Genomic DNA, 576,716 nt, shown 5'->3' with positions numbered 1-576,716 from the left:
GTGTGTGTCTCTCAGTGAGAGTGTGTGACTGCCAGTGAGTGTGTTTCTAGATGGAGAGGTGGAGTCGTTGCAAAGGGGAGTGGTTAGAAAGCTGACCACGCCCACCTGGGGGTGCCCAGGCGCCACTGACCCTAGGATCGTCCCTGTTAGCTGTGATCAAAGGTATACTTGCAATGGGGTGTTGAGGGAAACCATACAGAGTTAGCTATATTCCTCCAGTACTTTGACTTAATATGTGGTCTGTGTGTTCTGCTGTTCAGTCCGGGATTAAGGATAGTTAAAACAAGCCACTAGAAATCAAAAACGCACTCTTGGATATCCAGAATAGAAACCAAAACAATGCACTGAACAAATGTAAAGCTCAGGTATTTATAAGTCTGGGAGTGTTTCCTTGATAGCCACACCCCCAACACATGAGTGAGTGTAGGCAGTAATGTGATAATCTCACAAAGTGGATTTGGCTTCATGATGTCATAAAAGGGGCAGAGCTAAAGCAACTGTCATCAGAAATGCTGGTAAAGGTGTCTGAAAGTGTGAAACTAATGTGGTGCCTACTTGGGGAGATAGAGACAGCAGGTGAGTGGCAGAATGCAAGGGTATGTATCCTTACATAAGCAATAAAACCAGCTGAATTACAGAAAAAACTTTCTTCAGTTACTTGTTGCTGCAACTCCAGTTCCACAGGGGAATTATGTAAGGTGTAGCGGAATGGACATTTGCAAACTACTTTTAGCCCATATATTTGCTGTCTGTATCATCCCCCTGTTATTTTGTGTATTTTGCCCAGGTTATTTCGTGTGTTTCTTCTTGGGCCGTTCGGGAGACTTCATACGAAGGGAGTCCCCCAAACAATTCATCTCCCAAACAAGGACCATCCCTGTACCCCATTAGAACGTTAACACCTACCACTTATGTGCGAAACTGCAAGGGAAACAAGTAATGACAGCTTCTCCTGGGTGGCCGCCATTTCGTATAACTGAACACGTGGCTGGGAGAATGGTGGCCATCTTGTCTCCCGAACAAGGGCAACGGTACTTGGTCGTCGAGTATTTTCAGCTTGGCACCGGTAAACTGTCGACCGCTGCCTGTTCCCGATATAAAGTACCAAACAGGGGGAGCATTCGTATTGTGAAAGCAAGAGATTCCCTTGTATGGTTTTCGCACAGGAAACTCACGAACAGACACCGGTCAGGGCACCTATTCTCCTGGAACTATTTTGGGCTACCACCTCGTGTCTGGCCGGTCAAATCTTTCACACGATGCCGTTCCCGTTTTACCAAAACGATCTGAGTGATTCTTGGATATGTTGGTCACTCAGATCGGGGCTATCAGGGAATGTACTTTTTGTGGGGTTCGTATGTATGGTTGGGGGTCTTTTGGGGTATGGGATATTTGGGGGATTTTTTTTACCTGAGAGATAATTAAATTGGAGGAGTTTACTCAGGCAATCATCTCTCAGGCACTAGAGATCCTGTGATTGAAACCCTTGCATTTTCTGCCTGGCATAAAAGCTGTGTATGTGTGAATAAAATTCAGTTATACCCCCAGAGCTGAGTGTCGTTCAGTTGCTGGAGATGAGATGGGAGATTACTTGGATTATTTTGCTGTGCCTGACTGTTCTATTGGATTGTTTTACTTGTACCTGAGTATACTTTGGAGTAACCAGTGGAGGAGAGTCCCTGCTAGGACTCCATAAGGCAATATGGACACTTACATGATTAAATGTATCCAGATATTAATATTGGTGCTGGATTAATCTCAAATGTAGAAGTCACCAAAACCAGCTAAACAGTCCGCACTCATAGTGATCTCAGAATAATCCACAAGGTATATCATGGAAAGTGCATACTTTATTATAGAAAAATGGTTAACAACATGTCATAAAAATATGTGCATACATAACGGGCAATCCAAACTCTGCAAGCACATGTATATTAATGCAGATTCTATCTCCTTCAAGTGAGTCCAAGGTTAAAAAATAAAAATGCAATGACACAAAAATACAAAAAAGGGAAAATCTGCACCTGCTAGAAGGGTGGAGTGGAGGGGGACACAAAAAAATGTTAAATAAATTACAGTAACTCTGGACTTGCTTCGTGCCTGTCCTGATGCTTAATCAATTTCTACAATAAAGTATGCACTTTCCATGATCTACCTTGTAAAATATTCTGAGATCCTTATGTGTGCGGACTGTTTGGCTGGTTTTGGCGATATGTATTTATACAACTTGCTCTCAAGAATTTGTCTCCGCACAGCCACCAATGAGAGTCCCTGCAGAGCTGATAACTATTTCAGAAATAAAGAGACATCAATTATTTTTTTTACATACATAGGCAATGCTGAAGTATGTTAATCCACTTTTTCCCATATTCTTTAGATTAACTCCTTACCCCCAGAAAACAAATCTTAGTATTTCTAAGACTGCTGAAAATACATTTTTCCCACACAAAAACTGGTAGGGTGCTGCACTAGTTATTACTAAAATGAACATTATAGGGTAAAGAACAAAAACATGTATTCCTGACCCAATAGTGTTAAAAACACCATCTAGTCCCCCTGGCTCCCTCTTGCCCCCTACATATATTAACCTTTATACCAGTCTGCTGCTGCTGGCTCTGCCCCTGATCTGCCTTATTGGTTGACATCACCAGAAGTGATGACCTGAACCAATCACAATGATTTCACATAGAAAGGATTGGATTGACTGAGGCTTTCAAGAAGGCAGAACAGGAACAGAATCAATGCAACTCTATGAGGAAAGTTCAGTGTCCCCATGCAGAGTGCGGAGATACTGTGCAGCACTGCCCCAGGAAGCACCTCTAGTGGCCATCTGAGTGGCCAGTGGAGGTATCCCTAGGCTATAATGTAAACACTGCATTTTCTCTGAAATGACAGTGTTTACTGCATGATTATACTCACCAGAACAAATTCAACAAGCTGTAGTTGTTCTGGTGACTATAGTGTCACTTTAAATTGTAGCATAGAGGTAGAGAACTGTAAAGGTTATAAGGTTAATCCCAGCATAGTGATGTGTTTTCCTCTTTACTTCTAATCGCAATTCTTTATTATTCTAGTATGTGACAATAAGCAAATTTATATTCAATGATTCAAGAGTGAATAGGTTTACTGACTTAAAGGACTACTATTAGCTCCCAGACCACTTCATTTCATTGGTCTTGGTACAGTAACAATGCAGTTTCACTCACTGCAATATAAAACACACATTTAAGAGATCACTAGGGAGGACATCCCCCTACAGCCCCTACCGATGCTCCTGCACCATACTCCTATCCCCACGCAGGCATATAAAAATTCGCTGACAATTCATCTATTAAACGCGGCAAAAGCTCTCATACCCCTGCACTGGAAGGGTCCATCAGTCCCCACTCTTAGCCAATGGATAGACAAAGTGGAGGCCATCTACGACATGGAGATTCTGACGGCCTCCCTGCGAGAGCGCCCGGAGAAGTGCGCCCTGACATGGTACCCCTGGAGGCGGTATGTCTCCGGAGGGGTGGCATGAACCACTGGGGCTCCCGACCTACCCGGGGCAGCGAGACCGCTATAATCGAGACTCAACATACGGAGCCTAGGCGGCCCACGGGGTGTCGGGGCTCCAGTAGGGTGGCGGCCCCAGCCAGGCCCGCGCAGCTTACACACCCTGTTCCCCCCACCCCACCCGGTTTCCTTCTGTTTTTTTTTTTTATTTTTATTTTGGTTTTTTTTGTTTGTTTTTTTTTGGTTTACCGGCATTGGCCGGACCACACATAGACTGACGCACTATCCAGAAGCACTCGTACAGCACGTTTGACAAGGACTAGCCAGACTAGCTCAGCAGAGGAGGTCTTCACCCTCCCTGGCACATACGATAAGGGGCGGCCGGCAGCCGCAAGGTGGACCTCAAACACCCAGAGGTCGGTCGGTTCTACTTCCCCACCTAGTGCTAAGGGAGCCGGAATGCAACCTGAAGGGAGAACCCAGGTGCTTAGCAAAACCTCCACGGCTGGCTGCCCAGACGGGGGGGGCAATTAAGCACAACGGGTGCACCCTAGGGCGCACACGTAGACGCGGGGTATGTCAACGTACAACAACCACAGTACAGGACGGCCTGAGGTTGGCCGACCTCCCATACGACCACTACTACAAGCACTAGATAGTTCACAGGCAGACCCCAGAGTTCGATGGCAGATAACACCCGATGTTGTTTTGTTGTTCATATATGACTTGTACATTATAATGTCTTACTTGCCGTATGCTTACGGAATTTATAAAAACCTCTTTTCAATAAATACGATTGACACATAAAACACACATTTGAAATACTCACTGTTTCTGAAATACTACAGTGTTTTCATGTGGGGCTAAACACACCTCCAGTGGCTGTCATCTAGACAGCATACAGGGTCCATGTAAAATAACATATTAGATATGCATGACTGCTCATACAACAATTGTTTTTGTCTGATTTTCGAAAAATCATGATTAAAAAATAACATTTTTTATTTCCGTACCACTAAGCTAGAAGTGACATGTGCATTGTAAAACTTGTGTATCTGCAGATAATGTGTTATCCAATACCCGCTCTGTGTGTCTGTTGATAATTTGTCCTTCAATTCCAGCACTGTATGCTGATTGTGTGTTTGGTGAAGCATACTGACTGACTACCCTATGCAAGGATTCTAGGTACAGTTCTATCATTGTCTTGTTCTTTATTCTTGCCCTGTAGTCTTATTATTATTTTTTTAATATTAACATATTGCATGTAAGCTAAAATAGCTAACTCATAACACTAAGCAGTTTGCTGCATACTGGGTAATACATAAGTATATGTTTTTAACCCATTCAATTCCTGAGGTCATATCACTGGCGCTCAAAGGATTAAAGGACACTGCACTGATCAGGTATAAAAAAAAAAAATAATAAATATTTTTTTTAGTAGATACAGGTATACTCCCTATGAAAACAGACTTTCTGTGTCTGTCTAATACAGTCTTTCCAATGCAGCTCAATAAGAAATCTTTTCAAGCCATGTGTTCTGGACAATTGCTGCCTCGTGTGTTTAGCTCCATTAAGCTAAATAAACAGGAGGTAACAGGACATGTTGCCAGCCAGGGGGTGTAACCAGGTTAATTTATAAATATGCCAATTTCTATAAAAATCTGCACTTTTTTGTAAAACACACTTCACACATAGCAAGCTGAAGTCTTTTAAGGGACTGGAGTGCCTTTTTAAACAAATGAAATAAAGTTTTGTGTTTTGTTTTGTTTCTAATTTTGACAGTAATTTTTTATTTTCATTTTTTGTAAAAACTTTTATTATTTGCGTAAAAGAAAACAGAGAGATACAGAAAGGAAAAAAGGAAGGGTGGGAGGAGGAAGTGGGTAGCATCACTCACATACAATCCATTATCATTGTCGATAAAACCCATGCAAGGGTCACAGTTTGCTGTACAACTTAGTATAGACAATTGAGTATAACTGTTAAATACATACTAACAAAGAGAACCGTATGTTGCACAATAGGGTTAACAATAGTGGCAATAGTATCAGTAGGATTGATTTGGAAGGTAAGGAACTGGAGTAGCAACTTCCCAGAAACGACGTGATGGCCCATTCCAATTTGTGAAATGCAATAAAAAAACACTGAACGCCCATCTACTGCGGTTTGTGGTGTAAAGTTAAGGTCAAGGTTTGAGAGGGTAGAACGTGACAATAGTGTCACGTTCAAGATATGGCAATAGGTACATTCCATCGTATCATTGGATAGCTTAAAACAGGCTGTCAGGCAGTGAGTGTATGGGTATAGCATTGATGGACAAAATAGGGTCTTTAGCAGCCATCTTAAAAATAGGTATAGGTATAGATATAGCCGATCTCCATGAGTCCCATAAGTTCCCTGCCTTTATAAATAACATAGTGGGAAAAGATTGATGTGAAACCTCTTTTACAGTTGCACTGTTTATCTATTTCAAAAAGTAAGTCTGATACCCTTGGGTTTTAGTGGTATTGAGAGAATAGTAAGACATTAGTCCATATTCTTTGATCAGTTGAACCAGGGCCAGTCAGGATTCCTGGGCGTGAGTGAGATACAAAAGGATATCATCAGCAATAGCACTATTTTTTTTATCTCTTTGTCTCCTACCAGAACTCCACAAATTGAGGGTTGGATGACAGCCTTTAATATATCATATAGTCAATAAATCTAGGTGGGAGGGTTTCAAGAGAGAGGGTTTAGAGTAAAATTCCATGGAAGGAATAGGATCTTTACCTGCTATCATCAGGGGCGTAACTAGCATCCACCCAGTGCGAGAATTAAAAAAGGTCCCCTGTCGCACCCCCTTAGAAATGCTTCAGCAATGCTCCTTACAAAATCCTTGTGCCCGCTTCACATCAATGTATACTAGGCCTTCTCTTTTTTTGATGAGAAGAATGTAAGAATGTCCGACTAACCAGACCCGTCGGCTGGACCCTGCGGAGAAAAAACAGGGTGAAACATAATCAGCCCGGACGGACGCACATAGGACTGAAACCTCCTAGACTCCCATCTACCAATCCTACGGATGGCCTGCTCAGAGAAACCCAAACGAGAGGCCTCTGTTGCTACCCCAATTTGTTGATTTGGAAAGAGTAACCCCCAAATTCCTTCCCTGAAATGCCAAGTGACTCCAGCGACATCCGAAAGACCCTAATAAATTGAAACCTGGATAAAAAACTTCCATCCCCGTAGCTTAAAAAGGGGCCCAGAGCCTGCGGGCGAACAGCACAAAACCCCTGGAAACAAGAAACAGGGCATGCCATAGACCCTGGAATCACCTAATTGGTAACCCAAATCTCCCCCCCCCCCCCGAACGAGAACATCGGTTTTGGAGCAGCGTTACAGGAAGCAAATTACCCCGTTCACACATGCAACATCTGTAAAGAGAATGCCACACGGCACCCGTTTATTGGGACTAACTTGCTGCCCAACCAGTAGAGCCCCAAAGAAGGCAAAAGTGAATGAAACCTGAAACAAGCGGACCTCGAATTCCGAAAAACAAACCTGAGGTAGGACCGATATAATACACAACAGTAATGCCCCTCAGACCGGCCTACGGGAGTCACGTACCCTAGGCCCCCTTTGCCAACCGCTCATCACCAAGGCGACCATGTAGTCCTTGGTGATGTCGGGCACCCTGGTTAACTTAAACCAAACACCGAGACCTGACAATTGTGGAGACGGCCACTTGCGAACACCCCAAAGCCTCCCAGAACCACAGAAGACGCAACAGACCTCGAGCACGGTCATCCAGCGAGTTCCAGTTCAAAGGCTAACTATTCCCCCCAGGCCAAGTGGCATCCGACACCGATGTGCGGATCCACACCCTCACTTGTTTAGTCCAAGGCACCACAGTTCCGTTGGGTAGGGGCAACCTTCCGCGTCTGCTTCTGGCACATCTCCCCAGAACGCCTTCCACTGTGAACGAGAAAGGGCATCCACTGTTATGTTCTTAGGAGGTGCACAGCTCTACAAGTAACATTTAGGACAAGCAGCGCAACACCAGACGCCACAAAAGCCGAACCGGGGGGGGGGGGCCCTGGTGCAAAAATTGATCCATGGGCCCCCCCCGCACGCTTACTCTGCGCAGGCCGGGGCCGCAACACATGGCGGCGGGCACCTGGTCGCAGGGTTGCGACCCCTGCGACCCCGGTATGTACACCAGTGCATGCAGATGCACACACACTTAACCCCTTAAGGACCAAACTTCTGTAATAAAAGGGAATCATGACATGTCACACATGTCATGTGTCCTTAAGGGGTTAAAGGACCACTACAAACACCCAGATCACATCAGCTCAATGAAGTGGGCTGGGTATCAGGTCCCTCTAGTTTTAACCCTGCAGCTAAAAGCATAGCAGTTTCAGAGAAACTGCTATGTTTCACTGAGGGTTAATCCAGCCTCTAGAGCAGTGATGGCGAACCTTTTTGAGCCCGAGTGCCCAAACCGCAATACATGCCAACTTTTTTTTCCTTAAAGTGCCAACACGGCAATTAAACCTCAATACTGAGGTTTAAGTTTAGAAAAAACAACTCGTACTGTTGTCCGAACTAATTAACAACTTTTGTTTTAAAAGAACACAACAGCAGAGAGTTTAATAATACAAATTTTAAATAATGATATAAATAGATCAAATTAAGCTTATATTTATTAGTATCTCCAACAAATGCAATACATACACACAGAGACTGCTGAATACATACATACAGTCTGCTGAATATACACACACAAGACTGCTGAATACAGAGACTGCTGAATACACACACACAGTCTGCTGAATACACATACAGACAGACTGATGAGTACACACACACAGACTGCTGAGTACACATACACAGACTGCTGAGTACACACACACAGACTGCTGAATACACACACACACACACACACACACAGACTGCTGAATACACACACACACACACAGACTGCTGAATACACATGCACACACACACACACACACACACACACACACACAGACTGCTGAATACACACACACACACGCACACACACAGACTTCTGAATACACACACACATACTGCATTGAGGGGTGTAGTTTAAGGGGCATTGAGGGGTGCTGTGTGTGTCTGAGGGTTTCTGTGTGTGCTGTGTGTGTGAGGGGTGCTGTGTGTGTGTATGAGGGGTGCTGTGTGTGTGTGTATGAGGGGTGCTGTGTGTGAGGGGTGTGTTTGAGGGGTGGTGTGTGTGTTTGTGTGTGTGTGTGTGAGGGGTGGTGTGTGTGTGTGAGGGGTGTTGTGTGTGAGGGGTGGTGTGTGTGTGTGAGGGGTGCTGTGTGTATGAGTGGTGGTGTGTGTGTTAGACAGGGGTGCTGTGCTGTGGGGGGGTACGGCTGCTGTGCAGGGGTAGGGGTGCTGTGCTGTGGGGAGTAGGGGTGCTATGTGGGGCTGCTGTGTGTGGGGGTAGGGGTGCTGTGTATGGAGGTAGGGGTGGGGAGCGATGCTGGGTGTAGGGGAGGGGAGGGAAGCTGGGTGTGGGGGAGGGATGGGATGCTGTGTGTGGGGGAGGGGAGGGATGCTGGGGGATAGGGGTGCTGTGTGTGGGGGGTAGGGGAGGTGCTGTGTGTGGGGGGGTAGGGGGGCTGCTGTGGGGGGGTAGGGGTACTGTGTGTGGGGGGTAGGGGTACTGTGTGTGGGGGGTAGGGGTACTGTGTGGGGGGGTAGGGGTACTGTGTGGGGGGTAGGGGTACTGTGTGGGGGGTAGGGTTACTGTGTGGGGGGTAGGGGTGCTGTGTGTGGGGGTAGGGGTGCTGTATGGGGGGGTAGGGGTGCTGTATGGGGGGTAGGGGTGCTGTGTGGGGGGAGGTAGGGGTACTGTGTGTGGGGGGGTAGGGGTGCTGTGTGGGGGGTAGGGGTACTCTGGGGGGTAGGGGTGCTGTGTGGGGGGTAGGGGTGCTGTGTGGGGGGTAGGGGTGCTGTATGGGGGGTAGGGGTGCTGTGTGGGGGGGTAGGGGTGCTGTGTGGGGGGGTAGGGGTGCTGTATGGGGGGTAGGGGTGCTGTATGGGGGGGAGTAGGGGTGCTGTGTGGGGGGGTAGGGGTGCTGTGTGGGGGGTAGGGGTGCTGTATGGGGGGTAGGGGTGCTGTGTGGGGGGGTAGGGGTGCTGTGTGTGGGGGGTAGGGGTGCTGTATGGGGGGGAGTAGGGGTGCTGTGTGGGGGGTAGGGGTGCTGTGTGTGGGGGGGTAGGGGTGCTGTATGGGGGGGTAGGGGTGCTGGATGGGGGGGTAGGGGTGCATTTAAGTAATAAAAAAATAAAATAAAATAAATAGTATATTAAATTAGTCCCCCCCTTCCTCCTTCTTACCTCTAATGAAGGAAGGGGGGGACACAGCAATCCCTGGTGGTCCGGTGGTGGCAAGCAGTCTTCCGGGTCGGGAGGCAGGGAGAGGGATCTTTGCAGCAGCTCCCCTGTCCTCCCGCGCGATGCTGTGTTGAGCGTTGCCATGGTAACGCGCGGCAACGCTTCACACAGCTTGCTCGCGGGAGGACAGGGGAGCTGCTGCAAAGACCCCTCCCCTGCCTCCCGACCCGGAAGCAGAGTAGGCGCCTGCCGTTTCGGGCAGGCAGGTGCCTACTCTGCATTATTGGCGAACCTATGGCCGCGTGCCCACAGAAAGGGCCCGGCGTGCCACCTGTGGCACGCGTGCCATAGGTTCGCCATCACTGCTCTAGAGGCTGTCTCACTGACAGCTGCTAGAGGAGCTTCCGCGATTCTAAGACACTGAACGTCCATAGGAAAGCATTGAGTAATGCTTTCCTATGGGCGGTTTGAATGCGCGCACGGCTCTTGCCGTGCATGCGCATTTGGAGCTGAGCGGCGGAGGGATCCCCAGCGCCAAGGGAGTCCGGCGCTGGAGAAAGGTAAGCACTGAAGACACACACACACTCTCACGAACAGACGCATATACACTAGCTAACAGACACACACATTTACTGACAGAGACACACTCAGCGACAGACATACATACACACTTACAAAACATACACTCTCACTGACAAACACACACTCACTAACAGACATCAAACAGACTCACTAACACAAACACACTCAGTAACAGACACACACAGTAACACACTCACTGACACTCACTAGCAGACACACACTCACTGACACTCACACTAACACACACACTAACACTCACAGTAACACTAACACACACAGTAACACACACTAACACTCACAGTAACAGTAACACACACAGTAACACTAACACACACTAACACTCACAGTAACACTAACACACACAGTGACACTAACACACACACTAACACTCACAGTAACACTAACACACACACACTAACACTCACAGTAACACAAACACACACACTAACACTCACAGTAACACTCACAGTAACACTAACACACACACTAACACACAGTAACACTAACACTCACAGTAACACTAACACACACTAACACTCACAGTAACACTAACACACACTAACACATTTTTTAATTTAATCCCCCGAGCCTCCTTACCTTTTGGAGTGCTGAGGGGATTCCCTGGGGTCCAGTGGTGCTGCTGGGCTCCTGGGGGGCCGGTCACCCGGCGGGCAGTCAGGCTGGCCGGTGCGCGAGGGAGCACTCTCCCGTGAGTGTTTCTCTTCAGCTCCCTCGCGCGCCGCGTACTGATACCGGCGCCGGAAGATGACGTCATCTTCCGGCTCCAGTATCATTGCGGTGCGCGAGGGAGCTGAAGAGAAACACTCAGGGGAGAGTGCTCCCTCGCGCACCGGCCAGCCTGACTGCCCGCCGGGTGACCGGCCCCCCAGGAGCCCAGCAGCACCACTGGACCCCAGGGAATCCCCTCAGCACTCCAAAAGGTCCCCCCAGGAGAAGAGGCTGGCCCATTGCGTACATACCGGGTCGCAGGGGCGGCCGGGCCCCCTGGTGGGCCGGGTTCGGTCGCAGCCGCGACCCCTGCGACCCTGGTATGTACGCCACTGCGACCCGCAGATCCTGAAGGAAGATTCCCCCACAGATAAATCACCACCACAATCAGGAACAGTTCCAGGAATGCCAGGTTCCTGGTCAGACCTGCCGAATGCCAGGACTGCGGCCAGGTTTCCGCACACCAGTGCATACCCAGGATGGCAACAAAACCCAATGACCCCAGCGCATCTGTAAACATATGGAGTTCGGAATTCGGAACCTCTGGCTGCTGCCAGTAGGATCTGCCATTATACCCTTTGATAAAAGCGCTCCACACCGCCAAATCCTCCCGCAGCGGCTGGGTAAGGCGCACAAAGTGGTGCGGCTTCACAACCCCTAAAGTTGCTGCAGCCAAATGCCTATTGAAGACCCTGCCCATGGGCAGGATCCAACACGCATAATTCAATTTGCCTAAGAGCAACTGTAGACGCTGTTGTTACGGTTGCCCCAGGCTAGCTGAGGGTTGTACCACCTGGATGTCCTTGTCCCCGAGTTTGGAGAGCGATGAAAAGTTCCACTTCAGCACCTAGCGATATTCCTGGAAGTGTTGAGTAGTGATTAGCATTTCCCTACAACACGTCAAGGCTGCAAGTTGAGGGTAAGAAGTCTTGTTTATTGAGCAGAAAGGCATTGCTTATATACACATTTTTAGACCAGGGGCACACACCTCTGGGCCCGATGGAACACAGTGATACAGGAAACATAAACCAATCAGAATAAAGTACATCTTTCTGACCCCTCCCCTCTACCACGGAGATAATTGGCTTAAGTGGCTGTAGTAACTTAATTATCTCCAGGTACAGGAAATATTCTAACAACATGTAACAAAAACCACATAAAAATACATAACTCATATAATACAGTATTTAACCTAAATGTCCAACATATCCCCAGATAGCTTGGATCTGAGCGCACAATATGTCCAAAAAGCGCTCAGATCTCATGAATATAGTGGGATCGCCATGGGGGTAAAGTTTGTCTCCCCGGCCGTTCGTCAGAAGTCAAAGCAGGATTAGTTTCACAGTTTTCAGGCACTGGGTTGGTCTACCTTCGGGAGTATAAAAATACTGAACGGCACTGCGTTCGTATGATTATCCATAAACGGATGAAAGTCTGGAGGTCCCAGCGGGGTTCGTGAAGAATAGTGACTGAAAACAGTACCATGAGGTTGACGACAAAACCCTGCTGGGCGTTCGGCAGTTAAAGATGGCCGCTGCCACATGTTCGTTCATACGAATGACGACCACCTAGCCGCTCGACAATTAAGCTGCGGTTAACCACAAACCGCAGCTTCTGGGCGGCTAATAAGGGGTACACTCCTCATGCAGGGTGGTCAGTCATTCGGCAGTTTGTTCAGTTATTGCAAGGTGAAAAAGGTTAACAAGGCAAACCACAGCTTCAGGGCGGTTAATAGGCGGCACATTCCATATGCCCGGTGGTCAGCCATTCGTTCATATGAATGACATGGTGAATTACTTTCATGGTTTTATTCTGGGGAAATAAACAGAAACATTGTAGCAAAGTGGCAGACAGAAGGTACTTTGTAACATCTGTAAAGTAATTTTCCTGAGGCCCCTCACAGCCTCAACTGCCCTACGCATATCCCCCACCTTATCTGCCAATAAGCGGCACTCTCCTGCAACTAAGTCAATCTCGATCCCGAGAAAGCTCAAATATGTTGCGGGGCCCAATGTCTTGTCCAGAGCCAGCGGGACACCAAAAGAACACGTAACATCGGCTACCGACTAAAGAAGCTGAGCGCAAACCAGAGAATAAGTGGGACCAACACACAAAAAAACGACAAGGTAATGAAGGATGGAGTAGCAACCCGACTCCTCCCACACCACCCACTCCAAATATGAGCTAAAACACTCAGGGCCGGTGCAAGGATTTTTGGCGCCCTAGGCAAAAGAAAAATTTGCCGCCCCCCCATGTGACATCACAAAGCCCCACCCATATGATCTGCCATATGAACTAACGCCAGTGCTGCACACTGTGTTTACATTAAAAAGCCTGCAGGGACACGCTATAGACACCGGAACCACTTCATTAAGCTGCAGTGGTTCTGGGGACTATAGTGTCCCTTTAATGTGAGGTTAATTAGAGATTAGTGTCACTAATAATATACTAGATTGCCTACTTACAACCAGATGAAGATGGTGATGGGCGCTGGCTGCAGTTTGGCTTCACTGGTCTGGTGTAGAACCGGATCTCTGGAGGCTGTTTGTAACTGCGGTCACAAAATTCAATGTTCTGGGAGAACAGGAAGCAGCTCAAGGTCTGGGCCCCAGGGCCTGACGGCGAGTATACCCATAAGGCCCACCCATAAGTCCACCTATATGTTCCACCCATTAAATTCGCTCACAGGGAGTGTAGTGTGTAGGGGATGTGTTATGTGTTATTGTAGAGGATCTAATGTGTGTGCTTATGGAATGTAGTGTATAGGCATACCAGTTTGTGTAGGTGATGCAGTGTGTTTGTGTGTAGTGGAAGCAGTGTGTGTTTGTGGTTGTGTGTAAGGGATCCATTGTGTGAATCTGTGTTTGTATGCATAAGGGATGCAAGGTGTGTGTCTGTAAGTGTGTGCATTAAGTGTGTGTAAGAAATGCATTGTTAGTGTGTGTGTGTGTGTGTGTGTGTTTGCATGTGTGTGTAGGGGATGCATTGTGTGTTTCTGTGTATGTATAGGGATGCATTGTGTGTGTGCGTGTAGTGTGAAAGAGCTCTCCCTTCTGTCCCTTAGAGCTCTCCACTGCCCCTTAGTAGTCTCTCCTCTCCCCCACCCTCCCCTGGGGGTCTCTTCTCACACCCACCCACCCTCCCTGTGTTTTCCTCACCTCCCCTTCTCCTCATCTCCACTTCTCCTCACCCCCTCTCCTGTGTTCTTCTCACCTCCCCCGTGTCTTCTCACCTCCCCCAGTGTTCTCATCACCTCCCCTTCTCCTCACCCCCTCTCCATGTGTTCTTCTCACCTCCCCTTCTCCTCACCCCCTCTCCCTGTGTTCTTCTCACTCCCCCCTCCCTGTGTTCTTCTCACCTCACCCCCCTCCCTGTGTTCTTCTCACTCCCCCCTCCCTGTGTTCTTCTCGCCTCCCCCTCTCCTCACCCCCTCCCTGTGTTCGTCTTACTCCCCCCTCCCTGTGTTCTTCTTACTCCTCCCCTCCCATCTTCTTCTTATCCCCCCTCCCCCTTTCTTCTTACTCCCCCCTCCCCTCTTCTTCTTACTCCCCTTCCCCCCTTTCTTCTTAATCCCCCTCCCCCTTTCTTCTTACTCCCCCCTCCCCTCGTCTTCTTACTCCCCCTCCACTTGTCTTCTTCTTACTCCCCCCTTTCTTCTTACTCCCCCCACCCCTCTTCTTCTTACTCACCCCACACCTCTTCATACTCACCCCACCCCTCTTCATACTCCCCCTCCCCCTTCTTAGCCCCCTCCACTTGTCTTCTTCTTACACACCCCCTCCACTTGTCTTCTTCTTACTCCCCCCTCCCTTGTTTTCTTCTTACTCCCCCCTCCCTTGTTTTCTTCTTACTCCCCCCTCCCTTGTTTCCTTCTTACTACCCCACCTTCCCTCTTCTTCTTACCCCCCTCCCCTTGTTCTTCTTACTCCCACCCAGTTCTTCTTATCTCCCTCCCCTCCCCTCCCCTCCCCCAGTTCTTCTAACCCCCCCCCAGTTCTCCTCCTAACCTCACCTCCCCTTCCTGTAGCGTGGCCGAGCTCCTCTCCGGAGGAGTCCTGTACCCGTGCACTTCCTGTCAGTCCGGCCGGGTCGCGGACCGGAGAGGAGCTCGGCCACGCTACAGGGGAGGTGAGGCAGTGCGGCAGCCGCCTGAGCGCTCTCTACAGAGCGCTCAGGCGGCTGCAACATTTAAAGGGCCGGCGATGGGGGAGCAGGGCGCCCCCTCCTATATGGCGCCCTAGGCGGCTGCCTAGTTCGCCTTATAGGAAGCGCCGGCCCTGAAAACACTCAAAATAGAATCACGAAATTGAGCACCCCATTGGGAGGCACAGGTCTACATAGTATTGCCCCTCAAAAGTACAACCCAAGAGTTGATGACATTCCGGATGCACTGGGAGGAGACAAAATGGCGACTCAACATCGGCTTTCGCCATCAACGCCCCCGGACCCGACGCTCGTACCATCCATGCCGCCACATCGAACGAAGCATAAGAGACCGGACACAGCTCCGATGCGATATCTTCATTCACCGAACCCCCATGAGGATGTGTTAAATGATGAATCAGCCTAAACTTCTCCTGTTCCTTCTTAGGAACTACACCCAGGGGTGAACCCCAGAGATGGGGAAGAGGCGGTACCCGAAAGGGTCCCACCAAGCGTCCAGACACCACTTCTTTAGCCAATTTCTCCCACACCACCGCTGGGTGATCCCCCACTGACCAAAGGTTCCAACAAGACAAAGGCGCTACCCTGTCCCGATGAGGGGTCCAGAACCCTTGGGCATGAAACCCGCGAGCAGCAACGCCACCTCCTTACTATTTCTATAACTGTTTAGCCAGTGGCGCATCACACCAATGTCCGCCGGCGTCCTCGCCCTTAGCACCCACAGCCTTCCCTTTGTCCCCACAATTACCCCGCTTAAAGCAGTGGGGTGGGATTGCCCGCATCATGAACACTCATGTTTGAACTTACAGCCAGCGCTTCACTTGCACTGGCTATCATTGTATTGCCAGCAACATCCCAATCTGTGCTGACCAGCCAATGCGGAGGATGAAGTACTAACATCACCCCCCCGAGAAAGGACGAGAGGCCTTCCTGTGTGAGGCAGGGCAAGTCATTATTGCCAGCCAAAGACCGATATCTATTTGGTCCCACCCAGTGTACAGGCGAGCCACCAACCGCAGGCAGAACTGCTCGTCGTACCAGTCCCCCATAGACCCGGCACTCGTTCCAAATAAGATCTTATTAACAGATCGGGTGCCTTTTCACCAATTACACTGGTCAAGATTGAGGAAGCCCAAATCCAATTCCCAAAGGTCTTTGGTATCTTCCTGCAATGGAAACGCTCCTTCTCCTTATATGACTCTTTAGAATCCATATCGGTCGGGGGCAAGTCCTCAAGGGGGAGGAGGGAAAAGATTTCCACAAACTCCCCCTTCCAGATTTTTTCCCTCATCTCCTGTTTCAAGTGCAGACCAGTGGGTCCCAAAACAGGCACCTCCCCCGCTGATGTAGATGTAGATGTAGAACACCCACCCATCCCGCCCCTATCTGGCTGTAAACGGAAGCAGGCAGCGGAGATGCAGCCCGATTGCTATGCTCCCAGGAGTCCAAGAACCCCCTCATGCTCCTAACCAAGTTACCCCATTCCTGCCCCCTGAAAGCCCCCGTATTCAGCACCCCCTGAATGCCTGTACCCGCCCCTCCCCCTATTACCCCCACACCGTAAATTGCAGGAGTAGTGGGCAGCAGCAAAGCCAAGCCAGGACCAACAGGCTGGCCGTATCCATGGCAACTGGAACCACAGGAGTAACAGCACCATGTGCAGCAGTGGGGACAGGAGGAGAGGCTGCTCAAAGGGACCTTTGAAGACAGCAGAGTTAAGAGTGATCCCATCTCACCCACCCCAGCAATGACCCAGCTCTGGAGGTATCAGAGGTAAGTATCCTAGAGAGAGGCCCAGGGGAGACAGAAGGGGAAGCAGGAGGGGAAGGGGGTCTGTCAGACTCACTTGCCCGTGAGTCCAGTTGCACATGTCGAAAGCCCCAACCCCAGAGACAGACCAGGAGCCCCCTTGCTGCTAACCTGAAGCCTACTCACCCTCCCAGTGGCCTGGCCAGGGCTCCGTTTCCTTGCTGGCCGAGACGAGCAATGGCTGGATGAGGATGGAGGAGATGCTGGTCGGGTGTCAGCGGTCTGCTGCGCATCCAGCAAAATCCTGGAGGCACAAGGGGCAAGCCTAGACCTGACCCCATTAGAACTCGCGGCTACATGGCGCCTGGCATGCGAGATAGGAGGAGCTGGGGCAGCTGGAGCAGGGAGAGGGACCATCCCATGGCTCGCGGCCACATGGCGCATGGGCTGCAAGCCCGACACAGGGCTCCCGCTCCACCGCCCAGCCCCAGTAGTAATCGCGGCCATGAGGTGCCCGGCCCGCAAGAGTGTAGGAGCTGGGGCAGCAGAAGCACTGCAGAGAGCCATCCCATGGCCTGCGACCATAAGGCGCCTGGCCCGCGAGCCCGAAACAGGGATTCTAGCCTAGTCCTCGTGAGAAGGACTGAAACAGGCAGAGGACCGCGCCCAGTGAGGGAGACAGCAAGCACGGGGGTACCCTGCAGACGCTCCAGCTGAGTCTGCAGGTGCCGGTCACCTTCCAGGAGGGCCTCAGCCCTGAGGGCAGCAAGAACTGATTCTATATCCATGCAAGCTGTTACCAAGAAGTTATTTTTACGGTAAGATGGCAAAATGTCCGCCTATATATAGTACAGCTATCTTCCCCCTATTTTACCACTTCCCCCATATTACTCCTATACTTCACCACACATGCCCTTTATCCGGCTAGCTTTCAGCCTGCCTCCTCAGGATCCTGCTCGGCTGATCTGCTCTTAACGACGCACATGGAGGCTTTGTGCAGCATAGGCATTGACTGACTCTAACTCTCTTGCTCAACATGTTATATTTCAAATTGTTTACACTGCTGCAGATTAGATTATTTTATTCCATTTTACGTTTAAGTGCCTGATGCTGCTATATATGTACTGAGAGTATACTATAAATATCCACTTGAATTTTTGAGCACCTGCTGTGGGTGTGGTTTTCTCTCTTATTTGACTGCTCAGGATATGGCTATACACTGCTCATTATCTTTTTTTTTCCACATACTGTTTTATAATTCTTAGCTATACGACTCCCTGCTAGTTTATTTCTTTACTTTAAATTAAAACGAGGCTTACAAGTTCATTGCATGACATGCTACATAATACTTAATGGTATAATCATAGCTCAATAATGTTATGCCATGCTTGTTTTACTTATTATTCACATATCAATGTTTGACAATGACAGCAGCACTGTATCACAAAGCAATTTTAATAACGGCTTCAATTAAAAAATTCATTGACACACACGCACAAAACAAAAGACCACTAAAGTCACCCAGGCCACTCCAGCTCAATGAAGTGGTGCTGCAGGTTTAACCCTGCAATGTAAAACATTTTAGAAGCTCAAATGTTTATATTTCAGGGTGAAATCATCCCCTAGTCGCTGTCTTCCTCACAGCCACTAGAGGCATTTCAGCAGCACTGATCAAGTACAACTCACACGGCGCGGACGCCCTTATAGGAAAGCATAGATTCAATGCTTCCCTAAAGGGAAATTTGAGGCATGCGCAGTATGAGACGCGTTGGATTGGTAAGCAGCAATAACAAAGCCTTGGCATACAAGTAAATTCAACATCATAAGTTTCACCTATAAGAACAAGCTTACAATCTAAAGGAAATGATGTGAAATTACAGAAACTTTAATGTTAGAGTAACTTTTTGCTTAAACTAAAAATGCATTACAGTATAATCTGTAAACTGTATATGACTGCTTGGCTATATACTTAATTAGTATATATGTCTTCAGGAAGAGGCATTTCTTTAAGGCTTTCTTAAAAAGGAAAGCCTAACTGACTAAGGAAAGGAATCTCAGAAGAGTGGTACAACCTTGTAGTCTTGGAAACAGGAGTTGTTGCTGTTGGTGCGAATCGAGAAAAAGGGTAAGTCATCATCAGAGCAGAGAGGCCAAGATGGAATATTAGGTAGCTTAAATAACTGTTATGACATTCTTTATAGGCATGGAGTTGGAATATTTTTAATCCATGAACCTATTGGATGCTAGTGTAAGGATTGACAAAGGGATATGGTATGGAGGAGTGTGATGTTTGGTAGATGAATCTGAAAGTAGTATTTATGGATTGTGAGGGGCCAGTCTAAGCTTATGTAAGACCAGCGAGGTATAAATTCTAGTAGTCAAAATGTGCAATAATAAGAACACGTACAGGCATTTTAGTTAAATCAAATATTATTAAGGAGCAGATACGAACTATGTTTTTTTTTTTTTTTTAATTCTTTATTTTGGTTGTGCAATAAAAGTTAACAAACATTCCCGCAGTGCCACGATAGCAGTTGCAGGTGTGTCATAATATACAGCGTAATAATATTTAGTAGCACAGTTTTGTGAAGTGAGTGGTTAAATAATTAGTGTCCTGTACCTGGATGGGTACGCATAAGGAATACCTTATAGTCATATGGATTAGACATTTTAGCGTTTAGATTAAATTAAAGTATCATTAATATGTTAAAGCGTAAAAGAAAATAAAGGGAGGAACAATGAAACATCTTGCATTGTATATCCTGCAGTGTCAGCCCCTAGTTTGTATCTTGTATCTTGTGCGGTCAGCCCCTAGTTTGTTGAGTTACTTAGCCTGAGTCTTTAGTGGGCTCTAGGTGTTGCAGGCGCTTTGTGCCTTTCAGTTCTCATATAGAGAACGTGACTGTTGGGTTGGGTTGTCTGTGGGCGCCCTCGTTTCGTTGTGGTGTTTTCTGTTGTTCCTACCTGTATGTCTTGTTGTATGAGTGTGGGCGTTTAGGAGAGGAGTGGTATAGGAGAGGTCAGGCTCTGTGTGGGATTCCGGGAGGGTCGTCTCTGCATGCGTGCGGCGTTCCGAGCCGCATGCGTCTAATGTGGAGGGTAGGTCTGCGAGTTACTCATGTGTGCATATCGTCTATGAGGTGTCCTGCAGTTCGGCTCCTGGTGTGTTGTGTACGCACTGACGTGGCTGAGGTCTCTGCAGTCTCCCTCTAGGTCATTTTGTGGCGCCCTGTGTCCCATGTTTGTAAGCCTAGTTGGAGGGTGTGTCTGAGAGTTACTCGCTGCTCGAGTGTCTCTTGGGGGGGACGCTCTTGTCCCTGTTAGTGTTGGTCTAGGCAATAAATCTATTCTAATAACAGTAAAAAATATAATAATAATGAGCGTGATAAAACGAAACCAAATTACGGTAGCATAGTCTCTGGACTTATCCAGTTCAGTGGGGATGAAAGCAATGCAGTCTCAGTGCTTGGCTTGGAGTAGGTACTTATGGGCCGTGAGGCCATCTGTAGGCATCGGGTGGCCCATTGAGGGTACCAGCCGGTATCTTCCGTCATCCCACTGAGTCCTTTGGGGGGTCTTGTCGCCCCCGGCATGGTGTCACTCCGGGTTGTTTAAGTCCGCGTTTCTGTTTAGGGTCAGGGTTTGCTGCCTTCAGGGGTGTTGTCGCCTGTTGCGCTGCGGTGTGTGGATCCAGTGGCGGGAGGTTCCGCAGAAACTCTGTATGGTCTTCAGAGGCAGTCAGCGTGTGTATGGAGTCCCCCAGCGACACCACCAGGGTTCCCGACAGCCCCCATCGGTACCTGATTCCCCGGTCTCTTAGGATCCGGGTTACGGCTGCGAATCTGCGCCGGTCTAGGAGGACCGCAAAGGGTAGATCTTCATATATAGAGATCCTGCAATTGGCTATCAGCAGGTTTGGTCGTTGCCTGGCCCGGGCCATGATGGAGGATTTCGCGTTTATGTCCCTGGTCACCGCTATTATGTCTCGCGGTGCGTCTGCGGGTGCTGTAGGGGCCTTTCGGACTCTGAAAGCCGTGACCAAGGTTGGTGTTCCGCCTTCGTCCTTGAGTCCCAGGGCATGAAGTACTTCGCGGGCGAAACCTAGTAAGGCTTCTTGTCCCACCGTTTCTGGTGCCCCGCGGATCCTGATATTCCTCCTCCGGTGCCGGATTTCCAGGGATGTCACAGTGCGGGATAGACGCTGCACTTGCTGGGTGAGTGTGTCTAACCGGGTATTAGTGTCGTCCAGCTTCTCCCCTCTTTCCTTATCTTTGGCCTCTATGGCTCCCATGCGGTGTCTCAGGCCGCCAATCTCCTCCTGTACCCCGGCGAGGTCCGCTTTCCATACCTCCCTCAGGTCTCGGAGGAGGTTTTTGATGTCTCCTTTAGTGGAGGGAGATTTGTCCGAGTCCGAGTCTGTCCTCTGGTACACTCTGCCATAGGTCTGGGGAGCTTGAGCTCTCTCCTCATCGTGTGACGGCTCAGAGTCGCTGGAGCCGCATGGGTCTCCGAGCGCCATGTTTGCTCTGGCCTGTGAGGACGGCCTGTTAAAGGATAGGCGAATATCGGAGTGACCTGCACCCTCTGTATGGGCGATTTTCCTATTTTTCCGCCCCATCTCTCTTAGGAAAGGTTGTGAGGTAGGTGAAGTCGTCGTGGATCATGCACTTTAGGGCTAAAAGTCAGGTTTTCTCTCTATGGAGCGGGAGCTCTGCAGAAGCACGACCGCTCAGTAGCTCAGCCAGCCACGCCCCTCACGAACTATGTTTTAAAGGCAGAAGCAGCAGGATTTGGAAATTGAATGTGGGGAATTGAAGAAAGGTCAGAATCAATTAGGACTGAGTAGCAGCTAGCTTGTAATGTAGATTGTATGTTAGCATTGTTGGCCTGAAGTAAATGGCACTTGAAATTAGACATGTGCAATTCGTTTCGTTTTTGAATGTTAATTCAGTCGAATTTCGGGCAATTCGGCCATTCGGAGACTTCAGAATGTCCAAATAGCTGAATTGCCAAAGTTTCAAAGTTGCCGAAGTTCCGAAGTTCCGAAGTGCTGTCGTGCCGAAATTTCAAACTATCGAAGTTCTGGAATTTTCCCATGCTGTGTAATTTGACTCGTAACTGATTGGTTACTTTCAATCAACCAATCAGAGTGTTGTTATGAGTCATATTACACAGCATGGGAAAATTCCAAAGAACTTTCCCACGCTGTGTAAAATGACACAAAGCACTATGATTGGCTGGATTTCAAGCTAACCAATCAGAGTGATGTGACAGGTAAATGTAGAGACTTACCTGTCAGTCTATTCATTTGCCTGTCAGATAACTCTGATTGGATGGCTTAAACCAACCAAGCAGAGTGCTCTGAGCCTGGGCGTGGCGCTCGGGTTTTTGTTTTTTTGTTTTTTAAGTGCGACGGATATTATGTTTTTTTATTTGGCCTTTTCTGGGGCTGAAAAAAAGAAGATTTTAGAAAAAAATAAGACATCAAATGGTAAGTTTTCTTTCTTTTTTTTTGTTTTGTTTTACAGGTACCTAGTTATCGTTCCCCCCTCACTATTTTATAGGGCGAGGGGGGTAAGTAGGGATTTAAATATTTTTGAGGGGAGGAGTGACTAGGGGATTAGGGACCTCTAGTCACCTGGGGGGTAGCTTTTTTATTTAGGGCCCCCACCTGCTCCTCAGGGGTGGGGGCCAGGGGGAGGACAATAGGTCCCCACTCCTTTTATTTTACTTTAGGGCCACCACCCCTGCACAGGGGTGGGGGCCAGGGGAGAGGACAATAGGTCCCCCCCCCTTTCCAGTAATTTAGGGCCTCCACCCAGCACTCAGGGCTGGGGGCTGGGGGGAGGACAATAGGTCCTCCCCCCTTTTATTTTACTTTAGGGCCCCAACCAGCCGCTCAGGGGTGGGGGCTAGGGGGGAGGACAATAGATCCCCCCTTTCAAGTAATTTAGGATCCCCACCCACTGCTTTAGGGCCCCCACAAACCGCTCAGGGGTGGGGGCCGGGGAAGAGGACAATAGGCCCCCCCCTTATTTTACTTTAGGGCCCCCACCGGCCACTCAGGGTTGGGGGCCGGGGGGAAGGGCAATAGGTCCTCCCCCCTGAAGTGTTTTAGGGCCCCACCCGCCGCTCAGGGGTGGGGGCCAGGGGGTAGGACAATAGGTCCCCCCTTGAAGTAATTTAGGGCCCCCACCTGCCACCCAGGGGTGGGAGCTGGGGGGGGGGCAATAGGTCCCCCCTTCAGTTTAAAAGCCCCCACTCACGCGGCACAGGTGTGGGCTCAGGAGGGGGCCCCCGTTTTTTTGTTTTGTTTTTTAACAGTGAGCAGCCACAGGTCAAGTAGTCCCAAAATGTCAATCAGAGTCATGCATATCCAATGTCAACACAATCCTATATTATTCACAATCACTATTGCCCTTCTATCCAATGCCTGATGTCCCCACAAGCCCTCATATCCAATTATACATGTAGTCACACATGTGCTCCTTATCCAGTGCTGCGTGTCTAACAGCCTTCTATAACCAATTCTGCATGACCCGTACAGTCACCAAGTTGCATTGCAAAATGTACCCCACCGCCTTTACATCAAAGGCTGTATGTCTCCAGCAGCTTCCGTTTCTACATGCCCCCCATATCTCTCCATTACACATATCTCCCCACAGCCACAATATCCTGTCCCATATCCCCCACGTCCCTCCATTACTCATGTTGTACTACGGCACCCTATATTTAATGACATGTTTCCCCTCAGTCCAACATTACTCATATACCCCACGGACCTCTATATTCAATGTCACATACCCCCCTCCACAGTCCCATATATCCAATGCCACATATCCCCTAAAGCATACCATATTCTATATCAAATTTATCACACAGTCCTCTATTACTCATATCCCCTACAACCCTTATATCCAATGCCCCCTCCAACCAACCATATCCAAAGCCAACTATTCCCTACAGTCCTTCGTTAGTCATATTCCCCCACGTCTCCCTATAGCCAGTTACACATATCCCCCACAGTCCTTATTCTTTATGCCTCCCACAGCTCTCCATATTCCCCATATCTAAATGACAATTTAATAAAAAGGTACATGTTTGTGGCATAAATATTACATGAGGTGTAGTTTTAAAGCCATTATTTGCTGTTCGTTTGTAAACCTGTAATATGAATAGAGCCAGTGGGATAAACACAGCATGTAAACACAAAAAATCCAGAAAAAAACGCAGAAATATAAATTCCACAATACCAATGCAGATGAGGAGGAGTTGGTCTTAGTGTTTTGACAAAAAACGGCGAAAAAGCATAAACTATATGTATTATCCCTGCATACCCACTTACACTTACAAACATTCATGTTAAATCCAGACACCTGTTCATAGTTATTTAAAAAAGGGGCACCCATCTAGACAAACTCATAAAAAACCATAACACCTACAACACAAACACTCTGACACCTAACAAATACAGCCTAACCTCTAGCGTTGTAACTTCCTCTCTTCTTCGTTCACCTCTCCTTTGTTCTGTTGATGTTGATCTATCAGAAAATGTTCTTTAATCTATATTAGTTAACTGAGAGTGGAAACTACACTGCTTCCAGGACCGAGTCTCCTCTTCAGGCATTGCAGTAAATAAAACTGGCATATCATGGCCCTCACAAAGATATAAACATGCAGAAAACTATTTAGTAGAACAGCCTAAATAAAATGCTGTTTACGGAGAGACACAGTGCATATATATATATCTCTCTCCAGAATGTGCATTTTCTTTAGGCTGTCCTACTAAATAGTTTTCCGCATGTTTATATTGTTGTCTGTTACCTGTGAGAGTATCATCTTTTCACCACTTTTACGATTTATAGTTTTGCCACTTTAGCCTTTTCACTTGGCTTGTAAAAATGAATTTAGGCATGAGAGAGGCATTGTATGCCATTTCGTAACATGTTTTTTCTTCAAAACCCTCCGTACAAGGAGTTTAAAGGAAAAAGCCTGCACGGTTCATACACATTTATGCAGATTAAATGCATTTAGTGCAGCTCACACAGCTTATATACTCAGCAGGGATTCACAGGGCTGGATATCAGTCAACCACAGCCAGCAGCTAAACCACAAGGCACAATCTGCTATTGTGCGTTAGAAGAGTCACTTAATCTAGCATAATGGGGAGAAAGCCCATGGGACAAATGTCTATTAAAGGGAGCAACTTAGTTGTTCTGTTGGAGTAAAGCTCTGAATACGCTTGTTTGATAACACTTTAAAAAGTTATTAATGGCACTAAAATCCTCTTGAATAACAGAGTGATTGAACTGAGAGAACACGATCACTGCTTAGCACTTGTGCTGTAACCGTAGCAAAAAAAAAGTATAAATACTTCACTGTTTAGAACCACACTAACCACTCAGAAACCAGAGACTCTAGATACTTATTTAATGTATTTATTACTGCCATTTAAAAAGCACAAATGTATTCCGCAGCGCTGTACTAGTGGTCAAAAGACAGTACAGTATGAACAGACCAGTACAAAAGGTAAAGAGGGTCCTGTCCGTGAGCTTACAATCTAAAGCAGGGGTCCTCAAACTGCGGCCCCCCAGATGTTGCTGAACTACAACTCCCATGATTCTATAGCTATCTATGTAATTCAAAGAATCATGGGAGTTGTAGCTCAACAACGTCTGGGGGGGCCGGAGTTTGAGGATCCCTGATCAAAAGGTTAACAAACATTTCATATCAATACAAATTCAATTGAAAACGTGTCAGTATACATGTGCTATTTTAAAATTAAATCAATGAGTGATTTGGTTAACAATGACTAACATTTTAAATTCAAAGAACTCCAAAAGGCAAGCAAAATTAACCTTGTGGTACTGCACCTGTGTAAACCAGTACATTTAAGATTAAATCAATTATCTTTTACTTATTTAAAGAAATGATCTAAAATACCATGTAAATACAGAATTAGAAGAATATGGAGTGGGGATGTTTTATTGACCTAACGTTATATATATATAAAATGTTTCCTTTAAATATAGCCTGTATGAAGTAGTATAGCTACTTTTACAGAAGTTTATTAATAGGTATTAGAGGATGCTCAACTGTACCTGGGATCTTCGCCTTTCTCATAGGAAAGCATTACCTCACTTGCCTCATGGAGAGTTTGAGGACATCCAGCATCGGTTCATGGAGTCAAATTACGTGAAACAACAGGAAGTGCATCTAGTGGCTGTCTGGTAGAAAACTGAAATGTTTTACATTGCAGGACTAACAGGGACAAGGACACTGCCCCCAGACCACTTCAATGAGATGAAGTGGTCTGGGTTCCTATAGTGTCCTTTTAAATTTAAAATTCACTTTGAATTCACCTTGAATTCTCACTTCATTAAATAACCCTGCATGCAGGGCCAAACTGCCCTTTCTGCCCCCTGTCCAAGTACGTCTAGGCAGTGAGTTGGAATTAGCTTAAGTTTTTAAAGTAAGCCTTTATATACACCTAGTTATCATTAGAGCAGAAATGTGTGTTTCGCACCTTGCTTAGCTACATTTGTATTTTTTAAAGGGATACTATAGTGTAAGGAATACAAACTCTCTGCTTCACCCCTCGTACCCTCCCCGCGAGCATGTAAAGGGTATATACTCCGTTTGCTGACTAATAATTTTCCTATAGATGCCAGTGGAGGTACTGCTATTCAGTAAGTAGTATAAACCCCCCTTACCCTGCTTATAGAATCCAGCCTGTGGAGCAATCATCGTTACATTGTTAATACACAAATTGTTTCTTAGCAGTAGTAATACACATCTATTATTATATAGCATATCTGCTAAAACTGGTAAACTGCCTTTGGAGTGCGGAAGTCTTTTTGAAATAGTTAATTTTTGATCATACAATATTACTGTTAATGTTATTTATCAAAATCACTTTCGCCAATGTGAACAACAGAAGCTTTTAAGATGAGACTGTGCAAATTATGTCTAGTGCTGCATGATTAGATCTTTGGGTGGTTATATATTGCCAGTGTACTCTTGTAGATGCCATTTTGCTCTTGCAACATGATGTTACTTTCTTTTTCCATTTCCAGTAATAGCTGTGCACACGACTTGGGTCTTGTCCATGGAATGTTCCCTATCAGCTGAGAGAGGCTTTTATTGAGGGAAACACTTATGCATGCTTACAGTGTTATTTTTTCAGCACTCCGTCCAGTCCTAGGGTTATATTTTTGTTTGTCAAAGATATATGGACGCATGCATCTATAGCACACTTCAAGTCTCCCTTACTGTGCTGTTAGCTTTCTCTGGAAATAAACCAAACAGCACAGCTTGAAAAAAAATCACTGTTTCATCTTGTTTTCCTTTTGTAAGTACAGTGCTTGATGAATAAGTGGCTAGATAGGAGCTCTGGACTTGTACATCTTAAAATTAATTCTGCAAAACACTGCATCCAATAGTGATCATTCAGGTACACGAAAAACAAATAGGCTCCAATATGTCCTCTGCACTGGGGACAAAATGACATATGCAATAATAAAAATAGTATGTATACTAGTTTATTTAAATACCGGTAATCAATATATTGCACGATCCTGTACATCAAGCAGGTCAAACTTGCGGCCCACAATGAATATGTTTGCGGTGCAGCAAAGATATTCATAAATAATAGTGGGTGGGGGCGATCAGATGGCCGCGGCTGGACAATGGAGGACCTGGAGTCACACGGAGGCGAGCAACGCCATGTCATGTTCCGACGTGATGTTGACGTTTTCCGCCTTCACGGGTTTTAAGGTGTACTGGGAGGATTCGCTCTGGCACAAAGTGTGGACGGCACCATCGGGGGTATACTAAAGGCAGGATTCCGGAGTCGGATACTGGCTGCTGCACTGTGAGTGGAGTGTGCCTGTTGGCTAATATAAATTACTTTTTTTTTTAACCTCTTAAGGACACATGACATGTGTGACATGTCATGATTCCCTTTTATTCCATAAGCTTGGTCCTTAAGGGGTTAAACAGGGGCAAGGGTTTTGTAGAAGGGGGTGCTGGGGTTCTTGTTCTTTTTTTGTTTTGTTTTATACTTTACTTTTTTAAATAAACCACGTTTCTATGAAAATTTGTTTTTTGCGGCCCAAATAAACTTAAACCTTGTTTATTTGGCCTGTGCTAGCCTTGGAGTTTGACATGCTTGCTGTACATTATTCAAGCACAATTAAAAGTATTTGTTGAAATTAGAAAATTCAATGGATGTTATACTTTTGTAGTATCCACCTCCAGTCCACCCACATTTCTCCTGTGGACTTCATTGATTTGCCCTGTTTGGGGATGCTTCCCCTACCAGGGAAAACCTCCTTCATGATGCCAACATGCTGGGTTTATTTTCAGTATGCTGGTACTCTCCAGCACTCTCCAGCTAGGGAGTTACAATATCACCTACAGTGCGCAAAAACAGGAATATGTATAATGTTATTAAAAAAAAGTTTGGCAAAGTAGGTGTCAGAAGAGTGTGTGCAATGTGACTGATCTGCCTGCTGGCACTCAAATAACATGTCATGAGCAGCTTTCAAAGGAAATGATCACGCCATAAAGGAAAATCACTAAGGTGATACACTAGTTATGGTATAGAGTTTGTAACTTTGATTTGGGAATATAAATCTTGAAGTAAATCCTGAGCCCTGGAGATTTTAAAATTTTAAGGTCAAATGGATAGGGCATTGTATTTATTGCTTCAATATGGACATACCAAAACACAGCACATCAGGGGATCAATATAAATAACCTTCATAGACATAGTGTATGTTATCTATTTACTGCGTCTACAGAAAGTTCTTTTGTAATGAAGAATATTATAACAGTGATACCCAGGTGATACCTTTAAAAGTACATGACATAAAAATAATGTCATGGTGCTACAAGACAGGGATCACATCTCAGCACTCTATTTGCTAGCCAAATTGCTCGAAAAAAAAGCATAATTTAGCAGGTTAAGACTACAGACATAGCACTACCAGGTACATTCTGAAGATTCTAAAGATTCTGAAAACCAGTGCACATCATTTATGCAGTCTTAGAAAATGTATGAATGAAGCAAAATATGAAGCCACCTGCCATGTAGTAAAATTGAAGAATATACTAGTTTCAGTGTACCTATAATCTTAATTTTAGTAATGACCGGAAGCAAATTTTTTCTCTCACTCCCTCTCTTGTGTGGGTGTCTTTTTTTTTTTTTTTTTTCTTCACTTTAGCTGTTATCTCTTCCCACTTTTTGTCTGTTATGTTGGATACGTAATTAAGCTTGCTCACAACAACCCATGTGTATGAGATTTTAATTGGGTTTTAGAGTGTTATTAATAAATGGGATTATGCTATGCTTGCTTTTTGTATTTTTACATGCAATTTGTCAGGAAGAGATTGCTGCAGTATTGTAAAGAAATTACAAGATAAGTTTTATCTTGATATTCCTCTTACACACTTGTATGGGAAAGGTTATTGCTGGAATAATAATACATATATAAGTCACTTTTTGCTTGCTGTGGAGTGACTACAAACCTTTGTGTTTATAGATGTAGTGTATATGTGTATATGGAATATAATGGAGGAAGTGTGTGTGTGTGTGTAAGTGTATATATAAAGCATGCAGCCAAGGCTTGCACTGCTGAGAGAGAGGTCTCGGTGGATGTGAAGTCTCTTCCGGGCACACCCACTTCCCTCACCTTGCCATTCAAGTATGCAATGGATCAAGGAGATCTTTGATCTCCCATCCTTTTGGCTATATATAGTGAATACAGTACTCCCTATACACAAATATACATAGTATTACAGTGCTCGGGCCACTTACAGGTGTATATGCTGTATACCCTAATGTCGGCCCTTACTACACACAAAAATTGTTAAGTTTTTGCTTGTTTGAGATATAGAAATAACATTTGAGTGCTTAATACATTTAACATTGTCTAACATACATCTATTTTGTATTAACCCTGCAAAATGTTGTCTGTTTGACTCAGATTTTTAAATATATTTATTTGGAGGTTCTGTGTTTTTTTAAAACAATGATTAATATGTAATTGTACACTTGGAGTATTTTTAAATATGTACCAGAAACAAAGGACATTAGGGACCAATTAGCTAATTCCCAAATCAATATAATGGCCTGGATTTGTATCAGTATAAAATAATCCCCCTCCCCCTCCACAAACCGAAAAGATCACTAGAAGGTCTATTCTCTTAACAGAATGTCAAACAAAATGTAGACCAAATTCTCAATGTTGTGAAAAAAATCCTACCCAAATTGAAGTTTTTGCAAAAAAATAAATAAAAAGAATTATATATATATATATATATAAATTTTTTTTACCACAATTACTGTTAATGAAGAGACCCACACATGTTAATTATATGTCGGTGCCTCTTATCTGGTTCAAAGTGATGAGAATGGCCACCGAATGTTATTATCTGTCACAGAGAGTCTGTTAATGGAATCCCACGTGAATAAATGCAACATGTTCATGAGGTAAGGAACCTTAGTGCAGATGGTCTCAAAGAGCCAGTGGCCAATGCGTCTGATGACTACAAATGATACAATCTACAGCCTAGATAAAGCTTTTCTGTCGCTGAAACAGAGCCTGTCACTCAGGCCACAAAGCAATTAAATAAGCAATTATATCCTTGTATTGCTTATGACAGCATTTCTTTCTGTTGCCGCCTTAACAGATGACAGTGTTTCAGAACCTCACTTCGCTGGCTCATTTACAAATGTGACTGGTTAATCTGAGCACTATTAATAACACTGGGGCTAAATGGTCACAAACCATCAATCATAATATTCCTTTTATTCTTTTACACCACAGTGCAGGGAAGGAGGCAGCCATTTTGTAAACTGGGTATCTGAGCAAAATATTGAAAATATGCTATTTTTTTTCACAAGCAGTTATAATCTTATGAATGCCATTATTATTATTGCATTTACCCTATCTAGGTTATTTTTTTGTGCTGCAGTCCTTTGTAGTAAATCAAGCTACACGCTACACAAATACCAAAACATTAACATTTGATATTTATTTCAGGAAAATTAATTTTAGATTTTGGTGACATAGTACTATATCAAATCATTCAAAATAGTATAGATACTTTCACCATAACAATGTGTGTGCATACACATGTCTGTATATGTTTAAAGATTAAGTCAGGCTGGGAATTCTTACGCTATTGAGATTGCTTTCTTTATATACCTTGTCCTGTGACCGATACTAAATATAGAATGGAAGGTCACAGTGACACAGAAAAACAATGTCAAAAGAAACAAGAATTTACCAGTCTTATTTGTAAAGATCTCCTAGCTATTTTCTGTTCTATTTATTACTGGATTGCATTTGATTTATCATGAACCGTTAGCATTCTTCCTTAAATATTATATCTAAACCCTCTGTAGAATGGTCATCTTTATTTATTTGTTAATTTATTTTACTAATATACATCACCAATGTTTTCAAATTCAGATCATGCTTAAAAAAAAGCCCATTTAAGATAAATTAATGAAATAAGCACAAAACACATCTTTCCTATGTGACGATGGCCGTTTAGCATAATGGGCATATGTTATCATCTACAAAAGGATATTGCATATTCAAAACCACCGGTACTCTTATCCCCCAGAGAGACACAGTCTGGTCACGCTTTAGGAAATGGCTTTGGGTATTATCGCTGGGTCATCAATCACTAGAGAGATGCAAAGCAATTCACGTGGTCCAGGAGAGAATAGACAGTAGCACCAAATGCTAGCAATAGAGCATTTCATGTATAAACATGAAATCTAGTTATATGGCAGGATGGGATATAAAAGCAGAGTGGGTGTTATGATAGCTGAGATAAATCACAGCACTGTACAATTTGGAGTCTCGCAATAACAAAGCAGGGAATATATTCCTTTTGTTGGGATGCTTTGCATTAAGTGACCTTTTGCAATGTATGTACCATTAAGATGTCATTGTGAAAATAAAATTTACGGATAAGGCATCCATATTTGCATCCATGCCTTTAAAATTTATATGGTTTTTCAGATGCAGAGAGACAGAGATGCAAAAAAAGCAAGGGCTGTATGCATGTTGTTTATTTAAGGTTTTTTTCCCCCTATCGTTTAATTTAAGAGAGATTAACTCTGACTCTAATTAAACAGAATTTTAGACAATGGTCCCATGTGCAACCAAAGCTGTTAACCCTTTTAACTTAGGCAAAGCAAATAATGGGGCTGATGGATAGCGAGTTGGAAGAAGCATAGACTAAACTTGCATCATTTAAATATTTTAAGCAGGCATTACAACTTTCATTTTGTCTGTCAGTTGTGTTGATTTCTGGCACATTTAACAAGCATTTTAAGATAATTTATTTGAATATTTTAGTGTACATTTACATACTATATTTTTTTGTAAATATGTGTTTATTGAGGTGTTAAGTTCAATTAGTCAACTTTAAGTAAACATCAATTGGGACACGCAGGTCCCGGCGATCAGTACAACAACGATAGTATGTAAGAACTGTAAGTTATCATTTCAATTAAAGCGACACGCAGGTCGCCTCTTAACATGAGCATCTCGTTTCTAACTGCCAGCATATTAACATTCTGTTTTCTGTTTTCTTCCCCTCCATACCCCCCCCCCTGTCAACCCCCCCCACCCCCCACCCCCCGTGAGCAGCCACTTAAATCCCGTGGAGAACCTTTGGAAGTGTCAAGTGGGGCAATTGAGTGTAGTATCCCTTGCTTTTCATAAGGAGATGTGTCGAGCGGTATATGCTCTGGGTGTCAGTTTAGCGGCCTATCCAGCCATAACTTACACAAGGGTCTAATGGTGTTAGGCGTATGACGTGGTTCGGGGCTTCAAGAGTGGGTCCAGCACTTCGGGTATGGGTCTATATATCCCTACTTGAGCTTGGGTGGGTAGGTTTCAGGTTGCAATCGTGGTGGGAGTAGCAATACGGGACGTAGATTACCACTAGGCGGGGTCAGGGGTTAGCTGTCATGGTCTTCATACCATGTGTTCCCTGGGGTGCAAGAGGCATCTGCCCCCCCCCCCCTCCCCGTTAGCCGTCAGTGGGTATTATGTGGTGCCATGAAATGTCTCTGCGTTAGGAAGTTGATATGTCTCACCAGTGGTGCGTTCTCGTGTTCTGCTGGTACCAGGGTATCCAGTGCATGGAACAGGGCTAGGGTAGCGTCAGTGGTCCCCTTGTTCCCCTATTTGTGCCAGCTGTCTAGGTGGTAGCTGTCGGGTCATGCTTTCACTGTGGTTCATAGCCAGTATGTTCCCGCTGTCCATCTGTCTGCTAAGGTGCCCAGTGTCTGGGGAGTCATCTCTGGGCTAATCTTGCTTCAGGTGTGTGTGTGGGTGCCTATTCAGGTGGTCATAGGTGCTGGTATGTGCGTGTGGTGGTAGGTGTGGTGCGTGTCCTATGTGCATCTTTCCTCGTCTCCCCATCCGCTTACCCTCTCCTGTGTGGCTCAGTGTGGTGTCAGTCTCTCCTGTGTAGTATCGATTACCAGTGCGTATGTATTCTATGTTATAAGATAGTGGCTATTTCCCTACGCGCGTTGCATGCAAGGCTGGTTACTCTGTGCGCTGATAGCGTTCCCTCATCCCCGTCCCTCAAATTATCACTCCCAACCGTGGTGAGTCCCCCGCTCTGGTCCCACCGGGGTCCCTGCCCACCTGTCCCCCGGCCCCTGGGTGAGGAATTGGCAGATCAGTGTGGAGGTAGGGAGGTCGTGTCAGGCAAGCCCGGGTCCCGCACTCCCACATCCCTCCTAGTCGTCATCTGCGTTTTGCGAGCGGTATAAGAACCAGGGTCCCCATTGTTCCGCGTGCTTTTCTTGTTTGCCTAGCAGGTTTGCTATTACGGATTCGGCTTTTTGAATATCATCCACTTTACGTCTCCATTGTTCGGTCGTCGGCGGGTGCGTCTTCTTCCAGAGCAGTGGTATCAGTGTCTTCGACGCGTTCAAGAGGTGTCGAAGGATCGATTTTTTGTATACTGAGAGCGATTTATCCGTGTGGTGCAGTAAGGCTAGGTCTGCCGTCAGGTTCGGAGGATCGCCCAGTATCTTTTGTATTTCGTCCCCAACATTCACCCAGTATGGCTTAATACCGTCGCAGTCCCACCAGATGTGCTGGAGGGTCCCGGTCTCGGTCCCGCATCTCCAGCATGTGTTTGGTATTTCCGAGCTGATTCGGTGTAACAGAGATGGGGTGCGGTACCAGTGGGATAGTAATTTGTAGTTCGTCTCCTGGTATTGTGAGCTAGAAGAGCTCTTATGTTGTAGCAATAGTATTTGCTCCCATTGACTTTCTGTGTATTCTTTGTCTAGTGCGTCTTCCCAGCGCCTCTTGAAGGTATCTTTCCTCTCCCTCTCGCCTGTCGCCAGTCGCTGGTACATTGTGGAGACTGTTCCCTCCGCCTCGGGTGTCTGGAAGCATAATTGTTCAAACCACGATAGGTCTCTGTGCAGTCTATTTCTATGCGGCAAGTTGTAATAGAAGTGTTTGAGTTGGGCATAATGAAATTGGTGCATCAACGTGGGTCTCTCTACTTCCGATAGGTCCTGTAGCGTCTTCATCCCCCTGTCTGTGACCGCCATATGTAGCGGTATGAACCCGTCTTGGTTCGGTAGCGGCCATGCTGGTGGCGGTATTCCATCGCCAATGTATGTGTTATGAGCAATGGGGATCAGGGGGCTCGGGGTAGGTGAGATGTAGGAAGTTTGTCTCAGTCGGGTCCACGTCTTAAGGGTCTGGGTGATTGGCGAGTCCTCCCCGAGGTCCTTCTTGGCGTCAGCTTCCTTGTACCATAGGAAGAGGTGTAGGTGGTTGTTCGCCAGTTCCCGGCCTAAGGAGGTCCACCGTTTTTGAGGGGACGCCAAGTGTAATTCCCTGATGCGTTGTAGAACCGTGGCTTGGTAGTACTTGTGGAGGTTCGGCAGGGCCAGTCCTCCCCACGGTTTGGGAAGGCTAAGTGTGTCGTGTTTGATCCTGGCTCTCTCTCCCTTCCAAATATATCTGAGGAACGCCGAACGGAGGGTTTTAAAGAATGCCGGTGGGATTGTGCGAGGTATGGTGTGGAACTTGTATAATATCCTCGGTAGGATGTTCATTTTAATGACTGCTATACGACCTTGCCAGGAGATGTGGTTGAAGTTCCATCTCTTAAGGTCGTTGAGGATGTCTGTCAGGAGGGGTGAGTAGTTTTGCGCATATATATCCCTAGCTTCAGGTGTGACCCGGAGCCCGAGATATGACATATATTCCGTGCACCAGTGGAACGGAAACCGGTGTTGCAGGGTGGCGCATTCCTCTCCCCTGACCGTCACATTCAAGACCTCGCATTTAGGCTGGTTGAGCTTAAGTCCCGATAGTGCTCCATATATCCGGAATTCGCTCATGAGTAGTGGGAGCGACTCAAGGGGTTCGGCTAAGAAGAACAGCATATCGTCCGCGTAGGCGGCTACTTTGTGTTCCTGCGTCTTATGTGTGAGGCCCAGGATCCGGGGGTTGTTGCGGATTTTATCAAGGAACGGTTCCAGGGTGAGCGCGAACAAGAGTGGCGAGAGTGGACACCCTTGCCTGGTTCCGTTTCGAATCTCGAAACTGTCCGTGAGGGCTCCATTCACTCTGACTCTAGCATTTGGTTGATGGTACAGCGTCTGGATCCAGGTCATCATTCCCTCCCCAACACCGACCCTCCTCAGCGTCTCCATCATGAAGTGCCAGTCCACCCTGTCGAATGCTTTTTCCGCATCCGTGGATAGTAAAAGTAGCTTTTTCTTCAGGTGTTTCGCCAGGTGTTGTAGCATGAAGAGCCGGAGCGTACTATCTCTGGCTTCCCTGCCCGGGATGAAGCCTGTCTGATCAGGGTGGACCAGTCTAGGCATGAAGGCCTGCAGACGGAGGGAGAGAATCTTCGAGAAGAGTTTTATGTCGGTGTTGATGAGGGAGATTGGGCGGTAGTTACCCACCTGTTCCGTGTTCTTCCCCGGTTTAGGTATCACAGTGATCGTCGCCGCCAGGGATTCCCTGTGAAAGGAAGCTCCATCACGTAGGTTGTTAAGGGCCTTCACCAATCTTGGAAGTAGGTCGTCACTAAACTTTCTGTAGTATTCCACCGGGAACCCGTCCGGGCCCGGCGTCTTACCGTTTTTGGCCGATTTTAGGGCCAGCTTAAGTTCACCTTCAGTGATAGGTGCTTCAAGTCCATCCGCTTCTTCCGGGGTGAGGGCGTCCGGATTGAACCCTTGTAGGTATCTGGTGGTTTCGATTCTCTTCTGCGCGGTGTTGGTGTCACCATCTGTGTCAGGGGTGTTGTATAGTTGTGAGTAGTACCTCCGGAATTCGTTAGCAATGTCATCTGGGAATTGTGTAAGCTTACCCTGTCTAGTGCGCAGGGTGTGAACTTGCGCCTGTTTCTGCGGGCCCCTGAGCATCTGAGCGAGAAGTTTGCCCCCCTTGTTAGCGTGTGTGTAAAAGAATGCTTTTGAGCGTTGCACCTGTCTCATGTGGTTACGTTCCAGGATGTCTGTGAGTTGTTTTCTTTTCAGGGTCAGCTCACGGTAAGTTGGGTCGTGTTGGGTTCTTTTATGTAACTGTTCCAGGTCCGCTATCTGTTTGGTGAGGTCTTTAATCTGTGCGCCTGCCTCCTTCTTTTTTTGTGTGGCCAATCTGATGAGGTGGCCCCTCAGAACACTTTTGTGCGCCTCCCAAATGGTCATGTCTGAAACGTCTTCTGTGGAGTTCTCTTCGAAGTATCGACGAATGTGGTCAGCTATCAATGTTCTCGACGGTATATCTTGGAGTAAGGTGTCGTTGAGTCTCCAAGTCATCCTAGCCGGGCGATATAGAGGTGATTCTAGTTCCACCCTCACTTCACTGTGGTCCGACCAGGGAGTCGAGTGGATGTTTGCCTTTCGGAGGAATGAGAGTCCTTCCTGCTGTATGCATATGTAGTCGATCCGGGAATATCTATGGTGTAGCGTGGAGTAATAGGTGTAGTCCCGGTCCGCAGGATGGAGCGCCCTCCATGCGTCTGTCAGGAGAAGTGTTCTGAGGGATCTTCGAATAGTTTGCAGGGCCGAGTCGGGGACACAACTCCGTCCCATGGACGTATCGACCAGAGGGTCTAGTGGGACATTTAGGTCGCCTCCCATTATCAGCACTCCTTCTGTGAAATTGGCTAACTTTCTCAGTGTCCTACGGAGGAAGCTGGCTTGTCCTGAGTTCGGGGTGTAGATGTTTGCTATTGTATACGTCCTTCCCGCCAGGATTCCTTTGACGAAGATGTATCTGCCATTACCGTCCGACTGATGGTCTGTGGGCACGAACTGGAGGTTAGCTGCGATCAGGATAGCTGTCCCCGTTTTTCGCATTGTGGAGTGATTGCTATAGAAATTTAGTGGGTAATGTCGGTTTTTGAGTAGCGAGTTTGCCTCCTCTCTCAGATGTGTCTCCTGCACGAGAGCGAACGAAACGTGTTGTCTCTTGAGGGTTCTTAAGAGGTGCGATCTCTTTTCAGGGGTGTTAAGGCCCCTGCAGTTCTGAGTCGTAATGATCAGGGGTGCCGGGGAGTAGGCCATTGCCGTGTCTCACTCGTTGGTCAGCTGTGTGCGGTCTAATCCCTACCTCCAGCCAGGGGTCTTCACCTCTTGTGTGCGAGAACGGGGCCGGGGCCTGCCGGATCAACTGCCGTAGGGCGGCGGGGTGAGAGAGCTGGAGCAAAAGAAAGGAGGAAGAGCACAAAGGGGAGAGAGAGAGGCAGGAAAAAGGGGGGGGGGGCGGGGGGCCAGGTGAGCACCCCCCGGGGCGTCCAGCGATGAGTTAGAGCGCTGTGGGTATGAAGTCCCTCGTGACACAGCGTCACAGTCGTAAGCCGTTTGTGGGGTGTGTCTCCGTAGGCGCTTGTGTGCCTACTTGTGTTTGGTTGTCCCCTGGAGTGTGTGTGGGTGATTAGTCGCGTGTGGTGGTGAGAGTGTGTGCGCGGCTGTTATGTGGGGTGTGTCCGTGTGTGTGTGTATACCAACTTATGTGGTGGGTGTTGGTGTACCCTCCTGTATATGATGAGGTCCCGTGTAACTGGGTGGGTGTCCAGAGCCGTACCACTACACGGTATATACCGGAGTAGCCGCGGCTGTGGCCCCCTCAGTGGTTCTGGTTTACACGTGCTTGGTTCGGGTCGTGGCCTTTGCCAAGTCGAAGTGGTGTAAGGGTGTGTCTGGAAGTCTCAGGTGGATTACCTGTCCCGCTGAAAACATAGCGTCTTGTGTGCACTTTGTTGCTGGTGTTACTGGCGGTTATGTACTCTCCCTTCGGGTCTAAATCAGCACTATCTAAAATTGCGTCAGTAGAGTCTCCCCCGTCTGGTGGTCCGGGCTCCGCAGGGTCTCATAGCCAGTCGGCTCTCGAGTGGCATCGGGCGAGTCAGAGTCAGTCAGGTTGAGTGAGGTTAAGCACAGGTCGTTACAGTTCGTCGCCGTCTTGGTGGTGGGGGCGTGCCGTCCAGGCGTCGGTCAGTGATAGTGGGCGCGATTCTTGGGTGCCTGTCTCTGCAGTGCGAGTGCGGTCTAGAGTGTGGGATAATCTGCGTTAAGAGTGGGGTTGGCTGAGGCGTCTAAGCTAGGTCCAGGATGTGTGTCCGGGGCGTCACTGGGTATGATCACTCCATCTATGGTACCTGTCCTATCCAGTGACCTCGTGACCTTCCTGTGCTAAGTACAGTGCTCGGTGGGCCCCATGTCTTACATCTACCTTTCCCACCATTATACATTTTCATCCTCTCCCACCCTCGCCCACCCGCCACAAGCATTTTCCCCCCTCCAACATTCAACATTACCCTGGTCCCCCTCCCCCACATTCCCAGTCCTCTAGTAGAGCCTGGAGTAGCATCAGGCTGTGCCCCTGGGTTAGCGGGGTAGCGGCACTACAGTATAAAGCGGCAAGGTCCCATTTCCCAACTCTCTCCCCCCCTCCCAAGGAGCGTCTAGGATCCCTCCCTCTCTATTCAATAGAGCCAAGCTGTCAATGTCTCAGTGGTGTGTAGGCACTCCTGACCTCATCAGGTAGGGGAGATGGCGTCGGGTGGGTGGCGTCAGTCCTCAAGGATTCAGTCCATGCCAGCACCACTAGTGTGTGTTTTAGGCGATTAAAGTCAATAGTCCCGGGTCAAAGTCAATACGTGTCAGAGCAATAATATAAATGTACTTAGCTGTTACGATCTCAGTCACAGGGATGCCTCGGTCCTACCAGCCGGGGGAGATGCCAAAACGTCCGCCTTAGTGCCAAGTCGTTAGTCAGCCTGCTGGGCCGGGTTGCGTGGCCGGTGCGCCGGCGGTCTGTGCGGCGAGTCTTCTCTGCGGCGTCGTGCAAGTCTTTGTGCCATCGGGCCAGGACGTGGTTCTGTCGGACGCAGGATCCAGTCTTCAACCTCCGTGGGCGGCAGGCCTAGTCGCCTCAGGAATATCGGCACTTCTTCAGGCCACCGGACCGGGATCCATTCGTTATCTTGACGGGCCAGTAAGCTAAAGGGAAAGCCCCACTTATAGGGGATGCTGCGGCTCCTCAGAAGTTGGGTTACCGGCCGGAGTGCCCTGCGGGCCTCAAGAGTGAGGGGTGACAGGTCCTGGTAGAGGGCCACTTCCGAGCCTTGAAACGGCCAGGACTGTTTGGAGCGGGCCTTGGACATTATTAGTTCTTTCAGTTTAAATTCACGCAAGCAGCAAATAATGTCTCTTGGAGAATTGTCGACGTTTCTTGGTCTTGTGGCCCTGTGAGCTCTGTCGAAGTGGATATGTTGCGGTGCATCCGGGCCTAATATACCTTTGAAGAGGGCGGTAAGTACAGCCTCTACGTCTTCTTCTCCGTTGGATTCAGGGAGGTTGCGCACTCGTATATTAGATCTGCGCCCTCTATTATCCAGGTCCTCGGCTTGTCTTCTAAGGTGCAGAAGGATAGTCCCCTGTCGGGTAATTGCTAGGTTATTAGCCTCTACGCGGCTAGACATTGCCTGTTCTGAGGCCTCCAGGGTCTGAATGCGGCTGCCTTGTGCTGCCAGTTCGCTTCCCAAAATGGCGACCTCCGCTCTAATTGCCTCATGGAGCGTGTCTGAGGTGCTTTTGAGGTCGTCCTTCATGGTTGCAGTAAGGGCCCTGATATCTGCTCTTATGTCCGCTAGGGATAGGGCATGGGGTTCCGTCTCCGGCGGTGAGTACTGGCTGTCGGCCATCTTGGGGCCTTGTGCGCCGCGTGGCTGGCTGCTCGGTGTTTGTAAGTAGCCGTCCAGGGATCCGGCGTGCGGGCTGTTCAGCGGTCTCCTGGGGGTCTGGTGGGTGTCTGCCCGTTTGGTGCGCCCCATCGGGAGAGTATTGCTGCGTTTAGTGCTGCTTACAATGCTGCGCGGGTCGGAGCTCCGAAGTTAAGCGTCCATCTCCGACGGCTTCCAAGCCACGCCCCCCCATTTACATACTATAGTTAATACGTTGTTAAACACATATCTGCACACCAGTCAAGCCATAAGACTTGCTTTTCCCACAGAAATCTTACATTTGCAGTGATGTTACTACCGCAAAGGATTCTGGGAGGGCACATGCAAATTGGTTCAACAAAGAATTACATTTTTGCCTCATTCCATTTTAAACATGGATTCGTTAGAGAGTTTGTTTGCTGTATGCAACAACTTTGAAACACAACTCAGGAAGAGATACAAAGCCAGTGAACCACTCATGGACAGCTGTTTCGTTGTTAATGCAACTCATAAGCATGAGGTTGGATACTGGCTAGCTTTTGAGGCTTGACTTTACTTGCGAAGCAGAAACCAAGAAAGTTATGGTGGGGAAAAATTGTGATTGAAAACCCCTTCCACCTGAAGACATTGGCTAGTCAATACATTGTTAAACACAGACCTGCACACACACCCGTCAAGCCAGTAACCAACCTCATGCTGATGAGTTGCATTAACAAAAAAACAGCTGTCCATAAGTGGTTCACTGGCTTTGCTCCTCTTCCTGAGTTGTGTTTCAAAGCTGTTGTATACATCAAACATAAACTCTAAAGTATCCATGTTTAAAATGGAATGAGGCAAATCCCCAGATTCCCTTGCAGTAGAAACCTCTCTGCAAATTACCAGATTTTACTAATTACATGATGTAAAGTCATGATTTTATAAAGGACACGGAGGCGAATATTATGCTTATCTCCCTCTTTATTATACCTCAGCAGCAAAGAGAAGGTATAAGACATCCATAGAAAACAAGTACTCAAAGGCTTAACATAGCATCATAGCCCCTTAACCAATGGGAACAGTCCACATATCAATAACCACCCATGTGACCTTAACTCTCCCTCTTTCTTTGGTCAGGCCGAAGCTTAATCCACTATTAAACTTGAGTAACAAAACTGGAACAACATATCCGGTCGTCGTTGTGTCGAACTCCTCCATATGAAATGGATCTGGTGAACTTATCCGCGGGAACTGTGAGGATAACTGGTTATCCATGACGTTGACTGTTGCGCATCAAGCTGAAATGGGATAGAGAAAGGAAATGGTAAAATGTGGTCTAGAGACTATTTGTCACGGTGATACTGAATAATTCGTACTATATGTTATTGTCTACAGACTAAATTACATGCTGTAGTTGCTACTGTATGCAATATATTTACGTCATACATAACCAAATTGAATCTAGACAAAACCCAACAATGACTCTCAATTCTAAGACTTACCAGGGTGGGAATTAATTATTTTCTTTTAGTTGGTAGAAAATGAGATACTTACCGGGTAAGCTAATATTCGCCTCCGTGTCCTTTAAAAATTGTGACTTTACGTCATGTAATTAGTAAAATCTGGTAATTTTATTAAAGGACACGGAGGCTCATATTATGCTAGTTTAAAGCTGTGCAATAACGGTTGATGATACATGGTCTGTAGGATGAAAATAATATTCCTTGAAGGTGGATTCGCGGGACCAGTCTGCCGTTCTCAAAAGGTCTTCTAATCTGCATCCCAAAGTAAAAGCCTTAGAGGCCATGGCTCCTCTAGTGGAGTGTGCCCCATATATGGAGGTATCTATATTCGCAAAGGTCATTATCCATCTCACCCATCAGGCTATTGTTACCGTAGATACTGGTTGGTGTGGCGTGTTAATTGCCAGAAACAATTCACGATGCCTAGTGCTTCGAAATGCCTGTGTCCGTTTCTTGTATTCTTTGAGACAGGCAACTGGACATAGGTTTGCATTGTGAGGGAATGCTGGGTATGACACTGATGAGATTGTTGATTTAGTATGTCTGGAGATGTTGAATGTCACTCCTGTTGGGGTAAATGAGTGTGCATCAACATCCAATGCTCGGACATCTGAAACTCTTTTGCATGATATCAGGCAGAAGAGCATGGCCAATTTCGCTGATAGTTGTGTGAGATTTGAGTTCTGTGGCCATTTTTCCAATACGGTTAAGACTAGGTTCACGTCCCATACTGATGTATCTCAAGGTTGTGGTGGTCTTGCAAATCTAACGCCACGTAAGAGTCTGCATACCAGGAGGTATTTACCTGCTGGGGATCCTTCTATACCCTTGGGTCCAGCGGAGATAGCTGATCTGTAGACATTAATAGTCCGGTACGCTAGACCTTGGTCATATAGAAGTGTAAGAAAACGTAACAGGTAGTTCACAGGGGCACATACGGGATCCACTTGTTGTTCCATGCACCAACCACTCCATGAGTTCCAAGCCCGACTGTAGGATCTCCTTGTTCCTGGAGCCAAGGCTCCCGCCAGTAGTTCGAGAGTTGATTGTGGAACGTCTTGCACGAACCAGGGTCCCCGGAAAGGAGCCACGCTAACAACTTGAGTTGGCCTTGCATCATCAGTGGATGTGGGTTCCCTTCGGGGTCTGAAAGGAGATGTGGATTCTCGGGAAGCAGTCTGGGAAGGTCTATAGACATTTCCATGAGTGAAGGGAACCAAGGCCGCGCTGTCTAGAATGGCGTTATGAGAACCAGGGATGTCCATGAACGGTTGAGGTGTACCAAGGTCCGGGCCAGCAGAGTGAAAGGGGGGAATGCGTACAGTCGTCTGTTCGGCCATGGTTGTAGAAATGTGTCCGTAGCTAAAGCCTCCGGATCTGGTCTCGAGCTGAAGAACTCTGGGAGTTTCGTATTCAATCGAGACGCAAACAGGTCTATGTATGTTGAGCCCCAAAGCGTTTGTAGCCGTAGGAACGCCCCGCGGAGTTCCAATCCGCTACGGTATTCGAGAGCCCGGGGATGTATTCGGCTCGTACTGATATGTTGCGCTCCAAGCAAAATTGCCAGAATTCTGTTGCTAAATCTGCCAATAATTTGGACCTGGTGCCGCCGAGGCGGTTGATGTAGCGTACTGCCGATATGTTGTCCATCCTCAATATGATGGAGCAATGTGTCGTGGGACCTAAGAGGCTTTTCAGAGCGAATGATCCTGCCATGAGTTCCAGGCTGTTGATGTGTAGTTCCCTTTCCGATTGGGACCATCTTCCGCCTGTGGAGGTATGACCACAACGTGTCCCCAACCTTGTGTGCTGGCATCGGATTCTATTATGCAATCTGGGGCGGTACCGAAGATTGCTCTGCCGTTCCACGCTTCCATGTGGTGCAGCCACCAACTGAGTTCTTCCTTGGCTGTATGATCGAGTGGAACGTAGTCGGAGTAGGAGTGACCTGAGTGTAGCTGAGAGGCTTTTAGTCTCAGAGGTCCCGGGAAGATCGCTTGTATGGAGGCTGAGAGGAGTCCAATTATCCTGGCCAGTTATCTCAAGGTGAGCGTTGGGCGAGCCAACGTTCTGCGAATCTCCTTCTTGATGGTTTTGGTCTTCGTGGGCGGTAAGCTTAGGGTCCCTTGGACTGCCTCTATATTGAATCCTAGGAATTCTATGGACTGAGGATGAGGGCTTGGTTGCCTGTCTGGATCTGGAAGTCCCACAGGTTCTTAGCTCTGTCATTCTCAACTACCCTTTGTGTTATCTCCCATCTGGACTTAGGCATGTACAGCCCATATTCTGTGCAGATGTTTTCATACACTTTTCAGCAATTTGGTTGTTCTTGTCAGTGTATACTCAACCTCCAAGCATCTTGCACCTTGCTACTTTGCGCTGGATTGTTTTAGAGGTCTCTTTGCTTAGTCTGCACCTTGGTCCTGTCTGATGCGGTAAACCATCAATTGAAGTGTTGCTGAGTAGCTGTTGCTGTGTTTCTATGTTGAATGCCTCAGTGCTGTCTTTCAGTCCTACTTTCTCCAACCTGTGGTATAATTTCATTATGTGAGCCATGTCCACCATCTGCCAGTGGTACATCCCATGGAGATGTTTATCCTTTTCTGCATCCTCTATCTGTTGTTGTCTCAGCCATCTTCATGATGTACTTATGGATGCTATGTGTTTCATCCTGGACTTTGTTCTTGACACTCATCAAGCCCTGACTCATAAGGATTTTGTTTGTAATTGTTCAATAATAGTAAGTGTTTTTTAGGTCTTGATATCCACGGTTTCCAGCTTTTCTCCTGACCAAGTTATTATCCCATCTGGATTCCTGATGACTGATATATATGCTTTCCACCTAATTTGTCTTGTGTCCTTTAAAAAATACCATCACACATGCTAGGTGCATACAACTATTAGTGTCATTATGCATTAATTACAGGGACCTTGATGTTCTGTCTTATTACATGACCACTTGATATATATTTGGGTAGAGCATGGGTGTACAGCTTGGAAACTATTGCAGTTATGAACAGAACCATGGTTTTGCATTTCTGAATATCTTGTTATTTTACCTAAGAGTATAATCAGCAAGCTCATATTGTATGGGGTATGCACATTGGATTTAAGTCCTAACTCATACTGTGGAAGAGGGTGCAGTTTGTCATATAACCTCTAGGTGACAACTACGCTAAAAATATATATATTTTTTAAATTCTTTATTTTTTGTGTGCATAGATTATACAGATAAAAATTTTCTGGACATTCCACAATAGCTATCGCCAGGAATTTAGTAGACAGGTAAATACAATGGTATGGCATGAGTAACAAACAACAAACGGATAACACTAGTAGAGTGATATTTGTCAGTAGTTGAGAAAATCACCATAGCTTAGCACTCAGGTTATCTATACTGACGTGTGTGCCCTGGGCACTGAGTGATTGGCTCTAGTTTGAACATGTTAGCAGATTATTGGAATGCCTCAAATTCAATGTTTTATACATCTTTACATTAGGGTTAAGTTTGGTGACGCTTGTCATGAGTTAAAGTGGGTGTCTGAGCCCTAAAGTTTGCTAGTGTGGCATTCTAGATTGTTTTCCTCGCTTAATATAGTGTGTAAAGCATGCTGTGTGGGTTGAATGCAGTGCGTCTGGCTGAGCACAGTTGAAGTTAGTGATACTAAGAATGAGCGTAGTTCAATGTCCCTGGGTTCCAGCTAAGTTGCATGAGTCCGCTAAGTTGAGCAGGGTTTGTGGGGTCATCTGTGCTTGCGTCGGCACCGAGGCTGGCCAGCGGGAAGTTCTCCTGTGGCTCTTGCTGCTCTTCGTTTGCCTGGTGAGTGCCGCTTGTGCCCTGGTGGTGCAGTTTAGTCATCCTGCGCTGTTCGTTGGCTTGTAGCGGTAGTCGTGGTTTTGTGGGACAGTAGGGCTGGTGGGCTGGTAGGGTGTGCCATGTCTAGCTGGATGCAGGGTGGGTGTCTCGTTGTTCCCTCTGACTTGTCTTGTCAGGTTTGGCAGTGCCAAGGTCTGGTGACCCCTGTGGATCTGCTGTATAGGGGCGGTTCAATAGGGTCCGGTTTTGTGGATGCCTCTTTTCCCCTTATTATTTGCCCACAGCCTGTACCTTAGTCTTGCCAGCTTAGTTCGTCAGCAGAGGCCTGGGTTAGGCTATCCTGGTGGTCTGGTGATGGTTTCCCCCCAGTCAGCTTGATCGTTCCAGCAGCTCACGCACATGGCTGGTGTGCAGCGGCCATTTTGTGGATCGTCACCGGTGAATATTCCTCGCCAGGGCGGGTGTTTAGGCCCCAAGTTGACACACTGCTCAATGCCCTTGCAGACCGGATCACCCCCCCGGTCCAGAGGGGGGGGGGGGAGCACGGCCACAGCCGGAGACCCGAGAGAGCGGCCGTCTCAACCCGGCTCAAGCTCCATCCAGCTCTGGGCCCCATCGGGCTCCTGGGGGCCAGTGTGGATCCGGCGTGGCTTGGTGGTCGCTGTTTGCCTCCAATTTGCGCCATCTTTCAGGCCCTGGAGCGGGAGCTCAGACGAAGCGCGTCTGTTCCCGCCGGCGGTCAGGCCCTGCCCCCCCCCCCCCCGCTAAAAATATTTAGAACTTCATTAGAAATTAGGATTCTTCAAGAATTTCAAAGATGATAAACTCTCATTAATATGTTGCTTTTAGGATATTATATCTTTATTTTATTCAGCTGAAGTATTTAACTTATAATTGCAGTAATTCTAATATTTGCTAATGTCTGTAGATAGGGGGTACATTTACATGCAGAGATTTACCCAGTGCTCCATTAGTAGTTGTGCTTGATGCAATTCACTGCCTTAGTGCTCATCCAACCTTGTTCAAATTACTTCCCTGTTTGAGATATATATAAATTATAAACTTAAGTAATCGGAGTTTGAATGTTTGAATATATTCGTATTAAGAAGAAACATTCTCTTTCCGCAGGCAGTGTTTATTCAATATGGTCAATCACTTAAGGAAATGTACCATGTGAAAAATATTAGTCTTCAAAATTATGCTTCCTCCTCTATAGATAATAGCATTTTAATTGCACACATCAACCCCTTGCTGATAAAAAAAATAAACAATAAATCACATTTCCACGGAAAACAAGCTGCGAGAAATCTGACCAAATAATCCATGCGTAAATGGGAGTTTTGGCTATGAGATTAGTTGTAAGAGTAAGAAAAAGTAATAAAGTGACTGTTTTAGGACAGTATAAATATATTATTTTGTTGTATCTGTCATAATCTCCTATCTAATCTGTGACATAATATCTAATTGAAATAAAACCTTTGTCTAAAAGGAAGCCTTAGATTTCTTCTCAATGAGCGCCCCAAGTATTCATTTCTGCCATGTTCAGTGACTTTCCATGGATTTAACATTTAAAATGTAATTCAAATCAACAACAGTGTTAATTTAATTTTTGATGAAAACGTTTCGCAATAGATTGTCAGAAATTAATTAATGACATTTCCATCAACTAATGGAAACTAGATGTTTAGAATGTTAGGGTGGGACGATTTTATCAATATTTGAAGAGATTGGAAATTCTACCGAAATGCTTAAATAGTGCATTACACTTTAACTAAACCCATTAGATTTTAGTTGACTGAATCTCCTGTAGATTTAGTTGACTAGTATCTTATGATAGTTAGCCAACTAAAACATTTCAGATCACTAAAGTATGACTAAAACTAACAGGCATATTCAATAAAGTGGAATTCAAATTTCAGGACAAAATATCTCAACTGGAAAAATTCTCGACGCCTGGTATGTTCCCTGATTGGCTATTATGGCCTAAAATTTGTAATTCACTTTGAATTCTCACCTTAATAAATAACCCTGTGAATTTAGTGAATAACCATGTTAATGGCATTTCAGTCAATAGACCAGGGATAGGCAACCTTTGGCACTCCAGATGATGTGGACTACATCCCCCATATCGCTCTTACACCCATAATGCTGGCAAAGCATCATGGGAAGTGTAGTCCAAAACATCTAGAGTGCCGAAGATTGCCTATGCAGGGCCGGATTAACATAGAGGCTGATGGAGCTGCAGCTCCAGGCCCAGGCCCATGGAATAGGCCCATTGATTTAAACAAAATAATTTGATTTATTTTTATTTATTTTTTTTACACACGCTACTCTTAGGGTTGCCAGGTATTTCTCATGTATTTCTTAGGGTTGCCAGGTATTTCTCATAAGTATTTCTCAGGTATTTGAGGCTGCCTAGCCAGTGCCGGTATTGCAGTAATACCGGCAATACAAATGTCTGTCTCAGTATAAACAGAGATTATTCTGCAATAACAGCACCGGCCAGTAGGGGTCGCTGTTTGTGTGGAGAGAGGCAGGTATAAGAAGTTACAGCATCTCTCTCCCTGCCTCTCTCTACTCACAGACCCACGGGAAGGCAGCTCTGCGCAGAGAGTCCAGACAGCAGCTCCGAGCCTGCGAGACATGGGGACGGTAAGACATTAGGACACTGGGGAACATGGGGACCCTGAGACACTAGTGACCCCACGTCTCCCAGTGGCCCCTAGTCTCTCAGTGTCCCCATGTCTCCCAGTGTCCCTGGTGTCTCTGTGTCCCCATGTCTCCCTAGTGGCTGTGTCCCTAGTCTCCCAGAGTCCCCTAGTCTCCCAGAGTCCCCTAGTCTCCCAGAGTCCCCATGTATCTCAGTATCCCCATGTTTCTCTAAGTCTCTGAGTGTCCCCATGTCTCCCAGTGTCCCTGGTGTCTCTGTGTCCCCATGTCTCCCTAGTGGCTGTGTCCCTAGTCTCCCAGAGTCCCCTAGTCTCCCAGAGTCCCCATGTATCTCAGTATCCCCATGTTTCTCCCAGTCTCTGAGTGTCCCCATGTCTCACAGTGTCCCAATGTCTCTGTGTCCCCTAATGCCCTAGTGACATCGGGACACTGGAAGACATGGGGACACAGACTCTAAGGGACACTGGGAGACATGGGGATACAAACACTAGGGGACACTGGGCGACATGGGGACACTGAGAAACTAGGGGACACTGAGAGACATGGAGACACTGGTGGACACAGGGTGACATGGGGACACTGGGTGACTTTGAGACTTGGGAGATATGGGGCACTCCCAGTGTCCCCATGTCTCCCAGCCAGTGTCCCTAGTATCTTAGTGTCCCTGGTGTCTCTCAGTGTCCGTAGTGTGCCAGTGTCCCTAGTGCCTCAGTGTTTCCTAGTCTCCCAAGGTCCCCTAGTCTCCCAGTGTCTCAGTGTCCCAATGTCTCCCAGTGTCTCAGTGTCCCCTAGTATAAAAGAAAAATCTCAGGCACTCAAGTCTCCAGTGTCCCCTATGTATCACATAGAGAGTCCCTGGTGTCTCTATGTATCAGCGTGTCTCAGTGCCCCATGTCTCCCAGTATCCCTGGTGTCTCTGTGTCCGTAGTGTCTCAGTGTCCTTAGTGTCTCAGTGTCCGTAGTGTCTCAGTGTCCGTAGTGTCTCAGTGTCCTTAGTGTCTCAGTGTCCTTAGTGTCTCAGTGTCCCCTAGTCTCTCAGAATCCCCTAGTCTCACAGTGCCCCCAAGTGTCTCAGTGTCCCCAAGTATAAAAGACTTTCAGGCACTCACTGTGATAGATTTAAGCAGGTTTATTGGACACCGCAACGTTTTGACCTGTACCCAGGTCTTTATCAAGTCTCCAGTGTCCCCTATATATCACAGTGTCCCCTATGTATCACAGTGTCTCAGTCCCCCATGTCTCCCAGTGTCCCCATGTCACCCAGTGTCCCCAAAAATCTGACTGTCCCTAGTGTCTCAGTGTCCCCATGTCTCCCAGTGCCCCAATGTCTCTCAATGTACCCTAGTGTCATGGGGACACTGGGAGAATTGGGGACACAGACACTAAGGGACTGGGAGACATGGGGACACAGACATGCCCCCTTTTTGTGTATGTTCGCCTCTTTCGGCAGTTCTGGTTATGTGATTTGTGTCAGTGACCCACTCTTTTACGCAATCCATAGACTTCCTGCTTTACTGGACACTGCTGTTAGGGGGTATGGGTTTACTTGAAAGATGAAAGCGTGAGATTAGCATAGGGTATGTGTTTTCTCATAGCTGCATTCTATGAGTTTCTCTCCAGCACCATCTCCATCAGGTACATGACGCTTAGTGACTGTTTTAGTGTTTTTGGTCAATAAGATTTTGTAATTAGGCCCCATCATAATTTTCAGCACCATGCCCACTGGGCTCTTAATCCGGCCCTGTGCCTATGCCTGCAATAGACTATGACTAAAACCACATAAAAATTTGCTCTCAAAATTAGCACTGACCAACAACAAGCTCTACACAATGCCGTCTGAAAAAGCTGCAACATTTGCTGCATTTTCTATACACAGTTATTTGATATATCCACTTGCAGCCTGTTCACCAGAATAAAACATACAAACACATATTCTTATTGCTAGAGTGTTCTACTATTTAGGTAACCCCCTGTGTGCAATAAAAAATAATAATTTTTTCATATCTTTCACCTCTTCACCATATGTAAAAGTGAACCCCACTGCAGTTTATTGCTTTCTTGTAGAGTCCTATATAAACTAAATGACAATAAAAAACATTAGGTGGGTATGATTTAAAGAGTATATTGTATCTGTTAACATGTAATATTTAACAGAGTATGAAATATTAGCATGCAAGCAGAAATAACATTTTTGTCACGTATAGCAGACATGAAACAAAACCAAAAAAAAACTTTCCTGAGGTTTTTTAGAAACATGATTCCAAAAAAGGTCAACCAAATATAAAAATAATGTCTGTATACAGACATAATGTCCACATATAAAATGGACAGTTACTTATATTACATCTAGTAATCCTATATAATGACTATAATAAAATTAATGTATGTATAAAAGCAATGGAAAAAATTAAAATTGCCCAAATAACTTACCATGTAATGTTTAGATCTTATCAATTCATTCCTGTATTTTCATCCTTTAAAACAAAACGGAGCCGTCTATAGGTAAATGCCACTAGAGGAATATTAATACATCAAAATATGGCCTTGGGGTCTACATTCGATTCTCAGGCTGGAATACTATTGCCTAGTGCTGTGCTTCACCAGCAAAATATTGTGCTGCAAGTGCATTTCTTACACTGATCAGCCACAACATTAAAACCAGCTGCCTAATATTGTGTAGATCCCCCTCGTGCTATTAGAGGCATGGACTCCACAAGATCTCTGAATGTGTCCTGTGGTATCTGGCACCAAGGCATTATTTGTAGTTTCTTTAAGTCCTGCAAGTTGCAAGGTGGGGCCTCCATGAATTGAATTCCATCAAGTTTTTATAGCAATTTGAGCTACTGTAGCTCCTCTGTGTTAACGGATCAGATGGGCTAGCCTTCTCTCCCCAAATGCATTAACGAGCCATGGCTGTCTCATGACCCTGATGCTTGTTCACTGGTTGAGCTTCCTTGCACCACTTTCGGTAGGTACTAAGCACTACATACTGAGAACACCCAACGAGACTGCTGGTTTTTGAGATGCTCAGAACCAGTCATCTAGCCATTACTATTTGGACCTTATCAAAGTAATTTTTTTTGCTTGCTCATTTTTTCAATTTCCAACACATGAAGAGCTGACTGTTCACTTGCTGCTATTGTTATGATATAATCAATGTTATTCACTTCACCTGTCAGTGCTTTTAATGTTGTGGCTGAGCAGTGTATACATTTTGTGCATGGGTCATTTTTGTACTGGCTTTTATAATGCCCCAAATGATATGTAATCCACGTAACATTTGTAATTTTGACTGCAGAGAAAAAAATTAACAGTTAAATAAAATGAACTGTTTTGCATTGAGTGAACTGCAGTACGAGTAAAAAAAAATCGGAATATTTGGTGTATTAGTTTTTCATTAGACAGTTGAGTGAAATGGAAAAACCCTTCATGTTTTCTGCATGAACAATTTTCTACAAAACTGTTCCAATATGCTTATAGAGATTACCCTATTATTGTTTAAATTGAACACAATTTTATTATAAAATAACTTATTAGCAGCTGCCTAATATTCCTTGTAGTAATATTTGCTACAAAATGAAAAATACAAATACAAATAGCAACCCACCCAGAACAAAATTAAAAAAACACAACACAAATTTTGTATATATTTTTCATTGAAGCCTTTTGGCTAGATGTCTTTGAAAGTGAAGCACCTGCCTAACCCTTCCCCCACAATCACATAGCTCTAAGCTCAGTCTGGCCAGCAGTATTTCAAACAGAGCATCCTAAAGTCAGCTATATCCTTTTTGCTAGGACATAATTCTGGTGTTCTGTTTTATCTTTGCATGGCAGTTCCTGCGGTTGCTATAGAGATGAGGAAACTGCTCTGCTACATTTACTCTCGTTTTTTTTTTCTATTGCATTCAACGGAGAAGTAGCAGACAGACAAAGGACTGTCCATGAACGAAAATAAGGTTTATTCAGGTCATATTGATGCATACTATACCTATCCAATTCATGCAAACTGTATACAGTATTATTAAAGAGACACTCTTAGCACCAAAACCACTACCAGTTGTTTTCAGTTTGATTACTTTGGTCCAAAATGTGAATACTCTTTAAAATCACATTTAATTTCCACAATTTACTCTTTTGTAAATAACCCTATCTGTTGTGCTTCATGTTTTTGAGGTCTATTCCTTTTTAATGTAATATTTGTATTTTTATATTGTGTGATAATTTACCTAATTATATTGGGTTTTAAAATAAGATGAGCTGTAAAAATGAACATTAATTTAAAACCCATGTAAAATAAATCAATGCAAATATACTCAATAATAAAAAATATACAAATAAAAGAGAAGCTTGTTTTACTAGACAACTGTAAAATCCTTGCTTACCTCCACTGCACTTTCCCGTTGTAGCAACCTTTCCTCACCATGATGCACACTCACAGCATTTCTCCACTAGATGCCTATGTGCGCATGTTTCTTGGCATTTTCCCCACAAAGCCAAGGCAGACAGCACTGCAAGGTAAAATTAGCAGGAAAGGTAGCTGGCATGACTAGTGGGCGTGGCCATAAAGTGGCCAATGATGCGAAGGAGGTGGCGTAGTAGTTACCAGGCTATCACAGGAGCACCAGCCATCTCAGTGACAGGGGCATAAGGCTAGAGGATGCACTTACACAGTCAATAATAAATAGACCTCGCTAGAGGGACAGAGGCCCAGCACTGGAAATATGCTATTGTTACAGAGACACACTTCATTTAGCAGAAAGAAGTTAAGGTGTATGACAGCCATGCACTGCACAGTATACAAGGTCAGGTTGCTTACATTTTAAACATTTCTAAAACAATAACATATTATTTACTAAAGTCCAAATGGCAAAATTGTCCAGTTGCGTACAGGGCCATTCAAACTACAAAATCTGGACAGCGTTCACACTATCCAACAATTTCTGGATTTTGCAATTCAGGCCTTGAACCAGCCTGAATTTGGTCTGGATTTATGCCAGACTAAACAGCAGACCAAGTGCTTCAAATCCAGGCCTGAATCTAAATTTTATTAAAAAGATGAGGCGAATATTTGCTTAACCTTTTTTACTGCAAGCTTCCCAGCAGCAAAGAAACAGTTACAATTTTTTAAATTGGAATCAACCCATCAGAGTACACATATCCAGGTCCGGCCCTAGGGGTGTGCGAGCTGTGCAGCCGCACAGGGCGCCATGGAGCAGGAAGCGCCCTGACAGCCGACACAGCTCACACATGGCCGGTGTCAGGGGAGCAAAAACAGGTACCCAGGTACAGGAATTCATTATTCTCCACCCGGGTCTATTAAAAAAGATTAGAGGCAGCAGGGGCGGGGCTTAATGAGTGGGCGGGGCTTATCGTGAGGCAGAGGCAGGGCTAATACCTTTCCACAGCTGCACAGGAAGAAGGAAGAAGCCCCTGCTTCTCCAACAACCAACTGCATCCACTGGAAAGAGGTAAGTGTGTGTGTGTGGGTGTGGGTGTGTGTGTGTGACTGCCTGTTTGTGAGACTGCCTGCCTGTGTGTGTGTGTGACTGCCAATTTGTGAGACTGCCTGCCTGTGTGTGTGTCTCTCTGTGTGACTGCCTGCCTGCTTGTGTGTGTGAGTGCCTGCCTGCGTGTGACTGTCTGTCTGTGTGACTGTACCTGCCTGTGTGTGACTGCCTGCCTTTGTGTGACTGCCTGCCTGTGTGTGACTGCTTGCCTGTGTGTGACTGTGTGTATGTAACTGCCTGCCTGCCTGTGTGTGTGACTGCCTGCCTGTGTGTTACTGTCTTTCTGTGTGTGTGTGTGTGTGTGTGTGACTGTCTGCCTGCCTGCCTGTGTGTGGGACTGCCTGCCTGCCTGTGTGTGTGTGTGACTGCCTGCCTATGTGTGTGTGACTGTCTGTCTGACTGCCTGCCTTTGTGTGTGTCTGCCTGCGTGTGTGTGACTGTCTGTGTGACTGCCTGCCTGTATGTGTGACTGTCCGACTGCCTGTGTGTGTCTGCCTGCCTGTGTGTGTGTGACTGTCTGTGTGTGTGTGACTGTCTGACTGTGTGCGACTCCAATTGTGTGTGTCGCTGTAGCTGTGCTGTTGTGTGTGACTACCTTTAACTGAGTGCGTGTGTGTGCGCATGCCTGTAACCGAGTGTGTATGTCTGCTTGTAATGGAGTATGTGTGACTGTGTGTGACTGTGTGCCTGTAACTGTTCATGATTGTGTGCCTGTAACTGCGTGTGACTGTCTGCCTTTAACTGTGTGTTTGGCTCTGTGACTGTCTGCCTGTAACTGAGCATGTGTGACTATCTGCCTGTAACTGTGTGTGTGACTGTCTGCCTGTAACTGAGCGTGTCTGACTGTCTGCTTGTAACTGTTTGTGTGACTGTCTGCCTGTGCCTGTGTGTGTGACTCTATACAGGCAACTTGATGGGGTGGGGCGCAGTCCCAATGTCCCTGGTATCAACTGCAGCATGCTGTTTCTGCGAGCGCCGGCCCATAGCCGGCATACAGGCTGGTAGGTAATCCGGCGTCGGATTGAAAGCCGTCTGGCGTGAGGATGCAGTACCTCCCAATAGTTCCTCCAGGCTTTGGAGAGTCAGTTCGCGTGGATTTTGGGGCAGAAAGAAGGACATCTTTCGATGAGGCGTGCCTCACTGGGTCCAGTCAGGTAGTGTGAGGTGCTGGATGGCGTTTCGATCGCCAGATATATGCAAGATTAAGATTTTTGCTGAGGAGCTGATGGAAATGGCATCCGATCAGTTCAGCTAGCTAGCTCTGCCCCCTCCCCCCCAGCTCCAATTTTGATAGCTTATAGCGGTATAATCCCCACTTACAGGATGTGTTGGTGAGTGTCCATAGAAGATGGTGTTGTGAGACCCAAAATGTAAAAAAATATAGAAAGCAGACTGCTTTCTATTACGATAACATTGGTAAAATATTGAAGGAAAAACGTCTAAGGCAACATATCCATATGAAACGAAACAAGAACCAAGTCGTCACTAGGCTCCCAGTGGGCATCCAGGAAGCCTTCCGCGACTACTACACCGACCTCTACGATCAAACCCAAAATAAGGAAGGAACGGCGGCCTCACGACACCGGAAAAACATTGCGGACTATCTGAACCAGCATGTAGCCTGTAGGATACCCCTTGAACTGGCAACCAAACTAGAGCAACCCCTGACACTGGAGGAACTGGCAGCGGCCTTGAAACAATCTAAACCCCACAAGGCGCCAGGCCCGGATGGTCTCCCACTTACGTATATCACTACCTTTAAAGACCTGCTCCCAAGGATCCTGACGGGGCTCAATTCCATAAGCTCGGGCGGACATTTCCCCACCGACACTCTCGCCGCAACAGTGACTGTCATCCCAAAAGAAGGCAAGGACCCGGCCTGTTGTGCCAGCTATCGACCAATCTCACTCCTGAATGCAGATCTGAAGCTCTTCGCGAAGGCGCTAGCTCTTCGGCTCATGCAGACCCTCCCGGACCTGGTCCATCCTGACCAGGTGGGTTTCATACCGGGCCGCGAAGCAAGGGACAATACCATCAAAGCCCTCAACATCATACATCACGCTCGAGATACCGGGAGGGAGGTGATGCTCCTGTCCACCGATGCCGAAAAGGCTTTTGACCGGGTGGACTGGGCATATCTGGCAGAAGTCCTACGACACATGGGCTTCGGCCCTACCTTGCGGACCTGGATCGCAGTGCTCTATACCAATCCAACGGCGCGCATACGCATCAACGGGGCCCTGACAAAACCGTTCCCTATCCACAACGGCACCAGACAGGGCTGCCCCCTATCCCCCTTCTGTTTGCCCTCTCTCTCGAACCCTTTCTGGAGGCGGTCAGACGGGATGGGGGAATCACGGGGCACTCCCTGGGGGGAGCCGACCACCGTGTAGCGGCCTATGCAGACGACATGCTGTTTTTTATAGAACAACCGCGAACCTCCATTCCGAACCTACTAGAAGCCTTCCGAACATATAACACGGTGTCCAATCTAAAACTCAATTTAAGCAAATCCGAAGCTATGCCGGTGACGACCTCCCCCACGCAGCTATGCCAACTTATCACACAATTCCCGTTTAAACTCTGCGAAGACAAGCTCCGATACCTCGGAGTCTGGCTAACGAACGACCTCACCCACCTGTATCGAATGAACTACCTCCCGCTTCTAACAACGCTGCAAAAGGACCTTCACAAATGGACAACGCAATACCTATCATGGTTCGGCCGCATCAGTGCGGTCAAGATGAACCTCCTACCTCGCCTCTTATATCTGTTCCAAACTATCCCGGCCCCAATACCTAAAGCATACTTCCAATCTACAAACACGGCGATCAGGAAATTTTTTATAGAACCATAAACCAACTAGAATCCGCAGATCGACCCTAGAGCGACCCAAAGGCGAAGGGGGAGCAGGACTCCCCTCACTACACTCATACTATCAAGCCACCCATCTCCAACGACTAGTTGACTGGCACGCCAAACCGAGCCCAAAACTGTGGGTGCAAATGGAAACATTCCAGGCCCAAGGGAAAATTCCATCCAGACTGTGGCACGGGAGCTCAACTTACGCTGAGATCCGCACGAGCAACCCGATGATAGACGCCACTCTACGCGTGTGGTGCTCCATAAGATTCACCAGACGACTAACGACCTCACCTAGCCCACTCACCCCCATCACACACAATCCTGATCTAGCAGGTGGCCTACACCCCACCTCCCTGAAGAACTTTCAAGCCTCGGACTGGCAATATATGCACAAGTGGAGCACCGCACACACACTCAGACCACTAGCAGAACTGCTCAACCATCGCAGAGCAACCCAGTTGGACAACTTCCACTACCACCAGATCAAAAGCTACTACACGACACTTACAGGAAAAGGACATATACATAGACCACTGACGAGCTTGGAACACACATGCACAACCAGACAGCACCTCCCCCACGGGGTGTCACAACTATATGCAACTCTCCAAACTAACGACGGCAGACCCCCACTGGGATTCACGACTAAATGGGAGCGGGACACAGGGACCACACTTACAGACCAGGAATGGGGCAAAATATTCCTGCTCACGCACAAGGGATCCATTTCCTCAAAGTACCAAGAGACTAATTACAAACTACTAACGCACTGGTACAGGACCCCTGACACTCTACGACACATACATGACTCAATCTCCGGCAGCTGCTGGAGATGCGAGGGGGACGTCGGCACCGGAATTCATATCTGGTGGTCGTGCCCGCTCATAGCTCCATACTGGCGGATGATACACAGTAAGGTCAATGACATCACTGGAGCCGACATACCATTTCAGCCACTGGCGATGCTCCTTAACCACACAACACTTCCCATTACAGTCTTCAAGAGAAGTCTAACGATACAACTGCTCACGGCTGCGAAATCACTCATCCCGACCCTCTGGAAGCAGACGAGCACGCCTACCTTCCAGCAATGGGTGGCCAGAGTAGAAGAAATATACAATTTGGAAATTATGACTGCTTCCCTGCAGGGACGCTCTGACAAATGCGCTCAAACATGGTACCCTTGGATGGAGTTTGTCAACAGGAGGGCTGGAGACGGGCCCGGGTCCACACAATGACCCAACCTAGCTACCACCGTGACCGACAGTAGTCACGACCATCTTGTTCTAACAATTCACACCCCACAGACCTAGCGTAGCCACTCACCCTTCACGAACATACCAACCTCCCAACACCTGATACCACTGAAAAACAAAATACAGGAGTACGCGAATTACCCTCTACAAGATTAAGACACCAGACATAACACTGACCCTACCGAAAGACTACCGATAACACTGACCCTACCGAAAGGAGATACCAGAGCGCAAGAGAGACACTAAACCACATACGTGCACTCCGACCAACTGAATCTAAGACAAGCAGGGACAGGTAGTAGGGGCAACGAACACAACGAGGGGGAATAGAGCCCGATCTAGAGGCCAAACGGCCCCAAATCACCAAGCACAACCACTAGACATAAGCATTAATGACGAAAGGACCGCCCTGCACAACAGGCAGACTAATATAAGCGCATAGGCAGACAGCGAGGGCGGACGCCCCTAAGTTAACCGAGCAGGGAAACACCCAAGACGCATCCAAAGCCACCTAGAACCGCAAAGACCACGACCGACTTGCCCATATACTAGAACAAAAGCATAGACCCACACGCCCACGCGCAAGAAACTGCATGGCAAGCAGCCCACACGCTGCAACCTACTTAGATTGAGAACAATGCAACTGCTAAGATGGGCAGACAGCTGCATTCCAGCTTAAAGATGCATAGAGCTACATAGCCAGAAGGCCAACCTGACCCCGGTAAAACGGGCTGATTACCCCCCCCAAAAAAAAAAAAAAAAAAAAAATATATATCAGCGTGAGAATAGCCACACAACGCCCATGCAACGTAACGCACTATGTCACTGCCTGTCCCCTGCGGACACAGTACTAGTTCAGACGAAAGTTCGAGTGAAAAGTTCCAATTTACTATATACCTGTATTCGATTGTTTAGACAGAAAATACTTAAAATGTATCAATCTAATATTTACAGTTTGACTTTGTTATCTTGTATCGTTGCTGGGGAAGCGTAAATGTACAACATGAAAAGATAAATAGAAGATAAAGTTTGTCAAAGAAACAATAGATGAACGAAGAATGTTAAAAACAAACAATGAGAATAGGAGTGGGAAAAATGGAAGCAAACGGAAGGTGGGCTGTATTTCACAGTTGTTTTATAGATAGAACTGTGTTATAAATGCGATTTTTATATGGTTCTTGAATGTACCCTGATACATGTCACTAACACAATGCTACCATAATCTTCTTTCTGTAACTTCCTGTTTTTGAAAATGCAAAATAAAGATTGTCAAAAAAAAAAAAAAACATTGGTAAAATATTAAAAATAGTAAATACTCACAAAGGTGGAGCAGGCAAACTGCTCTACGGATAATGCACCGGTGGTATAATACCCACCTGGGATTTCTTTAGAGTAGACAGGATATGAGGTAGCCAGGAGGTAAGTATATTTTAAAAAGTAAAATTATTTGGGGGCGGGGCGAGACCGCCATGCTGACTAGTCGCATGGAAGACAATCTTCCAGACTTTTTTGATTTACAAATTCAGATTAATTCCTCACTTGACACCATAAAGCGACAGTACCTTGTACTAGACTGTCTTGGTCCCAAAGTTCGGTTAAAAACTTGTTGCTCAGTCCCTTGTGGGGAAATTTACAACCTCCATGACATGAGGCCTACACAGGTGGTGAGTGGGGTGGACGGCCGCTGCCCTGCTAGCCTGCCTGTTTTAAGCAAGCTGAACCCTTCGTGCTGAGTGGCGCTGGCCCTGTAACCCCCCTTTGGACCGGAGGGGGTCAACCTGGTCTACCCTCTGGAGGCTCCCTTATACTGCTGAGGGCGTGTGGCATACCTGCTGAACACACAACTGTTTCCAGCGCTCACAAGATGGCGGGTGCTGCCATCCTGAATTGCCATTTCAAGTCCTTTTGGGCACAGCTGGGGAAGAGCCCGAGACCCCCCCCCCCCCCACAATGGAGGGTGGGATCAACGCAGAGCGTCCCAGACATGTGTACATACATCCAGAGTACGACATTTATCTAGCACAGACCAAACTGGAGCACAGACACCAACCAAGATATACCGTGGGGCCAGAGATACAGCTGATGGGACTGCCTTCGGAACCAAGCTGGGCTATGCAACTCCCGCTGACCACAAGGCACTTACCCGTCTGCCGCACAATGCTTCTACACCTTGCTTGAGTGGGACTTCCGCAGAGGGTCTACGCATGGCCATGGCAGGGCATGGACTGATTTTATAATGAAGTCCAAGTACACCTACTGTTGGCATAACACCCTGAAGCTCCCTGTACAGATGTTGGTTAATCAAAAATCCCTTGTTCCTATCGTCCTCGGGCTTAAGTTCTTGTCCTGACAGGGGGGCCACACTGGGGTTTAGGCAAGCTATCTTTTACACACTACTCTTGTCTTGTAGTTACTGTCTTGATTTGTTCCACAACTCTGCTTTATTCCTTACTTTAAAAATTGTGCAGTTATTCACAATATCATTACTTCATTAATTTACAATGTCATGCTGCAATGTCATGTTGAAAACTGTTTTGTTTTCACAATGCACAACAAAAATAAAGAATAATAACATTTAAAAAAGCAAAATTATTTAAAACAAAAGGTAATTGGCACAGAACACCAGTATAGTCAACAAAAGAAAACCCACCAATTCAATTCTAAGTTGACTTAGCCGTTTAGAAAAATTAGTTAATCATAGGTTGTGGATTTCCATAGATAATTGTATAATGGGTCTGGAAAGATGGCCTGAACGGAAGCTGATAGGAGACCTATGGCTCTCGCCAAGTCGAGTAGATAGATGTGTGGAGAAGAAAGAACTTTGTGAATGTCCTTTTTGATAGTTTTTATTTTTGAGGACGGAAGCTGAAGGATAGACAGAACAGAGTCTATCTGAAAACTTAAGAACCGGACGATTTGTGAAGAAATGAGTGATGACTTCTCAAAGTTGATCAAAAACCAGAAATTCTGAAGAAGTGCAGTGGTCATTTCCATGTGTTGTTGAAGGGTTTCTGTGTCCTGAGTTAACAACAGGATGTCATTGGGGTATATGATGGACCTGACACCTTGAGAATGAATGAGAGCTATAACTGGCCTTATCAGCTTGGTGAAATGTCAAGGGACCGAGGAGAGACCAAAGGAGGCAAGTGAATTTAAAGAGATTGTGTCAAAGGAATTGTGGGTAACACCAATGAGGCATCTCTGCGGTTGAATTGAGATAACCAATATCTTGCAGAAAAGGTGGATGCCCTCCATTTTGAAATGTCTTTATACAATGAATACGTTTAGGTCTTTTAAATTGATGACAGGGCGACATTCTCTGGATCGTTTCTTGACTAGCAAGACATTGCTGAAAGGTGGATGGCTTAATAGCTCCTTTGTTTCTGAGTTTGCAGAGTGTTTATTGAAGTGTCACATTGTCTGCTTGAGACATTCGTAGAGGTACAGGATGGCTCTCCAGTAGTGGGTCGGACATAAAGTCTATCTTAATCCCATTATTGTTTAAAGAATCCAAGTATCTAATGTCAGTTGGGGGCGGGGCCGGCCCGCCATGCTGACCGGTCGCATGCAGGAGAGGCTCCGGAGCAATCTGGCCTCTCAGGCTACTAACACAGCCCTGACACTCGCAAAGAGCCCAGGAGACCTGCCCACAGCTGTGGACGGGGTGGCGGACCCCATGATCGGGAGCTTCAGGACCCCAGAAGGGGGTAAGAGGCTTTGGGGGTCGCGGCCTACTCGGGTGGGATGCGGGGTAGACGGCCGCTGCCCTGTCTCCCTTCCCGGACACTGCAAGCCGACATCATGAGACGCCTGCCGGCCCCGTTTCCCCCCCCCCTTGGACCGGGAGGGTCATCCCGGTCCCCACTACAAGGGGCCCGAGAGGTGTGGTGGATGGACAACGGAGCGCACCAGAGGCCTACCCCTTAAGATGGCGGCCGCGCTGAGTCCGGCTCCACCAGCTCCTGCGCGACGGGGCTCCAGAGAAGAGCAATCAAGCCGGTCACCGAAACGAGCAAACGGTGAGCGGCTGACCGACCCCTGCGGAGAAGACATCAGCGCGATGGGAGCGGCAGATCTAGGCAGAAAACAAGCCGGCCGAGCAAAGCAAGGCCTGTCGACTAACAGCCCTGCAACCACACAGAGGCACCCCTGAAATGGCGGCAGAGGGCTCACATCAACTTCCCACCTCGGAGTCTGCTGTACCAACTCTAAGTCCCCAGAGACTCCCTTAGCATTCTGATCTTGCAACACTACCCACTTCCCACGAGGACTTACGCCACTTCACAGCTCCTCTTAACCCAGGCTGCTGTCACCGCTGAACATATCTTCTATGCTGCTGCGGACTGCTTGAATTAACTATTAGTTTTCTTTTTATGCCTGATGCTGACAACCTAGTACGCTCCACTCTGCCTGGTGGTACCTTACCTACACACTTACCTTAGCTAAGCTTGCTACCCTATCACTCCACAAAATGTCAGTGAGTAAATCTGCAGTTACACCTCGTATACCACAACGCTAACCTGACACATAAGATTAACTCTAGACTACACTACTCTACTGATGGTTTGTACAAACAGTTAAACATACATCCCAATACTCGCTTAAGTAATCCTATGGAGATCCTCAACCACTACATAAACAAAATGTGCAAGTTAGATCTCACCTGATATCTACATTATACAAAAAAAAATGTGCTACATACTTAAATGCCTTCTAAATGTTACGCTATGTCTAATCATCACTTGTTTGTCACTGCTGTTGGGGCATTGACAGAATGTCTGTGAATCATTTGCACGCAAAAATAAAGAATTAAAAAAAAAAAAAAAGTATCTAATGTCAGTTGAGATCACGAAGGGAAAAAAATTAGTCAATTACCTCAAGCAGTGTGACTGCAGAGTGAAGCAAATCCATGTCCTCTGATGGGGCCTCTGCCAGGGAAAAGTAGTCTGTGATAAAATCATCTGTGACCCGAGTTCCATGGCTCAGAGGGACCAGGCTTGTAGCCAAGTGAAGGCTTGTCTGCTGTTGGATGGCCTCTATGGCGACCAGCTCTACCATAAAAACGTTGGGAACGGAACACCCTGCGTAGGGATGATTGGGCCTTGGTAAAGTTAATAAATACAGACACATGTGTTTATATAAATTTTCTCCACATAAAAGCCCATTAGCTTCTGGGCCAAGCTCCCTAGAACTTAAGTCTGCCAGCTTAGCACCAATCTCGTAAAGAATGGCTTTACGGTATTCAGTTGAAATTGACAAATTGGCATTGCCAAGAGGCAAAGGGCTCTCTGTGCTCATTCGCGAACCATGTGCAGGTCAAATTAACTGTCTGCCAAAGCGTCTCTGCCAGGATAAATATTTGGATAAGAGGACAAGCGATATCAAGCAATTTACAGGTGATAATCGAAAAATTTGAATATCGTGCAAAAGTTCATTTATTTCAATAATGCAACGTAAAAGGGGAAACTGCAACGTAAAAGGGGAAACTAATATATGAGAATACATGCAAAGCAAGATAGTTCAAGCCGTGATTTGTGAAGTGTGATGATTATGGCTTACAGCTCATGAAAACCCTAAATCCACAATCTCAGTAAATTAGAATATTACATGCAATCAATAAAACAAGGAGTGTGCTGTACATAGAACAATATCGGACCTCTGAAAAGTATAAGCATGCATATGGAGTCAGTACTGGGTTTGCAGCTCCTTTTGCAGCAATTACTGCCTCAATGCGGCGTGGCATGGAAGCTATCAGCCTGTGGCACTGCTGAGGTGTTGGAAGCAGTGCTAAGGTGTTGGAAGACCAGGATGCTTCAATAGCGGCCTTCAGCTCTTCTGCATTGTTCGGTGTCATGTCTCTCATCTTTCTCTTGACAATGCCCCATAGATTCTCTATGGTGTTCAGGTCAGGCGAGTTTGCTGGCCAATCAAGCACAGTAATCCACGGTCATTGAACCAGGCTTTTGTGCGTTTGGCAGTGTGGGCAGGTGCCAAGACCTGCTGGAAAATTAAGTCCGCATCCCCATAAAGCTTGCCTGCGGAAGGAAGCATGAAGTGCTCCAAAATCTCCTGGTAGACGGCTGCATTGTACCTGGACTTAATGAAGCACAGTGGACCAACACCAGCAGATGAGATGGTTCCCCAAATCAACACAGACTGTGGAAACTTCACACTAGACTTCAAGCATCTTGCAGTGTGTGCCTTTCCATTGTTCCTCCAGACTCTGGGTCCTTGGTTTCCAAATGAGATGCAAAAGTTGCTCTCATCAGAAAAGAGGACCTTTTTCTTTAGCCCAGGTAAGACGCTTCTGGCGTTGCTTGTTGTTCAGGAGTGGCTTGACAAGAGGAATATGACATCTAAAGCCCATGTCCAGGATCTGTCTGTGTGTGATGGCTCTTGATGCACTGACTCCAGCCTCAGTCCACTCCTTGTGAAATTCCCCAACACTTTTGAATGGCCTTTTCCTGACAATCCTCTCCAGGCTGCGGTCTTCCCTGCTGCTTGTGCATCTTTTTCTTCCACACTTTCCCCTTCCACATAACTTTCTATTAATGTGCTTTGATACAGCACTTTGGGAACATCCAACTTCCTTCGCAATTACCTTTTGAGGCTTTCCCTCCTTATGGAGGGTGTCAATTATGGTTTTCTGCACAACTGTCAGGTCAGCAGTCTTCCCCATGATTGTGATTCCTACTGAACCAGACTGAGAGACCATTTAAAGGCTCAGAAACCCTTTGCAGATGTTATGGCTTACTTAGCTGATTAGAGTGGGACACTGTGAGCCTAGAATATCGCACCTTTTCACAATATTCTAATTTACTGAGATTGTGGATTTGGGGTTTTCATGAGCTGTAAGCCATAATCAACGCACTAATGACAAATCATGGCTTGAACTATCTTGCTTTGCATGTAATGTGTCTATCTCATATATTAGTTTCCCCTTTTACGTTGCATTATTGAAATAAATGAACTTTTGCACGATATTCTAATTTTTCCAGTATCACCTGTATCTTGGATGGCTTTTTAGGAAACGAGGATCTTTACCACTTTTGCTTAAAAATGTGACCAAACTGCGGTCAAAATCAGGTGTGATTGCAACCTTATCTAAAATAGTGGGTCAGGGACACCCTTATTTCTAATCTCTTTTTCAAAAGGTTTGTGTAGCCTTAAGCTGCATAATTGTGCAATGTACTCTGATGGTGCCCACTCAGCACAGCTAGGGTGCCTGAATAGTCTAGGGTCAAACAAGGGTTGTGTCAGGATCGGGACAGGGATCCAACACGCAGAGTACAAACAGTAGCCAGATACGTATACCGGACCTTAGAATGGCCGGACTAACGTAAGTAGTACAGTAGAGAATGGTCAAAGACAAGCCGAGGTCGAGGGTAACAGAAGACAGGTAAGCGAGAGACAAGCCGAATCAAGGGTAACAGAGATAAGCAGAGTAGAGCAAACAAGCCGGGTCAAAACCAAAAGGGATAACTAGAATACACGAGCACTGAGTGACTAGAACAAGCTAGAACCACGACAGGGCAATGAGCTAATGAAAGAAGCACTGTTAAATGCCCTGTTCAGATAAGTAAACACGCCTCCGAGGCGTCCTGATTGGTCCTGAAGCAATTGAGTGACAGGTTGTTCCGGGTTGGCGTCCTAACGTCGACTTCCGGACGTCATGCTATAAAAGGGAGTCACTCCCTCGCGGCCGGCTTTGCATGACCGGATAGACCGCGAGGAAGGGGGAAATCAGACCGTCCGGATGGATGAACGGCTAAGTCTCTACCTCTTTCGGAGGTAGAGACCTCAGGTACCCTGACAGTACCCCCCCTCTCAGATACGCCCACCGGGCGGAAGGCACCAGGACGAGAAGGGAAGCGAGAGTGAAATGCCCTGCGGAGACGGGGAGCATGAACCTCCTCCTGAGGTACCCAACTTCTCTCCTCAGGACCATATCCTTTCCAATCGACCAGATATTGTACTCTCCCCCGGGAGATTCGAGAATCGACGATGGAATTGACTTCATACTCCTCCTGACCCTCCACCTGAACAGAGCGAGGAGGGGCGATCGTGGAGGAGAATCTGTTACATACTAGTGGTTTTAGCAAGGAAACATGAAATGAGTTAGGAATGCGTAAGGCATTAGGCAAAGCTAGACGATACGCAACTGGGTTAATTTGAGTCAGTACCCTGTAAGGTCCAATATACCGAGGAGCGAACTTCATGGAAGGCACTTTTAACCGAATGTTTCTAGTACTTAACCATACTCTATCGCCTGGAACAAACACCGGTGCTGCCCTTCTACGTTTGTCAGCGTGTTTTTTAACCAGCATAGAATTGTGCAGAAGAATTTGTCGAGTCTGGTCCCATAACTTCCTTAAATTGGCAACATGGACATCCACCGACGGTACCCCTTGGGAAGAGGGCTCCGAAGGAAGAATGGAAGGATGAAAGCCATAATTCATGAAGAAGGGGCTAGAATGCGTAGAATCACAGACGAGATTGTTGTGTGCAAACTCCGCCCAAGGAATCAAACCGACCCAATCGTCCTGGTGTTCAGAAACGAAACAACGTAAATATTGTTCAACCTTTTGGTTGGTGCGTTCAGCAGCTCCATTGGACTGAGGATGGTAGGCAGAAGAGAAATTCAATTTGATGCCTAGTTGAGAGCAGAAGGATTTCCAAAAACGGGAAACAAATTGGGAACCTCTGTCAGATACAATTTGGGAAGGTATCCCATGTAAACGGAAAATCTCCCTAGCGAATATCTCCGCTAATTCGGGCGAAGATGGGAGTTTAGGTAAGGGAATGAAGTGAGCCATCTTAGTAAATCTGTCCACCACAGTGAGGATAACAGTCTGCTTTTTAGAGATAGGCAAATCAACAATGAAGTCCATAGCCAAACAGGACCATGGCTTTTCAGGAACCTCTAAAGGGTGCAGAAATCCGCATGGAAGCGAATGGGGTTGCTTGGTCTTGGTACAAACCTCACATGCCCCGATGAATTCTTTAATATCTTTACGTAACTCAGGCCACCAGAAATCTTTAGAGATCAGAGCATACGTCTTGCGAATGCCAGGATGTCCAGCCACCTTGCTGTTGTGGAAACAGCGTAACACTTCTAGTTGGAGAGTGGCAGGAACGAAGTGTCGATCCCCAGGAGTCTGTTTGGGCGCAAGATGCTGAAATTTCATGATCTCGGCAAGCAACGGAGAGTGAATCCTGAGATTCGTGTTAGCGATGATATTACCCTTAGGAACCATGGAGGAAAGGACTGGCTCAGTTATAGTGAACGGTTCATATTGACGAGACAAAGCATCGGCTTTAGAGTTCTTAGAACCAGGTCTATAAGTAAGTACATAATTAAAGTGAGTGAGGAACAAGGACCAACGAGCCTGTCTGGCGGATAAGCGCTTAGCCTCCCCAATATAAGACAAGTTCTTATGATCCGTTAAAATAGTAACAGGGTGTAATGTCCCTTCTAGTAAATGTCTCCACTCCTTTAAAGCCTTAATGACCGCTAACAGTTCCCTGTCGCCGATGTCATATCTGCTTTCAGGCCCAGATAATTTCTTAGAGAAGAACCCACAAGGGTGTAACGGTTTGTCCACCCCTAACCTTTGAGACAGAACAGCCCCAACTCCCGTCTCAGAAGCATCGACCTCGAGTAAGAACGGCAGAGTCGTATCAGGGTGGACTAGAATGGGGGCAGAAGCAAAAAGTTCTTTGAGAGTCTTGAAAGCAACAAGAGCCTCCGTAGACCAGGTCCTAGTATCAGCCCCTTGTTTGGTCATATTGGTAATAGGCGCAATGATAGAAGAGTATCCCTTAATGAAGCGCCTATAGTAGTTGGAAAAACTTTGAATAGCCTTGAGTCCTTTGGGCAAAGGCCAATCTAAAATAGATTGGAGTTTGTCAGGATCCATTTTAAAACCTTCCCCAGAAATCACGTAACCAAGAAAGTCTATCTGAGACTGGTCAAAGCTGCATTTCTCCAATTTACAGTATAGGCCATGTTGCAGAAGTTTGTGTAATACCTTTCTGACTTGTCTATGGTGAGTCTCAATCTCCCTAGAGTGTATCAGTATGTCGTCCAGGTAGACAATAACACAATCATGTTGAAACTCCCTAAGTACCTCATTAATCAAATCTTGAAATACTGCAGGAGCATTGCAAAGTCCAAACGGCATAACTGTGTATTCATAGTGGCCATACCGGGTATTGAACGCCGTCATCCACTCGTGTCCATGCTGGATTCTCACCAAATTATATGCCCCTCTGAGATCTAACTTGGTGAAGATTTTGGAGCCCTTAAGACGATCAAACAACTCGGTAATCAATGGGATAGGATAAGCATTTCTGATAGTTATTTTATTCAAGCCTCGGTAATCAATACAAGGTCTCAGCGTGCCATCCTTTTTCTTAACGAAAAAGAACCCAGCCCCGGCAGGAGAAGAAGACCTCCTAATGAATCCTTTCTCTAAATTCTCACGAATATATTCCTCTAGAACAGAGTTCTCCTGAACAGATAAAGGATATACATTACCCCTCGGGGGCATAGTCCCAGGTAGAAGCTTAATTTTACAATCAAATGACCTGTGTGGAGGTAAAGAATCGGCATTCTTCTTGTCGAATACTGCCTTTAAGTCTTGGTACAGGAACGGTATCTGTTTTTCTGTGGACTGAGTAGGACTACCAGGTGTGTTATTATTAGCCAATGGAGAAACCTTGCGTAAACACCTCTCCTGGCAGCTCTGACCCCACGAGAGTATCTCCCCTAATTCCCAATCGATAATAGGGTTATGTCTCTTCAACCATGGATACCCCAGAACTATGGGAACAGAAGGGGACGAAATGAGCATAAGAGATAAATTCTCCACATGTAGGATACCAACATTTAAGTTAATGGGTATGGTCTCACGAAAGATAACAGGGTCCAGTAGTGGTCTACCATCTATGGCCTCAACGGCCAAGGGTGTCTCCCTTAACTGGGATGGGAAATTGTGTTTAGTGGCAAAGGCTTGGTCGATAAAATTCTCAGCAGCTCCGGAATCTATCAACGCCATAGCCTTTACTACTTCCTTCTCCCAAGTTAAGGAAACTGGTAGCAGAAGCCTGTGATCTTTATAATTAGGAGTAGAGGACAAAATAGAAACACCCAAGGCCTGTCCTCTAGAGAAACTTAGGTGCGAGCGTTTCCCGGGCGGTTAGAACAGTTCGAGAGTAAATGACCTCTGGCTCCACAATACATACATAACCCCTCCCTTCTCCTGTGCTGTCTCTCCTCCTCAGAGAGGCGGGTATAGCCTATCTGCATAGGTTCAGGAAGCAGAGAGACCGTGGAGTCAGGGCTTGGAAATGCGGGGGTTAACCTAAAGGAAGGTCTCCGGTTCCTCTCTCGAGTGTTCTGTCTCTCTCTTAAACGTTCATCTATACGAGAAATGAATGAAATTAAATCCTCTAAATTTTCAGGAAGTTCTCTAGTAGCAACCTCGTCAAGGATTACATCTGATAGCCCATTCAAAAATACATCCATATACGCCTGCTCATTCCACTTGACTTCTGACGCCAGAGACCTGAACTCTAGTGCATAATCCACAAGTGTTCGGTTCTCCTGTCTCAGGCGCAACAGTGATCTGACTGCATTAACCTTTCTACCTGGAGGGTCAAACGTTCTTCTAAAAGCAGCTACAAATGCGTTATAGTTATATACTAACGGGTTATCGTTCTCCCATAGTGGGTTGGCCCATCTCAGAGCCCTCTCAATGAGTAAGGTGATAATAAATCCTACCTTTGCCCTATCTGTAGGATAGGAGCGAGGTTGCAATTCAAAGTGGATACTAATTTGGTTTAAAAAACCACGACATTTCTCAGGAGCCCCACCATAACGTACTGGTGGGGTAATGCGAGAAGAAGCACCTACTGTGGCTACCTCTAGGCCTGAACTTACAGGAGAGATAGGAGTAGTACGTATCTCCTCTGGTGGGTTATTGGCACGAGATAATAACACCTGTAGCGCTAGCGCCATCTGATCCATTCTGTGATCCATGGCTTCAAACCTAGGATCAGGAGAAGCAAGCTGACTGTTTGTACTTGCAGGATCCATTGGCCCTGTCGTAATGTCAGGATCGGGACAGGGATCCAACACGCAGAGTACAAACAGTAGCCAGATACGTATACCGGACCTTAGAATGGCCGGACTAACGTAAGTAGTACAGTAGAGAATGGTCAAAGACAAGCCGAGGTCGAGGGTAACAGAAGACAGGTAAGCGAGAGACAAGCCGAATCAAGGGTAACAGAGATAAGCAGAGTAGAGCAAACAAGCCGGGTCAAAACCAAAAGGGATAACTAGAATACACGAGCACTGAGTGACTAGAACAAGCTAGAACCACGACAGGGCAATGAGCTAATGAAAGAAGCACTGTTAAATGCCCTGTTCAGATAAGTAAACACGCCTCCGAGGCGTCCTGATTGGTCCTCATTTACAGAGGCTCCTTCATGGTCAGAAAGATTTTGAGACTCCTCCGAGTAACAAAGAAGAGCTTGCTGCAGAACATGTTGGCAATTTACAAATGCCCATAATAAATAAGAGCTTTTTAAAATTAGAAAAACATTGTAAGAGAGCGCAACAACAATAGCATAAATTAAAAATAAACAATTTTAAAATAAACTAATTAGGTTAATAAGCAGCTATACACAATAAAATCTTCCCCCAAGTTTTCCCAACATAAATAACTACAATACTAGTGTCAGCGCTTAGTGGATCTTCCACTTATTCTATTTTACTGGGGTACCAAAAATATACATTTGACAGTTTCAAGAGTCCACTTAAACGGTGTTTAGAAAAGGATTTCACCACCCAGGAGGCAAATATCAGGGTTTTATATTCACAGTTTAAATGACCAGTGAAGCAAAGTTATTCCTGTATCGATAGAATGGATACACTGTAGCCACCTTAAAGATTTCAGAAAAGCAAGAGCATAGTGTAACATTGTTTTTTATTCAAAACCCCACTTACTTCCATTTAGGAACTCTTCCACGAAATACATGTGGACCACCAACAAGGCACAATGTACAGTACAAGGTGAGATTATTACTTGTCTGTATCGTGCTGCAAGCCGCTCTGTATACCCAAACCAAACTGAGTCACGTGCACCTCAGAAGAACGCTGGAATCTCCTGCTGCTGAAATAGCTTGGTGTGCTTGGAGCCTATTACTAGAATACTTCTCAGCACTCATCAAATGTGTTTCACCCGCGTATGCCGGGCTTTATCAAGATAAGTGCCAAGGTGGATTTTAAACATATTTATAACCCGGTCTAAGACAAGGGTTACTGCTGTTCTTAAAAGCTCAAATAAATAAGAGCTAAAGTAGCTAAAATTGCTGAAAAACTTGTCTTAGAAATCCATGATAAAAAGGTAGAAAATACATTGCTTCACAGTTTGCTGTGTATGGGGATGCATTGCCGCAGAATGGTCAGATTTCCCATGGTGACCCCTGTCCACTGCCGAAAGCACCTTCAGTGGGGACGTGAGTATCGGAACTGGACCATTTAGCAATAGAAGATAAATGACATTTTCTTTTAGATCAGGTAGATGTGTTATGTACCTGTAGGATGTATTATGGGAAGAAGGCAGGCTCACAGAGGCAATTAATCCTAGGGTTTTGTCAGTTGCTCTGGGATGTTCTGCTGGGAAACTTTGGGTCCTGGGATTCATGTTGATGTTACTTTGACATGTACCACCTACCTAGAGATTGTTGCACACCACATACACCCCTTTATGACAATAGTGTTTCTTGTTTGCAGGAGCCTCTTTAAGCAGGATAATGCACCCTGCCATACTCCAACATTGTTCAGTAAAGGTTTGAGGAACATGACGAAGAGTTCAAGGTGTTGTCTTGGCCTCTAAATTCCCCAGATCTCAATCCGACACAAACCCTGGAACACAAGCCCGATCGATTGAGACCCCACCTTTAGGCTTGGACAACTAAAAGAATCTGATAATGTCTTGGCGACATATACCACAGGACACATTCAAAAGTCTCCTAAGGGACCCCAAAAATTCTATTGGCGACCCTGTGTACTAAGGAACAAGTAATGTACTTATACATACATGTACTACACATAGCGATATTCATTAACCCAGGAAGTGTTGAGAATTGCAAAATTTAGGCCAAAATAACTTGGCTGGAAAGATAGCTGAAATGAGTTGGAGAATATTTTCACTTTGCTGTTTGGCTAAATTTGCAATTCCCTGGATAATTCCTGACATTTCCTGGTTCAGTGAATAACCCTGACAGTGTCTTATAAAATCACACAGGATAATGAGTTACTGGCAGAACATGTTCTGTTAGCACAACTCTTAGAAACAGAAACACGTTCAAGCTGGAATGTGAAAAACTGAGATAATGGAGTATATAGTTAGAATACTCAGTCCGTATCCCGAATTACTAAGAAAGCCCCTCGATACCATAGAATACATTACTGTGACTATAATGCAACGTTGGGATTTTACCTTTAATATTATATTTTATTAGGTCACACATGCTGTGGTATTTTACTTTCAAGACATTTAGACATGTAATGTGTTGTAACATGGGCCTTGTAAAATGGGAGGATTTGGGTATAGAGGGAATCAGAGACATGGGGTATAGATATGACAGCATCATGGAGGAATATAAGTAATGGAAGATAAAAACATATAGAGGATGGCAGAATCAGGCAAAGAGGGGATGGCAGGATTGGGGCATAGAGGAAAGGGGAGGGTTGGGGTATACAGGGGATAGTGGGATTTGGGTAGAGAGGGAGAAGGAGGATTTGGGTATAGAGGGAATCAGAGACATGGGGGTATAGATATGACAGCTAGGCATGTGCATGGGGAAAATTTTCGGTTCGGCATTCCGAAATTCGGGATATTCGCATTTCGGGACATTTGGCAATTCGGCACTTCAAGACTTCGGAACTTCGGCAACTTCGGAACTTCGGCAACTTCGGAACTTCGGCACTTCTGTACTTCGGAACTTCGGCACTTCAGTACTTCGGAACTTCGGCACTTCGGAAAATCGGCAACTTCGGCACTTCAGCACTTCGGAACTTCGGCACTTCGGAAATTCGGCAACTTCAGCACTTTGACACTTCAGAATTTCGGCATTTCGGAATTTCGGGACTTCGGCACCTTGGGACTTCTCTTGCAGCCGCTTGGTAGATAATTCCCTAATTCCCACGGTATTAGGGAGTTATCTACCAAAAGGCTGAAAGACCTAAATTGGTCTTTCAGCCAAATTTACTAATACTAAGTAAAAAATACTTAGTATTAGTAAATTTTGCCCCTACTCGCTATACCGCAAGTAGGGGCATGTCTAGTAAACAGTGAGCAGCCGGTGACTACTTACTGTAAAAAAAAAAAATAGGGGCCCCCCTGAGCGGCGGGTGGGGGCCTTAAAGTAAAATGATGGGGGGGGGACCTATTGTCCCCCCCCTGGCCCCCACCCCTGAGCGGCAGGTGGGGGCCCTAAATACTAATAAGTGGGGGGGACCTAAAGTCCTCCCCCCTGGCCTCCACCCCTGAGTGGTGGGTGGGGGCCCTAAACAAGAATAAGGGGGGGACCTTATGTCCTCCCCCTGGCCCCCACCCCTCAGTGGCAGGTGGGGGCCCCAAATACGAATAAGGGGGGGGACCTAAGGTCCTCCCCCCTGGCCCTCACCCCTGAGGGGCGGGTGGGGGCCCTAAATACTAATAAGGGGGGGACCTAATGTCCTCCCCCTGGCCCCCACCCCTGAGCGGCGGGTGGGGGCCCTAAATTGTAATAAGGGGGGACCTAGTGTCCTCCCCCCTGGCCCCCAGCCCTCAGCGGTGGGTGGGGACCCTAAATACTAATAAGGGGGGGACCTAATGTCCTCCCCCCTGGCCCCCACCCCTGAGCAGCGGGTGGGGGCCCTAAATTGTAATAAGGGTGGGGGACCTAGTGTCCTCCCCCCTGGCCCCCACCCCTCAGCGGCGGGTGGGGGCCCTAAATACTAATAAGGAGGGGGGGACCTAAGGTCCTCCCCCCTGGCCCCCACCTCTGAGCGGCAGATGGGGCCCTAAAAAAATGTGTCCCCCCCCAGGTGACTAGGGGTCCCCAAACCACTAGTCACCCCCTCCCCCCCAATAAAAATTATCCCCCTAACTACCCCCCTCACCCTAAAAACTAATGAGGCGGGAACCTTTAACTAAGTACCTGTAAAAAAAAAAAAAACATTACCATTCAATGTTTTCTTTCTTTTAAAATCTTCTTTTTTCAGCCCCAAAAAAGGCCAAATAAAAAAACATAATAACCGACGCAATTATAAAAAAAAAAAAAGAACCGAGTGCAAAAAAAAAAATCCTTCTTCACCCATGGAGGGCTCCGCGCAGACTGAGCTCTGCAGGGCGGGGGAAGGCTTATAAAGCCTTGCCCCGCCCTGCAATTAGGCTCAGAGCACTCTGATTGGGTTTAAGCCATCCAATCAGAGTGCTCTGACAGGTAAATGAAGAGACTGACAGGTAAGTCTCTACATTTACCTGTCACAGCACTCTGATTGGTTGGTTTGAAATCCACCAATCAGAGTGCTCTGTGTCATTTTACACAGCCTGGGAAAGTTCTTTGGAATTTTCCCACGCTGTGTAATTTGACTCATAACTCTCTGATTGGTGGATTAACCCCTTAAGGACACAGCTTCAGAAGCTGGACATACCCTTAAGGACTCAAGCAATTTTTGCATTTTTTGCTGTTTGTGTTCAAATGAAATTTGCATCTCTCTCATCTACTGTACCAACACATATTATATACCGTTTTTTAGACAACAAAAAGGGCTTTAATTTGATGTGACATATACATATATAAATTCTCATTTATTAAAAAAAAAAAGCAAAATAATGTGGAAAAAAAACGCTTTTTTCCCCAAGTTTTGGCAATAATAATGTGTGTATAATATGTCCAGCTTAGGAAAAGTAATTCAAAATAAATTAATTTACGTGTCTTGATTTTGAAAGTTACAAGTCACAAACTACAAGGTCTAAAATACAATTTCAATGTGAAACAATTTTAGAAGTTGGTATGTTTGTCTTGGAAGTTTAATACCCATTACAGGAAGCAAAATTGCCACACAAAAGTATATATTTATATAAAGTAGACATCACAGGCTATTTACCTAAGGTTAGTTTGCCACTTTTTGCGTAGCCATTTCACCGCCAATCTCTGCTAAATATTGGAGTAAAATTTTATTTTTTCTCTATTTTTGGCATATACACACATTACAAAGTTTTTGTAATGTGTATTTCGCAAACCTAGTGTGTGCTATCCCTGTACAGAACCCCATATTCAGGGCCGGACTGGGAGAAAAATTTGGCCCGGGCATTTTTTAAAAAAAATTCTTTATTTTTGAAGCGCATTTTCAATTACAACGTAAGGTTATGACATTTAGCTGATTACAGGGGTAAACACAAATACATACTGGTGTGGAAAGATGAAATGTTGCGCTGTTTTTTTTTTTTTTTGGAATGCATGAGAAATAAACTTGTCAGATAAGTCGTCGTGGAGTCGAAGCATGAGTTAAGGTAGCATTGACATAGGTTAACGTAGTCTAGTAGTAGAATAGCTTTAACACAAGATGTCTATAGATAGTGCGCTGACCTGCCTTAGTTTAAGTAGGCAAGAAGGTAACTAGGTCCTATATTGCTAGGTAAACAGGCTGAAACTTAAGTCTGGACTTGGGACCTGAGAGGCTACAGGAGTACATATATACAGACATATGTATACAGACATATATACATATATATGGTAATCAAGCTTAATGTATTGTGGAGAATACTGACATTCTGTCTAGGCATATACATATACATATACATTTCTAGTACAGGCTAACCAAAGGTCCAGGCTTAGTTCCTGAGAGGATGCATAGGTAAGAGAAAAACTGTGCTAGTTATCAAGGTCGTTGGAATTTTGCAAAGTCCTGTTGTTAAAGCACGCTTCGCTTGTCTAGAATGTCCACTCCATGTTAGCTCAATATCAGCCGGGCGATGGTCCGTGGTGGCTTGTCGGGCGTTCCGTCTGAATGTTGTGCTGCCTGTCAAGATGGGACAGAAGGTTTGACGACTCTGGAAGTAGTTGTAAGTGCTTTCCCTCCTCCATCGTAGGGGCCCATGTGTTTAGTGTGGTAATAGAGCGGGCATAGTGTGGCTCGCCGGGACTGCCTGGGTGGTCTTAAGGCCCATGCTGTGCTGTGAAGTAGGCGTTTTGCATCTACCAAGTCCGGGTGTGCCTTGTGGCTGGTGGCAGAGTTAGCTCCTGTCAGCTGGGTAAACCTGCATAGGGGTTGCTCCGTGTTGCCTTGGGTGGTCTGGTTCTGTGCCGGGCTTGTCGGTCGGCTGTCCTCTTGTGTGCTTCTCCACCCATGGTCTCTGGCATCGCCGCGATTGTGCCCTGGCGGGCGCTGGAGTAATGTGCCACGAGGATCCCACCCGACCGGCTGCTTTGTGCAGGTATGTGATAGCTGCCCTGCCAGAGCCTTAGCTATCGAGTGGGGGTGATTGGTGTAGCGCCCGTCGCAGGCTGGTGTGTCCGTATTTGCCGCCATTTTAGTGGAGCCGCGTTGTGAGGATAGCGCGGTGTCTGGCGCGGTACAGGTTGCAGGATGTGGGCCGGGATCACCCCCACCGGCCATGGGGGGGGGGGGAACGGAGCCCTGGTTGCACTTCCATGGGGGTCCAGCACGACACAGTCGGGCAGGATAGCGGGGCGGCGGCCGTCCACCCCGCTCACCGCCTGAGTAGGCCTCATCCCGTGGGGACGACTGGGTCTTCTTCGAGGGACTTAAACAACTCGTTGCAAGCCTCTCCTCTCTGCTAGTGCACCCCTGTGCGTCGGACCACAGCTGCAGGTCGTCGGTCGGGCTTAAAAATAGCTTTGTTAGAGGCTTAAGGTTCCAATAATGCAGGAGCTGTTGGTGTATGCGACCGTTCAGTTTGGCGGTCAGGCCCCGCCCCCCCGGCCCGGGCATCCTTCTTCACCCATGGAGGGCTCCGCGCAGACTGAGCTCTGCAGGGCGGGGGAAGGCTTATAAAGCCTTGCCCCGCCCTGCAATTAGGCTCAGAGCACTCTGATTGGGTTTAAGCCATCCAATCAGAGTGCTCTGACAGGTAAATGAAGAGACTGACAGGTAAGTCTCTACATTTACCTGTCACAGCACTCTGATTGGTTGGTTTGAAATCCACCAATCAGAGTGCTCTGTGTCATTTTACACAGCCTGGGAAAGTTCTTTGGAATTTTCCCACGCTGTGTAATTTGACTCATAACTCTCTGATTGGTGGATTAACCCCTTAAGGACACAGCTTCAGAAGCTGGACATACCCTTAAGGACTCAAGCAATTTTTGCATTTTTTGCTGTTTGTGTTCAAATGAAATTTGCATCTCTCTCATCTACTGTACCAACACATATTATATACCGTTTTTTAGACAACAAAAAGGGCTTTAATTTGATGTGACATATACATATATAAATTCTCATTTATTAAAAAAAAAAAGCAAAATAATGTGGAAAAAAAACGCTTTTTTCCCCAAGTTTTGGCAATAATAATGTGTGTATAATATGTCCAGCTTAGGAAAAGTAATTCAAAATAAATTAATTTACGTGTCTTGATTTTGAAAGTTACAAGTCACAAACTACAAGGTCTAAAATACAATTTCAATGTGAAACAATTTTAGAAGTTGGTATGTTTGTCTTGGAAGTTTAATACCCATTACAGGAAGCAAAATTGCCACACAAAAGTATATATTTATATAAAGTAGACATCACAGGCTATTTACCTAAGGTTAGTTTGCCACTTTTTGCGTAGCCATTTCACCGCCAATCTCTGCTAAATATTGGAGTAAAATTTTATTTTTTCTCTATTTTTGGCATATACACACATTACAAAGTTTTTGTAATGTGTATTTCGCAAACCTAGTGTGTGCTATCCCTGTACAGAACCCCATATTCAGGGCCGGACTGGGAGAAAAATTTGGCCCGGGCATTTTTTAAAAAAAATTCTTTATTTTTGAAGCGCATTTTCAATTACAACGTAAGGTTATGACATTTAGCTGATTACAGGGGTAAACACAAATACATACTGGTGTGGAAAGATGAAATGTTGCGCTGTTTTTTTTTTTTTTTGGAATGCATGAGAAATAAACTTGTCAGATAAGTCGTCGTGGAGTCGAAGCATGAGTTAAGGTAGCATTGACATAGGTTAACGTAGTCTAGTAGTAGAATAGCTTTAACACAAGATGTCTATAGATAGTGCGCTGACCTGCCTTAGTTTAAGTAGGCAAGAAGGTAACTAGGTCCTATATTGCTAGGTAAACAGGCTGAAACTTAAGTCTGGACTTGGGACCTGAGAGGCTACAGGAGTACATATATACAGACATATGTATACAGACATATATACATATATATGGTAATCAAGCTTAATGTATTGTGGAGAATACTGACATTCTGTCTAGGCATATACATATACATATACATTTCTAGTACAGGCTAACCAAAGGTCCAGGCTTAGTTCCTGAGAGGATGCATAGGTAAGAGAAAAACTGTGCTAGTTATCAAGGTCGTTGGAATTTTGCAAAGTCCTGTTGTTAAAGCACGCTTCGCTTGTCTAGAATGTCCACTCCATGTTAGCTCAATATCAGCCGGGCGATGGTCCGTGGTGGCTTGTCGGGCGTTCCGTCTGAATGTTGTGCTGCCTGTCAAGATGGGACAGAAGGTTTGACGACTCTGGAAGTAGTTGTAAGTGCTTTCCCTCCTCCATCGTAGGGGCCCATGTGTTTAGTGTGGTAATAGAGCGGGCATAGTGTGGCTCGCCGGGACTGCCTGGGTGGTCTTAAGGCCCATGCTGTGCTGTGAAGTAGGCGTTTTGCATCTACCAAGTCCGGGTGTGCCTTGTGGCTGGTGGCAGAGTTAGCTCCTGTCAGCTGGGTAAACCTGCATAGGGGTTGCTCCGTGTTGCCTTGGGTGGTCTGGTTCTGTGCCGGGCTTGTCGGTCGGCTGTCCTCTTGTGTGCTTCTCCACCCATGGTCTCTGGCATCGCCGCGATTGTGCCCTGGCGGGCGCTGGAGTAATGTGCCACGAGGATCCCACCCGACCGGCTGCTTTGTGCAGGTATGTGATAGCTGCCCTGCCAGAGCCTTAGCTATCGAGTGGGGGTGATTGGTGTAGCGCCCGTCGCAGGCTGGTGTGTCCGTATTTGCCGCCATTTTAGTGGAGCCGCGTTGTGAGGATAGCGCGGTGTCTGGCGCGGTACAGGTTGCAGGATGTGGGCCGGGATCACCCCCACCGGCCATGGGGGGGGGAGAACGGAGCCCTGGTTGCACTTCCATGGGGGTCCAGCACGACACAGTCGGGCAGGATAGCGGGGCGGCGGCCGTCCACCCCGCTCACCGCCTGAGTAGGCCTCATCCCGTGGGGACGACTGGGTCTTCTTCGAGGGACTTAAACAACTCGTTGCAAGCCTCTCCTCTCTGCTAGTGCACCCCTGTGCGTCGGACCACAGCTGCAGGTCGTCGGTCGGGCTTAAAAATAGCTTTGTTAGAGGCTTAAGGTTCCAATAATGCAGGAGCTGTTGGTGTATGCGACCGTTCAGTTTGGCGGTCAGGCCCCGCCCCCCCGGCCCGGGCATTTTTTTAGCACAGCGGCCCACTAAGGGGGCGGGGCAGAGAGGAAGTGTTTCGTCATCACCAATGACAAACACGCCCTCTCTCAAAGTGAGCGTTGGGTCAATGCTCTTCCAGGGCAGAGCTCTGCTAAAGAGCTCTAGCATGAGAAAAAAGCCCTGTATTTGTTCTGCACAGTGCAAGCAAATTTAATAACATGCTTGCACTGTGTTTCCTTGCAACTTGTCTCTGGTGTCTCTATAAATGGATACCAGGAGACAAAAGGGCCAGGAAAGAGTATTGTGCGTGTGTTTGTACCCTGCTTGTGGGATTGCGTGTGTGTAGAGTGAGCTGATTGTGGTGTGGTATTGTGTAATAAGGTCGGTTTTAGTCGTGTTGTGTTTTTGGTGTAATGTAATGCATATGTGGCTAGGGGCTGTAGAGAATGTGTGTATAGGGGATGTAGTAAGTGTGTGCATACAGGCTATAGTGTGTGTGTGTGTGTGTGTATAGGTGATGTAGTGTTTGTAGGGGTTGTAGAGAGTGTGTGTTTAGGGGTGTAGCATGTGTTTGTTTACAATTAATCTAGTGTATGTATAAGGGATCCAGAGTGTGTATGTTAGGAATGTAGTGTGTGTGTGTGTATACAGGAGTCTAGTGTGTGTATATAACGGAATCAGAGTGTATATAGGGATCTAGTGTGTGTATATGATCCAGATTTGGGTAAGGGATCTAGTGTGTGTCTGGAATGTAATGTGTTTAGGGGCGCAGTATGTGTGTGAGGGGTGCTGTAGTGTGTGTGTGTGTGTGTGTGTGTATATATATATATATATATATATATATATATAAAACACAACAATTTCTGGCACTCATCCCAAACAAAAATAATTTCAATAGCAACTACCAGGTGCTTCTCTGAGCAGTAATATAAACAGAACAAATTGAGAGTACTCAATGGATTTGGTAAATCAAAAAAAATATATATTAAATAACACGCATATAAATCAAAGTTTCGACCGTCTAGCGGTCTTTATCTTTGATCAAAGATAAAAGACCGCTAGACGGTCGAAACGTTGATTTATATGCGTGTTATTTAATATATATATTTTTTTATTAACCAAATCCATTGAGTGCTCTCAATTTGTTCTGTGTATATATATATATATATATATAATATAAACATGTTTGGAAGTATTGTGTGTGTGTGTGTGTGTGTGTTGGTGTTCTGTCTGTATGCGTGAGGGGTGCAGGGGGTGTAGTGTGTATGTGAAGAGTGCAGTATGTGTGTGTGATGGATGCTGTGTTTGAGTGGTGCTGTGTGTGATGTGTGTGAGGGTGCTGTGTGTGAGGGTGCTGTGTGTGAGGGTGCTGTGTGTGAGGGTGCTGTGTATGTGTGTGAGGGTGCTGTGTGTGATGTGTTTAAGGGTGCTGGGTGTGATGTGTTTAAGGGTGCTGGGTGTGTGATTTGTGTGTGAGGCTGTTGTGTGTAAGGGTGCTGTGTGTGATTTGTGTGTGTGGATGCTGAGTGTGAGAGTGCTGAGTGTGAGAGTGCTGAGTGTGATGTGTGTGAGAGTGCTGTGTGTGAGAGCTGTGTGTATATATATATATATATATATATATATAAAATATAAATATGTTTGGAGGTATTGTGTGTGTGTGTGTGTGTGTTGGGGATCTGTGTGTATGTGTGAGGGGTGCAGTGGGTGTCTGTGAGGGGTGTAGTGTGTATGTGAAGGGTGCAGTATGTGTGTGTGATGGATGCTGTGTTTGAGTGGTGCTGTGTGTGAGGGTGCTGTGTGTGAGGATGCTGTGTATGTGTGTGAGGGTGCTGTGTGTGATGTGTTTAAGGGTGCTGGGTGTGTGATTTGTGTGTGAGGCTGCTGTGTTTAAGGGTGCAGTGTGTGTGATTTGTGTGTGAGGGTGCTGTGTGTGATTTGTGTGTGTGGGTGCTGAGTGTGATGTGTGTGTGGGTGCTGAGTGTGATGTGTGTGAGAGTGCTGAGTGTGAGAGTGCTGTGAGTGCTGTGTGTGATGTGTGTGTGGGTGCTGTGTGATGTGTGTGTGGGTGCTGAGAGTGATGTGTGTGAGAGTGCTGTGTGTGATGTGTGTGAGTGCTGTGTGTGAGAGTGCTGTGTGTGATGTGTGTGCTGTGTGTGAGAGAGTGCTGTGTGTGATGTGTGCTGTGTGTGAGAGTGCTGTGTGTGAAAGTGCGGTGTGTGATGTGTGTGCTGTGTGTGAGAGTGCTGTGTGTGAGAGTGCTGTGTGTGCTGTGTGTGTGTGCTGTGTGTGAGTGCTGTGTGTGAGTGATGTGTGTGCTGTGTGTGAGAGTGCTGTGTGTGATGTGTGCTGTGTGTGATATGTGTACTGTGTGTGTGGGTGATGTGTGTGCTAAGTGTGTGGGTGCTGAGTGTGATGTGTGTGTGGGTGCTGAGTGTGATGTGTGTGAGAGTGATGTGTGTGAGAGTGCTGTGTGTGATGTGTGAGAGTGCTGTGTGAGAGTGCTGTGTGTGAGAGTGATGTGTGTGCTGTGTGTGAGAGAGTGCTGTGTGTGATGTGTGCTGTGTATGTGAGTGCTGTGTGTGAGTGCTGTGTGTGAGTGCTGTGTGTGAGAGTGCTGTGTGTGAGAGTGCTGTGTGTGAGTGCTGTGTGTGATGTGTGAGAGTGCTGTGTGTGCTGTGTGTGAGTGCTGTGTGTGAGAGTGCTGTGTGTGATGTGTGTGCTGTGTGTGAGAGAGTGCTGTGTGTGATGTGTGTGCTGTGTGTGAGAGAGTGCTGTGTGTGATGTGTGCTGTGTGTGAGAGTGCTGTGTGTGAAAGTGCGGTGTGTGATGTGTGTGCTGTGTGTGAGAGTGCTGTGTGTGAGAGTGCTGTGTGTGCTGTGTGTGTGTGCTGTGTGTGAGAGTGATGTGTGTGCTGTGTGTGAGAGAGTGCTGTGTGTGAGAGTGCTGTGTGTGATGTGTGTGAGTGCTGTGTGTGAGAGTGCTGTGTGTGTGAGTGCGAGAGTGCTGTGTGTGATGTGTGTGAGTGCTGTGTGTGAGAGTGCTGTGTGTGCTGTGTGTGTGAGTGCTGTGTGTGATGTGTGTGAGAGTGCTGTGTGTGAGTGCTGTGTGTGTGCTGTGTGTGCATGTTAAAAGGGATTTTGTGTTGGGGTAGTAAAAAAAAACAAAAAAACTAATAAGGCATTATGTCCCCCCCTCCCTTCTTACCTTTACCCTGGGAGGGGGGGACCGGCATGGTGGTACCATGGAGAGGTGGGGGGGGACCGGCACTCTGCCATCCATCCCTGGTGGTCCAGTGGGTGAGTGAACTCTAGCCTGCGGGCTAGAGTTCACTCTCGCGAGATCCGGTCGTTGCCATGGCAACGCACCGGATCTCGCGAGAGGAACCCGGCGGAGCCGCAGGTCTATTAAAGTGGGCCGGTGAGGGAGATCTTTGATCTCCCCACCGGCCCTTCATGGCAAACAGCGGGCCGGCGCTCGGATAGTGCCGGCCCTGCATAGACCGGCAGGGGAGATCCTGGGACCTCCCCTGCCGGCCTCGGCCCATGGCCACCGCGGCCCACCGGGTATTTGCCCGGTGTGCCCGATGACCAGTCCGGGCCTGCCCATATTGTGTTCAGCTACATCTGCTGAGTAAAACGATACCCCCATTGTATACCTTTGCCCCTATTCTGTGAAGCTACAATGCCATATAGGAGACCATGCTATTTCAGTTTCTATAGTTGGAATTTTCATAGATTGTCATATGTCTGATTTTGTGGCATTATAGCCATTTGACTGTTCAAATAACCCCACAAAGGCCTTCCATTTGAGAAAGCAAACACGCGAGGGTGTGTTATTAGGCATATATTATACCTTAACTTGCCACCATTTTTTAAACCAATTTATTTCAAATTTTGTGGTGAGAATTTTTGTAAAAATTTTTTTGCATACATGTTGCATTTTCGCTGGGTATTTCTTACATTTGATAAGTGCCACTGTCATAAATTCCCCCTAAGTATGCTCAGTTACCTCTTCTGAGTAAAACAATAAGCCCAATGTATGACCTAGACACTATTTTGTGAAGTTACAGTGCTGTGAAAGAGACGTGACAAGTTCAGGTTTTTAAGTGTGAATTTACATGGAGAGTTTTAATGGGTCCGTATTCTATTTTTAAATATGTAAGCAATAGTGATGTCGCGAACATAACATTTTCTGTTCGCGAACGGCGAATGCGAACTTCCGCAAATGTTGGCGAACCGGGCGAACCGCCATAGACTTCAATGGGCAGGCGCATTTTAAAACCCACAGGGACTCTTTCTGGCCACCATAGTGATGGAAAAGTAGTTTCAAGGGGACTAACACCTGGACTGTGGCATGCCGGAGGGGGATCCATGGCAAAACTCCCATGGAAAATTACACAGTTGATGCAGAGTCTGGTTTTAATCCATAAAGGGCATAAATCCCTAAATCACAAATTCCTAAATCACAATGGATATGGATTGACACCTGACATATGACATATTGACACCTTGACATATGGATTGACACCTGTCCTCAGAGACCCTGATACACACTGACACAGAGCAGAATAGGGACTGTTCCCCCTACATAGGGTCACTTGGCAGATATGGATTGACACCTGTCCTCAGGGACCCTGATACACACTGACACAGAGCAGAATAGGGACTGTTCCTCCTACATAGGGTCACTTGGCAGATATGTATTGACACCTGTCCTCAGAGACCCTGATACACACTGACACAGAACAGAATAGGGACTGTTCCCCCTACATAGGGTCACTTGGCAGATATGGATTGACACCTGTCCTCAGGGACCCTGATACACACTGACACAGAGCAGAATAGGGACTGTTCCCCCTACATAGGGTCACTTGGCAGATATGTATTGACACCTGTCCTCAGAGACCCTGATACACACTGACACAGAGCAGAATAGGGACTGTTCCCCCTACATAGGGTCACTTGGCAGATATGGATTGACACCTGTCCTCAGAGACCCTGATACACACTGACACAGAGCAGAATAGGGAATATTCACTAAATGCCAAACATTGTTATACAGGGGAATATTCAGTAAATAAGGATAAGGGGGGGACCTACTGTCCTCCCGCCCGCCCCCACCCGTGAGCGGTGGGTGGGGGCCATAAAAATAATGAGGGGGGGACCTACTGTATGATGTTGTATCGATCAGGTAGTGTAAGGGTTACGCTCGCTTCACAGTGACAGACCAAACTCCCCGTTTAACGCACTGCAAACAACCGCAAACAGTCCATTTGCACAACCGCAAACTCCCCATTTGCACAAGGTTGGATACCAAGCTAGCCATGTTCCGTTCCTTGTCCTCACTGATGTCATTAAAGGTCTCTTCCTCCACCCAGCCACGTACAACACCAAGGGTCCCCGAAAGGTGACAACAAGCCCCCTGGGACGCCTGCTGTGTTTGGTCTTCCACCTCCTCAAAGTCACCTTCCTCCTCTGACTCCTCCTCTTCAGACTCCTCTCTCTGCGTTGCCTCTCTCTGCGTTATTGTAAGGTGTTTTAAGTAGTACTATTCTTATCAGTTTAATCCCGTTGTTACGGGTAGAGGACTATTTCCTTGTTTCACCAAACCCCTTCAAAGATGGAAAAAGCGGTATGAGTGGAAGAAACAAGGAAATGTGGTCAGGTGGTGGTGCCAGCCCCACCGAGGGCTTGTACCCAGGTATGCTAATGAACTGAAAAAAGAAAAAGATCTCCCAAGAAGGAGATCTAAAATTGGCATAGGAAAAGGTTAGACAACTATAATAAAGTGATACCTACAAATCCTAGTGAGCATAGGTGTATAATAGAGGGAGAAAGGGAAAGCAGAGTAATGCTTCCTAATACCGTGGTTAGTACCCTTTGTTAAAGTAAATTGAGTAATGGACAAAAATCTTTATTGTATCATTTATAAATAACAAAGGCATACTATACTCATTCCCCTATAGTGGCTAATTGTGTAATAATGGTAATACTATTACCTATTATATAATATTGCCAGGGGCAAGGAAATTCCCTCTAAATAGATGGGTATAGGCAGAGAGTATGGAGACCGGAGTGATGCTGTCATAAAAAGTGTCAATAAGTGATATAAAGCTAAATGTATCACAGACACACATCCACCCTTTCTCTTAGCTAGTTTCCAGAAATGCTGGATAGGTAGAAGGGCTATAAAGACTCAGAGAGGTCTAAGAAGAATCCTCTAAACTAGCCCTAATCTCCTTAAACACCTTCAAGGGTGTTCTAAGCTAAAGCTCAATCTAAACGTTTAGATGACTGCCTGATTTCCCATCACAGATGCTGGCTAGGAATAACACTGTGCAAGACAAAGAGTGGGTCTAAGTGCCCATAGTGCAGTAAAGTGTCCCTAGTGAAGTGAAAAAGAGAATAACGAGCTGGCGCTCAAGAGAATAACGAGCTGGCGCCCTATCAAGGGACGTGTATATGGCATCGATTTTAGGAACCGGGAGATGGAAAAAGATGCTTGGTCGGTCCTCCTACTTCAAGTTTGGGGCACTGCGCGTGCAATCTAATGTGCCACCAGATAGGAGTGGTGTGTTAAGTAGTACTGTTCCTATCAGTTTAATCCCTGTTATGTGCCTTTTTTTTTGGTTTGGTTTTTGAAGCCACAGTGCAGCACCAGAGGCCCGAAAAATTAGGCATGTACACATGCCTGAAAAATTAGTTATTGTTGTAGCCGCTGCTGTAGCAGCGGCCAGAAAAATTGATGTTTGTTTCCCAGGCAGAAAGTGCCCTAAAACATTGCGGCTTGAACCCAAGTTGGTGGCGGATAAGTCACGCAAGTCAACCGGCATTCAGAGCTAAAATACAGCAGCGTGTGGACCATTTTTAGCCCAAGGCAGCTCATCTCATCAGGCCTTTTTTAGTCGAATGTATCGCCCACTGTCAGTCCCTTCGGGATCCATCCCTCATTCATCTTAATAAAGGTGAGGTAATCTAGACTTTTTTGACCTAGGCGACTTCTCTTCTCAGTGACAATACCTCCTGCTGCACTGAAGGTCCTTTCTGACAGGACACTTGAAGCGGGGCAGGCCAGAAGTTCTATCGCAAATTGGGATAGCTCAGGCCACAGGTCAAGCCTGCACACCCATTAGTGAAGGGGTTCATCGCTCCTCAGAGTGTCGATATCTGCAGTTAAGGCGAGGTAGTCTGCTACCTGTCGGTCGAGTCGTTCTCTGAGGGTGGATCCCGAAGGGCTGTGGCGATGCGTAGGACTTAAAAAGCTCTGCATGTCCACCATCAACAACACGTCTGTAAAGCGTCCTGTCCTTGCCGGCGTGGTCGTGGGAGGAGGAGGATTACTTTCACCTCTTCCCCTGTTAGATTCCCGTTGTGCTGTGACATCACCCTTATACGCTGTGTAAAGCATACTTTTTAATTTATTTTGCAAATGCTGCATCCTTTCCGACTTGTTGTAATTAGGTAACATTTCAGCCACTTTCTGCTTATACCGGGGGTCTATTAGCGTGGACACCCAGTACAGGTCGTTCTCCTTCAGCCTTTTTATACGAGGGTCCCTCAACAGGCACGACAGCATGAAAGACCCCATTTGCACAAGGTTGGATGCCGAGCTACTCATTTCCCGTTCCTCCTCCTCAGTGATCTCAATGAAGGTATGTTCTTCCCCCCAGCCACGTACAACACCACGGGTACCAGATAGGTGACAACGAGCACCCTGGGATGCCTGTTGTGGTTGGTCTTCCTCCTCTTCCTCAAAGCCCCATTCCTCCTCTGACTCCTCTTCCTCACAATCCTCTTCCAGCGTTGCCGCAGGTCCAGCAAGCGATGCTGATAAGGCTGTTTCTGGTGGTGATGGTGACCACAACTCTTCCTCTTCCTCTTCACGCTCATCTACGGCCTGATCCAGCACTCTTCGCAGGGCACGCTCCAGGAAGAAAACAAATGGTATGATGTCGCTGATGGTGCCTTCGGTTCGACTGACTAGGTTTGTTACTTCCTCAATAGGACGCATAAGCCTACAGGCATTGCGCATGAGCGTCCAGTAACGTGGCAAAAAAATTTCCAGCTCCCCAGAGGCTGTCCTAGCACCCCGGTCATACAAATATTAATTAACGGCTTTTTCTTGTTGGAGCAGGCGGTCGAACATTAGGAGTGTTGAATTCCAACCGCCTCAAGTGCCTCACTGGCATGTTGTTTCGCCGCTGGATATCTGCAAAGTGCGCCATGGCCATGTAGGAACGCCTGAAATGGCCACACTCCTTCCTGGCCTGCTTCAGGACATCCTGTAAGCCTGTGTACTTATGCACAAAGCGTTGTACGATCAGATTACACACATGTGCCATGCACGGCACATGTGTCAACATGCCCAACTTCAATGCCGCCAACAAATTTGTTCCGTTGTCACAAACCACTTTGCCGATCTCCAGTTGCTGCGGAGTCAGCCACTTTTCCACCTGTGCGTTCAGGGCGGACAGGAGTGCTTGTCCGGTGTGACTCTCTGCTTTCAAGCAAGTCAAACCCAAGACGGCGTGACACTGCCATATCCGGGATGTGGAATAGTACCTGGGGAGCTGGGGGGTGCCGTTGATGTGGAGCAAGACGCAGCAGCAGAAGAGGACTCAGCCGAGGAGGTTATGGAAGAGGATGGAGTAGGAGGAGTAGAGGAGGTGGCAGCAGGCCTGCCTGCAAGTCGTGGCAGTGTCACCAACTCCTCTGCAGAGCCACGCATTCCATGCTTGGCAGCAGTCAGCAGGTTTACCCAATGCGCAGTGTAGGTGATATACCTGCCCTGACCATGCTTTGCAGACCAGGTATCAGTGGTCAGATGGACCCTTTCCCCAACACTGTGTGCCAGACATGCCATTACTTCCTTTTGCACAATCGAGTACAGGTTGGGGATTGCCTTTTGTGAAAAGAAATTTCGTCCGGGTACCTTCCACTGCGGTGTCCCAATAGCTACACATTTTTTGAACGCCCCAGACTCCACCAGCTTGTATGGTAAAATCTGGCGGGCTAATAGTTCAGACAAGCCAGCTGTCAGATGCCGGGCAAGGGGGTGACTTTCTGTCATTGGCTTCTTACGCTCAAACATGTCCTTGACAGACACCTGACTGTGGGCAGATGAGCGGGAACTGCTTAAAGCGAGAGACGGAGTGGCCGATGGTTGAGAGGGGGCAAGGAGGACAGCAGTGGTTGATGTGGCTGAAGATGCTGGACCAGGAGGAGGATGGCGGCTTTGAGTTTGTGTGCTGCTTGTACTCATGTGTTGATCCCATAGGCGTTTGTGATGTGCGATCATGTGCCTACACAAAGCAGTTGTACCTAGGTGGGTGTTGGACTTCCCACGACTCAGTTTCTTTTGGCACAGGTTGCAAATGGCATCGCTGTTGTCAGAGGCAGACACACAAAAAAATTCCACACTGCTGAGCTCTGCAATGACAGCATTCTGGTGGTGGACACAGCATGCGTTGATTGGCGTGCTGTCGGGCTGACCCCGGGTGCCGATGCATGCTGTCTGACTGTGCCACTAGCTCCTTGCGACGACCTCCCCCTGCTTCCAACTCGTCTCCTCCTCCTCTCTGTTTCCCATCTGAACTTTCGCCCTGTTCTTCTTCTTGCCGAGCGGGCACCCACGTGACATCCATGGACGCATCGTCATCATCAATCGCTTCACTTGTATCTGACAACTCAGCAAATCAAGCAGCAGCGGGTACAACATCATCATCATCAAACCGTACGTCCATGTGTGTAATGCTGCCTGACTGAAACATATCCCTGTTATCTACATCCTCTGGCAATAATGGTTGTGCATCACTCATTTCTTCAAACGGTTGTGTAAATAACTCCTCTGACAGGTAAAGTGAAGCGGCTGTGGTGCTAGTGTTGGTGGTGGCGGCAGACGGGTGAGTGGTATTTTGAGAGGTGCCCGAAGCTAAGCGGGAGGAGGATGGTGCGTCAAGGTTCCGAGCGGAAGCTGTAGAAGATTGGGTGTCCTGTGTTAGCCAGTCAACTATGTCCTCAGAACTTTTCAAGTTCAGGGTACGTGGCCTCTGAAAACTGGGCATTATTCTAAGGCAAAAGGGAATCACAGCACCACGACCACGATGGCCCCTGAGGGGTGGCCTGCCTCTGCCTGTCATTTTTTTGGGGATTAGTGGTACTATGCGTGCAAGCTACTGTGAGACCAGATATGAGTGGCACTGTGCAGTGGCAGAGGTTGGCAGAGTACACGCTGTAGGCCTGACACACCCGCTTGAAGACAACTAACTGCTATTCAATCTATAACAGTGAAAAAAGTTTTGGGTTTTTTAAATGCACGCTATTGTGAGACCAGATATGAGTGGCACTGTGCAGTGGCAGAGGTTGGCAGAGTACACGCTGTAGGCCTGACACACTTATGAAGGACACTGACTGCTATTATATTACAGTCAAAAACTTTTTTTGTTTTTAAATGCAAGCTATTGTGACACCAGATATGAGTGGCACTGTGCACTGGCAGAGGTTGGCAGAGTACACGCTGTAGGCCTGACACCCGCTTGAAGGACACTGACTGCGATTAGATTACAGTCAAAAACTTTTTTGTTTTAAAATGCAAGCTATTGTGACACCAGATATGAGTGGCACTGTGCACTGGCAGAGGTTGCCAGAGTACACGCTGTGGGCCTGACACACACTTATGAAGTACACTGACTGCTATTATATTACAGTGAAAAACGTTTTTTTTGTTTTTAAATGCACGCTATTGTGAGACCAGATATGAGTGGCACTGTGCACTGGCAGAGGTTGGCAGAGTACACGCTGTAGGCCTGACACCCGCTTGCCGACAACTAACTGCTATTCAATCTATACCAGTGAAAAAAGTTTTTGGGTTTTTAAATGCAATCTATTGCGACACCAGATAAGAGTGGCACTGTGCACTGGCAGAGGTTGGCAGAGTACAATCGCTTCACTTGTATCTGACAACTCAGCAAATCAAGCAGCAGCGGGTACAACATCATCATCATCAAACCGTACGTCCATGTACGTGTTTTTGTTTTTACATGCAAGCTATTGTGACACCAGATATGAGTGGCACTGTGCACTGGCAGAGGTTGGCAGAGTACACGCTGTAGGCCTGACACCCGCTTGCCGACAACTAACTGCTATTCAATCTATACCAGTGAAAAAAGTTTTTGGGTTTTTAAATGCAATCTATTGCGACACCAGATAAGAGTGGCACTGTGCACTGGCAGAGGTTGGCAGAGTACACGCTGTAGACCTGACACCCGCTTGAAGGACACTGACTGCTATTATATTACAGTCAAAAACGTGTTTTTGTTTTTAAATGCAAGCTATTGTGACACCAGATATGAGTGGCACTGTGCACTGGCAGAGGTTGGCAGAGTACACGCTGTAGACCTGACACCCGCTTGAAGGACACTGACTGCTATTATATTACAGTCAAAAACGTGTTTTTGTTTTTAAATGCAAGCTATTGTGACACCAGATATGAGTGGCACTGTGCACTGGCAGAGGTTGGCAGAGTACACGCTGTAGGCCTGACACACATTTATGAAGGACACTTACTGCTATTATATTACAGTCAAAAAAGTTTTTTGTTTTTAAATGCAAGCTATTGTGACACCAGAAAAGAGTGCCACTGTGCACTGGCAGAGGTTGGCAGAGTACACGCTGTAGGCCTGACACACACTTATGAAGGACACTGACTGCTATTATATTACAGTCAAAAACTTTTTTTTGTTTTTAAATGCAAGCTATTGTGACACCAGATACGAGTGACACTGTGCACTGGCAGAGGTTGGCAGAGTACACACTGTAGGCCTGACACCCGCTTGAAGGACACTGACTGCTATTAGATTACAGTCAAAAACTTTTTTTTGTTTTTAAATGCAAGCTATTGTGACACCAGATACGAGTGGCACTGTGCACTGGCAGAGGTTGGCAGAGTACACACTGTAGGCCTGACACCCGCTTGAAGGACACTGACTGCTATTAGATTACAGTCAAAAACATTTTTTGTTTTTAAATGCAAGCTATTGTGACACCAGATATGAGTGGCACTGTGCACTGGCAGAGGTTGGCAGAGTACACGCTGTAGGCATTACACACACTTATGAAGGACACTAACTGCTATTATATTACAGTCAAAACCTTTTTTTGTTTTTAAATGCACGCTATTGTGACACCAGATATGAGTGGCACTGTGCACTGGCAGAGGTTGGCAGAGTACACGCTGTAGGCCTGACACACACTTATGAAGGACACTGACTGCTATTATATTACAGTCAAAAACTTTTTTTTGGTTTTAAATGCACGCTATTGTGACACCAGCTAAGAGTGGCACTGTGCACTGTCAGAGGTTGGCAGAGTAGACGCTGTAGGCCTGACACACCTGCTTTAAGATAACTAACTGCTATTCAATCTATTACAGTGAAATACATTTTTTTGTTTTTAAATGCACGCTATTGTGACACCAGATATGAGTGGCACTGTGCACTGGCAGAGGTTGGCAGAGTAGACGCTGTAGGCCTGACATACAGACGCTTGCAGACAACTAACTGCTATTCAATCTATTACAGTGAAAAAAAGTTTTTGTTTTTAAATGCACGCTATTGTGACACCACATATGAGTGGCACTGTGCACTGGCAGAGGTTGGCAGAGTAGACGTTGTAGGCCTTACACACACGCTTGAAGACAACTAACTGCTATTCAATCTATAACAGTGAAAAAACTTTTTTGTTTTTAAATGCAAGCTATTGTGACACCAGATATGAGTGGCACTGTGCACTGGCAGAGCTTGGCAGAGTACACGCTGTAGGCATGACACAGAGACGCTTGCAGACAACTAACTGCTATTCAATCTATTACAGTGAAAACATTTTTTTGTTTTTAAATGAAAGCTGTAGGCCTGACACCCGCTTGAAGGACACTGACTGCGATTAGATTACAGTCAAAAACTTTTTTGTTTTAAAATGCAAGCTATTGTGACACCAGATATGAGTGGCACTGTGCACTGGCAGAGGTTGCCAGAGTACACGCTGTGGGCCTGACACACACTTATGAAGTACACTGACTGCTATTATATTACAGTGAAAAACGTTTTTTTTGTTTTTAAATGCACGCTATTGTGAGACCAGATATGAGTGGCACTGTGCACTGGCAGAGGTTGGCAGAGTACACGCTGTAGGCCTGACACCCGCTTGCCGACAACTAACTGCTATTCAATCTATACCAGTGAAAAAAGTTTTTGGGTTTTTAAATGCAATCTATTGCGACACCAGATAAGAGTGGCACTGTGCACTGGCAGAGGTTGGCAGAGTACAATCGCTTCACTTGTATCTGACAACTCAGCAAATCAAGCAGCAGCGGGTACAACATCATCATCATCAAACCGTACGTCCATGTACGTGTTTTTGTTTTTAAATGCAAGCTATTGTGACACCAGATATGAGTGGCACTGTGCACTGGCAGAGGTTGGCAGAGTACACGCTGTAGGCCTGACACCCGCTTGCCGACAACTAACTGCTATTCAATCTATACCAGTGAAAAAAGTTTTTGGGTTTTTAAATGCAATCTATTGCGACACCAGATAAGAGTGGCACTGTGCACTGGCAGAGGTTGGCAGAGTACACGCTGTAGACCTGACACCCGCTTGAAGGACACTGACTGCTATTATATTACATTCAAAAACGTGTTTTTGTTTTTAAATGCAAGCTATTGTGACACCAGATATGAGTGGCACTGTGCACTGGCAGAGGTTGGCAGAGTACACGCTGTAGGCCTGACATACAGACGCTTGCAGACAACTAACTGCTATTCAATCTATTACAGTGAAAAAAAGTTTTTGTTTTTAAATGCACGCTATTGTGACACCACATATGAGTGGCACTGTGCACTGGCAGAGGTTGGCAGAGTAGACGTTGTAGGCCTTACACACACGCTTGAAGACAACTAACTGCTATTCAATCTATAACAGTGAAAAAACTTTTTTGTTTTTAAATGCAAGCTATTGTGACACCAGATATGAGTGGCACTGTGCACTGGCAGAGCTTGGCAGAGTACACGCTGTAGGCATGACACAGAGACGCTTGCAGACAACTAACTGCTATTCAATCTATTACAGTGAAAACATTTTTTTGTTTTTAAATGAAAGCTGTAGGCCTGACACCCGCTTGAAGGACACTGACTGCGATTAGATTACAGTCAAAAACTTTTTTGTTTTAAAATGCAAGCTATTGTGACACCAGATATGAGTGGCACTGTGCACTGGCAGAGGTTGCCAGAGTACACGCTGTGGGCCTGACACACACTTATGAAGTACACTGACTGCTATTATATTACAGTGAAAAACGTTTTTTTTGTTTTTAAATGCACGCTATTGTGAGACCAGATATGAGTGGCACTGTGCACTGGCAGAGGTTGGCAGAGTACACGCTGTAGGCCTGACACCCGCTTGCCGACAACTAACTGCTATTCAATCTATACCAGTGAAAAAAGTTTTTGGGTTTTTAAATGCAATCTATTGCGACACCAGATAAGAGTGGCACTGTGCACTGGCAGAGGTTGGCAGAGTACAATCGCTTCACTTGTATCTGACAACTCAGCAAATCAAGCAGCAGCGGGTACAACATCATCATCATCAAACCGTACGTCCATGTACGTGTTTTTGTTTTTAAATGCAAGCTATTGTGACACCAGATATGAGTGGCACTGTGCACTGGCAGAGGTTGGCAGAGTACACGCTGTAGGCCTGACACCCGCTTGCCGACAACTAACTGCTATTCAATCTATACCAGTGAAAAAAGTTTTTGGGTTTTTAAATGCAATCTATTGCGACACCAGATAAGAGTGGCACTGTGCACTGGCAGAGGTTGGCAGAGTACACGCTGTAGACCTGACACCCGCTTGAAGGACACTGACTGCTATTATATTACATTCAAAAACGTGTTTTTGTTTTTAAATGCAAGCTATTGTGACACCAGATATGAGTGGCACTGTGCACTGGCAGAGGTTGGCAGAGTACACGCTGTAGACCTGACACCCGCTTGAAGGACACTGACTGCTATTATATTACAGTCAAAAACGTGTTTTTGTTTTTAAATGCAAGCTATTGTGACACCAGATATGAGTGGCACTGTGCACTGGCAGAGGTTGGCAGAGTACACGCTGTAGGCCTGACACACATTTATGAAGGACACTTACTGCTATTATATTACAGTCAAAAAAGTTTTTTGTTTTTAAATGCAAGCTATTGTGACACCAGAAAAGAGTGCCACTGTGCACTGGCAGAGGTTGGCAGAGTACACGCTGTAGGCCTGACACACACTTATGAAGGACACTGACTGCTATTATATTACAGTCAAAAACTTTTTTTTGTTTTTAAATGCAAGCTATTGTGACACCAGATACGAGTGACACTGTGCACTGGCAGAGGTTGGCAGAGTACACACTGTAGGCCTGACACCCGCTTGAAGGACACTGACTGCTATTAGATTACAGTCAAAAACTTTTTTTTGTTTTTAAATGCAAGCTATTGTGACACCAGATACGAGTGGCACTGTGCACTGGCAGAGGTTGGCAGAGTACACACTGTAGGCCTGACACCCGCTTGAAGGACACTGACTGCTATTAGATTACAGTCAAAAACATTTTTTGTTTTTAAATGCAAGCTATTGTGACACCAGATATGAGTGGCACTGTGCACTGGCAGAGGTTGGCAGAGTACACGCTGTAGGCATTACACACACTTATGAAGGACACTAACTGCTATTATATTACAGTCAAAACCTTTTTTTGTTTTTAAATGCACGCTATTGTGACACCAGATATGAGTGGCACTGTGCACTGGCAGAGGTTGGCAGAGTACACGCTGTAGGCCTGACACACACTTATGAAGGACACTGACTGCTATTATATTACAGTCAAAAACTTTTTTTTGGTTTTAAATGCACGCTATTGTTACACCAGCTAAGAGTGGCACTGTGCACTGTCAGAGGTTGGCAGAGTAGACGCTGTAGGCCTGACACACCTGCTTTAAGATAACTAACTGCTATTCAATCTATTACAGTGAAATAAATTTTTTTGTTTTTAAATGCACGCTATTGTGACACCAGATATGAGTGGCACTGTGCACTGGCAGAGGTTGGCAGAGTAGACGCTGTAGGCCTGACATACAGACGCTTGCAGACAACTAACTGCTATTCAATCTATTACAGTGAAAAAAAGTTTTTGTTTTTAAATGCACGCTATTGTGACACCACATATGAGTGGCACTGTGCACTGGCAGAGGTTGGCAGAGTAGACGTTGTAGGCCTTACACACACGCTTGAAGACAACTAACTGCTATTCAATCTATAACAGTGAAAAAACTTTTTTGTTTTTAAATGCAAGCTATTGTGACACCAGATATGAGTGGCACTGTGCACTGGCAGAGCTTGGCAGAGTACACGCTGTAGGCATGACACAGAGACGCTTGCAGACAACTAACTGCTATTCAATCTATTACAGTGAAAACATTTTTTTGTTTTTAAATGAAAGCTGTAGGCCTGACACCCGCTTGAAGGACACTGACTGCGATTAGATTACAGTCAAAAACTTTTTTGTTTTAAAATGCAAGCTATTGTGACACCAGATATGAGTGGCACTGTGCACTGGCAGAGGTTGCCAGAGTACACGCTGTGGGCCTGACACACACTTATGAAGTACACTGACTGCTATTATATTACAGTGAAAAACGTTTTTTTTGTTTTTAAATGCACGCTATTGTGAGACCAGATATGAGTGGCACTGTGCACTGGCAGAGGTTGGCAGAGTACACGCTGTAGGCCTGACACCCGCTTGCCGACAACTAACTGCTATTCAATCTATACCAGTGAAAAAAGTTTTTGGGTTTTTAAATGCAATCTATTGCGACACCAGATAAGAGTGGCACTGTGCACTGGCAGAGGTTGGCAGAGTACAATCGCTTCACTTGTATCTGACAACTCAGCAAATCAAGCAGCAGCGGGTACAACATCATCATCATCAAACCGTACGTCCATGTACGTGTTTTTGTTTTTAAATGCAAGCTATTGTGACACCAGATATGAGTGGCACTGTGCACTGGCAGAGGTTGGCAGAGTACACGCTGTAGGCCTGACACCCGCTTGCCGACAACTAACTGCTATTCAATCTATACCAGTGAAAAAAGTTTTTGGGTTTTTAAATGCAATCTATTGTGACACCAGATAAGAGTGGCACTGTGCACTGGCAGAGGTTGGCAGAGTACACGCTGTAGACCTGACACCCGCTTGAAGGACACTGACTGCTATTATATTACAGTCAAAAACGTGTTTTTGTTTTTAAATGCAAGCTATTGTGACACCAGATATGAGTGGCACTGTGCACTGGCAGAGGTTGGCAGAGTACACGCTGTAGACCTGACACCCGCTTGAAGGACACTGACTGCTATTATATTACAGTCAAAAACGTGTTTTTGTTTTTAAATGCAAGCTATTGTGACACCAGATATGAGTGGCACTGTGCACTGGCAGAGGTTGGCAGAGTACACGCTGTAGGCCTGACACACATTTATGAAGGACACTTACTGCTATTATATTACAGTCAAAAAAGTTTTTTGTTTTTAAATGCAAGCTATTGTGACACCAGAAAAGAGTGCCACTGTGCACTGGCAGAGGTTGGCAGAGTACACGCTGTAGGCCTGACACACACTTATGAAGGACACTGACTGCTATTATATTACAGTCAAAAACTTTTTTTTGTTTTTAAATGCAAGCTATTGTGACACCAGATACGAGTGACACTGTGCACTGGCAGAGGTTGGCAGAGTACACACTGTAGGCCTGACACCCGCTTGAAGGACACTGACTGCTATTAGATTACAGTCAAAAACTTTTTTTTGTTTTTAAATGCAAGCTATTGTGACACCAGATACGAGTGGCACTGTGCACTGGCAGAGGTTGGCAGAGTACACACTGTAGGCCTGACACCCGCTTGAAGGACACTGACTGCTATTAGATTACAGTCAAAAACATTTTTTGTTTTTAAATGCAAGCTATTGTGACACCAGATATGAGTGGCACTGTGCACTGGCAGAGGTTGGCAGAGTACACGCTGTAGGCATTACACACACTTATGAAGGACACTAACTGCTATTATATTACAGTCAAAACCTTTTTTTGTTTTTAAATGCACGCTATTGTGACACCAGATATGAGTGGCACTGTGCACTGGCAGAGGTTGGCAGAGTACACGCTGTAGGCCTGACACACACTTATGAAGGACACTGACTGCTATTATATTACAGTCAAAAACTTTTTTTTGGTTTTAAATGCACGCTATTGTGACACCAGCTAAGAGTGGCACTGTGCACTGTCAGAGGTTGGCAGAGTAGACGCTGTAGGCCTGACACACCTGCTTTAAGATAACTAACTGCTATTCAATCTATTACAGTGAAATAAATTTTTTTGTTTTTAAATGCACGCTATTGTGACACCAGATATGAGTGGCACTGTGCACTGGCAGAGGTTGGCAGAGTAGACGCTGTAGGCCTGACATACAGACGCTTGCAGACAACTAACTGCTATTCAATCTATTACAGTGAAAAAAAGTTTTTGTTTTTAAATGCACGCTATTGTGACACCACATATGAGTGGCACTGTGCACTGGCAGAGGTTGGCAGAGTAGACGTTGTAGGCCTTACACACACGCTTGAAGACAACTAACTGCTATTCAATCTATAACAGTGAAAAAACTTTTTTGTTTTTAAATGCAAGCTATTGTGACACCAGATATGAGTGGCACTGTGCACTGGCAGAGCTTGGCAGAGTACACGCTGTAGGCATGACACAGAGACGCTTGCAGACAACTAACTGCTATTCAATCTATTACAGTGAAAACATTTTTTTGTTTTTAAATGAAAGCTATTGTGACACCAGATATGAGTGGTGGCACTGGGCAAGTGGGCACAGTATCCACTGTGAGCCTGACACAGAAGCTGGCAGGCAGGCAACTGCAATTAGATTACACAGGAAGAAAAAAAAGCAGACTGATGTTCTAGCCCTAAAAAGGGCTTTTTGGGGTGCTGTCCTTACAGCAGAGATCAGATGAGTCCTTCAGGACTGTAGTGGACACTGAATACACTAGCCTAGCTATCCATTTCCCTATCAAATCAGCAGCAGCTACACGTTCCCTCCTCTCACTAAGAATGCAGCTTAAGAATGAATCTAAAATGGATGCTGTACAGGAGGTGGGAGGATCTGGAAGGGAGGGTCTGCTGCTGATTGGCTGGAATGTGTCTGCTGACTGTGAGGCACAGGGTCAAAGTTTACTCGAACCGGGCATATGTTCGCCCGCGGTGGCGAACGTGAACACGCTATGTTCGCCAGGAACTATTCGCCAGCGAACCGTTCGGTACATCACTAGTAAGCAAGCTGCTTTTTCCAACTACCCCAAAAAGGCATACTATTTCTTAAAGAAGACACCCGAGGGTATTTCAAAAGGCAAATTTTGAACCTTAGCGTGGGATAATTTTTCCGTTAGCTTGTATCAAATGTAGTGGTAATAAGCATTTTTTTATGCCTTTTTGACACACAGTGAGTTTGTACTGTATATTTTGCAAACCTTATGTGTGCTACGGCTTTAGAATACTTTATATGTTGCTCAGCTATGTTGTCTGAGTACAGCAATACCCCCGTATGTACCTTTGCCAGTTATATGTGGACGTTGAAGGGGCACATTTCAGACACAGCCATTGCAGTTTTTTTCAAACTTTGAATTTTTACGCTGTGTTGTTACCCCACTTTAGAGTTTTTTAGCAGGCTATATATTCCAGCTAACCTATAAAGGCATACCATTTCTTTAAGACGACACCCTAGGGTATTTCAAAAGACGTATTTTGAACCTTAGCGTGAAATAATTTTTCCGCTAGCTTGTACCAAGTGTAGTGGTAATAAGCATTTGTTTCTGCTTTTTTGACACACAAAGTGAGTTTGTACTGTATATTTTGCTACGGCTATATAATACTTCCTATCTTGCTCAGCTATGTTGTCTGAGCACAGCAATACCCCCAAAATTACCTTTGCCAGGTATATGCGGACATTGAAGGGGCACATTTGAGACACAGCCATTTAAGTTTTTTCAAACTTTACATTTTTACGCTGTGTCCATACCCCACTTTGGAGGTTTTTTTGTAGGTTAATTATTCCAGCTACCAGCTATAAAGGCATACCATTTCTTTAAGAAGACACCCTAGGGTATTTAAAGAGATGTGTTTTGAACCTTAGCGTGAAATAATCTTTCCGCTAGCTTATACCAAGTGTAGTGGTAATACGCATTTTTTATGCCTTTTTGACATACTCAATGAGTTTGTAATATATATTTTGCAAACCTTATATGTGCTACAGCAGTATAATACATCATATGTTGCTCCGCTATGTCATCTGAGTACAGCAATACCCACGTATGTACTTTTACCAGGTATATGACAACGTTGAAGGGGCACATTTGAGACACAGCCATTTAAGTTAGAATTTTTACGCTGGGTCCATGCCCCACTTTGGAATTTTTTTAATAGGTTGTGTATTCCAATTACTTCACAAAGGTATACTATTTCCTAACGAAGACACCCCAGGGTGTTTCAAAAGGCATATTTGAAACCTTAACGTGGTATCATTTTTTCGCTAGCCTGTACCAAGTGTAGAGGTAATACGCATTTTCCCCCTTTTTAAGAATTTTTTTAACTTTTTAAAAGTTTTTTTTAACTTTTAAAAAGTTTTATTTAGCTTTTAACAATCTTTTTTACTATTTTAAAACTTTGTGTAAACTTTTCAAAAGTTTTTTTCCACTTTTAATAGTTTTTTTTTTTACTTTTAACCCCTAACTAGCCTAACCGTAAATCCCCCAATTTCCCCACCAACTTCTACCCACCCTAGCTAAATAAATAAATATTTTAAAATATTTAAATGAATTAATTAAATACATTTAACCCCTGAGGAGTAAAAAAAATAAAAGTTAACCCTCTGGGGTTAAAAAAAAAAAAATCAGATCACAGTGAAATACTGTGATCTGTATTTATATCACTGCAGGCAGTGATCAAAGGGCAGGGAAGGGGTTACATTTTATTTGAAAGAGGTGAGGGGGGGTGGGATTTTGTAACTAACTGGGTTTTTTTTACAGCCAGAGACAGATCAGCACTGATCTGTCTCTCTGCAGTTCACAGCTCACATGGAGCTGCAGGGAAACAGATCGGGTTTCACTGCAGCACTTGTGATCGTTCTGACTCCCGGTCAGAGCGATCACATGGGCTGAATCAGTGAAACTGCCCATGCTAGTGTGCCTCCGATATGGAGACACAGTACAGGAAGATTAACCCCACGATTGCCGCGATTGTGGCAATCAGGGGTTAATTTTCATTTTCAACAGAAATTTTCCGTCCAGCGTCCTTAAGGGGAGTGCTGCAATGACGGAAAATTTCCGTCCAGCGTCCTTAAGGAGTTAAGTAACCAATCAGAGTGTTATGAGTCAAATTACACAGCGTGGTAAAATTCCAAAGAACTTTCCCACGCTGTGTAAAATGACACAGAGCACTCTGATTGGTGGATTTCAAACCAACCAATCAGAGTGCTGTGACAGGTAAATGTAGAGACTTACCTGTCAGTCTCTTAATTTACCTGTCAGAGCACTCTGATTGGATGGCTTAAACCCACCAATCAGAGTGCTCTGAGCCTAATTGCAGGGCGGGGCAAGGCTTTATAAGCCTTCCCCCGCCCTGCAGAGCTCAGTCTGCGCGGAGCCCTCCATGGGTGAAGAAGGATAATTATTATTTTTTTTTGCGTCGGTTATTATGGTTTTTTATTTGGCCTTTTTTGGGGCTGAAAAAATAAGATTTTAGAAGAAAGAAAACATCGAATGGTAATTTTTTTTTACAGGTACCTAGTTAAAGGTCCCCCCCCTCATTATTTTTAGGGTGAGGGGGGTAGGTAGGGGTATCATTTTTATTGGGGGGGAGAGGTGACTAGGGGTTTGGGGACCCCTAGTCACCTGGGGGGGACATTGGTTTTAGGGCCCCCACCCGCCGCTCAGGGGTGGGGACCAGGGGGAGGACACTAGGTACCCCCCCCTTATTCCAATTTAGGGCCTCCACCCACCGCTAAAGGGTGGGGGCCATGGGGGATGACATTAGGTCCCCCCCTTATTCCAATTTAGGGCCCCCACCTGCCGCTCAGGGGTGGGGGCCAGGGGGAGGACATTAGGTCCCCCCCCCTTATTTTACTGTAGGGCCCCCACCCACCGCTCAGGGGTGGGGGCCAGGGGGGAGGACATTAGCCCCCCCTTTATTAGTATTTAGGGCCCCCACCCACCGCTCAGGGGTGGGGGCAGGGGGAGGACATTAGGTCCCCCCCATTATTTTACTGTAGGGCCCCCACCCACCGCAGAGGGGTGGGGGCCAGGGGGGAGGACATTAGGTCCCCCCCTTATTATAATTTAGGGCCCCCACCCACCGCTCAGGGGTGGGGCCAGGGGGAGGACATTAGGTCCCCCCCTTATTATAATTAAAGGCCCCCACCCACCGCTCAGGGGTGGGGGCCAGGGGGAGGACATTAGGTCCCCCCACTTATTCTGATTTAGGGCCCCCACCCACCGCTCAGGGGTGGGGGACCGGGGGGAGGACAATAGGTCTCCCCCCGTTATTTTATATAGGGCCCCCACCCACCGCTCATTAGGTCCCCCTCCTTTTATTCTGATTTAGGGCCCCCACCTGCCGCTCAGGCTGGGGGACCTTTTTTTTTTACAGAGAGCAGCCACACACTGCTCACTGTGTAATAGACATGCCCCTACTTGCGGTATAGCGAGTAGGGGCATAATTTACTAATACTAAGTAATCTTTACTTAGTATTAGTAAATTTGTCTGAAAGACCAATTTAGGTATTTCAGCCTTTTAGTAGATAGCTCCCTAATACTGTGGGAATTCGGGAGTTATCTACTTATTCATTCTTGTCATTACATTGACTGGCCAAGTAACTTACATTTTATATGAATGTATGTTACTTGATTGTTGTAAGTGTTGCAAATGCTTACAGCTTAATCCTGGATATGTTTGTATACTCTTTATTTAAAATTGTTTACAATGTAACATTCTTCTTCTTTCACTGGGTAAGTATATTAGTACTTAGGCAATACTGTGCTTCGGCAACTTCGACACTTCGACACTTAGGAAATTCGGTAATTTCGGAACACTCTGGACCTCGGCAATTCGGCACTTCAGCAATTCGGACATTCGGAAGTACCCGAATGTCCGAATTGTCCGAAATCATATTCGGACCGAAACGAATTGCACATGTCTAATGACAGCAGCATGGAGGCATGTAAGTAATGGAAGATAAAGACATATAGAGGATGGCAGAATCAGGCAAAGAGGGGATGGCAGGATTGGGGCATAGAGGAGATGGAAATGTTGAGGCATACCTCGGATGGGAGGATACGGTCATAGAGGGAATGAGACCCCAAAGCTGTATAAAATGGGATTTAGAAGCAAAAATATGTCACATAAAAAAACTATAAATTGTATGATTCAGATCAACAGCCAAAGTTTAAGCTAACAAACCAACTGTACTTTTATACAAAAGTGGTGTAATTTATGTGGGAAATGTGATTAATAGTTTTTTGAGAGAAAAATAAAAAGCTAGAAATTGAGGACTCTTCAGATTTATATTATTCACAGTGGAAAAAAGTAAAATCGTTCGTAATTGTTCCCAGCCGCTGAAAAGATTGCAATAAATAGAAACAAGTGTTCTGCTGAGGTTTTATGCTGAAAGTTATTAAGCACTCAGAAATTGACAGCGGCATACAGATTAAGGGATTCAGGATTCAGTGCCTTAATAATAACTACAAGATTATATTTATTATATATTGAAATAGTCACTTTGCATTGGGCTAACTGGTTAATTAATACACTTTGAGCCATGAGTGTATACACTTTCCAAATAGACTGTAATTGGGTTGTTATAAAGTAAAAGCTTTCTATCAGGCCTATTTTCTCTATTTTTCAATTCTGAATTCTCAAACATATTTTTGGAAATCCCATCTGGCCCACCATCATCATGGTGTTATATAGCAATTTTCATAGGGTATATTTATGAAGTCTGCATCTCTCATACTACTAATAAGGGTAGATGGGCACACTGTTCGTTTGAACATTATTTCCTCTTTTCTGCTCTATGGCTATCTGTAATCTTCAAGCTGTGATGTAGACAGAAACTCATCAGTGTTTTTTAATTTTGTTGTTACCCTTGCATTATTAGCCTATCGAGCGCAACATCTTGAGATTAGCATTGACATTACGAGTTAGGCCCGCTTTCAAGAGAATCATGTTTCTGAATTCAGTGGGATTGCTGGCAGATAAATGGATTGTGACATTTGGATTATGATCGCTTGTGATCGCTTTGATGAATGTTTGTTAACCCCTTAGTGACCGCGGACGTATCAGGTACGTACGACAAATAACGGTCCTTAAGATTGCTTGCAGCAGCTCTAAAGGTATTGCAGTGATGCCTTGATGTTGAGGCATCGCTGCAATACCCAACTCCCTGCCGGGGGCCCCCGGAGAACACCGGGTGATTGCTCCCCCCGGAGGGATCACTTCTGGGTTGCTCCACGTGGAGCCTGGCAGTGAAGCAGAGCATCGGAAGCCATCAGGCAGGCTTCCGATGCTCTGCCTGTACTGAGTGCCTCGAGGGATCAAGGCACTCAGAAAAATGTACTTACCGATCGCCGCCGTTCCCCCACCGGCGATTGGTCTTCTTCTTAGGAGGGACAGTCCCCCTCTCCAAGGGGGGGTGGTCACATGGCCACCATAGGCAGTCCCCCTGCTGATGGAAAAAGTTTTGAAAAAGTTATTATATGTATACGTGTGTATTATGTGTGTGTATGTGCATATATATGTATATATATATACACAAATGTATTATATGGTCTCAAAAGGCAACACAAACCCAGCAAACCAATCTGGAAAGCTGAATTGGGCAAGCCCTATATTGACCCTGTAACTTTCCAAAACACCATAAAACCTGTACATAGGGGGTATTGTTATACTCGGGAGACTTTGCTAAACACAAATATGAGTGTTTAAAACAGTAAAGCTTATCACGACAATGAAATCACCAGTAAAAGTGCAGTTTTTGTGTGAATAAAAATAAAATAAAAAACTAAATTTGGCCAGAGTTTGTGACTAAGTGGCTACTATAAGACTGAAAATACCCCATTTGGAATACTCTGGGTTGTCTACATTTGAAAATGGTATGTCATGATGGGGTTATTTCACATTCCTGGGCTACCATATGGTCTCAAAAGGCAACACAGACCCAGCAAACCAATCTGGCAAACTGAATTGGGAAAGCCCTATATTGACCCTATACCTTTTCAAAACACCATAAAACCAGTACATGGGGGTATTGTTATACTCGAGAGACTTCGCTGAACACAAATATGAGTGTTTAAAACAGTAAAACAAATCACAACGATGAAATCACCAGAAAAAGTGCAGTTTTTGTGTAAAAAAATTCAAAAAGCAAATATGAACACTAACTTTGGAAAGCTTTAGTGGCTACTACAAAAGACTGGACATTCCCCATTATGAATACCGTGCATTGTCTACTTTTACAAATGGTATGCCATGATGGGGTTAATTTTCATTCCTGGGATGCTATACGGTCTCAAAGGCAACATAGGCCCAGCAAACCAATCTGGCAAATCTCAATGTGCAAACATGGAAAAGGGGAAAGCCCTACATTTGACCCCTGTAAGTTAGCAAAAATCCATGAAACCTGTACATTGGGTGCACTGTTGTACTCGGGAGATGTTGCTGAACACATATTGGGGTGTTCTTTGTCAGTAACACATAACAGGAACTGCAAATCCATGCCTAAAGTACAATGTGAGAAAAAAATAAAATAAAAAAATGACTACCCAAAAGTTTGAAAAAGACTGGTGGTAGAATTAGTGCATGGAAAGTGTTAAAATACCACCATTTGGGGGGGGCAGGGCCGGGCACCCATGCCAGCAGGCTGCAAGTCACTATGGCTCCTGGGGAACTCGACTAAAAATGGGTAAAAACCCACTATAATCAGCTTAGAACCCCCTGGAAGTGCGTGATACCTGGCCCTGGAGTGTCCCGGTGCAGCTGGAGCACCTGATATCGGGTGGACCGGGTCCTGGAGAGATGCTCCGGGGCTGGAGAGACTGAGGCCTACCCGGGAGGAGAGTGGGGCGGATGGCCGCTGCCTCGCTTTCCGCCCCGGCAACTACCGAGATCCACAACGAATCTGGGGTCCCCAGCCCCGCTTACTCCCGTCTTTGGGCCGGCAGGGGTTATCCCGGCCTCCACCGGGCAGGCAACATCTTGGCAGTGCTCCCAAGCGACTCACCACCATCAGCTACCATGTGGCTCTTACAAAATGGCCGACAGTGATGCACCTAACCTGTAAACCGCTGAAGAGGGCAAGCTGAGGGAGAGCTCCCACAATACAAGGCCAGAGCGATGACCACCCAAGGCATTTCAATGTAACAATGACGGGGCAGCGACAGAGACCTGCGGTTCTGCTGGCTACCCACACCGCAAGCAGACCTACTCACCAGCAGAGGACCCAGCGCCTACCTTAACTGAGCACGCCTCACCGGAGCTCCTCATAATCCATACCGCTGACCTACACTGTGGCAATGCCCGGAAAGGTCGCCCTAAACGACTTTCCCACTCCAGCGGTGCCCACACCTGGTTACTGCGACCCGCAAAGCAGAAACCCTGGCTGTTGGTACCTTTCAAACAGACATATCTGCAACTGACACCATATTTGAGGCAACAGTATTTGATGGTTTTAATGCCCTGATTAGTGCAGATACCAACCCAATGTGCCACAACCTGCCTGGTGGCACAACATTTGATTGCCTGAGTAATCATCTGTAGATAAGCTTTTGTTTTCATATGAACATGTGTCTATACTCATACTTTATTCACTTTACTAATTAACCCTAGGTCTTAAGCAACTTCATAATGAAACGTTCTGAAATGTAAAATCACTAGACAGCATAGGTATGGATGTATGTGTAAAGAAGCCAGCGACTTGTTCGTTAGTATCAATTTAATTAAGCTTGTTTTATTCATAAATTTACAAAAATGTGCGTATTCTCATGCCACTGTCTAACCTTTTGTCACTCTTGAATCATGCTGTTGTGGCGTTTGTTTAACCCCTTAAGGACACATGACATTTGTGACATGTCATGATTACCTTTTATTCCAGAAATTTGGTCCTTAAGGGGTTAATGCCCTGTAACCACCTGCACAACTAAAAATTAAGAATTGAAAAAAATAAAAATAAAAATACCACCATTTAAAATACCCTAGGGTGTCTACTTTAAAAAAAAATATATGCTCTGATGGGGTAAATTACATTGGCTGGCTTCAAAAATGTCAAAAATTGGACATGGGTGCATGATGACCAGCTGTGAAAATCCCAAGTTGGAAAATTGAAATGTGCAACCTCCAAATAAGGTCTTTTAGCCCCCAGGGAACCCGACACACCTATACATGGGGGGTATCATTGTACTCAGGATGTTGCTGAACACATATTTGGGTGTTCTTTGGCAGTAACCCTTAAAGTTCACTGTACATGTATTCTTAAATTGCTATATGTGTCAAGAAAATCACCAACACTATTATTATTTTTTTTCAATTTGGCATAGATTGGTGGTAAAATGGTTGCATAAAAAGGGTCAAAATACCCCAAGTTTAATACCTTAGGTTGACTTATTTTAAATATATATACATGTGAAGGGTTATTCAGGGATTCCTGACAGATATCAGTGTTTCAATGTAACTTGCATTAATTTTGGGGAAAAAAAATGGTTTGTAAATAGCAAAGTGCTACTTGTACTTATAGCCCTATAACTTTCCAAAAAAAGCTAAGAACATGTTAATACTGGGCATTTCTAAACTCAGGACAAAATTTTGAAACTATTTAGCATGGGTGTTTTTTGGCGGTTGTAGATGTGTAACAGATTTTGGGGATCAAAGTTAGAAAAAGTGTGTTTTTCAAAACATTTTCACCATATTTTATAATTTTTTATAGTAAAATATATGATATGATGAACAAATGGTATCTTTAGAAAAATAGTATATAATATCTGTGGGTACAGTAAATGTGTAAAAGGATAATTACAGCTAAACACAAACACCGCAGATTGTAATTTGGGCCTCTGTTGTCTAACTAGCCTGTAAATGGACAACCGTCACCTCAAAACTATTTTAATATAAAAATCTTTTCAAGTTTTAAAAGAAAATAGATTTTTTTTTTTTATTTACCAAGGGGCATGGGACAGACAGTGTTTGAAAACCCACAGTCTCAGTGGTCTTCCTTGCCTTACTCATTGCACAGAAGCAGGCAATACTAGAAAGACTGTAGGTTTTCAAACCCTGTCTGACCCATGCACCACCTAGATGAAAAGATTATTACATTAAAATAAACTTCATACAATCTCAAGGTACATGTATATGGCTGAAGGATGCTGTCATGTACAAAATGTAGGAATGAGTTCTCAATTTTTTACATATACATTTTTAAAAAAATCTATTTCCTTTTAAAACTTGATTAAAGGATTATTATATAAAAAGCTGTTTTATGGTGACAGTTGACCTTTAAATGGACACTATAGGCACCCAGATCGCTTCATCTCAAAGATGAAGGCTGCAAGTCACTATGGCTCCTGGGGAACTCGACTAAAAATGGGTAAAAACCCACTATAATCAGCTTAGAACCCCCTGGAAGTGCGTGATACCTGGCCCTGGAGTGTCCCGGTGCAGCTGGAGCACCTGATATCGGGTGGACCGGGTCCTGGAGAGATGCTCCGGGGCTGGAGAGACTGAGGCCTACCCGGGAGGAGAGTGGGGCGGATGGCCGCTGCCTCGCTTTCCGCCCCGGCAACTACCGAGATCCACAACGAATCTGGGGTCCCCAGCCCCGCTTACTCCCGTCTTTGGGCCGGCAGGGGTTATCCCGGCCTCCACCGGGCAGGCAACATCTTGGCAGTGCTCCCAAGCGACTCACCACCATCAGCTACCATGTGGCTCTTACAAAATGGCCGACAGTGATGCACCTAACCTGTAAACCGCTGAAGAGGGCAAGCTGAGGGAGAGCTCCCACAATACAAGGCCAGAGCGATGACCACCCAAGGCATTTCAATGTAACAATGACGGGGCAGCGACAGAGACCTGCGGTTCTGCTGGCTACCCACACCGCAAGCAGACCTACTCACCAGCAGAGGACCCAGCGCCTACCTTAACTGAGCACGCCTCACCGGAGCTCCTCATAATCCATACCGCTGACCTACACTGTGGCAATGCCCGGAAAGGTCGCCCTAAACGACTTTCCCACTCCAGCGGTGCCCACACCTGGTTACTGCGACCCGCAAAGCTGAAAAGATAGATGAAAAGATTATTACATTAAAATAAACTTCATACAATCTCAAGGTACATGTATATGGCTGAAGGATGCTGTCATGTACAAAATGTAGGAATGAGTTCTCAATTTTTTACATATACATTTTTAAAAAAATCTATTTCCTTTTAAAACTTGATTAAAGGATTATTATATAAAAACCTGTTTTATGGTGACAGTTGACCTTTAAATGGACACTATAGGCACCCAGATCGCTTCATCTCAAAGAAGTGGTCTGGGTGTCATGCCCCTCTCCTTTTTACCGAAATGCAAACCAATGCTCTCCTGCAAAAAGCAATCTGTACATTACAGGGTTTAAATACTTCGAATGCTAAACTTGGCTATTGCAATCAGATGGTCTTATAGACACCCTTGATAAAGGCTACCAGGAGGAGCCGAAACGTTGGGGGGTTTGTTTGTTTGATTCGTGTTTCTGGCCGATTAGGCTTGTTAATTGCGGTAATTACTTTGTTTATTATCTGTAGCCTATATTGTGTCACTGACTGTTGTAGTAGCAATGTATATTTATTATTGATTGAATACATCTAGATAGAGATTTCTTAAGGTTTGTTGGTGTGCATTCATTTTTGATTTAACAGTACATAAAAACACACAAGACAACATTACACACAAATACATGCTTACATTCACACAAATATACTCCATACAAAAACATACTTACATTCAAACATACAAACACTGCTCAGTGCTAAGTACAACCCTGCAAGGATGAGGAAATTGTAGATCCCCAGCTGGAAAAGCATTGTGGGAGTTGTTTGACAGACGGAGATCTACCTTTTTCCCATCCTTGCAATAGGAGGCCAAATAAATTTCTTGCACTTGGGCTCTAGTTCCGCCACTGACCCTATACAATTCACACTTCAAATCAGTGGTCATAGTGGTTTTTAGTAACCCTTTAAATGGCTTCAAATGTCAGTTCATTCCATTTTTAATGAATTACATATAGCATTAAAAATGGAATTCTGTCTATAAATAAATAAATAGAGTTTTTAACCCCTTAAGGACGTAGGACGGTTCAGGACCGTCATCGGCATTTTTCCATTGCCGACCGACGACGGTCCTGAACCGTCCTAAATTTAAAATGTATTTACCCGATCGCCGTCGTTCCCCCGGCAGCGATCGGCGGTGCTCCCGTTGTGGGGAGACTGCCTGCAGCACAGACAGTCTCCCCATGGCGAATTAGGACCCCTGTGGCCATGTGATCGCCCAACAGGGCGACCACATGGTCACAATAGGTGTCCTAGTGTCTGCCTGCAGGGGGACTGTCTGTGCTGACAGGCAGTCTCCCTGCATGTGTAAAATCAAAAAAAAAATTAAAGTTATAGTTAATAAAAAAAAATTATTATTATATATGTGTATATATATATGATATATAGACATATATTATACCTATATAATATATGTCTATATATCATATATATAATGTCATGCTAAGTGTATTTTTATATTAATATGTACATATATTAATATAAAAATACACTTATAATTAAATTACACACGTATATATATAATATATATATAATAACTATATATATTGTATATATATATTATTATAAAATACAAATAATAAGTAATTTAAATTAAATTAAACATGTAAAAATAATAATAAAAATGTTAAAAAAAATTATATATCTATACGAAATTTTATTCTAACTGTATTTTGATATTAATATATATTTATATCAAAATACACTTAGAATGAAATTGTATATATATCTATGTATATATAAATAAATAAAAAGAATACGAACTATTCATATGTCCATATACAAAATTACATAAATAATTATATAAATATACACGTAGACTTCAAATATATAAATATGCATATATATTTAAATTCTACGTGCGTATTTATGTAATATTTTTACATAATTAAGTTATTTTATTGATTGCAATTTAAGGGACCTGCCTGCCAACCCTGGCTGAAAGTCCAGAGAATTTAATTTGCTATCACTGTATTTTACCCTGTAACGTTCTACGACACCCTAAAACCTGTACATGGGGGGTACTGTTTTACTCGGGAGACTTCGCTGAACACAAATATTAGTGATTCAAAACAGTAAAACATATCACAGCGATGATATTGTCAGTGAAAGTGACTTTTTTTGCATTTTTCACACACAAACAGCACTTTTACTGATGATATAATTGTTGTGATACATTTTCCAGTTTTGAAACACTAATATTTGTGTTCAGCAAAGTCTCCTGAGTATAACAGTACCCCCCATGTACAGGTTTTATAGCGTTTTTGAAAGTTACAGGGTCAAATAAATGGGTCAAATATTTTTACATTGAAAATGGCCAGGTTGGTTACGTTGCCTTTGAGAGCGTATGGTAGCCCAGGAATGAGAATTACCCCCATGATGGCAAACCATTTGCAAAAGAAGACAACCCAAGGTATTGCAAATGGGGTATGTCCAGTCTTTTTTAGTAACCACTTAGTCACAAACACTGGCCAAAATTAGTGTTCAATTTCGTTTTTTACTTTTTTCACACACAAACAAATATGAACGCTAACTTTGGCCAGTGTTTGCGACTAACTGGCTACTAAAAAAGTCTGGACATACCCCATATTGAATACCCTGGGTTGTCTACTTTAAAAAAAATATGTACATGTGGGGTGTTATTCAGCGATTTATGACAGATAATAGTGTTACAATGTCACTATTGATACATTTTAAAAATGTATGTTTTGAAACCGCAATATCCTACTTGTACTTATAGCCCTATAACATGCAAAAAAATAGCAAAAAGCATGTAAACACTGGGTATTTTTAAACTCAGGACAAAATTTTTAATCTATTTAGCAGTTTTTTTCATTCGCTTTTGTAGATGAGTAAAACATTTTTCACATAAAAGTCAAAAAACATGTATTTTTTTCAATTTGTCATCATATTTTTTCATTTTTAAAAAATTAAATTACATGAGATTATATAAATAATGGTATGTAAAGAAAGCCCCTTTTGTCCTGAAAAAAACAATATATAATTTGTATGGGAACAGTAAATGAGAGAGTGGAAAATTACAGCTAAACACAAACACCACAAAAGTGTAAAAAGATGCCTGGTCGCAAATGTACAACATCGCAAAAACAGTCCGGTCCTTAAGGGGTTAAAGTTGCATTTGATGCAAGTCCCCAGAATTAGACATAAGTAAACCAGAAAGTTCCCTTACCATAATTTTGAATAATAATAATAAAAAAAAAGCAGGCGCTGTCACTCAATGAATGCCATCTAGACATGGCAGCATTAATGTCACTAATGTGGAAGTATAAACTTCCACTTTGGAAATAACTGCAGAGGCAGACAAATTTCTTGACTGCTTAGTGTGCAGTAACTCTATGGGACTCTTGGCATCATAACCACTACAGTGGCCATGTAGTGATCATGGTGCTTGAAGTACCCATTTCATTTGTTGTTGTTGGTATATTGTTTATCCTATGTAATGCATTGAAAAAAACACAGGCCATATACAGCATAGACATAGAGTGTCCAATTAAGATGAATGATGGCTTTAAACATTTAAGTCAGTCATTTACAGACAAATCATGACGTGAAGATTGAAACACCTTACATAATATTGAGCCATTACATGCATATTCAGTGTTTTTAATGTTCTCACATACTGTTCTCCATTGGTGATATTAGTGCTGATATTACCATAGGGAGTTTCTTAGGGTTAGGGATAGGGTTAGGTTTTTTCCTTTGACTTATCCTCTAGTATTCTTTTTTCGTTAACTTTTTTTCCTTGGATTCAACCTATGACCCCTTATTTGCATCTGTTGCATATTTTACACTATTTATTACACTCTTGGGTTCCTTTCACTGCTTCACTCCTTTCATATATATTGGAGTTACTTACCTGATGTTGAGACTGCTGACCTTCATCCACCAAATCCAGAGACGGGGATTAAACCATCTACAGTTGTGCTCAAAAGATTGCATACCCTTGGAGAATTGGCAATTTGTGTAATATTTTATAGAAAATGAGTGAGCAGGCAAAACACATTTCTTATGGGAGTCATATTCAACTGTAGGTTATAACAGAATGACACAATCATAAAACAATACATGACAACAGAATAAAAAAAAATGAAATGACCCTTGTTCAAAAGCCTGCATACCCTGAGTTCTTAATATTGTGTATTGCCCCCTTTAGAATCAATGACAGTGTGCAGTCTTTTGTGATAGTTGTCTATGAGGCCCCTAATTCTTGCAGGTGGTATAGCTGCTCATTCATCTTGGCAAAATGCCTCCAGGTCATGCAAAGTCTTTGGTCGTCTTGCATGAACCGCACGTTTGAGATCTCCCCAGAGTGGCATGATGATATTAAGGTCAGTAGACAGTGATGGCCACTCCAGAACCTTCACCTTTTCTGCTATAACCACTGGAGGGTCAACTTGGCCTTGTGTTTAGGGTCATTGTTATGCTGGAAAGTCCAAGAGGGTCCCATCCCATGCACAGCCTTCATGCAGAGGAATACAAATGGTCTGCCAGTATTTTCTGATAACATGCTGCTATCAATTTTCACAAGATTCCCAGTGCCTTTAGAACTCACACACCCCTAAAATATCAGTGAGCCACCACCATGCATCACAATGGAGATGGTATACATTTCACTATAGGCTCTGTTGACCCCTCTCCAAACACAGTGCTTATGGTTGTGACCATATAGCTCTATTTTGGTCTCGTCACTCGAAATGGCAGTGTGCCAGAAGCTGTGAGGCGTGTCAAGGTGTTGTCTGGCATATTGTAACCGGGCTTTTTTGTGGCATTGGCGCAGTAAAGGCTTCTTTCTGGCAACTCAACTAATTTTTGCTCAAGTATCGTATTGTGCTCCTTGAAACAACTACACCGTTTTTTCCCAGAGCATCCTGTATTTTTCCTGAGGTTTTTCCTGAGGTTTTTATTTGTATCCCGAACAATTCTTTTTGCAGTTGAGGCTTAAATCGTTCTTGGTCTACCTGACCTTGGCTTGATATGAAGAGATCTGTAACCGCATCCGGTTCCCCTATTTACCACTATAACATCTTAAAGCATAGAATTTAGCAGGGCTAACCATACAGATATACCAAAATCTCTCCTCTGTGTTCAGGGCCGGCCTTAGGGGTGTGCGAGCTGTGCGGCCGCAGAGGGCGCCATGGTGCAGGGGGCGCCCTGCGGCCGCATAGCTCACACGGCATGTCTGTTAGCCGCAATGCTAACAAGACATTTGCCTTGGGCGGCATTTTCCAGGGGGCGGCAAAAAAAGCCGCCCCCAAATGCCCAAGGCAAATGTCTTGTTAGACTTGCGGCTAACAGACATGCCGGGCTGCTGGGCGGTTGGGCGGCGCTGGCAGGCGGCTGGCGAGGGAGCACTCCCCCTGAGCTGTATGCTCAGCTCCCTCGCGCGCCGCACAGTGAGGCTGGGAGGCGGAGCCGGAATATGACGTCATATTCCGGCTCCGCCTCCCAGCCTCACTGTGCGGCGCGCGAGGGAGCTGAGCAGTCAGCTCAGGGGAAGTGCTCCCTCGCCAGCCGCCCGCCCAGCAGACAGCCTAGCAGTAGCAGCGCCGCCCGACCGCCCAGCAGCCACTGGACCACCAGGGAAAAAAGATGACCCCCCCAGCATTCCCAAAGGTAAGGAGGCTGGGGGGGGGGGGTTTAAATAAATTTTAAAAAATGTGTTAATGTGGGTGAGTGTGTGTGTATGTTAGTGTGTGTGTATGTTAGTGTGTGTGTATGTTAATGTGTGTGTATGTTAGTGTGTGTCTGTGTATGTTAGTGTATGTCTGTGTATGTTAGTGTGTGTCTGTGTCTGTTAGTGTGTGTCTGTGTCTGTTAGTGTGTGTGTCTGTGTCTGTTAGTGTGTGTCTGTGAGTGTGTTTGTCTGTTAGTGAGTGTGTGTGTCTGACTGTGTGTGTGTGTGTGTCTGTTTGCCTGTGTGTGTGTGTGGCTGTCTGCCTGTGTGTGTGTCTGTTTGCCTGTGTGTGTGTGTGACTGTCTGCGCGTGTGTGTGTGACTGTCTGCGCGTGTGTGTGTGGGACTGTCTGCATGTGTGTGTGTGACAGGGTGTGTGGGAAGGGGTAAGGAGTGGGGGAGGGGGGGACGGGAAGGGGGGGGCGCTGTGAAGATTTTTTGCACAGGGCGCCCAAATGCCTAAGGCCGGCCCTGTCTGTGTTCTAATATTAATAAGTACACATATTTATTAATTAGGTGATGTTAGGACCTACCTTAACTTGACAAAGATACAAGGCTATAACCTGGCAATTTCACATAGGAACATCTTATCTGTGTTTAGACTAAAACTTAAGGGTACACATGATGTGGGAAATTTCCTGACTTGGGCAATCCCATAGAAACATAGAATGTGACAGCAGATAAGAACCATTCGGTCCATCTAGTTTTCGCCCAGTTTTAGAAATACTTTCATTAATCCCTGGCCTTATCATATATCTAGGATAGCCTTATGCCTATTCCACGCATGCTTACACTCCTTCACTGTGTTAACCTCTACCACTTCAGCTGGACGTCTATTCCATGCATCCACTACCCTCTCAGTAAAATACTTCCTGATATTATTTTTAAACCTTTGCCCCTCTAATTTAAGACTATGTCCTCTTGATGTGGTAGTTTTCATCTTTTAAATATAGTCTCCTCTTTTACTTTGTTGATTCCCTTTATGTATTTAAATGTTTCTATCATATCCCCCCTGTCTCATCTTTCCTCCAAGCTATACATGTTAAGTTCCTTTAACCTTGTGTGTAGGTAGCGGTTACGTGTGGTGCGACACAATACATCACCCCCATTCAAACCCTTAACCCAATCAAAACTAGGAAACATATATGTGTGGTATAAAAAAGGCCACAGCTTTTATTTATAATTTATCAAACATATTTATAAAACCAACCATAAATAAAACAAGGTATAAGCATTATTTAACTTGAACTAGTCCTTGCCAACCGTACCACCAACCCTCTAGGGTACACGCCCTACCGAGGCATCAGCCCTCCCCCCTCGTCCAGGATACCTGGCCTTCACCTTGGCCTTCCAATACCACATGCCAACCCCTGGCCACCATTCCTGGCACAGAGGGCACGCGCAAATACCCAAACCTTTCCCGAGGTTAGGGGAGGGGGCCCGACCCAGCATCCTTCTTTTCCTGTACTCCTCTTCCCAATTGGTTCGGCAAGGACCATACCCGCCACTAGCCCCGCTGCATTTACGCCTAAATCAGCGGGCGCGACCCCCAAGCAACGCCATGGCCTGCTCCAACGCATCCTGCAGCTCTAGGTTAAACAAGTCCAAACCGACATCAGTGAGATGGACCCCATCCGGGCGAAAAAAGATAGCTGCCTCCCGCTCAAAAATACGGTGTCGCACTGCCAAGCCCCCGACACCTAGCACAAACTTGGAAACCCGCTTATTAATCTTTATTCGACAGCGCTCCATAGCACCCTGATCGCGTGCGCACTTCCAATAGTTCCTGGAAACTATTCCTGACCATATTAGGCAAATTCTTGGAAAAAGTACTCGCAAGCGCGCCAAGTCTCGCCTGATCAGCTCCCCTAAGCCCCACGCAGGCAGCGAACCTAAATCGTTCCCTCCCAGATGCACCACTAAGATATCCGGGATTCCTAATAACGTGGATAACTGCACGACCTCAGGCAACAGCTGACCCCATTTCATGCCCCGGAACCCGAACCACCGGACCTCCGCCAGTTCCCGAGGTATTCCAAGCCTTGTCCCATCCGGGCGAACCCCAGCCCGCAGGTGGGCCCAGTAGATGTAGGAATGACCGATTATCCAGATCCGTCGGCCGGGCCCTGTGGAGAAAACACAAGGGGGAGACCGATCAGACGAGTGGGCCGAACATAGGACCGAAACCTCCCCGATTCCCATCTACCAATCCTTTGAATGGCCTGGTCCGAGAAACCTAAACGAGAGGCTTCCGTAGCGGCCCCGATCCGAAAAGAGTGACCCCCAAAGTCTGTGCTCGAAATACCCAGTTGTTCGAGTGCCAAACGGAAAACCCGGAGAAATTGGAAGCGAGAAAGAAAGACCCATCCCCATGGATTAACAATGGGCCTACAACATCCGGGCGACACAGAAGGTAAGATTGAAAAGCTGCGACGGGACAGACAGCCGAGCCGGGAATGGCGCGAAGGGACACCCATGCCCCCCTACCAAAAATGTCAGTTTTCGACTTTCGCACCAAAAAACGCACCGTATCATCCACGACAGACACATCATGGAACAACAAGCCGCCTGGAATCCGCTTGCTAGGGCTCACAAGTTCCCCAATCCGCAGAGCACCAAAGAAGGCGAAAGAGAAAGCCACCCGAAACAAACGCGCTTCGAAATCGGACAAACAGACCCTGGATAAGACCGACGCGATACCAAGTAGCAGTGCGCCAGAAACCGGTCTCCTGGAATCCCGAGGCTGCGGACCTCTACGCCAGCCACGCATTGCAAGCCGGACCATGAAGTCTTTGGTCACATCCGGCACGCGAGTCAGGTTGAACCAGAAGCTCAGACCTGACAGCTTCCCCGCTACCGTGGCTGGGGAACAACCACTAGCCTCCCAAAACCAGAGCAACCGTAAAACCCCCTGAACCCTCTCCGCAGATGAAGAAAACCCACCTTGGTCCTGCTCCAGAGCGACCCAGTCACTCCATGCCTTACCGTACCGGGCCCAAGTAGCATCCGACACTGAAGACCGAATCCATTCCCTTATTCGCTCAGGCCAAGGGACCATAGCTCTCTGGGACAGGGAAGGCCCTTCGTATCTGCTTCGGGCGCGATCTGACGAAACACCTGCCATTGGAAACGAGAAAGGGCGTCAGCCGTGGTATTCTCTACACCGGGAATATGCACAGCGCGACATGTAACGGTCAAAGACAGGCAACGCAGAACCAAGCTCCGCAGGAGCCTGACCACCGGAGGAGAGGAGGCTGTCAACCGATTAATGGCCTGGACAACGCCCAAATTGTCACAGTGGAACACGACACGCCTGTCCTTGATCTCCGGCCCCCAAAGATGGAGAGCCACCACAATGGGAAAAAGCTCCAAGAACGCCATGTTCTTGGTCAGGCCCGAGTCGAACCACGATCTTGGCCAAGGTTCTGCGCACCATTGTTTTCCCATGATAGCCCCAAAACCCGACGAACCCGCGGCATCCGTAAACAGGTGCAGCACTGAGTTTGCTACCTCGGGCTGCTGCCAGTAAGACCTACCATTGTACTCTTCCAGAAAAACCGCCCAAACCGCTAAATCCTCCCTGAGCGGTTTGGTCAGGCGGACGAAGTGGAACGGCTTCAGTATCCCTGACGTGGCAGCCGCCAGGCGTCGGTTAAATACTCTACCCATGGGCATAATCCGACAGGCAAAGTTTAATTTGCCCAACAAGGACTGAAGTCGTTGCAGCGTGATCTTCCGCAAGGAGCTCGCCTCCTGGACCACCCCACGTAGATCAGCCAACTTGTCCAAAGGAAGCCGACATTCCCCGACGACCGAATCAATCTCGATCCCGAGAAAGCACAAGCACGTGGAAGGGCCAATCGTTTTGTCAGGTGCCAGCGGCACGCCGAACATACAGGCCACATCCGACACTGCTTGTAAGATCTGGGAGCATATCGGGGAATGCGCGGGGCCCACACACAGAAAGTCATCTAAGTAGTGAAGCAGGGAATCGTAACCGGACTCCATTCTCACTACCCATTCCAGAAAAGAGCTGAAGCATTCAAAATAAAAACAGGATATTGCACAACCCATGGGGAGACACATATCCACGTAATAATGACCTTCAAATGCACAACCCAAGAGATGATGACACTCTGGGTGAACTGGTAGGAGGCGAAAAGCAGACTCGATATCAGTTTTTGCCATGAGTGCTCCGGGGCCAGCGGCCCTGACTATGCCCACAGCAGCGTCAAAGGACGCATAGGAAACGCGGCATAATTCAGCTGCAATGTCATCGTTTACCGAGCACCCATGAGGGTGCGACAGGTGATGAATCAGCCGGAACTTTCCCGGTTCCCGTTTGGGCACCACTCCCAATGGTGAAACCCTTAGATCGGGGAGTGGCGAATCCCGAAATGGGCCCGCCATTCGGCCCAGCGCTACTTCCTTCGCCAGTTTTTCCCTGACCACCCCTGGATATTCAGAAACAGATCTCAGGTTTCTGCAAAAACCGGAGACTTGCCGAGGCCGGTGAGGGATCCAAAACCCCTGCCCAAATCCCTCCAGCAATAAGGCAGCCGCCTTCTTATTCTTATAACGATTTAGCCATGGGCGCATCGCGTCGACGTCCACCGGCGTCTTCGCCCTTAGCGCCCACAGAGTCCCCTTTGTCGCCAGTTTTGGCTCGTTTGAAGCATTTTGAAGCGGGGTGGGACCCACCGCACCCCGAACACTCATGCTTGAAGCGACAACTAGACCCGAATTTGCATTGGCCATCGTTATATTGCCAACAGCAGCCTGTTTTACGTTGACCGGCCGACGCTGCGGTTGAAGAACCCGCGCCGGCCCCCCCAAGAAAGGACGACAGGCCCCCTTGATGTGAGGCTGGGCGGGTCATGATAGCTAACCACAAGCCAATGTCCATTTGATCCCAGCCCATGGAAGGCCGAACCGCTAAACGTTGGCGGAACTGCTCATCATACCGCCACCACCCTAACCCGCCGTACACCCGACAAGCGGTCCATATCACGTCCTGGTAGCAGAATAGGGAAGAACATTTGGCGGGAGTCTTCTCACCTATCACGCTGGCTAAGATCGAAAAGGCTCGGATCCAGTTTCCGAAAGTTTTCGGAATCTTCCGGTACCGAAACTTTTCTTTGTCCTTTTCGGACTCTTTAGCGTCAGCGTCAACCCGGGGAAGATCTTCCATAGGGAGGAGAGAAAAGATTTCAACAAATTCCCCCTTGTCTATTTTTGCGCGCAATTCCGGCGTTAGATGGAGGCCCAGAGGACCTGACCAGCACATGTACGCCGCACCGTGCGCAGCCGGAGCAACCCCCAAACCCGAGAGAGCAGCGGCATCCCCGGCCGTGCCCCCTGCAGTTTCCGGCGTCACCGGCAGTAACGCCGAGGTTGAGGGGCTGGGGGCCTGTGCCATATTGGCGGGCATTGACGCCGCGACTGCTGAAGGATCCGACCCTGCGGAACCTGCCCAACCCGCCCGAAGTTGGTTATCTAAAGCCACCGGGGGGGAAGCCCCGGGGCGATATCCCCGCTCAAGGGTTAGCAAAACCTGCTTCATAGCCTGGAGTACAGAACCCCATTCTTGCACTTCCCCTGCGCCAGCGCCCCCCAAACCCGACCCCGTTATACCGGAGTACTCACCTGCAGGAGCTGAATTGGCAGGTAGCAGCGGGACTTCAACATGCCCACCAGGCTGCAACGGCCCCAAGGGAACTGCGACCGCAGGAAGCACTGCACCAGTCACAGCATCAGGGAACCGACTTGTCAGCCGACCAGGGGTGACCTGTGAAGACAGGACAGGTGAAAAAGAACCCTGCCCACCCAACCCAGGTAATTGGGGACCCGCAGAAGTGGTAAAGACTGTGTGTGAAACTGGCATGGCAGAAAGAGCCCCAGAGGGGGCAGCATGGACCGTGGTTAATGGTGGGGCAGATGCAGAGGGCATCAGACCCATAGGGAGGGGGCCAAGGGGGGCAGGATGGGCAGGAGATAGTGTTGGGAGAGCTTGATGGGCGGCTGAGGATGATGAGAATGCAGGATGGACGGATGAGGTTGATGGAAGTGCATGCTGTCCGGATGAGGTTGATGGGAGTGCATGCTGGCCGGATGAAGCTGATGGGAGTGCCTGTTGAACGGATGAGGCTGATGGGAGTGTGGTAGTGGCCGGGCCAGGGGAGACAGAGCGGGGAGGATGAGAAGGGGGGGGGCTGTGCCCACGAGTAGCCGGACCTGGCTCCATACCCCGACCCCCCGAACCCCCAACCCCCTACTGGTTGCCCTGCCGCCTCGCGGCCTACTCACCACTCCTGAAGAAGAGCCGGCCGCCGACCTCACTTGCTCGCGCTCCGCCTGAGATCCACCATGAGCCGAGCGCCTGTCAGGTGCTCGGGTTGTCGCCATCGTTGTGCTGGAAAGTGATCTCGCGGACGACCTCCTGGAGGCCCGCGAGATCACAGGAGCAGGAACCGGCGCGGGATGGCCCTCACCTCCCCGAGAAGCGGCAGCCGCACGGGTAGCTCTAGACCGCCTCGGGGAGGAGGCGACAGGCTGCACTGACACGCTGCCGCCCGCGGCCGCGGGGGACCTGGCGCGCGGGCCGGCAACAGGGCTCCTGCTCCTACCCCTCACCCTACCCTCCCGCGAGGGGCTGTAACGGGTAGGGGGACGCGCCCGGCGGCGCGGAGTACCCTGGCTGCCGACAGAGGGAGCAGCTACCAAGGAGGCACCCTGCAGCCTTACCAGCTGGGCCTGCAGGTGCCGGCCACCGTCCTGGAGGGCCTCAGCCCGAAGAGCAGCAAGGATTCCATCTATATCCATGCTTCTGGCCGTGGGGTAAGCAAAAGCAACACAAAGATAGGAAACAGGGGGAGAGATTGTCACCTTGCCGTTATTTTTAAGATGGCTGAGGTGAAGGGGACAAAATGTCCGTTATTTATACAACCCCACCCAAGCCCTTAACCTAAATGCCACACCCATTTTACACCCACACCCACCACACCCACACATGCCTCCTATCCGGCTAGCTTTCAGCCCGCCTCCTCTGGGCCTTATCTTTAAGTTTTATCCTGCAATCCACGAACAAGTTTAGTAGCCCTTCTCTGAACTCTCTCTAGAATATCAATTTTTTTACATCATGATCAGTCATATTTTCAAATTCAATTCCAAAGATTCACAATTTTTGCCACAGTATGTAAACTTTTGAGTACAACTGTACGCCTATTACAGAAGAGCTCTTTTAGCCCTTTTAAGTACCGTATTTTTCTGTGTATAAGACGCCCCCTATTTTTTTTAGCCTAAAATTAAGAAATCAATATTTTAAACATCAAATAGAACAACTTTGACATTTTAGAGGTGACTTCTGAGGAGAACAACACACGTCTGATTCTCATGCCTCCCTGTGCTACGGTACTCTGTGAAGTTAATGGCTCTATAGTGACTGCTGGGAGACTACAGCTCCCACAATAAAGCAGATGGTGTGAGGGCATGCTGGGACTTTACATTAGTATTCCCTCTGCTCCATGATCCCCATCCCCCCCCATAAATATAAATCAGGAAGCAAGACCTACCTGAAGTGGAGCAAACCTTAATATGGCTGCTCCTTTTATGGAGCTCCATTGATGGTAAGTACTGATGACTGCTGCAGTTCCCACGCATTTAGGGACCTCTAGCTCCGTGCCACAGCATTCAGACGTGGATCAGTGGGAGGAAGGCCAGGCATGTGTGTGGGCCGTGGCACATTGAAATGTGGCAGGCGCCATCTTAACTTGGGCCCCGCCCACAAGTGTTTTCTTTTTTTAACCCCTGCAGTGAGATTCCGTGTATAAGACGACCCCCAATTTTAGATTAACATTTTTTATACTTGCAAAAATATGGTATATACCCTGTACAAGATTGATTTAGTTAATTATTTTCCTATCCATTGATACTTAGTGCAGTTCACTATTTTTATTGTGTGTACATTTGATTTTTCACAAGTTTGTGGGAATTCCTTGTCATGTATTGCTGCTTATTTGTAGATAGTAAGAGCCGAATAACACTTATCTGTTTTACCTCCCCCCATGATGACTCTCATTGCAAATGAGAGGACCAGAGGAAAATCAGAAGGGGAGACTGTAGCCCATGGAGCAGCGTAGCTAAGGGGAGTGGGCCTTGACATTGCCATGAGACAGGCATCTAAGGGTCAGTGGTTAGGGATTGGTCTAAGGAAATGGAGTGGGGTGGAGTTATAAGGGGAGTATAAGTAGTGGCCATTTTAGATCTAAGGATCACTTTAATCTAAAGTTGCACTTACCTGTTGTTGTGGCAGGATTTGTGTGGCTTTTTCTTTTGTCTCCTCTGCAGGTTGTCAGCAAGATGGAAGATTGGCTGGTTCCGGGTTCCTAGCGTCCGAGGAGCCCTTCTGGAGTTCGTCAGGGCGGCGGGAAGGCTGCCGGCGGGAAGGCCGCAAGTGGAGGAGGTCGCAGGAGGCGTCACAGTGTGGTCGCACAAACACGTCGTCAGGCGAGGCTGGATCTACAGGCTGCTAGTTCGGGAACCGAATCTGACACTGCCGAACGTTCGGGGAGCGAACGTGGAGGTAGGAGTACTGGCGAACGGGCTGAAACTGCCGAACGTTCGGGTGATGAACGTGGAGGTAGGAGATCTAGCGAATGGACGGAAACTGACGAACGTTCGGGAGACGAACATAGAGGTAATGCTACTGCCGGACGTTCGTTTCCCGAACGGGGAGGTAAAAATACGGCCGAACGTTCAGGAGTTGGACGGGGAGGTAGCCATACCGCCGGCCGTTCGGCTGCCGAACGGGGAGGCAGAAAAACTACCGAACATTCAGTTCTTGTGTCCTCTTTTGCAGGAAAGGAAGGAAAAGTGGCTGCTGGTGACAGGAGTTCCGGAAAAGGGCCATTACAGGCACAGGCCAGCGGAAGAAGGAGGAGCGGTACGGCAGGCTTGGCAGCAGGTCCTAGGAACGCTGAAAGTGCTGTTGGAGTCGCCCTCTGACGCTGCTGCCCCTTCAGTCGCTGGCCCACGGGTCACCCCGGGGATGGGTCCCGGTGTTGGCATGGTTGTTGATGACAGGGTGGCAGGTGGCAGGCAGGGGACTGCTAGGGCACGGAGCGGACCGGAAGGGTTTAGCGCTACAAGACGCCATAGAGTGTCCCTAGTCAGCGTGTGGAAGCGCAGCACTTCTCCAGGGTCTCCCATATGACAGGGCTGGGGATGACGACAGGCTGTGCAGGTAGTCAGGGACGGATCAGAGGGGAGCGCCAGCGAGGAACAGCACAGGAGGTCGGCACCCTCCAAGGGGATAGCGCGCAAGGCTCTAGCAAAGGGCGCGCAGGGTGCTAGGAGACACCGGTCACGGAGCAGCCATCGGAGGGGGTGGACGGAGACGACAGGGACCCCTGCGGAACTGACCACACCCGGGGGCAGCGTAGGGTGCCCCCTGTCAGGACAAGGGGATGGAGGCAGTGGGACGACAGTTCCATGAGCGGGAGTTCCCCGGAGGGAATGAGGGCTGCTGCGCATGCTCTTGGCCCTTGAGGGCGGACGACTTGAGGGGAGATGGGTGTAACGCTCAATTATTGACAAGATGGAACACAACTGCAGATAACTGTAACTGAGAATGTTTTATTGCCATAAATAAAGAAATAATCAATTCGAACTGTCTCTTTAATTCCTGGCAGGAAATAAGCAGCAGCAGAGTTGCAGTGGGTTTAGGATAAAGCAGAATTAGTCCAACCAGAGAGGAGTTCCCAAATAGATATAATAATTGGCAGTTGATTGATTAGTAATTATTGGAAACAGAGTTATTAGTTTAGGTGGAGGTGATAGTGAGCAAGCAGAGATGTAAGATAGGTATTATCCAGCTTGAGCCAATTTGTTTTACTTAGCTTTTGTAGGAGTGATAGTCCAATTCGGTGAGATAGATTCCCACAGGGGATCGAGTTACAGCAGGCAAGAGAATATCCAATAACAGTTCCGAGGTCGTAGGAGAGGAGAAGTAGGGTAAACGATTAAACAGTCCGGGTCCGATACACAGTAGAGGTAATAAGTAATTCAGTTTTGAAGTTTCGCGGGAGCTTTCAAGTTGATCCAGCACTGTGGTGTTGACGCGGTCTCCCTATGTATCCTGGGAGCGACCGCGTCAGAGGAGGGGGAGTGGCCGCGCTCCGTCTACCCGGAAGTCCACGGTTAGCGAATGCCGGAAGGTCTGACAATGGGTTACAGTTCCCAGGACGAGAGGGGACAGGGCAGGGTTTCCACGGCCAGCCTACCCAGGATGTCTTCTCCTTGCAGGTCTCGAAGATGGTCACCCTTCGGGAGGGAGCGATCCCATGCGTTGAGGACATCAGGACGGTCGCCGGCAGGCAAGGTGGACACTGTTGCAGGACAGGAGTCGTCAAGGTCGCCCGCGGATCAAGTGAGACCAAGCGCCATGGGAATACGGCCCGGAGCAGTGGACCGCTTGGGGCAGGACATCCATAGTCGGACGGCAACCCCACGACCTTCAGCGGCAAGGGGTGTGGAAGGTGAGACACTGTCGTTGTAACAGTTGGGGGAGCTTTTAGATGGCATCATGCAGTTAATTGATTCTTGGGGTGTGGGAAAAAGGAGGGACGGGGATTGCAGCCAGGTTTGGGCTCCGCTGGGGGAGGTCTCTGGGTCTAGTCCAGTGGTGGTTTCGGGGGCCGGGGGCAGCACAGTTGGGGACGGGGGCACAACCCCCGCGGTAGTGGTGCCCAGATTGGCGAGCGAGAGGGAGAATTTACTTGGGGGCGTCCTGGAGGCCGCGCGACAGAACGTGCATGTTTCTTTCGCTGGCCCGTTGGGCTATCATCTCAAGCTTGAGGTGAAGGAGAGGATCTGGAAAGGGGAGTTTGTGGAGCTCTTTTCGCTTCTCCCCCTTGAGGAATACATTGACCTCAAGGAGGAAGAAAAGAAACGGCGGCATAGGAAGATCTGTTTGGGAACTGGTTGAGGGCGTTCTGCATCTTGGCCTGTGTGATGAGCAAAAAGGCGGCGGAGCGCTGTTCGCAGCTCTTCTGTTACCTGGACGGGATTTGGGAAGCGTATCGGGGGTCTGGCATGGTGGCGGTACGACGAACAATTTCGTCAGCGCCTGGCCGCTAATCCAGGGATGCGGTGGGACCAGATGGATCTACCGATCTGGATTAAACTTATGATGGCGCAGAAAGCGTCTCCCTTTCAGACGGGGGCTGGCACCGGTGCTTCCACCGCCATGTCGGCCAACCAGAAATCGGGCTATTGTTGGCTATATAACGAGGGGCAGTGCAAGTGGGGGGCCACTTGTCGCTTCAAGCATGAGTGCTCCAGGTGTGGAGGCACCCACGGACTCCACAGGTGCTTTAAGAAGGGTAAGTCAGCCCGGAGGGGGCCCGGAGGTTCGGCCACGTCCCCTGCCACTGGGGGCAACGCCAGTGAAGGTCGACGCGATGTTGCTTTGGCTAAACCGCTACGCTAACCGGGAAGATGCTGGGTTGCTTGAGGAGGGGTTTACTAAAGGGTTGTGATACCGTTTTGGGACCGGGAGGTGGCTCATCGGCTTCGCAACCTGAAGTTGGCGGGGAATTTCCAGGGGTGGTCACGGAAAAGTTGCTTAAGGAGGTCCAGTGGGGCAGGGTGGCGGCGCCGTTCAGGGAGCCCCCCTTACCAAACTTGAGAGTATCACCGTTGGGGGTGGTACCCAAGAAAGAGCCTGGCAAGAACCGCCTGATTCATCACCTGTCCTACCCCAAGGGGTCGTCCGTTAATGACGACATTGACAAGGACCTTTGTTTGGTGTCGTACGCTTCGTTCGACCAGGCGGTGAGTCTGGTGCAATGAGCAGGACGTGGGGCGTTGTTGGCTAAGGCGGACGTGGAGGCGGCTTTTCGCCTTATGCCAATTCACCCGAAGTGCCATCACTTGCTGGGTTGTCACTTCGAGGGGGAGTACTACGTGGATCTATGTTTGCCCATGGGGTGCTCTATATTGTGCGCATACTTCGAGAAATTTAGCACGTTTCTGGAATGTGTGGTGAAACTGGAAGCGGGCACTAGGATGATAGTCCATTACCTGGACGATTTCCTATGTATGGGGCCTTCCGGATCGGAGGAATGCCGCATGGGATTGAGGACATTGGAATGGGTGGCGCACGTTATTGGAGTCCCCCTGGCGGGTGACAAAACGGTGGGGCCTACTACGTGGGTAGTAGGCTTGGAGATCGACTCGATCAAAGGGGAGTGTAGGCTGCCACAGGACAATTTGCTGGCTCTGCGGCAGGCAGTGGCGGAGGTACGGGGAGCTAAGAAGGTCACGCTCCGGGCGCTTCAGTCACTGCTGGGTCGGCTAAACTTCGCCTGTCGGGTGATTCCGGTTGGAAGGGTCTTTAACAGGTTCCTAGCCAGGGCAACGTGGGGGAGGGGGGTGATGGTACGGCTTCTTCGCCGTTTTGTCTTGTTTTGTATGCGTTTTAATATTGTTTTTCGGGCACTCCACGTGCCCGGACTGTTGAATGTTATTGCCGATGCGTTATCTCGTTCGCAGTGAGAGAGGTTCCAGGCGGCACCTGGCATTCGGCACCTGGCGCGCAGGACGAAGGGATGTCTTGCCCGGACGAGATGTGGCGGCTCAGGACATCATGCTTGGCGGACTGATAAGGGACTCCCTGGCACCCGCTACCTGGATGGCGTACAGTAAGGTGTGGGGGGAATGGAATGAGCTAGTGCAACAGATGGGGGGCCAGGTCTCAAGGGAGGCCTGGTTGGACACGCTGTTGTGGCTCGTGTGTAGGTCGGTCACCACAGGGGCTTCGGCCACGGTAGTAGGGCGTAAGCTGGCAGCGCTAGCTTTCTTGTTCAAGTTTAATGGATGGGAGGATGCCACTAAATATTTTCTGGTGAGGCAGGCACTGAAAGGTTTCAGGAGGGGTAAAGTGTCAGGGAATTCCAGGAGGCCGGTGTCATTCGAGTTCCTCCAGCGGGTGGTCAGGGTGCTGCCCGTGGTGTGTTTTTCGTGATACGAAGTTAAGCTGTTCTCCGTGGTTTTTAGTTTCGCATTTTTCGGGGCATTTCGTGTCAGCGAGCTGGTCAGCGGCAATCGCCAAGGGGCCAGGGGGCTTCAGGCAGTGGATGTGGAAGTGTGGAGTAACAAGGTAGTGATCAACCTGAGGCGGTCCAAAATGGACATAATGGGGAAGGGGATGTTGGTTACGTTGTGGGAGCTCCCGGGTGGGAGAACGTGCCTGGTTATGTGCGCAACGGCCTTCCAGGAGGTACGGGCGACGACCGGGGGTTCATATTTTAAACACGAGGATGGCTCTTCGCTATCAAAGTTCCAGTTCCTCAGGGTTTTGCGGAAGGCATTGGCAAAGTTGGGAGTGGAACCAGGTCAATTCGGGACTCATTCCTTTCAGATTGGCGCGGCTATGGAAGCGACGAGACTGGGATTGGGTGATGATCGGGTAAAAAGGATCGGCAGGTGGGAGTCGCTGAGGTTCAGGTCTTACGTCAGGTCAGACAAGTTGGTATAAGGCCTATGGGTGGTTGAGGGGGAGTTGTTGTTTCAATGTTTGTTTTGTGGTTGTCTATGTTTGCTTTATGTCTTGCAGGTTGGACAGCATGGGTGGTCGGCCACTCATACATATACTGGGCGCATCGGAGAGCTGCAGTTCAACATCGTGGTCTACAGCTGGGCTTTCCTAGTTCCGTGGTGCAGCTTTGGTGGTTTGGATACCGGGGTTGGGGTTGGAATGCTATCTGTGGGGAAATGTTTCACAAAATTCTGTTGGGTCAGGTTCCGGACATAGTAGTGCTTCACACAGGGGGCAATGATGTAGGGTCGTTACCTCAAAAGGTATTGATTGAGAGTATGAAGAGGGATGTGGACAAATTGAGGGAGTTAGTGCCAGGGGTTATGGTAGTGTGGTCGGAAATGGTTCTGAGGTTTTACTGGCAACACTGGTAAGGTTAATAAAGTTATGGCAGCGTATGTGAAGCGGTTAGGGGGGGTTGTAATTAGGCAAAGGGAGTTGGAAGACATGCTTCCAGGTTATTATAGGCGAGGTGGGTTCCATCCAGAGGGCAATCTTTTCCCTGGAGGGGGGGGGGGGTGTCGCTCAGGAACTCGAGGAGTCGAGCTCTGAGCTGTGGCAGGGGATGCCGACAAGGCGACTGTGCACATGTCATGTAGCCCATGGAGCAGCGTAGCTAAGGGGAGTGGGCCTTGACATCGCCAGGAGACAGGCATCTAAGGGTCAGTGGTTAGGGATTGGTCTAAGGAAATGGAGTGGGGTGGAGTTATAAGGGGAGTATAAGTAGTGGCACTTTTAGATCTAAGGATCACTTTAATCTAAAGTTGCACTTACCTGTTGTTGTCCCACCCACCCTCCCTTTGCTTTCAGGTGTTTCCCGTTTGGTCACGGCGGCGGGGGATGGAGAGTAAAGTTGTGGGGAGAAAAGAGTGAGATAGGGAAAAGTTTGGAGTTCAGGGCTAATAGGTAGGCTTTTGGACTGGTTTGGTAGGTTCGAGCTCGGAGGTAGCTCCGAACCAGGGTGTGTAGGGGTGTGTCAGTATGCCCCTACACTTGTGGTGCCCTTTGGTGGCAATGGATGGAGCTCTTTGGTGGCAGTTAAATGTTAAGTTAAATGTTACAATGTTTGGGTATTATGTTATTAGGTGGGTGGGTCATTGTCAAGGGGTTAAATTGTAAACTGCTTGATGGTAATTGTGCAGGCCAACGTTGGCCTGCTGTTGACAATAACCTTTATCATTTATGTTAATAATCAATAAAAGCTGTGATATAATTTTGCCAAAACCCTGGTGTCAGTGTTTTATTGAAATGGGTATTGGCAGGGTTTTTTGCATATGCTGACAAGGCGACTGTGCACATGTCATGCATTCCCACCTTATCTATCCTCACATATCCCAACACTGGATGTGACTGAGCACCATTCTGTAAGTGACATTGATTGATAATGTAATACATTTTTATAGCTAAACCTCTAAACATGGATAATAATTGTATTAGGAAGAAGAGACAACCGAAATATTGATTGGGATAATACATCCACTCAAGGCAATGACAATACCACTGAAAGAGATGTACACATTATCTAAATTATTCAGGGAATTAGAAAAGCTTTTGATTAAAGACTTCAGAAGATGATTGGAGATAGTGTTACATGAAAAATTGTCCCCAGTGGATTAAAGAGGAACTGTCAGTTCCCTGATTTCAGTACATTCAAACAGCTTGCTAAAAGTTTAACTTGTTTTAATTTATATGCTTTGCCTGGTAACACTGGATAAAGAATGCAAATTAATTAAATGGGATCGGTCACTTATCCAGAATTTATACCATTGAATAAAACACAAAAAATGACCTATAACACATGTTTTCTTTTTCTGTGACTTTTTTCATGAAATGCTCTGTTTAAGATTAGATTTAGATTAAAGATTTAGCAATTGACACCATAATTCTCTTCAGGCAAGGCAAAGCCAGGGAAAATGAAAAGGAGAAAGAGAAACACAATTTAAATGGACACTATAATCACCAGTTTTAACACTATAGGGCTAGGAATACATGTTTGTGTTCCTGACAGTGTTTCTTTAATATATATTTTCTCCTTTGCTCTCTTGTGTTTTATGCTGGCTGCTAGATGATAACAATGACTGACAGAGAGCTAAGATCAAGGAACCCATTTGCAGGGTAAAGAGATGTCAATTTATAGTTACTTTTATTTTTCACACCTCACAAATATATATTTGGTAAATATAGGTGTCAGTAAACATAATATACAAAATTTGTGAAAGTGACAGTTGTCCTTTAAAAGACCACTAAATTTACAAAGACCCCTTCATCTCAATGAATTGGTTTGGGTTCAGTGGTCCTGCAATTTTAAAGAGTAAAATATTAAAAATGTCAATGCCTACATTAAAGGGTCAAGCACGCCTCTGTTGGGAAATACAACAGCGTGTACTGCATAAGATGTAAATACTTAGCACCTGAACTGTAGATGGCGCTGTGCAGTTCAGAGTACTGTTTATATATGCATATGAACTTGTTGGTACACTCACAGTATAGAAGTTTTGTTTTTTTCACTTGCTCTTTGTCTCTCTTCCTTTTACCTTTCACCCTGCTGACTGCTGTTTTAAGTAAATGATGTATTCTACATGTTTGCTGTATATCCATACAAGTAAAGCCTAATATGCTTCTTAACAATCTACAAGTGTCTCTTTTTGATGCATAACCAACAGCCTCCAGTAACCAACAGCCTCTTGCTGACCATAAGAAACACTTCTGCCTCCATAACCAAGTAAAACTTGTTTTTTTCAATCAAATGCTTTCTCATGGAGTCAGCTTTGATACTAACATTGACAGAGGCAGAGCTGGAGGCTGCAGTGGAGGAGTCTTGACATTACAAAACGTGGAAAGATTACTCTTACATTTTACAGAGCAAATAGGGGTAGACAGTGAGTCTGATATGCTTTGGAAAATGTTCTCTTTGTAATGGCACAAGTGAGCAAAAACTATTTTGAGACCTGAGCGGGGATGTACCGAAGGGCAAGCGACTGAGTTTCTCTAAGCTTTTGTCAGTTCTCAGAGTTCTCATATTCTTTGTATTTAGTGAGGTTTGATGTCATATATCCCTGTAACCTCCAGAAGGATGACTGGGTATTCAGAGATCCATGAAGACACAGACTGCATTTCCCACAGCTCCAAACACCTGCGGGGACATCATACATAATCATCAATATATATATATAGTAGTCCACTGAGAAATATAGGGGGACTTGAGGTGCCAGGTGGAGAATTTTTAGTAAATTTGTCTCGCAATATATTCATACTACCTAATGGAAAATTCACACGATATACTTATATCATGGGAACTATTTAGTAAATCCATGTTCACCCAATCAGATATGGGTTGATATGACTTTTTGTCTATGGAGCCCTGGTATATTATGCACCTGATATAAGTACATTGTATTTATGATTTAGTAAATCATTTTCACTATATAAGTATATTATGTGCACTGTCTACTAAGACATGTACACAATATCAATGTGTGCTACAAGCTATTTACTATTAGTGCACATGATTTAATAGATTGTGCAAACAAACAAAAAAATATTCACGCTCCGGGGTTCGGTAAAATATGCAAGTAGACCAGTTAAGGCCTGGAGAGCATTGAAAATATGAGTTGTCCAAACCCACACTGTGCAGGGCTAGCATAGGCCCTGCACAAATCCTGCCTGCTGTCTCCCTTCTGCTATACTGGTCCAATACAAATCGCAAATACATCTCCTACTTTAATCTACAGAAAAATGGTATAAGGCTTCAGCCCACAACTTCAGAATCTAGTATTCAAGGAGCAATTGCCCCCCTGACCCACTTGCCAACATTCTATTGCCCTAGCCCAGGCATAGGCAACCTTCGGCTCTGCAGATGTTTTGGACTACACCTCCCATGATGCTTTGCCAGCATTATGTGTTTAAGAGCATTATGGGGGATGTAGTCCACAACATCTGGAGAGCCGAAGGTTGCCTATCCCTGCCCTAGCCCTAACCATAGACCTAATCCTATCCCTATTCCTAATACTAGTCATAACTTTTATTTTAATGAATTCTTCCTGGCTATTGTATTTTGAGCTCTCCAAAACCCCGTCATCATGTATTTACTGATTAAATAATGTTAATTTCAGCTGAAATGCCTCTTTGCATTCAAAGGAGTATGTTAAAGCACAAGTGTTACTCTGTAATAGTTGATGTTTGTCCTGGAAAAAATACTTTCATAGATTTTGCCTGTTATGTCAGTTTAATCCTGATGAGTTATAAATCGACATCTGTTAAGTAAAAAAGTCAGGGTGTAGGATAACGCAATTTCACATGTTATAAAACTGTATTATTCATATACGCAAAGTCTTTAACCTGTGTTGGAAAATACCAACTTAAACATATGGGTACAGTATGAAGAAAAATAAACATAAGCAGTTAAGCATGAAGGAAAGCAATTTATACTTGTCAACAGTATTTGCCTAAATGTACTGATTTTGCCATTTTAATCACATTTGAATTAAGCCGAGACTACTGGAAATAAATTAAGCTATATTCATTTTCAGTCACAATTCAAATATTAACCTCTTAAGGACTGAGCCAGTTTAACACGTGATCAAAACGTAAACAAAAACTGGAATTTGCGCTATATGTCTGTTCAAGTGTAATTCACCTTTTTCAAATTAACTACACCCACACTTATAATATTAACAGGGCTTTCATTTAACATGAACTACTCATCATGGGCGTCCGCAGGAATTTTTCCAGGGGGGAGGGGCATAATTGTAATGACATCCATGCTTGGTCCCTTTTTAACAGTGTCATGAAGGGGAGGAGCATAGTCATTATCACATAAAGCCGGGGTGAATAGCGTTTTCACAACTATGTTTGTATTCCTGACACTATAGTGTTCTTTTAAGCAAATTAAAGGTACATTCTGGTCACCATAACAACTTCATCTAAATGAAAATGCTATGATGCCAGGAAGCCCCTGTGTGCTCTCTTTCCTTTAAGGGGTTAAACCGCTCTCAAATGGTTTAACCCCAAAGGCTTCCTCCAGCTCCAGATTTCCAGGTCGCTCAGTGGTATTCGGCTTTTGAAACGGAGTGCTACAGATTGGCTAGAGTGGTCAGTTGACGCTCTAAGCCAATCGCTAGTTCCCGGTTCATAAAAATGTTTTACTTTTTTATGAATGGGGAGCTACTGATTGGCTTAGAATGCCAGCTGACAGCTCTAGCCAATCAGCAACACCCCTCCCCAGCGGCACTCAGTGCTTCCTGACACTCAGTAAATAAAAGTGAACACATTAACACTGATATTTTTTTTTACCTGGGGAGATGAGAAGGTCCAAAGTTTCTCTGCCAGGCCCAGGTACCAAAGACTTATGATGTGGTGTCCAGAATGAAGTGAAGGAAAACTTCACTTGTCCTTCCTGCTCCAATCTCCTTTTCTTCTCCTTCATTTGACACAGTCTTCCTTTTCTTCTGACACTGTCTTCTCTCCTCCTTGGCTCCTTCTGCTCCGTTACCTTTCTGCTACTTTCTACTTATTTTGCTCCCCCTTCTGCTTCTTTCTCTTTCTGCTCCCTTTCTGCTCCTTGCAGACCCTTTCTGCTCCTTCTCCAACTTCACCTTTGTTCTCCTAGCTGTCCCTTTGTGCTCCTTGCTACCCTTTTCTGCTCCTTCTCCTACTTTACCTTTGTGCTCCTTCTGATTCTTTCTGCTCCTTTACCTTTGTGCTCCTTCTGTCCCTTTCTGCTCTTTGCAGACCCTTCCTTCACCTACTACTTGCTGACATTTCCAGCTCCTTGCTGACCCTTCCTGATCCTTGCAGACCCTTCCTGCTCCTTGCAGACCCTTGCTGCTCCTTGTTGACCCTTCCTTCTCTTTGTTGACCCTTCGTGCTCCATGCAGATTCTTCCTTCTCCTTTGGACTCTTCGTGCTCTTTGCAGATCCTTCCTGCTCCTTGCTGCCCCTTCTTGGTCATTTCTGTTCCTTTGTGCTCCTTCTCCTACTTTACCTGTTGTGCTCCATGCTGTTCCTTCCAGCTCCTTGCTGCCCCTTTCTGCTCATTTCTATTCCTTCTCCTTTCAGCTCCTTCTCTTACTTTACCTTCCTTCTCCTTTCTGCTCCTTGCTGACCCTTCCTGTAGGCTGTCTCCCCCATCCCTTACTTACCTGATCTATAGTCTGTCTCCCCCCCATCCCTTACTTACCTGATCTATAGGCTGTCTTCCCCCACCCCTCACTTACCTGATATGTAGGTGGATCCCCCATCTCTCACTTCCCTGATCAATAGGCTATCTCTACCCCCCATGCCTCACTTCCCTGATCTATAGGCTATCTCTACCCCCCATGCCTCACTTCCCTGATCTTCCTGATCTTCCCTGATCTATATAGGCTATATAGACTGTATCTCCCCCCCCATGCCTCACTTCCCTGTTCTATATAGGCTCTCTCTGCCCCCCCATGCCTCACTTCCCTGATCTATATAGGCAGGCTATCTCTGCCCCCCCCCCCCCCCCCATGCCTCACTTCCCAGATCTATATAGGCTATCTCTGTCCCCCCCCCCCTCTGCTGGCTGTATGTGTTGCTCCCCTGCGGATTAAGTCAGAGAGAAGCAGGGATAAGATGCAGCTTCCTATTCCTGTCTCTCTCTATACACAGCGCCACCTACTGGCCGCACTACAGTATTGCACTGTATTTTCAATCACACAAAAATAGCAGTACAAGCTGAAAAATCCAGGGGGGGCACACTCTTCCCTCCCCCCCACCCCCCTGGATTTTTCAGCTTGTTTAGCTATGTTCTGCTGTGGATGCCCATGCTACTCATATATGACACATAATTTATTATAAATAAAATCTAAAAAAAAAATTGAGAAATTAAGATTTTTCAAAAATGTTTTAGCTCTGCGTGGCATTTTAACATTTTAATACTGTTAGCTGTTACTGCAATAAAATGCACATATTTGTATTCAGCGACATCTTACAAGTAAAACAGTACGTCCTATGTACAGGGTTTAGGATGTTTTGGAAAGTTACAGGGTCAAATACAGCATGTTTAATTTTTTAGTTTAGACACATTGAAATTTGCCAGACTGGTTATGTTATGTTGCCTTTTAGACTGTATCGTAGCCCAGGAATGAGAATTACCCCCATGATGGCATACCATTTGCAAAAGTGGACAACCCAGGGTATTTACTATTGGGTATGTTCAGTCTTTTTTAGTAGCCACTTAGTCACAAACACTGGCCAAATTCAGCATTTATATTTGTTTGTGTGTTAAAAACGCAAAAAACAATTATGAAGGCTAGCTTTGGCCAGTGCTTGTGACTAAGTGGCTACTAAAAAACACTGAACATACCCCATTTTCAATACCTTGGGTTGTCTTCTTTTGCAAATGGTATGCCATCATGGGGGTAATTCTCATTCTTGGACAACCATACGCAACATAACCAATCTGGCAAATTTCAATGTGAAAAAACAGAAAAGCAAGCCTTATATTTCACCATGTTACTTTCAAAAACACTATAAAATCTGTACATGGTGGGTACTGTTATATTTTGCAATTTTTTTTTCTGAACTTTCTGCTTGGGTTGTCAGTCAGGTCCCTCAAATTGTAATAAAAATTTTTTTATTATGTAAAAATATTACCTAAATATGCACGTAGAATTTAAATATATATACATATTTATATATTTGAAGTCTATGTGTATATTTATGAAATTATTTATGTAATTATGTATGTGGATATATTTTTTTATATAAATATGTAAATAATTGTATTTAAAACATTTTTTATTTATATATATTTTGATATACTTATTTTTTATAATAATATATATATACAATATATACAGTTATTTTATATATATATATATATATATATATATATATATATATTATATATATGTGTAATGTTATTCTAAGTGTATTTTTATATTACTATATGCAGGGGCGTACCTAGAGCATTTGGCACCCGCGGCGGAGTTTTTTAGCACCCTGAGTGTGGCACCACCCCCACCCCCCCATAATAAAAATTTAAGAAAACACCCACAATTTTTTGCTTTCATATGGACTGTTTGAATGTGCGCGCAGCTCTTGCCGCGCATGTGCATTCGGCTGCACTCTGGAGCTGACGTCGGCGGGGGAGAAGAGGTCACCCCTTAAAACCCATTCAGCCACTTACCTTTCTCCAGCGTCGGGCTCCCTCGACGCTGGTGACCTCTCCTCCCCCTGCCGACGTTAGATCCGAATGCGCATGCGCGGCAAGACCCGAATGCGCATTCAAACTGCCCATAGGAAAGCCTTACTCAATGCTTTCCTATGGACGTCCAGCGTCTTCTCACGGTGAGTTTTACAGTGAGAATTGCGGAAGCGCCTCTAGCGGCTGTCAATGAGACAGCCACTAGAGGCTGGATTAACCCTCAGTGAAACATATGTTTTCAGCTGCAGGGTTAAAACTAGAGGGACCTGGCACCCATACCACTTTATTGAGCTGATCCTTAGAAATAGCATAGGAAAGGGATTTGGGTTCAAAAGATGTAGCGGCTAGGGCAAAGGTTTTGTAGAAGGGGGCCAGGGCAGGGTTTTGTATAAATGCGCCATTTTTGTAGAAGGGGGAAGACCAGTGCTTTTGTAGAAAGGGGCTGGTGAGAAACTTCTAGAAAACTCCTCCCCTGCCCCTTTCTACAAAGCCCCTGATCTCGCCCCTTCTAGAAAACCCCTGCCCTTCGCCCTTCATATAAAAACTCTGCACACTGATCACATAAATTTCATACACTCCCTACACATAAAAACCCTGCACCCCGATCACATAAATTTCATACACTCCCTACACATAAAAAACGCTGCACACACCCTTAAAAAAACAAAAACCTGCACAACCCCCCTTAATTAAAAAAATCCTGCAAACCCTTAATAAAAACCCTGCACACCCCCTTAATAAAAAACAAAAACTTGCACAACCCCCTAACAAAAAAAACATGCAAACCCCCCTTAATAAAAACCCTGCACACCCCCTTAATAAAAAACAAAAATCTGCAGTGCACATCCTCCATTAATAAATAAAATACTGCAACCCCCTTAATTAAAAAAAAACCTGCACCCCCCCTTTAATTAAACATACCCCCTCAAAATAAACTTTCCCCGTGCTACATCCCCTTTAATTAATCCACACCCCCCTTTAATTAATCCACCCCCTCTTTAATTAAACCACACCCTCTTTAATTAATCCACAACCCCTATTTAATTAATCCACAACCCCTCTAATTAATCCACCCCCTCTAATTAATCCACCCCCCTCTAACCCACCCCCTCTAATTAATCCACCTCCTCTAATTAATCCACCCCCTCTAATTAATCTACCCCCTCTAATTAATCCACCCCCTCTAATTAATCCACCCTCCCTCTAATTAATCCACCCCCCTTTAATTAATCCACCCCCTCTAATTAATCCACCCCCTCTAATTAACCCACCCCCTCTAATTAATCCACCCCCTCTAATTAATCCACCACCTCTAATTAATCCACCCCCCTCTAATTAATCCACCCCCCCTCTAATTAATCCACCCCCTCTAATTAATCCACCCCTCTAATTAATCCACCTCCCTCTAATTAATCCACCCCCCTTTAATTAATCCACCCCCTCTAATTAATCCACCCTCCCTCTAATTAGTCCACCCCCTATAATTAATCCACCCCCTCTAATTAATCCACCCTCCCTCTAATTAATCCACCCCCTCTAATTAATCCACCCCCTCTAAAAATCCTGCAAACCCTTAATAAAAACCCTGCACACCCCCTTAATAAAAAACAAAAACGTACCCCCTCTAAATAAACTTCCCCCGTGCTGCACCCCCTTTAATTAATCCACACCCTCTTTAATTAAACCACACCCCTCTTTAATTAATCCACAACCCCTCTTTAATTAATCCACCCCCTCTAATTAATCCACCCCCTCTAATTAATCCACCCCCTTGCATAGAGGTTATATCAGCCTAGTAGCCTGGGTCAACTAACTAAATCTTGCGTGGGTGCAGTACAACTGTGCCTAATGGAGTCTAAACAGATATGTCAGCAGAGTGTTTACTAGGATCAACAAAGAGCTCCATATTTTACTGCGCGGTTGAGTTATGTCTAACTAAGCATGCAGTGGCGCTTTTAGCATATGTAGCCTTATATGTAGGTAAGTAAACAGTGCCTTTCTAATGTATGTAGGCAAAGGCACTTGTAAGTGGAGTGATCATACTATATTGCGCGGTCTGATCTAGCCTGTAGCTAACGGTGCAGTACTAGCATTTATGTACATAGAATGCAGAAGAGACACAGTACATAGAATGCAGTAATAGCGCCTAGTATGTTTTGTCTCTAACATGCAAAAGTAACGTGTGTGTGAGAAATTAAATGCAATAATAGGAATAATAATCAAACATCAGACATAAATTGACACGTTGCTGCGTGGTCTTAAGCGTTGTAATCCGTAATGCTTTGCATGTCGCTGCTGTGGTGTAGCCCTCAGGTCTCAAAGCCTCTGCCCGTTCACCCCACACCGGCACCTGCCCACCGGCCTGAGTCCTCTGTGGCGCCGTGGGCACTCAGGGGCAAAGATTGTCCACTAGACCCCACCACAAAGTCCGTGGCCCTCCCGCCCCCTGCACCTCCCCAGCGTCACATTGTGCCCTATAGGGCAAGCAGCCCCATGTCTCTCCCACTGCCGGCCTCAATCTTGAAGCTGGTACACAGTCCCCTCGGTCACTGGTCCGCCGGTGGGTCCGCACACTCCCGCCTCACAGGGCTCGCGCAGCGGGGACATTAGTCTCTGGGGACCCCCATAACCAGAGATCGGGGTACTCACTGCTCCTGCTGGCATGATGGCAGTGTGGAGATTCCATCCAGTGCTTGATACTCTCTGACCTGCCCGAGCAGTCCATGCCGGTCCTCCTCATTATGTACTGCTGAGGCATTCTGAGCGGTCTGCTAGCTTGCTGTCTTATTTATGATCTGCAAAACTTTGTAGCAAAACAAGGAAGGGTAGCGCCTTGGGCCATTTTGTATGTTCTACTTGGTGGCCCCCTTGGGACTGCGGCAGGAGAGCGTCCATATGTGAAGCTCATTGTAAGGGTTCTTGTTGCAAGTTCAAGCGTTAATTATTCCATTTGAACCTTGTGTGCAGTCCAGGCCGCCTCCCGCAAGCACCGCGGTCCGGTGGGCACTCGGGGGCGACATGTGCTCCTGCGGTCCCCCCTCCAAGAATCCGCATACTCAGTGTCCCCTGCACCTCCCCCAAACCTTCGGTACCCCGGTAGGCACATGGGCTGCCTTGCCTGTCTCTCCCAGCGCCGTCTGCTTCTACGGGACAGGAGATGCACTGCCTCTCAGCCACCGGTCCGCCGGAGACGTGCGGTGTCCAGCCCCACCGGGCTCTCAGCGGTGGGGACATGTTCCTCCGGGTGCCCACCTCATCCGGAGGTTAGGCTGCCATGTTGTTGGCTCGTGGGCCGCCAGGGAGGTCCGTCCGTGGTCTCGGCCACCCCGGGTCTTCATACGGGCGCTGGTGCGTCCCTTCGTGCACGGGCTAGCCGCCCTCTGCTACCCTCTTCTGGCAGGTCTCATCTTAGCAGCCTCTGCCAGTTCGGGGGATTGGCATGGGCTTCCGCCCTGGCGTGTGCCGTCCCCGCGTGGTCGGGATAACCCCGAAGGTAAGCATCTCTGCCTTGTGATTTCTGGGTGTTTGTCAGCTGTCGCGTCTTGCTCACATGCCGCTGGTTTATGGAGGCAGGTAGGCCGGGTGTGTCGGTTTCGGTGCTCCCAGTGCATTGTTGGCCTCTTGTGTGGTGTTTTGTTTAAAAGCAAGAGCAGGATTAACCATAAAGTGTCCACTTAGGGCCCAGGAGTTAGACAGGGGTCCCAGAATCATGATTTAGCTTGGCCCCATTTACCATCCCTAAGTGAAAAATAAAGAGTGGGCCTCAATTAAGTAACCTAGGTAGTAACCAGTATTATCTTAATCCTTCCCTGTTGAAATCTTGTTTCCATCGTTAAAAAAAAATTCTTGACTGGTGCATTGTTGTATTTTCGTTCCCGGGAACAAACAAGAAACAAGGTAGTGAATATAGCTGATTCAAGATCCTTATAACCAAAAGATGGCCTTGTACAGACTCCACAGTCAAATCCATCTAGTTATCTGAGAGCAATAGCAGGATAGGAGAGCACACAAATCATTTAACAATAAAAAGTTATATTATACACACCCTGCACCCATATTCGGCACAATGAGACTAGAACATACGAATAATTCGGAGACCTACATAAAGTGTCCGTCTTATGCCCATGGTGATGGTGACTACTGTCACAACCCTGGTACTAACAAGTAACATATTCTGTGCTGGCACAGCGTCTTTCAGGACCAGATTGTGATAACAGCATGAAATATCACTGGTCTTTCGGAATTAAATCAAGCTTCGATGAGCTTTCCTGTTCAATGGAAATGTGTTACATGAGGTTTCCACCAAGCACATCACTTTTTTTCACTTCTTTAACATAGAAGGCACTTTTGGTAACAAAATCTGTCTGGGTCCCCAGATTCCTTTTGTATTTTGGTCACCCTGTGCCCATTATTGGTGCAGGGTATGTTTAATGTATTGCTTGTCTGTGCCTCTACCCCTCCCCATTTCTCCTGTCCTATTGTTTTCCCAGCAGGGCATTGTCCCAGGGACACTGCCAGACCAGTTTAAGCCAGCTGCTTTGTCCCTCCTCAATCTCCCATCAGCCCTTGCTATTGTCTGACCCCACCCTTCCTTATACTAGAGTACTCTATGCACCATCAGTGGCATACATACCGGGGTCGCGGCTGCGACCGGGCACGGCCCATCAGGGGGCCCGGTCGCCCTGTGACCCGGGATGTACCAACTGTGGCCAGCCTCTTCTCCTGGGGGGCCCAGGAGCCAGCCACCTCAGGGCCCCCCGAGGCTGGCCCTGGTGTCACCCGGCGGGCAGGCTGGCGGGCAGGCGCGCGAGGGAGCACTCTCACCTGTGTGCTTCCTCTTCAGCTCCCTCGTGCACCACACTGATACCGAAGCCGGAAGAGGAAGCACTCAGGGGAGAGTGCTCCCTCGCGCGCCCGCCAGGTGACACCACTGGACTCCAGGGAATCCCCTCAGCACTCTCAAATGTAGGGAGTGTTTGTTAGAGTGTGTGTGTGTTAGAATGTGTGTGTGCTTGTTAGAGTGTGTGTTAGAGTGTGTGAGTGTGTGTTAGAGTGTGTGTTAGAGTGTGTGTGTGTTAGAGTTTGTGTGTGTGTGTTAGAGTGTGTGTGTGTGTTAGAGTGTGTGTGTTAGAGTGTGTGTGTTAGTGTTAGAGTGTGTCAGTGAGTATGTTACTGTGTGTCTGTTACTGAGTGTGTTAGTTTGTGTGCGTCTGTTAGTGAGTGTGTTTTTTGTAAGTGAGTGAGTGTGTGTATGTATGTCTGTCACTGAGTGTGTGTCTGTCAGTAAATGTGTGTGTCTGTTAGCTAGTGTGTGTCTGTGCGTCTGTTCGTGAGAGTGTGTCTTAAGCACTTACCTTTCTCCAGCGCCGGACTCCCTTGGCGCTGGGGATCTCTCCGCCCGATCCGCCTCTCAGCTCCGAATATGCATGTGTGGCAAGAGTCGCCCAAACCGCCCATAGGAAAGCATTGCTCAATGCTTTCTTATGGACGTTCAGCGTCTTCTCACTGTGATTTTCACAGTGAGAATCGCGGAAGCTCCTCTAGCGGCTGTCAGTGAGACAGCCACTAGAGGCTGGATTAACCCTCAGTGAAACATAGCAGTTTCTCTGAAACTGCTATGTTTTCAGCTGCAGGGTTAAAACTAGAGGCACCTGGCACCCAGACCACTTCATTGAGCTGATGTGATCTGGGTGTCTGTAGTGGTCCTTTAAGTGTATGTGTACCTGCATGCACTGGCGTACATACTGCGGTCGCAGGGGTCGCAGCCCTGCGACCATGTGCCCGCCGTGTTGCCCACGGGGGGCCCACGGATCAGTTTTCGCATCGGGGCCCCATGGGTTGTGTGTACGCCACTGTGCACTATTGTATGCAAATGAGGCTGTTGGGGGCTTAAAATATGTGTGCTATGTCTAGTAAAGCCAGCTGCTGTTTTAGCCTTCACCATGTGTTGTCTGGTGTTTGGGGAACGGGATATAATCTGCTGATGGAAAGGGTGTCCAGGGCTGTAAGCACATTAGCCTGGTCCAGGGTGGAAAAGGCCCTCAGTGATCCCAGACAAGCCTCGGTGACTGGATATGAAGTGTATCAGGGTCCCTGATAACTAAGAGGTAGCAGACTTGGCGGAGGTACTCACAAAGGACACAATGCCCGATTGCTTAAAAAACACAGGCTATTTTCTTACCCCAAAAAATAGCATTTTTTTACATTTATGTATTCTTTAAAAAATGTCTACTTTTATAAGAAAAAATATCTAGTTTAATATTGTTTTGATTGTTTAAGGACAAGGATAACAGGACACCATAGACATAGACATAGCCGCTGTGGGAGATTGGACATCAAATCCCTTTTAGCATAGGTTTTACATAAGCAATGAAAGTGTAATTTAAATGACAGAAGGCAAATTTGAAAATTCACAAGGGAATGACTACTAATGCAATTTAAATTTGCTATAAATATTACACCTAAGCTAACAAAATTACATAGCTCGTACGGGTGCCTTGACTTTCAAGTTGTTCTATATTTTAGTAGGACACGAGAATGATGGCTCCTTCGCCAGTAATTTTGCTCTGCTTGTCTGTTTGATTTATAAGAAAAGCAATATGTCTCTTAGACAGGTCAGAAATAAGGGCATTTTAAATGGAGTTTTTTTAATGAAATAGATTTCACTGTAATCCCCCAATTTCCTGGCATTCTGGTTTGAAGCTGATTTGTTGTAAGCCACAAAAAAGTAAACAAAAGACATAATGATAATAAAAATAAATTACGCTGTGCATTGATTGTGGGTACAACGAGATGTCTGTATCATATGATACAGAAAACATATCCTGAGAGGTCCTGTAATCAATATTAATAATATGATGTCTCACTTACAATGGACAATTACATTCATATTATTTGCTGTAAGATACCAAATGTATTAAATTGGATATGTTATCTTTGGGTGCACAATAGTCAAAAATGTATAAACAGATATCTTCCTAGATGGGCTTCAGGTTATTGGATGCAATTTGCAGAAAAAACATCTAAAATAATTGGCTTTTCTGCTATGCTCTTGCCACCACAAAGCTATCTTAAAAGGATATGCTATTTTTCAAAATAGATAATACATAAGTATGCAAAAAAAATTGTAAAATATTAAAAATAAAAAAAGAGAATCACCTTTGTTCTTGTATCTGCTGAAATGACACAGGTAAACAGTAAGCTATGGATCTAGCAATCAGTAGTGTTTGAGGAGCATCTCCTAACAGAGGCCTCTGATTTAAAAGCTGCTGATTTTGGACCCAGACCAGGAGGAGACTCTGTTATCAGTGTTTGAAGAGTCTTTTGGTATTTAGGAGTCTCTCATGGACCATGGGGTCTGGTTTTATCTTTTTACCCCATTTAGCAGAGGCTTATAGAGCAGTAGTAGTCAAAAGATTCAAAACTACTGAACTATCTCATGTTATGTATAAGCTTGATTAACGTTTTCTTAAATAACTTTAAAATGTGCATGTATTCTTTATTACCCCAATGTACCAAGCAATGATATCCAGCGAGGGGAATGCCGTTGGGGTACCCCAAGCCTGGTGTTATTATTCTCTGCACAGCAAAAAAAAAAAAAAAATGTATTTTAAAGATTCAAAACTGGCTTGAGTATTTACAAAAGGGGGTTGAGCATTTACCATAGGGGGCACCATAACCACTACAGCACAATACATGGTTATATTTCAGGTCTACTAAGAGACAATTAGGGAATTTACTAAAGGAATTTAAGGTGAATCTAAGTAAATTTTAAATTTAAGGTCAAAGTAGTTGAATTGAAAAACTTAACAAATTAACTAAACAGAGAAGTACAAGAATGCATATGTTAAGGCAAGAGTTATGAAACGATAAATCAAGAATCTAGTTGATATTTATTATCATCTTGATTATCAAAAATCTGGAACTGTCCAAAATATTACCATAATTTATGTACCGTATATACTCGAGTATAAGCCGACCCGAATATAAGCCGAGGCCCCTAATTTTACCCCAAAAAACTGGGAAAACTTATTGACTCAAGTATAAGACTAGGGTGGGAAATGCAGCAGCTACTGGTAAATTTCTAAATAAAATTAGATCCTAAAAAAATATATATTAATTGAATATTTATTTACAGTGTGTGTATAATGAATGCAGTGTGTGCGTATGAGTGCAGTGTGTGCGTATGAGTGCAGCGTGTGTATGTGTGCATGAATGCAGTGTGTGTATGAATGCAGTGTGTGTATGAGTGCAGTGTGTGTATGAGTGCAGTGTGTGTTTGAATGCAGTGTGTGTGTATGAGTGCAGTGTGTGTGTATGAGTGCAGCGTGTGTATGTGTGCAGCGTGTGTATGTGTGCAGCGTGTGTATGTGTGCAGCGTGTGTATGTGTGCAGCGTGTGTATGTGAGTGCAGTGTGTGTATGAGTGCAGTGTGTGTATGAATGCAGTGTGTGTGTGTGTGTGAGTGCAGTGTGTGTGTGTGTGTATGAGTGCAGTGTGTGTTTGAATGCAGTGTGTGTGTATGAGTGCAGTGTGTGTATGAATGCAGTGTGTGTGTATGAATGCAGTGTGTGTATATGAGTGCAGTGTGTGTATATGAGTGCAGTGTGTGCATGAGTGCAGTGTGTGTGTATGAATGCAGTGTGTGTGTATGAATGCAGTGTGTGTGTATGAATGCAGTGTGTGTGTATGAATGCAGTGTGTGTGTGTATGTGTGCAGTGTGTATGTGTGCAGTGTGTGTATGTGTGTATGTGTATGTGTGCAGTGTGTGTGTGTGTGTTGCAGAGCTTTGGTGGGGGGTGGGCAATGTTATTATTTTTTAAATTATTTTCATATTTTTTTTATTATTATTATTATTATTTATTTAATTTAATTATTTTTTTATTTTATTATTATTATAATTTTTTATTTTTTTTTCGTCCCCCCTCCCTGCTTGATATATGGCAGGGAGGGGGCTCTCCTTCCCTGGTGGTCCAGCATTGGTAGTTCAGTGGGGGGGAGAGGGGGGCTGGCAGAGCTGTACTTACCTGTCCTGCAGCTCCTGTCAGCTCTCTCCACCTCCGCGCCGTCCGTTCAGCTCTTCTGTCAGCTCCCAGTGTAAATCTCGCGAGAGCCGCGGCTCTCGCGAGACTTGCACTGGGAGCTGACCGAGGTGCTGAACGGACGGCGCGGAGGAGGAGAGAGCTGACAGGAGCTGCAGGAGAGGTAAGTAACGCTCTCTCACAGCCCCAGTCTGTATTATGGCAATGCAAATTGCCATAATACAGACTATTGACTCGAGTATAAGCCGAGTTGGGGTTTTTCAGCACAAAAAATGTGCTGGAAAAACTCGGCTTATACTCGAGTATATACGGTATGTATATGTCAAAGGCATGGACTGCCTCTATAGTGAGTGTATCCGATGTCACTGTGTTGCTAGGGCAACCACGATGCTAGTCGGTAATTGGATGCCCGCCGGCTGTGTGTGGGAACTCCCACTTCAACGGACACTCTGGAGGCTGCGCCCGTTACATGTGTGTGACGGTATCCCCATAGCAACTGGAGCACGCAGATAAAACCACCAGTGGCCACATATTGCATATTGATAAACATGCTATCAGTTCCTAAGACATCTCCATGCAATTATACTAAGATCAGAGAATAACCAAAAACTAAAATCCAAAAATCTATAACATATTTCAGAAATAAAGCAAATGAATAGCTAATATAAATAAGTGTGTTTGAGAATCATATTAAAGCCTTACACTGAGATGTATAGTGGTGTGTATTAATGAAAAAACTAAAGTGCCTCAATTATGTGCAACAGATTCAACCATAATTGGTCTACAAGCTTAAACCATTTTAAGTACAGAGGGACCATTATATGCCCCAAATATTTATATAAAGTACATAGATATAATGTGCAGAATAAAGTGCTTTAAATCAAATTGTGCAAAAAGATACTAGTTCAAGTTATCAAGTAAAAGTGCAGAACATTCTTCAAGAAAAAGAACACAAGCTGAATTGCAAAGATGCCCGACGGTATTGAGCCATATAATATATATATATATATATTTATCTATTTAAAAAAAAAAAATCTTAATCCCGCTAACACTAGAAGGTTCCTCAGGTGGTGTTACATACAGTTGCAATGAAAATTATTCAGCCCCCATTGAAAATTAGGTTTATTGTCACAATTTACTGAATTTCAGCTGTTTGCAATGAACAAATCAAACAAAAGCAATTGAAATAGCAGAACTCATCGAATACTTCAAGTGGTTTCCCCAAATTCAACTGAAAATGCAACCTATGATGACTTCTTCAGTCTCAAAATTATTCAATCCCTAAAATAGAACCCTTCACAGAATAAATATGCAAAAAGGTGTTGTCTCAAGCACACCTAATACAACTAATCAAAGGCTTTATTAGTTGCTTCATTAGTTGGAACAGGTGTGCTTAAACTGGAACACTTGAAATACCTGAACTGGCTAGGGGTTTGCTGAGTGTCACGTTTGATGGCATGTTAGAAATATGGCTAAGTCAAAAGAATCGTCCACAAAGTTAGGAGAACAGATCATCGCCCTTCACAAACAAGCAACAGCATGCAAAAAGATAGCAAAGGCATCGAATGTTCCTAGAGACACTGTTGGAAGCATAGTTCACAAGTTCATAGTTGAAGGAACAGTAAAAGGAAAGCTATCAATGGCTGCAACCAGATTTCAGAAGGCATGTTGTGAAAAACTCTCAAGTGACTGCAAAAGACTTGTAGCTAGACTTGACAGCAATAGGCACTGAGATTTCAGTGAGCACAGTAATACATATAGAAAGCACAAAAAAGTTAGCTCCAATATGCTCAAAATATAAATAAGCCATACAAGTTTTGGGATTCTTTTCTGTGGAGCGATGAAACAAAACTGGAACTTTTTGGCCTAATGAATCAGCTGTATGTCTGAAGGAAGAAGAATGAAGCATACACTGAAAAGAACACTCTGCCTACTGTTAAACATGGTGGTAGCTTGGTGATGCTCTTCAGCTGCATACTCTGGAAGTATCAGGAAATCCTTGGAGAAAATGTTATGCCGACTGAGGTAGCTGAAGCTTGGGATTCATTGGACCTTCTAACAAGACGATGATCCCAAGCATACCTCAAATTCCACCAAAACTTGGTTGCAGAAGAAGTCCTGGAAAATTCAGTGGCCATCATAGTCACCTGACTTGAACCCCATAGAATCTCTGGTGGAATTTGAAGAAGGCAGTTGCAGTACACAAACCCAGGAATATTGCTGAACTGGAGGAATGCTGTCAGAAGCTGGTGTCTAGCTATGCATCTCGTCTGCACCAGGTCATAACAGCAAAAGGGTGCTCTACTTAGTACAAAAGATGCTTGCCATGAATGGGTTGAATAATTTTGATAAGTCATTATAAGTTGCATTTTTAGTTGAATTTGCGGAAACTACTTGAAGCATTCATTGTGTTGAGCTATTTCAATTGCTTTTGTTTGATTTGTTTATTGCAAACAGCTGAAAGTCGGTAAATTTTGACAATGAACCTGATTTTCAATGGGGGTTGAAACATTTTGATAACAACTGTATATCAACATTGCAAACCACACATCACATATTATGAGTAACTGCAAAGACGTTTCTTACACGAGGCAAACAAGGCATCTACCTTGGGCGGCAATTTGCAGGGGGCGGCAAAAAAAGCCACCCCAAACGCCCAGGCAGATCCCTTGTTTGCCTCATGTCCTGGGGGGCTCAAGAGCTGGCCACATTTGAGCCCCCCCGAGGCGGGCAGCGGGCAGCGAGGGAGCATGCTCACCTGAGCTCTTCCTGCTCAGCTCCCTCGCGCGCCGCTTAATGAAGCAGGGAGCAGGAATATGATGTCACTCCGGCTCCCGGCATCACTGAGTGGCTGGCAAGGAAGCTGAGCAGGGAGATTAAAGCTCCCTCGCCGCCTACTCAGCTTGTCCGTTCCCTGACTGCCCGACCAGCAGCACCACTGGACCGCAGGTTAGTAATCCACTCCAGCTGAGTACCTGCCTTTTTGAAACATGTAAAAATGAAGTGTGAAGTATCCGAACAGCATAGGTTCCCCTTATGCAATATTGGATTGAAAGAGTTAATGTATACATTCATTTGTATTCATTATTTTGTTCCCACCATTAAAATAGAGACCATGTGAATATTACAAGTTTAATGGACTTTTCTGGGGAGAAAAGCTGGCTCTGCAAAATATCGTAGAAAAGTAGAGTACATATGTTCACTGGCAGATTGCACATAACAGTAAAGAATTTTACTGCCAGGAATGATTTTTTTTATCTCCTCATTTGTAATTTTAATCACACTCTTGCTGTTAATTGTGCTGTAGCTTTTTTTTCTCCCTTTAAACATGGTTTTATCACTTAAATAGAAAAATGCAATAAAATGTATCAGAACCCTATATTCTTAGAGCAAAGATTTCAAATTATTGGACTTGTTTCAATTCGTTTTCATAAATTTAATAATAACAGCTTTTAGCAATCTTTCTTGGTTGTGTAGACACAGACACTGGTGCAGAAGCTGGCATGTTTGGTTAAGTGGAACGCTGTGTGATAAGATGACTCTTATTAAACGTATTAACTCCAGGCACCCAGACCACTTCTGCCCATTGGAGTGGTCTGGGTGCCAACTCCCACTACTCTTAACCCTGCAAGTGTAATTATTGCAGTTTTTTTATAAACTGCAATAATTACATTGCAGGGTTAACTCCACCTCTAGTGGCTGTCTACTAGACAGTCACTAGAGGGAACTTCCTGGATTATAGCACAGATTATCTCACTGTGTGAGGACCTCCAGCGTCGCTCAAATAACCATAGGAAAGCATTGAAATTCGTTTTCAATGCTTTCCTATGGGGAGACCGAATGCGCATGCGCGGCATTGCCGCGCATGTGCATTAGGTCTCCTCGGCCGGTGGGCGGGATCAGTCTCGCCAACCGGCCGACGGAGTAAGAAGGAGGAGCGGCGCGGAGGAGGAGACAGCGACGAGGGACATCGTTTTCACCCCTTCAGTAACCGGGGATTAGTGGGTGGGAGGGAGAGGGAACCTCCAGTGCCAGGAAAACGGATTGTTTTCCTGGCACTGGAGATTCCCTTTAAATATGTCTTATTGGTGGCTTTAAACATTACTTACAAATTTGCATATTATCTAATAAGATTTTGAAGACAGGTCACGGCAATGGCACAACAGAATCGCTATTAGCATGCATAACTGACGTATCTGCAGAAAAAATAAAAAACAGTACGTCACTAAATGTAACTCCCAGGTACACATTAACAATAATGATGTCATCAACATGCACACTCAGAGACACTTATAGATCATAGATACACTTACAGGCATTTATACATGTTTGCTTTCAAACTGTTATCAAACCCATTTGTCTCTCAGCCTACCCACTTTGTATCTGTCTCAGCTCACCCACTTAATGTCTGACTCAAACTGTCTGTGTCATCTTTATGTATGCCTTTATGTATTTGTCTCTCCAGCATTGTCTCAGGGCCTTCCCCTTCTGTATCTCATTTAACTGAGTGCTTTGTATAAAAGAACTGTAGATGCTAGAATTCAGATTCCTTTTGTGCTGGTTTGTCTGTGCTGCACTGTACATTTCCCCAGAATGTACATCCCTTTGGAATATGTTATCTCTTTATTAATGCCATAAATATATAAATGGAGTGATGTTTATTTTCCTAACAATAGAACTGGATCATACAACACTAAGACAGACAGATGAACTTATTAAACATTAGCGCTGGGCCAGTATCTGCTATACTATTAGCAGCAAGACAACTAGAAGAACTATCTAAATAATAGTGTCTGGGCAATATGTTTTATTGTGTCCAACAAACCATCCAGATGGTTATGCTAAATAAGTGTGTAAGGCCAGTATATGCTCAGTCATCAAGCAAGCCAGAAAGTCTCCACTCCACAGAAATCAAAGGAAGAACCTACTAGACTCGGTGAGAGTGCAGTGCAAAAAAATTATTAATGTACAACGTGCCCCTCAGAGTTTCAGGTTTTTTTATTTACCATAAAAAAGAGAAAAGGACGGAAGGGTGCACCAGGGATGAGTTAGATAAGGTATTATACAATTAAACAAGTAAAAATGCAAAGAATAAAATATTTTTTTTTAATAAAAACTAATGGTTTTAAAAAACACTTTAAACAATAAAACAAGTACCCAAAGGAGAATGAGCAGCAGTCCCAAAATATGAATTAAAAGTCTTGAAGACGAATGGGGGTTCCTAATGGTATCTTCCTTCTTGAGCTTGTCACTCAGGATACATAAAAAGGAAAAATAAAAGAACAACTCCAATGGTGTAATAAGTCCACATAAAATTCTAGAAGAGTAAAAGAATTCCAGTCTTAGTGCTTTAGCCAGCTCTGGTGTATTGGGCATGCAGTGGTATTGATCCTCCATTTATAGGATATTGATCCTTCTGCCTTCACCGGATGAGTACAGGACCGAAAACAGGAATAAAAAAGGGCTTACTGTGTAAAAAATAACCAGGAGTAATACAGAATAAAACATACTCACATATTCCTGAGCAGGTAACACTGCTCAGTTGGTACAGCGTAGGTGGTATAATCTTCTGTACCAAAGGAGCAGTACTAGCTGCTCAGGAATATGTGAGTATGATTTACTTTATATTACTCCTGGTTCTATTACCAGGAACTAATCACAGTGTTCTTACTGAGCTTTTAAGGCAGCAGCTGCCTTTGTACAGACCTTCCCTGCCTTAAGAACTTAGACTGCGTGGATAACTGTTTATTATTTATTTTACAGGGCAGTTGATTTATTTTGTTCTTTTTTTGTGCAAATTGGGTGTGTTTTTTTTAATTTTAGTTAGTTGAGTGGCATTTAATGGCTTTTTTGGATGGAGAAAGAAAATAACTAACTCTTATCATCGCTAATAAAAGTCATCGCTAATAAAAGTCTTGTAAACCCAGAAAGCCATTTCATTCCATTTCGTGCAATCTTAAAGATAAACCTTCAGATGAGTCATCAATCAGGCTGCAAAATAGAGCGGTAATTTTGCACTTTCCACCACTTCCAAGAAGTGTGAAAGTTCCTAATCAATAGCACCAATGCATGTTAAGATATTTTACTGGTGTATTATCCATCCCTAAGGAAGTAATAATTCCATAGTTAATGTCAAAGGTCTATTGATGATTATTCGCCTGACCTTGAATTCAGTTTATTGTGCAGCTTACCCAGGGCCATTTTTAACTCGGGGCAAACGGGGCAACTGCCCCGGGCCCAGTTACTCCTGGGGGGGGGGGGCAAAGCAGCTGCCCCATGAGAACCCTGCCCGCAACCAAGGCCGGTCTGGCTCAGTGGCATAATTTCCTGGAAATCCCCTGGTGGGCTGCAGCACCTGGGACTGGGCTGTGCAGCCCAATGCAGAAAATATTGTTTTGAGTAATCAGGGGCCTGACACTTTACTCTTACTCTGGGCCTCTGTCATATTGTAAGTTTTCCCGCAGCCTGCTGGGAGGAGGTGATGTCAGATCACACTCTTCCAACTAATAGGGCTCTGTGTGGGGAGGAGGAGAATGAGGTACACATGGAGGAGAAGGAGAGGGACTAAGGAAGTCTGATGCCTCAGTCTCCCATTCGCCTCAGTCAGCTATCTCCCACTGACACCAGGAAAGCCACCCTTCTGCACCCAAAAGGTAAGGTAACAGGAGGGTGGCTAAAATATGTAAATTGATACTTACATGAGTGTGTACCTGGGTCTGAGTATATATGAGGTTGTGAATACCTGTGTGTGTGTGTGCGTGCGTGTGTGTGTGTGTTTGTCAGTGTGTGTATCTGGCTGTGTGTGTCAGTGTTTATGTGTTTAACAAGATAAGGAGGCACACTACTGTGCCAGCAAGTAAAATTTGCTTAAATCTTTGATTAAATAAAAAGAAACGGGGGCGGAGCCAGGGACTGATCCCGACAAGACGCACATTCTGCTAGCTCCCGCTGAAAACTCACTCTAACCGGCAAAAAAGGCAAAATCACGCTGAAAAACCAACCTGAAAACAACACCGATTGACCCAGGGCACCGAGAGGAACAAGCTGATGCCCTTCTTCCAGCCCTCGAGAACCGGTAAGGCCAAACGCAAAACTCAGGCCTACCGACAGCCCACACTCCACACCCTGGAGACTTACCTAGACGGCATCTGGGGATATAACGAGCCAAGAGGGGAAAGGGGGAACCCTGCGATACCCGCGGACACTTCAACAACAATGTCACGCCGCTCTCAGAAAGGCCGGCAGAACTCCCCAGCAGAACAACCCGGCATCGGAGAACTGCTGCAACGCAAGGCTCCACCTAAAATGGCGGCGGAGGAGCCCTCCACTGCACTAACACGGCCCACGCTGTCATCCTCACCACGGACTACCTCTGATCCAACAACGCAGCCTCAACCCACTGACCAGCCACAGGCAGCACCAACACCTAAGATGCAGCCTGTACCTCCACCCCTATCACAGGCGGCCACAACAGAAGGGACACAACGGGTCACACTCCCAACCCTTCAGGAATCCGCCACGGAATCTGGGGAACACACCCTGGCCACGAAACAGGACCTCCAAATATGGATGCAGGCACTCCAGGATTTCATTACCGCGGACATAAGCACCATAAAAACAGAGGTACGGCAAAATACAACCAGGGTAACTTCACTGGAGGAGAACGTAGCACAAATCACGGGTGACATGTCCCACCTACAAAAATCCTTACATGACCTACAAATGACCCAACAGGCGCTGGCAGCACAGATATCCGCCCAGGGGGACCACCTACGCCGCACCCATATCAAACTCCGAGGGGTACCCGCTACAATTCCCCAAGCCGAAATACCTCACTACATCAGGAGGCTCCTGAACACGATATTGCCACCCCAAGCTGCCCGAAAAATCACCCTACAGGGCACTTACCGCCTACCACCTGGGCCCAACTCGCCTCCCACGGGAGCAAGAGACGTCATCATCTGCTGCACCACGACGCAAGATAAAATAGCCATACTAACGGCAGTAAAAGGCAAGACACCCTTGAACTTTGAAAATGCCCAATTACTTTTTTTCCAGGACCTGACAAGGGCAACCCTACAATGGAGGAGAACAATGCACACACTAACCAGCCGCCTGAGGACAGCAGGAGTGCAGTATCGCTGGGGGGCACCCAGGGTCCTGACATTCACGCACCATGACAACACCTACAAGGTCATGTCGGAGACGGACATACCTGCCATACTAGCTACGCTAGGACTCACAGAGACACACAGGAATACGGGAGGCACGTCTCAGATAGGGGATCCTGCCACGGCGTCCTCCTTTATACCTCGACCCTCGGGGAGTTCACACACAACTCCCTGACGCAAACCTGTACCCCATAGCCGGATTAATGGGAACTCAGCCGCCTACACCACGGACATGGTCCGATAGGTCTTAACGGACTCTTGATTTGCAACTGTTTTATGCGACTGTATTGTGTGCAATTTTTCATTTTTCCTTTGTATTTGTTTTGTTTTCCCGTTCACACACTTGTTTATGTCGGTTTATACCTCTTAGAATGAACCAGCCCACACTTAGCCTCAGAAGGGACACGCAGAATACAACACTCACCCTTCCCCCCCCCCGCCACCCCCTTGGTTAGGGGTATCTACCAACGCGTACCACAACACCACAACGCACATCACATAGCAACCCGTGGTAACCAGACAAGATCCAGACTAGACTATAGCACCTACCCTGCTCATCACGAACATGCATTAGGCCAGAATAACCAAGAGATGAGCTAGGGCACGTAACAGCACTGAACCTAAACGCAGCTAGGCAAACAACATGGGTGCACAACCCTACACTAGGGACCACACCAGTAACGTAACCTGTTTGAAAAAGTTAAAAATGTGTGCAGACTCAAATGACGAACCACTAACCCGTTTTCCTTTCTGTATGTAACAACATCGTAGTCATTGTAATGCAAGTAATCTTACCATGCACCATTAAAATAAAGAATTTAAATAAAAAGAAACAAGATCAAACATACAATGCATAAAGCGACCAACAAAAAAAGGCACAAGTACAAATATAATTATCAACAGTAATCAACAGTAATCAAGCCTATTAGGACAGAACACGAGTCACCAATACCCACAATGTTTCGGCAACACTTCTGCTGCCTTTATCAAGGGAGTCTGAATCATCACCTCTCTTGGTGTACTTGAATACCCCACACTCAGCTGATGGCAATCAGTATCAGATCATAGCAAAACCGGAAGTGACATCACTTGCGGTATCGCGACCCCTAAAAGAGTAACAAGAGAGCACAAAATACCTATACTTATAATCCTATTAGAACATAATTGAATACACAATAGCCACCTAAAGCAGCCAGTAAATAATCATTCTGCCTATACTAGTGAACCGATCATGTTTGCGCATGCGTATAGTATATTCTATAATCATGGGCGCCTTATTGCTAGTTGGACTTGCCCTTTAGCATGATGCATACGCATCCGTAAGCACCTTCAGTGCTTCAGAAGTATTGGTTGCGTTATGCATTGTATGTTTGTTATTGTTTATTTTTACTTAAAGGAGCACAATAGCCACCAGGACAACTACAGCTTGTTGGATTTGTTCTGGTGAGTAGAATCATTACCTTCAGGCTTTTTGCTGTAAACACTGTCTTTTCAGAGAAAATTCAGTGTTTACATTACAGCCTAGTGATAACTTCACTGGCCACTCCTCAGATGGCTGTTAGAGATCCTTCCTGGGTCATTGCTGCCTAAAATGCATCCAATCATTCGGAATCTCCTCCCTCTGCATGCAGACACTGAACTTTCCTCAGAGATTCGTTGATTCAATTCATCTCTATAAGGAGATGCTGATTGGCCAGGGCTGTGTTTGAATCATGCTGGCTCTGCCCCTGATCTGCCTCTTTGTCAGTCTCAGCAAATCCTATGGGAAAGCATTGTGATTGGATCAGGCTACCACTTCTGATGATGTCAGCAGACAGCTTGTTTTTCTGATGCAAATAGCATGCAGATCTACAGCTTGAATACAGTAAGATTTTTCTATATTTATGGAGGCATGAGGGGCCCAGGGGGGCTAGATGGTGGTTTTAACACTATAGGGTCAGGAATACATGTTTGTGTTCCTGACCCTATAGTGATCCTTTAATAAAAGATTTACGCATGTTTTACTTGCTGGCACAATAGTGTGCATTCTTATCTTGTTAAATATATATGATTTGGGGGGCATTGGAGGAAATGCCTTTTGAGGTTTTGCACCTAAGTATAAAAATATTGAATTTTGTGTTTATTCCTCCATGCGATTATGATATGTATCAGTGTTTATGTGTACCTTTATGTCTGTGTATGTGTACCTGTGTGTCAATCTGTATGTGTACCTTTGTGTCTGTATGCATGTGTACCTCTTTGTCTGTGTATATGTAGCTGTGTGTCTGTGTATGTGTACCTATGTGTCTGTTTTTGTGTACCTGTTTGTATGTGTATCTATGTGTCTGTGAACGTGCTATTGTGTCAGTGTGTATGTGTATCTGTTTGTCAGTGAGTACGTACAGTTGTCTGTCAGTGTGTGTCTGTGAATCTGTGTCAGTGTGCATGTGTATCTGTGTGTCAGTTTGTATGTATACTTGTGTCTCTGTGTATGTGTACTTGTGTGTATGTGTATCTGTGTAAGTGTTTATGTGTGTCAGTGTGTTTGTGTGTGTGTGTGTGTGTGTATGTGTGTATGTGTGTCTGTGTATAGGCACCTGTGTGTCTGCATATGTGTACCTGTGTGTATATCTGTGTCTGTGTCAGTGTGTATGTGCATCTATGTGTCAGTGTGTTTGTATACCTATGTGTCTGTGTATGTGTATCTGTATGTCATTCTGTGTGTGTACTGGTGTATCTGTGAGTTAAAGTGTGTGTATCTGTGTGTCAGAGTGTGTGTATGTATGTGCATACATCCCAGCAAATACAACATGCAAATACATCCCTCCGAACACAAACATTACATACAAACACACCCCTGAATTCAAATTCCAAAATTATATACAAACACGCCCTTTACTCAAACACCAATAACTACATACAAATGTGCATCTGCATTTGAAAGACAACACTATATCCAAATAGACCCCTGCATGCAATACAAACATTTCATACAAACACACCCCTGTATTAAAAAGCTAAAATTATATACAAACACCAACTCTACACACATCTGAATTCAAAAGCCAACACCACTTACAAGCACACACACACCACTGCATTCAAATGCAAACACTACACGCAAGATCACCAATGCTTCCTGAGGGTAAATACATACAAGGACATACACGCTTACATGTACTTAAATGCAGACAGGCTCCAGGGGGCCCAAGCAAATGCTTGCCTAGGGTCTAAACAATAATAAAGACGGCCCTGACCTTACTGCCTCCCACTGAGACATGTTCAAACTGCAATAATCAACACTGCTTTCAAATTACTACCAAGGAAGACTAATAATATATATTTTCATTCTTTTTCACCAGCATCATTTCAGTTCTATATAGAACAGTATTATTGCCTATTCTGCCAATAGAGAACGGTTGGGATGAAGAAAAAGTAGAACCCTTCATGGTGGTATTGACATCCTCATGTCATGCAAGGCACTTTCCATTCTCAAGCACAGCATCCTGCAGAGAACAGCTGTGTCACAGTTGTAACAGTGGTAACATTTTATTGAAATAAAAAATGGCAATTATCCAATATCTAATGTTATTTATTAACTTTTAATAATTTTACTTTTGTTCGTAAAGTTACACACCATAAGCCATATTCTTGTTTTCAGCTTTCAATATGATCTGGATTAGTATTAGTAGAGACATTTGAATATAATATACAAAACATAAAATGTATGTCAATTTCATGTAATATACTAAACCCTTGAATTGTTTTTTTGCCTTCACTTTTTGTAGTAGTTCATACAAAAATAAAAACAAATAACACGTCCTGGTAATGTGCCTGTACCAGCACAATGCAATGCAATGAGGAAGTAATAGATATAAATGTAATATACATAGAATATCCAGTGATTAAACAGATTACAGTAATAAGACACAAATAACATCCTAACATTCCGCATGTGGATTTTAGGTTCAAGTGAGGACACACTCCAAAGAGAAATGCTTTTTAAATCATTAAAGTCAAATCACCATCTTATTACCAGTCATATTAATTACATTTATTATTGTAAGGAAATCCATGTGCCGTCTTGAAAAAACAATTAAGAAATCGATAAATGCAGTGTGCATGTGCTTCTAGGATAAGTTGATCCATGCAAGCTAAAAATGCACAGCTCTCAGTTACTTAGTACATAAAAACACCTCCTATATGGCTGTGGATAAAGGGATGAAGGAATTGATAATTCAACAGTTGAAGGCAAAGACAAGTTTTTTGTTTTTTTATAGTTAGAACAATAAGGATGTGGAATTATCTGCCTAAAGAGGTGGTTTTATCAGAGTATGTACAGATGTTTAAACAGCAACAGGATAAATTCTTGCAAAAAAAAACATAATATTTAGGGGCATATTTTTTTTTTTTCTAATTCAAATTTTTATTGAGATATAAATGATAGACATACTTCTTGCATCATATCACAAGAACTGGAAATAAAATAATTGTGTAAACGTCACAATTTTTTTTTTATAAGTAAACTGTTTAATGCTATTGCTCAGAGGCAGGCACTAGATAAGAATGTATTAAGACTGCCATTTTTAAGTTGACTTCTAAGAAGGAGATGGCCAGACATGCTTTTTCTGAGCTCTGACTTCATACTGCACAAACTGAACTTTTGCCGCTGGAACCCACATCGCAAGTGTCTCTATTGAACCGGTGGATGGACCTACAATAGAGTTGGACACCAGTGACACCCGACCCTCTTCACAGCATCGGGTGATCTAGAAGTCCGACCATGAGGCCTAGTAAACCATGAGGCCTACTACTCAGGGGAGGCGGCTGATCCCCTGAAATGGACCATATTTTTTTTTTTTTTAAATAAAAACAATGTAGCCCCACTTCCCCTCTCATTGGGCAGGCTGTTGATATCCAGGTCAATGCTGGATATGCTCACCTCATTACCACAGAAGACTCTATTGCAGCTACAAAGCATACTAGAGTTGTCCACCGCATCAACACCCTCACAGCCCCAAGAAGGTTCCACGTATCATGCTACTACACAGATGGGCGAGCCGACTTCGATGTCAGGTTGGCTGCAGTATTTACAAATATATACAAGGTGGAGTATCTTGCATGCACATGTGGAAGTAAGTCTTTTTAGTAGGTATAGTCCTACAATAAAACATAGAAAGAGACAAACAATAGCACAATATTGCCTGTAGTATTTATTAAAGTGCCAAAGTGAAATAAGGTGCACTTACAAGTGTGGAGTCAGTATGTATTAGACTCAAATTGTCAGCTATGTGGGATGTAAAGGGTCCCACTCCCTTCTCTGTGTGCTGAATTAGCTTCCATTATTTTGATTGCAGTCACAAATTGCAGTGCAGGTTCAAAAAGCACTTTATTCAAATAAAGTGCACAAAGGGTTAATATAGATTAAACAACAAATAAATTAAAGACCTTACAGTTTTTAATGGTAAGTCCTTTGTAGTGTAGAAATAAGTCTTTTAGTAGCAAAACGCTTTTCGCCTCTCCAGGAGGCTTCCTCAGTTGCTGTCCATCTGTCCTGTGTGTTGTGCTTCTTATAGCTCGTTTTTGATTGCCGTTTCCAGGTGCCGTCTAAATCTGGTTTACTTTCTATTTCTATTATTGGTGATGGTTAGAGCTTATTGCATGAATACTCACTGGAATTCTGTACCCATACCGTTGTGGCTGCAGTATTTGCTGGCTTTTGTAATACTAAAATGCACCCCTTGCGAGAACCTGCTACCTGGAAAAATTATGAGGGTCCGTCTCAGCACAGTACATCCACATATAACTTGGAAGGCCTATTGGAATTTCAGCAAAACCACAACATGCCACAAGACTTACCTCTCCCAACAAACCTTAGCTGTACATTATAGAAGAGGCCACTGTTTCTTCCTCTAGACTGGGGGTCTGCTCAGAGATAACTCCAAACTCCACAACAGGCCCAAGATTCTACCACTGGTAGCAAGAGGATCCATGGATATGGGAAAAGAACCTCTGAAACAGCAAGGGCTTGAAGATCTGTGAGGTCGATGCAGCACAACCCCAAACCGACTCATCATCGGGCAGGTCATTGCGCTCTACTTGGACCAAATAGCATACCTTTAATTTATTTTAATCATCAGCTTTTATTGCAATATTAATATACAAATATGTATGTTTTTTCCCCATTTATTCCATCTTGTTATATCTTATTAGATCTACATTTACAATGCTACATAATGCTATCTTTGATACCTGATACTGTAGTCCATGATGCAAAACTTTAGCTACTGCTTGTTCTCCCACACATATTACATGCACGGACTTGTCAGCTTATTATCGGTGACTAATGTAAGATAGTATCTGCTCATACTGTTCATTTCTGTTTTTGGTTTATTTGTTTATGAAACCCTACCATATGATACCATTAGCATCCTCCTGTTATGCCCGGGGCACTTATACTGTTCACACTTCTATGTAGGAATATTGGTTCTGTATCATTTTTATAGTGCACCACTCAGCTGAAATGCTAATTTTTCCTTTTTCTTCCTTGAGCACGTGCGCCCTTTTGCATTATATTTTATTTGTACAATGATGATTAGGAGGTGTTTTACTTTCGATATAATGGCCAGGGACATATTAGCCGCAAGGCAAACAAGGTATTTGCCTTGGGCGGCATTTTTCAGGGGGCGGCAAAAAAAGCCGCCCCCAAATGCCCAAGGCTAATGTCTTGTTAGCCTGGCGGCTAACTAAAAATCCGGTCAAGCAGCGCTGGCGAGGGAGCACTGATTAGTGAGCTGTCTGCTCAGCTCCCTCGCGCGCCGCAGAGTGATGCCGGTCACCTGGAGCCGGAATATGATGTCATATTCCAGCTCCCGGCATCACTCTGCGGCACGCGAGGGCCTGAGTTTTGTCATGCCTAGGGCACCACAAAACCAGGATACACCACTGATAATGGCGGTTACCCACGTGATCTTAAGATCATGCTGAAGTTCTCCTACCTATGCACAGTTATGCTAACACTACACTACCATCTGGATATATGTTAGTTTAAATACCATTAGTTATTTTAAATACGATTTAAAGGAACACTATAGTCACCTAAATTACTTTAGCTAAATAAAGCAGTTTTAGTGTATAGATCATTCCCCTGCAATTCCACTGCTCAATTCACTGTCATTTAGGAGTTAAATCACTTTGTTTCTGTTTATGCAGCCCTAGCCACACCTCCCTTGGCTATGATTGACAGAGCCTGCATGAAAAAAAAAACTGGTTTCACTTTCAAACAGATGTAATTTACCTTAAATAATTGTATCTCAATCTCTAAATTGAACTTTAATCACATACAGGAGGCTCTTGCAGGGTCTAGCAAGCTATTAACATAGCAGGGGATAAGAAAATCTTAATTAAACAGAATAAGGAAAGCCTAAATAGGGCTCTCTTTACAGGAAGTGTTTATGGAAGGCTGTGCAAGTCACATGCAGGGAGGTGTGACTAGGGTTAATAAACAAAGGGATTTAACTCCTAAATGGCAGAGGATTGAGCAGTGAGGCTACAGGGGCATGTTCTATACACTAAACCTGCTTCATTAAGCTAAAGTTGTTCAGGTGACTATAGTGTCCCTTTAACTGTTGCATGGAACACTCCAAACTACTTACCTGAGTATCATGATTTTTATTGGATTTTACTGGTTACAGTCATACCTTGCTACGCTTGCACTCTTTAACTTACTGTTATCTTGAACCTCTGCATGTTATGACAGTGCCTTCCGTTGACAAAACATGCCTCTGCGTAGGCTAGCATGGATAAGGATTTATATTTTGTTGTATGATTGACCGTATTCTGCTTAATTAAAAAAAACATTTAAAACAAAGTTAAGATAAGTGTGACAGCTTGGCTACATATAGGTAGGCTTAGATATATAATTTGCAGAGAGCTGTATTTCAGTATTAACAGGAGAACAATAATGTACCCATGAGGTCCCCGTGATGGGCTGCTGGAGAACAATAGACCGTTTAGGTATTAAACGTCAGATTGTCAGAAACTGAACACATAATTCAACAGATTAGGCTTAAGCAAGTGAAATAAAATGAAACTATGGTCTGTGCAGGCAGCGGGATGGATGCAAGCATGCCAGCAAGAGTCTCAGTCCCAGATCAGCCCTGTGGGGAAGATCATAGACCCACTTTTGGTAGAGTTGTCATCGGGTATAAAAGCCCAAGTGAAAGCAGAGGTGTCATCCGACTAAAGAGTGGAAGTAGGCGGATCGGTAGCTTCGATTATCCCCCCCAGTGACTCAACCTCTTGGCTACATTTAGAATATGGCCCCAACATATGCAGGCCCGATATTAGGGTGCACACAACTTCTTCTACCTTGAGATGGTCTGCTAATTTCCTCCATTCTCAAGATTGCTATGGACCTGGAGCCACCTACTTTTGCCGGTGTGCAGCAGAAGACTCTGAGGTAGATAGACATTCAGTCCCTGTAAATCATGTTGGGACTGGCGCTCACCTATCTTTCTCCAGATATCCGTGAAGATCAATTCAAGCTTCGAGAAGGTATCAGCTCTGAGCTTGTCCACGTCTTCCACTTTGGGTGACATTCTGCATTCCTTACTTGCCAAGTAACACTAGACAGTCTTGTAGAGCACTAGAACCTCCAGGGTGTGGACCGGGATCACCCACACAGGTACAGAGAAGGGGTAAATGGAGCACCAAGGTGCTTCATGTCGAGAGAATGGCCACCTTCCCCGTCTGGTCCACTTCCCAGGCCTCACTGCACTTGTCACTAAAACAGTCAGAAATGCCTCTGTCAGCCACTCCACGATGGACCAGCCTAGTCAGAGGTACATCTATGTAGAGGGAAAATGTATCCAGGCAGCATGGAGCTCAAGCCCTGGCCGCCAATGAATTTCATGTTTAATATGTGAAGTAACAGCTTCTTGATCCAAGGCGAGACCTGACTGCCAATCTGGGTTTGAGAAGGCATTCTAGTTTGTAGCAATTTGAAAACACTTCAAACTGTTTCGGGTTTTTTTCCTATTTTTAGATCAACAGCAAAAATAGATGTAAGAACTCTCTTTTCAATCTATGTAACTATGTAAAGTGAACAAGATTTTTACCAAAACAAACAAGTTTAGACTTTTTTCAGCTTTGCAATCTTGGAAATACATTTTGCATCACAATCCCCTGTTTACAGGGCACTCAACACATGTTTAAGCTCTAGGAATATAAAGGGAATATAACTCCTTAAGGACCGCAGACATACTAGGCGAGACTTCTATGTATGTATACAGGGAGTGCAGAATTATTAGGCAAATTGTATTTTTGAGGATTAATTTTATTATTGAACAACAACCATGTTCTCAATGAACCCAAAAAACTCATTAATATCAAAGCTGAATATTTTTGGAAGTAGTTTTTAGTTTGTTTTTAGTTATAGCTATTTTAGGGGGATATCTGTGTGTGCAGGTGACTATTACTGTGCATAATTATTAGGCAACTTAACAAAAAACTAATATATACCCATTTCAATTATTTATTTTTACCAGTGAAACCAATATAACATCTCAACATTCACAAATATACATTTCTGACATTCAAAAACATAACAAAAACAAATCAGTGACCAATATAGCCACCTTTCTTTGCAAGGACACTCAAAAGCCTGCCATCCATGGATTACGTCAGTGTTTTGATCTGTTCACCATCAACATTGCGTGCAGCAGCAACCACAGCCTCCCAGACACTGTTCAGAGAGGTGTACTGTTTTCCCTCCTTGTAAATCTCACATTTGATGATGGACCACAGGTTCTCAATGGGGTTCAGATCAGGTGAACAAGGAGGCCATGTCATTAGATTTTCTTCTTTCATACCCTTTCTTGCCAGCCACGCTGTGGAGTACTTGGACGTGTGTGATGGAGCATTGTCCTGCATGAAAATCATGTTTTTCTTGAAGGATGCTGTCAGGATCGGGACAGGGATCCAACACGCAGAGTACAAAGAGTGGAAAGGTACGTATACCGGGCCTTAGAATGGCCGGACTAACGTACCGAGAGTAATAGAGAATAGTCAGAGACAAGCCGAGGTCGAGGGAACGAGAAGACAGATAAGCGAGAGACAAGCCGGGAAAAGGGATAACAGAGATAAGCAGGGTAGTACAACGAGCCGAGTCAAAACCAATAGAGCAAACTAGAATACCAGAGCACTGAGTGACTAGACAAGCTAGAACCACGACAGGGCAATGAGCTGAAGTGAGAAGTAAGCTTAAATACCCTGGCTCTGGATGGTAATCACGCCTCTGACAAGTACCGATTGGATATCGGACACTTGAGTGACAGGTCGCTCGTGATAGCGTCATGACGTCACGTATTGAGCGTCCCGCTAGAAAAGGACGTGGATTCCTCGCGGCCGGTGTTTAAGTGACTGGATGAACCGCGAGGAACGAAGGAAACAGCTCGCCTGGACGGACAAACCACCAAGTCTCTACCTCCCTTAGAGGTAGAGGCCTCAGGTACCCTGACAGTACCCCCCCTCTCAGATACGCCCACCGGGCGGAAGGAACCGGGGCGAGATGGGAAGCGGAGGTGAAATGCTCTGCGAAGGCGAGAAGCATGAACATCCTCCTGAGGTACCCAACTCCTCTCCTCAGGACCATATCCCCTCCAGTTGACCAGATATTGCAATTTTCCCCTTGAAATTCTGGAATCAATGATGGAGCTGACCTCGTACTCCTCCCGACCCTCCACCTGAACAGGACGAGGCGAGGAGACCTTAGAGGAGAATTTGTTGCAAATAAGAGGTTTCAACAAGGAGACATGAAAAGAATTAGGAATGCGTAAGGCAGGTGGCAGAGCAAGGCGATACGCAACCAGATTGATACGAGTGAGAACCCTGTAAGGACCTATGTAGCGAGGAGCAAATTTCATAGATGGAACTTTTAGGCGAATATTCTTAGTACTCAACCATACCCTATCCCCAGGAACAAAAACAGGAGCCGCTCTTCTATGCTTGTCAGCGTGTTTCTTGAACAACGAAGAACTATGTAACAGAATTTGCCGAGTCTGATCCCATAATTTCTTCAGGTTGGCGACATGATCATCAACCGACGGTATCCCCTGAGAAGAGGAAACCGAAGGAAAAATCGAAGGATGAAAGCCATAGTTCATGAAGAAAGGGCTAGAGCGAGTTGAATCACAAACAAGGTTATTGTGTGCGAACTCCGCCCAAGGAATCAGACCGACCCAATCGTCCTGGTGTTCGGAAACAAAGCAACGCAGATACTGTTCGATCTTTTGATTGGTACGTTCAGCAGCTCCGTTAGACTGAGGGTGATAGGCAGAGGAGAAGTTCAATTTGATACCCATTTGAGAACAAAAGGATCTCCAGAAACGTGAGACAAATTGAGAACCTCTATCAGAAACAATCTCTGAAGGAATCCCATGTAGGCGAAAAACCTCTCTCGCAAAAATCTCCGCCAATTCAGGAGAAGTCGGAAGTTTAGGTAATGGCACGAAATGAGCCATCTTAGTAAATCTATCCACCACCGTGAGAATAACAGTCTGTCTCTTGGAAGCAGGTAAATCAACGATAAAGTCTATGGACAAACAGGACCAAGGTCTCTCAGGAATGTCCAAGGGGTGTAACAGGCCACATGGAGATGCATGAGGTAGTTTAGTCTTGGCACAAGTCTCACAAGCTGCGACGAACTCCTCAATATCTTTTCGAAGTGAAGGCCACCAGAAATCCTTGGATATCAGAGAGTATGTCTTGCGAATACCAGGATGACCAGCTATTTTACTTTCGTGAAAACATTGTAAGAGCTCCAGTTGAAGTTCAGGAGGAACAAAGTTTCTTCCCTCAGGGGTGTCTCCGGGAGCTAGATGTTGTGAGTTCAAGATCTGGTCAAGTAGCGGAGAATGAATTTTAAGACTGGTATTAGCAATAATATTGCATTTGGGTACAATGGAGGACAAAAGTGGTTCAACTGAAGCAGAAGGCTCAAATTGGCGAGATAGCGCATCGGCTTTAGAATTCTTTGAACCAGGTCTGTAAGTCAGAACGTAATTGAAATGGGTAAGAAACAACGACCAACGAGCCTGCCTGGAGGACAAACGCTTGGCCTCTCCGATATAAGACAAATTTTTGTGGTCTGTTAGAATGGTAACAGGATGTAAAGTACCTTCCAATAAATGTCTCCACTCTTTCAAAGCCTTGATAACCGCTAGTAATTCTCTGTCACCAATGTCATATCTGCTCTCAGTACCGGACAGTTTTTTAGAGAAAAATCCACATGGATGTAATGGTTTATCAACACCCAACCTTTGAGATAGGACAGCACCTAAACCAGTCTCTGATGCGTCTACCTCAAGTAGAAAAGGCAGGGAAGTGTCGGGGTGAACTAAAATTGGAGCGGAAGCGAAAAGCTCCTTGAGAGTTTTGAACGCAAGAAGAGCTTCAGTAGTCCAATTCTTAGTATCAGCCCCCTGTTTGGTCATATTAGTGATAGGTGCGATAATGGAAGAATAGCCCTTAATAAAGCGCCTATAATAATTAGAAAAACCAATAAATCTCTGTACGGCTTTAAGACCTTTGGGTAAAGGCCACTCTAGAATGGACTAGAGTTTATCCGGATCCATCTTAAATCCCTCCCCAGAGATCACATAGCCGAGAAAGGTTACCTGGGTTTGATCAAAGCTACATTTCTCCAACTTGCAGTACAAGCCATGCTGGAGAAGCTTGTGCAAAACCCTCCTGACTTGCTTGTGATGAGTCTCAATCTCACTAGAATGTATAAGTATATCATCTAGGTATACAATGACGCAATCTTGCTGAAATTCCCTAAGAACCTCATTTATCAGATCTTGGAATACAGCTGGTGCATTGCATAACCCAAAAGGCATAACCGTATATTCATAGTGGCCATAGCGAGTATTGAATGCCGTCATCCACTCATGTCCCTGCTGGATTCTCACCAAGTTATATGCCCCTCTGAGGTCTAACTTGGTGAAAATTGTAGAGCCCTTCAAACGATCGAAGAGTTCGGTGATCAAGGGAATCGGGTAGGCATTTTTAATGGTTATCTTATTTAGGCCTCGATAATCAATACAAGGTCTCAAAGAACCATCCTTCTTTTTAACAAAAAAAAATCCAGCCCCGGCAGGAGAGGAGGACCTCCTAATGAATCCCTTGTCTAAATTTTCGTGAATATACTCCTCTAGAACTGAGTTCTCTTTCGTAGATAATGGGTATACATGACCTCTGGGGGGCATGGTACCAGGGAGTAGGTTAATTTTGCAATCAAAGGACCTGTGTGGGGGTAAGGTATCGGCTTTCTTTTTGTCAAATACTGCCTTTAAATCTAGATACTGAGACGGAATTTGTGTCTCTGTAGGATTGTCAGAGTTAGCCGATGTGTTGGTTAATCCGAGAGGTGAGACCTTCCGCAAGCATCTTTCTTGACAATTCTGTCCCCACGAAACTATCTCCCCTGACTCCCAATTAATAATAGGGTTATGTCTCCTCAACCAGGAGTACCCCAGGACTATGGGAATAGACGGAGAAGAAATGAGCAGTAAGGATATGTCCTCTCTATGTAGGATGCCAACAGTTAAGTTAATCGGTATGGTCTCATGGAAAATAACAGGCTCAAGTAACGGTCTACCATCGATGGCCTCAACAGCCAGTGGTGTCTCTTTTAACTGGGATGGAATAGCATGCTTGGCAGCAAAACCCTGATCTATAAAGCTCTCAGCAGCTCCAGAATCGATTAGTGCCATAGTCTTAACTACTCCCTTCTCCCACTTTAAAGAAACGGGTAACAGGAGCCTGAGCTCTTTGTAGTTGTGAATAGAGGACAAAGTAGAAACACCCAAGGCCTGTCCTCTAGAGAAACTTAGGTGCGAGCGTTTCCCGAACGATTGGGACAATTTAGGCGTAAATGACCTCTGACTCCACAATACATACATAAACCCTCCCTTCTCCTGTACTGTCTCTCCCTCTCTGTGAGATGAGTACTGCCTATCTGCATAGGTTCAGGAATACGTAAGTCCTCGAACTCAGAATTTTGAAAGGTAGGTGCTAGTTTAAAGGAGGGTCTACGGGTCCTATCTCGAGTGTTCTGCCTCTCTCTTAAGCGTTCATCAATACGAGATATAAAAGAAATTAAATCCTCCAAATTCTCAGGGAGTTCTCTAGTAGCGACCTCGTCAAGAATTACATCTGATAACCCATTCAGAAACACATCTATATAAGCCTGTTCGTTCCACTTAACCTCTGCCGCCAAGGACCTGAACTCTAGTGCATAATCCACAAGTGTTCGATTGTCCTGTCTAAGGCGTAACAGTAATCTAGCTGCATTGACCTTTCTACCAGGAGGGTCAAAAGTTCTTCTAAACGCAGCTACAAAGGCATTATAATTATAGACTAGTGGATTATCATTCTCCCATAAAGGATTGGCCCATCTCAGAGCTTTCTCAATGAGTAAAGTAATAACAAATCCAACCTTCGCTCTATCTGTAGGATAAGAGCGGGGTTGTAATTCGAAATGAATGCTAATCTGGTTCAGAAAGCCACGACACTTCTCCGGTGACCCGCCATAACGTACTGGTGGGGTAATACGGGAAGAAGCACCTACAGTGGCTACCTCTAGACCTGAGACTGCAGGAGAAATAGAAGGAGTACGTGTCTCCTCAGGTGGGTTACTAGCACGAGACAAAAGTGCCTGTAGTGCTAGAGCCATCTGATCCATCCTATGCTCCATGGCGTCAAACCTGGGATCAGAAGAACCAAGCTGACTGTTTGTACCTGCAGGATCCATTGGCCCTGTCGTAATGTCAGGATCGGGACAGGGATCCAACACGCAGAGTACAAAGAGTGGAAAGGTACGTATACCGTGCCTTAGAATGGCCGGACTAACGTACCGAGAGTAATAGAGAATAGTCAGAGACAAGCCGAGGTCGAGGGAACGAGAAGACAGATAAGCGAGAGACAAGCCGGGAAAAGGGATAACAGAGATAAGCAGGGTAGTACAACGAGCCGAGTCAAAACCAATAGAGCAAACTAGAATACCAGAGCACTGAGTGACTAGACAAGCTAGAACCACGACAGGGCAATGAGCTGAAGTGAGAAGTAAGCTTAAATACCCTGGCTCTGGATGGTAATCACGCCTCTGACAAGTACCGATTGGATATCGGACACTTGAGTGACAGGTCGCTCGTGATAGCGTCATGACGTCACGTATTGAGCGTCCCGCTAGAAAAGGACGTGGATTCCTCGCGGCCGGTGTTTAAGTGACTGGATGAACCGCGAGGAACGAAGGAAACAGCTCGCCTGGACGGACAAACCACCAAGTCTCTACCTCCCTTAGAGGTAGAGGCCTCAGGTACCCTGACAGATGCAGACTTCTTCCTGTACCACTGCTTGAAGAAGGTGTCTTCCAGAAACTGTCAGTAGGACTGGGAGTTGAGCTTGACTCCATCCTCAACCCGAAAAGGCCCCACAAGCTCATCTTTGATGATACCAGCCCAAACCAGTACTCCACCTCCACCTTGCTGGCGTCTGAGTCGGACTGGAGCTCTCTGCCCTTTACCAATCCAGCCACGGGCCCATCCATCTGGCCCATCAAGACTCACTCTCATTTCATCAGTCCATAAAACCTTAGAAAAATCAGTCTTGAGATATTTCTTGGCCCAGTCTTGACGTTTCAGCTTGTGTGTCTTGTTCAGTGGTGGTCGTCTTTCAGCCTTTCTTACCTTGGCCATGTCTCTGAGTATTGCACACCTTGTGCTTTTGGGCACTCCAGTGATGTTGCAGCTCTGAAATATGGCCAAACTGGTGGCAAGTGGCATCTTGGCAGCTGCACGCTTGACTTTTCTCAGTTCATGGGCAGTTATTTTGCGCCTTGGTTTCTCCACACGCTTCTTGCGACCCTGTTGACTATTTTGAATGAAACGCTTGATTGTTCGATGATCACGCTTCAGAAGCTTTGCAATTTTAAGAGTGCTGCATCCCTCTGCAAGATATCTCACTATTTTTGACTTTTCTGAGCCTGTCAAGTCCTTCTTTTGACCCATTTTGCCAAAGGAAAGGAAGTTGCCTAATAATTATGCACACCTGATATAGGGTGTTGATGTCCACACCCCTTCTCATTACAGAGATGCACATCACCTAATATGCTTAATTGGTAGTAGGCTTTCGAGCCTATACAGCTTGGAGTAAGACAACATGCATAAAGAGGATGATGTGGTCAAAATACTCATTTGCCTAATAATTCTGCACTCCCTGTATATATATATATAAAAAAAGTAAGACTGGGGGGGCGGGGCCTGACAGCCAAGATGGCCGGTCGCACAATCTAAATGCTCCAGCGGTACCACATACAAACAAGCGACTAACGACCGGACCGTTACTGCTGGCAGAACTAAGTGACCAAAAACATGCTCAGGAAACCGAGAGAAGCAGAAGGATACCAGTCCGGTGTCGAAGTACGGCCCGGGGCGAACAGGCGGCCAGCGGTGGAGCGGTGCCCGAGGCCTGAGAGAAGCGGCCGATCTCTCGGCACGGGCCCTGCACACAAGCATAGCCCTGCTACCCCCCCTCTGGACCGGCGGGGGATATCCCGGCCCTCGATGGGGGCGAATACCCCTGCAACAAAGCATGGCAAAGCAACGGCACCCCAAGCAAGAAGGGCATGTTTGGGCCCCAACAAGATGGCGGCCCACACGCAATCAACCTTACCAGGCTTACAGATCGAGCCTCCCAAACGCACATGGGAGTTCCACGCACAGATCCGCGCCACTCTCTGGTCCAGGCTTCATGCCCAGAAAGGGACATTCAGAAAGGCAATGAGGGAGGTGGAGGCCTGGATCCGTCCAGCGCTCCGGCGGAGTTTAGGCGGGAATACCCCTCGCACCTCCAGAGCGGCTCCCGCTCGGTGCCGACCAACTGATCCCTCAAACAGCCACACAAACACCAGGCAGAGGAAGCAGGACTGGAGCCATACTGAAAAGAGACGCTGGAGCTGGCCCCCATCTCGCGCTGCCTCCCCGGCAGTAAAGTGGCCCCAGCGGGAACAGGTCGGGTACATACCAACAGGGGGCCCTGGATGGCGGCTTGCCTGCAACACAGGAAAGCAAAATCCACACGCAGCACCTGGAAACCCAGCCTCTAGAAGGGGCATCGGCTGACTCACGAGACTCACCCAGAGACTCTCACCTATGCGGTCTCCAACCCAAGCAGAGAGTCACTGGAACATATCCCCCGGTACCGTCAGCATCAACACACCGGCTGCACAACTGAGTACTTGAACAATCTTGGGGGTCCTGAACTTGAACTGGCTCCTGCTGGTACACTGCGCCCACTTATTAATGGAGTAAGTGTCTTTATTTACAATCCTTTATGGAGCTGCCCAAATACTAGTCATGTCCTGGTTCTCAAGAGCTCTCAGGAGTTACACAAAGCTGCAAGAACCAAAACCCATGAAAGGGAGCACATTGCATACTTCTTCAACCCCTAACAGGCATGGCTGACACTGAGGGGACTAGGACTTACTACCAGGCTCACTGCCACTCAGGTTCAACTGCTCCAAATGGACCCTCACGATCATCTGCTTTTCCCCTCTGTTTTATGAACTGCTCGCCTAGGGTTCACGGGGGTATAACTAGTAGTATCTTAACTATGTCTCTGTGAGGAGAGTACCCAAGCTCAGATCTAAACAAATCTCACACTTATATACTGTTCCATTGTGTGAAATCTATTGTTTAAACAAAATGCAGTACCTACAAATGCCATGCTGATGTTACACAAATTACAAATGCGCTTTATTGTTTAGCTTGATTAGCATGTTTTAGACTGTAATAATGATATTACTGTCCTTCCAGCGAGGTCACAGTCCAACCAGTTAACCGAACCGTCATTGTCTAGCTTGCTTATCCTGTAATATTGACACCTTTGGTAGTGTTGCTGCTAGTAATAATGCTACTGCTCTGCCAACGAGGTCACACTCAATTTCGTCCAGCACACCTTCATTGTTTTATTTGCTTAGTTTGTTTAACCTGTAAGGACAACTCTACTGTTAAACTTTAAAAAAACAAAAAAGAGGCTGTTACTCTTGGGAATACATGCAACTATTGTGTACACTTATGCAAACTGTATGTTTTACATGCATTAACCCATCACTTTATTTTCTGTACTGAACCATCATATGCCTCAATAAAAACAAAGATTGACAAAAAAAAAAAAAAGTAAGACTGTACCTTGCACTCAGGCTCCAAAGTAACCAAACCGGGTGCAGCACCAGGGCTTGAACATCCAAACAGAAAAATAGTTGGTTGCACTCTCGGATTTCCATAAAATATAACTTTTATTCCAATGGTTAAAACAGATCAACGTTTCAGTCCATCATGTGGACTTTCATCAGGATCACACATACATGTTAAAAACATATCATATATATAAGAGATGCAATTAATGAAATGTAACTCACCCCAGGTGCTGTGTATAAAAAACGGCATCTTGCCAGGTGCTGTGTATGAAAGCCGGCGTCCTGCCGGATCGCTTGCGCATGTGCGTGACTAGCTCCGCCCATTTCTGCATGTGCGTGATTAGCTCCGCCCATTTCCGTGACGTCATCGCGTGAAGATAGCGTCGTTGACATGGCGACGCGGGTAACTAGGAAAAGGTCGCCATGGCAACGCATAGCTACACCAAGTGATCACAAACGTGACAAAGCAGCTCATGTAGGAAGGGGACATAACGTCCCAGAGTTGATTAGTGGACGAAAAAAATATAAATAAAATAAAATGAAATAAATGTAGCAATTAATAGTAGTGAACTGTAATGTTACAAGATACTAATGTCCATAGTACATAAAGCAAACACAAGAATGCTATTACTATGGATGGATAATAGTGAAGTGCCAATATTTAAAGTGCTAGGGAGTAAAGTGGCAATCTAAAGTGCCAATATATTAAAAAGTGCAAACATGCAAAAAAGTACTAAGTGCCAAGTTTTAAAGTGATAAGTTGTACATAAGAATAAAGTGCCAAAGAGAACCACATTATCCATAATGTCATCTAGTTCTAAAATACATACATAAACATTGCTAAGTTATGGGTACTGGGTTAAATCTGTCACATCACTATAATTACTATACATGAGCTATTGATTATAAGAGATATGTATAATTTATTTTTAATGTTAGTAGTTATAAGCATTGTTCTTTATTTCTGTTATTTAACATTGTAGTATGAGTAGTTCTCTCAAAGGGTAGTTGCTATAAAATATTGGTGTATAGCAACCACTATATTGTGCCCCCAAAACGTTCGTGTGTGGGGGTGCTGGAATGATGTGGGCCAATGGGAGCCTGAATCAACTTTTGGCTCCCACTGCCCCTTTAAGAGCGAGCTCGTGACTCGAGCCGTGCTCCTAGTGCCAGGCGGGCCACGTGACCGATCACTGCGGTCAGTGCACGCGGCTAAGTCAGAAGAGGAGATCAAGCCGCATGCGGCTCCTGTGGAGGCAGGAGTGATCCAGCCACGCGCGTCTCAATCTTAGGAGCCAGGTCGGTCCCAGGATAAGGTAAATACAGCCACAACCACTTATCCCAATCACACACCTTTCCTAACGTCCTATCCCGTTAAAAGCATATTACCGCGTATTTAATAAAACAGATAGACCCCCTCTGATTTACTGTACACGACTATTCGATATTCCCACAAATTTTATATAGCATTTTATGTTTGTTTGAGACCACCTTAAAAATATTGGATATTGCTAAAGATCATGATCACTATATATTTTCTATACAAACCAAACTACTCATCCATCCGCTATACCACTTTATCCCACCTAGAACTAGTACCCAGTTAAATTACTTGACTCTTACTTACCCACACTCAGTCATGCCACAAACATTTCACCACTACTCTCACTGAATCCCTCTGACTACGGCTAAATTCATCTTCTACATCAGAACACTACTCCTAAGATTGGGTTGTATCCATGTCTCGGGTCTTTCATTTAGAATAGGGGCAGCTTCGGTCTCCTTCAACACTGACACTCGAGTGCATATTATTAAAAGATTGGGCAGATGGAAATCCTCAGTCTACAACCGATATATTCCTCATCCCGAGAAAGAAATGAGGAAAGCTTTTAAAAGCTTTTAAAAGTTTGGCTTTGTAAATTTGAAGCAATAAGTATGTTTTTCTGTAAAACCTTTTCACCCTCTTTGCATGAACCCGATTTACATATATTACTAATATGTTTCTGAACATATATATTATATTATTCACTCACTCACTCTCTGGGCCGGCCTAAGAGATCATGCTGCCTAGATCCAACGATAAATGACTATGGGGGATAATGTATAATAAACACTGGCTATAAATACTGGCTATGGGGGGGGATAATGTATAATAAACACAGGTTACTGGCTATGGGGGGATAATGTATAATAAACACAGGTTACTGGCTATGGGGGGATAATGTGTAATAAGCACAGGTTACTGGCTATGGGAGGATAATGTATAATAAACACAGGTTACTGACTATGGGAGGGATAATGTATAATAAACACAGGTTACTGGCTATGGGGGGATAATGTATAATAAACACAGGTTACTGGCTATGGGAGAATAATGTATAATAAACACAGGTTACTGGCTATGGGGGGGATGATGTATAATAAGCACAGGTTACTGGCTACGGGAGGATAATGTATAATAAACACAGGTTACTGGCTATGGGAGCGACAATGTATAATAAACACAGGTTACTGGCTATGGGGGGGATGATGTATAATAAGCACAGGTTACTGGCTATGGGGTGGATAATGTATAATAAACACAGGTTACTGGCTGTGGGGAGGATAATGTATAATAAACACAGGTTACTGGCTATGGGGGGATAATGTATAATAAACACAGGTTACTGGCTATGGGGAGGATAATGTATAATAAACACAGGTTACTGGCTATGGGGGGATAATGTATAATAAACACAGGTTACTGGCTATGGGGGGATAATGTATAATAAACACAGATTACTGGCCATGGGAGGGATAATGTATAATAAACACAGGTTACTGGCTATGGGGGGATAATGTATAATAAACACAGGTTACTGGCTATGGGGGGATAATGTATAATAAACACAGGTTACTGGCTATGGGGGGATAATGTATAATAAACACAGGTTACTGGCTATGGGGGGATAATGTATAATAAACACAGGTTACTGGCTATGGGGGGGATAATGTATAATAAACACAGGTTACTGGCTATGGAGGGATAATGTATAATAAACACAGGTTACTGGCTATGGGGGGATAATGTATAATAAACACAGGTTACTGGCTATGGGGGGGATAATGTATAATAAACACAGGTTACTGGCTATGGGGGGGATAATGTATAATAAACACAGGTTACTGGCTATGGGGGGATAATGTATAATAAACACAGGTTACTGGCTATGGGAGGGATAATGTATAATAAACACAGGTTACTGGCTATGGGGGGATAATGTATAATAAACACAGGTTACTGGCTATGGGGGGATAATGTATAATAAACAAAGGAACTTGCTTCCCTCCTCCGTTAGATGCTCACCCAGTCTCCACTCCTTCAAAAAATCGTTAAAAACCCACTTCTTCATAAAAGCGTATCAATTAAACTGTTAATAGCTCCTGACTGGTTCCTCTTCTGCAACTGTCACTAGTCTAATACTATCCTTACCTTTTTGTGTCATTTTACCATACTCCCTCTAGCATGTAAGCTCATTGAGAAGGGCCCTCAACCCCTCTGTTCCTGTGTGTCCAACTTGTCTGGTTACAACTACATGTCTGTTCGTCCACCCATTGTAAAGCGCTGCGGAATTTGATGGCGCTATATAAATAACATAATAATAATAATAATAATATGATAGCAGTGGCCTCTTCACAGGATAATGTACCCTGCCACACTTCAAAAACTGCTCCGGGGTGGTTTGAGGAATATTACAAAGAGGTCAAGGTTTTACCATGGCCTCAAAATTTCCCAGATCTCAATCTAGCTGAATATCAGTGGGATGTACTGGAACAATTAATTTGATCCATGTGATACCGGAGAAACTGACGGAAGCCAAGCACAGAGAGATGGACACAGGTTTCTTCAGGAAGGAAGAGATTCTTTATTGGATCACCGATCGGGACTCAGAGGGACTAATGTCACCAAAATACAGCAAGTTCTGAGCCCAGAACTGACTGTGTAAATGCATGATATAGACATATAGCTCCTCCTATAGTTAACTCTACCCACATATATTCTTTACACAATCAGCTGAACAAAGCCTAACTTCCCTTACTTGTTAGACCACATGGCTCACCCAGAACAATGGAGGAGGGGAAGTGTTTTCAGTTTCTGCATTCCTGCATTTGCTCAATACGGTGTTGATTGTATCTTAGCTACGTGTAACTAACTAACTGATACAACATTTACACATATGCCACATGGCAATCTTGTCCTAGTAAATTTATTTTTACTGAGATTCCACCACATTCCCCCCTTTGATGCTTCTGATATTTCACAATTCCAGATGCATCACTTAACCATAGTTTGCTTACACCTCAGGTTGCCATGAATCAGAACAGACCTCGTAAGCATCTTAGCATCCTTACAACTTCCTTCAGCACTCCTCATTCTGAATATATTCTCTCTGGGCTAAGGGTTCATACTTGCAAACAGCCATTACATGCGCAGCTGGTTTCCTTTCTGTCGTGCTCTCTATGACACTCTGTATGGACCTAATTACCAATGGAACCAAACATGGTAGAAAGAGACACACTATAATCAACATGACTCCTCCTACCAATGTCTTGATCCCTCCAAGCTGCTCGTACCTACTTCCAAACCAACTACTAGAATTGTACCCGTTCCAGGCTTAAGTCGGTACATGCGTCAGTTTAGCCATGTGGCTTGTGAGATCAGCCACTGCCTGCCCTTCATCATCTATGTGCAGACAACAGTTGCTGAGATTGAACTTTCCACATACACCTCCTTCTATTTGCACTGGAAGTGAATGGAGGACTTTATCAACAGCCCAACTGGTTTACCTGGTAAGAAGGCTATGTGCTTTACAGAGGAATCCATAATTGCCTAATGGTAGAATGAGGCTTGAATCCCTGTATTAGAATACAATAACACTTCATGGGCATACAGTTTGGCTGTTAACCAGTTCCCTCACATATTACATCCCTCCTATTGGCAATGAAGCGCGCTAAGGTAGCCAGTGCCACTCATTATCTTCCCAGCTACCTACATTCAAGGATGCTAGCTTCTTTTTATGATTCACATCATAAACTTTAACTCTCAAGGTCTCTGCTGTTTCAATTGGCAACAAGAAGAAGGATGGTTTGAGCATACCTAATACACATGCCCCTTCCCAGTCCTGTGGTAACTCCGAATATACTTTCTTACCACAGATCCAGTACAAATTTGCTGGGGCTCTCCAGGTAGATGTGATGGATAGGTCAAACCACACATCCTTTAAATTGGCGTATCTAGCAAACGGGTTAGATGGTTCTGAGACATTTGAAGCCGACCACCAAGTTGTATTCTTCGTATCATCATCATAAGCTTTTTGCCCTAGACAAGTTAATTCTCCTACAGAAGTATTATACATAATTCCTTTCCTCGCTATGCAAACATAACCTATGATGGAGGTCTTTAATCTCCACTCAGATTTACCTCTAACACTCATATGATAATCGGCTTGTGTAGATATTAATTGGTCAACTGCCTCAGAACCGGACATTACCTCCTTTGCTTCCCAAGGCCATTGGTCTCCCATGTTAGTACCTCCACACACATAGCAGTTGGTAACATTAAGACTACCGGCAATACTTTCAGCTAAATCAATAAACAGGTTTTTAGCATTATGGGGGATCTTATCATCTATGCTCATCTCTTCATAGAAGGAATGGTATACTTGATGAGTTTGGGAGGTTACCGTATCAGTCTCTATCCCTATAAACAATACTGTCCCAGGATCTAAACCCGTCCCATATATTTGAAACCCAAATAAATTACCATATGTATCTAAGAACTTGTCGGGGTTATTTATAAGTATATGGACTGGATTGCATTCCATAGACTTACAATATGGGCTGGTAGGCAACTTAGTCACAATCATGTCCTTGTCTACTGTCTGTCCCCAAGTTGCCCACCCCACACAAGACCAATATGGGCAAAAGTTATAATCTCTATTTGGGCATCTAGGACTCACATATTTATTTTTACTACTGGGACAAATATATTTATCGTTAGACCCATAGGTCCTCTCCCATCTAAGATCCCCACATACATTCTAACACCGTCTTATTAATTAGGGTCCCCTGAGGATCTCCATTCCTGAGAGTCAACCAAATTGTACGAGGTTGATACTCCGGACTGAAGCACTTAGGTTCTCCTACTCCTAAATGGCACACACTATATTCTATATTTAGGTATCTACATCTTGATACATCTCCTTTACACTCGTATTGTGAATGCCAAATTAGGGTTTGGGAAATATGGTTACCTGTTCTTGTAGTCTTAATGCATACCTCACAGCTAGGCGTGTCGGTACCTCTACCTTCCTGAATATAAAAATACACATAAATAAACATTATTATAAGCACTTCTTTCGTCGTCATCCTCAGTCTTCGTCCGTGCGAAGGCACCTCAGCTTCCAGGATGTAAGGGCTGCAGGGAATGGAGTTCTGCTCGTCTTCACAGGGGTCCCTTCGAGACTTTCCTGGCTTTTAAATCACACGTTGGTGAGCGGACAGGCTTTATTATGGCCGTCTAAACACTCACTTTACCAAATCTCTGAAACAATAAAATTTGTAATCCACAAGGTTCCTCGTTACTCCGACTGAGTCGTGCGCTTTAACCGGATCTTGCAGGGATTCTCTGGATCTGCTGTAACTTGCCAAGAATCGACTGCTGCTGGTTTAACCCTGGAGTGATGTATCCACGGAGTCACTTCGGCTACTTTTATCGCTGTAGGGGTAGACAAAAGAACAACATAAGGACCTCTCCACTTGGGCCCTAACGGTACATTATTCCACTCTTTAATCCACACTTGATCTCCTGGGTGGTAACTATGAACAGGTGGATAAATATTCACAGGTAATCTATCTTGTACCCATTTCTGTACCTCCTCCATAGTCTTACCCAACTTTACAACCTGCTGCCGGGTAATTCCTTCTCCCAACTGACTCAAATCCCCCGTTAAGTTACCAAGTATGGAAGGTGGATGCCCATACATAATTTTTCAGCAGTACCCCAGAAACAAAAGAAAGCATCTTTGAGGTCTAGGAAGGTATAGTAGGTTGCCCCACCTGGTATTAAAGCAAGCAGATTATAGGGGATGGGTACCACTGGGTGTATATTGACTACTGCATTATTAACTGCGTTTAGATCTTGTACAGGATGATACTCATCTGATCCCGGCTTCTGAACAGGTAATAATGGAGTGTTCCAAGGGGAGGTACAGAATTTTAGGATGTCATACTTTGCACACTTATCCACATAGGTTTGTATATTTTCCTTAGCCCTCTATAATATATGGTACTAACTAAGGCTAACAGGATATGCTCCAAGCTTTGATTCAATGTGTATTGGTGGAATATTGCGAGCAAGTCCTGGAGGATTATTCTCTGTCCATATTCTTGAAATGTCAAATAAGGATTCATCACTCTTAGGGTCTGTATTTGTTATTATAGAGTAGAAGTGCCATTCTTCTTCCCTTTGCACCGATACTGATATTATGCCTGGTGATCTATTAAACTTCAGAGACGTTGATCCGTTGGGTTTAAAAGTTATCTGGGCTTGAAGCTTTAATAATAGATCTCGTCCTAGAAGCTGAACTGGACACTCCAGCATATATAGGAACTGGTGCTTAACCAAATGGCCTCCTAGAATACAAGTATGACTCCTGAGAATTGGTCTAGCAGCGCTTTTCCCAGTAGCTCCTATCATAATTATAGTCTTCCTGAAGGAGGAGCAACTAGGTTAGTTACCACAGAGTACTCAGCACCAGTGTCAATCATGAAAAAGCTCCTCTTTCCCTCTATTGATACATCGACCATAGGCTGCACTTGGCTAAAGGGGGATGGAGCCCAGTCGGTATCAATAGTCTTCCATGACAGTGTCAGCCAGACTGACAAAATCTCTATCTTCTCTATCCCTTAATCTCTAGGTAGGGGAATAGTATACTACTGTCATTCCCTCCAAGACTTTCTCTATAGCCACCTCTGTAACCATCTCGTAACCTTCTCTCTTGTCTTATCTATAACTTGCTTTATATTCCCTCTGTGGGCAGTCACTTTTCCAATATCCTTCCTCTCTACAATACGCACAGTGATTCCTACTTCCTCCCTTACTCAGGCTATTCTCAACTCCTCTATTCACCTCCCTTCCCTGTCTCTCTACACTTATGATAGCTACAGCTAGCATATCTGCCTTCATCCTCATTTTACGTTCTTCCTCCTGCTTTGTTTCAATCTCCCTGTTCATATACACCTGAACTGTGATATGGACATTCCTACAAATCCCTTTAACTTTAGCAATTTTCTTTTGATATCACCTTGGGTCTGGCTGACAAATGCTGAGTTGTTCATTCGAGAGTTCTCAGGGGCCTCTGGATTAAAAGGAGTATATAAACTATATGACTCCAGCAATCTCTCATAGAAAGCATTAGGTTACTCGTCTGCTTTCGTAAAGGAATTATGGGTCTTCCAATTAAACAGATCAGTCATGGTGAACGGGACATAAACAAATACAGGGTCTGCCAACTGTAATTGACCATTAATATCAATGTGTGGTGGACCAGGGGTAAGCTGCAGTGGCATTTGTAAATGTCAAAGTTGGAGGGCACCGGTCATTTGTCAGGTTAGGGTGGGACTTAGATAGGGTTGTTTAGTCATAGGTTCCGGTCGGGGAGTGGTGAGGTAGGTGGAAATGGATAAATTAATTTTACTGGTCAGTAACTTGGTTAACAAAATGTTTCGGACAGGGCTAGGAGGAGCCTGACCAGTAACCAAAAATGGTAAAAGTGTATTCCAGCGTCCTATACCATTGACCATTTCATCCAGTTGTATTTCAAAACTAATTTACTGTTACTAAAGGCACACAAGGCTCAGTAATTATAGTGTTATGTCAGTGGTTATGGTGTTTTCAGTGATTATGGTATTATCAGTGGTTATGGTGTTTTCAGTGGTTATGGTATTATCAGTGGTTATGGTATTATCAGTGGTTATGGTGTTTTCAGTAGTTATGGTGTTTTCAGTGGTTATGGTATTATCAGTGGTTATGGTATTATCAGTGGTTATGGTATTATCAGTGGTTATGGTGTTTTCAGTGATTATGGTATTATCAGTGGTTATGGTATTTTCAGTGGTTATGGTATTTTCAGTGGTTATGGTGTTTTCAGTGGTTATGGTATTATCAGTGGTTATGGTGTTTTCAGTGGTTATGGTATTATCAGTGGTTATGGTGTTTTCAGTGGTTATGGTATTATCAGTGGTTATGGTGTTTTCAGTGGTTATGGTATTATCAGTGGTTATGGTATTTTGTAATTGCTGAGAATTATCTGATTTCAGTGGATTCAGTTACTGTTATTAAGAATTCTCCTCACAATTTTGACTGCTAATAATAAAACTGAATACAAAGAACCAGTTGGGGGGTAGGTAGGCACAGAAAAAGGAGGGGACAGGCATCTGAGAGCCAGAGACAATTAGAGCACAGGGGGACATACAAGCTGCACCAGTTTTTGCTAAAGAATTTAGTTGAGGGATGGTCAGATGGGTCAGATTCCATTGGGGATGGACAGACCAGTTTTGATAACCATCTAGTAACACAAACTGTGTTAACAGTCAAAAACTGGTCATTCTCTACTACATAAGGTAGTCCCCAAAATCACACACATTATATCCCTTTTTAAAGTTATTTAGCATACATTCTAAGGGATCAACAATCTTTAAATTCCGGCGCTGCCATACTTAGCAACGGAGCGTCTAATTCAAAGAAACACAACAAACACACCTCCAACAGTCACACTCGTTTCCCTGGCAACAGCGCCATGTGGCACAGTTACTAGGTCAAACTCATACAACAAAACATACAGGGAATTCCCGTACACACACAGCTGTTACACCAGTCACTAAGTAACTAATATTATGCCCTTTGGCGAAACTATACAGTCACCCACGCTATAATTCTCTATATATGAATTACCCGTCTATAACACACCCCAGTAACATCGTCTTTTACAAATAGCGGTTACAGTACGGTTAGCATAAGTCAAAGCACAATTTAAGGTCACAATACAATTATTAGTGGTTATGGTGTTAAACATGCATTAGACGACAATGATTAGTACTTATATACAGTGTCAGTAAATATACAGGGTTATGGTACCGTGCACTATGATACAGCAACACACTATTAACACTCTCGCTAGACGGCTGAGCTCGCGCTATCTAACAAGATATACACTTTACTAAACAATCTTTAACACATTTACAATCCCAACTAAACTATTGGCCAGTACCTTGAATGGACTACCTAAAACTATATACACCCGTTTTGGTTAGCCACACTGCCCAAGCACCACATATAGCGAACTAGAGGACCGAATTTACACAGACGCCTCTTAGTCTATTACTCTATCAAAAATCTAGTGGGTTCCAAATTTACACGCCTTCCCACTTAGCCAAGATAGGTTGAGAGCTAGCGAACCGAATTTACACAGACGCCGCTTAGTCTCCCGGTCCCTCCGACCTAGCGAACGTAATATACACCCTAGAACGCTAGTCTAGACAAGACACCGGTGTCCGGCTAGGGCTATTTACACCAGAACCCCGCCTGACTAACCAAATCAAACGGTCTTACTAAAGAGCGTTTGATTGAGCGGTGCGCCTTCGCTCCTTCCCTCCGACAGAGGGGGCAGATTCCATACACAGATTTAAACCCCTTTTGGGCCTACCGCACAATCGGTATACCCCTAGTGGGTCTGCCGTCTAAAACAGCAGTTGTCTTACCTCCTCGTTCCTGAACCTGGGTTCACACTCATCGACGGGGACACCCCAGCACTTACTACGTAGAGGCCGATGATCTCCTGGACAAAAGACCAGTGGCGCCGAGACGAAGGGAGGTCCACGCAGAAGTTCAGGGGTGCAGCCGTAGAGAACGTGGGCAAAGATAGACCGTCTCACGCCTCTGCTTCTCAGCTACCGTTGAACGATGAGCTTCCCGGCCCAATGCACCAAATGATACCGGAGAAACTGACGGAAGCCAAGCACAGAGAGATGGACACAGGTTTCTTCAGGAAGGAAGAGATTCTTTATTGGATCACCGATCGGGACTCAGAGGGACTAATGTCACCAAAATACAGCAAGTTCTGAGCCCAGAACTGACTGTGTAAATGCATGATATAGACATATAGCTCCTCCTATAGTTAACTCTACCCACATATATTCTTTACACAATCAGCTGAACAAAGCCTAACTTCCCTTACTTGTTAGACCACATGGCTCACCCAGAACAATGGAGGAGGGGAAGTGTTTTCAGTTTCTGCATTCCTGCATTTGCTCAATACGGTGTTGATTGTATCTTAGCTACGTGTAACTAACTAACTGATACAACATTTACACATATGCCACATGGCAATCTTGTCCTAGTAAATTTATTTTTACTGAGATTCCACCACACATGGAGACCTCACCTCGAAACTTGCAGGACTTAAAGGAACTGCTGCTAATTTCTTGGTGCCTAATAGAACAGGACACGTTCAGAGGTCTTTTGGAGTCCATGCCTTGACACATCTGAACTGTTTTGGCAGCAGGAAGGGAACCTACAGGTTAATAAGTAGGTGTTTTTAATGTTGTGGCTGACCAGTGTATATTAGGGCATCAGGACCAGAATATGCATTTACAATAGGTAAACTAGCCGTACAAGTTGTGACTAGCTAAAAAGATGCAAGGGAAGAAGATGGTTCTGATCAAATGAGATTACATTGTGGATTTCCAACACATGAAATTTGCTTACAATTATGCAGTAATGCTACTTGCTGTTTTCATAATAATGAAGCTGCACTAAACCGCTGTTAACAGCAGGAATTGAAATGACTGCTGATGGGGAGGTTTGGTATAGTTACTGTAATTACAGGGAACAATAGGTATAGAGTAGGTTATTGAGTATTTAGAGGTCTTTCATTATGAATGGTGTTATGATATTGCTGGAACCTTTTAAAGGAACGCGGTACTCACTATAACATCTTTATCAACTAAGTTGTTACAGTGCCTACAGTTGTTTCACCCTTATTTGAGGTACCAAATTAATTTTTTTAACTAATTGAAGCGTGCCTTCAAAACACATCTTCAGGTTGTCTTGATATGAGAGCCAGGACTGTTACTTCTCGGCACTCATACCCTGTATACTGTGATGACATATGCGCATGCACAGTGCTGTAACAGTCAGCCATAGAGAATCACTGCATGCAAATGCTGCACATGCGCCTATGGTCACCAATGCTCGTGGAGGAGCCGTGGCAGGGCGGAGATAGACTCGACGCTGCAGAGAACGTGAGCAATAATCTTTTATTTCATATTTATTTGTTGCAGGCAGACGGGCCCTATAACTAATATAAAATATGTATGATTATTTAAAAATTATATATGTATATATATATACACACACACATACATATATATATATATATATATATATATATATATATATATATATATATATATATATATATAAAATATATATAATATGATGTGTGTTCATAAAACTATAAAGGGACATTTTGTCCTTCTAATGCATTCAATAGGCAACATTAAAGATGTGATTGATCCTTTTCCAGTGTTCATTTTTATTGAAATAATAAGTACATTTTAGAGTCAAAATTGAAATGTTAATATTTCTTAAGAATCAGTTTTCAGAAGTTTTACATATGTTCAAGGGGTAGTTCACCTATTGTCCCTACGTGCAACTACAAAGATAAAATCATAAAATAACCTGATCTCCAGCCTCCTTACCATTTTTCCAAACCTCCCCACAATCCCTCCAAACACACAGCATACAAACAGCACATACACACACACACACACAGCACACACACAAACACAGCACCCACACACACAGCACACACACAAACACAGCACCCACACACATACAGCACCCTCACACACACAGCACACATACAGCACCCTCACACACTCAGCACCCTCTCACACACACACACAGCACCCTCACACACACAGCACCCTTAGAAACACACAGCACCCTCACACACAGTACACTACCAGCACCCTCACAAACACACACACACACACACAAACAGCACCCTCACACACAGCACACTAACAGCACCCTCACAAAAGCACAACACCCACATAAAGCACCCTCACATACACACATCAAACAAAACAGCACCCTCACACAGCACACTAACAGGACCCTAACAAACACACACATAAAAACAACCTCACACACACACAGCACACTACCAGCACCCTCACACACAGCACACAAACAGCACCCTTACACACAGCACACTAACAACACCATCACAAACACACACACACACACACACACAGCACCCTTACACACACAGCACCCTCATATACACGCGGTGTGTGTTTGTGCTTTAGGGTGCACACCCTAATGCAATAGGCTGCACACACCTATGTCCCATTACATGCTTTACTCAACATCATACAGGATTGTTCACTATTCTATGAATTGTGGAGAATTGAAATGGTAAACTATGGGGCCAAATAAGAAAGAAATATATTCAACAGTGTGGAAATTACAGCCTACAATTTGCAATTCCCATTTCAATTCCCAACAGTTTCTGCTTTATTTAAAAACTCTGGTTATAAAACTCATAGCATTTTTTTGGGGCACTTCCGAATTTATACATCTAGTACTGCACTAAAAACAAAGAAACAACCAGTACTAATCTCCAAAGATAACTCACACATTATCTTTATCATTCCAAATAAATCCAGACATCAGTATTATTAAAGTGACACATATCACCTAATGAGTGTAATTTTTTTAAAAAATGTTATTGCAATGCCCTTTAATTCACTTGTACATCTCTTATCTGTATCCATCACATATAAGGACTTAATGACTTTGGAAAAATTATAAGGTACTTAATGCTTTGATATAATATTTATGTGTATATAAATTTATATGGCTTCTTAAAAGTCTGTTTAATTTAAGCAATAAAGAGGCATTTTTAAATTAAACTTGTAACTGAAGCGATAAAATGTTAAACTGATAATAGCTCTATGATTAAACCCTTTATTTTTCCTTATAATATACTCTTCCTTTTTATACGTTTGTTTGTTTGTTTTTTTACCTTGAGCCCAGGACACAACACGTAGCAAAGAGCAGGAACATATTTCTGGAAATGATGTGATGGCCAGGGACGTATTAGCTGGTAGGGAGGCTGGATGGATTTAAACAAAAAAAATAAATAATAAAAGTAATTGGTTAATGTTTGGGGAGGGGGGCTCTCAGTGTGTATGTGAGTGATTGTGTGTATGTATGTCTGTCAGTGTGTATGTGAGTGATTGTGTGTATGTATGTCTATCATTGTGTATGTGAGTGATTGTGTGTATGTATGTCTGTCAGTGTGTATGTGAGTGATTGTGTGTGTATGTATGTCTGTCAGTGTGTATGTGAGTGATTGTGTGTATGTATGTCTATCATTGTGTATGTGAGTGATTGTGTGTATGTATGTCTGTCAGTGTGTATGTGAGTGATTGTGTATGTATGTCTGTCAGTGTGTATGTGAGTGATTGTGTGTGTCTGGCTGTCAGTGTGTATGTGTGTGTGTGTCTTTGAGTATGTATGTGTCTGTCAGTGTGTGCGTCTGTCAGTGTGTGTTCAAGTAATAGTGTGTGTGTATGTCATTGTTTATCAGTGTATATAAAAGTGTGTGTCTGTCAATGAATGTATGCGTCTGTCAGTGAGTGAATGTCTGTCAAAGTGCGGCCTTGACAGGAAGGGGTGGGGAAAATGTAAATGCCCGAGCACCGTCCTGCCTAGGGCAGCCCAAATCCTAAATACACCACTGGTGATGGCAACTCATCATGTATAAAATGTCCTGGTTTTTACTTCCATTATTTAAAAAATCCTCAGCATTACAGCTACAGTACACTAGGCGAAATCCCACAAGAAATTAAACATGCTTTACATGTGTCACACTAAAGCCATGTACTTATTCACAAATCCACTGGCGCCTTCCTTCCACTAAGTGTTAAACCATTGTTAATGTTTTAATAGTAAACGAGAGTCCCCACTAACCCATCCTATCTGTATGGCTTGGGCTAATATGGAAGCATTGGACTGACCAGCAATGGGTGGAAGGGATTTGCCGTGACTGTCAGATGACAGTTTTCAGCCTGTCACAGCCACCCATATGATAGCATGCATAGTAGAAGCGTCTTGCAGGCACGTGAAAAACCATGTTCACCACATCGTGGATACTCTGGGGGATGGCACTACAATAAGAAAGCACAGCTGGTTTCTTCGGGGCGCACTGGCACGGAGGCGCAGTGTCCATGGTTAATGCTACCCCATCAAAACTAGCAATATATTAAGTGAAAGAAAATTAATCCCTGATGCTGTTCACAGGTTGTCCTTCCTTGCACAACTTTTGGTAGCTACTATCCACTGAATACTGGGAACACCCCACAAGACTTGCCATTTTATGTGCACCGTGTGAATTCTGAGGCGGGCTGTCACCATGCTCCATTTTGGCTTGCTGCTGTAGGCGCTGGTCCAGTTTTTCCCCAGAAATCTTTAAAGATTGCGTCTAGCTTTCCTAAGGGGAACCTGCATTGAATTAGCTGAGATCATTAACATTAATGATCTACAACAAAGAGGCGGAGTGGTAGTGAGGAGATCCCCTGATTAAATCCCTGCAAATGGGATGGGTTGTAAACGTAGATAGGTAGGGGAACATTATAGCGTTAGGAATACATGTTTGTATTCCTAACACTATAGTATTCCTTTAATGTAATACTATAAAAATTCAAGAAACTTGTTGATTGAATTATATGTAAGGCTATTTTTATTAATTTTCTTTTTTCTTTTTTTTTGACACATAAACAAGCCATCAGTAATGCAAAATTACCTTTTAATCAATCTGTTAAAAAATAATTGTGTTTATACAAGCACTAATTTCAGCTTTATTACCTGCGAAGAAAGGAAAGGAAAAGAAAAACACAGCCACATTTGAGTCCAGACTTGGTTATTTCATGTGAGAAAAAAAAAATCATACCAATTATGTGATTTACTGGTTTCTGTGGATTTGCAAATGTTAAACTTCATAATGCCCATCTTAGTGTCGATGAGTGAATGAAAATAGAAACAGCATTCAGAGAAATCTAGCTTGGGTCATGTTAATATAGCTAGCATGTGTTTTGAGCCTTTTAGTTAGTAACTTACAATATAGTAGATTTCTCGTACAGTGAGCCTGCCTTCAGAATCCCATGCTGTTCCATTGTTCATCTAATCAGTTTATCTAAATGAAAAATGTTATGGTAACAGCAGATTGTGACAAGATAATAGTTTCGTGCCTGGAGAAATATTTGCTTCATTTCACCTGATATTGGTTGTAGCAAGAAAACATCATCTTGCATAATTTGTCAGCCAACTGCTGTATCCTTTAACCTTTGCACAGCGCATAAAAACATTAATTATAGAGATGCATGACAACATACAAAAGGATGGTTAAAAGCAATCAATGAGCAATAAACATATTCATAAAAGGTGTATCTGTCATATTGATGTGGAAAGTATGAGATTTAATCCAGGAATAAGTGCACATGTATTAGACAAAGAGGAAGATAAATGTAATGTATTTAGAATTTCCTTGTTTATACCTATGTAGAAAGTCAAATGGAATAAAACTATTGTAGATATTTTCCTAATGCAATTTGCTAAACGCATTCACATTACATTTTCAAGTAATGACAAACATGAGAAGGGTCAGAATTGTTAAATATTGTAAAAAATAAAATAAAAAATGTCTTTATATAATATGTTTTTGTTTAAAGAGACACTTTAAGCACCCAGACCACTTCATCTTAGTGAAGTTGTCTAGGTGTCAGTACCCCTTTGTTTTAACCCAGCAGTGGAAAATATTATCATTCTGCAGGGATGGCAATGCCTACCTTGCAGGGTTCAAATGTCCTTAGCGTCTGTCATCCTGGCAAACATTAGCAGCACTTCCTCCAAATGGAAACGTAACTATTTAAACCAGATGGTCCATCTGATCAGTGCAGTTTGGCATTTTGCCACACATGCGTACTAGTCTCCTAATGGTTTTCTATTGCGAAGCATTGGATTGGCTGAGATCATCAAGAAGGTGTATATCACCTGAAATAGGGCCAACTGCAGAAGGATAAAAGGTAAGAGAGGGGGCAAGCGGTCATCTAATTAGTTACTAGGACACAATAGATTTAGGAATACTCCTTTGTATACCTAAGATTACATTGTTCATTTAATTGATCACTGCTGATGGAACTGCATTACCTAATTTTGGCAGCTAATAGGCATTTGCCAAAAGTCCCATCCCTGGCTAGACAGAACACTTATACTTATCTGATAATCATGGTCTTTATCATGCCGGAGGGGGATCCATCCAAAATGTATAATAAACACAGGTTACTGGCTATGGGGGGGGGGGGGGGGGGATAATGTATAATAAGCACAGGTTACTGGCTATGGGGGGGGGGGATAATGTATAATAAACACAGGTTACTGGCTATGGGAGAATAAGGTATAATAAACACAGGTTACTGGCTATGGGAGGATAATGTATAATAAACACAGGTTACTGGCTATGGAGGGATAATGTATAATAAACACAGGTTACTGGCTATGGGGGGGATAATGTATAATAAACACAGGTTACTGGCTATGGGGGGGATAATGTATAATAAACACAGGTTACTGGCTATGGGGAGGATAATGTATAATAAACACAGGTTACTGGCTATGGGGAGGATAATGTATAATAAACACAGGTTACTGGCTATGGGGGGATAATGTATAAAACACAGGTTATTGGCTATGGGGAGGGATAATGTATAATAAACACAGGTTATTGGCTATGGAGGGATAATGTATAATAAACACAGGTTACTGGCTATGGGGGGGGATAATGTATAATAAACACAGGTTATTGGCTATGGAGGGATAATGTATAATAAACACAGGTTACTGGCTATGGGGGGATAATGTATAATAAACACAGGTTACTGGTTGTGGGGGGATAATGTATAATAAACACAGGTTACTAGCTATGGGGGAGATAATGTATAATAAACACAGGTTGCTGGCTATAGGGGAGATAATGTGTAATAAACACAGGTTACTGGCTATGGAGGGATAATGTATAATAAACACAGGTTACTGGCTATGGGGAGGATAATGTATAATAAACACAGGTTACTGGCTATGGGGAGGATAATGTATAATAAACACAGGTTACTGGCTATGGGGGGATAATGTATAAAACACAGGTTATTGGCTATGGAGGGATAATGTATAATAAACACAGGTTACTGGCTATGGGGGGGGATAATGTATAATAAACACAGGTTACTGGCTATGGGGGGATAATGTATAAAACACAGGTTATTGGCTATGGAGGGATAATGTATAATAAACACAGGTTACTGGCTATGGGGGGATAATGTATAATAAACACAGGTTACTGGTTGTGGGGGGATAATGTATAATAAACACAGGTTACTAGCTATGGGGGAGATAATGTATAATAAACACAGGTTGCTGGCTATAGGGGAGATAATGTGTAATAAACACAGGTTACTGGCTATGGAGGGATAATGTATAATAAACACTGGTTACTGGCTATGGGGGAGATAATGTATAATAAACACAGATTACTGGCTATGGGGGGGATAATGTATAATAAACACTGGTTACTGGCTATGGGGGGATAATGTATAATAAACACAGGTTACTGGCTATGGGAGGATAATGTATAATAAACACAGGTTACTGGCTATGGGGGGATAATGTATAATAAACACAGGTTACTGGCTTTGGGGGGATAATGTATAAAAAACACAGGTTACTGGCTATGGAGGATAACGTATAATAAACACAAATAAAACAAACAAAAATCCAAAAAAAAAAAAAGTGAATGCAGCTTCAGAATCTAAATTGTATGCTGTCTAGGAGGTGGGAGGGTCTGGGAGGAAGGGTCTGCTGCTGATTGGCTGGAATGTGTCTGCTGACTGTGAGGTACAGGGTCAAAGTTTACTCAATGATGACGAATAGGGGGCGGATCGAACATCGCATATGTTCGCCGTCCGTGGCGAACGCGAACACGCTATGTTCGCCAGGAACTATTCGCCAGCGAACGGTTCGGGACATCACTACTGGCAAATAAAAGTTTAAAAACCCTTTTTTCATACCATTGCTCATATCTAGCTAAATACCTTCTCCTGACGCACACACTCACAACCAACTGCGGAGCCTTGTGTGGAGACATGGGATCCAGCTGACATAATCCCATTTTCTCCTGAGAGCAAGAGAATCACAAACCCCGGTCACCTGAATGTCGATGGTTAATGTTCCACTCCCCTAAATTCTGATTCCAGGGCTCTGGATCTAAATATGTTATGTAAAATATAGGGGTGCTAAAGTTATTTTCTAACTCCAGATAACAGGCGTACAACTTAGGGGTAACCTACTGAGATGCACGTCTCCCATTTCTTTGTCAGGCACGCACACAATGATTTGCATTTTTATTTTTATTTTTTTTAAATGTGCTTCAACTCTGGTGTAATCATTTCTTTGCATGTCTTATATTTGACTTATATTGATGATGTTAACTATCGTGATCTACTCTGATATATGAAACAGTACGATCCTGCTTGTCTGTCAATCACAGCACAAAAAAAAAAAAAGAATTATTAAAAAAACAAAACCTTTTTTACTTACCTCTTTCCAGGTCCCTCGACGCTGCATTGCTCTCCTCTTCCAGTGACAGTGATTCAGATGGGAGAACCTAATGCGCATTCACTCTCTGAATTAGCAATGTTTTACATTGCAGGGTTAAGGGGGGCGGGAACACTGCACGTCAATGAGATTAAGTGGTCTACGTGCCTATAGTGTCCTTTAATAGAATAGGATATATTACACTAGATGACAAAATTTTAAATTTACAGTTAGCTCCCTGTACCCCGACTGGGTACCTCTACCAAAGACCGCTTCATAGCTGGAACAGGGGACAAACCCTCTTGCCCCCAGTCGCCGTGACTTGACTTGGAGTCCACTGAAGCCGAATTGGGGAACTCACTCTATCCACTCCCAGGCACACTCAGTCCTGGGAGCTCTAGTCCTTACAAGGAACAAGTGATGAGCCCTTTCCCCTCCCAGTACTCCGACACATAGTTCTGGGAGTAGAAGCTGGAATGTTTTAATCTGGCCAGATGGCCTGCTTTTATACATTTCTGAACACAGACAAGCACGCCCATGACACTCCCACACAAAACAGGATAATCCCTCCCCTATGCCTTCATCCAGACGAATGATCCCACCGAACAGTGTTCTTTTAAGTTATGTAAAACTGAACACAGGCGATCATGGAAGTCCAGCGGTGTTCGGGAGTTTCAGTTTCCATTTTCAGTTCCAGGAACTAGCCGGCCAAACACCGCTGCCTGCATACGTGCGAACAAGATGCCCGCCACTACGTGTTCGTGCATATGAACGGCTGCCTCCCAGATGAATCATTGGAACACTCCGGTTAGGATGGTTACAATGTATCCATTAGGCTTAACAAGCTCCCAAGTGGTCCATATTTTGTGCGGCGGTTCGGTTCCCGAACAGCATGGGGGTTTCACACAAACCAAGCCAGTTACATAGTCTTTTACAGGTTTCCCTGCAGGGCCCATAGTCTGTGGGCAAGAGGCTAGCAAGCAGGCTCCTCCAGGAGCTCATGGCAAACTCACGTGGTGGGGGGGGTTTGTCACAGCTGGCTATATTTATCTCCAGTCAAATTAGGTTTAGTAGTGACTTAGCTTTAACTAAGTGAATGCTTCCAATTCAGTTTAACCCTTCCACTACATGCCATTATCATATACCCACCCTAATCAGCCATCCAGTCCATATTTTTCCCCTTCCTTCCTAGCTAACACGTTTACATTTCATTTGACCACCAGTTATATTGTCCCCACTACATTCTGCCACCTCCAAAAGCATGGAACACCGACAATTATCTCTCTCTCAGAAAGGATATGTACACTGAAAGCATGACAGCAGTTCACATTACCATGTTAAAGAACTGTATTCTACAAAGTCATTTACATCATTTTCTCACATTTCAGTTATTCGCCATTGTGAGTATTTGTTTCATAAAATGTGAATACATTTGGGTTATTTGTCCCAAAGCAAGTGTAGCAAAACCATCCGGCTCTATTGAGGGCCATTCAGACTGAAAAACCCAGACATTGGGTTCGACTTAATATTTTTGGTTAAGTGTTTCAAATAATTTAATGTTTTCGGATAAACTTTTCAAATTATTTTTTTTAAATATTAAAAAGCTTCAAATCTTGGATTTAAATAGTGCTGGGAAATAGTTTTGGCCATTCAAACAAAATCTTATGTTTAATAAATAACCCTAATTGTCTTTGTAATGACCATTAGCACTTTTCTCTAAAGGGAAAATATAGTGCTAGGGATACAAAGTTATATACCTTGAACTATAGTACCCTATAGTGCCCCCCTCCCTGGCATCCCCCCACAGCCATTAAAGGGTTAAAAACGGTTTAGTCACTTACCTGATTCCAGTGCTGATGTCCTTCGGTGCTGAGTAAGACTTTATCTCCGCTTCTCCTCTGCGTACTTCACCCTGGGGGGGGCCTAATGCGCATGCGAGCAGCATCAATGCTTTCCTATGGGGTTTTAGCTGACGCTGGATGTCCTCATGCAGAGCGTGAGGACGTCCACCGTCAGTTATGCAACCAAAAGTCGCCTATCCACCAGGAAGTGCCTCTAGTGGCTGTCTGGTAGAGATTCACTAGAGGAGGAGTTAACCCTTCATAGTTATTTTTGCAGTTTATCAATAACTGCAATAATTACAATTGCAAGGATAAGGGGACAGGGTCACTGCACCCATACCACTTCAATAAGCTGAAGTGGTCTGGGTGCCTATTGTGTCCCTTTAAAAGATGAAAATGTTTCATTCAAAATTTGGACCTCAAGTATATATTTTATAGAAGTTTATTCAGATAATAGCTTATTTTGTGTAAAATTATTCATGCAAGGGTTATTCACTAAACTGAGAATTTAAAGTGAATTTAAAATTTAAGGCCAAAGAAGCTAAACTGAAAGCATTTCTGAATTAGAGAATTTTTCCATTTTGGCTTTTTACCTTAAATTTGTAGTTCACTTTGAATTCACCTTAAATTCTCACTTTAGTTAATAACATTGATAAACTGTATTTTTTTATTTTAATTGTATTTTTTGCAGTGCATAAGAGTAGTACAGACAAGCCTGAGGTACCCCAACAGGCTTAGCATTGTATTAGATAAGGCATGCACAATTTTTTATATTATGAACAAGAGATAAACAGGGTAGTAAGATTTCTAGTTAGGTCTATCCAGCTGAAAATCATGAGACAGGCTAAGTGCAAACGTATAAAGGTGAGTTGTTTGGCTAGGAGACATGCTAGGTTAGGTAACATGCACAAAGAGCATTTGATAATACTACTACACTGTGCTAGTTATAAACAAGCGAGATTCACAAGAAAAGTAGTCATATCGATTGCTAAACAATAGTGCTAAACACACAGGCATATAACATATAGGGAACTGATGAGTCAGTTAAGAGTAGAGTAACATTAGGATTTTTATCTGTTGTAAATCACATGTAATCTGTGCAATTACTTGTATTATCTAGTAATAAAGCAAGAGTGTCACAAGTACTTATAAATGCGTCTAACTGACTACCGGCTGTATGGTTAGGCTATGCGCTTTCAGGTGTTCAGTATCAGAACTCGTCCCCTACTCAGTCCTCATTATTCAGCCGATGCCAGCTCTGGAGGCTTGACAGGTGCGCTGGGAATAAGGGCAGGGAGGACTTCTCAGCAGGGTTCCGTCTCCGATGAGCCGTAGGGGTGTTCTCCACCCGTGTCTCGGTATCGGGTCTAGCTGTGCACGCAAGTGGAGGCAAGCTGCAGGATGACCGCGGTAGGACCTGCTTCTCGTGGCCCGCCGTGTGCTCCTCGGTGCTGTCCCGGTACTGTGCGTGAAGGGGTGCAGGCTCTTCTTGGAGATAGCGTTGATCAAAGGCCGGGAGGTGTGTTTGGATGGGTTTGGCTTGTACTTGCGTTAGAAGGTAATCGCATCAGGGTGCATCAGCGTGGGATTGCTTGCTGGCGGGTAAAGTCGCTTTCGGTGGTTTCCTCCTGAAGGCCGCAAATATGGCATTTAGCCGTGCCAGAGTGTCAGGCCCCTTTTCTGTGTCAGGTGTCCCAGTGGCGTTCGCTGCCATTTTGGGGTTGGCGAGCTCCATATAAGGATGCTGCCCCGCAACCTGGGCAGGCTCTCCTGGGACCAGGATAACCCCAACCGGTTTATAGGGGTGGGGAACAAAGGCCTGTGGTCTCAATTTCAGCCATAGCAGGCTGCGGGGGTGCGGCTGCCTCCCTGGCGCCAACCATGCTTGCAGGCCGCAGGTGTCTCTACATTGAGTCTTGACAGATAGGCTGCTTATTTGGTATCTGCATATGCCCCGTGTTTCTACCTCTCCATTAGTGGCACTTTTCAGTCGGTTGAGTGCCATTCGTGGCTGATATACCTCATTTTTGTCTATTAAAGAAGGAGTAGCTCTATCCTGCGTCCGCTCAGCTCAGCGGTCAGGCCCCGCCCCCGATAACCTGTATTTTTATTGTATACTTCTGTGAAAAAAATTGTAATAGTCTGTCTCTGGTTTAAATACAAAGAAACTGCTTTTATGATGAATTTTGTAACTTATACCATTGAAATGTTTGCTGTTTAGAGAAAGCAACATAAATGTGAAATGCTAATAGTCTATTGAGCAAATAGAAAGATTATACCCGTAGCCATGGATATTTGATTGTGTTTGCCAAAACAGCCAGCCATATATTAATGGATGGGCAATGTCACATTTTTCACCTAAAGAGTTCTTCAGAGATCTGTAACCTATGCACAGTACTAGAGGAAATTCCCCTCCATTTTATGTGTGAGGAGATTGTTGAGGGATTTCTTAAACCCTAAGCTGATTAGAAGTTAATGATGTGTGTTCCGAAGGAAAGTTTAATAAATACACAATTTATATGGTGTTGGTAGAAAGTCTGTTATTTGTTCTTGGAAAAAAATCTTAAAATGGTCAGCGGGATACTGCACACTCTATAAAAAGGATTAAAAGGAAATCAAATTGACTAGGAGATCTTTGAATTTGTAGAAATGGTGATAACATCTTGAAACTATATCTGTTTTCCAAATGTCAATCTGATGTGCTTGATTTATCAGAGTGCCATTATAAACACACAGGCACAGACAGGTAGACACAGACACATACAGGTTACATACAGGCAATCCCAGAACAGACAAGAACAGACAAGAACATACTGATACATGCAGACAGGTATATACAGTCACACACAGGTATGCACAGGCATAGACAGACACAGACAGGCACACACACACATACACACACACACACACACAAACACACAGAAAAAAACAAATAAACACAGGCAGGCAGTCACACATAAACAAAGGCAGGGGCACATAGGTACAGACAAGCACACAGAGGCATATATATATATATATATATACACACAGGTGATACTCGAAAAATTTAAATATCGTGCAAAAGTTCATTTATTTCAGTAATGCAACGTGAAAGGGGAAACTAATATTTGACGCATTACATGCAAAGCAAGATAGTTCAAGCCGTGATTTGTGATAAGTGCGATGATTATGGCTTACAGCTCATGAAAACCCCAAATCCACAATCTCAGTAAATTAGAATATTGTGAAAAGGTGCAATATTCTAGGCTCACAGTGTCCCACTCTAATCAGCTAAGTAAGCCATAACACCTGCAAAGAGTTTCTGATCCTTTAAACGGTCTCTCAGTCTGGTTCAGTAGGAATCACAATCCTGTGGAAGACTGCTAACCTGACAGTTGTGCAGAAAACCATCATTGACACCCTCCATAAGGAGGGAAAGCCTCAAAAGGTAATTGCGGAGGGAGTTGAATGTTCCCAAAGTGCTGTATCAAAGCACATTAATAGAAAATTATGTGGAAGGGAAAAGTGTGGAAGAAAAAGGTGCATAAGCAGCAGGGATGACCGCAGCCTGGAGAGGATTGTCAGGAAAAGGCCATTCAAATGTGTTGGGGACTTTCAGAAGGAGTGGACTGAGGCTGGAGTGCATCAAGAGCCACCACACACAGATGGATCCTGGACATGGGCTTCAGATGTCGTATTCCTCTTGTCAAGCCGCTCCTGAACAAACAACGTTGGAAGCGTCTTACCTGGGCTAAAGAAAAACAGACCTGGTCTGTTGCTCAGTGGTCCAAAGTCCTCTTTTCTGATGAGAGCAACATTTGCATCTCATTTGGAAACCAAGGACCCAGAGTCTGGAGGAAGAATGGAGAGGCACACAATGCAAGATGTTTGAAGTCCAGTGTAAAGTTTCCACAGTCTGTGTTGATTTGGGGAGCCATGTCATCTGCTGGTGTTGGTCCACTGTGCTTCATTAAGTCCAGGGTCAACGCAGCCGTCTACCAGGAGATTTTGGAGCACTTCATGCTTCCTTCCGCAAACGAGCTTTATGAGGATGCTGACTTAATTTTCCAGCAGGACTTGACACCTGCTCACACTGCCAAAAGCACCAAAGCCTGGTTCAATGACCGTGGGATTACTGTGCTTGATTGGCCAGCAAACTCGCCTGACCTGAACCCCATAGAGAATCTATGGGGCATTGCCAAGAGAAAGATGAGAGACATGAGACCGAACAATGCAGAAGAGCTGAAGGCCACTATTGAAGCATTCTGGTCTTCCATAACACCTCACTAGTGCCACAGGCTGATAGATTCCATACCATGCTGCATTGAGGCAGTAATTGCTGCAAAAGGGGCCCAAACCAAGTACTGAGTCCATATGCATGCCTATACTTTTCAGAGGTCCGATATTGTTCTATGCACACTGCTTGTTTTATTGATTGCATGTAATATTCTAATTTACTGAGATTGTGGATTTGGGGTTTTCATGAGCTGTAAGCCTTAATCATCGCACTGATAACAAAGCACGGCTTGAACTATTTTGCTTTGCATGTAATGCGTCTATCTCATATATTATTTTCCCCTTTTACGTTGCATTACTGAAATAAATTAACTTTTGCACGATATTCTAATTTTTCGAGTATAACCTGTATATATATATATATGCCTCTGTGTGCTTGTCTGTACCTATGTGTACATATATATATATATATATATATATACATACATATACACACAGGTAAAACAAGATTGTAAAAGTACAATGGAGGTTTGATGAGCGAAAGGCGGAAGGCCAGTCACTGTTTGAGCAGGGCCGCTGCAAGTCTTCTGTAGGGAGAGCACTGTTCCACCGGCCCTTTGATAGAAATGCAGTGATAACGACACACATGGAAAATTACTCATATCAAATCCCCTGCATGCCTATCACTGCACTGCTTCTACTCCCTGCTTCTGCTTTCATCATAAATTGTGTGTGTCTCTTCTTTTAATGAACATCACCTTGTTCTCATGGAAGATGTTTTTTCACATGCAGTGTGTGGAACCTGCACACTGGTTTGAGCACATCACTAATGGAATACCCTTGCCACTTCTGAGATATTTTTTAAGTACATTCCACTTGCTTGACCTCAGGTTCAGATTTTTTTTTCACAATACAAGATGGCACTCTTTATTGGTTATTTATATATTCTACACCGTACCTTGCACATATTTAATGTATTCATTTTGTTACATGTTCCATCACTATGTTTGGTCTTTCACTGATTTTCCCTACCATACATTAGGAATGCTATTGTGTGTCAAATCTGAACAAGGTTTGTCATAAGACACTTTCCTTCCCAGATAATGATCCATATGAGGTAAAGCTGGTGCATAATTAATTTTACAACATGACAGGAGGCCTCATATTTTGCATAATCTCTCTTTACTAGAACTCCACAGCAGCACAGAAACACATAGAAAAAAGAACCAAGAGAGTAGGTTGTACATAAGGTATAGTGACCTCATCACTTCCTCTTTCTTTGCTGCTCCAGCAAGCAGACAGGTCAGAGTATTACTCTTCTCCATTAATTTATGTTTCTGTTGCCTTTTTGGGACTGTTTTGGGGATTGTATTTTAATAGGTTTTGCTATTTGTTTTGCTGTGCTTCTATGCTATGGGCATCTGGGGGTCTTTCTTTTTTATTTTTACTTTTACCTTATTCTGGGTGCTTGACCCTCTCCCCTCCTTATTTCTCTTCTCTAAGGGTCTCAATGAGCTTTTGGGCCTTGCTGGGGCTTAACCCCTACCCTCCTGCTGGTTCCGCCAGCTCCCGGCATTTGTTTCCCTTCCTTCTGGTTTCCCAGTATATCCCGGCATGACTGCAGTCTTTTCCCCACGGCTGCGCCGCACTCCCAAGTTTGGCGCTGGCCGGACTCGGGGACCCTCGCGAACAAGCCAAGGCCATCTTTAATCTCACGTCTTGCAAAATTGCGGGCGGCCATCTTGCTTCACCCACGAGCTGTGGTGGCCAGCTTTAATCTCACATCTCGGGAGATTGAAGGCGGCCATCTTGCTACACCCGCACACCGCAAATTCGGCACTCGGGAGTAGCTTATGCTTGCGCTGCCAGCCTAGCTTTAGCTGCTCTAACAGGCGTTGGATTCCACGTTTGAATCCAGACTCAGTTAAGTATTCTAATCTGTTCTTTAATTACATATTAATGTTGTACTACTGCAGTTGTATTTGAGGTTTAAAGACCCTCAGATTAACTGTTAGAGCACAGTTCAGTGCTCTATATCAGGACCATGCCATATGACTAACTGAATATCTTCAGTTATGGGATGTTTAAAGGGATACTTCCCATTAACCTCAGATTACTGTTACAGCATGAATTAGTGACGGTGACATGCACATTCTAGAGTTCATATCCTGTACTGCTGTACACCTGGTGTTAACCCCTGTTTAGGTCATTCTACTTTGTCTTACTGTATGAAGTCAGGCTATAACAACAGGATTCCCAGGGCATATGGCTTAAAGAGATACATCCTCTGGTTCTCCAGTAAATACGACTTAAAGGGATATAACCATGATCCTTGAACAACTGTTTGCACACAGATTGGTGCACTCTATATGGCCGTGCACCTATACTGCTGAATGGAGACAGCTATGACTACCCCTGTTAGCTACTGGACAGAATTTTCAGCACTTCCGGCTTAGCAGGCTATCTCTCATGACAGTGCATTAATTATTGGAAGAGCTGAGGGAGGCTCTATATCCGGCTGATGGCCAGCAATTAAGGGTTCATACCAGGGTGAGGCCCCTACTAGATGTACACTGCACTGCTGCCGGGAGGCATGCTGTTGCAGCCTTGGCTAACTGCTGGACAGGATTCCAACACTGCCTGCCTCAAGGCATATCTCCCTTGCCAGTGAATTAATTGTGGGAGAACTGATGGAGACTCTCTATCAGGGTTTTGACCAGCAACCCTATGCTCCTAGCGTGAGGCCCTACTATATGTGTGCTGCACTGTGCTGCTGAGTGGAGGCAAGCTGTTGCAACCTCTATTTACTGGGAGAGCCCCAGTCTATTTTATTTGACCACTGTTCAGAGTACAACCCTGCAGGGGTTTCTGTGAACACTTCCTACTACTATGGTAGGCTGATCTGTTTGCCCTGCATCCTGAGACTGCCTACTGTTTTGTGCCTTCAACAGGGATATCCATATCATACCATATCCCAATAAAACTACCTGCCTATTTCTCTCTGGGGGATCCACGGGTAAATAAGATGATGGTGCCTCAAACGCTTACTGATCAATGGCTGTGTAACCTTCACATCCTTCACCCAAGTTCGAGAGACTGGTCCCCTCTCGATCGCCTGCCTACTTTATGTACCTGTGGCTTTGTAGCCTCTAGATAAGTTGTCCGTAAATGCTTGGAGTTGGACGACCCACGCTATTCCCTCCCGGACGGAGTGGCACAGACGGCTGCATTTGACTAGCGGATGATGTCTTTCGTGGCTCTGGGCGACTGCGAGTCGGCAAGGGAGCCAGGAGAGGTATCAGGGACCCTATCATGGGTAAAACACTGGAAAACGCCAACACTGTTCGGGAGTGGTCTCCCAATATTCGTGAATGGACTCAGAGATGTGTCCATTTCGTCAGAAACCCCAGTGTTCGCCTCTGCTATGGGAAGCGCATAGCAGCACTCCTCCGTATTGACGGATGGTTGGCAGATCTGGGTGCCAAATCATTGGGATCCCAGGCACAAGGCACACCTTTCCCAAGGGAACTTATAGTACATTTTTATGGTCCCTCATCAAGACCCACACTTCCAGGAGGAAGGTGTTATGTGGTAACCCCTAAGGGGTGTTCTTCGGGACCGGCTGACAGCGGGGCTATGTCACCAACCACTTTGGGACATCTGACCACGTACCCTGCTATCGCTAACTCTCTTACCCGGGAGGAGCGAGAGTCAACCTCGGATGCTCCAGACGATCGGACAGAGAACATAGAACGCGCAGATGCGCTAGATACCGTTTTCCCTCAGGTTAGCACCTCTAAGGTACCATCGACTGTACTTTCTACTCCGCCCACAGGAGTTTCCATCGTATCTAGGTGGAAGGCATTCAAACCTAATAAGAAAGGGATCTCTTAGGACCAAATATATCTCTTAGGACAAACTCGTTTTCCTGGCACTATAGGGTCATTAGGTCCCCTGCCGGGCTAGGAATCTCTCCTCCTCCGGCCGATGTCAGCGCCGAATGCGCATGCGTGGCAAAAGCCGCACGCACATTCAAACTGCCCATAGGAAAGCATTAATCAATTATTTCCTATGGACGTCAGTGTCTTCTCACTGTGATTTTCACAGTGAGAATCGCGGAAGCGCCTCTAGCGGCTGTCAGTGAGACAGCCACTAGAGGCTGGATTCACCCTCAGTGAAACATAACAATTTCTCTGAAACTGCTATGTTTTTAGCTGCAGGGTTAAAACTAGAGGGACCTGGCACCCAGACCACTTCATTGAGCTGAAGTGGTCTGGGTGCCTTTAGTGGTCCTTTAACCCAATAGTCATCCATACCTATTATGAATAGGAACTTATAATAAATAATATTCTACAGGATGAATAGCAGAATTACTATTATTCTCATATCATTTTTTGCATGATGTTTTTTTTTTAATCTGCCTGAATGAACATAATAAAATAAAAAATGTGTAAATTCAGTTACAATAGCTGAACTGTCAACCAAATTATAATTAGTGGATAATCATCCTGGAGGGGTTTTATTTAAATTGTCTAGTTTGACAAGTATTGCTATTTAGATGCAGATTAGGGTTTTATTTCTTCATTCCTTATAGATCTATATTTATACATTTGGCTATGTTTTAAATATATCATGTAGCATGTATCATATGTGATACATAGGTTAGAGACAGACAGAAAGACAGAACACTGGTAATCTGTGCAGTTATGAACACTGCATACTAAATAGGATGTTACTAAACAGATGCTATTTACAAGGTAATTAAAACAACTGAAAATTCAGCTCATAAAGCAATTAAAGCAATTTACATACACTTAAGGCTTTACTAATTATAGCTAAATGGTGAATTTATTTTATTGATTCATGTAAATAGCAGGTGTAATCCACACCATGAATATTATTCTTTAAAACATAAATGGATTTATTTATTATGTATCCAATCAAAAGATTCATAGAAAAATTAAACCAAGAGGAAGCGTTGCAAAAGTAACATTATTGTTAACTTTTATTATTATTTTTTTTTTGTATTGCGAAGAAACCTTGATAATGATGGGAGATAAAAGTCAACATGCCCAACTAGTAAGCCCCGTTTCTGCCTAAAAGCACAGACCGTATTCTTGATTTGCTTTCTGCTCAGAGCAGCAGGGTGTCTATCCCACTTTTGGTTGAATTAAAGTCATAAATTGTATTAGTGCTTTTCACCTCTTTTGGTAGTTTTATTCGATGTGCGAGGAAAAGTGACAGATAAATTATGTCATTCTTTAGATAGTATTCATTAAAGTGTTATATAAATGTCACCAGTTTTCACAGAAGATCTAAATGTGAAACCAAGCAAAAATAGCCAACAATATAAAATCCATATAGTCTATTCACCCCATGTATGTGTTTGTTTCCCTTACTTTATTATTGGTCTTTATAAAGTTAGGAAAATGAAACGCGTAGATGGTGGTTGTCAAACTTGAGATTTGAACTACTACCTGGTTGTGCTTGTCTGTTACATAATGGGATGATTTTAATAGTCCTATGGGGTGAAAAAAACCACATGGATTTTATATTTATGCTTTCATTATCTGGGACTGACCTAACACTCTAGAACTCCAGATCAGTGACTACTCGCATTGCGCACATGGTTTGTACAGAACTACTAAGGAGTGATTTCACTGGCACTTTTTCATTATTTGGCATTTCAGAAGACTGACAGATTTAGACTGGTGGAAGAAAATATAAATGAAATTGAAAAAGTAGCAGAAAAAATGGATACATATGTTGCATTGCTGAGAAAGTATAGTGAAAAACAACAGTTAGGGTGTAAAATAACCAACAGGTGAAAAAACGAGTGGAGGCTCAGCCATAGGGGTACTTGGGGCTGCTCCCTACCAGATTTTATGTGGGGAAAATATTTGCAATAGTTTAGAAGCACTAATCCTTTTCTGGAAAAGTGGGGGTAATTTTAATTTTTTTGGGAAAAAAGTAGATTAACACACAGCCATGTTCCACTTCTGCAGGGCCCCTACCCTTCATTGGTGACTGCGTAGAGAAAGTTTCTTGAGATCAACTAGGCATGTCAAGAAATGGGACAGATGAGGTGGTACGGCGTGACAGAGTGAGTGTAATGATATTGATGTTACAAAGTTTTGGAGTCCAGTAGCCAGATCAGCAATGTTTTCTGCCAGAGGTAGCCACTCGTTACCCAGGTGGTTGAGCCCCTGAGCCTTGAGTGGCCTTCTGGTCTTAAGCAGAGATGGGAGACTGGAACAGAGAGATGATAATCGTAGTGAGGCAAGCCAAGGTCAGTGGGAAAGAGAAGCAGCAAAGTCAAAACAGTCCAAAATCAGCAACAGGTAGGAGAAACAGGAACAAGTTTGATTAGAGAGTACAGGAACCACAATAATCTGGCAAAGGTACAGAGACAGGAAGTGGCTTTTATAGGCCAAGAACCAGACACATGACCAGACACAGCTGAAGAGACTTGTCACTGATACCAATGCTGTAGAGTCAAGGTTACCAGATCTCAGGTACATTTGCAAAAGGCAGGCTGGTGTATTGGTAAGGAAGAGGTTTAGCAGCATGTAAACCAGGGTTCGAAACCCAGCAGAGTCAGTTCCTCACATTACTCCCACCTCTACAGGCGCAGCCTCTGGATGCCCTATTTCCTGGTTTAGCAGGGTACTGTGCATGGAAAGACTGAAGATGATCAGGAGCATGAATATTGTCCACTGGTTCCCACGATCTATCTTCTTCACCATAGCCTTTCCAATGAACCAAATATTGAAGCTTGTTGCGGAATATCCTGGAGTCAAGAATTTTTTCCACCTCATATTCATCTTCACCATCCACGAGGACTGGTGGTGGGGCAGGCAGGGCTCAACCAGGGAAAGTATTTTCATGAAAAGGTTTAAGCAGTGCAATGTGAAACACCGGATGTATTTTCATGGAATCTGGAAGTTGCAGACGGAAGGTGACAGCATTGATCTGAGCGATGATCTCAAAAGGTCCCATGAACTTTTGACCCAATTTATGAGAAGGAATCCTAAGCCTAAGATTCTTTGTGGACAACCAAACCTTGTCACCAACATGATAAACTGGGGCCTCCTTTCTATGCCTATCAGCAGCTCTTTTGTAACATTCCTGTTCCTCCGAAAGAGTCTTCTTCAACAGTTCTTGGGAATCTCGTAAGGCGGTTAGCCGGTCAGTGACTGCAGGAATGGAAGTAGTAATTGGGAGACTCACTAGAAAGGTTGGATGGTAACCATAATTAGCAAAAAATGGGCTCAGAGAAGTGGAGCAGTGTTGGGCATTGTTATAGGCAAATTTCGCCGTGGGTAGAAAATCCAGCCAGTCATCCTGCAGGTAACTAATATAGCACCGCAAATATTGTTCTAAAGTCTGGTTGGTTCGCTCAGTCTGTCCATTACTTTGTGGATGAAAAGCTGACGACAGATTTACATTAATACCTAGAATAGAACAAAAATATTTCCAAAAATGAGATGTAAACTGCACTCCCCTGTCAGAAATTACTTCATCAGGCACTCCATGCAAGCAAAATATTTCCCGAATAACTAGGTCAGCAGTCTGTTTAGCTGAAGGGAGACCACGAGCTGGTATGAAATGACTCATCTTAGTTAACCGGTCCACAACAACAAGAATGGTAGTGTGTTCCTTAGAGGGAGGTAGTTCCACAATAAAGTCCATGGATATAGATCCCCAGGGACGATGAGGAATAGGAAGAGGCTGAAGCATGCCAACAGGGGATGAGCGAGGAGTCTTATGTCTGGCACATACATCACAAGAGGACACATACTTCTTAACATCCTCATAATATTTAGGCCACCAAAAGGATCGGGTCAGTAGTTCTTGTGTCTTTCGGATTCCTGGATGACCTGCTGGTTTTGAGTCATGGTAGAGACGTAAAACGTCCAGTCGCACTGATTCTGGAACAAACAGACGTTGTTGAAAAATCCAAAACCCATTAAGCATGGTCATATGGAGATCACGAGGAGGATCACGAAAAACTGGATCTTCAGCGTAGCCCTTTTTAATGCGAGACATTAGATCAGAAGGAAAGGTAACTCCTAAAAATCTACTCTCAGGCAAGATGGTGGCTTTGGTTACTGTAGTATGGAGGGGGTCAGCTATCCTAGACAAGGCATCTGCCTTGCCATTTCTGGAACCAGGGCGGTATGAAATCAAAAAATTAAACCTTGAGAAAAATAGGGACCAGCGTGCTTGTCTGGCTGACAGTCTCTTAGCTGATTGAATACATTCCAGATTTTTGTGATCTGTGAGGACAGTAATTGGATGGGTGGCTCCCTCCAAGAGATGTCTCCATTCGGCAAAGGCAGCTTTTATAGCCAAAAGTTCTTTATTCCCTATGTCATAATTTCTTTCTGCTGGTAACATCTGGCGGGAATAGAAGGCACATGGATGTAACAACATCTTAGGTCCAGTCCTTTGAGACAGTATAGCCCCAACAGCTGAATCAGAAGCATCTACCTCTACAGTAAATGGCAATTCTGGCTGAGGATGTACCAGGATAGGGGCAGATGTAAACAGAGTCTTTAATCTGGAAAATGCAGTGTCAGCCTTATTGGACCACTGAAAAGGAGTCCCTTTACGTGTAAGTTCAGTGATCGGTGTAATAACGGCAGAGAAATTCTTAATGAAACGGCTGTAAAAATTGGCAAACCCCACAAATCTCTGAATATCTTTTTCATTCTTGGGGATGGGCCAGTCCAGCACAGCTTTAATTTTACTTGCGTCCATACTTAAACCTTTAGGAGTTATTACATATCCCAGGAATTGAATTTGTTTGTTCAAACTCACATTTTTCCAGTTTAATGTATAGGTTGTGGGTACGAAGGCGCTCAAGAACAATGCAGACCTGTTTTCTGTGATTTTCAAGATTATCAGAAAATATCAGGATATCATCCAAATATGCCACAACAAACTGATCCAGGAGATCCCGTAGTACATCATTTATTAGATGCTGAAAAGTTGCAGGGGCATTACAAAGCCCAAATGGCATTACTAGATATTCGTAATGTCCGTACCTGGTTCTGAAAGCTGTTTTCCATTCATCATTTGGTCTTATGCGAACCAGATTATATGCCCCCCGTAGATCAAGCTTCGTAAATATTTTAGCTGAGCGAAGTCTCTCCAGAAGTTCAGGAATGAGAGGCAAGGAATAGCGGTTTTTAACAGTGATTTTATTAATGTCCCTGTAATCGACACATGGCCGTAGACTGCCATCTTTCTTTTCTACAAAGAATATAGGAGCTCCTGCTGGAGAAGTAGATGGTCGAATAAAGGGATGATCCTCTGAGGGACAGTGGAGTGATACTGTGTGCTACAGTGGGGTGGTATAATGGGGTGAAAGTGTGTGGGACAGTGGGGTGATAGTGTGAGGGAGGGGATGATACTATGAGGGAGCTGGATCATGGTGTGTAGGAGGGGGGGATACTGGAGGAGTGTGATAGTGTGAGGGAGGGGTAATACTGAGGGAGATGATAATACTGGGAGGGGGTGATACTGTGAAGGAGGGGGGATACTGTGAGGGAGGGGGTAAATACTGTGCTGGAGGGGGGAATGCTGTGAGGGAGGAGGGTAATACTGTAAGTGGGGAAATACTGGGAGGGAGTGATAGTGTGAGGGAGAGGAATACTGGGAGGAAGGGGGAAATACTGGTAGGGAGGGGTTGATAGTGTGAGAGAGGGGGTATACTGGGAGGGAGTGGGGTTATGGTGTGAGGGAGGGGGGATAGTGAGGGGCGATACAGTAAGGGAGGGGGTCATGGTGGGAGGGGGGATACTGGGAGGGAGGGGGTGGTAGTGTGGGGATTACTGGCAGGGAGGGGGTATACTGGGAGGAAGGTGATAGTGAGGAGGGTAATAGTGGTTGGGAGGGGGTTTAGATTAAACACAATCTGCCCTAAGGTGAGGTCCCCGACAGCGCAAGGCCTTAGGATGCCGCCTAATTAGAGAGCCTCCTCTGACTGGAGGGCCAACTCAAACACAGACACCTCACACTCCACTAGAAAGGATATTAAAAAGCTTGTACTTGACCTAGTTGAGGTCTGGGAGGCGGACCTGACTAGGATACAGAGCGAGATGGAAGGCCTAACCAGATGCATTAGCAAGGTGGAGGGGATAGAGAAGGCTTGCATTAGATACTGGTGGAAAGCGTCGGGATCCCTAGTGGTGCCCTCTGGAAATAAGTGGTTTCCAACTATATTGCCCTTTGCATCGGGTGAAGTCGTGGTCCCGGCTAATTACAGCCTTTACTTGACTGAGAGGGAATGGCTATGGGATGCTGTGACTATTTCACTCAAATTAGACTTTTCTTCATGTCCTGATGTGTTTGTGGTTATCTGAGAGCACTTTATATATTAAGTCTATTGTATTTTGACCTTGGCTTGTACCTTGACTATTCTGACTTTTATATTCCTTGACCTGTGGCTTGTCTTACCATTTTTGTACACTCTGTTTCCCTGACCTCAACCTGTTCTGTACTATTCCTTATTTAGCATTAAATCCGGTCATTCTAAGGTCCAGTAATACTCTTTAATATCAGATTATATTATTGTTGTTAACTTAAAGGATCACTATAGTGTCAGGAAAACAAACTTTCCTGACACTATATAACCCTTTGGACCCCCCCACCTTCAGGACCCACCTCCCACTGGGCTGTAGTGGTTAAAACCCCTTTAGTTACTTACTTTAATGCATTGCCGGGCTCCCTTGGTGCTGGTGACCTCTCCTCCCCAGCCGACGTCAGCTCCCGAGTGGAGCGGAACGCGCATGCGCAGCAAGAGCTGAGCGGGCATTCATACAGTCCATAGGAAAGCATTTCTCAATGCTTTCCTATGGACCTTCTGCACGCTGAATGCTATTTTCGTATACAGCGTTGCAGAAGCGCCTCTAGCGGTTGTCAGGAAGCCACTAGAGGCTTGATTAACCCTGCAGTTTCTATGAACTGCTATGTTTACATCTGAAGGATTAAAACCTGGGGGACTTGGCATCCAGACCACTTCATTGAGCTAAAGATGTCTGCGTGAATATAGTGTCCCTTTAAGTTCTGCATGCTGGGTATTAGTAAAAATCTTGACAGTATTATGTACATGAGATTAAGTGGACAGATGCCACAGGTCAAAAGATGATGGTGTAACGGAGCTTCCTGTACCCCGGTTAGGTACCTACGCCGATGGATGCTCCTAGGGCTTACTGAGGGCTCCAAGCACTTCTCCAGACACCATAAGTACTGCAGACCCCACCCATCGACGCAGCTTGGTTGGGTTCTCGACGTCTCCTACCCACCCTGGACCTATGACAATGTTCCAGTGGGTGAACCTCTCCTTCAGAAAGCGTAGCAGGAACAGCTCTTACAAGAGCTAGTGATTATCCAAGGGAGTATGATGATCATAGCAATCCCTTGTAGTGATATAGCAATTCCCACCAATAATATACAAGACTCTAGATTGAGGGTGAAGTAGAACTGAAAGTTTAATGGAGCATACTGGTCTTTTATACAAGTTTCGCAACAAGGTTGACGCCCAGGTGGACCTTGTTGGGCACAGGAAAAAAAAAATGCAAGCCAATAAAAACAGTGTAGCAATGAACGACACTCCCACGTACATTACACAATCCCTTCCCTCTGCCTGTGATACAATTAAGGTAGATAATACAATAACTTAATTATCCCCAGACAGAAAAAACACAAATTTTTGCAAAGTCCAATAAGTGCCCCAAAATACAACATATCCACATAATCAGTCACATGATAGCCCTCATTTGGGTGAACAACATATCCAAAAATCACCGAGATCAGAGCAGGGGTTCAGGGAATCCCTGGAAGTCTCTTTTTGACCGACCGCATGCATGGTTTCATGCCCAAAACAGTTGCAGAGAATCAAGGCTTGCGGCCGGTCTAGTTTGGTAGTTTGCAAACGAACAAACTACCGAACTGAGTCAATAGTCTTACTCTGTAGCTTGTTCATTTCATCCAGATGAATGAGCTCACTGAACAGTGTCCTTCTAAGCCGAATAGAAACAAACGCAGGTGATGATGGAAGTCCAGCGGTGTTCAGGAGTTTCTGTATCCGATTTCAGTTCCATGAGATTCATGCCCAAACACCGCTGCCTGCTTTCATGCGAACAAGATGGCCGCCACCTTGTGGTTGTTCATATGAATTGCGGCCACCCAGACGAACAATTAGAACACTGCAGTGAGAAACGTTCCAAGGTGTTAACAAGCTCCAGGGTGGTCTCTGTTCGTGTGATTGTTCCGTAAACTAACCATAAAGTCCCAATTGCACGAACAGAGCCTGTTTGAAGTATATTAGCCAGTTTTTTTGCAGGGGCTATAGTCACAGGGTATGATGCTGGCAAACAGGCCCCTCCAAAAACCAGTGACGAGGTCACTTTCGCCACAGATGGCTAAAGGGTGGAGTCAAATTCTGGGGAAAGAGTCAGGCGCCCCACCATTTCAAAACTTCACCAGCCACCACTGGAAAATACCCAGCAGGTTAAAAGTCTTTCTACAAAAAATCATGGTATAATAGTCATGGTGTATATTTTATAATATTACACAAACATTTTCTCTATGCAGCTTCATGTTCTCTTGATCTAGCCACCACATTTTACAAAAGATGGCATCCTATTTTACTTTTTTAATTCTCTTAAAATATATGATATTTGTAAGTTTCCATAATTTTCTTCTTTAACTATAAAAAAAATAAATCTAAATGACTTTAATGATTTTAATGAGGGAGAGGAAATGTGTCATAAATGGTGAATCGTTTATTTACCATAATCACAGTAATTTGCTTGTCTATTCCGTGCCAAATAATATTTTGGGTTTAAAAAACCCACAGCTGGGCAATATTATTTTTAAAATGTCATATGATTTCTCAACTGAATATATTTGTCATACTAAAAATAGAAGATGAACATATTTTTTTTTCCTATGGCGTGTCCTACAAGACAGAAAATGTGTGCTTGTAGTTATTCTGACAATTTCCTTGTGTGAAGTTTAATTTAGACTTTAGTATATTTTTAATTTATCTATAAAGCACCATCATCAATTATGTACTACTTTCCCAAGTAGAGGCTTCCACCCCTCTCCCACTGTCTACTCATGACAAACAGTTCTGCTGGTATAAATTCTACCACATATCACCCCCATGCAATTTGTTTGGTCTTACCAAAATGTTTTTGCCACCTATCAGCCACAATGATAAGATATCAGTATGCCTAGTCCAATTATCCTGGTTTCAGTTGATCAAACTTCAAAATGCCAGGTGATGCCTAGTCCGATTCCTTGGTATCAAGGTGTGAAGTAGAAAAAATAATAACCATATCTAAAGACATGGAGTGATGCATCCATGTCTCTTTCCATTTAAAACAAAGTATTTTAACATATTACACTGTGCAGTTATATGAATGTAAACATTTCAGAATATGCCTGCAAATGTGCAATTTGGGGGCCGGGTTGTAACTCGGGGTTAGACTTTTACCCCAAATTGCTTTCATTGAATACAGTAGTAAAATGTTGGTGTCAGATTTAGGCACAATTAAGATTTCACAATACAATGTATAGCACATTTAGTTCAATGAATGTAAGTGATATTTGGAGTTATATAAGGAAGGAAATGTATTTTCTCTCTGATGTAAGACTATGTGTCAGTTGACATAAAAACTCAGGCAAAAAAGTTTATGCAATGGTAACTCATAGCAACATACAATTCTAAACGTATGTCAATTACCATCACTTTGTTTTATTTTTTCTAATACTACAAACTTTTCATGAACTGGCTGAGTTATTTATGTGATAAGGGCAGCTACGCAATCAGTTAACTATTTTTTTTTTATATGTCCACCATCTGTTTAAGGTGATAGGTACAGGAAACAATAAGCAATGTGAGTAAAATATAATTGCTTTTATTCATATAACATGAGATGATATGTAGGGCTGTTCGTCTGTTTAGGGATGGGTCTGCTTCAGAGTGCCTGACCTTAATATAGAAGAGCCAAATCCAACCAAATGGTACTGATTAGATCATGTTTCTATTTTAAGGCAGGCTTTTTAGCAAAAATACATCAGGCACACATGTAGAGCGTTACATTTCAAATTGCATTCTGTCCAGGAATTCGACACAGCAGGAGGGGATTGCTATACATTCAATGCAGCAGAGTAATGAATTAACAGTACACGTTCATACTTGGTAGATTGCAGGTATTGGAGGTTTTATGACCACACACAGTGAAAACTGGCAATTGGGCAGGGCTGTATAGCAAATAGTTTGCCAGTCTTAATCAGATGGACATAAAGTCACATTGGACATGGGTGGTCTACTCTAGACTGAAAGAAGTAATTTTTTCCCTTTTTGTAGAAAGTAAACATTTTACTATTTCAAGCATCATTAATAAACACTCATTCAGAATGAGTTATTTCTTTATGGGAAAAAAAGCCAGTAAGTCAACTCGCAGAGTTTGATAATGATACTATAGAGGACTTGCAGGGTAGTCTATAGAACGCAATTTGTTGATTGTGAACACAAAATTAATCAACAATTTAATGTAATTTAATAAAGAATGTGGGCTTCTCAAACTGTCTGCAGGGCACAGCAGTGTTCCAGAAAAGTCCTTTGTAGGTCACATCTGGCCCACAGGGTTCCACTTAGACACAACTGCTACAAATTATCTAATGGGAAACAACATTTCCATCGCTGCATGCCAATAGGTCTCTATTTTCCACCCATTGGCTATTTAATACCCGTGCTATATCCTAAACTGCAAGATGACACTAGGTCTGTCCTTGTGGTCCATCGCTGTCTATATTGATGCATATTTTCAGGCACAAATATCAGGAACATAAAATATATGGAAAAGTTTATTCTACCTAATCATGAATAGTTGGGAATATGTGCTTCCTTTAGCATTACTTTCTTTAGCTGCACAACATTATTCCCCTCCACTGCCTTACTGATGAAGTTATTCTCTCAGTAACCAGATGCAGAGGAGAACCAAGTGGTCCCTACAGGTCTTGAGAGATTTATGTTCAGGGCTATTTAATAAACTGCCAAGTATCGGGAAATGAACGCAGAATTACAAAATATAAACTAAAATAGCTGGAAAAATAGCCAAGTTGTTGCATTTTTCAAATTCAGCTATTTTGAATGTGCATTTCCTTGGTCATTTACTCACTATACCCAGATTGAATAAGCCTGATTGTTTGGTTTTATCTTTTTTTTTTTAACAAAAACTCCTTTCCTCTTGCGTTCTGGCCAAGATCAATATAATTCAGCAGGAAAGATGACCAAGTATGGTTTGTTTTCTCTCCTTCAAACACAAATCCCAGATCGGACAGAACATAATCATTTCTCAGTTCTGGACTCACACAATTCATTATATTGCTATTAATCCAGCAACACAATACAATGCAATTTATAAGTTATACCTGTCGACCTCTCCTCTGGCATGTTCTTCCTTTTCTTTTCCTTACCCCTCTCCACCGTGGTTGTAAGCTCATCTAAGCAGGGCTTTCGTCACCTTCTGCCCACGTATTTTGTCATTTACTGTAGCGATACTTTTCCATTGTGAAATTGCAGTGCTGCAAATGATGTTGGCATTATAAAAAAATATAATAATATTAACCAAAAGCCATAAGTACCCCAAAATTGGTGTAACGCAGAGCTAGTGGAAAGGAAACAAATGATGCACAGCAAATGGGACACTGCCATTTTATATACAGTATTTACTAAGATCATCAAAGGTGCCACTTAGTGAACATTGTCTTGTCTGCAAAATTAATTCAATGTGCTTTGGCCTATTTATTTGAGGAGGCCCCCTTGTGAGCCCACTAAGTCTGCTTTTCATCAATATTTTAATATTACACCAGTGTATCCTTTTATGGGGCTCATGCAATAATGTTTTGCTATCAAGGAAGCCCTGTATAGTGCTTTGGCGAAAGTAACCTCAGGACTATGGGCCATGCAAAAAGGCTCATAAAAGACCTTGTTCGTGCCTTTTTGCTATTATGTTCAGTAGATTGCATTCCCCTCCTATTCTAACATTGTCCTGTTCAACTACCGAACAACCGCACGAACCAGGGACCACCCAGGAGCTTGTTTACACCTATTAACACCTTGGAACGGTTCTCACCGCAGTGTTCTAATTGTTCGTTTGGGTGGCCGCAATTCCTATGGACAACCGAAAGGTGGTGGCCATTTTGTTCGCATGAACGCAGGCAGTGGTGTTTGGGCATGAATCTCACAGAACTAAATCGGACACAGAAACTCCCAAACACCGCTGGACTTCCATCATCGCCTGCGTTCGGTTCTATACAATTTAGAAGAGCACTGTTCGGTGAAATCGTTCATCTGGACGAGGGGAACAAGCTCCATGGTAAAAACATTGACTATGTTCGGTAGTTTGTTCATTTTTCAAACTACAGAACTAGACCAACCGCAAGCCCTGATTCTCTGGAACTGTTTTGGGCATGGGACCAAAAATAAGACTTTCAGGAAATTCCTGAACCCCTGAACTAATCTGGGTGATTTTTAGATATATGGGTCACCCAGATCAGGGTTTTCTTGTGTGTTTTTTTTATGTGTTGAAGGTATTTTTTTTTAATAAAAATGTGTGTTTTGGTGTCTGGAGATAATTGAGTTCATACAGTACTTGCTTCAAATTTCTCCCAGGTACAGAGGAGGGATTAACCTATTATTTTAACCCCTTAAGGACCAAACTTCTGGAATAAAAGGGAATCATGACATGTCACACATGTCCTGTGTCCTTAAGGGGTTAAACCTATGTGTGGGAGTGTCCTGGATCTGAGAGCCAATGTAATCGTATAATTGTTTCTACTGTGGTTTACTCTCAGGTCCAGGGGGGAGTGCCCCTTGCATTGGGACTTGCATAAAATACCAGTTGTGTCCACCATTAAACAAGTTCCTACTTACCCTCAACCTAGAGTATCATCTCATGTGCGGGGGAAATGGCTGTATCAACCCGGGGGATTGCTATATCACTATACTCCCCTGCAATTATAATCACTTGCTCTTTTAAGAGCATATTGCTACACTCTCTAGGAGAAGAGGTCTACCCACTGGAAGCGGAATCCTGGTCTTGGGTTCAGGGTGGGTGGAGGACACCAAGACCCCAACCAAGCTGTAACGCTTGAAGTGGGGACTACAGTGCTGATGGTGTCTGTTGCGGTGCTTGTGGTACTTGGTAAGCACTAAGGAAGCAGCAATTGGCGGAGAATGAAAACAACTTTTCACTGTGGCTTTGTCATAGTAAATATTTAGTTAAAATCATGCAATTTTCGAGATAAACGTTCAGACTATGTAGATATTTTTAAGCTCTGTTCACTTCTATAGTATGTATGTATGGTATCTTTTCTTGAGCGCACGCAAAAAGGACTGCTATCTTGTTTTAATTTGTCTGTATGTCAAAATGCTCACGTTGCTTTCTGCTGAGTGGACATGTACCTTCACATGTGCTTTAGAAAAATCCACAAACACCTGAAAAGGATATTTGTAAGATGACCTATGACTGCTAACCTACCATACACACAGTAAATCAATGCAGTAATTGTCGGCAAGGTTTTTCTGAATGAATGGTCACTTTATAAACCACGCATTTGTATGTCTTAAAAAATATATGTAAAAGGCATAAGTCTTTCATATTTCTTACAATGATTCTATTGGGATGTGTATGTTTCACCGCATAATTCAATATAGTATTGTACTGTGTGAGCAGTGAAATGTTTTTTAACTCAATTTAAAAATTTGGCTGAATGGCTTCATACTATCAAGATTGTCATGTACATGTACATGAGTGTTCATAATAAACTACACAGATATACTACAATAACTATAGCCACTATGGACTGAATGCGGCTATACCATGGTTTAAGATAATCTTGTTTTTATCTGGAGGCTATCACCATCAACATTTTTACTATTTGGTAATAACCTGGATCCAGATCTTGATTCTAGATGTCCTGTAGAATCTTGACAGACAGATATCCAGTGGATATCCGTGTCCAATTATACTGATTTCCAAAATCCAAATAATGATACTGTGATCAAATTTTGGATTTTGACACCTGAATGCCCCTGGATGGCAAATCTTCTTACTTATCCAGGCCAACGACTTCCGAACATGGAGGTCTTAAACCAACCTCTATTGGCGGGACCATAAAATGTACCCATGGGCTGAAGCTCCTGTTTTTTTTGTGTGCCTGTTTTGCCATTTAGCAATGCCTCTGCTTGAATTATACTCACATAATATCAAAACCTTACGAGGAAGTTCCATGAATGGTGATGATTGATTTAAGAGAAAATAAATAATTCATAGCAAAGATCAGGCCATGTAGTTGTAAGCAAATGTAGTGACATAAAAAGTATATACTATTGAAAAATTGAATAAACTTTTTAATTGAACATTAAACTTTTACTTCTTGGTTATTTTTTTTAATATAGTGCCCCTCTGCCAATAGCCAAATGTCTGCCCTCCCCTCATGTTGTAAGGGTTAAAAACCTTTTTAACACTTGCTTCTATCCAGCTCCAATGTACCTCTGCACTGGCTCTGTGTCCTTCTACACAGATGGTGGTATCTGTAGTGTCCCTTTAATTGTTTGTATATATTTTACTCATTATTAAAGATAAATAAAGGTAAACCTTTGATATATTAGACTTGGAGATTTGTTTCAGACTGAATGGCAACTTGTCTGAATTTGGGCCGATAGTTCGAATTCCTGAACTTCAAGCTGTAATGTACACAAATCACACGCCAACTGGGGGGCAGGGCCTGACAGACCAGGACGGTCGCACGGTGCTGGAGCTCCTCGGGGGAATCAACTTAAAGAGTCTGAAACTCGACACTACTAGCCCAAATATAGGCACCAACCCTGCATGCCACCCCGGGGAGTATCCTGCTGATTATAAGCTACCTGTCCGCCTGCATCTGGCAATCTAAGCCCATGCCTGATTTTCCTGCGGCCTACAGCCACACCCATGGAGGGGGAGGCAGACGCTTCTCAGTCTTGATCCAACTCATACCTACCAAAGGTCCTGTTCCCCACCTATTGACGGTGGGGGATATCCCGGTCCCCACCGGTATATCTTCGAAGTCCATTTGACAAACAATCCAGCCTGCAGCAGAACCCTTCAGAGGCCTACAGATGGAAGCGCCTTCCCGCAGCTGCCCTATCCTGAAGACCCGCTCCTCTTACACTTTGACTGCATCTGCATAGCTTTTACTCTACAAAAGGGGACTCGCCTCTACTACTGCAAGCCAAGTAGTGGCCCCCAAGGTCAGCCGCAAAAGAAGACACAGCTTGAATGGGTTGATTACACATCTCCCGGGTTGGGTACTGCGGAGGAGACGGCGCAAGAAGACACCAAAGAAGTGGTGACAGTTGGCACTGCATTGTTCTATCATCTACACTTGCTGCAACCCGCCCCAATACCAGGCAAACAAGCAAGGGAACAATCACCGCACACACTTGCCACTAGCTCATGGAGGCTTGCCACTCCAATAGTCAGCTATATGGGACATTCTGCCGGCTGGCACGAGTCCTGACTGCGGGTCAAAATGCCTGCCTTAGGAGGAAACTCTTGAACTGTCCGGATGACCGGGCAGGGTGGAAGGCTTGTGATGGAGACGAGGACTTAACTGGCGATTTCAGTCACGACTGTATCCTACCCACAATGGGAATAGGCTGAACACCCGGTCTGGTCACTCACTGCTTGTTCACCCATAGCCTAGATCACTAATGCACCATGGCACATGTCTCTTCCATCAAGCCCTGTTATATTCCGATGCCTGATCCCATTAACGTGACACCATGCCTAGCTAGTCCACTATCTCCTGATTTACACATGCAAAGTTCTCCTGTTTCTTTTATGCAATATTCACCATACCTGTTATTGCTCTTATCTATACACATAGATCGACGATATACCTACCTAAACCTAAGAGTATATCTTCCTCTGAATATGCATGTATCTCACTAATCTTAACTAAAATCACTACGTATTGTCTTACTCTATCTTAACAAAAATTGTGAAAAGTATCTCCATGCCATACCTATGTACTGCAATGTTTGAACATGAATGTCTGTTGATGCTGTTGTGGTACCACAAACTCGCTTGTAACTCCATGCACTGCAAAAAAAAAAAAAAGACATTGGGATAATGATGGTGTTATCTATCACTGATTAACTTTGATCAAAGTATAAAAAAAACAGAAACAAAACAAAAAATATTTTAACACAATCGGTAAAACATTTATAAAAAGTATGTATTTGTTAAATTTCAAAGAGAAAAAAAAAAACCTTACACGCCAACCGAAACATGTAATGTCCGAGCAAGTTTGTTTGGGTTAGAAATTGGAATTCTGTCTATGGCACCAAAAAAAAAAGAGATAAGTGAGGATAAAAGGTCACTAAATGTTGAGAAGTGAGCAATAAAGGGAACAAAAGAAGGATGAGTAAAAAAAGAAAATCTATATTTATATATTTAATATTTAAATATCGATTTGTGTATTGCTCCTCTTGTTTTTTCCCTCTATTGGTTACTTTTTCACACTTGATCTATAAACCATATAGCAGGAAAATGCTCCTATCAGTGAACTGTAAAATATATACATAATTTCCCAAATCAGTTTTTCAGTACTGAAATTCTGCTGAGCAAAACCGACCTATGGCTGAAATTTGGGCATCTTGAAAATGTTTTAATTTTGGGGGAAATTTTCTATTTTTTGGAAAACTGGTTTGGCCAAGCTAAATTTTCTCACTGTTCACAAGTCTAATTTGTATTATAAAGATATAAATAGAGAGACATGTAGATGCATCTCAAACAATATTGTACTAAGTGTAAAATGGAAGAGGAAGGATGTTGATTTGTGCGGTGTCTTTGTGAGCATTTCTGTACTGCATTTTATCAATGGTTTGTTGTACATACACACTATGGATGCACTACTCTACTCTGACTTATTTACAGCATCCAGATGGTATTAAATTATACGTTTGGTGGATAGCTGCAGCCAAGCAGGATTACCTATTATATAATTGTCACAGTTTTAATTTATGTGAACATTAACTTGGTTTTGGCACAGCATTTCCATCTGTGATACATGCTCAAGCCATGATCACTTATTCTGCCAATGAAACATTCTCTTGTCTCTTATCTGCACCCTGGACTTGTGTTTTATAGTGATCGCTTGGTTTAGATCACTCGCAATCAGAAACATATGCTTACTAGAAATTTTTACTTCTCATTCCCTGGCAAAGACTTTTCTCATTATAGTTAGTGGATTGATACTGGCGCAACACTATCATAATGACATTCAATTTATTGAAACATGTGGTATTGTGCAGTGTTAGTGTTTTGGTCATTACAAACAAATTCAGGTATTATTGTGGGATTATATTGTATTCACTATCAGTTTAGATTAGTTAATTAGATAAGTAAATTTGGAATAATTGGATTCTATAACAAATTATTAGGGTTATTTGGTAAACTGTGAATTGTTTGGCATTCACCAGATTTAAGTCAAAATAACGGAGCTAGAAATATAGCTGATTAGGAGAACTAACATTTTCAAATTACTTGCGAATTCCTGACAATTAGCTCTAACAAAGGTAGCTCGATACCTTAAACATTTGGAGGTATAGGATTGGGACAGGGAATAGGATGGGCCTGAGATTGGGCCTCATCAGTGATGTGAAAAAGAGGCAGGCCAGCCCACTGAAGGATGGAAGGGCCTTGCAGAGAGCACTGCTGAAGTATACTCTGCAGGGTCCTAGTGTCTGTGAAGAGCGCAAGGACATCTAATAACGCGTTTGCGCTGTGCTCCCTGATGACAGTTCCCTGAGGTCCAAAGATTTGGTCACCAGAAGAAGATCAAGAAATTGGGACTGTTGGGGGGTCTGAAGCTCTTCTTCATATGTATTTATATAGGCAGACGGGCTTGTTTGCTAATATGAGAATTGACATGGGAATTGTAATTTAAAACCAAAGTACATTAGATAATAAGAAAATAAACTGAGTTAGACCATTTTTCCAATTTCCATATTACTTAAACTACTGATGTGAAATGACACCATTGATAATGATAAACAGTCAATATGATATTGTACTGTTATAAATTTTAATTTATATGATTGTACATAATATACATTGATACTGTCAGATGGTGGGAATTCATATTTGCTAGGTAATGTAGCACTAAGAGAGCCCCAAGTGAGTTGTATTACCAAATAAAAATAAATAGAGGAAGTCAGTGTTTGTCATAAATCAATTGTCACCCCAGGCAAGGAGCATCCTTGGGTACCATCTCATGCTGAGCACTCTTTTTGCCAACTTGACTATGCCTATTATAGCAATATTTCTGAGAGCGGAGTTTCACACTTGTCAATGTTCAGCAATATGAAGCTAGTTCCATTATCCATTAGATTATATTGTTACAGAATTGTCTAGTAAAACTATGATAAACTAGATAGGGTAAAAAACTAGATATGAGAATACAACTTTTAAAAAACAATGTCCGAAATCCATCTGAACTGATGCTAAATAATTAAGGAGGATAAAAATTACCATATTTTACTAATTTCATGACGTAAACTGGCCCAAATAAAACTCCTTGAAGGTAGATTCGCGGGACCAATCAGCAGCCCGGAGGAGGTCCTCCAAGTCTAAGATGCCATGGCTCCCCTGATAGAGTGTGCTCCATATGCTGAAGTGTCGATGCCCGCTGATGTCATAATCCATTTTACCCAACGAGACAATTTGACTGCAGAAACAGGATGATGTGGATGTCGAAGGGCCAAAAACAAATCAGGATATGATGGATCACGATAAGAAGAAGTCCTGGACTCGTATTCTTTGAGACATGTCACTGGGCATAGGTTAACATTTTGCGGAAAAGCCGGGTAGAAAACTGAGGTGATTGACGTTTTTCGTCTCGAAATATTAAACAAGACACCCTCAGGGGTGAATGAACGTGCAGAGAGGTCCAATGCACGAACATCTGTCACCCGTTTACAGGAGACCAGACAAAACAACATCATCAGTTTTTCCGTGAGCAGTATAAGTGAGAGGTCTTCATTCTTTGACCAATCTCCAAAAAGCCAGAGAACAGGGTCGACATTTCATGATGAGGAGTACCTAGGTTGCGGTGGGCGTGCAAATCTGATGCCGCGCAGGAGTCGGCATACCAGGAGATGTTTACCTGCCGGGAAACCATCCAATCCCTTATGCCCTGCAGAAATAGCCGATTGGTACAAATTTATAGTGCGATAGGCTAGGCCATGGTCAAACAAAGTAAGGAATCTCAAAACATGACTTATAGGTGCAGATATGGGATCCATGTGTTGTTCCAGGCATGAATGTAGGATTTCCATCTTTCAGGAGCCCAAGCTCCTGCCAAAAGGTCAATAGTTGATTGTGGAACATCTGGGATGAATCCGAGTCCCCGGAGAGGAGCCATGCCAGTAACTGGAGGTGCCCCTGTAATAGCAGGGAGTGTGTAATAGCAGGGAGGTCTGGTGAGGTTGGAAGTAATCTTGGGTAATCCATGGACATTTCCATGAGTGTATGGAACCATGGTTGAGCCGTCCAGAATGGGGAAATGAGGATCAAGGAGGTTCGTTAGCATATGAGATGTAGAAGTGTCCGCGCATCTGATGCCAAAGCCTCTGGATCCAGTCTCCAGCTGAAGAATTTTGGGAGTTCAACCGTGATGCGAAGAGGTCGATCTCCAGAGGGCCCCAGAGTGACTGGAGTCGCAGGAAAATGGCACGATTCAGCCACCAGTCACTGGCATCCCGTAGATATCTGGAATTTCAATCTGCCACCATGTTGGACATCCCGGGGATGTATTCCACCTGTACTGAGATATTGCAATCTAGGCAGAAGTGCCAGAAGTCCTTTGCTAGTTCCGCCAACATCACAAACCTTGTGACCCCGAGATGGTTGATGTAGCAGACCACTGACACATTGTCCATATATAAAAGAATGGAACAGTTGATTGAGATCCCTACAAGACTCCGGACTGCAAATAAGCCTGCCAACAGTTCGAGGCAATTGATGTGCAATCCCTGTTCGTCTGGGGACCATTTTCCTCCGGTGAAGATAGGACCGCAACGCACGCCCCATCCAAGCATACTTGCATCTGATTTCACCACGAAATCTGGCCTCATCCCAAAGATTGCTTTTCTCTTCCATGCTTCTTTGTGCTGCAGCCACCAAGTGAGTTCTTCTTTGGCTGCGCAATTGAAAAGCATAGAGTCTGAATAATAGAGACCCAAGCGAAGGTATTTCAAGCGTTGAAGGGCTCTGTAGTGAAGCGGACCCGGGAAAATGGCCTGGATGGAGGCAGAGAGAAGGCCACTTGTGGCAGTGAACGCACAGGTCGTGCTAACATCCGGCGGACTTCCTTCTTGATGTCCTTGACTTTGGAGGGTGGCAACAGTAGTGTCCCTCCCACTAAATTGATGGTGAAGCCTAGGAATTTCAAGACTTGAGAAGGTTTTAAGACTGAATTGTCCCAGTTGATGAGGAAACCAAGGTTGCAGAGTAATAAAATGCTGTAGGGCATCCAGGTCAAAAAGTGGTTCGCCCTGCATGTCAAGGAGGGTGGAGTCCTCCACACTGTTCTTACCATTCCCGGACACGGATAGGGAGTCGTGGTCGGGGAATAGTGTGCCCAAATTGTAAGAGTCCTTGTCATCGGACTCGCTCAACACCTCCTCCTGTTCTGAATCTGACTTGGATGATTCTATTAGGGCTTTTGACCGGTGGGTGGCTCTTTGTTGTGGTGCGACCACCTCATCTTTGACAGGACGTTCCCTGTCCGACTGTACAATTTTGGAGGCTTCCTCGTCTATGTAGCAAGCTTTTATGGCGGCTATGCGCCCACTGGTATTCACCAGTTTGTGCTCTGTGGGGTTAGGAGAAATGTGGGTTGAGGTCCGCTGGGCTGACATAAGGGCATGACTAATGGAGTGGGACAGAGTGTCCGACATGGCTCCCGTAGCCGAATAAATGGGTTGGGTTACTGACTTAGCCATAGTGGCATCCAGGAGCGAATGAAGCTCATCCGAGTTCAATTGCTCCTGAGCTGTCTCTTCAGTGGTATTCAGACCAGAAGGTCTGGGAACAACCTGGGGTGCAGGGTGTCTATTGGCACTAACGGGAGTATCGTTAGAGGGCGTGCCCAAATCCTTTTGTGACCGCATAGTCAAGTAGAAGTTGCCCAGAAAGCACCCACAGTAATTATAGTGACCGCAAATAAATTGGGATAGATAGGAGATAGGGGGAAACCAAATCTCTAATAGTGTAGGGTAGGAGTAATTACAATTGTCAAGCACTGTTTTGGTATCAGGAGTACCTTAAAATCCAATACATACAAACTTAGCAATATGAAAAAGGCAAGCTTACCAAGTGTTCCCTCAGGAATGACTCCTGGGGAGCACCGGTGAGCTGCCCAGCAACTGTGCCGACCAATAGGCACACACCCACCGCCAAAATAACAGAAAAGCCCAGGAAACGAAAAACGCGGCAGAAATGCCAACCACAATATGGCCGCCGTGATGCACACTTGCTTTGAAACTCAGAGATAAACTCGGAGGAGTAAGGGAGGAACACAGGGTAAGAGCCTCTGACGGAGGGCTGGTAGCCGCCCAGATACACCAGGTGATAATCAACCTGACCAAGGCAGAGCAGTGGGGAGTGGGGTGGGGGAGTGAGGGGTTGGCACTATGGCTGGGGAAAGCAACCGAGAGCCAGCTGAACAGAAACAAATAAGCAAGGCAGAAGCCCTGAAACAAACAGTGTACACATGCAGGAGAAAATTAGAACATGAATAAGGCACTAATTATACTTAAATGACACCAAATTTATGTTATCATACAGAGAGGAAATTAAAATGTACTTAGCTGAGGAGGCAGCAGCAAGAAAGAGGAGTGGTTTACGGTCACATGGGGAGTTGATGGTGCAAGGGGCATTATGATTGGATATATTGTTATGTGGTTAACCCTTTAGGGTGCATGTTTACATGTTTGATTTGTTTATATGAATATACAATATTTGCTGCTGAGGATTAAAAAGAAAGAGCTTAAGCATAATAAGAGCCTCCATGTCCTTTAATAAAATTAGATACATTGACTTTTTGTATTTTCTGCTCTGTAGTTACCTTTTTGCCTGTATTCTGATTGACTTTACCTGGCAGCAATATCTCTAAGCTGAAAGTGTAATTGCAACAGAAATGTGGTTATGTATCATGGATAAACAACAGAAAAAAAGGCAAACAAATAAATATAAATGACAAAGTAGTTTTTCGAGCTGTAAGGTCACTTTGTATTGATTCAGTACAACACTGCAGCATTTACTGGCGCTTTACTGTAATGTACAGTGTTGGCATTTGAAGGGGTACTTGTGTATAGTGTTAGTATTTGATTGCAGGGGTGTGTTTGAATGTAATATTTGTGTTAGATTACAGGAGTGTGTATGTATGTTGTGCTGGTGTTTGACTACTTGGATGTATGCACATACACTACCACATACATACATACTTACACAGATATACATGCACTGTAACACACAGATACATATAAATACACCGATACATACACACAAATTCATATAGACCCATACACACACCTTAACACACACATACACCAACATATACACACATGCACCCTGACACACACACAAACATTACATGCTCACACCATGACACAGATATACACACTGACATAAAAACAGATGTGTGTACACACAGACACATACTGACACAGAAGCACACTGACATATGTACACACATACACTGACAAACACCCTGACACCCACTCACAAACACTCTGACACACACTCATACACACACACAATCATACACACACACAATCATACACATACACACACACACACACTCAAACACACAAATCATACACACACACAAGTGATATTTTGTTATATCGCCAGCCACCCTCCTGTTAGCTTACCTTATGTGTCTAGGACGGTGACTTGGAATCCTGCTGGCTGGTGTAAGTGAGAGGGTCTGGAGCAGCTCCTGGAATGCTCCTCTCCCCTCATGCTGCGGCTGCCTCCTCTTCCTACCAGCCGGTTGACGTTACAGGGGTCCAGTTGCGGTCTTAGAGGACCGCGGCACCTGACCAGGCCCCTGTTCAGCAGTAATGTTTCCCGCAATAATCATAGCGGGAAACATTCCACGGCACCCCTGCGTGCCTGTCGCGGCACCACGGTATGGGAACCGCTGGTCTAGTGGGTTCAGTCAACTGTCATTGTCATTGTCTAGGTATTTCCTAGTGAGATTGTCCATAATTGTATACAAGATTGATAGAGGGGAACAAGGACAGTGAGAAGAAAATGCCTGGGGACACAAGTAAGGCTAAATCAGGAAAATTTTCAAAAAGCCTTGTTAATTATAGTTTATCGTACAAAATACAACAAAGTGCAAAGAATGTAAGTAGTAACAAAGATAGACATGTGAGGGGTATCCATAATTAATTAATAACACTAGGCAGTCAACATGTTTACAATGCCAGTCAGAAACATGCATTTTCCTGTAAGCTCGTTTGATCGGGGTCCTCTTCAACCTATTGTTCCTGTAAGTTTTCTTGTAATTGTCCTATTTATAGTTAACCTCCCCCCTCATAATATTGTAAAGCGCTACAGAATCTGTTGGCTCTATATAAATGGCAATAATGATAATAATAATAATAATAATAATGTTATTATCACTTTAAATAATTGTGTTCTTTCCCTTTAAGTTCACAGGTCTACTGACAATAAACAGGCTACTTAAGACCGCCCTGTCAGTGAACCTAATTTGTTGACACCAGTTTGTTTGGGCTCCTGTGCCTTGCATGTTACTTATAACTAATTTTTCAATTCTCAGAATCTCCAGCTCAATTGCAGAACTGATTTTTCACTTACCTGACTGGGAATTCCTTCAGAAATTGGATACGTATGTTCACCTTGTTTCCTGCATTTCTCTAACTTCAAATGAATCCATCTCAGTTGCTGAAAGCAAAATAAATTCTCCTTTTTGCACTCCACTACAGCCACTACAGCCATCAGTGGGTGTACATTTTCTTTCCATATGGGAATTGCTTTCTGCAGGAATCACTGACTTGCCACAAGACTTGGGTAAAGACCCATTTTCTGTTATTTTCTTATATTTGAACAATCTGGCATGACCTTTGGTGCGAAACAGGTGCGACTATTACAAGGCCTAAGAACCTTATATATCTGCTAAAATCCTAAGATGGGTTTGGTTCCAAGTGGCACCAATTCTAAGACGAGATTTTGCTGTTCAAGAGAATATCATTGTGAGAAAACATGGTGAATGGTAAGATTGTACAGTGAGCAGTGTGAAGAAGAAAAGTGCAAGAAAAGAGTAATACAACGGGAAAAAAAATATTATGAGGTAGAGGAATCGAGAGGTGTGAATCAGACATTTGATAGTAATAGCTTTCTCCGGGTAGATATATATTCTTATGGTGAGAATGAACACTCAATTCTCAATTCTCTATGTTCTAATTACATAGTAAGCAATTTTCAACTTCTTGTGAATTGTCGAGTGAAGTAGCATCAAAGAAAATGTCTTTTGAACCCTGACCTCTTGAATAGAGATATATGACGGCATCAGCTAAAAGACGTGAAGAGGTAAGAAAATCACAGAACAACTGAAATATGCTCAAGATCGACACACACACACACTTTTTGGTATAGGCAGCAACAGTTATGCCTACATGGGCAAAATTGCATATAAATAAACTAATTGAAATTGGCAAACCCCACAATTTACGGATATGACGTAAATCTGCTTGCCAAGGATTGTTGAAAACCATGCTCATTATAATGGATCCATGATGAACCATTAACTGATTACCAGAAACCACAAGAAAGCAATTCCTGATTTGTTTTATATATAACGGATATACTGGAGGATATTATTAACAGTTTTATATAATGGAATAGATCAAAATATACTGCAAGATGTTTTTGAAAGCAATCTTTTTTGTAGTAAGTCCAGTAATGAATGGATTAGAATAATTGGGGTCTTGAATTTTTTTACTCTGGCATTATTAAAAGCAAAAAGGCAAAGACAGCACAATAGTCTCATGCGATTTGTCTGTATGCATGAAAGTTAATTAGACTCAAGTATACACAGGCACGGTTATTTACTAAAGTGAGAATTCAGAGTGAATTTCAAATCTAAAGCCCGAGTAGCCAAGCTAAAAGCATGGCTGACTTAGAGAATTTTTCCAGTTCAGCAATTTTGACTTGAAATTCTCTTTGAATTATTATTTAAGTGAATATTTTAGTGAATAACCCTGGCTGTTTTTTTAATATGAAATCCAGACCAGAATCTATACAAAATACAATTAAAGGAACAGAACACACCGAAGAACAAATATAAAGTTTTATATTTTACAAGGCTACTAAAAATCAGCAAAATCAGCAAACAAATATGGGGATTCAGTTCCACCCTATGGCCATACTGTGTTAAGCCCACCACTACGTCACAGTACCCCAGTATCGGTGGGCCCTACACTAATTTTAAGAAGGAACATTTACATGCTATACTTACTTACTTGCAATACTTACAGTTTCAACTGCTTCCAGAAGCTCCTCAATTCATGTTTTTGATTTATGATTTTGGTCTTTACGGAAGCACCACTGCTTAGAAATGCCTGCTGTGGGTTTGTCCCCAATTCCTAGATTTGGAACCCAGACCAGATTCCTACTAGGCTGAGCACCCTTCCCAACCACAATAGGTGCTCCTTTTCACATATGGTGTAACTGAATCCCCATATTTGTTTGCTAATATAGATTTTAGCAGCCTTATCAAATTTAAAACTGTACTTGTTTTTGTTTGTGCACTATTCCTTTTACTGTATTTTATATATAATATCTCCTCCTGAAAATATACATCCATGTATTTAGTGTTTTCAAAGATTGAACAGATCGATTAAAGCTATATACATACTGACATGCTAAATACATGTTATGTACTAATATTATCTAATATATGGTTCTCTGTGACATTTAGTATTTGCTGTACTCGTTTGCCTTAAGCTGCCTTCAATATCACATTATGATTTCCCGCCCAAACAAATTAGCGGATATGATAACAGCTGCTGCAGCTGTGTTAAAGTCTATTAAAAATCCAGGCCAGTGCACACATTTACATACTGTGTATACATGTTAAAGGGGGAGAGAAATCATGTTGGCAGATTGGGCATAGTCAGAATGCCACAGAAATAATAGTACACGCTCACGAAGACATCTGGTAGATTAGCTGGGGAATAATTCCAAGAAAACATAATGATAATTACTTATACAAAAGTGTGTGTTCTGATATGGAGTCTACGTCCACTGGCAGAAAAGAAAAAACAAGGGCCTTGTTCTACAGAGTTCATTCTATTTCATCTACAATCACAAAATGTCTCACAACATGGTTCAAGATCAGGATAATGGTTGTGTCTCGAGTGATAAAATAGCAAACCAAGTTAGGCATTCATTTGCAGAGGACAGTTCTTCTCATAGGTCACTCCCTGTGATGACTTGCATATAAATAATTAATTATGCAAATTAGTATGTCCGGTATTTTTTTCCAAGGAAAATGGCAGCCCCACTTACAGACAAGGTTTGGGATGGACCATTCTTGCAAATTGTAAGTGAATTCATAAACAACTGATTAAAACTATTTCTTTATTTGTGCTATTTCTTGGGTAAGTAATTCAGAACAGAGATAAGTATATTTAATGTACTCTTGCTGCAAGTTTATCACACACAATTGTGAACATTATTGCTGTGGAGCATTGTGATTTTTTTGTGAATTGTTAGGAATTGACCAAGCGATTTCAAAATTCAATATAGAAATGGCTGAGCTGGAAACAGGTTTTAGAATGGTTCCTCTCCTGATAGTTTCATGTAATGTTTGAAAATAAATTTCTAGGTCAGTTCCTAGCAATTCATGTTTAGTGAATGACTCTGTACCCAACAAATGCACATTTCAAATGATAAACTTCTAAACTGGAGGCGTATCAGATAGGGATCCTAAAGAAAAACATGGATCTTAAAGAAGATCGTCTCTGCAAATGATGGACGTTTTGAACTTAAAAGCACATTTTGTTTTTGTTATTTTATAACAATTGATATATTTATGAAGTGCTTTGCCAAGAATATCAGACTATTATTTTGACTCTGTCCATAATAGCATGTTACAAATTTAACATACAGTGAGGGAAAAAAGTATTTGATACCCTGCTGATTTTGAACGTATGTCCACTGACAGAGAAATGATCAGTCTATAATTTTAATGGTAGGTGTATTTTGACAGTGAGAGACAGAATAACAAAAAAAATCCAGAAAAACGCATGTCAGAAAAGTTATAAATTGATTTGCATGTCAATGAGTGAAATAAGTATTTGATTCCCTATCAATCAGCAAGATTTCTGCCTCCCAGGTGTCTTTTATACAGGTAACAAGCTGACAAGCACTCTCTTAAAGGGAATGCTTCTAATCTTAGCTCGTTACCTGTATAAAAGACACCTGTCCACAGAAGCAATTAATCAATCAGATTCCAAACTCTCCACCATGGCCACGACCAAAGAGCTGTCCAAGGATGTCAGGGACAAGATTGTAGACCTACACAAGGCTGGAATGGGCTACAAGACCATCGGCAAGCAGACGATTATTCGCAAATGTAAGAAACACAAAATAACTGTCAGTCTCCCTCGGTCTAATGCTCCCTTCAAGCTCTCACCTTGGGGAGTTTTAGTGATCATGAGGACTGTGAGGAATCAGCCCAGAACTACATAGGAGGATCCTGTTAATGATCTCAAGGCAGTTGGGACCATAGTCACAAAGAAAACAATTGGTAACACACTACGCCGTGAAGAACTGAAATCCTGCAGCGCCCACAAGTTGCCCCTGCTCAAGAAAGCACATGTACAGGCCCGTCTGAAGTTTGCCAATGAGCATCTGAATGATTCAGAGGAGAACTGGGTGAAAGTGTTGTGGTCAGATGAGACCAAAATCGTGCTCTTTGGCATCAACTCAACTTGTTGTGTTTGGAGGAGAAGGAATGCTGCCTATGACCCCAAGAACACCATCCCCACCATCAAACATGGAGGTGGAAACATTATGCTTTGGGGGTGTTTTTCTGCTAAGGGGACAGGACAACTGCACTACATCAATGGACGGGGTCATGTTCCATCAAATCTTGGTGGAGAACCTCCTTTCCTCAGCCAGGGCATTTAAAATGGGTCGTGTATGGGTATTCCAGCATGACAATGACCCAAAACACACAGCCAAGGCAACAAAGGAGTGTCTCAAGATGAAGCACATTAAAGGACCACTCTAGGCACCCAGACCACTTCAGCTTAATGAAGTGGTCTGGGTGCCAGGTCCAGCTAGCTTTTACCCTTTTTTTTTATAAACATAGCAGTTTCAGAGAAACTGCTATGTTTATACTGAGGGTTAAGCCAGCCTCCAGAGCCTCTAGTGGTTGTCTCATTGACAGCCGCTAGAGGCGCTTGCGTGCTTCTCACTGTGAAAATCATGAATGCTTTCCTATGCGACCGGCTGAATGCGAGCGCGGCTCCTGCCGCGCATGCGCATTCAGCCGATGACGTCGCGAGGAAGAAGAGGAGGAGGAGGAAAGCTCCCCGCCCGGCGCTGGAGAAAGAGGTAAGTTTAACCCCTTCCTCCCCCCAGAGCCCGGCGGGAGTGGGTCCCTGAGGGTGGGGGCACCCTCAGGGCACTCTAGTGCCAGGAAAACGAGTATGTTTTCCTGGCACTAGAGTGGTCCTTTAAGGTCCTGGAGTGGCCTAGCCAGTCTCCAGCTCTTAATCCCATAGAAAATCTGTGGAGGGAGCTGAAGGTTCAAATTGCCACACGTCCGCCTCGAAACCTTAATGACTTGGAGAGAATCTGCAACGAGGAGTGGGACAAAATCCCTCCTGAGATGTATGCAAACCTGGTGGCCAACTACAAGAAACGCCTGACCTCTGTGATTGCCAACAAGAGTTTTGCCACCAAATAGTAAGTCGAAGGGGTAAAATACTTATTTCACTCATTGACATGCAAATCAATTTATAACTTCTTTGACAGGCATTTTTCTGGATTATCTTTTTTTTAATTTTGTCTCATTAAAAATATAGACTGATCATTTCTTGGTCAGTGGGCAAACGTTCAAAATCAGCAGGGTATCAAATACTTTTTTCCTTCACTGTAGGACATAAACAAAACATCTAATTTGTTTTTTGTATAAAAAAAAGTGTGACACTGTGTGGAAGGTCTTCGGAAAAGTAGTAACAGAGCCTTTATCTATTATAAAACTAGAAAACAAATTGGTTCACAATATGTAAAAAAACACCCAAAGAAAAGTAAATTACTTAAATTATTATGATGTCAGGTCTTCCAGTATACACATAGAGCAGCATTCCAGAACACTTGAAAGGAACATATGTAGAGGAATAAGGTACATTAACAATAAAATGACAATATCAGTACTAAAAAGCTAATATGTGCTTCAGTAACAGATGTTCCCAGCCGTCATCTAATCCAATATTAAATCAGACTAAGGAAAATGGATGATAAGGTATTAAAAGCATGACATGTAATAAAACAAAGCTTGTAAATATTTACATTTAAAATTAAAGATCGCTATCAGTCCAGTCATTATAATCTGGCAGTGCAAACATACAAACATATATCATCTAGGTAACATGCTGTTTGCCTCATGACAGTTTAAAACTGTTCATTGAGTCATCCAACTTTGTTACATCATACAGACCACTCCTCCATACCTCTGTTATTAAAAAGCATATATATTGGAAGGCATAGCCTGAAGTTGTGGGAGGGGTTACCCGGCTATTTAAACTCAGGCCCCCTACACCACAGGGCTGATGCTGCCTGGTTCATCCCTCCCACCTCTCCCCTCTTTTATTACAGGCCTACCCGATACGTCGGTTTCGGCACATCTAATTTATCATGTATACGGCTTTTGTCCCTGACTACAAATATATATATATATATATATATATATATATATATATATATATATATATATTTAAATTGTATTTAGTGAAAATTCGATTTTGTATTTTTTTTTGGTCTGTTTAGTGGTTTTGTTGATGGTAGGCCTCTGAACAGGTATAATGAGAACACACTGCTAGGAGGGGCAAGGCATGGATCATTTGCATGATTTTTCTAGTCCAAGACAGAAAGTCTTTTTTTTTCCAAGACAAGGAGGCCAGGATTGTGCATATGACTCTGTCTTTACTCCCATAGCAGCAAAGAAAAACAAGAAAATAACAAATACAGTGCTCCACATACTACTTCTGTCATGAAATCAGTACTATAAAACCCTGAAACTCTTCAACACTTCCTCTTTCTTTGCAATAAGGAACACGATACACAGCAGGTCAAAACCAACAGAGAAGATCAGGCCAATGAGAAGTCAAATGAACCATCCACCGAAGGTTACACTGCTCATGGCACGTAAAATAGACAGTAAAAGTAGATAACAGATGAAACATTCAGCATGGAGGTCATGAAGGAACAGGTTTCTGAATAGAGCATTTCAAACTAAAAGGAAAGAGAAGAGTAGCTACGATAAGCGAGGTCATAATAACACACAGCAGAAGATACATCTGTCCAAACTAGATCATCCATACAGTCAAGGTATACAATCAAGCTTACAAGTTGTCAAAGCAGAAGCACAAGTGAATCACACAGCATGAGGCCAAACACAAATGTACACATAACAGAAGCACACTGCAGCGTGCATAAGAAAAGTACAGAGTAACCCCAAAAAATTGAACATTACAGATCAGCCTAAAACAATGAACATCACAATATAGTATCATAATGAATGTACCTGAGTACACCATCTCCTAAGCAGAAGGAAGAGTGGGAGTGAAGAAAGGATGGAGACTGCAACAGGGAATTTCAGAAAATTGTAACTTCTGTCATGGACTAGCAAATCATGTAATTTGATTTCAAGACACAGTTTCATATTGTGCTGTGTGTTTAAAGCTGTTTAAACCACAGAGGAGAAGACGTAAAAAAACGGTTCAAAAGAGAATTTGCAAAAGGTAGAGTGTTAGGACCAATCCACTGATCGCATGATGCCCTCCAAATGACTCCCCACAGAAAACATGAACTCGCTGGGTCCAAGATCCCCAGATATCAACCATGCCATAAGGGACAACTGTCAAGAGAGAATCAGAGGATGAGGTTGACAGACTTGGTCACACAGAAGATTGGGAAAGGAGCAGAATAGCCATGGAGAATCTATGGCAATTTCTAGGAAGTGTGGGAACCATGCCTGTGACTGATAAAATGGGGCGATTAACAGTATCATTGCGGATTATTGCTGGATCACAATTAGTGTCCTGGAAATCATGGAGAATGACTGAAACCCATAATGATGGTGCCTAGACCAATCCTGCAGGAAGCCATCAAGTGCCACTGCAAACAGATCCAGGCTTGAGCTGTAAAACAGGGGGAGTCTGGTGTTCAGGTGGGATGGGTAGTGGTGTATTTTGGATTTGTGCTGCCCTAGGCATGACTAAATTTGGGCACCCCAAAAATCAAAATTTGCCCCCCAAATTCGTGTCAAGGTCATTTTTTTGACTGACAAACACATGCCCTCATTGATACATGCACTGATATACACTCACTGACAGATACACAGTCTTTGGCACACACATACAGTCATTGGCACACACTGATTAACCAACACCCACTTTCACTGACACACCCACTCACTGACAGGCACACACTCTCAGATACACATAAATGACATACACACATTGTCACACACTCACAGGCACACCCATTCTCATTCACAGGCACACACTTACAGCTACACTCATTCACTCACAGTAAAGTGGACAGCCCCAGAACATGAGGCAAACAAGGCATTTGTCTGGGAGCTTGGGGTGGCATTTTTTGGCGCGCCCCCCCTGAAAGTGCCGCCATAGGCAAATGCCTTGTTTGCCTTGTGGTAAATACATCCCTGGGGATGGGTCAAAGTAAAGAAAATCCCACAAGTGCAGGAGAGGCTGAAAAGTTCCTGAATCCATGGTTTGTTCGCTGGCCTAGAAATCTAGAGTTACAATCTGCCTCCACTTTGCTCAGGTCTGGAATGTATTCTAACAGTGAGATTGTGGGCCAGAAAAAAATCCAAAAAGTCCTTGGCTTGACTTGGACAAGATGACTAACTGGATACATCCCAGGTGATTTATGTATTAGGTGGCAGATACATTGTCCATCTGCAGCCTGATACAGGTATTGACTCAATTCTTGGAGAAGCTGAGTACAGCAAAAGAACCTGCTAACAGTTGCAAACTGCTTACCAGTAGAGGTTCTGGCTGTATTCCAAAGATAGCCCTGCCATTCCAGGCTTCTATGTTAAGTAGTGATGTCGCGAACATAAAATTTTCCATTCGCGAACGGCAAACGCGAACTTCCGCAAATGTTTGCGAACGGGCGAACCGGGCGATCCGCCATAGACTTCAATAGGCAGGCGAATTTTAAAACCCACAGGGACTCTTTCTGGCCACAATAGTGATGGAAAAGTTGTTTCAAGGGGACTAATACCTGGACTGTGGCATGCCGGAGGGGGATCCATGGCAAAACTCACGGAAAATTACATAGTTGATTCAGAGTCTGGTTTTAATCCATAAAGGGCATAAATCACCTAACATTCCTAAATTGTTTGGAATAACGTGCTTTAAAACATCAGGTATGATGTTGTATCGATCAGGTAGTGTAAGGGTTATGCCCGCTTCACAGTGACAGACCAAACTCCCCGTTTAACGCACCGCAAACAACCGCAAACAGTCCATTTGCACAACCGCAAACTCCCCATTTGCACAAGGTTGGATACCGATCGATGGTTCGATATTCTGAGCCCTCTCTGATTTACTGTACACGACTATTCGATATTCCCACAAATTTGATATAGCATTTTATGTTTGTTTGAGACCACCTTAAAAATATTGGATATCGCTAAAAATCATGATCACTATATACTTTCTCTACAAACCTCTAAAATGAACCAAACTACTCATCCATCCGCTATACCCCTTTATCCCACCTAGAACTAGTGCCCAGTTAAAATACTTGACTCTTACTTACCCACACTCAGTCATGCCACACACATTTCACCACTACTCTCACTGAATCCCTCTGACTACGGCTAAATTAATCTTCTACATCAGAACACTACTCCTAAGATTGGGTTGTATCCATGTCTTGGGTCTTTCATTTAGAATAGGGGCAGCTTCGGTCTCCTTCAACACTGACACTCCAGTGCATATTATTAAAATATTGGGCAGATGGAAATCCTCAGTCTACAACCGATATATTCCTCATCCCGAGAAAGAAATTAGGAAAACGTTTAAAAGCTTTTAAAAGTTTGGCTTTGTAAATTTGAAGCAATAAGTGTGTTTTTCTTTAATACCTTTTCACCCTCTTTGCATGAACCCAATTTACATATATTACTAATATGTTTCTGAACATATATATTATATTATTCACTCACTCACTCACTCTCTGGGCCGGCCTAAGACATCATGCTGCCTAGGTCCAACGATAAATGACTATGAGGGATAATGTATAATAAACACAGGTTACTGGCTATGGGGGGGATAATGTATAATAAACACAGGTTACTGGCTATGGGGGATAATGTATAATAAACACAGTTTACTGGCTATGGGAGGATAATGTATAATAAACACAGGTTACTGGCTATGGGGGGATAATGTATAATAAACACAGGTTACTGGCTATGGGGGATAATGTATAATAAACACAGGTTACTGGCTATGGAGGATAATGTATAATAAACACAAAAAAAATAAAAAAAAATGTAAAAAAAAGAATGCAGCTTCAGAATTAATCTAAATTGTATGCTGTCTAGGAGGTGGGAGGGTCTGGGAGGGAGGGTCTGCTGCTGATTGGCTGTAATGGGTCTGCTGACTGTGAGGTACAGGGTCAAAGTTTACTCAATGATGACGAATAGGGGGTGGACCGAACATCGCATATGTTCGCCTTCCGTGGCGAACGCGAACATGCGATGTTCGCCAGGAACTATTCGCCAGCGAACCGTTCGGGACATCACTAATGTTAAGCAATCACCAGTGTAGTTTATCCCTGGTGTCCACTTCCAGCACTTCTTACATGGCATACAGCCTATGACTGATAATTTTAAATCTGTTGTCCTTGTCTATGAGTCGGGCATGCTGAAGGGAAAACACAAGGGGATGCAGCACAAAGAGTTGTACTGGTATTTCTACAAACTTGATAACATTGCACTGTTTCCAACACCCAAGCATCTGAAGTGAAAGTCAACCAGGTGTGGAAAAAAATGCATGAGTCTTCTCCCAGCATGATACAGGGAAGAAGTGTAGGGCGTCTTGTATTTTGGCATCTCACTATTATAAATGGAATTTACTCTCCTTATCAATATCAAATGTTTCAATCCAAAGCCCTAGGCAGTTGGCACTACCTGGGTATTAACATTACTGTGACTATTGTTAGATATAAAATGAAGAATACACATTTGGGTTGTTAACTTTTTACATCTATTTGATGCTAGAGGTCAAACAATAGGCTTTTTAGTATAGGCAATCATCAAGCCGACATACCTAGAAGCAAGTGATCCGGTACCAACAGAAAATAGTTTGATCAGACCATTACCAACGAAATACCATCAGCGATCCCCTTTGGGAAGAGCTTCGAGTTGGCATCGATCGACTTAGTCTTGCCTAGCTTTATACTGAAGTGTCTCTCCTAACCAATTGATATATCTATCATTATGTGATTAAAATTTGACCATTGTGCCCGCAACAGAATCTGTAGTCAAATCGGTATCTATTATCAACAGTACCTCTTCAAATTTAATCATAATATTGATATCCCGCATAAAATTGTTTGTATAATTCCACACATATTGGTTACTAACACATTAGAAAACTCTGACGATCTTAGCCCACTTCATGTGTCACAGACTTCACCAGTACTAAACATTAACTAACTTCATTGTTCCAATAGGGATTTATCCTTCTAACTACAAATTTTAGGTGCATCCAATCCAATATTATTCTAAATTGTATAGTGTATCATTGTGAATACTTGTAACATAGGATGTAACATCATAAACTAATTGTAGCAAACTCCTTTAATAATATCATGGAAACAGTTATCTAAATAATTGATATCAAACTATCACAAGGGGTTAAGTAAAAAAATACCTTATTCCCCTCCCATGTAGGAGGGTTGTATGTGTGATGTCATCAGCACACAGAAAAAAATTCACCAATGAGATTCTCTTTATTTCATTTTAGTTTATTCACTATTATAGGGAATTTCACCATTAGGGCGTCTTGTGGATTGGTAGTTTCCTCAGAAAGGCAAGGGGCCTCATGATTGTCTGAAGGAGGTGGAAGATGCCCAGGGCAGGACAGCCCCATCCTCATCCAGCCCTGATGGAATCCCAATGGTTGAATGCACACCTCTTTGAAGACTGGGCCTTCTCAAGAGCAGTAAAGCCCCCCACAAAATTACTGAAGACTTTAATAAAGGATCTCAGCGTCCTTTGCTGCCTTGGTCAAGGCTTGGTTAGCTAACTTTGGCTCAATTATAATGAGGAATGCTCTGCATCTCTCAATGACTAGGGAAGTGTTAACATTCCATGCACACACATCTTTGCAACCAGACCCTCAATATGTCATGATCAATGGGCAAATTATTGGCAGGAGCAGGTTACGCCAATTCAAATACTTTGGTCATCTGCCCAAGCATGTCAAGAAATTTGAAGGTTCTGATACAAAGAAAAAAGTCCTGCGCTCAAATTCCCATTACTCCTGGGTGGCAGCAACGACCATAGTACACATCAGCCAAAATCCATATAGTAAAAACCAAAGAAAAAAAAAGTTACCTGTGCTCTTTCCACATCCCTATGTATTTTTAAACAAAAATTTAGGTTTTTAGTTACCTCCAATGGCCGTGAGAGGGTATGCCCACCTGCCAAGGTTCTGAGCCTTTTTGGGGTCCACAACAGTGGTCTCGCAAAGCTTACCAGGGACTAAAGGACAGGCACATTCCACTCTGAGCTTGCTCTGAGCAGCCTTTTTGAGGGGTTTGTGCACCCTGAATTGAAGATCTTGTGCCACGTGGCCAAATGGTGCCCACTCTGCAGAATGAAAATGATGTCAGATGTCTGGATCAAACATCAGTTCTTTATACTTCATTTGGTTCCTGGCTATACATAAAAGAGACAACTGCTGCTTTCCAGTGGACCTGGCACTGAAGTGTTCCATTCTACATTATCTTGAAATTGATGAAACACTTGTACAGTTTAGAGCCAACTTTTAACACGCTCTGAAATTTGTGAGTCTTCCAAGTTACCTTATTACCTCAAATAATTCCTAACTTGCTATACTATGATGTTGTCCTATCTCTGTGTTATATAGGTTTTATCTATTACTGCTTGCTGTGAGGTAAATACAACCATTGTGTGCGCAATCATCTTATACTTACTTTTAACTTGATGTATGTATTAGGTGCTATAGTGACTTGACACTTGGGTGATATCTTTTAGCAGCACCGGGTTATATTTTATAGCGCCACCATCCCTTAAGATTCTATAACAGTTTGGCCTCCATTTATGCCAATCTCTTCACATTGAGCAGTAAGAGGTGGGTATTTACACTGGGTATTACTTGGTGACTTGTCTGGTCACCTATCACGGATACATTGAAGATTTGTTTTTTGTTTGCAATAGATCTGCAGATGTCCTCAACAAAGGTGTGTTGCATACCTTAATATTAATGATTGGGGCACACTTAACATGCCAGTCAAGTCAGGATTATCTAATTTTTCTAGAGTTGGAAATTAGCAGGGATAATGGTACTTTGAAAACCTTTAATCAATCATTTAAAAGCTATTGATGCATATCTCTATGTTCTGTTTAGTAGTGGGTATTACAGGTTGTTGCTCAACAAAATCTTGTCAGATCCACTGCTAACAGTGACACTTTCGCATCAAAACTCACTACCCCGGGGCGTGGCCTAGTGAGCACCGCGGATAGACGCACTTGATTGAGCTCTGCAAATCGCTGGCCTGAAACAGCATTATTAAAGCCTAATCTGGCTAACTAATAGCATCAATCAAGCCCCCAGACATGGTCAGCCAGAAACATAAGAAGCAGGCAGCAAAATCTGACCGATCCAGCTTCTTTGCGAACAGAGTATCGACTCCGAAGGCCTCAGGCCTGACAGACCCTGACCAAGATGGCGACGGCGGGAACAACACGATGCCATTACAGACATGCCCTGGGCCGCAAAACCTGCAAGTGACTCAGGACTTCCTGCAGAGCTGTCTCGAGGAAATGTCCAACAAGATACTGCCAAATATACAAGGAACCCTGAGAGAGCTCCAAAGCGATGTTCAGGAGCTAGGGGACAGAACAGCACGTATAGAGCAGCACATGGAGGACCAGGTCTCAGCTCACAATGAGGTGGCTGACCAGGTGCAGAGCCTACAACAACAACTGGAACTTACCCAGCGCAAGGTCATGGACCTGGAAGACCACTGCAGACACCAAAATCTCAGAATCAGAGGAATACCGGAGGAGGTAAAGCAGCTAGAACAACAAGTTCCTGATGGGATATTTTAAAATGCTGGTACTAGACTTACCCAAAGATGTCCTCTTGTTGGACAGATACCATCGGGTGCAAAAACCTGCATTCCTACCACAGGAGAACCCCAGAGATGTGCTCATGCATCTACATTACTTTCACGTAAAAAAGGCCATACTTCAAGCGACAAGAACCACCAGAGACATCATACAGAAATACAGAGCCATCAAAATATTCATGGACCTCTCAGCTACTACTTTACAAAAGCGCAAAGAATTCAGGGAAACAACGGAAGCGCTAAGACACAACGGCATCCAGTATAGATGGGGATATCCGATCCGCCTACTGATCAGAAGAAATGGCATTGTGACAATTTTGAACAACCCTACAGAGGAAGGCCGCAAACTGCTGCGCAGCTGGAACATCACGCCAAACGAGGCAGGAAGAAACCCAGCCGCACAGACCAGGTTGTACCCTGAATGGAAGCGGGCGAAAAAATTAACTTAATAAGAGATCGTGTTTGCTGGCTAAACCCCTGGACCTAGCAGCTGAATAATGGAATCTGAGTAGCAAGTACATTAACACACAATGTTGCATGTCTGTATACACATCTTGTCTCCCACACTACACACACGGCTGCAACAATTTACACACGGGGCCCATGAAAGGAACACGCAGTGTCTCCTTGTTAGCGTGCTTATGTGCATGAAAGGCTGAGGGCCCCAAGTGACACCAGACTCTGTTATAGACCCCCAAGGCTTAGAAGCCTGTGGGCCCACATGGAATCCAGGCGGAGATCCACACACTAAGGGGAAAGACGTGCAGGGACCCTAGAGGCCAACACAGGTGGAAGGGAGGAATGTTAATTTAATGTAGGGGAGAAATGGTAAATTGCGGCAGGGTTGTACTGATAAATGTATCGTTGCACAATGTTTTAAGACATGTTCTGCGGTCTACCCGCTACTTTGGAATGAGATTTCATGGAAAAAGCGTCAAACAGGGTCACGGCCTCTAAAATTTTCTAGTCTTATAGTGCTCTAGTTTTACTGTTCAAAGCCATAGCTGGAAAATACATAGTGTTACCCACATTAAATCCACCACAACGCTACTGTTGGGCCATGTGTGCTCACCTTGCCGTTCACGTCTTTAGTAACCAAATTTAGTAGCCACGCTCTCACATTGTACCAACAGGTTGGTGCACCACCCTCTAGTGGATGACTTTAATACAAGTTGTTAATTGTATATACATTGTTATGTTATACTTGACTGTTGCGAATGATACTCACCTTATTGCCCACCTGTGCCCCACCGCTACCGTCCAACTCCTCTCCAAGAGGTGGAAACAGCCATTTAAGGTGACTCCAACACAGAGGCCCATGAAAGCCCTGAGAATGACAAAAATGCATGAGATTCCCCTTAGGGCTCCAACAGGCACCTAGAGACCCAAACGCGCACATGCCCATGATGGGTGTCGGGAGGGCTGGAGGGAGAGCCGCTTGCAGACGCCAAAAGCTGCATTAAAAACACCAGTAAGGAGAGGTACAAGACAGCACATCCTGGCATGGACCCTCAGAGTATGAAAATATACAGCCACAACGTTAAGGGGTTGAACATCCTAGTCAAACGATATTGTCTTGCCAGAGATCTTCGCAGGACTCAACCAGATATAGTGTGTTTGCAAGAAACACACTTCAACAAAGTCTCTCAACTCTCCCAAACACAATATCCCACACGGTATCACAGCACCCCTCACTCCAAAACCAAGGGGCTCATAATCTTGATCAGTAAGGAAGTCTCCTTTAAGTCACTCTATGAATCCATAGACGGACAAGGGTGATACATTATTTTGGTTTGCTAAATCAACAACCTGGAACACACTATTGTTAACCTATATGCACCAAACACAGACTAGAGAAATTTCCTCCATAAGGTTCTAGCCAAACTCACGCCAGTCCAGCGGGGACCTCAACGATGTACTGGATCCAACACTGGATTCCACTGTACACCCCAACAAGCCACGAGAATGCAAACCACTAGTACGCCTGCTGTGTGAGCACAACCTATACGATGCATGGAGAGTTCTCCACCCTGAGGAGAGGGACTTTACCTTCTTCTCGCAAATCCACAACACTTACTCCCGCATTAATGGGCTCCTTATACCGGGCACACACCTTAACCAACTGTCATCCTGCTCCATAGGTGCCATAACGTGGTCAGGCCATGCCCCAACAACCCTAGAACTGCAGGATGCTTACAAATATAAGAACCTCAGCCCATGGAGGCTAAATGAAACTAAATGACGCACAATTTTGCCAGGAACTAGCCATTGACATTAAAAACTACCTTGCCACAAACCAGACTCCAGAGGTTTCACCAGAAACCTTATGGCAGGCCCACAAACCTGAAATCAGAGGGCTCTTCATCAGGAAGGCCAGTGCAATAAAACAAAAAACCCAAGCCAAAATTAAAGGTTGGCTGAAGGAACTATACCTCTTAAATAAACAAAACCAAGTATCCCTGACCCCGGCCTTTAAAACACAAATCAGGGAACTGCTCAGTGAGATCAAAGAGCATGACCTGACCAAAATGGGATTTGGCTTACGGAAACTAAAAGCAACCCACTACACACAAGGAAACAGGGCGAGCAAGATACTTGCCAGAAGACTGACGCATAGGCGCACAAATACCAAGATACCATATATTCTAAACACAGAAGGGGAAAAGAAGGTAACTCCTAAAGACATCAGCAATGTCTTTGCAGATTATAACGAATCCCTGTACAACCTAGCGAATGACACTAACACACCCCAACTGAATCCAACACACATAGAGAGGTACCTGGAGAGGATACCTCTGCCATCCCTCTCGAGGGAACAAATAGAAACCCTACAAGCACCCATCACAGAGGAGGAGGAACTCCAGGCCAATCACCCACTACCAAATGGAAAAGCCCCAGGTCCAGACAGACTCACCAACACCTATTACAAAAAAATTGCAGAAACATTAGCTCCTCATCTAACCACACTGTTCCAAGCCGCAGTCCTCAAAGCAGAAGCACCCAAAGACATGCTTGAGGCCCACATGGTCACGCTACCCAAACCAGGGAAACCACCTACATGTAGCCTAAACTTTTGCCCAATATTACTTCTAAACACTGACACCAAACTGTACGCGAAAGTACAAGCCACTAGACTGAACAAAATCCTCCCTTCACTGATACATGACAATCAGGTAGGCTTCACCCTTGGTAGACAAGTGTCAGACAATACGGGTAAGGTTAGCAGTTTAATGCATAGTCTACACAGAAGCCAGCAAGGGGATTGCTACTCTCCCAGGATGCAGAAAAGTGCTCCATAAATACAAATTCCCACCAGCCTTCATAAATGCAGTCCATGCACTATACTCATGTCTCACAGCTAGGGTCTTTAAGCAAATAAATATTACTAACGGTTCTAGGCAGGACTGTCCTCTGTCGCCACTGCTCTATGTACTGGCTTTGGAGCCCCTGGCCACTGCCATCAGGGCGGATTCTTCCATCCATGGCATTTCTCTAGGTGATAGGGAGTATAAGCTCAACCTCTTCGCAGATGACATACTGGTAACAATAACACGACCACTCATATCCGTACCGAATCTGATGGCACAAATCCAAACATACGGAGCCATCTCCTATTACAAATTAAATGTCATTAAAACCTAAGCCCTGGGATTGCATCCAGGTGAGGACTTAACGAATAGGCTGCGGGCGGCTTTCCCTCTGGAATGGGGACACGATCACCTAATCTTTCTGGGCCTCAAACTCACCAAAAACCAAGCCCACTTATTCAAGGACAACTATGTCCGCCTGCTCAAAGAATTCACAGACACCCTACAATTATGGAAGGGACACTTTCTGTCCTGGTTGGGCCGGATAGCGGGAGTGAAAATGACGCTCGTACCTAAAATCCAGTATCTCTTCCGAACACTGCAAATACCCCTGCCGAAACAATACCTGAAAAACATACAACACGCTCTAACGTCTTTCATATGGGAGGGGAAAAAGGCAAGGATGGCGACAGGAACCCTACAACAGGCATTGGGGTGTGGGGAGGGGTTGGGCCTCAATAACCTACTATAGAGTGACCTTTCTGCACAGCATAGCCCAAATCAATTCACCTACCAAGGCCCCCCCAGTGGGTCGCAATAGAAACACACTGGTCCCCTCAGAGAGATCTTGGATTAACCCTATGAATGCCGAGCCGCCCCAGACATATCCTCAAAAACTTCCTACCCAACATCCAGACTCTAATACAAATGTGGAATAAAATGAGAGCCAAACTTTGTGTAGAACAACAAATATCATTATTATTATCATGCACACAATAGGGCAGATGATCCCGACCTTTCCTTTAATAGGAAATTTACTTTTCATAGCGTATCAAAACATTTTTTAGAAATACATGGGGGTAATGCAAATGGTATAGAATTCATGGAAATAGAAGGAATTAAAGTACACTGGAGAGGAGGTGACATTGAGAGAGGATTCCAGACCACAACAGAAGTCCTGCTTTACGAATTCTTTCTCCGTTACCTATTCATAGTTTGTTTCAGCTTTTATAAGTGACTCAACAAAATGTGAGTTTGACCAGTCACACAAGGGTTTTAACAATTGCTTATAACAATATTACCCTATGTTTTCTTTATGTCTTGTTATTTTAGATAAATGTCCAAGACAGTATTGGTAAAAATATACCTCTCTAACTGTTTGAGTGCTCTCACCACCACCCCTTTTTTTGCACTGTAGTATACTTACTTCAGAAAATCTTACCCACACCACCATTAGACCACCCCAAGGTCTGCCTTCTGTACATGTTGCCTAGGGACATCCCAAAGTATAACAGGTACTATTTCCTTCACCTTATATGTACCCCAATGTCCCCCTTTTCTTCCTTCTGTAACCCCATTTACGTTTATGACTTTGAAAACCAAATACAATTCAAATTATTTTTTAAAAACTCACTACCCTAGCCTCTAGGCATACCACTAGTTCTGATGCCCCTGCATGATACCATACCAAGACTAACGTGCCCGTGTCAAAACTCAGGTCCCTTGGCGTCCTGTTTGTCACAGCATGCATGCGTCAATAGCGCAGAACTGACGCAAAGGGCCTGGGCCTAGAATTGTTCTCCCTGCTTCTGGCTCAGTGCACTTTCATGGTTTGTTGACCCTTAAACTCCCTATCTTGCTCCTGATTGTGTTTACCAGTGCATCAAACCCTTGCTTTTCGTTGACCTAGTTCTTGCCTAGACTTTTGTTCCTCACTGTTCCAGATTTTTAATGTACCAGTCCTTGGCTAGCTTCTGATATAGAGTTACTGTTCCTGAGTTTTGTTATTTTTTGTTTTTGTATTTTTTCCTGGCTGAACGCATTGTTAGCTTAACACTGCTATTTATGTTTTCAATGTGAGCATGAACGCTGGCCACTCTAAGGTCTGGTAACATGCCCCTATATTATTACTACTGTGTCTTTTTTTAGGTTATAGCTTGCTCCTTGCTGAGGATCCTTTCAGTATCCTGACATATCTGTAAAGAACATTTGTGTTTTCTTTAGAGAATCTGTATAGAAAGTACAGGAAATGGCTGAACTTATGATGGGACTTAAAAAAAAAAATGATGAACAATGTTAATAGCATCATTAATGTCCCTATTGCTTTTGATTTGTATATTAATATTCCTAAGATCAAAATAATGATTCATGTTATTAAAAGATATAATATCACTGATTTCTTCCAAACCATTACATAAACATTAACAAGGGTTTTTAAGTGCAATCATTATTGGGGGGGAAATGAGTGGCAACAGGTCCACAAAAGTCATAAAAATGTGTATCTAATAAGAAGAGAAACAAGTTTCACATTTAAGATGTTATTTATTACTCAAGATATACAATATATTTACTTACATATCTCTGTGTCCTACGGTATACAAACACTATAATTGACTTAGAAAACCACAGTGTATCTGCACACTTTGTACTTTCTATTGTAGGCAGGGAAGAAAGAAAGTCAGTTTTCATTTGGGAACATTGTGCCCTGAGGGCCTGATTACTGAGTTCAATCTGTTTAATTTTTTGGTGAAGCAGGTTTTTATGCAGAAATTTGATAGTTCTTTTGTTTTTCCACTATTAGGTCAATGCTGCTTTCAGACTTTGTTTCTGGATTTTTATGAAGTAATCAGGTTTCTGCACTACATAAAGATGACGCAATGATTTGGCTTCTGGGAGTTTAATGGACAGTTCTGCATATTGCACTATATGGGATATGTGCTATAACAATCACTTGTGAATTGCTATACTGTTACAAATTTTATAAACCAGTTCTCATACAAAGTGTTTGAATTTTGCACTTCAAATGAAACTATGTTCATATTTCTTTAAATGATATGTTATTACAAGGGTGCTCCACTCATGTTCTATGGACCACTTGTTGCCCTTAACCCCTTAATGACACATGACATGTGTGACATGTCATGATTCCCTTTTATTCCAGAAGTTTGGTCCTTAAGGGGTTAAACACAACTATGAAATACATGCTAATACATGCGCTGTGTAGTAACTTCTCATTGAGAACCTGAGCCCGTATAACAAGAGATGGTGGTGCCTCTTAGATGCAAGCAAAATTCATTTTAGAGACTAAAATTTAGTCAGGAAGTTAGGGGGCTTCTTACCCTAATCCCAGAAAGTAACACCACGTTACGTTGCAGATTTCTCACCTATATAAGAGTTGTCTATTCGGTGGCCCACAACATGCTCCGAATGTTTAAAGTCACCGTGGACTTGCAAAAGATTGAGCACCCCTGTGTTACTGCATCCTTGAACAGAGATACACTTTCTGAGCTAATCTGGATTGTGTTGGTTCCCACAGCAATGAATTCAGGACAGTTACTTTGTAGTAACGTGATTTTTGTTTGAATATATTTGAAAATGTGTAATTACAAGAATTGTAGCCTTTGAACTGGTCCAAGATACTGTCAGTCAGTTCAGACTGGCTACGTAACAACAGAATCATGGAGGGTATGATCAGATAAAACCGAGTGGTTTAGCGAATGTATCATGCTATGTCTCTGTAATCACCCCCAGAAGAGTTATGGCTTTTAGAAAGTGAAACAGCATGTTTGTTACCTGGGCGCTAACTCCAATGCATGTTTGCACGGCTGCATTTTATGACAGATGGATGGATGTTGATCTTTAATTTTAAATCTTAGCAATACCCCATTATCCTATTTTTGAAGGTCTGAATCTGCACTGGATGAGAGGATTGCTGGGACTACCAGAAAACAAAGTGACATCTTTTAAGTTAGAATAGCACTTGTTCTGCTCCTTTATTGTATGTGATTTTTTTTCTGTACCTCGTGTCTTCCACTCAAGTGTTTCAGCAAGCTGCATAATCATTCTGATATGTTTCTCTTACTTGTATCCTGTTATATTGGAAAATCTGATATCTGGATAGTTTAAAGTACTGACGTTGTTCTTGGTGTATTTCACATAATGCACAAAACATTATAGTATTTTACTAATGATTCTAGCTGATTTATTAAAAACAGTCCACATTATTGATTGCAGCACTTGATTACCTGAACATTATTTTAATTTGTGTAACTTTAGTTTAGTGCTATTTGAGCACTTTGTTATTTTGTCATTTCATGCTTTTATTATCTGAAAATTATGGGAATCTCTGTTACAATCGCCAAAAGTGGCTCAGGCAATGCATTGCAGAGTTGTTGTTTTTTTACATCCAAGGTCTTTCCCATGGTCATTGACTGACAGTAAAATACAGCACAGTTTGTTTTCCTATAAAGATGTTTAATCTGGCTTTGTGCCTGAAATGAGATAGCATTTGGATAATAGTTCATCCATATCTAGACTAAATAAGAGATTGAGATCAGACCATATCTCCACATTGAGATATCAATGAACTTTGGCCAAGTTATAATTTGACTTTATCTTAATACTTAGATGGGGATTTTTTTTAACTTGAAGTAATTTGGGCTTTGTTTCAAATACCATCGAGACTGTTTTCCCCATATTTAAGACAACATATTTTAACCCCTTAATGACTAGACCGTTTTAAAATGTTCTTACCAGTAAGGACCAGGGCTGTTTTTACATTTGTACGGTGTTTGTGTTTAGCTGTAATTTTCCTCTTATTCATTTACTGTACCCACACATATTATACACAGTTTTTCTTGCCATTAAAGGGTCTTTCTAAAGATACCATGATTTTCATCACATCATATAATTTACTATAAATAAAATTATAAATTATGGAAAAAAAAAACTTTGACCCCCAAAATCTGTTATGCATCTACAACTGCCAAAAAACACCCATGCTAAATAGTTTCTAAATTTTGTCCTGAGCTTTGAAATACCCAATGTTAACATGTTCTTAGCTTTTTTTTTGTGCAAGTTATAGGGCAATAAGTACAAGTAGCTATTTCCAAACCATTTATTTTTTTCAAAATTAATTAAAGTTACATTGTAACACTGATATGTCAGAAATCCCTGAATAACCCTTCACATGTATATATTTTTAAAAAGAAGACAACTTAAGGTATTAAACTTGGGGTATTTTGACTCTTTTCATGCAACCATTTTACCACCAATCTATGCCAATTGCCAAATTTAAAAAAATAAATTGGTGATTTTTTTGACACACATAGCAATTTAAGAATACATATACTGAGAACTGTAAGGGTTACTGCCAAAGAACACCCAGATATGTGTTCAGCAACATCTCCTGAGTACAGTGATACCACCCATGTATAGGTGTGTCGGGTTTCCTGGGGGCTAAAATACCTTATTTGGAGGGTGCACATTACAGTTTTCCAACTTGGAATTTTCACAGCTGGTCTTCATGCACCCATGTCCTATTTAGGACATTTTTTTTTTTTTTTTTTTAATTCTTTATTTTTGATGTGCACAAAAAATAAACACGCATCCTCATTACGCCACAACAGCGGTAACAGGGTATATATCACATCATTATTACAGCATTGCGGGTTGTGACATTTATTAGTCAGGCACATTTTAGTTTTTATTAGGGCTAATACTATGAGGTATCTTGTCAGTTGAAATAAAATAAAATATACAAGACTGCTTTTTGTAACTGGTAACATCGTGCTGTAGTGACTATCTTGTCGTTTATGTGGCTACGCAGGTTCAGGTATATCTGAGTGTTTTGCCATAGTGTAAGTAGAGTTAGATTAAACATGCGCTTAAAACATTCGTTCTAACAGTTATGTCGATGAGTTGTCTTGTTTGAGAGTAAAATTATGTGTGATGCACGCAGGGCCGGATTAACATAGGGGCTGATGGAGCTGCAGCTCCAGGCCCAGGCCCATGGAATAGGCCCATTTAAAAAAAAAAAAAAAAAAAATTTTTTTTTTTTTTTTTTTTTTTTTTACACACTACTCTTAGGTTTGCCACCTGACTGGTATTTTACTGGCACAGCCAATATTTGAGGCTGCCGGGCCATGCCGGTATTGCAGCAATACCGGCAATACAAATGCAGGTATTTTTCTCTGAATAAATGGAGATTACTCTGCAATACCAGCACCGGCCAGTAGGGGTCACTGTGTGTGGGTAGAGGCAGGGATAGGAAGTTACAGAATATCCCTGCCTCTCTCTACTACTTACTGATCTGTGGGGGAGCAGCAACACAGCACAGAGTTCAGACAGCAGCTCTACAGCTCAGGTAAGTGAGGGATAGGGGGAAAGGCAGCAGGGACACATGGGGACACTGAGACACTAGGGGACACTGGGACACATGGGGATGCTGAGACACATGGGGACGCTGTGAGACATAGGGACATTAGGAGACACTGAGACATTGGGACACGGAGACACTATGTCCCCATTTCTCCCAGTGTCCCACATCCAGTGTCGCTAGTGTCTGCATCCCCAAGTCTCCCAGTGTCTGTGTTCCTAGTGTCTCAGTGTGCCTAGTGTCACCATGTCTCCCAGTGTCCCTATATGTCCCATTGTCCCCATGTGTCTGTTTTCCAGCCAGTGTCCCCAGTGTCCCCTAGTCTCCCAGTGTCCCCTAGTCTCCCTGTGTCTGTGTTCCCATGTCTCTGTGTCCCTAGTGTCTTAGTGTCCCCAAATGTTTCAGTGTCCCCATGTCTCCCAGTGTCTGTGTCCCCATGTCTCTGTGTCCCCATGTCTCTGTGTCCCCATGTCTCTGTGTCCCCGGGTCTCTGTGTCCCCGGGTCTCTGTGTCCCCGGGTCACTCAGTGTCCCCATGTCTCTCAGTGTCCCCATGTCTCACTGTGTCCCCCAGTATCCTAGTGACATGGGGACACACTGAGACATTGGGACACATAGGGACACTGAGAGACTAGGGGACTGGGCGACATGGGGACACTGACACTGTAATGCATAGGGACACTGAGACACTGGGTGACTTGCGAGACTGAGACACTGGGAGCAATCCATCTATACAGCAGAATCAAACTGTGAGTAGTTTGTTGGTGATTTTACAGAATTTTCTCTGATGTCACTCCTTGTGATTATACAAATGATTAAGGCTGGTATTTTTTTTCCAAGAAAGGTGGCAACCCTAACTACTCTTCACATACTCTTGCTTAAAGAAGCACTATAGGGTCAGGAACACAATCATGTATTTCTGACCCGATTATGTTAAAACCACCTGGCCCCTTCTTGCCTCCCTAAGTATAGTAAAATATAACTAATATTCAGGTCTGCAGCTGCTGGCTCTGCCTCTGAACTGACTGTCTGCTGACATCATCAGAAGTGGTGGTCTGAGCAAATTACAATACTTCCCCATATGATTGTCTGAGACTGTCAACTAGGCAGATCAGGGGCAGAGCCAGCACAAGTCCAACATAGCCCTGGCCAATCAGCATCTCCTCATAAAGATAAATTGAATCAATGCATCTCTATGAGGAAAGTTCAGTGTCTGCATGCAGAGGGTGGAGACACTGAATGGCAGTGCTGCCCCAGGAAGCACCTCTAGCAGCCATCTAAGGAGTGGCCAGTGGAGTTATTTTCTCTGAAAAGACAATGTTTACTGCAAAAGGCCTGAATGGAATGATTCTACTTACCAGAACAAATACAATAAGCTGTAGTTGTTCTGGTGACTATAGTGTCCCTTTAAGTTTTGGAAGCTTAAGAGGGATGTATGTGAACAAAACTTATGTGGACTGGCTGACAATAAAATTAGTTTAGGTAATGCAGACGTTGGTCTCTCTAACACTGTGGCATGTCCCCTTTCTTCTACACTCACTACATACACCTTTTCTCTGTCTCAGACTATATACCAGGAACTTCTGCCTGCTAGTAAGAAGGTAAGGAGACAAGTGGACCAGTGAGTGCTAGGGGACAGTCCTTAGAAAGCATGGAGTGAGCGCATCATTAGATGCATTTATGTCAAGCTCAGGGTGCTGCCTGCATAATATGCCCTTAATTGGACACCCTGCAGGATTGGTGGGCAGCCTGACATGCATTCATGCCAGGCTGTCCTTCAAATTCTTTGGACAGACATGCCCCCTTTTTGGGCATGTTCTCCCCTTTTGGCAGGTCTGGTCACGTGATTCGCAGCAGTGGCCCAACTTTTTACCCTGCCCATTGACTTCCTGCTTCACTGCTGTTAGGGGTATGGATTTACTTGAAAGATGAAAGCATAAATTAGAGAGATTAGCATAGAGAATGTTTTCTTATAGCTGCATCCTATGAGTTTCCCTACAGCACCATCTCCATCAGATACATGACGCTTGGGAGGTAGGACTGTTTTAGTGTTTTTGGTCAATAAGATTCCGTAATTAGGCCCATCATAATTGTCAGCACCAGGCCCAGTGTGCTCTTAATCCGGCCCTGGATGCACGAGATCAAGCTATGTAGTGGCTCTTGCTGTCATGTGTAGTACTTGCGGGCTCTCTGTGCGTCACAGAGGTCTGTTGTTTGCGCCGGTAACTGTTGGGCCGATGTTGTGTAGCTGAGTAGCTAAACAGTGCGCCTATGTGGTGTGTGTCACCCCATCGTGTATTCGCCATGACGCTGAGGGTTAGGAAGCGGGTGAGTGCGGCCTGCGATTGTGTCTTTTCCTTTCCTCTCTATCTGGGGGATATATTACTGGTTATACGAGTACGGTCAATCCTGTTACGAGTAGCCTAGGTGCCCTATTGGTGTGGCCTTCGGTTGTCCAGTCCAGTCCAGCTCAGGTCCGCGTAGAAAGTCAGTGTCATGCCTTCGAAGGCGAATGGTGAGTTGCCGCGCAGCGCGGTTAAAAAGGCTGCTTTATCCTTTCCCCGGATAAATTGTATTATCATGTCCCTGGTTGCTGAAGCCGGTGCCTTGGCTGATTTGGGCACTCGGAAAATGCTTTCTGTGTCCATTGCTCTGGACTGTTTGGGCGTGAGTAGGGCCGACAGCAACCTCCTCACCACGTGTGGGAGCTCTTCGTCGGGCACATTGTCAGGGACCCCTCTAACCTTTACATTGTTCCGGCGGCGGGAATCTTCGAGGGTGGCAAAACGGCACTCATAAGAGCAGGTTAAAGTTTGCAGATCTCTAACCTCTTGTTGGAGGGTTGTGAGCTGCTGCTTGCAGGTGAGTGAGTTTGTTTCCAGCGCCCCTATTCGGCCCGTCAGGCCTTTGAGGTCTTGTCGGATAGTTGCCATGTCGGCCTGTAAATTCTTTTGCAGCTCCGCTAGAAGTTCTTTTAATAGGGTGGCCGTCACTGGAGCCGTGTCCTGCACTTTGGCTGGGGTCTGTGGTGGAAGTGGCGCCGCAGCTGGTATGTATCCCTCCTCCGTTCCATAGGAGAAATCATCAGAGAGGTCCGAGCAGTCCCCAGTTATGGACGCCATTTTGAGCCCTTGTGCTCCTTGGGCCTGCCGCCATAAATCTCCGATGTTCATGCCCATTCGGGGCATGTCTTGCCTCGGTTTCTTTGTCTTTTTCCCCATCGGGCTTTAGGGCTCCTGAGGTAACTGCTGGGTACGGTAATTCCGGTCTGGGTGTCTATATTTGCTATGCTTGTCGGTCTTTTGGTTGGGAGCTCCATACACATGCGACCGTTCGGTTTGGCAGTCAGACCACGCCGCTATTTAGGACATTTTTTAAGCTGGCCAATGTAATTTACCCCCCATCAAACCATATATTTTTGAAAAGTAGACACCCTATGATAATTCAAATGGTGGTATTTTAACACTTTCCAAGCACTAATTCTACCAATAGTTTTTGTCAAACCTTTGGGTAGTAATTTTTTTGTGTTATTTTTCACACACATTGTATTTTAGGCATGGAGTATCAGCTCCTGTTATGTGTTACTGCCAAAGAACACCCCAATATGTGTTCAGCAACATCTCTTGAGTACAGTGATACCAACCATGTACAGGTGTGTCAGGCTCTCTGGGGGCTAAAATACCTTATTTGGAGGGTGTGCATTCCAGTTTTCCAACATGGAATTGTTACATCTGGTCATCATGCACACATGTCCTATTTGGGACATTTTTGAAGCCGGCCAATGTAATTTACCCCCCCTCAAACCATATATTTTTGAAATGTAGACACCCTAGGGCAGCGGTTCCCAAAGTGTGGGTCGCGACCCACTGGTGGGTCGCAGGGCGATTCCCAGTGGGTCGCGCTGACCCACACATCCAGGGCCACCGGCTAGTCAGGCAGACTGACACCAGGAGGGAGCCCGGCGGCTTGCCCTGTATGCCGCCGGGCTCCCTCCAGTCAGTCTGCCCAGCAGCTCCGGTCTGCAGCTCCGCCGGGTGCAGAGCTGCAGACCGTGTGATAGGAGTCTCGCGAGCTCCCAGAGCGTTACCATGGCAACACTCTGGGAGCTCGCGAGGCTTTTATTACACGGCCTGCAGCTCAGCACCCGGCGGAGCCGAGACAGGAGAGTTACCCCACCGGACCACCAGGGAGACACTGGACCACCAGGGAGACACTGGACCACCAGGGATGTCTAATGAAGGTAGGGCACAGAGCCCAAACAATGCCCCCCACCCTAATGTAACCCCTTCTCTGCTCCCCCACCCTAATGTAACCCCTTCTCTGCCCCCCCACTCCAATGTAACCCCTTCTCTGCCCCCCCACTCCAATGTAACCCTTTCTCTGCCCCCCCACTCCAATGTAACCCCTTCTCTGCCTGCCCCCCCACCCCAATGTAACCCCTTCTCTGCCTGCCCCCCTACCCCAATGTAACCCCTTCTCTGCCCCCCCCACTCCAATGTAACCCCTTCTCTGCCCCCCCCCACTCCAATGTAACCCCTTCTCTGCCCCCCACCCTAATGTATCCCCTTCTCTGCCCCCCCACCACTCCAATGTAACCCCTTCTCTGCCCCCCCACTCCAATGTAACCCCTTCTCTGCCCCCCCACTCCAATGTAACCCCTTCTCTGCACCCCACCCTAATGTAACCCCTTCTCTGCCCCCCCACCACTCCAATGTAACCCCTTCTCTGCCCCCCCACCCTAATGTATCCCCTTCTCTGCCCCCCCACCACTCCAATGTAACCCCTTCTCTGCCCCCCCACTCCAATGTAACCCCTTCTCTGCCCCCCACTCCAATGTAACCCCTTCTCTGCCCCCCACCCTAATGTAACCCCTTCTCTGCCCCCCCACCACTCCAATGTAACCCCTTCTCTGCCCCCCCACCCTAATGTAATCCCTTCTCTGCCCCCCCACCACTCCAATGTAACCCCTTCTCTGCCCCCCACTCCAATGTAACCCCTTCTCTGCCCCCCACTCCAATGTAACCCCTTCTCTGCCCCCCCACTCCAATGTAACCCCTTCTCTGCCTGCCCCCCACCCCAATGTAACCCCTTCTCTGCCTGCCCCCCACCCCAATGTAACCCCTTCTCTGCCTGCCACCCTACCCCAATGTAACCCCTTCTTTGCCTGCCCCCCTACCCCAATGTAACCCCTTCTCTGCCCCCCCACTCCAATGTAACCCCTTCTCTGCCCCCCCACTCCAATGTAACCCCTTCTCTGCCCCCCCACTCCAATGTAACCCCTTCTCTGCCCCCCCACCCCAATGTAACCCCTTCTCTGCCCCCCTCACCACTCCAATGTAACCCCTTCTCTGCCCCCCACTCCAATGTAACCCCTTCTCTGCCCCCCCCACTCCAATGTAACCCCTTCTCTGCCTGCCCCCCACCCCAATGTAACCCCTTCTCTGCCCCCCACCCTAATGTAACCCCTTCTCTGCCCCCCCACCACTCCAATGTAACCCCTTCTCTGCCCCCCCACCCTAATGTAATCCCTTCTCTGCCCCCCCACCACTCCAATGTAACCCCTTCTCTGCCCCCCACTCCAATGTAACCCCTTCTCTGCCCCCCACTCCAATGTAACCCCTTCTCTGCCCCCCCACTCCAATGTAACCCCTTCTCTGCCTGCCCCCCACCCCAATGTAACCCCTTCTCTGCCTGCCCCCCACCCCAATGTAACCCCTTCTCTGCCTGCCCCCCTACCCCAATGTAACCCCTTCTTTGCCTGCCCCCCTACCCCAATGTAACCCCTTCTCTGCCCCCCCACTCCAATGTAACCCCTTCTCTGCCCCCCCACCCCAATGTAACCCCTTCTCTGCCCCCCCCACCACTCCAATGTAACCCCTTCTCTGCCCCCCACTCCAATGTAACCCCTTCTCTGCCCCCCCCACTCCAATGTAACCCCTTCTCTGCCTGCCCCCCACCCCAATGTAACCCCTTCTCTGCCTGCCCCCCTACCCCAATGTAACCCCTTCTCTGCCCCCCCACTCCAATGTAACCCCTTCTCTGCCCCCCACTCCAATGTAACCCCTTCTCTGCCCCCCCACTCCAATGTAACCCCTTCTCTGCCTGCCCCCTCACCCCAATGTAACCCCTTCTCTGCCTACCCTCCCCCCCACTGTAACCCCTTCTCTGCCTGCCCTCCTCCCCCCACTGTAACCCCTTCTCTGCCTTCCCTCCCCCTAACCCCTTCTCTGCCTGCCCCCCTCCCCCACTGTAACCCCTTCTCTGCCTGCCCCCCAATGTAACCCCTTCTCTGCCTGCCCTCCACCCCCCACTGTAACCCCTTCTCTGCCTGCCCCCCCTGTAACCCCTTCTCTGCTTGCCCCCCCTGTAACCCCTTCTCTGCCTTCCCTCCCCCCCAACTGTAACCCCTTCTCTGCCTGCCCCCTCCCCCCACTGTAACCCCTTCTCTGCCTGCCCCCCTCCCCCCCTGTAACGCCTTCTCTGCCTCCTCTCCCCCCCTGTAACCCCTTCTCTGCCTGCCCCTCACCCCCCTGTAACCCCTTCTCTGCCTACCCTCTCCCCCACTGCAACCCCTTCTCTGCCTGCCCTCCCCCCACTGTAACCCCTTCTCTGCCTGCCCTCCCCCCCACTGCAACCCCTTCTCTGCCTGCCCTCCTCCCCCCACTGTAACCCCTTCTCTGCCTGCCCTCCTCCCCCCCACTGTAACCCCTTTTCTGCCTGCCCTCCCCCCACTGTAACCCCTTCTCTGCCTGCCCCCCCAATGTAACCCCTTTTCTGTCTGCCCCCCTCCCCCCTGTAACCACTTCTCTGCCTGCCCTCCACCCCCCACTGTAACCCCTTCTCTGCCTGCCCCTCTCCCCCCTGTAACCCCTTCTCTGCCTACCCTCCCCCCCAACTGCAACCCCTTCTCTGCCTGCCCCCCTCCCCCCACTGTAACGCCTTCTCTGCCTGCCCTCCCCCCTGTAACCCCTTCTCTCCCTGCCCCTCTCCCCACACTGTAACCTTTTCTCCCCCTGCCCCCCACTGTCGCCTTTTCTCCCCCTGCCCCCCACCACACTGTAACCCTTTCTCCCCCTGCACCCCACACTGTTACCAGTACACACACTCCCTCCCACACTGTCACCCTCACCTCCTGTCTCTGTGTGTCCTTTTGTGTCAGGGTGTGTGTGTATTTGTGTGTCTGTGTGTATCTGTGTACAGGAGTGTCTGTGTATCTGTGTGTGGGAAACTAAGTGTCATTGTGTGTATCGCTGTGTATTTGTGTGTCTGTGTGTGTGTGTATACACTGCACACATACTCCATACAAAAAAACATGCTTACATTGAAACACACATTGTGTATATGTATATTTTATAAACACAATATACACACACACCATCCACTACACACACGCACACACTGCAATCAAACGCAAACATTACATACAAACACACCCCTGCATTAAAACACTAAAATGATCTACAAACACCCCTTCATTCAAACACCAACACTACACACAAAAAGCACACCTGCATTTAAAGTCCTACACTACATTTACAAACACCCCTGCATTCAGATGCAAACATTACAAACAAGTACACCACTACATTCCAATAGCAACAGTACATTCAAATACACTCATACATGCACACATATACTTAATACAAAAACATGCTTACATTCAAACACTGCTCACAAATATAACCCTGCAATGATGTGCAAATGGTAGATCTCCATCTGGCATATTATTGCTGAAGTTCTCCGACAGATGGAGATCTACCTTTTGGCCACACTTTCACTAGATGGGGGCCCAGAAAACATACTTGCACCACGGTCCTCTCTACATTAGTTCCACCACTAGGATAATCAATGTGAGGTGCCTGGATGAAAGAGCAGGACAACAACATTTCTGATTCTGAGTCTGTGAGTAAGCAGTTGTATGTCTCTAAAACTGATTGCCTTGATGTGTAAAGTTTCTGCGTCTAAAACTGCCATGATATATCAAAATTATGCCTCTAAAACTGCCATGGTATGCCAATTTTATGCATCTAAAGCTGATTGCCATGGTGTGCCAATTTTATGCATCTGACTGTTTGCCATGGTGTGCCAATTGAATGCTTCTGAAGCCGATTGGCATGATGTGCCAAGTTTATGCATCTAAAAGTGATTGCAATGATATACCAAGTTTATGCATATAAAGCTGATTGCCATGGTGTGCCAATTTTATGCATCTGACTGTTTTCAATGGTGTGCCAATTGAATGCTTCTGAAACTGATTGCCATGATGTGCCACGTTTATGCATCTAAAAGTGATTGCAATGATATACCAAGTTTATGCATCTAAAGCTGATTGCCATGGTGTGCCAATTTTATGCATCTGACTGTTTTCAATGGTGTGCCAATTGAATGCTTCTGAAACTGATTGCCATGATGTGCCACGTTTATGCATCTAAAAGTGATTGCCATGATATGCCAAGTTTATGCATCTAAAGCTGATTGCCATGGTGTGCCAATTTTATGCATCTAAAACTGATTGCAATGGTGTGCCAATTGAATGCTTCTGAAGCTGATTGCCATGATGTGCCAAGTTTATGCATCTAAAAGTGATGCCATGATATGCCAATTTTATGCATCTAAAGCTGATTGCCATGGTGTGCCAATTGAATGCTTCTGAAGCTGATTGTCATGATGTGCCAAGTTTATGCATCTAAAAGTGATTGCCATGATATGCCAAGTTTATGCATCTAAAGCTGATTGCCATGGTGTGCCAAGTTTATGTATTTAAAGCTGTCATGATGTTCCAATTGTATGCCTCTAAAACTGATTGCCATGATGTACCAATTTTATGCATCTAAAACTGATTGCAATGGTATGCCAATTGTTTGCATCTAAAGCAAATTGCCATGGTGTGCCAATTGTATGCATCTAAAGCGGATTGCTATAGTTTGCCAATTATATGCTTCTAAAGCGGTTTGCCATGGTGTGCCAATTGTATGCCTCTGAAGCTGATTGCCATGGTGTACCAATTTTATGCATCTAAAGCGAATTGCCATGGTGTGCCAATTGTATGCATCTAAAGCGGATTTCCACGGTGTGCCAATTGTATGCTTCTAAAGCGGATTGCTATAGTTTGCCAATTGTATGCCTCTAAAGAGGTTTGCCATGGTGTTCACTTTTTAAAATACGCATTAAAAGCAAGTGGGTCCCGAAAAATTACCATTTTGAAAAGTGGGTCTCGGCCCATAAAAGTTTGGGAAGCCCTGCCCTAGGGTATTTCAAATGGTGGTACTTTAACACTTTCCATGCACTAATTCTACCACCAGTCTTTGTCAAACTTTTGGGTAGTCATTTTTTTGTGTTATTTTTCTGTCATATTGTACTTGGCTTATCAGTTCCTATTATGTGTTACTGCCAAAGAATACCCCAATATGTGTTCAGCATCATCTCCTGAGTACAGGGATACCACCCATGTATAGGTGTGTCGGGTTCTCTGGGGGCTAAAAGATCTTATTTAGAGGGTGCGCATTCCAGTTTTCCAACATTGAATTTTCACATCTGGTCATCATGCACCCATGTCCTATTTGGGAAATTTTTGAAGCCAGCCAATGTAATTAATACATTTATTTTATTTTTTTATTTTTTTTATTGATTTTATTTATTCTATTTAAGTCTTCACTGAGTGCCTCGACCCGTCAAGGCACTCACCACACAGGCAGAGCATCGGAAGCCTGCCCGATGGCTTCCGATGCTCTGCTACACTGCCGGGCGCCACATGGGGCAAACCAGACGTGATCGCACCACTGGAGCGATCACTCGGTGGCCCGGCAGTCAGGAGGGGTATTGCAGGATGCCGACATCGAGGCATCTCTGCAATACCCTTAGAGCTGCTGGAAGCGTTCACGATCGCTTCCAGTGCTCATATTTGCCGCGGATGTACTAGATACGCCCAAAGTCCTTAAGGACCGTTTTTTTTTGTCAGCCGTACTTAGTACGTCCGCGGTCCTTAATGGGGTTAATGATTCCTATTTCACTCTCCTGCAACACAGCATCAAGATGTGCTAAATTTGATTTGCTTATAAAATAAATAAATGGGTAAAAATGGGAATAAAATGGGTATGAGACTTGAGCCTGCTGGCACTCCACATGCAGTGTTCAATGAGTAGGAGATTAGATATTAGGCTTGATGCTTGACATAAAAAAAGCAAGAATTCAGCATTGCACCTTGCAACAGCCAGTAGATTGTATGAGAATATAAAATACTGATATGTTCTCATGGTCAATCCATGCATTTAAAGGGAGGATGTAGGCCCTATATACATTTCACCTCATTGAATTGGTTATGGTTCCTGTCATCCCCTAGCACTGTCCATCCATTTACGAGCAGTTTACCACAAAATAAGGGTCACTGGCCACCCACAGGCTAGACCTATTCTCTACTGGAGGTGTGGCTAAGGCAGAGATTACAGACTTCCTTCTTACCAATTAATACTCACAATAGCACTGTGATAGGCTGAGTGCAGTCAACTGACACTCCCCAACAATCACAGCCACTCAGGCTAATGCTCCCTCAATGGCCTGTGCAGCATGGAGAGGATGGGTTGCTGGGGACTCTGGCTTAGCATTAAAACATTGAAATGGTTTGATGTTGGATCTAAGGACAGCACCAGGGGATTCTACTTTAACGAGATAAAGCAGTTATGGTGTCTACAGTGACCCATGCAACTCACATCTGCCTCCAATGATACTGACCACCTCATACTTACTGCATTGCAAACAGGACATAGGACAAGAAAAATCCATATTTTCCAATACATTGGTAACTCCACCAGTGCTCTATGAAAGGTTCACTCAGGGCATCAGCATTTCACCTGTCATTATGTCAGCAAAATACATTTAGTGGATTATTACAACTAGATTGAAAGATTGTCAAGTACACCATGCACCAATTTTATAGACAGCTTTGTGGGGTCTCAGCATATTTTGCAAATAACCCAGATGGTGGCTGGCTGCTCTGCTTGCATTTGGGTTGGCGAAAGGGTAAAGTCATTTTCACTTACCTGAACCTGTCCCTCGCGGCCGCTGCCATCTTCTTTCACAAAATCCTTTTCAGCTCTTGGTGCTTTATCTGCCAGGAGTTGACATCAGTGCTGAACTCTTGTACATGCAAGTCCTGACTTTGTCTTATGATATCTTTTGACTGGATAGCTGTTCAGTGGAATTCCAACACTGTCATTATGAGGATTGCCTAAAGATTTTATCTTTAGGAAATGCTCATTTTTGGGGGGGAGGTGGGGGTGACCGAGACGCTTTAAATGTACTTAAATAGAGAATGAATGTATTTTTTCATTATAGGATGCACTGAACGCTTGCAGTCATTAGCGGCAGGTGGTAAGTAATGTTACTTAGCCGTGAAAACCAGTTGTTACTATGGGAGACAGTAAAACATTCAGCAGCCAGTAAATACCAATCGTCAAACTTTAAGCTTTGTAGATTAACAATAAGGACACTTGTGAGAGCCATTCTAGTGATTACTACACAATTGCGACAAACATGGGAACAGGCTCTGTGTTGGCAACGGATACATATGGAGTTTTGTTTGATAAGTGTAAATGAAACTACTAATTTTAAGTTTATTTAACAGGATCTCATGGATGCCAGAATATAAGAGTCAACCATGCCCCATTAATGGCATTAATTCTAAAAAATAAATTCTTTCTCAGTAAACATAGTCTGCATTAAATGTCAAACTTAACAACCATGCAGGAGACATTGGCTGAAATGATATGCTTATGTAAGCTTTCTGTTCCAGTCGTGTATTACACCATGCCAGAGTGAGCCAGCAAGCATGAAGTCATTCTAAACGACCTTTAGGAAATTACAAAAATATTTACTCAAAAAAAAAGAACATAATTCAATAGTAAGCATTGCTGTATGTTGTATTGATGGTAGGATGAAGAATATTGAAAAATGTTTTTCAGACTTTTTTCTGTGGTCAGTACAGCACACCTGTTCAATAATCAGCCATTATTAGGCATTTCTATGTTGGAACTTGAACTAACAAGGTGACATTCCATATTTTTTAAAATATTTTTTTTATTGAGCAAGAGTAGAGTACACTTCAATGGATATATATTAACTATCACAGTTTGCAGGCAGGCTCAGCCTGCAAATCTGCTTTCCTAGTGTGAGAAAACTAGCATTTTCTAAACTTTGTTCGTACAATATTCCAGTTATTTCTCTAATTTCATTTATTTGTTCGGTAGTTTTCAAATCAGTGTGGCACAATAAAGATTCATTCCTGTTACATTCTTCATCATGTTTCGGATGATGTTTGGGTACCTGATTACTACTTTGGGAAATTCTGCTGGGAAAGCTGTAGCTACTCTGGAATAAGTGACGAATGGAAAAAAAAAAGAATCCCTAAATACCACTTCAGGGTTCGTTACACCTAGTATAGGTGTAAGCCACGGCCGACCCGTCTATAGGACGGACTGGGGCAATGGCTCCAGGCGGCACTTTAACAGGGGCAGCATTTTGCCACCCTAGCCGTTAGGTGCCAGGGCCGCCTTTGTGGCATATATATGCATATAAATGCTCTCTAAACCTTGGAGCAGACTAACCAGTCCGAGGACCCGACAAGAGGAGGGGGCCCGGCAGCTTGCCATGTATGCTGCCATGTGCGGGCCCCTCCATCTGTCCACCGAGTGCAGAGCTGCAGACCATGTGATGGAGGGCTAGTGAGCTCCCAGAGCATTGCCGTGGTTTACTATGGCAACGCTCTAATCGGAGCTTGCGACAACGTGGTCTGCAGCTCACACCTGGCTTAGCTGCAGACCGGAGAGCCAGTCCACTGGACCACCAGGAAATGGAGCACTGAAAAAAAAAGGTATGTGTAAAGAGGCTGGTCACAGCCTGCCTAGACCCCCCACACTGTCACCTTCACATCTTGAACCCCAACCACTGTCACCTCCACACTGTTACCCCCACTACTGTCACCCCACTCTGTCACTGGCACCCTCACATCTTGCCCCCCACTGGCATCCCCACACCTTTCCCCCACCACTGTCACTGTCACCCTCACACCCTGCCATCCACCAATGTCACCATCACACTATTACCCCCACACTGTCACTGGCACCCTCAAATCCTGCCCCCCTCACTGTCACTTCCACACCCTGCCATCCACCACTGTCGCTCCCACGCGCTCACCCTCACATCCTGTCATCTACACTGCTACCCCCACACCTTGCCCCCCACCACTGTCACCTCCACACTGTTATTGTCACCCTTACATACTGCATCCAGACACCGAACATACACTACACACACTGCCTCCACTATACACACACAGACAATTTATTTAATACACACACTGCATACAATACACACAACATCCATGACAAAATAACAGACGCAGCATCCACAATACACAGATGCAGCATCCACGACACACATTTACCACACACATTGCCTAACAAAATGGATGTTGGCATGCTTTTGGTGCAGGGTGGGGGGAAATGGGGGGCAGCATTTCATCCTTGGACCCAGGCAGCACAATGTCTTGGGCCGGCCTTGGTGTAACTATTAACAATGCTATTAATACCTCGTGTAAACATGTTAATTATGGCTCTTCTCCTTGTTACTGAAGTAATAATAGTTTTTGTGTGTTTTTTTTTTTTTTTTAACCGTTTTAAGGGGCCAGAGTGCTAGGGTGCATATATGTATTTCTACATTAACATGTCTTAATTTATACAATGTGTGATTATGTTATCCCTTAATTCTGAAATGCAGGTAATGCAGACAGAGAAAGATTTTGTTATTTAACCCAGGGACGTTTTACCCGCGAGGCAAACAAGGCATTTGCCTTGGGAGGCACTTTCCAGGGGGCGGCAAAAAAAGCTGCCCCCAAATGCCCAGGGCAAATGCCTTGTTAGCCTTGCGGCTAACAGTCTGGGCGTGGGGGCGGGCGGGCGACGCTGGCGAGGGAGCACTTTCCCCTGAGCGCTCTGCTCAGCTCCCTCGCGCGCCGCCCGCAGAGTGATGCTGGGAGCCGGAATATGATGTCATATTCCGGCTCCCAGCATCACTCTGCGGCGCGCGAGGGAGCTGAGCAGAGAGCTCAGGGGAAAGTGCTCCCTCGCCAGCGCCGCCCGCCCGACTGCCCTGCAGCCACTGGACCCCCAGGGAGAGGAAGAACCCCTCCCCCCAGCATTCCCAAAGGTGAGGAGGCTGGGGGGGGGTTGAATCTAAAAAAAAACACGAGTGTGTGAGTGTGTGTGAGTGTGTGTGTGTGTGTGAGTGTGTGTGAGTGTGTGTGTATGTGTGTGTGTATGTGTGTGTGTGTGTGTGTGTGTATGTGTGTGTGTCTGTCTGTTAGTGTGTGTATGTATGTGTGTGTGTCTGTCTGTTAGTGTGTGTATGTATGTGTGTGTGTCTGTCTGTTAGTGTGTGTATGTGTGTGTGTCTGTCTGTTAGTGTGTGTGTGTGTGTCTGTTAGGGAGTGTGTTACTATATGTGTGTCTGTTAGTGAGAGTGTATGTGTGCCTGTTAGTGAATGTGTGTGTCTGCTAGTGACTGTATGTGTCTGTTAGTGTGTATGTCTGTTAGCTAGTGTTAGCTAGTGTATGCGTGTCTGTCAGTGAAAGTGTGTGTATTTAGAAGGCGGGGAAGGGGAAGGGTGGGGTGGTGCGGGGGGCGTGGGGTGCCTGAGGTTTGTCCTGCCTAGGGCAGCACAAAACACGGATACACCACTGATTTAACCAGAGCATGTAACCTAAAATGCATGGTCAGTCTAACCTGACTTAAACCCTATAACTGCTATCTAGCATGCTTTTTAACATTATTTCATTTTTACTATAATATTTGTAATGTGGGCTGCTTTTCATTATTTGAATTTCAAAGTAGACTATTGATAGCATCTCATTTAAAACATATGATCTAATGTTTTTCATGGAAAAAGGACATGCTGAAATTATAACAATATATGTATTACAATATTTTTCACTATTCTGCCAATTTTAAGGGAACGGCAACACCAAATTATACTCCAGATGGACATTCATCACACTAATCGATACTTCATTGGTTTAAAATGTAATGTCCTAAGGAAATGCATAAAATATACAAATACATAGAGCTAATTATAAACAATACTTGGCAACAGATGGAAAAATACTTTGGTACTGAAAATGTTACAAATGGAATTTTTTTTTTCATGTTGCCATGGTGATCCTTATTAATTTTATTTAATGTCACTGTGTATTTACAGCTGTAAATAAAGTCTTGGCAGATGTTTTAAAAAGCTAGCTTTATGGAAAATTGCAATCCATCTGTAGGTTTGACAGCCATCCAGTATTCAAAATGGTACATTTCTACAAACTAACTATACACAAATACATATCAGGGGGGAATTACAATATTCTGTTTTTGAAATAAAGGCATTTTCCTTTTTTCATAATTCAAACAGAATTTTTTATATATTAGGACAGGTGCAGGAAGCACCCACCTTAATAACCTAACTGACCCTGAAAAATGGTCTTTGGCTCTAGTTTTGCCTAATTTTTATGGTTTGCTGTGTTTTGATAAAAAAATAAATAAAATAAAAAAAAGTATGTTTGCAGTGTCAACTCAATTATCAGTAGAGTCCAATATAGACTGTAGGTCTGTGTAATAGAGGAGGTCTTTCTCAATAGGTATTCTTCGGACTGATTTAAAAGCTGTGATGTCAGTATGTGATGCAAAGTTACTACTAATTCACCAATGGATTGCATAAATTATGTATCATAAAAGCATTTTTGTCAGTAGATTGTTGGACTTATTAAGACAAAATGTATTGTGACACTGATCAGGTACCAATGACAAATGGAACATGTTTTATATGACTGGAACCAGTCCAGTCATCTACTACCTGCTATTTAAAGATTGTGACAATTTGTCGCATTATTAAATCCTGTATTGTGACTAAACCTGCCCCGTAATCATTATAGGTCATGCTTTCCCTCAATCAGACATCTACAAGATCTATGAGTCTAAGGGCACAAGCTATCTTAATCCGTGTCATTTGGTACTAAACACTGCCTTTCAAGAACTTTGCAGACAAATGATAAAATCTGGAGGGGTTATTTTGTTTCTCTGTTATTAATTCCACCTATCCTTACTCTGCCGAACACAGGAAGAAATGGGAATCCAACCTGGAAGTAAACGTAGATGAAATGGAATGGTCCAATATAGGCTTACTATGTACTCTATGACAACATGCACATAAAGAAAGACACAAAACTTTAGTCTATCATCTGACAAGCTTCACTTATGGCCTTAATTCATGTTATCTAAGAGTCTTTCCTACAAGTATAATACCTGCAGATCGACACCTTTCCTTCTTTCCTTCCTAAGTCAGACACCTGCCATGTTTAATTTCTTTTTCTATCACCCCATTTGTACTGTCACTTCTCTTATCCTCTCTCCTTAGTCCCATAAGCCCTCAAAACCACATTGCTTCCTCATTCCTTTGGTTAACATAGTCAGGGCTGTCTTTAATATCGATTGGACCCTGGGCAAGCATTTGCTTGGACCCCCTGTATCCTGCCCTCCTCCCCCCCCTCCCAACCATCAGCTCCCTGGCATACAATCACAGCCTCCACCCCAACCTACTGATGGAACTAATGTAGAGAGGGCTGTGGTGCAAGATTTTTTTTTGGGTCTCCCCTATAGCGCAAGAGTGGAGAAAAGATAGATAACCATCAACTTCCACGATACTGTGCCAGCTGGGGATCTACCATTTGGCTGTTCTTGTAGGGTTGTATTTGTGAGCAGTGTTTGTCAATTTGAATGTAAGTATATGTGTGCATGAAGAGGTGTAGTGTATGTAATGTTACCATTGGAATGCAGCGGTGTACTTGTGTGTAGTGTTTGCGTTTGAATGCACGGGTGTGTGTTCGTATGTAGTGTTGGCTTTCAAATGCAGTTGTGCTTTTGTGTATTTAGTTTGTGTTTTTGTATAATTTTAGTGCTTTATTAAAGGGGTTTCTTTGTATGTAACATTTGTAATTGCATGCAGGGGTGTGTTTGGATGTAGTGTTGTCTTTTAAATGCAGATGTTCATTTGTGTGTAGTATTGGTGAGTGAAGTGTTTGTATACAATTTTGGAGTTTGTATTCAGGGATGTGTTTGTATGTAATGATTGTGTTTGCAGCGGTGTGTTTGATTGCCTGGATATATGCAAATACATACTAACACAGATAAGCATACACATTGACATGCATATACACACATAAACACACTGATACATGCACACATCTTAACACACAGATACACAAACACACTGGCATATACACACACTAGCACATACACACACTCAGATACACACTTTGACACACAGGTACACACACTTTGATACAGACACTGGCGCACACACATAAATATACACACTGGCACATCCACACACAGAGATACACACTGCCACAGATATGTACACAGACTCAGATACACACAGACACACAGGTTTACATGCAAGGGTGTATTTGTGTGCTGTGTTGGCGTTGGAATGCTGGGATGTATGCATTGCCAGATACATTGCCACATACACACAGATGCACACTTACACAAACACTGAGATACACACAGGAACACACACACAAATAGAGTGATGTATTTGTGTGCAATGTTGTTGGAATGCAGGGGTGTGTTTGTGTGCAGTGTTAGCGTATGTGTGTGCAGTGTTGGTATTGGAATGCTGGGATGAATGCATTGCCACATGCATAGATACACACTTACACATACTGACACACACACACACACACACATATATATATATATATACACTCACGCTCAGAAACACACATATGCAGGTACACATACACTTTGACACACAAGTACACATACACAGGTATACATTCATACAGATGTACATACACAGACACACAAAAACATATAGCCAGATACACACAGTGACACACACAGCTAGACACACACACAGCCAGACACACACACACTGACACAAACACAGACAGATACACACGCAGCTAAATACACAGCCAGATATACACACCATAGCCAGATACACACACAGCTATGTACCCACACATACAGACAGATACACACACTGACATACACACAGCCAGATACACACACACACACACACACATATAGCCAGATGCACTGACTCAGACCCAGGTACACACACATATATCAATGTATATCATATTTTAGCCACCCTCTTGTCTCCTTACCTTTTGGGTACAAAAGGGTGGCTTCCCTGGGGTCCAGTGTGAGCTGAATGGCCAAGGCTGATGACAGTCTGACTTCTTCAGTCCCTTTCCTCCTCCTGTGTATGTCTCCTCCACCTCCCTAGCGGCACTCTGTTATTTGGGAGGAAGTGATCTCACCTCACTTCCTCCCAGCAGGCAAAATGAAAGGGGCCCAGGCCGGAGCACTCTTAAAGGGCTGAGACCCCCTGATTACATCAGGTGCTGCAGTCCACAGGGTTTGGATGCTGGGAGGGGTCCCACGGGGCAGCTTCTTTGCCCCCACCCCCCCAGGAGTAACTCCTATACAGAACAAAATATACATTATGTTCAGTGAGTTACACACCCGTCACCAGAAAAAAAAAAATGAACGAGTAGAGAGTCAATCAAAGTGTTTTTTCTACGAAATAACCTGTGCTTTGGCTGTTGAAAAAATCGAAAGAAGACACTCGCTACATTTTCTTAGCATGAATGAAACTACTACAGCTTACAGAACTACATCCTCTAAACCCCTGATTGACAGTTTTATGGGATATGTTCCATAAAACCTTTACTGAAGATAATATAAAGACCAGGAGCGACAGACAACTTTCCACCTACCACCTTAAAAAATGTTTACTTTCACAAAAGGTCTAAATTGTAATGTGAAATTAAGGTGAAAAAAATATGTTAAATAAAAGAGAGCTGTATTTATTATGTAAATATGCTGTTTTTTTGATGGATAACAATATTGTAAGATCTGTTTCAATAGCGCTAGACTCTATTACAAATTATATACTTAACTCTGGTTCTCCGATTTATATATCTAAAATGCAATTCCGTTTTCAGAGATGTTCTCATCTCTTAGAATGTAATCCCATGTTCCAAAAATGCAACCACTGAAATTGTTTCCCAAAGCACACAGAGACATCTGCTGGCCAACTGATTCATACAACCAGCAATCATACTGGATTTCTCATATGGTCATTACTGTGCCTACCTTACCCCCTGTCCTTAATTTAAACATATAAAGAGAAAATGTGTTTAATCAGAAACAAATGAGTACATACATTGTTTTATTTACTGCAGACAGTGTTATCGGTTATTTATTGACATACGTTAACATGTTTTTTGTTTTTTTACTTTGGAGTTTTAATACCCTTAAATGCCATTAGTTTTTTTTTGTTTTTGTTTTTTAGAAAAATGCAGTTCATCAAGTTTACTTCAACCCTCATTCAACTGCTAATCCAATAGCAGGGCTGGTATCCAGAGTTTTGACTACGTAGGCAAAGATGCATTTTGCATTTACATAGTTACATACTCTAACTGTGGGATACATCTTGACTGCCTCAATATAACTAAAAGTAATGTACAGTGTGTATCAGCGGTGTTGCTTTGGGGAGTTTTGGGGCCGCAGTCGAGACTTTTGCTTTTCCTCTTTTCAATATATGTGGTTACAGTACACCCTCTAGCGTCTGTGACATAGTGTAGAGACAGTGGCAAGCAATGTGCCCGCCTGTCACTGCTTTCACCATGGTATGCATCTGATATCATATCCCTTCCCCTTCTGGAATAGACTCCACACACAATAGTGGAAATATAGAAATATATTTAAATAATAGAATATTGTACTCTACCACAGAGATCCTCAGTAGTTAATCTCATTTTTTTATGTGCAGCTTGGTGAAACCCACGTATATGATGTGCACTTTGTGTGTATTTAAGTTATTATTCCCTCCCTCCCATCACCCAAATTCCCCCATAACATAGGCCTGACTCGGTGGGCTCAGTGGAATATCCGGATTCCTCAAAAAATCCTTCTTGGCCCAGTACAGATATCTGAATTTGAAACAGACCATTCTTCTGATACCCAGAGTCAAGGAAGCTCCCAGATGGTGGTTATCAAAAGCAAACCTGTCCAAAGGTTTTCCCCAGGTAATTTCTCTTGGACAATAGTCAGCACTGATGCGTGTCAAACAGGATGGGGAAGCCATCTGAACTAGACATGAATTCATGGGAAATGGCCTGTATCTCTGTGGGGAGCATCTTCCAACTACCAGGAATGATGGCAGTGTTCGAGGCTCTGCGTCACCATAGTCTCATCTGATCAGATCTGCAGAGCAGATATATGTTCATCTAAGAATACCTTTATCCAGCTCTATCAACTAGACGTGAAGTCTTCTAAAGAGGCTCAATTTGGTACCAATAATTTCTAGTCTGGATCTGATTTGAATCCCTGAGCTATAGTCTCTAGAACCATTGTTTTAAAACATCCTAAAAGTAACTTTTTATGGCTGTTTCTTGGCTGCATTAGACGAAGTCAATATACAATTTTTCTTCCCTTCAGAAACTTTAGCTCTGCAGCCCATACAATTGTTTCTCTTTTTGGTTTAACTAAACTAATAAGTCTGAGATGTTCTTCTGTGAAACGACACAAATGGTCTTATAGGTAATCTGTTTTGGCCCACATGGCTCTAATATGTCCCCCAACAAAATATATATTTCCTTCTGTTATACAAGAAACAATAAGCTTTGCATAAGTAAAAATCCAGATCACATATATCACAAATAAAATTACACATCAAATTTAATTAGCTTTAAAAATAAAAACACCTGTTAAAACATATTTTATTGATTCTTTAACAACATCCATTAGGATTTTTCATATCAACAGTAGAATAAATACAAAAATACTTGCAAGTTGTATTATATCAGAAGTTAAAAATGTGGCAACTTCATAAGCTTTAGTGGAGGTAATAAAGAAACAATTTGTATCCTTTTTACAGCAGTCAACATATTTTTTATTCCAAAAATGTTATAAGGGAAGTGATTTTGATGAGCTAATGCATTGGTTAAAGCCTCACTTTTCTGGAATTTCAGCACTGCAAAAAAATATTGAAAAGATCAATAGAACTTTGTCATGTGACGCTGTGTTTTCTTTTAAATGTTTATTAAAGTTTTAGCAATTGACATCACAATCAAGTTCACTCCTAGCACAATATGACTATCACTGGCTGCCCAGGACCTCCAGCCCCCATAATGCCCTCCATTTAAAGTTGTTTTGGGAACTGGAGTCTTCTTTTAAGGTATATATATATATATTTTGTAATTGTGATGAACACTTAAGTTACACATTTTGCAAAACTACAGGGTTTAAACTCAAATGTAACTTGCAATTTATTGTTTTGTTTTTTTAAAAGTGAATAACGTAGAAATGCCCTGTGCTTAAAATATAGCATTTGTTTTAAAATAAATAAACAGCTAGTACATATCTCTACTTTACAATGGATCATTCTGTAATATTTACAAATATATTTAAACATTGTAAATCTTTGATAAAATGAAAATTATAAATTACGACAATCTTGCTCCAGTAATGAAACTATTACTATTCTTCCTGCTGCTTTTATTTCTAGCTACCTCTAGATCAGGAGATGCAAATCAGAATGGTATCCCATAAGTACATTCCATGCGGTATAAGTTTTCATATAAACACACATTATATATATATCTATATATATGAAATTACAAATGTTCAAAAGTAATATTTTACAAATGTTTGCTACTTTTGTTTAACAGTAACGTTAGCATCCTATGAAACAAAAAGTTTAAAGGAACTCTATAGTACTAAATGTGCCGTTTACGTGTGTGCCCCCTCTCCTGATTTTAAAAGTTATTAAACTCACCTTATTTCTAGTGACGCTGGCTTTACCCCGTTCCGCCTCCTTGCATAAGATAATTTAATTTGATGATCTCGGCCAACCTAATGCTTTCCCATAGGAAAGCATTGTGAGGCTATTGCGCATGTGTGAATAACATGAATCAATGCATCTCTATGGGGAACGTTCAGTGCCTGATGCGGAGCGTGGAGACATTAAACATCAGTGCTGTACATTATGCAGCACTGCTCCAGGAACCAACCACCTCTGGTCAGTGGCGTACTAAGGAGGGAGTGGAGGGGGCGGTCCGCGTCGGGTGCCACTCACTAGGGGGGTGCACTTTGATAGGGCCAGTCTGCTTACAGAGTCTCCACGCTTGTTTCAGATCCAGCAGCAGCAGGTCCTCTATTCTCGCGATCCGTGAGAGCGTTGCTGCGGGTTGCCATAGCAACCCGTGTCAACACTCTCACGGATCGCAAGAACAGGGGACCTGCTGCTGCTAGAGGTGGATAAAAGGTGGACACTCCTGGGCCCCTATGCTGTGCCACTGGACCACCAGAGACAGATACTGTGCCACTGGACCATCGGGGACCTATGCTGTGCCACTGGACCGCCAGGAAATGTAGTGTGTGTCCCCTCCCTGGACACAGGTAAGAGTCAGGGGGGGGGGGGCAAGTAAGAAACAGGGAGGGGGGCAGGTAAAAGTCAGAGAGGGGTAGGACAGGTAAGAGTCAGGGAGGGGGGGGCAGGTAAGAGACAGATATAAGATCTGCCCCTGGCGCCAAATGCTCCAGGTACGCCCTTGCCTCTGGTGGCCATCTGAGTGATTGCCTAGGCAGTATTGTATACACTGCATTTTTTCTAAAAATAAAAAAAATAAAATAAAAAACAAACAAACAGACATACATTTTATATACTCCTAACATGTTAAACAAAAACACATATAATTTATTATTAGAAAATTATTTTTAAAAACATGCAGAATATCCCTGCAATATATTGGAAGTCGAATGCTACCATTTGATTTTGTAGACTATGCATAGTATAGTATACATAGTATTTAAACATTTGAAAATAAGCTAAATATTATGAAACCAAGAATAATTGAAGCAAAATACCTTGGATTTAGAGAAGAGCACACCATACAAATGTATATTGTACACAAACATGTATTCCTGACCCTATAGTGTTAAAAACACTATCTAGCCCCCTAGACCAGTGATGGCGAACCTTTTTGAGCCCGAGTGCCCAAACCGTAATACATGCCAATTTTTTTCCCCTCAAAGTGCCAAAACGGCAATTAAACCTGAATACTGAGGTTTAAGTTTAGAAAAAACTCATACAGTTGTCCGAACTAATTAACATGTTTGTGTGTGTGCTCGGCAGTCTGTCTGTATGTGTATTAAGCAGTCTGTCTGTATGTGTATTTAGCAGTCTGTCTGTCTGTGTATTTAGCAGTCTGTCTGTCTGTGTACTTAGCAGTCTGTCTGTGTACTTAGCAGTCTGTCTGTATTTAGCAGACTGCTGAATACACACACAGACTGCTGAGTACACAGTCTGCTGAATACACACAGACTGCTAAATACACACACACAGACTGCTAAATACACACACACACACACAGACTGCTGAGTACACACACACTGCTGAGTACACACACACAGACTGCTGAGTACACACACACACACACAGACTGCTAAATACACACACACTGCTGAGTACGCACACAGCTGAGTACACACACACAGACTGCTGAGTACACACACACAGACTGCTAAATACACACACACAGACTGCTGAGTACACACACACACACACAGACTGCTGAGTACACACACACACACACAGAATGCTAAATACACACAGACTGCTGAGTACACACACACACAGACTGCTGAGTACACACACACACAGACTGCTCAGTACATACACACAGACTGCTAAATACACACACACAGACTGCTAAATACACACACACACACAGACTGCTGAGTACACACACACTGCTGAGTACACACACACAGACTGCTGAGTACACACACACACACACACACACACTGCTGAGTACACACACACAGACTGCTGAGTACACACACACAGCTGAGTACACACACACAGACTGCTGAGTACACACACACACACACACACAGACTGCTACGTGTACACACACTGCATTGAGGGGTACAGTGTATGTGTTTGTGTGTGGGGTGATGTGTTTGTGTGTAGGGTGGTGTGTGTGTGTGGGGGTGGTGTGTGTGTGTGTGGAGGGGGGTGGTGTGGTGTGGTGTGGTGTGTGGGGGTGGGGGTGGTGTGTGTGTGTGGGGGGGGTGGTGTGTGTGTGTGTGAGTGGGGTGATGTGTTTTTCTAACGGTTTAGCTTTTTGGAGCACCCCTTAAAAAGTTAATAGCTGTACATAAATTAATACCTGCTTACTGACCACAACAACTCTATCACAGTAAGTAATGGTTATCAATTTGCTCTGTTATCACACGTGATAAGTTAATAGGTGATCAAGTAATTTTAAATGAAGACAGTCTCTGTTGTAATAATATTTCTTCCAATACCACATGATTTTGTACTGTGCAGTATTCTTACACAGTTTGCAAACTGTTGTCAATGCACATTCTTCAGACTTCCAAAAAGTAATCAGTAGCATACACTCACTTCATCTTGAGAAAATACGTTTTCATTAAAACAAATATTAATGTTGGTGCTCCTTCAGTGTAAAAAAAAAATATATCTCAGTAGAAAAACACATAGGCACATCTCTGGCATGTCCATTTTGCAGGCAATAATCCTGCACACGTTTACTTTTGATATATATGGTACAAATCTTTCCAGAACAAAGCTGAAGTCATAGTTTTTGTGTTCTTCCACCATTAATTGGTTTTAAAAGATTATCGGCAGAAAGGCATAGATATGATTCAAGACAGATTAATGTTTGAATATGTACCTTCATTGTGAATGACCCATATTTATGGAGTTTTGGAAACATTGTTTGGAACCAAAAGTGTTTGTCACGGAACCCAGAAAAGTGGTACAATCATAAAGATATTAAATATATATGTTTAAAAAGTTAGAAGTCAGTTGTAAGATTCTTTGGAACGGTAGCTCCTGGGGATTGGCTAGACACTGCTTTATTTAATATATTGCGACCACTTGTGACTCAGATGTTGCATTATGAAGATGTGGACATGACTTTGTGTATCTGAATGAAAGATCGAAGATCACTTTTAAATCCTGGCCAGTAGACAACATCAAGATGTACAGATAGCACCAAAATCAGCAGTAAAAACTAAACAAGATTTCAAATCAACTGTGTGGTGATTCATATGAGATTTGACTCATGCCTCACTTCTTAGGTACTGGATATGGGATCTTTTTGTGAGTTTGTAATGCTGCTTTTTTCTGGTCATGGCGGAGACTTCGAATGGTACTGTTTATGGCAGCAACACATGCTTTCCAGTCATAGCCAGATTCCTTCAGATCAAAAGATGGGTAGTTCTCTTGAAGAAAGTCTGGAGATTAAAGATGGGGGAAAATGATAAACTTCAGAAAATAGGACTGAGACTTATTTATGTGATAATAGCTTTGAAATAAAGCAACTATAATTTAGATAAGTTAGAAAAGTCTAGAACTACAGGTTAAATCAGTGTTTAGCATTAGAGAGGAACTGTCATGTATCTATAGTTGATTGATTTTTGTGTATGCATCCCAGTAAACACTATTCCTATGAAAGGTTTTGTGTATGTACTGATAAATAAACTAGGTCATGGAAACTACCATTTTAAAAATTATTAAAATGTTCAGCTCTACATTCAAATCTAGCTATTGACATGATTCCTTCTAATTGTTTCAACTTAGGGAGATGAGGGAACATTACATGATCTCAGCTGATACTGTACAGGAGATGAGTCCATGTGGATTTAGGATTGGATATCATTACAGGATTAAAGGTTGTTTGGGGTAGCGTTAGGGAGACTTAGCGTTATGAGTGGAATTCCTCTGGTCCTTATGGGAACTAACCAAATGAATAAAGGGGATGTGGCTCTTAGTGAATAACTCAATTAGCCAAGTTATATTGAGATTCGGCTTATTTAAACAGGCACCAAAGTGCCCCTAAATGGAAATGCAAATTAAGTTGATATAAACAAATTTACCTTGACATGAATAGCCAAGTGGGTAAAATGTAACAGCTAATCAGCACTTGCCTGATATTTAGTTGCTGCTCAGCATTTAGTGAATATTCACCTGTATGATAGCTACTATGGTGTTCACAGTTAATTAATTCTAGCAATATTGGTCCTACCCTCAGTATGTGTACACTAAGCTTATACATTTTAAAATACATATACCTCTTAAAGCACTCATTTTGTTGCTATCCAATGGAAGCACACCACGTTCCAGATTCCCATAGACATTGCTCTTCACAAGCACATCTTCCGTAAAGAGATGTCTTATAAGATATCTGGCAGAGAGCTCTGGGCGAGACTTCCCCTTTGCAATATAAATAACAGAGAATGGTAACTGGACGTTCCTCCCGACTTCACCAAATTGTTCTAGTAGAAAAACAAACAGATCATGGAAAATATAAACTCTACAGCCCTGCTATCATTATAAAATAGTAAAATAGGTCAATTAGATTTTTCTGGTCAAGGAAATTACCCAGAGGATCATAGGGTGGTTGCTTTGATAAAGACCCTGGTAAAATGACTTCCAGTTCATTGTCATATTGTTGGTCTACTGTTGTAGTAACTGTGGTGCTTGGTTGTATTGTAGCAGAAGCAGTTGTTTCGTGTGGTTTTTCAAGCACCTCTGCAAACACTTTTTCATCTTCTTCAGCATCAGAATCCACACAAATTGATTCTTCAGTCTTTTGAGGAGCTGTCTGATTTGGATACATTATTGCCTTCAAAATAAAATATATATTTAAATGGATAGTATAGACAACAACACAGCTTTAGCATAAAAGGGACACTATAGGCACCAAAACAACTTTAACTTAATGAAGTAGTGTTGGTGTATAGCTCATGTCCCGGAAGTCTCATTGCTCAATTCTCTGACATTTATATGTAGATCACTTTGTTTATGCTGTCCTAGTCACACATCCCTGCATGTGTCTTGCATAGCCTTCCAAAACACTTCCTGTAAAGATAGATCTAATGTTTATGCTTCCTTTATTGCACATTCTGTTTAATTTAGAACTTCTGATCTCCTGCCCTGCTCTGTTACTAGCCTGCAAGAGTTTGCAGGAGCCACATGTGTGTAATCAAAGTTCAATTTAAAGAGCATGAGATACACATTTCTTACAAATATTCACCAGTGTGCTACTGATCAGATTGAAATATTCTATAGTTTCCCTTCACTGAAGCTTAATTTTGTGTGACTTACTGTGATGGTCTTGGCTTCTGCTTGTAAAGTGCGAATCATGGAGTTAATGTTTGTGATGCAGGTTTTCCAGTCTTTTCCATGTTCACAGAGATCACATTCTGGGAAAGTAGATGTTAGGAACTCTGTAAAAAAAAAAAAAACGATCATCCAGGCCCACAAAGCCAGAGTAAACGGGTTAAAATGACTTATCACTGCCCTAATTGTGGTGTTTATCCTCAGCTAAGGGGATGTTTTGTATATACTGCTTACATATTCAGCATGCACATTTACAGTAAAGAATTATATATTTTTCTGTACAATTACAGGTTGTAAACATTTCTGGGTAGGATGTTCATAGTAACTTGAAACGTAGTGTTATTCAATAAAGTGGGAATTGCGTGGAGTTCAGAGTGAATTTGAAATTTAAAAGGACACTCCAGCTGAAGCTGATCTTACCCTTTTATGTTTATGAAGATCTTATCAAAATGGCAGCTCAAGGTCTCTTGCTGCAGTTTGGTTCAGGGATGGGACCCCTTTAATTGGGGAGGTCATTGCTAAGGTCGCTGACAGTTATTTATTGGATAAACTTACGTCTATAGTCCGCAATACCATTCCCTTCTTCCATAAGACATGGGACTCCGGAAATGAGAATACCTCAGTTTGGGAGCAGATCTATACCAAGCAACTGACTTTTTCCTTTTTATTCTACCACAGCAGGTGTTAACGCTCCCTCATTTTATATTTTATTTATTTTTTGACAATGTTTATTTGTGTTAAGTTTTTAGTCATACATAGTTTGATAACAAAAGAGGAGAGAAAACATGACGTACAAAGCCATTTTAGATCAAATGTGATGTATTCCTATACATTTATCCTAAAATCTGAGCGTTTTCAGCATTTTGCAATTAGTTAAGGTCAGCCACATCTCCTAAACTCTTAATAGTTGTGCTCATCTTACCTTTCCTATGATGAGACACAGGAGGCAATAACACTAAACTGGAAATACAACACTGGGGACACTAAAAGCTGAGCTAGATACCTCGATTGCTATGATCCCACCAGAGAACTGTATAGGTCGACAAACCTAGGCACTGGATATCAGGGTCCTGCTCACAATGGTTGGTCAGATTCTCACTATTTTACCCTTTATCAAAAAACCTGGCAGGGCACCACTGATGTACGGACTACAGCAGTTGACACACAACAGTTTGCTGCACGATGTTGAAGTTTGTTTCTATAAAAACGCACGCTTGTTCACTTCGTGCGAATATGGATATGTCTTTGGAATAATATTTATAACACTGTTGTAATGTATGATTTCATGTGGTGTCTTACCTTGGAATAAATAAAGAATTTAAAAAAAAATATATAGTTGTGCTCATATTTTATATATGATATACAGAATTTTGGCAGTTGATTGATCGTATAGAAACCCCCCTATCCCTGCGTAACAAGAGTCATCCTATGTGTGACATACATTTTTACTCTATAAATTGACCTCTAAAAACTTTAGGAGCTTTTATACCCAAAAAGATATGTACTCTCAGCCAAAATAAGTTCACACACAGGACCTCTACCCTTCTCGATTGCTTAGCATTTGCATCACTCCCTTCCCTTAATCCTGCATTAGAGAAGTCCTCACTTTTGTCCCCTAAGGCCTACGTAACTTATGTAACTGCCTCACTGGAAGAAATGGTTTACCTGTTCTAACCATTAGCTTTATTTATATCCTGTATTTAAAAAATAAACACCATAGTGGAAGGTTTCCTCAAGACCGCTGAGGCATGCTAAAACTAAGGGCCTCCGTGGACCAGGGATTTTCAAGGCAGGGTATCATGCTAGTTTGTCACAACTGCAACAGTCAATAAAATCCAGCCATTGCTCAACTGTCTGCATACCTCTTACTGCTGAAACAATATTGACATCAAGAGAGCTCAAACTTTGTGCATTCGTTCCTGTGGCACAGCCTATTAATGTCTCTTTAGAGAACAAAATCCGAAACAAATATCGTGCTGAATACTTTGGCCTTGTCTTCTGTCTTGCTTTCATTAAATAAGTTCCAGGAATTTTTATGTTTCGAGCTGGGTTTCCAAGGAACTCTACGAATAAGAGATATAAAAAGAGATCATAAAATTATTGTATTTTAAAATAGCACTTAAATTTAAAACAAATATAACATTTACAAAGCATGACCTCACAAAATCCCTTTAAATAAAGCATAAATAAATTACTATAAATAGCATAAATATAAGTAAAGCAAGAACTAACAAAACAAGATGATTGTAACTCACCATATCCAGCAATAGTTGGAACGGAAGATGAAGGTTGTTCCTCGCTCATAATTATGCCTCCAGGTGAAGCCACATGAGTTATGGGAAGTGGGTCCTCTTCTTTGAAATTTGCTTCAGATGTCGTCTGTCTAATAAGAGGAGGTGCCACTGATGCACTTATAATTGGGGATGAAACGCAAGTGCTTTCAGGCAAGACCTCAACTACATCTTGTGAATTGTTATTCTGGGTGTCTGACACAGAAAAAGGAGTCTGCAGTGAGTGCGTAGAGATTATAGTGGGGAGAGGAGGACTTCTCTGTTGGGGTTCAATAGACTGAGATCTTGCATGACCGGGTTTAAATGAGGTGGGAGGCTGTAGTCGTACGTTTCTTACTACCTTCATCCTTAGTGGAGGTGGATGATATCCTTGTGGAGGGGGTGGCAAGTGTGGACTGAGTACTCTTTGGTTTAATTTATGTTGCCTAATTTTGAACTGAGCTGAAAGAGGTGAGCTTCTGTGTGGAAGGACAAACGGTCTCTGTGCACATATTAAAAATATTAGCAAAAAATAATTAAAAAACATTAATTATAACATTATCAACAATTTTATTTCATTTTATCTCTCTGTTTCTACCAAAGAGGATGGACATCACTAGTCCACCTATTTTCTGCATTCCCATCTTCAATTGTGCATATTATTATATTCTATCAAATTTATACTTGAATGATCATTGTTTAATAATTTGGTTATTCATGGTATGATTTTATAGTGTATGCAAGCAGCTAGTAAGATAATGAATAAAAGCATCTACCCTGCATTTTCCTATCGTTAGATAATACATGGTATAAATAAAAGTGTTTTAGGATTTCATGCCTCTGTGTCAAAAATAAAATCCAGGAGTTTTTCATTCTCTGTAAGCTCACTTTGATAGAATTTTGCTCCATGAATGAAAACTTGGGTTTAAAAAGATTAGATAAAAAAAAAAAAAAAAAAAGCCAGAACACAACCTAATACCACAGAATCCAATTGAAAATATTTTATTGTCTACGCATTGTGATAGCTCAGATATGAAATGAAAGAATAATTTGATTTAATTTCCCAATTTTTTTTTTTTGCAGTAAATAAAGTTTGATGAATTACCGTAGTCAAAATATCAACATGGAAATGTCAAATGAAACAAATTTTCCCTTTTTTATGGCTATAAAAATATAGATTTTTGTTTTCAATTTATAGTCCCATTTTAAATAACTTGACCATCAAATGATGTCACATTGTTATTCAAGACAGATTTTAACATTTACTTACAGGTCTAAGTCGAACATGGTGCATATCTGAAACTTTTCTCTGGAGCACGTCCATCTTCTTATCCAATTTCTGAACTATGTCATACATGGCCTATCATATTAAATGTACAAGGACATTAGTTCTGAAATGAATTAGGTTAAAAAATATTTTAAAAGGCTTGAACCTGTTTAGTTATATTTACCAGTCTATAGTTTATACTAATAATTTGCACTCTTAACTCGTACAGTTGGCAATGGCCGACTAGATAAACGCATAATTAAGGAGCATTAGCACCAATATTACCACCAATATAGCCACAATAGCTAAAAGGACCATCCCTTTTGGCAATGCAGAACAGATTCGGTCATGATTTACTTTCTGCTTGCATTGTACTATGAACTGTCTGTCTGTTATTAGCTTGTTTAAAGTTATGTTCAATAAAAACTAGAAGAAAAAAAAAGTAGTTTTTTAAAAAAAAAGTATTTTTCAAGCTGTTTTTCTTGGGGGGTGGAATGTTTCCCAGTGCCCAAAGCATACTTTCTTGCTCAGTACATGATAAAGAATAATACAAAAAAAATATTTAAAAAAATTAAGTCATAATAAAGCAGTACCAAACAGCAACTAACGCTTCTCTTGATCAAGAATTGGCAAAGCCTCCCTAAAGACAGCAATTTAAAACAGGGGATATCAGTTACTAAAGAAAGATGTTAACATGTATTCTCTTTTTTTTTAGGAAAAGTTTAAAAAAACAGGACATTCATATACGCAGGATTGTTTTTAGAAACACTGATTAGCATGACAGATTAGCATGTCTAGTCTAGCAACTATCAATGTACATAAAACGTAATTGTTTTCATTTTTCAGGGTATCCTTATGCATACCGGAGAGAACTTCTACATTTCTTAACAATGTTAGCCTCAGGAACCTCAACTGGAACGCAATTCCGGGCATCTATGATCCAATATGTAACCTTTTCACACATTTATCCTCCATCTTCCAATCTCACCCTTAAAATCAATCCCCTTTGCTCTAGAAAAATAAATTGCTTTCATATTGAATTTTATTAAAACCTTGGACGTATTTAAAGTTCTCCAAAACAAATATTGTTTTCCTTCCTTTCTTTCTTCTTCGTCATGTCAAAAACCTCAATTTTCTATGAGAAAGTGCTGGTGTTTTCAGGTATAATATCACACGGGAAGTGTATGTATAAAAAAAATTACAATAACTAGCAAAACGAGGATTACAAAACACCTTTGTTCCTTGTCTGCTCAAGTGTACCAAAATGATGTTGCAATACATTTTACTTTGAATGTAAATAATGTGTCTGATGTCACTCTACAGAACCAGAGATCTTGACAGAACTGTTCACACTTTAGAAACACATTCTAAACACACATCAAAGCAAAGAGGATTTTTGTAGAAGATGACAAAGCTGATAAATGTTTACATCCATGTGAAAATGTATTATTTTGTTCTGGTGACTATTTTTTTATGTGGAGAACAGATTTGATCACCTGGCAGTAGTTAAGGACCTCTGCAAGAATTCTCTGTTGATCTCCAGTGTAAGAACTCTCTGACATGACACTCGCCTGCAAGATAAAATAACATTGTTAATTATTTCAGTTGCCAATATATATCAAGTGCCACAAACCATGAGATAGTGTCACCATTGATAAGATATTGGACATGTGCTACATCTGAATAGACCTATTTTTCGGTTCCACCCTCTTCATATCGTTGCACTTTGTGTATAACAACAGAAGAATGTTCTGTTCAGTCATACTCTAATACATGAATTAATCAAGCTTCACTGTCTCAGATAATCATATTACATAAAACATTATCATATGCACTTAGCAAACACATACCATATATATATATATATGCAATTATATGCTACTAACCAGATCTAAAAGGTACTCTAAAAGGTACTCTCAACTACAAGTCTCCTAGTACGTAACTTCTGGGAATTGAAAGGACAGAATGCACAGCCACCCTTCCCCAAAATTACTTTTGTAGTATCTGAAAATTCTAAGCAAGCTGGTGCTTGCTAGGTGTTGCAGGATATCTTGTGCAGCTGCTTTTGGGCAATGAAATCAAAGGTTAGGAAGAGGCAGCACATGTTAAAGAAATAAAAAACAAAACAGAAATGGAAATAGCTTTTCAGAAAACATTTGCAAGCAACTTGGCTACCACAATGTATATACACCAGTGTGATTATGTAATACATGAGTTAAAAGCCAATCACAGTGAAGTTATGTAATACATGAGTTAAAAGCCAATCACAGTGAAGTTATGTAATACATGAGTTAAAAGCCAATCACAGTGAAGTTATGTAATACATGAGTTAAAAGCCAATCACAGTGAAGTGCAGTTAGGGGACCAGTAGATTATTAACGCTTACCTTTTTTAAGTGTATCTGCACATCTATACATGTGAAGAGGAGGAGATACAGGAATTTACTTGTGATCTCACTCCCCCACAGTTCTGTAAGATTGTATTCGAGGTGTACAGCCTGTATGTTACAGATCAGAACTCCCTGCACGGTGCCTGAGTTACATGAGATTACGATCATGTTTACAGAGCGCTAAATTGCCAATGCCCATCTCTATTACCTAACGTGATTTCTGTGGCTCACAGATATGAAGTGTGTGTCCATTGTTACAGTAATCAGCTGTTTTTAAAAGAGAACTGACACTAGTGGATTCATGGGAAATCTAAGGCTAAATTTCCAATTGCCAGGGCTGACTTTTCAAAAGTTCACTGCTATTAGGCGAGTGGCAAACAATTATTCAAAATTACCACTCACCCCCACCCCTCCTCCCCCCTCCCACGTTTGGCAAGAGGACATTTGGGCTCTGTGATTGGGAAATGCGGCTTCTGGAAAGAAGACATTTTAATTTAACTGTGGCTGCACGGCTGCCTGAGTACATGGGAGACTCTGGTTTTCATTATTTTGTTATTTTATTAATTTTGTGTTGCTAGTCTCTCAGCCATGACCATGTTCTCATTCCTCTTTATGTTATATATCTAATCTCTGATCAATTAGCAGTCAACTCATACTTCCTTAGATGTCTCTACTTTAAAATTATTGTGTATGTGGGGCAGAGGCGGCTCTCTAATTAGGCGATTTAGGCGGCCGCCTAAGGCCTCGCGCTCTGACAGGCTCTCGCGAGAACAAGGTCTGCAGCTCTCGCGGAGCTGCAGACAGAACAGTCATCCCACCGGACCACCAGGGACTGCTGCCACTGGACCACCAGGGAATTTCAACCACTGGACCACCAGGTAATTATATAATAAAAAAAGGTATTTTAGTGTGTGGAGGCTTGTCACAGCCTCCACACACACTGTGCCTAAACATGCCCACCCACCCTCACTGCCCCTAAACATGCCCACCCACCCTCACTGCCCCAAAACTACCCACCCACCCTCACTGCCCCAAAACTACCCACCCACCCTCACTGCCCCAAAACTACCCACCCTCACTGCCCCAAAACTACCCACCCACCCTCACTGCCCACCCTCACTGCCCCAAAACTACCCACCCACCCTCACTGCCCACCCTCACTGCCCCAAAACTACCCACCCACCCTCACTGCCCACCCTCACTGCCCCAAAACTACCCACCCACCCTCACTGCCCACCCTCACTGCCCCAAAACTACCCACCCACCCTCACTGCCCACCCTCACTGCCCCAAAACTACCCACCCACCCTCACTGCCCACCCTCACTGCCCCAAAACTACCCACCCACCCTCACTGCCCCAAAACTACCCACCCACCCTCACTGCCCACCCTCACTGCCCCAAAACTACCCACCCACCCTCACTGCCCCAAAACTACCCACCCTCACTGCCCCAAAACTACCCACCCACCCTCACTGCCCACCCTCACTGCCCCAAAACTACCCACCCACCCTCACTGCCCACCCTCACTGCCCCAAAACTACCCACCCACCCTCACTGCCCACCCTCACTGCCCCAAAACTACCCACCCACCCTCACTGCCCCAAAACTACCCACCCACCCTCACTGCCCACCCTCACTGCCCCAAAACTACCCACCCACCCTCACTGCCCACCCTCACTGCCCCAAAACTGCCCACCCACCCTCACTGCCCCAACAATGCCAACCCACCCTCACTGCCCCAAAACTGCCCACCCTCACTGCCCCAAAACTGCCCACCCACCCTCACTGCCCCAAAACTGCCCACCCACCCTCACTGCCCCAAAACTGCCCACCCTCACTGCCCCAACAATGCCCACCCACCCTCACTGCCCCAAAACTGCCCACCCTAACTGCCCCAAAACTGCCCACCCTAACTGCCCCAAAACTGCCCACCCACTCTCACTGCCCCAAAACTGCACACCCTCACTGCCCCAACAATGCCCACCCACCCTCACTGCCCCAACAATGCCCACCCACCCTCACTGCCCCAACACTGCCCACCCACCCTCACTGCCCCAATACTGCCCTCTCCGCCCCAACACTGCCCACCCTCACTGCCGCAAAACTGCCCTCCCACCCTCACTGTCCACCTACATACACTGCCCTCCCACCCTCACTGTCCACCTACATACACTGACCTCCCACCAACACTGCCCTCCCACCCCCACTGCCCACCCACATACACTGCCCTGCCCCCCACATAACCTGCCTCAAACATGCCCTGCCCCAACATGCCCTGCCCACCACATACACTGCCCCCACACTAACCACCACAGACACTGTCCCCCCCACTGACCACTACATACACTGCCCCCCACACTAACCATCACACTGACCACCACAGACACTGTCCCCCACATTGACCACCACAGACACTGTCCCCCACATTGACCACCACAGACACTGTCCCCCACATTGACCGCCACATACCCTGACCCCCACAATGACCACCACATACCCTGACCCCCACAGTGACCACCACATACCCTGACCCCCACATAACCTGCCCCCACACTGACCACCACATAACCTTCCCACACATACCCTGCCACCCACAGTGACCACCACATACCCTGCCCCCCACGCTGTCCGCCACACACTCTGCCCCCACACAATTTCTCACACAAAATGCCCCCCACTGTCACACACCCTGCTCTCCCACACTGTCTCCCACACACTCTGCCACCCACATGGTCACACACCCTGCCCCCCTACACTGTCATACACACTGCCCCCTCATGCTGTCACACACCCTGCCCTCACTACACTGTGTCCCATACACCTTGCCCTTCCAATCTGTAACACACCCTGTCCCCCCACACTGTCACACACTGCCCCCACACTGTCATCTTCCTCCTCACTGTCACCCACTCACACCCTGCCCCCAAAAGTGTCACATTCCTCCACACTGCTCTCTCAGCCTGTTACCCTTTCACACACTTGCAACCCATATTGTCAGCCCCCAACACTATGTCATCAATACATACAGTCCCACACACTGCCCCTGCACACACTGTCACCCTTTCCAACACTGCCTCCCACACTCTCACCTACCCACCGTCACAATTCCACACACACATACAGCCACCCCACACACTTCACCCCCCACACACTTCACCCCCCACATGCTGTCATGCCCCCTTCACCTCGCTCACATTAACCTCTCCTAATCTTGTTGCTCTCACCCCCTCCATCCATACCACAATTACTGGCCCTCGCTCTTCTACACTCACCCTATCACACTCATCTTCTCTCATACTGTCACACTCACCCCCAACCCTGTCACACTCATCCTTTTTCACATTAACCCTTTCACGTGGGCCCAACCATGCCACACTCACCCTGTCACGTAATCATGTCCGGCTCACTTTCCCTTTGCCTTGTCACACTCCCTACTCCAGCCGTTCAACACATAACCCATAACCCTGTCAAACTCACCCCCTCTTTACCCTATCACATTAACTTCTCCTATCCTGTCACTCATCCTGCCTAGACATGCCACACTCACCCCAACAGTGAATACAGAGACTAGCACTCTGTATCCAGCACTGCAAACCTGTCATACATTATAACTACAGCTCATTATACACAAGATGCAACCCCTATATGTTTTTTTATTATGAGTGTTAATTGGGGGCCTCTTGTTTGAGTTTCGCCTAAGGCCTCATAAAGTCTAGAGCCGCCACTGATGTGGGGTTTATTCACTAAAATCGGAAATGCAAAACTGTGGCTAAAATAGCCAAACTGTAAGATTGTTGGAGAAATATTTTCCACATGAGCTATTTTTGCTTCAATTTCCCCATTCAACTTCTAAGTATGTACAATGCAAGGTTTAGTGAATGGATCCATAAAAGTCTCTATGTGCATTATTCTGGTCATTGTGGCTACTAAGCATAGGGTTATTTACTAAATATAAAATAAAAGAAATAAAAAAGTTTTACATATCTATTAACCCACCAGTACCCAAATGCTGCTTTAAATGCTGCCTTGATTCTAAGTGTTTTTTTTTTGTTAATTTAATTTGAAAGGAAAACAGAAATGGCCTCCTACTTTGATGAGGAAGAGAACTAACAATGACATGGGGGCACAGAAGGGACACTAACATTAACAGTTTGTAGGCTAGTAATGTGAGCATGCAATACTGCTACTGGAATCTGTTCAATCAACAGCAGAGCATATAGTAACAGGATGTATTCTGAATGAAAAAAATTGGACAAAAATAGCCAAGATGTGACTATTTCTTTATTTTAATGAATAGCCTTGAAACTGTGAGAGGTCAGGTTGCTCAGTAAATGCAGACATCAGCATAAGCATCACGAATCAAATTGAGAATAAAGATGGCAAGCAACTTTTAGGGCTGGCTAGTGGAAGTTTTCAGCATTGTGTATGTACAGCGCTACGGAACTTGCTGGTGCTATAGAAATAATATATATATATATATATATATATATATATATATACACACACACACACATTTATATGAAAACACCCTTGAATTATACTGTTGACTACTTTTATTGGTAATGAGAAGGAAGTAGAGCTTAGAGGTCTGCAGCTCTGTTGCTGGTTTCTAGTTAGGGAACAGGCTGAGTCTATGTGAGGTCTAAGCAGAAATAGCATACTCCTCTTTAACTTCTGAGAGCTCTGAATTTACATAGAACTGTAGTACATCACATTTTTCATGTACGTTTTCTTTTAGACTGTTACTTACAGCATCATATTCTGCATCATATTCATACATGACATTTGAATTGCTGTCATATTCTTGTCCCCGTAATCCTACCTGCAAACACAAAATAATACACCGTTAACTACATTCAATTTGGAAAGTTAGTATGGCAGATTAATGTTCGGAGCCAGCCTATTGCATATACTAAAGTATATATCTTGGGGTACTGTGTGTAAGAAGAGATATCAATTATACATACTGTATTCACCAATCCAGACGAAGTTCTCTTGCGTTTTTGTGGAAAACTGTATTCTATTTCATCAGTATTATCACTCTGGATGTTTGGCAAATGCTTTAAGCGTGGAATTCCAGATCTGTTCAACGAGGCTTCATCTTCACCCTCTGAAAATAATGATGGAATAGGATGCATACAAACAATAAATTCTTTACATGAGAAATATTTGTGACTACTGAGTTATCCTATGTATATCATAATATAGTTTGTTTGTTTTTTAAACGCATTTTGAAGATGATTAGCAATGTACAAGGTTATCAGACTTCACAGATTTGTGAATAATATGTTGTTTGGTTTATTTAAATGAACACACTGCCTTTCAGTTGTCTTCAATAAAACATGTGTCATTGAGCACTCACTTATAAAAGGAGTGTGCTGTTGACTAGGCTTTGCCAGACTGAACTGAAGCCTCAGGAAATTTCACAAGATAAAATAAATAAGAGGTCCAGCCAGAGGCGTAACTAGAATCCACTGGGCTCCGGTGCGAAAATTGCCCTGGGGCCCCCCTCCCACGTGTTTCATTCCCCTATCCCACCCCTTGGTGTCTCATTCCCACACCCAGGCCCTCCCATGTGCCTCCTTCCCTCTGGCCCACAGCCCCTCCATGTGTCCTATTCCATGTATCCCATACTCTCTCTCCCTCCTCCCCTACCTTCCATATGTCCCATACCCTCCCCTTCCCCTCCATGTGTCCCATACCTTCCCTCTCTCCCCCTCCACTCCATGTGTCCCATACCCACCCTCTCTCCCCCTCCCCTCCCCTCCATGTGTTCCATTATTCCCTCACTCCCCCTCCAGGTTTCACATTTCTCCCTCTCTCCCCCCTCCCCTCTCTGTGTCCCATATGTAACGGTTCCACGAGATTCTGTCGGCACGGCCGCACAGAAACACAGTGGTCACGGCGACAGAAATAATAAATACTTACCTTGCTCGAGCCAAACCACTACCCGGCCTCTTTCCGGACCAGTCCTCAGCGTGTGTGGCGTTCCTAGAGACGCGGGCCACTGCGGTTCCAGTTTTAATAAAGATATAGCCTTTGCCCGCATTAAAGATGGTGCTAATGTGCATGCAAAGTCACATCATAGACGTTGCACGCACGTTTTGGGGTCAGAGGCCACATACAGCCAATTACAACTTCATGAGGGTTATTTAAACCCAAATTGCCTTTTGATCAGTGCCCTGTCGTGGTTTCCCTTAGATGGTTATCCGAGAGTGTGTTCCTGATCGTGTTTTTCTGGTTTTTGAGTTTGGCTCCGTTTTGACTTCCCTGATTTCTGGTATCCTTGACTTTTGGCTTTTCCTAATCGTTGTGTCTCATTCTGTGTCCCTGAGCTCGGCAGGTATTTTGACTATTCTCAGATATGTTAAGTTCGGACATTCTAAGGTCCGGTTTGACGTTATCCTTAGTCATAGCTGTGATACTATTTCTGCATGCTGGATCAACAGTAATCCTGACACCATACTCTTCATCTCTCCCCCTTCCCTCCCTCTGTCTCATTCCTACCTCCCTTCCCCCTCCCTTGCCTGTGTCCAATACCCTTCTTCTCTCCCCTCCATGTGTCCCATTTTTCTTGTCTGATAGAAAGGCTAAAACTGCTGCTCATAGTTTTGCTGGTTTAATTAAGAAAAACAAAACCAATTCATAGTATCGTAGAGCTAGTTATTTCAGTGTTCATGTCTAATATATATATCTAACAAATATAGAGTACTTTACCATACTCTAATTGAGTCACGTAATGGTTTCCATCCCTTCTTTGAGAAGTATGCTGCACTGGTAACATAGTTTGTATAGGAAGACAATTCTGGGAATCAACTTCAGCGCTGCTTTCAATAAGGACGGGCTCATCATCTTCATCCTCATCCTCCATATTTAGGCTTATAAAGTCTACAATAAAATACACATTCAACAATTTCATGAAATATCCCCATAATTCATATGCACTTCAGTAGAAACACAAGAATAAAAGGGACAGTCTATGCCCTATAACAACCTCATCACACTGAAGTAGTTATAGTTACCTGAAGTCTCCCTGGCATCATGCACCTCAGCACTCTGTGACTCTGCTCTGTGACATTTGCTTTGCGGCTATGTTGCTTCTGTTTGTAAACGCTTCCACTTTCCAATAATATAACTTATAGTTGACCATGGAACATCTAGCTGGGATTCTATCCCAACACCACGCTTGTATACAGTGACTCTTCAGAATGACCCATTTTTTCACAAATGTTTTTAAATGCAGACTGCATGGCTAGCAAATGCTGGAGCGCATATGATAAAATTACTGAACCAGCCAAAGATCTGAACCATCTAATTGCTTATTGTCAATATAAATTTATATGCTAAGCTCCTGGCCTCAAAAAAAAATGCCATTCTCTCAGAACTAGTGTCCCAGGTACAGACTGATTTTGTACCAACACAACAGGACAGAGACAATACAAGACGATTTAGAAATTTAAATCAAGCAACCAGCCTTCTCTTAACATTAGACGCCAAGAAGACATTTGACCGTCTCCACCAGGGTTATATGCAATCCGTACTTCGCAAATATGGTCTTGGAGCTCTTTCACTTTAATAAATTTGCTGTACTTTTTTTTAACCACCTACTGTCCGTGTCTCACTGCTTAACATACATTGGAATATTGAGGAAAATTCAGAATACAATTATGTATGGGAATACCGATCACTTCCATAAATTGATGGTCAATTGAGATACTGCCAACCCACTACTATCAAATAGAGCCAATATTACTGAATAATGTCCAGTTGTACATCTGAATTACTCATAACAAGGAAGGGTAATTCTAATATATATATTGTTTCACTTTGTGTGTGCTTTTACTTTATTTGGTATTCTTGTATTTAGATGTATTATTGTGAATTTCTAGTGATTGATTTAAAGGGAAACTCCAGTGCCAGAAAAACGATCTGTTTTTCTGGCACTGGAGGGTCCCTCTCCCTCCCACCCCCCAATCCCGGTTACTGAAGGGTTGAAAACCCCTTCAGTGACTTACCTGGGACAGCGGCGATGTCCCTCGCCGCTGTCTCCGCCTCCGCGACGCTCCTCCTTGTGATTACGTCGGCCGGTGGGCGAGACTAATCTCGCCCACCGGCCGAGGAGACCTAATGCGCATGCGCGGAAATGCCGCGCATGCGCATTACGTCTCCCCATAGGAAAGCATTGAAAAATCATTTCAATGCTTTCCTATGGGGAATAGAGCGACGCTGGAGGTCCTCACACAGCGTGAGGACGTCCAGCGACGCTCTAGCACAGGAAACCTGTGCTAGAAACTGGGAAGTGACCTCTAGTGGCTGTCTAGTAGACAGCCACTAGAGGTGGAGTTAACCCTGCAATGTAATTATTACAGTTTATGAAAAACTGAAATAATGACACTTGCAGGGTTAAGCGTAGTGGGAGTTGGCACCCAGACCACTCCAATGAGCAGAAGTGGTCTGGGTGCCTACAGTGTCCCTTTAAGGGTGATAAATCTGCATCAATTTTATATTTAGCGCCGTACCACTATCCTATTCTATTTTTTTTAATTACTTTCTAAGTTGGTTTGGTTTTTAGTTGGTATATGAAGTAATTTGGAGAATGCATCTAGTTAAATTATGTTAAGTTACACACAGGGCCGGTGCAAGGATTTTTGCCACCCTAGACCAATAATAGTTTGACGCCCAATTCGCTCCACAGTGGTCTTGTAGGTTTAATCGCACAACATAAAACTGGGCCAACATTTCCCCATTAGTGACATTGAGTAAGGTAAGGAGGTAAACAGTGCAGAGGGAGTCTTGGTGATTGATAAATGTAAGTTGTGAAGAAAATAGACTTATTTTCAAAATTTTCTTCTGTTTATTCGTGACTTTCAGCTGTATTAGTTTATTTGGGATTTTATTGGTTCGGTAGATTAAACTACCGAACACCGACCACCCTCCTGGCTCATTACCTTCAAAGGGAACCGTCTATTAAGCGCTCTCTGGGCAGCCGCTGTTCGTATATATGCGTATGCCACGTGGAAGAGAAAACGGCGGCCATCTTGTTTGCACAAAAGGAGGCAGCGGGACTTGGTCGTTGAGTGTCTGGAACTAAAATCGGACACTCGACTTCCCGAACCACCGCTGAAACATACGAACACCTGCTTCCTTTTGTTGCCGAACAGCCAGGAGAACGCCATTCGGTAGTTTGGTTCATACGAACACAGGGAACAATCGCTCCTATGAGCCAGGAGGCTCCATTTGTGCTTTTATTCGGTTTTATGCTGTTTTCTGAATTGACCGACCGCACACGCTGAATTCGTGGAACTGTTTTGGGCAGGAGCCTCGTGTGTGGTCGGTGAACTAAGACTTCCATACTTTTTGAGAACCCCTGAACCGATCTAGGTTAAAATTTAATATGTTGGTCACCCAGATTGGGGCTATCAGCAGCATGGCGAATGTCAGCCAGGAGGAAGCAGAGTTTCAACAGAAGGTGATGTGGAGGCTAAACCTATATGGGCCAAATCCCACACCAGAGATGGTGTCGTAAGTCCTGGCTCGGGTGAGCGCAGAACGCAGAGCGCAACAGGCAAGCCTAAACCAAGGAGACACTGCTTCCTTATCTGGATCTACAAATGCAGCGCAGCGGAGAAAAATGAATTATGCTGCTTTGAAAATTTTGCAGATGGAGATTGACGCATATTTACAGGATTTTGAGCGTCAGTGCGCTTTGGAGGGTCTGGAACCAGAACACTGGGCTGCAATCTTAAGCAGCAAACTCTCCGGCCGAGCAGCGGAGGCGTACCGAGCAATCCCTGACGCAGACATACACGACTACGCCAAGGTAAAAGACATTCTGCTAGCCAGGTACGCTGTAACCCCAGAGACTTACAGGAAAAAGTTTCGGGCGCTGCGGAAGGGGAACCGAGATTCCTTTACAGAATGGGCTTTTAGGATGTATCGGGCAGCCCAAAATTGGATTTATTAGTGATATTGCAGAAGGTCTTGATGGTAAGGTGTGTCTTTTTGCGGATGATACTAAGATATGTAACAGGGTTGATGTTCCAGGAGGGATAAGCCAAATGGAAAATGATTTAGGTAAACTAGAAAAATGGTCAGAGTTGTGGCAACTGACATTTAATGTGGATAAGTGCAAGATAATGCATCTTGGACGTAAAAACCCAAGGGTAGAGTACAAAATATTTGATAGAGTCCTAACCTCAACATCTGAGGAAAGGGATTTAGGGGTGATTATTTCTGATGACTTAAAGGTAGGCAGACAATGTAATAGAGCAGCAGGAAATGCTAGCAGAATGCTTGGTTGTATAGGGAGAGGTATTAGCAGTAGAAAGAGGGAAGTGCTCATGCCATTGTACAGAACACTGGTGAGACCTCACTTGGAGTACTGTACACAGTACTGGAGACCCTATCTTCAGAAGGATATTGATACCTTAGAGAGAGTTCAAAGAAGGGCTACTAAACTGGTTCATGGATTGCAGGATAAAACTTACCAGGAAAGGTTGAAGGATCTTAACATGTATAGCTTGGAGGAAAGACGAGACAGGGGGGATATGATAGAAACATTTAAATACATAAAGGGAATCAACACAGTAAAGGAGGAGACTATATTTAAAAGAAGAAAAACTACCACAACAAGAGGACATAGTCTTAAATTAGAGGGACAAAGGTTTAAAAATAATACCAGGAAGTATTACTTTACTGAGAGGGTAGTGGATGCATGGAATAGCCTTCCAGCTGAAGTGGTAGAGGTTAACACAGTAAAGGAGTTTAAGCATGCGTGGGATAGGCATAAGGCTATCCTAACTATAAGATAAGGCCAGGGACTAATGAAAGTATTTAGAAAACTGGGCAGACTAGATGGGCCGAATGGTTCTTATCTGCCGTCACATTCTATGTTTCTATGTTTCTATGGATACAAGGCTGTCAAGCCACTATGCTAGAGGAGGTTCTGAAACTCCTCTTGCTGGAACAATTCTTTGACTATGCCCCTGCAGACACCAGAGACTGGGTTTGAGATAGGAAGCCAACCACTGTCGAGTAAGCGGCCAAGTTGGCGGATGAACATCACGAGGGAAGAAAGGGAGAGGCTAGTGGAAACTGTAGTCTGGTGAAGTCCAGCACTCCAACACCAGGGCCTGTGAGCAACCCCAGACCAAACTCTTACACACCCGCTGCGCAGCCTAGCAACAACCGGAGACCACCCCTGGTATGTCACCAATGTAACCAGCCAGGGCACTACAAAATACACAGTGGAGCAGAGGCACCTGGGACCGGCCCTCACCCCCACTGCCGAGGGCAGCCTCTCATTTCTTCCAGCACGAGGCTCCCGAAAGCAACAACCATGATCCAGAGCAATGGGACGTGCTCCACGAGGTGAACCCAGCTCAAGCTGGGGGGGACAATCTGGTACACCACCATCAGTGGGTTACAGTGGATGGAAAGCAGGCAGAGGCACTTCGGGACTCCGGGGCCACTCTCACCCTGGTACAACCTCACACCGTGTCCACAAAGGCATGTTCCAACCGGACTGTTGCAGTACGAGTGGCCGGAGGTGCCATCCACAAGTTACCCACCGCCCGGGTACATTTAAATTGGGGCACCGGGGCCAAGCAGATGGAAGTAGGCATTATGTCCGGCCTACCAGCGGAAGTATTGTTGGGGAACGATTTAGGATGCCTGACTTCACAGCTGACCAACTCAGATCCAGTCGGAGCCTGTCCCATGACTACCAGGGCACAAGCCCGTCGAGACGGACTAACACACTCCGAGGAACCACAGGTCGGAACTAAAAACCCTGTAGTTTCCCCTGACCCTGTCCTTTTCGGCGGCACCCCCCAAGACTTTGGCCAAGCTCTGCAGACAGACACACGTTAGCCGGTTACATAAAGGCAGTAGGGACTTGGAGGGTAATGCCCAAGAGAGCTTTCGCTGGGAAAAGGAACTCCTATACCGGGTCACAGGGGGAGTGGGGAGTGGGGTGGCCCAAGTTATAAAGAGGCAGCTAGTCGTACCCCGCAAGTACAGGGCAGAGCTCCTAAAGCTCAGCCATGATATCCCACTAGAATGGCATCTGGGTAGCAAGAAGACTAAGGACCACCTTACCCACATGTTTTTTGGCCAGGGATATCCAAAGATTTGCAGACTTACTGCAGGACATGTGATACATGTCAACGGATAGGGAAGAGGGGGGACCACCCTAAGGCCAAGTTACGCTCCCTACCCATAATAGAAGAGCCGGTCTACAGAGTGGCAGTGGATCTAATAGGGCCCCTCAGCAAACCCAGCTCCTCAGGGAAACGCTACATCCTCACGGTGGTGGACTATGCCACCAGATACCCTGAGGCTGTAGCGCTCTCCAACATTGAGGCAGAAACGGTGGCAGAGGCTCTAGTCAAGATCTTTTCCAGGGTAGGCTTCCCCAGAGAAATCCTGTCAGATCAGGGAACGCAGTTCACTGCAACTGTGACGCAACAGTTGTGGCAGAGCTGCGGGGTGAAACCGCTGTTCAGCTCCCCTTACCATCCCCAAACCAACAGCCTCTGTGAACACTTCAATGGCACGCTTAAGCAAATGCTCACAGCGTTCACAGAGTCCTACGGTCACTGGGAGAAATTTCTGCCCTATCTCCTGTTTGCTTAACGGGAAGTGCCCCAAGCGGCCACCAGGTTCTCCCCCTTCGAACGCCTATACGGGAGAAAAGTCCGGGGACCCCTGGACCTCATATGGGAGCACTGGGAAGGCAACACAGGAGAGGAAGGCATCCCAGTCCTACCATACGTACTGGAATTCCGAGACCGATTGCAGGCTCTGACCGACTCAGTTCGGGAGAACCTGCAAGCGGCTCAGAAGCGACAGAAACGGTGGTACGACAAAGAGGAGCACGAGATCGGGTCTTGGAAGTAGGGCAAAAGGTATTGGCTAGAGATCGACCGATATTGATTTTTTAGAGCCGATACCGATACCGATATTCTGTGAACTTTCAGGCCGATAGCCGATATAATTTTCGATATTCTGTACATTTACCATTTTGGAAAATAAAAACTATTTCTAAAAGGTAAATGCACAACATATACATGCCACGTGTAGTGGATGCAGTGTGTTTAGACAGGGGAGCTGTGTGTGTTTGTGTAGTGTGTGTAGTGGATGCAGTGTGTGTTTGTGTAGTGTGTGTAGTGGATGCAGTGTGTGTTTGTGTAGTGTGTGTGTTGTGGATGTAGTGTGTGTTTGTGTAGTGTGTATGTTGTGGATGCAGTGTGTGTTTGTGTAGTGGATGCAGTGTGTATTTGTCTAGTGTGTGTAGTGGATGCAGTGTGTATTAGTGTAGTGTGTATATAATGAAAGCAGAGTGTTTGTGTAGTGTGTGGGTAGTGGGCGTAAAGTGAATGCTGTATATACTAAATGCAAAGTGTGTGTGTTTGTGTAGTGTTTGTGTAGTGTGTGTGTGTATTTAATGCAGAGTGTGTGTATTTGTACAGTGTGTGTATATAATGTGTGCATTATATAAACACACTACACAAACACACTGCATTATATACACACACTACACAAACACACTGCATTATATAAACACACTACATTATATAAACACACTACACAAACACACACTGCATTATATAAACACACTACACAAACACACTGCATTATATACACAGTGTGTTTGTGTAGTGTGTTTATATAATACAGTGTGTGTTTGTGTAGTGTGTTTATATAATGCAGACTACACAAACACACTGCATTATATACACACACTATACAAACACTATAGAAACACACTGCATTATATACACAGTGTGGTTGTGTAGCGTATGTGTATATAATGGAGTGTGTGTGAGGGGGCATTTTTATTAAATTATTATTATTTTTTTTATATTTAATTATTATTTATTTTTGTTGTCCCCCCCCCCCTTCCCTGCTTGTTACCTGGCCAGGGAGGGGGATATAGCAGTCCCTGGTGGTTCAGTGGCATTGGCTGAGCTGTGGGGGGCGGGCAGCAAGCGATCTGGGTGAAATTTTAATATGTTGGTCACCCAGATTGGGGCTATCAGGGGACAAGTCATTTGTGGGGATATCTGGTGTGTAAAGGGGTGTTCTAAGTTTTGGGGAAATTGTGTGCCCTCTGCCTGGAGATAATTGGGTTATTCCTTAACTTATCTCAGAATCTCTCAGGCAGAGGAAGGGAGGGTTTTACTTTTGTTTACTGTGGGAGGTCCTCTTGCAGGAGGATTTCCATAAAAGCCAGTGTGGCGTCAACAAAGATCATTCCTGTTGTACCCTTCATGAAGTCTAGGCTCATGCTTGGGGATTATTTTACTTGCTGGGGAGAATCGTCTTGGAAGCTGCATTCATCTCCACTATTCCTCTATACCCTAACTGCAGTTATAATCACTTATGCTCAGCTATTGGGAAAGGAATAGAAGACCTCAGTACCATAACCACTGAAGGTCTTAACATAAGTAACCCCCAACACTTTTTTTTTTAAATCATTTTTATGGTGGGGGTGAACTTGGATCTATGTACGGACAGAGATACAATAGTATTCAGAATACAGGTTTATATACTTAACACTGTAGTGTTCCTTTAAAAGTATTGATTTAAATTTTATTTTTATTAAAATTATCCTTTTTGCCCAAATACAATCACTGATACATACATATATACACACACACGCATTCACTCACTCACAATCAATGGCCCACACAAGCACAATCAGTGACCAATGCACATACAAATTCACTGACTCACGCAGAGTGGCCCACACACTGACTCCAGACATACACTAACTTGTGTAGACTGACATACACACACACATACTGGCCCAAGCATACACACACTGATCTAACCATAAACAGACACAATGACTGAGACACACACACACAAACACACAACGGAAGTCCCACACTTTAAGCTCCGCCCCTTGCTGTATTCCAGCCCACTTGGCCCCGATTGTATGATGCGCCCATGCCCTGCGGCTTATGAGGTGTGTAGGGAGGGGTTCGCTGTGAGGCTGATGGCACTGGGCGCTAGTCTGCAGCCATGTAAGTGTTCCCTAGTGCCCGGTGCCATCACCTGTGGCACGCAATACAGAATTTGACCCATATAAAGGGGCTGCCCATACCAGCAGTAAAGCTGCTGCCCGCGCCCCCCTTACGTAGCGCCCTAGGCCGCCGCCTAATCGGCCTTTAGGACGCGCTGGCCCTGAGTTACAGGCTCTTGCAAACATATCTGCACAGTTCTACAGAGAAAAATAATAGCTAAATAGTTTCAACAGACAATAAAACAGCTAATACCAGAGAGAAAGCCATAGCAGCAGATAGAAACCCGCTAGGGGCCCACAGAAAGGGCATACCCCGACTTTAGACACACGCTGGCAGTAAGACTCACTTAAAAAAGAATTGAGGAGAACTGACAAGGGAACAGAAATTTCTAAGGCAATGGTGTCAATAATATGGCCCGCAGGACAGATAAAGAATGCTAGGCTAATGTATCTGGTTTGTGGGGCTTGTGTGCAGAAGGATTGCATGAAAACAACATCAACACTCCCTCTGATTTGTTTGACTGCTGGAAGGGAGAATGCAGTTGGTAAATCACATTACTCTGAGTTTTACAGTTACACACTGACGTTTACTGTATTTTACTGCCGTGGAGAAGCATGTTTTCAAATCTCTTGCATGAATGGTCTAATGCTCAGTTTGACAACCACCATGCAGTGGCAGGTCCCAATTTTGGGCTGTTCCTATACATGTATCTCCAAGTCTGTCTGGGATTTTAGCAAGAATACAATTAATGGATAGCAGGTGTCGTCATTTTCATTTAGCCTTCTCTTTTTCCTCACTTTGATCTGAGGCGATAGTGGCAGATAGATTATTGCTGGCAGTGTTCCAGCAAGTGTTAGTGTGTGTTTAAAAATAAAAATTATTGTGACCAGAGTGATCAACACACTAGTGCATGCTTCCCTAAACTCTGGCCCTCCAGATGTTGCTGAACTACAACTCCCATGATTCTCAGCCTATCTATTTCATTCATAAAATCATGGAAGTTGTAGTTCAGCAACATCTGGAGGGCCGTAGTTTGGATAAGCCTGCACAAGTGTGTACTTTGACCTTTTAACCCTTTATAGTTTTTGTTAACACCTTCATGCACTATGATCCCTGCATAGTGTGTTATATGATTTTATTTTACCCTCCCTAACCTATATTTTACCCCACTTTAGTTTAAAAAAATAAATAAAAAAATTTTAATCACCCTTTAGTACTAGTCGCAGCATTTTATTATGTTATTTTATTATTAAGTCGTTCATTTTTCTTTTTGGGTGTAGGGTTCTGTGGGTGGAAGTGGGTTTAGGGAGTGCGAATTTAGTAAGTATGTGTTAGGCAGGCAGGGAAAAAAATATTTTATCCCTTAAAAAGTCACCATGGCTCGTTACTACACCGAGGCGTATGCGTGATTTAGAAGAGAGAGACTCCTTTGAACGGTCTGATAGCAAGACACTTATTGCGTCAGATGAAGACCCTAAGCGAGCTTTCTGGTGATCTGACTCCAACCATAACATCATCCAGGAGGAACTCAAAAAGCCGCACTATATCTGAGGATAGAAATGAAATAAAGAACTAAAGGGGCCCCCAATATAATGAGGCTCCTAATCTGGTTTTGTTGCAAAGTCTACAGTGGACACTTAAAAGGAAGTGTAACTAGTACTGGAAAATAAACTTGGAGTAAGTTCATAGAGAAGTGCTACAAATAGCAATTGTATCAAATCCGAAAGCATGCCAATGGAGAATCAAATCATTAAAGCTTTATTGATAAATAGAACAAACAGGCAATATGCAGTAGGAATAATTACTAAATTGCAAGGGGAATATTATAGTCTAGAAATACTAAAGGACTATAGAACACCTCCATAAATTGACAATTCAATAAGGAAGTGTGGAAGTCTTACAGAGACTTGATAGGGCAGCAATTCATCCATAAAATAGGATCAACCACAATTGGTAGATAGAGACTTCTATTATTAGGTAACTCTCACCATCCTCAGCTATCAATATAAATATAATACCTAATGAAAAAAACGTTGGAATAGATTGAGCAGAAAATAGGAGGAGAGGTACTAGACTAATAAGTCCCTATAATTCCTAATAAACACCTCCGTGGGTGTTCTAAGCTGTCCCCCCTATAAGCTAGAAGTCCGGGTCCATCTGATTGCCCACCTTGCTAGAAAAGTAACCCATAAAAATAAAACTCCAAGTTGGATAGGAAAAATAATAAATAAACAAATAAAAGGTGTTAAGACACCTAGTGATCCCATAGTGAGTGAAGTGCTCAACAAAAAGTTATCTGAGGATAACTTGGCAGCAACAAATCTAAGAGCCCTTGAAAGAACCCTATTTTGGCAATCCCTAGAATCACGACCAGAGTTTATAGTTGGGATCCAGAAAATTAAAGCAGCAATGTCACGGTGAACTTACCTTTCTCCTATTGTTTCCTCTTCTCTTTCAGAATATGTTCTTCTTTTATTTATTTCTGACCTAGTTTTCTTTAAAACATAAGACAAATGCTTTACTTTCTTTGACCAAAGGAGGAGCTTAAGTCAGCTCCATTTCCTGTGTCAAGAAAAAGGATGAGTACTTTCATTGACACAGGAAATTGATTTGACTTAAGCACCTCCTTGTGTAAGAGACGTTCGGCATGACAGTGCCGCTTTCATTTAGCCTGCTTATGACAGATTGCATGTTTCAGCTTATGACTGCGCAAACAAATTTGTATGCCAGCCAATATATCACTGCTAATCCAGATTCTCACTATATGGACACCACTAATAATAATTTATGCAGTGAACACATTATGACGTATGACATTTAAAGACTATGATCCATTCTAATGGCCACTCTAGTTTTTATTTTTACCTGTTCCTTTTTAATAATTTATGTAGAGTGCATAAAATTATGCGAAAAAGAAGAATTTACATTTTTTATAAATTTAAAATGCAATGCCAAATGCAACACCTAACTTGGTGGGATTGCCATATATAAGGATACCAAACCAGGGAGCTACAGCTAGGTCTGGAAAAAATTGAATCCAGACACATGTTTCATTTCGGCTCTTTACTAAAATAAATTCAGATTACAGTTAAATAGTGAATATGGGCTTAAAGTGGAAGTAGACCTGCCCCCCTCCAATCACTTGGCAAAGGTGTTACTTTTTTCCCACGCCATGCTGGTAAAGCAACAGCTGGCCCCACCTCCATGGCTGAGATCATCAATCTTGATGATCTCTGTGGCAAAACTAGCCACTTCATTATACAAAAGACTGGGGCCGTTCGTTTATTTCTACCTGTAAAGACTATGGGCATTCGTATGCTGGTTTCACGAACAGAATTGGAATACACTGTTCGTGAAATGAATAAACTACCGAACAGGAGACCACACAGGGGAGTCGTGTGTCTCCAATTAACAACTGGCAACATCGGGGAAACTGCAGAACGCTAATGGTTTAATGGGTGGTCACCGTTCGAATAACCGAACACGTGGCGGCAGCCATCTTTGCTCACGAACGCCCAGCGGTGTTTGGTCGTGAACACCGCTGGACTTCCATGCCGTTCATATGGATATATCCATTCGTCAAAATAGAGCGGCGTTCATTTGATTAAACCCCACGAACTTCCCATACCCAACTAGCCAGGGCATTCATGTGTATGTTCGACTGTTCAGTCACAAGAACTCCCGAAAGAAGACCGGTAAAAGCCTACAATTGCCTGGAACTATTTGTGCCTCGTGGCTGACCGGTCCATAACTTAATTCGAATGGCTTTTCTATTCCAACTAACGGATCTGAGTGGTATTTCGCCAGATTGTGCGCTCAGATCCCAACTATTCAATGAAGGGTCTTTCGGGTAGTTCAGATGCATATTTCTCAAATTATATATTTTTGTGTTATATTGTATGATTTTTTGTATGGAGAGATAATGTAATTAAAGGTGTACTCTTATGCAATTATCTCTCCAGTACAAAAAAGCATGATGGGAGATATCCTTGTACACAAAGATTTCCACATAGTCCACCAGGGGAAAACCCCTGGAATGTAATTATGGAAACCTCTTGCACGGGTGTTTGTATAAAACCGGCTGTGGTGCAATAAAAGCTCAGTTGACTCCCAAACTGTGTGTGTTGTCCAGTTCTTGGGAAAAAGGGATTGTACTTATCACGCTACTTGTATTTTGTATGCTGACTACGACTACCAGCGGAGATATCGTGGATTATACCTCTACTCCGCTACAATCTCAACCAATCCAATGCTTCCCTATAGGTAAGGATTAGGAGACTATTGTGCATGCGCAGCAAAATACTATAGTACGCCAATCAACAGCATGGACCAGCACCTTAGCCGCATTTGGCGTGAAATAGAGGCGAATGCGTACTATGTTTTTGAGATGGAAGCGACAGGATTTGGCGATTGATTGGACATGAGGGGTGAAGGAGAGGTTGGAGTCAAAAAGAACACCCAGGCAGCGAGCCTGTGAGGTAGAGGTGATGGTAGCGCTATTGACTTGGAGGGAGACAGACACGGTTGTGGTAGCACTTGAGGGAGAAAAGACCAGAAGTTCTGTTTTGGAAGTGAACAGCCATCCAGTTGGAAATCGCAGAGAGGCAGTCAGTGACGGGAGTCAAGATGGGCGGAGATAGATCAGGAGAGGACAGGTAGATTTGTGTGTCGTCTGCATAGAATTGAAAATGAAAGCCAAAGGAGCTGATGAGTTTACCAAGGGAGGCAGTATAGATAGAGAACAGTGGGGGACCAAGGACAGAACCTTGGGGGACGCCGACAGAGAGTGGCTGGGGGGGAAGAGGCAGAGTCAGAGAAAGAAACACTGAAAGAGCGCTGGGAGAGGTAGGAGGAGCACCAGCAGAGAGCAGTATCCCATAGACCAAAATTATGGAGAATGCAGAGAAGCTGTTGATCAACTGTGTCAAATGCAGCAGAAAGATCAAGGAGAATTAGGATAGAGTAATGACTGCAAGATTTAGCAGCAATTAAAATGTTGGATACTTTGGTTACAGCCGTTTCGACAGAATGACCAGCGCGGAATCCTGTAGGGGGTCAAGCAGAGAGTTGGTTTCGAGAAAGTCAGTCAGTCTGGTGTACACAACTCTCTCTCGAGGATCTTGGAGGCAAATGTCAGTAGCTAGATAGGGCGAATCAATGTATCTCTATGGAGAGCATTAAGGTTGGTGCTAGTCAGACCCAGAAAGTCCCTCTAGAGGCCGTCTGAATGATTGTCACTGGAGCTGTCACCAGGCAGCAATGTAAACACTGCCTTTTCTCTGAAAAGTCAGTGTTTACATTGAAACTGTGCACAAGAAATAGGCTTCAGAACAACTAAGCTGTAGTGGTTCTGGTTACTATAGTGTCCCTTTAAAAATTGTATTTTTGATGTTGAAAAAACTGTCTCCTAACTCTTTTAGCTGGCTCCTTCATTCCATATTCCTATATTCCAAACCAAGTTTGTCAAACTCTGCTTGAAAGGTTAATTAAGTCACTGTGTATTTTATTTGTATAACCTTCTATTCAGGAAGCCACCGTATGTGCTGTAGTGGAAATAGATGACATTTTACAAATGAAATGTGAATTTTACATCTATAATATCTTTACACTGAAATCTTATAGGTTTAACAATTTACAGTTTTCCCCTCACTATTTCATGACTTCTCCAGGATTTTAGGCAGTCCTCAAATTAACATTGGCAAAATAATAGTCTTATATGCACAAAAATGGTAGATGTAAATGGTATATACAGTTTTGTCATTGCTGTGGCAGTAAAGAACTGTTTGCAGACACATGAGGAAGATTATTTTTTTGTTGGTATGCGTTGCTCAATATGACACGTAGTCACATGTAGCCCATACTTTTAATTTGTATTCCAGCTAACAACGCTACAAACAGCCCGCTTTCCCAATGACTGTGCTGCCCGTGTCAATCTATGACACGGTGTTTCCGTGTGAGTGCATGATGACAACACTCACAACGAAACCCACATGCAGCCAACAGCGTTTGACGTGCAGTGGGCGCTGGGCTGCCCGTGCTGCTCTGCTATTGGACGGCAGCCGCTGGGACGCCGCCCGCTTACAGGAGAAACGGCCTACGTCACGTTAAGCGGCGCCAACACACACAAACGATGCAGTTGGAACGCGCGCACACAGTGTAGACACTTGTCTCCAGCCAATCAGAGCGCGCCTTCGGCTCAGCGCGTGCGTGTGTGTGTTTTCGTAAGCCCGTTCCAACCGTTTTTCCCAGACAGCAGTTTGGAAGCCGTTGAACGCTCCGCGTGGCTGCACTTACCGTTTGTGGCCGCCTTGCGACGCGCTGCAGGCTGCACGCTCGCACGGACCGTCTGCTTTTTCACGGCGCTCATTTCGCGAGTGAGTGAGTGAGTGACCCACGGGAACCACTCGGCTGCAACTGCTTATGGTTTCCGCTCAGTACGGAGCAAGCGCGTTATTGAGGAAGGCGTGTCAGCTAGCGTTGGCTATAGATGGCCGGTGGGGGCGCTCTGGGAAGCCGGGGAGTAACGGGTGTGAGATAGACCTGTCTGCGTCACAGCAACGGGGCTGCATGCTCACACTGCCCGGGGCCACCACCAGTATCGATAGATGGAGGGCTGCTACAGCCGCCATTTTGTTACCATAGATAACGTTTTTAGACTGGTGGGTTTCCACATACTAAGTGCTGCAACTCAGGTAACAATTTGCAGCAAGTTAGTCAGTCAGGGCATTTACTTTGGGAGCCCTGTTGATAACTTAAAGGGATACTGTAGGCACCCATCACCCTGCCTTGACCCTGCAAAAGTAATTATTGCAAGTTTGTATAAACTGTAATAATTACCTTGCAGGGTTAAGTCCTCCAGACAGCCACTAGAGGAATTTCTGGCTTCTTAGATGACTTTTGGTCAAATAAACAACGCTGGATAATGCTTTTTCTATGGGGAGGTCTAATGCCAGCATGCACATTCGGGTCTCCCCGGGGTAAGTGTAACCCCTTCAGCAATGAGGGAGGGGGTCACTTCACCTGGCACTAGAGAATCCCCTTAATTGAATTTCCCTACAGCTGCGTGGCTGCACTTGTCATGTAGTACCCAACAGCTAGAATGTATGATATAAGCCAAGGAAAACATGGTGGTTCTGAGAAAGCTAGCTATAAACTAGGAGAGGTTGTTTATTCATTGAACTTTGAATTATTGCAATCTAACAACGTAATGGAAAAAACGTGAGCTGAAAAAATAAATCACAAGTGGCCTGAAGTGCTTTATGTATCTAGAGCCTTTCATATTTGTGTGATATAATTATGCATATTATAATTGGGGGCAGAAAGGCTGTTGCTATTCTACAGCTCACTGAGAAGGTAATATATGATTGATCAATGAGAAGTCTGGTGAATTCTGCACATAATGAATACAAGAAAGGGGGAGCTTACTGTTTTATATATGTACATACATATTTCATTGAAAACAGAAAAAAATACATGTTTTCTTTGGGGATATATCTAAAATTGCTTTAAAAAATATAAATGGATGGAGTGTTCCTTTAAATTTTAAAATTCAGCATTTATTGACTATCCCTGATCATTGTATAATGAAATAATTATAAAGAAGCTAGATAAACGCATCAAATATGTGCTAGGCATTTCTTTACTAGATTTTGTAAAGAATGGGAAGAAAGCAATCGTAGATTAAAATAAACATGGTATATAATATTCAGTGGTCAGGCCCAAGCAAATTATAGGTTCCTGGTTAATTGGTTTAATTTAGTTAAATATATTTGTCATTGGTAAGAACAACATTTCCTATTATCCTCCCCTCCTACTTGGGTCCCAGTATCCAAGCTACACTTATGGATAGAATATCATATAGTAACCAGATATCAGCTCAGTATATCCTGCATACTCTACCAAAGATGAGTCCGAGCATTTAGTGGTGCAAGTAATATAAAAAGAATACCCACGGACAATTTTAATTAATTATAATTTGAGGGACTAGTCTGACAACCCAGGAAGCAAGTCCAAAAAATTTAATTTGCAAGTCATATGTTTATCCCTGTAACTTTCCAAAACACCATAAAATCTGGGCTTGGGGGATTATTGTACTTGGGAGACTTCGCTTAACACAAATATGTGTGTTAAAACAGTAAAACGTATTACAACGATAATGTCACCAGTAAAAGTGCAGTTTTTGTGTAAAAACTGCAAAAAACAAATATGAACGCTAAATTTGGCTAGTGTTTGTGACTAAGTGGCTACTAAAACACACACGACATACCCTGAATACCCTGGGTTGGCTACTTTTTCAAATGGTATACCATGGTGGGGTTAATTCACATTCCTGGGCTACCATACCGTCTGGCAAATTTCAATTTGCAAAAACGGAAATTGGCAAATCCTATATTTGACACTGAACGTTCCAAAACACCATAAAACCTGTACATGATGGGTATTGTTGTACTCGTGAGACATTACTCTACACAAATATGAGTGTTTTAGAGCAGTAAAATGTATAATACTGATGATACCATCAGTGAAAGGGCAGTTTATTTGTGAAAAATACAAAACATATAAACACTAACTTTGGCCAGGGTTTGTGACTAAGTGGCTACTAAAATGACTGGACATACCCAATTTGAATACCCTGGATTGTCTACTTTTAGAAATGGTATGCCAAGATGGGGTTAATTTCCATTCCTGGGCTACCGTACAGTCTCAAAGGCAACATAGGCCCAGCAAACCAATCTTACAAATTTCAATGAAAAAGGGGAGGCCCTATATTTGACCCCTGTAAGTTTCCAAAAACTCATAAAACCTGTACATGAGGGGTACTGTGGTAATCATGAGACATTGCTAAATACAAACATTTTATTGCAGTAAAATCTAACAGTATTATGACAATCATAGTTTTTAGATTTTTTTTTTCACATTCAGTTATGTTTCATGTATAAATATTTGATATAATAATTTTGAAATGAAAGCCATGTTTCTCATGAACAAGATATATAATAAGTGTGGGTGCACTTAAAGCGGCACTGTCATGCCGAACTTACCTTTCATCAATCTCTTCCTCTTCTCCCCCTCTCTCAGGATCTGTTCTTCTTTTCTTCCTGTCTTCTTTAGTTTTCTTTAAAACCATAAGACAAAGTAGGGACTCTTTGTCTTATGGGATTCCTCCGCTTGACCAGCTCTGACCAGCGGAGGAACAAAGTGTGCTTCATTTCCGCTGGTCAGAGCAATTTTCCCATGATCCCTAGCTTTCCTCCCTGTTCCCACAATGCTTCCTGTCAGTATTGCCGAACGTCCTGTCACTTAGACAGAACGCCGGCAAAACTGCCGAATTGCATCCTAACAGAATGAGCACTGTTTCTCCATTGGTGTTAGGATGCAATTCGGTACTTTGTTTGTATCGGAATTTCATTCTAATGAATGAAACTCCGATCCTATTCATTGCTGTGGCTGCATCTTGCAGCCGCTTAGTAGATAACTCCCTAATTCCCACGGTATCAGGGAGCTATCTACTAAAAGGCTGAAAGACCTAAATTGGTCTTTCAGCCAACTTTACTAATACTAAGTAAAGATTACTTAGTATTAGTAAATAGTATGCCCCTACTCGCGATACCGCGAGTAGGGGCATGTCTAGTAAGCAGTGAGCAGCCTGTGGCTGCTCACTGTAAAAAACAAAAAACAAAAAAAACTAATAAACACCCCCCCCTCCCCTGCGCGGGGGTTAAAGATTGGGGGGGGGGAGGCTACTGTCTTCCCTCCTGGCCCCCACCCCTGCGCGGTGGGTGGGGGCCCTAATAAAACAATAAGGGGGGGACCTACTGTCCTCCCCCCCTGGCCCCCACCCCTGCAGGGTGGGTGGGTGCCCTAATAAAACAATAAGGGGGGGGACCTACTGTCCTCCCCCCCGGCCCCCACCCCTGCGCGGTGGGTGGGGGCCCTAATAAAACAATAAGGGGGGGGGACCTACTGTCCTCCCCCCCGGCCCCCACCCCTGAGCGGTGGGTGGGGGCCCTAATAAAACAATAAGGGGGGGGGGACCTACTGTCCTCCCCCCCGGCCCCCACCCCTGAGCGGTGGGTGGGGGCCCTAATAAAACAATAAGGGGGGGGACCTACTGTCCTCCCCCCCCCGGCCCCCACCCCTGCGCGGTAGGTGGGGGCCCTAATAAAAACAATAAGGGGGGGGGACCTATTGTCCTCCCCCCTGGCCCCCACCCCTGCGCGGTGGGTGGGGGCCCTAATAAAAACAATAAGGGGGGGGACCTACTGTCCTCCCCCCTAGCCCCCACCCCTGCGCGGTGGGTGGGGGCCCTAAATGAACCCCCCCCCCATCAAGGTGACTAGGGGTCCCAAGCCCCTAGTCACCCCCCACCCAAAACATTCTATCCCCTACCTACCCCCCTCACCCTAAAAATAGTGAGGGGGGAATAAAATAACTAACCTGTAAAAAAAAAAAAATTAAACTTGCCTTTGACGTCTTCTTTTTTCTAAATTCTTCTTACTTCAGCCCCCCAAAAGGCCAAATAAAAATCCATAAACCCGTCGCACTTTAAAAAAAAAAAAAACCGAGCGCAAACAAAAATTAATCCATCTTCACCCATGGAGGGCACGCCGCGTACTGAGCTCCGCAGGGCGGGTCACGGCTTATAAAGCTGTGTAAAATGACACAGAGCACTGTGATTGGATGGCTTGAAATCCATCCAATCACACTGCTCTGTGTCATTTTACAAGCGTGGGAAAGTTCTTTGGAATTTTCCCACGCTTGTAAAATGACACAGAGCACTGTGATTGGATGGCTTGAAAACCATCCAATCACAGTGATCTGTCATTTTACACAGCGTGGGAAAGTTCTTTTGAATTTTCCCACGCTGTGTAAAATGACACAGAGCACTCTGATTGGCTTAAACCAACCAATCGTGTTCTAAGCCTAATTGCAGGGCGGGGCAAGGCTTTATAAGCCTTGACCCGCCCTGCGGAGCTCAGTACGCGGCGTGCCCTCTATGGGTGAAGATGGATTAATTTTTGTTTGCGCTCGGTTTTTTTTTGTTTTTTTTTTTAAAGTGCGACGGGTTTATGGATTTTTATTTGGCCTTTTGGGGGGCTGAAGTAAGAAGAATTTAGAAAAAAGAAGACGTCAAATGGTAAGTTTTTTTTTTTTTTTTTACAGGTTAGTTATTTTATTCCCCCCTCACTATTTTTAGGGTGAGGGGGGTAGGTAGGGGATAGAATGTTTTGGGTGGGGGGTGACTAGGGGCTTGGGACCCCTAGTCACCTTGATGGGGGGGGGTCATTTAGGGCCCCCACCCACCGCGCAAGGGTGGGGGCCAGGGGGGAGGACAGCAGGTCCCCCCTTATTGTTTTATTAGGGCCCCCACCCACCGCGCAGGGGTGGGGGCCAGGGGGGGAGGACAATAGGTCCCCCCCCCTTATTGTTTTATTAGGGCCCCCACCCACCGCGCAGGGGTGGGGGCCAGGGGGGGGAGGACAGTAGGTCCCCCCCCTTATTGTTTTATTAGGGCCCCCACCCACCGCTCAGGGGTGGGGGCCAGGGGGGAGGACAGTAGGTCCCCCCCCCTTATTGTTTTATTAGGGCCCCCACCCACCGCGCAGGGGTGGGGGCCGGGGGGGAGGACAATAGGTCCCCCCCCCTTATTGTTTTATTAGGGCCCCCACCCACCGCTCAGGGGTGGGGGCTGGGGGGGAGGACAGAAGGTCCCCCCCTTATTGTTTTATTAGGGCCCCCACCCACCGCGCAGGGGTGGGGGCCAGGGGGGGAGGACAATAGGTCCCCCCCCCTTATTGTTTTATTAGGGCCCCCACCCACCGCTCAGGGGTGGGGGCCGGGGGGGAGGACAGAAGGTCCCCCCCTTATTGTTTTATTAGGGCCCCCACCCACCGCGCAGGGGGGGGGGACAGTAGGTCCCCCCCTTATTACCATTTTTTTTTTTTTTACAGTGAGCAGCCACAGGCTGCTCACTGTTTAGTGGACATGCCCCTACTCGCGGTATAGCGAGTAGGGGTATTGGGGAGATTTTAATCTCCCTTGTGCTATTATGGGGGTCATATTGACCCCCATAGAGTGAGGGGGGGACCTGGGGGGCTTATGAAGTGGTGGGGAGCACAGCTCCCCACCGCTTCTGTCTTTACATATTACAAGGAGGGAGCTGCACGCCGGTAGCTCCCTCCTTGTAATAAACTGAACGAACAAACTAACACTGATACACAGTGTTAGTTTGTTCGTCTGATTTTTTCTATTCATTCATTCGTCTGTCTGATGAATGAATGAATAGGTGAAATTCCCGTTCGCATGTCCAGGTGTTTCACTGGGCATGTGCGGGAATCTCACAGTCTGTGTAGTGTGGGTAGATGACGTGTCCCACAGGGACTTCACCTACCCACACAAAGATGGTGGCGCCCTGAATATAGATCGGGGCAGAAGATAAAGAATTAAAAAGAGGTAATGTGGGGGGCTTAGGGGCATTTGGGGGTGACTAGGGGGTCGATTGGATGTAGTGGAGGCGGGAGGGGGGTTAAAAAAAAAACGGGATTCGGCATGACAGTGCCGCTTTAATATGAAAGAGGTGAATTATGGTTGAACAACATATAGCGCAAATTCCAGGTTTTGGTTACGTTTTGTTTTGATCACAACTTGTACAATTGTCTTCGTCCTTAACCCCTTAAGGACTAAGCCAAATATACACGTTTTGATCAAAATAAAACCAATCTGGCGAATTTCAATGTGAAAAAACTGAAACACAAGCCTTATATTTGACTCTGTAACTTTAGAAAACACTATAAAACCTGTACATTAAGGGTGCTGTTATACTCAGGAGACTTTGCTGAACACAAATATTAGTGTTCCAAAACCATAAAACTTATCACAACAATTATATCGGCAGTATAAGTGCCGTTTGTGTGTGAAAAATGCAACAACAAAAAAACACTTTCATTGCTGATATCATCGTTTAATAAATTTTACTGCTTTGAAACACTCATATTTGTGTTCAGCTATGTCTTCTGAGTAAAACAGTACTCCCCATGCACAGGTTTTATGGTGTCTTGGAAAGTTACAGGACTAAATATAGTGCTAGCAAATTTAATTCTCTGGACTTTCTGCCTGGGTTATCAGGTAGGTCCTGCAAATTGTAATTAATCGCAATAAATGAAGATTTAATTTGATGAAAATCCTAGAGTGCCGGTATTTTTTTCTTTCTGTATGGTTCAGCTACCAGAGCACCAGGTATTTTTTGTTATGGTTGTAGTGCAGGCGTTGTCAATATTTTTATATATATATATATATATATATATATATATATATATATGTAGTAATACATATATATATTTATGTATATAGATATATAATTTTGATATCAATATATATATTAATATCAAAATACAGTTAGAATAAAATTACAAATATATATATTTTTTTTTATTTTTTCATTTTAAACTTATTTATATTTTTATATATATATATATGTATATTTGTGCTCGGAATTTATCTAATACGTAATGGAATGTAAAAGGAGAAGCAAAGTTGGTTGAGGTGTGCCGAAACCAATGTACGAGTAGGCCTGTAAAAGAGGGCCCACAAGGTGAATTGTTAATAAATATGGGTGTAGGTGGGTGGGGACAAACAGCTTGCACGACAATGGTAAGTAGGGGGGTAGGGTTTATATAGGATCATAACTCCTCCCACAAATTCAGGCCAAATGGCCTTCCAACTTGTGCTCGGAATTTATCAAATACGTAATGGAATGTAGAAGGAGAAGCAAAGTTGGTTGAGGTGTGCCAAAACCAACGTACGAGTAGGCCTGTAAAAGAGGACAAAAGAGGATTCAAAGAAAACACACTTTATTTTTTAATTCTTTATTTTGTTTGTGCATGAGGAGTTACAGGCATATATCAAGTGCCACAACAGCACACATGGATTAAGCACCAGTATTGACAATGTGGTACTCACAAAACTGCACTTTTTGTTTTTGTACGTTGTAACAATCTAGTAACAATTATGACATGTAGTAAAAATTATGTTAGAACAGTTAGCGCATCTGTGTTTCAAGCTAAATTCAAACACAGTATTTATGAGGTGCAATAAAAAGTTGATCGCAGGCGTGTTATATTTGCTTGTAGTCTCCTACATAACATATAGTGGAATGATCACCCGGAGAGCAGGGATAATAGGCGTAACATACAGGCTTATACTGCTGGAACAGGTCGCATAGTTGAACATTTCTGTGATTGCAAAACTTTCATCTGTACCCATCTAAGGTATGTAGTACAAGACCTGAGCTGTTGCCGTTACAGTTAGACTGTGAGGTCGCTTGTCTGGTCTGTTTATGTCGCTTTAAAAGAGTGAGTAGCTCTACCGCTTAAGGTTAAGTAGTTCGTATGTAGTGCGGCATGTATGTCGCAAAAAGCATAGTGATGTGTTTAACACGGTATCAGGCTAGTGAACGCAGCATCGCACTACGCTAGACAGGTGACAGTAGGTTAAGGTTCTGCCCGCTATTGGGCACTATTCACATAGTGTAACTAACGTGTGCAAAAAAGAAAAAAAAAAAAGGAAAAGAAAAAAGGGTGACTGTGCCTGGACACTTCAGTTATTACTCTCTTAGCCACTAAACGCAGTGAGACATAGCAGGATGAAGCCCCCTGTCTTTAAGTTCACTTCGAGATGCAGTTAAGCAATATATTAAGTAAAATAAAAATTAAAACACATTGTGCCTGTACGGTACGCAGATTGTTATGCTCTATATGTGACATAAGGATTGCTATGGCTTCATACACCAAAAAAACAAAATGGTACTGTTCTAAGCTAAAGATCGAAAACATAGCGAGGGTGGGTTGTCTTGTAAATCACAGGCTAAGTGACAGGCTGCGGGCATGCATTTTGGTTGATTATATAGCATATAACATATTCTTACATCCAGTTATGCATTATGAAAAAGCAATTTTCGAATAGAGGAATACATGTTAGTTTTAGCTTTTGTGCGAGAGTAGGTAACATTTATGCTATCTGAGTTATAGGTAAACATGCTATGCTATGGTAATAGGTCGTAAAGATTGCGATAGGAGTATACTGTGCATACAGGATACGAGATAGGCATGAAAACAAATCAAATTAAATAAGCATTTGTGTCTCTTGGCGTTTAGCTAATTGCAGCACTTTAAGAACGCCTGAAACTATCAGGTACATTTATGTGCTAGCCTACGGCTGTGGTCTCATGGGGACTGAGTGTGGAACATTCAAAGTAATATAATGCAGTTGTAACTATTAAAAAACAAAACAAAAAAAAAAACAGTCCACTGTCAGAAGAGGAATCACAATAAAAAAAAAAGAAACAAAAAGGAGAAGAGTTCTATTCGAGCCAGGCAGTGATTAGACGGGCCCAGAAGGAAAGTCATTTGCAGTTCCTCACGTGTGAAAACACACTTTATTGAAATTTTATACAGCTTTTGTACTGAAAGCTTGTAAGGAGTTTTACTCTAATTGAGGTATATATGTAACTGAGCTGAGGATTACCTGTGACCCCATCACTTAGTGATGTAGACTGGGGTGTAAGAGCTTGAAGCTGCTGATGCAGCGCTTTTGCGAAAAAGAGAGACCAGTGAAGGAAGCCATGATGTAGTTATGGATTAGTACTGATAGTGAAGTTATGGATTAGTACTGATAGTGTGTGGCTGACCTTGGATACGTAAAAAACTATGTGACCGCATAGGAGGTATAAATAAGATGCTTGATTTGTAGGTTTAGAGGAAGAGGCAAAAATTACAATAGTTTAACTGCAAGAGTCATGAATCAAGCAAACTCTACTTGTGACATGGTACAATGTGCAAAGCCCTAGCGTAAGTGATAGAGTAGTCGTGAAACTGTGTGAAGCGTGCGTAACTGTATGAGGAGTAATTGTTTGCTCAGTCCAAGATTGGCTCATGGAATGGTGGTATCCTGGATGGTACGTAGTGGGTCGTAGGGGATGCCTGAAAGAAGACCTTGAACTGAGCGTGAAAGAGCGGCTGTGTTGTGGACGCCAGGAATGTAAAGGCAGACTAAAAAGAGCTGAGAGGTTGCTGCCAGCCAAGTCAGCCTGTAATCAAGCCACAAAATGGTTAGTGAGGATGGCCGGCCGAAAGTAGGCCAGGTGCCATAGTGAAGGGTGAATAGGTAGTAGATTAAAGGCGTTGGATAAGTCCGTCTTGCTCAACCAAGCCTTACTACTTACTGAAGTGATAGCTTGTATGGCATGGTCGATTTTCGTAGTGCAGTGAGAACTTCATAGCGGGAATGAGGGAGTTTGCTGGGAATGGATGTAGAGTGCGGTGCGGAAGAGGTCTATGATCAGTATTATAGGGTATAGTGAATGGCTACCTCGATGGGGTATGCCAAGATGAGAAGTGTGAAGACCGGAAAGAGGCGATCGTGAAAGCAGCGTATGTCTGCTGTGGACATAAGGTGGTCCACCATAAGAGGGTCAATAGTTGCAGATAATAGGGTAGGGCATACGAGTGTACCTGTGGGAATGGCGATAAGGCCCGTGTGAACCCCTGTGAGAAACCCGGCACCAGAATCTACCAGATGCCTAGCTGGATGTGAATGCAGATAGTATTCCAGGATATCAATGTTAAAGGGACTCTATAGTCAACATATAAAAGCAAGAAAGACAGGTCCCCCAGCCTTCCTTCTTGCTTTTATATGAACTTGAATTTATTTAAAATAATTTTCGGAGCGTTTTTATATTAAAAACTTACCTCTGTTCCAGCGCCGAGCTCCCAGCCATGCTGCGCCCCCTTTTTCGTCAAAATGACGAAATCGCGGGGCCCAATAGGACGCTTCTCAGAGAGAAGCGTCATCGCGATGTGGTGCGCATGCGCGGCTTCGCGCTGCACCAATCGCGTTCTTCATAGAGCGGCATTGACAGCTGCCCTATGAAGAAACTCAGCGCTTTACCGCGCATGTGCGCGGAATGAGCGTTCGCGAGCTGAGCTGTCTGACTGACAGCTCAGCTCGCTTTCTATACCCGCCCCCCTCCTACTCCAAACTTTGCATGCAAACACTATATATAGAGATTTCTCTATATATAGTGTTTGCATACAAACACACATTGTTATGTGCCGGTGGGTGGGGGCCCTAAAACTAACAATAAGGGGGGGGACCTACTGCCCCCCCCTGGCCCCCACCCCTGAGCGGTGGGTGGGGGCCCTAAAACTAAAAATAAGGGGGGACCTACTGTCCCCCCCTACCCCCACCCCTGAGCGGTGGGTGGGGGCCCTAAAATTAACAATAAGGGGGGACCTACTGTCCCCCCCGGCCCCCACCCCTGAGCGGTGGGTGGGGGCCCTAAAACTAACAATAAGGTGGGGACCTATTGTCCCCCCCCCGGCCCCCACCCCTGAGCGGTGGGTGGGGGCCCTAAATACAAAGGGGGGACCCTAGTTAACCCTTCCCCCCCAAAAAATTTTCTATCTCCCTACCTACCCTCCTCACCCTAAAAATAATGAGGGGGGGACCTTTAACTAAAAACCTGTAAACAAAAAAAATGAGATAAAAACTACTTACCATTCGATGTTTTCTTTCTTCTAAAATCTTCTTTCTTCAGCCCCAAAAAAGGCCAAATAAAAAGCCATAATAACCGACGCAATAAAAAAAAAAAAAAAAATCCATGTTCACCCATGGAGGGCTCAGCGCAGACTGAGCTCTGCAGGGCGGGGGAAGGCTTATAAAGCCTTGCCACGCCCTGCAATTAGGCTAAGAACACTGATTGGCTGGTTTAAGCCAATCAGAGTGCTCTTTGTCATTTTACACAGCGTGGGAAAATTCCAAAGAATTTTCCCACGCTGTGTAAAATGACACAGAGCACTGTGATTGGGTATGCAAATACCTACATGTACCAATTTGAAAAGGAGCACATTCTCAGTAAATATCGTGATAATATAATTAAATATTTTCGATATATCGATGATATCCTGATTTTGTGGAAGGGGAGCACTCAACAAGCGATGGATTTTGTTGGAGATTTAAATAAATCGCCCACTCCAATAAGAGTGACTTCAAATATCAGTAGTCATATCATTCAATTTTTGGATTTGGAAATACTATACGATCAAGGGAATATAGAATACCAACTCTATACAAAACCGACAGATCGAAATACACTACTTCACTACGAGAGTGCACATCCTAACCATGTGAAAAATTCTTTACCTTTTTCACAATTTTTGAGAGTAATAAGGAACAACTCCAGGGAATCTCAGTGTGAGATACAACTACAAGAAATGTATGATAAATGTTCACAGAGGGGTTATACCAACAAAGTGTTAGATAGGGCACTCATCAAAGCAAGAGATCAAAGAGGAGAGACAGAAAAGAAACCTCGTAAGAAGAACTATAGGATTCCATTTCCTATGACTTACAACACAGCAACAACTAGAATCTGCCAGACGGTTATGAAAAACTGGCATATCATGGAGAATGATAAGAGTCTTCCTGATAGTCTACACAATAAACCGATGTTCTCTTATAGGAATAACAAGAGTTTGAAAGATCTACTGGTCCACACTGATCCGATTAAAAGCTATATGTCAACAACCAAAAATGTGGCGAATTATGGTTGTGTAAGATGCTTAGGCTGCGTGACCTGTGGACATCTCATACCCTGCAAAAGCTTCAATCATCCACATACGGGTCAATTATTCAGAATACAACACAGGATAAGTTGCCGTACAGATCATGTGATCTATAAACTATCTTGTCCTTGCGGATTGAATTACGTCGGCAAGATGGAAAACGGCTCTGTGTGAAAGAGTAAGAGGACACAGATCGAGCATCAGGCTGGCCTACAGGGATAAGAAATCGGACAAACCAGTGGCACGACACTTCCTAGAGCAAAACCATCCGCTTTCTTCATTGAAATGTATAGCGATTGATCATCTTCCGGCATCTCGAAGAGGTGGGAACAGACAGGAACAATTGTTACAAAAAGAGACATGGTGGATTCAGAAGTTGGGGACATTAGCCCCCAATGGCTTAAATGAGAAACTCTCTTATATTTCTTTTCTTTGACAGTTCACTGATGGATAAAGTCTCAATTAAGGTTCGACATGTATAGTATCATGTTAGACAGTTATGGTTACTATTCTATTAGCACCTATATATGTTAGGAGACATTTTTTTTGAATAATCAGGCTACCTTGAAAATAATTTTTAATTTAAGTTTTTTTGGATTATTTCCAATTTTTAATATTTGGTATATTTTTGCATATTAAATATACTTCATTATAGTAATCTCTAGGGCTCCGGTTAGTATGTGGGAGAAATTGGAAACCGCCAGTGTCTTTGCTCCCCAAAGTCTGGATGAAGAGCATATAGAGAAAACACTTGGTGGGAGTTCCCATTCTTAAAAACCTTGTTAGCTTTCCCCTTGTTTTGAATAGGATTAGCATAATCCACGACACGGCATGCTTATGTGTAGGAGCCTGTAGTAGCCTCATATGAGAACACATATATTAATGAATTTCACATATAGCCAATCACTTCTTAATATGATGCAGCAGCACTTTAAATTAATGATGCAATTAGCACTTTACTCACTCACTTTTTTAAATATTTTTTTATGGTTTGTGTTTCACTAATACTCTTTTCACTTGCTCATTACTTCATACAGGGACATATTAAAATTTGTCACTTAGACATATCACAGTAGTGTTAAACACTATACTGATCACTTATATAGTGATCTCTTTATTAAGAAGCTGCAGATCACTTTCCTGTAGACAGGACACTTTAGGAACAGTTGATCACATGGCTAACTATTGCTATTTCACCTTTTGTATTTTGTATGTTGTACACTGTTTACTATATACATGACTACTCACACTTAGTGTGCTCATATTTTCATATAAATTGTTACTTATATATTCAAGAGGCATTATTCATGCTCTCTTTGTCTTGGAGGCTGTATAGGTGGGGAGATTGGGGATTCTATGCTGTCTCCTGCCTCAGCGCGAGTGGGAGGATGCAGAGACGATTTAATTTGCAATCACGCATGCGCCCGACGTCTCCATGGTGATGGAGGACGCGGGCAACCAGGAAGTAGACTGAGCGTGCGTTTAGCATTACGGAAGCGCTCTGCACCCGCCCAGACGCTCGGAGGATAGGATGATTGTTCTCCTGCACATCTGAACTGTGAGTAAAGTTGATTACTTATTTAACCAATTAGATTTTCATTTGTATCTGTATTCTGTCCTGATGAAGTTCCCTAGTGGAACTGAAACGTTGACTGTTGGAATAAAGACATAACATTTAGTTTTGGAAAAACCCTGGGAGTGCTGATTTTCCTTGGTCTATATATATATATATTTGTGTACGGGATTATGGAAGGGGGCGCACATTAAAGTGTGTGTAGTTTTTATAAATAAGAGTCGGTTGAGGTGTGCCGAAACCGACGCGAGGTTAGGCCTGTAAAAGAGGGCCAAAAAGTATGTAACATTTATTTATCATAACAACATCATTTAGACATATTATAGAAAGCGAGCCTGATTTCCTTCTCTGGATTTGGAAAGTACCGGTTGTATGCCGAGGATGTCCAGCGTCCCATCTTCTCTACAAGATGAGTTGGAACTTGACAACTTGAGGCTGCTGTGGCGGCCCTAATACGGAATGAATGTCCCGAGAAGGAATTTGGATAGAGGCCAAGACTAATAAACAAGGAGTGAATGTATAGCATGAACCGTTTGAGAGATGTGGCAAAAATTGTACGAGCAACCATTATAATCGGAACGCATTTATTATCTTGAACCACATACTATACCTACACATATCGTAAGCCGTAGAGTACGTTTGCTTAGTATTAGTAGACAAATCTTACCTGCGTAGACTCTAACTCCAGGCATGATCGATACCTTTTTTGACCTGCAGAGGAAATCTGGACTGCGTGTTCTTTTATCTCAACCGTTACGTCTAAGCAAGGTCCGACTTCAGGACTTCAGAAGTGGCTAAGGCGGAGGATACTGCGGGGGACTTGGGACGACAGGGTTAGCGTTTATTAAAGATAATACGTTAATACGTTACCTGCAGCTAGCTCTTATAGCATGCTGTGAGGAGGAAGGAAACGTAATATGTATAAATTATGCAAAACTCAGATGCCCATTGGATTTCTCGTGTAGTAGAGCTGCTAGCTAATGGGTACCAATAGGCGAAGATAAGGACTATCCCGTAAGAGTTGAGGCCGTGCCAGTAGCCCTGCGTTTGAGAGAGGCCCTACCTATGATTTGGGCCATGTGGATTTGTACTAACTACGCGCGGCAGGGTGTTAAGCTCTTGTGGACAAGCGTTAACCTGACCGTACACGTGTGATTACCTGCAATAAACCATAGCGAAAAAGGACTGTAACAGGCACCTGAGGAAACTAACTGTTGTGATGTGAACCGAAGAATAGAATGCAAAGCCGTGACTCACCGTAGGGAAATGTTTGCACAAGAGAGGAACCTGAAAAGGAGCTTTGATTGTAGTTTAAATTCGAAGACGAAATGTGTTTGTATAGCAAGTACCCTACAGCAGTTACTTGGTAGGCATGAGATCGTGAATGTTTGTATTATAGGATGCTTAAGGTGTTACAACTTAAATCGAAACATCCAGCATGACGGAAAGTAACTCCTGATGGACTTCTTAAACTTAAACAAAGTGAAACGTGAACAACGTCAAATGCGTGATGAATGAATTGAATGCGCATGGAGGACCCCGTGAATGTCAAGCGTGCAGACAAGTCCCTAATTAGTAGATTAAGGATTTGAATGGTATTCGTTTGGTCGGAATGGAGGCAGAGTGATGCCTCGATGTTTGATATGAAACAAGTGGGAATTCTGTTTACCCGGTCTAATCAGATTGCTAAAGCTTATCCTGCATTGCTTGCATAAGTGACGTTGACGTGAAAATTAAGTGATAGTATGAGTCGATAAATGATAATTTAGAACTCAATGTACCAAATGCCCCCAATATGTTGCAAAGTAAAAATAGTATAACTGTAATACATGAGTCTGGAAGCAGTCACTGTATGTACGACAGCGTCTGGAGGACCTGACGATGGTCCAATACAAGGCCAAACGTGTAACGTGAAAGGCAACGTGAGACCCAAAATACGTATTTAACTGAATATATGTAAGAAATGCCTGAAACAAGTAGTTAGAGGAACCGCTGGTCTTGGTGTCAACTAGCTTGGCCTGGGCACCTAGTGTATGAGGCACATAAGGATCACCAGCGAGTGACAGGTTGGGGTAATATATATATTGGCATCCTCGTACTGTTATAACTAAGTATCTAGCGGACCCATAGCCCGTAAGAGATAACGTATTGAAAGCACAGGATCAGCCTAGCATGAAAGTTCTGACATACTGTTGTACCGCTGTAAGAGTATGTAACTCACAATCGAAACTAAAGCGGGAAATAAAGCGCTGGGATACCTGATTTGGTTATAGGATCTAAAACATAGTGATTATGCGTGATGGGTCTGTAGTGTGTCGTCCCCCCCCCAGCTTACTAGGGGTGCAAGCGTGAGTGTGTGCTGGCTGACTAGCTAGTGCCGCAAAGAGGCGAAACGATTACTCTAGGTTGGTGTCAGGTGAGGCCCTGCTATTTGCCAAGCGGCTTGAGAGGCTCTATCTATGTGTTGGCGCGAGGGGGTAGCGTGGCCACTGAACATTGTGGCGGGGTGTCGGCCTCTCGGTGAAAGTTAAACATAAGATAGAATGGGAGTGACAGATGAGGCCCTCTCTATGCCACAATGCGAGGCGACTAGCTATGATTTGGCCCGAGGGGCGTGGTACCTCCAAGTATGAGGATGGGTGTTGGCCTCGCGGGACCACTAACCTATGGCGAAGAAGCCAGGGGGAATAACAACTAGTGGACACCTAGGAACCTAACAGCCAGCAGTAGCTAACTAAGATGGAAGGTCAGTTAGTGAGAGAGGACATACCTCGGAACGAAACATGGGTGGTAATGAGTCAGGATCGTACGGCTTGACCGAAAACTGGAGTGCCCTGTGAGCATGTCGGGGTCCAGATGGTCGGGACGTATGAACAAGAATGCGTGTATGATTGTATGTATGTCCCTCGGGGCTCGTGGTGCCATATCGTGGCCTTGTTTTGTAATGTAATACGATTTAAAAAAAATAAATAAATTTATATGCGGATCTCGTTCATAGTCCTGTCAAAAACGCGGACTTGCCTTAGCCTAGGCTTGTTCTCCAGAACTGCAGTGTGAACTTAAATGCACTCGTCTAGTAACATATGTGCTTGTCTGCGCAGGTGTACAAGGCAAGGCAATCAGGCAATGATAGGACTTAATGCAACGCTGAATATGGTAGGATCTTTAAACAGGTTTAGTAATGCAATGCGCGGCATAATTGTATGCATGGCTGTGTTTCTGCAAGCGTGAGTTGATGAATGAAAGATGCGCATAACAGTCAGAGCATCTGCGTTTATACTGAAGATGACCAATAATAATGATGACCTTGTGTGCCCTACCCACTTATTATAAGACATCTAACTTTCATACTTACTAAAGTTTACTTTTTCCAACGTATTTGGACCTTGAGAGCATGGTGACTTATTCCCTATCTAAAATGTATATCTACACATGAAACAAACGAAAGGACCTCAAAATAATATAACCACAAATAAAACACCTTTTTGTAAAAGCATCTTGAAAGCAAGTGTGTTTAAATAGACATAATAAGGTTATCTATATATGTTGACATTCAGTATAGTGAGATATACGAACTTGATTCCTAAAATGAAAGGAGAGAAATTGAATTATACCAACGGAACATTCCCTCGCTTTTGTAAGAATTTGGCGTGAGCAGCATTAATGTAATCATGAAACGCAAGCTATACATGAACATTCTCCGGCCGAAAGACATCGGTAATAGAGTATGTGGATAGAAACTAGCAAATACATTTCAAATGTAGTTTAACTTGCAAACTGACCTTAGTAAGAGTCTCAAACGAACAGTATAAACGATGATTTGTCAAACTGCCGTGATGACATGATTACCAGACACCCAGGATTGTGATACCTGAAATATACAAATGCTGGGGACCTAGCTGAATATTTTTATTTTTTTTAAGCGAATAGTAATGACCTGATGTTTCTGTGATACAGCTTAGGGAGAGGAAACGCATAACAAATATATGAAATGCCGTACTTTTCGGATGAAGTGAAACATTGTTACAATAGGTTATAACGAGAGAGAGATAAACGGATACACTATATCGAGTGAAATCCCTGGCCATGTAGCCATTTGGTAATTTTATGCGGTACACCTATATACTAGCAGTTTTATTCTTTTGGACGGCAACATCGTAAACAAGCATACAATGAAATAGACAGAACATTAACTGGTTAATGAAGCTTTAAGAAATATTGAAAAGTGTACCTGACGAAAAACCATGTACGAGTGCTTGTTGTACCTATCATGTAATGCATAAAACCAGGTACGTGAACAGCGGTAATGAAAGAGACCTAGCCTAAAATATCCATACTCACGTCCTGCCATAATACTGCAGTGATAACAAGTGTATCCAAAGAGCCCGATAGGATTGAATCTACACAGGCGTTCAGACCCACTGATCAGAGCAGTGAGAAATAGGAATCGGCACTTTAGCTCTTCATACCATTCATTCCACAATGCTGGCTGGCTGAGCCTCATGGGAATTGGAGTATGCAGCGGGCTTTTACCAGAAATCTTGTAAATGGAGAGTGCAACAGCCAGTAGCCTCAGCCAGGGCTGAGAATTAGACTTTGTCTCCCAGCTGTGGGGAATATATATATTGTACCTTGTACCCTCACGGAACGTGATAATAAGTGCAGCGGAACGGCCATACTAGGTGAAATGGTCTGGACGAAGTGTGAGAGAAATGACTTAAAATAAATGAAATCTAAACGTATGCGTAATCGTATGATTTGACTGAATTAACGAAATCGTTTGACATACAATTTTCGTGGAAACTGCCGACTAGCCCGGTCGTTTGTTTAAACTCACGAATTCCCGCGTGAAGTTGCTGTCCGTCGGTTTAGGTGTGTCGCGGAAAATCTGACGTCAGAGGTCTGCGTGCACCGGAAGCGCAAGGGAATTTCCGAAATCGTCGAAGACAGGCAAGTGAGGGGTTTGCTGGGTTTAACCCCTTAAGGACCAAACTTCTGGAATAAAAGGGAATCATGACATGTCACACATGTCATGTGTCCTTAAGGGGTTAAATAGGCTTAAAATCCCTCCCACAATTTCAGGCATACGCCTTCTATATATATATATATATATATATATACACACACATCATTAATAAATGCAAGTTCCATTTAAGTGACTTTTGCCTTGTCCTATTTATAATAAATCGTATGCATGGATATATACAGTTAATGAAGCAGCTTTCAGCTTTCTGATTTTGTCAGTATTCCTAGTCAAGAAGACAGAGAAGTATGTGAGCTAGTGTCCTCATTTGTCCTAGTCTATTTGCATGTATTTGTGTTCCCCAGACATGTGGATGACAAGGGACACTCAAAAAGGAACTCTCGCTTCTCTAGAATTTACACCATTGCATAACTCCCAAGTGTTTCTATTTAGGGGAGACAAACCCTATTTTGTGCCCAAATCACTCTGTCCATCTTTTCTAGGTGTTCTATATTGTTGGTGTATACCAGAGTTTCACTGCAATAATAATAAGTTAGTAATGTGTCTTTAAGCTACAATAAATGTGTTTATAAATCTGTGTATATAAGATGCATTGTTCCTGTTTCATATGGCATTATTATTCCATAAATTGTGATTAGAACCTAACCTTAACTTGTCCAGGCCTGCCAATGACCATATACTAAACACACCGCTAAAATGTAAGTGTCAATATTTTGCATTTGAAATTTATTAATGGTATTAATTGAAAATGATCTATTCTATAACTTGTGTTAATGTTTTGTTTTCACTAGATACTATGTTTTCTTTTAAATGTATATTAATGATTAGCATTTTGTTTCAAAATCCAGTTCAGACATGGCAATTATTTCCAATTAAGAGGAGTAATAGAAACACTGTTTCATTTCTTCTCTTTATATGATTTCTCTATGATGCCTGCCTGGTGCAAAGAGCTTATAAAAATGATTGAGGTACACTCCCGCAATGGGCACCCATGTTCCAGGGAGGCGGACTAGGGACCACGGACGAAAGATATATAGAGTTTGCTGCTACTGGGTGTAGTACAGGCCCGTGCCCCCCAGAGCAGGAGGGCCAGAGTAAATAAAGATAACAAAGATAACAAATGCCAGGCAGGAGAGTCTCATACGCATTGCTATGGAAGGAGTGTGCCCACTGGCCGGAGTATCTTAGTATTAGTTAAAGGGACATGTTATACCAAAAACATTTTTCCTGTCAACCAAAAATAAAGAATTAAAAAAAAAAAAAATGATTGAGGTCAAGGCACCCATTTGCTGGTTAAAGAGGTACAGACCTCTACTTGAAATTGTATTTTGTTCTCTATTGAGTTATATTTCTATTTTCCTGATAATTCGCACTGTGGTGAACAATCCTGTTAGTGTTTAGTTACTTCTCTCATTCACTTCTTTAGAAACCCCCTGGCCATCCCACCCCACCATCAAATAAAACAAGAGAAGTTGTTTTTTTAATTGCAGTCACATTTATTTGCAGCTTCTATACACACTTTCTATGTAATCAAACTTTTCTGACACATTTTTGAGGGGTTCACAAAAGAAATTGTCACCATTTTTACTAAAAAATAAATACAAGACTTAAAGTGTTGCACAGCTCTAAAATATACAAAGGCTTAGATTTAATGTAAACTCTGAAAACATTTTACAAAAGAAACCATCTTTGCAACAATTTAAATTTAAAAAGTTCATATTTACAGATATTACAAAAATACAAATGGATGCAAGTCCACTAACCATTGTCGTTTCCTCCCACGAGTGCCATACTTACATTAAAAGAGTAACACTGTAATCTCTTTTTTGTATGTTATATCACATCAACCTTTCTAAGAGAAGTTGTAAATTGTGATTCAACCCTTCAGTGGCTATTGGACTAGCAATGCATTGGGGTCTATGCACTAAGCTTCAAGTTATGGTGACTCTAGAATACTTGCAAATTTAAAGTCAAATTAGCAGAGTTGGCAGTAATATTCAACTAAGCTATTTTAGCCTACATTTCTCAAGATGTGCTTAAAGTCACTAGAACTTGCTGTTTAGTTAATAATTCTCAGTGTAACAGAATGCACTTGATTGCTTAACTAGTGGGCATTAAGACAACTTGCTTCTAGCATCTGGCATGAAATCGGTCACTAATGCAGCAATTTATACCGCAAACCTAATTATTTGGCAAGTACTTTTCTGTTCACTATTCCTTCTCATCATAAACCTGCTTAAACATAAAGTCAAAAAGAAATGTTAAAAGGAAAGGAAAAAACAGTTATGTAGTTAAAAAAAAAAATCTGTTTCATCAGTGCAAACAGAACGTTAATTTCAAAGGATGGTGAACAAGCCTGAAATAGGCAGTCACTGGGAATCACAAGCATGGATCCAGAGCTCTTTTATACATTGTCTGCTTTGGGAATATCTCAGGACTTGACTGCCCTGACATTGCAAATTTGCTCCAGTTAAATATGTTTTTCAAAGGAACACTCCACAGCCCAAATACAAAGTAAATAAAAAATGACTGTTTAGTAGATACACCCAAAATGAAAACATGCATGCATTTCATTATTATTTTTTTTCCTTGGGGGTATATCTAAAAAAAACAGCTTGAAAAATGTACAGATCTCTTGTATTCAGCCTTTGCAGGCCCTCCTCTTTTTTCAAATCACAGAATTTACAATGCAGCTCAATGAGAAGTCTTTGCAAGTCAGGTGCTCTGAGCAATTGCTGCCTCACGAGTTTAGCTCCACTGAGCTAACCAAACCAAGAGATAACAGGACCCGATGTCAAGGGGGTGTAATCAGATTAATTTATAAAAGTGTAAATTTCTATTGAAATCACTTTTTTTTTTTTAAATCACACATAAAGCTTTCCAGCAAGCTAAATTGCTTTAGGGGTCTGGAGTGTCCCTTTAATTGTTGAACCTTTCCTAGTTTTGTGTTAAAGGAACACTCCAAGCACCATAACTACTACAGCTTGTTGTTGTGTTTATGGTGCCAGGAGTGACACAGAGACATCCTACGGTAATTTGTCAAACGGTTTTAGTATACTTGGGTCCCCATGTCGCCCATTCTGCATCCCCTCTTCTCCTGCAGGAGAAGCAGGATGTCTCATGACAGCTAAGCATGGCCAATGCAGGCCTGTGCTCACTGGCTGATAGTGCTTAGCTGATACTTAATGCAGTACTGCATGGTCCTGTTTAGCTCAGTAGAAGAGAATCCTAAAAGCAGTTAAACAAATTACACCGGGTTAGCAACAGGACACTGCTGATACCATAACCACTACAATTGGTTGTTTTACTTGGAGTGTTGTTTAAAGCATTGTTAAAAGAGATTTGCTGAGAATAAAGACATTAAAATAATGTCTATATTTCTGTTTATATTTTCAAACAGAATTCCTGCAAAGAATTTCTTAAAAACGATGCTGCTATCATTACCTATATGGCTAGAGGATTTGCGGTTTGTACTTGAAGTCTAAGCAAAAGGAACTGAAATATGTTTCTCTTTAACTAGGTATGTTCTAACCTGCAATGTTATTGTTTGCCTTGTTTATGAAGTTTATTCACTAAACTGGAAATCGTGAAAAATTTTATGGGATTAAACATTTTAGACAGAATTTGCAAAAATCTTCACGTCAGCTTTTTTTTTCTAGAAATCTTTCAATTCACCAGTTAATTGTCTACAATTCCTAGTTTAGTGAATAAACTCTGTATATTTTCAAATATACATTTACAGATTTTCATGAATGCATGTACCCCATGAAGGAAAATTTCCATAAGCACACTCAAGACACAATGTTATTAAGCACCTTGCACCTCTCCGTGTCTTGGTCCCTGCTAGGAAAAAAAATGTACATCTTATGTCATGGAAGCGTACTTAAAGCTGCCCAGTGCATTACGGCATAAGTTTTCAATACAAATGTACTTGGCATATTGAAAAGCAATAAATAAATACCATATGTCAATATAATTATGTTAAGTCGAACATTTTTTCTGTATGATTATTGACCCCACCTCTCAAAAAATTACCACTATAGGATGATGTCTTCTCTGGTTTCATTATGTTACTAGCTTTATTTCTGCTACTTAGGTAAATAAATTGAATTTAGCACTACCACAGTTAGTTGTATTCACAGTAAAGGGCTGCTGAGATAGAGCTTGTAAACTCTCTCATATTTTGAACTTGATTCTTGAAACAGAACAGTCAAAAACAAACATTTATATGGCACTTGCATGGAACAGAAAGTTTAATTGTGCTACTTAAGGCTGTGCTTAAACATAAAATTCATTATAAAAGTGTTGACAGCAAATTGCATTAACAATTAATAGTCAAAATACTATTAGAACTCTTGAAAATGACCAGTGTTTTAGTTAGATTTAGACATCATGGAGATTAGCATCAGAATTTATAAGGTTTTCACTTGTCCTTGATTTATGTGTGATGTGAGATGCCCTGCATAATATTCAGAAGGGTAAAAGCACAAAGTGATACCGTAAGTAATGATTACCTTGATTTGCCACATTATCCTTTAGCACCAGTGTTGTACCTGTCAAAATAATGGTGCCAGTGATTTTTATAATGTACAAATTATGTATTATAAGGCCTGTTAAACAGAATAGTTTAGGTATCATAACATTTGAGGAAGGCTAGCACCTTTCAGTATGAGACACATACCCAACCAGTTGGTCCACACACACACACACACATATATATATATATATATATATATCAAAAGCAGTCCTGTGCAACACTCATGCAAATGGACTACCGAGTATGCATATAGATGATGCACACATAGGATCTAACCAAGTGCTTACTAATGACAAGTTGCAACATATTTCAGATGACATTTGTGGCCATTTGAGGAACCGAAAGATGTAAAAACGAAAAACAAAGCGTTTGTGTTGTTTTAAATTCTATAAATCAAACCTGGGGGTAACAACTGTGAAGTACGGTAGTTAAGTTTATGTAGTAACATTATCAAAGGTAGCGAGGCAGAGAAGTAATTAACATCATGTTTTAATACTTAATATTAGCTGATTTTCTAAAGCAGAAAATAACATTTCAGTGAAGTTGCAGGCTGGGTAACTACTTTTTCAGCTGGTTATCACTTTAAAAATATTAGATGGGGTACTAGCTCAAATAGGAGTATAGATTAAAGGGACTCTCCAGGCACTAAATCATTAGTGGTGTCTTGTTGTTTTTGCACGCTCAATCTTGTATACATTTTGCAAACACTACAATAAATGTTTTAAAGCACACTACATTTTAACCCTGCCTCGTTTATGCTCTGTCTCAACTTTCCCATTCTAAAATAATTCCTTCTTGCTTGTTACTATAAACAATCTGTTGCCTTGTAACACCTCTAGTGGCAGTCACCCATAAAGCCACTATGGGTGCTACCTATATCAGTGCAGTACTGTGTGCAGCACTGTGTGAGTAAAATCACAGAGAACTGGGGCAGACGCCTAAACAAACGCCATCCCAGCACTATAATATATACAGGTTTGTATTACTAACACTATAGTGTTCCTTTAAATGAGTAGTATTGTTTTTCACATAAAAAGCATGCAGTAACCTGTTCTCTCGTATGAACAGTTTTTGAGGGTGGGGGGGGGGGGGGGGGGGGAGCATTTATAAAGATGTATATTCTACTTGTTTCAAAAGGGCATTCTTTGTTTCATCCCAGCATAACCAACAGTAATGCTTGCAAATTACAGCCTAAACTAATCTTCAGTGCACAGTAATAGGACTGAAGCAGTCTTGAGCTGCTTACAGACACATGTATTTGCATATTTCAACTACTGCTCCTATCAACACGGAAAGCATCTGTCTAAAATAATATATTTAGTTTTAAGATTTGCTATCCTTTTATAATTATTCATTATACTGTACACATGAGTATCAAAGCATTTTGTTACTCGCATCTTTAATCTCACAAAAATATAATATGTAATTGCCACGTTAAAGAAATGATATAATTAAATATCTATTATACGGCCTCAATCCTGTTTTGCATTAAACAGTGCTTGACACTGAACGCTAACCTAAATGTCTTACGGACTTGGATTAAAAACCCATAACTATTGCAAGAGCAATACATTTTATTTAGTATTTATATATCTGGGTGAGGAAAATAATTGTAACTAAGGACCCTGAATTATAAAAAACAGAAACACAAAATATTTTAAGCTAATTTGAAATCTGATGTAGATAAAATATTTCATGGGCTGAGTTCAGGTCCCAAAATGCAGTCCTAAACAACAAACAGGTACAATATCAGTATCTCTATCGATCACTCAATTAGTCAAGCTGTAATATTAGTTAGTTAGACAAAGTACTCTAAATGGTCAACAAAACAGATATTTAAGTAGTATTAATACAATTTGAAGAAAATGTAATAACTTTCTTTTCATTGTCTAAGAAACCCATTAAGAAAGTTAATATATTTTGATAATTAATTCTGACTGGACATAATGACAGCTGCCCGAATTTCCTATCTATGCTCAGGAAAGATAGAAAGATTCCATTGGTTGTGTGCTGAGAAAATTACCAACATTTTGCAGGTACATGGGAAAATATTGAACAATTAAGCACTCTGCATATATTCATGTAAATTAATTGAGACATTTTTTTTCCCCTTAGAATCGCAAATCCATGATCTTTTGGTTAGGTGATGCCTATTATGATGCCATAAAATAAGTTTTACTTTTAGCAATAAAATAAAACTATTCATATGTTTATACTTCTAATTTCTTAAATATATATTTATATGTTCTTGGCATTATCTATTTTGTACATTTCCCCCCCAAAAAATATTATAAAATATGTTTAGGTGATCAAGCTCTGTAAAATCAATTAATGGCAATGGATTTAAGTACATTAACACCTTAAACAGATATTATCTTGGCCATTTTATACCAGTTAAGGCAATGGTTGTCAAATTAATCTTAAAGGAGAATCACACAATGATATTTATCAAGCTGTAGATGAGTCAAAAATCTCAAGTATTTCAGTTGACTCATGTTGGGAAGAATAATAGCTATTAGATTGTGACCTTGTTATCACTCTTTTTTTTTTTTTTAATTGATCAGCAAAATATCTAACAGTTGAACAGATGATGAGATACTTGTATTGATACATGTAAATGTGGTTAGACCCAGTCATACGCGTGTTCTATCATTATAGAAAAGGCAGCTACATCAATTAATATTAGTAATGCCTTCTTTTAAATGTAGTACTTTCAATAACAACAAATACAAGACTTTTAATAACATAATTATTGTCTGTTAATACCTTATAGTGAATGTCTGATAATGTCTTTATATGCAGTTGAGTCTAGAGGAATGCATGGCTGTGGCTTGGACTACTATGAATGGCTGATTTGAAAATAATTCATTACTATGCGTGCATTTCTTTTTATAATGTTAAATCCTATTTAATTGAACATCTCCATTTTTACTACTAACTTTGGGGGCAATGACTGGATAAGAACACCAAGGTCAGAAAAGTTCAGACAGTGGTTTTAGACTGTCAATTCTACTCAAAGTTGGATGGGCTAATGAGGAGGTTAATTTCCAGGTTAACTAAGAGGAGGGCCAAGGGATAAGCTGTAAAAGGTGTTTGAAAACAGTTTGGACAGGACATTTAGAAGGTTTGCACCATGACAACTACAATGAACATGGTGGTTATGGTGAATATAGTGTGCCTCTAACATTATATTTAGGAGCAAGCAAATAAGATTGGTCTTCCTAGCACTGCACTTGTTTTAAAAATAACGGTTACCTTACTTATATTGAAGATAAGAATTGTGATTATATATTGCACTAATTGGTAAAATACATAAAAGTGCATTGATTAGCAGACTGCCAGTTTTAGCAGGAAGAAACCAAAACACTTCACTGACATGCAAAATGCCCTTTAGTTTGCTAGTTTGAAAACTACAATATATATGTCTAAATACACCACCCTGTGCAAACAAATCATTATCCTGTCATATGTAACCCTCAACACTCACTCTACACATACAGTCACACACAAACAGTCTGTACATATTATAGAGCAGGGGTGGCCAACAGCTGTTGTGGGGCTACAGAATAAAGCATGTGTTCCATACTTCCACAATTCATGTAGGTTAGACAATTAGACCAAATGCAAAAAAGGCTGGCAAAATGGCAAGGCATTTGAAATCCTACAATAACTGGAGAGATATCTGTTGGGCACCCCTGGCATGATGGAATAAAAATCCAACCTCTCATCTCTATATACATAAAACTTGCAACAACCGAAAAACACTTGCAATTTTGCCTTCGTTTAACCACTCTCACTACATTTCAATAACTTTATTATTCCTTTAAAATAATCAGAATCTAGTATCCTAGTTATAACTTAAGGAACAGAAAACCGCATTCATCTAATCTCAGTAAATGACAATTGTTTTCTACTTATATATTCATGCTATTGCCTCTTCAGTGTTTTGAGCATTTAGAATTATCAATGCAGTATAGAGACAATTAATGTATGGATAGATAATCATATTGATACTCATTTACTTAGTAGAAAGTGAATTTGGGGGCTGCAGAGATGAAGACATTTTTCATCTGAGCTGTATACCCAGCTTGGATATTTTTGCGAATTTGAATTTCAGTTTCCAAAATCCACCATTTTATTAATTAACCCATTAGCATAACACATATAATATTGATGTGGTTTCCCTTTACTTCTCCTAGAAAAACTTTAATGCTTTAAATTTTAACCTGGAATGCTGAGTTAGCGGCTGACCAGACAATGCAAAATGCTTGCATAAAAATACATGCTTTGGAGAATAGCTTTCAATGCTGCCATATATAGTGATATTAATCATATACTGTATGTCCTTCATTAAACCTTTTGAATGCTGGAGAAGCAAGAAATATATATAACGGTACTTTTAGTCACAGGATGTAACAATAATTTTATATTGGGATGTAGTGTACCCACATTAGTACACTTGGCATTCACTCATGTAACACTTTATTAGACTGTGCATATAGTTTTACTGTGGTTAGATACTGAATGTCCATTGTGTTGATACCCATACCTCTGCTCTTGGTTTAACAGCTGGGCTAAGGAGAAATAATTACATGTCAGAAAGGGAAGTTACTATTTCCTGACCTTTTTTACAGGGTGTCCTTATATACTTCATGGCCAGAAACAACCTAATTTATGCTTGGTGCTGCCCCTTTTACTGAGGCCATTGAAGGTGATTTGGAGGTGTAGAAAATATCTCAAACAAGGTAACTGATCAGTGCCCTGATGCACTGTCACACACTTATGAACATCTGCCGTCACTTTGTGTACCAAAAATAACCTTTCCAGTTCAGTCAAAGCCAAACCATGCCATACACATCCCTTTCAACTTGCTGAACTCTTTGTATCTCCATAAACATGTGTAATGTAAACATTACTCCCATTTGATTTCAATAGTAAAAAACAATTTGTCGATTGACATTTTTGTCTTATTCGTTAACAAAAGTGCAAGTCAATCCTTGACTTTTTGTTTGTGCAAAACCTCAAGCAATTTAATGTCATTTAGCTTACAAATCTCTGCTCTGTCTGTCAATGCACTTTCTGTATCCTTCTATTCAAGTTTACAGTTAAGAAGTTAATTAAGTGAAATGTGTGACTAACATTTCTACAAGCTGGACTAGCATCTTCAGTTTTGTTACCTCCAGCAGTCAAATAGTTAAATAATATTTCAACCAAAGCGGTAGAGGTGCAATTCTCTGATAGTTTGGATCTATACATTTCAAATGCATATAAGAGCTTGATTTTTTTTTATTTTTTTTTTTATTTTTTTTATAATACTAACAAGTTTGGTTCAGTTTTGTTTTGTTGGCCACTAAATTTATGTATTGTATCCCACTTACTTCCTTACAATTGTTTTGTAACAGTAAAAATCCCACGTAACACACAGGTCACGTGACAACGAACCTTCACTTAAAATTAATGGAAAAAAAGAATCAAAGTTGTTCAGTTGGACTTTTTATACAAATAAACTGATTTATAACATAATTTTTAATGTTTTGCTTATTTTCAGTTTTTTTGTTTGTTTTATTGAGAGTCACGTAACAATGTAACAAGCAATAAAGGATTAGTGTATTTAAATAATATACACTAAATCTCTAATACTAGCATAAAAACAATCTCCCCAATTGCATTTCCTGTGAACTTCAATAACTAGTGTTATGTATGTGTAAGTGTGTGTGTGTGTGTGTACTTGATTTGAGTTTCTCTTAGGGACACTCAGACAGTTAAACACTGAGTAATCTGCATGCCTATCTTACTATGAAGAATGAGGCAGCTGGCTAGGGAGTCAACCTGGTAATGTTCACTACAGTGAAAATGCCATGAGACAACCCAGATAATGACTGTCTAGATTTTCCTTTATTGAATATAATGGATCAATAGAAGCAGTTTTATATAATAATGTGTCTATTTGTTAATGAATAGAAAGGTCTCACACAGTCTGGTTGGGTATGATTTCATGAATACTACATATTTGTTGGTTCTGCTATCAATATCAAGCAAGTGCTATACTTGACCTTTTTATATTAACTTTGAGCTATTGTGTAATTTGTCTTGTTCTTCAAGGAAAATATTTTCATTTTCATTTCTATTGCCACTAGCATGCAAGATACATAATTTAATTATACATTTTTTAAAACATGTTTTTATTTTTTCATGGTATTTAATATTTTTAACAGGATTGTGCTCTTCCGTATTCTGTTATATTTTCATTTTCATGGCACTTCTACCAGTCTACTTTCCAATTGACAAACCTTTTAAAAGTGCCTTTTTTTACAGAAATATTCCATGAAATCTTCTGTGAGTACTCCACTGGGAACTGTGGGGACTGGCTACATGCAAGTTCTGTACAATTGTTATATTCTATCAGTAGCAGAACATCAAACTATAACCAATGAAGATTTCCTTCTAATCACACATTGATATATATGTATGCATATATATATATATATAGATAGATATATATATACATATATCTATATATATATATATCTATATATCACACACGCGCATGCACATCTTATGTATTGTGGCCTGGGAGCTTCCAATATATTACTGATTAAACATGTCTCACAATTTTAATTAAATATTTTAGACCTGGCTCACAATGACATCCTTTCCAGTTGCCAGTATTCCTCTCTCTTGTGTTACTTTTATGTAAATGCTTTGCCCAACTGCCCAAAGGAAACTCACATTGTGAAAAAAATGAAAATAAAATGAAAATTACAGTACTTCCAAGATTAATTATACATAATAAAACCTTAAAAAAAGTATGTTTTTGATTTCTAAAAATGTACAAAAACAAATTTGAGGCTCTTAATTATTATCTTTGTTAATAATGGACATGTATTACTGTGACTCAGAATAAGAAGATGGTATTCACAGAATACAATTACCTTTTCACCTCTGTTTTCCTCTTAACCAATCAGTGCTGCAACATATTGTTTAGCAGAAGGAGAGTTAAACTCTCAAGAAATTCTAATGCCTTATACTCAATGGATGCATATCCACATTTAGTCTAATATTCATATTTACAATATTATCAAAAATATTATATTTACAGTTTTTTTAACTGTGAAAGTTCGCGTTGTCTTTTTTCATGTACAAAAATACCTAGTTTATGCTCTTTTTTTCCTCCTTTTTCCAATCTGCTTGGTTCCCAGGGAAGCACTTCAGCAAAGTAATATTTAACTGTTTTTACAATACCAACTTTGTTTATATAGCATTGTTATCCTTTTTATGTAACCCAATGGCACCTTAAGATTGATTTGACTAAATAATTGATATAAGGAATTAAGGTAAAAAAGTAGTTTAGTAAACACAGATGATGCAATTCTTCCTTAGGACTGCTAAAATGACAAATAATTGCACTAATATATTCTCAGTTCATTGTGTTCTACCAATGCTAGGTTAACATTTCAGTCCCCTAATTATTATTAGTAGTATTTTTTTTTTTTTTTTTATTCTTTTAGATCCTACTTCTTCAAACGCAAACTGTATATATGGCAAATTATGACTTTTTTGTGAAAAGTTCATTTGGAAGTAGGATCCAGGTAATAAAATTAATACAAACCATCTTCTTATCCTCTTTTTACCATATGCTAAATTATGTTTTTTGTTTTGGGGGAAAATAGGTCTGTGAAGAAGAAATTCCTTCAGTTGCAGCGATCTCAATCCCCACCACCTTTGTTGGTGGGCTGGCACAAGACTAGTATCAAACAGAGTTTGGAAAAAGTATGAGACAAATGTTTGTGGCAGTCAGTCTGTTTCTGCTGTAATGTAAATAGAGGTCCTACGTGGAGCTCTGTGAGGATCTGTCATCATGAGGGCTACCATCTGAGTTTTCTGTCTCACCTTCTGAGATGGCCTGCATTGGCGCATTGTATAGTCGGCACCTGACACTGTAACGACTGCTGCTTGCTGCAGGAGGCACTCGGGACCTGCCCACTCTGGAGGCAGCAGACATAGTGCCAGACTTTGAGGAAAAGCTCTCAGACATGACCCGAGTAGAGCAAGGGGAAGGAGGGGAGAATGCATCACCACCAGTCGCTAATTGGGAAGCCTCTTCCGAGCTAGGAGAAGACTCTAGTGAAAAATCACCAAGTGATTTGGGAGTTACTGGACTCTTCAATATTTCAGTAGCAGACATGCGGTAGCTGGTATCTGATCTGCTACCTTTTTTTAAAAGAAGTAATTTAAATTCCTCATTTGAAGTATTTGATTTTTTGGCATTCCTGTAGATCAGACCTGGAGATCGTTGAGAACCTGGTGGAGTGGAACTTACTGAGGTGGAACCAGCTGGGGTGGAACCAGCTGGGGTGGAACCTGCTGAGGTGGAACCTGCTGGGGTGGAACCTGCTGGGGTGGAACCTGCTGAGGTGGAACCTGCTGGGGTGGAACCTGCTGGGGTGGCTGTGTTGCTTGCTGTTAAAGCTCTTGATTTATTTTTTACAGTGCTTTCTCCAGAATCTTTTCTTCCAAGTACTTTTCTTTTGGATCTGTAATGACGTGATCACATAACATAAAGTTTTAAAAAAAGAAATGCATTTTATATAGAAGAAAATACATTTTGTGATGCAAATAATAAATGTCCTATGTAAAGCATATTCTGTATGTACACTGTTGACATTTACTTCTGAAACATAACTAGGCTAGGGCAGAATAATCCACTCTTGTCTACTTATTTTTAAGGAGCATCATTAGCACTACAACTCATTGGTTTAGTTTTGATTTTCCTATGAGTCTGTGGGTACCATTTTATTATTAGCCCAGCACTGGTGGCCTATTATTGTCATCCAAGTTTGTATGCCTTTGGATAGATAATACATAAGTGAATCGGCTACATTATTCTGCAGAGGGGCTGAGCTTCAGATTTTGAAGAGAGAATTTTGTTTTACCACTATCAATGGTTTGTCAAAAAGGGAGGATTACATCCAAAGTCTCATAGCACCCATATCCACCACACTAATCTTTGGGAAGACAGATCTGTTGATTTTTCTGGGCTACATAGTTGTGCTTTACAATGGTCTATGGACATTTTTCTTCTGCAGTAGTGTTTTGTTACTTTTTATTACAGGGAAACTTAGAACAAGGAGCTCATTCCATTATAATCCAAGCATGGATTCCAATTTGTTTAATTACATGCAATGTCCCTTTAAAAGATAACAGTCATCATATTTTCAATTCTTTATGACATTCAATCAAACTTAATTATTTTTTTCTGATCAACTGTTACTATACTTGCCTGCTCCTGCAAGTTAACATGAACATCAGTTGGTCAGATAACAGTAGAGTATCATCTAATATGGCTGCTCAGCCGGATTAAAAAGTAAAACTTTCTCAAAAAAATCAATATTCATCATTTTTTTTTTTAAATCATTAAGCTTCATTAAATGTAATAAACTTTTAAAAAGCGAGAAGTGAAAATTTGATGACAATTGTCCTTTAAGTGACAATATGAAATTATGAAATAATACTTTTGGTTACCTGTGAATCACAGCAAATAGATCCTCAGTAGTGCGGGGTTTGTTCGGTGATACAAAAACATCATCTATGTCAGCCTGGGAATCCTCACTAATTGGAGAAGTGATAGAGTCCTCACTCTGAGAAGATTCTGCAGAATAACAGAAAAAAATTCACAGTTTACACTCAAACAAACAATATCTATATATATATATATCCATATGCATAAGATAAGACACCGTTAGGTATGGGGCCCTGGAAGTGACATGGTAATGTTTTATATTTTAATTGTGGGCATGCTGTATTATCTCACATGCACTGTTTAGTAGATCGTAAGATTGTTAATGTTTTTACAGTTTAACTAATTTCTGGGCACAATAAAGTTAACGAGTGGGCACGATCTACTAAATTGCGCACATGAGATAACATAATATAGTTAGATAACATACTATAGTGAGATAAAATATAGTAGTAACATAATATAGTTAGAAGAAGGGCCAGCACATATTAGCACCCACCTCCCTGCTGCCATGACTGGTTCTGGCAATGTGTATCCCCTATGTGCTTGGCAATCTTCACAACCTCTCCTCTCCTGTAACACAGAGCTACCTGCAACTGTCCCTCTCAGCTACTGCTCTACTCATTCTAATTCAATGCATTTTAAATGGCAGAACCATGAGCATGTGTTAACTATCTCATGGATACCATCTACTGAACCATGCGTGCACAATATTACAGCGTGCCAATGATTAAAAAAAAATAAAAAAAAATTTCTATGTCTCCTCTAGGCTCTGTGTATACATTTGTGTTTTATTAAACTGTTATGGTTACTGAACATTCACAGATGCTGTGGCCAAACCAAACTATACAATTATCTTAAATATTAATATGTCTTATTCATTTACATTCATAATGCTGGCATAGAAATTTCTACAAATTATGTATTAATGTGGTAGAAAATTAAAACATGATATTCAGGTGTGTTTAGTATAAACACCTGATTATTTGATCATTTTAATTAATGTTTTATATCTAAAAGAAAAATATATATCTATGCTATCATTAGTTTTCCCCATGCTGTTATAAAAAAATAAATGTAGAACATATTAAAGGAACACTTTAGGGTCAGGAACACAAACATGTATTCCTGACTCTATAGTGTAAATATCACCATCTAACACCCACTCCCCCCCCCCCCCCAGCCTCCCCTTGCCTCCCTAAATATAGTAAAATCTTACTTGTATTCAAGCCTGCAGCTGCTGCCCTCCCTGCTTTGCTGACATGATCAGAAGTGATTACATGAGCCAATCACAATGTTTTCCCATAGGATTGGCTGAGACTGTCAAGGAGGCAGATCAGGGACAGAGCCAGCACACGTCAAACACAACCCTGGATAATCCACATCTCTTCGCAGAGATACATTGAATCAATGCATCTCTATGAGGAAAGTTCAGTGTGTCCATGCAGAGGGTGGAGACACTGAATGGCAGCAATGCACAGTGTGCAGCACTGCCCCTAGAAGCACCTCTAGTAGCCATCTGAAGAGTGGCCGGCGGAGTTATACTTAGACTGTAATGTAAACACTGCATTTTCTCTGAAAAGACTGTGTTTACTGCAAAAAGTCTGAAGGGAATGATTCTACTCACCAGAACAAACACCATAAGCTTTAGTTGTTCTGGTGACTATAGTGTCCCTTTAACCTATCTAAAATATTTTTATAAAATGTAATTTTATTGCTTGTTAAGTAGAGGATACTAACTAGCTATCAGGGTAATAACATCACACAATGGATACATCCATCAAAAGATGATGTTGATGATGTCTGCTCAGAATTCCATAAAGCTGATGTAAATTTACAATACATCTTCTGGGTACATTTCTTCATACCAAATTAAACAAAATGACAAATAATTTTTTAATAAGAGTAAAACTGTTTACCTTTCCAGGAGACATCATCCATGACCTCTGATCCATAATTTGTCCTGTTTTCCTCTGAGGCACTTTTGGTTGGAATACCTGATAGAGTTTCAAATTCCTGCTCTGGACATCCGTCGCTGAGTGGACTTACAGTAGAGATCTCTGATTGAAAGCTGAGAGTATTTCCAGGCACTTTGTCATTGTTGCTTAGGCCAGGCTGATTGCTGAGCTCAGTATACACCTTACTGCTTCTGTCTGGCACATCAAACCCAGCTGTGCTTTGTCCAGGTTTAGATATGTTTACTGTCTCACATTGTAGTTGATGCTCCTGTTCTATCTTGACTTGACTATCTTCTTGTGGGTGAGATCTTTGCTCAACAACTATCTGACTATTACTCATTGAATACTCCTGATAAGATTTTATAATTGTTTCAGGTTGTGCCGTAAAAATAGTTTCTTCTATTATGTCATCGGCTCGAAGTATTTGGTGTTTGTCTGGCTCAACTAGTTCAGTTACTCTACTTATGGGTGCAATTCTCTCCTCCTTGTATATTCCATGTCCTGTGAATAGACCAGTCTGTCCAAAAAACATATTCTCCGGGCTTGTATCAACAGGTGATGCATCAATAAAGGGTAGCATGGCTTCTTCAGTAGAAAACTGACGCAGTATAGGTTTGTTTGTTGCCATTACATTTGATTTGTCAGGAGTATAGGTGTCCACAATAATCATTGGATCCTGTATGCATAAAAGCTTGCTGCTATTTTCTTTATGAACACACTCTCTGTTGTGTTTGTTGACGGTTCTGAGATGGACAGATTTCAAAACAGAAGGTGTTATCGCAAGTGCTTGTGAAGAATTTGAACCTAGCTGCTCTTCTGCCATATTCTGATTAGTATGGTTAAATACATGCACCTGTGGCCTGTAAGGTAAAGGTTTATGTATCACATGAAGGGCACTTAAGTCAAGATGGGTAGGAGGTATAGTTGGCAATTCTAAATCTTTGTTTAATAATATATTACCACATTTTGAAGACGGATGCTGTAAAGAGGATTTCCTTTCTGGAACTTTTGGCTTTCTTTTGCCACCCCCAGGGGACAATGGCCCAGAAAAGAATGGGGTTGGGAAGGATGATGTTGGTGTTTCAGACTGGCTAGAGTAGCCGCTAGATGGTGATGCTAAACCAGCTAGCTTTTCTGGAGAAGCTAACTTAAATTCATTCTCTACTGAAGGAAGAGAAGGTGTTGTTGCTCTGGATTCAGATTGTGATGTTTGTGATTCAGAACTCTCTGGTGACTTAATGCATTCTATAACCGTAGTACCAGTAGCAGTGCTAGAATTTGATAAAGACCTGTAAGGATCATTTGATTTCAAGTCGTTGAGGAGCCAGAGATCTGCATAGTGAGATTGTTCACTGCTTTCATCTTTAAACGAGGGAATGTCTTGGGTAACAAACTGAGTGCTTTTTAATTCATTATCTTCCTGATTGTCCCATAGTACATCTTGTTTATTAGGTGGAGCAAAAGTTTCTGTTCTTGAAGGTGTATTTGAAATATCAAGAGGCAACTTCATTTCCCTTGAGGTATGAAGCACTGGCTGCCCACTAGTTATCTTTGGCTCTTTCTTCTCAAGAACATCTGTGTGGTTGTCCGATTTCCTCAAAGATGAACTTCGATTTGGTGGTGGCGGCTTTGCCTTTGGTTTCTTAAATGAGAAGCTCGGCCTCCCCTGCCTTCTGTGATCTATGTAGCGGTGCCAAACACAGTCTGTATTCATGGAAGAAACACCAGTATCTAGGTCAACCTCACACCCTGTAGGTGCATAGTTACAACTATAACTCCTGTTACCATTAAGACCACAGTCAAAATGCATGGAGGTATAATATCCTTCAGTGTCCACAGAAAAATGAGAGCCTGTGTCTGCTTTTTCTGATGCAGGTTTTTCAAGAAAGCTATCGTATGTGCCCATACTGGTAAAACTTTGGCAACCCAAATTATCTGTTTTTAAATGTGGCGGGCTAAAATCTCGACGGCATGAAGCATTGTGGTGATGGTGTAGATAGTTCCACTCACTATCACTTGTGTTGCTGTTGTTTGGATCATCAAGCAAATCAGCAACTGTAGATGTAAAAGAGCTGGCTCTGTGACCTCTGATGCTCTCCATATGGTCATCACCATATGGTTCAATGAAGACATTAGAATCTTCACTTGCCTGGGGAACAGTATTCAAAGATAACTCAGAGTCACAGTGTGAAGACCCAGTGAGAGGAGGAGATGCTGCTGGAGGGATTGTTTCTGATGTTTGTGAGGGGCAAGTCGAACTACTCCCACTCCAGTTACCACTAGATGACTGATGATCATCTTTTTGATCAATGTGAGTGCTCAACAATACTCCCGCTGTAGAAATTAAATGTACAGGACTTCCAAAAGTATCTGAATTTGAAGAAATATCACAGCTGCCTGAATCTGCCATTCTCGATAGCCTCGACCTGCCTCTTTCAATTAAGTTTAATGGTGGGCTGTGATTGTGTTGAGAATATGCGAAACCTAATGTTTGATGTTCTGGGGAATTGTGGCTAATTAATCTGTCTTCATCATTCTTAAGTGATCTCTCTGAGCTGGCTATGTAGCAATCATCTTCATATGTTGAAGACTGTGCACTACGGCTGTGATCACTGGTTGCTCTAGCACCTTCTCTAGGAAGACTCCGCGAGCGAACTCGATTTGACACTGTTGCGTATATTGGATCAGCACCCTCTGTAAGGGCTGCAATATTCCCAGCAGAATGAGAGAGTGATGCTGCTACTCCTTGGCCCCTCTGAGCTCTAATTCTTCTTCTGGAAGGAGCAGCAATAAGAATTTCTTCTGTTTGGCACTCTGTATCCCTGGTTCCAGATCTCCTGTTTGCAGAATTGGCAAGGTCGGGATTGGTATGAACTATAACATTACGCTCTCTTGCCACTGGGGATTCATCTGAATCTAAAATACAAAAAAAGATATATGTCACATGTTTCCTTAATCGCTACGTAACTGTATACACGTGTACATGTCTATAATGCATTCATATTTTTAAAGGGAACAGTAAATCCAAATCCGGATTTAATTTACTGATCCAGTAGTCTAAATTTCTACAATGTTTCTCACAGACAAACTCTCCCCTTGATATCACAGAGTCTGTGAAAGGGAGAAAAGGCATGTTAGTACACATGCACCTACAATAAGGTAAGAGTGCCATGGATTCTGCAGCTTTGCATTGGTGAGTAATTTGTAGGCCTGTCAAATATAGTAGATTTGTAAAATGTTGTGCCTTGACCTATAATTCCCAATGCATCCTCCAGTGGATATGAACCCAGATCATATGATATTTCCATTACTCACACAGCTCCATATTCATTCATACGATAAACTATGCTAATCATTGAACACTATCAGCACTCTTTCAATGTGTGCTACTACCGCATTGTGTCTCTTTTGCCCTTTTGATGCATGACAGAATGTTTCAAGGCATTACTGCTGAGCTGCTAATAACAGTAATGGAAAATGATTGCAGCATTGACTCAATGTATACTGTAAGCCACAATGATTCTAATTACTCACATAAATGTTACTAAGACAAGGAATTCTATTTCCAAAGACAAAAAAATTAGGGTCCCTTCATTTTCTGGGACCACCAAGAATGCTATAATACAAATCCGCTTTTATTGTTTAGATCCAAGGTGTGCTGGTATTCGGCCAATTTCCACAATACAATTTATTGATGCTTGTCAATGATCACTGAACTGTGACAAACCTATTTCTTGCTGAACTCTCCTAGGAATTCCTGATATGGTTTTCCGTCTCCTTAATTTCCGTCTCCGCTGTAGAACAGATTGTGAGTGAACTAAGGAGCAACGTATGCTGGCCTCTCGGTCAAACCCAACTCCTGAAAACAAATGACAACAATGCCTATTAATATATATACTCTATCTATCTATCTCAATATCTATCTATCTATCTATCTATCTGTCTGTCTGTCTGTCTATCTATCTATCTAGCTGTGTGTCTATCTGTCTATCTATCTGTCTGTCTGTCTATCTATCTAGTGATGATTTAACATAATCATTGCTAAAAGTCAATACGAATCACAATGTGTGAAAGGAAGATATTCTCTCTAATAAATGTTTTACTATGTAACTTGCAGTGGTTAAATCATGACTCAATCAACTATATACCCAATTTGTACCCTACAATGGCTGCCACTTGTGTCAATTTAATATACTATTAACTTAATCAACCCCCACATACATATATATTAGTCTATATGGCTGTATATATAAACATATACATAGAAGTATTTCTTTGTTATATTTATGAAGATGTATGACCATCAATATAAAGCAGGGACTCAGTCCCTCATACAGGTATACAGTAAAGAACATGATAGTGTAGAGGTTAATGAGAAAATGATACTATGATGCGCAAAAAAACATTATGTATATTGTATTCTTAGGGTAGAAAAAGATTTAGCCCCCTAAGGACACAACTTCTAGAATAAAAGGGAATCATGACGGAATATTTCCGTCACGTGTCCTTAAGGGGTTAAATAGGCATTCGTTTAACAATGAAAACATGTGTTTGAACGAGTTTTCTTTTCTAATCAAAAGACAGCGTCCCCCACCTTTCTGACCGCTTAATATAAAGCATGAACACATGGGTTCTTCTATTGGCTGCACAGATCATTATGCCAGCACAACAGGCTGTGTTAGAGGATTAGTAACCGGCTATAATGTACTGTATCACTGCTTGGTAGCAAGGCAGATGAGCAACAGTGTTTACAATACTACTGGACTATATTACAGAACAGCTTGCAAAGAGTCACAAACAATACTTTTCATGTTTAGATATTTTTTCAAGTTTTTTCTTGCAACCATACTTTTTATTCGGTATAATTTAACACGGAAGTTTATTTTATGATTTTATTTTGGCTAGAAAGAAAGTGATGTACACATATTATTTACAATGCTCGAAACACAAATACACAAACACACAGATACATAGACTCACATTTATTTAAGTGTGTTTTCGTTTACTGCGCAAGTGGAGTGGATCGTGAAATAATTGGATTGCTGCCCACCACGGCGCATGACTACATTAATGCAGGTAAATTACAAATGCAACATTTAATGTTATTTAGGATTAAATAAAACTAAACAGGATTGGCACTTCAAAAGCTATTAATGTGCAGATAATTTTGTTGTCTGATGCTGGAGGGAAAACCATTGGGTCAAATGTTAACAGTATATGTGTTATTATATAATAACATTAAATCCAAGATAACCCCTGCTGTGTGAAAGGATAGGTTAAATCCTCAGTTGGAAGGAATGTGTCGTGTATAATTCCTAATCACCAGGGATCCTAGCTTCCTATTTATTCATTATATAGAGTAAAAATACGCACACCGGTCAGTGCTTAATAATACATGATGAATCTGTGCAAAGAAGCATCCTTTGTATGTAAAAAGAAACGTTCTAATAAATCTAATTATGTACATTGTAACTAGAAGAGGGTGTGAATGATTATGATGGTCCCCTACCTTTTGGATGCCAATGAGAGATAAGAATATATTCTGATACAAGCAAGCAACATTATAAACTAGTAAATCAAGTCACCCAGAGCTCGGATTTCTATCTACATGTGATGATCAGATGATTAGCTACATTGACTTCCTATTATGTCTCATTCAAAGACTGCTTTTGTTTAGTTCAAAGAAAACCCTAGAAAACATTCATGTAAACAACACCAGCCAAAATCTAAATACTACAACAACTTTGCTCAAGCTAAAAAAATGAATTAACAGGATCATTTCTTCTAGCATTACTTGGTGCATTATATGATATACTGTATATAGAATAGAAGTGAGGTATGTCTGTATTGCTATTTACATATATATATTTTTGTATTAAGTGGTTGATAGGTAAAGATATGTTGTAATACAAGTTTAAGGTTAATCGTTAGTTAATAGGCCAGAGATATCTTCAAGCTAATGAATATGAAAGAATTAGGCAAGAGGTGTGCTCTCAGTACTGTACCAGAGACATTGATGGGGATTATGCAGGAGGTAATCACTTGAGACTCCTCTTTCATTTTCTGCTCTGGAGTGGGAAGGGGTAAGTCCTTGTTCCAGTTGGTTTGTTTGTCCAGTGTAGATGGGACATTGGGTATAGGGTTTTTGGGTCTTTGCCCTAAAAGTACATCATCTTCATCTTGAGGTGGATGGGGCTGTAAAATGAACACATTTAAAGTTATTTTTTTTATGACAAGCAATATAAATTACCAGTGTCATCCAGGAGTTTACCATGAAATGTGAATAATCAGGAAGTCAAAGTGTTTCGAATTTTAGGCCAAAATAGATAAACTGGAAAAATTCTCCAATGCAGCTATGTTTTGCCTATAATTTGAACTCCCTTTAAATTCACACTTTATTGAATAACCTTGATATAGTTTACGTCACACAAAAGTCGCCACACAAAAGTCCCAAGACACAGCACTTCAGCAGTTCTCTCTGTAAGGTCCTGTAGGATGGGGGCAGGCCAGACAGGCCCCTACAGCAGGTGGGATTGCCCGTTTTCTAGCAAGTGGCATCACTGACGACTCCACTCTCAGTTCCTGCCTACCCATACTTATCTCATGCCTTTCAGTGTTGTGAGCTATGAGATAATCACCAGTATAATGTGGTCATTCACTGTCCAAGATCACACACTAAACATACAAATTTATTGATTTAACAAATATATAACACTTATATTGCAAATACAATGTGGCTTAATATTAACATCTCGTTAAATATATAGCCTTTTCATTAGCTATACGAGCACAAACCTTAAAACAAAAACATATCTAAGCATATCAAACACTTTGCATGGTAATATAAACAAAGACAGTTATAGAAAGAATACATCTCACAAATTGCTATATTGTTAGTAAGGAAAACAGAACATTAGCAGACAGAAAGGAGTAAACAATATATTTAGAAGATAGGTAACAATGGTATATATTCTATATTGTATAAGCTTCAAGTCCTGATAGAGTTGGCACTACCAAATCTCCAGTCTATTTACAGATTACCAACTTGCAATTGCAATTGCCAATGTAAAACGAGCTTGTTCCCAATAATTGTTACTGCTGATATGAAATCCTCTATAGGCAAAATAAAATAATAGTGTATACGTATGATTTATATTCTGTATAAAGAGTGCTCTGTTTGTCTGGTATCATCTAACTTCGTTCAAAACATGGGTGAAATTGACTTTCTGCTATTTACTGTCCCTGTCACCCACGAGCTCGTGCTAGATGCTTGCAGCACCTGAGTTATAAAATAGTTCATTACAGAGCTTACCTTATCAACATTTTCTTCTAGTGCAAGATATATCTTACAGGATATAGAATTTTAAATATTACTTGGCTGAAAAGACTACATCTTTTTCACTTTCTTGTTCCGTCTGCAGCTTTTGTGTTCATTCCCAGCAGACATGAATAGCTCATACAAGATTCAAACACAAAGAACCTCGTTTCCTAGGTAACTTGACAGAAAAAAAGTTTTCTGAAATAAGGGGGAAAAGGGTAGATTTTGCTGCCGATTCCTACACTGAATCACAATAGGGCCTTGGACAATAGTTGTGTAGTGATCCGACTCATGCCAACCCTCCAGTTTTAATGAAGGAGTTTTGGCCTTGTATGAAATGCCTATCTAATCATCTGTATTAAAATAATTGGCAATAAAAGATTCAATGCAATGAAGAGTAGACATTTTCAGTGCATCTGCTAAATTACTAGAATATTTACCCTATCTTAATATTTAATGCATGCTTAGTCAATAAAGTGGGAATTGTTGGGAATTCAAAGTTAATTGAAAGTGAATAGTGAACAATTTTTTCATTTCCACTTTTGACCTAAAGGGATACTGTAGGCACCCAGACCACATTAGCTCATTGAAGTGGTCTGGGTGCAATGTCCCATGTCCCTTTACACTACAGTGGTAATTATTGCAGTTTCTGAGAAACTGCAATAATTACATCTCAGAGTTAACTCCTCCTCTAGTGGCTGTCTACTGACTTTTTGTCATCTAAATGATGCTGGACGTCCTCATGCTCTGCATGAGGACTTCCAGCGTCACCGGAATCCCCATAGGAAAACATTTCCTATGGGGAGATCCTAATGCGAGCGCGGTGGAGGAGGAGCATGGATGGAGCCTGACCCAGCAGCGAGGGACATTGACGCTGGATTCAGGTAAGTGACTGAAGGGGTTTTAACACCTTCAGCGCCACGGGAGGAAGTGGGGGGCGCAAGCGAGGGGGCACTGTAGGATTTTATAGTGCCAGGAAAATGGCTTTATAGAATCCCTTTAAAAGTTGAAATTCACTTTAAATTTAGGGCTATTTACACTTTGGCATCTAACCTTGTTAGATCCTGGTTTAAATATGCTTTTACTGACACACGGACACTACCAAAACCCACCATTAAAAATAGATATAGAAAAAAACTATGAACACTTATTCCGTGCTTCATGCACACTGTTTGTATCACCTATGGTTAACAGGAAAAAGGAAGTGTTAACAGGAAAAGGAAAGGTAAGTATAGTAGTAGTATTGAGATGAAAGAGTGCAGTAAGGGCTATGACAGAGGAAAACGTGCATTTTTGCTTTCCAATACCTTTCTACTCCATGGAGTCAAATGACAACATTCAGTGGGGGAGGGCGGACGGGTTCTGTTAAACTAAGAATATAAAATGTAGGAAAATAAATTAAAACATGCGCATGTGGGTAAAATGTCATGGTACATGCTGATACAGTGACTATAGAAAATAAAAATGAGTACATTAAAGTGAACAATGGAACTACAACATGACAATCAACTGGCAACGTTTCACTGTTCTGTTAGAGGTTAAAACCATTAATCTGCTATTTATAATTTAGAGATTATGTTGTATGTTATAGCCTACAACAGGGATAGACAACTTTCGGCACTCCAAGTGCTTTGCCAGAATTATGGGAGATTTAATCCACGACATCTGGAGTGCTGAAGGTTACCTACCAATGACCTACTACATTCTGAAATAAGGACTTTCACTTTGCTCTACTGATGGGAATCCAGTGTTGGGTGCTAGAATCCCATCTCAAAGTAGTGTTAGTGCGCAGTACAGCACATACACAAACAATTTTAACTTTCACGCATACACAGCAATATGCCTGGGTATGTGCTGGGCTCATGGCTTCGACGGGGGTAGGTGACTTTGGCACTCCCGTTGTGGAGGACTACAACTTCCTAGATGCTTTGCCAGCACGACTGTAAGAGCATTATGGGAGATGTTGTCCACGACATCTGGAGTGCTGAAGATTGTCTACCTCTGGGCTAGGACTAGGCAAACCCCTACAAAATCTTTATGTTCCTGCACTGAGAAATTTCTACAAGTGCTCGTCTGTTGGACGGACAGATTGACCAGTCCTCCCATCAGCACAGCAAAGTGAAAATGAAGTTCATAATGAAAAGTTTGTGGGCTATTAAATGCATAGTAATTATAGTTGAACAAATTCTAGGATATGCTTTATTTCAGTACTTGGACAATTGCCTCTGTTCTTAAGGGACTATGCCAGTGGTTCCCAAACTTTTTAGGTTCAAGGCGCCCTTAATATTTCAATATTTTTTAAAGGCACACCAAGTCAAAATGTATAGGTTGTATATCTGTACAGCGTACACTACATACACTACCACATACATACAAACTTACACAGATATTCATGCACATTAACAAACAGCTACATATAAATACACCAACACATACACACAAATTCATATAGACACCAACACATACACACACATAGATACACAACAACATATACACACAGGCATCCTGACACACACAAACACTGATACATGCACACACCATGACACACATACACACACACTGACATCAAAACACACCCTGACACACATATGCACATACACAGATGTGTGCGCACAGACTCACACTGACATATATATATATACACACACAGATGCACACCATGACGCTCACACACACACACACAAAAACACCCTGACACACGCACAGACACACTTATACACATACACACACACATACTCATACACACATACTCATACACACACTCACACTCATACACACGTGATTTATTTTTTTTTATCTCCAGTCACCCTCCTGTTATCTTACATTATGTGTCCAGGAGGGTGGCTTGGAGTCCTGCTGGCTGGTGTGAGTGATGGGCCTGGAGCAGCTCCTGCGGTGCTCTTCTGCCCTCATGCTGCAGCTGCCTCCTCTCCCTCCCACGCTGTCTCCCTGCATAATGCATGGAGGAAGTGACAGGCTGTCCCTTCCTCCCAGCCGGCACCCGACCGGGCCCCTGTCGAGCAGTAATGTTTCCCTGGTGCAATAATCATAGCACCGTGAAAACATTACGCGCCACCCCTGTGTGCCTGTCACAGCACCTGGCACCCAGTTTGGGAACCGCTGGGTTATGCAAACGTTTTTTTGGTGCTTAGACTTTCCCTATAAAGGTAATACTATGGACATTTATTTCATATTTTTTATAACCACTATAAACTGAAAATAATTGTAGGTTTTATTTGCAAAACATTGAACAGAAAAACCAAGTAGCACAGTTTAATAACAAATTGTTATATGGACATGTTTTATAATTAAACCAATAGTTCAGCTTCTCTAATTCAGCCTAGATTTCAAAATTGTGTTTTTAAATAAGTGTATAGCATATATATCCTTATGTGATCACACTAACATACTATAACTGAGTCATAACAAGTCCAGCAGTTTACAGTATAGTATATTATATGACAGAATAAAGACAAAATCTAAAAAAAAAATTAATTCTCATTATAATTCTTAATACATTTTCTTCTGTTTATTTTGCTGTAATTTCTCAGTTTGAGGACTGTTGTTCATATATATTTGTTCATCGTGCTAGTTGCCAATATAATTGTCAATAATGTGCACATGCATTGTATGACATTCCAGGAGTTCATGTTTTTGCATTACATAATCCTGCTAATGAATCGTGATTTTATTTTTGTGGCTTCTTTATTAGGGTATGTATAAAAGGAAAAATATGTACAGTAGAAATGGTTTTATTTTTTTATACTTACAAAAATAGAATTCAGTGCGAAAATTGCTTTGTTACAAACAGGAATCAAAACAAAGTATTGAATGGAAGAACTGAAAAACTATACTTACTGGTACAGCATGGTGTTCCTTTATCTCTCTCCTCTTGAGTGTTTGAACTGCTGGGTATGGGGGAAATGGAGGAGCTGCGAACACAGAGCCCATAAACCTCCTTTCTCTGATATCCAGCTGGGCCCGCTGTTCTGTTTTTTATGGAGAAAAAAAAATCAACAACATACACATTTAATGCCTATTTTTAATACAAGATTTTTATTCTTTATTCCAAGGGATGTTTGCTTTTCGTCCACTAGATGTCAGTAGAATTCCATCTTTGAATTTCTATGAATTGTGTATTTTCAAATTTAAAGTGTTACTCTGCTGTGGATTACATTTAGAAGGCCTTTAATTTGCCTTTAAATATCTACCATATGTTACTTTTGCCGGAAAGGACATTAAATAGCTGCTTGATTGGAGTAGCAATGGCATTCTTATAATGCATTCACCAACACCTTCATTGCAGACGGCACTGGTGACTTCAGAGTTTAAATGGTCAAATGATGGAACACAGAACATTTAGAAAATGTATATGTTAACCAGTTTACAATATAAGTGGTGAGTTAAATATCAAAAACCATATGGGCTTTATTTTTTTTTAATCAAGTTAATTTATTTCATTATTTGGTTTGTTTTGCGGTTTTATTTCTTCCAAGGATGAAAAAAATAGAACGATATCTTGAGCTTTTGTACCGTTAATACATTTGTTTACTTTCAATATTTTCTATTCTGTTTTAACCATCATTAGCTTCAGAATAATGTATCACAAGTCAGGAGAAATCTAGTTGATTGACAGGGTCTTGTACGCTATTAACTGATCCACATGCTGTGGATTACAGATGTGGTTACAGATTGCCAAGTCCTGTGTCAGACAGCAGCAGATGACAAGGGCGGCTAAAGCTACATGAGTAATGTAGGTCAGGGAGGGAATAAGCAAAGCCTCCCTACTATGGTAGTATCCAGTGTACTGTAAATGGATAGCAATGAGCAAATATAACAAGCAGTCACGACCACACAATATACAGATACATACAACTATAGCTTTAGTGTGAGAAATGGTTATTATTGCTTTCACTGTAACGACTCTCTCATGTACTGGCTCCTGGATAGTGTTCACTCTACTACATTTTTCATGAACAAAACAGAGGTTAAGGCAGCCATATTTTATCCACTTGCTCATTTTTATACAACACATCAGATCAGTGGTTTCCAAACCAGTCCCTAAGGAACAACTGTGCAGGATTTAGACAATATTGCTCCAAATTATTATTATTAATATTGCGATTTATATAGCGCCAACAGATTCTGCAGCGCTTTACAATATTATGAGAGGGGGATTTAAGTATAAATAGGACAATTACAAGAAAACTTACGGGAACAATAGGTTGAAGAGGATAGGACTCTGACAAAAACTGAACCAATGGTGTACCCTAAGGACAGGGTTAAGAAAGGATAAATGTAAATAGCCTTAAATCCACTACCTACCCACCCACCTATCTATCCGTATCATTTAAATTGGTATGTTTTGTAGTGTGATACAGGATTTAATTTAGTCTCAGTTGCATTTAATTCTAATTGCTGTCCTTCCTAAAACAACTAATTATATTATCTGTCATCACGGACTCATGTTAAAGACCTGATTGCAATGATAACATAAATCGTCGTTGGCGTGTAAGGGGTTAAGTCATGTGTTTTAGTTTCCATTTCCATCTATCATCTGTAAACTCTCTATGACCTTTTTTTTAGAGGATTCTATTCTTCCCAGGCTTCATTAAAAGCTGTATGATAGACAGGAGCGCACAGCAGGATGATCTTACAGCGCAGCTTCAGAGGCATCACACAAAAAGGAAACAACCATTGCTATATAACATGTTTACAGCAGCAATATAGCAAGGCATCCACAGTCTTTGCATATAATTACCACTGAAGGCCAAAAAGGAACTAATTATAGCTTTTTTGTGCTATGTACAATACCAGCTAATTTCCTTGTCTAGAGAGGCAACACGTAGATCTTTAATGGAACGTACTATGTGGCATCGAGATTATACCTGTACAAATAACCACTTCATTGCATATTTATTGGTGATATGTAAATCAATAGCAGACCTGCACAACATACAGCAAAGGATTTTGAGCGGCCGGCAAAAAATGGGCCGAACACTAAGGGGCCCCATCGGTGAGACCCCATGCACTTACCGTAGGTCTTCCCGGTGGGCATGTGTCAGCAAGGGCCCGATTAGATCAGTGTACAACTATAGGTTTGTTTTTGAGAGAAAGATAACAATAAAGCTGTTTTTTTTTTCTTGTGTGAGTTTTGTATGAAATTATTTATATTTGTATTTAATTATTTTAGCATCCACTAAGGGTCCACACCAACTCCTACCATATAGACATCCTTGTAAGTGGTTTATTCAGTCAAACAGCAGAGGGGGCTGTAGCAGAGCCATTTCTATGTACAGCCAGGTGAGTTGCTAAGTCACAAACTAGGGACTTGAACCAAAAAAATGTACGGCCCTTTCCAACATATATCAACCTAACCCCTTCTCAAAACTCTATGTTCAAACATGAAACTCTAATATGTTCTAAATTATCTTCTAATGTTTGAACACATTCAGAGTATTATATAAACCTATATTTATAAATTACACATCTGCTGTAATAAGCCCATACTATACTGTATTAATTTGGACCAATTTCACCCCAAACCTGCAACATTAAACCTACACCACTGCATTAAAACCCTGAACTCACAGCGATACACCCACATTGTGCTGTTTAATTAACTCCAAATATATTACTGTAAAGTGGCACTCTCATAAATGATGTAATTTAAGGTGTCATTTCTCACAGGGGCTTGTGGATAAGAATCAATTTGTCCACAAATCAGACCCTGGAATTTTCAGAACCCATTTTTGGGTCAAGCTCTTGTCATCTGACACCCCTGCTTCTGATGACAAACCTTAAAGGATCACTATAGGGTCAGGAACACAAACATGTATTCCTGACCCTATAGTGTTAAAACCACCATCTAGCCCCCCTGGGCCCCTCATGCCTCCATAAATATAGCAAAATCTTACTGTATTCAAGTCTGAAGCTGTAACTCTGCATGCTGTTTGTCTCAGAAAAACAAGCAGTCTGCTGACATCATCAGAAGTGGTAGCCTGATCCAATCACAGTGCTTCCCCATAGGATTGTCTGAGACTGACAAAGAGGCAGATCAGGGGCAGAGCCAGCATGATTCAAACACAGCCCTGGCCAATCAGCATCTCCTCGTAGAGATGAATTGAATCAATGAATCTCTGTGAGGAAAGCTCAGTGTCTGCATGCAGAGGGAGGAAATACTGAATGTTTGGTTGCATTTTAGGCAGCCATGACCCAGGAAGGATCTCTAACAGCCATCTGAGGAGTGGCCAGTGAAGTTATAACTAGGCTGTAATGTAACACTGCATTTTCTCTTAAAAGAGCAAAAAGCCTGAAGGTAATGATTCTACTCACCAGAACAAATTCAATAAGCTGTAGTTGTTCTGGTGACTATAGTGTCCCTTTAAACAATTTGAAGGTTTCTAATTCCTGCAGGTTAGCTGCGAACTTGCTGCTTGGCGAGTTAACCACTTAGTAAATGCCCAAATATTTGTACAAAGAGAAGGAGGAAATCATCTTACCCCTCCGCAGCGCTCGCAGATTTTGTTTGGCATGACGATGCAGCTCTTCCACACACGCAGGTCTTGTGGAGGGCAGAAAAATATTCCTCTGCTGGTGCCAGGACGTCTTGTAATACACATTTAGCTTGCTTTCTGCGTCCAAGTTTGAGACAGCTGTTTAGAGAAGAGAAGACAAGAAATGTTCAGTATTCTCACTGCTTGTGTACAAAGCTTCTATGTTATCTGCTATTGCAATGCCACACCATTCTTCAAATGGATACTTCAAAGCCTTACCCTGCATTTTGCAATTTTACCCAACATATGCATTGCATTACATTTAAAATACTTAATATACTTTAATATATGAAATACTTTAAAATACAATCCTGCTATTTTTGGCTACAAATGAATTTTTTATCCCAAACATCTACATTTGGTTTGTGTGATGCTAAGCATAAATGCAAACTAAAGCACTGTACTGGAACCTGTAAAACTGTCTCATATATCACATGTGATGGATGGTTTGCGAGGTTCTGCTATCTGCTCGGTGTGTTTGACACTAGAGATTGCATTAAACCCATTTATGGAGCCTCAGAGTCCTTCCTCCAGTATCTGTGATAGAATTCAGTGCACACTATAGCAGAAATATAGAAGGCCACATTGACTATTAAGTCAGTTTGAATAACCCTGCAAATAATGGACCTGTTTTGCAACGTGATTGAACTTTTAACTTTATTCCACATACTATATTTACGTGTGTATTCCTGTGAAAATACCCTACAAGTGCTGTTAGAAGTGGCCCTCTATCAATAATATGTCAAGTCAATGATTAGTGATCCTCTGCGTATTTGTGAACACTAATAAACAAACACCACTAGCACTATAGACACTACAACATGCTGTAGTGGTTATGGTGCCAGGAATGACCTCCTAGATTAATGAGTCAAACTGGATAAGAATGGTTTGACAACTTACATGTGGTCCTTCCACCTACCCTGCTGTCAGACGTTCCTGCAAGGAGCCTCTGTTAGCTTTACTAAGATAACCTCTAACATGTAAGACTAGCTCATTGGCTGAAAGCATCAGCTGCGTACTCTTAACCAATCAGTGCAGCCACGCATGGCCGGTCTGACTGCAGGGCAGGCCGCAGCAGTTGTCCCTCAGAATTCCTGTAAACTTTTTAAATAGTTTGACTACTTACTCTGGGATGTTGCCAAGATTATGGGGCTTTCTGGGAGACTGGATACTGGCATTTGCTAACATGCAAAAACAGCACGTCTGTCTGTCTGTCTACCTTTTTAAGTATTTAGTTATCTATTTACAGATACGTTACTTGCCTTTACTCAAGGCACAGCATTAACAAATCTGGAAAGGAGATGCTTGCTTCACAAATATGTAATAAGATTATTATTTTTTATTTAGATTATATATCATAATCTGTTTTGTTTTTGGATAATACAGGTACTGTACAAAAAACTAATTGTGTGATGTTGCAGCCACTGGTTTTGAGTCTCAGTGATGTTTTACGGTATTGTTGAATCTATTTGACGTGACGTTTTGTCTACTTGACACTCCCAATCCATGGGCCCACATTTTTAAAGCTTATTTGCAGAGTCCACAAATGCTTTCTTTCCTCCAGACATGTATTGTGTGGCTTTTGTTTCTCCTATATTGACTTTGCACTGCAAACAAACATATACATAAATATTGCGTGTTTTATAAGCTGGGCTAAATACGTAAATGCATTCTGTAGACAAGCTACTACTGACAAAAGTTACTTTTACAATAAATGATACATGGCAAAGATAATTGTAGATTATACTAGCTTTAGTGTAACTATAATCTTAATTTTATTAATGACAGGAGGCGAATATATGAAGCCTCCTGTCATGTTATAAAATTAACTCTGTTGTGCACCCCCCCCCCCCACCCCCACAAATAACAACCTACAGTTAAACTTCCATTTACAGTGTACAGTGCATTTTCAGATTACATTTTTTTTTTTTAATCCATGTCTGACTAATTTAGTGACACTATGGCCTATACACACAAGGGACAAATATTAATTAGGAAATAAAGGTCATATTTGGGAGGGACCAAACAAGATTTTTAGGTTTTATGGACCAGGTTATTTACCATGTGAAGAAATCACACGGTCAATTTATTAAATGTAATGTCTGTCTGCACCTGGGTAAAATGCAATTACCAAAACCAACAGAGAGAAGAGAAAAAAAATGTATCCGTTTATTACAAGTCTTGCCTTCCAGATAGATTGTTATATGACAAGCTGATATAGTATTTAGAAAAATCTTTAAAAAATATATATATATTTCTTTACAGGTTTTTGGGCGTGTGTGTGCATGTGTGTGTCTGTGTAATCAGCTTGTACAAGTACATGCACCAAAACAACATTCCTCTTTGCTCAATTGTAAATGATCCGGATTTCCCTCATCACAACAATGTCAGACAATGTCTAATGGGGTCTGGCTTGCCTTCATCTCATGCTTCATTAGACCCTAAGGGGAGGGATTACTGAACGTTAATGCCTTATTTCACAATTACACACCCCACCTGTCGAGAATCGTGTAGAGAATGGCCTTTCTCTGTGTTTGTCTTCTTATGTACAATAGATTATGTTTGCTCTTGCAAACTGAGAACAATCTACTTTCACTCAATTATGATCCTAGTCCAAAATGTACAATTTATTTAAAGAAAATTACTTTTCATGGGACATGTTGAATCATGGCGCTTGGTGTGTGGCTGACCTCTGTTATTAACACTGCCCTATTACCCTAGTGTCAGACCTGCATTGTATCAAGTACTCCCATCTCCTGCCTTGATGGAGGGCGTCAGCGTAGAGGTTGCAGGAGAATTGTTGGAGACACTGCCAAGAGAGTGACCATTCTAGGAGACATGGAACCGTAATCAGAGCTATAGATCTCCAGCTCACCCATGGCCTATGCTACCTTTCCTACATATAATCTAAAGCTGGGGGCTCCAACCTTTGTTCTCCATCTAGTGATATTAGCCTAAAATTCAAAAAAATCTGGAAATTTAGTGCAAAGCCAACTAAGAAGCCAATAAAAAAATAGAAGTTCCTGATTACATTCATGCTCGTTTTTTTTCCTTCTACTATGTTTTATGTCATGCTGAAATTGCCACCGACGTCACAGAGAGCACTGTTAAGAATCCAAAAACAATAAATATTTTAAAGCTGTTCTCACACTAGATGGTTGAGATTCTAAATATACATTTTTATAATGAATAGGCAAAAATCTGTTAAAAACCTGATCAGCAACATAAAGTAAAAGTGTAAAAGTCAAGCTATTTCCTTATGGATTATGGTTTTGGTTTGCGCAAGACGCTGGTCTTCCTAATAGCCATGATGTTCTCTCTCTGCATTAAAATGCTTGAAGATAGTATGAGCTCTTAGACCATCCAAGCGTGCTTGTTCTAATAATAACTATACAAAGGGCAAGCAAGAAGACTTTCTGCTCTATTTATTTTGCTGTCTTTTCCGGGATTCCCCTACAGCTGTCTGGTAGACTTGTATTATTTTTTATATTATTTATTTTAACAATTCACAATTGTCATTTCTTATTAGCTGAAAAGCACACATCTTGTCTGTGTATTTACCAGATTTGATATGCAGAATTCATTGTATTGTAATGTAAAAGTGGTAAGGTCACAAAGGGACAGTGGATGTTTTGTTATCTCGCAAATCTTACCTAGGGCTAGGTTAAACCTTTTCAAAATACTACACATTGCATAGAACAGGAGCCCTCATGTTGGTACTCTTTCATGACCTCCACGGAAGGCTCCATTCTACAACCTATGATAACATCAGTCTTGTAAGAGATGTCTTGAAGAGGTGAGACAGAATAGAAAAGCCCAGCGTTATGCATTTTGAAGGTATTGGTAAGACTCGGTTTGTTGTAGTAGTTTTGGATCACAATAAAGAAGTAGGCTAATTACATAGAAACAACAAACCTCAACAAACCTAAGAACTCCAATAAAAAGGGAATTTCACCTTCCTCTGCAAGGGACACTATGGAGATTTAGATTGGCCATTGACTAATGATTGCTAATGGCAAAATGATACCAATACATTATAAGGTGCTAAATGTAAGCAAGTCAGATTCCAACATGAGTTAAAGGAGAGTGGAACCATATCTGCTCACTTGTAACTGTCAGACTATTGTTCAAATAAAGTTACACCGGACATTCTATGAAAATACAACTATTTATCGTCATGTTACATTAGCAGATCCATGTAAAGCCTCCGTAACAAAACCTGGAATAACTGGAGTGTACATTGAGAAGCATCCTCAGAACAGTAACTGCCAGGTAAGTGGACTTCAGGGAGGTCTGTAATATGTGACTTCATACAGAGCCCACTATACAACAACGGATCTCACTTAAATAAAGAGTATAGACTATCAATGACCTTTTAGAACTACAGTCCGATACTTTTACCAATTATTTTCTTAATTTATTAACTACAGCTGTCTAGCCCTCTAACTGCGTCCACAAATACGTTTGTGTGGTTATTTGAAACATCATCCAGTACATGTTCTCCCCTTGAAATAGACATTGGAGTGAGGACTCTAATGGTGAGCTTAGAAGAATTTTATTATTGAGTTTGTGCGACCGTGTTTTCCAAAGTGTGTATGATCAACAAGCAGCAGAGGGAAGTAATGTGTTCACTGTCCTTAAACACATTCTGTTACTGGGAGAAAGCATCCTCACCCCCTGGATATGAACAAACATACAAAGAGCAGTGTCAAGTTCTTTAACCCCTTAAGGACCAAACTTCTGGAATTAAAGGGAATCACGACATGTCACACATGTCATGTGTCCTTAAGGGGTTAAATTTCTTCTTTTTCCCTTAAGCTCTGAACAGCCCTAACTCCAACACTACCCTGGGTTTTGTAATGCACTCTGACAGCGAGCACCAAAGAGTACGCCATGCCTATATATTTGTAGGAACTCGGAGGCACTCAATAATGTATTCACAGCCATACTGCTCTGCTTCAATCATGATCCATTGCACAGCAAGCTGCAGCAAATTCACCAGAGCAGGCAGCTTAGCATGTTCAAAAACATTGTTCTCTACACTGAGGAACACATGCACTAAGAGGCTCGATAAAATAGAAAATAAACATGGCATATGTTGGACACACGATGTACTGTATAATGTTGCAGCATGTAAAACAAAAATTAGCAATGCATCCTTTTTCACATTGCAAAGGAAAAACATGTCGGTATGTTTGATTTATATTGCATTAGGGCATAGGCTGTTAATTCAGTCTTTTATTGGCAAACGTGCTGCAAGGATGAGAAGAAGCTGGAGCCAGAGGGGAAGGATGCAAGTGATAGAATTTATGAGGCTGGTACACTGCATATCTGTAAAGGATGTGTCACCCTGGCCTGAATGCTCACTATGAGGCCAATGGCTGCCAAAACACTTACATATGAGTACATATGCCCAGGAATAGCTTAGTGTAGCCCCCAGAAAGTGATTTTTGCTCTGGTGTCCTTATAGGCAGAACACCACGAGAAATCTCAGAATGGTATGAATGCCTTACATTTATTATGTGGCTCTTGTGAGATTTAAGGAATTATTTATAGTTATCACACTAATGGAATTATATGCGTAGGCCAGCATTTTGGTGGTGTCTGGTGATAGCAATAGATGAATATATTGGTGAAAGTGAGATGATTAATACACGTAATGACACGTGATTGCCAAGAAAAGACACTGCTGAGTTAAACACAACAAAATAACTGTTGGCTTTTGATGTGAGCAAGTTACAATTCAGTTATTATACGGATGTTACATCATGAAATCTATGATGCTCACCCATTATACTATAAAAAAAAATAATAATTAAACATCTGTATTACTCATCCTCATTACAACCGAGAGCCGGTACATGTTTCCTAGGCCAGATCATAGTTTAGGTTTCCTACTACACCAAATCTCCTTAAGTTTGGATATACGATAATGAACTTATCGATCAAAATGCCAAAAACATACAACTGAAATTTAATGCAGAAATATTATCAATATTTGTGGAATCCTGTCTCACTAAGGAATGCAATTAGGGAACCATGCCAAAAAGCATTGTGTGACTGTTTTTTTTTTTACTGTTGGGAGGTTTGAGTAATGAATCAAGGCCTGTGTGCAATAACCTGATAAAGGTTTTTTGTCCAGGCCTTACCATGGCATTATACTGTAGGGCACATATATCTCGGCAGTTCTTGTTCAGTGCTGTCACTACTTCATTCATGAAAACAGAGCTTAAGTCTTTAATTGTTTGCCAGAAAAACAGCAATAAAACAAGCATTTGATTGCACGTGTTATCAGAAAGCACTGGAACAGCCCTGATAAACAAACTTGACCTATTAGTATTCAGCCCGCAAACACATCCCAATAACCTATAGCTATCTGTATCCCAGCAACCATTTCACATATTATTCTCACTGAATAGCCTGATCTTAATCAAACTATAATTACAGTTTTAATTGAAAAGATAAAACTTTAATTTCCTGTCAAAAATGTGTATTTTTGGAATGAAGGTTGATCAAACAAACCACAGAAAGTACAAAAATCACATACTAATCTGTGTATAGATACGATGCTTCACTGGCATTATTTCAACCTCAAGGATTGGAAAAGGATACATACCACTGAATAAAATAATATTGTTGAGTCCATTGAGTTCTGCAAACATCGTAACAAACCAAAAGCTCAAAGGCTGTTTAATTTATGAATATCTCCAGATATGAGATAAATATATTTAGATAATATTATTTTCCTATAATACATGCTTCACTGTTATAGTATCTGTTTGTTTTTTAAGGGTTAATGTGTTTGTGTTGGAGCTAGGGTTAGGGCTTCTATACTTTGAGCATACCTCACAAGTGATCCTATCTAGGAGAGACAGTTCCTACGTGCCAACAATACTGAATTTGCTGGGACAGTCCCACATTTTGGTGTACTGTCTCTCCAAAAGTAGATACCGAGGACTTGTTGCTGGCAGATTCCAAAATGCAGGAGGGGATTTGGCACCATGCATAGTCTGCCTTGATGAGGTATTGGGCACCCTCTTTATGTGTGGGCAGTCTGCTCCCTTCTCTGCCCACCTATGTCCAAATCACACCATTAAAATGAAAGTGTTCCTCTTGAAATCTTGGGAGGTATTTTTTAGAGCAGGGTTGGACAAAAGGTAGCCACCCAGATGTTGTAGAACTCCAACTACTGTGATGCTTTGCCCGCTTTTAGAATGGCAAAGCGTCATAGAAGTTTCCGTTCTACAACATCTTGGGATGTACCATTTGCCTAGCCATGCTCTAAAACATACCTCCCAAGATTTCAAGAGGAACATTTTAATTTTAATATTCATGGTCCTTCCTCACTGTAAAATTGCACAAAAACATCTTCAAGCAAGAGCTTTGCTTTCTCTTACCTACTGTCTGTTACTGTTCCATGTGGTGCAAATGTCTAATTCTGCAGTTAATATAGAGAATGGTCACAGCAGGGACACAACACATGATTAACACACCCATTGTTTGAGAAATATTCAATGCACAATCTACTTATGAGAATATTCTAAAACTAAATGGCACTTTAGGCCTCAATTACATATAAGCAGGTCATATGTTTTGGTAGTTTTTCTGTTCCTGATAAGTCATTTAATGGATTGGATTTATTTAATTACAGCAGTTGAATGTTGGAGCATAAAAAAATATAGACTTTGACGATTCATATCCATTAAGCCAGCATATAGTGCCCATTAACTGGGCCTATCAAATTCGACAGATAAAAGCTGTTGATAAATCTTTTTTTGACCATTTGCCCGCTGGCAGCAATAGCAGCAAATGTTATCTCTGGGTGGTTAGGGTCCCCCAAGCACCTATGATGCTAAACATCACGACATTGGACCAAGGCTGATGCAGCGATGGTCCACGCCAGATGCAGCTTTTTATAGTACACCTCCTCCCCACGTCAGCCTGGGAAATCAATATTTTGTGCTATTATAGTTCAACTGCAGTGAATTGTCTTGGGAGATCGATTCCCCGTCAGGATCTGCTTGATAAATACATTGAGGTAAGGGCTACTACTCTCAAGTAATTCTAAAATCTTTAATGGGTCCTAGTGATTTCAGAAGATTGAGCAGTTCTAGGTTTCCTCAATGCCTAAGCATAATTTAGTTGAAAACCGCCATACTTGTAAATTATTTATGAAACGCACTATAGTCTTCAATATGGAAGCTTCTGTTTAAACTTGGCTTTAGTCACATATTATTTAACAATCATCTAGTTATTTTTAGGCATCTGTATTAAATTTGATTTGCACCAAAAGGGCCAGTTTGACCATCTTGATTTTACATCTTCTGAAGGTCAGGGTACTAGATATTTAGCACAGACTGGGGAACGAAAAGAGAAAAGCTTGACATGAAGTAGAGAATTGGCTGGGATATACACTCAAAATGAATCAAGCTAAAATAATTTTGTAATTCCAAGAAAGGGATTCCCCAATAACAGGATTCTGGATTCTGTATCTGACACAAAACATATTGCCGGTTGAACTGTACATGACAGATAATGGGAAAGCAGCACTTCCAGAACAGTGCAGAGCAGTATTGTACAACAGATTAATTAGATGGACTTGCAACCTCATCTACCATTTTGCAGTTCATATACTATGACTGCAAGTCCAAGGTACCCTTCACCCAAAGTACAGTTATTAAGATAAACAGAGGGGTTCCATTGATCGAGCCTCTGATTGAACATCTAGGTGCGAAACAGATTTAGCATTATGACATATACCCACTATATGTTCTTAAAGTGATTATTTCACTTTAAATGTGCTTACAAAGAAAGAGCACCCAGCAATAACCTGATAGGAAATATCAATATGGTGCTATACGGTAATCTATATGTGGATATAAATAAAGCCTATCACAAAGTATATCACACATGAGATTTATTGTTTTGCTGTGATCTGAATAGCTGAATATACAATCAGAATTTTTTTTTTTCCGGACAGCTTCTGAGCAGATTGCAAATTGCATCTTTTATTTCCATCTAAGGCCAGAACTGAACCTAAGGAATGTCCATACTGTGTTTAATCGTGTCCTGTTTGCCAGTGATTTGACTATCCAGACAGTCAGACCAGCTGCAGGCTGCCAGGGGTGCAGTTTGTAGGAGCGAGGCAATTTATGCTTTCCATTTTTCTTGATGTAAAATGTGGTTTATATTTCCAGTTGTCATATTGGTCTGGAGCTGGTAATCTCAGCCCTGTCGTCATACGGTCTGGCTACAAAACTACACAGCACAGAAATACCACTGCTGGCTCATTTCAAACTCTTTGAAATAATAATCTTTTTCATTTTGGATCCCATGAACCTGGGTATCGTAAAGGCCAGACTGTAATGCAATACACCTCAGACCTTTATCTTTAATTTGTACTGAAATATATATATATATATATTTAATGTTTAACACTTTACACCCTTTTCGCTTAGATTAACACCAGTTTAAAGCATTCACTCTGCTACAGTGCTTGTTATCTTAGATTAGATTACATTTAAACAATTCAGAGCTGTAATACATGGTCAGTATGGCTCACGTTAGCACCCAAGATATTTCTGAATGACATTTCCCACAATGCTCAGCAAGCACGTAGATTGCTGAATGTCTGCACATGTTCTGTGTGTTTGCAAGGTGTGGCTCTGATTTAAGAAGAATTATCATTGATTTTAACAAAGTCTTGCGGTCAAATGATTTTGTCTAGAATTTGGACGTGGCTACTTTTTATTGCTTTTTCCGGAATTTTTTTCTTTACTAACGGAGGACACCAGAGAGTACAGTAGAAGCACATCATTATATGCACTACGCAAAGCGGTGTAGGTTTTTGAGCACCTACTGCAGAGCATTTAAAGGAACACTATAGTCACCTAAATTACTTTAGCTAAATAAAGCAGTTTTAGTGTATAGATCATTCCCTTGCAATTTCACTGCTCAATTCACTGTCATTTTGGAGTTAAATCACTTTGTTTATGTTTATGCAGCCTTAGCCACACCTCCCCTGGCTATGATTGACAGAGCCTGCATGAAAACAAAAACTGGTTTCACTTTCAAACAGATGTAATTTACCTTAAATAATTGTATCTCAATCTCTAAATTTAACTTTAATCACATACAGGAGGCTCTTGCAGGGTCTAGCAAGCTATTAACATAGCAGGGGATAAGAAAATCTTAATTAAACAGAACTTGCAATAAAGAAAGCTTAAATAGGGCTCTCTTTACAGGAAGTGTTTATGGAAGGCTGTGCAAGTCACATGCAGGGAGGTGTGACTAGGGTTAATAAACAAAGGGATTTAACTCCTAAATGGCAGAGGATTGAGCAGTGAGGCTGCAGGGCATGTTCTATACACCAAAACTGCTTCATTAAGCTAAAGTTGTTCAGGTGACTCTAGTCATCATGTTATTTAAATACATTGAAACACTGAATTATTGCTCTACATGCGATATGTCATGGCTGAAAATAATTAACACTCAGAAATTGAACGTTTATTACGTTTGTTGTGTAAGACATATAAGGCTGCTGACTCCATCTAATAATTAGGGGATTGGATTTATAGAAATATCTGTAATAGAAAAGTAGGGCAGTTCTAGAATGTGCAGCAATCACCATAGTTACCAATTAAATATGCAGGAATATTCCACAAGTTCCCCTGGTGATTGCTCCATTTTTAGATCTTCACTTTTCTATTACTGATATCTCTATAAAACTCTTCTTATTAGTGTATGCCTCTGACAGGGCACCTGATGATAGATATACCCTGCAGGAATGAATGTTCCAGGGGCAATAGTCGGCCTGGGGCACTTTCCTTGTAAGAATCCTCCTTATCTGTCTGCAGTGAACTCCCTGGCACCTGTCTAATACTAACACATTCAATTAGCCATTGATGAAAATGTGTCAACAGCTAAAGCTATCCCTGACCTATATGAAATAAACAGAGCTGATAGAGGCCTTCATTCATGCTGAACTATGAACCTCTCTAGACATCATTAACAAGGATTGTGAAAGGCTTTTATTCCTTTTTTTTCTGGACTGATAAGTGAGCTTAGCATGGAAACTCCACAATTTACCTGGCTTTTGAAGTTAGTGCTTTTTAACTTACAGTCTTAAAAATGATATTGTACCTGCACCCACGAGTGACCACACTCATAAGATACCATATTACCGCTAGTCATTAAACTGTTATTAAACATTTCTCTTTTGGTTCACATTCCATTTTCCCAATAATCGTGTTGCTTTCTATCTAACAGAAAGATTCAAACTTAACATTTCATTTGATTTTTATTTCTGGAATGTGATTGGTGCATCTCTTAAGGCTAAACACCTAGGGGCATACACTAAACAGTCAATTAATTCTGTTTGCATGACTTTGTCAAATCTGCTTCTGAAAGGTACTAAAAGCAGGACTTCAGGCAAAATCAGATAAGACAAATAACACATTTATCAAACAAATTCTAATTCCACACAAACAAGTGAACTCTTTTGAAATGGGTCCATGGTAACACACACACACACACACACTCACTCTTTCTCTCTCTCTCTCTCTCCATTTTCCACATAGTAAGGGTATAGTTGCTCAGGTTCTCTATGGCTATAAGATAATTGAATGACTTGGGGATCTCTTCTGATCTATACAACTATCACTGTCTATGACTGGTGGTCCTTCATAATAATATAAGTCATCATAAATCCAGTGGTAACTGGTAGTAATTAATTTTAACACTGCTTTATTTTTCTGAGATATTATGAAGCAGGGTAATGAAATTAAGACTCATAAATTAGGAACCCTTTCGGTCATCCTGTGTATCTGGATTTCTGATTTTGGGGTTACCAAATGTTTCCCCAAGCAGTTAAATGCAATTGCTTTTATCACAGCTACTGCAGTCAAATTATGCCCACTTCCACAGGGTATGCCAGCCACTGTTACCACAGAATTTGCCACATGCTAATGTGAATACTTCTAAATTCGGACACACACACACAAATACGTGTCATTTTTAAATATAGAAGAAAGTTTAAAGAATAGATTGAGCATGACTTAAATAGTTTTTCACATTCCTTATTAAACTGCAGAGATTAAAACCAGCTCATCTAAGTCATTGTAATTTTTATTACTACAACAACATGTTCTAACTTGATTTAATGACTACAAAGAAAAGTGCCATAAAATGTAATGGCTGTAATTTAGACCTGAATCTTCAAGATGTTTTCTTGTGACCCACTGCATATACAGCCAAATACCCATTAAAACAATGATGGAAAAATAAACTGATTAATGCTGATTTTATTGTATCACCAGCATCTTCAAATGCCAAAAATCCTGTGCTTACAGGCAGATCTTAATGTGTAAGGTGATGTGTGACTGACACATCATTGAGTCCTCTTAGCACTAATGTGTCAATGACAAATTATCATCTTCATCAGGCCTCGACAAACATGACAACCATGGAGTTAAAACAACAAAATCACCAGTGGCTGTGGAGATTGAGGGTACAGATACACAGCACTGACAAGGATAACAGATAATGTTCTCACAAATTTCATGATGCACTATAAATAGATTTAAGAATGCATTCCATATATATTTGTTGTAATGAATGCTGTTCACACAAACAATTATAATTAAATACCTCCCATAAAAAGATACAATATATATACACCCAGTATAGTTGTGAGCAAGATACAAGAGACTCTTAGAATAAAATAATAGTGTATAAATATCAGTATTAGTAGTTTTAATATCCTTATTAATGAAGCTCCAACATATCTTACAGCACTTTAAAAAACAAACATTATTTGCAATTAAGACCAGTGGTTCTGTGCATGTATGTCTAGTTATCTGTACTATGTAACCTGCTGTCAGTCACTGGATCACTGGACGTTCCAAGATAGATCAGTGAAGGTGATCCAGTAACTTGCTGTGTACCTGCGGTGTGTATTTCAATTGTTATTACACTATGAAGGTTTTTCCATTTCTCTTGCCTTACATGCAGCACCTGATTTAATTGATGTCATTCACTAGGACCTAATAGTTCTGACAACATATGCCACAGCGGTTCCTTAAAGAGTTATAACAAATCGACACATCTAACACTAAGTACATATCCATTTACTAAGATACTGAAGGCGATTTGTGGCCGATTCTCCCTGCTTGGGATTATAAAAACATGCATAGACAGATTGCGGCTCTGCAGCTTGGTCACCCAAACATGGCAGAGTGTGATACGATTTGTAGTTACCAATAGGTGGACCAGCGGCTTACTGTGCGTCCCGTGAAGCAGATTTTCCATTGCAAGTTCAGTGAATTGCTGTGCCATAGCAATATGTCTGCTACTCTTTCTGATGAGCACTGGCCTGATTTATCTCCCTGCTTCTATGTGATAATACAGATTATATCTCTACACAGCAGCCCTAGTATAGTATGATGATAGTATCCCTTCATCATTAACCCTTCAAGACCCGAGTTCGATACCATGGTTGCTGCTATGGCCGTCTTGACACGTCATTGGTTGCAAATGAGTTAATGATCTATCACAAGTATGATAAGGCCTGCATATAATACCTGCCAGCTGTGATATCCACATCACTATCCCTGCATCATTCTCCCACTTCTCAGTGTCCAGCAATATGCATGGATGGCTGCACATTCCAATGTTACAATGTTCCAATGTTTGCTATTCAGAATGCAGCAATCTTTCATGTCAACTGTAGCATTGCTTAGTTTAGTGATGTGGACACCTATACCCCAGAAATGGAATGTCTCTGCACAAGTCTAACACAATGCTTGGAGTAATAAAGTTAAAAGTACCTTCATTCCTCTGCAGACAGCACACCAGGGCCATGCCGAAGTTACCATTTATGCTTTTTTTAATGAAAGATTCCAATGCCAACTGGATTCTCTTATCCATAAAATGCACTGAGTCCCAGGCAGACTCACAGAGAGTGCTGCTAAGTGTGTACAGTGTGTACAAGCTGGCCTGCTTGAACTGCGAAAGGGGTCACACGGAATTACCTGCTGGAATAGGCATGGTATGTTTCTGTCAAAACATCTGCTATCCCTAGTGACACCCCTGCCACACATCCAGATGGTTCAGCCCAAGAATTTGGTCCTTCTAATCTTCACAGTCCAGCACAATGGCAAATCAGAGCAGGGAACAATAATCCCAGGGCTTTAACAGACAATCACTCAGGGCTGTTAACTCACTCCTATACTCACAACATTCCTCTACTGTCAAGATAACTGGAAGTGCTAGCTTTACATGACAAAACTACTAAATATTTATAGTGCAATCAATATCCATATGGTATATGTCCTACAAATTTGATGTTTAAATGTAGTGTGAAGTTATACAAATATATATATAATTTTAGAAAATATTAATTATGTACACGTTAGGGTGTTATTATTCAGGCAAAATAGGTGATTTGGAAAAATAAATCTGGTCAGGTATAGTTACAGATTGGTTATTTCATCTAAATCTGGAAGTTTTCTTTGATTTCACTACATTTGGTGTTAAGTTAATAAACTTTATTCAGCAATGAGCGAGCAGTAATGAGCTGACAAGTGACTTGCAAAATTTAGACCAAAGCAGCTGAGTTGGTAAACAAAAATCTCCAACCTGGCTTACTTCAAATTTCTTCCACATCAGATACTGTAAAAAACAACAAAAAAACGTTTTTTAAAGATATTCTCCAAGCACCATAACTACTACATCTTGCAGTAATGTTTATGATGCCAGGAGTACTCTGTCGCCATTCCCATGTAATGTGGCAAACCAGTTTACTGTCCTACCTGGGTCCTGCCAGGTGTCAAGCCAACACTGAACCAAGTGACAATTCTGTAAAATGCAGAAGCTGTTCCCGCTGGTCAATTATTGTCTGAGAGCATTAGCTGGACACTATCAGCCAATGAATGCTCCTCTGTGCACAGACTATGCACAGAATTGACATACTGAAACAATACACATAAAGGATCCAAGCACCATCACTACCTCAGAACACTGACGTGGTCATGGAGTAACTCTTTGACATATGGGCAATATGTAATTGTGTAAACATGACTAGCGGTGGAACTCTTAAAATATATGCTAATAATTTACGGAAATGCCAGTTTCAGGAGTGAGACTTGCTCTGGGTTCAGATGTACCAGGTTTTATACGCTCAATGAAATGCTAGTAAAGCATGGTTATTTTTAGACAAATATTCTATTTTATGCATGTCTCATCAGCAAAGCTTTTTTATTTTTAAAAAAAATGATGGAGTCTCTTTGCCTACAGTTTTAATCTTATAATATCACTTCCCTTGGTAAATTACACTGGTATTAATCACATACAGATGTGAGGGGTTTTTTTTGGGTTTGTTTTTTAACTACATGGAGAAAAATGTGAAGCTTCAGATATACATGTCCCAAACCAATGGCACACTGGAAACAGTTCAACATGCTATCCTATGGAAATATAACTGCCGCAGTGGCAATTCTTTCTATAGGCTGCTAAAAGGTCCATTACATGTTTTCTGTGATAAAATATTAATGAGATGAGTCATCTTGACCTTTTATAACTTATAAAAGGTGCTATGTATGAAATAATTTAGACATTTAACTTGTATTAGGCTATGAGTATATAAACATACATTTCAGGAAGAAGGTAAGCAAAACAATTCTGTGGGTTTCACTTTAATAAATCGAGCCGCTGGAGTCCTCTTTTTATATCACCCCCGATGTTCTAAAAAACATTGGTTTGAAGATGCTTGCCATGTGTTTTCTACTGCATCAGGCTGGAACATAACATTATTTTTGTTATGTATGGCAATATTCCTGTTTGTCTATGCAGAGTTAAACCAGATGTGTAGAGAACAGGACAATGAGCGCCAGCCAAAAACAATGCCACTTACTCCAGCAGTCCAGCTACTGACAATGCTTTAGATGCTGAGAATACATGGCCAGGAAGGGAATTATGGAAGCCTGCTTTGAGACCTTTGAATCTGTGCAGTTCTAAACATAAGGAGTAAAACATGTTTGGCCTAAAAGTTCACTTTGAATTACCTACAGTTCACACTTTAGTTAATAGCCCTGTGTTTGTTTTAGCAAAAGCTGCACTTTGAAGTTGCTCGATTTGAAATAATCTCTTTACATTATGGAATCCGGTTTAAAATACATTCAGCACAGTTTACACAAAGCTCTAATAGTGCCAAACCACATCACAGGTTAAAAAATGATCTAGGATAAATGGACACCATTTGGCACTGCTGAGCACAGCATCACAAATTTAATGATCATGATATTTAAAGGGTTACTCCAAGGACCATGACCACTTCAGTGATTTGAAGTGGTCATGGTGCTTGGAGTTTGTGCAAAAAAAGTCCTTTGCTGCCGGAGATGTAACTCTACCTCAGGCAGTGTCATTTGCCGGACTGGAATGAGAGTTCTTGTGTGGCTAATATTAAATCTGTGCATATTTAGCATCTGTTTTCAGCAACACATAGCGTCATGGGTACCCTCCACGCTACCCAAGACTTCCTCTCACCCCATCCTCAACAACGTCTCCATCATTCCAGTGAGGGGGAGTGATGTCACCAGAGGCAAATCAGACTACAGGTAGAACTTGACCACAGCAAGGAATTACGGGTGAGCTTTCCTTAAATTTGTAATTATTTTTAATTAAAACACTATTTTGTGGTTGTAGTAATCTTTTAAAGCTGCACTATCACTATCTAGGGACTTTGCAGAATTTGCAAAGACCCAGACGGTGACATCATCGGTGGGGGTCCGATGGCCGGGAGAACAGGTTAAGGTAAAATTTACTAACCTGAACCAGTCCCCATTGGACGCCGCCATCTTTCTCCAGTGGGTCCTCTTCAGCGCCAGGAGCATATGGGAGAGTACAGCATTGAGGTCTATGAAGGATCCCGCAAGACCACTGGATCATCCATAGACAAAGCCAATTCCCTGCAACCGTCACTGTGTCAACTCTCAGGATTGACATTGTTGGGAAGGTTCCTAATATCCTATGTCAGTAGGGAATCTTCTACTTTGAAGGCATTAGCAGCAGTATCTGCTAACAGTTTAAACAAGTAAAAAATTAATTATCATAAAGGATCTTAGAAGTCTAGTTGGTGATGACAAATTATTCAGTCATTAGTTGTTAAGGAGTTAAACTAATAAGATGGCACTAAGTTGCATGCTGGGCCTTGTTTTATTCCTTCTCTATGTCGTTTGGGTTTGGGCTGACTGATCTCTAATATACTGATATAGCATCTCTATAAAACTCGGCAACATCAGAAAACAGCTAAATACGGTTTTAATATGTATGTGCTAACAATTACCAAGTGCAATGTATGGACCAGTTTTTTCTTATCAAGGGAAGTTTGTCATGAAAGGAGAAATTGATGGTTTTTAAAATGGATTTCGAGTAAAACATATTTGAGTCTGACTTCAAGTCACCCATTGCATTTCATCATGGAAACACCAGGTCCTTATATTACTTCTCTTTAATATGGAATGCACACATATATCAGTAGAATACTGTATCTAAAATGTTCCGAAGCCTTTCCTTTATCAGGATGCCAAGCAGCATAACTTTCATCTGCATGAATCCTAACTAGGCCAACTTACTTTGGAGAGTGGCCAGAAAGTTAATTTAATATTCACAACTGACCTGTTTTATTCCACCGAGGGCTGAGTAAAAAAGAAGTTTGGGTGAAAAGCCCTCCTTAAGTTTGCTGGTAATTGTGTGGCTCTGTCAATGCTGTCCCCTCCAGCTTATTCTGCAGAACACACATAAATGATTAATGCAAAGCTTCTGCCACTATCTTGTTCCATCAGCAAATTACGGGAACTCACAACTCAGGTAGTGTCTATGTGCTTATGTTAAGTATAAAGATGAAAATGTTTTATATAATATTCTTACCAAATATAACAAGCTATTCATATGCTCTATATGTCTCAGTGGGGTAAAAAGATCACCCAAGGCCTGCAAAGTGCTACCTTTTTCAAACATGAAATGCATTCTATTCCTGAATCCCAGTTTAATAATTGAATCTACTATTAAAGGGCGATGTGAAAATACTCACATACAGGTTTATTCACTAGTGAGAACTCAACGTGAATGTCAGATTTAAGGTAAAAATGTCCAAACATTCTTTAAAGGGACAGCTTAGTCACCTTAAGATGCCATAACAACCTAATGAAGTTGGTATGGTGCCAGGAGGCCCACAGCGCACTCTTACTGCAAGTGGTTAAACCGTCCTCAAACCCTAAAGTTTCCTCCAGCACCGATCTCCACTCCCCCCAGGCAGCATCCAGGAAGAGTAACTTTCAGGAAGAGTGTCACCAGGCAGGGACGGCGCTGATTGGCTGAGAGCGTTCAGTTGGTCCTCTTAGCCAATCAGTAACTCAACATTCACAGAACTGGCTTGAAAAAGGTACGTTTCATTTCAAGCAAGTTTTGTGAATCGGGAGTCACTGATTGGCTGAGAGCGTCTGTCCAGCAGCACTATGCATTTCCTGAAAGTGAAATTTCAGAAGCCGGATACTTCAGGGGGTGGGAGTGTAGATCAGTGCTGGAGGCAGTTTTTCTTAAACAATCTAATCCCTTGAGGTAAAAGTGTGCCGGGGGCTTCCTGGTGCCATAAAAACTTAATTTAAATGAAGTTGTTATGGTGCCTGGAGTATTCATTTAACCAAACAATTTTGGCTACTTTTGCCTTCAATTTGAAATTCACTTTCAATTCTTACTTTGGTAAATAGTAGAATTGCACACTGTTCATGTTAGGATTCACATCTAGTGTCCTCCAATGAATATTACAGTAACGAACATAAAGTAGAAGTTAAAGGAACATTATAGCATTAGGAATAAAACACTGTATTCCTAATCCTATAGTGTCTGCCCTAAGATTATTACTAAATGTAGAAAATAATCCAGGCACTCCAACGAATTCCAAAATCAAGGCAATTTTATTAGAACCAGGAACTACACAGCAACGTTTCGACCCCTTAGGGCCTTTGTCAAGCTTGGGGTCGAAACGTTGCTGTGTAGTTCCTGGTTCTAATAAAATTGCCTTGACTTTGGAATTCGTTGGAGGGCCTGGATTATTTTCTGCATTTAATAATTTTACATTTGGTCCATTTTGGTACTGGGACTTGTCCATTGGAGCACCCTGGATTCCATGACGAAGGGTTGAGTGCACTTCCATTATCTATATATGCCCTAAGATTATTGTCTCCCCCCGGTGTTGAAAGAAAAAAACTTCCAACACTTCTTTCCATCGTCGAGTTCCCTCTACCTCCAATGTCGGTAATGGGGATGCATTAGTCTTTCCCCATTGAAAAGTATTGAATCAACGCTATGGGTTTTCGAAGATGCTGGATGTCTTTATGCAAAGAGTCCCAGCATAGTTTCATGGAGTTAAACTCCGTGAAACTACAAGTAGTGCCTCCAGTGGCTGTTTCTCTAAGACTGCAATGTTTTACATTGCAGGGCTAAGGAAGATAGGGACACTGCACCCAGACAACTTCAATGAGATGAAGTGGTCTGGGTCCTACAGTGTCATTTTAATGGATTTCTGGAACCATAATGACTTTTAATCCAAAAAAATAAACATCAATGTGTACACTAAAAATGTATGCTATTATTATTTTATTAAGAACTTTCAATTTTACCTATACTTACCAATAGTATGGAGTTAGACATTATGTAAAATCTAAAAGAACATTAGTGCATATTATTATTATTATTATTGCCATGCATATAGCGTCAACAGATTACATAGCACTTTACAATATTATGAGAGGGGGGATTTAACTATAAATAGGACAATTACAAGAAAGCTTACAGGAACGATAGGTTGAGAAGACCCTGCTTAAACGAGCTTACAGCCTATAGAATATTATGATGACGTAGTCATCAGGGAACCTGTTTAGAAATAAATGTCAAGGACAATGCTGAGTAAAGGTTGTATCGGCATTATAGGAACTGTAATTCCCCCAAATTGCGTGGGTTAATTGTAAACCAGTTCATGATTCCTTTACTGCCCCAGAATTTTGATCTCACTGAGTAATTAGTTTAAAAATGCTACTTGCATACTCACCATACTGATTGCTCTGATATAAATAAGCCAGGAATACGATGAGTAAGTACCCAGCCTGCATGCCTTTGTAGGATGCATGAACACGCTCCCAGTGTTACTGCCTGACTCATTACTGAACCCATTAGTAAAAACCAAAGAAATGGTTGGAGCTGACAACTTACACCATATAGGAAAAATCATAAATCAAAATTGTGTTTTTGGTGCTTAATATAGACTTAAGGTGGAGCTGTAGTACAAAGCTATAGCTATGATTAATATCTAGAAATATACCCCATTTGTTGTTCTCATGATAGCGAGTATTTTATTTTACGTATCTATTTTTTAAATATCACTTGCACATAAAGAACAAATCAAAACTGCATGATTTATTTTATATTGTATTGTTTTGTATTGTTTTGCTTTGCAGAAGACAATGAAATAGTGACTGCTTTTTTCCCGCTCAGATATATTTTTTTCGAGTTATTTCTTCAACAGAATAAATTCCTAACTTTCCCACACATCACTGTGATTAGTTGCCGATGCAGCCTCACCATTACTTAGCTAGTAAGGACTGCAATTTTCCCTGCTGGTTGCTACCAGTAATACTTCCAGTCTCTGATCTGTAGCAATGGGTGTGCTCAGCTGGGGATGTGTTCAGATGCTGGACACCCTGGGAGCTAACATTCTGTAGACACTGACGCCTGCTGAGGGAGGTGGTCGCCAGTGCAGCTCTTCGTTATGTGTAACTACCCATAATCCTTATAATATTATAGGAACAGTATATATAGTGTATGTTTTATGCTGAATCAACAAAAAGGGAATCCACCAAGGTGATATCTGACGGACCAAAAGAGCATCACGTAAAATCACTTTAAAATAATTTATGGTACATTAAATGTTATTTTTTGCATTGTTCTTTTTTAACCTCCATACAGCATTGCAGCACACTGACTAAGAATCTCTGGATATCAAATTATTAAGCTTGATGGTTAAGGAAATTTTAAGTAAGCTTATCACTTTATATTAAGAAATGTATACACATACATTATCATCTTTAGGTTTATTTAATCCACTTATATTTATTGTACAAATGGTCATATGCATCAACACAGAAAAAAAAAATATAGACTTTACAAATTTGCTCTCTTGTGCTTATTGTTGTAAAAAAAAAGCCCCAGAGAAATAAAGAGGATATAAACAGGAATAAATGCTGATGGACTGAGAATTTTGATCCATTGGCCTGGACACAGAAAGTGAGTCAAATAACAGATGGCGGCTGTGCGTGAGTCTAAGGACTATAATTCCTGAAAAATGTAAAAACTAATAAATGACTTAGAGAAGACTAGAGTGCATTAGAGAACTAGTGACTGGAAATTCCATAAGCCCTGGAGAGAGCCTAAAAGCTGGCTTATCCTTATGGAATGATGCTATTTTTGGTCGATTGTTTTGGTATTATATGTGGTTTTTGTGTTAAACAGTGAGTCCAAAAATGAATACAGATAGTGTTTAATGAATGCAGTATAATAATATATTCAGGAGCAATACCATTTCCTTTATATCAGATTTTCTGTAGAGGGTGGCATTTGAAAGCTTGGGTGATGCCTTCAGCTTTTCTGAGAACTCTGAAGATTCTACTGTGATGCTACCCCCATCTTTGAGTTACTGTGGTGACCATGCCTTAATCATATTTTGTTCAATATAAACCAAACATGAACGGACACTATAGGCACCAAGACCACTTTATCTCATTGAAGTGGTCTAGTTACACTGTCCCTGTTCTCTTAACCCTGCAATGTAAAATACTGCAGTTTTTGAGACAGCCACTATGGGTACTTCCTGAAGTTTCATAGATTTGACTCAGTGAAATGACACTGGACATCTGCACTCTTTGCATGAGAACGTTCAGTTCGTTGAAAATTTCCATAGGAAAGCATTGAGGCAAGTCCCCATTAGGACCAACCTGATCGTCTATCGTCGAGTGGACCCTCCTCGAATTAAGTAAGTGAATAAAAGGGGGGGGGGGGAGAGAGGGATCCAGAGGGCAATATAGTGTTAGGAATACAGTTTTGTGTCCTACCAATATAGTTTTCCTTGATAGTACAGACCAATTAATGAATATTATTTGATTTATCAGTAAAACCAATGTATTCATTATTTTTCCTTAAGCTTGTTTACATTGTGTTCTGTTTATATTGTATAGATTAAAGGAGCAGTACAGCGTTAGGAATACAAATCAGTATTGTTAACACTATAATATTCAACTCTTTATTCAGATTTATTCCCCCTTCCCAAACCTAAATAAAAATGGGAATAAAGAGTATTATTTACTTTTTTTCCAGTGCTGAGATAGAGTTCCCCCAGCCTCTCAATCTGCCTCACGTGAAGTCATTCCGATGCTTCTCTTTGTCTAATTCAATGCTCCTATTCGATGGAGGTTAGTTGTGAGAACGAGTTTGACTGAGTCCTCAGAGCAGAACACAGGTATACAGCCACTAAATGTGTGTTTAATCCCACAATGTAAACATTGTCGTATCTACTAAGCTACAATGTTTTACATTTTATGGGTAAAATAAAAGGACCAGTGCACACAGTCCACTTCGTAGAGATGTAGAAGGCTAGATGCCTTTAGTGGTCCCTTAGGCATTGCTGGTGGGGCTTTGGGGACTGAAATCTCAGATCCTACAGTTGGTGGAGTAGGCAGGAGGATATCAGTATTTGCTTTTATTTATTTATTTTTTGCACTTTATATTAGACAGCTGCTTCTCAAAGTAGCCGCCTATTACAAAAAATTCATTAATATAATTCTCTAGCAGGCTAATAAGGGAAAGGGTTGGTGCCCCCCATGTGATTGACAGGAGAGGGTGCTGGGAAAAATAACTTTGCTTTCCCCCCTTCTATTAGTTAGGCAGTGTGGCATAGCTGGTTGTGTGGAATGTGTTTGTAGCTGGCCAGATGCATAACTAGAAACCATGGGGCCCCAGTGTGAAAATTGCCCTGACCCCCCTCCTCCCCCCATACATCCCCACCCCCCAACACTTCCCCGCCATCCCACACACACACATGCAGACATACAGATACACATGCAAACACACATACAATCACCCATACATGTAGACACACACATACATACACACAGAGACCTATACATACAGACACACATACACACACACACACACACATACACTAACAGACACACACATACACTCAAAGACACACACACACACACACTCACAGACACACACTCAGACACACACATACACTCACAGACACACACATACAAACTCTCAGACATACACACACAAATTATACATATTTTTAAAATTTAAAAATGTCCACCCAGCCTCCCTACCTGGAGAGCTCGCATGGATCTATCCCTGGGGTCCAGTGGGGCTTCAGTGAGGCGAGCGGCTGTGTTCCCTGCAGAGATGGTGAGGGAGCTGTGTTCTCCCTACTCTGCTCCCTCGAGCCGCACCGGCTGTCTACTGATGCCGGGAACCGGAATATGACGTCATACAGCGTGCGAGAGAGCAGAGCAGGGAGAACACAGCTCCCTCGCCGCCTCTGCCGGGAACATAGCAGCCAGCCGGGGGGTCCATTATGTGGCCAGCAGACTACCTCTTGGGCCCCCCTATGACAGAAGGAACAAGGGAGGCAGCATCCCGGTCTGACAGGAAGTGCTCTCTTAGTGAGCACTTCCTGACAGACCGCTCGGCTACAATACACACAGGCAGGAGGGGAGCAGCACAGCTCTCCCCTCCTGTCATACACCCAGGAGGTATCCAGGCGGCCCACAGTCGTAGAGGATGTGGCGACCGTGGTAGGTACGCCACTGTATCTGGCTATGGTTTCATTAAGATCCATGAGAGCATCAGCAGCACATTCGTTATTGGTAGAGAGGAGGGGACATAACATAGAAAGCTGAGGATTTGACATGACACATTCCCATCTCTCTGTTAGAGTAGGGATCATCAGGCTTTCTTTTGTGCCCAAACAACTCAAACTCCAGGTGCTTTTGGATCCTAGCAACACCCAAATGGTCATTTAAATTATATGTGTATTTTGTCTTTAAATCATTAGCTTTGTCCAGAAATATCATCAACAATTCAATGCAGCTTGTACAGTTTTATTTATGGAGGGCACAACAAATGTTTCTTACATCGTGTATATTACTGTAAAATGTAATCATGGACTTACATATAACATACACACACACACACACACAATTCACAAACTCTCCACTGCCTTCCCACACTTTAATTTGTTAAAGAGTGCAGGGTGTTGTTGTGATTTTCTTCTTTTAAACACTACAACAATTTAGTATGAATACCAGATGGTTACTGGGGCTTGTTAATAGCAATTAAGGATGGGGCATAATTAGAATGAACCAGCTTAAAAAGAAAAATACATTGTAATTGGGTACGGTGCCAAGAAGTTAGTGTTCATGGTAGGCCCTCAAACAATAAGCTTGGACCACCCTGATGTGGTTATTTCTATGCCTGATTACATAATTACATGCTTCACTTGGCTCATCTCCATGTACACATAATAAAATGTTTCTAGGGATATTTAACTGTTTACAATTTTAAACCAATGCACATATCTCTATAAACCAACGAGTTAACGGCACGGTTACAATGCGGTTTCCATGTTGTGTCCTTTTTATGAGGGGCAGCACATAGATACTTTATTTTGAGATGTTCTAGATAAAACATGTGTATTTATTGTATCTCATGGACACAGTATACCTTCCATTTCAAATGAATAAAGAGGAGCACTTTAATTCTAGAGTGTGAGTAGGGAATGGCCAGGTGCAGGGTTAATTTATTTATTTATTTTTATTATGAATTTTTGGTGCACAATCATATGCAATAACATAACAACATGTCGACACTGGTATCCAAGTAATTAAGGCATTTACATACCTTGAGCGATCTCAATGTCTATATCATATAAACTGTTAACATATTTCAAGGTTTCAAGTACACTGTTGTGGACACTTACATTTTATGATTGTTGGTTTAGAAGGTGAAGATAATGAGGAGGAGGGTGGTAGTGGGGAGGGGAGAGAGGTTTGCAATTTGGAGTAGTGCCTAGAATGAGTAGTGTGATCTTGCCATGATCAGCGAGTTGCCCTTGCTATGTAGTTCGACCTCAGGGCATGTCGCAGGTGTGTGCTGTTAGTCTCCATCAGGGCCGCCACCAGAAATTTTGGGGCCCCCAACTTAGCTCAGGGTCTGGGCCCGCTGGGGCCCGCCTCCAATCCCACCCACAGGGTCCGCCTCCAAATCACATACATACATACACATAGACATACATTCATACTGGCATACATACATATATACATACAGACAGACACTGACTTCCATACACACATACATACATGCATACTGACATCCATACACACAGACATACATTCATACTGACATACAGACATACATAATGACATACAGACATACATTGATACTGGCATACATACATACATACATAAATACATACATAATGACATGCACACAGACACGCACACACACAAACACACACACACACACACACACAAAGCTCATTTTTCAGCCACCCTCCTGTTTCTTACCTTTTATTGCAGGAGGTTGGCTGGGGCTCATGGGAGTCAGCGTGGCTCCCTCTTCACTGGCGCGCGCTCCTCCCGCGCAGCGGACGCGTTTTTGTTTTTTTTAAGGGGCCCAGTCGCGCTATTGCACAGCCACAGCGCTCACCTGGCCCCTGAATATATAGGGCCTGTCGCGCGGCCCTAAGTGCGTGGGCCACCCGATGGGCCTCATCAGCGTGTGGGCCCCGGTGCAACTGCACTGGCGGCAGTTCCGCCGCTACAGCCCCCCAGGGCCGCCGGGCCTGTGACAACCGTCATGGTTGTCACCCCCTGGTGGCGGCTCTGGTCTCAACCAAGGTTTGGAGGGAAATGATAATTGCGAAAGGAGAGATATGGTGTGAGTGTTATTACACAGGCTCCATTCAATTATCATAAATGGTTCTTTCGCTATGGGCACAGCTGTCGATGCTTCTGAGAAGTAGTTTTTAATGAGTTATGGTCTTAAGGACCTCCTCCTATTTATCCCATGACACTTTCCAGATTTAGTTCTTTTGGTTGGCTGTTAGTCTCATCGTACGTTCAGACATTTTGTTTTGGTCCACTAGGTGGATGCATTCTGTTAAGGTCGGGGATCCCCGCTCCTCCACTTTCTGCTTACTATCTTAAGTGCTGGTGTATGGGGGATGCTCATTCCTGTTATGGAGCGCATGAGCTGTGCTACATTTATGCAGTATGGTGATAACCTGGGCATGTCCACCAAATGTGAAGCATGTCTCCTATTCCCTCGTGGCATCTCCAGCATCTGTCAGAGACTCCAGGGTTCATGCGATGTAGGCATGCCGGCACTAGGTACCATCTGTACAAAATGTGTCTGGACAATTCTATTTGGTTTCAGCACAGGGTAAGCTTTTTATGGGTGTTAAACAGTTTCTTCCAAGTATATTCCGGGAGTGTGAGATTTAGCTCTCGTTCCCATGCCTGGATTAACGTTAGTTTATGAATTGGTTGGCCGCTATTCAGGCCTGCGTAGAGCATAGAAATTGTTTTATTTGCTGGAATTTTGTTTATTAAGTGTTTTTCGAAGCTCGTCAACTAGTACATGTTTCGTTGCTGGTATATAAGGTTTAACCCCTTAAGGACACATGACATGTGTGACATGTCATGATTCCCTTTTATTCTAGAAGGTTGGTCCTTAAGGGGTTAAGTAACCATGCCCTTAATTGGAGGTACGAACTTTGCGATGCTTGGGAGGTTTTTGCAGCTGTGTAAAGTCTATGACTTTACCTCCTTGGGTTACTTGTGTAATGTATCTGATGTGGTGCCTTTCCCAAAGTCTGAAATTGAAATTAGGGATCACGGAATCTAGGGTAGTAGGGGAGTATGCTCTTGTCAGACCGAATTTGGCTCTATGTGTGTCCCCGATCTGCTTTGTTAATGCTGTTGTGGGCAGCATTTTTAATCCTTTGGGTCTCATGTGGCTGGGGAGCCACATTATGGAAGAGAAGTGATGCTCTTGTGTTATTGCGGGGGTGTAGTTTGGGTTTGTGCCGTGACTATGGGACTAATATTTGCTGCCAGGTAATAGTAGCACACATTGGGAAGGATCATTCCGCCTGTGTGGTGCCTGTACATAGTGGAGATGGAAACTCTTGTTTTTTGTTCTGCCCAAATAAAGTGGTTAATTATTTTTTGGTTTTCTGTGAAGTAGTATGTTGGTATCTGTATTGGGAGAGTTATGAACAGGTATTGGTATTTAGAGATCACTATCATCTTTAAGGCAGCCACCCTGCCTGACCATGATATCAATTTTTTGTGCCAACTATGCAGGAGAGTTTTAACTTGGTTTTGCAATTTACGCAGTTTCTCCAGTCGTACTGAAATTGTTGTTGGAGTGAATGTAGTGTTGTGTGAGGAAGGTTAAAGACCATGGCTGGTGTATTTGCAACATTTCTTTTGTAGTAATTTTTTTTATTTTATTTAAAAATAGTTTTTTAATCTCCCCGCTCCCTGCTTACCTTTGCTTGGAAGGGGGGACATTTCCTGCAATCCCTAGTGGTCTGGTGGAGAAGCCCTGGCGGTCCTGGTGGTGACAGTGAACTCTAGCAGCCTCAGGAGCTGATAGAGTTCACTCTCGTGAGATTCGGAGCGTTGCAGTGTTAACCGCAGCACTGGTCTGAGCTCGCGAGAGGAGAACCCGGCGGAGCTGCAAGTTAGAGCTGCCCTGGGTCCTCTCTCCCTCCCTCCCTTGCTGGCTGCTAGCATTACAGTGCTAGCGGACCGGTGAGGGAGATCTCTGATTTCCCCTCCAATCCTGCAGAGCCGGCAGAGGAGAGGGAGGCACGGTTCCTGGTGCTAGGATCATAGCACCGGAAAAATATCCTGCGGATTTCTGCTTGCTAGAACCAATTTTAATATTGCCCACCATTATGGTTTTATACATTTTGGATTTTTCTGTTGCCTTATTGAACATTGTAATCTTATGATTCTTGCAGATGTATACACTTTAATAATGATGTCATAGTGATGTCATGGTTTTATTAAATACAATGTTACATAGAACTAGTAAGGTATGTATTAACTAAAATCAGCCATATAACAAGGCCTTGCATAAATATTTTGTTGCCAACTTTTCACAAAGAGGAGAGATTGTGTTCTAGCAAACAGTAGATTCACTCTTCCTTTCCTAAGCAATGTGTTATAGCAAGAAGATGCTATAAAACGAAGATACAGGTAGAAATTGATGAGGTCACAGTGGGTGCAGCATTTCCCCAGATTTCCAGGTACTCCCAGGCCTGGTCACAAGACAGAAATTTTATTGTTACACCGGTGACTCTACCAACACATTAGAACTTGTAAGACATCTGTTTGTTTACAAATGTAATGGAGTCTGCCCTATATGTATCAAAGGCAGAGCAGCTCAGGGGATCAATCACAACCCATGCATTAACCAAGATAAAGGAGTGCTCTTCCCTTGAAAGATGAAACCTCATTTATGGTCAACCACTCATTGTAGATGGCTTTCCTCCAACCACTGAAGCCATAGGGGGTTATTCACCAAACAGAGAAATTTACAAAACTACAAAATCTAGGCTAAAAAAGCTGATTTGGAAGAATTCCCCAGCTCAGCTATAGTCACAGCTTGACTCTTTTCGGGATTCTGTTAATTCAGTTCAGTATTTAGTGAATAAACGCCCTTTAATAATCAGTTTAATCAACTAAATATACAGCTTTATCATAAACAATAAAACTTCCTTCTGGTTTCTGATACATGGGCCCCAGTAGTCTGCCATATATAAAAGCATATGATACAGGGCCTCTGATTGAAATCATTGGTATGAAACACATACTTTGTTAGTAAGAACTTTATTATGATACAAAATTAAATGTTACGTTATTACAACAAAATCCCTGAAATGTCAGGATTGTACTAGTGTTTTAGATTTTTCTATTCATAGGTTCTACAAACATCTTGGTTACATTATTGCAGAGTTGTCACTGGGCTAGGTCAGTCTTGTGGAGTCGCCAGGACTACATAACAAATATGTCTATTATAATGAGAAAGAATTAAGAAGACATAGCAGGGGGGCGCGGCCTGACTGCCGACCGGGACCATCGCATAGTGCAGTAGCTCCTCTGTAAAAACTACATTTACAACCTCAAATTGGACATTATCGTTCTTTTTGCTGGCAACATATTGCTCTAATAACGGAGGAACATACTACCAATTAGTTGGCATCATAGCATCTGTAAGCGCCCTGTGACAAGCTAAACCAGCTACTGACTGAGCTGGTCCAGATGGGGAGGTCTCATCGGAGGGGCAGAAGGAGATGGAACCTGGAACTTGCCAACCATAGGCATCGGCTGAGGGGATCAAACATTGTACCTATAACACGGCTATTGCTGGAATGGTTATGCAGGGCTTTCTGTTTGTCACATGTTACTTCTCTTGTGTTATTATTATTTTATTATTTATATAGCGCCATCAGATTCGGTAGCGCTGTATAATGGGTGGCCTAACAGACATGTAATTGTAACCAGACAATTGGACGTACAGGAACAGAGAGGTGGAGGGCCCTGCTCAATGAGCTTACATTCTATCTAGAGTCATACCGATTTTCTGCTGTAGCCTGTTTATTTACCCAGTGGTACACACTCTCCATAACTCTATGTAGCTCTAGCTGTAACATGTCTAACAATATTTTTGATAGTCCAACTAGATATACGCTTCTTAAGTCTACTTTATATTTTTCTTTTACTCCTTAAAATGTGCAGTATTCATGTAATGTTAAGTCACTCTAACATACTAATGCTTGTTTTTCATGACCTCATTGACATCATAAAAATTACCTGTATGTTAATCTTTGCACAACAAAATAAGTAATTTCAAGAAAAGGAAAAGACAAACACGTGATACAAACATTGTTAGTAAAACACTATTTAATTTCATACTTTAATTATGTGAGAACATACATAGTCTCTCCTAGAGAACCCTGGAGCCTTCCAATTAACTTGATCCTACAGAATAGGGTAAAGTGTGAATGGCATCTGTGGATTACAATGTATTGCACATAAACAGAGTGAATTCTGCTTTATGACACACTGATTTATGACACAGTGCTGCACACTATGCAGTACTGGCTCAGGAAGCACCTCTAGTGGCATTCTGAGTGACTGCCACTAGATGTGTTACTAGGAAATAATGAATACACATTCCTTTTTCTCTGAAATAGCAGTGTTTAAATAAAAAAGCTTACAAGAAAAGGCTTCGGACACCAGAACAACTACTTTAAGCATTAGTTTTGCTCTGGAAACCCAGATTATCATCATCTAGAAAAAGAAGGGGAGGTATAGAAAGGAAAGATAGATATTTTAACTTCATATTGCATTAATCTGGTAAATATATATATATTTTTTAATGATTATTATTGTAATAAAGCTATTTGCAGTAATAACTCATTATAGACTTAAAAATAAAATATGACTGAATCCTATCGCCATAGCAACAATTCATGTTCCCAAAGCATACATACTCTGGTGTTCTAAATTAGGGATGATCAACAGGCAGTTCTCCAGCTACGGCTGGTATTGCATCAATGGAGATGTACAATAGTGGAAAAATCCCTTCAGCCTGTATGGACTGAGGATATTTTGTACATTAATGATGTCACTCTCTCTCTTATAAAGCATGTTTGCTGTGTGAGTTCATTTTTTATTTTCTTTACCATTGAAAGGCTGTACTTAAGCAGAAACATAGTTTATGAATCTTCCTTGTGGCTTCCATCGTTCATGGGCTCAAGACGGCACACGGAGTTGCTGAAGCGGAAATGCATCAAATAGGTATTTCTATCTCCACACATCACCAAATATGCAAAGACCCCACAAGTGAGAGTACTGCTTTAATCTGCATGGTATTTAATATATACCTTCTTATTAGGAGGCTCCCTGATGGTAACCTATGCAGCGTACCTTACAAACAGTTTGCTAATGACTGAATCCAAGTCAATGAAATAAGGAAATAACAGATACAAACTAAGCTGTAAGTTTATCAGAAATGGGCAGACACATATATATCCATTTACTCATAGAGCCATTGCAGTGTCCATACAAACATACCACCCGGGTAGGGCAAAGGCCACAGTTCACCAGCTGAAATATTAGGAACTCTGCCGTTTCATGAAGACACTTACAGGACTATCCACTAATGTCAGAATAGACTATTTCAGTAACAGGTTGGCCCTGAACCCATCTTATAACAAATAGTCACACTGTTTTAATATGGTATGCCAATCTAACTAGGTCCCATCGGGCCCTAGGCATGAAAAGTCAATAAATACACTTTAAAACTTCTTTAAAAAATCACTATAGTGTCAGGAAAACAAATTGGTTTCCCTGACACTATAGTGCCCTGAGGGTGCCCCCACCCTCAGGGTCCCCCTCCCGTGACGCTGAAGGGGTTAAAACCCCTTCAGTTACTTACCTTAATCCAGCGCCGGGCTCCCTCGGTGCTGGTGACCTCTACTCCCCCGCCGACGTCAGCTCCCTCTGCCAACATCAGCAGAGCCGAATGCGCATGCATTCAAAGTGTCCATAGGAAAGCATTTCTCAATGCTTTTCTATGGATGCTCTGCGTGATGAAGCATAATATGCCTCCAGTATCGCAGATGCACCTCTAGTGGCTGTCCGGAAGACAACCACTAGAGGCTGGCTTAACCCCAAATGTAAACATAGCAGCTATGTTTGCATCTGAAGGGTTAAAACCCGAGGGACCTGGCACCCAGACCACTTCATTGAGCTGTAGTGGTCTGGGTGACTATAGTGTCCCTTTATAGAATGGTACACACTGCAATGTACATATGGAACACAATAGGTTAATGGCTCACCTGTCACCTATTTGCATCATGAGTATATTTCATTATCTGTAACCTTCAACTCGTGATGTAATTGAAAAGGCACGAAGGTGTGTCTCTTTGTCTCTGAATTACAACAATAAAGATTGCCTTTGAGCCAAAAGACCATTCAATAGGCAAAGTTTAGCTCTTAGTCCCTCTGTCACACTGTACGTTATAGTCAGACAGCTTATATAAGTCAGCTAAGTAGAGACTTTGCGAAGACTGCAAAGTGTCCAAACTAAGGCACATATTTAAATCTCTTTTTAATCACTTTAGACACAATAAACTCCACCTGTGTCTAGTCATACAAACTCCTGTCTGAGACCTAAGTACCTACTTTAAAATTTGCTTTACTTTGAACTTTAAACCCGTACACTGCCTCCGGGAGAATATGTTGCAGCAGGCAGCCTCTCTGCCTTTAGAATAAAAAAAAAATTTATTTGTACAATAAAAAAAGAAATAAAATCAAAACACTGTTGAAGTGTACATTGTAATAATATTTATTTTTTGTTTCTATATGTTTCCTAAATAGGGACAAAAGAATTGCTATTTTTTTTGCCCCCCCCCAAAAAAAATTCTCTAAAACTTTTTTTAGCACAGCTGTTTTAAGATACCCTTGGCAGATCTCTGTAATTCCTAGTTGAGTGAATACACTCTGTAGTATTTCTTCTTCTTTAAGTTCCAATGAGATTACTTAGTTGATGCAAACAATATGGAGAATATTTAATTGGCAGATGCATTAACTGTAGAACTTAATTAAACTTTGGGGCGGCAAATTTTATTCTCAACAATATTAATTTTGAATATTTTCTTTTTGAGGTCAACAAAATGAGCACCCTTAAATGAGATAAACCGAGTAGCATCTATTAATGAATCTGTTGGTTACAATATTCAATTTATTATTATAATTTTTCCTTTGTTCTGGTTAACCTCAAATGTATCCCATGAATTGTTCAACATTCTAATAGTTCCAGACACCAATGCTTCTTTATGCAAACTATTCAATTCGTTCTATGCCCTGCAATTTTACACAGATTTATTAGGTTTACTAATAATGCACGTTGTTCTGTACAAATTTCAGGGGGGGTGGGGGGGGGGAATCATGCTATATAGCCCATAAGGCCTTTGTGTGCCAGCCATACGATACAAGCCATGTAGCCATCAGTAGAGTCATATTCTCTATATGGTATCCTGCCCAACCTAACTGCAAAATAGCTATTGTATTATAACTTTTTGAAAAACACAAAATAAGTAAATATGTAGGATGTTAAGAAGAAAAGGGTTGAGGGAAAAATATGACATTGTGGGGAGGGGAGACAAACGAATATGATAAAATGCCAGTTAAAAAATAGAATGCATAAAATACAAAATATAATATAATTTAACACCTCTGAAAAATGCTAATAAGACAAATATCCAAAATATACCACTTTAATATATATGACTTCACCTTTCAAATATTTTGACTTATATCTATACCGACATAAAAATAAATACATACATTTTTTTTTTGTTAAAAATAGAACCAATACTTGCTTGTAGTCATTCAACTGCTGGTAATCATGAAATGCTATGAATCGAACAATGCCAGCAGGGGGCGATCACATGCTGGCTCATCAGCAGCTTTATTTAGAGAATAGAGTGTGCCAGATCTTTAACCTTTTCAGTTCCAGACTTCAGCAGCTTAGGCATCACCATTGAATGCTACAGAAATATACGTCTGCCATAAAACCAATGTAATATGATTGTAAACCTAACTGATATTTTAATGCTAAATGCCAGGAGGATTCATTTTTGTAAGGAGGAAAATTAATAAAATAATAAACACTTTTTTTTTTTTTTAACAGAAGTTCAATTGAACCTCCCCATATTTTCAAGCTAAATATATCAGCACTGAATATGTAAACAGATGGATACATTATTTTATTCCCAACCATGCAAAATAATAAAACTGAACTTTTATTTACATCAGCTAAAAAGCTTCAAAAAATAGAAGCATTGCATTGTAAAATATATAATATTTGATACCTACAAAACATTTGACTTGTCAGCCACAATGGAATCAATATTATCAAAGGAACACCACAGCGTTAGGAATACAAATATGTATTCCAAACGCTATGGAGCTTTAGTCACCTAAACGGTGACTAGGGCCCCGTTCCGCATCTAATAAATGGTTAACCATTTATTTGCTTACACCAGCGCCGGGCTCCCTCGGCACTGGTGGCCTCTCCTCCTCCATCAACGTCAGCTCCCGAGTAGAGCCGAATGCACGTGAGCAGCCAGAGGCGCATGCATTCAAACCCGCCAATAGGAAAGCATTACTCAATGCTTTCCTATGGGGATCTTTTTTGATGCTGGACTCGGTGAGGACGTCCAGCATCAAATAAGTGCGATTTACTCAGTGTAAATCGCGGAAGCGCCTCTAGGCTGGATTAACCCTGCAGTGTAAACATAGCAGTTTCTCTGAAACTGTTATGTTTTCAGCTGCAGGGTAAAAACTAGGGAGACCTTGCACTCAGACCACTTCATTGAGCCTATAGTGGTCCTTTAATCATCAAAATAAATAAATAAATTAATTAATAAATATAATAGGGAAACATTTTAAAAAAGTGTCAATTGTTCAGATGAATGTTTCAGAATTATTCATTCTGTATACCAGTAAATTGATATATTGACATAGTAGCTCTATAAGTGGATTCAATATATGAAACCAAATACTTTAGTATTTTTTTGTTGCCATTACTAGGTATTAAAGAGACACTATAGTCACCAGAACAAAAACAGCTTATTGTATTTGTTCTGGTGAGTAGAATTATTCTCTTCAGGCTTTTTGCAGTAAACATGGTCTTTTCAGAGAAAATGCAATGTTTACATTACAGCCTGGTGATAACTTCACTGGCCACTCCTCAGATGGCTACTAGGGGTGCTTCTTGGGACAGTGCTGCTTAGTGTGCAGCACTGCCATTCAGTGTCTCCACCCTCTGCATGCAGACACTGAACTTTCCTCATAGAGATTTGATTCAAGTGTTCTCTATGAGGAGATGCTGATTGGCCAAGGCTGTGTTTGACTTGTGCTGTCTCTTTCCTTGATCTGCCTCTTTGATAGTCTCAGCCAATCCTATGGGGAAGCATTGTGATTGGCTCAGGTCACCACTTCTAATGATGTCAGCAGACAGCAGGCAGGTCAGAGGCAGCAGCTGCGGACTGAAATACAACTAAGATATTACTATACTTAGGGAGGCAACGGGGGGCCAGAGAGTCTAGATTATGGTTTTAACAAAATAGGGTCAGGAATACATGTTTGTGTTCCTGACCTTAGTGTTCCTTTAAATAGTATGTATTTTGCAAAGCTTCTACTCTGCTCTTGGGTAACTGGACCTATTTTAAACTTCAGTCTGACAGCTCTAACAATGGATAAGGGTGTCATGTAGAAGATGGGGGAGGCGTACTCATTCTTTATAGCGACAATGCATTAAAAAGGAAAAAAACACTGCCATTTCCCTTTAAGGTGTTACCTGCACTTTGTCCTCAGGATTAGTCAGGTGAACAAGTCAAGTTTCTAGTAACAGAAGCTGCTGTAGTGAGGTCCCTTGGATAGTGTTTCCAGCTTGAAGCTTTACAAAAGCAGGTCTTAGAAGTAGCCCTCTGTGGAGTTTCTCATCAATATAAACTTATCTCCTAAAGCCTAATTAAAGAAACACCCTGTGCTAATGACTCCCAGAATATGCATAAATCAACAAAAGAAGTTTAACTAGAAATAGAGTCAAAATTATTCAGCTGCCGAAGGAAGCTCAGTATGAAGATTTCATAGTATATTTCATAATTACATTTTATGAATATATGCTTTTTTGATTTTTTCACTTTAGACATATATCATATATTGATAACTGTTGTAAATTGGAATTTTTCAAGTTCTTTTTCTGAGATATCTGTTCTGTATATAGGGTTACCACTTTCTAAGACTCCCTATGATCCACGTTTAGCAGTTTGTTTTTCCTTTCCCATCTATTGTTGTTATACTCCAATGTCCCTGTATGCATGGATTTTTGTGGCTGAAGAAATGTCTTTATATTTATTACATGCAATATATTAATTTTCATTTCACTCATTAGATTAGATTAGATTACAATTAACTTTTTTATCACTGTGCAGTGTACATGCAAAGACAATGAAACAATTGGCCTCCGTTCAAAAAGCAGTAGTGATTTATAAAATATACACTAAAACAGAAGATATAAACTTTTGCGGTCTTACATAATGCCATAATACATCTAATACCTAATAAATATAATCCCTCAATCAATCATTCATCTGCTACCTGGTATTTAAGGGATAAATACAATTTAAAATCTACACAAAAACGACGGCAGTTCCTTTTTGCTTTAACCCCTTAAGGACACATGACGTGTGACATGTCATGATTCCCTTTTATTCCAGAAGTTTGGTCCTTAAGGGGTTAAAGAAGCATTATAAATGCCCAATTTGGCGCCATCAGCAGATTCAAATTCTCAATTTGGCTTCTTTTTTATAGAAATGAACAGTGCTGTGTATCTTTGATGTGGGGAGGGCATTTCACTTGCTTCCTGAAACCAACTGTTTTTAAGTAGCACCTTTAGTTACACCTTGGTTATTAGATCTGAGGTGAAGGTGCTCACCTCTGAACTTTAACCTCTAGTTAATGTTTCAAAATGTCTTCCTTTGATTAAAGTCTCCGGAATGAACAGAACAAAGTTAAATGCTATTGACCTTAACCCTCATTAACTGGTTTTTTTTTCTGTAACAAGCAGCTCTGTTTTTATCATTAAGAAAAAAAAAATGCCAGTAACAAAAACAATTTCTTTTGGTCCTTCAATGACACATGACAGAGGCAATCCTTCCCCTAATTAAGAAGAATTAGGAGCAGTTTACAATCTGAAAGTAACTCAGCCAATTGAAAAGGCTGCCACTTGTCTTTCACTTTGCCTCACGTGAGGTAATTTCATTCTCAAACATCCATTTATCTTAAACTTATTTAAGCCTTGTTGCCTTATTGTTAAAAAGTTCGAGCTGTAAGAAAATGGATTTTCTAGTTTTGATATATATGTGAGTAAAATTGTGTAATATACTTTAGTGAATGCAGTCAGTTAGCAGCCATGTTGCATGTGGGTATGTTCTGTAGATTAGAAGATAATTGCGATATTCCTATGACATATTACACAAGACTTAGTTAACACACTTAAGTATAAAATGGTGTCATTTGGAATTCTAATGAAGCTGCTATTTTTATGATATAATTTTTTTTAAAGTACAATGTCAAGTGTTGTTTCTCACCAACAGAACAATTAAAACAATCTGCTGCCAAGGTACACACAATATACTGTACATTTAGCAATGCCTAATATATAGTATAACTAATTGTAATAATTGCAAAAACATTTATGTAAATACATAATTCCATATATTAAAGAGCTGAAGATATTTAAATTTAGAGTTCCGTGATGGATAGAATACAGGGCTGTGTGCACATATACATAACGTGTAACACAGCTGCAATCAATCAAGCAGACTGCCATGCATGCCAAAAACATGTACAGGTAAAAATGGAACTTAGACTCCTTCCCAATTACGTAGGAGAAATGAAGGTGGGTTTGAGATATGGAGATTTTGCCTAAAGGATGAAAAACAATACTACATACTAAAAAGGACTGCAAACATAGTTTATTTGTGCTATAACATATCGTGCTATGCGAGTTATGATTCTTGGAGTGCCCCTTAAAAAAAAAAAAAAAAACATGGATAAATAATACACATATGACAAATACTTGGTTTTAGTCATAATGTCCATTTAATTTACTTGATACGTACACTTACGGAGTTCTAAGTTTAGATACAAAATGTGCGCCCCTAGCTACCTAAATACATTAGTTATACAGTTAATGTGTGAGACTGCACGCATTCTGGAATATCCATCAAAACAAGTGTAAGTACTTTGTTAGCAAAGGACCCTTGCACTCTGCACTTTAACACAACCTTGGGGGTCATCGCCTTTGGTTTTTGGGTGATAATTTACATGAGCGAGTAATCAGAAAGGCCAGAAGCCAAGGTTTCAACTTTTTAATTGCCTGTAAGTAGAATTTTTTACCATGTGAAAAAGTTAAGTCACAATTTCATGGGTCATTGAGATTAATAACAAAGGTTAGACATAAGAGATCTTAAACCCTTTTCTACCATGCGCTTTGCAGAAACCATCCACATAATCTGGGTATTTTAGGTGTCCTACAAAGTAATGTTTACATTTATTTTTCGTTTCAGTATGCCTGGATAGTGCATTATTTAATTTAAAAAATTTTGTTATAATTGACCAATTAATGAGGTTACAGGTCAGAAAACAGAGTTGTAAATAAATAAAAATCTTTACTTACATAGTCTATAATCGTCTCACCCATGCACTGTCCAATATGCACTTGGTTCTCAGGTCTGTGCATGTATGTATGTATGTATCTATATCTGCTATCAGGAAAATCATCTATATTAGTTTGAAATTAACCAATTTCATTTGCAAGGATTGTAATTGTTTATATATGATTGCGGAGTATGGGTGCAGACCCTAGCCAATGTGTATACACATGTGGCGATGTGAAGGGGTTAAAGAAGCACTATAGTGCCAGGAAAACAAACTCATTTTCCTGACCCTATAGGGTTATTAGGTCCCCCCTCCCTCGTGGCCCCCTCCCGTTGGTCTGAAGGGTTTAACCTTAATCCAGCACCGGGCTCCCTTGGAACTGGTGACCTCTCCGCCCTCTGCTGATGTCAGCTCCCGAGTGTAGCCGAATGCGCATGCGCGGCCAGAGCCGTGCGCATTTAAACCGCCCATAGGAAAGCATTACTCAATGCTTTCCTATGGGGATCTGAACTCATGCTGCGTGAGTTCAATGCAATTTTCTCACTGAGAATCGCGGAAGCGGCCTCTAGTTGCTGTCAGGGAGAAACTGCTATTTTTATAGCTGCAGGGTTAAAACTAGGGGGTCATGGCACCCAGACCACTTCATTGAGCTGAAGTGGTCTGGATGCCTATAGTGGTCCTTTAACAAAGTTAACAATAAATTATTTTCTGAATTGAAACAGTGTTTTAAATCTGTTTAGGATACAAAACATCAGGCTTTTCCTTTAAAGATACAGTAGGGGAACCCTGGATAACATAACAATACAAAAAAGTGTGCAGCACTTATAACCTTTGGTCCTCCAGCTGTTGGCGGTAAATCTCTTTGGCAGAATATGTTTTAGAGTGTAAAGATAGATGTAAAGCCACATGCTTGTAACCACCTGTGCTTAAAACATCATCAAACATTTGGGATGCAATGATTAGCCACCACTGATTTCAGCGATATTAATTTTGGTAAACTGTGTATCAGCCTTTAGTGTTCAGATTTCAATTTTAACCACTTGTATCATAGCCCATCTAAATTGACATTTAGACAATTTGTTTTTACTCTAGTATCAGGCAAATGGTGATTTTATCCAATGTAAGGCTTTCCAAAATCTGGGCAATGCTTCTCACAGAAACTGTACTGTAGTACTTAAAGGGACATTATAGCCATCAAAACAACTTTAGCTTAACCCCTTCCCGCCGTTACGACGTGCTATGCCGTCACGGATTAAGTGGGCTTTAAAGCCGTTGTGACGGCATAGCACGCCGTAACGGCTTTAAGCCCTGGAGCGCCCGGGTTACTTACCTTCCCGGCGCTCCGCTTCGGGAGGACTGCCTCACAGCCCAGGCAGCCCTCCCACGGCAAATCAGGCCTCCGGGGGCCATGTGATCGCTCTCAAAGAGCGATCACATGGCCCCCTATAGCTGGCTGTGGATCTGCCAGCAGGGGGACTGTCTAAAATATTAGACAGTCCCCCTGCTGGTGGGAAGTATAAAAAAAATATACTAAACATGTTTAAAAATAAATCAAATGTATTTATATATATATAATATATGTATATATATTATATATATAATATATATGTATATTATATATATTTAACGTCATACATAGTGTATTTTAATACTAATATAAGTACATATATTAGTATTAAAATACACTTAGAATGACGTTACATATATATAATATACATATATTATATATATAATAGATATATACACATATATTATATATATAAATACGTATAATTACAATAATAAATAAATAAAATAATAAAATTAATAAATAAAATATTCAAACAAAATTTAATATAAATTATATATACATATGTAATTTCATTCTAACTGTATTTTGTTATTAATATATATATATTGGTAACAAAATACACTTAGAATGACATTCTATATATATCTATCTATATATAAAATGCAAATAACCGCAAATATATATATATAGATAAATACATATAATTACATAAAATATTACATTAGTATACACGTAGAATTTAAATACCTATAAATGCATATGTATTAAAATTCTACGTGTATATTTAAGTAATCTTTTAACATAATTAGGTGGTTTGATTAATTAAAATTTGATTGACATGCCTGACAACACAGGGAGAAAGTGCAGAGAATTTAATTCGCAAGCACTATATTTGACCCTGTAACTCTCCAAAACAACATAAAACCTGTACATGGGGGGTACTGTTTTACTCGTGAGACTTCGCTGAACTCAAATATTAGTGTTTCAAATTGGTAAATTGTATTACAACGATGATATTTTAAGTAAAAGTGAAGTTTTTTGCATTTTTTACAAATGAACGGCACTTTTATGGACTATATTATTGTTGTAATATGTTTTACTGTTTTAAAACACTAATATTTGTGTTTAGTGAAGTCTCCCGAGAATAACAGTACCCCCCATGTACAGGTTTCATGGTGTTTTGGAAAGTTAGAGAGTCCCATATAAGGCTTGCATTTCATTTTTTTTACATTGAAATTTGCCAGATTGGTTATGTTGCCTTTGAGAGCGTATGGTAGCCCAGGAATGAGAATTACCCCCATGATGGCATACCATTTGCAAAAGTAGACAACCCAAGGTATTGCAAGTGGGGTATGTCCAGTCTTTCTTAGTAGCCACTTAGTCACAAACACTGGCCAAATATTAGTTTTTTGCTTTTTTAACACAAAAACAAATATGAACGCTAACTTTGGCCAGTGTTTGTGACTAAGTGGCTACTAAAAAAGACTAAACATACCCAACTTTCAATACCTTTGGTTGTCTACTTTTTAAAATGGTATGCCATTATGGGGGTAATTCTCATTGCTGGGCTACCACACCGTCTCAAAGGTAACATTGCCAATCTGGCAAATTTCTATTTGAAAATGGAACGTTCTATATTTGACCCTGTAACTTTCCAAAACGCCCTAAAACATGTTAATGGGGGATACTGTTGTACGCGTGAGACATCGCTGATTACAAATATGTGCATTTTTGTGCAGTAAAACCTAACAGTATTATGGCATTCACAGCTAAAATGGCAGACGGAAATACAAATTTTTGTAAAAAATCTTATTTTCTCACATTTTTTTAAAATTTTATTCATAATGAATTATGTTCCATAAATGAATAGTTAATGGTAAATTAAAGCCCTGTTTCTCCTGAACAAAATGATATATAATAAGTGTGGGTGCATATAATTTGAAAGAGGGGAACTACGGTTGAACAGACATGTAGCGCAAATTCTAGTTTTTGTTTACGTTTTGTTTTGATCAGAACGTGCACTATTGACTCCGTCCTGAAGGGGTTAATGAAGCATTTTTGTGTATAGATCATATCTCTGACGTTTCACTGCCATTTAGATGTTAAATCACTTTGTTTATGCAGCCATTTTTGTTCTGTTTATGCAGCCCTAGTAACACCTCCCCTGAATGTGAGTGACACAGCCTGCTTGAATTCTTTTTTTTTTTTTTCATTTTTAATCAGATGCTAACTTACTTTAAAAGTTTTTATTTGCTGCTCTGCAAATTGAACTTTAATTACATACAGGAGGATCCCACAGGACCTAGCACATTAATAACAGAGCGGGAGATAAGAAATTCTAAATTAAACAGAATTTGTAATCATTAGATGACTCTTTACAGAAGGTGCTAATAAAGCTGTGTAAGTCACTTTCAGAATATGCAATACAGGAAGTGTAATATTTAGGAAGGCTGTGTAAGTCACATGCAGGGAGGTGTGACTAGGCATTTTGCATAAACAAAATGAATGAACTAAATGGCAGAGAATTGAGCAGTGAGACTATACACCAAAACTGCTTGATTAAGCTAAAGTTGTTTTGGTGACTATAGTGTTCCTTTAATGTGGAGTTTCCTTTTGTCTAATGTCACATCGTAGAATGAATAAAGTGACAGAATAAATCCAGCCTGCAGTATAGCTGACAGATTATGAATTTTTTGATGATTGTAACATAAAATGGTAATTTATATCTCAAAGCGAACTCAAGCAAAAATGTAAATATATGGAAATTGTATTATCTATCTCAAAAATCAGTTATCTGTGCCTTTAATTACCCCAGTGTAGGGCACCCTTTAAATAGCTCCCTGCTTTATTTAAACTGCTGAGATACATTCATTAGCATCCGCTGTTCCTGTGGCGTTAATATGACAGTAGGCAGCACTGAGGCTGTCACCTTTGCAGGCAGGTAAAGGCTTTTAACTATCACTGCATGATAGCCTGTTTGTAATTCACCCATCTCCCTATAGCACATGTATAATGAAGGCCTGTGGGAGAGTGTTAGCACTCCTGGAAAAAAAACTATCTAGGAAAGGTAACTTTTTTTTTTTTTTTTTTTTTAAACTAACGTTTGAATGTAGAGTACAGTATTCCTTTTTATGTTTTTTCTACAAACAGTGATTGAAAGTACGGTCCCAAAGAGAGGTTGAAAAAGTAACACAGAAAGTAAGTACCATTGAGCTGCTGGAACATGATAGAGTGTCATATTAATGCATTTATTTCTACACTGTGCTACCTCTAACACTGTGTGGAGAGATCAGGCATGGAGCTCCAGTCTGGACAAAGAGATTCAGGTTTAAAGAGTCCCACATTCATGGGAAGAGCCCCCAAACCCACCCTAGTGAAGTTCCTATCAGCTTGGCATATTTTGAATGAGGAAAGATTCAACTGTGGAAATATGTAGTTGTACCCCCTCATTTGAGCAGGGGCCTCAACCCCCTCTGTTGCTGTGCATACAACTTGTCTGGTTACAAATACGTGTCTGTTAGTCCACCCATTGTACAGTGCTGCGGAATTTGTTAATCATCATAATAATACCAATTATTTCTCAAGGGCTTTGGGTTATACACTCAGAAACACCAACAATACGGAGTACCTAGAAAAGGGGCATTAGCTTAGAAAAGAGCAACAGAGGGATGTGGGTCCAAAATAGGACTGCCCTTCCTAAATAGGGACACTTGGGAGGTATGTTTACCATCTGGTTAATGGAGAAAGGGAATGTAATTCATTAGTGTATCTTAAAGTAATTTAGAAATGTCAAACCACTAGAAATTGCTGAGAATTTGAAAGTTAAAAGGTCACTATAGTCACCAAAACAACTTTAGCTTAATGAAGCAGTTTTGATGAATAGATCATGCCCCTGCAGTTTCACTGCTCAATTCTTTGCCATTTGGGAGGTAAATCACTTTTGTTTCTGTTTATGCAGCCCTAGCCACACCTCCCCTGGCTGTGACCTGCATGAAAAGAAATGGTTTCACTTTCAATCACATGTAACTTACTTTAAAAGTTTTGATCTCCTGCTGTGTAAATTAAACTTCAATTATATACAAGAGACTCCTGGATGGTCTAATAAGCTATTAACAGAGCAGGAGATAAGAAATTCTAAAGAACACCACATTTTCAGTAAAGGAAGTGTAAACATTAGATGATTCTTTGTAGGAAGTGTTAAGGAAGGCTGTGCAAGTCACATTTATTTATTTATAAAATATTTTACCAGGAAAGATACATTGAGATTCCTCTCGTTTTTAAGTATGTCCTGGGTAGGGATATGCAGGGAGGGTTACCCAAAACTGTGTAAACAAAGTGGTTTAACTTTTAAATGACAGAGAATTGAGCAGTGAGACTGTAGGGGCATGATCTATACACCAAAACTTCTTCACTAAGCTAAAGTTGTTTTGGTGACTATAGTGTCCCTTTCTGGTGGAGCTGTCGGTGATTGACAGAGCAGCACCATTAAAAAGGTTGAGGAACACTCAAAATATATTGTCTTAATATTTGGTAGCCTACAATGTATTATTATGTTTGTCCAACAAGTTGGCCTGACTCAGGACTTAATAAACACAATTTGACATGCTAAATGCCATTGCTAAGTACAATTATATAGGAAATTTAGTAGTAGAGATCTAGGGGTCTATAATTATCCAAGTGCATTCCTACAGGTGTTTGTGTACCTTCCTCGTACGCTGCCTTCACTGAAGCATTTTCTATGACACCGGTATTGGGCACAGTATACCCATTGCATTCTGTATAAGTATATGTCATGGAACCAATGGCCTTACAGCTCCAGTCATCTGAGGTCATATTTTCTTCCTCTGCCTCTCTTTAAAGGCACTGTAAATTGCATTACCCTCCCTTCCCCCACACTTGACAGCAACTTTGCTAGATCAGTTTTTATGGATGTATTTTAGAAACTGGTTGGGTGTTGGGAGGCAGTGCTTTGAACACATTATAGAGATTCTTTAGGGCGCTAAAATGCCATGTATTCAACAGATGCATGGTGTAATTTACTTGCATATGTAAATCATTTTTAATTAAGTCATTTTTTAAAGAGCTGCATTCACATAAATGCCATCAGATTCCTTGGAAATACTCATAAGAAGTAATTTTGACCATTTTATTTATCTGTTTATCCCATGCCTACGATTAAACTCACATTGAAAAAGCAAAAGTCATAGCCAGTAATTCATTGAAATCCTATAAAAATCGCATAGAATGTAATGTTTACAATCTGTGGCAGGAGCCATAAAGTTAAGATCAATGCGAAGGAATTCACGGCATCTCTATTAAGCTTCCCTGGTACAAAAGAAGGACAGCCAGAAATGCTGCTTGTGTCATTTGTCATCCTTTTTCCCACCCACTATAAGAATGGCTCCTTCGAAACAGTAAAACAATCTTCATAAAATTAAACGTACCAGTATAAGGGAAGCTGATACTGAAGGTATGTATGTTTCAGTGAGGCTATATACTTGGAAATCAGAAAAATGCCAGGCACATTCTTTATAGAAATGAAAAGATATTATATTACATAAAAATATCCTCCCACCTATTACCTGCTGAGGTCTGCTGCTCCTATAACTCTCTGTGAAGGAGACAGAAACAAGGACTTTATTTACTAAAAAGTGAATTGCTAAGACTTGATTATAGGTGAGTTAGCAAACACTCTCAGTCAACAAACTCATGCACTTAGTTAGTGGATGTTATGTACATAGGTTCTGATGAAATGTAACTCATTCCCATAGTAATTACAGATTTCTAACTATAATTCCATTTTATATATCACCCCCAGTCAGATGGTCCATTCTCATGTGTACATACTTATCCAGAACATTCAGAACAATAAATTCTGTTGGTCTTTTGATTTGCAGCATAATGATTTGTATATTTTATTCAGTGCAAGAACTTTATAGAGCTGGTAGTGTGGGAAATTAGGGTCACTGTTAGCCTGAAGGTAAAAAAGGAAAGAAGAAACAAAGGCTTGTGGAATATTCTAGCAGCAAATGTTTGTGTTCACTGAAAGGCACTGAATTAGCTTTATTTTTTATATTTTGTGAATAGCATGTATTGTGTGATTACTGGCTCTCTTGAAATATATTTTTTATACTGGCAATGTTATTTTTTTTCATGATATATCTTATTTTAAAGTTATAATAAACAGGGGCTACTTACCGTATATACTCGAGTATAAGCCGACCCGAATATAAGCCGAGGCCCCTAATTTTATCCCAAAAAACTGGGAAAACTTATTGACTCGAGTATAAGACTAGGGTGGGAAATGCAGCAGCTACTGGTAAATTTCTAAATAAAATTAGATCCTAAAAAAAATATATTAATTGAATATTTATTTACAGTGTGTGTATAATGAATGCAGTGTGTGCGTATGTGTGTGTGTATGAGTGCAGTGTGTGTATGAGTGCAGTGTGTGTGTGCATGAATGCAGTGTGTGTGTGCATGAATGCAGTGTGTGAATGCAGTGTGTGCAGGGCCGGTGCAAGGATATTTGCCGCCGTAGGCAAAAAAAATTTTGCCGCCCCCTCCCCCCCCCCATATGTCCTGACTTCCCCTCCTCCTCCCTCAGTGGTCCTTACCTCCCCACCCCCGTGTTCCTTCACTCCCCCCCCCCAGTGGTCCTGACTCACCCCTCCCCTAGTGGTCCTTACCCTCCCCTCCCCTAGTGGTCCTTACTTCCCCCTCCCCTCCCATAGTGGTCCTTATCCCACCCCCTCCCTCTCATAGTGGTCCTTATCCCCCTTCTCCCTCCCATAGTGTTCCTTATCCCCCCCATCCCTCCCATAGTGGTCCATATACCCCCCCCTCCCTCCCATAATGGTCCTTATACCCCCCCTCCCATAGTGGTCCTTATCCCACCCCCTCCCATAGTGGTCCTTATCCCACCCCCTCCCATAGTGGTCCTTATACCCCCCCTCCCTCCCATAGTGGTCCGTATACCCCCCTCCCTCCCATAGTGGTCCTTATCCCCCCCTCCCTCCAATAGTGGTCCTTATCCCCCCTCCCTCCCTCCCATAGTGGTCCTTATCCCCCCCTCCCTCCCATAGTGGTCCTTATACCCCCCTCCCTCCCATAGTGGTCCTTATACCCCCCCTCCCTCCCATAGTGGTCCTTATACTTCCCCTCCCTCCCATAGTGGTCCTTATCCCCCCCCTCCCTCCCATAGTGGTCCTTACCCCCCCCCCCTCCCTCCCATAGTGGTCCTTATACCCCCCCTCCCTCCCATAGCGGTCCTTATACCCCCCTCCCTCCCATAGTGGTCCTTATACCCCCCCCCCCCCTCCCATAGTGGTCCTTATACCCCTTTTTTTATTTTATTATTCATTTTTTTTTTATTATTTTATTTCTTATTTTATTATTTATTTATTTTTTCGTCCCCCCTCCCTGCTTGATATATGGCAGGGAGGGGGGCTCTCCTTCCCTGGTGGTCCAGTGGCAGTTCAGTGGGGGGGAGAGGGGGGCTGGCAGAGCGTTACTTACCTGTCCTGCAGCTCCTGTCAGCTCTCTCCTCCTCTGCGCCGTCCGTTCTGCTCTTCTGTCAGCTCCCAGTGTAAATCTCGCGAGAGCCGCGGCTCTCGCGAGACTTACACTGGGAGCTGACCGAGGTGCTGAACGGACCGGCGGAGGAGGAGAGAGCTGACAGGAGCTGCAGGACAGGTAAGTACAGCTCTGCCAGCCCCCCTCTCCCCCCAGTCTGTATTATGGCAATGCAAATTGCCATAATACAGACTCTGACTCGAGTATAAGCCGAGTTGGGGTTTTTCAGCCCAAAAAATGGGCTGAAAAACTCGGCTTATACTCGAGTATATACGGTACTTATCTTATGCAGCTCTCTTTAGGGATCATATGGTACAGCTAAAAATGATAATTGGGAGTTTACTCAATGCTCTTCTATGGACGTTCAGCATGCTGAATGCGATTTTCTCACCCAGCGTCGCAGAAGCGCCTCTAGCGCCTGTCATGAAGAGCAACAGAGCCGTGCAGACGCACTTCATGAGAGCTCCCGGCCATCAAAAGGAAATTATACCCCATTTGGGTTACAAAAAACCCCAACATCTACCCCAGTGGTGCCCCCTGACCGAGAGCAAGAATGGGACGAAAGGCAAAGAAACTAAAGCCTGACAAACCGAGTTTGAACCAGAATATTGGCCACCTCCTGCGCTGAGCTAACAGCACGGTTAGGCCCAAGATGGCTGCCTACCACGAGAACTTCTCGGATACATCAGACGACGTCTACCTGGAAGGGGAGGAAGAAGAATTGGCAGCAGCACAGCACACTAAAACGGCTCCCAAGGAACCCGACTCCCCTCCAGTCACCACCGAAGTCCTCACAACGCTGCTAACGACCCTCCAGAATACCATACTAGCGGACACAGCCAAGATCCGCGAAGACATAAGAGGCCTGTCGGGCAGGTTGGGCACCCTGGAGGGAACCACCGGGGAACACTCTAAACAAATCTCCTCACTACAACAGGAGATAGACAAATTACAGCAACAGCACAAATCATTTGACCAGCGCCTGGCCACGATGGAAGACACGAGGCGCAAAAATAACCTGAAAATACGGGGCATCAAAGAAGACGTACCGACCGATGAGTTGCCTCACCTCCTGCGGCGACTATTTACAGAGCTACTGCCCCTGAGACAAGGCAGAGCAGTAGGTCTGGAGGACTTCTTCCGAACTCCCAAGTCGCCCAAAGCGCCAAAAGGGGCCCCCAGGGACCTTGTGGTCCATTTTATGTCCGGAAGAGACAGACTTGTGATAATGACAGCAGTCAGAAACCACACGCCCTATGTCTTTGAAAGTATGCCTCTCACCTTCTTTGCAGACCTAACAGGCTATACCCTGGCGTGGAGAAGAACCTTGGCACCATTTACTGCCCTACTTCGACAACAAAGGATAACATACCGCTGGCAATCGGCGCATAGACTACAGATCCTAAAAGATAACACCACACTAGAAGTCAAAGACCTCAAGGAAGCCGCAGGGTTGCTAGCGACATTGGGTCTCCCGCCGGACTCTCTGACCACAAATGGACAGAACGGGGCAGCACAGGCATCCCATCAGCCACAGCGCAAACGTTTGCACCCAGGGGACAACAATTGGCCTCCAACACGGCGAACAACACCTGAGCACCCAGGCGAACCGGCAACCACACCGGAATGAAAGAAGAATACCCACACCAAGTTAGTAATCGTTCATGGACAAAGTTTAATTCCACCTGAGCACACCGACAATCGGAAAGAGACTCTGCTCCAGGAACCAACGATTATAGACGAACTTTAATTACGCTGACGTTAACCAGGCGGATCTCCACTGCTCCCCAACAGTCTCCACGGGCACTTAAGCGCCGGCATCAGATGACACCAGACTGTACGATGAACTTTCCCCTCCTAACATGCCTCATCTTGTTACTAGTTAGCCCGCATGACATTGCAGTCTAGTCTGAGAACTGTCGTTTTACCCTATGACTCGCTAGAAAGATAGACCTGTTCAAATCTGTTTGTTTTATCTCTAGCCACACTAGTTACAAAAATTACTATGCCTATAGCTTCGAGAGTGCTAATCCACTCCCTAACTTGTACATAATTTACCCCTCCTAACTAATGATACGGTCTGTAAAGGCAGCGTCCTCCGTAGGCACATACACTATCGACAAACATATATGTCAACACTACACCTTGGGCTTACCATGATGGGTACACCTAAACGATGTCGGCACCTGAGCACACCATCTTACCTACGAGCTCCGTCCTGTGCATGTTCGCTAAAGGTAGCTTAATACCCGACACGCAGACACCCATGGGCAACCACCAGTACGCCTGTATTGTAGTAACCGAGAGCCTTAATGTCTTTGGGCGCCATGGGGATGTGGCTTGCCCCGAACGTGCGGGGGTTAACCAGCCTTCAGGTCCCCCCGCCCTTTCGAGCAGGTAACCATCATCAGGGCTATTATCAGTCACATTTTACTTCTGCCTTTATTTGTATTTTTACTAGCTCTCGACAAGGTTATCACGGGACCCAACCCGTCAGTTAAAGTCACCTCTGTACTGTTACTAGGGATAATTACTTAGTTATTCTTTCGATTCTCTCAACTTACGTTAATTTTACCGGTGCCCAGCAGTACACACCGACACACACACTAGCTACTCAGCGTACACTTTAAGTCACATGTTGGGAACGCACCCATAAGCCTGAATAAACGAGCTCTAACACTGGGCAATCATGCCCAAGCCATGGAAGAGCCAAAACTGAGGTATACCTCTATAAGTTTTTTTTTTTTTATATATATATTATGTTTATACTACCTACACTGTTAACAACAGGGGCCACTACTCTACGGCCATACCGAGGCAATTGGATATAGGCACCTACCTGCCATTAACATGGAAACTACGTTAGCATGTAGCACCACATAGTCCAATCCTGCTCCACTTAGTTTATTCGCTTGAATCTATGCACGTTGTACACTCATCCTCACCTCTACGCTTACCGCGCATCCACACTCTAGCTCTCGACACAACATAATAACTACATGACTAGAAAGTAAAGCGCTATTACTCGAATTATGAAACTACTTATTTCACATCGTTTAACATCTAACTTATCATTACATACAAATGTGCTGGCTGTACCAAGTACCTCTATGTTTTAACTGTTTACAAAATGCTGGAGGATTGCCTTTGGGGTACCTCATATGTCTGTTTAAAGCTTATGCACAACTAAAATAAAGAATTGAAAGATAATTCTGTTTAGAGGTCCATATGATTATTTAAAGGGAGGGATTAAAAATAAACCCTGGATCTATTGAGTCCAACAAGTAATAATAAGAAATCTTCATAGAAATATTTGGAAAACTGACAATTGTTTTACATAAAGCTGCAATATTCCTACGCGGTATTAACATTCTTGCACCATTGTGGTTTGAATATCAAAAGTCAGGCTAATGTTAATAGGTTTACAGTTGAACCATTTAACCTCCTTTCAATTTTAAAATCAATCTATAAACATGAAACTTATGATTTCAATAGGACAATGAGATAACAAGGACACATACTCCCCCAAAGTACCATATTAAACAAGACTTTTCTATTCTGGCATCATCATAGTCAAGTCACCAACACGTGCAGAGATATGTTCTCTAAAGTGAACTCAGCAGATTCATCCCATACCCGAGAGCTTCAAAAGAACTCTATGTGGGCTACCATGAGTCACGCTGGCTAACAGGACTTGCATAAACGACAGGTTAATACACTTCCCAGATAACCTTCATACATAAAAACTATACCCTTTAAGCACATTTGCCATAGCTCTCTTTGCCACATTTTGTTCTCACAACAGTGATTACTCGAAAAAATAAATATGGCACAAAGTTATAAAAGTTGGCTATTCCATTGTTTTCCTCTTCACTTGTGCTGCATTAATAACCCAAAACAAGATTTCACAAAGTAATTAAAAAAATGACGATCATTAGACAAACATACATAATCATTTTGGACCAAGGAGGGGACACAAATTGAACAAGGTATTGAATTATGTTGGCTAACCAGCAATGCGGTGTTCCACAAACAGACCAATGAACCCAAAGGCCATCATTCAGTGACGCAAGTCAGAATATTTGGCAGTCATAGCATTCCCCTCGTTCTTCCAATATATAAAGTTTAGCTCAGGTTGTAAAACAGCTTTCATTTTATTCATTGTTTATTGTTTCTTTTATTCAAATGATACTATTCACAGTGTTGTGAGACCTAAAGGTGGCATCTATATTCCACTATTAGATTATTTGTGCATTGCATTGCAAGTTGTCCTGGTGCTGTTATTAGTGGCTTAGAATCCTCGTTTTATAGCCAGGATTAAAATACCTTGTAAATCACAAGAGCTCATAAAACTCTACTTTCATTGCACTTGCCCATCCATTTTTGGAATCCTCAGCGCCCTTAAAGACATACATTTGAAGATTCCAGGCTGCTCTGTTCCCCAATAACAAAGTACAGAGATCAGCAAGGTTTAAACAAGTCTAGTAATTAATGGGAAAATGGGAAAACAATGCGATGCTTAGCTCTGGCCCATGATAATGTGCAGATGTTTTCCGTTAATAGAGGTTGTGACATGTTTATTTCTCTTTGGTATGTTCCCCTCTGTCTTTTTCTAGTTGCACTGCCTTGCCTTGTAGCTGGAATCATGAAAGCCACACAAGGAGTTGTGCACACAGAACAAGGTCTGGGGAGGGGGGGGGGAAACTGTGTAAATTCATGGAATTGCTCATTGAAAGCTAAACTAACACCTTTATAGAATAGACTTTCAGAACCTGTTTTTGAAAGTTAGAGATGTATAGAAAAACACACAAGACAAGCAGAATACGAGCAGATCTCCAGGCTCTTCTTTAAGATGTAATCCACCAGCATCAAATGTTTGTAATGCAGTTCGATGGAGAATGAGATGCGATCTCTGTATCCTGGACTCAATGACTTAGTGTAGTTAACGCTTTCTTCAATTATCTACTATAGGGATTTCTGAAAATATAATGTGGGCATACTGCTGTCCTTAGATTGGCATGTGTGATATACCTTTCCAGTCTACATATGCAAGAGGTCCAGGCTCCTTCTCGGTAGAGCCCTATCACAATATGTAATTAAAGCCTGTACTAGTTTGACAATGATTAAACAACAATTTATTTATTTATTGCCACTTTTTCTTTTGCAAAGTGTATTGTGTATTAAATATTTTTTTCCTTGAAAAGCTTTATAAAAGATATCTACCGCACAAACTGTAGGTTTCCTAGCTTTGACCACAGCCTGATACTGTTTTCTGAATATAACATATTCCCCATCTTTGTAATGAATTGCATTAAGAGCACTTCTGCCCTGGAGCATCACTGCCTATGTATGGAGAAGGAAGTAAATGCCTCTCTCATTTAGGTCACTGCATGAGATGAAATGGAAAAAAAACAAAAAAAAAACAGTGACTATAAAATAAATCATATTGAGGAGGAGTGTCTTATCCAAATTCACTAAACATTTCATGGAGAAGCTCTACAGGAAATCTAATAGCATGTTATTGTCCGTTTTATTTCCCAATGTTTATGTCTCATTATTAAAGTGGTTCAGAGATGCTTGATTAGTTAACATTTGACACAAACTGGCGATATACAGTGATATGTAGTGTGTTTTTTTTGGAAAATAATACTGATATTTTTGCCACATTTGGACTTAAGAACATTTATGCTCTTTCTGCCAAATTTGGAATGAAAAATATTTATGCTCCTTCTCATTATTTAATAAATAAAATAAAGTTCACACTTTTATCCCAATGTGAGTGTATCACTTATAACAGATGCGTGATTATATCACTCCTTACAGCTCCATGCTAATGTGAGTCAATCTTTTAATCCCAGGTCTGTGTCAATGCGGATCTATCTTCCTTGCAACTTCATTCAAATGTAGGTGTCTCTTCTCAAGCTCATGTGAGTCTATCTATCCTGACAGCTCCATTCCAGTGTGAGTCTATCTATCCTGACAGCTCCATTACAGTGTGAGTCCATCTATCCTGACAGCTCCATGGCAGTGTTAATCTATCATTATACCTCCATGCCAGTGCGAGTCTATATATCCTGACAGCTCCATGCCAATGCAAGCATATCTGTCATTACAGCTCCATGTCATGTGAGTCTATATATCATTACAGCTCCATGCCAGTGTGAGTCTATATCCTACTACAGCTTAATGCAAATGCAGGCATATCCCCATTACCACTTCATGCCAATGTAGATATATCTTTCCTTCCTGCTTTATGTGAATGCTAGTATTTCTCTCTGTATTGCTTTGAATAAGGATAAACAATAACAATCACATTTATAAATTACCTAGCTAGGCACACATCACTTGTTTGTTATCATAATCAGAAGGGCTGCTTGTTATCTCTGCGTGAGATGTTCACCTCTTAAGGCATTTGTAAAGAGATTGTAAAATTTCTATGGCCATCTTCAACAATCCAAAGTTTAATAGGATTTCAGCCACATCAAAGTTTTATAGTCTTAAGAGTTTCTAATCCTATTTTAGCCGCTGGCTCCCTACCATTACACATCAAGTTAATTAGTAGAGAATTCATTAGCAAAACGCTCAGATATCAAAGTAGGACAGCTCGCATACCCAGTATCCAGCCTTGCATTATTGTACACGGATATTATTTTCATTTGTCCCGTATTATATGCATCAAATATATCTGCCCTAGCTCATGCTGTACTGAATGTAAAATTTGCCCTTGATAACACTCAAGTTCCTGCACTGCAGGCGAAGTGGGGATTGGCCTTGTGCATGTACAACACCATGCAGGGATCAACTGAAAAGATTTATTTCACATGAAAGTAGGCTCACAATTTTAGCAAATCGCTAAATCTCTGTCTCAGATAAACCTGTAATGCAGCGAAAGTTTAAATTAAGAACTGAACTTCAATCGGCATTCTCAAAGTCAAAGGTCAATGGTAAACCAGCTATGGACTGGCTTGACCTGGGAAGCGTTCTCTGTGTTAGAGCCATTGCATGTTACAAGTTGCTGCGTGGACATGGCCCAAAAACCCTTGAGGGTGCACCACCCACGTCGGGGGTGCCCCCCTGAACCAATCGATGCCACTCCGGGTCCTGTCAGAGCCAGGAGAGCGGAAAACAAAATGCGGCCTACTGGGGAGAAAGCCGGGGAGAGGCGACCGCTGCCCTCGGCACAGAGCCCCGTAAGCAACTCCACCACGGCATACCCCCCCCCCTCTGGACCGGCGGGGGTCATCCCGGTCCCCACTGGACACATCGACCGCAACGGAAAGCAGACATGCCGACTACACGGCAAACGAGGGCAACAGGCCACAAAGACACACCCAAAATGGCTACCACACGGAGGGCTAAGGAGCGAAACACACTCCACCAACCACCCATGACAAACCTGGGGCTCCTTGATCGGCTCTGCGCGATCTTCCAAGAAGTGCTGCTTAGCCACGGAGTAACCTACCGCCGGGCAGAACTAACGGTAGCCTCCTGGATCCGACCAACGACGCGCCGCCGCTACTACAGGCGAGTGCCCCTGACATCCAGAGAGGTCGTCCGACGGAGCAGGTACCTGAGATCTCCAAGGCGGGAAAAGGCGCCATGTTCCTCCAGCGCACGCTCCCACTCACTGACCGACTACATGGGAAATGCAAACCGAGCGACACATATGAGCACTTCACCCGGCCAAAACCACGGCTTCCAGTACCACAAGATTGATCGCCCTTCAGACAAAGCTACAAAACCTGGGGCTGTGCGTCAGAAAACCACACAGAGCTCTACCGGAGCTGCCGCCCGACACAGAGACACCATGCCCAGGGGCAACATAGGAGGGAAACCCAATGACAGCAACCGGGACTTACCGAGCGTGGGCATCGGCTGAAGTATCCATCATACTGCCGTATAGGGGTATACTTAGCCTGGAAAGTTACCAACCTCCATTACGGTTAAATACCCAGACTCTGCTAATGATCACTTGTCGCATGATTATACTGCTCCCATCACACTGAGAAGGACACACTCCACGGGACTCTCATATTAAGTATTGCTCAAATGTTTTGCTTGACGCAACTATCCTTAATTCCTGCTTGATTTCAATTTGCCATCTCATACTGAAGCAATTATTTCTAATCTTTACATAATATCATTATGTCTCCTCACACTCACTGGTTGTGTCCCTAGACAGCCGGCTACTGGCCATCCCCATGTTAATTAGCCTGCATGTCTGGCAACCTATTATTAATATGTGTTCCTCTATGAATATAACGTGCAACAATTTTATAATGTGTTTGATTAATCTAGCATGCTCACTATTAAGCATAAGCATCTCAATGCCATGCTTAATTACCTACTAAACTCTACTGTAACTGTGATGGCAAAACTGTCTTAAACATATTTGCTGATTTATACCCAGCAGCGGAAAGTTAGACTACTATATATAATTCTACCTGCAACAACAACCCTAGACGACCATAACATGTAAATTTCAGATATGCCTAACCTCATACTTTTGAAGCGTTACACTCTCCTAGTCCTCGCTATGGTTATTCCTATGCCAATAGTTAAATCGGAAATATATAACCAGAATCGAGGTCTGCATGTTGAACTAGGATACTAATGTTGCCAGGTGATTTTATTTACACTTTTAAAATCAGTTATTTTACTTTTAGGTTCACAAGTTGCTGCGTGACTACTTCTTCACAAGCATAGCTAATCTCTATTGGACTGATGTCAACATGTCAATAAGACAGATGTACAGAGCTCTGCTAGCTTCAACAATTGTAGTAGATTTCTAAATCAGAGAAACCAAGGGTTTGATTTTTTCTTTCTGATTTTTGATTTTGTTTTATAGTGCTTTGCCATGAAAAAACTGTGAGTCTTTGAATATTTCTCCATGTATTTGAAAAGCCAGATCCTTTCGTGAATTGATTAGATGTATAATTAAAATAAAATGCCTGGCAGTCAAAGTGTTAAAAGGTTTGGAAATCTAAGATGAGAAGATAATTTGTGACATAATACTATTTCCCCAAACTCTCTGTTAAAAAGTCAGGTTTGAAACTGCAATATCTAATGGCTGTACGCACACAGCATCTGCTTCCTTTTTTTTCAATCTGTGAAAAGAGCATAGCTGAATGGTATAGAAGCTATAAAGAGGTCTTAGGGCCAATCCTTAGTTTAATATTTAGGTTCAATCTTGGCAGTCTATGTTATGTGACATCAGTTTATGATGTGTGACATCACAAAATAGATTTGCATAATTTGCCTACAAAAAATATGTATTTAATATATAGTACACATAAATATACATATAGTATAGTACATACAAATGGAGTGTGTAAGAAAGACTACACCGTTTAGGTGGTGATGTTCAGGTTTCCATGGTGATTCTAACATGATAATGATCGCCTTTCAGTCTATACACCTACTAGTGATGTGCAGGTCAAATACTTGCAAACTGTAACCCTGCCCAGCATGATTCTGTGCTGCCTCTGCACCGTGTTTTACAATAGTTAAATAAAGAAAAGATTTCACGTGGTCGGTAATTCTAGAATCCCCTGAATTCTCTATGGTATTTATGTCCCAGTTATTAATTGAATGTGTGTTACTTACTTCAAACTACAATATAATTAAATTATACAACAGCCTGTAACTAGTGGGGGAAACTGTCTAATAAATTAATAGATGAAACCGTGTGTTTTCATTTAAATGGCTGCATTTCATTAGAAACCACATGGTGACTTCAGCATATTTCTTTGGTTTAACCCTATTAGTGCCAATATAACTGCTGACCAGAAACATCTTAACAAGCATATATTACCCAGGGCAACCTTGTATTCTTTCAATTATCGAGCCCAGCACCACAGGGTTCTGTGCTTGTTTGTTCTTAGAGACCCACACCAAAGAAAATACAGCTTTGAACCCACAATCCCTTGTGTTCCGTTTTAAAGGAAGATTTATGACCAATATCCTAATATTCTCTTTTGTCCCACTGCATACATTCTACGTAATGTATGTAAATTATGTTTCCACAAACACAATTGTTGTCAATTCAATCCTGCCAACTGAACTTATTTTTTTTTTTTCAGGTCATACTCTTGATGCTGACTTGCTACATCAATGCAATCAACTCTTTTATTGTTTGTTTGTTATTTTAATTTAACTTAAAACAGCACTGTGGGGTCTTTGCATGAAGATACTCAGCACCTATTCCTTCCAGTTCAGGCCCATCTTCAACTCTTGTGAAGATGTATAAAATGGAGTGTGGTCTTCCTTAGGCCAACTCGCATATGAAAAATGCTATAGGCATTTATTACACATTTATAGAATGATAGTGGAGTGCTATCATTCTATTTTTGTTTGCGTTATTTTGTGTGTTGTTGATAGTCACACGCTAGTATCATGGCAGCTATTTTACAATATAAAGACAAATTACTAATTCTAAATGGAATCACTTATATCTAATATTATCTATTATAGACTATATAGATTTATTACACATTACATAAGAAGGTGCCTTTTCCCATCAGCCATTGCAAGTGACGGCAACACGGGACAGCTACTTCATATTCCACCCTTTGTAGATGCCCATTTTTGTGAAAACATGCCAGAGTAGTTTGTATTTTGTTTTGTGATACCTTTCGATTGTGTTTGAATTTTAATGAAATTCCAATATAGTCCAAATAAATTCTATATAAAAATTATGTATTAATGGAAAACTCAAACATAAAGATGCTGCTTTAACAGCTGTCAAAGAATAATTAACATTACATCATCCAGATAACTATAGTAATAGTTGGGGGGGGGGGTTCAAGCTGGCTTAATTCCTGATTGTTAACATTGCAAAATACAAAAAATGCAAATGTAGAGCAAAACTACTCTCTTCTCTTTTATTCTCTCCTACGTGGTCCCTGAAAGCTGCAGAAGCTCTTAGACTCGGTCACAAATTGGCTTTGCATACCATTCGAAATAATGATTTACAACATTACAAAAATAAGATTGCTTCCTGGAATACGTTAAATGTATTGTGCTTAAGAATTGAATGGAAAATTGCACACATCACTCAATATGAATTTTCTTTCTCTCACCCCCTAATTTTAAAGTAAAAAGTAGTGCAAAATCATTGCTTCCAGATATAGTTCTTTTGACAACTTAGGAAAAAAAAAAAGATACAAGGAGAAAAACATGTCACTACCTTCATCACTTTTCTGTTGATTACAATATTTGTTCCTTAAGAAAAGCAAACTGTGAGAATTCTACCTGAGTAAATGAACTCACAGAGAACATACAGACCACTATAGTGGCATCTTCCCAACTGCTAACCATAAGCAGAAGCACCCTGACAGGTGAAAAGGATAAGAGGATTCTAACAGAACTATTCTGGATTTTTTGGAAGTTGATAAATTTCCTTGTTACAGTACACTACTGAGTAATCATACAAATCAAATGCTATACTCTCAGCAATGCTGGACCAAGGAGAATAACATGTAAACAGATAAACTATTTTCTGCATGAAAACCTTGTGGTTCCCGGTCGGTTCTACAGCAGCACATAACCGCGATTGAACTGTTTTGGGCATGAAATCCTGTGTTTGCCTGGGCAAAAATATGACTTCCATAAAATGTTTGAACCCCTTATCTGATCTAGGTGATTTTTGGATATGTTGTTCACCCAGATCAGGGCTATCAGGGGATGTAAGATGTAAGGTGTTTTGGGGGTGTTTTCCAGACTTTGTAAAAATGTATGTTTTTCTGCATAGAGTTAATTGAGTTAGTCCATTGTCTTTGTTAATTGTATTACAGGCAGAGGGGAGGGATTGTGTACACTGTATGGGAATGTAATGTCACTGTATGTCTGAATGTAAACCTCTGTTTTTATTCACTTGTATGTCTTGTATTCGGTGCCCAACTGGGTCCACCTGGGCGTCACCTTTGCTGTAAAACTTGTATAAAAGACCAGTGTGTGCCATTAAACTTCCTGTTCCTGATTTACCCTCAATCTTGAATAATCACTAGCTCTTGTTCCTGCTTCGCTTTCTGGAGGAAGAGAGGTTCACCCACTGGAACCTAAAGCTTTGCCGTACGTCCAGGGTGGGTAGGTGTCACGACTACTAGTGTGGTCCAGCACGCAAAAACTATGTAAACATATACATAGACAAGAAAAGGAAAATAAAAGGACAGAGCGTAAACCGTACCTTAGAATGGCCGGACTAATACGCTAGAGACAGAGAATGGTCAAAGGGAAAGCAGAGGTCAAGGAAGCCAGAAAATACACAATACCGTTTACACAAGCCAAGTCAGGGAAACCAGAATTCAGAATAACCAGGGAAAAGCCAAGATCAGGATACCAGGAAATCAGATTCACAAATATAAAGCACTCTCAGGAAACCAGGAACAGGAAACCACGACAGGGCAAGATACTGGAGTGAGCTAGGGATTTAAATATCCCTCTCAGAGGTCTGATTGGTCAGAGGGCGACCTCTGACCCCAAAACGCGCATGCGCGTTGACGTTGTGATGTCACGCGCACGTCAGTATAAACTTCGGGGGTGGAGCTAAGTTTAGGTGCGACCACGCGGTCAGCACCATTTTGGATCTGGGCGCGACGGTCGGAGGATGCGGAGAAGCGTCTGTCGGCTCGCCGGTGAGCAGGTAAGCTCGTGCCGTCGGCTTGACTGTGCCGGTCGGGCACAGCTTTGCCACGCAGGGAGACGGCAACCGCAACAGTAGGAGACAGCGAGACCCCAACTAAGCTGCGACAGTTTGTGGGGTCTGCAGTACTTATGGTATCTGGAGAAGTGCTTGGAGCCCTCGGTAAGAACTAGGAGCATCCATCGGCAGAGGTACCCAACCGGGGTACAGGAAGCTCCGTCACAGAGCATAATCCACCATGCATTCTTTCCATCTTGGATCTTGCAGCCATCTCTTCCCCGGGAAAACTACGCCAAGGAACCTGGCCATCCGCCAGATCTCAAAATAAATGTGATTTATCAGACCAGGCAACCTTTATACAGTGCTCCATGGTCCAGATTTGATGCTCATGTTCCCATTAAAGGTGCTTTCTGGCAGCGGACAGGGATCATCATGGGCAATCCGACCAGTTTGCGGCTACACAGCAAATTGTTATGCACTGTGTGTTCTAAAACCTTTATACCATGGCCAGCATTAAGTTTTTCAGCAATTTGAACTACAGTAACTCTTCTGTGTGATCAGGCTAGACGGCCTTGCCATTGCTCCCTACGTGAGCCTTGGGGAGCAAAGGCTAATCTGTTTGGTCTGGTCTGTGAGCCTTGGGCACCGGTGACCCTCATGCTGGTTCACCAATTGTCCTTCCTTGCACCACTTTTGGAAGGTAGCAACCACCGGGAACACCTTACAAGACTTGCCGTTTTGAAGGTGCTCTGACACCGTCATCTAGTAGCTATCACTATTTGATCCTTATCAAAGTCATTCAGATCTTTTCGCATGCCCATTTTTCCTGCTTCCAACACAGGAAATTCAAGGACTGACTTCACTTGCTGCCTAATATATCCCACCCTTTGACAGGTGCCACTGTAACAATATAATCAATGTTGTTCACTTCACTTGTTAGTGATTTTAATGCATTAGCATGTGCAGCATATTACATCAGGATGTGAACCTATTGAAAAATGCCTTTTCTTGACGTTACTGAAAAAAATTTATACTAACTAATTTAAAAATAAAATGGAAAATACCAACTTGTTGCACTAGGGGCCAGGTGTATACAGAGATAGCTATGCTTCTTCTTCAAAAATATAACCCTTCAGTAACCGGGGATTGGTGGGTGGGAGGGAGAGGGATCGTTTTTCTGGCACTGGAGTTTCCCTTTAATGTAACTCAACACAACTACTTGCCAGTTGAAGAAATCAAGCCCAGTAGGAGTACTTACCGAAACATTGAGCCTATCTAAGACTCAGTTTTTACTAGACATGAGTCTATATTTTCCATGTTTGATAAGAGTGGTATAAGTCTTCAATAAAAGGTGTAGGGAATAATTTGGGACCACACAGGTAAAGCCAGCTGCAAATGGGACCTGTCATTCTGGAACTTATGACTGGATGACAGGCTGCTCAGGAAACTAGTCCAGCAGAGCTGCCGATACTCAGAGGACTACTGAAGCCAAATGCAAGGATTCCGCTATGAGGCCCTTTTTTCTCTGCTGTCATCAGTAGCAGTATACCAGTAAAATAACTCACAGGAGGTACAAGGCCCAAAACATGAACTGTCCTGCCAAATTGTGACTTTTGGCAAGTATGTGATTCATACTAGTGTGTTTGAATATAAACAACAGTGTTATATATACTAAATATCTAAAAAGTCAATAATTTTATTTTTCTACCCAGTTACTACCAATTCTTGGATTTTTTTTATAATACTGTAGTTTTGTAAAAGCTTCCAAGAGCCAGACTGTGCCCTTTGTGGTCTTTGATATGAATAGCATTATAATCAGGTTTATTTTGTCTAGCGCCAGCACCCAGGCTAATGAATACCCTTCGTCTGTATATTAAATAGCCTTAGCCTTGCCACATACTCCAGTGATACAGTATCCCCCTTCCTTGGCCAGCAACAAACCTCCCAGAAACATTCACAACTTTGGCAGCATATATATAATGTGGTTTGAAAATGAACACTTGGTAATCTTAGCTCCCAGTTACATGGTATAAAGGAGGATTCCAGTGGTTAATGAGTGATAATATATGGCTTGGCTTTAAATGGGTAATTCTGTTCTCAGAGAGTTACCGTGCATTGGTTCCATCCTGTTATGTAATAATACACTGGTCTGCTTGATACACAGTCATGGACAATGGGATCTGCTTATTCTTAATGCATACAGAACCTGAAATTGATGACACATATCAATTGATATGATCATCCTGTCAGAACATTCACATTTCTCTTGCATCCATTCTATTAGTTTCATTACTGATCTGTCATACTGCAGTTTTCATTACTGATCTGTTACATCTGAGTTAAATTATATAAAAGCAATAAGTTTGGGCACTACAATAAAATAATAAAAAGTAGTTACATTTTTTTTTTCAAAAGTACTTTACCAAGTAAATAAAAATTACAAGGATGGGGGGCGGGGCCGGACCGCCGAGCTGGACGGTCGCACTCGACACCAGCTCCTGCAAACTAGGCCTGAAAAGGCACCAAAACTGCAATTTTGGGCAGAAAACCGTCCAGCACTGGTGGCCCTCAGCGGGCAGAAAGCCCTGGATCTAGGGAGAGGCTGGCCAAACGGGCTTCAGTCCCCAGGAGGAGGGTTCCTCATTGGCACCTTAAGGCCTACTCAGGCGGTGTGAGGGGTGGACGGCCGCTGCCCCACTGCCTGCCGATCAGCGCTTAGCCATGAGTCGGACCAGCGGGGAACAGGCCCCAAATCCCCCCCCCTTGGACCGGGGGGGTGATCCCGGTCCTCACCCTCAGGACCCGAGCACCACGATGCACCTGAGGCGCAGTAACTGGGCCGCCAAGACCCGCAACCCAAGCACTGCAATCAAAATGGCGGAGGCCACAAGCAGACCGAGACCACCTGCATACACCATCGAACCCAAACATGCTACTCACCTCCGCTATGGCTGGAATCTCGGTGGCCTTCTTCCTCCTCTGGGCAAGATACAGGACGACTCACTGACTACCGACACGTGGTGAAGCAGCAGTCAGGCAATCACCTAAACTCCTGCTGCCAAGGAGTGTATCACATGCTGCAAACACCCAGCGGAATACCAGCCTAGTGAACAGCACCCAGCGACTGGAAGCAGACCGGGCACCCTGGTGCGCCAAACCCATGGCTGACAGAGATCTACTCACCACAGGCTCCAAACGGCACCGGCTACATGTGGCGCCTCTTGAGCAGAGACTTTCCATCAGCAGAGGACTCTAAATCGTGAGAAGCGCACATCTACCCCCCAAAAAAAGCATTGGATGAGTCAACTCAAGAAGGGGACTTAATGTTAGGCAAAGAACCCAAAATTCCCTACCAGATGAACTCCCACAACTGCATTTGCCTCCAGACCGGTCATTTACAGTGAGCTGTCTGTATGCAACCCTGCAATGGCAGTAAATTGGGGTATTTCTTGTACTCATCTGTTTCAACTATTATCATTATCATAGTCTCTCTCTCCTTGTTTTAACTGTTAGTATGGGACTCATACCTGTGTATTCCGAATCGCCTTGGGGGCCTCTCATAAGTCCGCACAGTCTCTACTCACAATTCAGTGCTACTATATGTACCAACCATAAGCTAATGTTGAAGCATGTTATAATTAACTCACAAGCGTCTGACATATCTAGTTTACTTGAAAATGGCACATACACATAGTTAAGCTGGAAACCTGCACAGCATTACATGTTTCTCAGTAGCCAACACTGCACACTCTATTATACCCTGAAACACAACCTACTGTCTTATCTATAGCATGTCATCACTACTTAGATCAGCAGTTACTGTATAGCATGTATACAGGGCCGGATTAAGAGCCCAGTGGGCCTGGTGCTGATAATTATGATGGGCCTAATTACAAAATCTTATTGACCAAAAACACTAAAACAGTCCTACCTCCTAAGCGTCATGTATCTGATGGAGATGATGCTGTAGGGAAACTCATAGGATGCAACTATGAGAAAACACATACCCTTTGCTAATCTCATGCTTTCATCTTTCAAGTAAACCCATACCCCCTAACAGCAGTGTCCAGTAAAGCAGGAAGTCTATGGATGCGGTAAAAGGGTGGGCTACTGACACAAATCACATAACCAGAACGTCCGAAAGGGCGAACATACACAAAAAGGGGGAATGTCTGTGTCCCTATGTCTCCCAGTCCCATAGTATTTGTGTCCTCATGTCTCCCAGTGTCCCCATGTCACTAGGGGACATTGAGAGACATTGGGACACTGGGAGACATGGGGACACAGATACTAGGGAACACTGGGAGACCTGGGAAATCTGAGACTCTTGGGGACACTGGGTGACAGACACGAGGGGACACAGGGAGACATGGGGCACTGAAATACTGTGATATATAGGGGACACTGGAGACTTGATAAAAACCTGGGTACAGGTCAAAATGTTGTGGTGTCCAATAAACCTGCTTAAAGCTATCACAGTGAGTGCCTGAGATTTTTTTCTTTTATACTAGGGGACACTGAGACACTACGGGCACAGAGACACTATGGGCACTGAGAGACATGGGGCACTGATACATAGGGGACACTGATACATAGGGGACATTGGAGACTTGATAAAGACCTGGGTACAGGTCGAAACGTTGCGGTGTCCAATAAACCTGCCTAAATCTATCACATTGAGTGCCTGAGATTTTTTCTTTTATACTAGGGGACACTGAGACACTAGGAGACATGGGGACACAGAGACATTGGGAGACTAGGGGACTTTGGGAGTCTAGGGAACACTGAGACACTAGGGACACTGGCACACTACAGACACTGAGAGACACCAGGGACACATGGCGATACTGAGATACTAGGGACACTGGCTGGGAGACATGGGAACACTGCCATGTCTCCTATGTCTCAGTCGCCCAGTGTCCCCATGTCTCCCTGTGTCTCCATGCCTCTCAGTGTCCCCATGTCGCCCAGTGTCCCCTAGTGTTTGTATCCCCATGTCTCCCAGTGTCCCTTAGAGTCTGTGTCCTCATGTCTCCATGTGTCCTGATGTCACTAGGACACTAGGGGACACTTAGAGACATGGGGACACTGGGAGACATGGGGACACTGAGACACTAGGGACAGTGGCTGGGAGACATGGGGACACAGACTAGGGGCCACTGGGAGACATGGGGCCACTGTGTCCCTAGTGTCTCAGGGTCATGGGCATCCGAATGGGGGGGTAAAGGGGGTACTTGGCCCCCCTGGATTTTTCAGCTTGTGCTGCTATTTTTCGTTTTAGTGTGAGAATACAGTGCAATACCAGCGCTGGCCAGTAGGTGGCGCTGTGAATTGAGAAAGGCAGGAAGCTACAGCTTATCCCTGCCTCTCTCTCATGACTGAAACCGCAGGGGAGCAGCACAGAGGCAGCCTACAGAGCAGGTAAGTGAGGGATGGGGGGTGGGGGAGACCGCATAGAGGAAGGTAAAGTAGAAGGAGCAGAAAGGTTCTGCAAGGGGCAGGAGGGGCCAGCAAGGAATAGAAAGGGGCAGCAAGAAGCAGGAAGGGGTCGAAAGGTTTTCAAGGAACAGGAGGGTAAAGTAGAAGGAGCAGCAAGGAGCAGGAGGGGTCAGCAAGGAGCAGAAAGGGTCTGCAAGAGGCAGGAGGGGTCAGCAAGGAATAGGAAGGGGCAGCAGGAAGGGGTAGGGACGGTCTGCAAGGAGTAGGAAGGGTCTGCAAGGAGCAAGAGGGGTCAGCAAGGAGTAGGAAGAGGCAGCAAGGAGCAGGAAGGGGCAGCAAGGAGCAGGAAGGGGCAGCAAGGAGCAGGAAGGGGCAGCAAGGAGCAGGAAGGGGCAGCAAGGAGTAGGAAGAGGCAGCAAGGAGTAGGAAGGGGCAGGAAGAATCAGAAGGAACAGAAAGGATCAGCAAGGGGCTGCAAGAAGCTGGAAGGGGCAGAAAGAAGCAGGAAGGGCAGTAAGAAGCAGGAAGGGTATGCAAGAAGCAGGAAGGGCCATCAAGAAGCAGGAAGGGCCATCAAGGAGCAGAAAGGGATCAGAAAGAGAGCAGAAGGGCGCAAAATAAGCAGAAAGTAGCAGAAAGGTAAAGGAGCAGAAGGAGCCTCAGAAGGCAAAGAAGACTGTGTCAAATGAAGGAGAAGAAAATGAGATTGGAGCACTTCATTCTGGACACCACATCATTAGGCGTTGGTACCTGGGCCTGGCAGGGAAACTTTGGACCTTCTCATCTCCCCAGGTAAAAACAAACAATATCAGTGTTAATGTGTTCACTTTTATTTACTGAGTGTCAGGAAACACAGAGGGCCGCTGGGTAGGGGTGCCGCTGATTGGCTAGATGGGTCAGCTAGCACTCTAAGCCAATCAGTAGCTCCCCATTCATAAAAACGTAAAACATTTTTATGAATCGGGAACTAGCGATTGGCTTAGAGGCTCAGCTGACCACTCTAGCCAATCTGCAGCACCCATGCCTGACGTCAATCTGCACTTCCTGACACTCTGTTTCAGAAGTTGAATACCACTGAGCGACCTGGAGATCTGGAGCTGAAGGAAGCCTTTGGGGGTAAACCATTTGAGAGCGGTTTAACCCCTTCAAAGAAAGAGCACCCAGGGGCCTCCTTGCATCACATCATTTTCATTTAGATAAAGTTGTTATGGTGACCAGAATGTTCCTGTAATTTGATGAAAGGAACACTATAGTGTAAGGAATACAAACATATATTCCTGACACCATAGTTGTGAAAACGCTATTCACCCTGGCTTTATGTGAAAATGACTATGCTCCTTCCCTTTCATGACACTGTCAAAAAGGGGCCAAGCATGGATGTCATTACAATTATGTCCCCCCTCCCCCCCCGGAAAAATTCCTGCGGACGTCCATGCTCAGGGTCCCCATGTTACCCAGTGTCCCAATGTCTCAGCGTCCCCATGTCTCGGAGCTGCTGTCTGGACTCTCTGTGCAGAACTGGTCCCCGCGGATCAGTGAGTAGAGAGATGCAGGGAGGGAGATGCCGTAACTTCTTATCACTGCCTCTCTCCACACAAACAGCGACCCCTACTGGCCGGCACTGGTATTGCAGAATAAACTATGTTTATACTGAGACAGACATTTGTATTGCCGGTATTACTGCAATACCGGCACCGGCTAGGCAGCCTCAAATACCTGAGAAATACTTCTGAGAAATACCTGGCAACCCTAAGAAATACATGAGAAATACCTGGCAACCCTAAGAGTAGTGTGTAAAAAAAAAAAAAAAATGTTAAAAAAAAAAAATTTTTTTTTTTTTTTTTTTTTTTTAAAACCAATGGGCCTATTCCATGGGCCTGGGCCTGGAGCTGCAGCTCCATCAGCCCCTATGTTAATCCGGCCCTGCATGTATACCTATCACTTATGCATATTCAAGCAAAACCAGATCAATGCTTAGACTTTAAAGCGAGGACACTCTACGTAAATATCAAGCTACTGTTATTAATCGATTGTTATCTTTATGTAATTTCAAACCAAAAAAGAAGTGCTTTGTCTATCTACTACCCACTGTAACTCATGTTTCGACATCAACGTATGGAATGCCGTTGGGGTACCATATGTAAGCATGTAACTAATATAAGCACTGCAAAAATAAAGAATTTAATAAAAATTACAAGGATTCTTTGAAACTTATACACTATAACTTCATAAAAGTATATTATATCTATCTATCTATTTGTGCAAGCATATACTACATATATATATATATATATATATATATATATATATATACAAAAATGTATTGCAAACAGCACGTCCAAAAACAATAATCTCACATTTATTTTCCTCCATATAAGATGCATAAGACTCTACAGCGCACACAGGTGTATTTTCTTACTTGTGACAAACGTACAACAAACAAGAAACAAAAACATAAAAAGTAGGGTACTTTGTCACAGCTCTTTGTTGGACACACCTCCTAGATAAATAGATCTTATTTATTTATTTATTTATTTATAAAATATTTTACCAGGAAAGATACATTGAGATTTCTCTTGTTTTCAAGTATGTCCTGGGTCCACAAATCATTGCATTGTTACAGTTAGTGTGCAATAAAATACAACATTTAACATAGAACAGGTAGGAAATATATAATCAACCATGACAGGTACATTCTGTTTTGAGGTATGTAGAGAGGGATCTCTTAAAGGACTTTAAGCTTAGGGAAGATTTTAATTTGTGCGGGAGGTGGTTCCACAAATGCGGTGCTCTGTAGGAGAAGGAGGATCGGGCTGCTTTCTTTTTATATTGAGGTAGACTAAGTAAAGTGTTGGTACTGGATCGAAGATTATAGGAAGTGGGAACAGCTGGGGAAAGCATTGTGTTCAGGTAGGGTGGGAGTTTCCCAGAAAAGCTCTTAAACACAAGGCTGGAGAGATGAAGGGTGCATCTGGATTCCAGCGACAGCCAGTTTAGTTCTTTTAGCATGTCACAATGGTGGGTCCTGTAATTACATTGTAGCACAAATCGGCAGAACGAGTTATACAATGTGTTGAGTTTATTAATGTGGGATTGGGATGCAGATGCATATACTACATCCCCATAATCAATGATTGGCATCAGCATTTGCTGTACAATCTTTTCCTTTACTGAAGGGCTTAGGCAGGATTTGTTTCGGTACAGGGCACCTAGTTTGGGATAAAGTTTAGATGCAAGCTTTTCTATGTGGAGGCCAAAAGATAGATTGGGGTCTAACATCATACCCAAGTATTTGAAAGAGTGGACTGCGGTCAGTGTGCCATTTGAAATTGTTTTGATGGATAGGTGGGAATTGTGTAATTTGTGTAATTTAGGTACTGTTCCAAAGATCATTGTGACAGTTTTGTCAGTGTTCAGGAACAGTTTGTTTTTTGCGATCCACTTTTCTACCTCTGTAAACTGGTCTTGGAGCACAGCCTCAAGCTGCGGTAGATCGGAATTGCTCGCATAGATTACTGTGTCATCTGCGTACATATGTACATTTGAGGATTTGCAGATATTAGGCAGATCATTTATAAATAATGAAAATAGTAGGGGGCCGATGATGGAACCTTGGGGAACACCACACGTGACTGGGAGAGGGAGGGAGTCGCTGTCAGAAATGGACACATATTGCAAGCGTTCTGATACATACGATCGAAACCAGTTTAGCGAATGATCACCAATACCTGAGTTTTTGAGTTTGTGCAGTAGAATGTTGTGGTCTACTGTGTCAAAGGCCTTAGCAAAATCAAGGAAAATAGCTCCAGTTAAGTCTCCTTGTTCCATGCCAGTTTGGATGTCATTGCAAACTTTTAAGAGGGCAGTTGTAGTGGAGTGATTCTGGCGAAAGCCCGATTGATCAGGGGTCAGATAGTTTGATTGTTGGTAATACTCACATAGTTGCGTATGGACACATTTTTCTAAGATTTTTGACAATACCGAGAGCAATGATATAGGGCGATAGTTAGAAACCAAAGTAGTGTCACCACTTTTATGGATAGGCACTACTCTTGCAGTCTTCCAAAGTTTGGGTAAGTATCCAGACACCAAGGATTCATTAATTAGAGTTGCGACGGGTTTAGCAATTGCCGGCGCACTGAGCTTCAACAGCATTGCTGGGATTTGGTCAGGTCCGGACTGGTTTTTCATTTTTAGATTAGATCTTGTCGGGAAATGTACACAATGCAGGAGATCCGATGAGTTAAGCCATGCATTAACATACGAGTTTATCTGTTTGAATATTGAAGGTGGGCTCTAGCCAAGATGTTAAACCATTCTAAAATAATTTGACTACTACAAGGAGTAGGGGTGTTACCAGGATACTGTAGTGTTTATGGTGCTCAGAACGTTCCTTTCACAATATTCTTGAGATCAACAGCTACTGTCTACTTAGTAAGCCACATTTAGAAAAACTGCATTGACTGTCACTCTGTGAGTTAAAATGTAGTAAATGTATTTCATATTAAAATCGGGTGTTATCCCAGTAACACCTGTTCACGCAAAATGGCAGACAAAATGCAATTCTCCAAACAAACGGCTTGAAACAGGATTTACAACCATTAATAATTTTAACCATTTTGCACCTAAGATGGCTTACAATGCACTCTGTCCAGGACATTAATACCAGCAACCAGTGTGATAGAAAGGACATTTAAAAAAATCAAAGTCATGGAATACTTGAAAATTATGAATTATGAAAAGTTATGAATTATTTGAATCTCACATTAATGTTTATATTGATACAGGGTGCAAGATGGGACAAAATAAACAAAATGCATATGTAAATCTATAGTTTTGTTTTTTTATATACTATATAAAACAGTGCCATTTGGCAATAATAAAAAAAATAAATAATAAGCATAACTCATACCTTCCAATATTTCAAATGGACACTATCATTTTAGGGGTGTGAGTGTAGGTATGGCCAGGGGCAGGGCTGTTCTGAGAACATTGCAAGTGATTAACTAATAACAATTTTTGGAACTGAGATGCAATTTAGAGCAAGAGCACTGTATCTTATTTACGCAAAAAACATTCCAAATTAGGGACTGTCCCTCTTAAATAAGGACACTTATCATGTTTTTACAGTTTGATAGTTTTTATCTTGTTGAGCCGCATAGTATTGAATCAAACAATACTGAAATTATACGCCTGATCCAGTTTTCTCTAATAGCATGTTTCACAGTTGTATGATCTATAAATCAGAATGTGATTGGTCTCAGCAAGGGCGAGTAGCCATTAAAAATGCACAATACGGAAGACTTTACACAAGGGGTAACAGTTTAAGAGTACTGGCATATCCAAGATTTGCAGAGTGCTATACAATAACACTGTATAATTGTAGTAAATGTGGAGATGGATAATTTCTATATGGGATACCATGAAAACACTTAATTAAAATTCATAACAAATCTTACAAATGGCTTATTGAAAAGAAAGTTTCTGTAAGACGTGTATTTTCTGATAGCCTGAACAATACTTGTCTGTGTAGGCATTTGAACATCATTGCCCTAACTATGGAAAACAAAATAGTTTCCTTTTTTTTAACCCTCCAGCATAACAGCTGAGTGTTCGGATATCTACATTAGGAGCATGATATTTAAAAAATGAAATATAACTACTAAACAGCTATCCACTCAAACACCCAGCTGTGCTACAGTGTACATTCATGCATCTAGTACTCACATGGTTTATGCACTAATTCGACATTGACCACAATTAACCCTTAAAGCAGAGAATTTAAACTAAAATACTACAAATGATCTGTAACTTGGACATATATCCAGCTTGGGCAGTTTGGCCTTAGTTTCCTCTTTTCATTTCTCCACAATTCCTGGTTTAGTGAATGAATCACGCAGTGTATAAAATACCACTAAGCAACTGGACCAGTAATGGTTTATTTAGCATCAGGCCTGAGACTGGCCCTGCTGCACAGCCATAGCTTGCAGTCTGAGCCGGGGTGGGAAACGTGTTATACAATAATACAATGCATGGGGATGAGCAACACCTCTTCATTCGAAACTACAAGAGGTTAAAAGAGAGCATTGCAACTGGATACCTTAATGTAATTTCACAATGAATTTGACTTCAAAGTGAATATTGACTTATAAACGCCCATTCTGCAGAAAGCTCCTACCCAGGATTACTTGTTCTATAATTAACAAGACACCCAAAACTGGCCACAGAAAAGTAAACATTGTTTTGGATAACCAGGATGCCAAGAACTGTATAACACAACATGATATTAAGTAACTAATTGCCCGTGATTACACAGCACACAGGAAATCTGAGCTCCCCCGTCCCCAATTTCACAATATCATCACATCATCCTATTGTTCCTGTAAGTTTATTTGTAATTGTCCTATTTATAGTTAAATCCCCCTCTCATAATATTGTAAAGCGCTACGGAATCTGTTGGCGCTATATAAATGGCAATAATAAATAAATAAATAAAATAAATCATCTGTTCTTTTGATTTCACAAATAAACTGCTTCCAGTTATAACTTAGCTCTTCCCATATCTACAAGAGACCCTAGGGAGTAGCATAGTGCCCTTTGGCCTGACCCCCTGGACTATTCTGGGACATGGGTAGCAGATTTAGCAAGCAGGTGAATATAGTGGTTTACATAATGCCCTCTCGTGGTAGTTGTCATAAACTCTGACTGCTATAATCACATGCGCAAGGAATGTGCAACATTTGTAAAATACTTAACATTCGATTGTGCCTGCCTATATATGCCTACTATTATCTGCGTTGTTACTTCCTAAATCACTGGATAAAAACATCTATATTTAGATTCACTTTGACTAGTACAGTTTGTATATATAAAAAAAAATGTACGTTTATCAGGTGCAAAGACGTCAGGTACACTTGAAAGATTCCGAAGATAACTAATTTTAAGTCTGATAAGATCAAAGGCAGCTTGCAACCAAGCAAACGCGTGTTAATAAATATGAATTTTTAATGAAGTGTGATATTTGTTGCTCAGAAATGCTAGCAAAGAATAGAGATCTAAAGGACTCTGAAAGGTACTATTTATTAAGTGTACGTACAATAAATTATAGTTATATCGAAGTGTTTTAAAAGGAAGACTACATTAAGAACCTCTCTTGTTTTCAGTTCAGTTTTCATGTCTCGGGGTACACGTATTAATACGGAACTCAATAGTAAACATTTTGTCAACTTCACAAGGATGACAGGCTGAGTGAAATCTAAAATTGAACCATGGAAAATGCAATCCAACTGCTTCCAATAGCATAGCTGTTAATTAACTAACTATAAGATTTATCCAACTGAAGAAACTTGATAATATCTCAATATTTCACAGTTCAGATTCACCATCAGTGTTACAGACAGCAAGCTGTAGAAGACAACAAACATTTTTGCAAATACATTTTCAATTTGATTAGAGCCATGTAAGTCGTTTGTAGTGTTTTGTTGTCATACATTACAATGTGAGTGCGTCTGAAACTATTTGACGGTATATTTTGATAGGACTCGACAAACCCCAGGAGCCAGTGAGCCATTCTTCTCACCTTTTTAGAGTGTTGTTTTAGCCATCAATGTGTCCATAGCTGCAGGGCCGGATTAACATAGGGGCTGATGGAGCTGCAGCTCCAGGCCCAGGCCCATGGAATAGGCCCATTGGTTTTAAAAAAAAAAAAAAAAAAAAAAAAATTTTTTTTTTTTAACATTTTTTTTTTTTTTTTACACACTACTCTTAGGGTTGCCAGGTATTTCTCATGTATTTCTTAGGGTTGCCAGGTATTTCTCAGAAGTATTTCTCAGGTATTTGAGGCTGCCTAGCCGGTGCCGGTATTGCAGTAATACCGGCAATACAAATGTCTGTCTCAGTATAAACATAGTTTATTCTGCAATACCAGTGCCGGCCAGTAGGGGTCGCTGTTTGTGTGGAGAGAGGCAGTGATAAGAAGTTACGGCATCTCCCTCCCTGCATCTCTCTACTCACTGATCCGCGGGGACCAGTTCTGCACAGAGAGTCCAGACAGCAGCTCCGAGACATGGGGACGCTGAGACATTGGGACACTGGGTAACATGGGGACCCTGAGCATGGACGTCCGCAGGAATTTTTCCGGGGGGGGAGGGGGGACATAATTGTAATGACATCCATGCTTGGCCCCTTTTTGACAGTGTCATGAAAGGGAAGGAGCATAGTCATTTTCACATAAAGCCAGGGTGAATAGCGTTTTCACAACTATGGTGTCAGGAATATATGTTTGTATTCCTTACACTATAGTGTTCCTTTCATCAAATTACAGGAACATTCTGGTCACCATAACAACTTTATCTAAATGAAAATGATGTGATGCAAGGAGGCCCCTGGGTGCTCTTTCTTTGAAGGGGTTAAACCGCTCTCAAATGGTTTACCCCCAAAGGCTTCCTTCAGCTCCAGATCTCCAGGTCGCTCAGTGGTATTCAACTTCTGAAACAGAGTGTCAGGAAGTGCAGATTGACGTCAGGCATGGGTGCTGCAGATTGGCTAGAGTGGTCAGCTGAGCCTCTAAGCCAATCGCTAGTTCCCGATTCATAAAAATGTTTTACGTTTTTATGAATGGGGAGCTACTGATTGGCTTAGAGTGCTAGCTGACCCATCTAGCCAATCAGCGGCACCCCTACCCAGCGGCCCTCTGTGTTTCCTGACACTCAGTAAATAAAAGTGAACACATTAACACTGATATTGTTTGTTTTTACCTGGGGAGATGAGAAGGTCCAAAGTTTCCCTGCCAGGCCCAGGTACCAACGCCTAATGATGTGGTGTCCAGAATGAAGTGCTCCAATCTCATTTTCTTCTCCTTCATTTGACACAGTCTTCTTTGCCTTCTGAGGCTCCTTCTGCTCCTTTACCTTTCTGCTACTTTCTGCTTATTTTGCGCCCTTCTGCTCTCTTTCTGATCCCTTTCTGCTCCTTGATGGCCCTTCCTGCTTCTTGATGGCCCTTCCTGCTTCTTGCATACCCTTCCTGCTTCTTACTGCCCTTCCTGCTTCTTTCTGCCCCTTCCAGCTTCTTGCAGCCCCTTGCTGATCCTTTCTGTTCCTTCTGATTCTTCCTGCCCCTTCCTACTCCTTGCTGCCTCTTCCTACTCCTTGCTGCCCCTTCCTGCTCCTTGCTGCCCCTTCCTGCTCCTTGCTGCCCCTTCCTGCTCCTTGCTGCCCCTTCCTGCTCCTTGCTGCCTCTTCCTACTCCTTGCTGACCCCTCTTGCTCCTTGCAGACCCTTCCTACTCCTTGCAGACCGTCCCTACCCCTTCCTGCTGCCCCTTCCTATTCCTTGCTGACCCCTCCTGCCTCTTGCAGACCCTTTCTGCTCCTTGCTGACCCCTCCTGCTCCTTGCTGCTCCTTCTACTTTACCCTCCTGTTCCTTGAAAACCTTTCGACCCCTTCCTGCTTCTTGCTGCCCCTTTCTATTCCTTGCTGGCCCCTCCTGCCCCTTGCAGAACCTTTCTGCTCCTTCTACTTTACCTTCCTCTATGCGGTCTCCCCCACCCCCCATCCCTCACTTACCTGCTCTGTAGGCTGCCTCTGTGCTGCTCCCCTGCGGTTTCAGTCATGAGAGAGAGGCAGGGATAAGCTGTAGCTTCCTGCCTTTCTCAATTCACAGCGCCACCTACTGGCCAGCGCTGGTATTGCACTGTATTCTCACACTAAAACGAAAAATAGCAGCACAAGCTGAAAAATCCAGGGGGGCCAAGTACCCCCTTTACCCCCCCATTCGGATGCCCATGACCCTGAGACACTAGGGACACAGTGGCCCCATGTCTCCCAGTGGCCCCTAGTCTGTGTCCCCATGTCTCCCAGCCACTGTCCCTAGTGTCTCAGTGTCCCCATGTCTCCCAGTGTCCCCATGTCTCTAAGTGTCCCCTAGTGTCCTAGTGACATCAGGACACATGGAGACATGAGGACACAGACTCTAAGGGACACTGGGAGACATGGGGATACAAACACTAGGGGACACTGGGCGACATGGGGACACTGAGAGGCATGGAGACACAGGGAGACATGGGGACACTGGGCGACTGAGACATAGGAGACATGGCAGTGTTCCCATGTCTCCCAGCCAGTGTCCCTAGTATCTCAGTATCGCCATGTGTCCCTGGTGTCTCTCAGTGTCTGTAGTGTGCCAGTGTCCCTAGTGTCTCAGTGTTCCCTAGACTCCCAAAGTCCCCTAGTCTCCCAATGTCTCTGTGTCCCCATGTCTCCTAGTGTCTCAGTGTCCCCTAGTATAAAAGAAAAAATCTCAGGCACTCAATGTGATAGATTTAGGCAGGTTTATTGGACACCGCAACGTTTCGACCTGTACCCAGGTCTTTATCAAGTCTCCAATGTCCCCTATGTATCAGTGTCCCCTATGTATCAGTGCCCCATGTCTCTCAGTGCCCATAGTGTCTCTGTGCCCGTAGTGTCTCAGTGTCCCCTAGTATAAAAGAAAAAAACCTCAGGCACTCACTGTGATAGCTTTAAGCAGGTTTATTGGACACCACAACATTTTGACCTGTACCCAGGTTTTTATCAAGTCTCCAGTGTCCCCTATATATCACAGTATTTCAGTGCCCCATGTCTCCCTGTGTCCCCTCGTGTCTGTCACCCAGTGTCCCCAAGAGTCTCAGATTTCCCAGGTCTCCCAGTGTTCCCTAGTATCTGTGTCCCCATGTCTCCCAGTGTCCCAATGTCTCTCAATGTCCCCTAGTGACATGGGGACACTGGGAGACATGAGGACACAAATACTATGGGACTGGGAGACATAGGGACACAGACATTCCCCCTTTTTGTGTATGTTCGCCCTTTCGGACGTTCTGGTTATGTGATTTGTGTCAGTAGCCCACCCTTTTACCGCATCCATAGACTTCCTGCTTTACTGGACACTGCTGTTAGGGGGTATGGGTTTACTTGAAAGATGAAAGCATGAGATTAGCAAAGGGTATGTGTTTTCTCATAGTTGCATCCTATGAGTTTCCCTACAGCATCATCTCCATCAGATACATGACGCTTAGGAGGTAGGACTGTTTTAGTGTTTTTGGTCAATAAGATTTTGTAATTAGGCCCATCATAATTATCAGCACCAGGCCCACTGGGCTCTTAATCCGGCCCTGCATAGCTGGTACCTTTCTGGGCTAAGCTTCATGTACATATATGCTGAGGTTAACCATCATTGGTTCACTGTATCCTAGTCCAATATCTGGAGTCTATTTCCCCCAAAAAAACAACATATTTTTCTGGATCATCCTAAAAAGAGACTGATGATACATTCTACAAAGAACGCTGTTTCCATAGGGTAGCATGTCCTCATAAACCCTTTCAATTCTGCTGTCTGGGGCTGAGTATGGTTATTTCCCTGTTACCGTTCTTTGTATCCTCTCCCTCCAGCAATATGCTAAAGATGGTCTTTACATGCCTTTCATCAATGTGCTGTGAGCAGCTTTACTTTTGTTTTCCTGGCTGATCCCCTCAGCCACGGAGTGCTCAGCCACTTAACCGAATCAGCAGTCATATTCCGGTCTCCCTGACTCTGACACCCTGCTCAGCATTGTGCACCCAGATTCTCTCAATCCCACACAACAAAGCACATAGATCCTTTAATCCTTCTGACATCACCCAGACAGGTAGTCAGGCTAAGCGTTTCATTCCCTTTTCTTTTGGTCTAATTATTATTGTTAAACACCGAACTGCTGACCATCTATCAAATCATAAGAATAGCTGCAGCCACATTTAGTGCTGTGCTTTATATTTTCTGTATAATCAGCCAGCCTTTCATTCGAAATTATGGAGCAAATTTTGTTACATGTTAAGAAATCCTTAATAACGTATTTACCGTATTTATTCGAGTATAACGCGCACACGTGTATAACGCGCACCCCTAATTTTCGATTAAAAATCGGTATAAAATTTTATACCGATTTTTAATCTAAAATTAGGGTGCTTGTTATACTCGAATAAATATTCGAGTGGGTGCTCGATAATACCGACCGCCGGGCTCATTACAAGCCCGGCGGTCCTGGGGGGGGCGGGCAGCAAGCGTTTACTCACCTCCGTGCAGCTCCTCCAGCTTCCCAGTGTAAATCTCGCGAGACCCGCGGCCAGCTCTGACGACGTCAGAGCGTCAGAGCTGGCCGCGGGTCTCGCGAGATTTACACTGGGAAGCTGGAGGAGCTGCACGGAGGTGAGTAAACACTTGCTGCCCGCCCCCAGGACTGCCGGGCTTGTAATGAACCCGGCGGTCCTGGGAGGTATATTTATTCGAGTATAACGCGCACCCCTAATTTTAAATTAAATATCGGTAAAAAAAATTGCGCGTTATACTCGAATAAATACGGTATATTGTTAAAATGTAATAATACTTACATAAATGGCCATTGTACGCACCGTAACCATTACAGCCTAAAGTATTATCCTTCAAGTCCTTTTGACTTTGGAGAGCCTCCATGATGCATTGACCAAAATTATATTTTGTCATAATGGTTTCCTATATAAACACAACAGTGTGCTAAAACTTGGTTAATGCCTACAGAATGGAACTACCCATTCTGCAAATTTTACATTTGCATCTATTGTACACTATGCTGCATACCTGGGAGACCTTTTCTGTGACCGTCCATTCGGTCTCTGCATAATATACAAAGTTATATGGGGTGATCGCAACATGCTGTGATCTACAAAATGCTCATGTATACAAACTTGTCAAATTTAAGAGTAAGGCAAAAGTGGAATCTAAAGATAGTGATACTATGGGGGAAGTTGTATCAAACCGTTGTGGAAACTAACAGAACCAGCAGGCATGGAAACCAATGAAACCAGCAAGCTCATAACACTGATGACTCCTTCCCTTCTACATCTATGTGCCAATTTTCAGAAGAAAACGCTTTGATAAATCTCCTATTTGAACAGTGCCATTAATTCTTTGAACATCAGAGGAAGTCCAGCTCCTTTGACGAGCAATTTAGACAGTAATGTCCATGAAAGGTTAACACTCTACTCAACTGAGGAGAAAGCTAGTCTTTGTGGGGTATGACACAATTTATCTTTTTTTTTTTTTTAAATTCTTTATTTTTGAGTGCAGATGAGATTACAGGCTTAAGCGGTGACATGTTCAATACACAATATCATTACCAACAATTGGCATATATAATCAAGAGGTGCTGCACTTTTTTTTTTTTAAAGTCAGGTCAAAACATGAATAAAACAAGATGTAATATAAAATCAGTAGTTTGCTTATAGAATAGAGTGTCGTGGTGTGAACAGCTAGGCATGTGTGGGTAGGTACATAACATTTGCAAATGTCCCAACAGCATATATAGGTATTCATACAAGCGTGGTGTCGGCGTGAATGTTTGCACAGTGTTATAGCGTAAGCAAGCTCAGTTACAGGCTAAACATTGTTTTACTGCAGTGTGGTGTAGTATGTAAGTAGCTTGGTGATGCTCTGCTGTATATTCTTGGCATGTGATTCGAAGCAAAGGATCGACAGACAAGAGGATTGGTAGTTAACTGCTGTAAGTGAGTAATTAAACTATCCGAACTGACAGGTTAGCACAGTGAGCCCCCACGGCTGTATTCCTTTAGCCATATTTGTGGTATATAGATTGTCCCTGTTTGTGGGTGAGTAAAGGCTGTCTATGTGTTGAGCATTGCAGCCCTGTGGCCCGTGCATATTATACATTCTTTAGTTTTTGTATTTTGAGTGCCTGTGAAAGAGATGCAGTCCTATATGCGTGTGTCATGCCTCAACAGCATGCTCCGCTACATAATGCTGGTACATCGCTGTAGTGAGGCCTGACATGTGTATACCGTGCACAATAAGTTTAAAGGATAACATGGGTTGCCATTAACTTATTTACATGGATTCATATAGGTATTTTTATAAAACAGTAAACAACGGCTATATCTTGCTTCCGATGTGGGGTAACCTTGTTACACAGTCCAGGGTGTCGTGGGGCTTTAAGAATCCGTCAAGTAGACATATTGATGCTGGACTATGAGAGCGAGAGTCACTGGATCTCGAAGTAAGTGAGTGCGGTGGCGCTCTCTAGCGCAAGTCGTCCAGCAGGTGAGTTACCAGTCAGTTGGCACACAGTAAAAGAAAAAATAAATAAATAAAAGAGAGAAAAGCACAAAAATCATAAACATACGTGGCAGGTCAAAATGCTCGTTAGTTTCATAGGCCATACGGGACCAGGTGTCCACAGCCGCGGAACGGTAAGTCCATGGTGCGCATGGTGAAACTGCCCTGCTACGCAAGTGAACAGTCAACCTATACCCCGGTTCATGAAGCTTAGGGTGGGCAGGTGTATATTGCAGGTGGTGCTGTCTCTGTGAGCTTTGGCGTGTGCTTGCATCGTTGTTGGGATTGCTGTCAGGTTGTGCAATGTCTCCAGCATGGATGGTTGCGCAAGCCGGCATCTCTGTCTATCAACACATGCCTTGTGTGACCCGTACTCTTGAAGCGGAGGGTGCCGCTGGGGGTATCTGTTGGGGCTCTGTTGAGCTAGTTTTACCGTGGGTGTCTGCGGTGCAGCCTGCTGGGGTGGGTTCACATCCGTGGTGTGCGATGTGCGGTCTCGTGGGCGGGTTCGGTAGTGCGGGGTGCGTGGACCTGTCCACCTTCGGGTACCCTTGCGGCGAGCCTGCTGGGGCCTGTCTTTCCCGCTTTTCCCCCTCGTGGAGGTGTTGCCGAGGTCTCTCTGCTTGCCAGGGCTCCCATGGGCAGTAGTGTGTGCGTGTCTCTCAGATGCAGTGGCTTGTTGCAGGTATGTTACCTGTTTTTTGGTCCCGGTCGTGGGATGTCCAGGGTGTACGGCCCTGGCTGGTTGTCGTGCCATAGGTGGTCTGGACTTCTTCCCAGCGTTTGGTGGCTGAGGTAGCCGGTGCTTGTGTGCTAGTTTGGCCCAGAACTGCTCCCACATGGCTTTGAACCGTGCGTTGGAGGCCGCCTCCCAGTCGCTGGGAGTCTGATGTTGTGTTTGGGCAATGGAGCCGTCGGCCATTTTAATCGGGCCTCGTGGCTTTCGCTTGTCTGCCGTGCGCCCAGATGCAGCGCTCTGTTGGGTGTTCTCTGCTCTGGTATGTGGACCGGGATAACCCCCACCGGTCCTGAGGGGGGGGGGGAAGACTGTTCCCGGGGGTTCCGTTCCCCGCTCTTGTGTCTGTGGAGCGGCCGTCTCCTCGTGGCGTAAGTAGGCCGCAGGCCTCGATATATTCAGTCGGCTGCGCCGGTGTTCGGAAGAGGTACCGTTCTGTGCAGCAGCCCCTCCCGGTTGTGAAGCTCTTGGTCTGCGGCTTGTGGTTAGCAGTAGCTGGGTGTAATTCCCCGTATTTTGTCCCCAGACGCAGGAGCTCTCTCCTAACACGTCTGGGCTGCTTGGTTGCTTGGCTCCGCCCCGACACAATTTATCTTTTAATAGTATCATGTAAGCATTGCCAATAGCAGTCAGTTAAAATCAGCATCATATCATTTTGATAAAAAGATCAGTCACGTAAACAGATCCTAATAAAGTAAAAGTTGAAATTTAGAAAAAAAAATCAGTATTCAAATCAACAAGAGAAGTTTTGAGGACCTTTCCCATTTCAAGATGATTATTTATACATTCTAGTCTATACACATGCATAACTAAAGCCAGTGCTTTGTATTACCTGCAGAGGCATGTGTGCAGAATGTAGTGTATCATTTCACGATTTCAGCCATGCTACAATTTTTGTAATGACCCAACCTGTATTTAAAAAGGGAAACCAGCAGTTTATGGCCTAACCCCAAATCCCAGATTTCCATGTGTTGAACTAGCTCTTACTTTGAATATTTATTCAGTAAATCCCTGGATCACACATTGGTAAATAAAGATCCACTTAAGTACGTGTGGAAGTGACACTAGTTGCCAACATGAAGCTATGTCCTTGTCGAAGTTGAAGATAAGGCTATGGTGTACTGCTGGGTTCAATAATGCTTGCAGCCTATGCTATTTTCATGTCATATACACTGCTCTACAGCAATCTAAAACTGCCTCTATAAGTAATTGTCTAAGACCGTTTACAAAGTAGTGAATGGTTGGACACAGGTTCTGTTATTCTAATGATCACAATTTTCCTGCTTGGAAATAAAATTTTCACTACAGGTAAGTCTCTCTTTCAAGTCTTGGTAAACCACCCCAATAAAGTCTAGCTAATGTACAGCCATTCTCTGAAGAGCCAGGTTATTTTCCAATGTCACCTTTCATTATTGCTTTACAGAAGTGTTGTAAAGGGAGGAATTTACTGGAACAGTCAGGAGTAGAAAGAATAACAAAAGCCACGAGTTTGTGCACTGCCTTTCAATAACACAGAAGTCAAAACAAAGATTTTAAAATAAAACTACCGTTACCTAATAAACAATCCGTGATCAAAACCAAATCACTGTATCATAATAAAAATAGACAGAGCTTATGAAATAACTAATTGAATCTACCAGGTACATACATTCAGCAGTGTACACTTTAGGACCATACTGTATGGCATTACAAAGAACACTGGCACAATTAGTAGGCCATTAGGCTATACACTTTATATAACAGTAAATAGGTGATGACAATATATACACCAATTGTACTATCTAAACATACATATATACAGAGTTTCGGGCATATGTCAGCATCACACTTCCTCATAACCAGAAAGAAACAGTTACAAACAACTATACTGGTACACAATTTAATCTTACTGAAACAATTGAGACAAGTGAGATACAGTCACACATGGACTCATAGCTACTTACATATTACATGCATATATAGACACACAATTAACCACTCACAATCACATACTGAACATACACATGCACTTGAAAATATATTTCTCTTACCCCCTCTACCTTCTTCTCATCAGGTTGGCAGAAGGAGGGAGAGGAGATTAGTAAGTCTGTAACAATCCCTGGTGTCTAGCCGGGAGTGAGCTGTCTCTGCATTATCCAGTAGCAGAGACAGCTTTGATACACCACTTGCTCTCCAGCATGACATTTAAAGGGGCAATCCAAACACCGAAAGCACTTACTTGCTGAAGTGCTTTATGTGTGAAGAGTGTGTCCTCTTTTCATTATATAACAAACTGCAGATTTCAATAGAAATTGGCACATTTACAAATAAACCGTGTTACACCCCCTGGCTGTCAGACAACAGGTCCTGTTACTTCCTTGTTTGGTTAGCTCAGTGGAGCTAAACTCAAGAGGCAGCAATTGCTCAGAGCACCTGCCTTGCAAAGACTTCTCATTGAGCTGCATTGGGAAGTCTGTGATTGGACAGCCACAGAAAGTCGGGGGAAAAAGTAGAGGGTTTGCAAAAGCAGCAGGCAGTACATCTGTTTAATGCATTTATGTTTTCATTGGGATATATCTACTAAAATGTTTTCCATTGATGTGTTCCTTTAAAGATATTTGTAATTGACACCTATACCAAAGCAATGTTTTCAGTTACAGAACACTAGAAAAAAAACACTATCAAATCAGTGTAGAATATGAAGTAATCAGCTTTAGACATCTTTTGCCTCCTTCCCATCTCTTTCTATATATATATATATATACACATAGTAAGATAAAGCAGAAGACATCTTTTTTTCCAGTTGCTTGTTATGGTTTGCTGTTTCTCAATAGTAAATTCTAAAACTTAACAAGTGGACCGACACAAAACACATCACTGATGTCCCACAGGACATTCCAGAGAAATAGCAGTTGGAGGGCCCCAATAGTTCCTTAGAGTGAACCTCTCCAGGACTCTTAGTTGACAATTCTTATACCTAATTTTCTTTTGGTTAAGTTGGCTTATACTGCATTATTTTTGGCATTTAAGTTACAACAATAAATATAAAGAATGTTAAAAAAGACATGTTTTAACTACGTGTCTGATATATACAATATTTTTTAGCCTCACATTGGTCTGTTTTACTGGCATCGACAGTGCTTTGTCCTCCTATAGAGAGACCCCAACAGCTGACTCTAGATTCAAATGTCGTTAAGGGCAAGTGTACAAACAAGAAACAGTAGAACAACCAAATGCCCATTATTTGTTTGTCCTCAAAAATGTAGGTGCTGTAAAAAAAAAATAAAAAATTCCTAAACAGCTAATGGTTCATAGATGTAAAAACAAAACAGCAATATGTATTTTCCAGATACAGTAGAATTCTTAATGTAATCCTCCACAACAACCCATCAAGTGTATACTGACTAATTAAACAACCTACAATGCATCAGACAGTACTGCATTATTCAATGAAGTACTGTGCATGCTTTGTACCCATAATGCTGTATTTCTATAACATGTTTTGCACTCATCTTTAGTCAGACCCCACCTGACCCAATGTGTCCTTTCCTTGACCTTCACTAAGTGCAGTGAAAGAATGGCTGGCACTTTTAGGCCTGCATGTCTAAAGCCATATGCTGGCTGTTATTAAGGCATTCCCAGAAAGAGTCTTCATGCTATCACAGCTTTCTGACTGATAGTTCTGCTGATAATACATGGTATCTGCTTTTCCCTGCATTACTTTATTACTTCTGCTCCACAGCTAGGACCCTGTTCTAAATAAATCATGGGTTAGAAAATGGAAGTCTAGGAAGCATCAGTATGAGGCTTGTATTTTAATAAGGTCCATTCATTTTAGTGACGGACCAGAATCCAATAGTACATTTCTAGTGAGCCATAATTTCACAACTGCCTTCCAATATTTAACAAAACAATTACAGCTACTGAAAACATAGACATCATTTTGTGGAGCTCAGGGTGGGGTAACTCATTGTGTTTGGTGAAGTGATTCTCTAAAGTGATGCCGGTTACAGAGATACATTATGGATGAATATTAGCTTTCAGGTCCAAGGAGCAGCATGGATTAAAGACCTGGCATGGAATTGTACAGGCAGAAAATATATTCTGGAATAGTCAACTGTCTGGATGCATGCAGAAGCAAGTGCTCTCTTCATCAGAAGAAAAAACGAGAAGACATGCAATGTTTTTATTTAGTCCATCTTCTCTGTAATCTAATTTTACATATCTCAATGCTGAACTATGTTGCTGTTGGATATGGTTGTCCTGCACTTGTGTTATATTAATAATATATATATATATATATATATATATATATATATATATATATATATTAATACGCACATACAATAAGTTGGGGCTCTATAAACCCTGGGCACTTTCCTTCAAATTAGCTCCGCCATCTTGGTTTATACACCGTGAGTTCTATCACACTGATTTGCTCCAGTCACATGTCTGCCTCTCAGCATATCTCAAATTGTGTCAGATCCAGCAAGACGGTCCCAATTTCTATCCCTTGTAAGCCCAACAGTTTTTTCTCTCTGATGTCCCACCTCTGGTGACAATAGTTAAAAATACCCTAAATGCAACAAGAGTCATCACAAAAGTGAGCAGTATCTAACAGCAGTCATACCTGTCAGTATAGGGCTAATTATACAAGAAACTAATTATTGCTGCATAGTATCAGCATTTATTAACACCCGAGGGACGTCATAAAAACTTATTTTTTAACTGTATTGCACTTAGTCAGCAACATTTATAATACATCCATATTTTACTTTTAAATGCAAGTGAGTGCCAATTTTTAAAGGGGAACTATTGTTACAAACAGCTTGTGGATTATGTGTGGTTCAACTTGACACCGACCCTAATCTTTATAAGTTAAGGATAACAGTGTCCCTTTAAGAACAATGCATAACACCAAATCTGGTCAGTGCCATTCTATCGTGTATACCTGTTCAATAATGAATACGCCTGAACTGTAAATCACTTTCTGTACATAAAGCATGTAGACAATTAGCATTCAATCACAAGTACTTTAGTGTTTGATATAAACCAGTAACTTCAGAGAGAATGCTTTCCAAAAACGGGCTAACTTTCCCCATTTTTGTGTATGTGTTTTCACCACAAGATATGCCTCCGACCCCCACTTGCACGCACTGGCATACATATACACGCCAAGGCTGCCAGTAAAAATATTGGAAATTATTCCGTTTTCAAAAGCCATTCTGAAACAGACTTCTTTCTGCATGTATCTAATATTACACAGAAAATGCAATTTAGGGACAGATTTCTGGCAAATATACTGTTTTGTGGTGTTTTTGTTTAACATGAGAAGGTTTGTATAACCATTAAAAAAAACATATATTTCAACTAGGGATTAAGGTTAAACGGCATATAACTTATTACAATACTTTTATCATGGGCGTTGCTGGGTTTCACAGTCTTGTGGAGATTTAGCCCAAAGTAAAATGTGATGACCCCCTTCTCAACGGCTGCATCCAAGGCCATTCCCAAAAGCCACCCTTTAACCCCTGCAGTCCTGTATCCCTCAAACCCAATCCTATCCATGTACCACTGTGTCTCTCCCCATTTCCCTAACACCCCCTTTATGCTTTCTCCCCTTCTATAAAACCCATGTGTCTCTTATCCATCTCCTCTAATACACCTTCCTATCTACTCTAAGCAATCTTGAGAATAGTGATAATCCTCCCATACAAGGAACATCACTCTTTCATACAGCACACAGTACCTTTGGCCTTACACTTCCCACACAAGCACCTCGTGTACCAATACAGGGCTATCCAACTTATATAATCCTGTTGAGTTGTAGAATTTGTCTAATTAACAGTCATTAAATCAATTAACTCTGTATACTGATAAGTAATATTGTAAACTCGTTATATGCAGAATTACCACAGTCCGGTGAGTTTCAAAGGCCTACATTGAGTGCACAGAGTTTGCAAAGAGCACTCATGAAAGGTCAATATAATCGTGGCACGGGAAAGAAGGCATACTTTGTTATATGGAACCAGGTAAGGTAAGTGTCCCTGCAGGCGGAGCAATGTAAACACTGCCTTTTCTGCAAAAAGGCTATGTTTACACTGCTGCCTAATGACAACTTACTGACAGCCACCAGAGGGACTTCCTGGGTTCAGACATGCAAAGACTGCATATATATATATTGTGGTCAGGGGCGGGCTGGGCCGGGGGGCAGGGAGGCAATTGCCCCCCAGGCCACCCCAAACCATTTTAAGACCGGCCGCTGCAGGGCCGGCCCTTTAAATGCTGCAGCCGCTTGAGCGCTCTGTTAAGAGGCTCAGGCGGCTGCAGCACATCTTCTCCCCTCCCCTGTAGCGTGGCCGAGCTCCTCTCCGGTGCGGTGGCCGGCCGGAGTGATAGGAAAGTGCACACTTAGTGTGCACCTTCCTGTCAGTCCGGCCGGTTACAGGAAACAACAGGAGTTTCTGTTTCCTGTAACCGGCCGGACTGACAGGAAGGTGCACACTGAGTGTGCACTTTCCTATCACTCCGGCCGGCCACCGCACCGGAGAGGAGCTCGGCCACGCTACAGGGGAGTGTGCACCTTCCTATGACTCAAGAAGAACGGGGGGTGATTAAGAAGAACAGGGGGGGTGGGGGGATTAAGACGAACAGGGGGTGGGGGATTAAGAAGAACAGGGGGGGGAATTAAGAAGAACAGGGGGATTAAGAAGAACGGGGGGAGTAAGAAGAACACAGGGGGTAAGAAGAACACAGAGAGGAGGGGGGAGAGTAAGAATAACACAGGGAGGGTGGGGGAGTGAGAAGAACACAGGGAGGGTGGGGGAGTAGGAGGGAACACAGGGAGGTTGGGGGAGTGAGAAGAACACAGGGAGGGTGGGGGGAGTGAGTAGAAAACTGGGGGGAGTGAGTAAGATCACATGGGGGGAGGTGAGGAGAACGGGAGGGGAGTGAGGAGAACACATGGAGGGGGGGAGTGAGAAGAACACAGGGAGGGAGGGGGTGAAAAGAACACCGGAGGTTTGGGGGGTGGGGGGGTGAGAAGGGCACAGGGAGGGTGGATGAGTGTGAGAAGTGACTGCTAGGGGAGAGGGGGGGGTGGAGAGACCACTAAGGGGCAGGGGAGAGCTCTATAGGACAGAGGGCAGGACAGGGAGCTCTTTCACACTACGCGCACACACACACACAATGCATCCCTATACGTACACAGAAACACACAATGCATCCCTACACACACAGAAACACAACATGCTTCCCTTACACACAGAGAAACACAATGCATCCATTACACACAAATACAATGCATCCTTTGCACACATACACAGAAACACACAATGCAAACCCTTACACACACATGCAAACACACACACTGCTTCTCTTACATATACACAGAAACACAATGCATTTCTTACACACACTCAATGCACACACTTACAGACACACACCTTGCATCCCTTATGCATACAAACACAGATTCACACAATACATCCCTTATACACAAACACACACTGCTTCCACTACAAACAAATACACTGCATTACCTACACAAACTGGTATCCCTATACACTACCTACCATAAGCACACACATTAGATCCTCTACAATAACACATAACACATCCCCTACACACTCCACTCCCTGTGAGCGAACTCATGGGTGGAACATGTAGGTGGGCCTTATGGGCATACTCATCGTCAGGCCCTGGGGCCCAGACCTTGAGCTGTGTAAGGGGCCCCCAAAAAATGGAGCTGCTTCCCATTCTACTAGAACTTTGAATTTTGTGACTACAGTTACAAGCAGCCTCCAGAGATCCTGTTCTACACCAGACCAGTGGAGCCAAACTGCAGCCCATCACCATCCTCATCTGATTGTAAGTAGGCAATCCAGGGTATTATTAGTGACACTAATCTATAATTTACCTCACATTAAAGGGACACTATAGTCCCCAGAACCACTTCAGCTTAATGAAGTGGTTCTGGTGTCTATAGCCTGTCCCTGCAGGCTTTTTAATGTAAACACACACTGTGTGCAGCTCTGGCGTTAGTTCATATGGTAGATCATATAGGTGGGGCATTGTGATGTCACATGGGGGGGCGGCAAATTTTTCTTTTGCCTAGGGCGGCAAAAATCCTGGGCAGGTGCATCAGTCTACTGGTGACCCACAGGAGGGGAGTGCACTGATTGCACTGCACTCTCCTCCTGCCCAGATCCGTTTTTACCGCAGTACAAGTGCCCTCTGCCCCTAATTTACAGTGGCTCACACTCACAGCAAGCAGTGCCTGGAGCCCTTTGCATAGACGGGAACAAAGCGGTTCTGCAGCAGCTGGCCGTCCTGCAAGCATTACATTAAACAGCTGTTCCCCATACAGCCACAGGTGACGTTGTGCTAGGAGACTGTGATTACTCTTCACTTCCTCCCAGCCTACAGAGCAGCGCATGGGAGAGAGTGAGGAGGAGGCATGATTTAATCTTACAATAAATCCTCTAAGAAAAACCTTTATAAATTTGGAGGGATCAGCTCTGTTTCCACAGTTTATTGGTGTTTACTCTGATGTCTGTAGTAACGTCAGTGTGTGTCAGCAGGGCCAGCCGTTGGGGTGGGCAAGCTGTGCGGTCACGCAGGGTGCCATGACAACAGAGGCGCCCGGTAGCCAACACAGCTCACAAGTTGGGGACACCAGCATATTCAATTGAAACGATTCGCTGGTGGTCCACTGGTGCGCACCAGCAGTAGGTGCAGTCAGATTATACCCTCTCCCTCGTGGTTCCGGCGCTCAGTTAATAAGTCAGAGCACAGGCTCAGAGATTCTCAGCCTGTGCTCTGACAACATTGAAAGTCAGAGCCGTGAAGGAGTGGGTATGGCAAAGAGCTACTGATTAGCATAACATCAATATCCGTTATAAAACCAGAAAAAGGTGGGCATGGATGGTGAACTGATTTGGTGGTGCAATGGGCCACTTGACTGGTTTTGCCCCCCAGGTCTAAGGCTGCCAGCCCTCCCCTGATTGTGGTCCAGCTGCACACTAACCTCCCAATGTTTCTCTATGGAGAAGCATTATATTGGTTAAGATCATAATTTATTTAATTAATTGTTTCATTTAGGGGACCCAAAAATCTAAATTGTCACTATAACTCTAGCATTAGGAATACATGTTTGTATTGTTTGTATTGTAATGGTTGAGTGTTCGTTCAAGCACAATTCTGGAGTAACTTTGGGGTACCTAATTAATGCATAATAAGTGTAAGGGCTACTGCAACTTTAAAAACTTCATATTTCAATATGTATAGGGATTTCAATGTATAGGGATTGATACAATAGCATTTTTCTTACATCCTGTTTAACATATCAGACCCATGCAGTAGCTACGGTAGATGTCATACACTATGCATATGTTGAGTTTGTATCCAAAATGGTGAGTTTTTACATTCAGGTTGCATTTGCCAACTCACAGCTGTTGGCTGCAGCAGCCTGTACCTAATATAACTACGCAGCATTTAGAAGCTGTTTGTGAAGAAGCTTCCAAACTCTGGCTCAATCAGTGTGTAATTCTTTAGAGAACTGGCACTCAATCCCAGTGTCTGTAAAGCATCTTGGGCCTAAAATATATTGCATGAAAAACACTGTTATTTTAATTTATGAAATTTAAAAAGAAGAAATACAAGGACATTAAAACCAAAGCATAAAAAACAAACAAACTATGCCATGACAGAATGCAGTTAGACAGCTTTGGCATTTTGTGATAAGTGTCTTGCAGCCTGGGCCGAAGCAAAGTGTATAGAATTGTCAATAAGACATCCAACCGGCACACAGCAGGTAGCGCTTTGCTTCTAAGACTAAACATCCCTACAATTTCCTCTCATCAAAGCAATTATGAAAGGGTAACTCTCATGACCTTTAAAATCGTAGGTTCCTGCCCAAACGTCTACATTATTTATAATTATTTTGATCCTGTGTGGCCCTTTTGTATGTCTGATCTACATCTATTTTTTGACTGTCACTCACAAATCAAAAATCTTAATATAAGCAGGTCTTCTCAATAGCTAAAAAACAAGGGGACAAGTACAAATCAAACCAGACTGAGTGACTGAATGTTTCTGTAGTGCGAAAATGAATGGGCTAATATTTTAATTTATCATATATGAAATAAACTGGGAACAGACCAAAGCTTTTTTTTTAACAAAAAGATACAAATGGTAATGAAGATTACTGGCTTGTATGGCGCTAGGAAAGCAATGATTAGGGGCAGACTTATGTCTAACAGGCATATTAGGCATAAAATAATCAGACAACTCGTTCTTTTTTGGTTCTGTGTTTTTACCCCTATTCCACTAAACAAAAGATGTTTTGTGAGCAATAAAAAGTATATTGTACTTTAATCCCTAATAATCTGAGTCTTTGGTTGTGGCTGCAGAGTTTTCCCTCATTAAAACTCATTTAAAATCTTAATCAATACCTGTCAATGCCATAACTCACAACACAAATAATATATAAATGTTTTCTTCTAGTAATGGTCACATCAAATCTACCAATAAAGAATATGAGCTTGATTACATTAATGTTACTAAATGTTCATAATATCACTGTACTTGTGCAGTTTATACTATTCTCTTGGGAGATAAAAAGCTACCCATTGGAGAAAAAGTATTTAAAGCTTCGGAACATGTTGCCGTTTTATAAAGGCCAGTAATAAAAAAATAACAAATTAAATAAAGAACCCCATATAAATGAACATTTCCTAGAATGTGAAGAAAAAAGAAGCTGAGTAAAACACAATTCAGTTTAATTCGTCTTAACACACTACCTAGGTTTCACAGTATTCAAGGCCCCAATGGGGATTCTCATGGGCTTGCATCCTACGAGCAGACACAGTTTAGGGAGAGAATGGTAAATGTTACATTATGTATGGCTGGTCCAGACAAGGGAGCATGAATTTACCCTGGATTCCCTTCAAAGATGAGAAATGTTTGCTTTAAGTAATTTATTTCTTCACAATTATCTTACAACTTTCCGTTAGTTGAAACTTTATTTGTTCGTGTTAACGCAAATTCAGTTCTGATGTGGGAGTTCTAAAAAACTAGACACACCAAGCACCCTAACAATGTACGCTCCTGGCATAGGCTGTAGCACATGGATGGATTGTATCTGTTTTCATGCACATAGTTGGGGAGAGCTAGATCACTTGTTCACGACAAGGACACAAAGTTGCATGTTTGTTATGTCTATGTCTAATGGCATGTAATGTTCTTGTCTGATGGCATGTTCCAGATAATCTGCAAATCAGATAATTTAGAGTGAATTTTACTATTACATAAACATAATTGAGTCAATTATCTAAATTGATAATGGACATGCTAATCAGTAGCATTTTGTGGAACTCACAGCAGAAGCCCATGACATATTCACACTAAATCCTGTCTTATATGGTTTCTTAATAGATTTATAAATACTATTAAGAATTACTAGATATTATTATTATTATTATTATTATTATTATTATTATTATTATTATATCAACAACTTATTCTGCCACACTTTGGCTTTATACAATGGGGATTTATAACAGCAAGTAATGGACAAACAAAATAAAGCTGACAGATACAAAAGGTTAAGAGGGCCCTGCTCAATATGATCTAAATACGGTTCGTACTACTATCATCAAATAGCAAGCAGGCATTTTCATTGGTTTTTACTTGCTTCCTCTCCAGTTGTGTTTCTATCACACAGTGCTATATAATCTCCAAATGTGCATATGTAGCTGATACTCTGATACTTTGTTAATTCAGGTTTGCACCTGTTACAAAACAATGTGCTCGCTCTTCATTTATGTGTAGGAGTTTGAGAATAAACAATGATTATGTAAATTTGTGGGTGTGACATTAATTACAGTAGGTTAGAGAATTGATTACAGCTTCTTTGATATGGGGTACATTATTAAACTACAAAGGAGCTTATTGATACAATTATCCCAGTCTATAGAAGAGCAAGGCTTAACAAGAGGAATCTATTCTGTGTAATGCAGTTTTACCCCGATCTTCTCATATCCTTGACATGCATTTTCCATAAATTATGAGGTCAGCAAACCATTCAAACTAAACAGCAGAAAACTATTAATAAGAAATTTAAAGGAACCATAACCACTTGAGTGCAGTGTATTTGGTTATGGTGCAAGGAGTCAATTGGGTGCTCCCCCCCCCCCTCCTTCCCCCCAGATTTTTATCAAACCATTAGGGAACAATTTGACAAAAGCCAGGGCAAGTTTTTACTTCCTCATTATCAATGTTAATCTGTCCCAAGCACTTCAGGGAGGGATTTTACCATCCAGGTTTTACAAAATCGACACTGGTGATATAGAAGTGTAAAATCAGAGATTATAGTACATAAAGTACCCCTTTAAAATGCCTTTAGCAAGCATTTGTTTTAAAGGTTATATATGTATATATAACCTTTAAAACAGCGGCCTTTGACACCGTTGATCATGCTCTCCTTCTTCAAACTCTTCAATCGCTTGGTCTCTGTGACTCTGTCCTCTCGTGGTTTTCCTCTTATCTCTCCCAACGCTCATTCAGTGTCTCCTTTTCTAATGATACCTCCTCCCCTCGCCCTGTCTCGGTTGGAGTTCCCCAAGGCTCCGTCCTTGGTCCCCTTCTATTTTCTCTTTATACTGCCTCTCTTGGCAAACTTATTACCTCTTTTGGATTCCACTACCACCTGTACGCTGATGACACCCAGCTATATCTCTCCTCCCCGGACCTCTCCCCTGCCGTCCTGCAACGTGTCACTGCTTGCCTTTCTTCCATCTCTGACTGGATGTCCTCCCGCTTTCTGAAACTCAATCTCTCAAAAACTGAGCTCCTTGTCTTTCATCCTCCTAATACTGATCCTCCTCTTTCACTCTCCCTTCAAGTTTGTGGTACCAACATCAGTCCATCCTTGCAAGCGCGCTGTCTTGGCGCCATACTTGACTCTGGTCTCACCTTTGAGCCTCACATCCAGCATGTTGCCAAATCCTGTAGATTCCATCTTAAAAACATAGCCCGCATCCGCCCCTTTCTTGCACCAGATACTACCAAGGAGTTTGTCCATGCTCTGGTAATCTCCCGCATGGATTACTGTAACCCTCTCCTGATTGGTCTTCCCAAAAGCCGTACTGCACCCCTACAGTCCGTAATGAACGCTGCTGCTAGACTGATTTTCCTCTCTAGTCGTTTCTCTCACACCTCACCCCTCTGCCAGTCCTTACATTGGCTTCCTGTATGCTATAGGAGTCAATTCAAGGTACTAACTCACACCTATAAAGCACTGAACAACTCTAGCCCCTCTTATATCTCCTCACAGATCCATAGGTATGTCCCTTCTCGGTCTCTCCGCTCTGCCCGTGACCACCTCCTGTCCGTTGTCCGCACTCGTACGGCCAACTCGCGCTTGCAGGACTTCTCACGGGCGGCTCCCTTCCTATGGAATAGCCTGCCTACCGCCATCAGACTCTCCCCTAGTCTTGCATCTTTTAAGAAGTGCCTTAAAACCCATCTCTTTAGGAAAGCATATGGCCTCCAAGACTAACCCTTACCTCACATACCTGTCTCTTGCCCTCTCCTAAAGGGCAGTCCACCTTATTTGATTGCAAATTCCTGTCCTAATGTGTTTTACACCCACCTCCTATAGAATGTAAGCTCGATCGAGCAGGGTCCTCTTCAACCTATTGTTCCTGTAAGTTTATTTGTAATTGTCCTATCTATAGTTAAATCCCTTCTCATAATATTGTAAAGCGCTACGGAATCTGTTGGCGCTATATAAATTGCTATAATAATAATAATAATAATAAATATAACTTTTATGAAAAGGTTATGAATGTATACATATATATATATATATATATATATATATATATATATATTTATTATTCTGGACACAAATGTGCTCTTTTCTGTAAGGCATGCAGTCTGACGTTATTGCAAACAAGTGATAATCTTGTAAGGGATGGGGTTTGCTAAAAGTTACAATGTACTTAAAATGTTTGAAGTTGGAGCAGTGAAAACTTGGGCAATATGTTAATCTGCAGGTGAACATAAATGCAGGCAGGTAGATCAAATTTTGGTGTGAGATTATGTTTATACCATTTATCAGTTTGCCTTAGACCTGTAAAATGGCATAAATTACTGAAATCTTCTTATTCCAAATTTCAGTTTTTTTCCAGTAAAAACAGTTTAACAAACTTTTAGATTTTTTTTGGAATATCTAGCCAAATGCTAGGTTATAAAACTGTTCAAAGTAAACCACATCTTTAGTTTGTTATTTATGTGGTTATGGGGGCCATTGTTTTTTTTAAAAGGGCTGCATGTCCATTTTTTTAAGGTAGACTACAGCATTAGGAATACATACATTTATTCGTAAAGGGACACTAAAGGCACCCAGACCACATCAGCTCATTGACGTGATCTGGGTGCAGTGTCCCAGGCCCCTTAACTCTGCAATTGTAATTATTGCAGTTTTTGATCATTTCTAATAATTACCTTGCAGGGTTAACTCCACCTCTAGTGGCTGTCTACCAGACAATTTACACAACATGCAATAGCACTTTTTTCTTTTTTTGTTGTTGTTGTTGTAATATCTAGATCTCTTTTACTCCTTGTGGAATCCCAACGTTAAAGTGCTGTGATAGCATTTCTGCATGTTTAGCTCAAATGGCATCCAACGAAAAGCTTCTTCCCAATAAGCGTCTTTTTTAGACAGGCTAGTAGTTAAGGAACAAGCACTACTTGAACTTTCTTCATAAACATATACCAAGCTCATAATGCAGAAAACCAATCAGAAATCTGTTATCTATACAAAAAAGATGACCCCTACACTCAGCACTGTCAAATAAAATATTGATGCGTTCTAGTAGGTCAGTGTTTTGACCTTTTGTCTGAAAACAATTCCTTCAGGCAACTACAACTGTAATAAATCCTATCAAAGGGGAGAGTTACTGGACAAAACCATTTGATCATCTAAGACGTATTTGCTACTTTCTTTATGTATATTATCAGTGTTATGCCAGGGTTTGACTTCATATGAGTAATGCATACCTACTCTATGTGCTCACATATACTCTGTATATCATTATCAAATGTAAAATAACTGCAACATGAACATTCCAATCTACAATTACATGGAGTACAATTATATATTGAGCTGAGCCCTGTCTGTACATGTATACACGTGTTGATAATAATTCTACAACATGTTTTTGTTTTGTTTTTGGGGGATGACTATTTTGGAAAAAAAAGTGATCATGTTACTATTATATCTATGGTATTGAATAAAAGTTCAACTTTTACCAACAACAGAAACAGAAATTAAATTGCATGGTTTTTTTCCATTTATGATAAATGATTTTGCTCCCAAATTCCAAAATTAGATTATGTACATTTGATTAAATATATATGTTAATTAAATTAAAATTCTGAATATTTTAGAAGCCAGACATTTGTAAGATGCTTGGGCATTGTTAAATCTAGGGGCAATATGGCAAATCCAACACTTTACATTTCCAACGTTTTACATTTACTTTGAAATAGAAAGACAAATAATCTTTGCAAATTCTCTTTCCCCCCTTCTTGACTTTGCTGTCAAATGTAAGTTGGGGATCTGTTAAACAGATGGCGGTTCAGCTTGACCTTACACAGACCTCTAATTGGTCTGTATACAAAAGGGAGAAAGGGTGACTTGCATGACTATTAGAAGCCCTTTAAACATGATTCAAAGGCCCTTAGTGGACTATCCTTTAACATAATAAACTAAGCAAGACATAAATCTGAGATCAATCTATAGCATACAACGTACATCACATTTAAGATTTGAATAATAATAATAATAATAGTATTTAACCAGGAAAGGTAAATTCAGATTACTCTGGTTTCCAAATACGTCCTGGGGATGTTACCTTAGCCCTACATCCAGGGGTTGTTCCTAGCCCACTGTACTCATTTTATCTACTTTGGAAAGATGAAGGGTCAACCCTGCCGGGATTTGAACTTGCGACCCAAGGGTTAGAACAGATTCCTAGCCCACTGAGCTATTTCACTGGCCTACAATGAGGTTTGAAAACTTTATCACCAAGGTCTATGAATAGTAGAAATTGAATCTGCAATCTATTTGTTAATAAAAATGACATACTGCTCTTTCATATATAATTCCACAGAACTATGATTCATGGTGCTTCTCATTGGTTTTTGTTTTGGCACTGTAATCCAGCAACTAGATGCATACTTGCAAAAACAGAATATTCAAGTATATAATCTTTCAATGTAGGGTAAATGCTGCTTGATCCAAGGATTGATCTGACTGCCATACTGGGGTCAAGAAGGATTTTTTCCCCCTAGTTTGTTACAAGTGCTTCAAACTGGGTTTTTTTTTTTTGCCTTCTTTTGGATCAACAGCAAAAAACAATTGTGAGGAAGGCTGAACTTGATGGACGCAAGTCTCTTTTCAGCCCATGTAACTATGTAACCTATTGTTCCTGTTAAATGTTGTTATTGTCTAATTTGGTAATCTCCCCTTTTATTGTAAAGCGCTGCGGAATAAGCTGGCGCTATATAAATACCAATAATAATAATTACATCAACAAAAAGCATATTTATCCATTAGAAGTACATTACTGGTACCTCGCTAACAATATCTCGACAGTTCTTCTCTTCAATGCTTCTCATTGCAGTCTAATCTGAATGTGCCATAGTCACACTTCACACTTGTGATAAATAATTTAGAACATTCCTGCAGGGTGGGCAAAACCTGAATTATAAGAAAATAGTAACCTCAGCTATACATTGTACAAAACAACCCCAGACCGTACATAAAATCCAGTGGGAGCCCCACAAGGTTACATGTCTAGTAGAGGTCTAACAGTGCTAAAGCAGCAGTCACCTTTTTTACTAACAGTTGGCATGTTTACAGCTGGAGTGAGTTGTGTCTGTCAGCTGACAGTAGCCATATGCTGCATTTAAATTGTGATGGCACAATGGCTGATGGAAGCTAAGCACTTCTCCCTAATCAGCAAAGATGTTATCTGCTGTTTTTCAATTTTTTTTTCCTCTCAATAAACCCCACAATAAGGCTTGCCATCTTCACAGTTGGAGGGAACAGGAATTTGTGGGTAAATAAACTCAAAAAGTGGGTTTCATTAGTACTGCAAACAGAAATTAACCTGACAAATGGGTGTCAAATGCTAGTGAGGCATAACATTAGGCATTTGACCTCACTTATTTCAGTACTGAACTGAACAAGATCATTTTTGTTTACATTAAATTTATGTTTTTGTTTATTTTTTTTAATTTTTTTTTTTACTTGCCCTGACAGATTAAAATTAGATTTAGGTTAGAAATCTTCACTCAAGCATCATGTACCAAATGTTAAAGAGAGCAAGGCTGTGAAATTCCAAACACCATAGCCACTACATATTCAGACTCTCTCAAAGCTTTAGTGTTGGCAGGGATTGACTGAGATAATCAAGTTTGATGATCTCCGACATGGAGGCGGGGCTAGATGCAGCAGGAGGCCGGTGAGACATGGAAAAAAAAGGTTAGTGAAAGCACCCTCTTTGCTACACAGGGTGGGGTGGGACACCTAAACAGTTATTTTAACACTATAAATAGTGTTCCTTTAAGACAACTGAAGAGAAGAGGTGAAAGATCTTGCATTCAGTTGTGTCAAGGTCACTAATAACTGTGAATTAGTGAAGATCCCATGGAGTGAATAGAATAAAAAAAAGGCTGAAAAAGCTCAAGGACATAACATAAAGTTGGTATAGCTAGTACAAAACAAATATACTGTGGATACAGAATGAATGGAGAAATAATAGAAATTTCTTTCCTTTCCTCCTCCCCCCCCCCCCCGCACCCCCTTGTTAATAAAAAATCACCTTATTTCCAGTGCCGCTTGGGTCCGCCGGCGCTGGCCCTGCCCCCTTGATGACATCATCGAATTGCCGATTTTTAGCCCCATAGGGAAAGCACTGGATTGGCTAAAATCTGCAAGGGGGCGGGGCCAAACACAGTTTTGGCCAATCAGCACCTCCTCATAGACACGCATTGAGTCAATGCATCTCTATGAGGAAAATTCAGCATTCCCATGCAGAGCGTGGAGACACTGAACGGCAGGGCTTCCTACTGTGCAGCACTGAGACAGGAAGCACCTCCAGTGGCCATCTGAGGAGTGGTCATTTGGAGATGTCCTTAGGGGCAATGTAAACACTGCATTTATTCTGAAAGGGCAGTGTTTGCATGAAAAATGATTATACTCAATGAGTATAATGATTATACTCACCAGAACAAATACATTCAGCTGTAGTTGTTCTGGTGACTATAGTGTCCCTTTAAATATAGTAAATATAGTAGATCACATCCTTTTCCACATCCTTATCCTTTTCCAACTTGAATTATATTATCTAAGTTTAACGTGTTTCAGTCTCAACACAGTCTTGACCTGTCTTAATACAAAGATTTTGTCATTTTATATCTGTAAGCAAATCTTCCCGGGATCCCAAAACTAAAGACTCACATCAAGGTGAAACCATAAGGTCAACTGAGAAATGTCTGCCAAGTAATGTAACAGTGGTACATATCACAAGTTCACAGTAAAATAGCTTCTGTGACATGCGCATAAACCCAAACATCAGATCAGGAAGCGTGAGTTGTAAATGGAGGCCAATGTCACATAGAACACCTAAGATTTTATTTTTGGGGGTTCTATTTAAAGGACCACTCTAGGCACCCAGACCACTTCAGCTTAATGAAGTGGTCTGGGTGCCAGGTCCTTCTAGGGTTAACCCATTTTTTTTTAACCCATTCAGAGAAACTGCTATGTTTGTGAATGGGTTAAGCCTTCCCCTATTTCCTCTAGTGGCTGTCTCATTGACAGCCGCTAGAGGCGCTTGCGTGATTCTCACTGTGAAAATCACAGTGAGAGCATGCAAGCGTCCATAGGAAAGCATTATGAATGCTTTCCTATGTGACCGGCTGAATGCGCGCGGAGCTCTTGCCGCGCGTGCGCATTCAGCCGACGGGGAGGAGAAGAGGAGGATCGGAGGAGGAGAGCTCCCCGCCCACCGCTGGAAAAAGGTAAGTTTTAAACACTTTCCCCTTTCCAGAGCCGGGCGGGAGGGGGTCCCTGAGGGTGGGGGCACCCTCAGGGCACTCTAGTGCCAGGAAAACGAGTATGTTTTCCTGGCACTAGAGTGGTCCTTTAATATACCCTAACCTGGATGAGCCACCTATCCCATCCATCCATCTACCTAACCCATTTACCTACCCACCCACCCATCCATTTACCTACCCACCCATCCATCTATCTATCTACCTGTCTGTCTATCTAGATATATAGATGGATTAGGTAGATGGGTGGGTGGATATATAGATATATAGCTAGATATATGATCATGTACATTATGTTGCGTTCAGCACATTAAACTCCATACTGTGCAGTGCAGCTGAATATGTACTCACTTTATAAATAAGTAACAATAAAATTGTTGCCTGCACCTGAAATACTCAGAAATAACTGCTAGCGTTGTTATCAGTGTACACTTGCCAAGCAATTATGACTGGTTGAGCAATTTTCCTATATGAAATCTCCTGATCAAAGGAAGCCACGGCTCAAAGAAAACAAAACCTTTAAAGATCTATTTGGCTGCTATCGAGACACGGGTGGTTTAAGACGTCAGTGACAGGACAAACAGTTGGAAAAATGGTTTTGAAATGCTTTTCATTCAGCTAGTGATTCTGTGCGTTCACTGATCATCTGCAAATCTGCTACATGTCTAAATGAATGTGATTTGCAACAAGGTTTTTATAAGGAGTCGATGTAGCAATTTGTTCCTTAAATGTATTAATGACGTGATAGTTTTCAGATAAATTAAGGAAAGGTAAAAGGGAAGGGGATCTAAAAATGTCAGTAGCAGGAAATAGTAGCTACAAAAACTCAATGTAACAACACACAGAAAATGAGCAAAAACTGAACAGCTTGAAATGTGGCTAGTTCACTAGGTTTTAAACAGAGATAGAGAGGTCCCACCAATACGAATAGTCTTGAACCAAAACCTAGACAGACCCTATTTTCTCAGAGGTTATAGTAGCATCACTCCATGATTTTGGTCTGCTTAGGCCTCATCCTAGTGCTTCTCTAGTCACAAAACTCCCAACATTGGGAGAGAAGCAATCAGGACAGAGTGGACGGGCCTAGCTGGCGTGTTCCCATGACGTATCTTGCATCACTGGCGAAGTTCAGAATAGGAGGGGTTGCTCAAAAAGAGGGGGGTCCCCACGAATAAGAGAAATGTGTTAGCTACTGCTAGCCTCCCTGCTGGCCTCACACATGGCAGGCGATGCCGCGAGTAATGCTGAAATGCCATCTGCATGATTATAGTCCCCTCAGAACATAATGATGCGCTTACACTGCTCTGGCTGTGGACATTTCCCTGGTGTTCACAAATGCAGGACACCATGGAACCAACTAGGAACAGTGTGACAGGACACCGAAATAGGGACTGTCACAGTAAACTTTGGACAGCTGGGAGGCGTGTTATTATAGTGAGTGAGAGGCCAAGATATCTTTCAGGCTACCTTTTAAGAGTTTTCGTAATAGTATTATACAGATAAGTCCATAGAGGACTTTGCTCTGTTCATTTGCAACATATTGACTGACTCTGCATAGAGAGCTTTGTCATCCTTATGATAAGTGGCATACAAACCAGAATAATATTTATCAAGAAAGAATTGATCAATTGTGTCAGTTGCTATAGAATCATATAATGTTGTGTTTGGAATAGAATGGCTTCCTGGTTTATGTTTGGCCATGTGCATAAGGAGTTTTTCTCAGACTTATTTCTCCATCTATAATATTGATTTTTCATGAACTCTTGTTGAGATTGGCTTTGTCTAGTAGAAAGGTGTCTAGTAACGGTTTAATTTCAGTGTATAATTGTTTTGTATAATATGCAGCAAATGTTAGTCTGAGTGTTGTGTTTCAACAGCTCCTCCTCCTTGTATTTAGAGACATATCAAACTATGTGACTTCTCCTAAAGCCTTAGATGGTTTCCAAAAAAAATATGTGGATGTTGAGATAATGCAGAATATCGTCTGCATAATTAGCCCTGGTGGGCTTTAATATTGCTATGAAGGTAGCAACGCAGGAGATGAGGTTGCAGGTTAAACTCTATGGGTGTGCTAGTCTCCCATGATCAGCAGGTGGACATTGTCTAATTCCTAACCTTAATATGGGCATTTCATCATATCAGTAGGAATGCAAGTTCTTCTGACATGGCTTATTTATTTATTATTGCAATTTATATAGCGCCAACAGATTCCGTAGTGCTTTACAATATTATTAGAGGGGGCATTTAACTATAATTAGGACAATTACAAGAAAATTTACCGGAACGATAGGTTGAAGAGGACCTTGCTCAAACGAGCTTACAGTCTACGGGGCTTATATCTTTTATTAGCTCTTTCAAAAAAGGAGGTAGCAACGACTTGTGTGTTCCAACTCTAGATAATATCTGGTGGAAATAGCAAAAAGTAAAGGTGCTTACGCGAAAATGTTACATCTATATAGATCGCAAGTATCTGAAATTATGAATGTTGTCCACAGAGCTTGACAACCATGCAGCCTGTGCACACCTAGCAAGCTCTATTGAAATTAGCAGGTACATTGCAGTGTTACAGGTGTACTCTTTGATAGGATCCATTGAATCACTCCTCAGAAGCCATTTGATTTGCCACTGAAATAAGGTAAATTAGTCCATAAACTAGTTCAGGGGTGTGAAAACAATCACAAGTCTAGCTCTTGCTATTACTCATAATCTGAGTTATTGCAATTTACAATTTACTAGAGAGACCTACATGAATACAATTATGAATAATAATATAAAAGTTTGCAGCTATAATAACGTAGAAAGAGCAAGCTCTTTAAAATTTTAATAAGCATTATAACATGTTTAGCATATAGAATAAAAAATTCAAAAGAAAATGACGAAGATAACTGAATTAATAGGTCCAAGTTGCGTTTGGGTTAAATAAAGTGTTACTATTATACCATTTGATAAATTGTCTTTGTTTCTGAGTGGTAAGGCTGTCTCTGAGGCATCTATAAGCCATTTATACACAAATCCTTGCCATTTTGCATTATGGCTACTACAAAAAAACATTTACGATCTCTGTATATAGGGCTTGAAGAATTTGTTTTATGGCCTTGTAAATATTCTCTTTATGGATCTCCTGAATTGTTACACCTGTTTGCCCTGAACACCTCAGCTATAAACAGGCCTCTTTAAATTGGCAAAATATCTGGTCTCACATGAGTAGTCCGTGTTTTCAACTCTCACCAATTATACAGTTATCCCTATAAATCAAATGCGGAGAGGGGTTAGCCAGAACCATGGCATGTCACAGTGAGTGGGCAGTGGGAACACATAGCCTCTCACTGGCCTTCTGTTACTGGGGGGTAAGAAACAAAGCATAATCTGAGACAGCAAACAGACAGTAAGATTTAGTGGGATTCCAGAGCTAATGATACTGTATTCTCTGTTACTATGGGCCAGGGTCAGCACTGATATTCTAAACCTTGTGCTTTGTTCTCTGTGAACTGGAAAAGGGTCTGTCACTAGTCTGAAATATGAGTGCTCGCTAAAAAAGTACCATGGGGACAGTAGGTACTAAATCTTAAAATAAGAACAAAGTCATGATGTAGGGCTGCATTTTAATGAGCATTTTATATGAAAACAATATATAGCAGCCATGCATGTATAAAATAGTGTACAAAGCATAGAGCTGGGATTCTTATTGAGACCACTAGGTGAACTGCAGAAGGTGTACATATTCACCAGAACCATGTCTAGCCAGTCATTAAATGGTATAGAGACATCTTAGTGCCTGCAGAACATCGATCTGGTACTACATATTTTCCAACAGTCACTCATTTGGCAGGACAGTCCTGATTCTGGGGTTCTTTTTTAGTTCATTTTTTAGTTCCTTTTAGTCCAATTTAGTTCCTTGGTTTTCCATTTTCAGGGACACCAGGGAACTGTCCTCATGCAGCACAGTGCAAACGCATCATTAGACACGTTTGTACTGTGCAGTAGGCACTTGGATTATGCAGCACTCCTTTCATGATCCTGTCAGTAAGGGTGCGGCCCATCATTGCACAAGCTTACCCCTTTTCCAGAAGCACCCACCCATTATGGCCATCACTATGTCATGAGGAAAGGCCCACCCCTTGGTCCTGACTGCATACCTCAACATCTCAAAATATACTTTTTTGCACATGTAATATCCATATTCTAGATAATGTCAGTTCTAGATAATGTCAGAAAAGAGCAGTGGTGGCTATTATTGGTACTGCAAATGTTTGGGGGACTACATTTTCTATGTTGCTCAGTCAGTCATAATGCATCTGCAATTGCAGTAATTTCATTAATGAAACGGTATCTTAACTCATGGTTACAGATTAGAGATATGCAGGCGTTTTTCTTATAGTATGGAGTTTATTTATTAAAAAAAAATGTTGGGGTCACTTACACAATTCAGGCCAAGTAACCATGCTAGAAAATTATTTTTAATAATTCAAATACATACTTAAAAATAATTAATTTTAAAAACAGGTAATCTCAATGAAGTAAACTCAATGCTGTCACATTTAGGATGTAGAACATTAGGACAGGAGGAAGTTGGTCCAGTCTGGGGGCATGCCAGTGACATACGGTACATTATATCAACATATATTGGCTACCAATGGCAAGCAGTTTTACAAGCCTTCCAACCAGAGATGCTCATGAGCAGAATCACTGTCATGTGGGAAGGAATATCATGGAAAAACCTCCTAATGTATTGAGCACACTGTGCTTGTGAGAATACTGCACTGTGCAGGAGCAGAAATCAGGACTGTTCTGCAGGGTCTGGGACAGTTGAGAAGTATTGGCTGAAAAGTCAGAGTCTATTTTAAATTTTTTGACTCGTTCTCCTTGAATTTCCACCAGCTACAAAAACATCCAAATAGTAGAATCAGATGTAAAAAAAAAAAAAAAACCCAAACAACTAAACTTGGAACATTCCAACTTCAGGTCATGAGAAATTTTTTTTCAATACTGTTTAAAACAATAAACACCATTTGCCCCACCAAGAATGGAATAACTATGGAATGGAGATAGTTCTCTCAGCACATAGTTTACAAAAAAAATCACTTGAGAAACACCAGCTGATTGGTCCCATGGGCAACATACAAATGTATTTGATGGGTAAATTAACCAAACTATATGATGTCATTCACTTATGATCTTTTAAGCAATGAGTCTACTATATTTCCCCCAGGAGAGACACACAAAACATTAATCGCTTGTTCCAATGCATAAAGAAGAGCAACTGTAGCAACTGTACAGCCATCAACAGACTTGGGATTCTTGGGAAGTCATTTTTGTTTTTATTCTTTTAATATTATGCTGTTAATGTATATTTAAAGGTTTCCTTTAACCTTTTGGGAGGGGGGGTGGGTACTTTTCTGTGTAATATGCCCTATCGGTCACTATGGAGAAGCCCACCTGTCCCCGTTTGTAATATACTCTGTAAAAAAAAGATTTACTCACTCTGAATCGAGCTCCATCTTTTACATCTGTATAGTACTTAATACTTTTGACAAAAAGAAAGAAAGAGAGAATGAGGAAGACAAAGAGAGAGAGGTAGGAAGGAGTCATTACTTGTTTTCTAGACTTTATTTTATAGCCCAGCATTGCTCACCCTATATTCCAGTGTTTCATTAACTCCTGTTTGGCAATTAGAATGATAGCCACGGTTAATGTGTGCACTGTATCATTAGATTATCAATGTGCAATACTTGAAAGAGCTGCTGGTGGATAGAACTGGGACGTAGTTGTTTTTTCCTGTTTTTGAGAATATGACCTATGCAATATTTTCTTGAGCTGCACAAAAAAAAACAAAAAAAAACATAACTGATAAAAAATAATACCAGAACTCAAGTGTTATGTTTCTTACTCTTAATATATAAGATATATTCCAAAGGGGCACTCACGTTTTCCAGAGCTTAAAAAGCTCTATTTAAGACCCTGGACGGAACAATCCCCGTCTAAGGATTTTTTTTTGCTGGTATCAGATTCCCAAGGTAGTGCGATTCATCATATGAAAAAAAATAAGGATGTATACCAATGGTACAGTACGTATGTAAAAGTAGGATAAGTAAGTAATATTAGACCTACTTACATTTGCTAGAGAAATGACCTGCTCTAGTGTATGGAGCTTTAGGTGGAACAATCCCCACCTAGGGATATATGTAGATCCGGAACAGCAGAGTGATGGTGAGAGTATAAGGAGCTCAAGAGTGACTGGGTATTAAAACAGACTCTTTATTAATAAACTTGCATTGTGATCCTGAGAAAAAATTCTAATTTGGCAAATTTTAAATCTTTAAATTATTCCTGGCTTATATGCTTTTTTATGTGGATCTTGGCAAAAGAAAAGCTAACTTGCGTAAACTGGAACTTTTGTAGCTAAGATCAAATATATTTTCCATTCCAAAAATGTGCGCTGAGATTAACGTTGGGAAATAATAACAGATGAAAATGCTTTAACTCCCAAATGAATTATCCATAAAGATCCCTTTATAAGCAGCAGGCTGCAATAGCGGATAACCTGACATTTTTAAATACCAGGTACAAAGTATAAGAAAATTATACTCTATTATTGTTTTAATAATAAACTGGTTTTATGTAGTGCAGTTCTCCCCGAGGGAACACAAAACACTTATCATGTTAAGCATATAAGGAGATTATTGTTTTAAATTATAGAGTGCAAACATATTCTGTGGCACAATGTTAAAAGAACACTCTGAGCACCATAACCACTACAGCTTGGTGTAATGGTTATGGTGCCAGGGGCGCCCTGATGTCCCAACATTATGAGGAGTCAAACTATTGTTGAACACTCTGCTGGAGAGTTGGATGTTCCTAAGCAAAAACTCTCATTAGCTCATAACTGAGCGAATCAAATTGGTAGTACGGGCAGGGAGCAGTACCCAGTGGACTCTATGTAAGAAGTCACACCATTAGGTTTGAAATGGTTTGACTCCTTACAATTGATAGCAGGTGCTGGGGAACCCTTTGCATTATAACCGGTACAGTGAGCTGTAGTGGTTATGGTGTTTAAACTGTTGCTATAAAATTTAAAGAAAATAAGTAATTGACCTACAAAATAAAGATGACAGAACTAAGAAGTGTTATATACGTTTGGTAATACATTTTATTCTGTGACTGGTTTTCCCAGAAGAAGTGGTTAGAAATATACTTCATAGCAATATCTGAGTTTTTGCAATGCAGGTTAAAAAAGATTAATTATATTTTATTTAGGTCCATCGCTGTGATCTTTGGAGTGCATCCATACCAGCAGATTATGTTATGTAACCTTTTCTGGATGAAAAATGAATTATGCTGACAGCAAGATCAGCAAATGATGGGGGTGCTGATGAAGTTAATGTAGAGTTATTAACTTAAAGGCTTTCCATACCACAGCCAAAGAGCGCTAATCAATTCTCCCTAAGGGTTGATTTGCTTTTAATGGTAATTGGGTTAAAAAGAGAAAAACTCACTCACAGGCTTTGAAGTGAACTTAAAACTCCCTCCAGTGACCTCCACTGCTCTTATCTACTAATTAGAGGTATAACCAATACTGTGGCAAATAAGCACAAACAAACAAGGAAAACACAAACCAAACAGAAACAAAATATATGAAAGGATAGTTGAAAAGAGATTCCCACGGGAAGATATTTACAAATTATTCCTTTTAATAACGTTGTGCACATTTTGGGAGGCATGTACAATATCAATTCTGAAGATTTTCACTCGTTTTAATTCAGGATCAATGTGTTCAGTTTGACAATCTTCAAGCTGATATATATATATATTGCAAAGGCACTCAGTTACACTTTGCTCTTCAGTACAACGGACCGTCTAAAGAGGGGGTCAATGTTCCAAAATTCAGTATCTATCCACAAGAGGAAGAGGTCTTGAAAAGTTACCCATTACTTATAGTAGAATAGGGCAAGCGTTGGTAGATTTTAGGAGCCTGACAGATTTTTGCAAGAGACATAGTAGAAAATAGTGCATCAACAACAAAAATTGTAACAAAAACATATGAAATATGTAAACAATGTTGATAGGTTTCTTTAGATATCGCTGATTGTAATATATATCAGAACCACAATTCAAATCACCTGTTGACATTAAGTAGGAAATACTAATAAAACTTTATTGTATAGACTAGTCAGACACAGGTTCTATTAAGTATCTTGTACTGACCATAGACCCAGTGTTTTAGTAGTAGACTTTTGTGGTGATGCTCCCAGGACGCACGTAGGCAAGAATGACATTTGTAAATATGTTTTTTTGGTGAGTGAGCAAAACCCTGTACGCTTGTGTACCATTAAGAAACACTTAATTTTTCATCTAATCAAGGGTTGACACTCAAAGGGACACTATATTCAACAATAGTGCAATTTAGTAGCTAAAACCTGGCTAATCATGGCAGCATCACTTATGGGTTAGCTCCGCCCCCAACAGGAACAGGACAGGAAACAATTAAAGGGACGCTATAGTCACCAGAACAGCTTAATGTAGTTGTTCTGGTGAGTATAATAGCTCCCTTCAGGCATTTTCATGTAAACTTAGATGGCCACTGGAGGGGCTTGCTGGCTCAGGGCTGCACAGTAGGTAGCCCTGCCGTTCAGCGTCCCCACGCTCTGCATAGAGATGCTTAACTTTCCTCATAGAGATGCATTGATTCAATCCATCTCTGTAAGGAGGTTCTGATTGCCCAAAATGACATTTGGCCCCGCCCCATGCCAATTTTAGCCAATCCAATGATGACACAAAGGGAGCGGAGCCAGTGCAGGCGGAGCCAGTGCAGGCGGACCCGCTAGAAATAAGGTGAGTTTTATACTTTTATACGGGGGCTAAGGGGGGGCAAGCCACCTAAATGGTGGGTTTAGCACTATAGGGTCAGAAATACATGTTTGTGTTGCTGACCCTATAGTGAACCTTTAACTAATTAGAACCAGACTGTAGGCATAAAAGGTCCCTCCTCCCTCTATCCCACAGTCTTTTTTTTTCTGTCCTTAAACAGGACAAACAGGGATTTGTCTCCTAAGATAAAAAAATGTTTTTAGGCCACCTTCCCACGTGCACCATGGGTTTTTCAAGATGAAGTTCAGCCTCTCTTAATCTGAAGAACTCAGTAATCAGCCTGCAGGAGCAGGAGTAACTGAGTTAGGTACATATTAGTATATGTACCATAGCACATCAGATCCTCTGCTAGCGACGTTCTTCAAGGCAGCTATATGTATAAGACCTCCATCCAGAAATTATGCTCCACCTTGGGATCTTCCTATGGTACTGGATGTTCTGTCAGACACCCCCTTTGCTCCTTTGGATGAGTTGGGTAGTAATATTTTGACTTATAAGATATTGTTCTTAGTGACAATCACCATGGCTAAAAGAATGTCTGAGATTCAAGCCTTCTCCAGTGATGTGAATCATGTACAGGTCTTCCACTATAGAATTATCTTAAGACCTAGAGTGGAATTCCTACCTAAGGTGGTTTCATGATTCCACATTGCACATGAAGTTGTCCTGCCTTCTTTTTCCAAACCCTTCCTCCTCGGAAGAATTTAAGCTGATAAATTCTGATGAAATTCTGGCTACAGAAAAGGTAAAGCTGCTTTTACCGCTACTTTGAGGTGTTGGATCTCAAACACCATAAAAAAGGCTTTTCATGTTAAGAACCTATCTCTGCCAGAGAAAATAAAGACTTATTCAAGTAGAGAACTGGCTACCTCCTTAAGCAGAGGTTTCATCTGATGACATTTGCAGGGCATTTACCTGGTCTTCTCCTATGACATTCATCAAACACTACAAGCTGGATGTAGCTTCTTCATCTACTTCCTTTGGGAGAGGAGTTTTAACCTCTGTTAATTCTCATTAATAAAATATTGTTTCAGCAGACTAATAGTATCCGTTTTTTTCTCCCTCCCATTGATCTTAGCTTGGGTATTACCCATAAGTGATGCTGCCATGATAAGCCAGGGATATAGAACATTTTCTCCATACTTACTGTAATTTTATTTTCCTGGCTATTATTCATGGCAGAATCAGCAACCCTCCCATGTTTTTTGCTTTACAACTTTAAACTAGACTGTGGGATAGAGGGAGGAGGGACCTTTTATGCCTACAGTCTGGTTCTAATTAATTGTTTCCTGTCCTGTTCCTGTTGGGGGCGGAGCTAATCCATAAGTGATGCTGTTAGGAATAATAGCCAGGAAAAGAAAATGTATGTAAGTATGGAGAAAATTTTCTATAGTTTCTGTCTACACAACTCTAGCCAAACCTTCCCTGGCTATGACTGACACTGCCTGCATGAAAAAAAGTTTCATGTTCAATAAGATGTTGACTTGCTTTAGGAGTTTTTATCTCCTGCTCTGTAAATAGAACTTTAATCTCACACAGGAGGCTACTGCAGGGTCAAGAAAGCGATTAACAGAGCAGGAGATAGGAAATTCTAAATTAAATAGAATATGCAACACAGGAACTGTGTGACTAGGGCTGCATAAACAAAATGAATGAACTCCTAAATGGCAGAGGATTGAGCAGCAATTGGATCAGGCACATCGACATAATCAAAATTCAATGTAGTATATTTAAGATTAATGAAAACATCTGGACAAGCAGCATCCAATTTTCATTTCTACTTTTGAAATTACCATAGAGTTCTCATATTGTATAAGTTCAAGGGTCAGAACTGACCCATTTAAACTGACAGACAAAATACAGCTGTATGAAAACCCCTGGGTAAACAAAACAAAGTGAATCTCGGATTGTAAAGAGTGTTTCCTCTATTTATTTATAGAAACAGGTTGAAATCAGTAGTTTACATTTGCATCCAGGGACTGTTGATTGTGATTTGTGGGGTAAACCCGAAAATAAATTGTCAAGGGCAATTAGTCCCCAGTTATCTCATGATGGTATGTGAGGAACTAATTGAAGAATCACTTAATTCTCAGTAGTCATTACCTCCATGTGATAACGAGAAACAGCTGTTACCGAGAGCAGTCTACAGGCACAACATGCAATTTAACTAGAAAAAGAATATATATATATATATAGGTTGAATCTGGGGAGAGTGCTGAATGAGTTTGTGGAGCAATGTATATGCAAGATACCTGTGCACTATTGGCTCCCAGAGCATAGCGTCTCGGCTCAGAATCACTGTAATGCGCACACAGAGCAAGTGTTTTTAGTTTTATCCCTTTTTTATTTGTTCCACCATGTGGTTTTTCTTATAGTATGAATATTGTTATGCCGGAGGCCCCGGGATTGGGAGTTACCGACCACATTGGATTGAATTGCATTGGATTCTGTTGACCAGTTACACGTAAGCGTAAAGAACACAATCACAAATGTAATTTCCAAACTGTTATACAAAACGACTCAAAAAAAACAATACTATTCTGGCCTGCAAATTGAAACACAAAGAAATGTAAAACTCTATATTCAATGTTTGATAGTGTCCAGTTACATTTTCACATTTAGGCAACAATGGCACAATAAACCATGGATACAATCATTGATTTTATAAGTAATTAGACAGGAACATTTGTAAAAAACAAATCATAATGGCTTGACAGAATAACTACCGGTATTAATACATTTTTATAGTCATACTTCTTCCAATCTACAAGTGATCAACAGTAACTGGAAATCAAATTGAAATAAAAAAATAAGAATAACATTTTAAAAAACCCTCTTATTGAAATCTAGTAAAATCAGCAGTAGGTTTCGTTAGCTCTCCTGAGCTAAGCCACACAGTTCAGATATTTCTGATTAGTTGAAAGCATCAGTTGATTGCTTTCAGCTAATGAGCTAAGTCCTGCACTGCCATCTTTAGCTCAGACAAAGAGCTTCTCAGTTGTAGTAGAGGTAGGGAGCATCACTCGACAGACAGGAGGTAATTCTAAAACAGTTTTACTACATACAATGGTAGAACTGAAAATAGAGTCACAGCACCATAGTGGTTTTAAGGATTCTGATGTGTCCCTATTTTTATAACATATGATGATTTTTTTTTTTGATTTTTTTTTTAAATTCTTTATTTTTGTGTGCAAAAGATTACAGGCGAGTTTGAATTGCCACAACCGGATTAACAATCAACACATTGCTATAGAGTTTGAGACAGTAATATGGCAATTGTATGTACTGCACATTTTTTAATTATGACATGAGAAAACTATTGAGTAGACATGTGGTGTGAGTAGTACTAAAATCAGAGTGTGCAAACTAGCATGTCTGCAGCTAAAGATAAATTGAAACAGTAATGGTTGCATACTTTAAATTGATAACAGGTTTATCTCAACAGGAGAACTAATGGCATGCTGCCCCCGGGAGGCTTCAAGCAGGTTACTTGGTTAGATAGGGAGTAAGTGTGGAGGTGTAAGTGGGTGTCAGACAGAAAATGAGCACTGGGACTTAAGCTGTATGTGTGAGAAGAGTTATGGGGAATAAGTCCACAGTCACCCAATGCCAGCAGTTGGTAGATCAGAGTGCATGAATATGCAGGAACATTTCAGGCCCTGGGTCCCAGGCGAGAGTCGGCAGATCTGATCAGAGACCAAGAGCAGGGCTCTCCAGGACATCTCTGGCTTGTTGCTAGGTTCAGGCTTGGTCTGCGATGTCTGCGACCTCCGTGCTGATTCAGTGCAGGTGAATATCCTGAATATCATACATCAAACTGCTGTCTGAGAACCACTGGCTGTTGTCTATTTCCATGTAGAGTCAATCTCATCTGTCACAGTAATCCCTTGGTGCGGACTGCCGTGTAGTGGTTTCCTTAGGTGCTCTCCAGGTGCATGTCACCGGCTTCAGGAGCTTTGGGTGAGTTTTCAGCCAGAGTAGGCCTTGCGTCTGTGTCATGGGGGTGCCGCTGCAGCGTGGGTAGTACCTTGTTTGTTTTTGTGTCAGGCAAAACATCTTTTCAGCTACCACCGTTGTACTGGGTCTGCGGGGCCGCGTTGCTGACAGGTGTCTTCCCGGCGCTGCCCGCCGCCATCTTAGGTGAGCAGGGTGTTGCAGTTTCTTCCCGCCCAGCGGGGTTTGCGTGCAGCTGTTCAGGCTTGCGGGGGTGCCATGGTGGACCGTGATGACCCCCAACGGTCCAAGGGGGGGGGGGGAGAGGTTCTGCGTCTGCAGGACTTCGGGACTGGAGGACCGGCCGCGTCCCCAACCCCGCATCAACTGCTAGGCCGCGAGTCGGACCTGCCTCGGCTAGCGCCTCCGGAGCACCGGTAGTGCCTCTGTCCTGTTCCCACCGATGGCTTTGTGGTGTGGGTGAGTGTGGGGCCCATTGAACTTGTCTGGGTCGGGGTAAGCAAGGCTTCAAGTCGGCTGTTTGTTGGGAGCTCTGGGAGAAGGCGACCGCTCCGCATGGCGGTCAAGCTCCGCCCCCCAACATATGATGATTTTTGACATTTTCCACATTGTTATTTTGATGTACTTTCTGCGTCCTTTATGTAATTGTTAACATTTCCTCTTTTTTTTCTCTATTAGAATGAAAAAATATTCTGCTTGGTTGTCGTTCCCTGCTTTATTATATACAGTTAGGTCCAGAAATATTTGGACACTGACACAAGTTTTGTTATTTCGGATGTTAATCAAAATAAATTCATGTTACAGTTAAAGGGACACTGTAGGCACCCAAACCACTTCCGCTCATTGAAGTGGTCTGCGTGCCAACTCCCATCACCCTTAACCCTACAGTGATACAATTTGCAGTTTAAAAAAAAAAAAGAATAATTACCTGCTACTAGACAGCTACTAGAGGGACTTCCGGCTTCTTAGACGACTTTTGGTCGTTTAAATGATGCTGGATGTCCTCACACTATGCATGAGGACCTCCAGCGTCACTAGAATCCCCATAGGAAAGCATTAAATAATGCTTTCCTATGGGGAAATCGCAATGCGAGCGCATCCATTGCCACGCATGCACATTAGGTTGCTGGCGGATGTCGGTGGGGGAGGAGCGTGGGCGGAGCTGACCCAGGTAAGTGACTGAAGGGTTCAGCACCGCATGAGGGGGCCTTAACAGAGAGGGAAGCTATTGTGCCAGAAAAACAAGTTTTTTTTCCCTGGCACTATAGTTTCCCTTTAAATAATGAACAATCCGTTTTCCTGGCACTGGAGGTTCCCTCTCCCTCCCACCCCCCAATCCCCAGTTGCTGAAGGGGTGAAAACCCCGTCAGTCACTTACCTGAGGCAGCGATGATGTCCCTCGTCGCTCCTCCTTCTTACTCCGTCGGCCGGTTGGCGAGACTGATCCCGCCCACCGGCCGGAGACCTAATGCCGCGCATGAGCATTAGGTCTCCCCATAGGAAAGCATTGAAAACGAATTTCAATGCTTTCCTATGGGGATTTGAGTGACGCTGGAGGTCCTCACACAGCGTGAGGAAGTCCAGCGACGCTCTAGCACAGATAATCTGTGCTATAGAGCAGGAAGTTCCCTCTAGTGGCTGTCTAGTAGACAGCCACTAGAGGTGGAGTTAACCCTGCAAGGTAATTATTGCAGTTTATAATAAACTGCAATAATTACACTTGCAGGGTTAGGAGTAGTGGGAGTTGGCACCCAGACCACTCCAATGGGCAGAAGTGGTCTGGGTGCCTGGAGTGTCCCTTTAAAGAGCAGCCTCTTGGCTTTAATTTGAGGGTACTCACATTGAAATTGGAAGGAAGGTTTAGGATATACAGCTTTTTCATAAGTAGTCACGTCTTTTTCAAGGGACCAAAATTTATTGGATATTTGACTCAAATGCTGTTTCATGGACAGGCACGGGTTATTTCATCGTTATTTCTTCATCAATTAAGCAGATAAAAGGTCTGGAGTTGATTCCAGGTGTGACATTCACATTTGGAAGCACTGGAAGATGGCTTTATAGCCGAAACATGTTTGCTTCTTCTTATATATGATTGCTGTTTATTTGTCCTGGGTTAAATATTGGTAGTGAGTGGAATCAATCCTAGAATGTTTGTTATATTATTCCCACTACCATCCTATTTAGTGCCCAGTGGCTTTAATGTTTTGTATTGATTTTCATTGTTTTCAAGTCTGTATCTTGCATTCTGTTACTTGGAAGTAGATCCTATAGCCAAAGGTGGTACCCTTGAACCTTTCTTACAGAGCCTGGTATGGCTCTAAATCATGTGAGTGGAATCTTAACCCCATCTCCCTGCAACATATGTTTTAAAATTCATGTTTTGTTTTGCTTTTTTCTAGGTATCCAATACTGTTCAATTGTCCCAGTATATACTTGACTAAGCAAAATGTAAACAGTGCCATTTCTCGGGAAATTACACTGTGACAGAGCAAGGGCAGCATCTATGCCCCAAAATAAATTCAATAAAACAAAGTGATTTGGGTGTAGAGACTATCCCTTCAAGTAGAATTATATTGTTATTCCCAAAACGCACGCTAGAGGGAGTTTGCTGTGTTTTATATTTTTTTTTACATTTGAAGAGCAGGTTACTTGGTACAGATGCTGATGCAGGAGATCATAATGTAGCAGTATTAAGTAAATTTGTCATTACCTAGTATTTTATATATGCAACTACACTAAGGTTTGTGTAATTTAGATTTTGTTGTACCTTTGCAAATATGGCTTAAGGTATTTTCTCATGTTAAGTATTCCCATCTGGGTGGTCTTGGGGAATTTGTGGGATCTTTGTGGACCTGTGAATGTTATGTTCATTTTGCCAGAGGATCCTTTTCTAGTGCTTTCATACATTAAATGAAAATTATACCAAGGATATAATTTACACACATGGAAATAGTTATAAAATGTGCACTGCTTTGTGTTTTGGAGTATTTTTCAGTTTGCAGCTTTATACTTTAATTCTGTTTATTTTATTTAACTGTGGTTTTACTTTTTATTCTATTTGCCCTTTTGCTTAGGGGTGGCTTTAAACCACTATTGGGCCAATCTTTACAGGGTTACAACACTTATATTTACAAATGACAGGTCTTTAATGGGGAGCTGTCATTTCATTTTCCTTGTCATAGTGCACCATTTAATAAAATATTGAAATCAATTCGCTTTTTGTGTGATGTATCATTTTCTTTTAAAGGGACACTATAAGCACCAAAATTACTTTAGCTTAATAATGCAATTCTAGTTTATGGGTTATGCCCCTGCAGTCTACGTGTGCTCGCCGCGATGCACCTACGTTTCTGCCAATCATTGAATACAATGATTCTCCATGGCTGACTGTGATGACACTGCGCATGCGTGTGTGACATCATGGTATGTTCCAGTATGAGAACCAGGAAGTAAGATTCACAGCTCTCATACCCAGGGGGCTTGAAGGCGTGGCTTAAGGCCACAGTTCTAAGTCCTCTTATTAGTTAACCAGAGAGCTTTGGAGAGTAGGAGAGGGGAACAGGACTGCAGACACTATGACAACTTTATTAATATAAAGTTGTCAAAATGCCTTCCATGTTTCTTTAAATCTATTTGTTTATGCAGCCCTTTTCACACCTCCCCTGCAAGTGACCTGCACAGTCTCCCTACACATTTCCTGTAAATAAAAATCTAATGTTTAAACTTACTTTTATTGCACATTGTGTTTAATTAAGAATGTGTTATCTTCCGCTCTGTTAATAGCCTGTTGGCATCTACAGAAGACTCCTGTGTGTGATTAAAGTGCAATTAATGTTTTCTAGCCTTTTTTTCATGCAGGCTGTCAGTCACAGCCTGAGGATGTGTGGTAAGGGCTGGAAATCACTCACTGAAATAAGTGATTTTCTCCTAAATTGGCAAAGAATTGAGAAGTGAGACTGCAGGGATGTGATCTATATACCAAAATCAAAGCACTAACGTTTTGTTTTTGTGCTTAGAGTATCCCTTTAAATTGATATTCACTATATCCACAAATAAAATCACAATCCAGTTTAGTCTTGGCACAGCAAAGGCACACTTTGCAAAATGAGGAGGAGAAATAGAAATGTTGTTTAATTTCTCCTTTCTCTGAGCTGACTGCCAGGTGCAAAGTACAGAGTTTGAAACAATGATTGACAGGGAGTTTATAATGAAGACACAGGATAAAGAGGTTTGAATCTCTACATTTTTTTTTAATCTTTCACTTTACAAATACATATGTCAGATATGGGGTGATAAGTAAACAAATGTATCTATCTATCTCATGGTATTATGACTTATATGAAATACACAAACCAACACTTTTAAAGTGACCTCTGTATGAAACATAGCTGCTTAATTTAAATCCTTAACTTGTTTTGGAACTGAAAGTGTAATAGTTTGTCTGCTTTCTTATGGGTGGGTGTGCTGATGTTTCACGAACTTGGCCGATTCATGCACTGCACAAACACACTCCATGATCAGGTGACTAAATTAGGGACTTAACCAGACTATTTCTAGGACCCACCCAAACCCCATCTGGTTTTCAACTAGTTCCATATGCCATTTATTAGTCCTGTATTGTTATTATCTGGTGGTAAACGAGGTGATTGTGATGCCGAGCAGAACAAGACACTAAACCTAAAAGCAAACATTTGCAGGACACTTTTCTTAGTATGAGATCTCTATGACAATGTCAATTTACTGGCTAATGTTAGTAAGTGACCATTGGGACCAGCTGTCCGAGACAATGCTTTTAGTCTTCATGCCAATGCATCCTGTTTTCTATCATTTTGTAACTGGTTCTGATCAGAAGGCTAGATCAGACACAGTGCAATATCATTTTTCTTTGTAGTGTCAATCAATAAAAAGAATAAACTTTCCACTAGCAATTGCTTTCCCCCTCTTTTCTTGCCAATAAACCATAAGACGTTAGATAATATTAAAGGGATATTTCACATACCAAAACTACACAGGATTCTTACATAGGTATCTTCCTTATTCAACTATGTAGCAAAAACTACAGAAATTTGCAAAAAGTGTTGCAGCCGTGTCTCTCTACTCATAGGTGAAGCTGTATTTGCCCGAGAGTACCAGGTCTTGTACAGCATTGGCAACCATTAACGAGTTCTATGGCTTCTCTCGTGACTTTATTTGAGAGCAAGCATGGAAGCCACACACTGATAGAAGTCCCTTGTAGTTTCATTGTGTGCTTTCATCACGCAGATATTGCTGTTCAGGGATACCTTAAATATATATATTTTATTCTTTGTTTCGGATAAAAAGTATAAAAGCAGGTGTAGGCACTCGCTATAATGTGAACAGGCATACTTTACATGCTTACACTTCTGAGGAAGCCCTGCTGGGAGAAACGCGTAAAGTGTGACCTTAGAAAAGTTCTTTATATCTATATATTTTATGCTGGTATTTTATTTACTTGTAATATTATTTTTAACCACTATATATATATAAATAAATGAATTGTCTAGAACATCATATACAATTTGTTGTTTTGCTGCTGAACAACTATCCTGGTTCCTGCACATCCTTGGGTGGGGATTATACCACCAAGGCTTTATACAACCAGAGCAAGTTTATTGCTCTCCAAAGTGTAAGTAGGATACTTTGCTTTTGTGTACCTTATATTTTTACGTATTACACTATTAGATCCTCTCTGCTTTATTTTGTATGCTGGAGTCGTACTGGACACATAAAATAGTGGAGCTACATATATTCCATTCCCTCTAGAATGTAAGCTCATTGTGTAGTGCCCTCAACCCCTCGGTTCCTGTGCGTTCATTTGTCTGGTTACAATTACGTGTCTGTTAGTCCGCCCACTGTACAGCGCTACGGAATTTGCTGGCACTATATAAATAATAAAATAATATTAAAATAATAATCCCAAAATGTGGATTGTACCGTCAAAGCACTAAACAGCAGAGCTCTCAGTAGCTTATAAAAGTGTGAGTGAGACACCTAACTGTCTGTAAAACCAGACAAATTACACTATTTTTTGTTGTATTTCTGTTTTATTTTGAGGTTTTCCTGGTACTGAAATACAAAATCACTTTACTCCAGAGAGAGTACATATATACATAATTTATTTCATATTATTGGGTTATTGTTAAGATTGAGTATACCCGTGTGATTTTTTTTCAGTTCTGTTTGGCGCGGTTTATCACCTGTTGTTTTGTCACATATTTAAAACAATATTGCGTACTATACAGGGCATTACAAGCTTTCCCCTTGCCCTGATTCCCAGAATGAAGCCTTGATGGCTGATCTACAACGTTTGACATAGAGTAATGATGGAGGGGGGTGTCATTCACAGCCAGTCGGCAGAGGAACATAATTGAGACCTGGCACTGAAATGTATTTCATTGCAAGCTAAAAACAAAAAACAAACAGTGGAGCTTTAAGAGATACATTTAATTTATTTATTTTTTAAATCCAAGAGTTAAAGAGACACTCCAGTTTCCTAAAGCATTTCAGCTTGTTGAATAAGTTTAGGAGTTAACTGCATGTCCCTTTTGGCTTATTTCATAAAAATGTCAATATAAAAATAAATTTTTAAAAATCTTTAAAGGAACACTTAATCTCAATCTCTCTATATCTTTAGGAATACGCATTTGTATTAGTAACACTACAGAGTTCCTTTAATAACACCTCCTAGATCTCAGACAGACAGCTGGGAGGGGCTTGTGGCACACTCGCTTTTAACTACAGCTCATAGAGAAGCACTGGTTTCAATGCTTCTTTATTATCACGTAAATTGCAGTGTATGTATAATTCTGATCCCTTACAATAGGCGTAGTAACCTAAATACAGACAGAAACATTCCAATTAAAATAGATTTATAAAAAATAATTTTAAACACACACACATATATATATTTTTTTTTTTCTTGGAGTGTTTATTTGACATCATTTACACATTATTAGTAAGGAAAAGGTTGATCTCTAATTAATTTTTTAATTAATAATTATATTTTAATTATTGACAAACCTTTACATTGCTAGTAATTTTGCTAGCACAATGTATAGACTAAATTTAAAAAAATAATTTAATTAAGGTCAGTGAGATGGGGCATGACAGATTCCCTCTAAGTAAGAACAATGCTTTAAAGCTTTTTTTTTGCTATGTGCAGGTGACATGAACTATACTATGACTTTTAAAATCACGTCTATCATTCTCATTATTTATTTACACAGGAGAATGAGAGATTTACCATTCACATTTTGTGGAACATGGATTTACACGGATGTTTTTCTTTGTCTTCACAAAACGTACATGCACGCAAAGCCCTTTCAGAGGTTACAAAGTTGACATTTTTGCTTTGTCTATTTAATCTGAATAGTTATGCTCTTGTTTTGTAACATCCTGATTGTCTGAGGGTTTAAACAAAAATTTAATTCTTTTTCAGAAAACATATTATTGTCGAACACGGCAGAATAGCAATTAAGGATCAGTAAAGACGCAAGTCCATCTCTACTGATCTATCACACAAGCAAAGTTTGCCATTGTTAATCCAGTTAGGTTAAACATTCCATTTTATTTCAACCTAGTGCTATAATAATGCTGGTTCACAGTGGATTATCTGAGCATGAGTTCACACAGAGTTCTGCCCCGTTGTACTTGAATTGACCCTTATTTTGACTATGTAACATAAATAATAAAATGTGAAGTTGTGTGAAAAGATTCAAGTACATTTAATTGTTTAAAGGGACACTGTAGGCACCCAGACCACTTCAGCCCATTGAAGTGGTCTGGGTGCCAACTCTCATCACCCTTAACACTGAGCATGTAATTATTGCAGTTTTTATAAACTGCAATAATTACCTTGCAGGGTTAAGTCCTCCTCTAGCGGCTGTCTACCAGAAAGCCACTAGGGGGATTGCCAGGTTCTTAAGATTACTTTTTTAAACGACGCTGGACATCATCACGCTATGCATGAGGACCTCCAGCTTCACCGAAGGGAGATCCTAATGCGAGCGTCGCCATTGCATGGTCAGAGCTGAGCCAGCGCTGAGGGACAACGGTGCTGGACCCAGGTAAGTGACTGAAAGGGTTATTAACCTCTTCAGTGAGCGGGAGGGGGCTTTGCTAAAAGGAGAAGCTACAGTGCCAAGAAAACGAGTTTGTTTTTTTATGGCACTATAGTTTCCCTTTAAGGATAATTACAGCATACTTTTCCTTTTAGTTAAAAGCTCAGTTGAACATGGAATGCATTTTTTGGCTGAATTCTGTGATAATATTGGTTCAGATGTATTGAATCTAACACTATTATAGTATACTTTACTAAATGAGAAGATCATGGGATTTACATGAGGACGTCCAGCGTCTTGCAATACTCAATAGGAAAGCATTTATTCAATGCTTTCCTATGAGGAAGGCCTAATGCACACATGGCGCAGTAGGTTCCCCCTGGCAATGACGTTAGAGGAGGCAGAGGCAGGCATTGCAATCTTATCTTAAGTGTTTTAAAGGATTTTAATCCTTTCAATGCCATGGTGGGGGGGAGGCGTGTGGGTAGAGGGACACTGCAGTGTTACGAATACATCTTTGTATTCCTAGCACTATGGTGTTCCTTTAATATTGTAATAATTTGATATTTATTTTATATTGATATATTTTTTTTTATATTTAACCCAAAAATATTACATCATCTTAAAGTTTATCCAAAAACAAAAAATAGAGGCCATAGTTATTGATCCTGGGCAAGACCACCACATAAAGCACTGCACAACTTGCTACCTTGCTATCTGAAAGACCAGCTTACCTACTAGGTGCCAGTTGGCCATACTAATGAGGTTTCTGTGGGCAGCTTGACTTGTAGAACCTAGATTTCTCCTCTCTACAATTTGTGTCCACATTACACCATGCTATACTTCCTGCATTTGGAATTTTCTGCAGAATTTTAGACTGCAACAAATCATGAACAGTATAAACTTAGCTACCTCCACTCTAAAATATAACATGTTGATTAAGGGACATTTTACAGCTTAATTTTGCATATCTTTGTTATTTGTACACTATAGTACCTCTGTTGTAAATTGATACACGGGAATACAATTTCAGGTGACAGGGATGTTTAACTGTACTCACAGTGGCAAAATATATTTAATCAATATACACAGACTAGAAAAATATCTCAACAACGAACATATCCCCATTCAATTTCTCCCACCATTATGGATCCCAGAAGTCCATCTGTAAGGTAGTGAGTGGTTGTAAGACAGGTGGTTTTAATACAGATCTGAACATTGATATCTTTTCATAAAGCACTTGTATCAAAGGTGGGATTGGCTTTTCCACATGTTCGCAATGTACGTTTTCTAGTCAGTTTTCGATGAATGTTAGAAGTTATCAAAGGTGAGCAGAGTGCTTTCATTATTTGAAAATATAAATCATGTTTATTTTGGGCTAGCTGGATCTAGCAATTAGAATATTGCCTTTGAAGTGGGCAACTCTGCTAAGCAAGAAAATATGAGCTCTCCCTCCATATCTGCTCACTTTGTTTCCTTGGGCCTCAGGCCCTGAGAGAATGTTAGGAGCTAAGCACTACGTAACATGCATCTTCAAAGCCAGTGAGAAATGTAAAAGATTGATTCTTTGTTCTGGATGGGAAAGCATTTGGGATGAATATAAGCATAAAATTCTCTTCAGAAATAAACCCCATATAAAAACACCAATAGGTCTCAAGTTGTGATGTATAGACCACCACATCTGAACAAGACCAAACAAAACTTTCCCTTTGAGGCGGCACTCCAAGATGCCTGTGAATATTTAATGTGTTGTTTTGATTTTTCTGGCACTCAGACAGTGTAACAGTATAGTAAGAATTTGAATAGATAAGATTTATTTGTTTTGTAACAAGTGAAATATGGACTGTTCTATAATGCAACCCAGAGCAAATTTACATCTGCCCGCCAATGCTGCTTACCTTTAATTACTTATATTCCATCTTCACACTGTTCAGAAAATAAGGGACTCAATAGCATTAAAAAAAAACAAAAAAAAACAAATACAAAACAAATGAGTTCCTCTTGGCAAATCTTTCTGGTTTTGCAAGTGCCTGTCTGGCCTCAACACACAAACGCCTGCGCCGAAGCCTCTTTAACAGGAAAAGCATTATCCCTTATTTATTGTGCAGTTATGGCCTAAATCCAGACCCACGCTATAAGGATCAATGGAGGGCTCACAACATCCCATTCAATTGTACATATCCTACTTGTCATCCCTTTGGGAGCCATTGACTCGGACTTAACTTTATTGCAAGCAGACAGCTGGTGGGATTCAGCAAGAACATACAAAAGGAACAATTATAACACACTCACACAGAAGCTCAGGGCATTGGGTATAAAAGCTCTATTTAGATGCCTCATTCAAACCACTAAAGAATCGAATCAACATTATTAATACGACGATCGGGCCTGTGGCCCGTGACCACAGTAAACCATTCTGCATAAAACACACTTAGTGTTTGGTTACTCTACATCATAATGATCATTAACTTCTTTAGAGCTTATCACGTATCACTGACAAGGTTCATATATCTGTTTCAGGAACTATGGCATTTGCACTCATGACACATATAAAAAATAAAAATAAAACACATCTGATCTAAGAACAAAAATAGAGCAGTTGTTTGTATTATTTTTGCATTTCCGATCTCATTGTATAATGGTGCCAGTTCTAGCTTTATAACATCTGAGTGCTGACTAAACGTGTCTCTGCTCTCTGACTGCCGTCCTTTAATGCTGTAAAATTGGATATTAGTCATTGAAAAATTACTGTCTGAAATCTACTATTCCTGTGGGAGGAAATCACAAGTAAGCTCTGTTCCCTTGCCTTATCACTATCACCCACAGCATGGTGTACCACTTCCTATCTTTACAACACCAGGTAATATTTATATCGGGGTGTAAGGATACTGGTTAAGGGAACAGCACCCACATAATAAAAAATAAAAATAAAAAACATTTTTTTGTGTGAGCTGAGAAAGCAGAGAAAATTATTCAGTACTTGTCCAATAATTAAATAGTTGGTTTATGCAAACTTGGCAACATTTTGACATGCTTGAAGTCTTTATAATGGCATACCCAACAAACAACTCAATTGCATTGAAGCATTGCTTTATGTGTATCATAGCTACTAACATTGGGAGGGATGTAATCGGGATGGGTAGAAGATCCTTCAGGGGGCAGTGACACCCATAATGGTCAAGCTTGCCCAGGAAATGGGCGTGCCCGTCCACTGAAGTGACAGAACCAAGCACCCTTAGGCTGACTGGCAGCATCAAAGATACCCCCCAAATATAGGACAGTACAGAGAGTGTTGCTGAAACAAAACATCAGTGAACTAAACTGAGACAGAAGGAAGGACCCTAAAATAGGGACTTCCCAGTCAAAAGCAGGACAGTTGGCAGCACTATGTGTGTACTTCAATAAACTACTGAAGTACCGGAGGAGTGCTGGACCATTTTGATGCACTCCCATAAAGGTTTGCAGGTTACAAGTATTTCAGCATTTCATGCATGATAATCTTTAAATATGTGACGTTTCTGTTCCTTTTAGCATGCATGAGCTTGTTATGTTTAAATGAAGTAACTGCTGAGTTACTTCAAACGGAAAGTTAATGAAAAAGCAAGACAAAAAAAAAGCAAAACAGACTTTCATTGAACTTTCTGTTGTTGTCCCTCATTGAAGCCTTGAATTCTTTTTGGTGCTTGTGAATAGCCAAAGGCATTATTCCGCAAAGCATTTCTAAAACTTCGTACCCTAGTTTTCCAAAATCCCTTAAGCTCTCAGACGCGCAAAGGGTATCAAAAATAAATCTTTGTGTATTAATAAAGGAGAGAAAACATCAAAATTGTATTCCTTTCTATTTAGAGAATATATTAACAAAACTTTTACCCAAATACCAAAAATAAATACGTAAGTTATACTGATATTGTAAAAATACAATAATTATCCTTTCCCATGTAATGTGCGGGGGAATTTTTTCTATTTTTACCCTATAATAAATGTGTTTAAGACTATATATTAAAGAACAATGGTTTTATATTTTTGAAAATAATGGTGTTTTTCAGTGTTTTTTTCCCCCAAGGACAAGGTGAAGAACAATGTCCATCCAAGTTCCGCTGTTCCAACAATAAATTGGCTATCGTCCTAACTAATACATCTTATCTATATTGGTTTACAGATACACCCACACAACAACATGCTTATTGAAAGACATCAAAGAAAAGTTAATGTCAGTAACCCAAGACCTACTTCTTTAGCAATATCAGAAGTCACCCATTTTCTGCTTCTGTAATCTGAGCCTGCAACCTCTTTAGTCCTAGCCACAGCTGTGTGGACCTAGGCAACAGTGAAGGCTGACTATATTTTTATTCCAGCCCAGTACTATTTACTCTGTGAGGCAGCAACAGTGGCAAGTGAAGTAGCTATTTAATTACCAGCAGACTATAGCAACACTTTACAACAAGTGGTGTCATGGCTGCCTGCCTTGATTCAGCCAACATTATTGTGGCAAGCTGCCCATGAATGAATGAATGAATGAATGAATCTTAAGTGCCCCGGGAGAAGATATGGTTTGTTTAAAAAGTGGTAATAGTGTGGTAACGTTACCAATATAAAGGAAACCATCACTTCACGGAACACTTAAAAAAAATGTTTTACAAAAATGTGTAAACTTTTTTTTCCATGTGATCCTCTGTTTTATCACATTGCACTGAGGAGGCATGGAAACATTGCTTCTTTTTCTGCTTATTTCTGACAGGAATGACAGGTGCAAAGTGCAGAACCTTTAACAATGATGAGAGGAAGCCAAGATGGAAGTGCTCAGAGGAAGGACAGAGTCCAGTTCCAGGAGTTAGCATCTATTGACTCACCATCATTAAAACCTCACCAGCCACCACTGATTTTTTTTATTAGCCAACTTCTAGAATAATTTTATCATGTTGGGTCCTAAAGCAATGATAATTGATTACTGCAGTTTAAACACTAAGATGGCATACACGGGTGGGGGCTTTCAATTTGGTGTTGAACATAGATTGTTTTATATTCATTTGTAAATAGCTTTTAATTATTCACGTGCACTTTACTACGATTCTTCACCAACTTAGAAGTGCTTGTGGAAGTCCCAACAGATGTAGGGCATTGCGTGGTAGTTTGGAAATCAGTAGATGACATTTTATGTGATGTGCTCTGAATACTTTTAATAAAGTTAAGTTAATAAATTATTCATGTTTCACATGCTGCACCATTTTTTCATTTTTTTTATAGTTAGTACTATGGATTGCCAAGAATAATATTATCTGCCTTGGGATCGCATTGTATCTAAATTAGTCAGATCTTTTTCAACACCTTTTTCAACATCTATCTGTGGTCTGTGAGGGCAATTCATTAAGCACGTCAAGGGGTGATCATCTGAACGGTGTTATACTATAGGTTCGCTACATCCCTAAATATCTATATCTGTATAGAAAGTAGCAAGCCTATACTGCATAGTTAGTAAATTAGAAGCAAAATGGAATGCATTTTTATTAGACAAATAGTTACTATTTTTTATCCCAAAGTATGGACAATCCTCGGCTAGTAAACTGTGACCAGAGCTTTCTATGCTTCTCTTCAATAACCAGAGAGTTACTCCCATTTTAGGAATGTGATTTTAACATTCACATCATTTTAATACTGCTCAATGCAAGAGCTATATTTACAAATGCCAAAGTCTTCATGCAAAGATACTTGAAGGGATAGTAATGACTTGAAATTTAATTTCTATTGTTCCTTTATATATAGTGTCATATTAATTTATATACTTTTGCTTTTATTTGGTATTCCTAGATATTATAGTTTATCAAATAAAAGTCCAATTCTGATGGAAAAAGCCAGGGTAGTGAAACAACATACATAACCCTAGAAATATAGACACCTGAGCAGCACCTTTAGTGATTTGACCTCCATAACCTTTAGTGCAGTAAGGTTTAGACACTTCAGGTGATCACCACTACAATCAGTGCCAGGGCTGACTCGTCCAATAGGTGCAAAGATCTTAGGGGCCACATGCTACTGCATGGGCTGGCAGGGAGATCAAAAGATCTCACACAGTTACAAACACATATCGCTCACATCTACCTACACACAGCTACACACAATACTTACAGCTAAATGCACTCAGAGACTCACATTAATCAAAGCTACACACATACATATCACTCACAGTCACACACTTTATACACAGCTACCCCTCACTCATTATACACAGCCAAATACATCACACACAGCTACCAACATACATTATACACAGCTACACATATCACACACATCACGCATAACCACTCACACAAAACCACACAGATGGGAGGGCAGGGAGTGCACTATGGCATAGCAGGCAATGAGAAAGCTATGGGGCACAGGAGGGGCCTGGGGTGATGTAATACACAGAGGAGGTGCTAGCCACCTAGTTTTCCAAAGGTGCCAGAAATCCTCCAGGCACCCAGACCACTTCTGCCCATTGGTAGCCAACTCCCATTACCCTTAACCCTACAAGTGTAATTATTGCAGTTTTTATAAACTGCAATAATTACTTTGCAGGGATAAGTCCTCCTCTAGTGGCTTAGAACCCGAAAAGTGTTTTAAACGACGCGGGACGTCCTCACGCTATGCATGAGGACCTCCAGCATCGCCAGAATCCCCATAGGAAAGCATTGAATAATGCTTTTCTATGGGGAGGTCTAATGCGCAGCCGGCGGGGGAGAAGCGTGGGCGGAGCCTGACTCAGTGCCAAGGGACATCGGCGCTGTATTCAGGTAAGTCACTAAAAGGGTTTTAACCCCTTCAGCAACATGGGATAGGGGGTGGCAGGGAGGGAGGCACTGCAGGATCCTGCAGTGCCAGGAAAATGGATATGTTTTCCTGGCACTGGAAAGTCCCTTTAACCTGGTCCTGCATAAAAAAAAAAATTGTATCCACTGACAGCGAAGATTAAGTGATTACTGGCTTAAATATAAACACAGAATTAAATGGATCTCAAGGTCCTTGATAAACATCTATCCTGGTAGATTACGTTCATAATGTAAATATTCCTTTTATCTGTGCGATGCTTTGGTGGTTTACTCAGAAATTGGAACCCCAAATGCACTTTGTGAAGAGGGCTGCATTAACCCTTTCAGAACTGTCATGATAACATGGGATATACTCTACTCTTGAACTGATCAATGGAAATAATTTCAATCGGTACACTAATGTCAATTTACATAAAGCATGTTTGTTAAAGTTTAATTTCTTAAACATGAATATTTCCCTTGATTTTCAAATTAACACTGTAGACACTGTAAATGGTTAATCTCATTGAAGTGGTTATAGTGTGTGAAGTCACGTGGTGTTGCCCTTCTATTCTACAATAAACTGTTTTTAATGTTATAATGCTATACGAAAATCCTCTGTATGCCATCCTCTCTGTGCTGCTTGAGCTAATGAGGAAGCAATACCCTGAGCAGCAATAGGTGGCTGTGATTGGCAGAGAGTGTTAACTATTGACCTCCGTCAGCCTTTCACAGCACCCATTGATGGTATGAATTGGTATAACAAGAAGAAAGTGTGTTTGCCACAGCTATACCTCCAATAAGGAATGGGCTGTGGATGGCCAGGGTCCTTATTTAGTGTTAGAATGCTCTAAAATAATTTAACACTGAATGGAGGGATAGCGCCACAGGGCTCATGCCATTATAACCAATTCAGTTGAGATGGTTATAGTGCCTGCAGTGTCCTTTAATCCTTGTGAAATGTAAAATTGAGCAGGATACATATCTTGTAATCTCCTGCAATCCAGGTCTGTGCTGTGTTTTTTTTAGAGGAATTTCTGTGCATACAAGAGAGTCTCAGCTATCTATATGTGGACAGCCCTGGTTGGCTACCAAGTGAGTTGCCCCTTCTATAGCCACCAATGTCACCAGTGATCTGAATTGTGTCACTGGAACTCAACCCTCCCGTCTGATAATGCTGGCCAGTACATACTGATATGGAGATGTATTTGTCTTTGTATACTTTTTATTTTTTTGCAAGTGCAACTCGTGAAAAGAGCTCCAAGTAGCTCATGACATTATACTACGAGGCATTTATTCATTGATGTGGGAGCTGATTTGGACAACATGTTTCAAAATGTGCACAATGTTAGCAAATTGGAGAAATAATTGGCATCACAACTCACTGCTTAGTGAATAAAGCCGTCTTTGTTCTCGCTAACTCTTTTATGTGTTCTGTAATATGAAGCATCATAGTAGGAACTCTATCACACTCTATTTTTGCTGTTTATATGTGTTTTTCCAATTTATGTAAGTAAAAAGGCTAAATATTTAGATTGGTATTTCGTTCTGTACGAGCTTAACACGTAAATGCTTTGGGAGCATTGCACTTTCAATAAACCCCAGAAAATGGCTTTGAGCCCAATAACTTCCCAGAAACTGCTCCAGTTAAAACACGTGTTACTTGGCTTTGCATCCAGTTTACTGGATTGAGATCTCATTGCCCGGAAGTGACATTTTATAAAAAACTATTCCTTAATTTATATTTCTAGTTAGCATGTTACAACATGAAACAGCATGGATTTCATTTTACATTTTTCCAGAAACCATACATTTTCAAACAAGCAAATCAATCTGCTGCCAGGATTCATTATTAACAGAAGAACATGCATGATATACCCCATATTCTCTACATTACCTGGATTCCAAACTGAGGCGTACTGCCGAAACCTTAAAGGACCACTATAGGCACCCAGACCACTTCAGCTTAATGAAGTGGTTTGGGTGCCAGGTCCCTCTAGGATTAACCCTTTTTTTTTTATAAACATAGCAGTTTCAGAGAAACTGCTATGTTTATAAATGGGTTAATGCAGCCTCTAATTCCTCTAGTGGCTGTCTCACTGACAGCCGCTAGAGGCGCTTCCGTGATTCTCACTGTGAAAATCACAGTGAGAGCACGCAAGCGTCCATAGGAAAGCATTGATAATGCTTTCCTATGAGACCGGCTGAATGCGCGTGCAGCTCTTGCCGCGCATGCGCATTCAGCCGAAAGGGAGGATCGGAGGCGGAGAGGAGTTTGAGAGCTCCCAGCCCAGTGCTGGAATAAAGGTACGTTTTAACCCTTTACTCTCCATCCAGCAGGAGGGGGTCCCAGAGTGTGGGGGCACCCTCAGGGCACTATAGTGCCAGTGAAACGAGTATGTTTTCCTGGCACTATAGTGGTCCTTTAAGAGCCTCATCTGTGATGAAATGGATTCTGTGATATTTAAAGTTTTACTAAATATCATTATGACTTACAAATAAAATAATGTTTATATGAAGTGCTGCTGTGCTTATATGTGTATAGCTCTGCCATGGCTACTAGGGGAGCTGGCCCTACTCTGATCTGCACTCAATTAGTAAACTAGTAATTTAGAACTACAGTTTGGTCTTTTCGCTTGTGTATGTACTAATACATGCAGACAAGAATTGAAAACACGATCTGTCTGTTGATATTTATTTGTATATCATGCATTTGTGAACATGTTTCATTGTCTTTCACAGCAAGGCTATTCCAGGCATCTGCTGGAGGTTCTTGAAGTACGACTCGCACACATAAGTCTCCAATGTCTATTTATGTGGCATTGTGACTCAATCTTTTTTTTGTTGTTGTTTTTGTTTTATCAAAAATGCCTTAATTTTCTTTTCTTTTTTTACCAATGTAATCTTTTTTAAAGGGACACTATAGGCACCCAGACCACATTGAAGTGATCTGTTCCCAGGTGCAGTGTCCCTGTTCTCAATGCAAAACATTGCAGATTTAGAGAACAGACAGACACTAGAGGCACTTCCTGCTGTGTCACGGAGTCACAAAGCTGAACATCCTGACGCTCTGCATGAGAACATGTATCGTCCACAAAACCCTATAGGAAAGCACTGATTCAATGAGCTAATGAGGCCTAATGAGCTTGCTGTGCAAGCATATTAGGGCCCCCTCCATCAGCTGGTGTTAGCGGAGGAGGAGCGTGAACCAGCGCTGGGGGGACATTGACGCTAAATTCAGTTAAATTAATGAAAGGTAGTCGAAGGGGCAGAGGGACACTGTTACTAATACATCTATGTATACCTAACACTAAAGTGTTTCTTTAAATATCAAACAGAAAGGACAAGAATAGGAGAAATATCCCCCCTCATTTATTTCTTCCCCACTTTTTTGGCACCTGATTTAATACCACTGGTTTATGGTGGTGCTTTGTTGTATACCATTTTTCTTCTAATTCGTAGCATAGCTTGATTTTTTTTTTAATGCTATGAATCTGTAGTCCAAACACCAACATTTATTATGTGAAAACTACCTATTATATTGTGCCAGATGCGTATTACTATATTTCTTTCTCTTTATGTTCTTATTATTACTTTGGTAATTTGCTCAAACATGTCTCTCTGACTAGATATGTCATTCTTTCAATCATACTCTTTCTTGTTTTATTCTAAATAAAAAAAACATTATTCTCAAAAAGAAATACCAGAGAAACATCCTCAATTGAAGGTAACGTGAGCATCCTATCAGTCTTCCTCTTCAATTATTTAATCCGGTAGTACAGTTTACGTTTTTCTTGGTATACTTTGCCACTAAGACCCTATGACATGGTTGTCCTTTAATTTCTTACTGAATGTTTTTTTTAAGCTATGGAGTCCAAATATAGAACTAGTATTTGCCCTTTAAAGTGCCATTAATAGTTCTCCTCTGGGGCTGGTACATCAGATTTTCGCACTGAATTTGTGTGCTCTATACTCCATTTTTGAATTTTAAACCCGATTTTCTTAACCAAGATGTTCTCAAACCGGGTTATTCACAAGTGAGATATTGGGAATTAAATGAATGGCATTGTAAAAGCGAAAGTAGCTGAACTGGGAGCATAGATAACTTGAGGAGTTTTCACAATTTGGCTATTTTGGCTTTAAATTTGAAATTTACTTTGAATTCTTGACAATTCTCACTTTGGTAAATAACCCTGAAAGTATTTTCTTTCTCTCAAGTGCAGAAAAGTTTTCCAATCTCTTCATTGGAGAACAGGTGGATCCATCAGAATGTGTCTTGAATTGGCCAGACTTGCCCTGACAGCCTGACCTCCATAAGTCTTAGCTTTTAGTCAGAAGTTGTACTAACACATTTGACTCAGTCACTGATAACCTCACTTTGTCAGTGTGACAAGTTGAGGTTAGGTTTGGTTTACAGTTATTCTGAGTTCCAACACATGTTAGCACATTTATAGGAGAGCACTGGGACAAAGCCCATAGGGTGTCCCTACATGCCTATTACTTAAAATTAAATAAAAGTAATTCACATAGCAAATATAGTTGCATGAATATAATTTGTTACAAAGTATCAGCGTGAACATCCTGACAGAAAACAGTCATTTTGTATGTTGCTCCACTGTCTGTGCTCACTTTTGAACACCCAAGCAAGCATTCTAGTTATAATATTTAACATGTATACTAGTGCTGTTACACTTCTTTTGGACATTGTATACTTTGCAATAATTTTACTCTTTGAAAATACACACAGCATTTTATTATGCATTACTTTACTTATATGTGTTTACATTAAACATGTGTGAGTATTTCATAGCTAGGCTTCTAGCATGATCATTTAATGGGAACCTCTAGCACTGAAAATTACAAGTTATTTTAGTGAAGTGATCGTTGTGCACCCCTTTTGCTCAGTAAAATTAAGTTAACAATCACCTACCTATTCACTTACCTATTGGAACAAGGCATGCAACACCAATTGCTGCACTCCTCCAATCAAATGCTGCTATTAGGACCAGGACCACGTCTCCCTCAGTTCTGGTAGAGGAAGTGTCTCTAGTGGCTGTCGAGAAGAGCCTAACTCATGTCCCCCCAAGTGGAAGTTTAAATGGACTGGTGACTAGGCAGCTAAAGGAAGAGCACTCTCTGTCTCTAATTAACACCTGGTAAGTATAAAAGTGCCAATTTCTCTATTATAAACAGGGTTAATAACCAAAGTGAGAATCATTGGGAATTCAAAGAGAATTTCAAATTTGAAGCCAAGATATCCATCATGAAAACATAGAAAACTTGGACAATTTTATAGTTCAGCAATTTTGTCCTAAAATTAGCCTTTAGGCTCACATAATTTGGGTCTCTGAAAAAAAAAAAAAGATTAACAGCTCTAATCTCTCGCTTTAATCTAGCCCAGAAGTTGTAAACTAAACTTAAAGTTAAGCAGCCTTTTTGCTCTCATGGCAAGAAAGACTTTCAACCTATCAGTGCTTTAAAATCATATCACATGACCCCCATCATATCCAGAATTGGTCAGGTCCACAGACAATATTAGCTGGGTGAATATAGTATAATAGGAGGACAGGACAATGCCTGATCAGGGTATAGGTGTTCAGAATAATGTTTTCTACAATACACACTGTTATAAAAGTGCTACGTGCAGTTGGAAGAAAGAAACTAATTAATAACATTCCTTGTTTTTTTCCTCCCTGAATTATTTCATCACTACATTCCAGGTGTGCGCACTCTATACCCATCATACAACATCTTTTATCTTATGCTGGCTTGCTGCCAGAAACATACGCGATATTGCTCATTCAACCTATTTTACTTGATTGCTTAATCCGTTTCTTTCCTTTTTAAGAAAACAGTTCAGTTGTAAAGGGGCACTGTGAAATTAAGAATGCACTGCTGCAGTCTGCTGTCACTAAAATGTTCAGTTAATGGTCCAGTCTAAGCCTTTTTTGTAGTAGTTATGGTGTGGTCTCTCCAGAGGTTTGACAAAACAAATGAGAATTTACTGACCCAAATGCCCAGTTCCCCCGATTGCCACTAAGGTAAGATGCCCCCGATGCACATAAGCTATCACTGGTTGTACAAAGTTGAATGGATATGTACAGCACTACGGAATCTGATGGCGCTATATAAATTATAAAATATTAATAATAATAAAAATATAGATCACGCCGAAGCAAAACATTTACAGTCTCGGCAGCAGAAGAGCCTTCGGTGCCAGGAGAATCCTCATTGTTTCATACTATTCAAAATATTGATAAGAAATGAAGGGAGTGCAATCAAAGACTCACAATATATATACTGTAGTGGGTATGGTGTTTCGAATTTTACTTTAAATCACATTTGAATGAATCAAATAAAACAAAATCTGTAATAATGCACCACAGCTTCAAGTTATATACAGATGGAATTACATAGGCCTATCAAGATCACTAAGTAGCTGAGTGTTTCTCTTCTGCATCTTGTGCCAGTAAACACGTTGTTCTTGTTATCTCAGATCTCATACCTCCCAACAATCCCGGATGTGGTAGGACAGGCCTGATTTTTGGACCCTGTTCTGCCATTGTTTGTTTACTCTCTGGGACCAATAGAAACTGATAATGTGCTGATTAGGCGTAGCACAGGAGTATTATTAGCCATGGTTTGTCCTTTTAAAGTAAAGGCCATGCAAAAGCACTTCTACAGTGTTCTGGGCATGGGCAGCCCCCTTTCAGGCAGGACCATGCGATCTGATGTGGAACAACTACAGACAATTTAAGCAATGAGGAATCCATATTGGAGTTGAGCCCGCCTTAGGAAAGTGAAGATGAACTTGAGTATATTTGTAATCCACCTCTTTCTGTACACCATGTGTTTCCTTTTCACTTTTTATTTTTAGAACTTTGTTCATTTTACACTTGAGCCTCATCATTTATAATACATTAATAAATATGTTTGACTGATTTCCCAGGACATCAGCAAGTATGATGTTTAAAATAGTATGCCTGGGATGTATGAAATAATGGGCCTCGCATGTGCTTATTAAAGAATAAAATATTTCAACCAAGAGCCAGCAGGACTCCTCAGAAATATGAGCCGATTCACGCAATTTTGTTCTTCATTTATGTCTTGAGCTGCTTTTAACACAAAAATGAACATGTTTTTAATCATGAATCAAGGCCTGAAAGAAAAAAAAAAACTATCGTCTCACTTGTTTCAGCTGTAGGCTGCCCTGGTGTCATGTAATATGTTGGTGCTTATCACATGTCTTTTTTTAGTGTACTTTGTCTTCACATTTACAGATGTGCAACCAGTGTGTCTGCACAGGACACACACAGTCTGATGGTGCTGCTGCAACCGTTGGGGTGGTGATAAGCCAGCTGGGACATTCCGAAAACTCCCCAACCAGCCAACAATACTGTAGTCAGACCAGGGGGATCAATTCCTATTTCTGGTGCAGGGTCAAGCTACCAGTGGTCTTTGCTGCCCTCTGCCCTCCTGAGCAACATCCACACAAAAAACTGGTGACTCTATGGTGATGCAGGGGCAGAGATTTGATGTTACATCATCTCCTCACTCCCTGCACTCACTGCTGCAATTCACAAGATTGAACACAAAGTTCAGAAAACAGGACTGACAGCTCAGCCACACTACAGTAAAAAGCAGGTAGATAGACTGAGAATGGGAAAGAAGTAACGACAGAGGAGATAGAGTAGGATAGAGGAAGAGATTGCGCAGTGGGTACTAGGACCATGCAGAGAGAGCTTCAGCGGCACTCCCTGCTTGGTACTGAACCCTGGGGCAGGCCAGGCAACCTGTGAAGGGATGTGCCAGCCCCTATTCCAGGCAGATCCACCAATTATGGGTGTCACTGGTGATGCGGGTCATATTACTGTCAATGTCCCCTCAGGGTTTCGCCCACCCTGTCCCGATCTTCCCTCCTGATTGTTGGGTGGGTTTCCCATCCTAGCTGTTATTTATTAACGAGTTTCTTGTGGGTTTCCATCCTAGCTATTATTTATTGGTTGGGTTTCTCGGTGGGTTGCCACCCTAGCTGTTATTTTGTGCTCCAATAAACCAAGACTGTACACAACACCATAATTCCAGAGCTTACTACAGTAGAAACACTACTACTACCAGAAACTTTTTTATAACTCTTACAAAATTATTCCTGTAATAAAAATAACTACTTTCATTTTAATACAACATGTCATAGACCTCTCCAATCAGTTTTTCAAAACATATGTTGAAGGCTAAAGCTATTTTTAGGGCATCCTACACATACACCAGCTTTCTCAGACTACTAATACCACGACAAACTATACGCACCGTGCCAAAGTCATCTAGTGTGTCTGCCTTAATTCCATAGAAACATTAAACATGATCCTTGCGGAACACAGACATTGACTATATTAATCTGGCAGCCTGGAAATTCCCTTCATATTTAACAAAATATTTTGTTACTTCCTGCAAAGATAACCCTTTTCCTAGCAATAAAATAACAGGGACTAATCTGTTTAATAGAAGAACAGAGACAACATAAATGATTAATTCTGTAATTACAGAGTACAGAATAAAGTGTAAGCAAACTATTAGTGAACTCAAGTAGACTTAAACTGATAAAATAATGGTATTCTCAGATTAATGGTGTATACTAATTGAGTTTCCAAACCCGTGTTTGTGTGCCCTTTAGAAGACATACTGAATACAGCACTTCATTGTAGATGAGTCATATAAAGTCTTAATAGTGCAATTAGATAGCATGCACGTCAAAAACACAGGGAAGGTGCAGATGGCTCAACATATCAGAACAAAAATAGCAACTATGGACTAAACATGCTTCCATGGCTTGCCAGAGACAGCAAATGAAATTTGAATGATCTCAGTCAGGGCCGGCCTTAGGCATTTGGGAGCCCTGTGCGAAAAATCTTCACAGCGGCCCCCCCTTCCCGTCTCCCCCTCCCCCACTCCTTCCCCCTTCCCACACACCCTGTCACACACACACACAGGCAGACAGCCATACACACACACACAAACACACTCAGGCAGTCATACACAGACAGCCACACACAAACACAGACACACACAAACACAGACATAGAATGTGACGGCAGATAAGAACCATTCGGCCCATCTAGTTTGCCCAGACAGTAACACATAGGCAGTCACACACACAAACACACACACAGGCAGACAGCCACACACACACACAAACACACACAGGCAGAAAGCCACACACACAGGCTGGCAGTCACACACAGACAGCCACACACAAACACACAGAGGCAAACAGCCAAACACACAGAGGCAAACAGCCACATACACAGTCACACACACACACAGACAGTCACACACACAAACAGTCAAACACACACCGGCAGACAGCCACACACACACACACACACGCACGCACACGCAGACAGTCACACACACACACACGCACATGCAGACAGTCACACACACAGGCAGACAGCCACACACACACACTCACTAACAGAAACACACTAACAGAAACACACTAACAGAAACACACTAACAGAAACACACTAACAGACACACACACTAACAGTCACAGACACACACTAAAAGACACACACTAACAGACACACACTAACAGTCACACACACTAACAGTCACACACTAACAGACACACACACTAACAGTCACAGACACACACTAACAGACACACACACACACTCACCCACATTAACAAATTTTTTAAATTTTATTTAAACACACCCCTCCCCCCCCAGCCTCCTTAACTTTGGGAATGCTGGGGGGGTCTCTTCCTCCCTGGTGGTCCAGTGGCTGCTGGGCGAGCGGCACTGGCTGGCGGGCGGGCGGCTGGCGAGGGAGCACTTCCTCTGAGCTGTCTGCTCAGCTCCCTCGCGCGCCTCAGAGTGAGACTGGGAGCCGGAATATGACGTCATATTCCGGCTCCCAGCCTCACTCTGCGGCGCGCGAGGGAGCTGAGCGGACAGCTCAGAGGAAGTGCTCCCTCGCCAGCCGCCCACCAGCGCTGCCCGACCGCCCAGCAGGTCTTGTTAGCCGCAAGGCTAACAAGACATTTGCCTTGGGCATTTGGGGGCGGCTTTTTTTGCCGCCCCCTGGAAAATGCCGCCCAAGGCAAATGCCTTGTTTGCCTCGCGGCTAAAATGTCCCTGCCGTGTGAGCTATGCGGCCGCAGGGCGCCCCCTGCTCCATGGCGCCCTGTGCGGCCGCACAGCTCGCACACCCCTAAGGCCGGCCCTGATCTCAGTTCCTTTTAAGAAGATAGTTGCCAAACTTACTCTTATAAGGAGATTGTCCAGCCTTACAATGGGGAGGGCTTACATCAGTGGAAAACATATAACTTATCCTATATATATTTATCATTTTAAGCATAACTCCATGGAAATACCCTGGGACATCATGTTGAGAGTTTAATTATACATCTCTAATGTAAGTTAAAAAAAATGTTTTTTTTACTCACAAATTAAGCAATAAAAAAAGAAAAATGTCGTATAGCTTATAGAAAATACAGTAATATAGAATACGAGGAGAAGAAGCGCTTAAGATCAGCGAACACATAATATAACGCCACGGTTTCACTAACAGTAAATATATTAAACCCCTTATTAGATGAGGGAGAAAAAAATAAGACAAGATAAGGGTGGACATGAGGGTTTTGACAGATCTCTATATTTGTGAATAGTCTGTGGCTATTTTTTAAAAATCTGGAAAATATACAGGCTGAAGATTGTGATACAGAGGGAGGTATAATCTTGCTGCAACCTATAAAGTTCCCACATTTTCCTTTAACTCCACCTCCCTATATAGACCTTATTTGACACATTTACTGGTTTTCCCCTAATATAATGTTTTTTTCTGGCTAATCAAATAACCAGTTGTGCATTTTTTTAAGACGAGCCCTGCACTTTAGATATTAATACCCAAGCTGTTCTTAATGTAGACATCACGAGATCACATATTAAACCATAATATAAAAAATAGGAATAAACACTTATGTATATTGTCTATTACCAGCACACTTGCAAGCACTTGGTAATATATTTGCTATATGTAAATATGTCATTTTAAAAATTATATTCAATTAATATTTTAAGAGGCATTGCCATTTTTTTTTTCCTAAAGATACAATCTTTATGAAAACTAATTTAGACTTCAGATGTAATCAGAAGTTTTGAGAAAAGAATGCTGAGTCAACATGACCTTATAGACAAACTGACTTTTATCAAAATGTTGCTAACAGGCATGGGCAAGAAGATCTATGGAGGCGCCATCGGTCTCATAGGATCTTCCCATTTTATATTCTTCCATATGCCGGAGAGTACATTAGTGCCACGGCTTCTGTTGCCTTTAGCGATGAAGCTTTACTGGGTGCCATCATTCAAGCAGATATAGCTGCCACCTTGACTAGTGAGAGTGCTGCTTTAAATTTCCCTTAATTAACAAATGCCAAGATACTTCCTCCCAAAATAGAAATGAATCAATAAATATATGCATATCTATCTATCTATCTATCTATCTAATAGCAATAGAGGGTGTCATATCTTTTAATAGAAAATACTGTTCTCTTTGTGGGTCTAGTTATTTGTATTGCAATAATTTCTAACTAGGAGCCTTGAGCTACGAATGTATTTAGGTCAAGCTTATTATTTTCGCCCTGTGTCCGTCTGTGCAAGACACTGTGTGAGACAGCATATGGAAGCAAATATGGTAATATGATATTTGATGTGTATTCATTGCTAGAGTGGATCTGACATGCTATTGTATTTATCATACTGCTGACGAGTCAAATAAGTTAAGTAACCATCTGTATTTGTTTGCGTGGGAGTTATTTATCAAGTCGAAGCACTGTATTGTCTTGCTTGAGAAGGGCTACAAAATAAGATGCATCCTGTTTGGTCAGGGCAAAGAGCTAAGGAGACAGTGAAGAATACACAAAATAACGTGTTTTAGATTCCATGTACAGAAGGCACTGCAGCTGTCACAGGCCCCAACTCTTATCATGCCCAAACAGCTGAAAAGCTTTGTGCTGTGGGTTTGGATGGGCCTGGAGCCACGATAGGAGAGCACTAGTATGATACATTACTTTGGTAGGTTATTGCATAAATAAAAAAAAAAGAGATAGGTCCAAAGGCCTAAAACAGAATAATTCCCTGAACAACTTCTGTGAATTTAAATTTTGTTAATTCTAAAATGTGCCTAACCCTCTTACAAAGAACAAACAAACAAAATCCCCAACAACCCGTCAGCGTTATTCAGATATAGATTGTCAAGGATTGAACTTTAATTAGAGGTTAACTTTAAAAGTCAAAATATGGATATATGATATATGTCGCAGAAAGCTTTTAAAATGTAGCTATTTTGTTTGAAATGTATTTACATTCAAATTTGAGTTCATGTACACTTTGGTGAATAACCCTTTGATAACAAGAAACATTGAGTGAGAAAAAACAGAAATGGAATAGCTTGCCCGAAGGCTTATTCCCACTCAGATTACCTAAACTCACATGTGCTCTCCGAACGGCACCTAATGCAGAAACATCTTCCCTCTGTAAATTCATTAGCTTTTCTGCCCTTACATTACAAAAAATCTATAGTACCCTATCTAAGACCTTTCTCTAATCTAACCACCCTGTTATTGTTTGCTCAGATCAGTATGATTGGTCTGACAGACAGAAAGAGTTGGTAAACCTTGGTCATAGAGCTGTCTCTGACAATATAAATGCTATCATCCTCTGTTATGGTTGTTTGAAAATTGGGCTTCTTAAGTCAGACAGAGAATCAAGCTAGAGTATAAGAGATCTCTTTATAATGACTTTAAATATATATATATATATATATATATATATGTTGTGATGGACCATCTGGCACCCCGACCGGGTACCTCCATCAATCGCTGCTTCCTAGTACTTGCGAGCACCATAAGCACTGTACTGGAACACCATAACCTCCGTAAAACCCACGAACTGCCGTAGCTTGGTTGGGGTCTCGCCAACCCCCACCCACTCTGGACCCAAGACCAGGATCAAGCTTCCAGTGGGTAGGCCTCTCCTAGTCCAGAGAGCGTAGCAGGAACAGGTCTTAGAAGAGCTAGTGATTATACTCAGTGGAGTATAGTGATTATAGCAATCCCCAGAGTGAATGTAGTTCTCCAATCCCCCAAACATGAGCGAAGACTTCATAAAGGGGTAAAGCATGCTGTTTAATGGGAGCCACAGCTGGCCTTATATGCAAGTCCCCATGCAAGGGGCACTCCCATCTGGACCTTGTGGGGAACTGCAGCACCAAGTCACAGACCAATAACAACAGTGGTTAAATGCATGACACTCCCATATACAAACACACAATCCCTCCCCTCTGCCTTGGAGATAAATGAATCAGGAACTGTACTAATCTAAATTAATTATCTCCAAGCACAGAAAAACATACTTTTCTAAAACACCCCAAAAGTACCCTAAAAATACAACCCCACAAATGTTACATCCCCTGATAGACCTGATCTGGGTGACCAGCATATAAAAAAAATCACCCAGATCAGTTCAGGGGTTCAGGAATTTCCTGGAAGTCGTATTTTTGACGTGCACATGCTCCCATGCCCAAAACAGTTCCAGAGAATTAGGGCTAACGGTCGGTCTCTCTGTCTGGAGTACAAAAGCCTTTTAAAGTGCATTGGGCAAGGTATATTGCAGGGCCCATAGTCCTGAGGCAAGAGACTGGCAAACAGGCCCCTCCAAAAGCCAGTGACAAGTTTACTTTTGTCACATATATCTCCACAATACCTTCCCAATATTCCTTCCATAATAAAATGAGCAAAATTAGCTGTATGATTTAATACCAGTACATATTCATTCAATGTGCCTTGTTATATCGTTACCCTTCTATGCTACGCCCATAGCTATACAGCAAAATCAGGTGAGCAGCCATTAGTGATTTATATAAAACATATAGGCAACCACGGGATTAATGTCCCTTTCCACATAATATATAACTAAAGCAATCTGAACACCTTGTTTTATTAAAAATGTACTAAAATAATAACCTCCCTTTAGATTCAACTGTTTCGTATTGTGAATTTTATTATGTGAACCTTGACTACTTTAACTGCACTCTTGTTACTTAACAATTTGAAACCTGCAATTTGTGTTTTGAAATATTAAACTCTAGTGAAATACTGTAACACTAGAACAGGCTGTAGTTTCGAGAAAAAACACCAGGATATGCAGCTGTCTGCAGAAGAGCTGAGGTACTGTTAGGAGTGTTTTTGGTCAGAAACTGTAAACACTAGAATTTTTCATGAGGTACTAAATCCATCCAAAATAGCCAGCAGCCTTGTTAGTGAGATATTAAAAGAACAAATTAAAATAGTATTTAAAATACATGGCCTTCTCACCAGAACTTTCATGAATTGGGAGGTCAGTCACCAACACACCCATAATTATGCATTCCAGCACATTTTTCACACATTACCCATTACTTTGGGCCATCATTTCAAACAGTCAATAATACCTTATTGACACAATTCCAGTAAAAATTACTGTTTCCCAAGATCCCGCAGTGTTTTGGGAAGGCTTTGTAGTATTCCATATAACAGCTGTTTGGAATCTGTTAATTACATTTTTGTCACATAGTAACCTCACCTAAACAGTTCTACTACCCTGTTGAGTCTTGTTTCACTGAAACTTGAAAATCACCACAAACCTTGTCTGACCTTACATCAGTAAGATGGCCCTCTATTACCAAACACTGAGTCTGGTAAAAGGTCTGTGGGTCAAAGCAGACCCTCCCATCCAATAGCCAGTTTCATCTGCATTCATATCTGCACCAAAATTACTCTTCCTCTGCCTTTTTCACAGGTGTGATGCCTCCCCCCACATATGTGCAGTGTATGTCTTGCTTCCAAGATATATAAACCCTCTTATATGTTACATACCTAAAATGTTCAATGTCTCCCACTCGAGTTTCATGACTTGTGGCGTGACTGTCACTTTAATCTGTTAAAATTATTCAGCATTGGTACATATGTTACCAGCAACAAGGAAACAAAGCATTGCAACCTCTACCAGGAGCAGATGGTATCAGCCTTCTACACTGGGTTACTGCACATATTATATTTCACAGAGTGAATCACGTGGACTTAACTGTCAGATTGTTTTCCCAACTGGCACTGAAAGTATCAACTCACTTTTTATTCAATATATCCCTAAGAGCAAATAGTGCTGTAGCAATTATACAGTTTGCTTTGTCTGCAAACATTGGTTGGTAAACAAACTCGAGTATCAAAAATGCATATTTATACTGTCAAAATCTGTTAACCTGAATTTCCGATTAAACTGGCATTATCAATGGTTTGGGTATTTATAAGGAAGGGATGCCATTAAAGTCATACAATCATACCTCCCAATATTTCAGATGGACAAAGAGGGACACTTTTATGTAGGTGTGTGAGTGGGAGTATGGTCAGGGGAGGGGCTCTTCTGAGAAACTTCAGGTGACTTAGTAATAACAATTTATAAAACTAAAAGGTAGTTTGCAACAAGAATGTTGTACCTTATTAACCCCTTAAGGACCAAACTTCTGGAATAAAAGGGAATCGACATGTCACGTGTCCTTAAGGGGTTAAAACATTATGATTTCTAAACACATGTATTGTAGCTTATAGGCACATTACTCACATTATTGCTGCGGAGCTCTGTTTTACTCCCCGACACACCAACAATACTGAGTGCCTACAAAAGACCAACATTTGGATAGAAAAGATAGGGACAATTGGGAGGTTTGTACAGTGGTTCTCACAGCAATTCCTCATAAAACCCTGAAGAGATCAGCCAGTTAACTCTATAGCGTAACAAGTTGCATTAATCTATTCTTCTTTTATACTTATGTACTTTTTTTGCAATTGCTAAAGCCTTGTGTCACTAGAAAATAAGGATATAGTTAACTGACTGTTGGAATGACATCGCTGTGTATTTAATCCACGGAAACGATATGCGTGTCTTCTTTATAGGTTTGATGTGCTTGGATATAGCAATCAGGAAACTAGTAATTTAGTTTTTTCCAAAACCAAACAGACGTAGCAGTCTGTTCCAAACTATTGCCAACGTTTACGCAATATTTGCTGCTCTGTAACCGTCACTGTAATTCTGCACTTACTATGTTGTCTTTTAAGACACAGATTAAAGGTACACTAAAAAATACTAAGCCTTTAAAATACAAAAACAAATACACTTGGTTTCTCTTATAGAAGCAAAGGTTAAGAAAAAAGATTGCACTGTATATCTACCAATGTTGAGAGCTAATGTAGAGAGCATCTCAGTAGGGGGCATGTTGGCAATGTCAGATTATCTGTCACACTGGCTGCGTTTACTTAGGGCTGCACAGCGCAAGCATGTGTAATGATGTGTGCTCTTGCTGAGAACAATTCCCCAGATGGGGGAAACCAGGGAACAAACCCAGGATGGAGTGACAGGCCATTGAAGTCAGGATCGTACTGCAGGAATGGGGACTTGCATTGGGTTTGTAAACAATAGGCAATATAAATGCATGCAGAAGGTCCAGAAAATGAAGCAATGACTGGCTTTCTAGGAAGTTTGAAAGAACTATATTAAGAAGTTTTGATAAAATCACAAAAGAGGAAAACTTGTGTTTCAGGGTTTACACTTTACTGGAAATAATGTGTCTATTGTTTATTCTCCACTTTTTATAAATGTATAACATGAAAAGCCCAATATTGTAATGTCTGCAACACACTAATGCACTGCATAATACCAGACCTCCTGTCCACCAGCTGTTTTAGTATTGCTGGCATAACAGTGAGAGAGCCTGCAGCCAATCACCATACAGCTCTCCAGGCCTCCTTCACCCACACCCCTGTAAAGTCGCAGGATTCTAAAATTAAACACTAGCAACATACCTTAATCTCTTCCGTGGAACCCGGCAATAAAAATATTACCTGCTTTTGTTGGCAAACTACTGAGCTGATGACACACATTTATGCCACAATGCACAAACACCTACCAACTGAATGCATTTTTGTCTCTATTCACGTGTCCAGTTAATGTAAACAATTCAATTGGTGCATTGCAGTCCAGTGACGGACTTCCTTTTGTCCATGGTACAAAATTATGAAAAGATCACAGCAACAGATATGTTAGTGCATCTTTAAGTGATTTTTTTTTTCTTACATTTCAATATGACTCAACATTCCACTATTTTCCAAGAGCAGTAAGTCTGGCATGAATACTTTACGGACATGTGTTCTGTTATAATTAGCAGACCGTTTTACAGAGTGTTTTGGGTATGCTGCAGAATGTGTATTCAACACAGCCGTACTCACTGCAACATTGATGCATACATAGAGGCAAGAATTTTCTGCACAAGTACAAACCTGTTTGCAAGGAACTATCTAATCACAGTATAAGAGACCAGCATCCTTGAATCAGTGGGATAACACTCTGCTTCAAAGACATTGTTAAACTGCCAGACATTTTTATCCATGAGACAGCTTCCAAGTCTCATTAAACGACAGTAAAATGTTACCATCGTATTATCCTACCACCCCCTCCAAAAAATAGCTAACAGAAAGTTCTCTTCCACTATTTCATATATTGCTTTTACAAAACAGGTTCTTATGGCCAGTGACTGAGGACAGACTGATATAGCTGATAAACCTTAGGTATATTCCACTTGCCCCTGCCTCATTACTGGTCTATCTGCTAAAATTAAGCTTGGCTGTAAAGATCTCAATTGCAAAAGTCTTATGTTTAGTATTTTGGTTAAAGATGGGCTGGTCTGGACTACAAAATAATCTGTTTTTCAATTATAGGTATAGAAAACACACTTTTCATAAAACTTATATTCAAGAGACTTCACTGAACACAAATTTTAGTGTTTCAAAACCATAAAACGTATCACAAGAATTATATCATCAGTGTAAGTGCCATTTGTGTGTGAAAAATGCAAAAAACATCACTTTCACTGATGATATTGTTGTAATAAATTTTACTGTTTTGAAACACTAATATTTGTATTCAGTGAAGTCTCCTGAGTAAAACAGTACCCCCCATGTACAGGTTTTATGGTGTCTTGGAAAGTTACAGGGTTAAATATAGTGCTAGCAAATTAAATTATCTGGCCTTTCTGCCTGGGTTATCAGGGAGGTCCTGCAAATTGTAATTAATAAAATGACTTAATTATGTAAAAAATATTACATAAATATATATGAAGAATTAAATATATATTTTAAATTATTATTTATATATATGTATATACATAGTGATATATACATATATTTATGTATATAGATATATATATTATTTTGCTCTAAGTGTATTTTGATATCAATATATATATATATATATATATATATATATATATGTATATGTATATATATATAATTATCAAAATACAGTTAGAACACACACACACACATATATATATAATTGATTTTTTTTAATTATTTTTTAATTTTTAATTTTTAACGTATTTATATATTTTTATTTTATATATAATTATAATTATATATATATTTAATTATATCATTCTACGTGTATTTTGATATACATATATATATGTGTAAGTCATTACAGGCACTCCCCCTGCTGGCACTTTTATGGACGGCTGTTCCGTCCATGTGATCATGAGGTCCTCGCAAGGACCTAACAATCAAGTGGCCCAGGACGGTTGGATCGGCAGCAGAGGGATTCCCTGGGATGTCAGGTAAGTCACCAAATCGCGATCGCCGGCGTGGGATCGCCTGCGAGCAGGTAAGTAGGAAGGACGGCATGAACGTGTTATGCTGCCCACTGGCGTAGCACGCCCGCCATCCTTAAGGGATTAATAAGGTGAAAATTAACCTTTAAAACCCAATGGAGGGGGCGGGGCCTGACCAGCATGGCCGACAGACGTGTGCAGGGTGAGCTCCCCACACAAACTCAATTAAACCGGGCACAAACTATGATGCTATCCCCAAAACAGCAATCAACGAGAATGTTTACTACAAATAACTGATGGGGAGCACTACTAGACGAATCTGGAAACTTACCCGCCGCTCAGAAGCCAAACGCCACTCCTGAGGCCTACTCAGCGGAGGGACCTGTGGGGAGAGGAAACGGCCGATCCTCCAACCCGGGTCCACCGGGCAAACATAATCAACCCGCCCCCCCCCTCTGGACCGGTGGGGGTAATCCCGGTCCCTGCTGGAGAAAAGGCAGCCGAGAATACTGCATCAGAATATGACGCGGCTTCCCACTTCCCGGGCCGCAACCAACATGGCCGACGGAGCAAGGGAACATCCTGAAACTACATGGGAAGCCAACTTTAACGCCACCTTCGACAAGCCATGCGCAGCATTCTGGAGTAGGATAGCTGCTCGGGCACGGCAGATGGACATGGCACGGCAGATGGACATGGCCATGCACATGGACGATGCGGTAGTTCCCGCCATGTGTACTTCTTCTGGGATGGGTACCCACATGGAGACATCTCTCCAAAGCCGGCCATACACCAGGGGAGCCACCCGAGCACCGGAAGCACCCTGGGTCCATGACCCTCAGAACGGGATCTATGGCACGACGGCGCAGGTTCCCTTTAAGGCCTCAGGCCGAAGACGGGTAGCACGCAGACTCCGCAAGACCGTGAGCAACTGGAAACAATCCAAGCCCAGGCACACCAAAAGTCCTCCTGCCACAGAAGACCCAGCTAGAGAAACACCGCTGACCCTTACTCGAGAGTGGGATGGACAAGGTCTGTCATTGCGACCTGACGAACTGATCCCCTGAGACCACCGCATTATCCCGCCATGCAGAGTAGGATAAGGACACTTACCATTGTTTGCGCCTGGAACGGCACGCAATAGTCTGCTTAGACCTGGTGAATCTACTTGCAATATAGCATAAAAATGTAAAGCTTTACACTCAAACTATAAAAGTGTAATTCTTACTACCCAGGCATTATAACCACAGGGGCGCTAGAAAAACCATGTAAATAGTAATGTTTTGCATATGCCCAGCATGATATTTAACCCACTGTCTTCCCTTACCCATCAACCTACCCACTCTATGGCTCATAAAAGTCAAAAGCGATGCGGTGTTCGCAAATACGGAATTTTCACTCCACATACATAAGCACCACATCCAAGCCATGTTTAAGCCTGACAATCACTAGATACGGCCTGTGCCTCACACATGTGGTATTGGCTGGTATAGACCTGCAGACTGCGCCAGTGTCATTCTCCTTAGTTGGTATTATTGCATTGAGTTTGAGTTTTTATTCAGTTTAAGATGCAGAGCCTGTTACCAAAGACACGAATAACCTTTAGATATACTCCTGTATACTAGCTTGCCAGACTATCACCATATGGCTAGACAAAATGTTCCTCACACTTGGTGGCCCTCTCCCATCTTAGATACGCTCCACCATCTCAACATATGATACCTCACTAAGACAACCAATACAGCAGACAGAGTATCAAGCCTAATTCACCCAGCCTAATAGTCTAACAGTCTCTACTCACTGACTGGTACAAGCATGTTTAATATGTTGATAAAATGTGAATTAACCCCATGTTGAGACATATGTTTAGCCTGCCTTCCATAACACTGTACATTATGTTATTTGTCTTAGCATGTATATTAAGTACCACAAAACGAGGATGCCTTAGAAGAGCTTGTTAAATCTATATTTAAAAAATGTGCTATGTGAAATGTTATGACTACGCTTGCAGCAGCTGTTGTGGCTCTGCATGTTTATTGTTACTCCAAGCACAAATAAAATAAAGAATTAAAAAAAACACAATGGAAATTCATTTTGTTTTTTATAAGGAGTGTATAGTTGGAACAGTACCAGTATAAGTTATTGACAACTGTGGTGTTCCATTTTTTTGTTTTCAAAACTATCCACTACTGTGAACACAACATTTGGACTTTGTCACTAAATATGGAAACATATCTTGTAGACAGGCCATGCTAATGAAGAAGAAGCTTGAAAAATAATAAACGTGAAAATCAGTCATTTGCAGCAGTGTTAATTCTGTAGACTAACAATTTTAGTCAAATTTTTGTTGATTAAAGCTAGACTAAAACTAAACCAATTCAGATTACTAAAATATGACTAAAACTAAAATGGCTTTTTAGTCAAAAGACTATGACGAAAACTAAATTGAAATTTGCCGCCAAAATTAACACTGATTTGCAGTATGTAGTATGGATTTATGCAGAGCGTCTTGCAGCATTACACTGAATTTAGGTGAGATTTCACTGCAACATTTACTTGCATATGTGAACTCCTCGCTCTGTGAGACATTTATATTAAAGTTATAGTGACCTACTAACTACTTACGTCCTACAGATTGTGTTTAGTGCTGTATGTTCATTCTAAACCACCATTTTGTTCTCTTCGTGTCTTTCGTGTCCTTGAGCATCATGTAACATCTATTACCTACCATATTTTGACATTTTCTTTTTTTCCCCTTAAATTACCTCTGGGTATGTCACTTAGTTAGTTTATTTATAAAACATACAGCTTGGTAAATTGTCCATTATCTTTAAACATTCATCAGGTTTATTATTTATTTATGACTACCAAACATGTATTATTGAAAGCTCGCCAATGTCACATACTTTCTTTTCGATAGTTGGGGATGCAACTATTCATTTTCTAATTTTGCTAATTTTTTCATTGTGTCAATAGTGTTTTGCAACGACTTCCTATCAGTTTGTTGTGTTACATGTTGATTTAAATATACAGTCATTATCTTAAACAGAAGCCTACAACAAGCCAATGAAAGCCTGTAGGAGCATTTTACTTAACAAGCTCATTAACTCGCATTACTGTGGGTTCATAATGATAATTACAGTGAATGGGTCACAACACCCTCGTTCATCATCTGCAAAGATAAAAAAGCACCTGCAGGAGTGTTTTTTTTTTAAATAAGATCCAAAAATAACATAAAAAAAAGAAATAGCAATAAGTCTAGATAAATCTATGCCAGACTAATCGAAAACAAAAATCTAAAGACCTAACACCATTTTGGGACACAATAGAAGAGCAATACACAAAATGTTAAGTATGAAGAAAACAAGCTATATAAAGTAAATCCCTTGCCCTGACCTTAATAATTGCAGGTGACGTGTGTCACAATCCACCTGCTTTAATGGATCCTGCCAAACCGGTTCTGTCTTTGAATGATGTGGTTCTAAAACCTAAAAAAGACCTTGTTTTGTTGCACTGTTTATCACCTTACCATAGGCTATTGAAAAAAAAGAAAATCAAAATAAGAAGCTTGGGAAAATAGGTAATATATAGAGTGTGATTACAAAAAAATAAGCTTTTTTTTTTTTAATCTTTATTTTTTTTCTTTTCACAAAAGTCATCTTTTTTTAGGGTTTTCTCAGCTGGGACTCTTTACTCACCCTAGTAGTTGCCTGTACAAGCAGTTGATGTCACTAAATAAAAGAGAATAAAACATGACAGCAGATAGGAAACATTGCTTACCCAAGCACTAGTGATAACGGAGAGAGAGGGATTTGTCCAAAGTTTTACGCGAGTCTTTAAACTGTGTGCACCGCTGCCAGAATTATCAATGAAAATAGTTGAATGGCACCAAATGAAAATCTGGAGTTAATTGTGAGGCTGAGAATAAAATAACAAAGCAAAACAATGTTTTAAATGAAATCAGCATGAAAGGTATTGTGGGGTGTTAAACTGTATGAGCTCACTTTCCTTCCCTTTGACTTTGTAAACGTTAAGTGATCCCTGTATTTATAATATATTTTTTCAGCAAATCTAGATCCTTTTGAGTATATGGAGTCAATATGTGAGAGACTTTATTGACATGGTCTTGGGCTGAGCTATAGAGACCAGGCCCCAGAACAAATATAGTATAATGTTATTACAGATCCTGAGCCATGATCACCAAACTCATCAAGGGCTTTGTGTTGGTTGCTTGGTCACCAAAATACAGGAGATTTAACCACAACTATCTACTTAGATGTTGTCACGCCAAAGTGTAAATAAAAATCACACCTATTACTCTTACAAAGCCATCGGTGTATCTGAGACATGATGCTTCCAGATGTTGTGAACTAGCTGACCCAATGAATCTCTAGCATTAGCCACATAAAGAACATTATTTAAAGCAGCACTGTCACAACCGTCCCTGAAAAATATGTTTTTCATAAAGATAGAATCTTTGTCTCCGTATTTCTCCTATGCCTTACACTTCTAGACACTGTCACTCCCCACAATCATCACCAGTGACAGCTGCATGGAATTGGCTTTATCTATGGAGGATACCACAAGACATACACCTCAATGCTGTACTATCGCGCATGCACCGAGAGAAGATGACAGTGCCTGCAAAGGACAGGTTCAGGTAAGAAGAACTCACCTTTGCCTGCCCCTGCCCGGTCATCATATCCCCAGCAGAGATCTTTGCAAATTCTATAAAATCTCCAGATGGTGACAGTGCCAGTTTGAATGCATAGTCCCAGCCTGAGGCTATGGATATTAAAAACTTGGAATCTCTGGTTGCGAACCAAAGAATGTCCTGATGATTCTATGAGACCTGTGAGCACTGCAAAACTAATATTGTAGCACACTTGCAGGACCTCCAGCTTAGCTCTACTTATTTTGATAACATCTACATTAGGCTACAATTTAAAATTAATATTATTTTGGTTACTTTTTACAACATCTGTAATATCAACTGACAGCATGGGTCAGATCTGTTTTTGAAATGAAGGCATGCTTTGTATTATAAAGATTGTCAGTGAAGGATGCAGCGAAGAAGGCTATGGCAGGTCACGTCACATACTGTGCTTAATTTAAACATTAGACATTGGTGTGATTTCTTACCCACTTCATGGCACCTGCTGGTAATATGAAAGCTGAGATTTATAATGACAGACAAGCATGCTTCTGGCAACCCACTACAGAATGTTTACAGCTTACTGACACTGACTCTGTAAGGCATCATGTGCCTATACTACAGCATATGCTTTCTTCACATAAAAAAGGGAATTAAAGGGACTCGCCCATGACAAACATTGCAGAGTTCTCTTTATAGCGTTCTTAGTTTTATCTATACAAACATCTGAGTATTAATAGTGTGCTCGACGCCAACTTATTTCGATGTGGTCCAGCAGTTCTGTACGCGTGTATTCTGGTGATTCAGTGTGAGGGAGCAGAGACTTTGCACTCCATGCACAGTCACTAGCCACACTATAAGCAAGGAATCGGGAAATACTACTCACTCCTATGAGAAACACAAGGGAGAATAAAGAGAGGTCATCCTGCCACCTACCAGTAAACCATCCTCATCAATCCCATTGGTGTAGCAATCTAAATGAGGACTTCAGTTGGAAATTTATAAATAGTGACCCATTGGAGGTCTGCACTACACTCCTCATATAATTTCAAATGGAGGAAGAAATCCACATACTTTTTAGGGGACTAAGATTACACTCCATAAGCATTCTAGTAAAAAAAATAAAATCATGGTAAATTGTTGTCCAGCAACTTTACTCTTGGTCATATGCAAAATGGTGTAAGGGTAGCAGCGTCTTGTACGTGTCCTCAGGTCCAAATAAAAATAAGTCAACACGCAAAATAAGCAGACAGGAAACGCAATATAGTGTAGTTTGTTCTTATGATCGGTGAATTAAGTAAAGAAATGCACTTACAGTTTTTTGGAGCTTTTGATCAGCTCCAAATGTTTGCACTTGGGCAGTACAATCCCCGCCTGAGGATATGCTGATCTGGTGGAGTCTTGGACTGGTATTCATCTACTCTTTATTTTTACTTTTTCTTTCCCTGTTCTCTAGCTTTTGAACTTCTCGTGCCTTTCTGCTTTGCTGCTTCTTGACAATTCCTATTTCTCTTTTGTTAAACTGGCAATTAATGACGTCAGAAAATGATGCAAACCTGTATATATCACTGTTCTTTTATCAGGTTCACAATGCTCTATACGTTTCTGATTTCCAACGCTGAAATTGTTTGTAACAAATTGCCTTACACTTCAATAAAAACCATAGTTGGAAAAAAAAAATGTAACCCATCGGGTGAGTTCATAGATTGGTTTTGGGAACTAATAATTTAGACTGTGATGGATTAATGATATTATAGGGCTTTCCTGCCCTGGAGAGATACATGTACATGGGAAAGTGGCATGTGCTGTTGCAGTGCCCCCAGAACGTTATGTCCATAGTCACATGCAATTAGTTTTCATACTTATAAACTTATGCATTTTCAAGAAAACACTCACTTTTTAAATATAATTTTTATATGTATAATAAACAGGGCCGGCCTTAGGCATTTGGGCGCCCTGTGCAAAAAATCTCCACAGCGCCCCCCCTTCCCGTCCCCCCCTCCCCCACTCCTTACCCCTTCCCACACACGCAGACAGTCTCACACACACACACGCGCAGACAGTCACACACACGCGCAGACAGTCTCACACACACACACACACACAGGCAAACAGACACACACAGGCACTAACAGACACACACACTCACTAACAGACAAACACACTCACAGACACACACTCACAGACACACACTCACAGACACACACTCACAGACACACACTCACAAACACACACTCACAAACACACACTAACAGACACAGACACACACTAACATACACACACTAACATACACACACACACACTAACATACACAGACACACACTAACATACACACACACACACACACACACTAACAGACACAGACACACACTAACATACACACACACTAACAGACACAGACACAGACACACTAACAGACACAGACACACACACACACACACACACTAACAGACACACACACTCACCCACATTAACACATGTTTTAAAATGTATTTAGACACCCTCCCCCCCCCCCAGCCTCCTTACCTTTGGGAATGCTGGGGGGGTCTCTTCCTCCCTGGTGGTCCAGTGGCTGCTGGGCTGGGCGGGCGGCGCTGGCGGGCGGCTGGCGAGGGAGCACTTCCTCTGAGCTGTTTGCTCAGCTCCCTCACGCGCCGCAGAGTGAGGCTGGGAGCCGGAATATGACGTCATATTCCGGCTCCCAGCCTCACTCTGCGGCGCGCGAGGGAGCTGAACATACAGCTCAGAGGAAGTGCTCCCTCGCCAGCCGCCCGCCAGACCGCCCGGCATGTCTGTTAGCCGCAAGGCTAACAAGACATTTGCCTTGGGTATTTGGGGGCGGCTTTTTTTGCCGCCCCCTGGAAAATGCCGCCCAAGGCAAATGTCTTGTTAGCATTGCGGCTAACAGACATGCCGTGTGAGCTATGCGGCCGCAGGGCGCCCCCTGCACCATGGCGCCCTGTGCGGCCGCACAGCTCGCACACCCCTAAGGCCGGCCCTGATAATAAACAAAGTGGCCCCTCTCCATTTCATATTACAATTACATATCTATATAGAAACCACCCATTATTCTGTTTTTCTTTTCAAAATAAAACAAGGCAGTTTGACATTCTGTATCCTGTATTATTCTCTATTTACAAAAGTCTGAAAATTTTCAACCAGTTTTGCAAGATTCAGCGATAACATTTCCTTCCGTGTCACTGCATTGCGGTCATGTCCCGAAGCTCAGAAATATTGATGTAACACACTGCAAAAGGTGTAGTCTGCATTTTTACTAGTTCTAACCTACTGCATACATTAGTAACCCCCAATGGGTTTTAGGATGGACCTGACAACATTTTCTGCACTACAGCTCCTTCTATATAATTAAACATTCATAGCATCAATAAACCGAGGAAAACACAAAGGAATTAAAATCAGAAAACCAGTAGTCAGCTTTGTGTCAAGTGATTTTGTTTTAATCCATCTTAGTATTACTATATATTATGGCCTTTGTGTGGTACAGCTTGGCACCTCTTCTTTAAAGCCAGTTGCTATGGCACTGTCTTGATTTACTGTTGGCAGCAGATGGCACGGCTGGACTTTACTCTTTTAAGAAGCCTCTTTCTTATAATTCCAATTTGATGTATTCTTTTCGGTAGATGATAGCACAGTACCCCAAACAGCCAGTAAAAAAAGGCCATTCTGGTTTAAAGGGACACTAAAGTAATCAGAACCACTATAGTTTAATGTAGTGGTTCTGGTGTGTATAGTTTGTACCTGTACGCTCATCACTGTAAATGCTACCTTTTCAGAGAAAAGGAAATGTTTACATTGCTGCCTAGTAACACCTCTAGTGGCAGTCACTCAGACAGCCACTAAAGGTGCTTACTATCTCTCTCAGTGTTGCACAGTGTGCAGCACCTACGTTCAACCTCTCCACACACTGCATGGAGGCACTGAACGTTCCCCATAGAGATGCATTGATATAATGCACCTCTGATTGACGCAGCTCTGAGTTTTGCCACGGATGCACAACTGCCCAACAAACATGAAAACACCACATATCGATCTGGCAACATAAGTTTTATATGATCATTTTAAAAAACTGCCTAAACTCACAGAAAAGAGCCCACAGAAACCTCTGAGAGGGAGCGGGAGGGCTATGTGGCTCTGCACTAGGATATACATAAGCACAACCTACACACATTTATGTTTGCCTGTTGGTTTAATTTGTGTGTATATGATCAAACCTTGGCTTGTTTCTGTCACTCATAAACAAATATTTTGCCCTTGAAGAGACATCAGCTAATGATGATAAATAAAACAACAAAGAGTTACAGAACAGAATTAAATAAAATGATGAAATCGTTGCTATAAAACCATGTGCAGAGCAATGTGGTCAGACAGACCGTCTGCAAAATACTACTGTAATTTCTGCCAGGAAATAAAAAAAAGAAAGGAGTGGCCGAACATTGTTCAGACTACCGGTATGTTCTTAATGTTTTGCTAGATGTACCACTCTAAAGCCAGGTAATGAAAGTTAAAAGGTGGGTAAGCCTAGGGGAATTATTCACTAAAGTGGGAATTGTCAGAAATTCTGAGTAAATTTCAAAGGCCAAAGTAGCCAAACTGGAAATATGGCTGATGTGCAGAATATTTTGGCAGTTCTCTTATTTTTTCCTTAAATTTGAAATTCACGTTGAATCCCCAGCAATTCTCGCTTTAATGAATAACCCTGTAAGTATTGCCTGGAATTGAGCTACCCTTTACCAATATCTGCTTCTTTTTTTTTTTATTCTTTTTTTTTCACTCGGCAGGAACAGTAACACACCAAGTACATTCTGGCTTGCACAGAAGCCGCAATCACAATTCTCAAAGCTCAACATTCAATAAATCTAAACTGTTAGCGATATAACCGGGGGGGAGGGGCGGAACAAGCAGGCCAGACCGCCACCCATCATCAGAAGGCCACCAGGCCCATAAGGACCTGATTCCCTCTCTACCGTAATCTCCTGAGCCCCTGTTCTATCTCCCTCAGTCATTACCCGAGCCTGCTGCGCTGTTATCCCATGGTTCCCAAACATTTTGGAAAGCTGTCGTGGTTCCCTTCACTCTAGCTGTCAGATCATCCATCAATTTGCTTTCTCTAATCCTAGATATTACGCCCGTAAAAACAGGACCTTCCGGTGTCAGCCATGCAGCTGCTATCGCTCGTCCTGCGCTTAAGGTCATTTTGTGCACTCATTTTTGTTCTCTCCTAGTCCATCCCTCTATTGTTCTATTTAGGAGATATACCCACGGGTCCAACACCAGGGGCCTGTCAAAAGTCTGGGTCAGTAGGTTCTCAACCAATTTTCAGAAGCCTTGAATGATCGGGCATTCCCACCACATGTGCCTCTAGCTCCGCATCCCCTCCAACAGTCGTCCGTATCCAGTTTACGCATCTTAAAGAGCTTTACTGGTGTAGTATACCACCTAGACATGGTTTTTCATGTTTGTTCCTGCAGCGTTACACATATTGAGGCGTTTTTATTCGCTTCCCATATCTCCTGCCATTCGATGTTCTGCTAAGTTCGTATCTTTCTCTCTGGAAAGTTATGTTCTTTCCCCTCTGTTATATTCTGTCATTGCAAAAATAATTTTAAATTTAAAACTCTAAAATCTCACATGAGCTACATGTAAAAACTTTTTAACAGATGGATCCGATACCTATACATGCACCCTAATGGTTTCTGCACAGAGTTCCACATTTTTCAGGCATGATGTTCCTAACACAGACCTCTTACTCCTTTCACATTCAGAGAGAAATGCTAAAAGTAAAGTGATGCACAAATAAATGTCACATTGTCAGGTTTTATATTCCTTCAAAATAATCTTAATTTTATTCAGTCACTCTGAATTGCTATTGGGATATGTGCTGAAGGCTACCTGTATGGAATTAAATAAAATATTATAAATCATCCATAACTTGTTTTAACATTTATTTATTTTTTAAAGTTAGTCATAATCTAGTTTAGAAAAGGCAAAACCAGGGCAAACATTACAAATGCGTAAGATAAACAAAAAGATTGTGACATTTCACCTCTGCAAAGGATTAGAGCTTATTACAATGGCTGATAGGAAGCTAAGATGGAGGCGCCGATTTGGAAGTGTGTATTTCTAAATGTATTTTATTTTTTCACACCTCACAAATACATATTTGTTAAATATGGTTATAAATAAACATAATATATAAAATCCTGGGAAGTGGCAGTTCCCATTTAATGTACACAAGAATAAAAATTTAAAGCATAGAAATATTTACTGTCTTAATTTCTAATGCAGGGGTTTCCTCTGTCTCCCACTGCAATGTCGCTTGGTTTAATTGCTAGAATATGGCAGAAACTGAACTCCTTCCAGCGTATATGCCAGGTTTTAAACTTTAGGGGAGATTTATTTAACTGTCACCTACACTATGACACCTAATTTTTGGCAAATATGTGGCGCTATTTATTAAATCTGTTGTTGTTTTTTTCTTCTGATGCTACTTTTGCCCACTAACCGTCATTTCTGATTGCATGCCATTTTTTGGCAGCGCAATGGATTTATCAATCTTTTTGCCACTTTTTCAGACAGAAAACTGTTCTACTTCACTTCTCTTCTTTCTTCCACTATAGATTTGGCGGCGTTGCAGAATTTACTATGAAGAAAACCATACGTTGATTTTACACTTGGACCCACGGAAGAACAATGTCCTTGGCCGGCCCTGGTAGATAATGGGTGGTTGAGTGAGTTGAGCTACTAGATTTATTTTATAATATTGTCTAAATACTCAGATGAGCAACCATGGTTAAATAGGTGTCAAAACACCTGCTTACATTATAGCTATGCCTGTGTTTTACCGTACATTACAATTCTTTAGCCTGAATGATTGTTTCATTTTAAACTGATTCAGTTTCGTGTCATATTTAAAGAAGTATAAAACGCAATAAATATATAAAACACACACAAATGTTCAGCATTCAGAGCAGGTTCCTGCAAAACAATGGGCTGAATGGATATTATGAAACCAGAAAGATTGCAAGCAAGCTATACATTGTAACTTTCTTGGATTCCTGAAAGGGTGTAGGGATACAGTTCCTGCATTCTTTTGCACTAATAAACTAGATGTTCTTTGGTATTTCTATTCTTTTATTTAACAATGTTAAACACATTGCATGGGATAAACACAATATCCTGACTGACTCAACCCATTAAAGGAACTCTACAGTCCTGAATGTTTAGGTTACTGGTACCATTCTAATTGCATCAGAATTACAATGGGCTCCTCAAGTGCTTATGGTGCTTAGAGTGTCCCTTAACCCTTTAAGAACCAAACTTCTGGAATAAAAGGGAATCATGACATGTCATGTGTCCTTAAGGGGTTAAACCAGAATTTCCAGTACGCTTCAAAACAGAAAATAAACCTCTCTAAGTGCCAGAGGTGTGTGGTAAGGGGTTAAAACATGTTGTTTCAAGGTATCCGTATCATCTTTGCCATAAGCAATTCAGCAAATGCATGACTTTCTCTTTATTATGAGATGCCTTGTTTTTATGACGTGCCTAATAAGATCTCCAGAGCTCATTCGTGAATCATACAGTGTGCATAGTGGGCCCAAAGTCTTTGATATAAAGAGGGGGGAACTGCAAGACCAGAAATCCAATTTAATTTCACACACATTGAGTGTCATGTAACAGCAGTAAACTGACTCATAAAAACCTGCTTTTGAAGTGCACGTTTTATTTGAAGGTAATAAGAGATCATTTAGCAATTCAACAATATAAAAGTTGAACACCTACAGTACATACTTACAGATATTCTTTTATATACAATTCATTCACATGAGTACATTTGTTTTCATGTAACCCACAATAATGTTGGATTTTGTCTTAAGAATTCATGATGCGATTAATACAGATTTAAAGGTGATTTATGATTTGACTAACCCGTGAAGTTTCTGAAATACTTATTTTGTCACGATCCAAATGAATATGTAGGTCCCATATAAAGACAAGCTGGCTTAACATGAAATGATATCTTTGCTACCAAAACCCTGAATAGCTGAGCTGAATTTATACATACATGAATCAATTACAGAAGAACTCACCATTCCAGGAGTAACTAAATCATTGATTAGTCTGGTCACTCCGGGTCAATAAACTTTCTCCACACATGGTTTGTGGTCTAAGGAAAATCTAAGTAAGAATTAAGATGCTTTGCACACTTAGTCTATGCAGGCTATGTAGACTTCACATGACCAACAGTATCATTTTAGGTATTTATTAACTATAATGTTTTTAATTATTATTTAATATTTTTAAGTAGTCCAAAGATTAAGCCAAGTTTCAATGTATCAGGAAAGGTATCTTAAACAAATTAACTGTTGATAAGGCTTCACATGCATTGCACTGTTTTAATACCTTCCACTAAATACGATATTAAAAAAAAAAAAAAAAAAAAAATAGTCTTACACTTCTTAACTCCTTAAGCAGGGCCGGTGCAAGGATTTTTGGCTGCACAGGCAAAAACTGATTTTGCCCCCCCCCCCCCCTTCCCCACACACACTGGTTCCCTGGGTACTGATAGGCATGCAACACTTCCCCGGCTGCTGGAAATGCCTACAAGAAAGCTCTGGTTAGTGCCACTGACCTACGCCCAGCCACGCATTAACTCTCTCATTGGCTAACAGCGCTTAGCTGAAACTCTTAACCAATAAGTGAGGTCCTACATGGCTGGGCTTAGCTCAATAACTGGAGTTTCTGGTAGCAGCAGCTCTGCCCTTCAAAACACCGGCAGTATGTGAGTTGTGAGGGACGGCTGCTGTGGGCTTAGGGTGTCAGAAATATTTAAAAATCCAAGTCTCTGGCCAGGTGCCAGAGATTTGGATTTTTGCGCCCCCCTTCTGTGGCGCCCTAAGGCGGCCGCCTGTGCCGCCTTATGGACGCGCCGGCCCTGATGGTATGTTCTGTTTTTTGAACATGTCCAACTTGATGTAGCCTACAGTTAAATAGAATATTTAAAGACTGGCTTGTTATGATGGTATTATGCAACCATTGGTCCTTAAAGGGTTAAGTACCCCGGATTTGATCATAAATATCTTTCACCAACACTGATGCCCGATGAATCTTACTTACAGTTCCCATTTCTGGGCATCCACATAGAATGGATTAACCATTTTTCTTCTATCGTTAATCGATGTAAAAAGATAGTAGGCATTTTACCCATACTAATCTGACAGATATTTACACTATGTAGGGTCACTATGCACCATGAGTTTTTTTTTGCAGCAAGTTACTGTGAGCTTTTGTATACATACAATGACATAGCTGATGTGCAATAATGAGCTTTATTCGGGAAAACAAAAGATCCTGTTTGCTCTATTCTAATGTAAACCTCCACCCTTTCATTGTTCTGAAATTGAATGAATGGCTCCAATAAGCACCAGCATCACTTTAAAGCCTGTGCTTGGCAGGAAAGGGTGTAAAGCCATACAAGCTTAGGTCACATTGAACCAAGTTACTCAGTAAACATTGCCCTGGGTCACAGCAAAACTGTCTGGATTTATTACCTGAAATTCAAAAACACATCAAAACAGATTACAAAGAAAACCTTCTTTTGAGCCCTGATTGTTTCCATAATAAAAGAGAGCAGCCCCTGAAAAGATGCAGGCAAGGCATGTCCTCTGCAGACCTCTCGGTATGCTTCTCCCCAGAGATAGTGCTCTAAGCACTTCTATCTCAGCATTGGCCACTGTGAACCTCTCATTGGCTACAGTCATGTCACAGAGGACAAAGCAACCAATGAGCTGTCAGCTGCAACTGGCAGCAGCTTCTCGAGGTTGGCAAGGTCGGGGAGGGGGGATGCAGTCTTTGTATTGTTATAACAGAGGTGTGAACGGCTGCATTTTTCTGAAAAATTGAACACTTCCCTAAAATAATTAGTAATATGCTATTGTATTTATCAAGCTCTGCAGAATTCCAGAGCACAACAATATGCACAACCTGCCTATGCAATGCTAACGATCAGTAACAGTGAATGTGCTTTATGATTATTATACTATTTATTATTATATCTGAACACTTTAAAATAGGGGAAAGCTTTTACAGAAATACAAAGGAATAGATCGTCGACTCTTCTAAACATTAACACTGGGCACTGTTCTGATATGTAATGCATAAACAGCCAGGATATCTTTACCTTGACAATGAAGGGAATAGCAAAACACAAACTAGTTTTTCTCCCATAATACATGTGACATCAATGGGGGGGGGGGGGGGGGGGGGATTGCAATCACTTCTCACTGATGCAGTGGACATTTCCCACACAAAAATTTGATTGCAACCTCTCAGTGTTCATGTGGGACATCAGATTAATAACCTGACATCTTAAATCAGGACTGACTGGTTGATCCAGGACTGTTGTGATGTATGCCCTACATTCAGACATGTATAATTGTACAGCGCTACGGAATATGCTGGCGCTATATAAATAATAAACCAATTATATAAAAGCCATACAGACTGCCGTAGAGTGTAACGTGACATTATATGGAGTATCTCTGTGCATTGCAGAGTGACAGACAACTGCACCATTTGAGACATTTGTTTCTATACTATATCTACATGGCAACAGAGAGGAATGCAAGTTTTTCTGTATACACAGAGTTGACAATGAAAGGATGAACCATAACAACACTTGGTAAGCAATCCTATGGCATAAAAATATATTATGACAATAAGAAATTCTTATGACAAGTACCACCTTAAATTTATATTAAAAACCTGAATAATATTGGGCATTTTCTCATGAAAAATATTGTTTGAGATTTTCTCAAATTCCGTCTGTATTAAAAAAAAAAAAGCAAAACAGAGGGAGACCTCTAAGTGAGCAGGTCATATTTCAGTGCCAATTAAATTTAAGCACGTCAAGAAAGTGGCAATGAAAGAAAGTCAGGCACAATAACTCCATAGTATATTGTTATTCAGATGACAGTTCACGCACTTTCAGAGACACAGTTAATCCTTGGCCTGTAAAGTTTATGATTTCATTCTGGGAGATAAACTTGTTGGTCTCAGCACCAGATTCGAGGGCATGGGAACAAAACAGTGTGTATTATTAAAGGGACAGTACATGCTTCTACATAACTGAATAAAATCATGACTTGCATCATTTTCTATGCATCCTAATTCCATACAATTATTTTGCATATATAACATTGATTTCCTTTGTTATTTTCAGGTACATATGCCAACAATCCAACACCAGGTTTAAAGGCAGCTGCTCTGACCGTCCCACTCTGGGCTACCCATGTGCGGAGCATGCTGGCGGACCTTTTGTGAATATCATAAAGCCACATTGCATAGCATATCTTATGTTGTGACTGCTTGGGATAATTCCTTGGTGTTCCCAGAAGTGGAACATCAGGCAAGAAACCAGAAACTAACCAATTTTAAGATTATCTCACTGAATCTGAGACTATTGAGAAGTATGAACTATATATACCTATCAGGTCTGTATGATGTATGTATTTACATTTCTTGACTGGACAACACAGAAACACAATGCATTCTTTAATTTCAATATTAAAAATTGTATTACTAACATTAAAATACATTTTTAAATAGGCTCTCCACTCTCACTAAAAATGCAATGTCACTACAGAAAACACTTCTTGTGGGCAATTGGTTGGGGTCTGATGAATATGATGTGCCTGTTTCAACCATTTAAATAGCAGTTGGCCTGAGATTTGAGTCCCAACCCACAAGGTAAAGACCGCTGTTCAATGCTGCAATCCACAATCCTGCAGCGGAGATATTGATTACAGCAGTCTGGTACTCATTGTGCCATCCAGTATTACCCCCTAGTGATTTGGACTATGCAAGGGTGTTTGAGCTCCCACAGAGCTAAGTGCAACCTTGCAGCCCCCTACCATGTAGCTGACCACGCAGCATTGTGGGATGCCAGATTTCAGCAACATAGGTACATCAATGTGTCTGAACAATTTAGAGCAATTTAGTTACATCTACATACCACACCGAAAAGACCTGCACCCAGGAGTGACCCTTTGCTTGCCTCTACTGTTATTCACGTTTTGGATTACAGGTTTCCTTTAAGAAATCTCATGACAGAGGCATTACCTAACACAAGGCTCTGTAGTCAGCAGGAGGCACCTTATGAAGTTAACATACTATTTTTTTTTCCAAAAGATTTGCAGATACAGGTTTTTTATAATATAATGTATAAAGCTGAATCAGACATTTCTGCCTGTCTGCACGCCTAATTGAAACACATATTTCAAATGCTATGAACTAAGATGTCAAAATGTAGCTGTCTCCCTAACCAAATGTGGGATTGCAGTGGCGTGCTGTCTAAGCAGATAAAATGATCATGCTGAGTGGATGATTATTGTACGCTTAGTACATTGTGCTGCAGAGGACTAGATTAGAATGAAAGTGTATTTCTTTAAAGTAGGTTTGTTATGGGCACTGGTGCAGCCATTGGCAGTTTAGCATCAGGTAATAAGTGACGCATGACCTCTTCTGATAAGACATGTTTCTATAGTCTATGGTGGATCTTCGTGGCTGTCTGCAAGGCACTTCAGTTATGTAATACATTTTGTACTGCCAGTATTGTGAACAGAGAGAGAGGTGTATTCTAATTTCTGATATTTTTTTTTAATATTGAAGTCATGTATTTTTAAAGGATAATACAAAAGTAGAGAAACATTTGCAAAATAGAAAACATACCGCCACCCTAGACGTTAATTTTATCATCTGCCATTTTATCGTTTGCAAAGACAAACTTGACTTGGGTGTTCGATGTCCAGGATTTCATTTCTTGTGTTCCACTTTGGATACTGGGGACAAGTCTCCAACAGGTACAGCATAAGCACATCATTAGACCCACTTGCATTGCACAAACTCAGCTTAGGGCATTCAGCTCACACATGATTGTAGCCCATGGAGCAGCATAGCTAAGGGGAATGGGCCTTGACATTGCTAGGAGGCAGGCATGGAGCGTGTGTAATGCTCGGGATGGGCTAGGAGAAAGTAGGGGAGGGGTTTTGGCTATGGAAGTACATATAGGGGCCATTTTAGATCAGGGCCCATCTTAACTAATCCTTACTTACCTGTTGTTGTCCCACCGTCCCTCCCTTTGTTTTGAGTACCTCTTTGGTCACGGCAGCGGGGTATGGATAGAAAAGTTGGGGTGTAGGTTGTTCATCTGTGGGATAGTTTTAGTTTGCTAAGAACAGTTAAGTTGGTATTGGTATTGGGAGGTTCAAGATCGTTGGTAGCTGGTGTGTGTAGGGTGTATATCGGTATACCCCTACATTGTAAAAATTGGAAAATCATGCCCTCGGTGGCAATGGTTTATGTATAATTGTTTTACATGTTATAATGGGGTATCAATTATTGTTTATGTGGGTCATTGTCTGGGGTAGAATTGTGAAAGGAATTCGGGTTGATATGAAATCTTCAAGTATGTCGACAATGACCGTAAAATATTTTATAGTATCTTTTAAGTCATTAAAACGGTGATACTTTTTACCACAACAAGGTGTCTGAGTCTTCTTGGAGGGGTATTGGTTTTAAAAGCGTATGCCGGCGACTATGCATATGTCATGCCTTAATGGCGCTCTGCACATAGGCTATCCTGAGTGGGGCTGGCCGGCACAGCTGCTGATTAGTCTGGCATGTTGGCAAAGAGAAATATGTTGTAACTCTCTACATAAAATGTACACTGTATAATCAGTAGAATCACTAACTGGAGCTATGTTTTCTTCATCAGTACATCTAATTTTGGCCTTAGTTTAATTGTTTTGGATACATTTTTCAAATAATTACAATCTGTTGGAAAAATATTTAAAATGATTTGTGGTAGGGGCATAAAAAGGCAGAGGCAAGAGTGTAAGGAGAGTATGACAGTGTAGCAAGGTGTAAGAGGAGGAAAAGTCGGTTGAGGTGTGCCGGAACCGACGTAGCAGTAGGCCTGTAAATAAAGAGGGCCCACCCAGTAAGGAATAGAGAAAAATATAAAAGGGAGAGGAGGGTGGGGTCAATCAACGCTAAGGAACGAAGGGGACAGGTGGAGGTGAGTAGTGGGCTTAAATAGGGGACCATGCCCCTCCCACAACTTCAGGCCAAGCCTTCACATTTATCTACAAAAAAATCCCATATACTTTAATGCTGACTTCTGTAGATAAATCATTTGAAAGGTATCTCATCTTTGCAAGAAGAATCCAGTTAGCTAAGGGACCATTAATACTGATGATCCCCCGATCTCCCGTTAGGCAGAGCAGAGCTGCAACGAGTAACCATCTCACAGGAAAAGTGGAACAAATGGAACCTAGGAGACTCCCCAAAACCGTTTTAAATACATGTATATAATTACTGCAATGATAAAGGTTAGACACCAATTTCAAATTCAGATATGGGCACAATTAGATTAATAAAGGATCCTATAGTTCTACAACAGTGAGGATTCACCTTTTGGCAGATGGTTTGTACAGCAACCCTTTTTTGCAGGTACCCAACAGCATTCTTAGAGTCAATATGGCAGTATTCTACTTTGTTTCTATACTGTAAGAAGCATGTACAACTCATTACTTAATTGCTGGTATGAGTTGGCAGGTGAGTAGTTGTAAATACCTAGGGTGGATTTGTGTTGCAGGTAAACCTTTGCTTGCTGTGGGAGTAAACAGCCAAACAGACATTTTACACAAATTCACCTGATGAAAGTGATGACAAAATATTTCTCATGGGTGTGTGTCATTATTATGTGAGAGCAGCTATATAGCATGTTATTGTATACGCATAAGGATTATTCTGCACATGGAATGCCTGAAGGAGTTCAGTCTTCAACCTCTCGCCATACAATTTAACCTCAGGCACATAATAATCCCCTATAATTGCATTGCCAGCTGGGTCTTATTGCTTAATTATAATACTTCCTCTCTCCAGACACAGGATTACTGTGATCAGCATTATGCATCCAGGAAAAGTGTACAAAGCACATGTGGCAAAAAATATATATATAATAATAACATGTTGACAATATTAGAGCTATTAATGTAAAATTATTGCCATCAGTATAAGTTGTTTTATATTGTTTTATACCCCATAAAACATGAAATACCAAAGCATTACTACTGTATAAATGGGTTACCTACTTCATAAGCTATAGTGAGTTATCCCATCATCTGCTTCTGTGTGTTTAAATCTGTCTTACATTAATGATGTCACTGCTTGACACTGAAGATGCCGAAAAAGATCTATATATAATAAACTCTTAAAGATCTCAATTGATCCCAGGGAATCTGAAATTCCATTCTATTAAGTAGAATGTTATTCTGGACATGAGAATATGTTAAAGAATTCTCTAATAAAACCTATTTTATAGGCTGGCTATTAGAACAGAGTGCTGTAAATCACATAGCCTCGCTGGTCTTTGTATTATGTTATTCTGGCTCAGTTAAACACCAGACAGTAAAGCACAGAGAATAATGCACAAACAACTCATAAGACTGTGCAAACACTGTTTCTTGTAGTTTTAACATCACTGCCTAAAGCAGCAATACTGTGTGCAATTTAGTAAAAAGCACAGGATCTCTATTCCAAGGGATGGTACACCAGCTCAGTCTGTTTTAATTTTAAATACTTTTTTTCACATTAGGATGGGTAATTATGGATGTATACTGTATATACTCGAGTATAACATTTTTTGTGCTGAAAAACCCCAACTCGACTTATACTCGAGTCAATGTCTGTATTATGGCAACTTACATTGCCATAATACAGACCAGGACCGCCGGGCTCATTACAAGCCCGGCGGTCCTGTTGGGGGCCGGCAGCGAGCTGCTACTTACCTTCACAGCAGCTCCTGTCCCCTCCCTTCTCCTCCGCGCCGGTCCGGTCAGCTCCTCTGTTAGCTCCACTGCAAGTCTCGCGAGAGCCGCTAGAGGCCGCGAGACTTACAGTGGGAGCTGACAGGGGAGCTGACCGGACCGGCGCGGAGGAGAAGGGAGCTGACAGGAGCTGCTGTGAAGGTAAGTAAGAGCTCTCTGCCAGCCCCCTCCTAAACAGCCCATCCACTGGACCACCAGGGAATGAGAGCCCCCTGGCCAGCTAACAAGCAGGGAGGGGGGACAAAAAATAATAATAAAAAAAATAATATTATTACAATAAAAAAAAATTAAATAATAAAATAAAAAACTAGTACTTAAATAATTTTTTTAAAATATTAAAATAAAAAATAAAAATGCCCTCCCCCCACCCAGTTCACACACACACAAACACACACTCTGCATAATATACACACACTCATACAAACACACACACACTCATACACACACTCATACAAACACACCCACTCATACAAACACACACTCTGCATTATATACACACACACTCATACAAACACACACACACTGCATTATATACACACACACTCATACAAACACACACACACTGCATTATATACACACACACTCATACAAACACACACACTGCATTATATACACACACTCATACAAACACACACACACTCTGCATTATATACACACACACTCTGCATTATATACACACACATACACACACTCTGCATTAAATACACACAGAGTGTGCGTATATAATGCAGAGTGTGTGTTTGTATGAGTGTGTGTGTATAATGCAGATTGTTTGTATGAGTGTGTGTGTAATGCAGAGTGTGTGTTTGTATGAGTGTGTGTGTATATAATGCAGTGTGTGTGTTTGTATGAGTGTGTGTGTATATAATTATAAAAATCACAGAATTGTCTAGCCCCAAGTTTTACCCTCGACTTATCCACGAGGCATAGCATATTTCACAATTGTTGGTTACAAAACTGCACTCGACTTATACATGAGATCGACTTATACACGAGTATATACGGTAATTATTATTTGAGATCCGCCTTGATGCGACACAGCACGAACCACCAATTGAACTTGAAAAGGTCCATCTAAACCTGGGAATCGGCTGAGTTATTGATAGGAGCAGTGAAGTCACCATAACCACAGCAGCTTATTATAAGGTGCTATAAGTCCCTGGGCATACCCCCACCCCCATTTTTTGTCAAACCGTCTTCATGCATTTTGACAAAAATCAGACCTAGAGCTGAAACCACTTGAATGATGGTGGTCTATAATGTCAGTCCAAAGACCACAACCAGTGGACAGCACTGAGAGGCTGTGAAAATTTAGCCTTGCGCTCTCAGGGAATTACCAGAAAGGTGCTATATGAAAACAGTTAAGGTGCGTAGAGGAATAGCTGAAGAGAGAAGAACTGAGGTCAAAGAAGTGGAATAGCATGTGAGGTTTTGACATAAATGCATAATGAGTGCAAATTCGGACAAAGATGTTGTAATCTTTCTAAAGTGGAACTGAAAGTTACAGGAACTACTGTAGTTTGATGGTTGGTGAAAAAAAAACCCAGGCACACTTCGTAGGACTCCAACATTTTACTCCTCTAGTTTGCTAGATTGAAAGGTCTAAGGGAGTTGCGAGTATTGGATCTTGAGGGCTTTAATTGATATAGCAATGGTAATACACACAATACCACAGCAATATAGAGCAATCTTACATAATGGGTTACTGATAATTATCCTAAACTGTGCAAGTTGACATGAAAAAAATATTCATGAAGACTATACTATCACAAGTCAGATGGTGTATGTGGCAAAAATCTGCAGCTGTCAATACGTAAAAGTATCACAAAAAGTGACACTATTTTGCAGAGGCTGGAATGAGGATAAGACAACCCATAAGATGTACATCAGTGGTAGTCAACCTTTTTCTACCTACCGCCCACTAATGCATCTTTTTGGTTGAAAAAAATTTCTTACCGCCCACCAGTTTTCGCGCAAATGCGGAATATTTTTAAGAAAGGAGGGTGTTTTTTAAAAAAATAAATGTACGTACATTTATCTTTTTATTTCTACTTAATGCAGGTTTATAAGGTTTTTAACTTTATAACGTTTAATGAGAAAACAATAAAGTAAATTGAAATTACCTTTACTAGTGATTAATGAGATCCTTGAGGTTGATGCTGCGAGACTAAATATTTGATATCTGGTTCGATTTTCGTAAGGAACAAACGAAGGTCTCTTTCAGTGATATTCAGACAACTTCTCTGTTTGCGCATAATATGATTTCTCATTTGTGCGTCAGCTCATCTCCTCTCCCTCCTCAATTCCCCTCCCCACCTTTTTTTCCCCTTTTTTCTATTTTTTAACCGTCCTTATAGCAATGCCCAGTAGGAAGGCTGAGCTAGGTAGCCCACTTACTATAGTCCACTATAACAGACAGGCACACATACAAGACACACACACAAAGACACACACAGACACACACACACACAAGACACACATACAGACACACACACAAGACATATACATACAAACAGACAGGCACACATACAAGACATACATAGACACACACACATACAATGACACATACATACAAAGACAAGACACACATACGACACACACACACAAGACATACATACAGACACAGACAGACACACATACATACACACACACACACAAAGACACAGACAGGCACACACACACAAGACACATACATACAAACAGACATGCACACACACATGCAGACACACACATAAGACATACATAGACACACACACATACAAGACACACACACACATATATATACAGACAGACACACACACACACAAGACATACATACAGACACAGACAGGCACACACACACAGACACAGACAGGCACACACACACAAGACACATACATACAAACAGACATGCACACACACATGCAGACACACACATAAGACATACATAGACACACACACATACAATGACACATACATACAAAGACAAGACACACACATATATATACAGACAGACACATACACACAAGACATACATACAGACACAGACAGACACACATAGATGCAGACATACATAGACACACATACAATGACACATACATACAAAGACAAGACACACATACATACATACAGACAGACACACACACATATACACAAGACATACATACAGACACACAAGACATACCTACAAAGACACACACACACAAACAAACACACACATTATATTTAAGTCACCCTCCTGTTTCCTACCTTTAAGGTGCAGGAGGGTGACTTTCCCTGGGGTCCAGTGGTGGCTCAGGTGGATGGGAGTCAGAGTTCCCACTCTGACTCCCTGGTGTTCCTCCCGCGCGGCTCTCAGTTTTAGCTGGGAGGAGTGACCGGGGAATCACTTCCTCCCAGCTCTGATGTCATCACAGGGGGCCCGGTCGCGCTGTTAAAGCGCCCAGCGCTGACCGGGCCCCCTTACAATCCGCATCCATCGGGTGGCCCTGACAGCATGGGCCACCCGATGGACACTTTGGAAGGCGGCCCCGGCGGTTTACCGGGCGGGCCGGAGCCGCAAATGGTCACGGCGGTACCCAGTCGCACGGGTACCGCCGGCTCACACCCGCCCGATCAACCTGGAAATCCCTACCGCCCACCTGGAATCCTGAAACGCCCACTAGTGGGCGGTAGGGACCAGGTTGACGAACCATGATGTACATCAATCCAAACGTATTCCTATTCAAAAATGGCTATTAGAATATGGATGCTGTGCCTTTCATGAAATATACCATAAACTAAGAAATGCACTCACTGCCAACACCACATGGCAAGTTTACAGAGATCAGAATCATCAACATTTTTAGCATTAACATAAAAAAGGGGGTGGAGTTTGACCGCAAGACCGCCAGACGCCATTTCTAGTTGCTCCTGACTTCAAGGCGAAATCCACCGACTAATTGCCTCCCACGTATGCCATGACCCTTAACCCGTGCCATCGGTTAGAGGAACTCTCCCTGCATCTGTCGATTCCTTTCACGTACTCCCCAAAGCAGGCTAAACACAAATGCAAGCCTGGGGCCTACTTCACGTAGGCATCCCCCTGCCTCGAGACACTCCTGCACAGAGCCTTTATGGCCACAACCCCAGCCCCCCCGAACCACCTTGCCTGGGGAATCCCCCAATGCTGCACTAGAAATGGGGCGCCGCTCAAAGAAATCCCAGCCAGGTGTTGGCGCTGATCAAGGAGATATTGGGACACTGTTACAACGGCCAGCACGAGCCAAGATAGCGGTCGGTGAGTGCATAGCTACTCCTGCACTCCACTTACCACCAGCCCAGACTAACACACCGGAGCAGACTGCTCCCCCGAGCTCCCAAGCACCTGTGACAGTAACTACAGGGGGCTCTGCCTCTACTACCAAGCAGGATTTACAAAACCTGTTGCAAGACTTCCAGAAGATCCTGGCTGCAGAACTGGCAACTCTCAAAACAGGCATGCAGAAAGTCACGGACAAGGTGCAGGCAGCGTAAGAGAACATCCAAGAAATGATTAAATCGCCACCTTGAAAGCAACCATGCATCAGCAACAATCCACACAACAAGCTTTCTCTCTGCAACTGTCTGAGCAAGAAGACCGATACAGACGCAACCACATCAAAATCCGTGGCATATCTCATACAGTAACCACGAAATAATTACTCCACTACATAAGGCGGCTCATGGCCAAAATACTGCCCCCGGCAGCTGCTGAAAGGATTATACCAGATATGCTGGATTAAACCGCCTCCCCAGATTGAATGCGACCACAAATCCCATAGCTGGAGATGTCATTCTTCGCTGCTACCTGCCTCAAGATAAAGGCCAGATCATGACAGCATTACGGGGCAAGACGCCTCTCTCCTTTGAAGACTCCCTCCTGTCCTTCAGCAAGGGTCTCTTACAGATGGGAACACCCAAATCGCTCATTAGGAATCAAAATGGGACTGTACATCGAATCAACTCAGGAGCAGAGGCATCTCCTTTCAACTCTAGTTCTCACAAACTCAATCCCAGTCGCTTCGACCCAGACCCCCAACCAGACCTGGGACCCAACAGACATAGTGCCATTCGTACCGAGAACCGAAATGGAGGAGTCTACGGCCCCCTGACTAGGAAGGCTGAGAGCGATGGCCACTAAAGAAGAGATACATACAATGCAGATATCTACTGTTCATGCTTATGTTTTGTTCTTTTTGTTTTGCATTGTATGTAGCCACTACAATTTGCCTCAAGCTCACTAACCTAGATGATAACACATCTCATCTAAGGAAACACAGTACAGGGATATTGACACATTGTCACATAAGCCTACCTAGGGCACGACCTATCGCGATTTTACATAACACAAACTACACTCCTCCCCCTGGTAACCTCTTGGTTAGGGGTAAACCTCACTCATGAGTAACCCGCAAACCTCGGACTCATAATGTACCTTAAATCTTAACGTACCATAACTCTATTGCAGGCAATCACCTTATAGGGTTAACTCCAAAACACTAAATGATGACCTACACACAGAGGCGGCTCTAGACTTTATGAGGCCTTAGGCAAAACGCAAACATGAGGCCCCACTAACAAAAAAGTGTCACATATACACATTGATGCACTGTCTACCTGTGTATGTGCCTGAGAGTGTGTCTGACAGAGAGTATCCTTGTGTGTGTGAATGTTTGCGTTTTTGTCTGAGACCCTATGTGTATGGGGTAGCTGATGGTGAGAGGGAGCAGGGGGTGTGATGGTGAGAGGGAGCGGGGGGTGTGATGGTGAGAGGGAGCGGGGGGTGTGATGGTGAGAGGGAGCGGGGGGGTGATGGTGAGAGGGAGCGGGGGGGTGATGGTGAGAGGGAGCGGGGGGTGTGATGGTGAGAGGGAGCGGGGGGTGTGATGGTGAGAGGGAGCGGGGGGTGTGATGGTGAGAGGGAGTGGGGGGTGATGGTAATGTGAGAGTGAGAGGGGAGGTAATGTGAGAGTGAGAGGGGGGTAATGTGAGAGTGAGAGGGGGGTAATGTGAGAGTGAGAGGGGGGTAATGTGAGAATGAGAGGGGGGGTAATGTGAGAGTGAGAGGGGGGGTAATGTGAGAGTGAGAGGGGGGTAATGTGAGAGTGAGAGGGGGTAATGTGAGAGTGAGAGGGGGGTAATGTGAGAGTGAGAGGGGGGTAATGTGAGAGTGAGAGGAGGGGTAATGTGAGAGTGAGAGGAGGGGTAATGTGAGAAGGAGGGGGTGATGGTGGGTGGGGTGAGGCTGAGGGTGGTGACGGAGGGTTATGCTGAGGGTGGTGGGGGGTGATGCTGAGGGGGGTGATGCTGAGGGTGGTGGAGGTGAGGCTGAGGGTGGTGAGGGGTTAATGCTGAGGGTGGTGGGGGGAGTGATGCTGAGGGTGGTGATGCTGAGGGTGGTATGGGGGTGAAGCTGAGGGTGGTGGTGGGTGGTGAAGCTGAGGGTGGTGAGGGGTGATGCTGAGGGTGGTGGGAGGTGAGGCTGAGGGTGGTGGGGGGTTATGGGGGATGGTGAGGCTGAGGGTTGTGGGGGGTAATGGTGAGGGTGGTGGGGGGTGAGGCTGAGGGTGAATGGGTAATGTGAGGGTGGTGGGGGGTGAGGCTGAGGGTGAAGGGGGGGTGAGAATGAGGGTTGTGGGGGGGGGGTAAGGCTGAGGGTGGTGGGAGGTGTGGGGATGGTGAGGCTGAGGGTGGTGGGGGTAATGGTGAGGGTGGTGGGGGTGAGGCTGAGGGTGGTGGGGGTGAGGCTGAAGGTGGTGGGGGTGAGGCTGAAGGTGGTGGGGGTGAGGCTGAGGGTGGGGAGGGGTGATGGGGAGGGTGAAGCTGATGGTGGGTGTAGCTGAGGGAGGTGGGGGTGAGGCTGAGGGTGGTGATGGTGGGGAGAGGTGATGGTGATGGTGGTGGGGGGTGATGGTGGTGGGAGGGGAGGCTGAGGGTGGTGGGGGTTATGGGGATGGTGAGGCTGAGGGTGGTGGGGGGTAATGGTGAGGGTGGTGGGGGTGAGGGTGAGGGTGGTGGGGGTGAAGCTGAGGGTGGTGGGGGGTGATGGTGATGGTGGTGGGTGTAGCTGAGGGTGGTGGGGGTGATGGTGGTGGGGGGTGAGGCTGAGGGTGGTGATGGTGGTGGGGGTGAGGCTGAGGGTGGTGGTGGGTGTAGCTGAGGATGGTGGGGTGAGACTGATGGTGGTGGGGGTGATGGTGAGGGTGGTGGGGTGAGGCTGAGGGTGGTGGGGGGTGATGGTGGTGGGGGGTGATGGTGAAGGTGGTGGGGTGAGGCTGAGGGTGGTGGGGGTGAGGGTGGTGGGGTGAGGCTGAGGGTGGTGGGGGTGAGGGTGGTGGGATGAGGCTGAGGGTGGTGGGGGGTGATGGTGAGGGTGGTGGGGTGAGGCTGAGGGTGGTGATGGTGGTGGTGGGGGGTGATGGTGAGGGTGGTGGGATGAGGGTGAGGGTGGTGGGGTGAGGCTGAGGGTGGTGATGGTGGTGGTGGGGGGTGATGGTGAGGGTGGTGGGGTGAGGCTGAGGGTGGTGGGGGGTGATGGTGGTGGTGGGGGGTGATGGTGAGGGTGGTGGGGGGAGGTGGTGGGGGGTGATGGTGAGTGGTGGTGGGGGGTGATGGTGGGGGGTGATGGTGGTGGTGGGGGGTGATGGTGAGGGTGGTGGGGTGATGGTGAGGGTGGTGGGGGGTGATGGTGGTGGTGGGTGGTGGGGTGAGGCTGAGGGTGGTGGTGGTGGGGGGGTGATGTTGAGGGTGGTGGGATGAGGCTGGTGGTGGTGGGGGGTGATGGTGAGGGTGGTGGGGTGAGGCTGAGGGTGGTGGGGGGTGATGGTGAGGGTGGTGGGGGGTGATGGTGAGGGTGGGGAGGGGTGATGGTGAGGGTGGGGAGGGGTGATGGTGGTGGGGTGAAGCTGGGGGTGAGCCTGAGTGTGGTTGGGGGTGAGGGGGAGGGAGAGCCTACCTTTCCCTGGTGGTCCAGTGGGCTCCCTGGTGGTCCGGTGGCCACTGCTCCCGGTCTGCAGCTCCGCAAAGCTGCAGACCGTGTAGTCTCGCGAGATTTCAGAGCGTTGCCGTGGTAACCCGCGGCAACGCTCTGATTGGCCAATTCTCGCGAGTCACATGGTCTGCAGCTCTGCTCACTGCGGAGCTGCAGACCAGTGTCTGCGATGGTGGCCGGGCAGCCAGGAGGGGCCTCGCACCCGGCGGCATACCGGGCAAGCTGCCGGGCCCCCTTCTGGTGCCAGGTCCTCGGTCACAGACCGAGGACCTGACACACTCTGCCCACAGGCGGTTTAGGCGGCCGCGAGGCCCCAGCCAGCGCGAGGCCTTAGGCAGCCGCCTAAACCGCCTAATTAGAGAGCCGCCTCTGCCTACACATTTTCTCCTCTCACATCTAGTTCTTAACTTGACTCGAACAAGACATCAGAACGTTATCTAGTACACAATCTCAGTTTTGTCCTCACATATACCCTCTTACACTCAGTCCAAGAAAACCCTGAAGTTAATTTCCATGTTCTTTAATGTCCTTGTTTATGTTAATTGACTTCTAAGGTCTTTCTCTTGAAAGATATAACCCCCAAAAAGCATGGGCGTAGGAACCCAAAAAAATCTGGGGGGGATAGCATTTTTACTCGCCGGTTATATTCTTATTCCGTAAACTAGGAGTTGTTTATCCCATTGTACAGCGCTACGGAATTTGCAGTCGCTATATAAATAATTAAATAATAACATTAAAGGGTCACTACAAGGAAGGGGTTTTACTTACCCGGATACAGCGCCGGGATCCTCCTGATTAGAACCACCCCTACCCTTCCCATGAATATTAGAACCACCACTACCCCTTCCATGCACAAAAGAACCCCACCTACCCCTTCCACGCATATTAACCCCCTACCCCTTCCATGCATATTAGTACCCCCCTAACCACTTCCATGCATATTAGTACCCCCTAACCCCTTCCATGCATATTAGAACCCACCCTACCTCTTCCATTCATATTAGTACTCCCCTAACCCCTTCCAATAATTTTTCTACCTCCCCCCTCCTCCCATACATATTAGTAGCCCCCCCTAAACCCTTCCAATTATTTTTCTACCTACCCCTCTCCCCCTATCCTTATTAGTAGCCCCCCAACCCTTTCCAATTATTTTTCTGCCATGTTAACTAACGCCAGTGCTGGAGTGCCGCCGTGTTTACATTAAAAGGCCTGCAGGGACAGGCTATAGACACCAGAACCACTACATTAAGCTGCAGTGCTTCTGGGGACTATAGTGTTTCTTTAATGTGAGGTAAATTAGAGATTAGTGCCACGAATAATATGCTAGATTGCCTACTTACAACCAGATGAGGATGATGATGGGCTCTAGCTGCAGTCTGGCTCCACTGGTCTGGTGTAGAACAGGCTCTCTGGAGGCTGTTTGTAACTGTGGTCCCAAAAATCAATGTTCTGTGAGAACGGGAAGCAGCTCCATTTTTTGGGGGCCCTTTACACAGCTCAAGGTCTGGGTCCCAGGGTCCACCTTCACGTTCCACCAATGAGTTTGTTCACAGGGGGTGGAGTAGGGGATGTCCTGATATGTGTGTAAGGAATGCATTGTGTGAATCTGTGTTTGTATGTGTAAGGGCTGCAAGGTGTGATTCTGTGTATGTACGGGATGCAGTGTGTGCGTCTGTAAGGGGTGCATTGAGTGTGTGTACGGGGTGCATTGAGTGTGTGTACGGGGTGCATTGAGTGTGTGTACGGGGTGCATTGAGTGTGTGTAAGGAATGCATTGAGTGTGTGTAAGGATTGCATGATTGTGTGTGTGTGCGCACGGGGTGCATTGAGTGTGTGTAAGGATGCATTGTGTGTTTCTGTGTGTGTAAGGGTGGCATGATTGTGTGATTGTGTGTGATGGATGTCAATCTCTTTCTCCCCCTCCCTCGTCACTCTCTTTCTCCCCCTCCCTCCCTCGTCACTCTCTCTCCCTCGTCACTCTTTCTCCCCCTCTCTCCCTCCGTCCCCCCCTTGTCACTCACTTTCTCCCCCCCCTCCCTCCGTCCCCCCATGTCACTCACTTTCTCCCCCCTCCCTCCCTGTTTCTTTCTCCCCCTCCCACCCTGTTTCTTTCTCCCCCCCTCCCTGTTCCTTTCTCCCGCCCTCCCTGTTTCTTTCTCCCCCCGTTTCTTTCTCCCCCTCCCTATTTCTTTCTCCCCCCTCCCTATTTCCTTCTCCCCCCTCCCTATTTCCTTCTCCCCCCTCCCTATTTCCTTCTCCCCCCTCCCTGTCTCTTTCTCCCCCCCTCCCTATTTCTTTCTCCCCCCTCCCTATTTCCTTCTCCCCCCTCCCTGTCTCTTTCTCCCCCCCTCCCTATTTCTTTCTCCCCCCTCCCTATTTCCTTCTCCCCCCTCCCTATTTCCTTCTCCCCCCTCCCTGTCTCTTTCTCCCCCCCTCCCTGTTTCTTTCTCCCCCCTCCCTCCCTGTTTCTTTCTCCCCCCCTCCCTGTTTCTTTATCCCCCCTCCCTCCCTGTTTCTTTATCCCCCCTGCCTCCCTCCCTGTTTCTTTCTCCCCCCCTCCCTCCCTGTTTCTTTCTTCCCCCCGTTTCTTTATCCTCCCTCCCTCCCTGTTTCTTTCTCCCCCCCTCCCTCCCTGTTTCTTTCTTCCCCCCGTTTCTTTATCCCCCCTCCCTCCCTGTTTCTTTCTTCCCCCCTCCCCTCCCCTCCCTGTTTCTTTATCCCTCCTCCCTCCCTGTTTCTTTATCCCCCCCTCCCTCCCTGTTTCTTTATCCCCCCTCCCTCCCTGTTTCTTTATCCCCCCTCCCTCCCTGTTTCTTTATCCCCCTCCCTCCCTGTTTCTTTATCCCCCTCCCTGTTTCTTTACCCTCCCCCCTCCCTGTTTCTTTACCCCCCTCCCTGTTTCTTTACCCCTCCCTCCCTCCCTGTTTCTTTCTTCCCCCCCTCCCCTCCCTCCCTCCCTGTTTCTTTCTTTCCCCCCCTCCCCTCCCTCCCTCCCGGTTTCTTTCTTTCCCCCTCCCCTTCCCTCCCTCCCTCCCTGTTTCTTTCTTCCCCCCTCCCCTTCCCTCCCTCCCTCCCTGTTTCTTTCTTCCCCCCTCCCCTACCTGTGTTGTAGCGTGGCCGAGCTCTGTACTGTCCGCGGGTACAGGGAGCTTTTGTTTCCTGTACCCGGCGGACTAAAAGGAAGTGCACACTCAGTGTTCACTTCCTTTTAGTCCGGCCGGGTACAGGAGACAGATGCTCCCTGTACCGGCGGACTATACAGCGCTCGGCCATGCTACATTGAGGGAGTGACAGGAGGGAGCGCTGAGCGCTTACCTCCTGTAAGCCCCTCTCCTCTGGCTGCGCCCAGCCCGGGCAGAGCTGCAGCCGCCTGAGGCTCTCTACAGAGCGCTCGGGCGGCTGCAGCAAAAGGGGGGCCGGCGGAGCTGGGGGGGATTTCCCCATTACCTGTCCCCCCGCATGATTTGCTGGGGGGGATGCGTCCCCCCCATCCCCCCCGGTTCCTACGCCCATGCCAAAAAGTGCAGTCTACCAAGACACCGTCCTGTTTCATGAATATTGTACAATGCAAGTTTGACTCTCTAGTGTCTTTTTTTGCCTCGGATGTATAACATGCACAAATAAAATAAAGAATTATAAAAAATAAAAAAAACATAACACCAACATCTTCTGCAGTAATTTTGAAATTCTAGAAAGTGGATATTACCTAGTGATACTTATTGGTGATGTGGCCTAAACATTATTCAAAATTTAATTTCCAAGTCGGCAGACAGTGGCATTACCACTACTTTAAGCAGTTCCAAGTCTTTGGTTCTGTAGCAATGGCAAATGCTTCTTAAAGCAGAACAAGTATCTCTAAAGATTATTTTACATACGGCATTAGCCAATATCAAGAATTCACTCCAAAATTGCTTCAAAGTATAGCTTCACAGTTTAATAATAAAATTAGAGTTTATACATTGCATTTTAAAAGAAACAATATGCGCAATAACATTGCGCTCTATTAGATCGTATCATTAGCAGTAGGAAGTGCGATGAATGGAAAAATAAGTAGTTTACTAGAAAGTGCTCTGACGTGGCTTCCAGACCTTTCAAATCTCATCCAGAAATGACTGAGAAAGCATCCAGTCACTAGTTTGACTAAATATGGAAGGATGCAAGTCGGACCATGACAGCTCTCTCACTTGGAATCATAAACACTCACTGCTGAACAGACATTTAACATGTGCTAGTTATGTAACCCTGTGAATGCTGGAATCATCTAAAATGAACAACTAAGCTATACAAGGCAGACTTTAACCCCTTAAGGACACATGACATTTGTGACATGTCATGATTCCCTTTTATTCCAGAACTTTGGTCCTTACAAATATGCATATAGAAAATAAAGTCTTATAATAAATTCAAATTCCTTATATTAAAGGAATATTCCAATATATAATTTATATCAATTTTAATTAGACTTCCACCTTTTAAAGTAAAACTCAGGGCACCATAACAACTTCATTAAAATGAATCCAAACGTATTCATACTCACAAATGGTTATTAGAATATGGAAGCTGTGTCTTTTAGAATATGGAAGCTCAGGGCACCATAATTACTGCATTAAACTGAAGTTGTTATGGTGCCTGGAGGTCCCTGGTGCTGGCTCACCTCAATGGGTTAAACAGTTCTCAAACAGTTCCACACCAAAGTCTGTGCTCCACCACCAAATCGCCCTGCCTCTCCACTCTTCCGTTTCCTAAAAATCTCTTGACTGGAAGGCTCTTGCAGAATCTTGAAAAAGGTATGTTTCTTTTCAAGCCAGTAATATGAATGGGGATTCACTGATTAACTGAGAGCTCCAGCTGTACGCTCTCAGCCAATCAGTGGTGCTGCTGCATTCGGTTTACAGATTTTTAGAAAATGGAAGGACACACAGGCAGAGAGATTTGTTGGAACACATACTTTGAGGTTAAACCATTTGAGAACAGTTTAACCCCTCGAGGTGAGCCAGCGCTAGATACATCCTGGCACCATAACAACCTAATTTTGCAAGTTTGTTAACTTAAACACGTGAAAGTGAAGCGCCAGTCCGCTGAAGATAGCACCCACTTCAACTTTCAGAATAAAAACTGGTTTAGTGGTTGGCACAGTTATTGCAGACCTAGAATCCAGTACAAACCTTCAGGACAAGAATATACATCCAAGACAGTATTAACCAGGATATTATCCTATTCATTTCTGATTAGCAACAAACAAACAAAAGATAAAATTAAGTGAGAATAAAACCCTAATTACTTTTTCTGACCATGCCTGCTGCCTCGAGCCAGTTAGGCTGAGTTAAAAGACCTTATCTAGTTTGTAGCAAAACTGATCCTATAATTTTTGGATTGGGAGGTATTAACTGTTTTTTAATTGAACAAAAAAACAACAACCCTACAAATGTATTTTTTGCTAAACAAAGTATTTATGATCAATTATATTCTTATTTAACCCCTTAAGGACACATGATGGAAATATTCCGTCATGATTCCCTTTTATTCCAGAAGTTGTGCCCTTAAGGGGTTAAAGCGGAGGAGAAATGGTTACACTGGCATGGTTTATTTCAGAAATAAAATCAACAAAGTTGACAAGGCCTAATAAGAAAACAGATTTGCTTATTTTTACTTGTTCCTCCCTGCACCTTGGGGCCACATAAACTTAAGAGCCCTGGGTGGGCTATATAGCAAGCACTCAGTGTAGCAACTTTACTGCAACATAGACTGAACTTCCTAAAACACTTAAGATAAGAGTCTCACTTTTTGTAGCTTCTTTTTATTTTTCTTCTTTTGTTTGCATACCCCTGATAAGATACACACCCTGAGGTGCGTATTTATTTACTTTTGTTGGAGGTTCGGAGGTCTGCTCTGGGATGCAGAAATAATTCCAGGGTATGTATGTGTTCAATGTACTGTATCGGAGACAGATCTAGAAACAGGCTATTTTCTCTTACTTTTATTTTGTGTTTCCAACGTTTCCTTCTGACTATAAAGCATCTCTTGTTATAAACATTAGTTCTGTATTGAACAAAATGCAAACCAGATACTAAAACCAGGAGATTAATGGAATATTTAAATAAATCAACCTCCCCCTCCAAAAAGAATAATCTCTTCCATTCTTCATTGCAATGCATTAACACTAATAGCCATATTGAGTACTACCAATCACGTAATGGGGTGCAAACAATGTTTTTTATTGCTTATTTTAATTTCTGCCCAGAGTATTAAAATGTTCTCTGATAGAAGGTGATTTAAATATGTCTTACAGAGTTTGTTGACCTACATTGTATTTGTCCTGCAGTTGTTAGTCAAATGTGATAAATATAGTACAGCAGGTAAAAAAAGAATTGTAAGTGCTTTGTCATCCATACATTATAGATAGCAACAGGGAACACAATTTCCACTTGCCCAATAGCAAGTGAATAGCAAGTGAGCTATGGATTCCTCCCTACATTTTCAAACTAGCAGCTTATTAAAGGAATAAATCAAGCACCAAAACCACTGTAGCATATTGCAGTGGTAATGGTGCCAGTAGTCCCCTGGCACCATCCCAGTTTGTAAGGGTTACACAATGTTGTCAACCTGTTTTAGTACATTTTGACAACTTACTTGAGTCCCCTAGGTGTTTGTGCGCCTCATATTTTGAGTGATATATGCACTGACAATGTAATAATACTAACATACATTGTACTTATCCTCACTAATACACAAATGCCCCTACGCTCTGCCGGAGACCTACGTCTAACCTCTGTTCGTACTTCTACCTCTGATGCTCACCTTAAAGACTTCTCTAGGGCTGCACCGTTCCTATGGAATGCCTTTTCCCTCTCTGTTAAACTTTCACCCAATCAATTTCTCCATTCCTTCAAAAAATCTTTGATAAATTACTTCTTTAGGAAAGAATATCAATTAAGCTGTGAACAGCTTTCCCTCCCCGCACCTTGATTCCTCTCCTGAAACTGTCATCAAAACAAAACACTAAGCCCTCAGTGAAAAGCAACCTACCTTTCTAACCTACCCTTACCTTTTGTGTCACTATAACTCACTCTCTCTAGCATGTAAGCTCATTGAACAGGGCCCTCAATAATAATAATGCACTTTAACTTATACATTTTGCACTGTCACTATTTAAGCAGTTGTTTGTCTCCCATGTTAAAATTAGTGACCCACTGATATTAGGGTACTGTGACATAGTGGTGAACTTAACATTATATGGTAAACCGAATTCCCACATTTGTTTGTTGAGATAGGTGACGTTAAGTAGCCTTGTAACATTTAAAACTGAATTTTTGTGTATGCGCTGTTCTTTAATCTATATTTTGTCCGTGAAATATTGGCTGAAAACACCCATCAGAGCGGGGTCAGTGAGACCCAGGTTATTAAAATGTACAATAACGGTTTGACTACTTACCATGGGTTGGCACCAGGGCACTCTTTACACCACAACCACCGCATGGGGCCTGTAGTAGTTATAGTGCTAACTCTGGCACAATTGTAGGAATACTTCATATGCTATAACAAACACCCTGCACACCCTCCAGAGCTGATAGTGTTTTTAAGGGCTGAGAGATCACAAATAAGCTCCTCTCCCGTCCTATTACAGGTATGTCTTGTCTAATCCTTGAGGTAAAATTGCAGGAGGCAGTAGTGATTAAGTTTTTGAAAGATCTGAAATGCCAAGCCCTGGACAGCTCCTGAAGTTAAATAACATACATGTTCAGTGCTGCTCAAGTGCCTGAATGACACAATAGGGAAGTGATCCAATGCCATATGATGCGAAAAGGAGGCGTTGGAGGATGGCACTGGAAAAGGAAATAGTTAACCCCTTAAGGACACATGACATGTGTGACATGTCATGATTCCCTTTTATTCCAGAAGTTTGGTCCTTACGGGGTTAAGATTTAAGAGTTAGGTTTAAATAATAGTTTCCTAGCACCACATGCACTGCAATAAGATGTGGTTGTGGTGCTGAAGTGTGCTTTCAAGCTTACAAGTTAGGCACGAGAGTTAAGAGCAGTTTTATGCAATACATTTGCAAACCTACCCTTGTTTTATGCTAGTTCGTTCTGATGTTTTTGAAGGTATCACAAGAGGAATCACCCAACTTCTGAAATGTAGCTAGCTAATGGTTATAGCAGCCTCATAGATGAGCCTATTTGCTTGATCCCGAAAAACATTGATTACACGGTGATTATATATGATTTGAAACACAAATTTAAAAGGGCAAAGTTCACTGACTAAAACAACCACATAAATGAGCTGAGATACTTTACACACATATCTGATTTCAACTTTCCAAGGCAGCAATATATTAACATTACTAAGAGACACAGTGTGGTGATTCTGCCAATTTAAAAAGTCATATTTTACATGTCATAGTATATTATTACAGATAAAATCAAGTAAGCATTGTTCGAGCATATGTGCCATAACATTCCTTTATGGTTTCTGCTTCAATGAGTTCTCCTTTCATTAACTATGCCGGTACAACAACAAAAAAAGGAAAAGGAAAAAATAAGCAAAAATTGGAAGATTTTTTTTTTTAGAAAAGTAAAATAAAATACCATATCCATCTGAAATGGTTGACAAAGATATCTGAAGTATATACTGACTTGTGGAATCATTGTATTTTGAAGGTCTTAGAACTATGTACAACATTCTAAAAAAAAAAAAAATGAATCAATCAAAAATATATATTTTTTCAAATTATAAAATAATGCGAGCCTCAAAATTGGACCTATAAACATCAATATCCAGCAGATCAAAGGAACACTGTAGAGACACTTTGGGCACCATAACTACTGTGATTGATTGTAGTGGTTACGCTACCTCTAATCCGTGGCTGCCAGTCCCACATTACTACTAAATGGTTTACTCCCTTTTAGTAGAGATTTTCGGTCCCCAGGTGCCGGATTCCAATGATAATATGGAAAAGGCAGAGTTATGCTTCCACTTTCTCCACGTATGAATTTATACCAAGGATTGAGACAGGGATTTGGTGAGACCACAGAGCTAGCACCTAAGCCCAAACTCAGAAGTGGCATTGTTGGATTTTGTGTCAGATTCTAAAATGTGGACACATACACAAACTTACAATAATACAGTAACAAATACCTTCACACATTTAGGCATGTAGTTTCTACACTGACACTGTTTACGTGGTTCCTGCCTGATTAATCAATGAAAGGACCCTTTTCCTCATGTAAGGCTTACTGATCGAGATTCAACAATTTTTATAATGTGAATGCAGACAAGTGGGGACAGAAATGGAGACACCTCATTTAACCCCTGCTGCTGACCAGACCTAAATTCTCCTGTCTTCTGGGGGGGAGGAGAGGGAATTGACCCAGTGCTCCCACCTGGATCTTACACCAGCTTGCGTTCCCAGCCTCCCTTGGCCCACTACCCCAGGTATGGCATGAAGCAGAGCATAGCTCCACCTACACCATTTTGTTATAGGAGATGGGATTCAGGACCCTTGTTTAGTAGTGATGGGAAACTCCATGCCCAATACAAACTTTAATCTGTTGATGTGGTTATGGTGCCTACTTCCTTGAAAGATCATTGAGACAATACACTGGAGCTTAACTATAGGTTTTCACTCCGATTCAAATCAGTACTTGAGAAAAGTCACCTTTTTCACTTATATAGACTGCTCTGGTTTACACCATTTTCCTTTTCAAAGAGGATATGTCAGTCACAAAAAACTATGCTTGACAAGGTCAGCTTCAGGTAGGCATACAAATCAGGGACGTATTTGCCGCGAAGCAAACAAGGCATTTGCCTTGGGTGGCATTTTCTAGGGGGCAGCAAAAAACGCAGCCCCCAAATGTCCAGGCAAATACGTTGTTAGCCTGGCGGCATTCGGCTAAGTAGAAATCCAGGCGGGCGGCGCTGGCGAGGCAGCACTGATTAGTGAGCTCTCTGCTCAGCTCCCTCGTGCGCCCTGCAGAGTGATGCCGGGAGCCGGAATATGACGTCATGGCGGAATATGAGCTGAGCAGAGAGCTCACTAATCAGTGCTCCCTCGCCAGCGCCGCCCGTCTGGATTTCTACTTAGCCGCCCAAGTGCCTGTCTCCCTCTCTGCAAGAAGACCAACTGGGCCCCAGGTAAAAAAAATCCACCCAGCACTCCCAAAGGTAGGGAGGCTGGGTGGATTTAAACTAAAATAGAAAAAGTTATCTTTATTAATTCATACAACTTCCCAAAATCACTAGCTTCCAGACACACACCAAATATTGAATGTTGCAATAGCCAGCAATCGGGGCAGGCAATTTCTATGCACTCCTACTACAGTGACCCCTATTTGTAGTTAAATATCTGTCTGTCTGTCTATTTATCTATCTATCCATCTATCTGTCTATCTATACATACTATAGTGATCCCCCTTTAAAGCTACATATGTGATTCATGCTTGGGTATAAAATATATAAAAATATTCATGTTTTGTTGAAATATCATGCCATTTGAAGAGTTGCTCTCTTATGTAACATGAGCTACAAGACCAGAAGCAGTGTGTCAAGTTGCATAGCAGGTTGTGTAGCAATGACATAATACAAGCTAACAGAACCTGTGTTGCAAAGGTATACAGCCAAGCGAACAGAATTCTAAAAACATTACAAAGTCAAAAATGATATTAACATTGTACATCGATACATAGATCTTTTAGAAGTTCTTTGTAAATTTAACGTACTTACCTCTCTGTGTAAGTTTAAAGTAGGTCACGGCAAGGGGTGTTTAAATAAGAGCAGTTTGGGGTTGTAGGTCTTCATGTAAGTACTATATGGAAAAGAGTGTGAGGAATGCTGGCGTTCTGAGGAGAGATGATTAGTTGGGCTGGGTCTCAATTTTACAAAACAAAAAATGTGTTTATTTTGCTTCACTAGAACAATCTATCAATTGACTATGATCTTTAATCAGCTTGTGACCAGCAAAGACAAAACTACATGTCTTAATAAAACATCTCACCCCAGAGTTCAGCTCTAGTTCACTTCTTCAAAGCCATGCCAAAACGTGCTGCAAGAGGACACGGGTCAAATAAAGCTGTCTCCACCTGATAAATCTTACTACATTACTTCATGCTCATTTTCATAATGATTTTACTTCATGCTTTCATTATAAAATACAAAAATACTCTTCTTGGGACATTTAAGAACAATATACGCAACAACAACAAAAGCTATCAATGTTGCACACAATGCAGCTATTAATGTAAATAGAGTAACATCGGTTTCTACGCTGTTTTCGCAAAATCCGTAGATTTTTTTAATTCAAGAACATATATATGTGTCTATCCATCCATACATTAAAGTCTGCTATTTTAAGCTGTATTTTGTGTCAGTTCTCAACGTAACAACACTTTTACAGGATAATTATCATCATTTTATCAGAGCAGTAGTAAAGTGAGTATCCTTACACTGGCAAATGTCTAATGAATTCATTTCCAGGGGAATGTGCATTCTTTGAATCTGAAACAAGCCTACCTCTTAACAGCATACCCACAATCACATAATCTTAGTCCAGCATAATTAAACCAAAGAGGTCATATACAACCCCCCACTGGTACTATAACATTAGGATCTGACCCTTGCTTTTTCCAAGGGCTGACCTTTTAATCTCCCCACAAAGATAGTGGCCTGGTGCTCTAAAATCACACCTGCAATCAGTCTAGTGTAGAGCACATTGACAGAACCGTCACTTTGTGAACACTCAAATGGCAGGCTATTTATTAAAGCAGTCACAGCAGCACTCTTCCTATAAGTCTGTAATATTTCCAAGTGTCAGGTACACATTTGCATGTATATATGTCTAGGCACTTATGTGTGCAAATAAATAATCTACATTTTAAATATCTCTACCAGTTTTTATGGATTACATTGTGACAGCATTTAGGTAATTAGGGAATAGACAAAGTAAGAGTGAAAGTTATGTCCCCAACCTTAGATGTGGTTCACTTTAGATCTTTTTAAAGAGCATTCAACTCCATTTATATATTGTGCAGGTAGTTTTGCTAGAAAAGGTGTAAATTGGGAGAAAAACCTATTTACTGGGTTACTGGTTTAAGGCAATAGAGAATATGTTGGTATATGCCAGAACTACTACTACTAATAGTTTCAGAGTCAGTGTCAGAAACACATAGAGCACCATGGGACATTGACGCTGAGCACCAGGGTTAGACGTATTTGATTAATATATCTGTAGTTAGTAAATAAGTAGAGACGTAAAAAGCGGTTTTAGCAGAGTCTACAGAGCAATCTGGTGGCACGTTTGGTTGTCAATGACTTCCCTTTGGCACAAAGGGGCTTGCAGGCGTTTTTGGGTCAGTAAATCTCCTCTATTGTAATATAAACAATGATAATCACTGTGAAAGGTGGGGGGTGGAGAACATGTGACAATTTTGGCAAAGAGAGGTATTTGTGCATCTGCTTTAACAAAAAAGCTTAATGCACCAGTTTTGGTTGGTTTTTTTTTCTTTTTCTTTTTTTTTTTAGCTTAAAACAATCCCAATTTTCTTTTTTTATTTCTTTTTTTTTCTTTTCATTTTTTTTTAATTATGCAATGACATTTCAATACAACCGTAAATATAGATAGTAGTAGTTTGAGGATATTATATTAATAATTTTGTGTTACTCACATAGCTGCGTATCTGCACATTTTATATTAGTAAAAGAAGTCGTATATACAGACATATTTCTAACATTTCTAAGATCCACCCAGGAGGCCCCCTAGACAGGTCATTTAGTAAATGGATATCCAGAGAAAATGAGGACTTGAGTGAAACTAAACGAAAAAAAAATGAACAAACGATTACACCACATGGACTTATTTGTGCAGTAGTGATGAATATCAATATGCCAAATAGAGACCCAAATCTCAGCTCAGCCTATGCCCTCCAGGGTCAGAACACAGTCCCACACCAGAGAAGCTCTTCAGGCCTAGTTGCCCAAGTGTAAATTGGTTTGTTGTTCTTAGGTAATATTGAGATTGGCCTATTGTATTAAATATTTTCTTCAGCGACCCGGCCCTCCAGGAAATCCCACAACTTTCCTCTTGTACACTGAGTCCCGGTGCAGGTCCACACACAGCCCTCTCCAAGGCTTGTTTCTGTGGCCTTCGCCACCATGTTTGCACCTCTTCTTTGGTTAAAGCAGGCAGTGGGGGGAGCACATGTTGTATGAGATGCTGCCTCATGTGCCTAGTCTTATGGCAGCACTGCATGGCCCTGGAGCCTGGCATCTTCCCGCTCCCAAGGGGGAGAGTGGAGAGGTGGCAATGGGTCCTACTATATGCTGTATGGGCTAGGACTGTTCCGAGCCAGGAGATTGGATGCCTCTCTTGTTCGTGGCACCCACCAGGCCGGCTATTATTTGCAGAGTCGATACACCATCAGAGGTAATCAGAGGAGTCATAATAAATAATTTGCTTCTCTGCTTAAAATAGGTCAAGGGCATGAGGTCGTACTGCCAATGGCAATGATGCATAAGCTTGTACTGGTGGTACAACCTGTTTGTATATCAATTTAGAATTCCATTTTTTTGTTTAGAAACAAAGTATATAATCCCATATTAAACAATGACAGGGCTATTTACTAGTGAGTCAGTATTTCAAATGGAATTTCAAACATAAGGCCAAAACAGTCAACTTGGAAAAATTCTCCTAAACAACTGTATTGTTCGGCTAGCTACTTTGGCATTAAAGTTGAAATTCACTTTGATTTCCCAACAATTCTCACATTAATGAATAACGCTGTCAGACATGCTGTAAGTTCCATTAATAGTGTTTTTTTTTATGTGGTAAAGCAAACATTCTCTTGCAGGTTGACATATCATGGTGTTAAAACATAGCAGCTCTTTTTCACAGTGAGGTTGTAAATTAATTGTTACCAGTCACTTGGACACCTGAGAAGCTTTAAGACTTATTTACAATTAAAATGTATGAGATTGTGTAAAACAGTGCTACAATTCAAGGATAGGCTGTGAAGACAACAGTAGTGAGTACTAGAAACGTGGCTGCAATACAGAGTACAAAAGAGAAAAGAGTTTATTTATTAAACAGGCAAATGCTGACGATCAGCATGTTAATTGCAAATTTTAAAGGAACAATCTAATGTTAGGAATACAAACATATATTCCTAATGTTTGAGTGTTTTCCCAAGCATTCATATTCATGCCTCCCCCTTAAATAGTTAAAGAAGTTGTATGTACCTTTAGTCCCCAGTATGACAGACTCCCCACAGCTGCCAGTTCTTCATTGGTTGATATCATCCCCACTGATGATCTCAGCCAATATAATGTTTCCCCAAAGAAAGCATTTGAGGGCTAGTGCACATGTGCATAAAATGTTCTTTGTGCCAATCAGCATCATCTCCACACAGGCTCAGTGCATCTCTATAGGAAATGTTCAGAATCTTCAATCACAGCATGAACATGTTAAACATTGCTTTAAGATTGCAGAACCACAGCGGGAAGGGCCTCTAGTGCATCAGTGCGGCAAATATACATATTAAAAAGCATGTTCCACATTAATAAATCACACAAGATCACATTCACACAAAACTTCAGTGCAGGGGTTGGCTTCTGCTAGAGTCACATAAAACGTTGACCTTTTCTGTGGCCATGCTGTACTGGAAACGGCAAAGGGGCATTTGCAAGAAAGACTTCGCTCTCTCACGCCTCCCTTTGACGGTGTACTAGCTGCTGGGCAGCCTCAATGCGCCCACCTAAGTTGGCTGGCCCAGCCCCCAATGCATAGTCTGAGGAGGGGAAAAACGAATGAATATAAAGTGTTTTATGAAATCTTCTGTGGTGCCATGGCCCACAAGGAAATGTTCTGGTATCCGAGTGAACCAGTCCAGCCCTGGTTCCTTGGCGGTTAAATATAATATTTCAAGTGCTATTTGTAGTCAGGTTTACTACAAATGAAATGATCTTGGTGTTTTAGCCTTTAAGAAACTTGCTAAAGGCATCTTCCAGACGAGAGGAGTCAGTAAATAGTATGACACTGTACGTTATTTAGAAAATATGAATATTTGTGTGCTTAGAAAATAAGGTGCTGCCGGGTTTTTCCATACCTACATAAAAAAACAAAAAACAAACAAACAAAAAAAAACCTACTTTAATCCATAGGTATTTGAAAAAAAAAATCTAATTTGTTTCAGAATGTATATCATCCCACATACAGCTCTTTCAAATTCTCATTTACCACGCCTTCCTCCTTGATTGACAATAAATGTCTAAATGTGCTATTGACTCTGCTGAAGCTTTGATGTGACCCTGCCAGCCTGCAGTTTGCTACACTTACCATCAGAGAGAAAGGTGTCAGCACTGGAGAAGTTAAAAGAATTTCACAGATGACCTCCACAGATAAAGATAGACAAATGAAGTGACACTTTGCAGTGATTAGCTGAATTAACCCCCAGCCAGTGACTTGCTATAAATAGTTTAAATGGGTCATTTAAAGAGAGATTTGTGGTCTCTAGGGTCATAAACGGCACTATTTATCAGTGGGGAAAGCACTTTGTAAATGCTATCACATGATCACTGAGTATATATGTATATAGAAATCAAGGAAATCTTCCATATATCTATATAATCTACTTTTATACATCTGCGTACCTACAGTCTAGATGCTGCTAGACCTACTTTATTTTACATCCTCTACCTTACGTTGTCACTTGCAAAGCTTAAAAAATACCAACTTTACATACATTTTACAGATACATAAAACAAAATGTAATTATTGTTCATATGACAACGCCATGCTGCTGGTGATGCATGTAAAACGCTGACTTATTATTTTTATTATCTTTCATATAGTGCTACAAATTCCGTTGAGCAGTGCAATTTTACAATCGGGATGTGAAACAGTAGCCAATTAAGAAATAAAATAACTTCAACTGCAGGAAATATATATTTACATATTCCTCGGCAAAGCTCAAATAAAATTATATCACAAATGTTATCCCCATAGGACAGCGAATATTTAGCACTAACTCTTTAAACACTATTGTAACTACCTACAACCAATTACACTATTTTCCCAGTGGTCGTATGCCTATTGTTACTCTCTCCCTTCCACAGAGTCCCTTTACACTTCCACTTCCTTAGGAGATCTGTAAAGACCCCCATGGAATCACTAGACTGAACTGGACTGAACTGAGCAGGGCTTTCAGCCGCTTAGAGTTCACAAGTGCTAGAGAGTTACATTTAAACTGAGAGTGTTTGCTAAGAGACCCTATACATAACTGTGCAGTCACTTAAATGGACACCATAAGCACCCAAACGACTTTATCTCATTGACGCTAGAGATTGTCAGTGAAATCACCACATGAAACATTGAGGCAATGCTTTCCTATGGAGCGGGCCTAATGTAATGGCAGTAATCACCGCGCATGCGCATTAGCCCCCCATTTCGGATGAAGTCAGAGAAGGTGTAGCACCGACCCAGTGTCGAGGGACATCAGTGTTTTTTACTATTTATGTTCCTTAAAAAAAAAGGATGCAGGCTGGACACTGGTAAATAAAAAGTGTTCAGGAAAGTGCAGGGTACATAATCCAGCATGTTTTTTAAAGTAACAGTGTCTACCTCCTTTTACAGCAGATGATACTAATGTAGTTGTATATGTACATGAATAACTATAATTAATGTTTGAGCACTAGAGTGCATTGTTCACACCTCTGGTGTTTTTCTTTTTCTGGGTAATACACACAGAATGTAATATGGATGAGATTAATAATGCTTTGAAGCGTTTAGAATCCCACGTTGTCAGCTATTCTGCCATTTCTTTCCTTTCATTTGGTCATGTTTCTAGAACCCCTATTGTTAACCTTGCTGTGAAGTCCCATATGAGCTGAGACAGGCAGCACTTTCCACAGCTTTTATTTATTTTAGGCGGTCTATTACTGGTGGGTCCCAGTGACTACACAGACAACTCTATGAAAACAACACAAGCTTTGGGGAAAGTACAAACAGTTTAGGCCAAAGTGGACTTTCAACACTTTACTTCTTGAAAGAGGTGTCAGAGTGCAAAATGTGAGCAAACTGTTATAAGCCTTTTTCATCAGCAAATGGGTTAATTAATTTTAGTGGTAGATGGCATGGAAAGTGATTGGAAGCAGGACCTGAACACTAAATTGCCTTGGTCAAATTAGGCCAGTGTGTTGCAGGGTGACATTACCCAACTCAATCGAGGAGACTTGGGAAAACGTTGCTAACTCACTAAATATAGCTCATACCAAAAGTCTCAGTTTTTTATACCAAAAAGAAAAAAGCAAATGCAAGATTTTCCATAAGATACTTCTCTGGAGACATCACTGGAAACATGTAATCATAACACTAAGTACAGTTCTGTTCCTACCTGGCCATGCACACAATACTTTCCCGCTTAATTTATCCTACGTGGAGGGGGAGGAGGAAGAGTTGTTCGAGAGGGATGCTTTGCTAACACAGGCATTTTAGTTTTGGCAATTAATAATAAACACTGGCTCCTAAACACCCTGTGAAACAAAGTGTGCCAAGTTCAATTGGCACAAGGAGTAGAGATCAAACAACTAACTGCTCTTAGGAACGTATTATAGATTTAGCCAATCAATGTACACTATGGTCGATAACAAAATGTGTTTTGACAAGCGGTGAAATCATGGAAAGGGTACTTTACTTTACACCACTTTTCAGAATCCAACACTTTTTATACATAACCCCCTATCTGTCTCCCAACAAAGGCCAGTGACCTAAAGCCGGTAATTGCTTCTGATCATCTCTATAGTTTATTGTTCCACACACAGCTTTGTATAGATGCAGTGTCTTTTGTGTGGCATGCCAATAGCCACATTGCTCCTGTGTTGGCTTCTATCTGTGCAATAGAGGAATACTGTCTTATCTATCTTACAACTATGGTTGTCTTTGATTAAAATACCTCCAGAGAAAGGTAAATCAGCAAACAATATATACTGTGTGCAAATAGAGAGCAGAGCATGATATATTGCCATTATACTATACAAATAACATTTTAAACACATTTTAAGAAAAAAAAAAAGGTATGTTTAAAGAGGAACTATTACTTCTCTGGAATTTATACCATTGAATAATACATTGAAGTTCACAGAAAGCATCTGTTAACCTTCTTTTTCATTTAGATTAAAGATTTAGCAAATGACATCATAATATTACATGGCATTCCTGTGCGAGAATGCCATGGTAGAGCATTGGAGGTGCAGATCCTGGCATGAAAGGCTGCCAAGAGTTGTAGGGAGAAGACAGAAGTATCTTGGTGATTTTCCGACCAGGTTAACTGAATAGTCCTATCAGGCCGGTTTACATTATGGTGCAGGAAAACAAGATAATAATAAGTCAACATGTAAATTATCATTGCATTACTTAAAGTACAGAACAAAGAAAAACTGTGAAAAAAAATGGACTGTGGAAGTGAGTGGGAACAAAAGAGGAAATTTCTTTAGGCCAGCTGACAAGGAGCATCGTTAAGTATCATGAGAGCTAAAAACCTCTTTTTCAAGTTGGCTTAGATTGGTAATAGTATAACACTGAACTATAAGGAACAGTTATATAAGAGGCAGGAACTTTGCTTGTGTACAAAATTCTTACTTCTGTTATATGACTTAAACAATAGATTGATGGGTACTTAAGACTGGTGCTATGCTCAATTGTTTTAACTACAATAGTACCTACAGCCTTTCTGTCTTAGATAAAGAGCTTTCTACACCGGAACATTCAAAATGATCTGAATGATGGCCCTGACATTGTAAAGAGAGCTAAAAACCGATGCCAGGAGGTTCTGAAAAACTGAATATAAAAATATGCAGTCTGATGTGGCATGAGCTACACAATCTATACTCACTCAAGGTCTTCTCAAGTCCATTCAAGAGCATTTTATCAGGCAGACGGTGGCTAAGGCAACAAACATTGCTCTGGGTTTTAACAAGGATACTCGGTGTACAAGCGTGAATAGCATTATATCCCTTCAGAAATTTGACAAAACAATTATGAACTCAGTGTTCTTTTCCCTAAATAGTATGCGATGAATACAATATGTGACTTAAAGTACCAGTTTAGGCAACATAACTTCATCAAAATTAATTTATGGTGTGGGGAAGTGCCTGTTACTCACACAGCTTTAGGGGTTAAACTGTTCACAACTGGTCTGTGTTCCAGCACCGGATCTCTCTTCCATCTGCTGAAAAGCTTTACAATGGAAGATTGGTTTATTTTTATCCAAAATTGTATAAAATGTATAAGGGTATAATAAAGTTCATGGTGGGATTGGCACCAAATGGAAAACAGTAAAGCACTGCCTCAGAAGAGGGTTGTAAGTAGATTTTTTTAAGTCACTGAAGAATACAATTTGTATTCTCACCAGTTTATGTGACTATTTCATTATTTGCAAAAATGACTTAATAAGGTCAGGCTCAATCATTGTTAAACAACACTGTGCTTTTCCCCCTGTGATGTCATCTACTGTGACATCATAGAAAAAGAGCAAATTTGATTGATCGAACAAGTCTAATCAGAGCTCACAATTTCCACCTGCCCACTAGTACTTTGCGAGTGAAAACTCAACCCTGGCGAGTAGAAATTCCTGCTAACTGAGCTATGGACCCCATAGAACTGCACAGGCAAGTAACTAGTAGGTCTGTCTGGTAGTGTAGATATTGAAATGTTGCGTCCTAAGTCTAGTAATCTACTGTCCATTTAGGTGAAGGAGCAGGTGGGCAACTATTATACTGACACCTATGGTCCCCCCAGTTAGTACGTGGTCTAAAGAACCATTTAGGGTCTACATTTTTGTTTTCTTACATAGTTACATAGTTACATAGTTACATAGCTGAAAAGAGACTTGCGTCCATCAAGTTCAGCCTTCCTCACATATGTTTTTTGCTGTTGATCCAAAAGAAGGCAAAAAAAAAAAAGACAAAAGACAAAAGAACAGCAAAACGTGATATTGTATTACTTTGGTTGTTTTATCATACATGGTTCATAATATCATGTGTCCATAATCAAAGAACATAAAATTCCCAGGTAACGTAAAAAACACTGCAAACAACAAGATTTCACAAAGCATTTGAAAGAGGTAATTTCCAACTGAAAACTCCACCCAAATGAAAGAAAAAAAAATTCCTGTGCTTTACTGCTAATGCTCTTTGAACACATGCATTTAAAATAAATCAGAGTTGTCTATGAGCGCAGTGCTTCTGTACTCAGTATGTTGATACAGCTGGGAACAATAGCAGCATATCTTATTTTTGGAAAGAGATGGATGTGTAAGAAATGTGGTCTTGGACAATCTAAAAAGAAATGTAACTGGAAAAAAAAGAAACAAGGCAGGGTGTGTACAGAAAAAAATGCACTTTGACCCTATTGAGACATTATTTAGTTCCTTTAACGTAGAAAGAAAAATAATTGTAGCGTTCAATAGTGATCTCCATTACCCCTGGGTTTCTTTTTTGCAGTTTTTTTTTACATTTCAAAAGTGTATAAAGCTTATCCATTTTGTGTTTTCTATGTTCATTACATCATGCCACCCAACATTTGGACAAATAGGGACACTTTCATTTTAGGGGTGTGAGTGGGGGTGCGGCCAGGGGGTGGGATGTAAATTCACTGCTTAGTAGATATATTCCCAATAAAAAATGCATTTAATTAATTATGCAATTGTTATTGGGAGTATATCTAAAAACAGCCTGCAAAACCAGCGGATCTCTTGTCTGCTGCATTTGCAAACCCTCCCCTTCTAACCCAGACTTTCTGTGGCTGCACAATCACAGACTTCCCAATACAGCTCAATAAGATGTTTTTGCTCTGAGTAATTGCGACCTCTTGAGTTTAGATCCACTGCGCTAACCAAACCAGGAAGTACCAGGACTGGTTGCCTGCTTGAAAGCCGGGGGAAGAGGAAACATTGTTCACAAATAAAGTGTTTCAGCAAGCTAAAGTGGTTTTGGGGTCTAGAGTGTCCCTTTCAGTCTTTGTAAGCCCCCTTTTCAAACCCAGCCTAGACTGCTAGTGGCTGTCCAATCACAGAGCTGGATTTGCCACAAGGCAACCGAAGTTGTAGCCGCAGGGCGGCAGGCAGGAGAGGAGCGGCATTGCCGGTGAGGGAGACCAGCCAGCCAATTCTCCTACTGTGTAGCCAAGGCCCTTTTTCCCCCACTACATGCCCGCTCATGCCACTATAACCACTATCCACCACACAATAGTCCCTAACCTCCCACTACAGCCCCAATTTATCTGCTATAGGCCCTATCCCTCCACTATAGCCCCCTACTATAGCCACTATTTCCCCCATTACTATCCTCCCCACTATGGCCCCTATCCCCCCAGCATAGACACTAGCTCCTACCATAGCACTAATCCACCCACTACAGACCCTATTTCCCCACTACAGCCCCAATAACCCTATTATAACCACTATCCACCCTCTAAAGCTCCTATTCTCCATTGCATCCCCAAATACAACACAACAAGCAGCCACCCCCAGACATGCAACCCCCCAAGCAGCATTTCTACAAACGTGCAACACAACAAGCAGCCTCCACACACATGCACACAAACACCTTTCCCAGCTCTGCCCTACTTGTCATCCAACCACCAACCTAGTCACATTTACCAATAAATCATACCTCAAACTAAAATTATTAAATAACTCCAAGTGTTAATGGTGATTATTTCTTTAAAACACTCAAATAAAATTTGAATAATATATAACAGCACCTATCTAAGTACCAATTTCTATAGAAATCTGCACTTTTCCTAATTAATCAAAGAGGACACACTATTTACAATTTAGGGGTCTGGAGTGTCCCTTTTCACATAAATGTTGACAGTCTTCGACTTTGTTAAACTGGTATAATCGCGTGTGTGGAGTTTGTATTTTTGCAAGGATACCCAAAGGGACATGGCCAGGTGGTGGGTATGTTCTCCACACCCAGTGCCGCCATGTTCCTTTCCAGTCTGTCTTTAGTTTCTGGAACTATATCTATACCAAGGCCCTGCGTATCTCCTGTTCTCAAAGACATATGCACGGGTGTGCCAGGTGTACCCAGCTTTACCCCCATGCATACATTTCTTGTCCCTGGTTTGTGTCTCTCTGGGCATTTTTGTTTGAGTTTAGGGTAGTTTATGATTTGGAAAAAAAAAATCTGTATACATCTATTTATCACTAGAGTAAAAATATTTGCACCTATTTTTACAATTTGTATTATTTTATAAGTAATGATTAGATGTTAATTTTTGCACTGGGTGCATGGTCTATGCAATGTGCTGTGCAGACCTGTGGTTGTACTCTTAAACACGTGCAAGGGTATAAAATTAATTTTATGGAAAAATCCATGGGACCAAGGGATCCTCCACCAAGGGATCCTCCACAGATTTTCTCACACGTGAAATACGTTGTTTTATGTTTTATATGTTTTAAAAAGATTATGTCAGTGAAAAATGTAAATTTGGCAGTGTCATTTTAAAGGGTTAAGGTTTATTCACAAAACTGAAAATGTTAGTACATGGAAAACAGAAATGCTAAATTTATGCAAAAGCAGCTGGTTTGGAAACCTCCCCAACTCAGCTATCATATGTAGTCACAAACTGGCTGGTTAGTCTGAATTTTTTGCAATATGGTTCTCAAGTCACAACAGTTCAGAAATGAGTAAATAAATCCTATAGATGTATTAAAGGATTATTGACGGGTATCTTTCCCGTTGTTCTTTAAATGTAACTGCCACAATTGTTTCCTGTATTGTACCTCTTTGCACTATATGGAAGCCTATATTAGCTTGGAGATAGCATATATATTAACATGTTACATATAAAAGGGAGCTGCTCATGCCATCTACACGGTTTCAAAGTAATAGTGCACTTTACAGTTAAAAGTGCACTTTACAGTTAACTCAAAATATCAATGTATATAAACTAGATCACATGCTTTTAACATAGTTTTATAAAATCCACTACTGCACCGACATGCTGTATCAATTAAACATAAACAATAAGTATCCAGGCCATTTGCACTGTATGCCTTGTAGTTCTTGGAGACCACTACTTAAACTTAAAACTGCTGACTGTGTCCCACTTAGAGTCTCCAATGCCTGTCACTAATGCCACCTGTCACACATATAAGTTAAGATGTGGTGCACTTGTCTGGGTTCTTTTTGTATTCTCAGTGCAGTAAACAGATAACTGTAGACAATGCTTTGAGTTACAGAAGCTGTAAATGAATGATAGATCATAGAAGACTCCCATATTGATAATGCATTTGATAAATGCAACAACCAGTGCAACGATTTCCAATGGATTTTTGTGCTTGAAAACCAAAATCATTCTCCGTGATTTGGGTAGCACTGTTAAAAGAAAAATGCCGTGTTACATGAGTAAATCAGACATGATAAATTCATACCACAAAAAGCAACTGCATATGGAACAAGGTCACTTTGAGATATCACAATTGCCTTAAAATACCCCACCCCCATCCTTACAGGCCAGCATTAGACGTTTAGCCATTCTTCTTCTGAGTACTAATGCACCAATGGTCATTCTTGGTTATTATATTTTCAAATGTAATGGATGTCTTTATTAATTGTTCTTGCTTAAAACCGCATTCATTAAACTCACGCAGTAGTATGCAGTAACATCACATGGTTGAAGGAATCCCAACTATATCCAATGGGGCCTACCATGTACAAATGCATCATGTCTCCCAGGTCCCTCCAGCACGGGGAGAGTTAAATGATTGATGCTGGCACAGATTATGACAGTGTGAATATGCACAAATATATTTCTTGAATGGGTTCGGGTTCGTATTTTCCATCTCTGTGAAAACACCAGGATGTTGCATTATCAGAACTGTTTTTAATACCATAATTGCTATGATTTCTGATTGGTTGCTCCAAAGCCTATCATCGTGTAAACCATACCCTCTTTTCTTTCTGTTGCTTAGGAGCATGAATGATCATTTAGTGTTGCCACCTTAGTGTTGAGAATTCAGTCCTCAGCATCTGCCCAGTGAATACACAAATTGAGAAACCTCAGGAAAGCTCATTATGTAACTCACATGCCACTGACATCACCTATAATGCTGTAGCATGAAACAGGTTGGATTGCGCAAGCTCACACACAACAGGGTGAGATACAGGCTTCCTCAGAACATGCTACACATGGAATAAATCCTGAGAATCAATGAATGGGGTCTGCAGTTACGGTACAGGTCACCTGTGACATTGAAAGCCTACGTGAATATTAAACACGTTCTAGACTGCACCATGCACAGCATCAGCACATGCTGCTCGTTCCCTATAGACTGTAAATCTTTCAATGTTGAAAGGTTGGCGAGCTCCATAATGGGGTAGAAGGGGTTATTTATTAATCAAAACCAACAACATTCAAGATTCCTTTTACGCTAGCTATAATAGCAACAAAGATTTAGTTTGTAGCCTGGAGACCAATTTGTAACAATGCTATGTTGCCCTAGCCGACAGATGTATGGAGATATACTGCAGACAGATACAGTAATATCAGCAATATGCAACAGCAAAACCGGACCAACCACAGCACACTCCTATCTCCAATCCTTAGAACACCAGCCATACAATCACTGTAAAATACATGTACAAATATGTGTATCTGTGCACACACAAACATATATAAAACCACAGACACACATATATGCATGGATTCCTTTATAGAGGGTGTATAACTATTGACATAAGTGCATTAGTGCATTGCAAATCATCAGAGCTGCAGCAATGCAGCCATTGCATAAAAAGAAGATATACAATCGATGGTATCACTATTGTAAATCATGCCATGGATGATGATTTCACATTTAAATGGCCCTGGTAGAGCAAGGTCAATAGGCAAAAATATATTCATATCCATTATGATGTAACCCCTTCCCCTTCTTTTATCTTTAAAGAAAAAAAGCAACTTTCCTAGAAAAAAAGGAAAGAAGCCCCCCTCCCCTCTGCTCGTCACTTTCAGCAGCTGTTGTCTTTTCCTTTTGCCACTGTAGTAGCAATGCAGATTTCCCTCCCATCCCCAGCATCATTGAGGTGATAATGAGACATTTAAGCACTTATTTGCATAAGTCATTTAATCCATCAAGTGTAGTAGTGAGCAGAAGAAAGAACATGATCAGTTGTGTAAGAATAAATTTTTTTTTTATTAAATGCTTTTTTAATTTTATTTAGCCTTTACCATACCAGAGGGCCTTGAATTAGGCAAAAAAAAGGCAAAGCAGACAGATGCTCAATACAACTGTAAGATATGGTACTCACGCACTGTCTCCTGCTTTGGATCCAGGCTGCTCACAATCTGCTGGACATTTCCAATTTTCCCTTGTAGTGCCCGCACACGCCGTGCCGTAACCTGTATTTCCACCTCGATTTCGTGGAAGAGGGAGCAGGCGTGACGGGCCACATCTGAAAGCTGCCGCAAGACCCGTGAGATCGCAACGTTGCTGACTGCACACAAATCCAAGAGCACCACATCTTTATCCTTTCCATCAACCGGCACCACTTCCCTGTCATCTGATGGCACCTGCGCTGAGGATGCCACTTCTTCCCTGGCACCACGAGGGTGGTGCTGCCTTTCATCCCCTTGATCCCGAGAACAGCTCCCCTCCGCCATGGTGACAGCATGCCGACACAGCCACTGGGGCTCCACAATCCGCTTGGCAAAGGGCATTGCAGATCCCCCCTTCACGTAAGCCTACAATAAAGCCTTCAAAATCCAATCCTCACGAACCCACATTAAAAAGAAGAAAAAAAGGATAAAACTCCCAAACACCTTCAAAATAAAAAATGTTACTGTTATCCACAAACTACCGAGGATCCCCTGTGCAGACTTATATACATATATAGATGTATATATACATATAAATATATATACATTAATGTAATGTATATATATATATATATATAAATCTATGTGTATATAAATATATAGGCACAGGGTCCAATTTAGTCTCTAGCAGTTCCAAATTGTGGGTAGTTGGTTGTTATATCCATGGTTCCCAGTCCATGTGCGGCAATGTGCAGATGTGACTTTGGAAGTACTGTAGCCCTGCACTGCTCAACAAAATCCTTGCTGCTCTCTGATCATCCAGTTGCTTTTGGAACTATTTTCTCTCTGCCTCCCTGCGTTCACCATGCCAGAGTCAGGCAGACTGAAAACCTGGAGTTAGGAATTCACTGAGATGTTTGAATAGAGAGGAGGAGTGAGAAGGGGATGGAGAGGGGGCGGGGATGCTGGGAAAGCAATGGGAGGAAATCAGACTGTTTCTTTTAAGACACTGCCTCCTTTAACCACACGGAGTCAGTGAAGGACCCAGTTCTAAGACATGCCTAGCTGCAGCAAATCGCCTTTCAGCTAGCAGCATCGAATCATACATGTCCAAGCCATGAATTCACGTTCAGGTTTTGCAGCACTGATGTCAGATAGGAATTCAGGATTTACAGATTACGCAGGCATGAAGTTGGCAGTCTGAATGGCATGGCCAGATCACCCTAGCAATAACTCTCAGGGTTATTCACAAAAAGTCTTAGACTGTAAGCTCGTCTAAGCAGGGTCTTCCACTACCTATTATTTCTGTATCATTTTGTAATTGTCTCATTTATTGTTACATTTCTCACTATTAGAATATTGTAAAGCGCTGCAGAATAAGTTGGCACTGTATAAATACCAATAATAATAATAATAAGTGTGAATTTTCAAAATGTCAAATTTTAGTAAAAATATAGCTGACTCGAATTTTGTTTCCAATTTGCCTTGCATGTACTAGAATTCACTCTGAATTGCAGAATGTTAGTGAATAGCCATGAAAGAATACAACCATTGCCCTCTGCACTGCTGGAGGGTCCTGCATCATCTCATCATGTCAAGGCTGTACTGAAATGTGTTTCAAGAATAAAAACAATATATTCTTAAACAATAACATTGTGAATAGCCGAGGGACACTCTGCCCTTGTCTGCATGTGTATGGAAGGAATAAGGGCGTCAAAAGGAAAGCCCTCTGACCACATGCAAAGCTTCGCAAAGTGCAGCACTCTACAGGCTAGTAGAAGCTAGGTTACCTGACGAGGTGGCCAGCATTGCGCTGTGTTGCATTTTGCATAGAAAACTTAAAAATATCACAGCAATGTGTGAAGGAATTTTTAATTTTCACAGACCACCATAATTTATTTCTACAGTTTCCCTCTTTCCATGTTCATCATTTGTGTTGTGATTTTCTGATGTTCCGGTTTTGTTATTTGCGAGCTGACAGAGGAGCTGACCGGACCGGAGGTGAGAGAAGGGATTTACTTACCTCTCCTGCAGCTCCTGCCAGCCCCCCTCCTACAGCCCATCCACTGGACCACTAGGGAATAAGAGCCCCCCTCCCTGGCCAGCTAACAAGCAGGGAGGGGGGGGGGACGAAAAAAATAAAAATGTAAATAATAATAAAATTAAATATTAATATTTTTTTTAAAAAAATCATATTACAATAATAATAATGATATATAAAAAAAATAATAAAAATGCCCACCCCCCACCAAGGCTCTGCATCACACACAAACACACTCTGCATCACACACGTAGACTGCACTCATACACACACACTGCACTCATACACACACTGCATTCATTATATACACACACTGTAAATAAATATTCAATTAATATAATTTTTGGGGGATATAATTTTATTTAGAAATTTACCACTAGCTGCTGCATTTCCCACCCTAGTCTTATACTCGAGTTTTTTGGGGGTAAAATTCTGGGCCTCGACTTATATTCGGGTCGACTTATACTCGAGTATATACGGTACCTTTAAAGAAAATATTCTGTAAAAATGCATGCATGTTTTCTTGGGGGTATGGTTAAAAAAATTGCAAGGGAGTGTCCTTTAATGGATTTTATGTTTTTAAAAAAAGGAAAACACAATATGTAGCATGAACTTTGATTTTAATTAAAAATCATACTTTTCTCCTTTGTTGCCAGTGTCATTTTTATTTAACAGTTTCCTTTCCATAACATGTCAGTTAAAGCAAATGAACATGCCTGAGCGGGACCCGCATTGTTCCTGTTCAATCACTATGTAATGTTTTCTCACAAGCTATTCAGCTGAGCGGTGGGAATAATTTTAAGTTAGCATATGAAATAAAAACTTTAAAAAAACAATTTAAATGTAAAGCTTAATTTCAGTAGGACTTTGACTTAAATAAAATCAGATTAATATTGGGAAGTGATTGCATGAACAGGTTTTGGATACACTGACATGGAGGAGGCAATACAATGACTATAGATGAACTGGACTGAGATGGATTAGAGATGACAATGTCATTTTAGGTCCCCAAGGGGACCATTTAGTTAAATTTGGATTAATTAATCAGTGAAGTGAGGTAAGCAGATAACTGAAAAACTGAACATGTAGACAAAACTGTGGGTGAATTTACATAAGGAGTGTCTGTAGTCACAGAATTGTCAAGTGCACCTAAATCCCCCCTTTCTAAACTAATAAAAAAAGACTAAACCTGAACCTTTCATATATTATAAAAACTGTTCTATATACACACATAGATTAAGGGTGTTTGTATGTGTTTGTGCATGTGTAACCATGTGTGTGTGTTTGTAACAGTGTGGTTAGCAGCATGTGAAGTAATGTGAGTGTACAGTGAGGGCAGCAGCAAGCCCGCACTGGCCATCGGGCACACAGGGCAAATGCCCGGTGGGCCGCGGTGGCCATTGGCCGATGCCGGCAGGGGAGGTCCCAGGATCTCCCCTGCTGGTCTATGCAGGGCCGACACTATCCGAGCGCCGGCCCTGCTGTATTCCATGAAGGGCCGGTGAGGAGATCAAAGATCTCCCTCACCGGCCCCCTTGGACAGACATGCGGCTGGGGAGAGAGAGGACCCAGCGGAGCTCTTACTTGCAGCTCCGCCGAGTTCCTCTCGCAGGATCCGGCGCATTGCCATGGCAACGACCGGATCTCGCGAGAGTGAACTCTAGCCCGCAGGCTAGAGTTCACTCACCACTGGACCACCAGGGAACACTGCCACCCCGCCTCCCAGTCCCAGGTACCAGCGTACCCCCCCTCCCGGGCTAAAGGTAAGAAGGGAGGGGGGGACATAATGCCTGCTTAATTTTATTTTTTACCCCCCCCCCACACACACAATCCCTTCTAATATTCACACATAGCACTCTCACACCCATCACACACAGCACTCTCACACCCATCACACACAGCACTCTCACACCCATCACACACAGCACCCTCACACCCATCACACACAGCACCCTCACACCCGTCACACCCGTCAATCTCACACACATCACACACATCACACAATCCCTTCTAATATTCACACATAGCACTCTCACACCCATCACACACAGCACTCTCACACCCATCACACACAGCACTCTCACATACATCACACTCATCACTCTCACACACATCGCACATAGCACCCCTCATACACAGCATCCACACATCACACACAGTACCCCTCATACACAGCATCCATCGCCCACACATACTGCACCCTTCACATTACACACTACATCCCTCACAGACACCCACTGCACCAAACACACACACACACAATACTTCCGAGCATATTTATTATATATATATATATATATATATATATATATATATACATATACTACAGCAACCCTCACACACATACTGCACTCCTAAACACATTACGTTCCAGACACACACTAGATCCCTTACCCAACTCTGGATCATATACGCACACTAGATCCCTTTATACACTCTGAATCCGTTATATACACACACTCACTCGATCTCCTACACATTCTGGGTCCTTCAAATACACACTAGACTCCTGTATACACACACACTGCGCCATCTACACACACACACTACATTCCTAAAATACACACTCTGGATCCCTTATAAACACACTAGATTCATTGTAAACAAACACATACTACACCCCGAAACACACACTCTCTACAACCCCTACAAACACTACATCACCTAATTACACACACACACACACACACACTATAGCCTGTATGCACATACTACATCCCCTATACACACATTCTCTACAGCCCCAAGCCATATATGCATTACATTACACCAAAAACATAACATGACTAAAACCGACCTTATAACACAATACCACACCACAATCAGCTCACTCTACACACACGCAATCCCACAAGCAGGCTCCAAACACATGCACAATACTCTTTCCTGGCCCTTTTGTCTCCTGGTATCCATTTATAGAGACACCAGAGCCAAGTTGCAAGGAAACATAGTGCAAGCATGTTATTAAATTTGCTTGCACTGTGCAGAACAAATACAGGGCATTTTTTTCTCATGCTAGAGCTCTTTAGCAGAGCTCTCCGCATGGTCTGCCCTGTAAGAGCATTGAGCCAACATGCTCACTTTGAGAGGGGGCATGTTTGTCATTGGTGATGACGAAACACACCCTCTCTGCCCCGTCCCCTTCTTAGTGAGCCGCTGTGATAAAAAAATGCCAGGCCCGAATTTTTCTCCCAGTCCGGCCCTGGGCAGCAGTATGTGTGTGTAATACTGTTGACAGCAATAAGTGTAGCCGTGTGTAACAGTGTAGGAAGCAGTATGTGTGGTTAGATACCTGTCAGTTATGAACTGACCCCAGTCCTCTCCCATTTACAGATCATGTGTTCTGTCTGAGGGGGCGTGGCCATGCACAGATCACTGTGTTCTGTCTGAGGGGCGTGGCCATGCACAGTTCACTGTTCTGTCTGAAGGGGCGTGGCCATGCACAGATCACTGTGTTCTGTCTGAGGGGGCGTGGCCATGCACAGATCACTGTGTTCTGTCTGAGGGGGCGTGGCCATGCACAGATCACTGTGTTCTGTCTGAGGGGGAGTGGCCATGCACAGTTCACTGTGTTCTGTCTGAGGGGGAGTGGCCATGCACAGTTCACTGTGTTCTGTCTGAGGGGGAGTGGCCATGCACAGTTCACTGTGTTCTGTCTGAGGGGGCGTGACCATGCACAGATCACTGTGTTGAGTCAGAGGGGGCGGGGCTGTGCACCAATCAATCTGTTCTTTCAGATGGGGCGGGGCCATGCACAGTTCACTGTGTTCAGTCTGAGGGGGTATGTTGACGCACAGATTTAGGGTCAGTAATGGTACTTGCGGATGTTCAGAAGAAATTCCCTTTGTAAGACCAGCATGTAAGATCATTTCTTCAAAGCAAACGTGCGGTTTACATATTCACTCCAAAATGGTCTGTAGAGCAACTTTATAATAACGTGCAAAATAATCTACCTATCTACTGCTACATATGTGATAGAAAGAACATTTTTAGAGCAGGCAGCAAACACACCTGGCTTTAGAGCAGATGACACCCCCAAAATACTCGCCCTCATTTGACTTGTTTAGAGCCATTAGACAAGAAATTACAAGAGCATTCTAAATATAATGCCATGATCTGGAGATTTTAACCCCTGATTTACCCATATTTTGAACCTCTCAGAAAGAAGCCTCTTGTTAACCCTGCATGGAAAATGTTAACTTTGCTTTACTATTTCTTCTTCTGAAACCAGAGCCTGGCCCTTTCCACCCAGCAGGAGTCCTGGCTCTGGCACTCTGGAAGATACAGAGTATCCACAATAATAAACATTTCACATGTGGGGAGTGAGCTTAAGGGGTAAATGTGGTGCAGTGCACCCAGGTTCCTCACATTTGAACTCAGATTTACTCTGTCTGCTATTTCTGTGAATTATCTTTTTGATTGCCCACCAAATTAGATTGTTAAAAGTGTGCATGGTTGTAACATAAACCTACCTGGTGTTTCTCTCCAGCCCTCATTTAGATTAATTCACTTGTGCAAATTCACAATGCCACACACCCTGTCACATAGCCCCTTACAGACACATACAACCACCCACTTAACTAATCATATATACACCCAAGCACTTAACTAATTATATTCACCCACCCCCTAAATTATATATATTTAGCAGCCCAGGTCCTCTCACCCACCCAGTGAAACATCTACCTAAAGCCACCAGCTTGTCACATCTTACTCATCATCCACATCCCTGTATATATCTAGTCACCTACATCAACTTAACCTACCCAGATACATAGCTCCCTATATATAACATCATATATTTATCAGTCACACATAAAAAATTCACTTACACACCAACTGACCATTTCCTACATTGTGCACATAATTCCATCAGACACATACCATCATACACACATTATATACAGGTACACATGGATAAATTACATGTGCAGTCACGTATACACATTTATAAGAAATCTGTACCTATAGTCATGTTTAAGATGCCAGGAATGGAAAGTGTGTTCCAAGACATCACACTGTGAGTGACAGGCCATTTTGTTGTCACTTGACCATATTTATTTTATTAATAAAGTCATTTTGGAGGAAGAGCATGGAACTTGGGTTTTCACTCTATAAGAACACATCTCCAATTGCATTCTGAAAGAGAAATAATGACTTTCCACAAATAAAAATAATGAATACCTTTCTTCTAGTGCAAATGGCAGACCTTTTTTTTTAATGCAAACATATTTCAACCGAGTCTGCACACTCCACAGTATTTAATCCCTTTCTCTTACTAATAACAAACGTTGAAATTCCATGTGCTCTGGTCTCACTTATCTTTCCTTACCTTTTTACTAAGCAGACTGAATCTGGATCCTGGTGTGCAGCCTGTGACAGATGATGAAGTGGATGTATGTAGTGTAGCAAGAGGGGGCATGTTATAGTGCCATCTGCTGTTAGGATGTTGTTGGGGCACAGTGCAAAATTCCAGGTTTGAATGAACTATTTTAGGGCCAGCTAGACCAGCAGCTACTCTGGTTTAATGAAAATAACCATAATCATACATTCATATTTGCTCATGAAAAATAAGTTATCATTTTCTTGAATTTAGCAAAGACAAAAGTAAATTGACAGATTGTGAAAACAAAGAGCCAGAGGAAACCAATGGCAGGAAATGTAATACTTCCTACACCAAGTTGTCAGCCATGGCATACAATAAATAATATACCTGTGGGTGTATTCTTCTGCATAAGAAGGAACTGCTTTTGTATGACAGATTTTTGTGAATTATCGGATAATCTGACAAAAATGCGGACAGAAGGAGGATATCCTGACAGGGTTGAACAGAGCTAGATTGGAAGATAGATCTTCCCTTTTGGATAAGCAAATAAATTGGAATGAATGTTTGGATCACAATATACTTTATTTTGTTACTGCCATTTGTCCAAGGTGAAGGGGAATCTGTCATCACAGAGGCCACTAGTCTTTGGATATAAGGCTAGCAAAGAAACCCCTCTGCAGGATTTCACTACAAAACATGACTACAAGGGATACCAACACCATGTTCTTGAGAATTTCCTAAAAGCATCAAATTACAACACTATAAATAAATAAAGTAGACTAGAAAAATCAACTAACTTCTTGCCACTTATCCAGGGGTCAAGTCCTGGGGAAAAAAGTGTGGGAACTCTCCCCTCCCCCCCCCCCCTAAAAAAAAACCCACTCGTATGCATATTTAAACGCGTGCACACACACTCACAGACACACACATGCACTCAGACACTCACAGACACACATACTCAGACACTCACACAGTGGTGTATTTTAATTTTGTGCTGCCCTAGGCATGACTATACCTGAGCACCCCCTAATCTAAATTTGCCACCCCTTCCTGTCAAGGGCGCACCGCTTCCTGATTAAGAACCCACCCCGTCCTCTTTAGACTCCTTTTCCTGCTCCTTTTAAAGAAATACTATAGTGCCAGGAAAACAAAGCTGTTTTCCTGGCACTATAATTCCCTATAGTGCCCCCCCTCCCTCATGTCCTCCCCTCCCCCACTCGACACTGATGGGGTTAAAATCCTATGGTTATTTAGCAGATGCTGGATGTCCTCATGCACAGGGTGAGGACGTCCAGCATCAGTTAGGCGACTTTTGGTCACCTAACCACCCGAAAGTCCCTCTAGTGGCTGTCTGGTAGACAGCCACTAGTGGTGGAGTTACCCCTCAAGGTAATTATTGCAGTTTCTGAGAAACCGCAATAATTACACTTGCAGGTTTAAGGGGACTGGGACACTGCACCCAGACCACTTCAATGAGCTGAAGTTGTCTGGGTGCCTATAGTGTCCCTCTAAGCACACTCTCTGACATACACCCACACTGGCAGATACACACTGACAGTAACACACACACTCAGTGACAAACACACAGACGTCACTGATTTGACACACACACACATTCACTGACACACACTCATTCATTGACAGAGAGACACACACAAACACACTGACAGACACACACTAATAGTCACACACACACTAAATGACAAACAGACTCTCACTGATTTGACAGACACTTACAAACATACACTAACAAAAGCACATACACTCATACGCACACACACGTGCATACACTAACAGAAGCACATACACGCAAACATGCATACACTAACAGAAGCACATACACTCATACACACACACGTACATACGCTAACAGACGTAAATACACTCATACACACACACACACACACACTGACACAAGCACACACATACACTAACAGACATAAACTAACATTCACAAAGATACATAGACTAACAGACATACACACACACACACATACACTAACAGACATACACACATACACTAACAGACATAAACTAACAGACATACACACACATACATACACTAACAGACATACACACATACACTAGCAGACATACACACACACACACACACACACACTAGCAGACATACACACACATACACTAACAGACATACACTAACAGACATACACTAACAGACATACACTAACAGACATACACTCACACTAACAGACATACACTCACACTAACAGACATACACACACACACACACACTAACAGACATACACACACATACATAGACTAACAGACATACACACACATACATAGACTAACAGACATACATATCTACAAATTATTAAAATTATTAAAATTAACATTTCCCACCCAGCCAGCCTCTCTACCTTTTATGAAAGCTGGCATGGATGGGTCCCTGGGGTCCAGTGGGGCTGCAGTGAGGTGGGCTGCTCTCTCCCTGTCATGGGGGGGACACCTGATTGCCTGCCCCCCTCCCCCGGTGGGCGGCTCTCTCCCTGTCACACGCGGCGAGGGAGCTGTGTCCTCTCTGCTCCCTCTCGCCGCGTGGGTTGTCTGCTGATGCAGGGAGCCGGAATATGACGTCATATTCCGGCTCCCTGTATCAGAAAACGGCGCGCGGCGAGAGGGAGCAGAGAGGACACAGCTCCCTCGCCGCGTGTGACAGGGAGAGAGCCGGGGGGCGAGGGGAGGAGGGCAATCCGGTGCCCCCCCCCCCCCCCATGACAGGGGAAACACAGGGCATTTGGGGGCGGCATATTTTGCCGCCCCCTGAGTGCCTGCAGGGGGAACGGCGTTCCTCCTGTGAAAAAAGTGCAGGAACGCCGTTCCCACGCGTTCCTGCAGGACTCGAGCCCTGCACTTATCCATATTAATATAGGTGCTACTGGATCAGCAGATTTAGAGGCACACTATAGGAACCCAGACCAGTTCATCTCATTGAAGTGGTCTTGGTGCAGTGTCCCTGTTTATTTAACCCTGCAATGTAACTGTATTTATGAATGGCCTCCTACGTACCCAGCTTGTAGAGACTAGGTTTCATGTTGTATGTGCAGGCTCATATAAGTCATCTTAAATCCGAATGGCAACAATTGAGGCAAAACTAGTCAAGTTGTGACTAAGGCTGAGTTGGAGAATTTTTCCATCACAGCTATTTTTTTGCCCAAGTTTTTCCTTTCAGATTTAAATTCAGAGTTTAGTGAATAACCCTACAATGGAAATTTAAGTTCTCTCGTTAGGCACCCCGCATTTTTCCTTTTAGTCAGACCACGAGAGATGGGGCACATAGCTTCCAAGCCTGTTAGGATTGTGATCCTGGCCACAGCTTCAACGTTCAATCCAAAATCACGATGACTGAAGAATGTTTGGGTAACAAGGCTCAGTCTTTTTTTTAAAAACAATGAAATCTCCAAATGTATTGTATTGTAAAACATGATATTCTGTATCGCTTTCATTTATCAACTAGGCATCCAATCTTTGAATAAACACAGTTTCGCATGAGTGGATTGATCGACACACAGCTTATTAGCAGGTTGTTCTTACACCATGTAAGAATGCGGTCTACTTACTGGTATAAATATTCAGACTGAAGAGAATATTCACCTGGTCAGCCTATCATTCCTCTCTAAATCATATTTGGAGCTGAAATAATGAATGTGTTACGTGATATGCTTCCTGCCTATGTTTTACCAAGAGAACACTTAAAAACATGTTTAGAGGATTTTATTGCACATTTGAATCCACAACAGCGTATATTATTTTTTATGTTAAGTGATAGATTTGAGCCACATGATACACTGTTTGCTATTTAACAAATAGGTGTATCTAATAAAGGAGTTCCCTTAGAGTATAGCATACATAAACGTGTATATATGTATATAAAGAGATGCATAAATGTGATATAGAATGTGCTATAGAAAATAAAACCATCAAAAAGACAAATTAAAACAAGAGAACTGAAGTCAAAAGATTTATGGATGTGTCCAGAAACCCAAAATGTCATTATTTACCTTAACACACTATTAACTGTACATTTTTTTTATCATACAATATTTTTTTTTTCAGATTATATTCCACAGCATCTGAAGTGCCAGTGATTGCCTATTTCAAGGTATTCCAGCTGCTGTGGAGTGCAACACATATATGCACAGAAGACCATACACATAAATCTCAGTTGCCTGGGTTCCCTTCCTGTCTATTGCCATGGTTACAGATCTCCTGCAGTTCTTGCCCACTACTATCTTGTAGTGATATGAAAATAGAATTGCACTATTGCAGCTAAAATAGCATAACATTGAAATTGTAGATTTTTTTTCTTCAAATGTAGCTATTTTGGCCCGCAATTTTCCATTTAGATTTCAAATCATTGCAATTACTGTTTAGTGAATACATTCCTATATATTTGACACTACATAGTTTTTATAATAAAAAGAGACAGCATGCAAGTATGATGGAATAAGAAATTGAACTTAATATTCTAAAAGCCGGTAATAAATAAAAGAACTGCTTTGCTGACTTTATCATGCCTTACAATCTGACCCTGTCAAACTTTCATCTTAGTATCGTCACGATAATTATCAAACCCCGGCTTGAGAAATTTTCTTTAAATAGTGTCACATTGTTCCCTTGAAGAGACTTCTACATCTTGTGCAAAGCGACGATCAGCCATAGGAATGCTCTAATCCTTGCCAAGGGACAATTTATATTTTCAGATGATGAATGAGATTGAAACCTGGCTTCTCTTTTTCTGCCTAGGGGCCTTCTAAAAAATTAAGCAAAATATATTGTCCGCTTATCCATCGTACTAACAAGGATTTAAAATGATTGAATCTGACATCTTCAGAGTTTGCCTGCTTTGTTTTATTTTGGGTTACATGGGCATTTAATAGCAGCAATAGTAGCAAACGTTGCAGGTTCAAAAGGTTCTTTAGTGTGCTTCAGGGCTGTCTCCAAAGCTCCAAATTGTTGTTCAACCCCTTCGTGCTGAAGCAATAAGCAGCTCATTGCTTGTCAATGACCAGATCACCCATCTTGCATTTAAAAGTACATGCAATATCTCTATAACGGATCATAAAAGGGTTATTATTATTTAAAGGTATACTCCAAGTACCAAAAGCACTATGCTCTTCTAATAGGCTATTGATCAAGGAGTTCCTCGTTACTATCTCCATCTATTAGTTTGTTAAAATTTCTGTAGCTATTACACAGACTTGATCTGCGACGTTATGGGGGAAGTATATCTCTAACCCCCCCATCTGGTTCTTGTGTGGAGTGCACACACTCTGCAACTCCTAAGTTAATTGTATACAGTTTATCCTAACTACAAAAATATCCATTTGTCAAATTAATAAAAGGCATTAGGAAATAAGATAAACAGTCAGTTACTGCTAACATGTTACATTCAATTCAAGGCTGCAGCCAGCAGTTTTAATTCACTTGTGCAAGTGATGGCCATTCTTTTTTCCAACTAATGAGATGTTACTTTGCTGTGTATAACAGTGATCACACTGTCATTATCAATGAACAAAGTTTCTACGATATGTGCAGAAGTGGCGGAACTAACGTGGACAAGGCCCTAGTGCAAGAGTGGATAAAGGTGGATTCCCATCAGTCATACAACTCCCACAATGCTTTGTACATCCTTGTATAGTAAGCAGTATTTGTATGTTTGAATGTATGTTTTGCATGGTAAGTATGTCTTTGCATGGTTTGAGAGAATTTAGGGGTGTGTTTGTATGAAGTGCTGGCATTTGAATGCAGGTCTGTGTTTGTAAGTAGTGTTAATGTTTTAATGCAGTGTTGACATTTGAAAGTAGGGGTGTATTTGTGCATAATGTTGGTGTTTGAATGCTGAGATGTAAGCAAATATACACATACACACACTGATACACAGGCAGATAAACAGACACATAGACACACATAATGACACACATACAAATACACAGGCACACAGATACAAACACTGACATACATACAGATACACAGAATGACACAATGACACACATACAGATACACAGATACACACATACAGAAACACACATACAGGCACATATGCTGGTCAAAATTGTAACCACACTCCCTTCTTTTGGCTGCAGATGGGTGGCTTGTGCTGGCCAAAACCAATGGGAGTTAGGGGCTGGCTCTCCCGGCCTGCCCCCCTTCTCTCCCTCCCATGCGACTTTTTGTGTGTTAGCTGGGAGAAAGTGACAGGCTGTAATTTTTCCCAGAGTTGCTATCATTATAGGGTCCAAGTTGCGCTGGTAAATAGCAGGGTGAAGCACTATCTGTTGGCCCATGCACTTAGGCTACCCAATGGGTATTTCTGAACAGGGGTCTGGTCATGCGCCACAGTCTTTTGACAGCACAGCCAGGCTTGTGAGTAAGTGTGTCTATATGTGTGTTTGAGTGTGTGTATGCATCAGTGTGTGTATATGTGTGTCAAGGTTTATCATTATATTTATCTGTGTGTGTCAATGTGTATGTGTATGTACACAAAGGTACACCTGTATGTAAAAGCCAACACAACAAACACAACTCTGCATTCAAACACAAACATTACATAGAATTATACAACTGTATTCCAGTGGCAATAGTGCATAAAAATACACCCCTTCACATGTACTCCATACACAAACATAATTACATTCAAACACACAAACACTGCTCACAAATACAACCCTGTAAGGATGGTCAAATAGAGTTGTACGACAGATGGTGATCTACCTTTTGCCCACCACTGCGCTAGAGGATGGCCCTACATACATGGGCCACCCAAAGGGCCCCCTCAGCTTGCGGGCCATGTGCAGCCACACAAACTCCGTTAATTCCGCCACTGAGAGACAGTTGACAAGATTAGTGTACAGGACCAGGGTTGGGAAATTATTTTTAAATTAATTTGCAAGAACAGAAATGCGCTGGAATGGTTATTTACCAGGTGCTGTAATATGCATATGCAAAATTGCCCAGGTGCATGGAGTATCCCTTTAACAAATTTAAGGAAGAAATTATATCAAAAGAAAATCCCAATTAAAGTTCTGAAATCTGTCCCTTCAAACTATCATATTCACAAAGACTTGGTTCAGAATTTGAATGGTGAAATACCAAACTACTCTGTATCCTTCATCAATTCTTCATTATCTAATGGTTCCAGATTCTGATATTTGGAAACCTTCTCCTTCTTGTTTTCAACAAGCAGACACACTCTTAACTGAACCGGCTTTTTGTTATACACAGGAGGACTCTGACATGGGATAATCCCTGACCTCATTAGTGTTTTTTTCTTTCTTTTAATTGCAGAGGGGATGAAAATGTGCCACTTTATGCATTAGAATGTAGACAATACAAGAATTAGCCTATAGCCATACAATGACTTCAAAGTGCAGTTTGTTGCCACTGTAAATGTGGAATACAAAGCAGAAAGCAACTATATAGATTAATGCTTATTATATGTCTTCTACTAGCCATTCAACATTCCATTCCATTAATCACAATTAATCACAATCCATTCCACACTGTTTTGTCCCAGACAGGTGCAATTTATCCTTTTTGTTAATGTGCTGGTTCCGCCAGGTTTTTTTTTTCACAGTGCCACCATCTTAAAGAGTCTAAGATGGAGGCGACAAAACATGCTATTTTTTTGCCCTTCCATGGGCTTGCACGTGGAATCATGCTTAAGCCTTAAGTACACTTCATGCCTGTTTGCGAATCTTGTGGCTTTGACAGATCTCAGCTGGATCTTGTGATCACGAGAGAGTTAAGATCAAGGAACTGTGATGTGCCGCTTTCAGAAATGAACACTGAATGGAGGTGAGTACAAAAGTAGATCTGTCACTTTTCAGTATTTCATAAAGATTTAAAGGACCACTATAGTGCCAGGAAAACATACTTGTTTTCCTGGCACTATAGTGCCCTGAGGGTGCCCCCACCCTCAGGGACCCTCTCCCGCCGGGCTCTGGGATGAGGAAAGGGTTAAAACTTACCTTTATTCCAGTGCCGGGCGGGGAGCTCTCCTCCTCCTCTCGCCTCCGATCCTCCCTTTCGGCTGAATGCGCCTGCGCGACAAGAGCTGTGCACGCATTCAGCCGGTCTCATAGGAAAGCATTTACAATGCTTTCCTATGGACGCTTGCGTGCTCTCACTGTGATTTTCACAGTGAGAATCACGCAAGCGCCTCTAGCAGCTGTCAGTGAGACAGCCACTAGAGGATTTGGAGGCTGGATTAACCCTATTATAAACATAGCAGTTTCTCTGAAACTGCTATGCTTATAAAAAAAAAAGGGTTAATCCTAGAGGGACCTGGCACCCAAACCACTTCATTAAGCTGAAGTGGTCTGGGTGCCTAGAGTGGTCCTTTAATCCTTCTATTTCATTGAATTTCCAGTACAATGCAACAGTACAATAAGACAAAGTAGGAAGTACTTTGGCTTATGGACAAGTCAGAAGTTGACAAAAGTTGACATAAAGCAGAGCACCACCATTAACTTCGGTCTAATCCCAGCAGCTGTAACAAGTGAATGCTGTGGCATCCAGGACTCAATCTATGGAGGCTCCTGCAATCGCATAGGATCCTCCATAGACCTCAGTGTACTCTTGAGTGAGAATATAACAGTGATGCAGCTCATTGCAGGTGAAGTGCCAGGAGCTGAAGGGGAACAACAGAACAAAGTCAGGTAAGTAAAACCAACCTTCCACTGCACCCCATGGCAATTGGCACATGACCAGATCTCTCACTTTAGGAGTATTTGCAAAATATGGATCAGTTTTAACTTGAAGGCTGATGACAAAGTTGACTATGGATGTGAAGCTTGACTATACTTCCACCCTTATGTCAACTTCTGTCAACCTTCAGGTTATACATAAAGAAGAATAGTCATAAGGAATAGCATCATAAAAACAAGCAAAGATAAATAGTCCCTTAACACCAACCTTTCATTGGCTGCAGAATCATCTTCTACTATACTGTGCCCTTGGGTTTTTACGTCCAAGGTGCATTATCTTGCACTTATCCACAGTAAATGTCAGTTGCCACAGCTCTGACCATTTTTCTAGTTTTACCTAAATCATTTGCCATTTGGCTTATTCCTCCTGGAATACCAACCCTGTTACTTATCTTTTATATACATGTCTGTTTAATTTATGTTGTCCCTATTAACTTGTATGCAAAGGTATAACACACTATAAAAACATATATGTATTGCTATGGAAATGTCCAACTAATGTATTAATTTGAGTATACATCATGTGTGCACCCAACAGGTAGAATGCATGTGTGTTAGTTAAGTTTTGTAGTATGTTCACCTGGACTTATATCTACTATGTCCTATCTTTTTATCCTCATGCATCACCTATTTTGCCTTCTATCCCTTCACCACAAATGCTCTGCTCAAAATATCTTTAAAATTAACATATGCATCGAAAAATATTTGAGAAGTGGTTAACATATGCCGCCAGGTAGGGGCCCCTCCATTAGTCTGCCCGGAGAAAGCCTCTGTTCTGCAGCTCTGCCCCCACACTGTCACCCTCACATCCTGCCCCCCCACCACTGTCACCCCCACACTGTCATTGTCACCCTCACATACTGTCTCCCACCACTGTCACTCTCACACCCTGCCCTCCACACATTCACCACCACACCCTGTCCCACAGCCTTCCTACACACTGCCTCCCACACTGTCAGCTTCCTACACACTGCCCCCTGTACTGTCACCTTTCTACACACTGCCCTACTATACTGTCCCTTTCCTAAACACTGTTCCACCTATACTGTCACCTTCACACAGTCCCGCCATTCCAGACCACAGGTAAGAGGCAGGAAGAGGGGATAACCCCGATTTAATCTGCTCACCCCCACCAGCATTTATCCAACTCTACACACACTCTACATGCACTACATGGCAGGCCCGTACTGGCCATCATGGCCGCGATGGCCATGAGTCGAGGCTGGCAGGGGAGGTCACAGGATCAAGCAGTTACATGTGGCCGCCGGCTGGGGAGGGAGGGAGGACCTGCAGGAGATCTATCTTGCAGTTCTGCTGGGTTCCTCTTGCGAGATCCAGAGTGTTGCCAAACACACACACACACACACGTACACAGCATCCTCTCACACACACACAGCACCCTAACACACGCATCACCCTCACACAGCACCCACACACACACACACACACTGCACACCTCACACACAGCACCCTGACACACACACTGCACAACTCACACATCACCCTCACTCACACACACCACAGGACCTGGAAGAGCTCTATCTCCTCTCGAGAGATCCGGAGCGCTGCCACACACACACACACACAACACTCAAACACACTGCACACCTCACACACATCACCCTCACACAGCACCCTAACACACACAGCACCCTCACTCACACACACTGCACAAGTCACACACAGCACCCTCACTCACACACACACTGCACACCTCACACACACGTACTGCACATACACACGGTGCACACATACACACACACACACAGCATCCTCACACACATAATGCACCCACACCCACACAGCACACACACATTCACACACAATGCACCCCTCACATACACTGCACCCCTCAAACACAATGTACTCCTCACAAATACACACTACACCCCTCACACATACACACCACACCCTTCACACACACAATGCAGCCCACAAACACACTGCAACACACACACACACACTACTTCCAAACATATATGTGTATATATACTACAGAACCCCTCACACACATACTGCACCCCTAAAAACATTACATTCCAGACACACACTAGATCCCTTACCAAACTCTGCGTCATCTACACATATACACACACTAGATCCCTATATACACTCTGAATCCTCTACACACACATACACTAGATCTCCTGTACACACTCTGGGTCCTTCAAACACACACTAGATCCCCTACACACACACACACACTGCACCACCTATACACACACACACTACATTTCTGACATACACACTCTGGATCCCCTATGCACACACTAGATTCCTTGTAAGCAAACACACACACACTACATCACCTATACACACATACTACAGCCCGTATGCACACACTCGCTACATCCCCTACACACAATCTCTATAGCACCCAGACACACATACATTACATTACATCACAAACACAACATGACTGAGACCAACCTATTAACACAAAACCACACCACAATCAGCTCACTCTACACGCATCCAATCCCATAAGCACATACGCAGTACTCTTTCCTGACATTTTTGTCTTTGTATCCCATTTATGGAGACACCAGAGACAAGTTTCACGCAAACACAACACAAGCACGTTACTAAATTTGCTTGCGCTGTGCAGAACAAATACAGGGCCTTTTTCTCATGCTAAAGCTCTTCAGCAGTGCTCTGCGCATGGTCTGCCCTGGAAGAGCATTGAACCAACATGCTTACTTTGAGATGGGGCCTGTTTGTCATTGGGGATGACAAAACACACCCTATCTGGCCCTGCCTCCATTTCAGTGGGCCGCTGTGATAAAAAAATGTCCGGACCAAATTTTTGGACACTACTACATACAAAGACACTACATCCACTACACAGACACGGCATCCACTAGACCCACTGCCTCCACTATACACACACAGACAATATATTCAATACACACACTGCATACAATACACACTACATCCATGACACAATGTAGGATGCACTATGGGAAGAAAGAATGCCGGCGGAGGCAGTGTTATGCTCTGGCCAATGTTCTGCTGGGAAACCTTGGGTCCTGGCATTCATGTGGATGTTAGTTTGACATGTATCAGTCGTATTTCTTATCCTTCATACCTAGAGATTGTGCAAACATCCTACACTCCTTTATGTCAATGATGTTTCCTGATGGCAGCAGCCCCCTTCAGCAGGATAATGCACCTTGCCACACTGCAAAAATTGTTCAAAGATCATTTGAAGAACATGACAAAGTGTACAAGGTGTTGCCTTGGCCTTCAAATTCCCCAGATCTCAATCTGATTGAGCATCTGTGGGATGAACTTAACCCCTTAAGGACAGGGGCGTATTAGCCGCGAGGCAAACAAGGCATTTGCCTTGGGCAGCATTTTCCAGGGGGCGGCAAAAAAAGCCGCCCCCAAATGCCCAGGGCAAATGTCTTGTTAGCCTTGCGGCTAACAGACATGCCGGCGGGCTGCTGGGCGGGCGGCACGGGGGGGCGGGCGGGCGGCCGGCGAGGGAGCACTTCCCCTGAGCTGTCTGCTCAGCTCCCTCGCGCGTCGCAGAGTGAGGCTGGTAGCCGGAATATGACGTCATATTCCGGCTCCCAGCCTCACTCTGAGGCGCGCGAGGGAGCTGAGCAGACAGCTCAGGGGTAGTGCTCCCTCGCTGGCCGCCCGCCCGATCGCCCAGCAGCCACTGGACCACCAGGGAGGAAGAGACACCCCCCTCCCCAGCATTCCCAAAGGTAAGGAGGCTGGGGGGGGGGGGTGTTAAATAATAAAAAAAAATGTGTTTAAAAAAAAAATGTGTTACAAATAAATGTAAAAAAAAGTGTTAAAAAAAATGTGTTAAAAATAAATAAATAAAAAATTTGTTAAAAAAAATAAAAAAAGTGTTAAAAAAAAAAAAAAAAATGTGTTACAAATAAATAAAAAAAAACGTGTTAATGTGGGTGGGTGAGTGTGTGTCTGTGTCTGTTAGTGTGTGTGTCTGTTAGTGTGTGTCTGTGTCTGTTAGTGTGTGTCTGTGTCTGTTAGTGTGTGTCTGTGTCTGTTAGTGTGTGTGTGTGTCAGTGTGTGTGTGTCAGTGTTTGTGTCTGTTAGTGTGTGTGTGTGTGTGTGTCAGTGTGTGTGTCTGTTAGTGTTTGTGTCTGTTAGTGTGTGTGTGTGTGTGTGTGTCTGTTAGTGTGTGTGTGTGTCTGTTAGTGTGTGTCTGTGTGTGTGTCTGTTAGTGTGTGTGTCTGTGTCTGTTAGTGTGTGTGTGTCTGTTAGTGTGTGACTGTGTGTGTCTGTTAGTGTGTGTTTGCCTGTGAGTGAGTGTGTGTCTGTTAGTGAGTGTGTCTGTTAGTGTGTGTGAGTGTGTCTGTTAGCGAGTGTGTGTGTGTGTGTGTGTGTGTGTATTTAGAATGCGGGGCGGGGGGAAAGGTTGGGTGGGGGTGGCGCGGGGGGAGGGGGGGGGGCACCTGAGTTTTGTCCTGCCTAGGGCAGCACAAAACCAGGATACACCACTGCTTAAGGACACAACTTCTGGAATAAAAGGGAATCATGACGGAATATATCCGTCATCTGTCCTTAAGGGGTTAAACAACAAATCCGATCCATGGAGACCCCACCTCGCAACTTGTAGGACATTAAAGGATCTGCTCCCACTGTCTTGATGCCAGATACCACAGGACATGTTCAGTGGTCTTGTGGAGCCTATGCCTTGACACATCAGACTTGTTTTGGCAGCAAGAGGGGAACCTACACAATATTAGGCAGATGGTTTTAATGTTGTGATTGATCAGTGTGTATCAGTGTGTACCTTTATATATATATATATATATATATAATATATATTATAGGCTATGTGGGGAATATATATATATTATAGGTTATGTGGGGAAATTTTTTTAACAAATTCAGAAATTTTAAAATACTGTTAACCATCAAGTTGTGATTGGTTGACAGCAAACTTGCAGACTTTAGGCCAATACAGAATAAAATCTCCAACTCAGTAAACTTGGCAAATGCTTTTGGTTCAGGACTCACTAGTTAAAGGGACACTATAGTCACCAGAACCACTACAACTTAATGTAGTGGTTTTGGTGTCTATACCCAGTCCCTGCATGTTTTTTAAAGTAAATACGTTCTTATCAGAAAAAAGCATAGTAACACCTCTGGTGGCAGTCACTCAGAGTCAGAGGGCCACAAGAGGTGCTTCCTAGCATTTAGCGAAAAGCATTAGATTGGCTAAGGATGCTAAATATGATCCAGGTGGATCCAGCCACAGCAAGAAAAGTGCAGCGTTTGAAAGGGGTGAGTAATATCACCTTCACCTTTTCACTGCACAGACAGGGGGGCATAGGACCTAAATAGTTAGTTTAATACTATAGTGTCAGGGATACATGTTTATATTGCTGACACTATCATGTTATATAGCAGTCTTGTATTGATGGCTAGAGGTGCTGGAGATGTCATTTCTAACCCTTCATATTTTAAAAATATTTCTGCCCAAGAATTTGGCAATGCCTGGGAAATGTTTCTTTCCCCACCTGCTTTAGGTATGACAACGGAGACCTTGACTTCAGGGCATACCTTTCTTCAGGTGGGTTGTATGTCATACACATTTGTTTCAGTAATACACAAGCTCCTATTCAGCCAGTAGTCTTCTTCATATCTCCCTGCTCAACCTGACTCAAGATCTCTTTGACATGCCAGTATGCCAACATATGACGATGAGTATTAAATAATGATCAACATTCTTTTTTTTAAATATTGACAAAATAATTTATTTTCATATATAAATGAATAGATATAAATTCAGTTATTTTTCCCAGAATGACTAATGTCTCTTAAGAAGTGTGTAACTGTGAGGCAGTGGGAGTAGGATATTAATGGGCTACAAACTGTCATTTAAGATTGAAGAGTTATAATAGCAGCCCAAACAATGTGACAATCAGAGTACTGTATACCACTATCACAATATCTGTATGGCTCAGGAACATCATCGAATAGCTACATCATGTGCAGATTGCAGAAGGCCTTTTTATATCAGTGGTGTATTTAAAAATATAAACACCAAGTGTGAAATCAAAAACCTACAATTTTAGTAAGCAAGTTGAAAACCAATTTCTTCCGACTATAACTTGGGACATTGTCTGTCCATATTCACCCCAGACTAATTGTAGATTCTGTCATCAGAATAGATACCAAAGGATTCATTTTTTGCCCCTTAAGACAGAGGGCTTATTCTACAATGCTTCTCATGCTGCTTCTTGCTTGGAGATTTTCGACAAGGGAAAAAACCTTTGAGCATTCTTTTAATAACCTTGAATACCATACTCTAGCATGTTTTTTCTGCCAACATATGCCCTCCAACCATCATGTTGTTACAGGTAGGACATATAGTTGCTATACTATCTACACCAATACAACACATTGGAAATCTAAATTTTATATCCCCCTTTTAAAAATATTTACTTTGTCACACACCTCATTTGAATCCCTTTATTCTTGTGAACTACAACCTAATGGGATTATTTAATTGGGTTATAAGTCCCTTACCTCGGTGTTGGATTGGAGGGATCTTGCTTGTTTTGCTAGGTGGCCTGCTGACCTTAGGGGGGTAATCGAGGGCAATGACTGGACTGACATTTGGGAATCGATCGCTAAATCTTCCCTATGTGTCTCTCTGCAAGAACAAAATTCTATGACTCTATTCAGATAGTATGTCATGCAATCTCCCTATTTCATATGGGTCATAACCCTTCAGATATGTGCTGCAGAATGTGCGGTAAGATTAGGTTCATATGTGCAAAATACAAACTAAGGAACAGTGAACTCACACACACAAATAAAAATAAAATAAAAAAATACAGTTTTACATCACCTATCATAATAAACAAATATGGAGATTACGTTCTACCATATGGCCATATCGTGTTAAGCTCAACACTACTTTATCGGTGGGTCCTACACTAATATTAACGTGGGAGATTAACATGCTAACTGCAATACCTACTGCTTAAACCACTTCCATTGACTCTACTCAATTTATGCTTCCCTGTGGTCAGCTACAAAGGGGCACCTATAGTAGATTGGTAGGGTGTGACTGTGTCTTAGTCTGTTTTTTGGATATACATTGGTCTTTTGAGGCACCACCACTACTTAGAAATGTACGTTCTGGGTGTGCCTTTAAATCCAGTTTTTTTCTATGCTCATATCTTGCCTCTCTAAATATAGTAAAAACTTACTTGTATTCAAGTGTGCAGCTGCTTACTTTGTCCCTGTTTCCTTTAGACCTGCCCCATTGCCTGCTGACATCATCAGAAGTGATGGCCTGATCCACTCACAATGCTTCCCCATAGGATTGGCTGAGACTGACAAAGAGGCAGATCAGGGGCAGAGCCAGCACAATTCAAACATAGCCCTGGCCAATCAGCATCTCCTCATAGAGATGAATTAAATCAATGCATCCCTATGAGGAAAGTTCAGTGTCTGCATGCAGAGGGTGGAGACACTGAATGTGTTGATGCATTTTAGGCAGCAATGACCCAGGAAGGATCTCTA

General features: G+C 42.4%; 2 protein-coding genes and 1 long non-coding RNA gene across 4 annotated transcripts; all 3 read right to left on the bottom strand.

The window, feature by feature from the left end:
• Nucleotides 1-41,505: 41,505 nt before the first annotated feature.
• On the bottom strand, nucleotides 41,506-71,057 carry LOC134593414 (uncharacterized). The gene is made up of 3 exons (XR_010089904.1): nucleotides 70,956-71,057; nucleotides 50,746-50,789; nucleotides 41,506-41,603 (listed from the first exon to the last, which is right to left on the bottom strand). It is a non-coding gene; the product is annotated as an uncharacterized LOC134593414 (long non-coding RNA).
• Nucleotides 71,058-273,872: 202,815 nt separating this feature from the next.
• BEND2 (BEN domain containing 2) lies at nucleotides 273,873-303,918 on the bottom strand. Its single transcript, XM_063456870.1, has 12 exons — nucleotides 303,763-303,918; nucleotides 289,154-289,324; nucleotides 287,404-287,546; nucleotides 287,187-287,258; nucleotides 281,543-281,617; nucleotides 280,050-280,139; nucleotides 278,765-279,281; nucleotides 278,372-278,572; nucleotides 276,495-276,616; nucleotides 275,769-276,012; nucleotides 275,459-275,662; nucleotides 273,873-274,621 (listed from the first exon to the last, which is right to left on the bottom strand). The coding sequence occupies exons 1-12, from the start codon at nucleotides 303,833-303,835 to the stop codon at nucleotides 274,455-274,457; spliced, it is 2,079 nt and encodes a 692-aa protein (XP_063312940.1). The 5' UTR covers nucleotides 303,836-303,918; the 3' UTR covers nucleotides 273,873-274,454.
• Nucleotides 303,919-335,010: 31,092 nt separating this feature from the next.
• On the bottom strand, nucleotides 335,011-553,589 carry NHS (NHS actin remodeling regulator). Of its 2 annotated transcripts, XM_063456850.1 has the most exons (9): nucleotides 553,093-553,589; nucleotides 353,478-353,630; nucleotides 349,834-349,964; nucleotides 347,283-347,345; nucleotides 344,663-344,852; nucleotides 342,385-342,516; nucleotides 338,619-341,573; nucleotides 336,705-336,831; nucleotides 335,011-335,716 (listed from the first exon to the last, which is right to left on the bottom strand). In XM_063456850.1, the coding sequence occupies exons 1-9, from the start codon at nucleotides 553,499-553,501 to the stop codon at nucleotides 335,011-335,013; spliced, it is 4,866 nt and encodes a 1,621-aa protein (XP_063312920.1). In that variant the 5' UTR covers nucleotides 553,502-553,589. The 2 variants fall into 2 exon arrangements, with proteins under 2 accessions (XP_063312920.1, XP_063312928.1); XM_063456858.1 differs by lacking the exon at nucleotides 347,283-347,345.
• Nucleotides 553,590-576,716: the final 23,127 nt, after the last annotated feature.

This window comes from Pelobates fuscus, chromosome 1, assembly GCF_036172605.1.
Source record: "Pelobates fuscus isolate aPelFus1 chromosome 1, aPelFus1.pri, whole genome shotgun sequence".
NCBI lineage: Eukaryota > Metazoa > Chordata > Amphibia > Anura > Pelobatidae > Pelobates > Pelobates fuscus.
The sequence above is the reverse complement of the archived record's forward strand: the minus strand, read 5'-3'. Positions and strand labels throughout refer to the sequence as shown.

Coding starts and splice junctions, on each gene's coding strand:
- BEND2 (XM_063456870.1), bottom strand. CDS start 303,835: ATGAGCGCCGTGAAAAAGCAGACGGTCCGTGCGAGCGTGCAGCCTGCA. Junction 287,547..289,153: donor CGTGACTCAATTAGAGTATG/GTAAAGTACTCT, acceptor CATTATTTTCAG/AGGGTGAAGATGAAGCCTCG. Junction 280,140..281,542: donor AGGTCCTTAACTACTGCCAG/GTGATCAAATCT, acceptor TTAATATGATAG/GCCATGTATGACATAGTTCA.
- NHS (XM_063456850.1), bottom strand. CDS start 553,501: ATGCCCTTTGCCAAGCGGATTGTGGAGCCCCAGTGGCTGTGTCGGCAT. Junction 349,965..353,477: donor TCTGCGAGCGCTGCGGAGGG/GTAAGATGATTT, acceptor CATAAAAAACAG/AACAGCGGGCCCAGCTGGAT. Junction 335,717..336,704: donor CTATTTGCTGTGATTCACAG/GTAACCAAAAGT, acceptor ACGTCATTACAG/ATCCAAAAGAAAAGTACTTG.